Below are 450,893 nucleotides of genomic sequence, written 5' to 3' on the forward strand. Positions count from 1 at the left end.
TTAATTTTACGCGTGGGGACTGAAGGCCGACTCGTGAGCCGGTGGGGATGGGGTGGACTCGTCGATGTACGAGTCCACCCCATCCACGCCTCCACGCCCCATCCACGCCACGGACTTTCATATAGTCTTTCTTTGCCTCAGTGATGTGCGAAGGGAAAGGCTCATCTATATAGGTACATTATAAAAGAGGAGCTCGAGCACATCACTTGTCTTCGTTGCAATGCTACGTCCACTGGCAGATAACAAGCATATACCCGTGCCAGAAACAAGGCACGAGCGCTAGTTGATGTTGATCTTGATTAGTTTCTTCTTAATATTCTTCTTTCTCTTCTCTTCGGCTTCTTCATTATTCGTCTTCTTTTACCGCTCTCTTCCACTTTTTTTTTCCTACGTGGTATTTTGTGTTTTCAAGCCACACCGCATAGCCATATTAAAGGCGTTCAGATAGGGAAATTCGCGAATCGGATACGAATATTCGTTAGAAACGATTTCCGAATGTCGAACAAAGTATCGAATACTTTCACTTCTGAACAAAGTGAAACGTAAAGCTTGCGTGGAGCCCGTTTGGTAAAGGGAAAGAGGGAGGAGCCTACTTATTTTTTTTTCTTTTTGATATACATGCGAATGTAAATATGTTATTTAAAACTGTACGTCCGGTCAACTGAAGTGCCAAGGCCGCGCCAAGTCGCCAGGCGCGGCTGACGACTCGGCATGGCCTAAACCAATCGCGTGAGGCGAAACTGAACACAGACCGAACGTGCGTTTCGAACAACGATCTCCGGTTGCGCCCCAGATGCAGATGGAGTTTCGTGTTGCTTGAAGGAGACGATTAGGATATCAACGAGCCACCCATTGTATTACATGGACACAAACCTGTGAGACTGGCCGGATGATAAACTACCATCCCCAGAATCGACACAACGAATTTGTAGGCTGTTTAAAAACGAAGCATTCTCATAGAATGACCGCATATTATTGAGTAGTTATAGTTACCCGCCCCGTGCGTTCGCTCCAGTACTGGTGCAGGACTGCGGCTCTCCTGAAACAAAATCATCCGGAACAACCCTCACTTACATCGTATTTGAGTCTGCGAGTCTGCGAGGGGTGTTTTGATCCCTCATATTCGAACAAAAAAAGAAAATAAGAAAAAACAATCATTTGACAATTTCGAAAAGTGAAGTTTCTTGAATCGAATACGAATCGAATACAAATCGAAGAGTACGCACCATTCAATTTGTGTGCAACATTTTTAATATTTGCACCCCCTTGAACCGTGCATTAGAACACTTAGGCGTACGGTAGATCTTTTTGACCGGCAAAAACAGAGCAGGTGCAAGGCAGATTACTGTATTGCCATATACGGCTGACACGCGAAATGCGGCTCGGCTCAAAAAAAAAAAAAGAAGCTCTCAATTTACGAAATCTTTGTTGTGATTAAAAGGTAGCAGCAAACTGCAAGAAAACACGTTCAGACGCGTTCTAAATTGGTTTGATACACAGTGCACTGGATAGCGATCTTTTGAACTGTGCAGTTAAAGAGTGTACGACAATCGATAACACTCAGTGGGTCTATCAGAGGACTTCATCGTCTAGGCAGTTTCTGAAGAAGTCGCTGTGCACACATTTCTACCGCCTTGCGTTTACTCATTATGCCGGGGAAATTTCTCTAAATTTCCTGTCAATAAAGCAAACAAAAATAAAAAGAGAGGTAACAAAGGCATTGCATTCGATTGGTCACAGAGGTTGCCGAGTAATCCGCACTTTATCCATAAAGCGAAACTACTGATAAATCCTTCCTGTGTATTTTAAGCACCTTGTTTAGATCACGTTGCGGCTGCCAACTGCATTCGCCTAAATAATGAAAAAGAGCTCTCACCTGCGTTTTGTAACGGCTTCACCACACTATAAGTGCGTGATGCGGCGAAGCATGCACGCGATATTGCCGTGAGGGGAAGTGAGCACTCGCGCAAGCACTTAGTGTAAACAAAGTATCATTATGTAGCATAATTTAGCGGACAACGGATGTTGAATGCGGCACGCATAACAATAACGCCTACCGTAACGCATGCCCATAACGGCACGCTCCGACCTCGGAGGCACAAACCCGTGGGCCACCCTGGTTACAGCTTTGGTACCCCCTCGGACCCTTGGATGCCCTGGAGATCATGTGCCACATGATTCTTTATAATTTCAGGACCTCTGCTCAGACCATTGTTTGCTGTTATTTTTATTTTCGTGTGCTAAATAATCTCACCGCAATTCATATCTGTATTGTGTTGAAGCTTACTAAAGCACACCTACCATTACGGAACTCGCATAAGGCTCTTGACAAGAACGGTGGCGCCTCACAATAGATCGAGTCTCACGGCATTCCGAAAATAAAAGAATAGCGACCAGAAATTGAACAGCCTCGTACGAGCTACAATACCTATGTCGATTGAACGCGAAGCGAAGTTTCAGTCAACCGGCGCGAGTTAAATCGTATGCCTAAGACTGTTCCTTTTCATCCTATGCAGTAACGCAACCAAATATACTGTCTTTTGTTGATTCCACAAAAAGGGCACACCTTAAATCGCATGCAGTTCTTGTGTTTCTTCACCTCATCGTTCACAAGCTATGCCAAAATGAAAACACCAAATCAGGTGGAAGCACAGTGTGAGCCGTCTGCGCGGCAATGTCACGTGGGCGAAGGCAATGTATGAAGCTTGTCGAAAGAAGAACGGTGATGACAAGTGTATGCACAAGAAAAATGGCACAAGCCTTGCTATATTTACTGATTATGCACGTATTGTGCCACAGCTCTACTTGGGGAGGGAAGGGGGGGGGGCGAATGGCACCTGCTCACCGAATGGACAAATCAAAGGAAATAAAGCAAACCAAAGAATCCACAGAGTATAATGCGGTATTTCATTAGGAGGTCGGTGTGCTTTGGACGTCTTTGAGCCGACATTATATGTCCAGGTTTTGTGTAGGAATTATTATAACGCTGAAAATAGTTACATGTACTCGCACTACTTCGTCTGTCAGTGCACAGGGATTATATATCGGCTAGTTCGCTGGGACTATCCATTCGGCGCACATATAAACTTCTCAATATGTCCGCAAATATACCCGTCGTGATACCGACCCAACCAGCAGCAGATAATTGCGGCCACGGCAAACGCGGGTGGGAGGCAAAGAAAGCTTCGCTTTAATAGCCGCCGAAGTTGGGAAACAGCTTAAAGCGGCGCAATAATAAAGATAAATATAAGTGAAGAAAATTAACAAGCTTAACCAGACGGATGTCCCATTTGCTACCCTGGTCCGAGGAAATCGGATAGAAAGGAAGAGAGAGAGAGAGCGAGAGAGAAAGTACTAGTAGTTGAGCGCTCACGTGGTGATGCGCAGGAAGACTATAGACACTTTTCCCGGTGATCCCGTGGACACTGCCATGTTTGATCACGTGGAGGCGCGTCCATTGCTTGCCTCATCTGCCTCCATGTTTACAATGCAGGCGCATGACGCCGCGGCGCAGCAAGCCTCCGTTTCGACGGATGTCGTAGACGGTGACTGTGTGCATGACGCGAATATGTGGCCACAGATATAGAGGACATGTAAGTGCTATCAGAGCTCATTACGCCTTACCCACAAGGCGCGAGAAGCGTATCCGGTGTTTTTACTAAAAGCGGGGCGATGGTTTGCAGCGGGGCAGTGGTTTCTCATGTATGTGACTCAGTAAGGTTACTCAATGCGGTCACTATCTGATTGTTTATTTTCCGCCTAATCGCCCGCGGGTGTGCTCAGTTGCGATAGGCTTGTTCTTTCTGTACACAAGGCTTCGAACGTAAATGACCTGTACTTTGCGATAGCTTCTAGCGAAAACGTATTATCGCTAGTCAGTCGCTTAATCTGTAGACTGTCACGAAACGTTCTTCAGCTTCGAACATTCGTTTGTTGTCGGTGTAGTCGGCGTCACTCGTGCTCCGGCGCATTGACTCAAGTGTGCGCCCATTCACTCATTCTGGATACGTTGGCGATAGAGTAAGCTTGCGTGTAAGGGCAGATGTGTGTAGGTAACTTGCGACAAAGTTACAATGCCAATAAGTGGCGCAAATTTCTTCTGTAACGAGCGGTAATCACTCCTAATTGCCGACCTTCCGGGGTTGAAGTCCTTTCTTTGGAGGTTAGCGACGCAGCGCTGGCGGATGTGTGATCTTTTTTTTAAATCCTCGAGTAAAGCTGCGCATCGCGAAGGGCCAGCAACACAGGCAGTTCTTTTGCAGCAGCAACCACACAGATCGACTCCATTCCTTAATATGCGAGCCCCCTATTTTTGCAGCCAACTATACTGCACGCATCTTCCCTCTACCGTTCCACACTTTGCAGCATGAAGTGAGCGCAGTGCGTTAGCGAACACCCAGTAGCATTTCCGACAGTTTATCGCACATTAGCATGGCAGAAGCAGTAATGGCTTCGCATTCGTGCGCTTTACCTGAGGCAACGTGCGGCGCGCCGCCGAAAGCGCCATCTCGTTCCTCTCGAGCAAAGTGCTCGGCAAAAATGGTCGATCAACGGTCGCAGAGATCTGTCGCCTTGAGATCGTCTTCGTTGTGGTTTTTTAGGGCCTGCATCACCAACGCCGATGTCAACGCCCCCATCACTGTCGTCACAAGACTATTCTGGCAGCACCCCAAGCGAGCAACGCCACCGCATCAGAACGCCGCCCGAAAGGCTCCAAGCGACACACACTCTGTAGAGTATATCCTATCACATTCGAATAAGCGGAACGAGTTGCTATTGAAGTTGCATTGTCTCGGGCACGAGCGGTAGGATGGGAATGATTTTCTTTTCATAGTTACGAGATTAGGTTAAACCTTAGTGGCGAATGAGGCTTAAGCTGACATTTTTATTTCACTATATATGGGCGAACAATGGCGTTCTTAAAGCGGAAGGCGTGCTAGGTGGAGCCGCCGTCGCCTTCACGGAAGATCAGGTGCAACTAATGTTAACAAAAAGTAGCCTCAAAATTACATTACTTCGTTCAACGGATATTGTCACTTGTTGCGGCCTAAACGTGTCGAATTTTCTCTCGAAATCGGCGTGATATATATTTGAAACCACGCCGCCATTAAACGCAGCGTTGATTGAGAACCTTAAATTGTACCTTTAGTAGGACGTCATTGAGGTCACATAATTTAAAAGCGGTGCGGTGCTGAGTCTTTTTATATGCCGGTATACCGCAACTTTCACGAAATTTAGCGAACGGTAGACATAGTAGAGAAACACGCCACACTTGGATAGAGAAGTAACAAATTTAGATAGCGCTTTTTTAAGAATATGAAGATGCAATAACTCACTCCATCTTTTCCCAGGCGTTAATAGCAGAAGCCAATAGACAATTAACTAAGGAATGTGCTGGCATAATAGAGAACATAAATTACACTTTTTTGCTAATTGTTTCGCTCCACGGCGCCTGCGTCCAGCTAGAGCTATCTTCCTGTCTTTATTGCCAGCAATCTGGTCCGATCGTCACTTAAAGCCACAATTTTTATATGTAGCGACATCTACTACGCATGTGGCGTTAAGAGCTTTGAAAAAGATTGTGCAGATCCAACGCACACGAATTGGAACCTACGTGAACCGAAGCTTTAATCAAGCGGTGTGTGTTAAATGCGACCAACAGCGATCTGCACAACTGTGTTTACTTTCACCAGCGTGCGAGTTAATGCAATGTTTATGTTTATCCACCACAAAGGCGTTAAACGCATGCAATTGTCATCTTTGCGGTTTGCACCGCTCACAAACTCTGCTGAAATGTAAACGCTGTATTGGGAAATAAGTGAGTACAACTGCCAACTTCTATATATATCTTCATACGTATAAGACTCCTCTTGAAGGGTGTTTCTTCAAATAGGAGTTAAAGCAGCAAAAACAACAAAATCAGCTATATATACGGGAAGGGTAAAAATAGAGGAGACACACGCTGAAGCACCTTCGCAAAAGCGCATGATGAGTGTAGTCATCGCGTACGTGCGCACCTTGACCGGCATCATTTTGCTGCTGCCTGGTAGCTTGGCTAACAGACCGACACTTCGGCCTGCAACCATTAAATGATCTCACTCTTTCAGTAGGATCCGGATCCGGTGGCGTGCGCGCTGCATATATCGTCATCGGTGCTCAAACTTGCGCTTTGTTATATATATATATATATATATATATGCGAAAGTGCCACAAGTGCGCTCGTTGCACGCAGCTCCGGTTCAATCGCGTGCTTCTGAGTCACTCCAGCCAGGACAAGGGCACCAGGTCGAGCACGGCGAGAAGTTGCTCGCAAGCGAATGCATGGGCGAGGAGCTGGCGCGGTTACGTGCAGACGAGGCTTCCGCGTGCGTGGGACGGCGCGCGCCGGTTGTTATTCCGATGCGCTTGTCCTTGCCGGTAAGAGGCAATCTCGCGCCGACCACCATCGATAATCATAGGCTTCGAGTGTCCCGCGCAGTCCCGACAATGACGCCCGATTTGTTGTGTGCGGTCGAGCGAGGAGGGGGGGGGGGGGGGGGGGCGAGCGTGTATATATTAACAAAGTATTCAAAACATGGTGCATGCTTCCAGTTGTTTCACGCTGCATGTCGGAGCAAACGCTTTTCTGTTCGGCATATAGTTACCAACCTCCAAGTAGGAAGATGGTGCGTGCATACAAATATCGGCAACAACACTCGACATCGCAACTCGTGTATTGTTAGCACCATGCGGGCAGCAAACGTCGTCGGCAATGGCTGAGCGGAAGGGCGCGCCGATAAACAGTAGTTATCAGAAGGCAGTGCATCAGGTGAAGGCCCTTTACGTCTTCGAGTGTAGGTGTACAAGCAGCTATGCAGTGTACACTATAGCGCGGCTATCCACGTATACGGAGACCATCACTTACCGCCACAAGTGTCATATCACACAGGTGTCTTCTCCCCGGCATGGCACGTCGAAGGACAATGCCCGGATGTAGTCCAGCGTAACCGTCGGGCGCGCCACGGTGCTGTTACGGTGTATATAACGCAACGGCGGACGCTCTACTGTTCATGGCGTCACCGCGCAGTAAGCGTGACTGCGCGACGTTGTACGTTCGTTGGCATGGCCAGCGCGGGAACGGAATGTGTCCTATCTCACGCCAGAGCCACTAGACCAGAGTGCATCGGGCGCTAGCTTCACTGGTCGGCCTGCACGCCTAGAGTTCGAGTGCAAATGCAGAGGTTGCTCCGAGTTTGCGCCTTTGCCAAACGACTAAAAAAAAGTAATCGCGCCCGCGTGCGCATGTGCTGCGGCAACAGCTCATCTCCGTGCTGCTGCGGGCCACGTTCAAAGCGCTGAACTACACTGGGGTGCAATTTTCAGCGATCCTAGCGTCGCTGGCGTTACGCGTCCGACTTCGTCGGCCGATGCCTGCCACGCTGGAAACGCTACTGGATTGTACGAAGGCTTGTGACAGCTGAGATTCATCTGCGACTAGCTCTGTGAATGAGCGGCTTATTATTTTGCTTTCTATTTCTCCTTACCTATTGTTTCCCGTTTCCCCTCCCCAAGTTTAGGGTAGCCAACCGGGCCAACCGGTTGGTTAACCGGTTGCCAACCGTCCTTGGTTAACATCCCTACCTTTCCCTCTTCGTTTCTTTCTCTCTCTCTGGACTATATCCGTGCCTTTACATACTCCTGCGTAGCGTAGACTCGCGGTAACGTTACGGTATGCCGGCGAAAATTGTACGCTGTACAGTACAGCGTCCGGCGCAGTCAGTGTGACTGGCGCGCGCTTTGGCGTAGCTGGCATGGGAATAGAACATGCCCCATCTCACGCCAGCGCCATAAAGAAAGACATTCCAGAGCCGCTTTACCAAAGTGCACGCTTCTTTTTATTCACCGTGGCTGCTTAGTGGCTATGATGTTAGGCTGCTAAGCACGAGGTCGTGGGGTCGAATCTGCAGCCACGGCGGCCGCGTATCTGTCGGGGCGAAATGCGGAAACACCCGTGTACTTAAATTTAGGTGCACGTTAAAGAACCACAGAGGGTCCGAAGTCCCCCAATACGGCGTGCCTCATAATCAAGTCGTGGTTTTGGTACGTAAAACCCCATAATTAAATTATGCCAAAGTGCATCGCGTGCTCTCTTGGCTGGCCGATTATGGGCCGGCAGCTTGTTGCTTACGCCAGCCTACATGGCCTATGGGGAACCAGCGCTGGCCAGGAGGCGCTATGGCAGCTTTAGTGTGCAACTAAGATATGCTGACACCGTCCAGAAAGGAGTCTACGAAGATGGCGCAACAGATTTAACGATAACAGACGCGCGCGTGTGTCAACGTTTGCTTAGCCCGATGCGCCCGGCCATGCAATGCGCGTTGCGTTGAGCGCATGCGCTGCTACGTCTTAGCTCGTCGGTTTTCTGTCAGGGGAGGAGCCGTGAAAAGTGTGTCTCTACATGATCGGTGAATTCGCTGACACGAAATCGCAGTGTGTGCTACTGAAAACTGCGTCCACCACTCGCTAGGCTGTGCGTTCCGGCGCTGCTGTTGGCAGGCGAAGCTATACAGCGCTGGTTGCCCACACTCCGGTTTCACAGAAGCGAGCGTGCTGGGTTTGCAGCTTCGAGAAACAGAAATGTGATTGCTTGCCGCGCAATTGTACGCATGCGCTGCGGCAACATGTGATCTCCGCGCTCCTGCGGGCCACATCCAACGTGTCGAACTATATGCGGGACAAGTGTTTGCCGACAACGCCGGCCGCTGCCTAACACACACTGTTAGCTCGCTGGAAACGCCAATATATACGCGCATTATTCCTAACGTTCTCGTATAGGCATGAGGAGCAGTGCGTCTTGCAACTTTTCTCAGTGTGACGAGGCCATAGTACATCTCTTCATCTACTGTACCCCCCATCCCTCTCTATATTATTATTTTTTTTGACGAAGAACCAGACTTTGCATGCTGCTTTAAACTCACTGGACGACCAAGCCTTCAGAGAAGAAAATATACCGAGACCATGGACTCACCCTTCACCCTCAGAAAAAGTCATCATAGCAGTGCTGCGCTTTTTTATAAACGACTGGGCTGCACGACCGCCTTTAATTGCACGGCGAACGCTGTTGTATGTGCGCGCGCATCACTTCTTTTCCGTTTACTTTCATCTATTCTTCCCGCTTTCCCCTTGCCCAGAGCAGAGTAGCAAACTATGGGCGACCTGGTTAACCACCCTACTTTCACTTTCCTCTTTCTCAGCAACGAGGAGTTCCCTCTAGTTGCATAAGTACCACAAAGAGGAACAGCCATAAAACGCTGCTGCTTTGGTGACTGCTATGTTGGTGGCACATATCCAGAGCCAAAAGTGCTACTTTTCTCCCATACACATACCGCTACAGAAATTGACGGCGAGAGGATGAAAGAATAAGTTTTATTTGCTCGTATGCCCGGAACAAAAGCTGCTACTTGCTGGTGCAGTGTTACAGTCGCTATATCGTGACTGCAATGCGAGTCTCTCGCAACCGGCTTCAACCTTGAACAGCGTGAAGAGCGGACTTCTTCGGGAGGTCCCCCACGAGAGAACATTTGCCGGTGAATAGACATTCGCCGGTACGTGCACAGTTCTTCCCGTTCGTATTGTTTCTTCTTACTTCAACTTAATAAATAAATCTATTTGTAGGCACTGCGTGAACGCTTGTGTCGGTGTCTCATTACAGCGAATCCTTCCTTGCCCCTTCCCTGGGATTTGACGTTCGTGGTTTCCTTGCCGAATATATTTGTTGATATATATGTATATAAGAAGTCTATATGTGCTCCGAATGCAAGTATCAGCAAACGGGCTTATTTAAACCCTGCATGCTCGCCGCCAAAGTAGAGCGAGTAAGCGCACCTCTGTTCGGCGTATGAAAAAAAAAATTTAATTCGAAGGGGGAAACGAACACATAATGTCGATTCATAGGAATTTCTAAAGCACAGCGTCCTCTTGTCGGTATAGCGCATTGTATGCGGCGTTACGATGTGTCAAGAAAAGTGCTCGCGACCGCGCTCGGAAAACTGGACAATCGCCACTTCACAGAGGAAAAAGTTGGACACTGGTCCAGACGGGCTTCAGCACTCAATGCCTGTAGGACCCTGCTCAAGTTCTTCAGGGCTTCGAAAGTTGTAGCATATACCATCGTGTTATTGTGGGAATTCTTCTCACTTCTTTCTTTGTTGGTTTATTCTTTGACCTTTTATTCCATTCACCCCTTTCCGCTGCACCAGGTAGCCAGCCCGTACTTACACTGGCTAACCTCCCTGCAGTCTTTCCTTCCCTTTTGGTTCTCTCTCTCTCTATCTTCAGCGGCCTCTTTGATTTACTTGATTTTCTATTATTTACTCATGCGGAACGTGCCACTGCGCATGTGCACATTCTTGGCTAATTTTGCAGAATGGGCGTGTGCCACTCCAGAGTGGGATTGTGCTACTCTGACACAAAAGGTGTAGAAGCCTTATAAGTATTTATATGTATCTTCCAGTGTGACACAAGTGATATAGAAATTGCGAGATTTGTCAGTGCACAGTCATTTTGTATGAGATCACGCTCTGCATATATAGAATGAAAGTACACAGACTTGTACGCATCACTGTTCGTTGTACAGCATTTATTTAGCCATTTGACAAAAGCTTCGCTTCACGTAGACTGCAACGTGTCCGTTGGATCGGCAAATTTCTTTCCTTTCTTTCTTTTTTTCTACCACGAATAAACATTTGCGTGCTTCTGGTGCTCGGTGGCACTGTGGGGCAGTTAGTATTGCGTATTCTTGGAACTTGGCCGTACACGTGCTCTGTCCTATGCCGTTTTATATATATCACTTTGTCTTCTCGCCCATTTCCTGAAAAGGTTCTTGTGCTTTGGTGCGAACTAAAGTTGGTGGGGACTTCGGAAAGTGTATCAGTGAAAGAGCGCTTTTGCTCTTTCCGTTTGCGGCAAGTCCTCTCTCTCTCTCTCTCTCTCTCTCTCTCTCTCTCTCTCTAGCGGGACAGATAATCACATACTCGACAAACATACGTCTTCATTTTCCCTTCGTTGTCGATTACTACAGTTTCTTCATCGTACGACAGCGACGACACTTCAATCTCTCTAAGCGCACCTGCGCCCATCTAGTTTCTAATTTATCTGAAACGAGCGACTCCTCGTTTAATTCCAGTTCCATCAACCCTTAATGAACGCCGCTGGCTGGTTTTCCTTTGGAATGGTTTTCCTTCCGACTCGCTTTCCTCTCACTGTTTTCTCTCTCCCTCTCTCTCTCTACTCCTCATCAGATTGTCTCAGCTTGCGGCAGCTTTCCGAGGGACACGGTGCTTTTCCCAGTAAACGCTCGTAACCTAATGATGGTGGCGGTGGCCGCTGGTTTAGGCGTTTTTCGTTTTATATTTCACGACAGGGAGTTCAAGCAGTCTGATGGGTTTTCCTGAAAATCGTCTGCAAACTCAATTGCACCGGCTCGGTTTGGAATGAAGCGCGACGCGGTCACGTAAGCAAGTTATGAGCTTAACTCACTTCTTTTCCTTGCGTGGTACTTGATGTCCCTCTTTATCACGAGTCGTATCATCACTCGAACTCGAACGTCGCTGATAAGGAGGAACGTGGAAAACCGTGGGCTGCACTACTTCCTGTTCCGGTCGTCTGATGCCGCGGTTCTCATGTGGCGCCCAAATTACCGCCGGCAGTGAATGAACTCCTAATTCCAAAGTTTGTCAGTTAGTTATTTCCTTTGCTCTTAAATTATTCCTTCCTGCATTCTTGAAGCCTCCTATGCCACCACACTCGTGGCCGATTCTCTACGCTTCTCACTATTATAGCCAAAGTCATCTTAATTCAGTATGTTCAAAAACGACAGTGATGATTGTTACCTTAGCATAATGAAGATGATTGAGCAGAAACAGTGGTCAAGCAGGACTATTAGGCGAAAAAGACCCAGTCGGGGCTTCGTGCAGTTCCTTGATTTTATACATTCATTTAAAGCGATTTGGCAATGCTCAACTTGATACCTAAAGACGTTATTTTCTCATTAGCACCCGGATATTTGCTCAGTCTTCCATTGTGCGTATGTGCTACGTATGTACCACTAAACACAGGAACCCCTTTCGCGTATTGACCTTAATCTCCTTGTCCCTGATATTTTATCTTTCGGTGCGAGCACCCGGGATGATGGCCGTAAGGAAATCTGTCAGTTTGTGCACGACTGTAAGGTTGCTGCGAGTAGAGGAAGGCTGAAACGTTAAAGCGCCCTTTTTTCCACAATATAAACACGTGTTCTTTTGCGTTCTTTTTCAAGCGGTTCCGTCAAAAAGCGGCCTGTTCAATTTTCGATTATTTACGTTGCGTATATTTAAATATTCGCAATACTTAAAAATAGGTTAGTGACAAGAAATTCATTGCATATTGTTTCCACTGCGTATCTAGGCCAATCCCCATCTGAGAACATGTCATATTTAAGACAACAGCAAGAAAAACAGTTGTCCCTCCTGCGGTCAACACAACAGTGTGCCCTAAGATGGTCTTCGCTATGTCTTCATCCAATACGGGTAATGCTTCCTGAATGGTTCAAAGTGATGAGAAGTGACACCGTGGGCCTCCTACTCGCTATCCACTGAGGAAACACTTAGATGAACACTTCGTGAAACCCTCCATTATATAGGCTGCAGGGGGGGCTCAAGCGCGACAAATGTCAGCCAAGCTCACAAGGCTAAGGTAACACGCGCTGACCAGGGGACGCTATGGCAGTCTGAGTGTCCTACTAGAATGTGTTGACGCCGTCTGATAGGGGCGCCACGGAAATGGTACGATATCTTGAACTATGACAGATGCACTCCTGTTTCAACGTTTGACAACACTCGGCGTGTCAGGTCAAGCTCTGTCCGTGGCAACGGGCATTCCCAGGAGCGGAAGCACTCCTACGTTTTAGTACGCCGATACCTATAGTCAGGTCGCACGCTGGACATACGTGCCTCAAAATTACCCTTGAATTTGCTGGCGCGAAGTCGTAGCATGTCCCACTAAAGATTGCTTCCTCCTGTCGCAAGGCAGCGTGCTACGTGGATCTGCTGTTGGCAGGCGACGTTTCAACGCTTGTTGCCCACCACAACCACGCGACTGTCTCCGGTACCATGACGGAGAATTGCATACGCAACCAGTAAAATTTTGTGTTCGCAGCTACACAGCTCATCTTACACAGAAAAGCCGTCATTTCTTTAAGTATTGCTTCAGTTATTCACGGCAAGGTACGGACCCAGTGCTTGATAGTCACTTGCATTTTATCAAATCATGTTTTGCGCCCTTTTCGAAGAAATTGCGTTATCGACCGCATCAAGCAGTGCATACACCGGTATACAGTACGTGTATCACACGATGAGACACGATGACCGAGACAGACATTTCCATTCAATCACCTGCCCAAGCATGACTTCTAATGTAACATGCCGTTGTTCTGTCGGTTCTTTTCAAAATACGGGAATCATACTCGTGACACCTCGCCGAGCTTGATACGAACATGAAAACAGCCGCAGCCCCCTAAATGCTAACTAGCTGTTATCTGTCTTATTGTACCACACGGTTGCACCGGACATGCCACACAAAAAGTGAGAAATGTCGTGCCAGGTCAGCCATGATTTTATCTGTAATATTCGAATGTCTGATTCTCTAAAACCTCATTTTGCTTTTGGGTCAGCGAATGTGAATCATAACCTTCGATCCTTCACTCATCTCTATGTGTTTTGTCGGACCAGCTGTCTGCGGGGAACGACCGTTTTACAGAGACCATGTCGCGCTCCGAACCGGAAAAGCGTTTCCTGCTGCAGCATATCTGTGACGATAAGGGACCATAAATCTGACGCTACTTGTGCATCCGTTTCCGCTGAATTTATCATTGCAGGCGTACATTGAAAGCGCGTGACCGGCTCTAGTAGTATGTGTTGCACACGCCTGTTTTCGGTTGCGTTGCTGTACGACTTCATATACGACTTTCGTAAGTGACCTTGTGGTCAGCACAACGAAGAAAGTGACAGTTCTGATATTATTCTCCGAAGCACTTCCGAATGAAAAATAGAAGAGAAATAGAGATAATAATATGCGAATACTGGCACGTGCCGAATGCCTGTGGTGTTTTGTGAACAACACCTCGGCACGCAATTTTATTGCAGAGTCCAGAACATTAACCGCCGAACAAATACGCGACTCTTCTGATGACGCTTCAGTGATCTAGGTATAGGAGGAGCCACATACAACGGGCACAAAGAAAATCCATCTTGCGCAGTACCGGTGGTGTACCCTGGCGATACCCACCGTGTTGTCTCGGTGGTTATGGCGTTCTGCTGATAAACGGGGTGTAAGAATGAGAGCGATAGCAGCGACAGTCGGAGGGCCGATAGAATTGGCACTGATACCGACAGAGCGCTTGCCAGTCATTGTTATGAAGTAGCGCATAGCGCCGCTCTTTGATAATCACGAGGAGATAGGTTAGATTCCCGTGGGGGCCGAATGCGAAAGTGCTGCGCTTGTTGAGCGTTACAGGAAGATCAGGTTCCCAGTATCGTTCCGAAACGATGTCTATCCCAGGCCGCGTGTTTCATTGTTGCACTTTAGAATGGTACCACTCAAGGGCACAGTGTGGTCTGGCCCAGCGAGCTGCATACCACAAGTGGTATGGTATGGTATGAAGAACTTTATTTAGGTCCTGAGGGATCAGTCTGGGACTGATGCGGGCGGTGCTCTGGCTTTATAGTGGCGTAATTTATTTCCCGCCTCTGCCACTGCTGCCCTTCCTGATTCAGGTCCTAATTGAAAGAAACTACCGAGCACTCTCTGGTATCATACCAGAAGCGCACCTAGCGCGAAGCGCGTTTAGAGTTCAACCAAGACTTTTGGCCATTCTACATTCTGCACCCTCGGATTATAGGCACACATCGTTTGCTTTAGACTGCAAAACAATTACAATGAGTTTCAAACGTGAACGATTTAGTTCGTTAAAAACAATTCGGTTTAAAGTACAATCGCTTTATGACACACACACACACACACACAAGTATTCGAGTAACGTCACCACATGCATGCCTTCTATCCGATCAGACCGGTATAATCACACAGTGGACACCCACCGAAGGGTCTATTTGATGTAGATATCGCTGCCGACGTACGCTGCTGCGCTACTGAGTTCCTCATGGTGTCAACTGTATACCATGCGGATTCGACTCAACCAAGTTCAACTTCAGCGGCTTTGACCTTATAATGAGCTCAATGCTCTAATTCAAGGCCCCAATATGTCAATATATGTCAATTCAATATGTCAATATGCACTTTGTATGTGAAAGTGTAAAGTGGATCGACGTGTTCTACGTGCACGTGTGCTTCGTATTGAGTTCTTTGGCTGCTGAGACACCATCGTGCCGCTATACCGCCATGCAAGTCAGACTCGAAAGAGACCACCGCCAAGAATCTCATACCAAACGTCTAAGGTTACCGCACCAGTGCACTCAATGCAATTCAGCCAGCCTTGCACCCAAACTCCCTGGAAGGCTGCCTCAAACCTCAAAGCTTTACAGAATGTGAGAAGTGAGCTTCAGGCTCAATCACAGCGTGTTCGTAACCTGCATGCTACGCGAGACCTGTCATGTATTGACAAAAAAAAAAAGTTATCGTGCTAAAACTGTTCTGTAGCAGATTTGTAGCAGATGTATTTCTCTCTTTCTCTCTCTTCGTTTTCCACGTGGAGTTTGGGGGTAGATTTACTCGTATACCACTGCCTTCCGGGGCCCGCGCCACTGAATAAAGCGAGTTAGCAGCATTACGCGTCGTTTCTCAGTCCCGTCCTCGGCGACCACGCGTACGTCTCACGTTAATTACAATGTTGTCCGCAAATTACCGCACCGACTCGGCAATGCAATTACAATTCCCTCGTGCGTAAGGACGCCCTTCTCGACTGGGGACCGGCGCCTCTACGCCTTTCCACGCGGCGGGCCGAGCCCGAGCCGAGCGAGCACGGCGACACCTGCGCGAGGGCGACACATGCGCAGTGCGTGCAGCGGCACGCACTGCGCATGCCGAGGAGATGCGTGGCGCAAATTCGAATCTGCGAGGGCGGTCTCTCGGCCTCCTCCTCCTCCGCCAGCACCCTTCCCCTCGAGCTTCGTATTCCATGCTTGGCTTGACTTCCACTACTTCCACCGTTTCAGTTGTTTGCGGAAACGTAAATCCAACCGGAGGAAGCCTTCGATCTTCATTTTTTTTTTCACCAAGAAAGTATAGCAGGTTCCAAAGTATCAGGCTATGTAGAGGTAGCAAGCAAAGAAGCTGAGGATGTGGATTCATGGCAAATTGTGAAATAAGAAAAAAGATACGCAGAAAATCACGAAGAAACGGCCTCGTCTTTCTTATTATTTTTTTTATATGAAACAGTGAAGCTCAATGTTTTTATTTTCTGCGGAAGTGGACGGTTAGAGTACGCGGTATTAGGAAATGACGTGCATGGAGACGATTAGAAGGAGAACGCAGATGAGTTGGACGAGTGATATTCTTTTCTTTTTTTATTACCTAAAGCAAAACGTGAAATGGTTGAATGTACATACCCTAAAGCTGTCACCGTTACGGAGAGAACGCCTGCCTACTCGTCAGAAAGGAAAACTTAAACATTGGGAAGAGAAGGAAATTAAAATACGACATGCGTCACTCTGAGATACGCTCTCGAAGTACGGCGAAGAATGCCATAGGAACACAGTAACGGGAACAGAAAAAGAAATCGCCGAGCGTAAAATTAAACGAAAGGCGAATGCTCAGTGTATTTGCATGCATGAAATGGATTTCAGTATTCGAGTACCTTTCTAACGCAAGTACGGCACGGCATAAAATGTATGCGAGACGACATGAGACGGCTGTACAGCGTCTATTTCGGATGAGGATTTATAAGTGTGACATGTATTCAGATAGAATTTGAGCGATAATAAAACAGCGTTTCGACTGAGAACTTAGCAAGTCTGTTGGTATGTGCCTTAGAAGATCAGAATTTACTGACGGCGACAGAACTGGCGTTGTGCTCCTACAGCGAAACAAGATTTTGTTTCAGAAAACAAAAGCATACCAAAAACTGTCACCTCAGCCGTTCAGCTAGTTTTGCTAACCGATCCACTTGAGCAACTCTGCGAAAATTGTATGTCTTGACAGTACGCTTTGGTACCCGTGCCTGTCGAAGAGACTGAATTAATAAAGCAGCGTGCTTCCCTCACCTCCTCTTCCCACACCTATAATCTCAGATAAAAGTGCATCACGCTGGGCTCGTATACGCTCTCTGCCTGCTCTGTACTTCCGAAACTATTGCGCTGGTGAAATAAAGAATAAATTAAGTTGGCTGCGGCTACGAATATTGTGTCCGCCCCTTTTTTTTTTTTTTGGATGTCATTACACTCGGCGGAATCCTCGTTCTCCGCACGATTTCGTTACCCGCGCTACCTTCTGCGGTTAGTACAGCTTTTCAGACCTGTTCTATATAATCATCATCATCAGCCTATTTTATGTCCACAGCAAGACGAAGGCCTCTCCCTGCGATCTCCAAATACCCCTGCCCTGTGTCAACCGATTCCAACTAGCACCCGCGAATTTCCTCATTTCATCTGGGCTGTTCATCGGGCCCGCGACGCAGCGGAGGGACATGGCCTCTCTGTCCCAACGTGGGAGCGGCCTGCTGCGCGCTAATCGCGCGCACCGACGGACCTCAAGAAAGTTATTCATCCATCCATCCATCCATCCATCCATCCATCCATCCATCCATCGCCCCACCTAGTCTTCTGCCGTCCTCGAGTGCGCTTCCCTTCTCTTGGCACCCATTCTGTAACCCTAATGGTCAACCGGTTATCTAATCTGCGCATTACATGACCTGCCCACTCCATTTTTTTTTCTCTTAATGTCGATTACAATATCGGCTATACCCGTTTGCTCTCTGATCCAAACCGCTCTCTACCTGTCTTTTAACGTTATGCCTGGCATTCTTAGTTCCATCGTTCTTTTCGCGGTCCTTAACTTGTTCTCAAGCTTCTTTGTCAGTCTCAAAGTTTCTGCCTCATATGTCATCACCGGTAAGGAGCTGGCAATGTCGGCCGTATGCACTCCAACCCATTTTTATTCTTTGAATTTCCTCCTCATGATCAGGGTTCCCTGGGAGTAAGTGACCTAGGTAAACATACTCCTTCGCAGACTCTAGAGGTTGGCTGCCGATTATGAATTCTTGTTCCCTTGCCCCGCTATTCATGATTTAACTTTGTCCGCTGTATACCAATCTTCAACCCCACTCTTACACTCTCTCTGTTAAGGTCCTCAATCATTTGTTGTAACTCGTCTCCTGTGTTGCTGAACAGACCAATATCATCGGCAAATCGAAGGTTGCTGAGATATTCGCCGTCGATCCTTACTCCTAAGACTTCCCAGTTTAATAGGTTGAATACTTCTTCCAAGCACGCAGTGAATAGCATTGGGGAGATTGTGTCTCCTTGTCTGACCCCTTTCTTTATAGGTATCTTCCTACTTTTTTGTGTAGAAATAAGGTATCTGTAGAACTTGTGTAGATATTTTCCAAGATATTTACGCAAACGGCCTGTACTCCTTGATTACGTAATGCCTCTATGACAGCTGTATCTCTATTCAATCAAATGCCTTTTCCTAATCTGTGAAAGCCATATAGAAAGGCTGACTGTGGCCTGATTAATGACATGGATATGATCAATTGTAGAGTATCCCTTCTTGAAGCCAGCATGTTCCCTTGGTTCACTAAAGTCCCGTGTTGCCCTTATTCTATTGCAAATTATCTTGGTGAATATTTTATATGATATTGGGAGTAAGCTAATAGGCCTATAATTTTTCAGTTCTTTAACGTCGCCCTTTTTGTGTATTAGTGCAATGCTTGCATTTTTCCAGTTTTCTGGAACCCTTGCAGTCGATAGACACTTCGTATAGAGAACCGCCAGTTTTCCTAGCAGTATGTCTCCTCCCCCTTTGGTTAAATCGACTGTTATTCCATCCTCTCCTGCTGCTTTTCCCCGTTTCTTGCATTGCAAGGCCCTTCTGACCTAATCTCTAGTTATAGGAGTTTCTGTATACTGTTCATTATTGTTTCGAATAGAATACTCCTGAGTCGTCTGGGTACTGTACAGGTCAGTATAGAATTCTTCCGCTGCTTTTATCATACCTTCGTGATTGCTGATATTACCCTGCTTATCTCTCAGTGCATACATCTTGGTTCGTCCTATGCCAAGTTTCCTTCTCACTGATTTCATGCTGCGCCCATTATTTGCGGCTTCCTCAACCTTTCTTACGTTATAATTTCGAATAACCCTTATTTTCGCCTCGTTCATCAGGTTTGACACTTCCGCGAATTCTGTCTTGTCTCTTGAGTTGGACACTTTCATTGTTTGTCGTTTCTTTATTAGGTCCTTTGTTACTTGGGAGAGATTGCCTGCTGGTTGCCTTGGTGCTTTACTTCCCACTTCAATTGCTGCCTCTGAAGCCAGCTTGGTTACGGTTTCATTCATTACCTCTACCTCATCTTCACCTCTCAGTTCTAAGACTGCATAATCGTTTGCAAGTACCAGCCTGAATTTGTCTGCTTTTACGCTTACTGCATTTAGGTTGGCCTGTTTCTCACTGACTAATTTTACTCTTTCTCTTTTCAAACTGACGTGAACCCTAGCCCTCACTAACCTATGATCACTGCACTTCGCCCTACCTAACACTTCTACATCCTGCACTATGATGGGATCGGCAGAAGGTATGGAATCAAGTTCATTTCTTGTTTCACCATTAGGGCTTTTCCAGGTCCACTTTCTGTTGCTACGCTTCTTGAAGAAGGTGCTCATTATTCGCAGCTTATTCCTTTCTGCGAATTCTACCAAAGTATATGCTTTCCTTACTTTTCTATCGTTTTCGGAGCCGAAGAAAAGCTAAGAAGCCTAAAACTCTGTTGCTGCCTGAGAGCCTGACCTTTTGCGGTATCTTCAGAGTCTGGCGGCGGAGACCTTCAGCCCGCTGTCGTGGCTTCGCTCCACAAAATGCACAAAATGCACTGTGCAGTCGCGAACAAGGCGAATATAAGCTACACCCGCCGACGCAAGGCGGCAGCATTTATAATACATACGAATCATATAGCGGCGCCTTAATTCCTACCCACGTAAGTGGGCTGACGTCTTTGTGTGCTCGAATGATTCGTGTTGCTCGCTCGGGCTGCATAGTGCGGCAGTAATAACAGAACTCGAAGCAACGGTCGGCGGGTGTGTTCTTATCGGATTGGTCGCGACTGTTATATGCGGATAACGCCAGCCAACCTTCGCTCTGTGTTTATAATAGAGGATGCACCGAAGGGATTCCTTCAAGTTCAACGAATCCTCCGTTGCCCTCAGCCCTGGCGAAATGCTCGTGTTATTTGTACACTGTTGGAGCCTGGACTGAGCTTGCGCTACCGGCGGCTTCGATGCGATGGAACTGTCGAGCACATTCTGTGTCACTGTTCATCTCTCGACTGTCAACGATGTGCTGTGCTTGGTTTCTCTTTATACTTGCGCAAACACTACGATGGTTCTGTTCCATTTTTTGGATTTGCGTGCCATGTGTTTTTTTTTCTCTCCTTATTATTATTTCGTTTTCCTTTTCTTCAGTCATTTTGCTGTTCGTTTCTCTACCGCCCACTTCTGCCTAAAGTGTGGTACTCAGGGTGGTAGTACTTTAGCAATAAATAAATAAATTGTAGCGAATAGAGACGCTAGTGGATTCAGCGCTACTGGCTCTAAACGCTAGTGGGTCGAGCGCTCCTGCTCAGCAACGGCTCTCGTGCTTGGAAGCTGTGACTGCCCTACCCGTCGGCGTTGCGCTGCTCCGAGCTCTGCCAAATAAACACCTTAAGAATTGGTGGAGGTGTTTCTGTTGGTGAAGAATTGGTGTGTATAAATAAATAAATAAATAAATAAATACTCTCAGCTACTAAGGCGACATACCATTCTGGGAAGTAGGGATCCTGAAACTTCGAAACTGTATCTCTCCCTATCTCTGCTTCGACGAAATATCGCTGTATGGGGACAGAAAGGGAGTGAAAGGCTGAAGACTGGCCCACATCTTAGCGATGATAGCGTTAAGACGGTATATTGCTGGGCCAGTTGGTGCATATGTACTGGTAGTTCGGCCAGCGGTGTTCTGGTTCCTTTATTTTTTGTCTTCCTCGAGCAAAGTTATGGTGACCGAACCCATCGATGATAGCAGCCGCGGTACGCACGTAGCGACGGAGCGAACAGACCCTCGTTGCCGGCGCCGGCAGTGAAGTCATTACTGTTCGTGTTGATTCGCTTTTTTCTATTTTCCTGCGATCACGAGAGCACAGAGAATGCAGGTGAAATGTGACTCATTTGATGCGTTGGGTCAGTGGAACTGAACAAGCCACTGTTCGCAAAAGTGCAAAAGACAGTGAATTAGTGATATGATGGGAGTACTTGCGAAGACATAATATGGAAAAAAATATACACCTATACATGAGCTATATATGCACAACCAAGTGGAGAACCACTGGTCGTTAGTGATCATACTTAAATTCCAATGAGGTGGAAAGTTCGCTTTATTGGTGATTCAAGACTATCTACCGTTTTCTTTTTTCACGAGCGCCTACATATTGCGTACGCAGTGACGCCATCTATGGGCAGTCGGCATGCTGACGCCGACCACCTCAACTTCACGAGCTACTACGACAGATCACGGCCGACCAGGCAGCGATGCGGCCGGGACGCGCTGACTTGAACCGGCATAGATGGCAGATTGGATCGTCGTGGCTTTGGTGAAATCCGAGGCGACTGGAGCCTGGAGTACACCGAACCGAACCAACCAGACGGCCTCACAGACTGTGGCTGTGACGAAGCAGTGTTTTATGTTCTTTCTCTCCCTACTTTCTACGCCTTTCCTTCCTTTCGTGCTTTCAACATGTGCTGTGGCGTTGACAAACGCCTGCCCTGAGTCAATGCAGATCAGGACAACTTACTTACTTTACTTACTTACTTACTTACTTTACTTTACTTTACTTTACTTACTTACTTACTTACTTGACTTACTTTACTACTTACTAACTTACTTTACTTACTTACATACTTACTTTACTTACTTACATACTTTACTTACTTACTTACTTTACTTTGCTTACTTACTTTACTTACTTACTTTACTAACTTATTTACTTTACTTACTTACGTACTTCACTTTACTCACTTTACTTACTTCATTTTGCTTACTTACTTATTTTATTACTTACTTTACCTACCTAATTTACTTTACTTTTACTTACTTACTTTTACTTACTTATTTACTTACTTACTTACTAACTTACTTATTTACTTTACTTACTTACTTTACTTTACTTACTTAATTTACTAACTTACTTTTACTTACTTACTTTTACTTACTTATTTACTTAATTTACATACTTACTAACTTACTTTACTTTACTTACTTCATTTTGCCTACTTACTTACTTACTTTACTTACTTGCATTACTCTACTTTACATACTTACTTTACTTTACTTAATTTACTTACTTACTTTTACTTACTTATTTACTTGCTTTACTTACTTACTTTACTTATTTACTTTACTTACTTACCTACTCTACTTACTTACTTTACTTACTTACTTACTTACCTTACTTACTTACTTTACTTACTTAATTTACTTTCTTACTTTTACTGACTTATTTACTTACTTTCTTTACTTACTGACGTACTTTACTTATTTATTTGACTAACTTTACATACTTACTTTGCTTACTCACTTACTTTACTTACCTAATTTACTTACTTTACTTACTTACTTACTAGCATTACTTACTTTACTTACTTTACTTTACTTACTTTACTTTGTTACTTACAAACTTACTTACTTTTACTTATTTACTTTTACTTACTTATTTACTTACTTTATTTACTAACTTTACTTACTTACTTACATTACTTTACGTACTTTACTTTACTTACTTAATTTACTAACTTACTTACTTATTTTACTTTACTTAGTTTACTTTACTTACTTACTTTTACTTACTTATTTACTTACTTTACTCACTTACTAACTTACTTATTTACTTTACTTACTTACTTACTTTACTTTACTACTTACATACTTACTTTACTTACTAACTTACATACTTACTTTACTTACTTACATACTTTACTTACTTACTTTACGTACTTACGTTACTTCACTACTTACTTTACTTGCTTGCTTTACCTACTTACTTACTTACTTTAGTTACTTACTAACTTACTACTTCATTTTGCTAACTTGCTTACTTAATTTACTTACTTTTACTTTATTTTACTTTTACTTACTTACTTTACTTTACTTACTTTTACTTACTTACTTATTTACTTAATTTACTTACTTACTCACTTACTTTACTTACTTTACTTACTTATTTTACTTACTTACTTATTTACTTACTTACTTACTTACTTACTTACTTGGGCGAACCACTTTGTATGTCAGGTATACGCTCGGCAGCAGTTTATTACTTACTTTACTACTTTAGTTACTTACTTACTTTTACTTTACTTTTACTTTTACTTACTTACTTTACTCACTTACTTACTTTACTTTACTTTACTTACTTAATTTACTTACTTACTTTTACTTACTTATTTACTTAATTTACTTACTCACTCACTTACTTTACTTACTTTACTTACTTATTTTACTTACTTACTTATTTACTTACTTACTTACTTACTTACTTGGGCGAACCACTTTGTATGTCAGGTATACGCTCGGCAGCAGTTTATTACTTACTTTACTACTTTAGTTACTTACTTACTTTTACTTTACTTTTACTTACTTACTTTACTCACTTACTTACTTTACTTTACTTTACTTACTTAATTTACTTACTTACTTTTACTTACTTATTTACTTAATTTACTTACTAACTTACTTTACTTTACCTACTTACTTTACTGACTTACTTATTTTACTTACTTACTTATTTACCTACTTACTTTACTTAGTTACTTTACTTACACACTTAATTTACTTACTTACTTACTTTACTTTACTAACTCACTTACTTTCTTTACTTACTTTACTCACTCACTCACTTTACTTACTTACTTACTTACTCACTTACTTACTTACTTACTTACTTACTTACTTACTTACTTACTTACTTACTTACTTACCTACTTACTTACTTACTTGGGCGAACCACTTTGTATGTCAGGTATACGCTCGGCAGCAGTTTCTGATGTTTGTATTCGCGTTGCGACGTCTATTTAGCTTGACATATTGTCCTCTACGTGAGAAACAGTTACGTGAGACGTATACTCGGAAGCGATTTAGGTCAGCATGACCGTAGTTTCTGCGGCGTCAAGATGGATAGAGTGCCCAGCGCGGATGTGTGCGCGTGTGTTAAAGCTACACAATCAGCGTCGGATATTAGTTGTGTATTTTTGAAAATTCGTTTCACTAATGTGGTCTTAGTGCAGCGTTCTCCTTGTAGTTCTAACCTGCAGTTTAGGAGCAATGCGTAGTCAAGAAACATACGCGACAAACGTAACAGCGTGGGTACCGTTGTGCTACGGTAGAAGTGGTGATGTTTACACTGACTAGCGTCGAAATTGTTATCTGTAAATACACTGAGCGACTACTTCGTTTCCTGGGCAAGGTTGCCGGCCACGAATGAAATAGTTTTTGTTAGCAATAACAGTATAAAGTGTCAATTACACTTGTAGAGCGGTCGAGCGACCGTCGGCGGACTGCGTGAGCCTCCGAAGCAGTGGTAGATGTTGGGTTATTGTGGGCGAGGAGTCGCCATCTGTCGGAAGCGCCTCCCTTACGTAGTATGACGGATCACGCGGAGCGCTCCTCGTAGGTTTCGCTTACGGCGCTCAATAAAAACGCCACGCGGCAGCCCTCCTGGACATTTATGTAGGTACTCTCAAAACGAGGGAAGTTTTTGACTGTCGATATAATAATGTTAGGCAAACTGAAAGCACAGAATCGTTTACAGACGCCATCTCTTTACCGAATACGCACAGTGAACGCCACTGCGCGCGGTCGTCGCCATGGAGTCTCCCGAACCGGCTTCTTGCGTGAAAGGTAGGCAAGCGCTGAGAGTAAACTATGTTAAATATGTTCTTATAGTAGGCCGTCTGTATAACTAAATGGGGCATAACAGAACGAAGCCTCAATGCAGCGATCGCACGGGTACGCCTCCAGGTTTCTGTCCCGTACTCACGTACGGGGCAGAAACCTGGAGTCTTACGAAAAGGGTTCTATTTAAATTGAGGACGACGCAACGAGCTATGGAAAGAATAATGATGGGTGTAACGTTAAGGGATAAGAAAAGAGCAGATTAGGTGAGGGAACAAACGCGAGTTAATGACATCTTAGTTGAAATCGAGAAAAAGAAATGGGCATGGGCAAGACATGTAATGAGGAGGGAAGATAACCGATGGTCATTAAGGGTTACGGACTGGATTGCAAGGGAAGGGAAGCGTAGCAGGGGGCGGCAGAAAGTTAGGTGGACGGATGAGATTAAGAAGTTTGCAGAAACAACATGGCCACAATTAGTACATGACCGGGGTAGTTGGAGAAGTATGGGAGAGGCCTTTATAACACAAACACGACCATATGTCATGCCTATTTTTAATGTGCGTCTTACCGCTCCCTTTCCGTTCCAGTGAACTTGTCAGTATCTAGCGTCAACAAGTTCATAGACCAAACCGCCATGACATTAGCCGGGCAGCGGGCGCGGGCAAGCGTCTCAGTACGCGTTTTCTGCTACTGACCGAACTTGCGCAGTCCCGGCGCCGTAGCAGAAATCTTCCTCGCATCTGTGCTTGCTGCATACCCGAGTTGTAGCCGATGGCTGTCTGCCGGTTCTAAGTTTCGCCAGCCAAGCTTCAGGCAGCTGCTTGCACTGCGGCTACGTGTGAATAAGGCTGACACCGGGCTTCGTTGCGTACGTCCAGCACTGTGGCACCTAACAGTAGCCTACCGTGCTGAACGCCTCCAAAGGCAGCCGCTACCTATTGTAGTACTTTCAAATGTTGTCAAGCTGACACCCAAGGCAGTAAAGCTTCACAACCTAATCAGAACCGCGGTGCAGGTCGGACTTTAAACTTTCGCTTTCAGCTAGCCTCGGCGCTTCCGAAGCAGCCGACGCGGCCGCTGTGTCCACGTGATCCCTCATGCCACGTCACGCCGACTGTGGCGCCACCTTTTCCACTGGTGGAGCTCGCCCTCAATAGATCGATTTGTTCTAATAGCGCATGGTCCAAGCAACATGGCTATGCGCAATCTTATTGCGGCGTGAGCGCGTGTTGTTTATTGTTCTTTTTTTTTCTTTTTTAGAAAAAGGATAACAACCGATTTTATTTCTGGTTTGTTCCTCCTGTGCTTTACAACGCACTCACCCTTATTACGGAAATTTGTCATCACTAATAGACGTCGGATTCTTTTTATGCGACCTCCTTATTAATTTATATTAAGGATTTACCCCTACAGCATCTTGCAAGATACGAATTTTCGCCGATGACTGCGTGATTTACCATCCAGTTTCTAATGCTATACTGATGAAAATACCTTATAACAAAGTCTTAACAACGCGCAGTTTTGGAGTGAACATTGGCTGATGACTCTTAATCCCAACAAATGTAAACATATATTTTACCCGCCGCCGTAACCCTTTCCCGTCCTCTTATACAATAGTAAACGTTCCCATAGAATCAGTAGAATCATTTAAGTACTCGGGCGTCACATTTTCTCATGATCTCAGTTGGGGTATGCATATTTCCAACATGCTTTCATCAGCTAACAGAGCTTCTGGCTTCATGAGACGCCACTTGCGTGAGGCCCCACAGAACGTAAAACTCCTAGCTTTCAAATCCCTTATCATACTGAAAGTTGAATACGCATCAGCCATCTGGAATCCACATCAAGTCTATCTTGTTAGCGCACTCAAGCCCTTTCAAAACCGTGTCGTCAGATACATTCATTCATCCTACTCATATTACGTAAGCGTATCATCCTTAAGAGCAAAATCTGATCTACAGCCCCTTGCACGTCGCCGCGCTACAGCCAGCCTTTGCCTCTTTCATAAGTTCTTTTACAGTTCCCCAATTCCCGAGCGATATATCACACCACCAGCACGCATATCGCTACGAACTGGGCACCAATCACAAAAAAATTATGGGGTTTCAAGTGCCAAAACCATTTTCTGATTATGAGGCAAGCCGCAGTGGAGGACTTCGGATATTTCGGCCACCTGGGGTTCTTTAACTTGCACCTAAATATAATTACACGGGTGTTTTCGCATTTCGCCTTGTTGCGACGCCGGCTACTCCAACCTCGACCGGCGTTACTATTAGGTAGCGTGGCGTTGTCGGCAGGCTGCAGGCGTCCGGTAGACCATGGCGACCAGGCAGGGACGAGATGAGTTCTAGTGCGAAACTTGCACTGTTTATTCAATGGTTGGTGAAAGATATAGAAGAAGAGAATGAATGAAAAATACAATGCGGTGCCGTTTAAATAGGCCCGCTAAAATCGTAGGCGTTATTTTGCTCACGTCAACGTCACGTGACATGCACTGTGTCTGGTCGGGGATGGTCGGCTGGTCCTTTCTTCTAGGCGACGTTGCACGTGCTTGCCTCCTCTGGCGGCAACCCGCGGGTCCTGTTTGGTTCGTGGAGAGGGCCTCCCCTAGAGTCGCACAGTTTGTGAAAAGCGTTCTCCCCTATAGAGTCGCACAGTTCGTGAAAAGGGTTCTCCCCTATAGAGTCGCGCACACACAGAAAGGGGCCTGTAATGACTGCGGGGCGCTTGCCAGACCGGCAACCACTCGAGACAACCATAGCAAATTAGGCATCCATCCTCCGTTTCAATTATGCATGGTCTTTGGGCATCCTTTTTGCCCGGAGTGTTTCGCGCCAATCGTAACAGCTCCCATGGAAATGCGGCCGCCGTGGTCGGGATTCGATCCCGCGACTTTGTGCTCAGCAGCCTAACACCACAGCCACTTAGCAACCACGGCGGGTGCACCCATTACAAGTAGCATACGGCCACTCTCCCATACAACTACCTTTTCTTCGTCTTTTCTTTTTCTGCACAGCATCAGACTGGAATGCCCTTCCCGACCAAGTCGCTGAGATCACTTGTCCGACACCATTCTTGGAAAATGTGTCTTTGTTGGTTGAAAAATAACCTGCTTTTTTCACGCGTCATTCTTTCTGTTCTTATGCACTTGCGAAAATGTAGCTTTCTTGTACAGCTCTTCTGAATACCTGTGTTTCTGTAGCATTATCAACTGTACCCACCCCTTATGTAATATCCATAGCAACACATAACTGCGAGTCGGCCTAGTTGGAACAGATTCATCTTAAAAATTTTTGTGCGCAAACAAACAGGGCCGAAGAATAGGGGCAACACAAGGATGAGCGCTCGTCCTTGTGTTGCCCCTATTCTTCGTTCCTGTTTGTTTGCGCACAAAAATTTTAAAGATAAATCCATAGCAAAGTTGTCTTTAAGGAAATAAAACTGAACTGCACTGAAGACTGAACTGAACTTCGGATATTACTGTTTTACAGGGCAAAAGGCAATGCCGAAGCACAAAGTTTATATGCATCTTGCTGGTTTACCAGCCGCAGTGATCCCTGCATTGAGCAACGCCATCGGCCTCATACAGGAGGCTAGCGCACACATAGCATAGTGATTTCAAGTCTACTAGACTTGAAATGCATGCGAACGATACCGGTGCTTGACACAAATATCTTATAACGACTGGCGCTTAGATGCTTCAGGGTTACATTGGGTTGGCCGTACACGAGTATGCACTCTTCTGTTTTAGATCCCACGCCAAGCGATCAGATAGTAAGCAGATTTTTCAATTCACGCTGGCAATCCACAGACGTCGGTTCTCTTCGTCGAGTGAAAATCGGTAATGCCAAAATAGTAATGCCAAACAGCACATACACGCACCGGGGCTGATGATGCGCGTCGCATGGCATGCGCCGCCAAGACCAACTTCCGCACACTGCAGTTACCACTGCATCAAAAGGACACACAGTGATTCCCCGACGACCTTGTATGAACTGGGATGACGTAACTTTCACATAGAACGAGCCAAATTATTTACAAATCATTCCTCAGCACGCGACGGCAACACATTTGCAGAGCCGCGCCAGCTCGCACAAGCGAGAGAGGAAGAAAGGCTCACCTCGCGCGCTTTCCTCCTCAATCTATGAAAATGTCTACAGGCGCAGCGAAGAGACATGAGAGGGACGGGAAGTTGACACACACAGCCCTGACTTTGAACAAATGTGACTTTCGACCCTGATTTGCTTAAGTTAAGCACTCTGTGTGTGTCTACTGCTGCCCATCTCACGTACCTGCGCTGCACCTACAGATCAGATGTGACATGGCAGCTGCACCTAAGTTCCGGGATTGGCGGTCGTTAATCCAAAAATTTCTAAAAGTCTTCGCCACCTTAGGCAACGTAACTATTTTTGCTTTTTACTGTCCCCAAAATGACCAAATGACCAAAGTATACTGACATGGTCCACTCAGTAGGTGCAGAACCTCCTAATGCGTGAACAGCGACATGACTGTCAAGCTGAAAGTAGCTCTGCTTTGTGCTTCGCAGACTGTCGCTGTTCACCCATTTAGCTCTCTTACCGTGCAATCACTTGCAAGCGAATGCGATTTGCAGCTGGTCGCCGAATAAAAGCAGAATGTGCATGTGGCAGCATTTGCACTATAGAACAAGTGGACTGACGAACAATGCTTGATCTCGTCAGTGCATCCTCGGCTATCTGACGCGCCTTCCAATGCATCAGCCTCTCTACACGACTAGCCATGAAGACGCACAGCTTATGACACCGTCGCCGGACGTCTTCGAAACTCGCGTCACGCGCAGGATTTGTCTGGGACATCCTTTCAGGGTTAGTTACAGGATAAGACTTCATCACAACGCTAGGACGGGGCTCACGGGCGTGCTTGAGACAGTTAGGCCGCGCGATTAGCCGCGCGAAAAAAGCGAGAAAGAAGAAACAATATGTGCCTCGCACAAGCCGCTGGCGTGCGACGCTTGAATGCGAAAAAACAAAGCGCCCTTGAACGACAGGAAGAAGGTAGTGGCACCTTGGCGACGGTGGCTTTGCCACCTCGTGCACGTGTTAATTAGGCGGCTGTTAATTGCGCATTAGCGCGGCCTCTCAGCGCTTGCCGACAGGTGTCGCTGACGGCGTGCTAAGTGCCGACGCCATTCCGCTTATCCGTGCCAGACGCTTCATGCTTCTTCTTAGAACACGCTCCCCGCAGCCTGATCCGTTTTCTCTATATTTTTTTGTCTCTCCTATCCCGACTACCACCCCTTTTTTTTTTCCTAAATGCCACGCCTCGTTGCTGCAAACAAGCTTGCAAGTAACGGCTCTGCCTCGGTCTCTCGCAGGAGAGCCGTAATGATTGCGTTCATTTGCCCGCCGCCTCGCGCCCCGCTGCTTACTCCTACGCCCGCACTGTCGCCTGTCCCGCATGCGAGTGGCGGAAGAAATGGCGTTGTGTTTGCGTAGTCATTACGCGATTACTGCTTGTCGTGCCGCGCCTTCGCACGAGCTCCTATTTATAGTGCCGTCGACTTCAAGCCTCGCAATTGCCGAGACGCGCGGGTTAGAGCCGGACAAATTACATCATCCGTCGACGTCTGCTGGCACAGGTGTCCAACCTCACCGGTGTGCTTCTCGGTGTGCTTCCTCCTCCTCTCATTGCGCATAGCTGCCGATAGAGGCGCTAATGCTGCTAATCAGAGAGTCCACCTCTTGAGGCAATGAGATGAAGAGACGTCTTCACACGCACTGCCCTGCCTCCAAGAGAAAGGCGACGAAAAATGTAATGTGAATGAGGCTAGTGTAGTGGAAATGACGCCAGGCGTAGGTGAGTGCAGTGTGCTTCGCCGAATATTGACTGCTAGCGAGTGCGACTTCGATATAAAACCTGCAAGAGCTTCCTCACAGGCTCGCAGCCTGTGCTTCTTCAACATCATATCATGCAGTCGCGAAGCTCTGCGTGCAAGCGTCGTGGAGCAAGAACGTGCTAATGGGTGAGAAGCTAGGAGATCTGCAGATCGTCACGCCACGATTGAGTGAAAAAAGTTGCAGTTTCGCTCAAGCTGCGAAACAGCGAGAATGATATAGAAGAAGTTTACTGACTGGAAAAGGCAGAGATGTACCTGGCCTGCTACTCTGAGCAAGGGAAGGGGCAGAGGGAAAAGAAAGAAGGTCACAATGAGGGATGATGATGGGGGAAACGAGATCAAAGAACAGAGCGCATAAGTGCTACCATCACTAGCGCTAGTCCAAGCCCCTGTCGCCTAAGAAACGCGAAAAAGCACGCATTGCATCTATTTATTTATTCATTTATTCATATACCCTAAATGCCCATTCGGGCATGACATAGGGGGGGGAGCCAGTTACTATAACAAACGTGTAAAAAAAGAACATTACTAAGATACAGTGACATAATTATATACAGAAAGAATAACATACGCAAGTAAGCGCTCAACACAGAAATAATCGCACATTTAGAAAAACCTTCGACGTGTTAACAAAAACATCATGGTTAATGGCAGTTACAATGTTCCTCGGTAGTTTATTCCAATGATATATTGCCAAAAGTAATGGTGAATGACGGTACAGATTAGTGCGAGTAAAAAAGGGGTTGCACTTTAAGTGGATGATCATTTAAAGTCATTTTATCGTCATTTTTATCGTCATTTTTTATCGTCATTTTTATCGTCATCATTTTATCGTCTGCCAACACTCTGGCCAAGTGCCTAGCAGGAGCTCCTTCGATAGAATGATAAACACAGCGTATTAAGCCCAATAAAGGGCGCACAATTAAGGTCTTATTAAGTTCTGTGACTTTCAGGGACACCGAAAGCGCTTTTGTCGAGTGCAACGCAACAAGAAATTCACAACAAAATTAATTAAAGACCTGAATTGAGTAACGAAAAGAAATGTCTGTACGAGCTTATCAAACAAAAATATGTAGGAGCTCAACTTGCGTTTTCGTGATGCCTACGCATATCGAATTGGCTAAGAGAATATGTGACCTTGAATCAAACTTTGAGCATCGAATGACAGAGCTCATTGACAAAAACGTAGCTGATGTCAAAATGAAGCTTCGGGAATCAGTATTTGATTTGAGTGCCTTTAAATCGGAAGTTACGAGCATGGATACTAGTTTCAAAATGCTTAATTAAGTTGTTGAGGCAGCCAGTGATCAACAACAAGAGCTTTGGACTGCCAACAAAGTTTTGAAAAAATGAGAATTAGGCTCTAAGAAAGGCGGTGAATGACCTCGAGCAGTACTAGTCGACTCAACAGTGTTGGAGATCGATGGCTTCCCCTCTACGCAAGGGGAGCACTGTGGTGCCATGATGCAGTCTATTGGCAACAAAATTAATTGTCCTGTATCAAACACTGATCTTGATCTCGTTCACCAGGTGCCATCAAAGTCCGGACAGCAAAACATTGAGAACCGTTTCTGTTGTCGTCAAAAAAAGTTTAACTTTGTTAGCTTTGTTAGGAAGGCACTTAAAGCTTGTCTTAACTCCCGTTCCATTGGATTTTCTGGGCAAAATAAAGGGCTGTCTTTGTCAACGATCATCTTTCGTCTGAAAATAAGAAGCTTCTTGCTAAAGGCCTTGTACTCAAAAAAGAGAAACAGTGGCGTTTCTCTTTGCAGATATCTGTCAAATAAAAGCAATTAGCTGACAGCATGGTATTTCAGATAGAATTGGAGCTCTACCCATCTATATTCTCCTAGATATATTTACAACCCAGCAGTTGTAGCGTCTATCTAATCATACGAAGGCTTTTATTTCAACTTCTGAACTTGCTTGGCAGCTGCCTCTACCATGTAGGTCGTTCTTTCATTTTAATGCTCGAAGTCTAAGATGAAACTCTGATGATATTACAAAGTTATTCTCGTCCATTTGGTCACTATTTCTCCTTTAGATGTTTTAGCGGAACATGACTATGTGAAAGTAATGAAGACCTATTCATGTTTCCTTCTTATGCTTCTCAATATTGTCACCGAAGTGATGATGCTCATGGTGGTGCAACTGTTTGTATATCAACATGCCTGCATTATCACAGACGACCAGATTAGGCATTAAATGTTCACAAATACGAATCCGGGCGGACAGAACTTCATGAACCGCACTTTTCGCAAGCCAGTAAGAACTTAGTTGTTGCCTGCGCTTATCGCTCCCCGTTCCAATCTGTCACAGAGTTCTGCTTAGCTTTGGTGATGGGATGAATGCTCTATCACTAGAATAAAAAAAAAGGTAATTTGTTTAGGTGATACGAACATCAACCTCCTTAATAGTACAAACGGAAAGGTTTCTGCATATATTACTTGTTTCAGTGGGTATGATTATGAATGCCTCATATCTACGCCCACTCGTGTTTCACTTTATGGCAATGGAACTCTCATAGATGACATCTTGTAGAACCACATTAGTCCTCGTGAAGCTGGTCTTTTCGAAGTGTCTGTAACAGATCATTGCACTGTTTTTACTCGTCTAACCCCTCCAAGTGGGATCCAAATGAACCGGCAGTTTAAGGATCACCTAAACATCGCATCATTGATTAATATTATTGAGTAATGTGCTTGGTCCTCAATTATGAAGTGCAATAATACAGAAATTGCCCATCAACGATTTTCATCTATCACTGCGAATTCACTTACAGCCGCCTCGACGTTGGTATCGTGCAGAAAAAGTGTGTTGCCTCACTTAATCCGTGGATGACACCTCATCTATTAAAATGTCAGCGGAAAAAGGATAGCTTATACAAGAAGAAAAGAAAATCACCGTTTAATTTTAATCTACAAAGGCGCTATAAAGATCACTCAAACACATGAGAAAAATTGCCTTCAGCCGATTAAATTAAGTATTTCGAAGAGAAAATAAAACGGGCAGGGAGTGACGGCAAGTAACGATCATCATCATCATCAGCCTGGTTACGCCCACTGCAGGGCAAAGGCCTCTCCCATGCTTCTCCAACAACACCGGTCATGTACTAATTGTGGCCATGTCCTCCCTGCAAACTTCTTAATCTCATCCGCCCACCTAACTTTCTGCCGCCCCCTGCTACGCTTCCCTTCCCTTGGAATCCAGTCCGTAACTCTCAATGACCATCGGTTATCTTCCCTCCTCATTACATGTCCGGCCCATATGCCCATTTCTTTTTCTTGATTTCAACTAAGATGTCATTAACTCGCGTTTGTTCCCTCACCCAATCTGCTCTTTTCTTATCCCTTAACGTTACACCCACCATTCTTCTTTCCATAGCTCGTTGCGTCGTCCTCAATTTAAGCAAAACCCTTTTCGTAAGCCTCCAGGTTTCTGCCCCGTAGGTGAGTACTGGTAAGACACAGCTATCATACACTTTTCTCTTGAGGGATAATGGCAACCTGCTGTTCATGATCTGAGAATGCCTGCCAAACGCACCCCAGCCCATTCTTATTCTTCTGATTATTTCCGTCTCATGATCCGGATCCGCCGTTACTACCTGCCCTAAGTAGATGTATTCCCTTACCACTTCCAGTGCCTGGCTACTTATTGTAAATTGCTGTTCTCTTCCGAGACTGTTAAACATTACTTTAGTTTTATGCAGATTAATTTTTAAACCCACTCTTCTGCTTTGCCTCTCCAGGTCAGTGAGCATGCATTGCAATTGGTCCCCTGAGTTACTAAGCAAGGCAATATCACCAGCGAATCGCAAGTTACTAAGGTATTCTCCATTTACTTCTATCCCCAATTCTTCCCAATCCAGGTCTCTGAATACCTCCTGTAAACACGCTGTGAATAGCATTGGATAGATCGTATCTCCCTGCCTGACGCCTTTCTCTATTGGGATTTTGTTGCTTTGCTTATGGAGGACTATGGGGGCTGTGGAGCCGCTATAGATATCTTTCAGTATTTTTACATACGCCTCGTCTACACCCTGATTCCGTAATGCCTCTATGACTGCTGAAGTTTCGACAGAATCAAACACTTTCTTGTAATCAATGAAAGCTATATATAAGGGTTGGTTATATTCCGCACATTCCTCTATCACCTGATTGATAGTGTGAATATGGTCTATTGTAGAGTAGCCTTTACGGAATCCTGCCTGGTCCTTTGCTTGACAGAAGTCTAAGGTGTTCCTGATTCTATTTGCGATTACCTTAGTGAATAGTTTGTAGGCAACGGACAGTAAGCTGATCGGTCTATAATTTTTCAAGTCCTTGGCGTCCCCTTTCTTATGGATTAGGATTATGTTAGCGTTCTTCCAAGATTCCGGTACGCTCGAGGTCATGAGACATTGCGTATGCAGGGTGGCCAGTTTCTCTAGAACAATCTGCCCACCATCCTTCAACGAATCTGATGTTACCTGATCCTCCCCAGCTGCCTTTCCCCTTTGCATATCTCCCAAGGCTTTCTTTACTTCTTCCGGCGTTACCTGTGGGATTTCGAATTCCTCTAGACTATTTTCTCTTCTGTTATCCTCGTGGCTGCCACTGGTACTGAATAAATCTCTATAGAACTCCTCAGCCACTTGAACTAGCTCATCCATATTAGTAATGATATTGCCGGCTTTGTCTCTTAATGCATACATCTGATTCTTGCCAATTCCTAGTTTCTTCTTCACTGCTTTTAGGCTTCCTCCGTTCCTGAGAGCACGTTCAATTCTATCCATATTATACTTCCTTATGTCAGCTGTCTTACGCTTGTTGATTAACTTCGAAAGTTCTGTCAGTTCTATTCTAGCTGTAGGGTTAGAGGCTTAGAGTGGAAAATTGTAAATTACCTTCTTGGCAGAACTACCACGCATTCATAGATAACGTTGATTCACTTGGGAATCAACGTTATCTTAATCAATATCTGATTGAAAAACCATCTGATATTGCGAATGCTTTCAATGACTTATTTGGCACTGACCCAACCCAGTCGAGAGCATCCCTCGACTACACATGCTCGCGATTATCACATTCTTTTTTTTCTTTCATCTCAAGAAGTTTACACCGCTATCATCAGTATTAAGACTAGAGGCGCTGGTCTTGATAATTTTTACGCTGCCAGCATAAAAATGGTAGCGCATTCAATATGTGATGTTTTCTGCCACGTCGTCAATCTTGTTTATCAAAGTGGGTTCTTTCCAACAACGATGAAAAAAAAGCAAAAAATATTCCCGTCTTTAAGGAAGGCGACAAGCTATTAATCTCTAATTACCACCCCATAAGAATTCCTTCCTTTTTCGGTAAGTGAAAGACAAACCTTTTGCAGAATGTTTAAGAACTTATCTAGATAAGTTTTGCATTCTTTCCAATAACCTATATGGTTTCGGACTGGGATACTGAACTTAATTAGCTCTTATATCACAAACTGGCAAAATCAAATCTGCTATTGGCACCGGTAATGTCGTTGGTGGTGTATTTATTAACCTTTCAAAATCTTTTGATTCGATTATGCCTGACATTTCAGAAACCGGAGTCATTCGACATATCTGGGCCCCCATTAGAACTAATTCGCAGTTATTGGCATGATCGTGAACCGATTGTAAATGTGGCTGGTACCTATTCCAACCCACGAACCATCAACATCGGCGTGCCGCAGAGATCAATACTGGGCCCGCTTTTATTTCTGATTTACATCAATGATTTTCCGCTAAGTCTCGTACATTCTTCCTGTATACCTTATACGGACGATACCACTATAATAGCCACCGATAAAGAGGTCGACTCGATGTTGTTTAAACTAGATACCGACTTGATAAATGTTGTTGACTAGTTCAACAAGATTAAATTAAATATAAATACCAGGAAACCTAACTTCATTATATTTTCGTCAACTAACCGAATTATTCCTAACAATCCCTTTGTCTACGTGGGCGATACTAAATTTCATGCCACCTCCAGTGCAATATTTCTCGGGACCAAACTAGATGAACACTTAAAGTTTAACTCACATGTCGCACTGCTTACGCGGAAAGCATTATATGCCATTCGAATTTTACTAAAAGTTCATCCTTGCTATCGTTTTGAAACATCGCTGTCACTTCATTACGCTTTCTTTCACAGCAGTATTACCTATAGCACCTCATCAAGGAGAAGCACATAAGTTATTCATTTATCAACCATTCAGCATTCCAAGAATGAAGCAATAAGAATAATAACATTCAGCAGCTTCATGTCCAATGCGTCCTCCTTACTCTGCTCTCGAGGCATTTTGTCGGTTCAAAAGCTAAACAGGTACTTTCTCGACATTCTTGTATATAAATATGTGAATAGAAAGCTTCCAATTCCTTTACTGCACACTAATCAATGTTCTTATGTATCATCAACTCGCTTTGCAAAATGAAATAACTTTCTCTTACCTAAACCCAGTACTAACTATTGCAAGTCTACTGCAAGGTTCTGATCAGTATCATTCCGGAATTTCTTGCCTGTAGGTATAAGGAACGGATCTTTTGAAACATTTAGAAAAGCTTTGCTCTCATATCTGTTAAACTCATAAACATTTCTTAACATTCATAATAAGTGATATTATATTTATGTATATGTGTTTTATTTCTAGTTTTACTGAACATTTTCTATAACTCAATTTTCTGTGTTTTCCACTGTTTACCGAAATGTTGCTGTCTCACATCTACCTCTCAGTCTTGCGACTTTGAGACCACCTTCTGTATTTATATGTCATATGCAATGTATTGTACTTCGATGTACTTCGATAATAAATATCTTGAAAAAATCTTTAATCAAAGTCTCAGCGTTTAGTTTTCTCTTCTTTTTTCAGACAGCCATGAAGCAAGTAAGTAAATACTTTCCCTAAAATTAATTTAGAGAGTCTGACTATAGTCTACATGCTACTAGTAGGTTTCTTTCTCTTTATTCGTTTAGGCAATATCAAATCTATATAGACTATCAGAGAGAGGTTAGTCTATTCCTTTCCGGTTTACTTGTGGTCCAAAAACATCGAACCTATGAGTGCGTAGATGTTATATAGATATAAGTCAACAGAAAATGTATGTCGACAAGTTCAAAGGCTAAAGACTATCTGTAGTTGTACACCCTTTCTTTCATTGCACGAAGCAGTAAACACAGAGAGAATGGGCCATACTGGTTGTTCGTTCGTTGGCATACCTTGCTTAGTAACAAGTTCTTTTAGACAGCAGTCTATACTCTATGGCAGGGGTCTCCAAACTACGTCCCGCGGAGGCCTCCCGATTGGCCCACGGTCGCGTAACATTCGCGCAACATTTTGTAGCATCACTTCATTAAAACAAGCCTTAACTCCAACCTGTGCAAGGCGTCTTCTCTGGCAACTCTTAAAACGCAGACAGACTCGAGGATGAAATAACGCAGTACACGTAACGGAGTGCAAGAAGAAACAACACGAACGCTCTCAATCTCTTGTAATGCGCTATTTTATTCTTGAGAACGCTGCACCAACTTATACACTACACCTACACTTATAGACGTCTGCACTACCAAACCGTAAACACTACGCACGGAAGTTGACACGGATCCATGAAAATACCAAAGTCCGACACATGAGACACCGGCAAAACAAGGGGCGATATGTAAAAAGTGGTTACGCTTGCCTGACCACCTCAATATCTTGTAGATACCTGCATGGTCCAAATAAAATGACCGTGCACATGCAAAATTTTTTTTAATCTACGGGCTACTGGGAAATGGGGAAAAAACTTGTTATTCCCCCATCAGTGTTTAATATTACTGCAAATCAATATCTCCATGGTGACTTCGCGGTAAAAACAAAATTTTAATCTTAAAGTGCTTATTTTGTTCACTATCTGGACTGTATACCAGTGGACCAATGCGACAAATACAATGAGAAACTATTTGGACAGAGCACGTCGAATAATAAAAGTAAGATTTTTAGTCTATGCACAGAACTTGGTGTTTCAAATTTGCTTTCACTAAATTTTATGCAGGTCTGTATTGTCCGACTCTCGACGCTGCCACTAGTTGTCAATATATATATACGTGTGTGTGTGTGTGCGTGTGTGTGTGTGTGTGTGTGTGTGTGTGTGTGTGTGTGTGTGTGTGTGTGTGTGTGCGTGCGCGTGTGTGTGTGTGTGTGTGTGTGTGGGGGGGGGGGGTGCGTGCGTGCGTTAAAGATCCACAGATGGTCGAAATTTCCGGAGTCCTCCACTACGGCGTGCCTCGTAATCAGAAAGAAGTGGTTTTGGCACGTAAAGCCCCCATAATTTATATATATATATATATATATATATATATATATATATATACTGCTACTCCCGAGATCTTGCTAGTGCTTTCCCATTAGCAGTATATATATATATATATATATACTGCTAATGGGAAAGCACTAGCAAGATCTCGGGAGAATCTTTTCCGTGTTATACTTGCCTATTTCCTGCTGGACACGGCAAGAAGGCGAGGGAAACGAGAGAATTGCGAGAGAGGCGGCGATGAGGGGATGAGCAGCGGCGAAGAAGTGCCGAGTGGAAAAGCGAGCGGTTTGAATCCGACCCGGCGTAACGCAGCCGGACAGACGAGGTAAAGCAATGGCCAGGTCGATAAGCGTTTACTGCCGCAATTAGGAAATTCATCAGCGCGCAAAATGAGTGCAAGTCGGAGGAGGTGCCCAGTGGCGCAGTCAAAAGTGCGAGAGAGGAGACTGGCGGCGTATACGGGCAAGTACATGCAATGAAAAAAAAGAAGGAAGCAAGGAACGAAGGGTCAGCCGCGTTTCACCCTGATGAGCGCGCGATAAGCTTCGACGACAGGTTGGGAGGAGGGCAGGTGGAAGAAAGGAGAGGGGTGGGGTGGAAATCAAAACGTCCGCGTATTGAACGCTAGTGCCTAGGCATATACGACGTAGCGTTTCCGGTGTCGTTCGAACTGTTTTTGTTTGCAAAGCGTCGAGGACAGAAGGAGAACCTGGTAAGAGCTACAGTGCGAATGCCAAAAACAAGCCGAGTGAGGTAGAGTAAGAGGAGAAGCCCGCGCATGCTCTACTTTTCATGTGGATACATAAGCAAGCATGAATTATTCAATGGCAAATATATGCATGGAACTATATATGGACGAACGAAGATATAATCTTCGTTGGTCCATTACCTGTCTTTCTGCTTTTATTTTAGAATGTTCTCGCAGAGGCGAGTGTACGTGTAGTGAGTTGTCCGGGTCTCCTAGCCGATGGCTGGTTAGTATTGCACTGCCTTCACTAACTCAGGTACTTGCCCGACGGGCTGCCTTTCCAACAGTTCATTCTCAAGGCAATCGATTTACTCGCTTAACTATACGGGCACCGTCATGCACACGCCGGCAAGTCAACCGAATCGCACGTACAGTTCATCGATCAGTAAATTGAGTGGATGTTGGTATTTTCACTGTCTGCAGTAAATGTAGTCGTCAGTATCATATGAACATTAGCAATTTCTACATTATATATATATATATATATATATATATATATATATATATATATATATATATATATATATATATATATATATATATATATATATATATATATATATATATATATATATATATATACACACAGTAAGTCTATTCCGACAGAGACTGGGAGCCATCTTTTACGTTCTGGGCTCAGGTGGACGCTAATAAACGCCTGTCTGCGTTTTAAGTCATTATAGGCTGTTCCGTGCGCCACATATTCCATACATAAATTCCCACTGGCTGCAACGCCACGTCAAGAGCGCGCCTCGACTGAGCAGAGCGATTTGGACATTAATTAATTATTACTTATGAGAAGTGCTTTGGAGTACTTAATTTTTTTTTCCTCAGAGCGTTTGAGGCCGTAAGCAGAACACAAGCGGGCAATCCTGGGTATTTCAAGCGTCAGAGACCGCCCGAGCGTGGAAGTTCCGGTCAGGACCAGAAATCGAGCGAGCATGAGTGTGGATGTTCGTGCGTGTGTGTACAGGTTCAAATATTGTTACGTAGAAGATATGTTACGAGGACAGAGGCGAGCAAAACAAACGCTCTATCTAATAATAGCAGACCGCAGAGGAAGGTGCTGCCCGCGCACTTCATCGCCTTTATCCGCGTGTTCGTCGGGGAGAGCCGAGAGCCTCCTCTCTGGACTGTGACGAGGGAGTACAAAGGCACGCGCGGCAACGTCGGTAATGCTTTTGCGCAGGGTTTCACAAGAAATTAATAAGCACAGCCCAGGGAGCATTATGGTGACGCCCACGGTGCTCTCCTTGAAGAGGTCCATGGACGGGAGAGAGCATCCGCTCACCGCGGAGCGGAAGTCCATATTCTTTTGTCATTGGTCCCCTGCGGAAAGCGACTGACCTGGTCGTTGCCAATAGTTACCGTGGCAATACGGTTGACAGCAACGAATAGAGCTTCTGGTTTAGAATCACGTGACAGGCGCGACTGTTACTATCATGCGGTGGGTTTTTTGCAAAGTATACAGCATAGGTCAAACCTGTGAGTACACGTGTGCGCATAGTGCAGTTTCATGCGCACTACATGTACAACTTCAGCGAGGGGATGTCGACGGGGGGAAGGGAGTCTGCACTGTGTGGGACGAGCTCGTGAGCTACACAATTGAGGCGACGCACCACCTTGCAGGGTCAAAATAGCGGCACAGATCTCTCTGAGAGATCAGGGTGCCCTCTCAGAAACTGACCCGCACACAGTCGCCGGCATCTAAGTGGACGTCGGGTCGACCGTGATTGTATCGAATACATACCGAAGTGCCCGTACGCTGTTGACGTCGGATGCGATGCCGCTCAGGCTGGTGCGCTGCTTCAGTTCTTTACAAAACGTACTCAACATTTTCGTTGACCGAGCTATCATCAGCCATAGCTAACACGGCGTCCAGTGTTGTCCTGACACGTATGGACGGGTCAATCTCCTGCGAGAAAACGTCGTTGAAAATGAACCAAGTAGACTCATGCCGATATGGTGTAATGGAAATCAAGACAGGAGGCCCACTGGTTTAACTGATGGTGTCTTACGGCATTGACAATCGCAACAAGTCCTCCCGTACCGTCGAATGAATTAAAACAGCCGGGCCAGTAATATCACTTGCATATCCTGGCTAACATACTAGCGAAGCCTAAGTGTACGGCACGTCGCTCATCGTGGCAGGCTCGAAAAAAACTTCTCGCCATAGCGCCGATGGTACTACGCGAAGTTTCTGGGCTGTTTCCGTAGTTTTCTTTTGCAGAACCTCGCTGCGAAGACACTTCGACGCCGAGCCGGTCAAGAGCGAACGGCATCACCATAGTCTTGTGTCAATATTACGTTAGTCGATCGAAATGAAAGGAGCTACACTCACAAGTCAAAAACACGTGGAAGACGTATTCATGAGCCCTCGGAGTGGCCTTCACATTATTTGTCACTGATGTTCGCCAAACCCTGCTAAGATTTATGGCACCGCACCGGCTAGCGCATTTTGCAACAATCCTTGTGGGCAGCGGGTAAAAACGAAATGAAGCTTACGGATATATCGAAGCTGCTGGTCTCAGCATACCTGTCCAATGTACAAGAAGGCTTCATTACTGCAGGGCTGCAATTGAGAAACTGCAACATGAGGCAAAAAGTGAAAGAAAAAGAAAACGAAATACAGTTAATTCGTTCGAGGTATGCCCGCTTCTTCGGATTATAAAATCTAAAGAGGCAGTTAAGTACGCGTCTCTTTTTCTTCTTTTTAATATTGGTTAAATAGTAATAAAAAAGCATGTGTATCTATCAAGCTTGCACCATCGAGGGCATGCCGCTGAATCAGCGACGAGTATGTAAATCAGATGATCTGGTTAACGATGTTGTCCATCCCAGATGGCTTAGATGTCGGAGTTGTTGGTCATCCAAGCAAGCGAACCGAAGGTGAGCTGACCTTTCGTCTCTCTCTCTCTCTCTCTCTCTGCACATCTCCTTCTTTTCATACTTCTTTTTTCATCATTTTCCTCGCCATTCGCTTACGTACTGTCTCATATCGGGTGTTCTCTAGAAGGCGAAGGCATTCAGTGGCTGTCTGCTGCTAATATCCTGCAAAATCTGTTACGTCATAACTTACACGCAGGTTTTGATCAAGGATGTGAACAGGACCATAGCACGCAGATTCGTGTATTCACTTGTGGGAGGCGACGCGAAGAGGTAGCCACCGTAGCCACGGTTTATTTAGATAGGCCAGCCATAGTGCAGCGATATCTCGGGAGCGAACGACACTGTAGCCGCTCAGGTCGAGCGCGCTAGCATGTTTTCTCGGGCTACCTGCACGTGAGCCCATTTTCTTCTTCGCCTGGAGGCGATATCAGCAATCTGCACACTTGACCTGGACTTTACCATCGCACTTCATTTCAATCGCGCTTCACACTAGGAGGGGGGCCCTGTATAGCGACGCGACTATCGCCTCCAAAGCAGGCGAAGGTGGTCTCACGTGCAAGTAGCACGATAATAGGACACGCTGGCGCTCGACCTGAGCGGCCGCGGCGTCGACCGCTTTCGCGATCCCGCTGCGCCATGGCTGACCAATCTAAATAAACCGTAGTTGGCTACGGCGGCAACCTCTTCCCAACCCCTCCTACATACTCACACCCCACTTTTCTTTCTTATCGTCGTCCCGCCAAGCCGTGCATCTCCCACTCCACCCTGCGAAATAACAGAGGCGTCCTACTTAGCCTGCATTTCTGCCTTCCTGGAAATAATTTCTCTCTCCCGCGCTGATGCAGTTACATCGATGCGTTGAAAATGTTCGTTGGACTCACAGATTCTGCGTGCATGCAGCTGCTTTGACTTGCGCAAGCAACCAGCCGGTCCCACTCTTTTCTCTGTATTTTTTTTTCGTGGTTTTGCGATATTGCAGGAGTCAGTGCAAAGTGAACCGAAGAAACCTCCCTGCTCTACAAGAAAATTACTCGCGACTAATTCGCCGCTAATGTGAGCCCGCTTTCGCATCCCGCGCATCGCTGCCGCTACCGCCGTTGCGTATAGATGCAGGGAGCGGCTATTTGCCTTGCAAGAGGAGGGATTCCCGCCTTTAGCTTCGGTCCGTATGCGCGACACATGGCAGGCGTTTCTTCCACTCGTTCCCTATTGAAGGTGAATCAGCATTCACTGCACGGAGGGCGTTCCTCGCCCGTTTGCCCCTGCCGGCTCGTGCTCTGTTTATCAAGGGCCATACCTTGAGCGAGAAAAGCCCCGAATGAATGGCGTGCCCTTCAACGGCCTCTGCTCTGCTTGCTGCGAGTCATATAGACGTGCATCCATAGAGGCGAGGGCGCGTGCGTCCCACAAAAGGATAAAACGACGCGGTCACGCTGTTTCAGACGCTGGCTCTTTGGTGGAAGAGTATGAAAGCCGCGCTGCTTCTTTATTCTCTTTCTTACTTGCTTTATCATCCCTCGTTGCACGTGATTTGTTGTGCGTTAGCTTCTAGAAATCTCTAGTAACGGGAAGAAACCGTGGCGTTTGTGCGCGCCGCGTGTTCAAGCCCGGGGTCTCTTCTGGAAGTAGTGCGCTTACGGCCTTAGGAAGGAGCGTTTTCGCGCTTGGTACAAAATAGCGGTGCAAGCAGGAGCTAGCACGAGGCCATGAGACCAGTGTAAGAAACTGTCGAAATCGATGTATGTGAAAGGTAGACAGAAGAGACAGGTTGGGGGAAGGGAGTTGACATGGAGTTATTACGAGACAAAGTACACGCGCGCGTAAGAGTGGAAGGAACTGTAAGGATCCGAGGGTCCGATTTCAAAATTCTTTGTCCACAGGCGACAGCTTGAATATTTATTTGCAATGAAACTCGAAAGATGTCCCTGCGTATGTGCGTAACTAGATAAAACATGTTCGGAAAGCGTGCTTCTCCGCAGTAAGCCTCTTTGTGGGGCAAAGCACGCTTCACCTATTTCCTTCGTTTCACAGACAGTTACGGACGATCACCTGTATATTGGAAGCATACATGTGCCTTATTTAGATCGCTCCCGTAACAATTGTGACTGTACCTATTACCAATAAATAAATTAATTAATTAATTAATCATGATGAACGAGGCTTGCTTGGCTACCTAGATTCTTAGACCAGCACTCACTTCATCGCACTGTCGGGACATCACTAAAAGAATTCAGTGTTTCTTGACACGGCGTTCGGTGTGTGCGACGCAGAGTGAATGGTTTTGACAATTCCAGTATCTAGCATACGGATAGTGGTGCGACAAATAAAGCAAGGCGACTGGGTATCTAATGGAATCTGGGTAATGGAATAGGTATCCAACAGAAAGACGGGAGCCGCTGTCACCTACAAGACTTCAGTTACAGTTCTAATGCTTAAATTTATTGCCCTCTCTGGCCTCCTGTGCTCAGTCGTTGAAAACCCTCCGAGATTCCGACTGTCCTGGCGGTGCACGAAATGAATCATAAACCGCTGTTATTTCCCTATATTGCTTTTTACCAGCAAGAGTAATTCAGAAACTTCCCGAACGTTTGTTGCCGATTCATCAGTATAAATATGTACGTGCGGCTGTAGCCTGAACAGATGTTGATAGTGCTGCAAGTGTTACTGTGCTGTGCGGTGACAGTATGCGGTGACAGTGACCGATTGTGATTGTGTGTCTATGCTCCTTTCTTTCCTTATCTCTACTTTGTTACCACTCTACCTCCCCCTCCCCTCTCTCCCCAGCGTAGGGTAGCAAACCGGATCTTTTCTCTGGTTAACCTCCCTGCCTTTCGCCTTTCCTCCCTCCCTCTCTCTCTCCCGAACGTTTGTGAATCGGCATTACAGTGCACGCAGTCAGTTCTCCCTGCCTTTCGCCTTTCCTCCCTCCCTCTCTCTCTCCCGAACATTTGTGAACCGGCATTACAGTGCACGCAGTCAGTTCTCCGACACGGATGTTATGACCAATTCACATACGAAGTCGTGAAACATTACCATGATGTCCAAAAAAAAGGCCACGGATCAGTGGCAATGATTCCGCCGATAACGCTGCTCGCACAGCACATCAAGAAGAGCACAGCGTTCCAATTCCGCTTTCGAGGACTGACGCTGCAAGACAGCTTCGACACCTGGCACGCAATCTCACAGTGACCGAGTGGAACTCGCCGAACTTACGACTTACACGACTACATCGACTAAACCCCTCCTTGCAACTCAAACCTCCACTCGCACTTCCTCGACGTGAAGCTACGCTTCTCTGTCGCCTTTCGTTAGGAGTTGCCTTCACAAAGGCATACTCCACATTAATTGGAGTGACTGATAGTGCAGCATGCGAGGTCTGTGGCACCGAAGAAAACATCGACCACCTGCTGTGCCACTGTCCAAGATATGCCCTAGAGAGACAAGAACTTGCCAAAGCTTCCCAAAAACTGGACAATCGGCCGCTTTCTGTGCAGGTGCTGCTGGAACACCGCCCCCATCGCCCGTCGGCCCATAAAGCTGTGAAGGCGCTTTTGCGTTTCTTAAGGACGACGGGTTTGCGCAACCACCTGTGACTATTAATGCAACTTCTGTAAAACCACGCGCGTCAGCGAACTTGCCGCAATTTCCTTCTTTCCTTCCCTCCTCTCTCTCCCTGTGATCTTTGCTATCCCCTTTCCCATTCCCCCGGTGTAGGGTAGCCAACCGGACGTTATTCTGGGTAACCTCCCTGCCTTCTACTTTTCTCTTTCCTCCCTCCTCCCTAAACGCGATGAGCCGGCACTGGATCTCTTAGCTGAACATGACTTGTAAGGTACGTATAGATGGTCAAGTCTGTATAAGGAAATGATGACTTCCTTGCTTCCCATGCAGCAGACGTTCGCATAATATCGAAGTACTTAGTGACGTCAGAAAACCTGCGCCTTTCTTCGCTCGGCCGGTGCGAAATGATTCTATCGCAAGGTTGTCTGGCTGGCAGCAACAAGAACCGATCGCGCCACAAAGAAATTAACTAGTGGATGTGGTGTTCTTCCAGGCAGGCAGGAACCAGGCGGTTGCAGGGCAAGTGGAGTGGTGATTTACATGCCGACCATAAAGGGCATTGTATTCCTTTGAAGGTATATTCCACTGGATGAACAGCTAGAAGTGCATAAATTTTTTTAATGTGTGATAAATTGTGAGAATAATTGGTTTACACGCAAAGAGACACTGCTGGCTGCGTCAGAGCTGCTGCAAACGTCTCACGTGACATCACTTGGCATGGGGTCTGATTTTCAGCAGACATCTCGGCGTAACGTTCGACTGTCAACTCGCTCCAAGAAAGAGCGAGTTTTAAATCGTTCCACAGGACATTCAGTGAGTAAACCTGTCTTCGATGTATATATATATATATATATATATATATATATATATATATATATATATATATATATATATATATATATATATATATCAATAAGCTACAGAGCACGCGCAGTCTGCGCCGAATATGAGGGTGGCCTTGCTTGACCTCGCGTCTACGTCAGCGCCGCCGGCCCGAAGGCGATGCTGACGACCGAAGCCGTTCCATATTCCCTCCAACGAGCCGGTATTCCGGCCCAAGGGCATTAGATGGAAAACAACGTGGCCGCCAAGAGAAACAAGATCTGCCAAAGGGAAATGCGGAACGATAGGAAAAAGAAGTGGAGCGAGAGCGAGAATGCTTAATTGCGCAACGACCGGGCATCTTCGAAAACCCATTGTTCCAGTCGAGTGCCGTGGTTCCCGTGTCCGGCGGTCCTTGTCAAGGAATTACATAAAAGCTGGGTCCGTCCTTGTGACAGGACACATTTCGGCAGTAAACACCCCTCACCCTCGCGGCCTGTATGCATCGCTAGCTCCTCATGGCCGAGCCATGACGTGAATCCTTATCTGCCTCTCGGCGGAATCTCATCGGCCTTCAGTCGTCGTCGCGAACATGAGAGAAATGTAGCGGACACTGTCCGGGACACGCCTACGCAAAGGGTGCAATCCGATTAGCGTTTCATCTTTGTTTATAGTGACGCTACCAACGCTTGACTGGACGAGACGCTAAAGGGCCGCATCGAAAATGGAACTCACGACGATAACGGTGATAAAGACGGATCTCTTCTTCGCTGAAGGCAACTGCGCCGCTTTATCATCGTGACCTTCCGTGCGGGTTATGGGATGAACGTGAAAGACTCAAGAGCCGTTATACGTGGGCAAGTAGTCACACTTTTTCTCCTTCTCCATGTCATATTTGAAGTTGCCCTCCTGTTTCTTCGTTTCGTTCCTATTCGTATAGCGCTGTAAATTTTGCCACACACAATAAGTGCGCCGCGAACAGCAGAGAACAGCCACTTTGGTCATTCGGGTTACCTTTAGGTGCAGTTCATTGTTTTAGTAGGCAAAGAAACCTGAGCAGGAAGGAGAGTAATAAACTTCGTGCATATCGTCGATACTTTTCTGTGTCTATCATGGCGCTGTTACTGGAAATGGAAACAAAATTAACATCTTTTACCTCTTATTTGACACGACGAGTCAACAAATGGCGCTGCGTTCGACGTTCTTTCTTAATTCGTTCTGCGTGCTTCGTTGTTCATAAAAAAAGCAATTCCAGGTACAACAACACACTGGTGTAGCGTACGGCCCAAATTTGCCGAGAGGACACGAAGGAGACAACCCGACAAATGAAAGTCGCTTTGCCTCCTACAGAAATGCGTCGTGTCTTTGGCCGTGTTTCGTGTTGTCTCATTCACGCCCGGTTTATAAATTTAGGCTGTACGCTACTGTAACCATGCATGGGCCAACTAGCTCAGGTGAAAGCGTTATTGTCAACAGATTCATTCTACAATGAACATACCGTGGGGCTCATTTGAGCCCGCATTCATTTCGCTTATTTGTCCTCCCCTTACTGCAGGCTAGCAAAGAGAAAACTATTCTGGTTAACCTCTACGTCTTGCGTTCAATTCTTCTGCTTGTTTTCATTTCGTCATATGGCACACGTACTCCCCGCTTAACACTTCGGTTTCTCGTCGAAGATTGTGAAAGTAAGAAAGCAGATCGGGCGCAGTGATACAGTTGTCTACGACGTGTACATCGCAAGGGCGCATTTTCTTTCAGTTTGTTCAGTCTAAGCATCAATGTGGCTGTCACAGCGGCAAGCGTTGCAAGTGCAGTGTCGAATGAGATGTCTCATTACAAATCTCTCTCTCTCTCTCTCTCTCTCTCTCTCTCTCTCTCTCTCTCTCTCTCTCTCTCTCTCTCTCTCTCTCTCTCTCTATGTGTGCCCACTACCACGCTGCGTTGCGGACAGTGTTGCCATTATGTCCCTAAAGAGAAAACTTAAAACTCAACGGTATTATTTATTTATTTTTTATTTATTTATTTATTCTGTTAACCCTCTGCTGAGGGTTCTTACAGGGAGGGTTTAAATACAGGCAGACCATATATACAGGTGCATCAAGAGGCAGCGGAATTACAAAACACATGTTTAACAATTTTTCAAATCCACAGTTATCGCTGGCATTTGCCACAAAGCTTGGTATTGCCTTCCAAAGTTCAATCACGGCAGGAAAAAAAGAAAAGCGGAACCCATCGCTGTGAGTAAACTATGCGCGTAAAACATATTGATGATTAACAGGACTGCTTCGTTTTCCCGGAAGCCGCACATACTCATCTTTGTTGATTTTTAAATGTCCATGTAGTATTCTAAAAAACACTTTCAGGCGATTTTTTTGCCTTCGTACTTCTATAGTGCTTCCAGTTCACAAGATTGCAACATCAGCGTGACGGAATCTAAACGGCGGTACTTTGAGCATAGGAAACGCGCGGCGCGAGGTTGAAATTTTTCTAACCTTGTAGTCATTTCTTTCTGATGAGGGTTCCAGATAACTGAGGCATATTCAAGTAAAGGTCTAACAAAAGTTTTATAAGCTATCAGCTTTACATCTCGCGAAGCTTGGTCTAGTTTTTGCCTTAAGAAACCTAGTCTCTGGTTCGCCTTCGAGCACACATTTTCTATGCGCGTACGCCATTTCCAGATTATGCGTGACTGTAACACCTAAATATTTAAACTGGTTAGCATGAACTAACAAATTACCATTGATGTAATAGTTAAAAGGCAAAACGTTTATTTTCCTATAGTCGCATACAACTTAAAGAAAAGGGGGACGCCCCGCTCAGATGACCGAAGCGCGACAGCCGATTGCCTCCGCGACTAAAATAGTCCCGCTCGAAAAATCGTGCTCCTGAAACGCGCAATTCTCGGTATAAATAAAGACTTTTGTATTTTGATGACTGGTTTAGCAGAGCTCTCGTGTGCTACAGAACATGCCGGATAGCGACAGAAAAATAACCCCGCGCCTTCTACAACGCTGCCCGTCGTCTGCTCTTAAGCTTCATTGCAAGTGACAAAAGTAGAAAGAGCAGCTCTGCATGGCTTTTGCGCTTGTTCGCATGTACATGGCGTATCTACTACTCGTTTTCCAAGCTTAAAATGAACCAGTTGCTATTGAAAAAGTACTTATATAGAACAATGCATTTATCGCTGAAGCGCACAGCTGACGCGACTTGGCCCAGTTCGAAGCGCGGGCGGCCATCTTCTTCGTCGGCGGGGTCACCGGCCGTCCGGCTCATGAAGTCAGTCCAGAGTGCGCGCCCACTGGCGGATGCTCGGGTGCATCCGCGTCGGAGGAGTGAACGCCCCCTTTTTTCTAAAGTTGTATCCGACTATAGTCATATGTGTGTATGTTGATTTAATGTAGTTTATATTCATACCCCATAATTTACACCATCGGCTGAAATTTTCTAAACAACGACTAATTCTGAGTTGATCCTGAACATTGGTTACGGTAGAATAAACTAGGCAGTCATCTGCAAAAAGCTTCATTTTTACCGGTTCTTCAACAACAGAGGAGATATCGTTTATATATATAAGAAATAACAGTGGGCTCTCCTACAATAAACTGCTCTCCTACAATACAAAATAAAAAGAACTCCTATAACTGTGAGAGGAGGCTTAGCAATGCAGGAAATAAGACGCAGAAACAAAAATGGGTGGCGACGCCAAGTTGAGGTTCCCGCACCAGTTCTCCGGGACGCCCTCGATTTTGACGGTCTCTGCCCGATTGCAGTTATCGCCATCTTTTCTTTTCTTTTCTTTTGTCGGCAACGCGTTGTATTGTATTGACTACATCGCATTCTAAGTAAGCCTGAGCCTGAGCATAGCAAGCTTTGAAAAGCTTTAGTGGGCCACCAACGATCTAAATAAGGGAAAATACCCTATTTCTCTGACGTCACACCAACTTTCGCTGCGAAAACAAAAAGTTTAACCTTCATAACCCCTTCTAGTAGTGAACACCTTACCGCGAAGTTAATGAAAGTAGCGTTCTGAAGGAATACTTCATAATTCTCAACTGGTTTAGGTTTCCTCTTCTGTGTGTCCATTGAACACAAACGCGTTCGCCGTCGCGGCGCGGCTCGAACTGCGTGCGTAATGCGGACTCCTTGACAATAAGCGTAGTGGCTACGCAAACGATGCCGTCTCTGCAGCCGGCTCACGCGAGCGTCGTGTTCGGTCGGTGCACGCCCGTTGTCAGACCAGAGGAGCCTTCTTTTCCTCGCCGTGGTCTCTCTCTCTCTCTCTCTCTCTCTCTCTCTCTCTCTCTCTCTTCCGTTGTGTCCTCTTCTTCCAGAAAAGTACTTGCACGCACGTGAGCCGGCCCACTGATATGTCGTCCCGATCCGAGTCCTAATTGCTGGTACCGCTTTCTCGGATCGAAAGTGCACGCAGCGTCGCTGAGAAGCATGCGCCTGAGCACACCACCGAATGAGGAGCCGTGTTCGCTCCGTACCCTACGCTCCCTTCCCGTCTGGGATAAGTGCCCCTCGTCGAACGCCTTCCTCGCATGCCTTGAGCACTGGGTGCCACGCCATCCAGGCACCAGACCAAGCAGACGATAAAGAAAAAAAAAGAAAAAAAGAAAAGAAGAAGGAAGAACAGAATTGAAGCGAGCTATCGTAGGATGTGCGGGGACTCGCCAACCTGAGCGAAAGACGATCGCGACGCTGCTTGAAACGGCGAGCGTCCCGTTAAAGTCCGGCTAGCTCGCTAACGGCCTCGGCGGGGCGGGCTTCGAAACGAAGCTCGGGTGTCCGTTTGCAGCGCTTCCGCGGAGTGCTTGTGCAAGAACTACGGCGTGGGCGGCGGCGCCCACGCTTCGGACTTGCGGCTAGAATACGCGGTGCTAGAACTCTAGATACGCGCAGGGGTTCGCGCGCTTGCTTTCCGTTTGCGGTGAAAAGCGATAGCCTCTTTCGGATGAGAACTTTGCCGGGCGAAACTGGCGAGCTGAAACTCTCGGAAGTCGATATGCCTTTTGTTTTCGAGTTCAACGAGTGTAATATTGAATAGCTGTGTACCAACGAGTGTCAAAGCAGCTAAAAGGTTCTGCTGAAACAATAAATCTTTGACTGGGGCTAGTTGGTATGGCATCTTTCTGCTTGCTGCGCTATACTGTTACACGAAGGACAAAAAAGAGATAGACACATGCGCGCAAACTTTCAACTGCTCGTTGTTCGCTGTCGCACGTCAGGTATATACACTAAGGGTGATTGTAAAATAAACAGACAACACGAAATGAAAGACGAAAAAGAAGCCAAACTACGCACATATTATTTAACAATTTAGCGTATGGCTAGATCAAACATCCGTCTATGAATTTAAAAGCTGCTTCTCCCAGCGCTACAGAAGGTGTACAGATGTGGTTTCCCGACTCATTCTTGAGCAAGAAAAACGCTTCCAAAATTACACGCGCTTCTTTTAGATCTGCATCGAGCCAAAGCCTTGGTTTCTTTGAAGGTTGGCTCGCAGGCGCATCGTGCGCAATGCGTCGCGAAATGTTCTGGTGACTGGAGAATTTTTGTCGCATACCTACGCTCTCTTAACCTATAGGCTTAGCGTTCTTTCATAATGAGGAGAAAATTATTCTGTCTATTTCATTCATTTACCGCGTAAATCTTCGTCGGGGCGCGCCTGTCTAGCTTATGTATTTTTTTCCGCACGTGAATGGTATCTTGTACACAAGGTTGTCGAGACATTCTAAATACTTATTTTCTTTTGCATGCTTTCTTTCGCATTTGTTTTTGTCAGATTTTGTTTAGTTATTTACTTTTTTTGCATAAGCTTTTCATCTTTGAAGGAGCTGAATAAACCACTTTGACGCCGCGCCTTTCGCTAATCTTTTTGACGCCGTGTGAAATTTTATGCATATAAGGTATGACAGTTACCTTGTTATTCTCGCCGTCCTTTGTTGCTACTTTCATTTCGTTATTTAGGCTTCTCAAAGCGTTTTCGACGATGGACGATATAAGTATAATAGGATAACCACTGTCCTTAAGTTTTGTGGCCTACTGAAACATTCTGAGTGCTTTTTTTTATTTTTATTGTATGGAGATAAAGTTGTTTTGCCCAGGAAACTTTCAAAAATTATGGGGTTTTACGTGCCAAAACCACTTTCTGATTATGAGGCACGCCGTAGTGGAGGACTCCGGAAATTTCGACCACCTGGGGTTCTTTAACGGGCACCTAAATCTAAGTACACGGGTGTTTTCGAATTCCGCCCCCATCGAAATGCGGCCGCCGTGACCGGGATTCGATCCCGCAACCTCGTGCTCAGCAGCCTAACACCATAGCCACTGAGCAACCACGGCGGGTGGCGAGGAAACGTTAACGATACTGAAAAGAATTGCTCAGAAAGCTCTCACAGCTGCACTTAAACAATGCATAGACGAGTAGTGCTTCGTTACTTATTTAGTCGCAGTTTTCTCTCTATCTATTTATTTTGCCGTATTTTTTTCTTCATATTCAAGTTCCAGAATGAAATTTATCTATCTCGAGCTTACACTAATTTTAAACCATCGCCGAGAGCATCGCATCATGGCGCTGAAGCCGCTCGTGGCTTTTGGCAGGAAAATTAGGACTCTCATACCACTTACGTATCCTGCTCTTCGCAGCTTGGCTTCAGTTAGGTTAGGTTATGTTAGATTAGGGTGGACCACATTGGGCCAGAGAGCTATCTCTTGTTCCAATAAGCAACTATTAAATCAATAAACTGCCGCGTCACTTCTTGTCTGATTCTTTGTGCCCACTACCTTGCACGTTATTTGCTGATAGCCCACTGGTTACTATAATTTTTAGGAAGAAATGGAGGAGCCCCTAAAGGGAATCTTCATGGGCGATCGGGGATGAAGTACCCCTGAACCAGCCATTACAACCGCGGCTATCCCCCTTCCTCTGCACTTACTACTTAATTTCATAATAGTGACGCCTCTTACATACTGCCCTGAAAATCTATTTGCTCTTGTGACCGGCTAGGCGGGCGACGAAGCTTGAATGCAGTTCCAATATCATTGTCAGCGAGAACATGTCAAGATAATAAGCGCTTTTTTCATATTCATTACGCCCTCCTACTTGCCCTCAAAGAATATTTACATGGAATAAGAGAGAGAGACAGACAAAGAAAGAAAGAAAGAAAGAAAGAAAGAAAGAAAGAAAGAAAGAAAGAAAGAAAGAAAGAAAGAAAGAAAGAAAGAAAGAAAGAAAGAAAGAAAGAAAGAAAGAAAGAAAGATGTTTTGGGCACTAGCTATTGCTCCCATCGTTAGAGAGAGACGCGCTTAGCTGTGTCCGTGCCACCTGAGTACACGTCCAACTCGACTAGATAATTAGCGAAAACTTTTGGTTGTCGACAATGAGGTGAAAGCAAACGTTGTTTAGAACTAAGTACGTCCGAGTAGACATACTTCTTGAAGTCTGAGAGAGGCAAGCATGACAGCGAATCGACAAGCGGTAGTGGTTTGCGCTGTTGGAAAGACAATATTGCTTTTAGACAAATAAAAACTGAGGAAGGTTTCCTTCTACTGTAAAACACGCTGCATAATTAATCGGAATATCTTGCATAAATACACAGGGCGTTACTTTATGTCTCATAACACAAAAACCAACTTCCCAGCCACTCATTACCTTCTATTGTAACGGGAGAAATTAATTCTATTTTCCTTCCTGAGACATTCCTTTGCCTGAAAACAAGCTGTCAATGAATGGGATTACTACTCAATCTTGTAAATGCGAAAGAGAGACGAAATACTGCAAAAGTAATGGGGCCCTCGCCATTTGATGAGCAAGCAGTTGTATTTAATTCGACCTCTTCCTCGAAGTGTTTCACTTGGCGATTTCCTCAAACAACACAACGACAACAACAAAAAGAAGCATGCACGTGTACAGGCGTCGGTAGTACACCTAACCATCAGCACTACCTGACTAGAGACGTTCTTCGAGGAAGCGCTTCGAATTGCCAAGAGAGTACCCGGCTGCCTTCATTTTCATCTCGTCCTCCCACGCTTTTCTTGCCGATGACATCCGTAGCGCAGCGCACATAGACGCACTTCGTGCGCCAGAATCCTGCTTCTCTTCTTTTTTTTTGTCTGTATACATATTTTCTCTTGCCAGAAGCACCCGTGGAAACGGTTTAGACGCCTACGCCTGGGGGCTGCGCTGGTCATTAATGCATGCGCTCCATCGCTCCGACACTGCCCGACAGAGCAAGTCGGCAAGCCTCGCCGGTCCGCTGCAGCGACTGGCTCTGCCGTGCCTCCATTATCCCAACCATGCACTTGCCTCAGTTTTCCGGAGGCGAGTGTTCGATAACGTCCGAGTCGCGAACTCCGTTTGCGGTAATCGATGGACGAGAGGGCCTTGCCGAAGCACCGTCTTACTGGTCATTATTCTTTATTCGAGCAGATAAAGGCATCGCTCGAGGATATTACAGTGAGAGGGATAGCATAGGCACCAGTACAAATGTGCCCCATCACAAACTTAGATATACAAAAAAGAAAGACAGAAATGTAGAAGGACCACTGTAACGACAGGTACACAACCTATTTACTGCGGATGTGATCATAATACAGTCTATCTGGTCAAGTCGAAAGAAATACACTACAGGGTACGTCAGTGCGACGTCGTAAGTTTTGAAGTATTCTGTACTTTCGAGCCATTTTGGAGCAACAAGTGTCCTCGAGAGATACCAGCTTGAGTGCTTCGTTCCTTTCCTATGTAATGTAATCCCTCTTTACCGGCGTCGATTAATTAAATAAACCAGAGCATATCGCTACGACTTGCCGGTTGGCTAGCTGGTTCTGAGCAACGGTCAACGTTTAACAGCGCGAATGGACGGAGGAGACGAGAAGGCGACACACACTGGCGCTGACTTAACAATCCTGTTTGGAGAAAATTTGGAGTCTTCCTCGGAGAACGTCGTCAGCACGTCTACACCCTCAGTATTGCGACAGTCAGACTACACCTCAGTTGCGCGTCCTGCCCCACCATTTGCTGGGCCAAACATAAAATATCCGGGGCGGATTTTTGCAGCTTCCCAAGCGAACTTGTGTTCTTCTACGCTGTTGAACGTTCGGTGCGACCTTGATCAGACGTTCTTAAAATCAATGACGTCATAGCGAGCTGGTGCCGAACTGAAGAAATGCGTCGCCATGCGTCTTTTGTTTCTGCGTATTTTCGGCTTCACCGAGCCTTCTCTTAGCGTAACAGAAACCGCTTTGCTATTGCAGAAACGTATTTGACTAAAACGGGTTCAGTTCCTGTGGGTCCTTTTAAATTTTCGATTGAGATGCTCAAAATGTTTTAGCTTTGTCACTTGACAACCAACCATGAGGGAATCTACTGTCCCTTCTGTTATTCTTCTTATACCGTTGGCATCTTTATACCACGGGTGAAATTTTTCTTGCAGTGGACCCAGTTCTCTCTAGTTACAGATAACTTTGTCGACATCACACATGCGTCCTGCGTCACGCGATGACATATTTACTTTGTCAACTCTGCGGCTTTTGCTGCCGAAATAGTCAACTGCGTATGTACCTTCTCGGTGCAGCAGCGAACAGTGGACGCCATTGTGAAACACTGAGCGAAGCCCAGCGCACACCTGCCTCAGTATACGCCGTCGTGCATGTGACCGATGTTGCTGCTAAAGTTAACATTCTGTGCGCAGGGACTTTGTCCCAGCATTTGCCTGCATTTCCTGAAGGGAGCACTCCTATCTGCGCTTTCCTTCCATGAACAAATGGACTGCTGACAATCAGACTCTTAGAGGAGTAACCGCTTGGCAAGTACGAGAATTTCTAAAAAATGAAGTTATAGTGCTTGCAATTACTCGTGCAAGGGCAGTTGCAAGCAATACCCTTGTTCTTAATGGGTTAGATTTGGCTTCACGGCTTACGCTCCTGTTTATCGGTTAGACATTGCAACTTCCTTCCATCTTGAAACCTAACAAGTGCTAACCCTATCTCCACACCAGAAATCCAACCTTCTTCCCCGCTTCGTAGCTGCATAACGTTCCACGTTCCGAAAAATCTGTAAAAAGGACAGAGCGGAACATTCGTGGCTATATTTCACGGAATTTACCCAGTGTGGTGGCGTAGTGCTGCGCTGCTAAGCCCGAGGTTGCGGGATCGAATCCCGGCGGCGGCGGCCGCTTTTTGATGGGGACAACATGCACTTTAAAGAACCCCAGGTGGTCAAAATTAATCCGAAGTGCCTCATAATCATGTAGTGGTGTTGATACGTAAAACCCAAGAATTTAATTTTTTTTTTCTTTCATGGAATTGAGTGACTTGCTGTTGAATCCTACCATGTGTTTTCTCCCTTCTCCGTATTCTCTCTTCAACAGAGGAAGCAATAGTGGTTGAACAAGGGATGCGTTGGGCTGGCAAAAGAACTTGTATTCGTCACGTCTTGTCGAGAGAGAGAGAGAGAGAGAAGGGAAGAAGGAAGGGCAGGGAGATTAACCAGACTGAGTTCAGTTTGCTACCCTACAAGACCTGACGAAGCCACTGTTCTTTCAGTGTTGATTGCTTTGTATCTATCCTCCTGTGATCCCTCTATCTTGTTCGGGCGCGGGCACTCTCTCTCCAGATATTTAAGGCTATGACGGCTTTTATACCTTCCGTCCCCTATAAGGAAGGTGTCCAATACCTGAACAGCTTTCGAGTTGTACGATGTGTTCTGCCCCGACATCTACAGGGGACCACCTGCTCTGGCGCTGCCGAGTAACGAGGGCTAAACAAGCGAAAACTCTGAAAGCTGCCAGCTTGAGGAACTGATGAACCTGACAGTTGTTCTTATCTGTTATGTATGACTGACTTATGTGTAACTATCGGTTGGTTTATATAGTATAATGGCTTGTACGAACCACCGCTTCAGTAGTACAGGAAGAGTGAGTGAGTGAGTGAGTGAGTGAGTGAGTGAGTGAGTGAGTGAGTGAGTGAGTGAGTGAGTGAGTGAGTGAGTGAGTGAGTGAGTGAGTGAGTGAGTGAGTGAGTGAGTGAGTGAGTGAGTGAGTGAGTGAGTGAGTGAGTGAGTGAGTGAGTGAGTGAGTGAGTGAGTGAGTGAGTGAGTGAGTGAGTGAGTGAGTGAGTGAGTGAGTGAGTGAGTGAGTGAGTGAGTGAGAAAACTTTATTTCAGAGCTTGGATATCTTTAGCTAGGTGCCCGCATGTTGCCGCAGAACACGCTGTTTTAACTGAGGATAAAAAATTAACTGCGAACTACTTCAGGGGCTAGGAATTGGATCTATTGCTTGGTTTTATTTTTTACTTACGATACGAACGTTGCAAGTTGCTGCGCTGCCCGAACAGGAACCCTTTACATCAGCTATGCAGTACAAGACGCACCCGGCCTTTCCCGTATTCGCGCCCCACAAAACTCACTTTCCGCGGTTCACCTCTCGTACTTTGCAAGCCCCTGTATACTTCGACTTACGTTCTGACTGTGCGCAGTCGCAACGAATTCGTCCCCCTTCCCCCCTCTTCAAACCCGGTTCCCTCTCTTTGGCTCGCTGCTTCGGCACATTTTCCCTCACTATCAGGCAGCGGTGCAAGCGTGCGCTTCCTTCCGCCTCGCTGTCCCTGCGTTGGCGATTACGAATCGCAACGTCCGGTACGTGCACGCCACTGCCGGGGCACTATTTCGCGCCGCTCGAAGCAAGCGCTGTCTTGACGTCCTCGCCGCGCTAAGATAGACTCATTTGCAATTCAAAATTCTCTTCTCGAATGCCCGATGTCCGCACACACGCACAACCCGAGGCGCCCATTCATGCGCCGTCCGTCCACTCTGCGGATAGAAGAAAACGCTGCTGCCATGGAATAGCGCACATTTCGAGGGCCCCAAAGCATCAAGTGTCACAGCGCGAGATTTGCACAGCGCTTGCCATGTACTTTACCTTCTCCTTTCTGTATAGCTAATCTGTCTCGCGGCTCGATGCGACGTGTGTTTGACTTGTCTTCTAGCGTGCACACGCGCGAGTGTGCTTTGGAGCGCGATAGCTCTTAGGTTAGCGCCCGGCGCCTGTCGCCGATTGGTTTAGCGGGAGTGGGCGAAGAGAGAAAAGGAAAGCGAGAGTAATTTTAACGGGAGACAAGTGGTGTGGAGGTCGGCCTAAGGCACGTACGTCACTCTAGTGACGTCCCTCAGGCCGTGGAGTAGCAGGCTATATATAGCCTGCTGCTACTCCATGCTGGGGAATGGGTTTGGGCGAATCACAGAGATGCGGTTAAAAAATGAAGGTGGTATAAGGCGAAGATGATGGCAATAGTTATAGCACTGTACGTGTGCAGCTACCTTGTCGGAGAGGGGTCCGGTTTATAGAAAAGGAAAGCTCTTCACTTATGTCAACGAGCGCACATAGTAACAAGACTCTTTGTAGGCCTTATACGCTTATGGAAGTACGACCTTACGTGCTAGAATGTGTGACTTACGGAGCTTATTACTTAGCGAGCTTTCATGCGTGGCAAAAAACTGTCCTCATCAATGCTGGCCTGTGCAACTGCCCCATGAATGGCCGCACTTCCCGGTTTATGGTCTTGCGTATCTCGTGTGCATGACATCGGGATCTCCAGTAATCGCGGTCGTCCTTGTACCTTGCCCACTGCCGAGGTCTGCCATCGGCTCTACTCTTTCATGGCGCCCCAAAAAGCGAAGCACCTCAGACCGAAAACGGCAGAGCGTCAAAGAGCAGAAGCAATTCACAGAAAGTCACATCGCCATCTACTGCCCTGTGAATTGGGTGTGCATCTCGTAACATTTCACAAGTCTGTTGCGTCTGTGGCAGCGCTTCGCCGTTGGTCGAGTGGGTCGAGCACCGGTTCGCACGTGCGGCTGCCAGATGCACCACCTAGTCTTCGGCTTCTTCTTTCTTTTTTCTTTCTTTTTTCTTTCTTTTTCTTTCGCTTAATGAGCGGCATAGTGGCGTGACTGAGAGAGAAACTGGTAACTCAGAATTAATCGAGCTCGTCACTTCACGAGTGGGAAAGCGTTCAAGTCTCTCATGCGAATTTCAAACTCCCTGCAATGTCATCAAGTCCACATTCGCGGTAACCTGGAAGTTGTGTGCGCGTGGGTTGACATCCGTTACAGTAAAATTACGATCGTTGTTTGCTACCGCGCTCCATCCTACCCATGCACTTTCACCGCTGAGCTTCACGATGTGCTTAACACCTTTACTTTGCGGCATCCTTAGAACCCCATTATATTATTGGGGGATTTCAACTTCCCCAAAATATGCTGGACTACTCAATCTCCGCCATGTTATCCATTTTCTTCACGAAGTAACGACTTTCTTGATCTCTGCTCTGCGTTTTCCCTAACCCAATTAGTATTAGAACCAACAGGGATCTCAGAAAGCGCTGCTAACCTCCTTGGTTTAATATTCTGCTCTCATCCTGACATAGTTACCAATGTTTCATGCTTACCAGGGTTAAGCGATCACTTGGGTCTTTATTTCAATATATTATCTCCTGTGATTTATACAATTGTTGAAAAAAAATAATTTACCACTATGATGGGGCTAACTTTGACGCCATTAATATTAAACTAGCTAATTTTCTTGACACTTTCCTAAGCCAATTTGATGATCGCACGGTTGATGAGAACTGGATCGTTTTCAAGAATAAAATACATGAGCTCACCGACAAGTTTATTCCGTCAAGTGCAATACCCTGCAATGTTGAGAAACACTGGTTCAACTCCAAGTTAAAAAGGCTTAATTTCCAACCGAAAGAAACGACTGTATTGAATAGCGAATAAAATTTCACCGGCATCGAAATGGGGCGCTTATAAGGAGGCGGATAGTACTTACACAGAAGCTATAAAACTTGCCAAAAAGGCATTCCAAGTACACACTTTGCCTACAATGCTTGCGAATGGCCCTAAAACGTTTTGGCGTGTTATTAACCCTTCCAAAGATAATTCGGTGACGTTGATCGATTCCAGTGGTTCACCGGTACCCGAAGATGTATGTCCCCACATCCTTAATTCTGTGTTCTGTAACAACTTTGTCGTATGTAACGACCCTGTGCTTCCAACTCTTGAGCGTTGCAATTACCCACCTATGGACTTTATTATCATTGAACCTCTTGGGGTCGAAAATGTAATTAAAGATGTGAAGTTGTCATCAAAGCCTGGTGCTGATTTGGTCAACGCGAAATTTCTGAAAAATACAGAAAAATACCTGAAGATCGGAAGGTCGGGAAGGTGGTCCCACTTCACAAGTCCGGTCGCAAACATTCGCCATTCAACTACCGCCCCATTTCCCTCACCAGCATTTCTTGCAGGGTTCATGAACATATTTTGTACTCACATTTAGCAAAGCACTTAGACAATAATTCATTTTTCACAAAAGCACAACACGGTTTTCGAAAAAACTTCTCTTGCGAAACTCACCTTCTTTCTTTTACTCACATCCTTCACCTTATTCTCGACAAAGGTTCATTCGCAGATTGTGTTTTCTTTGATTTCGCCAAGCCTTTCATCAAAGTGTGTCGTAAATTGCTTCTATTTAAACCTAGTAAACTTAACCTTGATCCAAACCTGTTTGCATGGCTTGAGCATTTTCTGCTTAATCGGTCGCAGTATGTTGTGTCAAACAATCATATGTCCCCATCTAATGCCGTAGACTCTGCTGTGCCCCAAGGGTCAGTTATAGGCCCTCTTCTTTTCTTAATTTACATTAACGGTTTACCCAATGACGTTTTTTTCTAATATTTGCCTTTTCGCAGATGACTGTGTTATCCTCCAAGAAATCTCTGGCAAATCTGATAACAAATTCTTACAAGACGATATAAACGCTACCTCTAACTGGTTTGACGTATGGTTAATGCAATCTAACGTAACTAAATGTAAATATATGCGTGTAACTTGCAGCAATATTCCTCCGCCGAAGTATTACCTTATTGAGACTCTACTATATGTCCTAACCTCGTCACTTTCCTGGTCGTTGCACATCAATAAGGTAATTAACAATACTAACCGCATGCTAGGTTATCTTCGCCGAATTTTTTCTTCTGCTCCTACATAATTAAAATTAATCCTATACAAAACGCTTATTAGGAGTAAAATGGAGTACGCCTCATCCATCTGGGACCCGCACCTCGAAACCCTTATTCAATCACTTGAACTAATACAAAACAATGCCGCGCGTTTCATTCATAGCAATTACAGCCGCACATCAAGCGCAACTGCCATGAAAAACTCTTTGCTACTTGCTCCTTTCTCAGCCCGGCGTAAGTGCTTTCGCCTTGCTTTATTTCATAAACTATATTTCCACAATTCCTACCTGCACGATAACCTTATATCATCTCCTACCTACATTTCCTCTCGCATTGATCATAGCCATAAGGTTGGGATCATTCAATGTCGCACCAGAACCTGTAGCGAATCATTCATTCCTAGGACCTCTCAGGAATGGAACCACCTTCCCGGCGCAGTTGTCGCAATCAAGGACAACTCAAAGTTTCGTTCGGACTTAGCAGAAATCATCACTCCCCGATACAATTAACTAATCAATTTTGCTGCAATACCCAACCATCTTTTGCTGCTTTGTTATTTACTTCTGTATGTTTTTACCCACTCCCCGCTGTAATACTTCGGTCTTGAGGGTTCAAGAAAATTTTTTAAAAATTAAAAAACGTCTTTCGAGTGAGTTACACCATACAGTTCACTGTGTCTCCTCTACAGTTGAAGACCTGTCACCTCCAGCAATGCGCAATGAAGCGAATTATTGACGCTTTAATCTGAGGCTTCCCGTAGCGCGTCCAGTTGAGATAATAATATAGGGCAGCGGCGGCGCAGCTTTAATGCAATAAACTACGCCTTTTTTGTTTGTTTTTTCTTTCTGTCGCTTCCTTCTATGTGCAAGCAAAATAAACTGCACAGAAACGCCTCAATTTGATGCGGTGCATCGTGCATAATGCAATAGCTGGTGGCCCAAGAAAAATAGAAGGCGCATAGAATAGAGCAGACAGCTGCAGACAGTTGTGTATTTCACCTGTTTATGTGTATGCATGGATGCCTGTAGTGCCTGTAGTCTGTAGTGTAGTCAAAACGTCAATCGTTTTGGGGCGTGCCTATGGAAAACGAACATTGATTGTTCTGAATTGAAACGAGCGTGCTGCTTCACAGTTGCCATTGGTCAACACATGTGTTAATCACTCGTTGGCAATGAAAGAACTGATCTTCGCTCCCTGAAGTCATCGTATTTTGCTCTTGCCTCGGGAATGTCAATGTTTGTAGTTTCGTCAGAGGCAGCTGAAATGCAGGCGCATTGTGTTTCGAAATCGTGACCCATTGCGGCTACGCAAGGACAACCGAATTTATCAGCATTAATTCTGGCGAAACGGACAGTCAGCATTGCAATGATAGCGCCAGGTGATCAGTACGAAAATTAGTTTTTACTCTCCCATAATTCGGGAGGGACACCGCACATAACTCTACTGTAAATCGTTCGACTGAGTCTGGGATCCCTCAGTATGACACATGCATGGCAGCTGGGAGGTAGTGAACAGTGAAATGAATTGACAAACGTGCAGGCACAAGTAAAATAACGCATCGCATAAAATATATATTCGAATAGGTCCTAAGAATGGAGTGAATATAAGCACACAAGTACAAACGTCTGAATTCAAGAAACCAGTGATACGATGAAGAAAGACGAAAATACATACTCATGAAGAGGAAACTACGCATCATTAGGACGGTGTGAAACTACTTACAACAAGAGCCAACGCTTTCTGGATACTGGAATTGTGGAGCTTAACGTCCCGAGACTGCACATTTGGCTACAGCTTACTGAGAGACGTCGTTGTTGAGGGCTCCGGCTTAATCCTGACCCCCTGAGGACCTTTAGCGTGCGCCCAACGTACGATACTGCACCGGGCTCTGTGCCCGCTCGTGTACTGTCGGTACACGCGCGCCTTTTTGCATTCCGCCCCCCAACCGGAATGCGGCCGCAGCTACCGGGAGGCGAACCCTCGAACTTCTGCTCCGCGGCAGCATAAAGACGCCTAGTGTAGTCAATGAACCATTGCGCGGGTTGTTTTCGACAAGTGGATTGGTTAGATCACAATAGAAGAAAGCAATAACTATTACCTCTCTTTATCTCTCTCTCTCCCTCTCTCTCTCTCTCTCTCTCTCTCTCTCTCTATATATATATATATATATATATATATATATATATATATATATATATATATATATATATATATATCATCAGCCTGGTTACGCCCACTGCAGGGCAAAGGCCTCTCCTATACTTCTCCAACAACCCCGGTCATGTACTCGCGCACCTTGACACTAGACCATTGTCCCTCGACACGATTTTCACATGCCGCCGACAGAAGACATCGCAGGTGAAGGCGACGAAGGGACTACTTCAGTTTTTGAAAGAGACGGGATTGGACAAGCGGCTCTGACAGTGTTATCACGTACAATGCCAGATTGATAGACTCTACCGGACGATGTTTGTGTGCTGTACTATGTGCTCTCTCTCTCTCTCTCCCCCTTCCCCATCTTTCATCGCACCCATCCCTCTCCCATGTGTAGGGTAGCAAACCGGTTACGCTAAACTGGTTAACCTCCCTGCCTTTCCTTCTCTACTTTTTCCTTCCTTCCTTCCGGTCATGTACTAATTGTGGCCATGTCGTTCCTGCAAACTTCTTAATCTCATCCGCCCACCTAACTTTCTCCCGCCCCCTGCTACGTTTCCCTTCCTTTGGAATCCAGTCCGTAACCCTTAATGACCATCGGTTATCTTCCCTCCTCATTACATGTCCTGCCCATGCCCATTTCTTTTTCTTGATTTCAACTGATTTTCAACGCGAGTTAATGACATCTTAGCTGAAATCAAGAAAGAGAAATGGGCATGGGCAGGACACATAATGAATAGGGTCTCGCGCGGGCGGGGGCGGGCTCCAAAACAACCGGAAGTGGACGATGTGACGTCGCATCGTGACGCTGAACCAGTGAAGGCGGAGCTTAGCCCCACTAGCTCGGCGAACGAGTTGAGGAGGAAAAGCATGGCTAGGGAGGAGGGTAACTTCTAATCGCTTGTAGCTCCATTAATACGTAACGCTTCACTTAAATTGTGGTGCAAATGTTCTACTTAAGCTGTACCCTACGCGTCTACAAAATTTGTCCGAACCGTTTCAGGGGCCCTTTAACATAAGAAATGCTAACTATAGATTGACACTCGCAGGCACTTCTAGGCGTGGGGGTAAGTCTGGCCTCGACGCCTAGTGCTTCCTGTTGAGACAATGGACCGCTTACATAAAGCAATACACCTATGGGTAAATTTTTCCACGACGAAAAAGTTTGGCGCGATGGCCGATACATCGCTGTACAGTATGTTGTCGAAAGACTGAAGTAGGAGCTTCAAGCAGTAGTAGACTTTGTATAAAAGAAAACAGATTGCTTTTCTGCAATGCACGCTCCCCGAAACATGGCGGCCGACCAACTGCTAAAAGAGTGGTTGACAGCGAGTATATTGTGTCGTTATTAATTTCGTGCGTTCTGTCCCACCATATTTATTTCACTGAAGCAAGAACTATGCAGGACCTGTCCAGTAATTAGCATTTTTAGCATGCGCGTGCCGACCTATTTTGAGCAACTATTTATCGCAAGAAGGTCAGCTTGGCGTGTCTCTAAATGACTTACGCTATTCAGATTACTAAGCGACAAAGTGCTGTCTCTTGGTAGTGCGCTTTAACCCATTTCGAACTTAAGCATCCCCAAAGAAAGCGCTATTAGTGGGCTTTAAGCGCAGCACGCTAGTGCTGCGGCAAAGCGCGCTTTTAGTAGCACGATGCGGATTTTGTGGGAAGATGGCGCTGCCTGTCTGTAGACCTTGACGTGCACGCAAGTTCTTTCATTTCGTTAGCCATCGCCGCATCACGGCACGCCGTCTAACTTGACTCCAAACTTTATTTCGGTATATAAAGTATTGTGGGACTGAATGAGGGCAGTTCTATCAATATTAATAATAGTAATAACAACATTGTGGATGCCTCCGGTGTGCAGGCGTCTGGTGTGCAACAGCACTGATAAGAGTGCACTGCAGGTTTTCCCGCTCAGTTTAATAGAAGCGTCATTCAAATTAGTCCAACTGGCAATCAGTTTAATCCAAAACACACTGTATCTAATTTAAACCCCAGCGAATTTAATCCAAACAAAGCGTCCTTCAAGAACATTCGAATTTCGCGGCAACCGACATATTACCGAAATATTAGGGGCTGTTATCTTTATTTAATATACTAGGGCAAGGTGGGGTACCAATAGCGTTCCTGCCACGTCACTAATTGTAACCTTGGCGCGCTTTTCTTGCGTGTGTTTTGAGATCCGCTCGGAAGACAAATTCTCGCGCAGAAGTACGAGGAAATGTCAGCATTGGATCGTTAACAGAGTTATTGACGCAGGTGCGATGTCGTCATGGGTACCAATTGAAACACCAAAGAGTGACTCAATGATGATCACTAGGCACTAGGCAATGCTCATGGAATTAGCAATTAAATGCATGATGGCAGGGTCAAGCCACTAGTGAGCACAAATTACTTATGTTGAAATCAGCGTTATCGCTGTTTTAAACGCTATAGCACCATCGATATCAAATGAAATGTCATTTAATCATGCTTATTAAGAACTGGTGTGCTTAAGTCACTAGTGATTATGAATCCCTTATGTTCTCTGATAGTGACTGCTTTTATTCCTGCATGTATTCAATGTTATCAATCAATGTGTCATAGCATCAAAATTTTTTATTCCATTGCCACATGATAACGTCGAGTCATTAGCCGTCACTAGTGATGCGCACGGTTCGGTTGTATTCTAATTTAATGCAGCATATCATCACGGATATCAAATGAAAAGTTTTTTAAGCGACGATTCAATTATGATAATTCTAAGACGCTCGGATTGAGTTACAAGTGACTATGAATCCCTATCTTCAGCATGACAGTGGTAGCTTTCATTCATGCACGTCGTCATTAGTACCAATAAAACTGACATAAAATGAGAATTTTTGGTATCATTGTTAAATGGTAATTCCAGTTACTTAGAGACCACTAGTAATGCGATCAGTCCGGTGTTATTGTACTTTTATGCAGCATAGCACCATGGATATCAAATAAAGACTGGTTAAGCAGCAATTCATTTATAACTGGGAGATGCTAAGGGGTAGGCGCTAGGATCATAGATCACTTTATTCTCTATGGCAGTGGTAGTCATCATTCCTGCACGTCATCATTTATATCTTTCAAAATGTGAATGAATGAGAATTTTTTTCAGATACCATCGCTAACTTATAATGTGGGGTGATTCATGATCACTAGTGACTCATTCCTAGCACCTCGTAACCATTAAACTTCAACCGGCGTTTGAATAACTTTTTATTTGATTCCTATGACTCTATGCTGTATGCAAGTACAAAGGCACCGAACTCAGCTGATCGCTATGATGAATAATAATGACTTTGCATTATTAGTTGCACGTAAGTAGCAGAAATAATGCTCCTTTAGTGACATATTGATAGATCCCAATGACATGTGCCCGAATGATGGCTACCACTAAATTATAGAACAACATGAACCTTGATCACTAGCGATTACACGCTACGACCTCCTAGTTATCATAAATGAATCAATCTTAAACGTGCTTTCACTTAACATACGTGATGCTATGATGCATAAAAGTACAAGAACACCAGATTTGAGCGCATCACTAGTGATCCCTAATGATTCGGCGTTGTCATTAAATAATGATACGAAAGATGCTCATTTTATGACAATTTGAATCATACCAATGACTACATGCACGAATGGTAAACTACATATGTCATTCTGAAGATAGCGATTCATGATCACTAGTGGCTCTATCCCAGAGGTTATGAATGACCATAATCGAATCGTCGTTTAGGTGACTTTTCATTTTATATCCACGACATTGTGCTGCGTGGAAGTAGAAGAGCACCAAGCTGAGCGCATCACTAGTGATCACTAATGTCTCGGCGTTCTAATTTGTTATGATAACAAAAAAGGTCATTTTATGACAGTTTGACTGATACCTATAACTGCATGCAGAAACGAAAGCTACCACTCTCAGAGAAAATAGGTGGTGCATAATTACTGGTGACTTCAGCACACCATACCCTAATAGGTATTGTTGAATATTTCGTTTTATGACATTTCAATTTATATCTATGTCGTTATAGTGTTGAAAATAGCGATAACACTTAACTGAGCATAGTAAGTAACTTAATCGGGCTCACTAGTGACTAGCCCCAATCAGTTTGGTGTATCATGCAGTTAACTGCTAATTTTATGCGAATTTTAATGATGTCGATGATGACGTATTCGACTGAAGGATACTGAACGCGGCCCTATAAGAAGTGGCCCATATTCACTAGTGACCAAGGCTTGCCCGGGCCCGATGATCACCATTGAGTCACTTATTGGTGTTTCGGTTGATACGCGTGGCGACATGGCACCTGCGTCACCAACTCTCTCAACCATTCAATACCGATATTTCCTCACACTTCTGTGCAAAAATTTCGGTATATGGGGTTGCTCTCAAAACAAAAACAAAACGAAAGTGTTCAAAGGTTGTCATTTATCACGTGGAAGAAACGCTATTGGTCTTCCACTTTGCCCTTTTATTTACAATTAAAACATAAACCCCTAACGTTTTCGCAAAATCCCAGTTGCTTTGAAATGCAAAGGTTCTTGAAGTGCATTATGTGTGGATTAATTCGGCTGGCGTTTGGATAAAATTCAATGGCGCTTGGGTTAAATTGACTGTCGCATGGATTAAGTTGACTGGCACTCGGAATAAATTGAGCAGGAAAACCTGCAGAAACCATAACGCTGCTAAAGGCGGCGGTAATTGCTGCGCATGTTCGGCAACGTCGAGCGTGTCTACAGCATATTTCCCGATAGGCCTTACCACGTCAATTTATTATGTGTGGCAGTGCAGTCGCACTGTAATCGCGGCTGAGTGATTCGATTTATTTGTTATGGTACTGGGGAAAACGTTGCTAACAAATATGTCGCCGTTTTCTTGACACGGGTAAAGTAGTGCACAATGATGTGAAGTGAATTGAATCATCACTCAAAGGCGTTCTGTGCGTACACCTGGGGGTCTATGCTTGAAGTTAAAACACATGGAAGGCGCTGCGGCCTTTATGCGCATATTGCGTCGTGGAGTATACTACAAGAAGCCGCATCCACGGTATGCCAAAAATCCGTGGCTTTCTGCTTGATGCATTGTAAATGTTGAGTGATGTTCCTCAAACAGAGATATATTATCCTGCTAAGGTACTTTGCCCAGACTAGCAGTATGAAAGTAAAAGAAATATATGTGCGAGAAACTGCCATAGACAAGTTCCACATGCATTGTCGCGTCACAAGAGTATTGCGCTGCTGCCGTCAAATACATGGCGCGAAAAAAATGATGAGCGCTGCAATTCGAGCGAGGTGTGTGCGTGTAACCACTGGTGCCTTCGCAAAATTCATGATAATCAAATGCTCTTCAACAGAAAGTCAACCGAGGACAACAAGATAACTACGAAAACATAATATAGTTCATACAACTATATTGTTCAATACGAAGTCAATCTAAACCAACAACAAAAATTAGAAACGCCGTATATATTCAGAACCGTGGATCGAGGCCTGTCTGTTGCCTTGTACTCATTTAGCGAGGTGCATATTTAATTCATGACGCATCGCTTCGCTCCCTTTAATTACAAACGTGCAGTGCGTCGAAACTGAATTTCTTCTGCGCTATAGGTCAGGCTGCATAATTGCCAAATAGCAAACAATTCTTAAGCCAGAAAGAAGACATCGTTTGCCAGAACACGACGGAAGAATAGTTTCCAAAGCAGCCTTCTGTTCTGTAAATTACCGGCATTTAATTCTCGATAGCTCTCTGCTATCCCTCTCTTTTTTTTATTGCCCCGTTAAAAAAATTGCAATAACTCAAGTTGGCAAACTTATAGACACTGACTGTAAAATAAAGGGCCCAAATGAGCTCAAATTCCAGTCGTAATTGCGAAATCGAATCCGATTTGTAGGTAATGTAAGTCTGCCAAACAGAAATTCTAAGATTATCACCCCTTTCGAGGTATCCGTCCCAAATATATGCATGAAAAAGCGCACTGTTATCGTTTCATCTAAGATCGTCTCTAATGGGCAGTGCAAGGCTTCTGGGTAACTGTTGACTGGAACGCCAAAGAATTTTGAGGACAGATATATCCGTATGCAGCAGGAGATTCTAGCGCATCCCAAGGCTACCACCGCCACTGTTATGCTACGACAAACAACAGTATCTGAAAGGCACACGAGGAACGTGGAGGAAGATGGATGAATCACTGTTGGAGATCGGGCACGGCTTCGCTGTGCAGTGCTGAAAAAAACGTCCTTTCTGTCCTCAGTGCAGCGACAAAACGTGAGGCCGTTACGAGGAGAAAAACACTGCCGCCCAACGAAAACAAGTACGCCACGCCACTATACTGGTTGTCTTACGTACGCCCTCCCATCATCGCGTTCAAACGGAGAACAGCACCGAGTCGTGCCAGACATGCTGTGATACTACGTGACATGTTCCACAGAACGTAAATGGAAATTAGCAGACCAGGCTCCACCGTGTACCCGCTCCAACGAGCGCAACCTTATGTGGAAGGTCAAATTTACTGACCTCCTGCGGAGGACACACGTAAAGCGTCTCACATGAGCCCTACGCGTTAGGCCTCTCGATGTCCTGATTTTTTTTTTATTCATTTAAGCAATAACAATGTGTACTCACTCATCAGGCATTTCCGCTTCCTGCATAAGCAGAAACATACGTCCATAGGCGCCGAGTACGGGAAGGGGGGGGGGGGGGGCTGAGCCCCCCTTCCCCCCTCTCTACACACTCCACAAGTGCCATCACCATAGCTTTGTCACTAACATCTTTTGACGGCTTTCTTTTTTTGCTTTCCTCGACCTTCTCGCTTGAAATTTTATTGGGCCTAATAGCTCACTGCATCCTTGCTGGCGCGGACTTTCACGGTTTTCTATTCATGCTTTCGCTTTATTTCTGCAAATACTGACAATAGGAGGACAAGCGTATTAGAAGTACCAGCGGCGGCTGCCTCATCTGCATTTTCTCACTTCAACATTGTTGTAAATTCGCACTGTAAACACCATGCACATACACAATATATTTAAATATACACACAGGAGAGTTTATTATATTTTTGAAAGAGATGTAGATTGCCGATTTGAAATTACTTCTAAAGGTGTGGATAGCCTATGCCTAGAGAATGAATATGTTGCTGTATGTTCACCTCGCTTCAAATTGCTTTGCGTGCTTTTTTTTTACCATAAAGAAAAACTATAGACTTCAGTAACCCCTTCGACATAGTCTTTTATCGACGGCGTGTAAAATGCACGGGAATGTTGTGTGTCTCAGTATTTCTTCTCTTTCCAGTAAGCAATGCTAACGATTCGTGAAAAAAAACAGAACAGTTCTAATAATTTACAACATTAGGGATGGAAACATCGTCACTTGCATGCAAAGGTCATAAATATATACAGGGTGTCCCAATTAACTATTATGCACCAAAGAGGAGGAGGAATAAACTTTATTAGTTGAAATGAGCCGACGGTAAAATCATCCGAGGCGGGCGGCGTCCCTAGTCCAGGATGCCGTGGGCCTGAGCTGATAGCTTGGCCCTGCTCACCAGGCGATGCTGGTCTTCAGGGGTCGAGCTTGTCAGCTGTGCCTCCCACTGCTCGACGGTTGGTCCGGTGATGGGCGGTGTCGATGGGGCTTTTTGACATTCCCATACCATGTGGTAGGGGGTATTGGGCGTGGAGCAGAAGGCGCATTTGTGAGTATAGCTCGTAGGATACATGGCGTGTAGCAGGATGCCGTGCGGGAATGTGCCGGTCTGTAGTCTTCGGAAGATCACCGCCTCTTCTCTTGTCAGCTGGGGATGCGGGGGTGGATAGATCCTTCTACCCAGTCTGTAGTGGCTCAGGATATTGTCGTATCTTTTCGGGACGCTATCTTGTTGGTCTACCGGTGCTCGTGAACCTGGTGGGATAGCCCGGAGAATGTGATCTCGGGCAGCGGCAAGATTTAAAAAAAGAGCAATGCGTTACTCGACGAAACACTAGTGCATATTGTTTCCAGCACATTGGAGCAGCTGACACTAATTTTTTCGCTACTGAGATTTGATTAGGTAATTGTAATTAATTATCTAACTCGAGACTTGCTATCCTAATTATCAAAGTGTCAGTGAGTCATTTGGAGGCACAGCCTAGGGACATCAAACTACGGTATTTTAGCGACATACTAATCGCGTACTAATTTTTTTCCGACTCGTAAATAAACCCCGCCAAATATGCAGAATGCCCCGTGACTGCGATCTCATCCGAATCATAAAGCAGCGCCCTCGAACAGGCTCCCTCTGAGTTATCCAGAACGAAATGAAGGAAATAAAGAAAAACATCGTGATCGAACTAGTGCCTTGTCTGCTGCGCCTCGGCCGAAGTAACACGTCGTGTTTCGTGTTAGTTGGAAACAAGCTGTGATAGCTGTTGTCTTAGCGTAGATAAAGTGCACGGATATTTTTTTTTTTACCGCGAAGCCTATCACCACAAGATTTAATTGAAAACGTCAGTGCAAAGGCTGAAAGGTCGCCATGTCTTTCTCTAACGAGCAGAAGGTAAATGTGATCCTTGCCTTGGGAGCTGCACATCGCAAAAAGAAGCAGGCCACAAATATACATCAGTCATGGAAGTGTGGCGGTAGACCAAACGCATCGACTATGATCAGAAATTATGAAGACCTGAGACAATCCGGCAGCTTTCAGAAACAACTGCGGAGGACTCAATCTTTGAACCCTAGCCTACGCATGGATGTTCTAGCATTTATGGCCTCAAACCCTCATGCTAGCGCGCGGGACCAATTACCCAGGTACCACTTTCCAAGTCATCAGTTTGGAGGATTCTAAATGACGGCCTCTCACCCGTACCACCTTAACCAGCACCAATGCTTGGAAGATAGGGACCTGTCTAATCGTCTAAATTTCTCGAATTGGGTCCTCACAAAAGCCGATGAGACACTGGGCTTCTTGAGCAACGTCATGTGCACAGGTGAAGCCAATTTTCGCAGACGCGCCTATAGGTAAATTTGCATAATGCACACTATTGGAGGGACTCCAATCTACACTGGGTAAAGCGCAATCGGCGCCTTTACGAGTGGTCGCTCAATATGTGTTTCGAAATTTACGCCGGTGCTATAATCGGCCCCATCTTCTTCGATCTCACACTGACTGGACAGCGTTACGTGGACGAAATCCTTGAAAGAGTGGTGGATGAGTTTCTCAACGAAGTCCCGCTGTCACGTCTTCCACTTCTGTGGTATCAGCAAGATATGGCACCCGCACACAGCAGCAGCCGAGCACGAAACTGGCTGGATGCGACTTTTCATGCGCAATAGATTGGAAGGCACGGGCCTGTAAATTGGCCGGCTAGGTCGCCTGACCTCTCTCCACTCGATTTCTTTCTTTGGTGTTGTGTGAAAGATCGTGCTTACACGATCGAAACGGACTTCAGTTTAGTTTAAGGCAAGGATAATGGATGTCTGCAGAAAATTCCGGCGTCGGTCGTCAAGAAAGCCACTGAAGATGTGATAAAGCGGACTCAATAGTGCAGAAGGAGACCTATTCGAACACGTCCTCTAGGCAGCAGCTGGTGTTCAACGGCGCTTACGAATTCATAGATATATTAAGGGCACACTAAAATCTGTTTCTTTTTTTTTTTTTTTTTTTTGCAGACATTCTGATTGCCAGTTCGGCTAATTTGGAAGTGGTTATTTACTTCCTTGAACGCATAGGTTTTACCTTTTCTCTACATGTGCGTCGCCTCCCAGTCGGTTTATTTCGCTTTTATTTTATGCCAAGAACCTGTTTTTGCAGCACGTATACACTCTCATGAATACTACCCGCCGTGGTTGCTCAGTGGCTATGGTGTTGGGCTGCTGAGCACGAGGTCGCGGGATCGAATCCCGGCCACGGCGGCCGCATTTCGATGGGGGCGAAATGCGAAAACACCCGTGTGCTTAGATTTAGGTGCACGTTAAAGAACCCCAGGTGGTCAAAATTTCCGGAGTCCTCCACTACGGCGTGCCTCATAATCAGAAAGTGGTTTTGGCACGTAAAACCCCAAATATTATTATTATCTCATGAATACTAAAACCGTCACTTTAATTTGGCTTTGGCCCGAAGCAAGTTTCTGGCGAGAAATATAGCTTCGTGCGCATTCTTTCGATGCGGTGCGAGCAAAGCCGGGATTTTGAAACATGCTATGCGTATTACATTGCTTTTCGCATTTCGTGCATGGTCAGAGTGGCGCTTCGGCCGGGTTATCAAGGTGCTTTTGTTATCAGTTTGATCAGTCGCCCTTGAGAGACGGATAATAAGTATGACGTAGAAATGAGAGGAATGAATAGCTGCAAAGCCGCGAAACCTGCTGTTGGTGCTCCTTCCGTACCATTATCAAGGGGATGCACTGTCTCTTCGGGTTTGCGACAGGCAATGCAGTTCAATCAGCTTATTTGAGGGCGCCCCAAAGAATATTACACAATTACCCCAATTACACCAATTGCAGCAAGGAAAATTACACCACCGAGAGGACTTAGTCTGTGAAATTTAACTGTCTCCTACTATGAGGTCCTGTATATACCCATATAACGCCGTCACTTCAGCGATCAATTCTATTGCACCATTACCCCAATTACACCAATTGCAGCAAGGAAAATTACACCACCGAGAGGACTTAGTCTGTGAAATTTAACTGTCTCCTACTATGAGGTCCTGCATATACCCATACAACGCCGTCACTTCAGCGATCAATTCTTCTAGGTAACACGAAGTTTCTTCAAGTGCAAGCAATATATATGCATAGGGGGTCAGGGGTCGGAAAGCTAGTCGGGCACCCCCCCCCCCCCCATAAGAATGAAAGATCTGCACCTATGCATACCTCCCAGTATTTCTTGCAATTAGAAAAACCTAATAATGCGCTAAGTTCAAGAAGGCTGAAACAGCGGTCAACTACAAGGCGCACCCTGTCTATGCAATACACTGTGATGTTTTGTCATCAAGCGATTACTGTGGAGAGATTGAGGTAGAGTAAACGTTGGCTACGCTATTTCTGTACGGATACAGTTAAAATAAAGCAATAATAATAAATGAAAAACGACAACGAACATAATCATAATAAAGATAACGTTGGCGCAGCAGGAAGCTCACTGGTCATTGAACGTCTGCTGTCTGTGACGCCAACCGCATGTTCAGTACCCTTTGTAGCCTTTAGCAGTTGGTGCAAAAGTCTTCCTCCCCCCTCCACATATGCATGCACGCACATACGCACGCGCGCATATACATATGCACACGTACTATGCACACATGCAAACACATACTTCGCGCCCCTTCGGCTTCTTCGCAGACTCTGCGCCCTGCAAATTTTTGGTGCCGAGAGCGCACTTATTTTGTTCCCGCCCGGAAATATTCAACTTGAACGAACATTCGCGTGCGCCACTTTTACTTGAGAAGTGCCTAAAGATATCCCAAGTTCTAAATTCTGTTTCAGGCGCAAACTTTTAGTTCAGCAGATTTCAACCGAAGCGTGCATGCAGGATTCCCCGAAAAAAAGAAAGAATAGTAACAGCAACATTCAAATTATTTGCGAATGGACGCCGCTCCGCTCCGTAATGTAGAGTACATCATATCCTATGAAGCATGCGGAAAAATGGCAAAGCGTCTGAGAAAGGCACACTCGCTCAAATTACTGCTGATCTTATCGGTAGCCGTCTGGCTTTCCTTTTCGAACCCCCCCTGCCCCCCCCCCAACCCCCGCTACGGCAGACATGACGGGTACCAACATAGACGCCTTCTCCTCCGTAACCTCAGTGACCCGCACGGGACGAACTGCTGTCCCGATTAATTGGTAACCAATTACACGTAAGCGATTAAATCGCACCGACGGGGTACGCCGTATAAAGACCACAGCGTGCCCGCGCGGGCGCGTCCGTGTTTGCCCAATTGTCGTCGTTCGTAGTTAAGACAATGGGAACACGTCTGCGCGCGGTGACGGACAAGGGTCATCGCGATGGGAGAACGAGACAATGGTCGCCGGGGCAGCAGATGAACGCGCCAGTGCGTCTGTTCCTCCGCGGCACGCGCTGACCGCGGTGCACACCTGAGGCCTGCGGTGCATAGGCACGCATACACCGATGGCTTGTCTCGAGGTCGCGCACATTCGCCCGGCTCTGCCGTCCCCGTGTCTCTATCGCCTCCTGCTCCCCCCCCCCGCTCTCCCCCTCCCGCTGCACTCTCGCGGCGATATGTGGGGGACAAGACAAAAGACGACAAACGGAGCGGAAAACGGAGACGAAAAGCAAAATTAAATTGTGCGAGTTGTCAATTCTCGCATGCATGCGGCGACGTGCTGTTGTGTACGGCTTGCGCGACCTTATCAAGCGATCGCCTCGTCCTTCCTGTTCTTGTCCGAGTAGACTTTCCATCACTGTTACACATGCACTCTTTGTTTCCTGCTCCAATGCGGGAGAACGCTTTTCTTTTCCTCTGTACACACAGAGTGCATTTCGTTTTGTTTGTGTCGTGAATGTCCAGTGGGTCAAGCACTCGGGGAAGGTTGCCCTTTGTGAACTATACGTGAAGTGGTAAGTACATACACCTATTGTGTATATGAAAAAAAAGATACGTTCGGCGGACTTCCTCGATTAATTGCACTTTTGTCGCGAGCGCCGTGTATCATACTAACCGGCTGCATTCGCGCACTCGACGCGCGAGCACCTGTGTAGCTGTAGCGCTTTCCAGTTGTCGTGGAAGCAGCTTCTGCACAAACATCTGGGTATCTGGCAAGTCGGGCTTCTTTCCAACTCTTGGAATGGAAAACTTGTCCTCTGAATTAAGCCCTTCTACATCTACTGCCAAGATCAAGAAACGCCAATGTATGAAAGCCTCTAACCCTACAGCTAAAATAGAACTGGCAGAACTTTCGAAGTTAATCAAGAAGCGTAAGACAGCTGACATAAGGAAGTATAATATGGATAGAATTGAACATGCACTCAGGAACGGAGGAAGCCTAAAAGCAGTGAAGAAGAAACTAGGAATAGGCAAGAATCAGATGTATGCGTTAAGAGACAAAGGCGGCAATATCATTACTAATATGGATGAGATAGTTCAAGTGGCTGAGGAGTTCTATAGAGATTTATGCAGCACCAGTGGCACCCACGACGATAATGCAAGAGAGAATAGTCTAGAGGAATTCGAAATCCCACAGGTAACGCCGGAAGAAATAAAGAAAGCCTTGGGAGATATGCAAAGGTGGAAGGCAGCTGGGGAGGATCAGGTAACAGCAGATTTGTTGAAGGATCGTGGGCAGATTGTTCTAGAGAAAGTGGCCACCCTGTATACGCAATGTCTCATGACTTCGAGCGTACCGGAATCTTGGAAAAACGCTAACATAATCCTAATCGATAAGAAAGGGGACACCAAAGACTTGAAAAACTATAGACCGATCAGCTTACTGTTCGTTGCCTACAAAGTATTTACTAAGGTAATTGCAAATAGAATCAGGAACACCTTAGACTTCTGTCAACCAAAGAACCAGGCAGGATTCCGTAAAGGCTACTCAACAATAGATCATATTCACACTATCAATCAGGTGATAGAAAAATGTGCGGAATATCAGCAACCCTTATATATAGCTTTCAGTGATTACGAGAAAGCGTTTGATTCTGTCGAAACCTCAGCAGTCATGGAGGCATTGCGGAATCAGGGTATAGACGAGCCGTATGTAAAAATACTGAACGATATCTATAGCGGCGCCACAGCCACCGTAGTCCTCCATAAAGAAAGCAACAAAATCCCAATAAAGAAAGGCGTCAGGCAGGGAGATACGATCTCCCCAATGCTATTCACAGCGTGTTTACAGGAGGTATTCAGAGACCTGGATTGGTAAGAATTGGGGATAAGAGTTAATGGAGAATACCTTAGTAACTTGCGATTCGCTGATAATATTGCCGTCCTTAGTAACTCAGGGGACCAACTGCAATGCATGCTCACTGACCTGGAGAGGCAAAGCCGAAGGGTGGGTCTAAAAATTAATCTGCAGAAAACTAAAGTAATGTTTAACAGTCTCGGAACAGAACAGCAGTTTACGATAGGTAGCGAGGCACTGGAAGTGGTAAGGGAATACATCTACTTAGGACAGGTAGTGACTGCAGATCCGGACCATGAGACTGAAATAATCAGAAGAATAAGAATGGGCTGGGGTGCGTTTGGCAGGCATTCTCAGATCATGAACAGCAAGTTGCCATTATCCCTCAAGAGAAACGTGTATAACAGTTGTGTCTTACCAGTACTCACGTACGGGGCAGAAACCGGGCGGCTTACGAAAAGGGTTCTACTTAAGTTGAGGACGACGCAACGAGCTATGGAAAGAAGAAGGATGGGTGTAACGTTAAGGGACAAGAAAAGAGCAAATTGGGTGAGGGAGCAAACGCGAGTTACAGATATCTTAGTTGAAATCAAGAAAAAGAAATGGGGGGGGGGGGGGCATGGGCTGGACATGTAATGAGGAGGGAAGATAACCGATGGTCATTAAGGGTTACGGACTGGATTCCAAGGGAAGGGAAGCGTAGCAGAGGGTGGCAGAAAGTTAGGTGGGTGGATGAGATTAAGAAGTTTGCAGGGACAACATGGCCACAATTAGTACATTACCGGGGTAGTTGGAGAAGTATGGGAGAGGCATTTGCCCTGCAGTGGGCGTAATCATGATGATGATGATGATGATGATGATGATGATGATGACATCTACTGCGTGATTCATACTCCAATCGAGTTCACGTTTATACAAATATCTCTTCGACTCTAACCAGCTCAACCGGTGCAGTAGTCATTCCGTCGACGTAAATCTGCGCGAAATTCAAGATCAGCCACGTCACAACATTGACAGGATCCAAGCTTTCCGCCCTCCGTAGCGCATTTCTATATGTGCAGCAACAACCACCAAATCACCGGGCTATATTATGTGATTCAAAGGCAGCCCTACAATCATTCTTATCATCTCTGCGGCACAGCCCATATGAGCAGAGGTAGCAGAGATACGATTATGCTATACCGTCAAACTGTGGACGGAGGCGACGACATTGTGTTTCAGTGGATACCCGGGCACTGTAACATTGCTGGCAATGGAAGTGCCGACAAAGCTGCCCGTGAGGCACATGATGTATGTGAAAGCACCTCGATACCATTGTCGAGTACGGATGCAGCGCGGCACCTCAGCGGTCTTGCTGATATTATAATTGTAAGAAAATGGAACACACCGGAGCTCACCAACCGGCGCCTATATGCCATGGACCCGCATATGACATTGCAGCTTTGCCCTGGTTATAACCGACGGGTAGAAACGCTACTGTGTCGCTTGCGAGGTGTTCCTTTCACAAACGCCTGCTCATTCCTAATTGGTATAGCGGAGAGTCCCAACTGCAGCAGATGTGGTGCCGAAGAAGCGACTAAACATATCCTGTGTGACTACCCTACATACGAAGATGAGAGGAGTGCCCTTCGTACAGCTTTGGAGCACTTAGAAGACCGTCCTTTCACAGGGGAGATCTTGGGACCATGGCCTCGTGCGTCTGCTATGTGCAAGGCCACAAAGGGCGCTGGTGCGTTTCTTGAAATGCACCAGCCACGTATGACCCCATATGACTGACTCAGTGGTGCATGCTTGTGTGCGTAACCATCGAGACTGTGACCTTCTTTCTTCGTTCTCCTCTTTTAAACCCATTTCCTGCTTCCACAGTGCAGGGTAGCCTACCGGGCTCAGCCTGGTTAACCTTCCTACCTTTCCCTTATGATTTCTCTCTCTCTCTCTCTCTCTGGGTAGCTGCGATTGTTCGATGTATGTGCCTTGAGTGTGGCGAAAACTTCGACTGAGCAATGCCTAAAGACATGCCTACCAGATGACAGTTAGCTAAAACAAGCGTGCACATTTAGCCACAAAAGTTTACGGGACACGGATTTCTTCACAAATGTGAATTTTCCCGCCCTGGTTACATAGTGGCTATGGTGTTGGGCTGCTAAACACGAGGTCGCGGAATTGAATCTCGGCCACGGCGGCCGCATTCGATGGGGGCGAAATGCGAAAATACCCGTGTACTTAGATTTAGGTGCACGTTAAAGAACCCCAGGTGGTCCAAATTTTCCAAGTCCTCCACTACGGCCAGCCTCATAATAAGAAAGGCGTTTTGGCACGTAAAACACCATAATTTATAAATGTGAATTTAGGCTCTGTCAACGCGCGTCGCTTCTAATTTATTGGATCACTGCATAGGTCGCAAAAAACTAACACAGGTTGGAAATTTCAAGTTCGATGCTATGTGACCGGATTTCGCGGGCACATCTCTTTCGCAAATCCCGTTTCCCGTAAACTATTGTTGCGACGGACCATACGTGCGAAAGCGAATGCCAAATTGTTTGGCGCTGTGCATATTGAAAAACGCTGTGGAAGGGCAATGACGGAATAACCGCGTTTGTTTTATTTAACATATAGGAATATGTAGGGAAGAAAAAGTAAATTCAGCAAGGACACTTAAGTCTGCTTACGTGTGGCAATGCGAAAGCATTATAATCGCTTAGGTGAAATGTTCTCGATTGATGTTTTCGACATGCATTAAAGTTCTTTCTGTTGAATCGGTGTGTGTGTTTGCTTATACGCTGGCCACAGGCTGGAAACATTCGGAACATTTTGCTACAGAACAATGAATTTTATTTTGTGCCTAATGGTAGGTCTGTCATGACTATAGGCCATATTACGTAAAACTGTTCCAAAATGTTTTTATTCCAATCTCCTGATGTCAAATTTGCCTAACCGCCGACGCAAGCATCAGGCGATCACCCGCAGGGTTGTATGAACAGACCAGTCAAAAGCTCTCCTCGTTCATAGGAGGTCACTTTTGTTTGCTTCAAAAACGAACAACATTGCCTACGCTGAGCGGCTTGTCTTATCTAATTGGCTCACAAGAGGCAAGAAGTACGCTCAAGTGGAGAGGTTTTGATGGGTCCGAGCCACTGCACTGAAAATCGATAACCGGACGAAGAGGGTGGTGCCGGCGTCTACGATTGGTCCGCTTTCCCTCATTTAACTCGCGGTAGCTGGTCGAAAATCGCAGCGGCATGCAATGGAAGGTTAAGAATGCCGCTAAAATGGATCCTCAGCAAAGAAGAGTTGGCAGAACGAGGTCGTAAACGTGCCGAAAGTGCTCGAAAGCGTTACGCGGCCACGCAAAAAACTTTATTATACGCAAATAAACCCATGCTTTCCGGTAGGTGCGAGTGGCCAGTGCCTGGGCGATCGGTGGCAGCCGTCTTTTATTCCTTTCGGAACGGGGCAACCTGCGGCTATTCAGAAGAAAACTCACTTTTGTTCGGCATGTTATTGCATCTTTAACGCGTACACGTCACTTTGACGCGGTGAGTTTTTGTGGTTTTGTGACGTCGCGTGACAGGCAGGTGAAGTGGGTGCAGCCCGAAAGTCTTTGACCAATAGCCAATGGCTAATGGCGAAAAGGCGTCGAATCAGAAATAACTATTTTGCTTTTGTTCGGTCAAATCATGCATAATCAGTGTGCACACGTTATATCAGATGGGAAGCTATCGCGGTTATCGTGACGTCCCGTGACAGCCAGGCGAAATTGGCGTGATCCAAAAAAGTTTTTAACCAATCGCGTAAGGCTGATTGCAGAATTGGAATAGAAAAGTTTGGAATAGTTTTACGTTATAGCGCCCTATGTCGCCTTCTTTTGTGTACACTTGCTTTGTCTCCTGAGGCGTGCTTCCGTGGACGACCACGCACGTTTCACGGCTGCCGCTGAGCTAGGCGCTTCCGAGTGCATCCCAGCAGACACAGCACCGATGAAATCCGAAGAACAAGTGACGCGCGGGAGGCAGCGACGTGACGTGTGCAAAGACGCACGCATCCGGAACGCCTCATTTTATACACTAATGGTTTGGTGTCGAGAGTGCATCGCAGCAGAGGCAGCATCGATGAAATCTGAAGAGCAAGTGACACGTGGGAGGCAGTGACGGAGGCAGTGGCATGACGTGTGCAATGAAGCACGCAATGGGCACAAATTTAGTCAAACATAACCATGGAGACATAGTGGCGTCGTGGTGGCGTGCTAGTCTCGCACCCATACCGAAATTTACCGAATCTTCTTTTCGGGGGCGTTAATTTACTTTGTTTACAGAAGCCTGTTTACAAAGTGGACATCAAACCGAACATTTATTACGTGTTTTTACTCTTCGCGCCGTCGGCCATATTTAGTCTCATCTTTCGGTCACGCCGCCGCCGACAACGCCGGATTTTCGTGTAATGGGGCATATAATGTTTTCGCATAAAAAAAAATGATAGATACAAACGGTCGTTTTCAATGCACTCATGCAAAGGCTTCACGCATAGGTATTTCCATGTCGCCGCCAAAGCCTGTTGGGTGCAAAATTGTCATTCGAGACCACAGAAGTTACCCAGCAGGCGGTTCTTTGTTCCTCATCAGCCGATACCTGCTTTTCCTTCCTTTAGCAGGCCAGACTTGCTCCTCAGGCCACCCTCTCCGCTTTTCCTATCGTTAAGCCTTCTCTCACTCAGTCTCTTTTAATCCGTCGCCCCTACAGACCCTTCCTTCATTTCAACGGTCATGTCATGCTGAATCCCTATGTCCTCGTCAGGTCATCGAAGCAAAGAAGCGTTGCGTACGTTGACTTCCCAATATGGAGGCCACCTTGGAACGCCGGATGCGCCCCTTCTGTCGCGGAAGCCTTTCGCAAGACAGTTGCGTTCACGGTGCTTGCGGTGCCCCCTAATCCTTAACAAGCCGCCATTATACCTTATCCGCATAACCTCCGACTTCTGGGTACATACCTCCGACGGGATGCACAACTCATAAACAGAGGGGCGAATATATCCGGCGAGGAATCAGCCAACATTATCACAAGAGAGAGTATACTTCAACTCGCCGGAGCCGTCGAATTCTATCTTTGATAATAACGATGGTCGTCGTCAAACATTATTCTTGCATGTGATTCTGATTTGCTCTCCCTCTAATGAAGACACACAACCACTATGGGAGGGTGTCCGAGGAGGTAATGAAATTACGCAAGGCTAAAGATAGATGGGGGCGAAATGCGAAAACACCCGTGTGCTTAGATTTAGGTGCACGTTAAAGAACCCCAGGTGGTCAAAATTTCCGGAGTCCTCCACTACGGCGTGCCTCATAATCAGAAAGTGGTTTTGGCACGTAAAACCCCAAATATTATTATTATTATTAAGGCTAAAGATATCAAGCGCGGTCTAGAAAACGAAGGAAACACTGAGGGAGATGGAAGTGAAGTATCGCAGTCGAGTGCTGGAGGAAGTGGGTAACAACATCACAAACTAAACATTTAGCAATGAAAACCGCTCTGGAAACAAAGAATAATAATAATAATAATAATATTTGGGGTTTTACGTGCCAAAACCACTTTCTGATTATGAGGCACGCCGTAGTGGAGGACTCCGGAAATTTTGACCACCTGGGGTTCTTTAACGTGCACCTAAATCTAAGCACACGGGTGTTTTCGCATTTCGCCCCCATCGAAATGCGGCCGCCGTGGCCGGGATTCGATCCCGCGACCTCGTGCTCAGCAGCCCAACACCATAGCCACTGAGCAACCACGGCGGGTGGAAACAAAGAAGCATTCATCAACAGCAGAGCAAACAAACCGTACGGGAGCGTTCAAGAGTGGAGGCTTGCTTGATTGCTTGCTTGCTCCCTGTATCATCGCGTGCATCCGCAGATCAACCCAGAATACACAAAATGTCTATACGAAGACTTTAGGTATAATATTTAAAAATAGCCGTTTTGAAATAAAAGGACAGATTTTTTCATAGACGTGCCGTCAGTGGTTGCGAACACGGGGTGACGGGCGATGCGTAGTAATTGGCAGCTAATTAAAAACGTTACGACCTTTAATTTTAGCGGGCTCATTGCAATATGGAAATGGAAGCAAGCTCTCCGTACAAGCCACATCAGCTTTTGGATCTGGAAAAAAATGGTCTTCAATTCACGCTGTGAAGGCGGTTTGGACAGCGAAGCTGCAAACGACAACTAGAACGATTACCCATTGCGACGTAGGTTGAAATTACTCGCGTGGCGAGACTCACATGCACTTTACCTAATATTAGCCCAAGACGTTTCGACGGCCTGCGACTTCAATTGGCTTGCGCAGCTACTTCGTGCACCTACAAAACGTGGACCAGAGAGAAGAAAAATTCGCAGCTCTTCGTAAGCACGCTGCTGTGCAGGAGTCTGCGTTACACGAGACATTCCAATAACAATGTCACAAAACAAATAGCACGAAAAAAAAGTTATGGGTTTTTACGTGCCAAAACCACAATCTGATTATGAGGCACGCCGTAGTACGTGAGGGACTCTGGAAATTTGTACCAACTGGGGTTTTTTACAGGAGTTTGCATTACACAAGACATTCCCATAGCACGTTCGCGAAACAAATCAGTTGCTAGGCGGGTTCTTTTTTCACATAAGAAAAAAAAATATGGAGTTTTACGCGCCAAAACCACGATCTGATTATGAGACACGCCGTAGTGAGGGACTCTGGAAGTTTGTACCAGCTGGGGTTCTTTAACATGCACCGAAATCTAAGTACACGGGTGTTTTCCCATTTCGCTTTTACGTACGAAAGTGTAGTTACGTCACTACCTGCTTCGTATGCTACGGTCAAGCTGCCGTCCCCGCGGAACCTTGCGCAACAGTAATCGCGACAGTCTCCCAGTTTCGGTTTCGCGCCCTCTGGTAGCCGAAATTTGTCGTGCCACAGCTGTCGATCTTTTTCGCACCAGCTCGCAGCATGTGAAACAGCCTTTAGACTTTGCAGGCCTGCGCATTGCATTATTTTTTTAAATATTATCTAAAGTCTTCGTAGAAACACCCGTTATAATGTCGAGAAATGCGCGTCGTCGTCACAAGAAAACCGGTGATGCGTGGACTCCGCAACGAGTGCGGTTTTGCGAGGCACCACCGTCTCGTGAAAAGAGCTATATGTAGGTTAATCCGACTGCAATATTCGTCACATAGCATCTACAGAAACGGGAGCATTGAGCAATAAATATGTGAAATTCGCACTTTCGAGTTGACACGCTTTCCTACCTGCTCCTACGAGGACCACCGCTGCAATAGGTAAAAAACACACTCCCAGTAACATTTTCGTCACAGAAGCGCTAATGATGGCATTGTCAAGTTTATTTCGAAGGGCAATGTGAAGTTATCTATAACGGTATATTACAGCAGGAGGCCACAGAGTCTTAGAAAAAGTGAAATGCAAACGCTCTACGATTATAAAAACAAGACCTTCTTTAAAAGAGAGAAAGCAGTAGTAGAAGTGCAAACATGTGAACGAACATATACATATGATGACGATAAAGTTGATTAGATCGAACAACAAAAATAATCATGTACTTATGATAACGTTAACACTAAGGGGTAATTAAAAGCACCAACGTTGAAAACGCATATCAATTGCATTGCAGCAATTTGTGTCACAACGGGAGATAAGTACGTTCAGACGCCCATGGATACAGAATGCGACTCCATAAAAGAGAGAGAGAATACGCCATGAGACATCAGTTGAATTTCATCAGATTAAAAACAACCAAAGCACGAAAAGGTAAATGTAAGCTACGTAGCATCAATGAACCAGCAGCAGTCCATAAACAAGCACTTTCTCCTATATATCATTTTCTTTATATCTTTCCTTTATTTCGTATCATTAAAACGTTTTTCTCTCTCTCTTTACTTTTCTTTACACTGGTAGCTTGTTGACTCTTCTTCTACTGAAGATGACGCATAGTGTATAGTCCTTAATGTTGAACAAAGACAAACAAGTACAGTCAAACCAAAGGCGGGAAGGGACAAGAAATATAAAAGAAAAGGTTGCATAAGAGAAGGTTGAAGCATCGGTGCGTAGTGTGGGTTAGATCAGTGTGGAGCTAGGGGAAGTGACAGGGAGCATCAAATCAGGTGGGCGCATAGCTGTTTATCCGAAAGCTAGCAAAAGGGACACCACACCCACATAATTGCTTGAAGAGGAGAAAAAAAAGACATAGAGCAAGAATATAAAGAAAGGAGAAAAAGAAGAGGAAGCCACATCACAACACATCACACAGACACACACAGAGTACGAGCATTACAGACGAGGGTCTGCAGTCCCAAGGTCGACAAGAATTCCATCCTAGCTTTGTGAGCCCGTATCGGGTTGAAGCATGACCTTGGGGAAGCAAGAATTAATTAGGTGCAGTTCGATCAAGATCAAGTCACTGAAACTCGCTCGGTAGCACAACGCGGGATCGAAAAATTGAGCTCATTGGCGATCGAAAGTTCACATCTGAAACCGGTACAAAGGGACTGGATGGTATACCACCTCTTCTCGAATTAAGTGAGCACTGCGCTTAAACGGCACTGCACGGCGATTTCTAAGTGAAATTCATTTTGTTTTTCGGTGTTTTTTTAGCGAGTGATCTCAGTGGCTATCCGAACGCACTGGAATCAATATGTGTTTCTCAAGCAACTCCTCGTCATAGGCATCAAGGAGTAGCCTTAAGTGCTCTGTCTGCTTCAATCGAGGAGCTGCACTGAGCTTAACTTGGTGGCATCGAAGAACAGATTCACGTCGAGCCCCACGAGAGTGCGAGTGTAAAAGACGTGTACTGTTAGAACTTCGGTGAACCTATAAGCACGAGGAGTCTGCTCGCGGCTCTCGCGGTCACTTAAAGTGCAGAAACCATCGAAGATTATTGTGAATGTATAAGCGAAGAGCTCATGCGGACTGCAGAAATCTAATGGACACGCAATCAATACTTCAAAACTGATGTAGACAACGATGTTTGATGGCGGCAGCGCAAATTACCGTCGTCGACGCGTTTTGGTACGCGCCCATGACTGCGCGACAACGGCGGCTATCGCGCGCGACGACGGCGGTGTGACGACGATGGATATGGTGACGGTGCGAGGGCGAACGTCAGCGTGACCGAGACGGCCCGACGACAGCGGAACGACGACAAAGTGACGACGACAGAGCCCTTCCGTGTACGCGCTTCAGCAAAAGCGCCGTGACGCGTATAGAGGGAGGAGCTCTGGACAGCGACGGTGCGCCCGAGTTTTCTTCTCCGCTCGTTTACTCCACGAAGGAAAGGCACTCCTCCGACCGTCAGCTTTAAGATCACGCGCACCTTACGCACTGTGGAAGTCGGTCTATGCGAAGCTGTGGCGAGCCGGCAAGACGAAACGGCGCATCTCGACAAGAGACGCGCCGCAGATTTTGGCTACACGAACGTGCCACGCAATCGCCAACCGCCGCCGGCGTAGGAACAATGCGCCAACACCGCCTCTGTATCTTCGGATGCCGGTAAACGTCGCACGAAAGCAGGTGTGTCTTAAAGAGCTGGTAACTAAATTTAGTAAGCACTCCCGTGACTACCTTTTCAATAGCTTATTTTCTGGGAATGTAGGATAACGCGCAGAGGAAATGATCTCGTATGTCTGAAACTCGTTGATTAAGGTGCCGTCCGACAGGGTGGCAGGCGGCGGCGGGTCAGCCGACGAGTTTCATCAAGTTGGCAGGAAATTCGTGGACGAATGCTATACTCACTTGTAGGAGCATCCAGTCATTCAGCCTCTTCATTGCCAGCAATACCCACGTGCGACGGCACACCCATTAACAGAAAGATTTACAGTGCGAGATGCGATTGTGGAAGCGGAGTTATCAATGACATGGAAAGCAATAATTGCGTTCACCAACGTATTGAGTTGTACTATTGTATTCAGCAGTGGTAGTACCAGAGCCATTTCAGGCGGAAGATGATGTTTTGACTTGTTTTCGTCAGGGCAGCCACTTTCCACACGCGCTGGCTCCAGCATGAGACATATCTTGTACGGTTGATCACTTCAAGCTTTCATCTTCCTGTGAACGTCTCTCTCGTTTACATTATTTTTACGATTCAATATTGACTTCGTGATTCGTGACATAGTACGAGTCCATAAAAAAATTAAGAAGGCGTAAAAACGATTTAAAATTTTCAATAGAATTGAGTACTATGTTTCACTGATGGAATTCATGAGCTTTCTGGTGAAGCCCTCTTAGTCTTCATGTTCATCTTCCTTCTCTGATGTGCCTTCTGTCCATACACTCGTAGCCTCATGCCTATACATAATTCCGCTTCGCATCTTACTTTTTTTTCCCTTTCTCCTGATGTGGCAACCCACCAAAATGGGAGAGAGAGAGAAAAACCGGATGCAAGTTTTCGGTTCGGTCCCCTGCAACCAAAATGGGAGGTCATAGCTGTACCTCTTGAACAAAGCTTATTCACAACCACCACCTCTGTGGATTTCGTCGTCATGGTTCCAGTGTCGGTCACCGTTCCTCATTAAAGCTAGGTCGTGGATCGTCCGACTCTTTGCACCGACAAAGCATGACGACGATAATAATAATAATAATAATAATAATAATAATAATAATAATAATAATAATAATAATAATAATAATAATAATAATAATAATAATAACGCGCTGCTGCAACCAGTGGTGTATTAGAATCAAATTAAAACGATTTGAAGCACACTAGTTCCTCGCACCCCCACCCTGAACTTAAAAGGTGGCGCGTAAGTGGCAACGAGTTTGGCCTTCGACAGTGCATCACCCGAAGCCCAGCGCTTCGTCGCCGCCCCGCAATGCACAGGGAGAGCGCGGCCTGCCCGCCGCAGTAGCCGCCGCCACCACGGCGCTGGACAGCGAGTGAGAAGAGGGCGCGCGACAGGCCGAAACTGATGGACGCGCTTCGGCGCCCGGGCGCGCCACTCCGCGTCGATGATAACAAACGACCGCATCGTTAGTCAAGCGGACCCGAATCACGGCAGGCGACACCCGACAGCAGCCCACCCAGCTCCGGCGGCGAGGAACGGAATGAATTTGCCCAACGCCCCGGCGCTAACCGCACGCTGCGCGCGCGACCGGTGGCGGACTGTCGCGCTCGCCTGACAAATGTCACGCCGCTGACGCGGCAATATGCGACACGCGTTGCAGCTCGTCGCTTTCGCGCCTTCCTCCAGACGCTCCGCCCCGGCGATGGCGGCACGCGATGCCCGACGAAGGTACACAGCCCGGGACAGCTAGGAGGGCGTGCGCGCGCGAATTTGCGCGGCGTGTGCGTGTACATAGTCAGACCGGGTGCGTTCTGTATAAGCCCGTGCCGAAAAACAAAAACACCCCACACGCTCGTTTATTTGCTGTAGAACTCCGGCGGCCAGTGCGGTACTCCGCGAGGCGCCCACCCAAGTCCGCGGGGAAAGAAAACAAAGCGGAAGTGTCGCGTGGGGCGACAAATGGTAAACGCGGGCGCATAAATAAGCACGCTCCTCGTCAATGGAGGGCGATTCGCTCTCCCTCCCATAACGACAGCCGCCTTTCTGTCGGTGGTGTCGATTGCTCCGCCGAGCGATGCGTGTTTGTCGGTTCGATCAGCACATCCAGCGATAGGGCATTGATATTGCGAAGCGAAAGAATAGCATCGCTCGCTGTCCGTTTCGTTACCCTTTCTTTCGTTGTCACGTGTGTATATATACTTTGCTGCGCTTTCCGTACTATAACGGTCGCCTTGGTTTTCTAAGCGATGGCGTGTTAAGTTGCATCAGAAAGCAATCTGGGTCTGCCCAAGATTATCCAACAAATAAACTGACCAGTCGCTGGGCTATACGTGGATGTGCTCCGTATACGTTAGTGAATGAGCTGTGAAAATTGCCGCGCGACTGGCCGCTCGAGGCACTTTGCGTGTATTCGCGGGCTTCTCTCATGCTTGGAAAATCACTTTTATGTAGCGCGTAATGAGCAACCGACATCTGTATCGGGAGTTTTTCATGCTGCTCTATAGTTTTTTTTATTGACACTCTTCATCTAAGTATAATATTTGAGAAGCTGATTAAATAATTAAGACTAATTATGTAATTAGGCGGAATGCAAAAAATAATCTGATTATCTCGAAGTGACGGCAAACAACATTACCTTTGCTCTATTCGGTTACGTGGCATTTGCATAACATTGAAGTTTGGCTCAAGTTACGTGGGACATCCTATATACATTTATAATACGTCCGATGCGGTTTTGCTTACGAAAGGGTGGAACGCAGGCGGCGCACATGCGGTCATGTCAAGCACGAATGGAGGGGTACGTATATATACGGTGCCCCTGCTTTGCACAAGAGCTCTTGTCCCAGTGCGTAATGGAGTAATGCACACATGTTGCTCTCCTGCGAGCGGCACACGCGTCACAGTGGCACAAAGAAACAAGCGAATAATTTAACGAGACGAAGCAAGAAAGAGTATGCGCGTACGTGGATGCATTCCTGGAACAAGCTTGAGCAGGGTAAGGCAGAGGGAGCAAGGGGGGGAGAGGGACGGGGGGGGGGCGGAGCGCACGTTGTGTAAACTCCGTTGCCATATGCGAACCTCGTGTGTGCGTGTCCTCGTCCGTGAATGGCACGCGTATCATTTACAGTGCACGACGGCGAGCGCACACGCATGGCCTGCTCATTGTCAGCGCGCATGGCGTGCGTAACCCGGTGCCTACATGCGCGCAGATCCGCTGCCTATAGCCGGCTGGCCTGGCTGGTAGGGGGTCAGCGCGCGGGAGAAGAAGATAGCGGCAATAACCTCGAGCCGCCACTTATGCGGCCACGTGCGCTCCGTCTTTCTGTGAGCGACGACGACGACTCTTAGCGGGGGTCGATTCATGTAACCCCTACTCAAGCCGCCAGCCTCCCCCCATCTCGCCCCCCCCCCCGCCTTCCCAACATTAACCTCGAGCTCTCTCAAGAACGCCGGTAGCGACCAGGCACTGCCTTCCAAGCTGGTTTCGCCGACCACGCCAACCCTTCTCTCCCCTCTCTCAGCTTTCTCGACGTCGGCCGTTATGACCTCTGTCGGAGAGGAGAAAAACAAAGGCGTAATGGAAAAGCGTACGGCAACTGGGGGCTGCCCCCTGCAGCGATGGGAAAGGGTTAACGAAGTGTGGCGAAGGAAAATGGGGCACGCGCACAGACGCGAGCCTCTGAAGAGACGGAGGTGAAAGCTGAGCCAAGCTATACTGTAACCTTCCTTCGGTGAGAACAATGAGACGAGCAGATGTAAAACTTAGTGCGGCGCGTGTGGTCGCGGCGTGTTGCGTTCAGCGACTTCGGCGCTGCGAATCCGCGCGATGTGCGGTTTCGAAATCGACTGTGTCCAATGAGCGCCGCGTAGGCCGCATCTTGTGTAACCGCAGGCGATCCATTCTATTTGCGTGGCTCATTATTATTGTAGAGTAATCACGGTTGAGGATTTGTCACTTTCTGTGACTCGCTCAGCCTGAGGAAGCGGATGTCATGAAAAACATGGCACGCATCCCATCAGAATTGTTTGACCGTAGCGGAGTGCACATTCCCGGACCGGCTTCGCTCCCGTGAGATGTTGCACTGCAAGATTATGCAGTGCACTTATTATGAGATGCAAGCATTGAAATATGCTCTTCCTCCAACTCTTAATATTCATAGTCTAATTGGCTATTTTATTAGAACTGTTTCCTTTAAGAATCCTAAATATTTTTGTGATGCCTTCGTGCCTTACCAAAAGTTCATTTTTAATTCGATGTTTTATTTATATTTCATCCAGTTGTTATTGTAGTTGTATTCGCTGAAGTATGCGGTTTGCGCAGTACTTGTTGAGTCAAATATCCTTCTTTATACCACTTCCTCGTGCACTTTTAGGAGATACGAGTTCTGTCAAGCCATGATAGTCTATTCAGTCATTCTACGATATGTCTGGAATATATAAAGACCCAAATATTCAAAGATTCGCCACGCAAAAGTAAATATATCCTATAGACTGTGATGTCAGCAAGAATACCATCGCTCTCGTCGTGCCTTTTAACTCTCTGTTCGTCGAATTGTAAATTTACATCGCTCCATGGATTACCGTTAGACGCATCATAGCTGGACACATGCGGAACTCCCGGGAAATGCAATACACCCCAGATGTGCGCGTCGTTCAGACGTCAAAATTAGATGCCCTTCATGCATTTTTAAGGACCTAATTTTGTTCATGCTTCAGCTTTTACTCGGGTTGCACACATAGAGGCTGTTGTGCATAAGATAGTGAAGTTAGGCTGCATATAGCGTGAGGGAGAGATAGATAGAGAGATGCAGGGTTGTGAGCCAGATGATATCTCCGGTTGGCTACCCTGTATTTGGGGAAAAGAAAAATTAGGTAGGAAAAATGAGAGAATGCGACCAATTTTATTCGGAAAGATTTTGTCCTCTTACGTATAACGAGGATGCGATACGAATAGTGGAATTTAGGCTTCGTTTCTCCTTTTAGGATTTGCGCTCGCACCATGTGAAATATACCTTTTACCCTAAGCTGACTCTAACTGGACTTTGCTGCGTGGGAATTCAGACGTAACACATCCACGGAACGTTGACGACTATGCTGAGAGTACTGAAGGCGGAGTAGCGTCCCTGAATGTCTGTAACATTAAAAAAGAAAGAAAGAGACAAAGGGAACAGTAGCATGTGGCTTCTCTAACTCAATAAGGCTCCAGCATCACGGACTTGCATTTTACATGTTGGCGATGGAAACAACGTGCTTCCTTCATAGGACATGACTGGTTCCCCTTCACAGTTTAATCGGCTAGAAACTCCCGTTTTCATAAAAAAGCCGCTAATGCCTTAAACCTTAAATATATGTTGGCCTACATATACACAGAGAATATAACACAGTATAAAGTTTTCTGATGCATTAGGAACACAGTGCACTGACAACCATATGGCCGGCACAACCGAGGACAGAGTTGTTCACATCATTTATTGAACGCTTGCACAGTTGCTTCGCACTCTTTCGTCATAGAATATCTCAAGAGTTCTAACTTGGACTGCTTGGTACACGTTATAGCTTAGCAGACTAACAGCGTACCTTACTGGACAAACGAAATGAACGAACACTCAGCATGCTGGCAGTGATTCGTCCGTTTCATCCGTTTGTCCTGTGCCATGCACTCTTACTTTATCTGTACTATCTCACTTGAGTCATTCTCATTATTGTCATCATCGATTACAGCTTTATTGTGAAGCGGAACACTGTCTTCGTGTACGGGATATACTTCATTAAAAAATAAGCTGGATTCCAAATAGTACTGATGCTGTCGGGCATGCTAATATCGGCCGTTTCCACTTGCGGCCAAGTCCATTTCTATTAGCTTGTTTTCTTGGCGTTCGATAGAAGGCGACTCTGTAAGGTGCGCCGCGCAAGTCCAAATACTGTGGACGGGACGCAAAGGAAGCAGCACAGCAAATTGCGTGGCACAAAAAGAAGCAGACACATGGCTTCCTTTATGTCGTGTCCACGTTCCAGTGGTGGTGCCGTGTAATGGTTATGCCATCAAACAGCTCAACAGAAGCACTTGTCAGTGGTAATACGATGCCCACAGTTAACACATCGCGTACTCATCTGAAGTCGATGACGTCATCCGCGGACGTCCGTCGTCGCCCATGAACTTGACACGAGCACCGCCTGCCGTTCCTTCGAGCCCCCGAGAAAGCCGAGAAGCTTACACAAGGCTTTTCGGATTAAATCATACAAAGCGAAGAGGAATCTTTAATTGTACCGAAGGGCAGCCAGCACGTCCCGATTTAACTAGGCACTTAGGATTAGCAGGTCCGAGGGGGTCTCTCACACCGACTCGTGATTGAAATTCTTGCGTGGCGCAACACGCTGCTGCGCCAGTAGCGTCCTCGCAGGACGGCGTTCGGACTTCTGCGCCTGAAATCTTTGTGCATCGCAGTGCCGTGAACCGTCCGAGATTTGAACAAAGCGCCGAGTATTCGTCAAACTAAAGCGCTCTCTCTATAACAGCGGCTGTCGCTATGGCGGAGGACTTCGCCGCGAGTCCGCGCACCCGCACGCTTGACGCGAAATTAAAATTGCATTGCCGAGTGCGTCCTTAATGCTGAGCCCTGTCGCGCGTCTGTGATTGTCACCCACGCAATTTCATCAAAAGGCGCGGGTTCTCTTCCACGTAGGGAGGGAGAAAGAACATGCATATGCGTAATCTGGCTGGGCCGGCCTCCTTGCCCTATAATTGCGAAATATTAATATATCTCGGACTCGTAACGAAGACTGCGCGCAGTATGCGATCTCGTGCGTGAAAGGGCCAATTAACGGGGCACCATTTCACGGGCACATGCCGGGTGGACGGGTTATTCAGCTCCGTCAACTGCTATATAGGACTCGGGTTAGCTCGCAACGCTTTATCCCTAAAGCGTCGAGTTTATGCGAAGTGGTTAAGCTGACGTTCGTTTCATGGACTGTACGTAGGGATCAGTTGATGAAGTGAACGAGAAAGCAGCACTTATTCTTTTCTTGCATGCTTCTTCATTCAGTTTGTTCCTTAATACCTTCCTTCCTTCTTTCCTTTCGTCTTCCTTGTTGTCCTGGGTTCCTTTCCTTGTTTATTTATTTCTTCCTTGTTCTATGGATGAATAATTCCGAAACCCTGTTAAGCATATAGAACTATGTTTCTTTGCCGAGTCATCATGGGATCGACCGTTAGAAGACAGGCTTTCTCTAGAAGATTAATGTTTCGTAACGACCATGAAGCGAAAGTTTGGTGTTTTGAATGTTGTAACAGATTTCAGGGGGAGGGGGAGAGAGGGGGACAGTGTACACATCATGCAAAACATCGCACATATTGTTAGATATACGAGTTCGCAAGAAAAACAATTATTATGTTAGTGATGTATAGTGGCAGCGGTAATAAGACTCACGCTGTACTTGTACTGCTGTAGCTAGATTGCCTAGGTGCGAGGCATTAGTATAGCCTATTATGAGACAAAGCATCATTGAATGTATTGCTTCATTAATGATAAGTACCCGCACGGAATTTGGGTGATGACCGAAACGTTTACTCTCGTTTCCAAAGTGATGCGGGTGATCCTTACTAGCTTATATGTAAGGCTGAGAGTGAAGCAAGAGTCACTGGCAACTTGATGCTTCGCAATATACCATTGCCTGTTGCTTCCAAAGTAGTACCTTCCATCAACTATGCTCTTCAGCACCGCAAGGATGTTTACGTAAACTGCAGTCGATTGACTTAACTGATTGGCTTGTGCTTAATTGCGAAAGTGCAGAATGTGCCGTCTTGTTACTGTGTTTGTGTGTGTGTGTGTGTGTGTGTGTGTGTGTGCGTGTGTGTGCGTGTGTGTGCGTGTGCGTGCGTGCGTGCGTGCGTGTGTGTGTGTGTGTGTGTGTGTGTGTGTGTGTGTGTGTGTGTGTGTGTGTGTGTGTGTGTGTGTGTGTGTGTGTGTGTGTGTGTGTGTGTGTGTGTGTGTGTGTGTGTGTGTGTGTGTGTGTGTGTGTGTGTGTGTGTGTGTGTGTGTGTGTGTGTGTGTTTTGCGGCTTCTATATCGACTGTTTAAGCATACTTACGAAAAGTGTATTATAGCTGGAACCTTCCAGCTATAAGTGTATAAGCTAAAAGTGTATAAAAGTGTATAAGCTAAAAGTGTATTATAGCTGTGGAGAAGTATTCAGTCTGACAAAGACACCTTCGCCGCACCGATATATGACGAAAACCCAAAGAAAACAGGCGCTCGCATTAAGTCCAGAATGATACTTGAGTGTCAAACTAGTTCGAGAAAGCTTGCGATGGCAATACGAGCCCTTCACGAGCGCTTTGGAAGCAGGAGTGCTTGAAAGTAAAAGTGAACATGGTTAAAATTTAACGCAACGTTCCTCTTTTACTCCTTCCAGTCCTCCTATTCTACTTCCACACGTGCAGACAAGTTGACTAAAGGTGTATTTCTCAATCCAACCAATGCGCGATTTGTCATCAGTAGACTCTCCCTGCGTTGAAGCGAGCGCATATTCTGAAGGACATCTATCAGGTAATCATCAGGTGTGGAGACTTCAATGGCACTCGAGACAAGAACTTCCGCAGAAACGCCCGTTTATTTCTAACCGCGGGGACACGGGTCGCTTTTGCGGTTGTAAAGAAACAGCTTTTCCATCGCTATCTTTCCTTTGACGAACGAAGAGCTTCTCTACGTCCTATCGCCCATAAGCCAGCTGGACCACCGATTATCGCTGCTTGGATTCACTCCGTCACTGTCCCACAAGTCTGTTATGGCCTCTGCTGCGATTCCACATGTGAGCGACGTTATGTGATTGTGTCTGGGTGCGCTCCCATTCTTGCCAGCATTGAGGACAGTCTACGTTGACTAATAAGAAGACAGCCTCGAGCCCAAGTAATGGAGCGCATCTGGAAGACGTACTTACGTCTCTAGGGCTTGACGCCACATCGCGTCGACAAGAAAAAAAAAAAGAAAAATGGTTATTGTAGCTGTGTTCGAACAATCTGCGTGTGGGAACCTTGGAAAAGCACAACGTAGCTCACATCAATCGTTAAGAGTCACCATGTTTACTTGTGCGCAGGTGACAAGCTTCCCGTTGAGTTTCCTAGCGTTCTATTTAGCCTCCATCTTGTTAGCAAAGTTGCGGTCTACTGGACATAGGGCAATGGAGTCGTCGGCGGCGAGAACGTGGCTCTTTTTGTGATGACGCCCTTTTTGTGATCACTGTGATCATCTCTCGCTGCAGCCTGAAGTCATTGCAGGCAAGTGGAGCCACGAGGGTGCAACACAGGGAGTCCGGGATTAATGATTACGGTTGCCGCGCAGGTCATGCTTGTCCGTGCAGAGCTCGCCGATTGCTTGCTGTGGTTTTTCCCTGCCGCGTTCGCACATTATTTGTGTGCACGGCAAGCGCACAATCTGTAATGTTTCAGTGTGTGTGTGTGTGTGTGTGTGTGTGTGTGTGCGTGCGTGCGTGCGTGCGTGCGTGCGTGCGTGCGTGCGTGCGTGCGTGCGTGCGTGCGTGCGTGCGTTGTGGTTCATTCACAATGATTAGAACTCAGGGTTTCTTCAGATCAGCCACATTGGCCGTATTCTTGCGAAATGAGCAAGCGATAGCGGCAGCTTTCACCAAAGAGCATTATTTTTTAAACGCATAAGCATTTCCATACCTACCTAACGAGGAAGCCTGTCCATCCGTCCGTCCGTACGTACGTACGTACGTACGTCTGTCCGTCCCTCATGCAAGACGATCACGTTTAAAATATGGCGCGCAGCAGCGAGCTAATTCACCTTCGTTTTGCCTCTCGCTTCAAAGTGAACAAAGCGGCGAGAACACAGCGCACTCGAAGCTATCAGCACTCGGAGCACTGTGTCCTCATCGCAAATCGCTTTGAAGACAGGGCCCGTGTTTCTTGCTTCCATGCGAGCGAAGCGGCGACAATACAGGTCCGCGCGGCTGCGCCATATGCAGCGACCGCCGGAGTTCGGTTGATCGCGGTTGATAATAGCTCGACGCGGATGGATAACGCGCTAAAGTGCGATAAAGGCTTATGATGGTCGGAACGTCATCAGCGCACCTTTCACCACCAGCTGCACTATAGTTTGCTTGCGTCATCAATTCACCTTGCGTCGCCGTCCGCAACAGTTCCTGATGCCGCAGAGTTGTCGTTTAGACTGGTCGGATCAAGTTTCATAATATTGATAATGGCACCGGGCTGCGTGCAGATGAGCAAGTGGCACAACGCTTGCGCATACTGAGTATGCGCAAACTCCCAGAGGAGTTTCTGCGTGAATTTTTTGTTTCTTCAACGAAAACTGGCGACACCTTTTCTGGCTTATACAGCGTGAAAGGAATCCCGTGCAACCCACCTGGTACAGCGTAAGTGCTCCTCCCGGACTTCTCATCCTCATGTGTATTAAAAGATTTTGATAAAAAAACACATGCGTGCACGGAACGGAACGAGCAGACGAGCGTTTGTTTGTCTTCTGCAACTGAGACACTGAGCAGATGATCAGGAACACTGCATGCATGACCTGTGATTGGAAATGTACAAGTTCAGAAGGCGCTATTGGCGTTGTAAGAGTTGGAGGACAATCCAACCGCTGCCAGACCAGTTGTAAGGTTTAGACGTTGTTGAAGGGAGGAACTTCCCATCGCTGGCTACCAGTTGTACAAGTCATAGTCGGGCATGAAATAAGTGGTAGCTGGCCAATGCCGTCGTCCAACTCACCCACGCTTGGGACGTTGTTGTAGGGGAGGAACTTGCTCTCGTCGAGAACTAGGAGTACGCGATTTATTTACCATATTTATTTACAATATAGGAGATACATTTCAACAATTTAGCATGACTCCCAACTGGAGCCCGAAAGACGAAGCACGAAGCACACAGCACACGAGCCCACGAGCACAAAGAAGCCGAAAACAGCTGCTTAAAAACCCTCTGTATTCCCTAGATACCTAGGTGAGGGAAAACTGCCGTTCAACTTCCGTCCAGCTGGACCGTCCAAAGTCGTCGTTGGAGGCGTAGCCTTTGAGGGGGAGGGTTCACACACTCTCTTCCGCATTTTGGTCTCACTGAACACACTGAGGTGAGCGGGTCCTCGTACACATTGGTTGTCACACTTGACTCCAGCGGGCGCCTCTTGATTCCAGCTGACTTCTCAGATTGCCGCCGCGACTCCCAGCAGACTGTGACGAATTCTAGGGCCCAAGTCTAGGGAATTCTAGGGCCCAAGAAAACGCACTGCAAAACCCCCTTTTCCAGGAGTCCTCTTGCTCCAAGTAGACCGTGAAGGCGTCAGCGAATCAAGTAACAATACTCGGTCCTCCGAACGTGGCTAGCCTTGCTGGCGTCGCCGACTCTCCGAAGGAGTCGCATGGTTGATTATTTTTGCGGTGGTCTCCAGTTCTCCGAAGGAGGTACATGGTCGGTTAACTTTGCTGGTGTCGCCGGTTCGCCGAAGAGGCGCATTGTTGGCTTTCCAAAGCTACTCGTTGCAGCGGGCTGAGAAAGGTTCGCAGGTCAGCACCCCTGCAGGCCAATCGTAACAGTGTGTGCTAACGGTTTGTCTTACTTACATTTAGAAATAATATTAATTTCAATCGTGTTTTGAGAGCTTCTTAGCTTATAAATGCCGAAATTTTCAATGAATATATTTAAATTTCGCGCCTCTGGGAAACCGGTCGATTGCAGCGTTGTCTGGTGGCGTCATCGCAGAAGCGACCACGGTTCTGTCTTTCTATTTTCCTTTCTTTTTTTCTTATTTTGCTGTACGCACGTCACACTGTCCCATTACAGTACCCCCCAGCAAAATAGCCTTCATCGGACCTTCAGCCCTCTCTTTTGCCGGCTTTGGCAGAATTGGAAAGAGACTCGGGATGACCGCTGTTCGCTGCATGAGCTGTTTGTTGGGCCGTACACGGCGAGTATCGTAACACAAGACGAGTCACACAGCCTCCGACAGCGTGGTGGTCGGCCGATGCGCGTGTACGCGCTCATCTGGCCGACAAGCGAGTCACACACAGCGGTCGGAGAAGGTATACAGACATGCAGGAAGATCGTGGTGCGCACGCGCGCCCACTCGCGCTGCGCGTCAAGGACAAGGATCTCGCGTAGAGTAAAGAATTCCTCGCTTGCGACCAGTCAGCTTCTTGTCCGGTTAGCGCGGCGGGTATCTCTCTTTTGTTTTTTGTTTCCTGTTCGCGGTGCCCCGGCGCGTGCACTCGCTTTTCTCACCGTGCGTGGAAGTGATCGATCGCGTACGCACGCATCCGTAGCGTGCGTTCCCGGCTGCGTGCGCGTCTGCGTGGCAGCAGCTCTCGCCACGCGATCGAGGCGTCGTGCGGGACTCGGCGAAACTGCGGGGCGGCGCGCCAACCCCCACTAGTCCGTATACCTCAACCCTCCTTCGAGTGCAGCGGGGGGCAAAGGGCGCGAGCTCGTCGTTCGCGGGGCTTACATAGGCGGGCCGTCCTTCTGGTGTGCGCCGTCGAAGCTTGAGCGGAAAGCCGCGATTCGGAAAGTCAAGCGTCCTCGTACGTCAGACGAGAGAGCGCTCGCCTTACTTCGTGCTCGCGCAAACCGGCATCAGTTGACAACTGCGCTGAAAGCCTATTATAGCATAGAGCCGACGTTTCGAGGACCTGTCGTTAGGAAGGCCGACTTGGCATGCAAAATGCCCCGACTAAAGGCAGGCGTGATTGAGATAACGGAAGGGCTTATACACTAGTGAAACGAACTGGACGTAGTTGGCGATGGCGTATGATAACCGTCAGTGCTTGTTTTATTTACTTCGTTTATTTATTTATTCATTCTTAAGAATTGTTTTGTGACGCCGGTTTAACAAATGGAAAATTGTAGGGATAGCTTATAAAGCGCGCAGATTACGTGTTTTCGTCAAGCTGGTCTTCACATGACTCGTAATGAGCAAAAAGAAAGAAGAAAGAAAACAAAAACGTTTACGGAGCTAGAATAATATTACGTATAACAACACACTGGCGAACCCTGATTTCAGCGGTATCAAAGAAATGCCTACATATTGCAGTCATTTTTGCATGCATGATGCGTAGCAGTCGGATATTTTATTAACTTATTGCAGTGGGAGCTGGCATTGGCATCTTCCTATGTGCTCATCAACAGGTTGGCCACGCCCAGTCTGTGAATTTGCTAGATATAGCGACGTTATGCTGGCCGCCGCTTGAGATCGCTTCAAACGCAGCGCACGGAGGCGCTTGTACACATTTCTTTTTTTCATTTCGCGTGCTAACCTCTTTTGAACAACAACAAAAAAAAAGTTCGCGCAGAACACGTGCATTCCTCTGTGGCGTCTCTGAAAATGCCCCACAAATCTCTAATTGTAACTTAGGCTCTAAGTGCGATTCTTAAAAGTTAGCGGAGTGGATTTTAGTGAAATGCTTAAGTGCCTTGGAGCACCGAGAAAACTACGAGGAGTTTAATACACTACTGATTATAATTACAACTGTTTATATTTACATATACAAGATGGAGTAAGTCGGCACATGATAGCGGCAAATGAAGATCGCTGAGAGAGGAATTCGCCCTGCAGTGTACATAAATGCGATTGAATACATATGTATACATAATCTGATGATTTTTAATACGCCATGCATCCTTTCTCTGGCTCAATACTTCACACTGAGGCGTACGTTGGATCCTGAAGTCAGCTTGAAAATTTACACCCACAGAATGATAGAGAGCATGACATTGTGTCTGAAGCATGATGTGAAAACGAGGCGTTTGCTTTAGGAATACGTATACATATGCATAGTATATTCGCGGGCTGGGGCATAAAACTACCGTCCTCGACGTCTGCAGCCAAACACGCCGCCGGTATCGTGAACGCCCCATAATGACAGCCGTACAGATGAAAGTACAGGCCAAATTTCGCAGCACGGAAGTTTGTAAATCGTAGTTTCCCTCCCGGCATTGTCTCATGGAAGAAACCGTGATTTAATCTTGATGAAACTTTGTTGCGGTGCGTTATATAGAGAAAAGATGACCGAGCTCGTGACGAACAGCAGTGGAACTGGGATGCGCCGACGCATTATATACCGCTCACGCTGTGTGTGTGTGTGTGTGTGTGTGTGTGTGTGTGTGTGTGTGTGTGTGTGTGTGTGTGTGTGTGTGTGTGTGTGTGTGTGTGTGTGTGTGTGTGTGTGTGTGTGTGTGTGTGTGTGTGTGTGTGTGTGTGTGTGTGTGTGTGTGTGTGTGTGTGTGTGTGTGTGTGTGTGTGTTTAGTTGTAGTATACTTCAGTGATGTTCTTCAGGCGCTGCATCACACTGAGTGCATCTGCCCGTTACCAGGTGCTACAATGTGAAAGGGAACACTTCACAGAAGGCGTTGCAGCCACAGTTAAAGTGAAGAACAAATAGATACTACGGTGTACCTCGTAGTATCTTTTATTATCATTAAGAAGAAAGTCTTAACTGGCTCGTTGCGCAATGGCCATGAAAAAAGAAAACGCGGCGTCTAGTGGAGCGGTAAAAAAAAAAAAAGACACGTGACTTTCTCCGAGCGAGTGGATAGGGGAACGAGCGGTGCGCGCAAACAGAAAAACAGGTGTTGCGCACCTGACGTCACGCGGCGGCGGCGGTTGTGGCGACAGTCGACTGCGAAGCGAGAGAAAGACGGCGATGGAGGACGCTCACCCGGGGCCTAGCGAATTTCGCGGTAGGCCTCGGAAGTACGCTACGTCGAGAATGCTCGCCAAGCGAGAAACGAGGTGCGACGTGCGAAGCGTCGGGAGCAAGGCGTTCGACAGCGAGTGCTGTTTTACCCTGCTGAGAGAATGGAACGTAATTGTGTTGGGCTTGCGTTACACATTTGCAACACCTACTGGCGGCAAGCATGCTGCACCTTTAGCTAGCGCATTAAGTACTCGCATGCGTCGCTGAGGAGGTCGACCTAAAGCGGTACATGTGTATATCACACTGAAGCTCATTATGTCTTGCAAGAAGTCAATCTGACCCCTCCAATGTTATTACGTAATGCACTACCGCGTGTGCAGGAGGCTTTCGCCTTTATGTGTTACAGGGGTGTAACATGCTGCCGAACGTTCCTTTTTTAATTTCAGAGCAAAGACAACGACAAAGGACAGCCTTTAACGCAGTTGAGGTATTATCTTCATGTTGGCAGCCGGCGTACATGTAAGGACTCAGTATCTCGATTGACAAATTCAAGAAAAGCTTATCGCCAAAAATGGAGATCGTTGCCGCTTGCCGCACGAACAACTCCGCGTTCGCAAGTGTTGTGCTTAAAATGTGGCATTCAATATAGACTTCATTTGATTAGATCTTCCCAAGAGCATTGATATTTTACGAACTGCCAGAAGCATTTGCTTTGTAAGTGAACGAACGAAATGATGTCGCTCTTAATTTTCGTGATGTAATAATTAAAAAAAAAGAAGTTACGTACACGGAAAGGCGCAAAATTACGCATCAGTGTGCAAGAAAATGAAACAAATAACAACAATGTGTGCAGCTTAAACAGCATTCATAACAGCAATAATGAAGTTAGTAGTATCTTGGACGCCAGCTACGCATGACGACGGCAAGGTGATTCGAGTCAACGCAAGTTCTTCGACACAAAAACTTATCTACACATATCAGCACGACAAGATGACATAATTTCAACTATTCTTCATCGGAAACTACGACATGCATGCAGTTACTATTCCGCCGCTAAAGGATGGTCGCGCGAAGTATTTGCGGGCTCAATGACCTTAAAGCGAAAATGACGGACAGCTGTCGCGGCTGCGACCACGCACGCCTAACAGAGCGACACACCTCTTGATGTCCACGTGATCTGCTACGGCAGTAGAGGTAGGGTGGCTAGAATCAATCTAGCCACCCTAGTAGAGGCTAGCCACTGTCAACGAGCACCGCACTTAGGCCAAGTTCAGCCACAGGTCTTCGACGTAGGGCTGGCCTGATGCGAGCAATGCACCCTTGCATGCACTGTTGAGCCGCCGGACCGCCCAAGCACCCTGCGTATATAAATATGAGCATAAACTATCACGTCGACAATTCTGCCGTGCTTTATTGGCCGAACGCTTCCACGTCACCTCGTTGGATCATCCTTTATTCATTGAACAAGTTATCGTTTGTTGATAAGCCGGCGGTGCATTAGTTTCCAACAGTTCCATTTTCATTAGAAAAAAAGAAAGATTTCTGCAGATTCTTTTATAGTTATGCAGCGCAAGGGTTTGAATGCACTATACTTACGAAATATGGGGAGGTTGGTTAACGTTATCACAAACAGTGCGAAGAAGAGGACGAAGTCAATTCGTTTTGTTCTTTGCACTTGTACGTTTGCGCGCCTTTATTGAGCGGCTAGCGCATGAGTTTCCAACAGCCAGCACACTTTCTTTGTGACAAGGACCTACGCCCCACTTTCACCTCAGTGTGCGACATCTATTAATTTTTGTTGTCTATTCCCGCGCTGGAACCATACGGGCTCGCTCGGTATCCTTGTTTACCGACACGGACCCCAGTAGACCGGGCAAACCATGCTTCCTTCGACGTAGTAAGTATGCATGGCCTATGTAATCTTAAACACGCGTGAGTACGAGCTAATGCCGCGAGCACCCAGTACTGGCCATCAAGATGCACGTGTTCTTTTCAGAACATCAGTAGCCGCTGGCGTCGCCATAGCTCTATGTATGCTCAGAGATCACAGCATGTATGCGGGACTGTGCGGCGCAGACGGAGGGCAAAGAAAAACTCGGAAGCACGTCTTGCCCTATACCGCGCCTTGTCGCGACCATCGCTTACGGCGGGCTTCCCCGCCGCCCGACTCCCGATACTGGCTGGGCCCGGTTGTGCACACACAAATGGTCCCTTCGCGTGATGGCAAGCTGCGATCGAAGCCTCGTCGTCGTTGCCTTTCTTTCTTCGCCCTGCTTCTGCTGCAGCTTATATAGTGTGTACCTGCTATACGGGATAGCTCCTCTGTCTATATATCCCGTTTCTCTCGCTCTCGTTCCCTTACTGCGCAAGCTTCTCTTGGAAGCGCTTCCAAGTAGACGTGCTCTTCTCTTGTTCTGTTCCGTTTTCTGGATGTCCTCGTAATTTTTTTTTTTTTTTTTTTTTTTTTGCCGGATCACGCTGAGCCAGCGGCGACCACTTATCTGTGTTCCATTGCACCACAACAGTCGCGTGCAATGCTCGTTTTCTTTTTCGACTGTGCGTGCGTGTAATACGTCGTCCGCCGTTCACTGTATTTATTCGGTCGCGCACCCGGCTCTGTTGTGCAGCCGCTCTCCTTTTCGATTCTTTCTTCCCTTCTTTCTACGACCTTCCTTCCTATTCCTTGCATGCCGCTTCTTCTCTCGGCCCCAGCGCGCTCTGGCCGTCGGCTTGTCGCCCCTCCTTTTCACTCTAAATATCCCTTCCCCCTTCCATCTCAAAGAAAAGTTCACTAGCTTTTCTTCTGTTTCTTTTATTTTGCCTCGATATTTTGTGCCGTTCATCAGCAGGCGTGTTCTCCCCATTGTCATCGATGTCGAAGGGTCCGGCATCCTGTACACTGCCCACTGGTCTGTCGCGTGGCGCGCGCGCTCTACGTCTCGGCCATGGCGTGACCCGGTGTGACTTGCCGACGCGGCCTCCCCCCAGGGTCGGTGCGGGGATCGCTAGGCGCGTCGGGGACGGCCAACGTTCGTGCCGTGCCGCCCCCCCCCCCTCCTCTCGCTCCCTACTCCCGCCTTCTCGAAGGCCCCTCCGCGGCGCCGTGTAAACACGACGGGTCCACCGGCGCAAAGACCCGGCTAGAAACAAAAGACGGTCGCTAACTGCCGGGAAGGCATTAAATACACCGGCTCCGACGACGGCGACTGAGAGCGCACATAGCGGACGGAATCGGTGACCCAGGTAACATGGACGAGCGTGCGTATATACGACTGAAGAGGGTATGGGCAGATAGGGGGAAGGGGTGTGTGTGTGTGTTGGGCGGGGGGGGGGGGGAGGGTATCTGCGGGTCGATTAGCTTCCTTCGAGAAGAGCTAACGAGGCCGACGGTGTCTCCTCGGCACACCACGGCAACGCCGTGTTTATAACGTGGGACATCTCCAGCAGGCGATGCCGTTCGGTTGCCCTTTCCTTTTGCATTTTATGCTTCATTTCTTTCCCCTCTGTTGCGCGCGTTCCTGTAAGCTCGCGCGAGCTTCCTGATCGTTCGTTCGCGCGTTCTGAGCGTTGCGGTCGTTTAGTGGGCGCGCTAACGCGGCGGAGTTCCCGCTTATGACAGGGTGAAATGGTGGGGCGCCAACGACGCGCGACGCGTGCTAACGAAGGCAGCGAAATTGAATTCGAAGGAAAGAAGCCTCGCCGGCTAGGCGCCGGTTAATTCCTGGTGGTTTGCTGGTATAGAATGCAGGCTCGAGGTTGGTCGAAGTAGCGAAAACTGCGGCCGAGTCTGTTGCAGTATGGCCGAGCTATATACCGAAAGTGGACCTGGATCGCAGAGGAAACGGTTAGCCTCTCCCTCATGTCGCCCGTAGTTTTGTTTCTTTTTCTTGTTCTTGACCGTCAAATTCAGCGCAGAATGTATGGTTGTTCGTCTCCAGCAGTAATTATTGCAACAGCCTCCTGCCTCCAGCCTCCGCCTCCTGCCAGTCAACTAAATAAGAAAAAAAAGATCCCCGCCCAAGCACTCCGTATAGATGATTACCAAGCGAAGCTGAAACCTGCGGTCCCAGTGTTTATCACTGGGTTAATGCCAATGGTTCATTAAATGACGCCTTGGTAGGCTGCCGAATCCTTTGTACGCAGTTGCTACTTGCGCTCGGCTGCACGAGCCTGTTCTTGTCCCAAGGCTGCAGCATCGGCACGGCATAGACGAGCTCGTTCCCGGTTCTGTTGGCGGCGTTGCTGATCGAAAGCTGCCTGCTCCTCAGGAGTACATACGACCCGCGACCTACCCATTTTGGAGCCGGAGAAAAAATGCTGCGCACGCGCTTGGCTGCGACGGAGAACAACGACGTCACCTACTGGCGCAGCCAATCGTGCGCCTCTCTCTTTTTCTTTTTTTCGTTCGCGCATGCGCATGGGATTGCGCCGGAGGCGTTTTCGGCGTACAGGCGACGAACACCGGACGGACGAATAGACTAGCCATATACAGCTTCACTGTAAAACCGCTCAGTGTAGGGAATTTTATTCATTTTGAAAGCACACAGGTGGCCTCCCATAAACGAGAAGAGCGTTTGATTGGGCTGTTCAGACAACGCTGCGGGTCACCGCCCCGTGCTTGCGTCGGTGGTTACATGAGTTTGACATCAGAAGATTGGTATGAAAACAGATTGGAATAGTTTTACGTTATAGGGCCCCTGGTTAGAAGTTAAGCGAGCTCGTTCGGATTCACTTGGTATGAATCCGTGCTGTTGTATAAATTCTACAAGGAAATTAATCTTTTTTTTTTTTTTACTGACTCACAACAAACCTATAGTCGGCAGAAAACGTATACACTACTCGTCATGCCTGCCGTCTATGCGTGTCAGCGGGAGGAGTAAATGTGAAATGCAAAGCGCATCACAAAAACGTCACCATTGGAGTGCATGCACCACGACCTCTTGTCGCAGTTCCCATGATGCGCAGCTCACTACATTGCACGAACTTCTTGTAATTGCGCTTATATTAAGCGACGGTACCTTATGGCTTACGTGCATGGCAATTACGGAAAACGATCGCCTGCGCAGAGTAGTTTTCACACAGACACACACACACACACACACACACACACACACACACACACACACACACACACACACACACACACACACACACACACACACACACACACACACACACACACACACACACACACACACACACACACGCGCGCGCGCGCGCGCGCGCGCGCGCGCACTGACAGACAGACAGACAGACAGACAGACAGACAGACAGACAGACAGACAGACAGACAGACAGACAGACAGACAGACAGACAGATAGATAGATAGATAGATAGATAGATAGATAGATAGATAGATAGATAGATAGATAGATAGATAGATAGATAGATAGATAGATAGATAGATAGATAGATAGATAGATAGATAGATAGATAGATAGATAGATAGATAGATAAGCAGGCAGGCGCTTGGAAATAAGGCTGCTATTTTAGGGTAGCAAATACAAGTCCAGCAACAAAATGGGAAGCACATCCGTGTGATTTCTAATGTCCCCGTTAAGGACATTAATCTGATTCACGTACTTGATACCCACCTTTCTTGCAATTCCAAGAACGTAATCAATATTTCCCTTTTGTGTTTCTTTAGGCGTCAGTCTGGGCGCGCTATCAAAAAGTGGGACGTACTAGCCGGCCTTCAAAAATCCGCAGAAAAATTGGTAGTCGATTCATCGCGAGCAGAGGGGACAAAAGCGAAGATCGTTACTTGAGATAAAATGAAAAAGAAGGGCGAATGCAAAAGAAACTGAGGATAGACGAGGTGCAGCAGCTCACGGCGGCCTGTATAGTCGATATCTGCGGCGGCAGCGGTTGACCTTCGGCCAAACGGGTGTCACCTATTTGGCGATGATAGCCGGGGCATCTCTTCTCGAGTGAATTATTGAGAAGCCCAATAGACGGCTTCAGTGGTTCGCTGACGTACGCATGAATAATAAGTGCGTCGGCACGGTCTCATAAATATTTGGGCTGAGGGATCGCCCTATGGCCCGCTATTTCCCAGGTATACGCGAGCAGAAAGTGAGAGCTGTGTGCCGTCGGCCTGAAGTCCACACTCCCCCTTTCCACTTGCGCCATCTATAAACTTCGACAACATGTCTGCATACAGCAGGCGCACGCATGAAATGTATTTGGCGGGCAATCTCGAACCGACTTGAACGGCACCTCACTGATACCCTCGACTAGAAAGGCATACCACCATTGCATTTTGGAAGTATAGCTACCTGTCGAAACGATCGATGCGGTTATGCGCAGCATTAAGATATAGGAAGACCTATAGCACAGCCAGAGTAAGCGCAGTTAGAATGGCGATGCGGAATCGGGCTGATCACGTAATTCTTAAGACAAAATATAATTAAATTCTAGCGTTTTAATTGCCAAAACCATGGTACGATTGTGAGGCACACCGTAGTTGGAAACTCCGGATTAATTTCGACCACCCAGGGATTTTTAGCATGCACCTAAATCTAAGCGTGCGAACGTCTCTGCATTTCGCGCCCCCTCGAAATGCGGCTGGCGTACCCGGCATAGAACCCGTGACCTCGGGTGCACAGCGCAACGCCACAGCCGCTAAGCTACCGCAGCGGGTAACGCGTACAATGGATGACAGGTCAATCATTAAATGAACGTAATAGATGTCAATGGAAGGAAAGTACAGCCAGGAACAACAGCGGCTTAGATGAACAGATTGTATAAAAAAATTGCAGGAATAGATAGGTATTTCAAAAAAAATCACTGTCTTCAATACAAAATATTAGTGCAGGAGTCCCTAAGGGAGGTATTTTGGGGCCGCTTTTGTTTTTAATTTATCTAAATGGTATTGTACGTTGGGGCAAACCACAATAAACTTGTATCCTACGCTGATGATGCTTCAGTGTTCATATCCGAGAAAACAGAAAGTTATATCGAAGAGAAAGTTAGTAGAACACTAGATGCATTGAATACATGGGCGGAAGAAAATAGTCTGGATATTCATTCTAAATAGACGAGAACAGTATAGAAGGGCGCTATAACGTAAAACTATTCCAAACTTTTCTATTACAATTCTGTAATCAGGCCTGGGCGATTGGTCAAACACTTTTTTGGACCACCCCCAGTTCACCTGTCTGTCACGCGACGTCACGAAAAGCGCGATAGCTCCCCATCTGATATGACGCGTGCACACTGATTATGCATGATTTGACCGAACAAAATAAACATTGTTACTTCTGACTCGACGCCTTTTCGTCATTAGCCATCAGCTATTGGTCAAAAGTTTTCTGGCTGCACCCAGTTCACCTGCCTGTCACGCGACGTCACAAAACCACAACTCACCGCGTCAAAGTGACGTGTGCGCGTTAAAGATGCAATCATATGCCGAACAAAACTGAATTTTCTTCTGAATAGCCACAGGTTTCCCCGTTCCGAAAGGAATAAAATATGGCTGCCGCCGATTGCTCAGGCACTGGCTACCCGTACCTGCCGGAGAGCATGAGTTTATTTGCGTATAATAAAGCTTTTTGTCTGGCCGTGTAACGTTTTCAAGCACTTTAGTCACGTTTATGATCTCGTTATCCCAACTATTATTAACTGAGGATACGTTTTAGCGTCATTCTTAAGCTTCCGTTGCGTGCCGCCGCGATTTTCCACCAGCCACCGCAAGCTAAGTAAGGGAAAGCGGACCAGTCAAAGACGCCGGCACCACCCTCTTACATCCGGTTATCGATTTTCAGTGCAGTGGCTCGGCCCCATCGAATCCCTCTCCACTTGAGCGTGCTCCTCGGCTCTTGTCAGCCAATTAGATAAGACAAGCCGCTCAGTGTAGGCAATGTTATTCGTTTTTCAAGCAAGCAAAAGTGAGCTCCTAGGAACGAGGAGAGCGCTTGATTGGTCTGTTGAGATAACCAGGTGGGTGACCGCCCGATGCTTGCGTCGGCGGTTACGCAAAGTTGAGGTCAGCAAATTGGAATAAAAACATACTGGAATAGTTTTACGTTATAATGTCCTTGATTGTGTCACTAACGCTATACTTAGTGCTATGTCATATCACCTATGGAGCTGTACCATTGCCCCCAGGCGCCCGCTAGCTTTCTTGCATTCTGACTTTGCTGCACTCGTAGAAGGTACGAACGTGCTTATGTCTTATGTCTCCGCAGTACTGCTGGTTGGACTCCTGTCCCCTCGTGGCTGACCCCCCGGAGTACGTGCGGGCCCAGTTCCTCCTCGCTTTCCTTCTCTGCCACCACACCTTCTCTGTACGAGCGACAACGAGAACGGTGAGTGAAGAAACTTTCATTTTTCGAGACGCAAGCATGCACGTAAGGGTTGCTTCCGTATTGTTCAACCGATCGGTGCATGTATTTTTATTTAAGCCTGTGGAACAGCATTGTAATCATACTCCTGTTTCAAGCATGGACGAAAAAAAGAACACGGACAAGGCAAAAGGCGAATTCTTAGCTGCTTATGACTGATTCATCCTTCGTGAATTTATATAGAAGGAAGAAGAAGAAGAAGAACATGCCTTTTCTTTATGTCGCCGCGCAACCAGGAGCCACCCCTCCTCCTCCCCCCCCCCCTTGTCTCGGAACTTTTAACTCTTCCCATTTCTACAACCTAGCCGCCCCTCCCTTCCCCCTAACACACACAAATATACACAGTCCATAATGCGAACCTGGCACGGTATGTCGCGTTCCTTGCGAAAGAACAGACTTCAGTTTCAGCTTATTTATTCATATGAGGAGGAAGAGGAAAGAAAGGGAGAAGGAAGGGATTGTTAACCAGAAATACATCTAGTTGTCAACCCTACACTGGAGGACGGGAAAAAGGAAATAGAAGGATGAGATAGAGAGAGGAGGACGGAGGGAACGAAAGACGCGGTGAGTTCGCGCCCGCGCGCGGAGGGCCCTACCAAGTCACAGACACTCACAAAGGCCTATCGTCCCCAAAAAACACATAACGTGCCTTCACAGCCTTGTAGGTCGACGAGCAATGCGGACGGCCTTCGAGTAGCCTCTGCACGGACAATGACCGACTGTCCAGTCGTCGCAACGCGATGGATCGCGTTTGTCTTTGCGACTGAAATTGACGATAGTGGAACAATAAACGTTCGATGTTCTCTTCACTGCCAGCAGACGTCGCGCGCAGCGCTGTCGGTCATTTCAATCAATGTAGTGTAGGCCTTCGTGAAAGCCACTGCCAACCGCAGCCGGTATAGAAGTGATGCCTCACGACGGTGAAGCCCGGGTGGAGGTCGGAGTTGGAGCGAAGGGTTCAGTTAGTAAACCTGGTGTGCCTTATATTTGGGATGTTCCACTCGTTTAAAAAGAGCTTGCGTGCCAGGTGACGTAGCTGCGGTGCAGCATCTGTCATGGAAAGAGGAATGGGAACGCTGTGTTTTTGACGTGACTCTCGGGCAGCTTTGCCTGCGTGATCATTTCCACTGGCCCCGCAATGGCCAGGTAGCCACATGAAAAGAATTTCATAGCATTTTTGTTTGACGTCGTGGTGAAGTTTGGCGATTTCGTACGTTAGCTGTTCGCAAGCTCCACGTCGGAGAAATGAGTGTTAAGCCGGTCTCGAGTCGGTAAACATGGCCCATATACCAGGACTCTCTGTGCCAATAAATTCAAGTGCACTGCGCAGAGCCGCAAGTTCCGCAGCCGTAATATTTATGGTATATGGTATGTTATCATAGGCGGGACATAAGGTATGAATATAAGGAAAGAGCCCCAGGGTATAAGGCGGATACAGACTTCTTGGTATTACTTCCACAAAATACATAAATACAGACGCATTAAGTCAAAATAAGGACAGTAACAAACACACGTGATACAAGCGTTTGCGATTTTACAAGCTGCAGATAAAAAATAAGAAACAGAAGTCGTGTAAAAACTAATAACTGCGTCTACCTTGTGCCACCACAAGCAGGCACGTTCACTTTTTTTTGAGAAAATTCGCGTTTTTGAAGCATCCTTGGATTAATTATGCGTTTCTCAAAACCCATCGTTCCCGATGATGATGATGATGACGACGACGACGACGATGATGATGATGATAATGATGCTGATGATGCAGGCGGTGTAAGCCTCTCAGACTTGGCGGGTAATCGCTGCGTCTGATCGTTTCTTTTGGCGTCGAATGTGCCAGCGTGGAACAATCAGTACAGTTTGAAATGCTCTACATATAGCGCCCACTTTGTTGCACTTTGTCACAGCAATGAAAAGTCAGCCGCGGCAGTCACGAGCAAGAATTCGAACTAGTACATTTTTGTGGGCTCACTTGAAGCAGGTAGTTAAAAGACAGCCTTCAAGCTTTTTCAACCGACGGATCAGCGCTAGTGCTCAAGGGAAATGCTATCACAAGAAACATCTAAGACTCGGTAGCTGAACTTTTGCGTATGGCACTATGATTTATCGTGCTACACCATAACTTCTGTGGAAAGGCGTGTCGTTTCTTTATTTTCAATTTTTTTTCTTTTCTTTATTTTATTCTGTTGACTTCTTGCGCACTTTCTGCTCTCAACCTGGCATTGCTCATACTAAGCGATGTGATTTCGTTCGGGAAACTCCATGAAGTGGTACCACAGTTCACGGCCGAGGCTTCATTTCAAGGGACAAACTGACTGACAACTGTGGCAGGTTGTGCTACGATCAGCCATATATATTCATAGAGGCTTCCCATTCCATGCACTTCAGCTGTTCAATATGTAATAAAGCCCGCCGTGTTAGTCAGTATTTTCGTAGTAGACAGTGCGCCAGTAACATACTGAGCCTGTTACATCAAGCCATGGTGGTTCGGGAGATGACAATGGACTTTGGTCGATCGACATTGTGGCGGTTCGATGTCCGAGTGGCCATCGCGGTTCCGTGGCTGGTGACGTGCCGACTGCCGGGCGATCCAGAAGTCCGAGGCGACGTCGAAGAAATGAGAAAAGGAGTTTATTTACAAATTTACATGACGATGGTTTACATGTACAAGCACAAGCGCAAGCACCAGCACGAGCACGAGCACTCCCCCACAAAACTCAAGATCCGATTTTACAGCGCAGCTGTATATAGCTACCCCCCGGCGGTGGTCGATGTCCGTTCGCTATACGCTTCGCATCAACACGAAAAAAATGTTCGACTCCAGTTTCTCGCGAGTGCTCGGTAGCTCTCAACCTAACAAAGGTATCTTGGAAAAAAAATTATACTGAAATTGGCCGCTAAGACGACTCTATCATTACGCCGAGTTTGACTTACTTGTCATAATTAGTTAGTTCACTGTGAAGTTGTAAACGTTACAGAATTCCCGGCTACTGCCAGTACATGGCCATCTATGGTTATACAAAACGGCTGGTTACAGAAAAGTATGGTTAGAGAAAACGGCTGTAAACTCTTGTTTTATCAAAACTATCCCGAAACAAGTTATACGACAATTAGCCGCTAAAAAGGCTCTAACATTACGCCGAGTTTCATCTACTTTTCACAATTACGCAATTCACGGTGAAGTTGTAAATATTCTGCAATTCCCGCCTGCTTCGCATGCGCGAACCGCTGCAGTCTAAGATTACGCACTGAGCTCAAAAACGCGGGCCGCTGAACGTGCTTATAATGTGACGTGACGACTTCAAAACGCGCGTGCGTGCGTATATGTGTTCGTGCGTGAGTCTGTATGCGCGCGCGCGCGCGCGTGTGTGTGTGTGTGTGTGTGTGTGTGTGTGTGTGTGTGTGTGTGTGTGTGTGTGTGTGTGTGTGTGTGTGTGTGTGTGTGTGTGTGTGTGTGTGTGTGTGTGTGTGTGTGTGTGTGTGTGTGTGTGTGTGTGTGTGTGCGCGCGCGCGCGCGCGTTTCGAGCTGTTACAAACACCTGGTGCGTTCACTATCTGGTTACAACACCTAGTGCTATCGGTCCAACATTCTCTTTAGCTCCACCGCATAGGCGTCAATAGCCGTTAAATTCTACTGCATGCGTTCGCGATTGCACATTGACTGGCGCCCTCACCGATGTCGCGTGTGGTCCGGGCCACAGTGCAACGCATGGCGCACGCGCACACATAATGGCGGTGGCCTTCAGTCCATCTCGCATGTCGCGCCCCTCCCCGCGTATTGCTCTTTTTCCCTCTCTCTTCCCCCATTGCGAGGGAACCACACCCTCGAAGCGCTGCGCAAACAGGAGGAGACCGTCCGCCGGGAACCGTCGCTTATCGCTTGCCCTCCGATGACAACCTCCGCGTGCGACGGGCGGATACAAACGCTGATCTCGGCAGAGAACCATTAGCCAGTGCCACTGGCCGACGCCGTTCCTTTATTCCCTTTCTCCTCAATGTCTACCTCTTTTTCCTGTGTACCTTCCTCTATGTTTCCCTTCTCTTTATTTTTTTTTTTGTTCAATCGCCCTTTATGCAGTTTGTTTGGCTTGTCTCCGCGCTCGGCACAATGGGCGCCAATGTGTGTACTACCTGTACGCCTTCAGTACACGAGAGCCATTGTTTGTCGTTTAGTTTTGTAACTCTCGAAAGCCCCTTCTCTCGTCGTTCCTCTCTTTCCGTTTTCTTTCTTTTCGGCGCTCGCTTTTGTTTTGAGAAAGAAGCTGTTTGTTCGGCGCAATCGATTGAAGCCGCCCTCAATATCGTTTCGATGCATTTGCTCAGCGCTACAGCTGCAACGGGTGATGGAGCTGCGTGCAAAGGAGGAGGGGGAGAGTCTCATGCGGGAGAAGGGCGCGGCACGGAAGGGAGAAAGAGGCCGCTGTAAGGGAAAGTCTCGATCGCACTCCCGCATGCAAGTGAGCGGCCGGGGCTGTCCCGGTGTGCGTATCCGTGCGTTCTCTCTCTCTCTTTCTTTCCTGCCCTCGCGTATCGCGTGGGCTCGTGTTTACCTGTTACTCTCGTCAACGAGGATCCTTATCGGCCCGTTTTGTGCACGCGCGGATGACTCCCGAGGCATTCGACAAAGGACAAAGGGGAAAAAAAAGCTTTAAAGGGTAAACTGCGTGTCATTGCGGTCGACACGCAGTTTACCCTTTAAAGCTTTCTTTTTCCTTCGTCCGTCCCCGTTCCCCGAATAAAGGTGGCCACGCCAACGGGCAAACATTTGGAGAAGCGAAATCACTAGGTTTGAAGCCAGGGGCCTTAAGGAGCTGAGCCCTTTCTAAGAGAGAATGCACGTCCTCGAGGCAGGCAACGCTAGAAAGACTGAGCCAGTGGCGTTGCTTGCGAAGCCACCATCCGTGCGGCACTTGCACTTAGTTTAACTACGTCACAGGGGAGGCGTTTTAAGCTTGCCGCTGGTAAGAGGCTTATGTTTCAAGCTTCTGGCGAGAAGACCGGTTATTTAGGACAAGCCTAGCGAGAAGGGTGACTGCCGCGTGTTGCTGGTTTCACAATTTCGTGAGCTCTTTTAGGCGTCGCGGAACTTCTCAATGTTCTTATTTTCTTGGTTGTTTTGCTCCGGCACGGCCTATATATTACAATGTGCTCGCAGCGTGTTTAGTGTTCTTGGCCTTTGAATACAGCCAGATCCTCTCTTTCTTTGTTGCACTGTTCCCTTCTTCAGACACAGGTAGAACCAAACTAATTGCCGTATTCAAGATCGCTGCAGACGTAAACTACGCGCGGTACTTGTAATTAAGCTAGATATATTTAGCTAGGGGATCAGGTGGCAAGATTGGAAGCATGCCTGCTAATAAGAGACAGGCAACCGGGCTTGTTGGTAATGAATCCTTATGAGGACGGTATTGCGCAAGAAGTAGCGACCGTCCGGTTTCCTTCATTGCGCTAGTCTTGCCTTGTGCTATCGTCATCGATCAGCATGACCGCTACTCTATTTAACACCTAATGTGGCTAAGGTGCTATGAGTGATTATGAAAATAATTAAAAAAGAGGAGATTGCAAAAACATGCAAAAACGAAAAGCATGGTCGCCGACTTCACGCTTAGGCGCGACGTTGAAAACGAAATGTAAGCAAACTGACTCATGCGTTTCGTATTCGTTTACACGCAACAGAGACGCGTCCAAAAATGTGTAGTATATGCTACATCAGTTCCATTGCTTCATTAATTATTTAGAGGCATTGTGCTTCATCACCTTCTTGCACCACCATGCGTCTCCTGTTTGCAACAAGGTAGCTATGCAGGCACGGCTACTGGTGGATCAGTCTTGCGCGGTGGAGAACACACGTATGTACTATCGCGATCAATATGAGTTGCAGCACCGGAGCGCGTGGTCCAAGCAGGTCTGAGGCTCCATGGCGGCGCCGACACACGAGATATTTGTGAACTAAACGCAGTCTCAATTACTGGTAGCACACTCGTTTGCAAGAATTATTACGGGCGTATACACCTCGCCTTTTTCTTAGCGAAAGAATAATGGCAGGTGTACTCCCTTGTTGCAGTTAATATTGAGCGCAATAGTACATCCAAAGCATCCGATCGGCCGGACTGAGCGTCGGAAAGATGTCCGCTACTGCTATTGCAACGTGTGGGAAACTGTCGGAAAGTTGTTGCATGAAGTTGTGGGTATGAATCGTATAATTTTCTTTTGCTCATTAATGTGGCGGTCGGCGGCCATCGCAAAAGACAGCAGTCGTTTTCGATCCCCAGTCTCTCCTTGCCTCTCTTCAATCTCCTCCCTCCATGCGCCCTTCAATCTGGAACGGTTAGGATAGTGGCAAGGAAGCAAGTACAGCTCGAACCAATAGCTCGTAGTGCGAACTGCTGTTTGCAGATTTATATTAGAAACAGAAAAATAAATTATAACGCCAGCCAAAGTGACAGGTGTTGCCTTTGGTAAATCACGGTTTAATAATAGATAACATTAAGAAAGTCGCAGTTTCCGAGGAAAGGCGAAGCATCGGTTGCGACAGCGAATTAGTAGACAGCTGTACGAAGCAATGATAGTAGGTTTATCGGCCGTATAAACTTGTAAACATTCGCTTACTAACTGAATTAACAAGTCTGCTGTCACGCGCGCCCACAAGCAAACATGAACACATCTCACTCTATGACCGCGGACACTCGCTGTCAAAACGCTGGAGTGACGAAGCGCGCAAGCAGCAGCGAGCGACTTGACCTTAGCCGTGACCTTAGCTTTTGCTTGACCTTTTGCTTCAAATGCGAACTAAACGGCGACAACACGGCGCACACGAAGCTATCAGCACTCGGCGCACTCTCTCGCCATCGCATATCGCTTTCAACATAGGGCCCACGCGGCCGTCGCTGAAGTAGAACCCCTCCCCCCTCGCCCGCCCTTGGTTCCCTGCGCGCGATGGAAGACGGCGCTTTACCTCCCCGCTTTCCTCCCTTGCGCGCGCGAGATTGAGCCACCATCGTCGGCTAACCTTCGCACGCTTTCTTACACATACAGCATATGTGCGATGTTATCGCACTTGCGCTTTATACTGAACGTCACGGCGACGCCGACGCCAACGCCAATGGTGGAAATGCATCTGGAGTGTCCATATAATTGCTATCGCAATAGAAACGTACACAAGTGAGCGTATCTAAGCCGGAACCATCGCCCTTGGGAAGTCAGTGCGTGCGGCAGCCTTTGGCGCGACTGTCCGACAAGGTCTTAAAGAGGCGCCGCCGCATTGATTTTATTTTATGCTCTACATCGGTAACGCAATCTCATTACGAGGGGACTCGAGAGCGATGGCAGCACCCGAGAGCGTGTGACAAAACAGAAAAAGAAACGGGAACGATACAAAGCTAACGTTTGCTTTTCTCCCACTTCGTCGATGCTCGTTTTCTTCTTTCCTTGGTGTGTGCGTGCGTGTGCTTCTGTGTATGCTCGTTGGAGGACACGCAACGTGATATGTCCGCAGTGTTTGCCGACGGCGGCCGGCGAGGAGTCGTCACATACAGCGGCGAAAGCGAACGCTCGTCTTCGCGACGAGCAAGCGCAGCGTGAATTGAGCTCGCCGGCGGAGCCAAGCTGAGCCGAAATCTACCGCGCCCGCTTTGCGCGCTCTTCGCCCGTGCTAAAGAGAAGTTTTCCTCGTGAGCGCGCGCAGTAAAACGCATCGTGTAACGGTTCCGCGTATATCGCGCTCGCGCTTACGCTGCAACACGCGTTCTCGGCTGTTAGCTTTGGGGTCGTGCTTTTCTCTCTCTTTTCTTTTTTCTTTTGGCTGCGGCAAATGAAGGTTGGCCATCTTGCCAATCTCGACTCGCTTCTTCTTTCTTTCTTTTATATTTACCGGCCTTCCGTTCACACTGTTTTGTTGTTGTCGTAACAGCGCGCGCATCATGCGCAATAGTGGGTGCATTAGAGGGTATAAGGACCTCTTCATTCATAGCGAGTCGTTTATGCTTGCGTTTGCGGCAACGTTATTCTAGTTCATAATCCACACTTTCTGAATTTCTTCTGCGTAGGGTAATTGAGATAAATATGCTAGATGTATGACATCCCGCCTTCTAGCATAAAATGAAAATTCACCTCTTAGTAGACTCATATCACGTCGTGCGTTGACGAGGATACGATGACGTTGCGTGATTTGCATGTCAAAGAAACGTGTGAGCAGTTGATTGAGCAGTTGAGCATTCGTGACGCACTGCTGCAAAGATGGGTGAAAATAGAAACCGAGCCTCTTGAATTCATCAGGCATATTGTGAATTTATGATCGGGGCTTCCGAAAAAAAAAAAAGAAAAATTCAGGTGACATTGTGACCAGAACCTATTTAGAATATAACGACGCTTTATATACGCTCGCCGCGAATAAACGTGTTGTACGGGATTCAATGACGTTCGAGTTTTGATCCAACTTGAGTTCCCATGCGCTGCAACACAAAAGGCGGGTGCGAAGCGTTTGTGCAGGCAATTACCAAATGTGGCACATTATTTTCACTTCCTTACTTTATTATAAAATCTGGTACTAGAGAAATTGGCGGGGTATCTTATCTGGAACGCCAACCTTGAAAGCTACCAGGCGTGAACGAAAATCTTTCCCTCAACTTTTTTCATGCACACGCCTCAGGCTTTACGTAATGCGCGTATGCTATGAGGCAAAGACCACATCTTTTTTGGCAGCATTGCAGTTTTTGTTCGCTCGGACGCTTTACCACGACGTTACCGCTCCACTGCTTCCGTTAGCCTACAGGTTTAAATGTTGCAGCCTTCATTCTCTCGAACGCTTTACCATGATGTTACTAGTCAAGGTTTACGTTACCCTATAGGTTTAGGTCTTGCACTCTTCGTTCGCTTGAACGCTTTACCATGACATTACCGTTCCACTACTGCCGTTAGCCTACATGTTTAGGTGTTGCAGCCTTTATTCGCTCGAACGCTTTACCATGATGTTACCAGCCGAGGTCTCCGTTACCCTATAGGTTTCGGTGAAGCAGTCTTCGTTCGCTCGGACGGTTTAGCATGACGTCACCGCACCTGCACTCGCACGTTATCTTTGCGCATTCGGCGTTTGGAAGAAACGTCGATAGTAAGGGGTAAGCGACGCAGCACTTGTACGTGTCGGCACTTCTCTGTCCACTATGCGTCGCGCTGTCATATCTTCAGTGACAGTACCTGTAATGCTACGCTAAAATCTTGCATTCCCGCACCCTGCCAGAACGATCTGCTGCCGTGCAGACATTCTTCCGTCGCGCATTTGCAAAAGCTAGCCACTTGTTGCGTATACCGCGTGGCGCTAGATTGCGCTGATGAATCGACCGTTCATGCCTTCTCCGGGTCCTTTTCTAGGAAGTGAAAAGAAAGACTGCGAGGAATGCATGCAAGTGAGGTGCTTGCTGGGCGATAATAAACACGACAGTTACAACATCCTCGCGGTGCGTAACAAGGGGTTTTCGTTGCTCTGTGCTCCGCTCTTGCTCCGCTGCCCGTTGTTTATTTGCACGGCGTCCCGTCTTTCTCCGGTGGCCGCGCCACCGGTTGCGAGGTCCGAGAGGCGCGGTCGTCTAGGTAACACGATCTCTGCACGCGCGCGACTCCCTCCTCCTGCTGCTCCCGTCCGCCGCTGTCTTCTCGCGCGCCTCTCTCCCCCTTCCGCAGTGAGCGCTTTTCCGCCGCCTTCCAGAAGTGCGCCTCTGGCTCCCGATCGCTCGAGTACGAGGCGCCCACGCACCTCCTCCCCTGCTGCCTCCTGCAGCGGCAGCCATCCTTCGCACTTGGATTGGTCCCGCTCCGGACGCCGTGTCTTGTTTGTCTGCGGCTGACGGCGTTCGGCTGCGTTTGCGCGTGTGTGCGATTCTCTTTGCGTTTTGCTGGCCCGTTCGCGCGTCGCCCGGCGGTCGCCTTTTGGGACCGCTGCCAGCGCCAAGGCGCGGCGCTGTTGGTGCGGCGCCCTGGACCCGCCGTCGCTCGTCGGTCTTACCTTCTCCCCTTCCTCCTCCTCGAGTCCGCTAATGCTTCTCTTTCCTTCGCTGCTTACTTCGCTCTTCAGCTGTTGTGAATACTCTCTCTGTCTCTCTCTCTGCTTGCTTGCTTTCTTGTTTAGTGGCGCAGCTTCTGCGCCTTGCAGGATAAGCCTGGCTGTCACCGTGAAATGGTCTGCTGCACTGTGCTGAAGGAAACTACGCTTTCTCGCTCAACCGCTCGGCCCGCTGCACAGAAGTACGATCCGAAAAACAATACAAAATAAATAAATACAATCAAAAGCGTAAGTTGCCCTGGGGTGTTGAAATCGAGCGAACTCAAGGGCACCCCCGCTGCGAATGCGGAGACTGCGCCCCCTAACATGTTGATATACGCACCTAAGCACCGCAATTTTCGGTTCCGGCGCCATGCGTCGACATTCTGCGACGATGCGGTTCTGACACAAAAGGAATCTCATTTAGGCGAAGAGGAGCATAGGTAGAGTGATGCTTGTGAAAGTTACTCTAAATTACGGAGCAGCTACAAAAAAAAAAGAAATCGGGACATAAAGAGCGCTTTGCGAGTTTTGATTTGCATTTAAAGGCTCTTAGAAAAACTTAAGCAACAGTCACAAAAGCAAGACGTTGTAATCACGGGGTGTAAAAAGTGAACGTGCTTGAAAGACAGTTTTCGACTGTCGCGTACGTAAATTTCTCGCTTAAGCAGCTATGATAAACAAAATTTACAATCAAATATGTCTAGAAGCCCAACATTACTGGTATTTACACAGTGGGCTGTTTGTTAATCGTCAGCATAATCCAGTCGAGAACTCCCTGCCTTTTGCTTGTAGGCCGAGACCCTCATATAAAATATATGTCTTCGCCCTCAAAATATCCAACGTCGAAAGCTCTGGTTCATGTCATGGTGTTCTCTGCACTTGAACCTGCACATTGATTACGGCATCCATTACTTTTTTTGCCCAGAAATGTCCACGTGAACACTGACGAAACAAAACGATGTACACTCACTGTAGAGACCACATATATGATTATAGTCCACCTGTCGAAACGTTGGCCCGCCGACCTGAGGCACTTGATTTTATTCTTTTCAACTTCCACTGCGCAGACCTCCATCGTCGGTTCACCTCCTGCCTTTTCTTGGATATATAGCATAGGAAACGTCTTCGCCTAAACAATGTTCACATGAGTGAGAAGGTTTCCGTATAAACTGCTTGGCATTGCGTTAAGTCTACACATTCAACTTTAACGATTTGCTTCGGTTTCGTGCCGTCTCCGACTCAACCTCGATAAGTTGTTCCTAAGGGCCAACTAAGGAATAACTTGACTGCGTGGAGTGCAAGTGCTCTTGCGCCGGGAGCGTTTCGTGCTTGCGCGACAGAGTGCTGCCATCCACCGGACCGCGGTTCGAGAATGAGCGAGCTTTACATGCGCACCTGGTGGTGGAGGCGGATGCAAGGGAGGCAGGAGTGACGAGCAGCTAGCGGTGTCGGACGTCTCACACTTATGCGCCTTGCGTTTAAACTCGTCGAACCGAACGTCAGTCGTCGTTCAGCGCGGGCGGCGTATAACTGGAAGTTGAGTTGTAAGTTCACGCAGAAATCTCTTCTCATAGCAACTGCTCGGAGCGAGAACTGAGAACTAAGGTGTTAATATAGATATGCGCCGAAGCACGAGTTCGGTAAAAGCGAAATACGCTGTGTTCCTGAGCGGTCTGCGGCGTGTAATTTGTTGTAGGAGTTAACGAAATGAAGCAACATATGATACACGTGTCGGTATTCTTTTTCCGGTTCGCCTTTATAGAATATGGCGTAGGTTACCATGGTATGAAGCTCAGCGTCACTGGAGACAATAAGGGTTATTACCAGAACCATATGCGAAACAGCACTGATGGTGGCGGCACCTATTGACGTTGTGTTAGACCACAATATGTTAGGGTCCTTCTAGTTCTGCGTGATTGCTCTCGTCAGAGGAATGCTAAGGGGCAGCCATTACATGTTCATGAAGATAACGCTGCTTCCGAGACTTTTACGCCAGCAGCTAGGCAGAGCATAGCGGGCCGTAGTTCTATGCTTGTTTTGACTGGACACAGCGTCAGAATATGTCGCATTTGGCGCTGCTGCTGCTACCGTAGGCGTCACCAGGGCCCTGTAAGCGGTGACATGTATGCACCCACTGCCTAAAAATTCCTCTTAGACATTATTAGCATCACCATTTATGGACTAGCGTTTCATTAATACGTGATTATATTGCGCCTAACAATCGCATGCGCGTTTGTCATAAGCTCCCGATTCCCGGAAACTTCCGCGTATATATTAAAGTCCAATAATTGCATGCTGCCTGCAGTGTTATTCTCAATCACATTCTTACAAAACCTATACAAATTGCCCGTCGGCATGGCATCGTTTTCGGGAGAACAATTACATAAGACTTATGTCATTAATGAATTTTGCGTACACGGAACTTGCTTCAGGGCATGCAGACTAGGATACGTGCGGTTTTTCAATCAGCCGAATGATTCTTATGCGCTTGCGCTGGAGATATAGCATGATCGAGGAATCGCTTACCGCGCTCAAGTATGATCTACGTTTGAGCTGTTCTTTCAACTCACCATTAATTTCCTTCTTTCCTTCCCTCCTCTCTCTCCATGTCATCATTGTTTTCCCCTTTCCCATTCCCCCGGTGTAGGGTAGCCAACCGGACGCTATTCTGGTTAACCTCCCTGCCTTCTGCTTTTGTCTTTCCTTCCTTCCTCCGTTCCTTTCGAGGCACAAGGATACACGCAACACGATGCCCACATTAAGACAAACTGACAGAATGTAAGTCAACTGCCAACGACAATTCTTTATGCCAACGGAAATTGGTTAAAGAAAAACATCCGCCTAATAAAAAAATAATATCTCCCTAAAAGCAAATCTTACTGAAAAGGTCGCGTTCACCGCTAAAAGCAAGCATCTGCGCTGCGTGTTTCATGTTTGCGCGATTAGTTCTTTGTAAATATGAACCAGCAAGTCAAACATCACGCATTACAAGCAAGCATTTTGCCGCTAAACACACCTAACGTGCGCCGTGTACACCGGAAATTAACACTAGGATGGTTGACGCAGCATCTTACAACCTTCCGCATTTTTGGCTCGTCCATTTTTGACTCTGTTTCTGTGCCGCCTTTCTTCTCCAGCCGCATGCCCACGCCAATCACGAGGCCACGTGTCGTCGCTTCCAAGTTGGGGCGTCAGCTTCAGCGTTATATAATGCAAGCGCTGAGATTGCCGGCTCGTGCACAATCCATTCTCCCTCACTGCTTCTTTCTATCCACAGCGAAGGTCGAAAACAATAAATTGTGTGCTGCGAGCAGGCGAAGTTCTCTTATTTTTGAATCAGATTACCTTATCGACTGCGCGGAAAGGATTGCCCTTACGTAGAGCCTCCTGGAATTTGTCGTCTCTCAAGATGTACAAGTGGAACGGTTTCGGGAGTTTGTTAAGCTTTAGGTGACGTCTGCGGGGGGCTTTGTTCACATGGCTGATTCGTCAGTCCTCTCACTGAGTGTTTAGGAATGTGATAGTCTGCTGAAGCTACATGAGTGCATGCCCTCTAATTATTAGCTCTCGTGCGTGCTGAAAGCGGTTGCCTATTCACATCTGTGTATTTGGCTTCTACGCCATCTACGAATTACTGTCCATTCCGTGAAGATGCTGTTCGCATTTTTTCAGGATAAGATGTCAACGAGATGTAGTTTGTTGGCCACGTTTTCTTTTTCTTTCTACGTTTGACCGTGTTAGCGACGCAAGAAGAGTTTTCATAAAGCACAGACATGTAGCTGAGCCAGTCATGCAGCTAAACCCACAGTAAATTCCAGAAAACCTACAAACTGGCCTAAATCGTTGATGCCCCTCGTCCAGGCCGCTAGGTTAAATATGCTTTAGATCTTTGGCTCTACTAATGTCAATCTAAAAAACTTGCAGCTAACAACCGTGGCCTCGACACTTCTACTGCGCAGCGTCAATAACCTCTCCTGAACCTTTCCTTACGCCTCCGCGTACGTTTCCTCCTGCTCTTCGAGCGATAAAGTGCAGCTGCTTTTTCTTTCTTTTTTTGTTTCATTAATGTTTCTAAGGGCGTTCCTTCGCCTCCCCCCTTACGCCCTCACCCCCGCGCACAGACACACACACACCGCTTCATGTTTTCATCCCAGAAAACGCCGGTGAAGCGTGCGCGTTGCGCGGGCCCTAGGCTCGGGCCGCATGTTGCACCGTCGCAGAAAGATCCTGCGCCTCGGAGACGGACGGAGGGAATGGGGGGAGGATTGGCAAGCACATACCATAGGCAGCGGGAGGGCCGACGGCGTGCTTCTAGAGCATTCCACTCCCCCCGCACCTCCCTGAACCCTCTGCCGTTGCCATCACCTCCTCTCTTTGCTCTTCTTGATCTTTCTCTTAAGCGTTCGCTTCGAAGGTTCTACCTTCTTCTCGTTGAGCTGGAAGCGTGCCCAACGCAGCGTCGTCGTTCGCACTCCGTGCACCTCTCGTTCACCTCCTCTCCCCAACCTCCGCTCCACCCCCCACAACCCCAGCCTCCTCCGAACCCCCGTGTTGCAGGCCCTTGGTTCATCCTCGGTTTACTTTTTGTTGTCTTTGCCGAAGCCGTCTTTCTTTCGCCCCCGCTGCGGCGCACATCATCCTTCGCCGCCACCGCCGCCGCTGGCGCACGTGGTGCCTGGAGAGGAAGACGAGGAGCGCGTGCCCAGGAGGGCGAGGAGGACTCCTCCTTCCTGCCTAACGGCACGCATGCTCGGAAGAGGTTGCAAGGCGCCCGCGACGACTCGGCCGCCCGCCCGCCGCCCTGCTAAAATTAGCGCGCGTCATCCGGTCGCTGGCTGACGTCACCACACCTGGCTTCAGACGGCTGGATGCCGCTGCTGCTGCTGCTCGCCCCAGCTCTGGCTCCACTTCTATCTCGCCCGCTCGCTCGCTCTTCATCCTCTTCTAGTGCTTTCTCTTACTTTGTTTTTCTTCTTCGTCTTGCTTTTCCACCTTCGCTGCTTCTGCTGCCTTGGTCGTTCTCTCTTTGTTTGCTAATTTCTTTATCTCTTTGTATTTCCCCCTTTTCGCTCGTCCTCGGCTTGTTTTTGCGCCCCTTCGCTTTGCCTTGGTGAGTGGATAGTTTCTTTTTTTTTTTTTGCTTGTTTCTAAGATGTCGTCTAGCTCTGGCTCGACTGCTTTTCTCTCTCTCTCTCTCTCTCATCTGCCATGTCCTCCTCGTTCTCCCTCTCCTCCGAGCACGGCAGGCAGGCCTTCTCAGCCAAGTTTGGATGTGTTCTTGAAACCCCCGTCCTCCACGCGGTGCCTTCCTCGCGAATCCTGGTTCATGTTCCCCAGCTCCCACTTTGTTTCTGTTTTTCTAACTCTTTCTCGTGTTTTCCCTCCAATTCTCAGCATAAACGCCTTACGTAGCGAGCACCGAGCTTGATATCGGTTTGCATGTACTGTTGGAATGCGGTCGCAATCTCAGTCCGTCGTATTCTCTTGTTTGTCCTGAGCTCCGACTTGCCTGTTGCGTCATCTCAGAGCGGACCGTGATGCTTCCTTAATTAGGACACGTCGTGATTCCACGCGATGCCTGCGATACTAGAAAACAGGAGGGCAGGTTTAGCTTTCCCGGGAATCCTTCGCTAGGCACCGTACGATCTATTATTTTACTCTCTTGTTGCTAAGTGGGGAAAAAAAAAACTAGTGTTAACCTCCAATTCGGGTCTTGTGGCCGGTAATACAGGTTTCATTGAAATTGACTTATCTGGATCGAGCTTTGGCGCGCCAGGTCTACTGCAGATAATGTCGCTCGACGAAGCCAAAGACTACTTTATCACGCTGCGAACCTTGTTGGAGAGAAAAATTCCTTTAACGGGTGTCTCTGTGTCTCTATACTTAAGCTCTGTATTTGTTTAAACGCGACCGCCAGAACTATTCCGTTTTATAATAACTGGTAGAACTTGTGCTCATTTGTTGTTCTTTTTAAATCTATTCGGCGACGATTGTCGGCATCTGGATCCCAATGGACATTTGAGATAAATATATTACTTTTAAACAACGGAACCGGCAGAAACAACAAAGCATGACCTCGTCTCGGCGCCTGCTTTCATGCTTCGCCCCTCTTGAATATTCTGCGGATCATTATTAGCTGACTGTCGGCGGCCTTGCGCGGAAAACCCCGCAAATGAACGAATACCGCGAGGAATTCTAGATACACTAGGAGTCGTTTGCTGCGCTAAAGTGAACAAAATTGAAACAAAATTGCTATGCGCTATAAAACACAGAACTAATAGCAGAATGGGCAGCGGTTCGAAAATTTTTCTGTTGAATTTCACCCATTCCTTAAATGGCTGGGCAGCAAACACTTGAGACGGCGTTCCTTGTCGGCATAAACCTGGTAGAACACATGCTCGAAATTTTTCGGCGTATAATCCCAGCGGTTCATCTTGTTACGGCGTTATCGCCGTTTTTCAATAACATTTCCACAAATTGAAGATAGGTGGAAGCTTCTTGGTTAAACGTCTGTTAAAGTTATGTGCGAAAAACAGGGACACAGGAATTCTTCGTTCCGTATCTCCATGGCTTTCTTCTTGCAGAACTCTGTAAACGACAAATTCGTCACCCAGCCCAAAACTCCAGCATCGCTACGCTGAACCAACCGAAAATACAGCAACGAAAGACAAAAACAGAATGCCCACTTAATCGCAGTTATATAAAATAAGGTTGCCCTACACCAGCCCACGGCATAAATCCAGGGAGAAAATTCGCCGATTTCTCGTAAAGGAATAAGCTTTGCAGTAGAAGAAAAGTTTGCTCTAGTGAGTGGATGAAGCTCGGGAACATTCGACCGGGAACGTCGATATATCATTGGTGGATGACATCTTTCACTTTAGGGAATCAGTCGCCGCATGGCGGATTTTCGCAGAACACATTTCGCCTAAGTCGCGGCCACATTAGCCCCCAGCGACTGCAGGAAATGCGTCACCTCGTCATGCGCTACACAGAGAACAGGGTCACGCGAGTTTTCGAATTATGTTCTGCGATAGCAAGAGGCACAACTTCTGTAAGTTGTCCATCACGCACGTATTTCATAACTGTTGCTGTGTACATCCCGTTTTAGCTGGCACAGATGCAGAACCACGAAGTTCCACGACTTGGCTGCACCTTCTAGGCTTGTTGTTAACATTTTGGTAGCGGTGCATCAAAAGCAATAAGTCATACAGTGTGGTTGAGCACTATGATTGAGAGCTCGGTACAGCGTAGCTCACGAGTACTCACCACACTAGCTCTGTCAGTACAAGTAGAATCAGAATATGCAAAATCGTGAGGGGGGGGGGGGAGTATAGGAGGGCGAAGGGCAGATCAGCTTTTGATTAAGGCACCGCTGAAAGCCAGCAAACGGATGCTACCAAACTTAAAAGTGTAAGCTGTGTAAGCTGAACCTAAATTGTTTAACTTACAAGATATTTCCATTCAAATTCATCCTAAATAAAGGCCGGCTCACCGTGCATTTGGTGTGTAGCGCCAAAAGGAGTTGGTTTAAGGTAACAGTCATGACGAGACTGGCGAGATGAACATTTTCAGAAACCCAAAAGCAGCGTTCGAGTATGCTAAAAAATTACGGTCTGGCTGCTTTTTTTTTTCTTTTTTTACTTCGAACTCAGTACCTTAATGAATTGTTCTCGGGTGAGAAGTTTACCGGTAATGGTCGCGTCTAACCAGAAGTTATAAGTTCAGCTTTGACACGCGGCGTTCTTCTAGGTGCTCTTAAAATTCTAAGCGCAAATATGCCACGCCACCTACACATAAAATTATTCAACGCACAGTAGCGCGTGATATTCGAGGCGACTCTTACAGATCTGCGACGAACCTGGGCAAAACTCGCATTGCCAGCGCTCGTTTTCAGTTGAGACGAGCGGCAGCAATGCGTGGTTAAAATTTGTAGAACGTTGCACTAAACACAAACAAGGATTGGACGTGCACTACGCTATAGGGGAGAAATTCTCAAGCCGGGTTGTTCGCTTTCGCACAATTAATTGTGCTCGAAATTAATTTGTACGCCGCGTCGTGTGGCCTAAAAGACAAACGGAACGTTAGGTTCAAATAGGCATTCTCGGGAAAAAAAAACTGCCACTCGCATTCACCCTCCACCCCAACCTTCTTCACAGTCCAGTCACCAGTTCCAGCACAGGAAGACGACACGTTGAAACGTATATACAAGGGGCTTTGTCGTATCCGCATTTGCGCACGTTTGTGGCTCGTTGAAGCTTTCTAGTCACAGGTGCACTAAATGAACTGGACCACGTTCCCATGACGTAAATTTACCAGAAGCAAGTCCCGCTCCTCCATTTAGGGGAAATACACGCACGCAAGCTCTTCTAACTTGAGAGAATCTTTGACTTTTAAGAGAATTCAAGAGGACGCTACTAACTGTTGCTGTGAAAATAGAGTTTGGGCGACATGCGCTTCAAATTTTTTTACGGTTCGGTAGTATTTTGCGCTTTCATTTCATAAACGCAGTCCAAAATGCCTTTGTCGCCAGCGATCACTCTCTTAAACGGTACAGAATAACAACGACCGCATAAGAGAACAGGACCTTCCACAGATATGCTTCAGCCACGCAATGGTTTCACCCAAAACGTCACGTCCCTCGGCTATCTCCTTTTACGAGTTTCGCCTTCTTCATCGCCTGGATCACCGGGTGAATTTCGCAGTGATGTCTGACATCTTGTCGATGGCTTTAACTTAGTATAGCGTAAAAGTAGAAGTATATTGGAAGAGTACGCAATATTAGCGTGTTAAAGGCATTTACTACTAAGCACCACTGAGATTCGGCCTTTCCCGACCAACGCGATCCTTGAATTTAAAACATAGACCGAATATACTAAGCCACCTTGCCTTCGAGCACAGTGCCACATTGCCATCCTCCTGAAATAAATAATACAATTCCCCTTGCATGAAGATCTAATGGACATGAACTACAAAAAACGAAGCGTAACTGCAATGTCACACAGGGCGTTTTAGAGCGCGATCGAGCCACAGACTGAAATCAAATTACCCCATCGAGATTGGTTCCTTTCCGCAGCTTGCACAAAGGAGTCAATCACGATCGAGAACTTCGATCTCGATCGGGCTCGATCGCGATAGAAGGTATTCGCGTGACACCGGTATTATACTTTACACAGAGCACTTGATATTTTACCCTTTTCGTGGATGCGATGTCTTCTGTACCTAAATCAGACACGTCAGTGACGTGAAATAAATCCAGAAACCGCACTGTACGACACACTGAGCATAAACAATGCAATGCATTCAGTTGATGTTCGCCTCGATGTCAGTGAGGAAAACTTGAAGATATTATGGATGTCGCGAAGTCACCTTACAGTGGGCAAGCCAGTGACGCTGATTGGAATGGGGTTAACTGTTTATTAACATAAAATAGGCAAGCGATAGAAAGGAAAGTATTTACACGGACATCACTACGAGTAACATGTTAGAATTTTGGTCTTCTTTCTTAGCCGAATCTCCACCGAATCCTCTCCAACGGCCCCGCACGCACCTAAAAGCATCCCCAGCAACCCCCTCGCCCCATCGTTCGTCCAATCACACTGCGGTGTGCACAGCGTGCACACAACGGGGCTCCAAGGTGACACTATCGGGAGTTCCAATACGTCCAGGCCGTTGCCACAAATCCTCTGCAGTGCAACGAGTCCCCTTTTGTCTCACAACCTCGCAACAGACACACTTCCCCGAAGAAAGCACTTCCACGCTCTGTTGGGGCATCTGGACAGTTCGCGAATGTCTCGGCATAGTGCGGTTCAGCGACGAGGGGTTGACTTCAAGGCCAGGGCACTGCTTCCGCGAACCGACTGGCGGAAGCCCGACACACAGTCACCCCGCTTACGCGCTCTTCGTTGACCGCGGGTCCCCCATCCCCGATGGCTATAAATCGCCGCCGTCTTGGTGTCGAACCACGCGTCTCTTTTGACCGCCCCGCGCGACCCTTGCATGCAGCCGTCCGCACAAACAATGCCGAACTCCACTCCTCCCCACCAAGAATGTCACGGGGATACTTGTTGTCAGCGTGACATTTCACACACACACCACCCGCACACACCACATAGCACATCACGAATGGTCCTTGCAATCCACAACGGAAGGGCACAAATCTGCTGTCAGGTCCACCATGCATCCGCGGTAAAAACAACAAAAATAGCTTCGCCGTCGACCTTGAGGTCTGTCGACAGCGGCACCCGGGAACACTAGAATTGGGCACGTGCGTCCTAACCGGCATTCACTCACACACAAGCCTATACACACAAGCACTTAGCCAAGCCACCGTGGCTGCGCACTTCCCGTATTAGTCTTTTACTCCCCCTCCCCGTCATCTAATCGCGACAGCGCATCTGCACATCGGTTTGCCGTGCCTTTTATGTGAACTATCTCTAATTCATACTTCTGTAGCGCAAGTGACCAGCGCATCAGCCTTGGGCTGGTGGATGCGGAGCCGGCCAGAAACGTTAGCGGATTATGGTCGGTGGCCACCTTTATTTTTGCTCCAAATAGCCAGGTGTCCAGCCTCCCCAGCGCCCACACGACCGCAAACGCCTCTCTCTCTATGGCTGACCACTTTGCCTGTGATGCTGTCAGCTTTTTACTCAAGAATGCGACTGGCTTTTGTTCTCCCTCCACAAGCTGCGATAGGCAAGCCCCTACCGCTATCTCGGAGGCATCGGTTGTCAACAGAAACTCATTATCATGATCAGGCGCCACTAACTGCGGCATTGATGCTAATATGTTCTTTACAGCGCAAAATGCATTTTCTGCCTCCTCATTCCACGGGATCACCTTAGGTATCCTACGGCCTGTCAAGTCAGTTAGCGGGCGCACCACTTTAGAATATTCGGGAACATATTCACGGTAATAGTTAAAAAGGCCCAGCACACTCCTAAGATCCCTCTTGGTTTTAGGGGCCTGCAGTTTGAAGATGGCACTCGCCCTCTCTGGATCGGGGGAATGCGTCCCGGATCCGACGACATGACCAAGGTATTTCACCTTTGTCTGTGCGAACTTGCACTTAGCAGGATTCGCCGTCAGACCCACCTGCCTGAGAGTGGCCAACACCTTTCGCAGATGCAGCATGTGGTCTGCCCAGGCTGTAGAAAATACAGCCACGTCGTCAATATATGCCATGGCATATTCTGAATGCTCACGTAAAACATCATTCATAATTCTCTGAAACGTTGCGGCCGAGTTTCTCAGCCCGTACGGCATGACTCTCCAAGCATACAAACCTTTAGGTGTAGCAAAAGCGGTGAGTCGCTGCGACTCCTCCTCTAGAGCGATCTGCCAATACCCCCTAGTCATATCTAGCACAGATATGTAGCTGGCACGCGCTACCTCGTACAACAACTCAGTCATGTTCGACATAGGAAAGCTGTCAGGCTCTGTCACTGCATTTAATTTCCTATAGTCAACACACATCCTTAATGAGCCGTCCTTCTTGGCTACACACACTACTGGATGTACGAAGGAGCTGTCTACCGGATACACAAAGCCCCAGTCTTGCAGTTCAGCAACCTGTCGCTCAATCTCCTTGCGGAATGCCACTGGCACCCTGTACAGGTGTGCTTTCTCCCGTGTTGCATTTGGAAGCAGTGTAATTCTATGTGAACCTATCAAGCATTTACCTGGTCGTTGAGAGAATACCTCCTGAGCTTCTCCTAAAACTCTAAGTAGCTCGTCACACTGTTGCGCCGTTAATGTCTCGTTCACCACTTGGAACTGTACGTTTTCTTCCTTCACTCTAGGACAGGGGGCATGCGTCACTGCACCGAATTCTTCGTCCGATTCAAACACTACGCCTACGTTATAGGATCTCGCCATGTATGGCCGCAGGCGATTCGCATGCACCCACTTCGTTCCCTCTTCAAACTGCACAATATAACTGTTGTCCCGCTTCTTCTCCTTTATTACCGCTGGCCCTTTCCATTTTGGCTGCAGTTTGCCTATCTGACCACCATCCAGCACTAGAACCTTATCACCTATTACAAATTGCTTTTCCCTCGCCCTCAAATTGTACTTCTCCGCGTACCTTCTTTGAATCGGCTCAGAATGTTCATTAACCTTAGCCGATGCTTCCGCCATCTTAGTCCTGAGATCCCTCAAGTACTGCGCTGCTGGCTTGTTCAACCCCATAGGTAGTGTCCACTCTCCAGTCCATGTTTGCCGAAGGATGTCAAGCGGCCCACGCGGTGCTCGGCCAAACATCAATTCGAATGGCGAAATTCCTGTTACATCATGAGGCACTTCTCTATACGCCCATAACACGCACGGAACGTAGCGGTCCCAGTCCCCTTTGTGATCATGGACCACGTGCCGGAGCATTGCCTTAAAGGTGCCATTCCACCTTTCAACAATTCCGTTGCTTTGCGGGTGCTCTGGCGTGGAAAACCGCATCTTCACCCCTAACCGCTCCATGAGTTCCTGTGTTAACCTTGACACAAAGTTGGTGCCTTGATCACAACAAATCAGTTCAGGCGTCCCGTATCGCGAGAACACTTCTATCAAAGCCTGACACGTCACTTTCGCAGTGAGACTCCTTAAGGGAATCACTTCCGCCCACCTTGTGCATAAGTCCACCACACTCAAGGCATAGCGGTGCCCGCGCCTCGATGCCGGGTCAAGTGGGCCTATGCAGTCAATGTATACAACCTCAAAGGGTCGCTCCGGTCTCGTCAATGGGGTGATGGGCACGTTGTCTTTAAATGACGGTCGTGCAAATGTCTGGCAAGTATGACAAGTTCGACAGTGGCGCTTTACATCCGCAACTATAGTAGGCCAAAAGAATGCGCTCCTAAGCCTTTGCTTCGTCTTTTTCTCAGAGAAGTGGCCGCCACTGGGTCTATCATGCGCAAGCTCTAAAACTTCTTTCCTTTTTGATTCGGGCAACACTAATTGCCTGTGCTGTTGGCCGTTAATTCTCTCGTCATGAAAAAGCATACCATCCTGTACTTTCATTCCATGCGTACCATCAACTGCTTGCTTCCATGCCTCACACAGCGAGTTGTCCTCTTTCTGCTCGACCCTGAAGCTGGCAGCAGGAGATGCATCACCAGAACCCATAGCTTCGTTTCCCGCCAGGCCTACGGACGCAATCATAACATCCTCCCCCGCCTCTTCGTCGTCATCGAGCTCTGGAGCCCCTTCCGGCCAGTCTGCGACTGCATTTTCTGTGGTGATAAACGCTTGCTCAAGAGTGGCTCTATCCTGCGCTTCTTCATCCAGCTCCATTTTCGCACTTTCCAGAAGTTCGTGTGCCTCTGGCGTTAACAATGCGCCTATGCCTTTTGACAACACATCAGTGACTGCACACAGAATCAGCACCTGTTGGTGTCTGCATCCATCCTCTCCAGCTAGGGATAGTGGTAGATAAAGCAGGTCAGCGTCAACAACCTGACCAAATGCGCCCTTTAACTTAATTTTACCTGAACTCTTGCCCTTACAAGCCTCGGGTACCGTCTCTGTCCTCAACACAGTTATCTCTGCACCTGAATCGAGACAAGCCCTGACGGAATTCCCCCCAACTTCCAAATCGACCCAGTTTAACACCTCCGACGCGGCTTGCTGGTTTGCCTTATCACACTGCTCCAACTGCGGCCGAAAACTGTCAGATACAATTATCTCCGCCCTCGCTACAATTTTGCTGCTCTCTTCCTCGGGCTGCACCTTCTCGAAACCGTGTCGCGTGTCTGGACAATTGCTGGCATAGTGTCCAAATTTCTTGCATTGGAAGCATCGGATAGCTCCCGTTCGAGTTTTCTTGCCTGCATTCCCTGTTTGACCACTCGTCTTCCCCACGTGTCTGTCTCCTTCACAGAGTGGCTTATCCGAACGCTCTCGGGTCCAGCCCACGCGTCTGCTTTCCTCATATGTCTCGGCTAGCTCAGCAATTTCGCTAGCAACAAGCCAGTGCTTGACTTCATTCTGCATTACGTATGTCCTAACTTCCTCTGATAATATTTGTTTAAACCTATCGGCGATAACCAAATCTTTTAGATCCGTCAAAGTTGTGACATCCCTACTCTTTAGGTAGTATGAGAACAAAGTTTCTAACCTGGTCGCCACCTGATGCCATGAATCATCCTGTTCTTTCTTTACAGAAAGGAATAAGCGCCGATACTCATTAGGAGTCATTTTAAGTTCCTTTAGAATTTTTTCTTTCAGTTCAGGGTATGGCATTACACTGCCGTCCGACTCACTTGCTACAAATGCTCTCATCTTCTCATTCAGGAACGGCAGCAGTATCACTCCACGAATATCCTCGGGGATTTGCAATGTTTGAAAGAGAGTGTCCACGCTTTTAAACCATGCGGGCACTGTGGGATCCGCCTCTGGCATTGGAGCAAGAACTGCCTTCAATTCTTTCGCATACTCCCCCAGCTTGATACCCGACAACTGCCTCTGCCCGCGCTGTGCATCCACCAGCGGCTGTAGCTGCATTTGAGTGAGTTTAATTTTTTCCATCTCTAGCATGAGTCTCAGCTTCTCTAGCTCAAACACTTCTTTTGTGAGCAACTGCTCGCGCGGTCCAATGGGTACATTCTCCCTTTCCTCACCAGTCCCAGCGGCAGCCATGTCGCTCTCCGCCATCCTGAGACGTCCTACAAACTTATCTTTTTCTCGAACTATCACTCGAAAAATCGCCCGACAGAGTGGACCAAGAGACAACAGACAAGTGCCCTACCTTGACCACTCCTGTCTCCGCCGCCTGGACTGCCTCTCCGGGGTGTTGGCCCTCCTGGGTGCTCCTGACCGCTCTCTGTCGCAGCGACCGCTGATAGTTGTCCGGTGCGAAACTAATCCGCAAACTTCCAGTTCTTTTTTTTTTTTCCAGGCTGCTCACTGCTCTCGAATTCCACGTCGCCACCGTCGCTATGCCGCCCTCGACAACACCTGCGCTCCTGCGGTTCTCCCCGTCAGGCTTGCCGACTCGAACTCCGCGGCGCTGCGTCGCTGTGCCACCTGTGACGTCACCTGCGCTCCTGCGGTTCACCCTGTCAGTCTTCCTGACTCGAACTCCGCTGCGCTGCGTCGCTGTGCCACCTGTGACGTCACCTGCGCTCCTGCGGTTCACCCTGTCAGTCTTCCTGACTCGAACTCCGCTGCGCTGCGTCACTATCCCACCTGTGGCATCTCCGGCATTGCTGTGGTGCACGTCTCCGGGATTTCTGCAGCTCCGCTCAGCAACAATGAGCCTGCTGCTGACTGTTCAGCTTGCAGCCTTACTCGTAGCTTGCGGCGCCGTCCTTCCGACGCTGATGTCGTGTCCTTTCTTGGGGCCTCCAAATGCTCTCCCGCCTGCTTGCTCTCCGCTCACGCAACCAACACGTCACTTGCCCTCAGTAGAAAGACGTCGCGATCCTGTCGACTGCGCCAGTTGATGTTCGCCTCGATGTCAGTGAGGAAAACTTGAAGATATTATGGATGTCGCGAAGTCACCTTACAGTGGGCAAGCCAGTGACGCTGATTGGAATGGGGTTAACTGTTTATTAACATAAAATAGGCAAGCGATAGAAAGGAAAGTATTTACACGGACATCACTACGAGTAACATGTTAGAATTTTGGTCTTCTTTCTTAGCCGAATCTCCACCGAATCCTCTCCAACGGCCCCGCACGCACCTAAAAGCATCCCCAGCAACCCCCTCGCCCCATCGTTCGTCCAATCACACTGCGGTGTGCACAGCGTGCACACAACGGGGCTCCAAGGTGACACTATCGGGAGTTCCAATACGTCCAGGCCGTTGCCACAAATCCTCTGCAGTGCAACGAGTCCCCTTTTGTCTCACAACCTCGCAACAGACACACTTCCCCGAAGAAAGCACTTCCACGCTCTGTTGGGGCATCTGGACAGTTCGCGAATGTCTCGGCATAGTGCGGTTCAGCGACGAGGGGTTGACTTCAAGGCCAGGGCACTGCTTCCGCGAACCGACTGGCGGAAGCCCGACACACAGTCACCCCGCTTACGCGCTCTTCGTTGACCGCGGGTCCCCCATCCCCGATGGCTATAAATCGCCGCCGTCTTGGTGTCGAACCACGCGTCTCTTTTGACCGCCCCGCGCGACCCTTGCATGCAGCCGTCCGCACAAACAATGCCGAACTCCACTCATTCCTTGCTCATTCATAAGACGTTCTGCGCAATAATATCACCTCAATTCAACATCCTTAGTGAAGGCCAGAGTAATGTGCGAGTTTTCGTTTGCATCACAGGCAATACTGCCACCCTATTCGCGCGATTGCTCACCGTAGGCATCATCATCGCCAAAAACGACGTGATGCGCGACACACAGCCCAAATGTTCTGCGGGCTGAAACACTATGCTTCTCTCCAGCCGTGCCTCGTGCCACCGAGGAAGCGGTGCCCATTGAATGACTGGCAATTCACCGTATAGCTGCGCTTCTCGCCGAGCCGTAGTCCACGAAAAGCATACGCCGTCACATCACGCATCACGCTGTTCTCGCACGGTTGTTGGGGTGCGAGGATCGCCGATGACCTCGTTTGGCTTTCAGCGAGGAAGTTTACTGACGACGCCGTGATGAACGGCCGTGGAAGAAACGTGCACTGGACGCAGTCCAGGACTGACGCTGAGGTCAGTGCCCTGCTAAAGGTTTACAGCATAGGGGCCGAGCTGCCACTTCGTTTTCAACACTTCACCAATGCGTCCCGCGTACAATGCCAAGAAGGGCGGCGGATGTCGCACAAACACAAGCACTTCGTGGCTGCGTTCCTAATCACGTATTCCATTGCGTAATGAAGCCGAGCGCCAACATGACATGCGCAATGCACCGGAAACATCACCCTTGTGGCGTGCTATAGAACGGGTCACCTGACGTTCATCCAGGACACACTACAGGCGAGGAACAAGGTGCTCGCGGTACGACTCGTGGAGAGCCGTTGTGAGCATGGCGTGGAGGGGCGCTTCGTTGCCGATGGTTCGAAGATGTTCGAGTCCCGCGTTTCCGGACACGATCCCACCACCACCGAACGCGCAGGACGCGCACGGCGCCTCCGAAGCGGCTCGTATAGCTTTCCGTGCCGAGGGCGTCCGGCGGATCGCTTCGGTGCCGGGCGAACTTCGGGCATCGCTCGCGAGCTCCGTTCTGCCTGGCGCTCGCCGTTCGGTGCCGAAGAGGTGTGTGCGTGCGTGCGTGTGTGTGTGTGGTGCTGCGCTGCGCTTGGGCCACTCTGGGAAACTTCTAATTCCAGAGGCGGCAGCAGCGCCTGCTTCTATTTTCCAAGGCGACCCTTCGTTATTATTTTGGGGGACGCCGAAACTGGCTGGACCTTATTCCGGCGCGTTTATTTTGGTGCCGCGCGGTCCGTTTTGGTGCGAGTTTCGGTAAGCCTCACGCACCCCGCGGTCCTAACCGCGATCCTCGGCGACTGCTGGATTTACTCCGCGGACACACCGGCACGCGCACACGCGGCCGAGCGCGTGCACGCGTGTCTCGGAGCCGTTTCCGTCGCGGGAGTCCGACCTCGGCCGCGTGGGGGTCACGTGTCCCGGGCTCGGCCGTCTCGGCCGAGTGTTGCGTAACAGGCGTCGCGATGTGCAATGCCTCGCCGGGTTTCGGCATGATGGCGTGGGTTTCGCGCTTGAAGTGGGCTAAGCCACATGTATGCAGGGTCGGTGCCGTAGCTGCGCGGTCTCGACACGTGCTCGGTAGAGAACTGAGAAGTGCGACAGTCTGAAAATTGCGTTCGAAGTGTTTGTGGCAAGGCGCAAAAGAAACTATGACACCAAGAAAACGCGAGAAAAAAGAAATATTTAGTTTTAAACGCAGCAATTATGGAAAGGCATGCCTCTTTAGGGCAGCAATGTTAAGTACCGACCACGAACAGAACATTTGGTCAGGAATATTTGTTTTATTAGTTTTTTAAATGTTGTCAATATGTTAACGTATCTACGTTGTCCGCTGAACGTCGTTATTACGTCGCTGAACGTCGGCAGCTTTGTATATAAATAAATAAATAAATAAATAAATAAATAAATAAATAAATAAATACACTGTGGCAGCTCCACAACTGTGCCCCTCCATTTCATAGCACTGGCAAGGACAGAATACCCTCGACAACCCACGCATATCTATTATCTCTCCCTCGCGCCTCCACATCTCTTCATTTGGCGGCACTCGTCTCTCTGCAAGCCATAGTGCTCTGTCTCAACTACCTCGCCGGGCTAGCCTTTCCGTAGCGATGCTTCGCAGTTTGCCATTCGGGATAGAGAGAAAACTAGGTTCACGCATTAACACAGCCTCCGCAGTATATTTTAGGCATTCACTGAATGCCAAAAGAACCTTTCTCTGTTAGAGTCTTAGTCGTGATCGTATATTAGCTCAAGGAAAACAAGTTTAAATCTTTCCGTACGACTTGCTCCGAGCGACAACGTCCTAAAAAAATGGTTTACGCTCTTTGAGGCCGCGTCTACAGTCTGCAAACGACAATCGTCATCAGCCTTGCTTGTATTTCCTCCCTCGAAAAGACTGCACTCGATATTTTCTTGTCAGGAATGCGGTGTAACGCTGATGACGAACAAGGAAAGGCACGCAAAGTAAATGGTGATTATCGTTTGGAGATAAGATAAGCCCAACGTTTTTCTTAGAGTACACGTGAGCGGATTACAGTACGTCTTGGCCGGTAAAGTATAGCAAGGGTTCGACTCTCTTTTCAAGCAGTGGCTGTGCTCCCCTGTTTAGTACATCCGTGGAGAGAGCGTGCTTAAATAAAGCAGCGCGTCGTACCGAAGCCCGAGCAAGAAAGTGTCTGCAACTCAGGGACCACGTGTCACTTAGCCCGTGTACGCAGATGCGCTGCGATTCACTTGTGCGCTTCCGTGAAATGAGTACAAATGGTTGCATACAGATGCTCCCTTAAATGTGATCCCAAATGAGGAGCAGGGCCATGAAAATGCTGCGCACTGTTGTTACCGTGGTGGCCCCTTTTTCTGGGGCTTCTTACACACTATTCAAGTTTAAAGAACCTGTAGGCAATAATGAATGAGTTCTCCGCACTACATTTTTTTCCGGTGCTGCACAGGCTTTAACCCCCGAATAGACGTCAATTACAACGGTTCGTGATTATTACGCGGTAGGATGAGAGACAAGATGTACAACATACTCAAGTAATTAAGCCTGCCGCAACCTCAGCGGCAACCATATGGAAAGTTCTCCCGAGGCATTTACGGCGCGGCGCCATGACCCGTCCTCGGCACGCGTGTATCTTGCAAAGTGCCACAATCACGTTGCCATTATTCCTAAAACGTATATCATGGCATATCCGTCTTGGTTGCCACGTCGTGAAACACCATTCTGCCTATTGCTCATAGCTCGATCATTGCGAAAGGCCACATGGAACGCTGAAGAGCAGCGCTGAAAATACGCAGCAAACATGTTCCATGGCCCGTGCTCACAAAGTTCTTAATACGCTCGTAAGAAAGGGGTGCCAGCCAATCGTCATAGCGGACATATTATTATCGAAGGCCACTGGCCAATGACAACTCTTACGAACAAAAAGCCTCGTAAGTTCAGTTTCATGTTCTTTGCTCTTTGCACGAATAAGTCACGAAGTCGCGGTCTAACGAGTACAGGAGAAGCTGGTAAGGTGATGCCTACTCTTTGCGACAATACAAGGCATCCCCGGAAAAGGCAGACTGCGCATGCAACTGGATTCTTTCTTACGAAATAACTTGAGGTTAAAGATAGAACCTGTGTACCCCTGAAGATGGTATTTTTGTTGTTTTGCTGTTCCCAGTTGCTTCACGCAAAGGTCATGAACAGGCAGCAGAGGTACGTACTGCGGCTCCGGATTGGCCAAGGCACGCCACCAATGAGACAGTCATGACCGCTCTTATTGCGTAACCGTGAAGGACGGAAGCCGCGAACGACTGCCTTTCTGGCGTCACGATCAATGATGACGCACGTGATTACGTAACGAGATTTAGCTGAGGGTTAAATTCTACGCGTTCGATGCAGCAATGTCAAGACGCGTGCGGTGATGGAACGGGCTCTGCAGCCAAAGGCGTGCACCTTGAAAGACAGGCTAATCAGCTCCGGTTGAGCTTCAGAACTTCAGGCTTGAGGTTTTACACTACATGCCATTTTTCGGAAGATTCTTGAAAAAAAAAAGAAATATGAGAAAAAAGGGAAGAAGATGCGACTACTTTGTTTTACGGGTGTATGAAAGCGCCAACAAATGCGCTCGCATGATGACGAAAACAAAGCTGGTAACACGACCGATATGATGACGACGATGAATGAAATACATTTTACAGGAAGGAAGGAAGGAAAAAAATGGAGGAGGAAGGCAGGGAGGTTAACCAGTATAGCCTAACCGGTTTGCTACCCTACACATGGGAGCGGGATGGGGGGGATGAAAGATGGCGACAAGAGATAGAGAGCACATAACACTGCACACACATCGTTGGTTACAGTCTGTCACTCTTGCGCGGTACGTGACATCACTGTTACAGCCGCTTGTCCAATCCCGTCTCCTTCATAAACCGAAGTAGTCCCTTCGTCGCCTTCAGCTGCGATGTCTTCTGTCGGCGATATGTGAAAATGGTTGCAACTGACAATGGTCTATTGTCAAGGTGCGCTAGAACGGACGCCATGGACTGTCTCTGAACATTATATTTAGGACAGTCGCACAGAATGTGTTCCAGCGTCTCCTCGCAAAGACAGGCATTGCAGCGAGCGTTGTCGGCCATTCCAATGCGAAACGAGTAAGACTTCGTGAAGGCCACCCCTAGCCATAAGCGATAAAGCAGGGTGGCCTCACTTCTGCGGAGTCCAGTTGGCATACAGAGATGCATCAAGGAGGGCAGGTCGTGTTGACAATTGCTTCGGTTGGTCTGGCTGCTTGGTGTGCACCATAGAGAGAGCGTGATCTCCCGTGCAAGCACTTGAAGTCTGCTGCGTCGGACCGTGAAAGTGGCATGGCCTCTTCCTGTGTGTCTTCAAGCGCTGTCCGAGCGCCTTTATCGGCGTCTTCATTTCCTATGACGCCGCAGTGACTTGGCAGCCACTGAAACGTCACGTGATGTCCTTTCTCATGTGATGTATGGAGTAGGCATCTAATATCGAGCACGAGCTGTTCAAATGGCCCGCGACGCAGAGCTGATAGCACAGACTGTAGGGCTGCCTTTGAGTAACTGAAAATTGACCATTGTCGATGTGGTTCCCGATTGACGAAACAAAGTGCAGCGCGAAGAGCAGATATATAGTTCCGCAGATGTAAATGTCGTTGGGTGCTCAGTCCTAAAGCTGATGGTAATACCTCTTGCTGGGACGACCACAGCACCGGCCGAACACTGGATGTTTGTGGAACCATCAGTATAAATATGTGCACTGTCCGCGTACCTCTCGTGCAGAAGAAGCAGAGACAATTGTTTCAGCCCAGGCGACGACAGCTCATACTTTTTCCCGATTCCTGGTACGCTGAGATGGACTGTGGGGCTGGCAAGGCACCAAGGGGGCATCGATGGTTTAGATGCAGCGGTGAAGCCCGAGGGAAGTTTGTCGTTGTACTTGGCGATAGTTTTAGAGAATGATGCTTGGTGCCTGTCTGAAGGTAGTGTTGCAAGGTGGTGATAGAAGGCACGTGCAAAATGTCTGATATGCGTTCTCAGGGCTTCCACCGTGATGTGAGTTTGCATTGGATGGTCCCGAGCAATCGCAATAGTTGCCTCAGTTGACGTGCATCTGGGCAAACCAAGACAAACTCTGAGTGCTTGAGCTTGTGCTGCCTGCGGAACACGAATATTCTCTTGCAGGTGCTGTTCAGTACAGGTGGGCTGTATCTTAAAGAACCGAGAAAGAGAGCTCTGTAGAGTCTCAGCATTGCGTCTACTGACATCCCCCACGTCTTTCCTATCAAGTATTTAAACAACTGGGAGGTTGCTGTCAGGCGCCGTTTCATGTAGGCCACGTGCGGGGTCACACAGAGGTCTCGGTCGCTAATTACGCCAAGAAATCTGTGGGCTCTGACATAGAAAATGGTCCGCCCGTTGATTGAGATGACATAAGGCGTCATTGGTTTGCGAGTAAATGCCACTAGGGCGCATTTTTCTGGTGATATGCTGAGACCTTGTTCACACAAGTAGCTCGCTGTCAAAGTAGCCGCTCTTTGAAGCCGTGCACGTATTTGAGGACGTGTGACTGCCGAAGTCCAGACACAGATGTTGTCTACGTATATTGAAATTTTGGTGGTAGTTGGCAAGTGTTCAGCAAGCCCAATAAGAGCGAGGTTGAATAGCGTCGGGCTGAGAGCACCGCCTTGAGGAACGACCCTGCTGGTACAGCGTCGCGTAGTTGGGCTATCGTCAGTTAACACATAGAATGATCTTGCAGATAGGTAACTTGCAATCCACAAAAATACTCAACCACCTAGGCCAACCGTCACAAGAGCGTCGAGAATAGCCTCATGTAATACGTTATCGTATGCCCCATTCACATCTAAAAATAAAGCTGCAGATAAACGTTTACGGGACCTTTCGTGCTGGACATATGAAACGAGATCAACTACATTGTCGATCGAAGAGCGGTCACGTCGGAAACCAGCCATGGAATTCGGATAAATCTTGTAGTCTTCAAGGTGCCATTCCAGGCGGCCAAGGATCATCCGTTCCATTATCTTTCCTACACAGCTGGCTAACGCTATCGGGCGGTAAGAGGTGAGCTCTAGCGGGGATTTGCCCTGCTTCAAGATTGGCACCAGGCGGCTCACTTTCCATTCGTCAGGAACATTTCCCTCCTGCCATGAGGTGTTGTAGAGACTCAATAGTGCTATCCGTGCGGATTCTCCGAGATAGCACAAGGCTCGGTATGATATACCATCTGGTCCCGGACATGATGAGCGCCTGCAGAGAGCTAGTGCCGCCTCGAGCTCCTCCATTGTAAAAGGAAGGTCCATGCGGCAATCACGGGAATGGGGGACGTCATCTCGGGCTGGAGGATCTGGACGTGTCGCTTGGTCTGCCATCCGCGCAAAAAAGTCTTCTGCGACATCGATGTCTTGCCGCCCTTGGAAAAGCGCGAGCGCCTTGAATGGAAAACGCTGTTCCGGAAGGCAACGCAGACCTTGCACCGTTTTCCAAATGGGAGACAGCGGCTTGCGGGGGTCGAGTGTCTGGCAAAACGTTGCCCAACGTTCACACGCTATTCTATCCATTCGACGCTGAATCTTCTTTTCTATCCTCCTGGCTGCCCTAAGGTCATGGATTGATTTTGTACGCCGACATCGACGTTCCGCCCGGCGACGAAGTGCTCGAAGTCGCTCTAATTCTATGTCGAAGTCGTTTCGCGTGTAAGAGATCGTCGGCATGCGAGTGGCGTTTCGCATCGCATTTTTAATTGTTTGTTCTAACCTAGAGGGTAGGCCCTCGCGACAGGCATCTTCCATATCAGATTTGAAGATCTGAAGATTTGAAGATTTGAAGGAATCACCTATTAACCTATGGGAAAATACGGGGAAGCGGGATGTGGAAGCGGGATGGGGAATGGAAGGAAGGGGATGCGTAGTTTGTCTCCGACGAGACGAAACACGCCGTTCTCGATTGCAGGAGGTCGCAGGCTCAAAACCCACCTCGGACCATTGTCCACCAGTAAAAATGGACACAAGCTACCCTGACCCGACATTCGGCTTTCTTCAGGGGCGAACAGCATGGGAAAGGAACGAAATCCTAGGTACATATAATAAATAAATAAATAAATAAATAAATAAATAAATAAATAAATAAATAAATAAATAAATAAATAAATAAATAAATAATTTCGTCGTCATACAAAATCCGGTCGAAACCCTGCGGGGACTGACTAACATTGCTGATGGTGTGACAGTGCCAGAGTAGGTAGATAGAAAGTTCAAAACACACAAAGAAAGCAAAATAGGCCGGCTGTAAGAGCTCCTCTGCAGTTTTTCGCACAACCATGTACACTGCACGAAATAAAGAGAAATCTGGATACGAATGATTGCACACCGTTTCCGATTGCTTTCTAGTACATTATTCCCGGTTGCGAGATTACGAAATTAATTAACGTTGAACCAATTGCTTGGGCATTCACTTTGACCAAGGACTGAAGAGAACAGCTTTTGTAAACCCCATTGTGCAAGCTCGATAACGTTTTCGCAAGGGCAATTGACTTGTATCATAAGATGTACCGAATTAAAAAGTCCCTCTGTGCCTTTGAACCATTCAACGTGTGGTAATTTTCCATGCCCTGCAATCCCCGTACCATACGCCGGCCGATAGGGCGAGAACTTTCTACGCCCAGACACGCACAATTAGCAAACGCACCAACTGATCAGTGACCTCAAAGGCACGCCGGCTACAAGAACAACCTCGCCGTCACCGCGCAGCTCACAAAATCAAAGAAATGTCCCCGGTCGCACCATTGCAGCAGCGCGTCTCTCCACACCGCTTGCTCATAAAAAGATTTCTCACGCCATCATAACATCCTCGTCGCCTGATCAGTATTCATGCATTAAGCACTTACGGTGACTACAAGCTTTCAGAGAGGCAACATTAAGAGCGAAGTTGCGATATCGTTTTTTTTTTTCTAATATCTCTTGCGGTTTTTACGAGACAGATATCATCGCATCTACGGGCCGCCATCTCCGCAGACTGCCTGGACTGCTGACGTCAGCGGCAGACGATGACGCTCCGCTCCAGCAGACCACCGCGCAGCAGAAGCCGGATACGAGCGTCTCGCGTCGCCTCCCCAACGCCTCTGCCCCAACGTTCCCCAACGCCAGCTTCGCCTCAGTGTTACAGCCCCTGTGCCCCTTCACCTTGAGTCACGGCCTCGGACGTGCCGACTTGCAGTGACTTAAGATCGTCTCTCTTCGGCGGCAGGTCGTCTTCCCCACGCGTCTGCGTCACGACGCCTTTGTAGTCGTAACTCTTCGCCTTCCACTTTCTTCATTTTGTTTCGCTTTCTTTCACTCCTCCTCCCATACGGTCGCATCTGTCTCGTCCGCCTGTCTGGACTGCCGCCACCTCGCCACGTGCTGTCGTTAGGAAGACGCGCCGACGAGCGCGTTGCGTTAGCAGCGCTCGCCCGCCCCGTCCCGACCCACCCGCGGCGGCCAAGGGCGCATGACGAGCAGCCAATCGGCTTCACTTCATATCGGCCGGCTGGGCGCCCTTTCGTCACGGCTTCCGCCGAACGCACCGCTTCTTGGAAATCATTTCCTCGCGACCACGGCGGGCGGCTGAAGGCTCGAAGCTGCCAGCATAGGAACCCCGGGTGCGTGGCTTGCCACTCTCAGTCTTTCCGGGAGGCTTAGCCATCCGTCGGGCTCCCTAGCGCACGGCGTAGCTTCCTCTTCTTCTTTGCGACGGCCTGGCCCTCTGTTTACGTTCGCTCGGGCGCTCGCGCTTTTGGAGCAGCGCCAGTCTCGGACCTGCGTCTGCGTGCCTGCTTCTTTCCTGCTTTCCTGCAGGACTCCACTCGTTAGGCGCAAGCTCCGAGGCGCTGAGATGTCTGCTTTTATTTTTTCGCTTCGCCTTCTTCTGCTGCTCAACCACCCCTTGCAGCAACATGAGCGAACCATTCGTAGCTGCCCACGCGGACGTTGTGCCCTCGTTGCTGAAGAGTTGCCTTTAAGCGAGGAATCGCGAACGCGGTGGCGAACCCGTACACAGTGGTGTCGGAGAAAAAGGAAAGGGTGGGGGAGGAGGGGGGGGGAGTAAGCAGGGGCAGTCGCACCTCCCTCTCTATCCTTTACTTTGCTCCCACAGATTTGGCGGTCCGTGACACTGTAGATACTCGGCAAAGTAGCACTAGCACTGTGGTTGGTGAGTGACTACTCGGGCTATCCAAACAATTAGGGCAGAGGGACTCAGCAAGATGGAGACGAAGCGATCAGTAGAGTGGACGAACAAGACATGCCTCTCTCTGGAGGCAACGCTGCTGCGAGAGCACTTCCCTTCGTTAGGGCAACAAATGGGTAACCAAAGGGGCCAACTGGTCAAAGCTTTGGTTCCATGGCCATACTTAGTTCTACCCATATATATATATATATATATATATATATATATATATATATATATATATATATATATATATATATATATATATATATATATATATATATATATACACATATATATCAGGAGGGGGGCGGGGGCTAAGGGGGCCCTGCGCACCACCCCAAATTACGAGGCATAGCACCCCCCCCCCCTCCCCGCCCACGCACGCTATCACTCCTCACAAACATTCCTAAAGCGCCGCCAAATCGATGTTGAGACTTGACAGCTACTCGGCGGTCAACATTTTGCTGCCTTTTTCACTCCTTTTGGATGACGGTATTTATCGGCATCTCCTGGGGTGCGAAGGCCCCTTTTCTCATCGATTCAGCGCCCGCGCGATTAACTCGAGATGCATTTAGTTGTCACCATCTAGTCAACGGTCACGCGCATCGCTGTTGCTTCGTTAGTTGAACCTTCTTTGTTTAGACTGATCCAGGGACCAGGACCAGTTCGTGGTCAACTGGTCTGTATGCTCGAGGAACGAGTTGCGGCCGGAGAAAACGCCAATTGCGTTTAACTTTTCGTTTTGCTTCATTATCTCCTCGAGTGACGGCTCGCCGCGACGCTGGCAGGTCCTCGGAACCGTATGCTCGTGATATGGGTTAGATAAGGTGGAAAATAAAATAATGCGAGATAGCGTCCATAATCAAACCCTGCAATGACTCTTAAACTCATAAGCAATATGACTTTCACCCGTTATCTCGGCTGGTTTTTCCCTAATTCTACAGTACTTTTCGTGCAACATTGGCAACTGGAAAAAAGATTCGCAAGGAGTTCAGAAATTAAGCGATCTACTAAGGGAGAGAGTCAAGGCATCAGCCAAACAGGAAGGAAAATCGAAAATTAACAAATTTAACCGTTGTTTAGGAATATACTTATCGATTAACATCTTTTTGTTTAAACAGGAAGTAAAGAAAACGCCGCCGGAAGTGGAGAACAATTCCGCGTGTTTTGAATGACGCTTCTACAGTTATCAGTCGAGCCGCCTGACGTAGCCACTTCTCTGCTATGCTTATGTAGGTGTTTTTCTTACCTTCTCCGGTGGGCGCAGTACGTATAGAACGGCAGCGACCTGCGCTCCACGCGGTTGCACGGGACAGGCGGCCACGCATCGTTACGCAACGTCCCAAATAACAATACGAGTCAGTTGTGGCACTTAACTTGGCAGAGCACAAAACGAGGGATCCAAAAGAACTGTGATTGTTCCGCAAATATATGTTTCTGTGTAATTATTCCAGAGCTAATTCAAAAAAAGCTACTATAGCCGCGAGGCTGCATATAATTCGTACTTCAAACTTTTCCCGTTGCCCAAATAAGGCGGTAACCACAAAAATAAAATTATTAGCCCGTAATTTTATACGTTTTCCCTCGCCTATTATAGTTGAATGGCGAAAGCCTAATTCTTTATTGAACTGAAATAACATGCTTGCTTCTCTGCAACTATTTATTGTCAAGTTTCACTTCAGTTGGCAGTGAGGTTTCATGAGTAAATCGGTTTCAGCAGCGACATGAACTGCACCGCAGACTTCTGAATAGTGAAATGCTCAGACTCCATACACTTTGTCCATGTCTGTTGCACACCTAGTTGCTTACGCCGATGAAAAGACTCTTCGAGAACAGCAGACGCTCCGGAGGTACCAAGTACGACGCCACTTTGAAAAGGCCGCATGACGACGATTTTGTTTGCGTCGGTGATCGGCTGGCGGAGTAACACAACCCCGCGCGGTCCGTTTTGCCCAGTAAAGGAGAGGTGTATCCCACTGACACACCTGTGAAATACACCTTATTTAATTTCTCTTTTGTGGGTTTACGCGTCTTTATGGAGAATGGTTTCCCGAAAAGAAATCCTGGGTACGTGCCTGATATATATATATATATTTTTCCGCGGCACGAAAGGAAGCCGTCTGCGCTTCGCTGTCCCTACGTTATACGATTCACCATCGCAACGCATATCTTTACCAATGTTCACTTATCACTGAATCGCATTCCCCTTGACCGCTTGCATCGTGTTGCCTTTGTGAGGTTGGCGAGAGAAAAAATGCCTCTGTTTTCGGCCCAGGGGCGTTGCCTACGTAGACGCATCGGACTCCCTTATAGCAAGAGTGTTGCCGTCCTGTTTCTTCCTGGTGTAGCACTCGGCCTGCTCCGGCCCAAAGCGATGAGGTCGTGGACAACAGAGCCACGTAACAGGACTCCCTTCGTTTCGACTTTATACGAATTCCCTTCTTTCGTCGTCGTGCGCTTGGCCACCCACGCGCCAGTCATTAAAGCGTGGATGCGCGTCAAAGGTTGGAAGTAGGGTATGGAATCGCGTGCACAGCGCAATTTACTTCTCCCCCTGCGCCTCCGTTCGCCGACTGAGGATGCATACGTGTAGTGTGTACGAGCAACTGGCCGTATACAAATTATGCACGAAAGACGGCGTACACCCATTTAATGTCGACTGGTGATGACGCGCGACAAAACCTATTTATTTATTTATTTATTTATTTATTTATTTATTTATTTATTTATTTATTACGTGAGCAAATGAATAAACCTTGAAATTCTCTGCCCATTTAATTGTTAATTGCAGCAATGTGCATGCTGCAAGCTACAAAAGGTAGTCCGCCCTGGTCCCTTGAAGATCAAACGCCGCAGTAAAATTCTTCCCGTTCTGAGAATCGAACCCCGGACCAACGCAAGACGAGGGCAGTCGCAACACCAACCGAGCTGCAGTAGCAGCTAAGTAACATATCGCTACCCCGAATTCATGAATAAACGTAGGCGCAGATCGCTCAGAAATGAGTATTAATAACTGAATGTTTAAACAATTAAGTATAGATATAACTACAAGTAAGTTATGCTATATTGCTTAACTACTGTTTCTACATATTATAATCATGCCCTCTTATATTATTAATCCATTTGTCGGCATGTAGCTTGCATTATCATCATGCCGTCACACGCTTATTACTTGTTCATGCGTGAAATGTGATTACTCGAACCGGGGGTTGCACGCCTCCAAGCGCACCACCTTGTCGCCCATTAAACCACGCCCTTTCTCGAGACGGGAGTTTAGCTCCCAGGATTTTAGGAAAGAAGTGGGGTAACGGTGTGCGTGGCGAACAGAACATGTCGGTGATAACGAGCGTTCCCTCACGCAAACACGACGCCGCAATTCAATCCGGGAAATCTCTGCCCCGGATAAATGGTCCAAATCGGATTTGTGTTTCTCGCCGCTACCTCACGAGGGGCCTTGTTAGCGGCGAATGTTAGCGGCACACGCGTAGGAGGCAAGTGCGCGTGGCCTATGACACTTTAGCAGAGCCAGTGATTGTGTGTTTTCCGAAACTGTCGCAGTTGTTAGAAGGAACCACTCTCTCGATGACGCGTCCTAATGCAACTTGTCCCCTGACGTCTTCGTTTTACTTTATTTTTCATCTTCTTACACGCCGAAACCAGAATTTTGAGTAGATTTGGTAATAACGACGAACAATTAGTCGATTATTCGATCAAAAGTGTCCGCAAAACGATTAATCTTCATGGATGTTCATCTCTCATTTTAAACCTGTTCGAGTAATCATTTTCGAGGGTTTGAAAAGCCTGGCGCGAAAGGTTTGAAATCGTACCAGAATGGTGGAGCACGAGCAAGGGACTGGGCTGCTGCGGCGAGCGACTGCTTGACTGTTTTTCCGAGTCCCGAATGATGCCCAGCCGAGCGCTTCCTCTCCCCCCCCCCCCCGCCCCCACTATAATCGGAGACCCCCTCCCCCCTTCCTCTATTCTATCCCGCTCTCCGTCTATACCGCCTCCCCATCCAACCCTTATGTGTGGGCTGGCCGTTGGCCAAAAAACATGTGCCGTTTGCGCCCTGTCTTGCCTTGCCTTCCCATTTCCCAGGAGTATAATTGAGCGTTACCTTCGCCACGTCATATTGTCCTGTCATATCGCCACGTTATATTGCCATGCAATCTAAAGAGAAGTGAAGTGTGGACATTGTTCACTGAAGACGCGAAGACTAAGACTGCCAAGTATGGTAAATGTGGCATGCAGTATTCCAAGCCGGCCACAGAAATAGTCAGATACCATCTGCTGCACGCCCGCGTCATCCAAATACAAAAGCGGCGTCTTTACTGGGGAAGCCACAGTCGACCATGCACTGGTCCTCCGTCTCGGCCAAGCATGTGGACCGCTGTCAATCAGGCACTTCGCCGTAACTGCGTTGGTACAATCGCTAGAGTCGGGAAACCTCAATTCAAGGCACAATACACCGCATATCAACTCAGTCCTTAATCGTCGTGCCACTCCCAGTCAAATGGAGACGTGGCACAGCATATGCGCCCGTTTGGAACATATATTTGACACAACGATGGAGTTTTTGTCGATTCCGGCAAATCGTGCGAGCGTCAGTTCTCGCATCCTAGTTGTGTGGCCATTCAAAGAAGGTGTTGGTCGTCGCCCAAACATCTTAGACTATAATGACGTTCTTTCGCTCTGTAGAAAAGGGCATGTAGTTCAAAAAACATAAACCAGTAAAATTATTTTCTCCTTTGGCTAGTGCTATGATCCCATAAAGCCGAAAGACAATGAAGCCAAGGAAAGCATCGGGCAAGTTAGCTGTAGTTGAAAATGAAATGTAGAAAACAATAGATAAAAGGGAAATGAAAGTGGACGAAAATATCACTTGTCGCCGGTGGGAGCCAAACCCACAACCTCCGCATTACGCGTGCTTTGCACTACCAATTGTGCTACGGGGACGGCTATCAATCGGTCCACTAACTTGGGTATTTATTTCTACTCAGAGTCTGAATGGCTCTGAGTGGCGCTGGCTAGCACTCATATGGCTAGATTGTGTTCCTTCACAAAGGGAGAAGAATCAGAGGGACCGAGGGGCTCGATTTTATTATATAGTAACAATCCTATGATGGCAAGAGATGATGAAGCCAAGAAAAGCCTTAGAGAAGCTGACGACGTTTTTTTCTAAATTGGAATGTGGAATCCATAAAGAGAGGGGAAGTGGAAGTGAAAGAAAAGCCAAACCCATAGCCTACCAATGGATGCTATACCTTGACTTCACTGTCTAGTGGCTTCATATGGTTGCTGCTTCCTTCACGAATGATCACAGATATCGTGCGTTTATGTTTCACAAGCTTTACGTTACAAACATAAAACAAGTGTTATGTTTGTAAATAAGAAGTCTATGATGTCACCAGTGCGCATCTGCATGGTAATAAAAAAAATAAACACAACTTTCTTTTATATTTCTCGCCGAGACTCTTCAGTTCTTGGCCGCAATAATCTGCGGCTTAGTTTGTTTTCCTGCATAATGATAAGAGGTTCGGGACCAATAGCATCCCGTGCGCCTACCAGAACCAGCAGGTTCGTAGTATATATGCAATGGTAGGCGGCTTTCTGTACGATGTCGTGGCCTGGGGCAGGCCTGTAGCAGCGCACGGGGTGCTCGCCATTCCCGGCGACTGCGCAAGTTCGAGGGCCCGCCGTTGTTTCCGCCACAGTTCGAGTGACATTGAAGACCTGGCGGCTGTTCCTCCGCAGACCGCGTTTCCTATCGTCGTCCATTCGTCAACCGCTCACGACGCAACTGCGACGGTTGAGCGTTGTGTACGTTTACTACTTCTTTCCCCGAAGCAGCACACAGGCATATACGTTTACGACCCTCGGAGGAAAACGAAACGGAAAATGCGCTGGGGAAGTGAAAAATGGAGGCGCACGTCGGAGCGACAGCTCATATAAGAAGGAAAATAGGGGCAGTGAGGGGAGGCCGGGTGAATAATGAACGACTCCTGCACCGGCTTCGGCACGTGTGTAGGCTTCCTGGCTAGTTCGGTGATCTTGTGACGCCTATTTTGTCATTCTTCGGGAAACTTCTATCCAGATTGTTGCCTACTCGGGGAGAAGTCGCCAAAATTCGTACGAGCGTCCAATAAGCGCGGGAGCTGATCGCGAAGAAAACAACGAGAACGCAAGGCTCGGCATAAGCAATAGGGAGAACGCGCCACAAGTTCTAGTATACCCGGGTGCTTCAGCGAACAATTTAAAAATGATTTTTTTTAATTGTCTGCGGCAGATAGAACAATTGTAGCGCATGAGCTGGTCTATACTCGAAGAGGCAGACATTACTTGCACAAAAAGTTGAAAGATATAATCAGTTAACTATCCTTAATTACCTTTTTAGCTAATTACCTCATGCCCCGATGTGCACAAATTCTAGCGCGAGAGTTCGCAAGACGGATCCATTTGGAACGAATTCTCAGGGTGACACCAGTTTCGAGATATTAGTTCCCAAACTTTGCGGATAAATTTACAGGCGTTCCACTTACTTTTGTGTTTCAATGCACACAACAACATTTTGTTAAAAACGTAAGTGGAACGACAATGCATTTTTACTTCAAGTCTGACGGCGCACATATCGTAAATGGTGTCATCCACACAATTATTTTCAAGTGGATATGCCTTGCAGTCTAACCCGCTAGAATTAGTAAATTACAATATGTGTCGTAAGTTAATTAGTGAAAAACTGAATGAGGGAATTTTTGTTAATAAGTCGATTATGCATTTCTATTTTTTCTGCAAGTAATGTCCACCTCTTCGAGTAGAACAGCACATGGACAAGGATTGTGCTATCTGTCACAGCCAATTATTAAAAAAAAATTGAAATTGTTTGCTGAAGCACCCTGTATATAATTGCGGAAGCAGAAGCAAGCACTAGTGTCGGAAAACGTCGGCATTTTATGCAGCTGACATTTTTTCAAGGCGCTGTCAGCACTTTTCCTCTCTATCTTATTCATTGTGTCCACTACTTTTTCGCTCACGAACGACTTACTTTCTCAGTGATTTTTCGTTTTCCAGAGATTTCCATTTATTCTTTACGTTCTTAATTACGTTTCCTATTGTTCCCTCATACTTCTGGGATTAGCTGTTGGGCAAATCCTTGTTTCAAACGTTATGTAGAGATGAGAATGGAATAACTAAAGGGACGGCTACTTGCCCAGCCTTAAGGAGGGACACGCCAGCGGGTATTAATTACTGCACGAATCCTTTCACACTTTGGGAGCCTCATGTGCGAAGCTTCGCAGTGCGAGTAATGTCTTCCTTTGGTCGCCGCGCAAGTTCGCAAGAATCAAGCTTGCATACGAGCTCCTTACTACGATGTGATGGAACGCGAACAAAGTGAAGTAAGACCAGGACAGGAAACAGCATATGAACCAACTAGCCCAGCAACAAGTAGTAATACGAGCTCCTACTTTTGCGAGAGAAAGTGAACGCTTTGTAGCCCTTTAACATCGCACAGATGGACGGCCCGACTGACCAGCAAATCCTCAGCAAGCAGTCGTCATTGCGTGGCCCGTCAAAAGCCGTCACACAGCCGCGGCCAACGTGGAACACACCGTCCCGGAAAGCGAGGAGGGAGCAACCAGCGTAAACAGGGGGCCCCGGAGAAGAACTTCAGACTTCGGTGGTCTTCCTTCTTGATCTCTCGTTTTCTTTCTGTCTCGCTTTGCTTCTTCTTGTATTTCCCTCGAGGTCCAAGCCGGGTGCTCCTGTATACGTATCCTCGCGTCGACGCCTGTGCTCCGAAAGAGAAAAATGGAAGAAATAACAAAAGAGGAAGGGTATCCGAGACTTTCGTGGCAGCGGTGGTGATGCAGCTCTGGTCTGGTCACAGGGCCCACAGTGGGCATAGGAACGGGTTCCTACCAGGAGGACGAAGGGGGCGTGTGTGTGGTGTATAAGAGCGCAGATTTGTATGTGTGTTCAGTTCTGCTCTCCGCCCCCTTCTTCCTCGGTCAGGCCCCTGCTTTTCATCCTCCTCAAGCCGCCGACGCCGCCATCTTTCGTTCCGGTCCGCAAAGCGTTCGGGAATGACGATGCGGAGAAGTGAAGCGCGGGCTAAGGCGGAATCCTCCACCTCCCGCCATCGAAGCTCGCTCCTGTGCTTCGCCCCGGCCGGTTCTAAATTTAACCTCCCCCGCCCGCCGCCCCGGTGCTCGGGACTAAGGGGGGGGGGGGGGTACGGAGGTTTCGGAGGATGCTGCAGAGTGCAGCAGAGTGAGGAGCGTGCAGACGGCCGGCTGCACGCTGCTGCTCCTGCTGCGGATGCACCAGCACAGCCAGGGCTCCGTACACCGCAACCTCCCCCCCCCCACACACACACCTTCCAACATACTGTCGCCCCCTCCCCCACCCGGCCCCATTTCTCCTCAGCGCGCGAGCAGCGCGTGCCGTCGTAACAGCGAGCTGGCTCGACTGGCCCGCGGTCGGAGAACACCACATGCCGACTATCGCCGCGGCTGCTATACGGCCCCGTCCGAACAACCCGAGGAGACGCTGCGGCCGCGTATCCTGCCCTTTTCGGGAGAGCGCGTCGCGGCTTGCACGCTCGCGTTTCGGTGCTGCATCTCCCCCTCACCCTTTTTCTTCTTTGCATGCTCCTTTGCAAACACGCACATATAGCATCTTCCTCAACATCGTCCTCCTCCTCCTCCTCGTGGCGTTTCAACCCACTCTCGGCCCCATCTTCAAGCTGGGCCGCTCGTGCAGAGCTCCAGGCACACACGCGAACGTGCCTGTCTCGAGGCGGCCCCGCGGAATGCTCCTCGTTTCGCTGCGTAGCTTGATTGTTTCGCGGCGACGCGAACTCTTGCCACGCGAGCGCATTATCACTCTCCCTCCGCCGTTGTCGTGTTCGCCTCTGCTTTTGCCTGTCTTTCTTTCGCCCCTCTTACTGAATCCCCCAGTGCCTTCCGTACGCTGTTTGTTATCTTCAGGGTCGTTTTCTGCGTTTCCTTGATTTTTATACAGGAGATCATGCATTTCACGTTCACGTCAAACTACCTCCCCGATCCACCTCCTATGCTTTGTTATGTTTTTTGATGAAAATGTAACACTGGCACGTTTCCCCCTTCCTTTCTCTCTCGCTCCCTCTCTCTGCTGCCTTCGATTGCGCGATGATAGGGAAGCATCGTGCGAGGTACCTTTCCGCCTAACGTCCCGCGCCTCCTTCTTCATTTTGCTCCGAACTCGTTTACCGTCGCAGAACTCCTCAAAGAAACTAAAGGCAAAAACAATAAAGAACCAGAATGAAAAAATAATACACGTTTTAAAACGCGAGGACCAAAGGGCGCACACGCGCCATCCACAGGGGTCACAAGACACGTGGCGGTGATGACGCTCCGTCGTAAGAGGACCAGCTGCGGTGGCGCATCCTTTCTTTCGAACGACGACCCCGCTTCTTGCGCTTCACTTATGACGGCTTAAAATGGCGACAGAAAGAAGCGAAAAGAAATACCGCGGGTCGAAAGCGACAGGGTTAACAAGGCTAACTTATTTCTTTGCATCATCTTCCTTCTTTTCTTTTTTTCTCGTTCTTTCCCTCTCTTGAGGTAAGCTTATGCTGACATATCTACGTGCATTATGCTTGGGCTAGGCACTAAACATTTTACCACCTTTATCGATGTATATCCCATGGCTAACACCCTCATCCTTAAGAGGCAAGATCTAATGACTGGTGACAACAAATAAAGCTTAATTTTTTTTTGTGTGTGTGTGGCAAGTAAACATGACGGTAGCTGTGACAGAGGACACAAAAGCAGCATGAAATAAGCTTAATTTACTATCACTGTCAAACTCGCCCCAGCTATTTCGGGGCGCACGAGATGGTAAAAATTAATACACAATGTTCAACTTCGGCTGCTCTCATCGCAGGTGATAGTTTCACCTCGCCGGCGTGCACAGTAAATTTCTTTTTATAGTCTTAAAGGTAATGATGTTTGCAACGAGACATAACACCACCCTCACGGGTGAATACATTTTCAAAGCGCAATTCAGAAACATTTTACGCCCTTTCGGGCGTATCTTGCCCACCAACAATAATCGTCATTTGTCCCGCTTGCGCTTTCTTTCTTGAAAACTCTGCGCCCGCTACTTTCCTGCCAAGAATGCTACGTGACTCATCTCAGCCCACTGAAAATCCCGGTCATCCTGTGGCAGAGAAAGGATTGGCAGGCAAGATAGGTTACCATTATTGTCTGAGGACAAGGTATATAACCCCGCTAGGGTGCAAAATATCTCACTCCCTCTCTTTTTTTTTTTTAGGGTGTGTATATATCTTCTCGCGTGAGTGAGTATACGTGCGCCGTTTTCACCGGTAAACACTCAATAGGGTTAGCATTTAAATAAGGAGACCTACGCAGCGCTTAATAGACATAAGAAAAAAAATATTTTTATCACATATACGTTCTGGAAGTCTACCACTGCAGTTCTCAACCCTTTCCTTCTTTATCATTTTTTTTTTCGTAACGAGATAACCGGTCCTTTTTGTCGAGGTGACACACTTGGTACGTCGCAAGGCAGCCGGCACGTCGGAGGCATTTGGGTCGCACACGGCTGAACGGGCGTATTTGGTAAACACTTGCAGGCACCGGTGTTTCGCGCCCCTTCCGTCCTTGGATAACTGCTTCGACCGTCGGCGATTGTTTTATCCAGTCGCTGAGCAGCGTCTACTATCCTTTCTTCCGGAACAAAACGAAAATTATTTAGGCGACGTTTGCTTCTCTCTCCCTGATCATCTCATCTGTTCTTCTTCTTCTTTTCACTTCTTTTCTTTTTCTTTTATATTCGCGTCACGAAGGATCGCTAAGGGGCGTCTTCATCGGGAATCCACAATTCGCGCGTGAAGTAAGTCGTGCTTACCAGTGTGTGTTCGTGTCGGTTGAAGTGAACAGAGTGAAAGAAGAAGAGCGCCATTCCCCAGTTCGCCGGTGCATGTCAACGGCGGTTTAACTTCTGCCCAATGTCGTGCCGTGGTAGAGCAATTACGGAGGAGGAGGATTGCGCCATAGCGTACGAGAGTTAAAACAAAAGAACGCTGATGATACGTCACTGCACCATCACGATAACCAAAGAGGCTAAAAGGGCCTGTCTGAGCAGGACTTTTTGACCTAAAGGCCGGAGTTCCAATTGCATGTCTCACAAGCGTGTAAGAACTTTGCTCCCGTGCATTTTCTTGTTTCCTAATTGTTCAAGTTAAACGCGAACAAGTTAGCATCAACTGAGCTTCTTAGGCCATGGGGTAACGCGTCATTACAGCTATTTGCTCAGAAAACCTCAATAACCTTCTTTTTTTTTTTTTTACTGAAACTGCTATTCTATCTGTGTATTAACAGCTGCACGTAGAATCCCCTTCCGTGTGTGTGTGCACTCTTTTATTTTGTATTATTTGATTGACTTTTAATTGCACATACAGCAGAACTGTCCTGCTATTTTCTATTTTTCTTTTTTCAACTTTGGCCGTTTCCAGCATGTTTGCAAAAACGTGCTTTATTGCCGGAACCTTTTTTTTTTTTTAGATGACCTCATGTATTCCTCCACGTTATCATCGCTCGATCACTGAACAAATTATCGTTTATGGAGAACTGGGCGACGCTAACGTTGCAAGCATTTCTGTGTTCGTCCAGACATAAAACACGCATAGTAGATAAGCTGGAGCTCCGCTTTGCCATTTTGCACGCATTGTGTGTGGTCGTGACATGGTGCACAATCTTGATTGGCAATTATTAAGCATGCAACGCCTTCACAAACAAGTTAGGTAAGCTTTAATGGGGACATAAGGAAAGGTTGGAAGCAAGATGCTTTCGGCTATACTGCATCTTGCTTGTGTCGAAAGTAGGAATGCATAGTAAAACAGAAACGTCAACGAAGCAGACAATCTGCTACCTCTGGGTGCACCTCCTGAAATGTCGTAACGTAGTTTACTCAAGTGCATTCAAACCCTGCTAAAGTACAAGCTGATAAAGAACGTACATCGTCTCGACAACTTTTCACACCTACTTTGCTCCAACATTCTGGGTTACCGCTACGACGCTAGGTTCTCAATTTTTTTCTGGTACCCCGACAGCACCACAATAACTTCACGCTTAGGTAAGTTTAACTGGGCCGTCTATAGCTAAGGTCGATCAACAAGCTATATATAAAACATAGGAAAAGAATAAGAAAAAAGCAGGAGCGCGTGCGCAGTGATTTGCCTCGTAACTAAAGTTATCCTGCTCGTTAGCAAGCAGCTTCTCAAAACGAAGGCGACGACCTCACTCCACATTGCGGAATTCGGACAAATTCAACATTCGCGATAGCTCTGGGTTCGCGATTCACACTTCTCGGTGCACCATGCATTCACGACAGAGTAATGCCTGTGGAGCTGATCAACGGCGCCATCCGTTGATGCATTTCATTCCGTGTGGGATCGAAAATACGCACTTTGAGAAATACTGGACCGTCATACTGCCATCATCCGTCATCATCCATGTCTTCGAGCACGTCAACGGTAGGTCCAATTCGGAATTCCGCAGTCATTACTATTCTATTTGTACCAGAACTCGCTACCGAGAGAGAGAGAGAAAGAGAGAGAGAGAACATTTATTTGTCATGAGATTGGGCGACTTCCTCGCAGGGTGAAGCCCTTAGTTCAGGGCCCCATTGGCTCGCGCCACTCCGCGTGCCCGCCGGATCAGCCGACAACCTGAGGCGACTCAGCAGACTGTCTTTATCGATGCAACTTGAAGCGGTGGCGCCAGATCAAATCACAAACGTTAGAGTCAACACACGAAAAGATGTGTTGGCTATTGACGTCACAAATGATACTGCGCTGAGATATTTGAGTAATGTTACGGAACTTGGTGGCATAAAGCTCCGCTCGTACATCCCCATGGTCTATATACTATTGGTGTCATCTAGGACGTGGACATCTCCATCTCCAGCGCTGACTTGCCGATTCTAGTGAAGCCTGCCGTTGGTGGCGTCGCCATAACCCATGTGTACCGCCTCGGCACATCCCGCTGTGTGGAAATCATTTTTAAGGGCGAGACTCCCCCTTCGCATGTCAAGGTGGGCCACTTTAGACACCCTGTGCGACCATTCATCCAAATGCCACTCCAATGCCGCAATTGTATGAGGCTAGGAGACGTGAGCGCTGTGTGCCAGAACACGAGAGCTCGCTCACGCTGCAGCGAGCCCCACGCTGCAGACTCTTCGGCAGCCACGGTTCTCAAGTGCACCAATTGCCTTGGGTCCCATGGTGCTTCCTCGAAGAACTGCCCCAATACGACGAAGGAAAAGGCGATCTTGAAGCACATGGCGAGAGATCGTTCGTCTCGTCTGGAAGCTGTTGCGGCCGTTAGAAAGCGACGCTCCCGACGCCGTCGGAGTACAAAGAACGCTGATGCCTCTGGGAAGAGTCCGACCCATCCGACAACAATTCCTCCTTTGCCCCCTAGACCTGGCCGAATCGAATCTAAATCTGAAAAGATAATGGCGGAGAACGATACAACTTGGTCCGCACTGTTAAAGCCACAGCGGAAGTCCCAGCCGATGCCACAGCCGATGCCACAGGCGGAGCCGGAGCCACGTCAAGTGATGCAGCTGAGCACTGCTGTAGAGTGCACAGCGCGGGTTCCTGACAAATTGCCCGACGAAGACCGCCGAGTGGTCATGGTGCTCCGGTCTCTGATGAATACTTCTCGAATAATCCTGAATAACCTGCACACTCCGTCAGCGCGAAGTACAATACAAGCGCTGGATGCTCTCAATTTAGTACTTGCAAGTCTGGAGTAAGCATCATGACTCACCCGCAGCATTCTATTCGCACTGAAGTAAAAAAATAAGCTGAGTTTAACGATATACCGCCACGTACTGCAACGTACTGCTGACGACCAGTCGCTCCTTGGTAGAATGACAGCAGAATGACGGCAGCCTAATGCATCGGCAGGGCAGTTGCTTGGACTTGACTGATTTCCAGGCGCCTTGCCGCGTGCACACACAGTGTTCCCTCTATCCCGATTTCCTCTTTCTGTCCCCCTTTTCCTTCTCCCAGTGTAGGGTAGCAAACCGGACGCTCACTTGTTTGACCTCCCTGCCTTTCCTCTCTTTACTATTTCTCTTTCTCTCTCTCGCTGTACCTGTTTTTCTTTTCTTTTTTTTTTCTAAGTTATGCACTACGTTTCATTTGTAGTTCCCCCATCTCGGCAAAAAAAAAAAAAAGGATTTCTCGACGTCCCGTGTAAACACTGACGGTCACGAATCTGTATTCGGCGTGCCATTCGCCGAGGAATCGTAAATCACGAGTTCTAGCATATGCCACAACAATCACGAGTGTTGGCTCGGCAATCAGTCTACCGCCTGTCGACGGCGCAGGGAAAAAACATGCAGACTGCAGGAAACAAACGTTGGGCGGGCTTCGTGTGCCCGACGCGCCCACTCTGAGCACACGCAACTTTCCCACATGACAAAGTACAGTATTCGCCAAGGCACACATGCCCGCTCCTCTGGCCGGCTTCCCTTGTGCAAACAAATGCCGTACTCATTACTATATCTAACCGAAAGTCGTCCCTCCACACCAAAAAGAAAACGCTGCGATAGTTATAGAATAGAGTGCCTTCAAAAAAAGTTAGAGCAAGAGAAGTGTGAAGAAAATGACTTTCTGGAAAACTAACTCTATAACTCTGTTGGCATCGCACCCATGGAAAACCATGAAACTTTTTTAGCAGTTCCCAGTTCGAAGTGGTGTGCGCGTAGGGTATCGCTAATTCTTGCTAGACTGGTTACATGGTTCTCATTTATTGGGGTGGAAAATATCCGAAAACATGTAAAGAAACAAACAGGCCTTTCTTTTTTTTTTTACCGCAAGAAATAAGTATAGGGGGCACGGGAAACTGGGCTCCCTTGCGTTACGAAGGCCCTCGTGTATATCGGGTAACATATATGCATGTACAATGGACGTGAAAAGTTTGTGGCATGTGAATTTCGTGAGAAAGGCGAATTTCAGGCCAGTATTTTTTTCTTGCTCGAGGCCAGTAAAACAGTACAGTTGGCCGCATCCACAAGTCCGGGTGCCAAACCTAAGGCCACGTTTACTAAAATCTCTTACGCTACAACTGTTTCTAAGGAAAAAGAAACCGACAGCCAATCCCTGACGCTGAACACAGTAGCGAAGACGGCCGGCCACCTGAGAAAAAGCACTTACGAACAAAAAAAAAATCGTTGCGACTTCGGACCATGAATGCCAGGTTGCAGCGCACCCAGGCTCGCGAAATATTCAGCTTTCTCACAGACCACGCAGCTTGTAATCTTTTGACGCCGACTTTGCTCTGTTCATGGAAAACCCGCACAGCGTTGCGAAGGCTGTGTAACGGGCGTCAAAACGTTGAGCGTTGGAAATCAAGTGGTGGTGGCGGTGGTGGCTATGTTGCCGACGGTGCAGACGGTGGTAGCCTAGGTATCTGCATTGTTCGTGCCTGCAGCTTCTCCGTCCGAGTTGCGCTGACAAGCCTGAATCCCCTAATAGCGGCAGCAAACACAACAACGCTTTTGGAAGCAGTGCAAAAACCTTGTTGCGAAAAGATGCCAGTGTACATTAAAGAACCGTCGGTGGCCGAAGGTAAACCACACACCGATTACTGCATGACCTCCTCCTAGCAAGGTGTATATTGAGATGCTAAATATACAGTCATTTAATGAATCTTTCCCTTTTTGGCTCTAACGGCACCAAGCAAACATTGTCGCTATAAAGAGCCTATACATGCAAGTCTTGTTTTTGCATTTATGCCCCTTAATTGTCGCTGGGATAAGGGAACAAGCACGGTGAATAAGAAGAAAAATTAATTAAATTATGTGGTTTTACGTGCCAAAACCACCATCTGCTTATGAGGCACACCGTAGTGAGGGGCTCCGGAAATTTCTACCTCCTGTGGTTCTTTAACGTGCACCTAAAGCTAAGTACACGCGTGTTTTCGAATTTCGCCCCCATCGAAATCCGGCCGCCGTGGCCGGGATCCGATCCCGCGACCTCGTGTTCAGCAGCCCAACACCACAGCCACTGAGCAATAAGAAGAAAAGACAGGGACCAAATGGAAATAATTGTGCTATGTCAACTCTCTTTCAGCTTGATCTCATCAGTGTTCAAGTAAGCATAGGTGTTGAAACCACCAGTATTTATATCATAGAAGATGAGCCAATGAAGAAAAAATTCTCGTCGCAATAACAGCTGTAATATAGGCGCATATTTTCACATTCACGTGAGGCAACATGCACACAAGAGTTAGAGAGAGTTACATAGAGAGCTTAATTCTTTTCCTTTTCTTGTTCAGTTCGAAGGTTACGTGCACAGACCGATGCAAGCGTTCAACGTATACTTTCTATCCTGCAGGTATTCACAAAAAAAATATTGAAGATACGTCATTTTCAGAGGTTACCGTAGTAAGATATCACGCATCGTGACTCAACAAGGCGCCTCGTCTATTGCGACCGGCTCGATCACATGAAACCAACTAATCGCGGGCCGCTTGATTGTACTTGCCACTCTCGCGGTAACGTTTACATTGAAGGCGCGCTTTGTGACATTATGAGCGTCTACAAATTAAGAGTTGTGTGCATCAACTACTTCAGAGCATGTGTAACCTTAGAGCACTAAATAAATTAAGGGGTTTTACGTGCCAACGCCACGATTTGATTACGAGGCGCACCGTATAGGGGGGCTCCGCAATAATTTGGACCACCTGACTCTCCTTACTGCGCACCTAAATCTAAGCACACGTGTGTTTTCACACTTCCCCCCATCGAAATGCGGCCGCCGTGGCCGGGATTCGATACCGCGACCTAATGCTCAGCAGCCATACACCACAGCAACTACGCAACCATGGCGGGTGACAACGCCCTTTAATCACGTTCGACACAATGTGTAGAAGCTGCACAGCGCAGACGACTACAGACGTGAAGTGTCGGCCCAGTCGAGAATGTCGTATTTTTGTCGACAAGGCTTGTTTATCGAATGCAAAGACCATCTAACTTTACCAGCAAGACCATCTAATCTTATATATGAGATTAACAGCGTACCGCTAACTAAAGTAGAACATAAATACCTAGGAGTTACACTAAACTCAGACCTCAGATGGAGTAAACATATTACGAATATCACCGCGGTAGCGTTACGCAAGTTTTTCTTCCTCAAAAGAATCCTTGTGCTCTTTGCCGCATCAACGAAGCTGCTGGCCTACACAACGTTTGTTAGCCCAGTTCTCGAATGCCCAAACACGGTCTGGTTACCTCATTAAGTGAATAACATAACAAAATTAGAAGCAATACAAAGAAAGGTGATATCATTCATTCACATAAATACAAACGCGCTCACTCACCAATATACTAACGCAGCCTGGATTGCAACAGCTATCTACCAGAGCAAAACAGGCTCTATTGAAGTTCTTCTTTCAGCTACTAAAATGTAACTATAAGATAGATGCGTTCAGGTACATTTAATTTTCTGAGACACGAAAAATACGTAACAAACATGCGTACACATTAACAAAACATACACGAAACAACGACACTTTAAGTATTCCTCTTTCCCCCTAACAGTAGCTGAATGGAACCGACTTGATTCTGCTATAACCAACATCTAATCGTTATCACAATTTACCTCACAAGTAGATGAAGCAGTGCGCAAATAAAATCGTTTATCATCGCATAAATCATCGTCACATATTTTGCATTGTGTTGGTTTCAACGTCCCCTTTTTCCTTTTCTTTTTATTTTTCATTAGCTGCCGTTACGTGCACATGTTTCATGCTCTGTTACCAAAATAAATTATTATTATACAGCACTGTATTACTTCTAGTCCTAAGATAATTGTCGTAACTGCCATTTTTCCGGCTATTTTCTTGCCTAGATCTTTCTACTCAAATTCTAACTCTCTCTCCCTCTCTAAATGTTATATAACATTTATATGGTGGTGAATCTGTAACCCTATTTTAGTCACAAGCATGCGAAGATACGGAAAATTAAGCCAAAAATAGCATATATAGGGGATGTTAATTATCATGTTCGGCTGGATTGAATAGAAACAATAACAAAAATGAAAAATGGACGCAAAGATAATTAATTTGCCGCATGTGGTAGCGGCGCCGGAGCTAGCACTCCCGGCACTTATCTTTAACACACGGACAAGTATCCAAGAAAGTGCACGCCACCATGGCCGCCGCGGCAGCTCAAATTGGTGAAAGCACGACACGCGTAATCTTTTCGTCTTCAAGTTAGCTTTCCGTCAACTCTCGCGCCCTTCTGCGTTATTATTTGTATATGCATTTCAAATGAACAAATCCATTCGCTTCCGCAGTCCTTTGCCTTAATTGCCTCTTCCTTCGTACACGGCTGTGACCAACAAAAAATTCGAGCCCCACAGATATCCCTATTCTTGTCAATATTTTAACGGTATAACCGCGCGGAAACAACGTCCAATCTCTCTATTCTTCTCAATATTTTAAAGGTATAACCGCGCGGAAATAACGTCCAGAGCAGTTTCGCGAATTCAGCATTTGTTCATGCGACGCTGGCCGCGTGGCTCCAACGTGTATGGCTGCACGGATTTCAAGAGACCGGGTTGCAGCCGTGGTCGTGTGTATCCCGCTCCACACATCAGTCTCTGCTATATATATGGAGGCGCAAGGAACGGCCGGCACAGCGATGCCGGTTGTTGCGTATGCTCTCGGCGTCGACGACGACACTCGATCCATCGTTTCTCGCCGAATAATTAATGGCCGCCGAACGGCGGAGGGCATAGAAGGGGCCACGCTTGATCGTTCGCCGAGACGTCGAAGGCAGTAAATGTCGACGCCGGTCGCTCGAACAGGCGAACGCCCTGAGCCGGCGGCGCCGCATCCGCGGCTAACGAACGATCTTTGCCGAGGACGAACAAAGACGTCGTGGTTTCAAAGAAGTTTGAGGACTGTCGACGGAAGAGTCCCGGGGAAGAAAGATGCGAATTCCCTTATTGCTTTCCTCTGGAGAGCCGATTGAGAAAAGGGGGAGGGACGGGAGAGAGATCGGGGCTAGGTGATGTTTGCTGTATGTGTCGGTAATACTGATGAGCGCCTCACTGCGTACGTGGTCTACGCGTACAGGCGTGTATGTGGTTGTTGCCCGTTTGTTTTGTTTTCCTAGGCGTTAATTTTATTTATTTTTTTTAGATTGGTTCAACGGGTAACGGTAAAAGGCTAACGCTACGCTAAAAATATTCTACCGACAGCTGCTGTAGAGCCGTGACGTATAAGATACAGCGGTTGTGAACGGCACCGTACATACCTTTCTTGCAAAGGGGAGCGTTAAAGTGGTACGGTAAAAAATCCGAGAAGATTAACAAAAAAGGCGCTCCCACCCCAATTTAAGATGGAGGCGAAATGAGACAAAAAAAAAAGAAAGAAAAACACCGCTCGTGTACCGTGCATCGAATGCACCGTTAAAAAACCCCAGGCGGTCAAAATTAATCCTGAGTCCCGCACCACGGCGCGCGTCTCATAATCAGACGGTAATTTCGGCAAGTAACACTCCAGAGTTTAATAAATATTTTTTTAGTAACACACGGTAACTTACGTACCTTAGCATCGCATCCTCTCCCGCAATATTTTACGTGGCAGAATCTTGTATACAAGGTTAGTTGGAAGTTAGCGCCTGTCCTGCGGTTGTTGTCAGTCTGCCAAAGTATTTTTGTTGTTATTATCATTATTATTCACACAGCGGCTAACCGCAGCTGGTCATCGCTCTTCAAGCAGGCGAGAGCTCCACACGCGGCGTCCTAACGGGGCCAAACTGCTTCAATTTCACTGCCTGTCTCGTTCACCAGTCACTGACAATGTCACCGTTGTTATTTTCTTTCTTTCTTTTCGTTTATACTTCGCGCAGAGGGGGGGGGGGGGGGGGGACCCGTTCTACGGGCAACGCCACTCGTATTCCACGGGACCCGCTTTCTGCTCTCGTTTCTCTCATTGCGCCTCGCGCACCCGCAACGACGAAGTGGAGAGTCCGCGGAAGGTCCGGCGGCCCGCTTCTTGCGATTTATTTGTATAGTACATGAGCACCGCGCCGCCAAACTTTCCTCGCAGGAGAGAAGCAAAGCTCGACAAAACGACGGAGTCGTTCGACGAAAAAAAAAAAAAAAAAACGAGAGCGCACAAAGGCGCCCTCATCGGCCCCCTTCGCGATCTCGCCCACATACGTCCGTCGGACGCGGTAGCCTCGTCTCTGTTGATGTTTACGCTTGAAAAAAATAAAAATAAACCCTCCTGCTCGGGTCTCCGTTATTGTCCGGAGCCTGCCGTTCGAAAACAGCTTTTTTTGACCTGCCCCCCCCCCTTTTCCTCCTCCCCTTTCGTGCCTCGTTCCCTTCAATAAAGTTTACTCATTCTTTCGTTCTTTCTTTTTTTCTTTAGTTTCTTGGCGTACTTCCTCTTGTGAATACGAGTTCGGACAATATCGCCATATGCCTTCCCTGCAGTTGTGTCTGGCTTCGCTTCTCATTGACTGCGTCGTTCCTCCTTGCATGTCCTGTTTATATATTTATTATTATTGTTATTATTATTCATAAAAAAATTGATGCAAGCTTTATTGCTATCGTAAGAAATAAAAGTTACCGACGGTTTTCAGGCCGTTCCTCAATGTCGTTTGTCAGCCACATTTTTGTCGACGTTTGTTACCTTCGCGACAGCGCGACAATACAGGCGCCCGTTGCGTGTCGGCTCACAACAATGAGAAACTCTTCACTGCCACCTCTCTGGGTTTAGAGGTCACGCAACGGTCACTTTTTATTCTTCTCGGGTTTACCTTCAGTAATACATCATTTTCCCTCCTTTCTTTCTTTTTATTTACTTATTTATTTACCAGTCGTACAGTTGTGGTCGCCGGCTTGTCCCGTGCTCATTCTTATTTCGCGTTACAGCTTTGATTGACTGATTGATTTTATTTTACCACACAAAGTACAAAAGTAAACATTGTGCTACCCAGGCAACCTCTGCTTAACGAAGTACAAAAAGCATTGGCGCCATCATTTCATTTTTTGTGTCGCGCAAATTCATAACGTTTCTGTCCGACGACATTTCTTTTCTATCTTGCTTTTTTCTTTTATTTTCCTAACGTACGTATCTCACGTCTGCAAGTAGTCGCGCGTTCTTGATGACCGTCCTTTTATTGGGCCTTACACTGTAGCCATTCCAGTCTAAATTTCATATACATTCTCAAGATTTTCAGTGCTAAATTATTTCCACTTTTGCTCCTTGGCGCAGCCCACTTCCTCTATTAATCCGTTATCATTAGGAGTGTCGATGTGGAAAAATGTGCATGCGCGTGAAGTGTCACGTGGTCACCTTGCTATAGCTGTCAGTACTTCGCTTTCGGACAAAACTGTCATTCTTATTTTTCTTTTTCTTCGTCTTGTCAACATAACTCCCAAGTTCTCCAATACCGTGGACAAACATTATGCCTTCTCCCATAAACTTTGGCTGCGATTCCTGCGACCTCCTGCGAACCTATTTCCACTTTTGATTCATAAAATCAAAGTAATATAAATGCCCTAATTTCAGCGCTTCACTGGCGTTATCCCTTGAGTGTTCCCTGAAATTGCAAGAAAATCACACACTCACACACACATAGCCTTGCCAGTTCTCAATACTTTGCACTATCTTGAACATTATCCTAAGAATCAATAGTTGAGCACATATCACGATATACTACAAACGACGGCGCCATATTTACAGCGACAACGCCCGATTCTTCTCCAACAGGCATCTAGACTTCGCCTACTAAAACAACAGACTCGGCCAGACTTCAGCCGTAGTACGTTCACTACTGTCACCCCGTGCTGCATTAACGCACGCTTTGGGTCAGACAGCGGATCAATGGGTGATCGTTCCGGACTCTCGGGCTGCCCTGTTCCCACTTGTTTGGGGACATCAGCCTTGCCCTCAACTGTCTACCACAACATGTCGCTTCCGTGGTAGCCCGGCGGGAGAACGTTGAGACCGACCGTGCTGCCGGAGCGGCGCAGGGCGACTCATTGCAGTGGGCGTGTATTTCTCTATAGAAGCAACGGGCCAGCCATCGGCAATATAACGTCGCGTGGCGCTCTCAACGGGATCTCCAGTACGATGCACGGATACAGTACGCAAACATTCGAATTATCGAACAAAACTGATTTTCCACATGCCAAGTGATGACATTCGAGCGGCCACTCGGCGTATGAAAATGTTCACACCGGACGCGACCCTACGTGTCTATACCCTGCATCTATATCCACGTCTCCTACACGACCCGCTACTTGCACGAACTCCCACTGACGCTATCGCCACCGTGCAATGCGCGCTATGTGTGCGATGACTTCACGTTTTGTGTGGCTGTTGCCGCGAGAGCTATTCTCAAATCTGCATTAAATTTAAGTGGCACCCCATTCGAGCCGCACCGTGCTTCATGCGGAACGGAGGCGCTCTTTTCGGGACACAAGCATGAAGCAGACACTGTATAGGTGCGTGTACCTTATGCGCTTGTTGCTCCTGCAGTTTGTGCATGTTGTGTGCGTATTAACTATAGTTAACTGCGCATGCGCAGTTAACTATAGTTAACTATAACTCATGCGCATATATGCGCATGAGTACGGGTAATTTCATGGATCGCCCTTGTCATCTGGAGTATGGCTTGCAAAAGGGATCCCCAGGCAGGGATCCTATTTCAGTGACACGACTTCGAACCTACCGGCCTTTTCCGGGCTCCTAATATCGCGATATTAATACGCACCGCCTCCATTCTTTGTCCAAACCTTATCGCCTCTCCCCAATCCCCCCTAACCCGCCGCGGTGGCTTGGCGGCTATGGTGCTGCGCTGCTAAGCACGAGGTCGCGGGATCGAATCCCAGCCGCGGCGGCCGCATTTCGATGGCGGCGAAATGCAAAAACGCCCGCGTCCCGTACATTGGAGGCACGTTAAAGAGGGTCAGCTTTAATCCGGAGTCTCGCACATTAACGCGTGCCTCGATCATAATCAAATCGTCGTTTTGGCACGGAAAACCCCGCAATTCATTCATTCATTCATTCATTCATTCATTCATTCATTCATTCAACCCCATCTAGGTAAGAAAAATCAATGCACGCTGTTCGGCAAACGAAGGTGCGCGCGCTCGAATACGTCGCGCAATCGCTTTAACTCACGTTTTCGCAGTCGGAGATGACTGCTAGTGATGCCAGGGCGGCAGGTGCCACGCCTTCTTATCTCCGCAGGGAGCTGCTTGAAAAAAAGAAAGAATGGGGGGGGGGGGGGATTCGAACGGTATGAGCAGAAAGACGCCATTTGTTGCGCGTTGCTCGCTCGCACGTATCCTGTCCCGGCGGGCTTTCGCGTCATAGCTTCTTCTGCTCCTCTTCTCTCTTTTTTTTTTCTTATTTCTCTGGCGCTCTTACCTACCTTTCCTTACGCCCCCCATCCCGCGCCTCAATCTCGACCCTTTCCCTACACCGCCGCCGCTGCCTTCCGCCTCGTGAGTCAGCGGCCGTCATCTTGGACGTTCGCCAACCGCGAACCGTGCACAGCAGCGGGCGAACGGCGTGGAACGCGAAGGATCCAAAAGAAGTAAGCGAACGAACAAAAAAAGAGAGAAAACCGCACTTTACGACAGCCCTTCTCTTTCTCACTGTCGCCCTCTTTCGCTTTCACAGCGCCTGCTCCCTCAGCACTGCGATCCTCTGGCTTGATCTCAGACTATTTCTCTCCCTTTCGCGCACATCAAACTCGCTCTTGGCCTCTCTCGCTCTGCGAGGTTGTTTTCCCAGCAAAAAAATCCGCGCGCTGGATCCTCTCCGCATCCCTCGCAGGCGTGCCCTGCCCAGACACGCAACGCGGTCTGGCGCGGCCGAGGAGCAGTGTAAGTTCGAGCGACGGCGAAGAGGAAATATCTCGCAGCTATCGGTTCCAAAACATCTGGCCGCGAGTATACACCGTGCCAACTACACTAACAACTCCGCAAACCAACCTGCGCGGTGATGAAAGACGTACCCGCTGGCGGTTTCGGTTAACTTACCGCGCCTCAGTGGATTCCAAATTATGCGCCATCTTGGAAGCCGCCTCGAAGCCTAAGGGGAAAAGGTCTATTCCATGGCATCGCGCTCGCGAGGAAGTGCGGCGCGTTTCTTATCCACGTCTGACATAACGCTAGCTTATGCCATAAATACTTGGTGACTTTGGTTTCCTGCTTCATTAGGGCGCGCGATGCTTCTTCCGCAGAACAACGATACATCAGCGCTGAACGTCACTCGTTCGCTATAGTCTTTAGCCCTTTTCTCTTCTTTCATAGACTGACTTCTTGCGTAAAAAACACGACAATCGCCGCTTTCTTTTTGGAAAAACTACTTCCTCTTTCGACGGAAGTGGCTTGCAGAGCCATTCCGCAAGGTCAATAAGCCAGCTGACAGGACGAAGAAGCCAACCACTCAGCTGTGTATACCGAAGTCTATGTTATGCTGAAAACGCCAAACCCTCATTCCCGACGATAGATAGCAACCAACCCAGAACACCATCAACTCAGTAATGCGCAGTATATGTGGTGTCTTCGACTGTAAACGCAGGGTTTTTGAGCTGTGAAGCGTCGCCCTGAAGCCTTGACACCCGTGTTTGCACAGCGCCTCTACTTATATGTGCTTGCGGACTCGCACGTCCACGAGGTACGTGACTTGAAGAATTCTGTATTGTTTCGATGGTAATTAACTTTATAAAAAAAAACTCGCTTGCAGCACTTGCATACAGAAAAGGAGGGCGGGCGGCGGAATAATCAAGTACCCCGCAATTTTTGCGTACGTCTACCACCAAGCATTACGTTGTGAACCTTGAAAAAACATGCGACGATCGAGTTGCATGTCTTTCGCGGTGGGCAATATGCACGACCAAACCAGCTGGCTAACATATTTTTTTTTTCGATATAATTTAGATTAATAAGAAATGGAAAAAGGAACGTCCCCGGAGCGATCACATTTCCACCAGTGGCAACTCCGCGGACCCCTGCTGTCAACCGCCAGTTTCCGGTGCGGTCCAAGCGGGCACGGCGTCGCCGCCAGACTCCTTGTGACACATGTCCTCGTGCGTGCAACTTGCGGCCGCACATGTGGCACAGCCAGCGCTGCCGTGCCACGTATCTTCCCGTGCAGCGCGAGGAAAGTACTTCCCCACATCGAGGGATCGCCCAAGCACGCTGGGTTCAGGAGCCCGGCAGTTGGCGCGCATCGAATTTGAGATTTCGTGGGCACACTGCAATGATTCCCCCACTGTGGAGGCGCGGGCGACTGCGACTGCATTCTAACCAACGAGCGGTGCAGGGAACTCCTTCTGGCGGAGTTTGCCATAATTTATTCCAGTTCTGATCATTAAAAAATAAACAGATTCTGGGTCTCTCTTTAAGTGCCAAACCCACGCTATGAACGCCCGGATTAATTTTCTTCATAGGTCATAGGAGTGCATAGTTCATATCTTATCGGGTGTGGTACATTACATTGCATTCCAAAAAAACGCAAAAGAATGAGCAAGTTAATTAAGAGAACGTTAACATTGCTTTACTGAGAAATGACCACCCAAATAAGGGAAAATACTTTGAAATTCATGGCGTCCCACTCACGGACCGGTGATGGCGTTTTGGCGCGGAGTTTGAAAAATGAACCTTGAAGTTCATTTTCTTTTCGAAATCAATGAAAACAACTTATTGAAAAAATAATTCATCAGTCCGTACTGATTTATTAGTGCTTACCTTTAGTGTTCCTTTAAACACAACAGGACTGTGCGACAGCTTTCGGTGCCGTGGAAGCGTGCACTTTCTGGCAGTGCTCTTTTTTCTCCCACCCCTGTGTAAGGTAGCAAACGAAGGTCAGCATGTTTAATCTCCATACCGTTCCTCCCCCTCCTTCTCGTCCTCCTTCTCTCTCTTTATCGCAGGGTGGTGGCGTTTTCCTTCTTTCCGTATATCTTCCTGCATCCCTTCAGCGTTCGTGTCGCGTTGTCAGTACGTGTACGGAATCTTCCAATTCCTTCTTTTAAATATATTTTGCCCAACTGTGGGGCTACACCACTGATGTCGGCGCGTGACAGTAGAGGCAAGTTGGGATCAGAAATCGTCCGTTTTATTCTCCTTCCCGCCCTAATCGCTCTTTGCGACATTCACTTTCGCTTTGAGATGTACATAAGTATCAAAATCCTCGAACGCCTTCTGGCTCCCTAAACTTCCTCACCGTCCGTATGTAACTCAGTGAAGCACTGCGCGCAATTGCATTCAGGATGAGCAATGAAAAGTCTCCTTTCTCTCGCCATAAAGGAGCGAAACACAGCAAGGACAAAGCCCTGCACCGTCTGCATTGGATCTATGGTTAGTCAATTACCTACCAAAAATATACACAAGAAAAGTGCAGTTCTCACGGACGAATGCGTACGACTGGTGTATTGAGTATATAGTTTCACAAGGTCAACGTCGTTAAGGTCGTTGTTCTCTAAATTTCTAAATCCAAAGCACGCCTATGCATAGAGACTGTTGCCTGAGAGAAGCGCACCGTAACTGAAACCAGCAATTAGGTCCTGGCACTCGAGTAGCAACAGTTACAAGGGATACTTTTCGCAATTATTGCTTGTGTCGCTGTGATATGATCAAGCTCGCTCGTCGATCGTAATCTCTGCTAGCTCATTCAGGGTCATTTGGCGCAATCAATGCTCGCTGCTAAAGGTCACTTCACGGCTCACACGGCTCATGTTCGTCGATTATGAGAAAAATGTAAGGTACCACTAAAGGTAGCTCAACGGGAAAAAAATGTAACTTGAGCTTGTATAAGTAAATCAACTTGATAGAATACCCAAAAAGCCACTTTTACTTTGACACGAGGTTTGATAAGCCAGAAAAGCGCGACTACGAAAGCCGGGTGACGACAGTGCCTTGAAGTTACCTCGTCATCCAGCCATGCCATCATGAATTTTGGAACGTCTGTTTGGGACTAATTAATTTTTCTTTATCAGTAAATATGAAATGCATTGTATAGAAAGAGCGAATTCAGCAAGATTGAGAAGAAGAATATTAGGTATCAGATGATCCGAATGCGCTAAATAAGTAACATAAACGTTGTTCGTGATTCATAATTGGTTTATGTGGCGATCGCAACTTTTATGCAGTATGTATAATTCTGTTCTGTACTTGCAGTGCATTACATGTGTTGTGTGTTATGGCTGTTCTAAATATCTGACTTTATGTATGCGTACGTGGACTGAACTAATGCACAGAACTTTGCGACTCATGTACTGTTGGACTGTATATTTTTTATTCATCCAGTGTTCTACTGAGTGCCATATTTCGTGTCGCTATTCTCCCTTTCTACGCAAATTTATTTCCTTTGCCAAGTGACAAGGAGTAGCCGGTGCCACCATAAAGGCGCCAACCTCTCATAATATTCACTTCAATAAAAAAAAAGTCAATTAGGATTGTTATGATGATGATTATTTATTGTAATCCCCTTGGAACGGGGCAATGACATATTCATACAGCCCTCTTGAGCTAATCAGCTGTGCCCTAAAATGGTGTGAAACTGAGCTTGTTGGTATTCCGACTCAAGGGAAAACACTGCGCGAATAACGGGACAAGAAACACAGGACGAGCGCTGGTATGCTATACATACTTTTCAGTCTAGCATTTTGCCTAGTTTTCAGAACGTTTGCAGCGCCATAACAACCCATTGATTGAATATAATTTGCAATGCAAGAGGTAACACTAACTAACTTGTCCCCGCTGGAGTACCGCTATAAAAAAAATAATGAAAAAATAGAAGTTGCGCCTACATTTTAATGCAAACACATTCTTGGCGTGTGCAACCCAGCTTTCTGCAACGACTATCTGGCCTTTTGCTGGACCGATACCGAAAATAGTACAGTCTAAAAATGTGGGCCGATCCCTAAGGTTCTTTAGCCTAAAAATGTTGGTCGATCCCAAAGGTTCCGCACTGTAATAACGTGGACCGATCTCACATGTATATAGTATAGTCTAAAAATGTGGGCCGATCCCTAAGGTTGTTTAGCCTAAAAATGTTGGCCGATCCCAAAGGTTCCGCACTGTAATAACGTGGACCGATCTCGCAGGTATATAGTATAGTCTAAAAATGTGGGCCGTTCCCGTCGGTATGTGCAATTGGGTAAATTTCATTGTGTATGCGCTGCTCTTAACTGAACCTCTTTGCCGCCAACTTGGTTGGTACAAACAACCAACAAGAAACAAGCGGCAAATCCGCGATATATGTGGTGCATATTTCGCTTGCGACGTTTAGCACACCACACAGGCACTGAGATAATTGCCGTGGCATTTGTGAATATTTATTGACGACTCCACAACGGGTAGTAATGCAGCGGACTATAGGAGAACGTTGTAAGCAGCGCAAAGAAGTTGTTCTTTGGAAGATGGCGCTGTGAAAGCGTTCTTCCGCGGTACTAAATAAATTCAGAGATGCGGGAATAGCTGAAGTCTGTTGTTCTTTCTTTTTTCTTCGTGACAAGGTGTGTTCTCCGACTGTTGACACAAGTCGTCAACGCTTCTTCTGAACACTTTTTCCCAACATTTGAAGGTAATTCGACGTGACGTGACGAGCCTCGAGCGCACTTCTCATGCCGTTGCGGTGAGGGCTGGCCAATATGTATACATGCAGCATCCATGGATATATGCCTTATATAACTGCGCAGTAAAACTAGTCACCTTGCCGTAGGTCGTGTGTGTGTGTGTGTTGTGAGCTGTGGTTGATTTCTTTTATCTCCTATTATTAATTCACATTGCTAAACAGTAACCCGCAAGGAATTTTCGTGCGCGGCGTGCTACAATAATGAAAAGAATGCGTGGCAGCGAACACATGTGGAAATGCTGTTCGCGTCGCACAAACGTAGGTGATTCTGCACATCGCGATCTCGTGCATTGGGCGAGGGAGGGAAAGAGGGAGGCGTGGGTGTTATATATGCGCCCGTAGCCATTCTCTTCTGCGCATTTCGTAGGGCCACGTAGGACCCTGTCGTGCTCCGAACTCCAGCGCTTCTCGCGCTCGTTTCACTTGTGTGATTACTCATGTCATCCTATCTAAAAGAAGTGGCCGTCGGTCCGCTCACTTGTATAATTCTCGCTTGAATATAGCGACAAAAAAACGATATATATATATATATATATATATATATATATATATATATATATATATATATATATATATATATATATATATATATATATATATATATATATTGCGCGCTGCTATCGCAAGCATAGTTTAATTTTTGTAAGAAGACGCAGCGAATGTCGACAGGACCGCACTAATATCAACGCAGCAAAATAGAAAATTAAAAAAAATCCCATCTCGCGATGTTTTCTTATGCCGCTTTTGTCGCAATGACCCAGTCGAAAGCCCAATCGCCAGGCGAGGCGAGTGCTGCTGCTTATATGTGCGGAAGTGCGCTGCTCGTAAACATGGCGCAGCTGCTCGCGCGAAGGCCGCGGCTATATGGTTCTCGCTGTTTCGGCGATGCTCACGCACGTGGATTCGCTGTCACTGACGTAGCGGAAACTGGAGCAGTGACGCACGCAGCGCGTACTGTAATCGGTCTTCGAGCCGCAAAGCGCCATCCATGCATGAAATACGATCGCGGTGTAGATTACGACACGGCGCGTGCTTGCACCTGCACCGGCCCGCGCAGTCGAATATGCTGAGTGCATACGCAGAATGGGGGCAACAATGAGACGATACCAGAGGCAAGACGTAACGCAAAAAATAAAGCACCCGATCCTCCCACTACTTATTCAAAACGACTCTCCCGACCCGCTAAAATGATTCGACTTGGCTCAGCAAGACTCCACGTCTCAACCCAAGTCCGTGTGGTGCCGAGAAATCTAATACGGGTCGTGTCGGGTGACTAGAAAACGAAACCATGAAGGAGGGCTCCTCCCATTGTCCGCCTCTAATCGCACTTCGCGCGGTGAAGACTGAATGAAAGCGTCATAAAAATGATTAGCAAGGCACAATAGCCGATCCCTTCTCCCTGCTTGGGAACACTGAACCATAGTAGTTGTAGAGTGACGTGACGCAAGTCCTAGCCTTCGTCACGTGCCCTACACACAGTTGGTGTGACGGAGAAAGGGTGCGATTGAGAGAGAGGCAGGAAGGAAAGGCAGGGAAGTTAACCAAGGTCTCGCCCGGTTGGCTGCCCTACACGTGGGGAAGGGGAAAGAAAGGGGGAGAGATGTAGATATGCAGATCCAACGCACATGTTCGAATCTATGCGATGATGATCGTATAACCACTTTAGTGAAGCGGTTAATTGATTGATTTACATCTAACGGCGATGAGTACGATTTTGTTTACTTTCATTCCGTGGAACACGTAATCTCATTCAATATTTGTGTGTGGTGCCCCCCCTTTTGGTGTCACAGTGGTGCATATTCATTGTGAAGGATTGGACAAGTACAGGCAAACACCCAGCGGCGCATACCGCGTGGCTACATAAATCAAAAGAAATCGGTTAAATCAATGAATTCATCAAGCGCTATTCCATTAACAGGTCGGCGTGCTTTAGATAAACCTACGAGCGGACAATATACGAGTATGGTGACGTTTTAGTTATGAATTTATTTTTTGCCACGCAGAATCGGGAGGTGCGCTTACTTGCACTACTTCTTTGGTCAACCGATACTAGGAACAGCATTCAAGCCTGTTCTGTGTTACCTTCACAAGACGCACATAGAACCATCGTATATGCGTATACAGGGTGTCACAGCAATCATACATCGCGTATTAAAAAAAAAAGAAGAAACGGGCCGTTTTACGCTAACATAACCAAGCACTTATTGTTCGAAGTCGAGCAGTGTAGCCGCCGGCAATTTTTTTGTTGTTGATGCCATTCAGTTGAATAATTAATGCATTTGGCTATTTTTTAGATGACTACTCTGAATGCCGTGCTGCTAACTAATAACTTGTCGGAAATTGAAAGAAACATAAAGCTGGCGTGTTTTCAGCCAGGTATTGTTTGCCTGTTTATTTTTCCTGGCTGATAAAGAAAGCCGTCGAAAAATGAAAAACATCACATGGCTAAGCGTCCGACCGCATCAAACCGCAACGCCCTGAAACAACCTTCATGGCAGTCAGTCACGTGATATATTTTTTTTTTCATTTTTAGGGCTTTCTCTATCAGCCGCAAGATAAATAAATAAATGGGCAAAAAGTGACTGGCTGGAAATGTGCGAGCTTTACGCCTCTTTCAATTTTGCATAAATTCTTCATTTACAGCACGCCATTCGGAGCAGTAATTAAATATTAGCAAATTGCAATTAATTAATTAATTTAATGGCATCAACAAATAAAATACTTGTGGCTGCTCTGCTCGACTGTGACCCAGCAGCAGGCAGCAGCCACACAAAACTCAAGAGGGTATAGACAAAGAAATCTCCGCGCCTTAAAAATAATTTAGCGTTTACACGAAGATGAATGTTCACTGACGAATATAGCCATAAGCGCTCGTCTAGCACGGTTTTCTTGAGAGTCGTAGGCTGGGAGAGTGGCACAGCATGTGCTCTATGTGAAAGGACTATACTTTAGGGATGCATTTGAGTGCCGCCATCATGGGCTGTCGTTTCCTGTCTGTAGCAAGAAAATACGCGGTGCTATACAGAAGTTCGTGTGCATGAAGATGGTTTACCAGATACATTCGGTGTTTCATGACCATGTTAATTTGGCATCACTTCGCAAAAAAAAAAAAAGAAAGGATGGAGGGGGCTGTAACAGCCCAGGATGGTCTCACCGATGAATCGAAAATAAAGTTATCTATAGCGTCGTGTACTCTCTCGCTTATTCATTTTTTTTTTCTATCTCTTCTCGGCTTCCCTTTCTTCTGGAGACCTTCTTTCCCTTACTTCCGTGCACCTGCGGAGTAACATGTTGACAAGCGTTAGCTCGCAAACCTCGCCTCCATTTTTTTTTTTTTCCCATAGCTATACGGGGGTCTCCAGCACCGGACGGTCGCGTACAGTGAGCAACTAACGCTTGTTTACGTCTATTCTAAGCAAAATTGTGCGTTAGCAAGCGTTTTCCATAATGCCCAACGTTTGTACGGAATCGAGATGATTTTAGTCGAGGCGCTCTATTTGCACACCATACATCAACTTTCAACTTGTAAATTATGTCATAGGCCTCCAAACTGTTTCGATCGGTCTCTTTCAAACAGCCGGCGAGTTTAAGTTAAAGGAGAAGCAAACTTGTCGTAAACAACGACCCGACAGAAAAAATGATGACTAACTCGAGCAAGGGCTTATTTTTACCATCCTGTTCCATGTATACAATGCCCTTCGCAGCGCGGTCATCGAAGTCGCGACTTCGTGCTCAACAGCTGAAAACCGCAGACGCTGAGCCACGGCCGCTGGTAGAGACGTGCTACAAACAAATAGTTGCCGCGGTATTTCTATGCGACATTGGAAAGACAAAGTGACATCGCGAACGCTCGGCAGCCTATATTTCGGTATTTCCCCTCCTTCTTTCGCAGCTGTAGCGCTCCCGTCTTAGATGTTTCGCCGCCCAACGACAGAAATATATTTAAACACGCTCCTATAGCGCGCGAAATCAGCAGATTTTGATAGTTTCGTTCCGTCGTTGTCTACACGTGCCTCTGTAACGGTAGCATGAGGTCATCGTTTTACGCATTGAAGCCCAAAAGTAACTGGAACGCCAATACATTTACCCACAAAGTTCGCGAATTAATATTTGGAAACTGGCGTCGTCCTGGGAATTCTTTCCAAGCGGATCCGCCTTGCGAACTCCACGGCTAGAATTTGTAATCTGCAATAAGGACCATAAGGTAATTAGTCAAAAACATAACGGAATTTCTTTTTTGAATTAGTCGATCATGCACTTCAATTTTCTGTGCAAGTAATGTCCGCCTCTTCGAGAGGACCGGCTCGCGAACTAGCAGTGTGCTATCTGCCACAGGCACTCTTTATAAAAATTTGAAAGTGTTCGATGAAACACCCGGCATATACTCTCAACACAGACGCGCTGCGCGAACAATCGCCAAGTTCCAAGTCCGCGCCTAACCCCGCTTGCGCAAGAGGTAAACGTTCCAAGCCCCGTTGGGCCAACGCTACGCCCACGGTGCGCATCTGCCGCGGCGCCGGCTTCGGTCGGCGACGAGCGCCACCAGCTGCACGTGCCGATGCAAGCACGTGCATGCACCCCTCCTCCCCTCTGCTTTATGCGCACTGCTCTCCACTCCCCCCCCTCCCCCCCATCGGAAGGAAGGGGACCGAACGGGGCTAAGCTGCGCCAGCGAAAACAGACAACCCCAGCGCGTGGCGCTACTCTTCGCGAGGAGCACCAAATCGCAGCCACAGAGAACAGCGGCAGGGCCCGCGTGTGGCACGCGCCGGTTCCGTCTCTTTCTGCCGTCCTTTATTCTGTCCTCCTCCTCCGCCCGTGCGTTGTCATAGCTGAGGCAAGCGGTTGAACGTGTGCGTGTTGTCTGCCGTCCTCTCGCTCACTCTCTTCTCCGCACGCGGGCGGCGTTCTTAATTTCCCTTCACCTTCGCCGCCGCCGAGCCATCGCCGTGCCACTCTTCCTTCTTTCGGCGCGCGAGCGGCGGACTTCTCTCGAGCGCAGCCTCCGGGCATCCCTCCTCTCGAGCCTCCCGGCTGAAGGATGTCGATCGCTCAAGCGGCGCGCCTGTCGAGAGCGAGAGAAAGCCGCGGGTTGGGGAGTGAGAGTGCGAGAGTGTACTGCAGCGTTGAGCGAAGAGAGAGTGGGGGGACGGCAGTCCGTGCTAACTGTAAGGACAGGGAGAGGGCAAGGTTGAACCCCTCCCCCCCACAGTAAGAAGGAGAGATTGTGGAGAGGAGCGTAAAATGAAGCCAGTGTGGCTAGTGAGCGGAACGCGCTCTTCGCCACGGAAAAGCGAGAGAGAGAAAGAAAGAGAAAGCTCGGCCAGATTTTTGCCACCCCGTCCAAATATGGTCGCGGAGCAAACGAGAGAAAGAAGGGGGAGGAAGGAGAGAAAGAAGGGCGAGGGCAAAGGTATAGGGACCAGCACGGGATTTGTGGTGGTGGACGGAGCTGGGGCCACGCGCCTCACCGGCAGCCCCCAACGGTGTTCTCTCTGCCTTCGTTTCTTTTCCTTCTTTTTCTTTTCTTTCTTTTCTTTTGACTTGTTCCCCGCCCCCGCATCTGCTGAAGCATACGGTTTCCACCAGCCTTCCTGCTGAGGTCTCACTGTCGGGAACGCTGTTGCTTTCGCTAGCCCGCCACCGGCCGAAACCCCCCTCCCACCGCGTCGCCGCGACGGCCAGCCTTCCGACTCCCGTCATTCCATCACTGCGCGTTGGGGCAGCTGGGAGGAGAAAGAAGCTTAACGCTGTGTCTTGCACAACGAACACCAAACCAACTGCTTCGAATATTCTTGACTTTTTTGGTGCAACAGAACACACGCGATAAAAAGGCAGCCAATACCGCAAGTTCGAAAGAACATTCTTTACAAAAGCCGACGCTTCAAACGTGGCAAAAAAAAAAAAAGCCTATCAAGAAAAAGACCGCATCTGTAATCTGCCGCTTCACCAAGATAACTTCCTGCGTTACACTGACCCAGAAATGAGACCGAAAATTCCACGACCACTTCCTCGACACTTAGAGACGTTGTACCATCGTCTTCGACTGAACGTGGCATACACGAACACTTATCTGTACAGCATAGGGCTTACCACTAAACCATGCTGTAATAACTGTCGCAACTCAGAGACAATTGAGCACATATTACTAGAATGCCCCGCGTACCGCGACGAGAGACAACTTTTTGAGCAACCAATGGACATGATTTTCCACGAACTGTTAACGTTACCGAGCATCTTAGGTCCAATGCCAGGCCCTTTAAAACAGCGACGGGTTTTGCATTTATTGTTCAAATACCTATCAGAAATCGGTCTAATAGGAAAGCTTTAAAAATTGCACCCTTCATATACAAAAGCCTAAATTTACCCGCCATGTCACCTGTAAATATTAGTATCAGGTCCACTCGGACATTTCAGATTCATTTTTATCCTCTTTTTCTTCCACTCTCTTCTGGAATCTTTTAATCCCATTACCATCCCTATACAGAGTAGCATGCCAGCGGTTATATACGCGCCGGCGAAATTCTCTGTTTTTCTAATAAAGAGCCACCCCTCTCTCTCTCTCAAGCACACGCACGACGTGCGTGTGCTTGTGTGTGTGTGTGTGTGTGTGTGCGTGCGTGCGTGCGTGCGTGCGTGCGTGCGTGCGTGCGTGCGTGCGTGCGTGCGTGCGTGCGTGCGTGCGTGCGTGCGTGCGTGCGTGCGTGCGTGCGCGTGCGCGCATCATCTCATTTCTGTCCTGTGTGATCTGTACCACTTTTTTTTTTGGAAGCAAGGAATTCTGACGCGTTTTATTATTTTGAAGCATCTATATGTTGAGAATATAGCGCAAGTTCTCGATTTTACCCCTGCGCACTTCTCCTAGAAAGATATTTCCACATGCAGCACCCCATGGTCCAAAAACTTTCGTCCGCTACCGTGTGTTTTGGCCAACGCAAAACAAATACTCCACAGCGCAAATATTTGCCCAATGGAAGAAAGATGTAATAAGTTCTCCTCTGTCGTTGTTGTGCAGTTATCGTGATTTCTGCGTCAACGTTGTTACTGTCGCAGAACTGGAACAGTGAACGCTTCCGATGCGGCACGATCTGTGAGGGCAGAGCACGCGGACAGACCACGCTCAGTGTGCTCCCCACCAACACTCATTTTATGGACCCTATCTTCGTACTATTAACGTGATAGCGTTAAAGGCCCCGTGTCGCCGAAAACCCGGCTTCAGCATCCCGCGTCCAGAGTCCACCGTCTTTTGGCGAAAAGTCATCCCCGAACCACGCATATTCTACGCTGCAATAAAGTTGCCCATGTCTGGCGTTCTTTACAAAGTTATTCCTCGGAATTTTGAGAAAGGCAGTCCACAAACAAATGTCATGAAGTAACATACCGACAGCGCGTGCCTTTTATGTTAAGACTTCTCAGACTGAAATACCAAAAGTGCGAAACGATAACAGAAGATGGGCCCACGCAAGAGACCGCGTTTTTAATAGAAAGCTCGCCTTCGTGCATGGATATCGCCGCCAGCGTTTCCCTGTAAACATTACGGTTACATATGCTGCAGTTGCCCGGCAACGTAAGAAGCAGTCAGGGATCTATCAGGAATGCCTGATATCAGGAATGGATCAGGTCAGGAATGCTATCGCGTTCCACTCTTAAAGGCGAAGCTTATAAGCGTCCTCCAAATTTTAGTCTTGCTTAATGAATGCTGATCGCAACAGCAAAGTTCACTCCAGCAATTTTGTTTGTTTGTTTGATTGATTGATTGATTGATTGATTGATTGATTGATTGATTGATTGATTGATTGATTGATTGATTGATTGATTGATTGATTGATTGATTGATTGATTGATTGATTGATTGATTGATTGAAACCTTCTCTCATAAGCTAATTGTAGCCTCACTTGAGGTTTGAAACCTGACACAACATGTTTCTTCTTTCCAGATCTCTCGCACTTATCTCCCGCCGCCCTTAGCAAGTTTTCGGCCGCGTCCGATTCGTGAATGGCCAGTTGCGTTGTGATCAGCGCACAGAAGTGCGTTGTCTGTTGAGAATGCAATGTCATGCACTTAGAACGCGGATGCCAATTTCAGTGCTAGACGCTTAGTGATAAGATGGACATTCTTTTCGGGGCACAAAGGCGTATCTATATGCTCTTGCGTATCCTTGCAGTCTCGCAGTGTCCGGCGCTGGCTTGCCACTGTTCAGCAAGACAAGCTATCGCAGACTTACAAGTAATCATTTGTGTTATTGCCGTTCTTATGTGTCAATTTGTGCATGAATTTGCTGTTGCTGCATATTCACGCTCCACATGACCACCCAATAATGTCCACACTGAACCATACTTCAAGAATTGCACCTTGAGATACGATATGTCCTTGGATCGTGGGCTATATACAGGGTGTTTCAGCGAACATTTTCAAAAATTATGAAAGCTTGCCCAGTTCTTGCCTATTTCTAGTTCATGAGGTGGCCTACTCGACGCGACGGAGACTACTTGAACAAAACATTGAAATGCATAATCGGCTAATTTTAAAAATTCGCTAATTATATTTTAACGAATTACCTTATGACCCGTTGTTACAATTTACAAATTCTAGCCGTGGCGTTGGCAACACGGATCGGCTTGGAATGAATTATCAGAATGAAACCGGTTTCGAGATATTAATTCCCGAACTTTGCGGCGATATGCATTGGCGTTCCAGCTACTTTTGTGCTTGAATGCATAAAACGACCGTCTTGGTAAGCAAGTAACTCCTGTACTCTGGGTGTATCATTCCATTTCTCATCGTTTTCGTTAGGAGCAACCTAGGAGTGTTCGCCAGGCATACACCTCCAGGTTTCATTAAACAGCTCTCTCTCTCCCTCCCTCTCTCTCTCTCTCTCTCTCATACTGTACTGGTATTGAGAGGTGACATAAAACTCCAAATTATGCAGATTGTGGCTTCCTGTTTCGCAAACCCAAAGGATGACTTCAAACAAGAAAACACGTGCGTCTCCACTCCTTGGCGTTGCTGCGTTTCCCTTCAGCTGACTCGCTTGACGGTGGGGATTTGACGTGATGCCAAAAGGACGACAGGCGGCTCCGCGACGTTTGAGAGGCGCCCTGGACGACGCCCGTAGGTGACCGATCTCGTCCAGCGCATCATCATGGCCTTTGCTGTTCTATTCGCGGTGCCAACCAATTTGGCGCCGCAATAACTACGTTTAGCTAACGAACCAACCTTTCACCATGGTTACTTTCCTTTTTCGTGTCAAAGCATTAGTTAGCTTGCAGCGTAGTTTCGCAGCTCGGTGTGCTCCCTGGAGTACTACAACTCCAGGCTCCGCAATGTAGACATTTAGCGCAACTTAACTGCTGCGTGAAGTACTGCGCGACGTTTTTTGTGATTTCGGGGCGTGTGTGCACCTTCGCTGCAGGGTATAGGCAACAACGTCGTAGATAACACGGCTTCTGGGCAATTCCTTTACGCTCTCCTAAAGCTCCTGACTCCCATTCACATTACTGGCCGTACCACCGACACTTTTGTTCAATCACAGGTGCGCAATAGGAAAGTCTTGAGTGAACTCGTGTGCGAGACGACGACTAAATGTTACTGAATATAAGCAGGCAAAAGTGGCAGCGGAAGCGAGTGCTTAGACACGTGGCAGGGTAAAGCGCAACTGCGAATAGCATTTTTTTTTTCGAGTGTAGTTGAACAATAGATACTTAGTCCTTTATAACATAAGTAATTTACTGCAATTAATTTTGACTGCGTGCTCCTTACCCGCTCCTACACCTTGTAGAGCCAGTTCATGCGATCATCAAAGGTTTGCGTACAATGCGAGAAGCTATGCATGTATTCCCAGCTATTTTATACCATCCTGAAATGTCTTTCATAGGCGGAACCAAGGACAGCCTTATAGGATTCTCGTCATACCACAGTTAATTCATCCTGGACGATTCCTGAAAACAACGAGATTTCTTCTATGTTTGCATTAATTAAATACCCTAGACAAACTTGGACTTCTCCTATGTTAGTTTATGCTGGCTGACGTTTCAATGCGTAAAACAATGGTTCAAATCCGAAAGTATGCGAGGCCGCATACATGTGTATATGGAACGCAGAGTAACGAAGTTTTCTTTTTGGGGGACGGCGTGGGGGGGGGGGGGGGGGTCCGTAGGTGAGACGGGGAATGTTAACGTTTGTCGTCAACGTGCCTCCAATTGCCACCCGAATAAAAGAACGCTGCTCAGTACCCCCGAATTTCTTCCCCGATTTTCTGCCTAACCTTCCTAGATGTGGCTCCGGCAGTAGTGCGTTGTATCCCTCTGACTACTGGCACTGAATGCGCTACCGACCGTTCAGTTCAACGGACCCTGTGTTGCGCCACAAACGCTGCCTCGGCTCGACGACACGCGTGGTGCCGGCTGCGGCCTTGCTGCGCTGGCGGTGAGGTCCCCAAGATCCACCGTCGATGTTCACGTCGCCTTCTGCACGGCGGCGCAGACGACGCGCCGTCGCCAGGTGATGCGCCGTCACAGAAGCGCGCAACGGTGCCAACACTGGCCAACCACGCCAACCTTAAAACTTCTTGCGTGGCACTTGAACGCCGCTGCTCCGCTGCGATTCCCCCCTACCTCTCCTCATCTCTCATCTTTATCATTATTTTTTTCATCGTTTGATCCCCTCGGCAAGCAAGGGGGCGGGGCCCCCGTCGTCTCGATCTTTACCGTCTCCTTCGCTTTCTTTTCTCTCTTTGTTTTTTTTTTTTTCGCTTAGCTAGTAAGTTTCGACGGGCGCCATCGCTCGCTCGAGCATCACACGCCACGAGCGGCTAAATTTAGCGTTCCGACCCCGGGCCGCGGCGGCGGCCGGCCAGCAAGCGGCAAACTCTGCGGCGCGGTCTGAACCCTGTGCAGCCAGCCAGCAACTCCGCACGGCGTTCGGGCAAAGCGAGGGGGTACACTCGAAGTTCCTTCTCGCCCGCTAGCCCACCGCCTTTTGCAACTTTCGACGCCCTCCTCCTCGCGCGCAAGCCTTGCACCGCGGCAGCACAGTCCTCGATCTTTGTCTTCTTCTCGTTCTCTCTCGCTTTCTCTCGTGGTGCGACTGCACGCGGTTCTGCCGTGGCATCGCTGCCACCACCGCGAGGAGGCCCTCGAGCGCCGACGGCGGCAACGTCAGTCTTGCCAACTCCTGCTGGGCACGCGACGAGTCACTGTTCTCTGTTCGATCCCCCTTCCCCGCGGCCCCTTGATTTTGCCGCGCACGCAGTCTTTATACAATGGACGCTCTTTTCGTCTGCGCTTCAGTTTCTTCCGTCCGTCGAGAACCTGCAGACACGCACTTCGACAAGCGGGACTGACGCTCGCGTCGCAGTGTTCTATAGAGTTACGCGCCCACGTGAATCTATCCCTGATTATTATCAATTTTTTTTTTTCCTGGTCTGACTGGTTCGGGACAGTCCGATGAGACGGGTGACATGTCATACACGCTCTGCGTGCACACCGCAGCCATAACCACTATAACTTTCCTATCGTCACCGGATCTTTTGGCGTCGTATATCTTTCAAGTCTTGTTACGTCTACTGATTGAACATAGAGTATACAAACTTAGAAGTCTCTTGTTTTTGCAAAGCGAGTAGAGATGCAGGGAAGTACGAGCCTTCGCGTGCTGCTGGCGGGGAACACGCAGCGGTGCGCTATACCTGCAAGTTTGTAGCAACTATCTGCAACCGACTAACACAGACTGCACTTGTGGCGCTCAGCTATATAGAGATACCGGGTAGCGAACAAGGCATTTAACCTTAAAACGAAAGCTATAAGGCACGGTTTACAATATCTTGAAAAGACAGGTAACTGAGATGCGAAAGGTGGGAAGGTTAGAACGCGTTCTAGTTCGGCCTGCGAGTTGTTTAGGGAACATTTAAGAACGCGCTCTTAACTTCGCTATTATTTTAGTTATTAAATGTTCGTGCAAGCCGCCCCAGTTTGCTACCCTGCTCTGGGGAAGAGGTATGGGCAAACAGAAAGATAAAAAAAATAAGAATTTGCATAGGGCAAGAAAGTTTAATGCAAATTGGAAAAATGAGCCAGCTGCAGGCTTGGCAGGCTCCGCCAAGTGTAACGCATGATGAAAGACTAAAAAAACGAGAATGAGAGAAAAGAAAAATTGAGGAACCATTCCACTCTGTGATGGTGGCAGACCAGCGAAGCTGTAGCACATCACACAGGGTTGGACAAGGGTAAACGTATTTATTTTCAACGTTTGGTAATGGTAGTGACGACAGCTTTGTGATTACTGTGACATACACTGATTGGTTCGGTTACAACCTTAGACAGAATCTTGGTCAAAGTTAAATTTATACGCGACCATTCTTGAGTAGTTGAGTGACGTGGATTCGTGTGGCACTTCAAACCAAACTTTTCTAGCACAAACTGAGTTAACCATTTCCAGTGTGGTTTTGAAACGTCTGCATCGAAATCGCCAACGTTGATCACAGAGGTAGTTTCATCAGAGCTAACCAATGCAAAGTGCGTCGTCATGAGCTGCTCGATATATCACTCGGGGTGTGCCTGGAGATATATATACACAGTGGATATAGCAATTCCTTCTTTCATTTGTACCGCACACACATCCATCCCCACATTCGCTGGCATTGTCCTCTCGTCAGTCAAGAGGACAAGCGTACATGCATTTTGTCTTTTGCGTATATGGCGACACCTCGTGTTCGTGTGTCCATGTGCTGTTCCCAAACGACTTGAATCTTACGGGGCTATGAGCCATTGCATTTTCTGCTTGCTTACGGAGGTATGAAACATTGTTTACGGGTGTATGACCCATTGCTTCCAGGGGTATGAGCTATTGATGATGACAGTTTTCGAGATGTTCTCTATGTTGTAGGCGTAATTAGAAAGAATGTAAGTACTGTTCGCTTCACTTTGCTGAGTGCTTGTAGCCTCTGCCTTATGGGGAAGAGGCTTTGCATTTTTCGCTTGCTTACGGGGGATGAGTGCTTACGGGCGTACGAGAGCTTACGGAGGTATGAGCCATTGAGTATGGTGGTTTTTGTTGACGTACACAAAAAAGGACACGGCACCTTGGATATATACAGCTTGGCTGTAAAACGCACGCATAACGCACCACCAACGGGAAATGAAGGTAGTTTACAGAATCTGGTTGATGAATGTATCATGAAACAATGATATGATAGACATGGGTCTCACTGCTGTTCATCGCCTAGCGGCACATGGTTAACTTCGAAAGAACCTACCAGCGCAGAAGAACCACCGTTTTCCTCTGTGTCCAGGCGACGGAAGAAATCAATGTATATGTATAGACCGATCCTGTCTGCGTACTCGAATCGCTCACTATTTTGTCTGATACCAAACGCGTACTCCCAATCTCAGGGTATGTTTTACGTGATTACTTGAAACCTGGGATTTCTATTTACAAAACACTACTGTCTCAAACTTGAGCGAGTACAGAAAAGGGAAGCAATACATCAAAAAACCCAACAAAATTAAATGGTTCGGCAATTTCTTCGCAAACTCAGGAAGTGATAGCTTCCGAAGTGAAGCATCTAGGCTCTCTTATGTTTCAGTTGTGAAGATAAAATTGAGAACCTGAAACAATCCAGGTGCCACCTGAAATGACGAATGTTAAGCGTGTCGGTTCTACGGATATGACGTGTGGATGGGCTGGCAAACACAAAAGGAACGTCAGAACGAATTAAACAGTATTCAATTTTGTGCAGCATGATCACACACTCACAGGTGCATCTGTGAGCCAACGTTTCAAGCAATAAGGTAGTGGCATGCAATGAAGGGGAGAAGTTACGATCATATCGATTGAAAATGAACTGCACTGCTTTCTTTTGGACAGATTCGAGACTGGAGACGCCGCATGCACAGTGAGGTGACAAAACAACTGACGCGTATTCCAGAACAGGTCACGCAAGAGGTTTATAGGCTGTTAGTTTACATTCCCTTAGTTGCCTTTTAGAACTCTTTTTAGGTAACCAAATTCCCTAAGTGACTCTGAATACATTGACTCAACATGTTTGTGCCACTTCAGGTCGGAGGGGGGGGGGGGGGGATGTTACGCCAAAATATTTTAACTGGCTTGCGCAGTCTGAGCTGTGTTCGGAACTTCAATATGCGGTTCGCTACAACGCAACACAAGACGAGGACAAAAGAAGGTATAAAACGACGACAAGGCGCTTCCATATACGAATGCCAATGGTTGTTTTTTTATTTGTAAATGATATCGTTACTGTTTTGTTGACGTTGATTTCTATGTTCCACGTATTGCTCCACTCATAGAAAGACAGACGCTGCCGCTACATGTTGCCGGATTTTAATTTGTTCATTTCCCTAAGCAAACTTACATTTCCTTTATGAATGGGGTGGAGCAGCCGGATGCGCAATGATTCCATACTCTTTATTTGGACTTCATTTAACCCTACCTACCTTTGTGCGAGAAGCGCCTTCGTATCGTGCAGGGTAGAGGCAGCAGGCGGCCACCTTTCAAAAAAGAAGCTCCTCAGCTCAAGACACGTGTCATGACGCATGTTCAGTGTCATTTAAAACAACCCTCCAGATTGTAACGCGTCTGCAAATGCAAACGCTTTACGTGAAGCTTCATAATGAAGCTTTACAATTTCGTGCGTCTGTTCAATTAACTGATTTGTGTCCCAATCATAACACACTGGCTGTGAGAGGCGCTTTAATGGAGAGTGCGTGATTAATTTGACCGCCCGATATTCTTTGAACTGCAATCAGTGTCCCGTGCTCGACCGTTTTTGCATTCCGCCCCCATCTGAATGCGCCTGCATCGCGGCTGAGAGTCGAACGCACGACCTCAAGCTCAGAGGCGCATTTCCAATGCCACCGAGCCGCCGCTGCGGGTCATGTGGGGATAATACCTCGTTAAATGTTTGCTCAGGGTTGCTTCTTCAGCTCGTACAGCTACACTAAGGCGGTCGGTTTTGTGGAACAGACACTTGACCGTCAGTCGGGACAGCAAGCGGAAGCGGATCCGTTACCCCTGCGACGTGAGTCATCGCCTTGGGCGTCGCGCTGGCAAAGGACCACCGCTGAGCGCGAGCGGAAAGCGCTCGGAGCGCACGGTGCCGTTGGCTTCGCGTGCGCAACTATCTCGTCGGCCAGGCGTCGCTAAGCCGCTGCGGGTGCCGGGATCGGTTGTGCTGCATGCGAGCGATCCACCCGACGTCGACCGCGGACCTTCGTCTCCTCACGTCTCAGCGTTGAAAGCCCCGAGCGCAGTCGTCGCGAATCGGGGCCACCCCGTGCGCGTACGCGCCAGACGCCGTCCACGTGGGACGGCCGCTGACGCTCCGGCGTTCTCCGCACGGTCCGGCGGCAGCTGCCGGAAACCGCGCGCGGCGAGATGTATTCAAGAAACGTTGCCGGCACCGCGGAGAAGGACGCCTGGCCCGAATGCGGATGGTGCTGCAGTTTTCTTTTTCTTCTTTTTTTACGTGCACCGTGCATCATTACGACAGCTATACGGAACGTGCTGTGAGGCGGTAGCAGCAGTCCGTGGCTGAATGTAGTGCTAAGTTCGGTCAAAGTTTGCCTGCATCTTCGGCAACTGCCGGCGTAACGAGTGCTTGCTCTAGGAGGTGGGCTAGATGCGCATCTGTGATGTAGTGCGTTGATGAACACCTCTTCGAGTGCGCGCGGAGCATTGCGGCTGCTCCAGGACGAGCTGTGACGCGGTCTCAACAGTCCGCGAGAGAATGTAGTGCCAAGTTTCGTCGGTTTGCTGCATCCTTCGCAAGATTCAGAGGTGAAAGGCGCGTAGATGACGACGACACACGTAAGAGAGATACGCGCACAAAGCGCCTCTGAATATGCTAAGCCGACCCGCCCAATTTTCCATCCTAACCTATGCAAGAGTAACGAACGGCTTGCTCTTGAAAATGAGCTAGGTATGCGAATGCATTCAAGCACATTTCTTTGAGGACTCGTGACAATGTGTAAGGCATTTGCAGTGTGCTTGATTATAATAGTCCTCCAGTTCTCGCTGGGTTGAATCAGCATTTCTTTCCCATCGTGCCACTATATATACATCACCTCCGCCCCTTCTACCCACACACACTTTTTGTATTTTTTTCACCGCTCTCTCCAATTGAAGCACCTGCGTACGGCCTCGGTTCCTCCGATACAGTCTACCTAAGAGATAACTCGTGCTTCACGTTTGCGGCCCTTCGTGGCACGCAAGCACATCGATATCAGTTCAACGTACTTTCAACGACCAGACGAAGGTGCGCCCATGGCGCACCTTCGTCTGGTCACCGTCGTATGACAAAAAATATATATAGGTAGGTAGGATATTATACAAAATAAGAACAAGAGCTTGGTGGCGCAACCCACCACCCCGTTTCAAAGGGGACCTTCATAGCATCCATCCACCATACCCGACAGCAGACTATGTGACCGCGGACGTTTACGTTTTTCTGTGACTTGGGGGCTACGCAGTGAGTGCATGTTCGGCAACGTGACCGACTCATACGCAACTCCCTCGTGGCCCGACTTCTGTTGCGCGTTAGGTGTGCGTCAACCTGTAGCCAAAATTTGGCCGATCCTTCTCCCCTTTACTATCAGCGGGTTCAAGGCCTTCGATTTCCACCACGGATAGTCAGTCTGGCATCCCACAGGCGGCAGTGCCAGCGTTGGACCTGCCTTTCACAATTGAAGAGCTGGCCACAGCTATCGCCGAATCAAACAGGCACACATCTCCGGGCCATGAGGAAATAAGCTATGAAGCCATCGCAAAGCTGCCTCGCACCTCCCGCCTACGACTCTTGGAATATTATAATTCTTCGTGGATCTCTGGTGAGGTCCCAACATAATGGAAGCTGGCGAAAATCTTGCAGATTCTGAAGCCTTTTAAGCAGCCAACAAGCTACGCGTCTTTCCGGCCCATCGCCCTATTGAGCTGTGTAGGCAAGCTTATAGAGCGGATGATCTATAAACGTATTGCATGGTACCTTGAAAGCCACAATAAGTTTCCCCAAGAAATGAACGGCTTCCGCCAAAGCAGGTCTGCTGTTGACAATGTCATCGCCCTCGTCTCTTCAGTTGAAGAGGACATTCACGCTGGGCGCATCCCGACAGCCGTTTTCCTTGGCATCAAGGCAGCTTATGACTCTGCTTTTCACCGCCCCATTCTCGCAGCTTTGGCTAGTCTTGGCCTCAGAGGAAAGCTATACAAGTGGATAGAAAACTATTTCACAGAGCGGAAAATATTTATGAGCGCTCCGAGCGGTCCTGTACAGTCTTACGCAGTGGAGAAGGGCGTATACCCCAGGGTGCTCTGCTCAGCCCGCTCCTATTCAATCTCACCCTGACGCACATAACAAGGAACCTGCCGCCAGGAGTACACATCACAATCTATGCCGATGATATCTGCATCTGGGGAGCATCAAGTTCGCGCTGCATCACCCAACAGCGACTTCAAAAAGCATTACTAAATCTCTCCGTGTATTCCCCCCCCCCCCCCCCCCCGAGGTCTTCACATCTCGCCAGAAGAAAGTACAGTCATGGCTTTCACAAGAAAGAAAATGACCAAATATGCCCTCCTACACGGTGGACGACCGCTGTTTTATGTACGGTCTCAGCCATTCCTTAGAATTGTGATAGACAGCAATCTCTCTGGGTCACTTCAGGTTTTAAAGAAAACTACTTGCGAGGATTGCAACAGCATCTTAAGTTTTCAAATTCATGGCGGTAACACGATGGGGCTGCAACTGCCGCTCACTGGTACTACTTGAAGAAGCATGTATTGAAGGCACATTGTGCTATTGCCTACCGGTGCTTCAGCGATTATCACCGGCAAACAAGAGGACTCTGGAAGCCGCGCAAAACAACTGCCTGCGGATCTGCCTAGGCATCCCGAAGGGCTCTTCAGCCTCGGGAACAGTAGCGGAAGCAGGATGTCCACCGCCAGGTGTCATGGCTTCCCAAGAAACGATGTGTACCCATCTTCGGCATGTGCTCCAAGGGAAGAAGCTCTCCATGTCCAGTGTCCACCTCACCCACAATAAGTCTGGCTCTGGCCAATATGTGCAAATGCTGCACCTTCCGCCGATTATTCAGACACAGAGATTATTGCCTCCGACCTTTCCTCCCTGGACACTTTCGCCTCTAGATATAAACCAGTTTGTACCCCGTGTATATGGAACAAACAGTCGCATGCCACAGGCAGTGCTGCTGCAGACCGCTCTCCTCTACTTATCCGAGAAATATACTCAGCATACCCACATCTAGACAGATGCCTCAATCGCTCGGGAGACTTCCTCCTGTGGCCTTTATGTGTCTTCACGAATGCCTTCTCAGCACTAATTGGAATGGCTGATAGTCCTGCATGTGATGTTTGCGGATGCGAGGAGAACATTGACCACTTATTGTGCCATTGTCCTCAATTTCAAGCACAAGAACAATCTTTGTACAACACATTGAAGAAATTAGATGATCGTCCTCTGAGTGAACAGACAGTACTAGAGCACCGTCCCCACCGATCATTGGCTCTGAAGGCAGTGAAGGCCCTTTTGTGCTTTCTCAGAAAGTCTGATTTGCGCGAGCGGTTTTAACTCAAGTAATGTCCGTACATGTCTGTACACCTTCTCTCTCCCTTCCCCTTCTTCCCCTTCTCCCTTCCCCCAGTGTAGGGTAGCCAACGAGACTCTTGACTGGTTAACATCCCTGTCTTTCTATATTCCTCTCTCTCTCTCTCTCTCTCTCTCTCTATATATATATATATATATATATATATATATATATATATATATATATATATATATATATCAACAAGACAAATGCTTTCTTATCTGCTGCAGCGGAGGAAACCCTCAACGACAGCAGAGCTTCACGGCATCAAAGAAGCCGTGCTCTATATACTGCGCCGAGCGCCTGACCAATAGGGACTTTCACTGACCCTAAAGGAGCACTGCGAATATTGTGCAGCCTGTTAAAAAAACAATAATCAGCCCGTTTTCTTCGAGATTGCGCACTTACATCACTTGGCCATTGCATCAAGCCACTGTATCACATTTCAGTGGATACCGGCTCATTGTGGTATTCTTGCCAACGAAAAACCAGATCAAGCGGCCCGCAAAGGTTTTCAACACCAAAACTATAAGCGGATCTATTTCATTAGATCTGATGCTTCCCCACTAGCTAAAAGATTTGCTTCTGAATAAAAGGATCGGCTCTGGAGCTTGCCAGCCCAGCATTACGTTTTCCTATACTCAATCGACCCACATCTCAGATCCAAACTCCCATCCAGCATTCCTCGCCATCTGGAAGCTCTATATCATCGCCTTCGCCTGACCACCGCCTATGGAAATGGCTTACGTACGATACCGCTTCGGTCAAGGGACAAGTCCACACGTGCAACAACTGTGGCTCAATTCATGGAGCATATTCTGTTTGAGTGTCGATCGTATGCCGACAAGCGTGCGTTCTATGAACATTGCATGCATTCACTCACAAAGAGACCTTTATTACTTGACTGTGTCTTAGGCCCTTCAGCCTGCCTCACGCAAAGCAGGTGTGCGATGAACCTTTTATTTACATACTTAGAAAACATTGGTCAACTCGACAAACTTTAGTTCTACTCTGTCACTATCATGCACGCCGTTGCCCATGAATAAAAAAAAAAATCAGTGGCCAATTTTTTTTTACTTATTCTTTTTTTTTCGCTTTCTTTTCTTTTTTTTGGAGGGGGGGCTCTCTCCTTCTGTCTTTCCCCATTTCTCTTCCCCCACATAGAGTGGCATGTCAGCGATCTCTATACGCTGGCTAAAACCTCTGCCTTTCATTAAAGGGTTCTTGTCGAGAGGGCCTGCGAGAGGGCGGAGGACCACGATCTTCCGACCCCGACGTGGGTGCGGCCTGCGACGGCTACGGGGACTCCCTGAAAAGGGAGGTACCCTAAAGCGGTTCCTCAGGACCATTAGTAAAGTTCTTTGTCTGTCTGTCTGTCTGTCTCTCTCTCTCTCTCTCTCAGACAAATAGTAGAAAATAAAATAAAATTGTACTTTTCGATTGTCTACGTCTAGCCGCCGTGGTTGCTCAGTGGCTATGGTGTTAGGCTGCTGAGCACGAGGTCGCGGGATCGAATCCCGGCCACGGCGGCCGCATTTCGATGGGAGCGAAATGCGAAAACACCCGTGTACTTAGATTTAGGTGCGCGTTAAAGAACCCCAGGTGGTCGAAATTTCCGGAGTCCTCCACTACAGCATGCCTCATAATCAGAAAGTGGTTTTGGCACGTAAAACCCCATAATTTAATTTAATTTCTTGTCTATGTCTGTTAGCGCAACTGTTTCAAAGATGAATGCACATACCAACATGCCTAACATTCCGTTTTTGAGCATATAGACAGCAATCTGTATGCGGCTCCTCATGGTACGTAGAAAGTCAATGGTCTATGATCTATAGACCACTTATAAAGTTATATATCAAAATGTGGTATAACAACGGCCAGCTGCTGTCTTAGTTAAATTCACTCGCTAGATTGCTATCCCACTGTCTGTATATCGCATATAGGCAGTCGATGAACTTCTGCCCTTGTACTTTAATAAACTTCGACATTAAAATCAATTTGTATCATGCGTATAGACACAATTTAAAATGCGTGTAGAAGCAAAATATTTCATAAAACATGTACATACATTCTGCAGGCCTTATAATATATTCATGTAAAGCCTTCGAGAGCGGTTCATCGACTAAAACTTTAACACGAATAACTGGGAGCTGTTAATTAATTAATCATTCGATTAATCGCATTTCTAAATTTACGTTCGGGAGAAAAAAAACAGCTCATTATTATTCCTTGAAACTTCTTAGGAAAAGAAACCGTACTATTAGAGTGGAAAGTTCGTGACGTCTACGACGCCTTGCTTGAGTGCATATCATATTCACCGCAAAAAAGACGGGGACAGAGGGAGAGAACACATAAAAAGCACGGGCGAATGCAGTAATATGCAGAATGCAGTGATATGCAGTAAATACCAACTAGGCCAAAGTGAAGTTCTTCTGTTGCTTGAGTGGTCGTAAGTCAACCGTCTCAAGCTCATCGTAATGCCAAAGGTGGTGAATGTATATTCGCTTCACATTAAGAGTGGCGCTCATGGGCATCTTTTGTAGAATCTCATGAGAGACATGCACGCAAAGCATTGTAACTGAGCCTGCGCTTATACTTCTAGCCGTTGAACAAGCGAAGCGAAGACGACGGTCCTGACACTCACCTGTATTTGTGCTAATGTCATATCAACTGATTTACCAAAATAAAATGAAACATTAATCGCGAATAACTTACTCAAACCCCTTGTATACCCCCGTGGACAACTGTTCATACTCATTTCCTAATTAAACCAAAAAATAATTTGCTAAAATAATCTGGTGTAACATAAAGCTATAGATGCAGGTGACGCTATATCTCAAGCGCGTCTAATCATTTTGTTAGCACCAGTTTTCACCAGACGGACACTTTGTTTGACACGCACGGCTGTGTGGTGACCTACGTCGAAATATAAGTGTGTAGTTACATCTCAAGTGTCACCGGATGACGCGGTAAGCCAGAATAAAATGTGAACACGAGAAACCGCCATTTGGTGTAAAACCTGTACTTATATGTTCAATAAAAACAAAAGGCGCTGGCATCCGAACGAAATGGACAATTGAACCCTCTGTCCACATACACACAGACGTACTAATGGCAGCATGTGCCCGTGCCATGCGATTGAGTGGTTTTGCAGGTTCGTGAGAGAATTACTGACAATAAGGACTGAGTCTGAAAAGTGTTGTGACAATCACATGCAACCATGTTGCGTGCTCCAGAGTAGCGTACCGTACTGCTGCCGAGAAGTAGCGGCGCCTGCCTATCGAAGCTCGACCGACATTTCTTATCGGGTAGCGTGGCGTTGTCGGCGGGCTGCAGGCATCCGGTAGATCATGGCGACCAAGCAGGGGCGAGACGATTTGCTAGTGCGAAACTTGCACTGTTTATTCAAAGGTAGTTGAAAAAAAATAAGGAAAGCATGAAGTAAGAAGTCTCAAGTATGAAGTCTCAAGTCTCAAGTCTGACAAAGTACATTTCGGAGCCCCTTAAATAGGCTCTCTACAAGTTGTGGGGGGGATCTTGCTTCCGTCGAATGACACGTGACAGGCACGGAGAAAGGGCCCCCGTGGGCTCCGGCTCAGGAGGGGGGGGGGGGTGAAGGGAATGAGGTAAGCACACGCGATGCCACGAGCTTGAGAGGAGGGGAAGAGGTCGCCCGTGGGCTCCGGCTCAGGAGTAGGGTGAATGACCTCTCGCCACGTGGTGTCAGACGCCAACCCTAACAGCCAGCAGACAATAAAACCAAGGAAACTATAAGGTTACGTGTGTGTGTGTGTGTGTGTGTGTGTGTGTGTGTGTGTGTGTGTGTGTGTGTGTGTGTGTGTGTGTGTGTGTGTGTGTGTGTGTGTGTGTGTGTGTGTGTGTGTGTGTGTGTGTGTGTGTGTGTGTGTGTGTGTGTGTGTGTGTGTGTGTGTGTGTGTGTGTGTGTGTGTGTGTGTGTGTGTGTGTGTGTGTGTGTGTGTGTGTGTGTGTGTGTGTGTGTGTGTGTGTGTGTGTTTACACGAAGTTTGCAAACACATAGTACAGTGCACGAAGATGTGGGTTCCGTTTGAAATGTAACTGCACGTTTATTTTTTTTTTCTCTTCGTGTCGCTCACTAAAACATACTCTGTCACTTGGAGTTCGCCGGGCCTGAGCAGGTTGAAGCAGCAAACGGTGAATCAGAAGGTTAATCACTTTGATCGGCCCGCCCTATGATCTACAACCGCCGCGCGCTTCTCGCTCTGGTCGTTCACACCAGCGGCTCGCGGCCACGCCGCAAAGAAACTGATCGCAGGCCAACGGTGCCGTTGGCATTCGACGCGGCCCGCATTCCCCTGCGCACCGACGCCTCGTGATGCACGTCAGCGGCGCGTCGCTGCACGCGAGGGAAACGTTTCCGAGGCCGGCAGAAAAGCGGGGGAGCGAGGGGGTCCCGCTAGGAGAACGGTTTTGTGTTTACGTCCTCCCCCGTCCCGATACCGCGTGGGCTGCTTTCCTCCGCAGCAGAGAGGCGTGCTTGAATATTCCGGATTCTAGGTCGAACTCGTAAAAGCGACAACCGCCTCCCCCTCCTCCTTCGACCGCGGTCGAACAGCCGCTACACCGCAGCCCCGAGCAGGGTATCCTCCCCCGCTCCGTAGCATGCGCAGGAAACAGAAATCACAAACAAGAATACGAAGCTCGGGCTTGTGTATGACTGGCAAGCGGTAGAGCAGCTGAGAAGCACGAGTTGATGAAAGGAGAGGGGCATCCGCTTCCACTCAACGTTCTTTCTGTCTTTCGTTATTTATTCCTTCCTTTCTTTCTTACGCGTTTACGCTCCGTTTTCCAGTCCGCCTGCGAGCAACGTACTTTAATTTCGCTATCTTGGTGGTCGTTGTTTGCTCGCCTTTAATCGTTTTCTTCATTCTTGAGAGAGAGTGCTTGAAACACAGGAAAGGCAGGGACGTTAACCAGAATAAAGTACGGTTTGATACTCTGCATGGAGGGAAGGGGCACAATGTATTTAAAGAGATATGAAGGCGGAAAGACGAGTAGCGAAACGGAAATGGTGGGAGTGGGTGTGCGTAGGGGGGCACTATGGCACGTAAAAACTTGGAGGACACTTAAGCTTCGCCTTTAAGAGTGCAAGGCGATAGCATTCGAAGATCCCTGACTGCTTCTCGGGCTTACCAGCAACAGCAGCTTATGTAATCGTAATGTTTACCGGGAAACGCTGGCGGCGAACAGAATGCACGAAGGCGAGCTTTCTGGTAGAAATGCGGCCTCTTGCGTGGGCCGATCCCGGAGGTGGTGCACAGCCGCGCCAAAAAAAGAAAAAATTATGTCATTTCCAGGTTTCTGTTATTGGTTCGCACTTTTAATACTTAAGTTTGAGAATATTTAATATAAAAGGCATGCGCTGTCGGTGTTTTGTTTCATGACATTTGTTTGTGGGCTGTCATTCTCAATATTCTGAGGAATAACTTTGTCAAGAGTGTAAGATAAGATGTGTGCAACTTTAGTGATAGAATGGTGCGGCAATATAGCCCGCGTATACTGCATGTCGTACAGCAAGTCGTGGCATGTACATATACTTAAATATATATACGGGAATTTTCGCTGGCGGACAACTCCGCCGACAAGACAGCAGATTTTCTGCTACACGGGGCCCCTAACGTAACATCAGTGCGAGACCTTGCGCGGGTTGATCTCGTTCTTTGTTTTATTGTTTCATTAATATTTGCTCCATCACGACTTCAGCCTTTATTCGTAAACCTGGGAGCGATATATTGCGCCTCAGGTGCTTTGTACGTGAAAAAAAAAAGTTTTTTAATACATCGTGTTGTGTTGTCACTGGGCGCGATGTATTCGAAAATGAGCTCCTCAGTCCCGTAAAGGACACCCGGCAGCCTCGGTTACTTGCAGCGTTTTGCGCCACTGGTCTTCTCCACATTGTGGGGACACAAGTGGCACGCGCCATTTAAAGACGACAATAATAAAACTCAAGCGGCGACTCGCGCACATTGTAAGCGATCTTCTTCTCTTTTTTTTAGCAACACGGTTATTTCTTTTTTACTGTTTCCCCCACTTCTATTGTGCGTAACTTCTTAATAGGTCGTTGCACAAAATTGTCATTCACTGTATTGTCTATATTTATTTCCCCCCCCCCCCTCTCTCTCTCTCTCTCTCTCTCTCTCTCTCTCTCTCTCTCTCTCTCTCTCTCTCTCTCTCTCTCTCTCTCTCTATTTCTTTTTTTCATACTTGCGTCTGTTTCATCTTGTAACGCAGAATGAGTGTTCGCGCAGCTTCCTTTGGGCAAACGAAGCAGCTGTCATAACGCAGGTGCATCAAGCGGTATTGAAAGATTATTCTTAGAAGAGACCGTTGTTAACAGCAGCATCTGCTTGAGCCCTAAACGAGAGACAGAAAAAAAAAAGGCATTCTAAATACACGTCATGTAAACCTGACGAAACATTTAACGCGTCATTGTGGAAGTTCCCAGAAAATGGTCATGTTAATTGCTTCCTCATTTCTGTCCACTAAAGTTAAACCCGTCTGCAACCTTTGTGTTGTTCATTTGTCGGTCTGCAAAAGTTTTCCAAGCGTCGGGCGCTCTTATGTTGGCGGAAGTCGGTACAGTCCTCGACATAACTACATGAGGACAATTAACGTATTATCATATCAATTGCCAGACTGCAAAAGGTGCGGCCTCAACCACTCGACGCATACAATACGCCATTAGAAACACTAATAACATAAACATTTTACTGTTGCTATGCTCGTGTATTCATACGAAAGATTTTCAACCACGCAATGCGACACGCACGCCGCTTCATGCAATTCGCAAGGCATTTCTACAAACTGTAAGGCGGTGATACAATAATTTGCAAAGCATTAGATAGTTATAATGTAGCTAAATTAATATACGAATGTCGCACCCAAATCGCATTTTCCCTCGTACTATTTTTTGAAAACACTTCATCGTCATCTTCACCATCTGCGTCGTTGTCACTTCCCCTCCAGGACCAAGGCCTCTCCCAGCGAACTCCATTCACCTCTGGTCAGCTGACACCATCTTACTCCGGTAATTGTTTCTTATTTCGTCACATAGCCTGGTTATCTGCCGTCCCCGAAAATGTTTCCATTATCTTCTTTGTAAATGTAGATAATTAATAACGAAAGAAGCTGCTCGTATCTTTTACGTTGTCTCTCAATGCGTGCTCAATCAGGCTTCATGTTCCTTGCGCCATCGCACAACTACAGCATGCTGCTGACGCTGCATCAGCTTGCATTTTTGCACATCAAACTACGTTCGCGCTATGTAGTGGCGGTGAAGTCAGCTTGGCACGGCGGCCCATCAATTTTATCTCCGTGAATTGACAACAATGTGAACTGCACGCACGACTTCTACAAATGCGGCGCAACCACGACGACTGCGACATATATATATATATATATATATATATAACAGCAGGTTCCACTATTGAGGCAGAGCAACGTCATTCAGTTGCAGCGAAATTTCTTGCAAGACCCCGAGTCCATTCATCGACATTTATAGACTACAGTCACAGCATCGTCAAATTTTACGTGTCTTTTCTGTCGTCTTTAGTGACTCATCTAATCGCCTGTATGTATTTTCCCGTTTTTGTTTTCAGTTTTAATTCGCGCGCATGCTTTTCAATTCAGGTTTGTACAGTGTCGCAAAACTCTCCTTGCCGCCAGAATGCGGTGTGCGAGTCGCAATTTTCCCCGGAATAGCGCGAAAGGCGCGACGGCTGTGCGGTGTTAGCAAGAATGAGGAGGGGTGATATAAGTGTGACAGCTACGCTCTATACATACGCTGACGCATCTATAAGCATACGCGTTCGTACGAGAAAAGGATCGGCTCGACAAAAGCGCACACGTCTTCCAAAGCGGCGCGCCTTCACCGAAGAAACCGACGCAATGCATCGTCCACGGCCAATCGATGAAAACGTGCGTCCACGTCCATGGGCACAGCGCCTCGACAATCACTTCCTTTCCCTTTCTCTGGAAAAGGACCGATCCACCACACCTGCCTATATGTGTAGTTTACCTGCATCTCTGTCTATGTACAGCTACGGTCACCTTTCTTTACGAACCCGATTATCCTTCTTCTGAACCAACTATGCAGAAACAAAATAGAAAGACGATACGAAAAGAAGACCCCCAACGCGTCAAAGCGTTTCGCGCAATATCTGCGGATGCCGTGGCATGCAGCTTCTTTTGTCGAGCAGCGGTGAGCTTGCATCGCCTCGTCTCTTTCTCTCCACAGTGAACGTCGGTTACGGAGACAGCACGCGCTGGAGGCACGCTGACGCGGTTACATAGGCAGCGCGGCTGCGCGATGACAATGGGACACGGACAGATTCTCTCGCGCGCGCGTTCGCACAACATCCCACCGCTCGTGCGCGGGCACCTTCTCGCCTCCGGCACGAGGGCGGGCGGGTATGTATACGTGTGTGGCGCGCACAGAGTCCGTACTCCGCGTAGGCAACTGCGCAACAACCATTCTCGCCTCGGCTCGCCGGCACGAAATCGCACACATCACCGCAGACCTCGCTAGGCCATTGTCAGTAATCCAAGGCCGCGACGGACGAAAATAATAAGTATACATACTACATATAGGGACGGACGGGACGTTATCGCGAAGCGGCTGCCGTTGACAGCGGCAGTGCTCAGGTGCGCGTAGGATGCGTCGGAAGCAAGCACCGCGTGATTCGTACGGGCGGTCTGGTGTTGACTTCGGTCATTGTTTCGCGGTCTGTGTGCGCGCACATCTCTCGATTTAAGTTCCTCTCTTCTTCTTTTTTTTTTCTTTTGTAATTACATAGAGTATATTGACTCCGTCGTGCTTTGAAAAACATTGGAGAGCCAAAGGCTTCCCGAGCACGGGAACTGTCGGCAAAGGAGAGGGAATTCCTTAACGGGAGGGCCTATGGGCAAGCCGCTAGTCCCCGTCGTCGGGTGGACACGCACGTGCTATCTGCCCCTCGTGCATGTTAGTCCTCGTGGTGAGCCGCTGTAAATAGCGCAGTCTCGTGGTTTCTCTCTCGGAATCGCGATCTGGCCACGCGTGTGCGGCCACGGAGCAGCCAAGCTATCAGAATTCGAGCTCTGCATGTATTGTCGGGGAGTGACGCGCTTTGACCAGGTGCAGTCTCTGTCTACAGCAGTTGCGCAATGTTTTCCCTCTAAGCTATTCTTTTCGGAGCCATGTGCTGCCAATTCCCACGACGTGCCAAGACACGCGACAATTACACTGCGGTGACATTTATACACATGTTTGAATGGGACGCAGTGTATGCGCTTACCTCCTGCTGACAGTCGGGCCTCGTTTCTGCTTGTCGCGGAGAATGTGATGATATTCGAGGCTCGGAAAGGCCGTTTTCGTTGCCTCGCCCAAGACCCGAGTGAATTCTTTGTGTGAACGAGTCAGGCGTGCATGGCCACATGTAAGCCCAATAAAGACGTATGATAAGTATCAGCAATCGTATCAGCACGAAATAGCACCTAATTTTAGTGATAGCTTCACTCCTCATGATACCAAGTCGTGAAGAAACAAAAAGTGCGCAACGCCGCATAGGCTTCTCTTCAACACCAGTAATATAACTCGCCTTCGAACTGTCAGGTGCGTAAGGCTCTTCTTTGTATTTCCCTCGGCATACAAAGCCGTGCCTCCGTCTAACTGAGTCAGTGCTTGCTGAGTCCTGTGGACATAATGTTTTGCCACTGGAGGGCAAAACCGCTTGGTCCCTTCTCTGCCTGCTTTAGTGCAAATGACGTGTTATAAAATATAAAGCAGTATACATTTATCGCAGGCGTATTGCATATTTCTTGCACACTTTTCTATTCGATAAACAAGCCTTGTCGACAAAAATACGACATTCTCGACTGGGCCGACACTTCGCGTCTGCAGTCGTCTGGCGCTGTGCAGCTTCTATGCATAGTGTCGAACGTGACTAAAGGGCGCTGTCACCCGCCACGGTTGCGTAACGGCTATGGCGTATGACTGCTAAGCACGAGGTCGCGGTACCGAATCCCGGCCACAGCGGCCGCATTTCGATGGTGGCGAAATGCGAAAACACCCGTGTACTTAGATTCAGGTGCACGTTAAAGATCCTCAGGTGGCCCAAATTATTCCAGAGTCCTCCACTACGCCGTGCCTCATGATCAAATCGTGGTTTTGGCCCGCAAAACCCCAGAATTTAATTTCTATTTTTAAAGCGCTTTGTCTTTTGCATGAGCACTAGAACGTCGTACATAGTCTGCATCCCGTAGTTCCGTCTTTTTTTTCTTGCTGATCGCCAAAACGTGCGGAGAGCAGCCAAAGTGCACGTCAGCTTCTTAAGCATGACAAATGCATATCGAGCGAGTGCCCAGGCTCGAATAGGCGTCCGCCCTATGCTGCCAGGTGGCCTTCCATCCTCACTTCTTAGCATAGTGAACGCTCCCATTCTAGTGTATATATATTGTGAGGTCTTGGAAGTTCGTGAAAGCGCGTGTAGCATGGCTTCGAGTACTCGCACGACATTTTCAGAGCAAGAAAAGCGCGAGCAGCAAGTTGCGGACATTATTGGCGCATTTGTATTAACGAAGTGTTGAACTTTATTTCATGGTATAAGGCTGGTCGTGTTGCAACGAAGCGGAATATAGGCGGGGACGGGTAATCGTCAACAGATGCTTCATGAACTGTCGCCGTATCGACTTTAATTTTCTACCCTTTTAGTAAGCGTCCGGCTTATGAATCTACTCCGTATGCGTTGCAAAGCGGTTGCTCGCTAACTTATAGGCGCGCAAGAGTGGAAACGGCACCTGCCTCAGTAACGATAAACCCGGCTGGTCATAGAGAGTACAATCCTGAGCATCAACGTCAACAGCATCGCGCGTGGTATTCTAGAATACCGGCCGTCTGCTCCTCAAATGCTCGCGTAGTATTATTAGAAACAAAAAAAATGCTGTCTCAACCTTTTGCACTAGCCTGGCTTCCCGTATCAATCGGGCGCATGACGCACGAGAATTCTGCAGCTTATAGCTGAACTATCAACAACTGTCGCTGTCTGAGAGGCAGGCGGTATTTCGCGAGACACGCACGCGTTTCGGTCGAAGCACGGTTGATATGAACGACGAGACCACGACTCATTACAGGCGCACGACCGCTCACCGATCCGGCATCCGCGCTTGACATTCTTCAATGAAGTCCACGAGCTCACGTCGCAACGTTTATTTTACTATATTTGTTAGGGGGCCACCTCAGCCGATTTCTGTAGCTCGTGTCTTGGGTATCTTTATCACGCTTACCGTCAGTCGTCACCGCCGCCATCGTCATTTTATTTTTTCTCTTCTCCTTACCCCTGGCAGAGTCCACGAGCTCACGTCGCAACGTTTATTTTACTATATTTGTTAGGGGGCCACCTCAGCCGATTTTTGTAGCTCGTGTCTTGGGTATCGTTATCACGCTTACCGTCAGTCGTCACCGCCGCCATCGTCATTTTATTTTTTCTCTGCTTCTTACCCCTGCAGGCAGAAAGTTGGCAAAAAAAAGAAAGAAAATTGTAGTAATCCCCACCGAGGAACTGATCCCCGTGCACGGAACGTGTGAGTCGTCGTAACACCTTTGAAGTTATCGACGGCAGCCATTGCCGTCATCGCTGTCGTCGTTTCTGTTGTCATCGCGCCGTCGTCAACGCGTTCACGCCGCCCGTGCATGGACGTCGTCGTCGTTGCTATGCTGTCGTTGTTCTCACTGTCGTCAAAATTGTCGCGCCGTTATCGTCGGGTTTACGATTTACGATTTATGAATCACGTTCAATTCATTACGTGTGGATTTGTAACTAAACCAACCCTTCTTACCGTCTTTCATTTTTATGTTTTGTGCCTCCGCCTCCGTTCTGAAGATTAGGCAGGCGTCGTGCCCCTTCCGGCGGCAGTTACCAGCTTGCTCCTCGCTGTTCCTTTCCTCACAAGAGCATGTACGTTTTCAAAACAAATAATAATAATGATAAATAAACAAAAAAAATATTATATATATATAGTTAGTGGATGGATTGATAGCCGTCACTGTAGCACAATTGGCAGTGCAACGCAAGCGCGTATTTCGGAAGTTGTGTGTTCGGCTCCCAGCGGCGACACGTTATCATTTTCTTTGTTATTCTCTACATTTCAATTTAGCCACATTTAATTTCCCCGATGCATTTCTTGGCTTCATTGTCTTTTGGCTTTATATGGTCATGATTGACAAAAATCGAGCACCTCGGTTTCCGTTCTTCTCTAGTTCATATCGTTACGTGTAGCTGATGAGCGGAGCCCCGTGCCCTAAAACGATGCCGTAGAGTAGAAAGACGGCGACATCAGTGGCGCAACTTGTCGGGAGGGCTCTTGTGATGGCGTATCGCGTGGCGTGATCGGTAACGGCGGTGACCCATTTATTTCCGCAGCGTCGATTGGCTGGAGACATCCAGCTGGAAGCGCGGAGGGCTTCTTCCGGCGCTGACAAGGCTCACAAGCGGCGACGTAACGCCGCACGGAGCGGGCGAGACCCGGCCAAAAGAAGCGACAGGGTACACGGTCGTATGCGCGCGAGGCGCCCAAGTGCCCAGCCAAGGCGTCGTGAAGTTGGCGGAGGACAGTCGAACGCAGGTGTTATGGGATGATGAGCAGGAGGTCAGGGTCGTGGTAATCAAAATTACGGCGGTATAATGGCGGCAAACAGAATCAGGAACACCTCAGTCTTCTGTCAACCAAAGGACCAGGCTGGATTTCGTAAAGGCTACTCAACAATAGACCATATTCACACTATCAACCAGGTGATAGAGAAATGTGCGGAATATAATCAACCCTTACTTATAGCTTTCATTGATTACAAGAAAGCGTTTGATTTACTCGAAACCTCAGCAGTCATGCAGGCATTACGGAATCAGGGTGTAGACGAGCCGTATGTAAAAATACTGAAAGATATCTATAGCGGTTCTACATCCACCGTAGTCCTCCATAAAGAAAGCAACAAAATCCCATTAAAGAAGGGCGTCGGGCAGGGAGATATGATCTCTCCAATGCTATTCACAGCGTGCTTACAAGCGGTATTCAGAGACCTGGATTGGGAAGAATTGGGGATAAGAGTTAATGGAGAATACCTTAGTAACTTGCGATTCGCTGATGATATTGCCGTGCTTAGTAACTCAGGGTACCAACTGCAATGCATGCTCACCGACCTGGAGAGGCAAAGCAGAAGAGTGGGTCTAAAAATTAATCTGCAGAAAACTAAAGTAATGTTTAACAGCCTCGAGAACAGCAGTTTACTACAAGAAGCGAGGTACTGGAAGTGGTAAGGGAATACATTTACTTAGGGCAGATAGTGACCGCGGATCCGGATGATGAGACTGAAATAATCAGAAGAATAAGAATGGGCTGGGGTGCGTTTGGCAGGCATTCTTAGATCGTGAACAGCAGGTTGCCATTATGCTTCAAGAGAAAAGTGTATAACCAGCTGTGTCTTACCAGTACTCACTTAAGGGGCAGAAACCTGGAGGCTTACGAAACGGGTTGTGCTTAAATTGAGGACGACGCAACAAGCTATGTAAAGGAGAATGATAGGTGTAACGTTAAGGGATAAGAAAAGAGCAGATTGGGTGAGGGAACAAACGCGAGTTAATGACATCTTAGTTGAAATCAAGAAAAAGAAATGGGCATGGGCAGGACATGTAATGAGGAGGGAAGATAACCGATGGTCGTTAAGGGTTACGGACTGGTGATGATGATGATGATGATGATGATGATGATGATTGTTCCCTTTTTGTGGAAAGACATCCGGAGAGAGGTGCCACCAGGCGTGGACTCCATGCAACCGGTCGATAAGGGCTCGCAGCGAAGGATAGCGGCGTTGCTCGTCGCCGATCTCAAGCAACTGTGAGACAGAAAAAAACACCGAAGTGATGGTGTCCGCATCTGCCCGTTCTTCCACGGAGTAGCGGGACAAACAACATGCGTCCTGGTGCAAGCGTCCCGTCTTATACAGGACGGAGAAGGTATATTTTTGCAGGCGTAAAGCCAGCGAGCGAGTCGTCCTGTGAGGTCCTTGAGCGAGGATAGCCAGCAGAGAGCGTGGTGATCAGTGATGACAAAGTATGGGAGTTTGTACAAGTATGGAGCAAACTTCGCCACTGCCCAACCAAGAGCGAGTCACTCGTGCTCTGTGATTGAATAATTGCGCCCGGCGGGTGACAGAAATAAGCTGGCATAGGCTATAACGCGATCATGTGCACGCTGGAGTTGCACTGACACTACTCCTATGCCATGACTACTGGCATCTGTTCGAATTTCCATTGAGGCAGACAGGTCACAGTGGGCCAGAATTGGAGGCGTGGATGAGAGATGATAGTAGTGAGATGAGAAAAAGATGTGGCAGGTCAGGACCCCAAGAAAACGAGACGTCCTTCCTCAAGAGGTCGGTAAAGGGGAGTACAGTGGTTGCACAATCCTTTACAAAATGCCAGGAATAGAAAGGAGCACAACCTTACGAAACTATGAACGTCCTTTGTAGACTTCGGGACAGGAAAGCTCGGAAAGGCGCGAATTTGTCCGGATCAGGTAGCGCGCCTCTTGCAACCACGAGGTATCCAAGCACGGTAATTTGGCGGCAAGCTAAGTGACATTTTGAAGGGTTCGCCTGGAGACCGACCAGGCGGAACACGTCAATAATCGCTGAGAGGCGATCGAGATGCGTGTTGAATGTGGGAGAGAAAACGATGACGTCGTCCAGGTAGCACACACAGGTTCACCACTTGAACCCCTGAAGAAAAAAAGCCCATCATTCGTTCGAAAGTGGCCGGCGCGTTACAGTGACCGAAAGACATCACCTTCAACTGATAAAGACCGTCAGGGGTAACAAATGCAACCTTCTCTCGGTCCGTGTCGTCGACGGCAATCTGCCAGTAGCCGGAGCGTAGGTCGATAGAAGAAAAACAGGTGACACCGTACAGGCAGTCTAGAAAGTCACCAATACGTGGCAAAGTGGTAAACGTCCTGTTTTGTGATTTTGTTCAGGTGGCGATAATCTACACAAAAGCGTCACGTTCCATTCCTCTTTTCGAAAAGGACGACGGGAGAAGCCCGAAGACTACAGGAATGTTCGATAATGTCCTTCGCAAGCATCTGTTTTACTTGCTGATAGATAACTGCTCGTTCCGACACGAAAACACGATATGGACATCGGTGAATAGGGATCGCATCGCCAGTATTTATGCGATAGGTCACGACGGACGTTTGGCCTAAGGCTCGATTGTCAAACTAAAAAATGTCGCGATATAGCCATCAAGAACGCAGAAGAGGGCTGCAGCTTGAGCAGGTGTAAGGTCAGAGGAAGCCATCTTCTAAATGTCGACGCCACTGCTGTGGGGTGACATCGCAGTATGGGCTGAGCTGCGACAATCTGCGACTGTGATGGGCTCGACCTGACCATCCTCAGGTACGTTTGCCGTCAATTGCCGTCAGGTACAGCTGTCGTGGAAAACAAGTCGACGTGTGTGACAGATTTAGGCAGGAGGCGAATAAAATCCATGCAGCTTAAACGGTTTTCAGGCGGGTCCACGGAGTCAGCAAGAAGAGGCAAGTCAAGGAGAAGTGAGCTGGCCGAACAGTGAATGAGGGCAGAATGAGTGGAATTAAAATCCAGACCGACAACGAGTTCGTGATGGCAATGCTCGATGACGGTGAAAAGAACGACGGTGTTTCTCTGAGCAACGGTGAGTCGGGCAAAGCACATACTAACAACAGCGACAGTACGTACCCTGGCAGCCCGTACGGCTCGGTGCGGGGCAGGCGTTAGAACTTTATTAAGCCGACGACAAAAAGCAGCAGTCATAATGGACACATGTGAATCGGTGTCAATAGAGAGTTTTATATTTGGGGACGCAAACGGCTTGCGTACGCAAGAACTAGGGGCCACGATACCGCGCATGCGCAGACCCCTACGTCTACGTCTCTAGGCCTTACGTACGCAAGCCGCTTGCGTCCCCTAACCTAAACATCTCCAATGAACGCGCACACAGGAACATTGCCAACAAGAACGTCCAAAAGATTCTGGTTCGTGGGTATGGTCAAGCGAGAATTTCGTGCCAATGTCGACAATGCAGCTCCACCTCCTCAAGATGCACTGTATAGTTTTCCGGTCGGGGGTGCTGCGAATAGGTCGGAGAAAGAGGACGGCGTGACGAAGGCGAACGGTATTGATGGCGGGAGGGAGAAGGTGAGGGAGTGTAGCCAGAGGGTGTTGATGTAGCAGGGTTGGTGTAGCAGTAACAAGTTGGCTGTCGTCCCTTACGTCCATAACTTGTCGCATAGGCTAAAAGAGAAAGGATAGCTTCTCGCCACACCATGAAAGTCGTGTTCTCGGCGAAGAATCCGCTCGGCAGCATTTGTTTCGGCCGTGCGCAGGCGCCCGATCAACGCGTATATGTCAGAACGATTTAGTCAATGAAGAATGGAAGGACGAACAAAAGAATGAATAAAAATGGGCAAGCAGCTGGTGCGGCAGGACAGAGCGTACGTCACTGCATACTATATACGAAGAGACGGCGAGTTTCATGTATAGACGGCCTTTCGTCCTTCCTTCTTTAAATGCCACGGCCCTTGCGCGCAGCACTGACTGATCTTGCCTATACACGCGTGAGCTGGCGCACGTTCAGACGGAGTGACGCGTGGGATCGCGAGAAGCATGCCCTGCTTCCGGCGCCGCTCGCGAGGAAAGCATGTTCCACCAGCCGTGGTTCGAATTCACGGAGATTTTCGTTCACGCGATTTGCGGTATGGGTCGGACGCCTTCGCAAATAATAATACGTCCAGCATGGCAATCGGCCACGCATCTGCTCTTACGAACAGTTCTAATAGCGTACGAGCCTCGTTGCGAACATATGGGACCAGGTTCTAAAGGCACATCTCCAGTTTCTGGCGCGAATGGCGAAGCTGGCGAGACTCGCGACGGCGACTTTCTGAAGAACTGGCGACAGGTGCGATTATAACGCCGCACTGCGCCAGAACGCGTTCGAGAAGCCGCACACCCGAAGAGAGAGAGAGAGAGAGAGAGAGAGAGAGAGAGAGAGAGAGAGAGAGAGAGAGAGAGATAATGCATAGGAAAGCAGCCACATTAACCAGAGGTTGTCTTGGTCGGATAATCTAGCTGCGCGGGAATGAGAGCAGAGAAGCACGAGAGCTGCAAAGCCCGGTGTACATAACATAGCGGTAGCAGGCAGGGTTCTCGTAGTCCGTTATGCGTGCAGACGCCCGTAGATCTCAGAAGCAAGACGAGCAGCAAGTGCAGCCTCCTCTGAAGAGTTACTTCGGGGGCACTGGCCTCTAACTTTGTGTTCTGATAGCAGACGATTGTCCAGTCTATATCAAGCACTGCACACGTTACTTGCCTCTGCACACTATATACAGCGCGGGAAGACACAGAGAAGGTGTGTGTTAATGTCTCGCGACAGCTGCATGTGTCGCACGTGGGACTGTCAGGCATTTCAGTGAGAAAGGCATATAAGGGTTCTTAAATGCGATACCGAGCCACAAACGGCACGACGCGGTCTGTTCGTGTGGTGGTCTACAGCGTGCTCGATGTCCCTCTGGGACGACTGAAGAGGAAGCGTTATACGATCAAGGATGCCGTGTTACCGCCTGACCACTCATCTTTCGATTCCTCCGTCAGCGATGCCCCTGTCATTTCTCTCGAATCTTGTCTCCACAGTGCCCGCCATTCCGCACTGTGCCCGTATGCGGTCGTGCCCCTTAGAGTTGGATGAGTATAACTAGGGCGTTCAGATGCCGAGCAATTGGTGCAAGGTCGCCGCGGTTCGTTTTCCGGCGGTAACGGAGACGCACAGATGCAGGTGGAATACAGAAACACTGTATCTTGTTTTGTTTCTTCGATATTTACTACACGTTTATAAAAACGCAGAAGGTTAAAGTTAAAACGAATGCAAGAAAGACGGACGTAGCTCGTGTTCGCCTTTGTATTAAGTATTACTCGCGCTGTTCGCCTCAATAATGGAATACCTATACTCACCCAGCAAACCAACTTCCTGAGGTTGAAGTTAATCCACAACACCCGACTGCATGGTGTCTCTCATAACCCCCCGTTGCTTTCGGATGCTAATCTTGCCAGCCCGCCACGGCGGCTCAAACGCTGCGGCGTTCTGCGGCTGCATGAGCACGAGGTCGCGGGTTCTACCTCCGGCCGCGGCGTCCGCATTTTCATAAGGACAGAATGCAGAAGCGCTCGCGCAACGTGCATTTGGTCTACGTTAAGGAAACCCCGAGTGATCAAGATTAATCGGGAGTCCCATTATACGGCGTCCCTCGTGACCCAATGTGTAGTTTCGGGACTTTAGAAACCCCGCAATTTATCATCGGCACGGTCGATTATTCGGCAGGAATAACAGCATTCAACTGCCCAAATAAATACACTTAAACTGTTCTTCCTTGGAAGTTGTTTCTACATTTAAGAGCTTAAGTGCTTTTTTTTTCTTTACGAAATATCATCCTAGAATGATCATGTCAATCACGTCATCAACGAACTTTCTCAAATCGTTATTATCCTATTCCACAACCAACATCGTCTTCCACCTAGCACACTGATGTTATTGTTTCCCTCGCTCTTGCAGTCTTTACTTTATTATTGCCATCTAATTTGGGGAAACACGTCAGAGTAAAATTAGCGAAATTACATATTTCTAGAAAAAAAATCTTTTAGTATTGGTGCAAAGGTTGCAACCTCTTATAGTCTGATGTTATTCCTTCCTTTTTTTTTTGCCTGAAGAAAATACTCGAATTACAGTTAAAATACTTGTATGCAAGTTAAAAATCTCCAACGTCACCTACTCACACCATTGGCTACCCCGGGTGACAAAGAAAGCAATGAGAGGGTGCATTTAAAGAAAGCCAACGGTCATATAGCACAGAACAATGTCTATATAGTCGCATGCTATCGCACTAAACAAACTCAAATTTGGCATATGACCCGTCTCGCATCTTATAGCAGTCTGTAAAGCAGTCGGTACTGCAGTGTTACTGCAGCACAACGCCCGGCGTATAGTGGCCTGGCGTCTTGCAGGTAAGCCCGAGGACACGGGATCGAGTCCCGACCGCGGCGGCCGCATTTCGATGGGGGCGAAATGCAAAAGAAACATCCGTGACCGTGATTGGGTGGGCGCTAAAGAACCCCAGGGGATCTAAATGAATCCGTAGCCAACCACTAAGGCGCGCCTCATAATCATATCCTGCTTTTGGCACGTAAAACCCCAGAATTTTTTACCGAAGTATTTTTAGAAATGGCGACTTCAGTTTATGCACATGAACGCATGCAGTCGCGCGAGTTTTGAGGAATCTTCTCCCTCGTTGCAAGCTGTTGCGTTCTCCAGGGTAGCGCATCCCACCGCTGCCACCAGTTGTTGCGTTCTCCAGGGTAGCGTACCCCAACGGTGTCGAGTTGCAACGCCTGTTTATCGAAGCTCGACCGACGTTACTATTGGGTAGCGTGGCGTTTTCGGCGGGCTGCAGGCATCCGGTAGACCATGGTGACCAGGCAAGAACGAGAAGACTTCTAGGGCGAAACTTGCACACTTTATTCAATGGTTGGTGAAAGATAAGAAGAAGAGAATGAAGTAAAGAGGTACATTGCGGCGCCCTTTAAATAGGCCCACTAAAATCGTAGGCGGTATCTTGCTCACGTCAACATCACGTGATATGTACTGAGTTCCACGGTGCTTGGCGGCGGCACTCACTCACCCGGCGACCTTTCACGAGCCCGCCTCCGCTGGTGGCAAGTCCGGGATCGTAGGCGCTTATCCTTTCTTCTATGACGTTGGTTTGCGGAAGTTCTTCTGTAGAGCTTGACAGTTAGTGGAAAGGGCCTCTGGATGTGGATAGGCGGCTGATGCATTGTCCCAATTGACTTCTTCACGAGCGTGCCTCCGCTGGCGGCAGCCCGGGGTTCTGGTTCGCGGAAAGGGTTTTCACGTACACAAACAAAGGGGCCTGCGAACACTGTGGGCGTCCGCCAGACCGGCATCCACTCGAGACAACCACCGCAAATTAGGCATCCATTCTTCGTTCTGCTTAGGCATGCACACACACGAAGAGGCCTGAAAGCACTGCGGAGCCCTGCCCGATCATCCACTCGAGACAACCATGGCAAATCAGGGATCGATACTTTATTTCGATGAGGCATGGTGGTGGAGCATCCTTTTTGCCCGAGGTGTTACTCGCCATCGTCGCAAAGCACAATGAGCGAAGCGTGGCTTTCTGAGTCAGAGATGGCGACGCACTGACGGGCTCTTGCTGGACGACCACACATGACGTTAAACTCTGGATTTCACTGGCGTAGGAGTCCCACTTGGATTTATGACCTCAGATTTCCAATCTGTCAAAACGTGAACTGGCCTGTGAAATCTGACAAACCTATAAGCTGTATATTCGATAATGTAAGAAACAACATGGTCGGCAGCTGCTAGAAAATAAATTGCCACGGCTTTTGAACAGTCTATGTCCGAATAACATACCATACTTGAAACTAGTGTATAAAAAATACCTTCGAATTCTTCAATTTCCCAAGAACGGAAGTAAGAGCCACTCTACCAACTACCAAATGAACGGAACTAACGGCTCGAACACAGGCAGAAAATAAGAAACGGCGTATTCCATCCTGCCCAGCCCCGCTACCGACAGGTCTCATACGGCCAGACTCTGCAGCACTTACAAGAGTAAGAACTGCGACAGCGATAACCATGCACCTACCGATCGCGGCAGGTGCTCATAGCGGTTCTGCAACTGATCCGTCACGAGCGAGAAAACGACCGAAGTGCGCCACATGTGGCCCTTCAGACCGCACCACATTTAAAACATATTTGGTGGGAGCGCCGAGCGTTGGCAGTCCAGAGGTAGCCAGGCCCTTCTGGAACAGTCTTTCCGGGGCGCAGAGGACGAGGTCTATAGAGACTGTGTCACGTCGAGCAGCGAGCTCGTCTACAAGAGCCTCCTTGGTTCTATAACGAACAACGAGCTACGTGAATTTGTTTATTGCCAAGGTCATGTGATTATTATTATTATTATTATTATTATTATTATTATTATTATTATTATTATTATTATTATTATTATTATTATTATTATTAATCTCGCTTTTTTAACAAATACGCATCACACTCGTTCATTTCCCGAGATGCTTAGCATTATTAGCTAAATGTTTGTTTTCCTGCCAAAGTGTTCAACCGACACATCTGCGTACTGTCCTTTTTTTTTTCTTATTTTTTTTTTGCAGTGCGTTGTGTTGCGCGTGTGCATTTTCATATCGTTTTGAACGTCTTCTTTGTCCACGAAACGTTTCATGGACATACCTCTTTATTTCTTTTTTCTTCTTACTAATGATGTATTTGGTTATGTTATGTCGAACTCTATATTATATTTTTTTACTATTGCTAAATTCCATTCGTGAATGTTACTTTATACTTTGTCCAATCAATGCGGCTGCAGTGCCGCACGCCAGGGTGGCGTCTACGGCTTTGTCAAGCTATCGATAGATAGCTTCTTATCCGGCCACTCCTCGGTTGTTCGCGTTACCTTAATCGAAGGCAGCGGTCGTCGTATACATGAGCACTCGACGTGTGTTGCGAAACCACGCGATAGCGCTGCACTTAAAAGGACAGAATCGTATACGCATAGCGTCGCGGTCGCGAGAAAGCGGAGGCCATTATTGTAAATATATATATGCAAAAATGGCTGCCGCTTTCTCGGAATGGCCGCCGCTTTCTCAGAATTTGCGACGCGTATACGCCTCGCAAATTTCGTCTCACGATACCTTTTGTGCTGTCCTCGAAGCATCGACAGAGATAATTTTTGCCAGTGGCCTCTTAACAATGGGCCCGTATTCTAAAACGACCACTTTCGGTGACACTATCGCCTCGGCCAAGCCTTTGCCATCGGCGTGTGTTGATTGGCTGTTTTAGCAGAATCGGATGAGCTGGAATAACACAGAAACAGCGCGACATGAAGGATGAGCGAGTAAAGAGCACAGAACAGAGCGCTGACTAGCAACCAGATGCTTTATTTGCAGAAGCAGCATATACAGAGATCATTAAAGGTGACAGAAGAAAAAAAAAGAAACAAAAGGTTAAGCGTCAGCCACGGAGATAATCCAGTTCTCTTTGTTTATAGCGTGAGGGACGCGGAACTGACGCATGCGTCACCACTTGTGAATGTGCAAAATGCCGCAAAGATTTCCCGCGCGCGCTGCTCACTATATCTTCCAATTATTTCGCACTTATTAAAGATCGGGGTGCAACAACACGTGTTACAGTGGGCAGCCAGATGACTGTGCGTTTTTTGTGTGTGTGTGTGTGTGTGTGTGTGTGTTTTGCGAGGCGGCATGCTCGCTCTGGCGATCATTAATGCACTTCCCCGTTTGCCCGATATGGCAACGTTTACAATCGAGCGAGATTTTATAGACGATCGCGACGTTTCTGTGCTCTTTACTCGCTGGTCCTGTGCCGTGCTGTTTCTGTTTTATACCAATGATGAACCAACCGGTCCTTTTGAACACGCTGCGAACGGACGAGCTGATTGGCTGGTTGAGCACTAAAAGGCATGCGATTTTGCTCAACCAGCCAATGAGCGCGCGCCTGCCGGCGATAGTATTCTCGAGGTGGATCGTTTCAGGATACGTCCGAATGTCACGCGATTGTGATTTTAACGGTAGAGAAGCTGGTCATTCTGTTTCGTATCGACGTGGTGTGGCAATATATCTATATATATATATATACAAGTGAGGACGAAAGGGACTGGGGAATGAGGAATGAGGGTTGAGGAAAGTGGATGGGGAAACGGCGCCGCGGTAGCTCAATTGGTAGAGCATCGCACGCGAAATACGAAGGCTGTGGGATCGTTCCCCACATGCGGCAAGTTGTTTTGTCATCCACTTTCATTTTCATTAATTTATCGTTTGTTTATTTCATTTATTAAGCACGAGTAATGTTGCCCTTGTTGTCAGTGTTTGAAGGCTTCTTCTTCTGTTGACCCCCCCCCCCTCTCTCTCTCTCTCTCTCTCTCTCTCTCTCTCTCTCTCTCTATATATATATATATATATATATATATATATATATATATATATATATATATATATATATATATATATATATATATATATATATATATATATATATATATATATATATGTATATATATATATATTAAACAGTTCAAGTAACTATAGGTTTCGCGATCGACTTTGAGCCTCTGCATGCTTTTAATGTTCTACACATTTGGCAGCTAAAAAAAAATGAATAAGGCTGATCTCATCCAGCGTTCGACGTCAACCGCGGTCTATGCGGATGCAGTTTCCAGGAATTCCATTGTTACCGAGCGCACTTGACTGTCTCGTGGACGGCTCGAGCCAAAATTGATTGAAGACAACGAGGAAAGCCGCGGACTGAGAACTTTAAACAAACTTTGCAGATCACAGCCGGCGTTTCACCTTTTCTCTGCGCTGTTTAGCGAAGCTCTAAATGAGAAAGAAGACGTTAAGTGGTTACGTCAACGCCATTTTCTTTAATATATACTATATGCTCACATACTGTGACAGCCACGAAGAGAAGTCGGCACTGTTGGCCAATACCACACGAAAGAGCGCACACTTAGTTATTCGTCACCCGAGCAAGTAATTTCAGGCTTATTTGGGCGCAGTCTTCATTTCCGTCCTATGTGCGCTATCCGCGCATGTAGCCGTCGGCACTATATAGTTGTATAGGATCTCTGCGGTGCCGAGGAAACTATAGAACATCTACTGTGCTACTGCCCATCTTTTTAAAACGAAAGACATGATCTCTGCACAGCTCTCAATCAGCTAGATAGAACACCGTTCACCTTGAAGAAGATCTTGGGACCATGGCCTCGCATATCGCAGCCACAAAAGGCCACAAAAGCTCTGCTGCGATACTTGAAGGCTACTGGATTGAGTCAGCGTCTGTGATCCGGACTGAGTGACCGAACGATATACCCAGTAGACTTTCTCTTCTTCTTTTAATCTTTCCGTCCCCTTTTCCCTTTCCCCAGTGTATGGTAGCCAACCGAGCTCAGTCCTGGTTAACCTCCCTACCTGTCCTTTATCATTTGCTCTCTCTCTCTCTTTTGTTTGTCCACGGGGAGTCAAGGTGCAGGTTGCGATATTTGAGCACGCTGTTGTGTTCTTTCGAATAAGTGCCTGTATAAAATAAGGCTTAGTATACGCAACTGGAGAGAGGCGACCGATTCGCAGCGTTGACGGCCACCTCGATCGTGCCCCACACTCGTGGAGGATGCTCGTGCCTCTCGAGTCCCTATAGCTTCACCGATCGCCGCTGTGCTCACTTAGCCCGGTGGCAGACTTTCTCGCGCAGCGCTTGGTGCTTTCTTCTCTCGAGGGAAGCCTGCGTTAATTAACGTCGGAAAGCATCGGTGGCGTGACTCGGAGAGCCGGCCGCGCGTCGTACGTATACGCAGTGCTCGGGCGGGCGCGATTTTTCTCACGCGCCACCCACCAGATGGCGCGCACCGTGGTCGCGCTAGGTCACGCCATCACGCGAACTGGCAACGCCACTAGACCGAAAACGCGAGGCAGGCGCTCGGTGGCTCCCTCGGTGGCAGGCAGACGCCTGTGTTTGGACCGGACTGCTGGTACGATCTGTTGGGAACTCGGCGCTGACGCCCGTGGTTGTACCTGGGTCGCAAGCCCCAAGGGTAGCGTTGGCCTGGCGGCCTGGGGTACAACTGGAAGCATCCGAAGGTTCCGGCAAAGCATGAGTCGACTGGTAACAACGAAACAACTTGTTTATTTTAACATCGCAAAGAGTAGGTGGTCAGGTTTGACCGAAGTAGAGAGACGGGAGAGCACTTCACTCAACAGAAGAAATCGGAGCCCTCCTTTTGGCGTCCGGGGGCAGCTGTTTTTATACTCTCGCAGTTGAGGGCAAGAAGGAACCCCTCAAAAGACGAGCACGTGAATGTACAATGGGCTAATGGTGACGCACACTGTCGTAGCGATGCCGTAGCACCATGACGAGCACGATCTCGTAGCACCCTGTCGAGCACGATCTCGTAGCACCCTGTTGTAGCGCTGCCGGTCGGGCACAATGACTGTAATGAGAGGATGGTCCCTGCTTTGGCATCGCCTGTTTCGGGCACAAGGACTGGAATGAGATCCCTGCTTTGGCATCGCCTGTTTCGGGCACAATGACTGGAATGAGATCCCTGCTTTGGCATCGCCTGTTTCGGGCACAATGACTGGAATGCGAGGATGATCCCTAGGCGGTCGCATCGCCGCAGTCGCGCCTGGAAACACCTGGCGATGAGTGTTGCGGCGACGACGATCGGGCCAAAATGTCTGCCGCCCCGCCGCAGTCGCGCCGGCAAAACCACGTGTCGCAGGCGAAACGCAACAGACCGCCCCGCCGGCGGAAGGAGATCCCGATGGACAGGGGACTGCATCCGCTGTCCGGAGGGATGTCGCTCGATGATGCTCATAACCGAAGTCGGGCGTCCCTCGACGTTTCTTGAGCGCAGCGCACAGAGAAGGCCTCGTTCTCTCGTTCAGGTTCGCACGGGACACTGCAAAGTGACTTCGGGAGAGTTCACATTTTTGTTCTCGTTCCCGGCAAGCGTTAGAACTACGCTGAAACTCAACCGCTCAGTCAGCAAGCACGGCACAACCCTCACTAAGCCCTGCCAGGCTCTTTCCCCTTTTTATACCACTGCCTAGTTCCTTACAGTAGTCTAGCATCACTCAGAACGCGTCCACAAATTGAAAAATTGCACTAGAAAGCATATCATCACTTTGAAACACTAAACAAAAGCAATATGTTAAAAAAAATCCTGCCTCAGGAAGAAAAACATCAGTAACAAACAATTTTGAGGCTGATTCCTACGTTAGGGGCTTCGACTTAAGCCATCGGCGTTACCGTTGAGACTCCCCTTTTTGTAACGCACCTCAAAGGAATATTGTTGTAAAGCGAGGCTCCAGCGCAGGAGGCGGCCATTTTTGGGAGAGATGGTCTGCAGCCATTGGAGAGGGCAGTGATCCGTCTCAATGATGAACCTCGAGCCGGCTAGATAGCATGACAATTTCTGAACGGCCCACACGAGACACGCACACTCTTTCTCGGTGGCGCTATACGCCTGCTCACGACTGGTCAGCTTACGACTAGCATACAGGACGGGGTGTTCTACTTCTCCATTTTCCCGTTGGCACAGTACAACGCCCATGCCTCGCTCACTAGCATCGCACTGAACAATGAACCCTTTTGTATAGTCTGGCGATCGTAGCACAGGCTGGCTTGTTAGGGCACTCTTTAGGGCGCTAAAAGCTCTTTCCTTTGTCTCGTCCCAGACGACTGTTTGAGGCTCTGTCTTTCTTAGAGCATCCGTCAGGGGAGCCGCGATATCAGAGTACCTAGGGATGTACCTCTGATAGTAGCCGGCGACACCTAAGAACGACCGAATATCGGTCTTTGTGCGCGGTTGCGGAAAGTCTCGCACAGCGGCCACTTTTATTTCAGAGGGGCGGCGACGACCCTGACCAATCACGTGACCGAGGTAGACAACCTCGGCCTGTGCTAACTGGCACTTAGGAGCCTTGACTGTCAAGCCCGCTTCGCGCAGGCGGGTTAGCACTGCCCGCAAGTGTGTCATATGCTCAGACCAGGATGCGGAGAATATCGCTACGTCGTCTAGATACGGTAAAGCGAATTCTTGCTGTCCCCGCAACACTTTATCCATGAGGCTTGAAAAACAGTATGGCGCGTTCTTCAAACCAAAACTCAACACTTTAGGACGGAATGTTCCCATTGGTGAAATGAACGCCGCATACCTACTAGCCTCTTCTGTAAGTGGAACCTGCCAATAACCCCTGACAAGATCTAGGGTGGAAATAAACTGAGCGCTACTAACTTTCTCAAGGCGCTCCTCGATGTTAGGGATCGGATAAATTTGATCCTTAGTGATGGAATTAAGCCTGCGGTAGTCGACGCAAGGACGAGGTTCCTTGCCCGGTACCTCAACTAAAATCAAAGGGGAGGTATAATCACTCTCACCTGCCTCAATAACACCGAGCTGTAGCATTTTCTTTACCTCAGCCTCCATAATATCGCTCTGGCGGGGTGACACCCGATACGCCTTGGATCGTACTGGCTCTGGGGAGGTAAGTTCTATGTCATGAGTAAGGACAGAAGTCCTACCAGGCCTCTCAGAGAACAGACCTTGAAACTCTTGTAATAGCTGGTGTAGTTCGGTTTTCTGCTCGGGCGACAGCGGTGCTTTACTGATAAGGTCACTAATGACTTGACCGGTGTCTTCCCTGTTCGTCACTGAGCCTAGTCCCGGAAGCTCGACTGGAAGCTCTTCAGGAACGTTTACCATCATGCACACCACTGCTTCCCGTTGTCTATAAGGTTTGAGCAGATTACAGTGGTAAACTTGCTGTGCTTTCCGCTTTCCTGGCAGACTTACCACGTAGTTAACGTCCGACAGTTTCTGAACAATTCGTGCTGGGCCCTCCCACTGCACGTCTAGTTTGTTGTTTAGCGATGTGCGCAATATCATGACCTCATCGCCCACCTCAAAACGACGGGCCCTGGCTGTCCGATCATAATAAACCTTGGCCCTCTGCTGGGCCTTTGTCATTGCTTCACCTGACAACTCCTGTGCCCTTCTTAAGCGTTCGAGGAGTTTAAGCACGTACTCCACCACGACTGGGTCGTCGCCCCTATCTTCCCATGATTCTCGAAGCATGCGAAGCGGAGATCGAAGCGAGCGACCGTACACCAGTTCAGCTGGCGAAAACCCCGTAGCCGCATGCGGCGCGGTCCTTAAAGCAAACATCACCCCAGGCAGACACAGCTCCCAGTCAGTTTGATGTTCAAAACACAACGCTCTCAACACGCGCTTCATGACGGAGTGGAGCTTCTCAACGGAATTCGACTGTGGGTGGTACACTGAGCTGTGTAACAGCTTTACCCCACACCTTTCGAGAAAAGTTGTCGTCAAAGCGCTAGTAAACACTGTGCCCTGATCTGATTGGATTTCCGCAGGAAAACCAACTCGCGCAAATATGGACAGTAGTGCATTGACTATCTCAACTGAGCTGAGTTCTTTAAGCGGCACTGCTTCAGGGAACTTTGTCGCTGGGCAGATCACAGTCAAAATGTGTCTGTACCCCGTGGCTGTTACCGGCAGAGGTCCCACTGTATCAATAACGAGCCGTCTAAAAGGCTCCGTAATGATAGGTACCAATTTCAACGGCGCCCTCGATTTGTCCCCTGGTTTGCCCACCCGCTGACAAGTGTCACATGTCCTCACGAAATGGTCTGCGTCCCGAAAACACCCTGGCCAATAGTACTCTTGCAAGAGACGGTCCTTAGTTTTCTTAACTCCTAGGTGTCCGGACCACGAACCCCCATGCGACAAGCGCAACAGATCCTGACGATAGCATTGAGGCACGATCAGCTGATCGAACTCCACTCCTCGGCGGTCTAGATACTTCCGGTACAGGACTCCACCTCTTTCCACAAAACGCGCAGTTTTCCTGGCGATACCTTCTTTGACATTGCAGCGCACGTTTTCCAGGCTGCCATCCTTTTTTTGCTCGGCTATCAAAGCCGACCGGCTGACTTTTAGCAACCTATCAAGTCCGTCTGACGTAGGCGCGATGAGCAAATCAGTAGATAGCTCTTCTAACTTTCCCGAATCGGGATTTTCCTCTCCAGTATCTGGCGCCTTCAACGCTACAGACTCAATTTTATTCAGTTCGGGCGTGCTCTGAATATCAGCTTGCTGCGCCTCTGACCCTTTTTCGTTGTTTGATAACGTCGGCCCCGCAACTACCGCCATTGCAGCGAGCTCCCGAACCTTCGATCTGGTTAAGGCCTGAACACTAGCTTCACCAAACAAAAGCCCCTTCTCGCGCAGGAGGTGATCGGACCTGTTTGAAAATAGGTACGGGTACTGGGGGGGCAGCATAGATGACACTGCCGCCTCCGTCTCAAGCGCTCCGAAAGGTCCTTCAATAAGCACTTTTGCTACCGGCAGACACACGCTATGAGCTTCCACGGCTTGCTTGATCCATGCGCACTCGCCCGTGAACATATGGGGTTCTACGTAAGACGGGTGAACTACATCCATCGTAGCTGCGGAATCGCGAAGCACTCGGCACTCTTTCCCGTTCACGAGGAGGTCTCGCATGTAAGGCTCGAGAAGCTTCATGTTCTCGTCAGTGCTGCCTATTGAAAAAAACACAACTTTTGGTGTTGTTTCCGGACACTGCGCCGAAAAGTGACCCGGCTTCTGGCACGTATAACACAAGCGCGCTCGCCTCATCTCGAACCGCTTTCTGCGTTTGGCTGCCGCCGTCTCTTTACGTTTGGTCGGACTGCTTTCGCTCGCATCCGCACTACGCGTGTCCCCCTTTGCTCTTATGGGTGTGAACTTCGGCCTCTCAAACTTCGAGCCAAATTCACCCTTTTGACCGTCCTTAGCTCCGCGAGCCCGACGCGTCACAAACTCCTCGGCTAGCTCAGCGGCTTTAGCCACCGTACAAACGTCTGGCCTATCCAAGACCCAGTATCGCACGTTCTCCGGTAACCGACTATAAAACTGTTCTAGCCCGAAACACTGCAGAACTTTATCGTGGTCACCAAACGCTTTCTCTTCTTTGAGCCACTCCTGCATGTTCGACATAAGCCTATACGCAAACTCTGTATATGACTCACTTTTGCCTTTCTCATTTTCCCGAAACTTCCGACGGAACGCCTCCGCAGACAGCCGGTACTTTTTTAGCAGACTCGATTTTACTTTGTCGAAATCCTCTGCTTCCTCTCTATCCAAGCGAGCGACTACGTCGGCCGCCTCGCCGGGTAACAAAGTGAGCAAGCGCTGTGGCCACGTTTCCCGAGAGAACCCCTGCTTCTCGCACGTTCGCTCAAAGTTAACCAGGAACAAACCAATGTCCTCTCCAAGCTTAAACGGCCGCATCAGGTCAGTCATTTTGAACAATACGCGTTCTCCTGCACCGTGTGCCTGACTTCCATTACGAGCGCGTTCCATCTCTACCTCGAGACGCTTCATTTCCAAAGCGTGTTCGCGCTCTTCTTTTTCTTTCTGCTCTTTAAGTTCGCGCTCCTGTTTCTCTTTTTGCTCTTTAAGTTCGCGCTCATATTTCTCTTTTTGCTCTTTAAGTTCGCGCTCCTGTCTTTTTGACCTCTCCTCAATAGTCTCAAGGCATTCCGACAGCTCGTCATCCTCAGCCTCTAACTCAAGAATAGCCGTTAGCAGTTCTGGTTTTCTGAGTTTGTCTGAGACATCCAGACCCAACTCTCTTGCAAGCTCCAACAATTTCGGTTTGCGCAACGACTTCAAATCCATGGCTGCTCTGAATGCTGCTTTCTCTACTGCTTACTATTGTCTTGCCGCAAACTAACCCGGCAGCAACGACAACCACAATTACCAGCTCTGTTTCTGACACTAACAAAAGCCTGGCAAAGCTCAGAAGAAGAAAGTCCCGCACTCACCAAACCTCGCAGGCAGGAATTCCGCGCAGTCGTTCCGCTGCAGGCAACCAGTCGTCACACAGGGCTCGTTGCACTGCTCCCGGATCGTCGTTGAGCTGCTCAGCATACCGTCAACTGCATCTCTTCGCTGCTGGCCTCCGTTGTCGCGATCTCACCGCTGGCAGACAGTTGTTTGAATTCGTAGGCGATCTCACCGCTGCCAACCAGATGTTTGGATCTGACTGCTGGTACGATCTGTTGGGAACTCGGCGCTGACGCCCGTGGTTGTACCTGGGTCGCAAGCCCCAAGGGTAGCGTTGGCCTGGCGGCCTGGGGTACAACTGGAAGCATCCGAAGGTTCCGGCAAAGCATGAGTCGACTGGTAACAACGAAACAACTTGTTTATTTTAACATCGCAAAGAGTAGGTGGTCAGGTTTGACCGAAGTAGAGAGACGGGAGAGCACTTCACTCAACAGAAGAAATCGGAGCCCTCCTTTTGGCGTCCGGGGGCAGCTGTTTTTATACTCTCGCAGTTGAGGGCAAGAAGGAACCCCTCAAAAGACGAGCACGTGAATGTACAATGGGCTAATGGTGACGCACACTGTCGTAGCGATGCCGTAGCACCATGACGAGCACGATCTCGTAGCACCCTGTCGAGCACGATCTCGTAGCACCCTGTTGTAGCGCTGCCGGTCGGGCACAATGACTGTAATGAGAGGATGGTCCCTGCTTTGGCATCGCCTGTTTCGGGCACAAGGACTGGAATGAGATCCCTGCTTTGGCATCGCCTGTTTCGGGCACAATGACTGGAATGAGATCCCTGCTTTGGCATCGCCTGTTTCGGGCACAATGACTGGAATGCGAGGATGATCCCTAGGCGGTCGCATCGCCGCAGTCGCGCCTGGAAACACCTGGCGATGAGTGTTGCGGCGACGACGATCGGGCCAAAATGTCTGCCGCCCCGCCGCAGTCGCGCCGGCAAAACCACGTGTCGCAGGCGAAACGCAACACCTGCCACCGAGGGAGGCTGTGCCTCGACAACCTATACACCTCGGTACTTCCGAGGAATGTAGTAGCACCGCCAGACTTGTACGCACTTACTTGTAATCAAATAACATTTATTGATTTGTAATTTAAAGATTGATTTGTTTACTCGGTAACACTCCCTGTGATTCGATTACATTTTTTCGGTAACCGATTACGTGTAACCAGCTACATTTGCGACGAAACAAGATCTGACAGGTGGCGCAGCTTCGATGACTTAAATTTGGCGGGAACAACAGAGTCCAAAGGGATAAAAGTATCTGCATTGGTTGCCTCCTTCCCACAACCGGCGTCCTGCTGCTGCTCCTCCGGCATCACCTGAACATGACAGGCTTACAGGTTTGCACACTTCACTTGGAGGTCCGACCTCTGAGCGTTTCTCATACAACAAATTTATCTGCCTCTTTCCTGGAAGCGCTTATAGGCGGCCTTCATATGTGATAAGAGCTGCTGCTGAATTCTTCTTCTCTTAGTGCAGCAATCTATTATTGCTCTGATAAAGACGCAAGCTTCTTTCATCTAAACTCCTATGTTTCTGTTTGATATTACGTGACTTATCTACACCGATTTTTGTGGTTGAGGAGACGGAAACAGAAGGCCTCGATTTGTTTGTTCATCTCGACCATATAAAGCCAGCAGGCAATAAAGCCATGGAAAGCATGGGGTAATTATCTGTGGCTGAAATATAAAGATATAGAAAAAGATGAGGAAATGGGGAAATGAAAGCGGACGAGGAGTAAGTCGCCGGTGTAGACTGAACCCACAATTTTCGCGTAATCTGTTATTTATTTATTTATTTATTTATTTATTTATTTATTTATTTATTTATTTATTTATTTATTTATTTATTTATTTATTTGCAATACTGCCAATCTGAGCTGAAACCACAGCAGGTGGTCAACACAAAGGATTACAAGGGATAATCGTGCGTCATGTAAAGCTTGCGGGTCATGTCGCCAACGGGGACTAGTTATCTTTTCGTCCACTGTCATTTCCCATCTTCATTTTACAGCAAAGCTGTTAGCCTCTCGGTGGTCGGCACTTTTTGTGTCCGTCCGTAAACAAAAATTGTCATCATCAGCAATGCAATGGTTCACTCCCCTCGTGATGCAGAGGCTACAAGCGCACAGCAAACTGGAGCGAACAGTGCAGACATTAATTGAAATCCTCCATGCAACACACAGAACCGCATACGTTTCAATAAAGAACAATCTCAAAACAAGCATACGAACCATCAATAAAGCATTGCATAGCCCCCCCCCCCCCCCTCAGCTGTTGTAGCGGTGGTTTTGCGCAACAGCTTCGCTGGACATCTACTTTCCCAGGGCCAGGATGGCTAATAATTTTCTTTTCTGCATCTTCAAATTTCAACCGCAGCTAATTACCCCTATGCGTTCCTTGGCTTGATTGATTGCCTGGTGGCTTCACATGGTTGTAATTTTGTGATTGTAACGCACGAACAGTATTTCTAGAGATGAATAATATGCATCATTATATTGAATTGCATTACTTATTCGGACACCTTTTCAAGGAACGTGAATGTTTGCCGGTTCTAAACGGCTAATTAGTGAAGGGCGCCGAGAGGAGGTCCACCGACAAATTAAAACGCCGTTTCTGGGGCTCGATAGCGATGGTAACTTCGGACGTTGATTACCGAATAAAATTTTGAAAAGGAATATTTAGTGAGAATAAACAAAGTGTGGAGGGCTGTAGAGAACGCGTTGAAAGAACCAGGCGAGCGCGTTCTATTTACCGTATTTGTTCAATGTTCATAAATATATGGAGGAAAGTAACGCTAAAATAATGTACTAATGTTTGGTAATTGTTCAACTACTTTCGTGGGACAGTAATTAGTAACCCTCATCAATAAGATTTTGGAAGAAGTAATCGTAATTGTGATCGGTTACTTTTTTTTTCTGTAACGTGGACAAGTCTGAGCACCACTAAGAAAAAAAATAGAAAGAAAAGGAAACAGGGCCCTGAATTTCAGTCCTCCCGGAGGATAGGCCGACTTTCCGCGAGGAATGGAGCTCAGCATTACATGTAGTACGCCAGAGCAGTTCCGAACACGCCTTAATTTCAGCCAGATGGTATGTCCGACCTCGCTGCCTGTCAGCAGTCAATACGCATTAGCAAAACGAGATCTTATAGCCCCGTTACTGCAGCCAGAAATAAGTACGGTCAGTTCTGCTCATTTACGTAACAAACCTAGGCCCCTCCGCTGCGCGCCCAGCTCATCGAACCTGGGCGCTGAAAGTTGGCGGCAACTATTAGTCCCAGACCACACGTACGCTTTCGGAAGCGCACAAGTTCGCGTCTACTCGCCTAGCGCCTGCATGCGGCTCCTCGCGAGCAATGGCGGTTTGATTAAAGACGCGCGACAGCACGCGCCCACTGTGCTCGTGCCTTGGAAGACGACACTTTGTTGCTGACAGCGTTACAAAATGCTTCGGGCGTATTACGTCGTTTTGATCATCATCGCCATCATGATCATTTATGGTTATTGTTAGTATTATGATTTCCTACTTTAATGTGTTGCCTTGCCAAATCTCCATCGTCATGTCCCACAAGCCGTGACTGGCTTAGACAGGCCTGATAGTAACTGTAACCTATGTTAGTGCAATAAAGAAATCATTGTTATTAAGACGAAGGGCCTTAAGTGGCTCATACCCCCGATGGTCTGGAAAACGTGGCGGGCGGTACCGTAAAGGCCATGTGAGGTCGCCTCGCGCAGACATGCGCTAGTGCAACTGCTCTCCATCTGCTCGTCGTCAAGGCAAAGTTAATTAAGATAGCGTTAATCTAGGCACTCGAACCCACGACCTTTGGTGGGAGTCGCAACATCGACATTTGGTGAGTGTCGAACCCACGGCCCTTGGTGCTAATTAGGGCGAAGTTAATTAAGACACAGTTAATTAAGGTACCGTATATTAAGGCCCTCCAACGTACGACTTTTGGTGGGAGGATGTAATACCCCTGCCGCACGGGAAGATTTACCCCCATATTCTTAAACACGCTTTCACTCAACGATTCTCCTCGACTCAGCCAAGTCTCAAGGCGCCGTTGCGTTTCATGAACACCATTCCACCTTCACCACTCGAGTGAAATGTACCGACCGAGAAAAGCGTCTGTTATCGAGACTATTCTTAAATGTACTTATCAAAAGTCCCATTATTTAAGGCAAATATGTGTTTCCGTTAATTCGTCTTCCTAATCAAACCACTACACGGCGCAGTGCAAAACTTTAGCTCGGCAACCCTGCCACTGTGAGCGTTTGGCCGATAGAGCAAGCGGGAGCTGTGTTTGAGGTCTGGCAACAATCGCACCCTAACAGCTGAGAGCATATGGCTAAGAACCAATATAATTTGCACCGGTATTTGTCCGCTGCTCTTTGTTTCCTAGTGTTTCATTGGTGACTGACTGATCGTGGTTATGATGGGTGATTTTGTACTTGTACGTATGGTGATGAGCCTGAGACCAGATAGAACGGCCTATGGGCACCGTTGTTTACCTTCAAGACCTAGTGGTGCTGAGAGTTTGCCGAGAGCAACGACAGGACAGCAAATATGGGTGAGTGAGCCATTTTCTCATGGAAGCACAGTATGTCAATGCGGGTTTCGTGAGGTTGCCACGGCGCTGTCGATTAGTCGTTTTTCAGCATTGTTATTGTGACAGTCTGAATCACCATTTGGCCTATTTTGGGATACCACAAGACACGCTGCTACCCTGGATTTTGTACCTCGGTCAATTGCTGAAGTTCTGCAAGCCCCATTGAAGCCAACTGTCATCCGCATACAATGGAAGAAACTCATTGTTCCGGCCCTCATAATTCATCTTAAGCTGAAGCTAGGACCAGGGTAGAAACAGCATATATTTTACAAGGATTTACCATTGCACGCCGTCGAGTGGCTACACTCGACAGGCGCACACTATCTCTGTCTTGAACAGAGATGGTGTTTTATTTTGAATATATTTGTCAGCAGTACTACTGCTTCTGTTTATATCCTGAGAGGCAAACAAGCAAAGACACTAAAGATAACATAGGAGAAATTACTTGTACTTACTAATTGAATTAAAGAAATGACAAATTAATGGCAATGAAAGTGGATGAAAAAACAACTTGCCGCAGGTGGGGAACGATCCCACGTCTTTGCATTACACGTGCGATGCTCTAACCAATTGAGCTACCGCGGCGCCGTTTTCCCATCCGCTTTATTGTGTATTTATATTTCACTACTAGAACTAACTACTACTACTACTACTAGGACTAGGCCGTTCCCCACCTGCGGCAAGTTGTTTTTTCATCCACTTTCATTGCCATTAATTTATCATTTCTTTAATTCAATTAGTACGTACAAGTAATTTCCCCTATGTTGTCTTTGGTGACTTTGCTTGTTGGCTTCTCATGATATGATTATCAAAAATCGCGCCCCTCGGTTAACCACCTTTCTTCTCCTTCATTACTGCTTCTGTTTGTAGGATAAGAGTTCACGCTGTATTTGCAAACTACCAAAATACAAAAAGACGAGAATAATGTTAATTTATTGTTTTAGAAAAAAAATTGGCACTTGGATTGACCAGACGTTATTAACGGGTACATACTGTCTTAATAAATACTAGTGAAGGAAAGACATATGGATGAAAAATACAATGACTTCAGCTACAACATGTCTATGAAGGCAAATCCATGCGGTTAAGCTGCTTTTAGTGGTGGTGTTTGAGCTGGTAGGATGTCAGAAAGGTGATGTCTTAAGCAGAATATTTCGACGGCTATTATAGTGCAGCAGGACATTAACTGGAGCTCTCCTCCAGTTGTTTATTGGCAACCTGGTTCCTGCATAAGAGAAGGGATTGGTAATAAACATACAATTATGTTAAAGAAGGTCCATGAAAACTAGCTTAGGTACTATATTCGTTTTCTTTAGTTTACATTTCGTACTAATACATTCGTTTAAGACTTTTTTGTTCTGGAGCGCGATTTTTTTTTTTACATTAATGAGCTCATACTGTTTTTATTCTTTTATTTGCAAATAAACATTTTTCAGCTGGTCTGCCGCTTGAGCAGCAAGACTGACATACAGAGATCTAACACTTTCAAAATGAACCCTATAGAGAGCTGGAATGTTCGTAATAAAGATGTGTGAGATATATCTGCTACCACTTGCTTGCAATGTCTGTATTAGGAGCTGTCACTACACTGCTACACCTTTCTTTATAGGAATAAAAAAATAATGAGTTGTACAAAAACTCTGCTCTGTTGTATTGTTATTCTGTCTCTTGTATTAAAACAAAACATTACATTCACCTGTGTATACATGCAGGTATAATTCTTAATGTCATAGCTGGTGACATCCTCGTTGAGCTCGGATATCCATAGGGATGATAAGCTAATTAAACTGAATGGTTTGAAGCAAGGATTGGGTAATTATTGCTTATGACTTTAAATTGCACCAACTGCACATGGTCCGCGCAAAATTACAGTAAGTTTCTTATTTTCCTTAGCGCAACTAGCTCCATCAAATGAAAGAAAAAAATTAAAGTGAACGCACCTGCTCATTTATAGAGATGCTCGCTTTGCTGCAGTATGATTCGCCGCCCTTGGATTAGCGTAGTCAGTGACGATCTACCCGAGTGCAAACAGCGCCGACGGGGCGACTACCGGCGCTCGCGCAAACACACACGCACACAGGCGATACACGCACTAATGACAGGAATCTTCGTCGTTGTTTTCTTTTTATTAAGTTCGAAGTCTGCCGCAGTTATGTATCGTGCCGTGCTTGAACTGATCCGGCTTTGTACGATCAGCCGCGAGAAAAACGTGAATGCACTGACGCCGATAGAAGTTTTCGAGCACTGGCACAAAGAATACACGTACGCAGGTCATCAACTGGCTCATGCACGGAGTAAGACGACAGCCACTGCACTAGCTCGCAGTCTTCTTGACAGGACGGCCGATCTGTCTCGGCGCCGCAGTGCAATAATTCCGGTGCCGAAGCGCTCCAGAGGACATGCACCGGTCCCTAAAACGAAGCCCTTGAAAATGCGCAGCACGGTTAACCTAAGAAAAGCTACGGAGGCAACTGGCGTCCATCGTAAAAAGCTGACGAGGCGAGCGACAGATCGCAAGGCAGCCATGTTTACGCACTAACTTCACCCGAGGAGCGATTCGCAACTACCTTGAGATTCTCGAGTAAAGCGCTCGAGCTTTCGTTCCCTCAAGGCGCGTTTTGAGTGGAGGGCGATTTGTGAAATGAAAAAAAAACGCCCTCAAGGGGCATTTCGAGTGGAGGGTCAAGTCGAGGTGCGTTTGTGAACACGGGATTAATGTCATTTGAATCGAATGGCATTCGCATATAATCCCACTAATCGAAATCTACGCGGGAAAATTTAATGTCATTCGAATGGAATGACATTTGCCATCGAAACCCCCGTCACACGGGAAGATTTAATGTCGTTCGAATCGAATGGTATTCGATGCATCGAATGTCATTCGGTCTCTGGCAGTGCTACACAGTGAAATATAATGGCATTCGCAAATGATAGCAATGACGATCTGGAATAAAATTTGTGAAATTCAAAGAAATTTCGTGCCTATTAAACGCGTTTAAGAACTTTTGCGAGTACTTTTAAAACGAACGAAAACATTTTGACGCCAATTATTCACAACTAAAAGCACTTCGATCAACACATCCAACATGGCCGACCTCCGCGATAGACTCCTGATGCAAAGAGTAATAACGCTTGAGCACAACCCGTGGTGAAAATATCATGGCGGCAAAAATAATTATTCCTTTTTAGAACTATCTATCTATCTGGGGTCAAGAGTACACATTCGGTTCGATATCGAACTCATTCGATGGCAAATGTCGTTCCATTGGAATGACATTAAAATTCCCCGTGTAAATCCCGATTAGTTGAATTACATTCGAATGCCATATTCGATTCGAATGACATTAAAACTTCCCGTGTGACAGGGTATTAGGGGAACTCATTCACATTCGATTTCGAACCGAATGTACACTCTTGACCCCAGATAGACAACAGCGACACGCAACGCGAAAATATAATGCGTGCATCGACAAGGTCAGAAGATACTTTTTTTAGACTTATAAAAAGGAATAATTATTTTTTGCCGCGATGCTATTTTCACCGCGGGCTATGCTCAAGCGCTATTACTCTTTGCATCAGGAGTCTGTCGCGGGGGTCAGCCATATTGGATGTGTTTGTTTAGCAACGGCAGCAGTGGTGTTGTGTACTCTCGTGGTGGTTCGTCGGTGTTTGACGTGCGGTGCCACGGCTACAGCTGCAGCGGCTGCGGAACCTAAAGAAAATTTTGTTGCAGATCGTCACTGCTATCATTTGCGAATGACATTATCTTTTACTGTGTAGCCCCGCAAGAGACCGAATGGCATTCGATGCATCGAATGCCATTCGATTCGAATGACATTAAATCTTCCCGTGTGACAGCGGCAACGACGCATTCGAATGAGAATGTCAAGTAATCTAGTGAATGTCTCTTGAGCGCGCAGGCTCTCGCCTTCACCCTCTTCGGCGTGTGCTAAAGTGACTGTCGATTATTATTATTATTATTATTATTATTATTATTATTATTATTATTATTATTATTATTATTATTATTATTATTATTATTATTATTATTATTATTATTATTATTATTATTATTATGTCCGCTGCTGGATGAACGCTGGTACCAACAATCGGAGACCCTTTCTCTTTTTTTCCTAATTCGTAAGTGCGCTTTTCCACCAACATTGAGAATTTGCCCAAATGTCTGAACTGGTCATCGCCCAAATTAAGACCAAGTACAAACTGCGCGCGCTAGCACTAGGTTGTTGGAGGTTGTTCAACTGTGAGAACCACGTTTACATTTCTTTTTTTCGTTTCATAATACACAGACTGTACGTGTGTACACTAATTAACATACCGACTGCGCCGCCATTAGCTTTACAAGCTGTCCTGCGGGATAGCTAGCTTTAATCAATAGGAAATAAGCCGTTGCTTCAGCGGACTCCCACGCCTACAAACTTCACAATCTCACCTCAACGGCTAATCTTCTGCCATCCTCGACTGCGTTTCCCTTATTATGGCACCCCATTCTGTTGATCTTAATAAATCACAGTTAGACCTGCTTTGCGCATTACATGAACTGCTCAAATTTCAAATCTTTCTCTTAATATCAGCTAGAATATCATGCCAACACCCGTCCACTGTCCAATCCATCCTGCCCTCTATACCGGCCTCTTAACGTCACACCAACAACCTTCCGCGCTACGAGCGATGGAACCAGCATCAGTATCCAACAAGTTTCCGATAGATTTTAACAGCTATCATCAGTCGGAGCAGCCTTATTTCTTACGTGTCTTCTGAAAGAAAGAACAGTATACATATTGACGCGCACCCCGCGTGCTTAACACGTAAATCGCGAAACAGAGGCGCGTAAGAATTGCACTATCATCCACTGCACGAGTAACCGTGCCGCCGACACAAGTTTCCAAACAGCATTAAACAGGATTTCCGAGCAGCCATATTTCCGACGCGTCGACCGACCGAGCAGGGCTTTTTTTTTTCTTTTTTTTTTTTTTTTGAAGCCTCAAGCATCTCTCTCCCTGCATATACAGCAACGCGGCAGCACTAAATGCCTACAGTGTAGGCTGAATGATTTTCCTTTTTTTTTATTTTCCCTTTTGACGATTGCTAACGTTGCGAAACTTTGCTTCGATCGCATCGGACGCGAATAGTTAGCAACGTCATGCTATAGCTCTCGCTGGGCGCGAGGGTGGAAAACCTTTATAATAAACAAATTTAGGGTACTTGTGTACAAAAACAACGTGCATCTGGGGACCTATAACGTAAAGCTGTTGCACTCTCCTGACGTCAAACTTAAGTAACCACCGACGCAAGCCTTGGGCGGTAATCCGCAGCGTTAACTTGTTCCGAGAGCACAATCAGACGTTATTCTCGTTTATAGGAGGTCACTTGTGTTCTCTTCTAAATCGAATGACATTGCCTACATCTAGCTGTTTTTCTGATCGAAATGGCTGACAAGAGGCGAGAAGCAAGCTGAAGTGGAGAGGGTTTTGGTGGGACCGAGTCAGCGCAGTGAAAGTAGATAACCGGATGCGGAGGGTGGTGCCGGCATCTGCGATTGGTCAGCTTCCCCTTGCTTAGCTTGCGGTTTCTGGCAAAAAAATCACGGCAGCATGCAACGGAAGGTTAAGAATTCTGCTAAAATGGATCCCCAGCGATGAAGAGCTGACAGATTGATGTCGTATACGTGCCAAAATGGCTCGATAACGTTGCAATATTTTTGCAAGATTTTTGTATTGCACGCAAATAAATCCATGATCCTGCCAGTTCCGAGTGGCCAGTGTCAGAGCGATCGGTGGGCAGCCATCTTCTATTCCTTTTGGAACGGGCCAGTCTCCAGGTATTCAGTAAAAAAAAAACAGTTTTGTTCTCCATATTAGTACATGTTTAACGTGTACACGTCACTGTGACGCGGTGATTTCTCGCAGTTTTGTGATGTCGTGTGACATACAGGTGAAGTAGGTGCAGCCCGAAAATGTTTAACCAATGGCAGAGGGCTAATGGCGATAAAGACGTCGAATGAGAAATAATTATTTCGTCCGGTATAATCCTGCATAAACAGTGCGTACACGTCAATATCAGATGGGAAATTTTCGCGCTTTTCGTGACGTCCCATGGCAGACAGGCGAAGTGGGGGGTGGCCCGAAAATTTTTTGACCAATCGTGGAAGGTTCATTCCAGAATTGAAATAGAAATAGTTTGGAACAGCATTAGGTTACCGAGCACCTGGTGTCAAACAAGACGGCTGTCTTTTTTTTTTTATCACTTAATGTTGAGGGCTGAACAGTATGGTTACAGTAGCGGTCGTGATTAGAGGAAGCGGTCGTGGCTCAATCAAGCGGTCAATCATTGTGGTATTTGTCTGCTTCGTCTTGCTTTACGTAAAACAAGTTTCATGACAAAGTTAGCAAAAGCACTGAGCCGACTTCCCGCGGTTCTGGAAACTTGCTGTCGTCGGTCATCATAATTATTAACCGTCGTGTCACGTCAGCCTAGCGTCCAACACCTTTGACATGCCTACCTACCAGCTTCTGTCCCGCCTGGTTCACACGCATTCATTACTAGCACCCTTTTTTTGTGGCTCATCGAATAAAGCCGCTAACCGTCGCATCACAAGCACACGACATCGACCTCGCTGGACCATTGGACTTGAGCGAGGGGTCAGGATAGGAGGATTGTGAGGTGACTTAGGAGATTTTTTTTTTCTTTTTAGCACACAAGACTCGAAAACGATGCGATGCAAGCAACATCGCTCAAATAATGGGTGGCGAATAAAGCTCACGTTGCTTCTATAAGCCCTTTATCCACATCTGCATTCCCACTCAAAACCAATACCCAAGCGATCGCACATACCACTCGCTTCCTCTCTCGCTCTGACGCCTGTTATCCGCCCAGTAGACACTTCTTTTCATATAGAATATAGGAAAATAAAAGGCCAATCTCGCTGCTCGAGAACAGCAGGTACATCCCGTTCCTTGTCGAACCGACTTTCGGCGTTGAAGCCGCTCCAGTGTCTTCTCCGACTCCTGTCCTTTTGGTTTCTGAAATTCCGTTGTTCCTCTCTTCGTCGGAATCGCAACCGCGCCAGTCAAAAAAAAAAAAGGAACGACGAAGAAGGAAAGGGAAAAAACCGGGCACACAAAAGTGAGGCGTCTCCGCTTGGGCGGTCAAATGAGATGAGAGCGCATGGCAGCAGGAGTGTGCAGTGACCGAAGTTTAATGAGCCGAGCGCGCATCCTTCGTCGCGCGCCCTCATTTGATTCTTCCTTTCCTTTCTGTTTTCTTTCTTTCTTTCTTTCTTTCTTTCTTTCTTTCTTTCTTGTTTGATTGTCTCCTTGCTGGCTTGCTTACTTGCTTGCTTGCTTTCCTTTCTTTTTTCTGACATGAAATTTATGTTCCCTTTTCCGCAATGGTTTCTTCTCTGTGCTTTTATCTTTCACCTTTTCTTCGTTAGTTTCGTTCGACGCTTTCACCTTCCCCTTTGCTCTCCGCAGTCGTCCTTTGTTGTTGTTCCTCCTCGCTACATCGCCATCCCAACTCGTTCGGTTTCATTTCGCGCGGTCGCTCGTCTGCCCGCCGGGCACTGCGACCCACTTTGCAGCCGCCACGCTGCCGCCGCCGCCGCCGGCGGTGGCTTCCGTATTTTGGATTCGCGCGCGCACAAAAGAGACCCAGCCATGCAGCGCACAAAAGAAAATGGCCGCATGGTTGGGAGAGGGAGACAGCTAGGAAGGGATACCTGGGAAGATCTCCAGCGCCGGCGGGCCGCTGTTTTCAAACACGGCGCACTTGAAGCGCGCGCACCTCCACGCACGCACACCTGCTCACTCACTGCCTGTATACTCTACCGCATACATACTTACGTACAGCAACAGCGGCAGCAGTAGCAGCGCCAACCTGCAGCACCGCCTACATAAAAGACATTGCTCGCGTCAATGGCACAGCAAACCGCCCGCGCCCCCCTCTCCCCACTGTCGCACTGTCGAGCGCGGGCGCTGTTCTGGGCTGTGTACCATAACGCTGGCGGTGCGGCTCGTTGTAACCGTAACCTAGTCTCTGCCCGCCTCTTCAGCTAGGCGCACTCCCCATCCTCCGCTGGTGGTTGTTGCTCTCCACGCTGTTCGCTCCTGCCGCCGGCCATAATCGCTTCCAAAATCCTTTCTCCTCTCTCGTATAGCTAGCTCATCGCGGCATGCGCGTACACACGCACTCACGCACGTAGGCAGAGCGGCCGCGAGAGGACCCTTAATTGGCTCGCTTTATCCTCGCGGCCATTGTCGCCCGCTCCTGGCTGTTGTTCTGCGCGACGCTGCTACTCTTCGCGGTCTTTTCGCTTCTGCGCGCACGGCGCGCGGTGACGCTCCCGGCTAGGTGCGTGCGTGCCCCTGTCGGCACGGCGTTGCCGCCTCGGTGCTCGCGCATGACGTCCTCGCGTTGATGAGCTGGTTCCTTCGCACGACCTATATTCGGACTCGTCCCTCTTGGGGCCGGCGGACACGCCGCGTCCCCACGTCGTCGTCGGACGCCGCCGCGCATTGTCGGGGGGGGGGGGGGGGGGGGGGCACCGCGATGTATCGTTCTTCCGCGCTCTCATCGTTGACCTCTACTGTAGTCCGCTTGGTCGGATGCTTTCACTCGCACCTCCCTGGGGAGGGAGAATAGACGGACTACACATCTCTCATTGTCGCACGTCGAAGTGTCTCCGTTGCATGGCAGTCCAGTCTCCTTCGGTATCCGCACGGTTCTTGCTGAGGTCGACTTGGGGCCGATTTACGCTCGAGCCGCCCATCGCCGCAAGCCGCACCGCACGGGTGCGGTGCGGCTTGCGGCGATGGGCGGCTCGAGCGTAAATCGGCCCTTAGCCTCTTGCTTTCTCGCCGTTTTCTCTTTCGCTTTCACGTTTCAGCTGTACATCTTCGTAATGCAAGCGCATATGCAGGGCGGACGTCTGGGATCTTTTTAAGGCGAATAGATTTCCTTGGCCTTTTCGCCTGTCTTCGTAGCGGACGGCGGCCTGACTTTCTCCGCAGGTGCAAAGGAATCGAGTTGCTGGGCGCATAGATCTTCGAGGCGCAGCTGCTGTCGCGCGAATGCTTTGCGGCGTCTGAAAAAAAATAATTTTGGATATTGTGGTCGGCGGACGCATATCGTCGCCGAAGTCCGCTGCACCTCTCTTATCGGCGCCGAGGTGAGCTTACCGAGACGAGCCGTTTTCGTTTTGCCGGATCACCACAGCTTCGCCTATAGACGGTCTCTCACAGTGCGTGGGATGTCCGTGAAGTAAACTGGCGGAGAATGAAGCATGGGTGTGCAGCCGTTGTCATGTCATAGTCGTTGCACCGTCTTCGTACCGATGTCGTCATTCAGTTGCCGTCATGTCGTCTTTGTCATGCTGCCGTCGTCTTCGCCCCGTCATCAACTCTGTCGTCGACACACCGGCGGCGTGGCGCCGCCACCGCCATCGTCACGATGTCATGCCGTCTACTAAAGCACCTCGACGATCATTTGCACTGCCATCATCAAACAGCGTTATGAACGCCGGCAGTACGCTTCGGAAGTATTGCTGGTCCGTTTGACTTCTGCGTTTCGCATAAGCTATATGCCCTTACTTTCACAATCATCTCCGATGGTTTCTGCAACAATTTCTTCATTACCAATACTGAAATTAAAATATGAAATGAGATTTATTTGCCGGCCGCATATATTGGTGACAGCTGTTTCTTTTCGCTCAAGAATATTAAGGCAGCGAAATTCTCCAAATTAAAATCCTATCATGGCGGTTCCGGATTGCTTCCTCTTGCTGCCATAAGCCGCAGTACTGCCTTGGCTGACCTGTGTGTACAGCGCGAGGGGCACAGCGAAAAAACAAAAAAGGAAAGAAAAAAATTACATCCTCATGGGTGCTGGTTTTTCTCAAGATTCTAACAGCCTTACCCTTAAGGCTATGAAAAAAAGTATTGTGCGCAACAGCGCGCTCAAGCTACAGCTGCGATGAGAGAAGCCGTAGTTGAATTCTGATCACCTGCATGGTGCTCTAAAAATCGAAAAAATCGGCAGCATGTTACCCTCCTGTAATACGTGAAGGCGAAAGCCTGCTGCACACGCGCTAGTGCATTAACTTTTACGATCGGAGGAGTCAGACCTCTTGCAAGACATAACGAGCCGCAGTGTGAAGTAAACGTATCGCGCTGTAGGTCGGTTTCCTCAACCACATATGGGAGCACCTAATGCGCTTATCTAAAAGGTTTTGCCTTTCTTTCTTTCTTTCTTTCTTTCTTTCTTTCTTTCTTTCTTTCTTTTTTTGTTGTTCTCTCTGTCTTTCTTTCGTTCGTTCTTTCTTTGTTATCTTTGTCTTTGTTCTTTTTTTATTTTTTCGTTCCTTCTTTCATATTCAGCCATTGCACCTTTGCTTGCTTACGGGAGTATGAGCCATTCCTGATTTTGGCGTTTCCTTTTTCTTTCATTCTTCTATTTTTTTTCCGTGTCTTCATTCATATTCAACCATTGCATCTTTGTTTGCTTACACGGAGGGGGGGGGGGGGTATGAACCATTCCAGATTATGTTATCTTTTTTTTCCTGGTATTAGTCTTTGCTAATGAATGATGTTTTTTTCTACCACTCGTAAACGTTTCTTAAACCATTCGACTTGATGATGCTATTTTTTTTTGTACCACTCGACTAGACGCCGTCTTTTTCGAGTACGAGCCATTACAACGAGCCACTTAAGGCTTTCGCCTTAATATCTGACACGGGAGCTTCATAGCGATGGCTAACGAGGGTTACATCGTGCACTTTTTGTTTCGTCTGTCGCAGCTATCATCATGCTTACTTGCCACAAGATGTCGTCCAAAAAAATCAAGACTTAATCTGTTCCCATCTACAATTTTGGTCTTACTTCTTGCTGGAGGTCAGCACCCGTAAGCGTGAAGAAAACTTTTTACTGAGGCTTTGCGATGGTCTCCGGTGTGAAAAACTTAAGTACAGGCAAGTCTGTATCCATCCGCTGCCGTTAGTACAGGCTTGCGCGGCAGTATTCGTAACCTTTTCTTGGACAGAGGCGACCACTCCCAACACAATCCAATTTCAGCGAAAAGCCGCCAAGTGATCTTACTTTAATGTTTTAACTGCCCTGTAGGCGTCTTTCTTGCTATTATTTTTAAACTGTAGCTTTAGTTAGCTCATATGTTAGCGAGTCAACGGTCGGAACTTGAAAAGGAAACATAACACCCTATATTTAAAGGGAGAAAAATGGTATTCGACTTATATCAAGATATCGCTCTCCCTATAAAAAAGCAACTTTCACATAGATTGTTCACTAATAAGCTCTTTGATATTTATTTAGCAGCATCGACAAGTGGAGCCGCGTATGGGGGCGAGGCAATGAACTTCGCAGAAGTCGTTGAATAATTTTAGCAGGCCAATTCACTGGCGCTAATCACGTCGCAAAAGAAATCGCTGAAATGTCGATGAGACCTCAAAAAGGCGAATATGTCGATAAATGATACCAAAAACATACCAAGTATGGCGACTTTCTCGCTAAGTTGTCAAAACTGGCATACGGTATAACAGGAGACTGTGTTCTTTGTCGCCGGCGCGCGCTTTCGTTTTCAGAGGCATCGGGTTGTACGCGCACCCGATGCTTCCCCTTTCTCTATAGCTCGTATCTCGGCCTAACGAATACGCTTATGAGCAGGAAACCCTTCGATGTAACGGGTCATTCGACGCACCCAAACTCGCCTATAACGAACTTAAAGGAACTTTCGCGGCGCGTTCGTTACATGCGGATTTGTTATTTCGAGTTGAGAAAGAAAATCCACAATTCATTTATTGAAATCAAAGCTACGCGTAGCAGGCCGGTTTCCTGTAGGAAACGTTTTAATTATCGAACTACACAATCCCCTATGCCCTTCCCCCTTCTCCGTATCGGTTGTCTGAGTGTCTAGCCTATTCGCGAGCCGATCCCGAAGACACCACAGTCTAAAAAACGAGGACCGATCCCGAAGATAAGTGCAGTCTAAAAAATTTGACCAGGCCGACGTTATACTCCCACTCCCCTCAAGTGAGGGGTGACGCGATAGAGTGCCGGGCCGCCGTGTGCACTAGCTCCGCCCGAGTGTCACCCCCAACATGCTCAGGAAGACATTGTACTTAATCAAATTCAACCAGAGGCCGAATTGCCATCCAAATTTCTTTTTTCTTGCGCCTAAAAGTGTTCATCATCGGCGTCGCTATAAGAATGGCGTTCTCTAGATGCGTGCGATTGCGTATACCCGTTCCATGTCCGCTTCCCTCAATGTCCGCGCAGTACCACCTCCGCCCATCCACTGCGAAAGTGCGCCCTGAAACGAAGGGTGCGGCGGCCCTTGCACCCGAATTCGATATGTCCAATTGGTTATAAGGGAGTTATTTTACATTCATGAGTATCGGTCAGCAAGTTTCACGTTTTTCGTTTTATCCTGTTTCTGCTGTAACTTCACGCCTGACTTTAAAAAGCAAGACTGCTCAGCTATAGGAAAACTTCAATGACTGGATGGCGATAGATTGCACAGGCGTGTACAGCCGGCGTCAAAAGTTTACGGGGAGCGGTATATATATGCAAGAAAGCTGAGTTTTTTTTAGGCCCGCAGCCTAAATTTCAGAATCGTTACGTGTACTATAGCGTCGGCGACGGACACTCTGTTGTACTGTATCACTGGTTGCAAGCTTTACTGAGCTGAAATGCGGTTTTTCCTGAAGCCCGCATGCCGCGAACGTTTGACAGCGACAGCACGCACGTATTGCATTTCGTCCACCATCGAATGGCTCCATACTCGGGCGCCCGAAGCTGTGGTTCATTCAGCGCCACTAATCTCCCCACAGGACTGATCACGCAGTAGAAACGCACAACCACCTCCGACATCCACAGGTACATATCTTTCAAGCCGACATTTCTTCATCGCTTGAAAGAAGCCGCAGGCCCTTCAGCCTTGCAAAAAATCGTAAGTTCATGGCCAACGTATTCATTACGAAGAGGAACGCTAATGGCCCACATGGGGATATCTGCAAACGAACGATATGCTCGGCAAATATTAAGTAGAGTTTCTATTACCTACGTATCGTAAGCGCAATCTATGTATATTATTTGATCTGACTTTGTTCCATTCTGCGCCTGACTTCATGTCTCTTCCTGCGCCCAGATATACCGTGTTTTCTCCTGTGCCCTGACTTTAGCGTATTTATTAGGCTCGACTCCACATTTTAGTGTTTCTGAATGCGACACTTCTTGGCGGACTGTCTGTCGTGCAGTTATGTACCTGAATTTTAGTTCTGACTGAATTTCATTTACTTATGCGATCTGAATTTCCGGTTATGTACATTTGACTTATTTATGAGCTTGACTTGTAAATTTATAATCGTAAGGTAGCGTACACACACACACACACACACACACATATATACGTGTGTGTGTGTAAGTGCGTATCAAGTATATATACAATCGAGTACTACCAATTTCTCCATTTCATTCCTGCGTCTTTGGCGTAAAAGAAACAGCCGCTGTGCATGCGCGCTCCGCACCCGTGCTACGCAAAGTGACAGTGACACATGCGACGATCTTGTCGAAGAAGTATACGTGCGACTGTGGCCAATGGCGAGGCTCTGTCTTTTGTCGCATCAAGGTATCTAACAGCGATAGGAGTAATTTCTAAGTGTTCCTTCAATGTTCACTGTGGAACATCCCCCCCCCCAAAAAAAAAGATTATTGCGTGACAAACAATCACTGAAGCAAAACGATCAATGGAATCTGGCTTTTTACACAATCGGCAATTTGTGGACAGGAAAACAATGGATCCCTTAGTCCTCTGCCACGTCTTCACACGGAGAGTCGATGTATGAAGTTTAATAAATAAAATATTTGCTCCCGGAGCAAATATTTCACGATATCATTTCTCTTGTTGGACTGCATAGCGTCTGTAGAACTACAATGATAACCATGCCGAACCACCCCGAGCAACGAAAAACCTCTTTCGGGAAGACAATAAAAAGTACGTGAGTTATACTAGCGTTCTAGTAATTCTCGAGTAGTGTTGCGTTCTCCAGGGTAGCGTACCCCACCGCTGCCGAGTTGTTGCGACGCTTGTTTATCGAAGCTCGACCGACGTTACTATTGGGTAGCGTGGCGCTGTCGGCGAGCTGCAGGCATCCGGCAGACTAGGGCGACCAGGCAAGGACGAGACGATTTCTAGTGCGAAACTTGCACGGTTGATTCAATGGTTGGTGAAAGATGAGAAGAAGAGAATGAAGTGTAAAAGCACATTGCGGAGCCCCTTTAAATGGCTCTCCAAAATCGTGGGCGGGATCTTGCTCACGTAAACGTCACGTGACAGTCACTGAGTCTGGTTTGTGGATGGGCGTCTCCCACTTTCAGTGAACCGGTACCGGCCCGCCTCCGCAGGTACCAAGACCCCAGGTCCAGGATTGGAGGCGCTTATCCTTTCTTCTAGGCGACGTTGGTTCGCGGAAAGGGCGCCTGGTCCATTCTCCCAGTCGACGTGGTAAGCCCTCGTCGTGGCTTTGCAGCTGCTCTCACTTTCAGTGAGCCTGTAGAGCCGGGGAGGGCCGGCTTGATCCTTTCCTCTAGGCGACATTGGTTAGCGGAAGTTCTCCTGCAGAGCTTGACAGTTCGCGGAAAGGGCGTGTGGTTGTAGATAGGCGACTGATCCATTGTTCCAGTTGACGTCTTCATGAGCATCTCTCCGCTGGCGGCAGCCCGGGGGTGCTGTTTAGTTCGCGGAAAGGGTGCACACACACAAAGGGGCCTGTGAACACCGCGGGGCGTCCGCCAGACCTGCATCCACTCGAGACAACCGTAGCGAATTAGGAATTCACCCTTCGTTTCGATGGGGCATGGTGATTGAGCATCCCTTTTTGCACGGGGTGCTACACGCCAGCCGTAACAGTAGCCAACCGGACACTTAACCTGGTTAGCGACTCTGCCTTTCACCTCTTGTTTTTCCTCTCTCTTGACTAGTTTAACGTCTTCGATTTGCGTTTACATCCGCTTGACTATTGGCGCGCTTAGTGCGAGCGCTACGGCTTCGCTTCCCTGTAATTAAGGAACAGGAAATAGTGGGACTGTGGCCTCATTGGTAAAGCGTCGGGCTCCTGTGCGAGGGGACCGAGACTGGATCCGACAAAAATCCGAAATTCGGCCCAGCAGCCACGGTCAGGAAAGTCCGGAAGTGTTGGCAAGAAAAGCTTCAATTTGGAAAAAAAAAAACGCCTCGTGAAGAAGCGGTTATCACCACATAACGTGCAGCACCTAGGCTTTCCGAGTTGCCTCCCACGTAAAGGTTGCTTCCACGCGATCGAGCTAAAACGTTCAAAGTGGCTCACTCCTAAAGTTATCTTTTTCCAGCTGCTCGTACTGGTGCCGCACTTGTTCGGGAAAATGTTTTCTGTCTCGTGCGGCGTGCGCAAAGCTTGACATAGCCACGGCTACACGTGTTCCGTCCCGTTGCTTCATTTTTCTTTTCCTGTATCCTTTTCTTTTTTTTTTTCGTTTTCGAGTCAACAAGTATAAATGAAGCGCCGTAAGAGAAACAGATGCTGCTCGAAAAGTGATTCCCCCGACACCACATGAGTAAGCCACAATGCCGCAGACAATGAACAGAAAATGTCATCGATGACGATCGGTCCCGTGTACGCAGTCGTCTGTCGTATTCGCAGCTGTTGAGCTCGCCAACATCGTGACCAGTGTTCCGGCGTCTTTCATCACTCTCTACGTAAAGGGCTGCTCGGGGCACCGCTCGAATGGAGCAGTCGTGCTACGAAGAGAAAGCGCACGACTTGAACTCGTAGTTCTAAAAGGGAGGAATAAAATGTATAAATTATTTGCGCATATATTGTTTTGTCTATGTTTTGCGCGAACATCGTATCACGGTATCGACGGTAAGAGTTTGTGTGGGAAGAAATGGCAAATAAACGGAAAGGCAGTGTGTGTGTGTGTGGGGGGGGGGGGGGGGGGGGAGAGAGGACGCGGTGGGAGAGACATGGCGTATAGCAGGAGAGTTGACGGAGGGCCGATCAATGGTGCAAATAAGGAGAGAATCTGCGCCGTCGCATTCCCGCCGTTGTGTATATAGCTGTTGCTTGTTGGCAGTAGCCGTTATACAGCATGCGCTCGCCTAAAGATCGAGGCCGATTTATGCAGAACGCCATAACATACATCGTGAAGTTTCTCAGGCACGTATTTTCCTGCGAGCAAAATGGCCTCATGCATGTTTGTTATTTATTCTTAAATAGCGTACACGTTTCCGTAGTCAGATGTCTTTTTCTTTTTTCGTTCTTTGATACAGTGCCCGTGTTTGCCTAGTAGTGTAAACACTAGTCGACCTGTTGCGGATTGCGTAGGAGGCCTTGGGAAGATGCTGTCGGTAGCTTTTTCTCCCATATCGCTCAGATTCACATTGTTAATAAAGCCTGTGCTCGTTTGATTATTTTTAATCAATTGATTGATTGATTGATTGATTGATTGATTGATTGATTGATTGATTGATTGATTGATTGATTGATTGATTGATTGATTGATTGATTGATTGATTGATTGATTGATTGATTGATTGATTCGTAAATGGCCATATGAGTTGCAATTTATGTCATGAATCCTGGTAGTTTTGTTCCACAGTGCGCAAGGAAGACGTGAGGGCGAAACTGTTACCCTATTTTCCGGGCTATATCCCGCGAAATATACATGTGCAGAACCTGAAATTTTGCAGGCGCGGAATACCAGTGGGCGCGGACTATACGCACACGAGTATATTTTTCAAGATCGGAGGCGCGTAGAGAAAACGTGGTCAAAGAGAGAGAGAGAGAACCACGCCTGCATGCGATGACGAGGCCAGAAGTGGGAAGCTTAGGCGTGACAATACATGCGCGAAATGTGAGCAGGCACGTAGTGCATCTTGTGTGAAGGTGTGCAAGTAGGTGGTTGATTTGTGGCACGCCATTTGATGTCTAGTTGTCATCAAGTGCTTCAGGAAAACTGAGCTCGAGGTTCGAGGTCTGCTACTGTTTCGCACTGGGAAGATTTAGGATGAAAGGCGTGCGCTGTGGCTGTTTTGTTTCATGAAATTTGTTTGTGGGCTGCCCTAATGAAAATTGTGAGGAATAATGTTGTCAAGAATGCAATAGCTGGTACGAGCAACATTAGTGATAGAATGCCGTGGCAATATAACCCGCACATACCGCATGTAATCTATAGCATGTCGTTGTATATATCATACCTAACCTAACCTAACCTAGATATAAACGAACATCACGTTGACGGCGACGGAAAGAAATCAAGGGCATTTAGGTATCCTACGTGGATGAATGCGAAAGTATTGCGACGTCTTTCCGATGACGACTCGTTTTACGAAACGTAATGGCATTGTTTTCACGTTGCCTTGTATCATATATCCCCATCACGTGATCTGCCTCGTTCGCGTACTTGCGTGGACGTTCAAAGGAGCCGGGCGTAGTTACTGACTGAGAAGTCGAAGTCCAAGGTTCGTTCATCGAAGCGCACGACAGAGCTCGTCGAAATCACCGCACCCACTGGCAGCGGGCCCGTGCACGTTAGCATGATGAGCGGCATCGGAGCCAGCTGTGGAGGAAAACGACGACGAATGCACGAGCAGTGGCACGAGCGTGCCTTTGTGGCCACGTGACTTTTTGTAGATCTCCGGCCCTGCCGCCGAATTTTCCGCTTGATGAGCCATATAATGCTTTCGCATTAAAATTATCTTGGGGTGTCCATATAGCTGCTACCGCAATAAAAGGCGGAACAAAACACATTTACGAATTTCCCTCTAGCAAGCCAGCGCCTTCAGACGCTTGGTGCGTTAGGGGCATCGCATATCAATACTCGTAAAAATTGGCAGTGGCTTAGCTCGGCTATGCCACGATATACGTAGCGAATCCTAAGCCTTGGTTAATCCTGATTGCAAGTCCAGGTTAGTCTGGTTGTCTGGCTATGTTGCGGCGTTTAGCCAGTCGTTCGGCGCGCGGTTCGTCTGTTTCCTGGGCGATTCGTTTCCTCTTCATCTCGTCCGGATGTCGATACGAGGCCTCCTTCCTGCTTATCAGAATTGTCGCCGTCCATACTGCCGCCTCAACTGCGGTTGCGGCGGACGCGAGCTCTCCTTTTCAATCCTCCGACATGTTATCAGGCATGCGACGCAGCTGGCGAAGCGAGCGGAGGCGAACGCAACGTCGAGAAACGCGGTGTGATGTCATGTGCCTCCTCGAAGCACGGCCATGGCGAAATCGCAAGTTCGCTGCCAGTAAAGCTTTCGCTTTAAGAGTGAGCGCGCGCATTTTTCTAGCTGGTGATGAAGACGGAAATTACAGGACGCGTTCGTCACCGAAATTCGTTGCGCTATCTCATCGTTTACTGTGCTGCTGTGGCAGTTTTGCACAATGTCAAGCACGTCGTGTCTTGTGATTCAACACGTTTTAATACTGGATAAATATTCCCCTCGCTCTGCAGTGCCCACCATGATGGCTGAGGGACGCGTTCGTCACTGAAATATCCATCGCGTCTCCTGTCGTAATGCGCCGTTTTGCCTTGCTTGATCATGAAAGTTATAACTTTCATGACGCGTACAGCGACTGCCGCAGCACGTGAGATCTGCATAAATATCTTTAGTCAAAGTTTGTCTCAGTGGAATGTACAGCGGAAACGGAACTATCTAATTTCTTTTAAGCACAAATTGGCCCCTTCTAACTAAAGACCGGGTGCGGACTATAGTCTGGAAAATACGGCAATTGGAACGGAACTGTATTTCTAATAATATTCTAAGCTGTTGTTCGCCTCAGAATTTCTACTAATAGGACATGTCTTGGTCACTGAATGGTCTTCGTTCTGTAATTTCTTGGGTCCTAAATAATTGAAGATGTATTTAGAGAACATTAAATAAACAATTGTTTTATTAATCAGGAAGCATTCGGCGATGTACGCCAGCTTTTTTATAGCGCTGTCGATTACTATTCCCAATGCAGTGTCAAGGATCTTTTGAAGCTATAGTGGGTACATACATACATACATACATACATACACACACACACACACACACACACACACACACACACACACACACACACACACACACACACACACACACACACACACACACATACACACATACACACATACATACATACATACATACATACATACATACATACATACATACATAGACTTTACTGATCACTGCAGAGTTCACCTTGTATGCAACGATTGCGAATCAGTGGTGATGACCTAGACGATGCGAAACGAACGAAGAGATTAAAAATACGTACGAACATAAGAAACGAGTTACATTATTTGTCAGCCAGTAATTTCCAATGTTACGGGTAGTAGCAATCTGCCCGATGGAGTTGACAGCGAGCGTGTGAACGACGCCTTGCGAGCTTCTACATCCTTCATTAGGCAGCAGACGAGTCCGCGGCACCAACCGGGCGGCTTGACCGATGGCAGAGATAGGACCACGACAAGCAGGCGCGGCGGCGATGCACGATGGCTCCCGCACTGACATCGCCGGACTTATCTGCATACCTACCGCTGCACCGGCCTGGGGTCAGCGCACGGAGAAGCGCCACTGCAATCACCGGATGGATGGCTTCGAATCGTCAAGGGCTGGCGTTGGGTGCGGTGCGCATACTTCTGTGCGAGCTGGTGACCAGCGCATTTGCGCGAATGAAACGCTAGCGGTGTTGTTCATGTCGTTCTTGTTCTTGCTGTTTTTCTGTCAAAGGAAAGTAGGCTTTTTTTCTTTTTTAGATGTAGAAGCAAGGGAACGTAGGGTATGTTAGAGCCGGCTTGTGGTCATCGTCGCTGTTGTTGTTGTTGTTGTTGTTGTTGTTGTTGTTGTTGTTGTTGTCGTTGTCGTTGTCGTTGTCGTTGTCGTCGTCGTCGTCGTCGTCGTCGTCGTCGTCGTCGTCGTCGTCGTTGTCGTCGTCGTCGTCGTCGTGATGGTGGCGGTGGTGGCGGGGTGGTGGTAGTAGTGCATTTGCATACAATGTTGAGACTTGGTTTCTTCAATCCATCCACTGTCGCTTTCAGGGCCTTCCAATCTCATCACAGCCGTCAATGTTGAGATCTGAGTCTTTCGATCGCAGCGGTGAGACCAACATCGGGATTTTGGAGGAGAAGAGAAAGTCTCGGAGATGGCTAGGGAGAAAAACTTCATTCACGCATTGGCAGATTGTTTACAAGAAGCAGGTAGTTGGCAAATAGCTGACAAATACTTGACATATAGCTTGCAAATAGCCCATCAGACCGACAAGGTCTACTGGTGGCATCTGTCTTCTCACAATGGGCCAGTCCGGGCTTAAATGCCTCGTCGACGCAGGCTGGCCGTTACATCTTCTATTCTTGCAGCTTGGAGGGGGGGTTACGTCACCCGTGTCGTATTATTTTCCTTCAGAAGGCGAGTCGTTTGAAGACACTTCTGAAGTCATTGGCGCCGGGCGCTGGCTCGGCTGCCTCGTCCCGTTTTGCGTGGATGAAGGGAATTTCTTTAGGCGCCAATTAGCCTCCCTGAGGAACGCGTGGCAGCTCTCATCGCCGCGATGACACGTCGAAGTGGTGCGGCACAAGAGCCGCAACCGCTCCTATCTGCGATACACCACCACTACTACTATCGAGGGCTGCTGCTGTTGCTACTAGCACTTGGCAAGGTACACGTAAGCGCATTTCAGTGCGTTTCAGCCAACAACAAAGAATCGAACATTTTTCGCATTTAGTAGAATTAACTGTTTTGCCGCCATCAAAAGCAAGCTGCGCCCGCAGTTCTACCGAAATCATTCACAGCCTTATACAAACAGAGGTGATATCTGGTTTGTGTAAGGAATTGCTGTAGTCGAGGTTGCAGTTTCTGCATGCTTCATTCTTTGTAATTATTCACGCCAGTCCCGGATATCGCAAATGAAAAAAAAAAGAGAAGAAGCGTTAGATCTTCCTGACCTTTTTGCACGACGCCGCTTAGCTCGACTGTGCGTATTTCACAAAACGTATTACTCTAATGAAAACTTGAAACAATCTGTTTCTCCGTCCTTTATTGTGTACCATCGCGCGTTGACCATCATCTCAACATCGTTATGCCGAATTGCCCTACTAAACGTTATCACGAATTCCTTTCCCAAAAGATCAGCGTCGACTGGAACCACACCTGCCTATACCTCTGTCGTCTCCTTCGCAGCACTTGCATCCTTCAAGTCGGCAAGTGAAGAATTTTATTGGAGAAGTCTACCTGGGTCTCATACTTTTTATTTATTGTTGTTGACGCTCCTACAAATTTCTGTAATGCTTCGTAGCCTTGGTAGTACCTGAACAATGATAAATAAGATATCTGCCACCCTTACCCTAACGATGTCCAAAACATACCTTCAAATGCATGCGGAAACTACAGAAGTGAGCACTTGGAATAATAAACAATGCTACACATAATCAACACAGTGCGCTGTTGTTTCAAGAAGTGGAAATATTACCGCCTGATAGTTTACAAAAACAAAAAAAAAATTGGCAGTGGCTTAGCTCGGCTATGCCAGGACATACGTAGCGAAAGCTAAGGCATAGCATGGTTGGCCTTGGTCAATCTTGATTGCAAGTCCAGGTTAGTCTGGTTGTCTAACTATGTTGCGGCGTTTAGCCAGTCGTTCGGCGCGCTGTTCGTGTGTTTCCTGGGCGATTCGTTTTCTCTTCATCTCGTTCCGACGTCGATTCGAGGCCTCCTCCTGCTTATCAGAATTGTCGCCGTCCATACTGCCGCCTCAACTGTGGTTGCGGCGCACGCGAGCTCTCCCTTTCAATCCTCCGACGTGTTATCAGGCATGCGACGCAGCTGGAGAAGCGAGCGGAGGCGAACGCAACGACGAGGAACGCGGTGTGACGTCATGCGCCTCCTCGAAGCACGGCCACGGCGAAATCGCAAGTTCGCGGCCAGTAAAGTATTCGCTTTAAAAAAGAAAGAAGAATGTTACAGTTCATAGCGTCATTGAATACAACCACCCCATTCTACAAGGTGGGATGGCTTTTAAGTTTTCCGGAATTTTTAAACATCGCCTGTTGCAGATAACCTAATTGCAGTCACTGAGCTGGATTACTCAGTGAGGCGGACATTGCTTTCCCGAGAAATCAAAACATATATTCAAATAATCTTCTCAATCACTCATTAACTTCTTAATTATGTTACAGCCCGTACCACATTTTAGAAATTGTAGCCAATAAGTTTGCATGAAAGCGTATACACTTGGAATTAGTTTGCATAACTACACCAGTTTGGAGATATGCGCCATCAAACTCGCCGTAAAGATTCACTGTTGTTCCACTTCCTTTTTAAGAAAACCTTGTTTTCCACATTGGAGCACAAAAGTTGCTGGAACGCCCATGGATGTATTTCGTCCCACATTTTGGAAAATAATGACTCGAAATTGGTGTCATCCTGACGATTCACTTCAAGTGGATACCTCTTGCAAACTCACAGACTACAATTCTTAAATTGCAAAGCGTGTCCTAAGCAATTTGTTAGGAAGATAATAAGTGAACTTCTGTTAATTAGCTGAATATGTGTTTTGATTTGTCATGCTAGTAATGTCCGCCTCTTCGTATACTGCATCTCAAGGAAAAGAATTATGCAATCTGCACCAGTCGATTTTTTAAAAATTCCAGAAAGCTTCAACATGATTACGTATATCAATATTTTATTATTCATCCCACTAACTAGACCCAATCACAACGCCTAGTTGTAATCTTCCGACAACTAACAATGTTTATGGACAGCGTCTACTGCAATTTATTGAAGTGAATGTCTGGAACGAGATACCACGTCACGTGAAAGAAGCAAATGTTCAAGTGCACTTAAATATACCAGCTCCAGAAAAATCGTTAAACTTAAACACTAGTACACACTTTTTCCTTGTCCTTGGTCACATTTCATTTCACTTTACAGATATCTTTTATCCCCTATAAGTGTCATTAGCATGCAAGACATTACTTTATTATCATATATATTTATTTTATTATATTGCAGTCGCAGTGTCTGAAGCATTATGCTGTAGGTTACGTTAATTGTATCATCATGCGCATTTGCTGCTTTCCTATTATGTATTACCTTATAGTGTTCACACTTCATGTTTATTCGTATTTATTTTCTTTCTCAGCATAAATTGATTTCTTATGTACTGTTTGCTTTGTAAACATAATTTGTTGTCTGTACTTACTACTAGCCTATGCTTATGGGAATAATCAGTGTTGCCTAGTTTCATGTATTGTAATCAAAAGAACGTGTAAGAAAGAAAGAAAGAAAGAAAGAAATCGCGAGAACATTAGCAACGACCGGTACGCGCTGCAAACCCTCTTCTCCAGTAACGTGATCAGTGAGGGAAGAAAAATTAAGTCCTGGTGAAAATTGCATCGTTTGCAGCATCTGGTCATACGTGTTTAAAAGGTACTGGATTATATGAACAAAGATCATTATTAAATTGAACTACATCGGTAGATCACACTCCCGTAATTGAAAAAAGAAAAAGAAAATGACGCTTACCCAAGAGATGGCCGGCACCACCACCTTGATATTTTCTCACCACACAATTATCCGTGACGTCACTGATTACGACATCATCAGCTGTGGTCTAGCTGTTTGTTTATCGATGAATTCTAATAGAAAATAAGAGCAACAACAAAAAGAAAACAGAAGAAAAAAGTGTTCAAGTTTTGATGAAGAAAGAGAGATAAATGAAATGTGAAACCTGGGGACGTTAACCGGAAGATAATTATCCAGTTTGCTAACCTGCACTGGGGAAGGCGATACAGAAAGATAAAGATGGCACACACAAAGAGAGAGAGAGAGAAAGAGATTTTTAAACAAAGGCACATGCACACGCACGCGCATAAAATAACAAGGGCACGTCAAGAGTCGTTCAACTTAGGTCGCTTTGGCTGGAGTAACTCTAGTAACGCCTTCGTCGCTTTCTGGTGTCTGAAGTTAAATTCCGGGGTATTACGTTCCAAAACCACAATATGATTGTGATGCACGCCGTAGTGGAGAATTACGGATTAATGTCGATCACCTGCGGTCCTTTGTCGTCCACCTAAATCTAAGTACACGGGCGCTTTCGCATTTCGCCCCCATCGAAATGCGGCCGCCGTGGCCGAGATGTGATCCCGTCACGTCGTGCTTAGCAGCGTGACTAAGCCACCACAACGGGTGCCTTCTGGCGTGATCACGCAGACCGTATGAGCCGGTATATTTAGCACTACCTACAGTTAAGTGAAGTTAAAGTACGCAAAACATGTGTTGTAAATATTCATGATGCTGAACCCTGACGTAATCGAAACCTTGACTTGGGCACGATATCTAAAGAAGGAGAAGAAACGAAAACTGACCCGTTTATCTTGAATGCTAAAATTAAAATCGACTTTTTTCCCCCTCCTAAGTAAATGCAAATAGAACTTTGCAGTAATGACATATACATAACTGATATAGTGTTTTCACATGGCGGCCTTTTAAGTTCACGCGTCGAAGTTCGAGCGAGTTGATAGCCTCCTGAAAGCGAGAAAAGTGCAATTCAATAACGAAATGTAGAACAAAAAATGTCTCTTGCAAAAACTTTACGTTACATTCAGTTCCATTTCAACAGGAAGTGTGTTGAAGGTAGCAAAAAGTTAGCAGAAAGAGAACATATTCCGAACGACTATCGTAAGGGCAGAACATTAGGTTCATGGTTATCTGTCTCGGTCGGTCAATTTCGACGGCATTTATAACCAACAGTCTCGTTTTCTTTTCTTTTCCTTTTTGAAAAAGTTTGTGGTAGGAGCCACGAAATTGTTAAACAGCGTCGTATTGTTGAACTAGCTCCATAGGAAGACGTTTGTGCAATAAATTGTCTCTCTAAATATTTTCTCATCAGCGTTACAAAACCTTCGCACTCCATCACACTCAGTGGGTCCTTGTTTTCCCATTCCATCTGTTTGGTGTTCTATAGAACACCAAACAAATGGAATGAGAAAACAAGGAGAACACCAAACAGCTGGAATGAGAAAACAAGGACCCACTGAGTGTGATGGAGTGCGAAGGTTTCGTAGTATAGTGCATCTGAACAAAAATATTTTTGTTCTTTTTTTTTTTTTCTGGGGGGGGGGGGGTCTGTTAGGCGTCATTTGCCGCGGAGAGGTTGAGCTAGAGAGAGTACCTCGGCTACAACATTTCTCTCAATCTCACGGCAAAAAAAAAAAAAAATTAAAGGTAAAGTAATTATAGTGATAGTAACAATACTAATAATCAAATAATAAAGAAAGAGGGGTGATAACGATGGTAATCATAATAAATATTCGGATATCTTCATTATTTATTAGAGTAAAGCATGGGAAGCGTGGCCAAAGAAAGGGCCACTATCGCAACATTTCAGTTAGGAAAAACAGTAACTAAAGAAAAGAAAGAGTAACACAACGAAACGCTGTCAAATGTATATAACCAAGTAACAAAGCACTAAAAAAGCACGTACTACATGGACAATAGAGAAAAATTATTATTATTATTATTATTATTATTATTATTATTATTATTATTATTATTATTATTATTATTATTATTATTATTATCATTATTATTATTATTATGGTCATCGTTTCATGCATTGTTAAACTGTCATTCCCTTCATTTTCCTTTTATATTTATATTGCGCTTTGTTGTATCTATTCTCTTCTCACAATTTTTTCATTGTTTTATTTGATTATGTTTCCCTGCAGTGTTCTTATTGTTTTTGCTTTGGATTTTAATGTATGCGTGCGCCAACACTCAGATCTTAGGGCTGTTGCTGGGCACGTTAAATAACATGACTTATTTATTTATTTATTTATTTATTTATTTATTTATTTATTTATTTATTTATTTATTCGAAAACGTATATAGCACGCTGAAAACTGCCACCGGAAGGAGCACGACGCTTGCCTACTCTTTAGAACCGAAGGGACAGAAACATAGAAATGGAAGAAAGGAAGAAGGAGCGAAAAGAGGAAAGAAAGAGCAAGATGACGCAAGGAAACGCAAGCAAGGCAGGTGACGATTATTGTTGTGGGACAAGTATACACGCCAAAGCGTACATATTTGTTTAAAAATGTGCGTCATTTTCTTATGGAGTACGTCACCATCCTAGACTCTTAAACAAACGCGCACCCTTTGGCGTGTATATTTGTCCCACAACAATAATCGTCACCTGTCTTGCTTGCGTTTCCTTTCTTGGAAACGCTGCGCCCACTACTTTTCTGTCGAGAATGCTCTGGCGTTCTGATGACGCGCAATGCCGTTCGTGACTTAGAAGTACCGGGCTCGCAGCATTAAAGAAAGGATATGCGGTCAAGACAGATGACAATTATTGTGGTGCGGCAAGACACGACCCAAAAGGTGTAATTTTGTTTAAGAGTGTATTGTCACGTCGTAATGACGGTTAAGAACACAGTGACAAAAACTGCGTAACGCGAGGCTAACTCTTTATCGAGCGAACTTTCTCCCCCAAAAGCAAGCGACACTCAAAGCACAACGATAGCGGCGAGCACAGCCGGCGATGGCCGAAAATCTGACCTGCGCGGGTCAAGCGCATTGGATTTCATGCACGACTCGTCGAGCGCTCCAGCGTAATCGCTGGCGCCCGCGTGCCTTCCATAAAGTACAACAGAATTCGCGTCGCGCATGCAATCTGATTACACAGGCTTCGGCGAAAACATGCACAACAGATAGAGCCAATGATAACATTCGGGTAAGTTCTATATCATGCAGGCGCGCCTCGCGCTGAGCGATATAACTTGTTAGCGGGCGATAATAGTAATAATTATTATGGGGTTTTACGTGCCAAAACCACTCTGTTATTATGAGGCACGCCGCAGTGGAGGGCTCCGGAAATTTCTGCCACCTGGCGTTCTTTAACGTGCACCTAAATCTAAGTACACGGGTGTTTTTCGCAATTCGCCCCCATCGAAATGCGGCCGCCGTGGCCGGGATTGTCCCTTGATAGGAAAAAAAAATCAACAAGAGGGGACACTCGGCGAAAACTGGCAAGAGGAGACAAGTCACAGCTAGTGTTAATCCCATCCATTAGTTGACGCGAGCATCGGAAAAAAAAAGAATGTGAAATGAATTAACTTACAGACCATGTTTTATCTATATCTATTTTTTAATACTTTTCCGTCAAAAACTAAAAAGCTTTGCATGTAAATGAACTTATACTTTGTGACTTACTTTTCTTGCGTTGCCTAGCACTAAGCTATCGGCACGCCAGGCGCGACAGAATCACGCGTCATGCGCCAGACACGCCACCGCAAGCCAGCGAGGCCGGTTTCGCCTGCGAAGTTCGCCTGTTCGGCGACCCGTCTCTTTTGAACGTATAGAGTGTTTGTTGGACTCCCGGCGTATTCTTGCGTTCCTTCTGCATTTCGACATGGCACCACTGCACTATTGGAATACAACAAGGTGAGAAGTTTTGTTTGGCAGCCTGCGACGCGATTCAAGCAGTTTTCGCTTTTACGGCACGTAACGGAGCCATGTGACGCAGTTAGCGAAAAATAGCTCGGCCGTCCTGGCATAGTTAAGTTGAGTTAATGACTCGTACTGGGAGATGTCTGCAACGCTTTCTATGAGCCCTAACATTATTGTAACTGATTTCGGTAGTTTTATGGCACGCTCGCCGCACCCGGCTTTGTGACGCAGTTAGCGAAAAGCAACTCGGCCGTGTGACGCAGTTTCGCGTGTATACTGAATGTTACCGGGACAAGTTTTGGCGCTTTCTCTGGCCCACAACATTATTGTAAATAATTTCGTTACTTTTTGGGGTACTTTTCAAGTACAGTGGCCTCGCGCGGTGTTGTGACGCAGTTAGCAAAAAAAAGCAAGCCGGCCGTGGTGACAGTTTGGCGTGTACTGAATCTTAGCGAGACAAGTTTGTGACGTTTTCTATGCCCCCGCAATATATACCTTCTTTCGGTACTCAAGCTTGTCGAAGACGCAACGAGCGATTGCCAAGAGTGATAGCACTGGAGTGTGTTGCTTGCGCCGGCAGAACGCGCAAATGATAACGCCGAGGAGTTCAATAACCAAGAACTCGAAAATTCTGTCTTCTGGACGACTGAAAACAGGCTTTGCACCCACGCATTTCTCTTGAGTGCTAGTATAAGGCATACTGCAAGCGTCTATAGCATAGTCTGGCTGAGAGCCTGTGTTGTGGCCACCTCTGCGTACGTAGCGTACTATCGCGTCGGCTGAGGCCAAGTTCTTTTGGGAACGCGCAGTCGTCCGTGCACTTGTGCTCTTAAAGTACAGGAAATAGTACCCTGGAATGGGGGAATGCTTATAAATCAGATGTTTCCTTCATAATTTATAGTACGGCTTGTAATGAGTCGGGTATTTTCGACGCCATGTATGTAAAAGCGAACTGCTTTTGTTTGTAATGTAGCCGATTCACCACTTACCAAAATACCAAATACCAAAATGGCACATGCTGGTAATTTACATTTTTTTACAGCTGGATGGCGTCCGGTGGAGCTTCGTACGGGGACTACTGCTGCTTACCTGGTGCCACAACGTTGGATGAACGCACAAAAAAACCCTAAACGAGCATTTACATAAGGCTAAATAAACGATTCCTCATTTACAAGGCGTTTTGCGTCTACTTTATGAAATTGCACATGGCACAGATTCGATGGAGGCTTGTAAAGATCGCTCGCAATCGTTGCAATTAGATAAATGATACCGCACTAAGACCGCACGCGAATGGGCAGCAGAAAAAAAAGGCGCCGGGTACGGCTAGCGTTCAAAACGCGCGCGCCCAAAACCGAAACCGGGAAGAGTTAATCCCATCCGCTTGGTGCGCTACACTCGGCCACTGGGCTCTATGCACGTGGCTCTATGGGAGTGTCCGCTCTGGTTGAATGTCATTCTCCATAGTCCCCTAACCGTCATTGAAAACGTTGAACATTCCGGGGGAAAAAAAAGTTTTTTTTTTTTCCAACCAGGATGAAATTGAAAAAGAAAAAACAGAGCTTCCCCGCATAATCCGTCTGTTGCGATGCGACTCCTTCCGACGTTTTGGTCAAAAAAAGGAGCTTGGGAGCCTACGAAGCATCCACGTGGGGGCAAGGACTTTGCCTCAACCTACCCTCGAGTTCCCTCGCCTGGCGCGTACTGCTGTTTCCCACTTATGCGGCATGTGAAAGAAACTGGCCCGAGTTTGGAAGTGTGCACACCAAGCTACGCAACAGGCTCGCAGAGGATCGCGTGCAAAAAACTTGTGTACGTGCACTCGAACCTCAATATCCGGAAGGCTTCGTCCGCTGTTCAGCGAAGCATTGACACGTCAGGCGGGAATGAATCGGACGCAGATTGGTGCAAATGTCGGTCTTGACGCTTCGATGCGAAATCAATGCCTTGACGTGAAATTGTGCCTTGACTTTGTATACGGAAGCTCTGATGGGTTGTGTGTAATGCAATAATCTAACAAGTATATTCTTTTCACGTTGGAGAAATAAATGTGTCGAGTTTTTCATACCTCTGTACGCAATCGTGGTGGTTTTTGTTTTAATTTCATTTTTGTTCTTTCAATTTTTCGTATTTCTAAAAAAAAAAAGCATGAAAGAAACCAGTTCTTTTCACGCCCCTCAAAGCTTCATGAAATTTTACATCTATACCTACAACACAAACAATGATATATGAATAACCCATTCAGGTCTCTGAAAATGCCGAACTTTTGATCCATTGATTTTATCTCTTCTTGTGCCGTGCTATTTCTGGATGGACAATTTTCGCGTACCCTTTATGAATCACGTGAATCTACGCAATGCCTCCAGATATGTTGTTCCTCGAACAAGAATTATTTGTGGCAACGGGCAAAGACAATATAATATTCCGAATTTGTTTACTAAACTTCGTTGCTTCAGTACTGAAGTTTATCCGGCTTCAGTACTGAAGTACTGAAGCAACGAAGTTTATCCGGCTAAAGAACGCTTTAAAAGAGGGTATATAAAGAACAATACCACTCCTATGAAGTTGAATTTTATTTTGCGTTTGTGAGCGTAGCGCTTGGTTCGAACTCAAACATTGTACCTATATATGTCCAGTTCGCGGTTTTCCTTTGGTACGTACATTTTCTAAATCAGTGCATACCCGTGTACTAGTGTCACGCGTTTTGTTTGGCGATGACACGCAGCACCTTTGTCACTCTATTTTGCGTGTTTCTCGGTTTTTCACATTTTCGTACGTGTTATTGAATATGTTGAAGAGGCTTAGTTTATATTTTGGAGCATTATAGTTCCGCACGAGAACCTGCCAATATTTTGCCGCGACTTTCTGATCTCTGCCATACAATCTTTCGGAAGGCTTCGGCACACCTGGCAAGAAATACATGTACCTAAGAACTCGCAACAGAGTATATTATTATTATTATTATTATTATTATTATTATTATTATTATTATTATTATTATTAATTTACCGTCACTTTCTTTCGTCACATGAAAGAAAACTGGATCAAAGCTCGTTGAAAACTTCCGACAGCTCCCCGAGTCGTAATTGCTCCCGAAGCTCTACTTCAATGACAGTTTAACCGAGGCAAATTGGCATCTGTTTTGGCTTGCCAGCCCCGCAGGCGAGCAACACAAGTACAAGTTCGTTTGTGTGAGAGAAGGCAAAATCTTCGCAAAGAAGGACGAATACTCTTCACTCATCTGTATTAGCAATGAAATGGATGATGAAAAAATCCATTGACTGACTCCGTCCATTTTACTTGATTTTCCCAACTTTCGAACATTTAAGGACAGCTTCGGTCCGAATTCTGAATTAGACTTTACTTTGGTCAATATAAACGTTCGCAGTCTACGTAAATACTGGAATGAGTTTAGAAATATTGCAGATGATGTGACAAATTTTGTAGATCTATTTGTGCTAACCGAAATATATATTCCCGTATCGAGCGCACAGTTCTTTGAAGTAAAAGGTTACAGTGTAGAATTCGTGACTCGGGGGGGGGGGAGGGGGGTCGCCCCGTCGGAGGGGGTGAAATTGCAGTAGTTGTGAACGAAAAATACACAATATCATGCATTGATGTAGATTTCACTCATGCGGAAGGCCTGTGTTTAAATGTAAGCTTCTTTCAGACTACTTTTACTTTGTCAACGATCTACCGGCCTCCTGCAAACAATGTCAGCCGCTTCATACTAGAATTAGAAACTAACATGAAGCGTTTCAGTTGTGAGGAGGTGTTTTCCCTCACCGGTGAATTAAATGCTGAAATATTATGCCCATGCAAAACTCAAGTGTCGGATTACTTATCTGCCCTTTCTGCTTTTGGCCTAGAAAGCACGATCACCACCTTCACACATGAAGGAGTTGAGAATGGCCGAACAACGCATTCTTGCTTAGACTGTATACCGCTGCAGTAGGGGTCATGACCTGCTGTACGGGTCATGATCTGCATTGATGCGTGATCACGCAGCGCTTAGCAGACTACCACTTCACCGCCTGTCGTGCTAGCTTTTCAGCACACTTCGCAATTGAAAAGTAAATAACTCAGATAAGCGGACACGCGTCACCTTTGTTGATCAAAGCAAATTGGACGAGGTGAGTGGCAAGTTCGACTGGTCTTCCCTGACTGTTTCCAGGGCGCCAGTGTTGATTTACGCACAATTTCGTTCGCAAATGCGCAGTTTTCAAAAAGCCTGTACTCGAACAGAGAATAAATCGCAACTGGCTGACCGGTGGAAATCATGAATGCAATCGCCTACCGAGATTTGCGGTGCAAACACTCTAAGCGAACTCCACGCGATGCCGAGCTTCTCACTGTCCACAGAATCGCAATGAATAATGTCGTCACCCTTATACGATGCGCAAAACGACGCTACTTTCAACGTCAGTTTCCATTGTCCGTTCGAAACCTGGCGAATACGTGGCCAATGATAAGCCAGAGTTAAGTACACTGCCAATAGAAAGCTAGGCAACGCTTTTCCAGGTGATCTTGGGCAAACGGTCACAGCCTTCAATCAACATTTCGCACGCGTTTCGGGAGCAACCTGAACGGTGCCAGCTGGCTCTGGAAAAGAAAAAATCTTATCAGCTTCCGCGTTTTCACCCACGATAACGTTTGACGTACTCGTAAGAATAGTTACTAGGTTTAGGCGACATATAAGCCGGCTGGTATAGACGGTATATCGGTTTCTTTGCTCCAATAAAACTTCGACGCGCTATCCGCTATTCTTCTTCTCATACTTAATGGGTTCCTAGAGACCGCTGCACTTTCGACGGAATTAAAAACGGCCACCTTTAATTTTTACACCCTTAAGTGTTTTTCCTTGTTGCACTGGTCACACCCTTACCGTTAGGGCCTTACAAAAATCCTCATCGTCGTGGCCACAGGAGCAAGCCGGGGAAGGAGCCTGTTTGATTCGATGCAGGAAATGTTTGGTGTATGCTGTCTCAAGGCGCAGTCGATGATTAGTGTTTCGGTACTTTTAGAAAGTTGTACATCCAGCTGGTATTTGAGTTGAGGGTCCACTTCGCAAAGAATTTATTCCTTATTGTTTTCATTAAGCCATGCTGACATACACAAGTCTTTGTTTAGTACTCTCAATATCCGTTTTCTGTCCATTGATGATAAAGGGATTAGTTCAATTTCTGCATCTTTATGGGCCGCTAGCCCACAATGAGTCCGCTAGCTCGTTGCCTGCTATACCAGCATGGCCCGGGACCCACTGTAATATCACTTCATGTTTCCTTTCATTAGCCTGAGTTAAACTGTTCAGTACTGCGTATGTTATTCGTGCGTGGGGTTGGCTGTCATCAATATTTTCAAGACAAGCTAAAGCCGATAAGGAATCCGTGCAAATTACCCACTTTGTTGCTGTCTCATATATTTTGATAAAATTAGTTCTAATTTCTAATTAGAACACCATCTGTTCTAATGCTTCACGCACCCTTGGATATTTAAAACGCAACCTGAAAGCCGCATCACCAGAAATAAAAAAGCTAGCATATCTAACATTCGTACGTCCTCAGTTAGAATATGCGTCATCTATCTGGCACCCTTCCCAATCATATATAACCTATGACATAGAAGCAATACAAAATCGCGCTGCTCGGTTTATAAATTCCAATTACTCTCGTGATACCAGCATAACCGCACTAAAACGTACACTTGAACTACCATCACTTGCTTCCCGCCGGATCATCTCTCGTCTCTGCTTGCTTCACACCTTTTATTATCATCCACACTCCAGGCATTCCCTGTTAAATCCACCCTTACGTACATCCTCTCGCTTAAGCCACAGTCGTCCCATAGCAAACATTAACACCCGATCGTCTGCCATGAACACTTCATTCTTTCCCGACGCTATAACCCATTGGAACCATCTCCCAGAAGATATCGTGTCATGCACTGACCGTAAAACGTTCCGCGAAATGTTAAATAACCACACTGCTTAATTGCCGATCCCACCGACCCTTACTCTAACATGATGTTCCTTTTTTTTTCACAATTGTTCCTGGCTTGTATTTGTTTATTGTTGTTTCTTTACTGTTCTGTACATTTCTTCTAACATTGTTACAAGGATTAAAGCCCTCCCTTATGTAATGCCTCCTGGCCTTTAATGTGAAAATAAATGAAATGAAATGAATTAGTGGCTTGGAGATTTGCCACTAATCCCGCTATTGTTGATGACGACGTACGTCCTATAGTCGGCAAGCGTACTCTACCTCTAAGGATGGTATAACATAAGCTGCAGTCGCACTTTCTTTGATTACAGAACCGTCCGTGTAGACGTGAATAGATTCCTGGTACTTGTCAAATAGTTGATGTGACGCTGATTGTTTTGCTGCTAATGTGAAAACGCCGCTTTTATTTTTAAGCAGGTTAGCCGGCGTCACACAATGTATCGACTGGCCAATGTTCAAGTCAATTGTCGAAGACGGCTGTCGTGATGACTTGTCCTCTAGCCTAGAGGACATCATAAAAGGTGCCCTAGAGGTTGCGAAACATTCGCTTCTGAGAACGTATACACGCACCGAATACGACATCGAGCTAGAGAAGCTTCGTGCAATTCGTCGTCGTGCAGAGCGAAGATACAGGCGCACGACCTCTGTACATGACTTGAGGTTGGCCAGAAGAACTCAAAAGAAGATTCAGCGTCGCATGGACAAACTCGCATCGCAAAGATGGAAATCATTCTGCGAATCTTTGGATCCACGAAAACCTTTGTCTCACATATGGAGAAATGTTCGTGGTCTCCGTGGAACCCCTCAGCAGCGCCACCCTCTTAAGTCTTTGGCCCTTCACCAACAATGCAGCGAGATTGACGTAGCGGAAGCTTTCTGCAGGAGGATCGCTGGCGAAACTAGTTCCGCTGGAACATCGACGCTCCACCACTCACCGGTTTCACGCGACCCCCGCATGGATAGTCCTTTCTCCATGGACGAGCTCGAAGCTGCACTGGCCTTGTGCAAGTATTCATCTTCACCAGGACCCGACGGTATAACCTACCGTGCCCTATGTAATCTTGGCGAAGAGGCTCGAAAAGTGCTCCTGCTCTTGTTCAACAGCTCCTGGCAGACAGGTACGGTTCCCCAGGAATGGAAGACCAGTCGCCTAATTCCACTACTCAAGCCTGGCAAGTCGCCTGTAGACATTGCATCATACCGACCAATTGCGCTTGCCAGTTGCATCGGAAAACTAATGGAGAGGATGGTTCTAGCACGGCTAGAATGGTACCTCGAACATTACCAGGTATATCCAGATGCAGTGGCCGGCTTCAGGCGTGGCCGTTCTTCCATAGACAACGTTATCGACTTAGTGACGTACGTCGAGCACCAGAAGTCCTGCAAAAGATTATCTGCTGCCCTGTTTCTGGATGCTAAAGGAGCGTACGATAACGTAACGCACGAAGCGATTTTCAACGCGTTAGAGGCAGTAGGACTTCGCGGCAAAGTCTATCTCTGGATAAGTAGCTATCTACATAAGAGATCCTTTTTCGTACTTACCGAGGATGGCCCGACCTCGCAGCATTACAGTAACCGTGGGGTGCCTCAGGGCGGAGTACTCAGCCCAACGCTCTTCAGTCTAACACTCATTGGACTCACCGACATCCTGCCAAGCACCGTTAGGCTCTCCATCTACGCCGACGACATTTGCATTTGGACGTCGGCTGTGACGCGACTGCAGCTTCGCGCGCGGCTTCAAAAGTCAGCCACTTTACCATCATCCTACCTTAGAGAACAAGGACTTCGTATATCATACGAAAAGTGCGCAGCGGTGGCATTTACCAGGAAATCAATGTCTGCATACGTGATATCCGTCGATAGACACATGATCTCGTACAACACGAGTCACAGATTTTTGGGAGTGGTCCTTGATAAAAATCTCTCCTGGACCCCTCATGTGAATTATGTGAAAAAGCGCCTGACAGGAATTTGTCATATGTTTAAGTTCCTTGCAGGAAAGACCTGGGGAGTACCAATACACTCTATGCTGCAACTGTACAGGGTCCTCTTCATTGGATTCCTACGGTACAGCCTACCGGTCATGTCCAACACCTGCAGAACTAACCTGAATATTATTCGAAGCATCCAAGCCCAAGCCCTCAAGATATGTCTCGGTCTACCGCGGAGTGCGTCAACGACTGAGGTTATTGCAGTCGCTCAAGATTTCCCTATTAAAACGCACATTATCATTGAAACAATGCGTGTGCACATACGACACTTTGCCCGGACCCCTACCCACCATCTAGCAAGTCTCCCAGTAGATAGGCCCCACACGACATTCAGTGCGACTGTCTTCGCGCACCGTGCCTCTTTCAGGTCAGGTTACACACCTGCGGCAAGGCCTTCCAGTCCTCCATGGTGTATGCGCCGTACTCAAGTGAACCTTACAATCCCAGGCCTTCAGAAAAAGTCGGACTTGCCATCATCAGCGCTCAAGCAACTAACTTTACTTCTCTTGTACGAGAAATACAGCGACTGCACACACGTCTACACTGATGGATCAACTACATCGACCAGTTCCGGTGGCGCTTTAGTTATACCAGCAATGAGAATAACCAAGCGGTTCAAGACTTCCCATGTCACTACGTCTACAGCTGCAGAGCTCGCGGCTCTCCGGGACGCGCTTCAAGTGATAAATGCTGAAAGTCCTAGAAAATGGGCAGTCTTCTGCGATTCAAGGCCGGCCTTGCAATGTGTGCAGTCGTTTCTCCGACATGGAACTCACGATCAGCTCACGTGCGAAATCGCGGAACTTGTTCATCACTTAATAGGAAAAGGCCATGCTATCTCTTTTCAGTGGAAACCAGGTCATTGCGGTATCATTGGAAATGATGACGCCGATAAGGCAGCTCGGACGTCAAACCAAGAAGACCGCTGCGTCCCCATTCCTCTCTCAAGGACCGACGCCGCGAGGCAACTTGGCATTCTAGCACGCACGATCTCCTTGGCAGAGTGGAACGCCGCACATACAAGGCGCACAAGACTGCAAAGACTAAACCCGTCACTTCAACTCAAACCTCCAGCGGGTCTACACCGACGTGAAGCGTCTCTTCTGTGCCGGTTATGGCTTGGAGTTGCCTTCACGAATGCCTACTCAGCACTCATTGGAATGACTAATACTCCTGCATGTGATGTTTGCGGATGCGAAGAGAACATTGACCACTTATTGTGCCATTGTCCTCAATTTCAAGCACAAAGACAGTCTTTGTCCAACACATTGAGGAAACTAGATGTTCGTCCTCTGAGTGAACAGACCATATTAGAGCACCGTCCCGACCGATCATCGGCTCAGAAGGCAGTGAAGGCACTTTTGTGTTTTTCAGAACTTCTGGTTTGCTCGAGCGACTCTAACTGAAGTGCTGTCCGTACACGTATCTACACCTTCTCTCTCCCTTCTTTCTCTTCCCCTTCTCCCATCCCCCAGTGTAGGGTAGCCAACCAGACTATTGACTGGTTAACATCCCTGCCTTTCCTGAACTCTCCTCTCTCTCTCTCTCTCTTCAATCGACGTTTCTATTTTTCGCGCTTGCAGAAGCCATGGTGGGTAGCAGAGGCCTGAGTGCCAAAAAAGTGCTCTTGAAAAAGTGCTCTGCCATTTATGCTCTTGAAACATGGCGTATATCTGTGCACCCTGACGGTTCTCTATCAGAGAGAGAAGGGGGTGTGCAGAATGCTGAGTAGAAATTCTGAAGAGATGTCGGCATGTTTCCAGGCTGCGATTCACCGTGAAATGCGGTTCCCGCGCTTCTGCAATAGTGAGGTGACTGGACGTAGCTTGCGGGACTCCTAGGCACACTCGTAAATTCCGAGCCTGCAACAGCTGGAGCCGATGGAGGGTCGTCGCAGATATTTGTGCAATATAGGGACGGAGTAAGCAATTCGCTGACGCACAAGTGCGAAGTGGACGTGAAGCAGGGATGCAGTTATTCCACCCCACTTCGTACCTGCGATTCTGCGGAGAACATTTACAACACAAGTAATTTGGTACTCCAGGGCGGTCAAATGATGAGTCCATCAAAGCTGATGGTCTAAAATCACGCCGAGAAAACGGTGTTTCAGAGCCAGCTCGATCTCATGGCCGTCTGTTGAAAGACCAAAATTTCTAACCTTTTTTCTTGTGAAAGGCAGAACCGCTGATTTGGCATAAGATATCTTCATGCCCCCTTCTCTTAAATAATCACCACTGCGTTCAAAGCCTCCAGCAGCCGATGCATGACAACTTCTAGAGACTTGTTCGATGTCCGTATGCAAATGTCATCAGCATACATATACATGTTTATGTCTGCTGGAAGTAATTCTGGTAACCCTGCTATTGCTGCATTGAAGAGAAGTGGACTTAATACACTTCCTTGCGGAACTCCTTTGTTTGCGGAACTTTGTTTGTGGTACCCGCCGTGGTTGCTAAGTGGCTATGGTGTTGGGCTGCTGAGCACAAGGTCGCGGGATCGAATCCCGGCCACGGCGGCCGCATTTCGATGGGGGCGAAATGCGAAAACACCCGTGTGCTTAGATTTAGGTGCACGTTAAAGAACCACAGGTGGTCAAAATTTCCGGAGTCCTCCACTACGGCGTGCCTCATAATCAGAAAGTGGTTTTGGCACGTAAAACCCCAAATATTATTATTTTTTTGTGGTGTATGCGTCGCTTTGTCCGTCATTTGTATTCATATATATCTTGCTGTCTTTCAAGAAGTTAGTGATCCATTTGAGAACTCGGCCATGCAATCCGAGAGTTGAGAGTCCAAGCAGAACATGAAGGTGACTGACCGAGTCAAAGGCCTTTTTAATATCAATAAACACAGCAACAGCAATGTTCCCACAGCTAATCTCGTGGTCAACGAACGTTACCAAGTCAAAGATGCAGTCCATTGTACATCTACGTATTCTGTAGCCAGCCATTTGATCTGGTAGACAACTGCTGGATTCTATCCACCATTGCAGTCTATATCGATCATTTTTTCCATCACCTTTGAAACACAGCTCGTTAAACTGGCAGGACGGAAGGAGTCAAGAGACAGTGACGTTTTGCCAGGTGTTAGCAATGGGACTACGTTAGCGATCCTCCAACTCAAAGGAACATGTGCTTCCTCCCACAGCTTCGTTGAAGACGTAGAGTGGACGTGCCTTTTGGGCCAAGGTTTTTCAAGGTACAATAAGAGGTGTTGTCAGGACCAGTCGCTGTTCTTTGGCGTGTGTTCGAGAGAGAGCGTGCTGCAGTTCTTTTAGAGAGAACAGAATATCCAACTGGGTATGAGGTAAATTGCAAGTATTTTCAATCTGTTGCTGTACCGAAAAGATAGATTGATCTTGAATTGATAGAGGATTTGCGAAACTTACTAGTGTTGCGCAGAACGTGTTTGCAGTTTCGCGTTCAGATAAGCCAAGAGCCTAGCAAGGCTTTTGAAGGGATTATACATTAGGATACCGGATGGCCAAAGGCGTTTATTAATCTCCAGATTTTCGGCACGGGAGTGAAGGGGGTAAGTGACGCACAAAACTCACGCCACCGTTCCTATCCCAGTTTTTGCATGTCCCGGTTAGATTTCCTGCGTGTAGCTTGACTTTCTTGATAATCGTCAAGCTGTCCGGAACGACGAAACCGACGCTCTGCTCTCCGTCTAATGGCTCGGCATAGTCTGCGTCGACACTGTGCTGTCCCTCCGGTACAGTTGTGTATCGCGTAGCCCTGGAATAATTACTCAGTACCGATGCGATGAACGTTTTCAGGTCATTTACTTGGTTCAGTACCGCACAGTTATATTCTCTAAATAGTAGCCAATTAGTAAGTTTAGTTACTATGGAAGATCTTGCCGGATGCATAAGGGGATGCGCTATGAGAGTTCGGTAGTGGTCACTAGCCAGTGTCTCATAATCTGTGCACCATCTAATACCGCGCGTAAGGTCAAGGTATGCTATAGTAAGATCAAGACAACTAGCGTAATTGTAGCCTCTTAAAAAGGTAATCAATCCATCGTTAAGCACAACAAGGCCGCATGAGTTTATAACCTTTTTCTAAAGACATGCCTCTAGAATCAGTGTGGCTACCGCCCCAGGTAACGTTATGAGCATTGAAGTCATCGCAGAATAGAACTGGTCCTTGAATCCTTTGAAAGAAATGCATGAAAGTTGACTCAGTAATGCGCGATACTGGTTGCACGTAAACGCAAACAATGGTCACTAGCAGCTTTTAAAACTGAACTTTACAGGCAACGAACTCAGGCACATCAGAGTCCGAGGAGAAGAGAAGACAGGAAGGTAGATCGCGTCTGACGCATAACATAGTTCGGCTAGGGTTCGGAGTTCGTGAAGATGGAGTATATTACATAGTTCGAGAGACGGAAGTTACTGTCTACACCGTCTTTGTTAAACAAGGGGGAACTTGTATTGCGAAACAAGCTTCCTGAAGTCTGCACTTTAGATCGAATGCCATTTGCATTCAATTGAAATACAGTTGTGTTTCGAAAGCAGATATCCATCTGGCGAGCCATTATGCTATGTCGTAAGCTACTTTTGTAGTACCAGCAGTTCTAATGAATGAACAGCGCTCACCTCTGAAAGGCTGTTTGCCATAGGAAACGCCCGCAGAATTGCTTTTTAACGCAACAAAGAGCATAGACATCACCATATGCTGCTTAGATGGTTCCGCTTCACGTGAGACATGCGCAGGTGCTTGTGTTCTCAAACGGATGAATGCCTGCTGAGACTCATGTTGGCGGTCGACAGCACTTGGCGACGTCTTCCCTTGGCTGTCTTTCCTACTTGGTTTGCCTTTCATTTCCTGTAAACCATTAGCCACCATCGCATACGTTTTATTGCGCTCTGCTGGTTGTAACGGAGGAGCTGCTTTCACTGGGTTAACAGTAACTAAGTTCGGAGAAGGCGAGCCTTGCTTCGGGGTCCGACCATGTAATATTTCTTGTCGCCTGAGTAATGAAGCCGCTTGATGCTTGGGACATCTAGCGCATGAAGCTGTGTGGTCTCCGTTGCAGTTAGCGCACTTGGGTTGATTTCTAGAGGTGCAGGCTTTATAATCATGCGCTCCCGCGCAGATCTTGCATCGCAATTGGCAATGGCTGGACTTAGCAACGTGGCCAAATCGCTGGCAATTGTAGCACCGAGTTGCAGGTTCTAAATATTCTTCGGCTGGATGACTCGTGAATCCAAGAAGGACGCGTGCTGGCAATGGTTTGTCAGGCAAGAATTGTAGGATGACGCTCCCAAGTGCATGTGTTTCCACTGTCCCATCTTCTCGCCGGAGCCACCTGGTCTGCCTCTTAACGGAAATGACGCCGCTATCTTGTAGGTGCTCAAGTAGTTGGTCTTCAGCCTATTAAATTGGAATTTGTCTTATTTTTCCTAGATTTTTCGTGTATGATGGTGGCACGTATGGTTCCACTACAAGTCCTGCAAGATGAGTTAACTCAAGTAGTCTCGTAGAGGCAGCGAGAGAATGCACGTTGGCGGAAAAGTTACCTTCCCTCGTTACACGAAATGACTGTACCTTCTCTCTTGCCGTGGTAGTAATCTCACTGGCCAACTTGTTTGGATTCATTTTCCAAAACGACGCTTCCGGGTCGCTGAGCTTGAAAATCATTGGTATTGCCGCTTGGCGTGATTTTTTGTATACGTCACCGCGGTGAAATATCTGTCTTCCGCTTCCATGTCGGCGGTTTCAATTATTGTGGCATCGCTGTACGCCTCATGATCGCCACTACGGGCCCCCTTGGGAGAGTTCGCCTGGAGGTCAGCATCCGTTGTCGCACTTGACTTGAAGCGGTCACTGCCAGTCGGTTGCACAGCGGGCGCTTGTTGTTCTGCAGTAGCATTCATTTCTCCACTTGCGTCAGGCAAGCGCCGGGAGGAACGGGGTCCCTTCTTTGCCAACTCCTTCGGTTGCCGTGGGAGCCGCTGGTACGGGTTGGATGCCAAAAAGACTCTTGTCGTATATTTCTGTGCGCCCAAGGCTGTCATAATGATTACATAGTTTTCAACTAGGTAGTTTGTCATCGCACGTCTAGTTAGAGCTCCGTTGTCGGCCTCTATAAATGTTTGTAAGACCCTAATGGTAAGGGCGTTACCAGTGCGACAAGAAAACACCCTAAAGGGTCTAAACATTTTTAGATTGTAATTGTAACGTCATTATCTAAAGGAGGAAAGGAAGGTAGTGTGGACAGTTAACGACTTATTTCTATCTTGCCTATCATGTCACAAATAATAGAAAAATTCTCTTAGATGCCTTGACTTTATTTCTAGATAAGTTTTGAGTCATATAAAGCCGTCAGTTTGTTTTTGTCGCGGGAACGGGGCCCTATTGCTTTGCTCGAGGAATTTTCAGATGAATTAAACGCAGCTTTAGAACAAAACATGTTTGCATGTACATTGTTTCTCGACAATTCTAAAGCATTCGATACTGCGAACCATGAACTCCTGTTTGAAAAACTATACCTGCTCGGTTTCAGGAGGCCATTTTACCAGTTCCTTCACCAGCTTTAGATAAGCAGTTATTCATCAATAAAGAGTTACCTCTGAAAAATGGAGTGCCTCATGGCTATATATCTTGTGTGCTCGTCTTTTTCACATATTTATAAATGACTTTTCGTGAACTGTACCGAAACGTGTGATAGTTCAGTATGCAGACGATACCATCCTTTTAACAAAACATGTTTGTTGCTCCAAAACAGTTGTGTTACTTTAAGAGAGTGTGCACGACGCAACAGTCTGGTTTGATAACAACTGCTTGTCAATAAACAAGAACAAAAAATATTGTGCTTTAGAAATCCATTTCAAACAACTGTTACAATTTACCATACCACTGTTTATGCACGGCCCTAATTGCCAATCGTGTCAGTGTGCCGCCGTAGAAGATGGAAACTATTAAATATACCTTGCAAGTATTCAGTGCATCCGCTATTTGCAATGCGCTTTGAGCCGTCGGTGTCTGCAGCTTGCTCAGAAGCATTCGAATCGCATTCATTAGTGATCGCACCATCATAACCACTTGCCGATACTGTTCACTCAGTTCACCGCCATGAGATGCCCGGGTTGGTCTACTTCCATCGGCGTGCAGTGATTCTTGCTGGCGGTTGCTGCTTTGGCAACGCAGGCCAGGCTTCGGTGTCCGTATTCTTCTCAGCGCCCTTGTCCTTGTTCCTCTTGCGGAACCGCAGAAACGATCGACCACATCCTATGTATCTGTCCCCAATACGACGTCGAGCGCGAGGTTCTCCGGACAGCACTGAACCAGCTGGACTCTAAACCATTTCCCGTAATGAAGATCTTTGGACCCTGGCCGTTCGCGTCGATGGCACAGAAAGCCACGAAAGCGTTGTTGCAGTACCTCTAGTCGACAGGCCAAGGGAACTCGGTGCGAACCTTCCACTATGCGCGAAACTGTGCTCTCTCTCTCTCTCTTCATCCCCATATCCCCTTCCCCCGGTGCAAGGTAGCGTACTGGACGCGCGTCTGGTTAACCTCCCTGCCTTTCCTGCATTCTATTTCTCTCTTCCTATCTCGCTTGTCCTTTGTAGACCTTTCTGATGTGCGTGGCCTTGACGGGAGTGGAGGAGATGACAGCGGACGTGGCATCAGCGTCATCGAGGCAGAAGCTTTCCTTGAAGAACGTCGGTGACCGGGGCGTCGCTTCCTGATTTTAACGGCGATAAAAGTCTTTTAGCGTCGGTATCACATGAAATGCTAATCGTGAGCAGATGTTTTCATAGCGTTGATGTGGACAGATTCTTTTCGTGCCTTCTCTTCTTTTTTTTTTTTCTGGTAACTTTAGCTAGAGGATCAGGTGATGAGGTTGGAATTAGCCACATGCTTCCTGCTATTCTATTTCACTTATGGGTTAAGGTGCTATGAGTAATAAAAGTTCCGCGAAAAATAATGCTGATTAGCGTGAAAAAAATTACAAAGAAACAAATGATTAATGACATATTGTCAAACTTGAGCGCGAGATTGAAAAAAAATATATTAAAATAATATTCAAACGCATGCAGAGTCACTCAGTACAAAGTTCGCACGGCGTATCCACTTCGAACAAATTCTTTGGGCAGCACCAGTTCCAAGATATTAATTTTCAAAGTGTCCGTCCAAATGCATTGGCGTTCCAGTTACATTTTTTTTAATGAAACCGCTGTTTCATGCATTGAGGAACAAAAGCAACTGGAACATCAATGTTTTTCGATGGACACTTTCAAAATTAATATCTCGGAACTGGTGCTGTCCAAAGAATTTGTTCGGAGTGGATACGCCGTGCGAACTCAGCGGCTATAATTCGTAGACTGAAATACGTGGCGTAAAGCATTAATTAAAATTTTATTAGCCTAAATATGTAAATTATTCAATTGAGCTTTTGGTTTTCTCGTAGAAGTAATGGCCTCCTCACCGAGTTATTTAGATCAAGGGTTAGAATTGTGTTATCTGCCTATGCAATCTTTAAAAAGCTGGTGCAGATAATATATATATATATATATATGTCAGAATAGACTTATAGGGGAAAGCATCGCGGACATATTTCTTCTATAGCCCGCAATACTTAGCACTGATTCACCACTAACTATTCAGAAAGGTCGTCGTTTGGGCGGATCAATTCATTTCCATGTTTCCAGTCCGTCTGCCTCTTTGTGGCAACATTTTGTGCGATTCTATACACAGCCTCGCACATTAGCCGCATACATATGCCGCGCCCGCGTTATGGAACAAAAGAAAGAAAAAAAGATGAACGACGCGTTGCGAAAGTGCTTCGCGCGTAATGTGCACGAAATGTCTCCGCTGCCAGCTGCTATATTGCTTCCGTCGAAATCCAGAGACGTATACGAACACATTTACTCCACGAACTGCAGCGTGTGGTCGTATGACATTTTCCCGGTCTTCGTTGTAGAGACTGCAAAAAAAAAAAATAAGGAAGGCGTCCGTGCTCGCTGCGAGTATACGATACGTGGCAATGTGACGTTCGTGTATACATGCTGACACACAAACGCACCGTGTCCCAGCGTCGGTATAGACCGGTAGCTTCTCTTTGTTCGACGCGCAGACGTCGTCGGCGCTGCGGCACGACTAACTTGCCTTGACCTAACCAAATATATGAGAAATATTAAACTTTGCGAAGAAAAGGCGGGGGTGATGGCGGGAAGGTGTCGCGATCTCCAGGGTAGCGTACCCCACCGCTGCCGAGTTGTTGCTACGCCTATTTATCGAAGCTCGACCGACGTTACTACTGGGTAGCGTAGCGTTGTCGGAGGGCTGCATGCAGGCATCCGGTAGACCATGGCGACCAAGCAAGGGCGAGACGATTCCTAGTGCGAAACTTGCATGGTTTATTCAATGGTTGGTGAGAGACGAGAAGAAGAGAATGAATTTAAAAAAAGTACACTGCGGGGCCCTTTAAATAGGCCGACTAAAGTCGGAGGCGCGATCTTGCTCACGTCGACATCACGTGACAGGCACTGAGTCCCCATCGGTGCTTTGCGGCTGCTCCCGCATTCTCAGGTGAGCCTGGACGAGCCCGCCTCCGCAGGTGTCAACCCGCAGGTCCGGGATCGTAGGCGCTTATCCTTTCTTGTAAGCGACGTTGGTTCGCGGAAAGGGCGTCTGGTTGTGGATGGGGAGCTGACTGTGTATAGGCGACTGATCCATTGTTCTAGGCGACGTTGGTTCGCCGAAGTTCTCCTGTAGAGCTTGACAGTTCATGGAAAGGGTCCCTCTAAAGTCGCACACACACAAAGGGGCCTGTAAGCACTGCGGGGCGCCAGCCAGACCGGCAGCCCCTCGAGACAACCATAGCAAATTAGGAATCCATTCTTCGTTTCGCTTAGGCATGCATACACCAGAAGGGGCCTGTAAGTACTGCGGGGCACCTGCCAGACCGGCAACTCCTCGAGACAACCACAACAAATTGGAAATTCACCCTTCGTTTCGATGAGGCATGGTGGTCGAGCATCCTTTTTGCCCGGGGTGCTACACGCCAACCGTAACAAGGGGTCAACTTTTGATTTGAACTGTTCGATCAGGGCGTCGCGAATACTTGAACGAAAGTCACCTGAAGTTGCATACCAGGCTGTCAGCCAGACAAACAGCTCCAGCTTTTGATAGGGTGTGTCCCAAATATGGCGGCCATTTCAGGCTTCGCAATTACATTCGGCGAATGCAGCCCGCATCGGCTTGCGCCTTCGAGATCTGTTTCTGTTACTCAGAGGGCAACCATCGCTGGCGTGTGCATTTGGACGCCGCCCATTGAAGAAGGCCTTTCCTTATTTATTTATTTACGGGGTGTCCCTGCTAAAGTTGGCCAAGCTGTTCACAGAAAAAAATATGTTGATTTAAAAAGGACCGCAAGATATGGTCTTTGAAGTCTTACATCATGTTAAGTCGTCACACCTATGACAGTCGAGCACAGTAGGTTTTGTACTTGTATCTTGCACTGTCGTTTTTTATCTTATATATATATATATATATATATATATATATATATATATATATATATATATATTCATTTCCTCTCGTTTCTCATTCGTTCTTGTTTTGTTTTTTTCATTGAACAGATTGGCTAACGTTAGCTGGGACACACGGTATGCAGTATGTACATATGTACAAGACACGCTGAATCGACTGAAGCTGCGAGCGATCGCGAGAAACAGCACCGATCATCTTGCTACGTACAGATTTTATCAAAATTAAGTGCACGGCCCTGATATCGACCGGCAGTGCGACTTAAATATACATAGACTGTATGTCTCACTCCTCGCATGGTGCGCTTGCATGCAGTCATGCGAGTCTCGAAAACCACGTGCTTTAAACAAAAATTGCAGATCCAATGTGCTTTTTGCGATCTGTGTGAAGGTGTTGTTCTTGTTGTTTAATAATTGCAGGCAAATGGGAATGTAGGTTACATTAAGCCAGCTATTCCAAGACTCAGTTAAGAAATTGAAACTATGCATTTCCCAATAAGTACGCACCCAGGTACAACAAACACGTAAATATAAATAAACCTACAAAAAAGTTCGTATAAGTCAGGCACAAACAAAAGAAACCAGAAGAAGCGACCCCCGTACACCCGCCTTAAGTCGGAAAAGTTCATGTCCATTGCGCAACAGAAACAGTATTATGCACAAACAAACGAACGTCACAGTCCAAGTTTACCGAGCTGAGTCGCTGCATATACCTAAAGTCGATAGATAGATAGAATAAACTTTATTCTCCAACGGATAAGGTGATCTATATACCCACCCCCCGACACGCAGGTCAGGGGGCGAGTGCCGCCGCCTCAGATGCAGGCTGGGAGGTCTTGGGTCCCAGCAGTCTCTTCAGCCAGTTGGAAGTCGATAAAAATCTACAAAGCAAGTCAAATTAGTTAGCGTGCTCTCTACAAGGAAAGAAATTGCGGCTCTCGAAGCACATTTCTGTTTAGCGGGGCACGACCCAAGGAACAAGTGTTTTTGTTATAAAATATTCATATATGTCCAAGTGGTTAATTGCGAAAACTGACTCTCTGTTTAACGTATTGTGGACAGCCTACATCAGAAAGCGTTCCACAGAAGCGTCTCGGGTGTGACAGTAGGTGTAGTTGGAGGTTGTCTTCTTTCTAACGCAATGCAGAGAGAAAGAGAAACGTTTATTATACGAAACATGTTCCGAGCGACGCCCGCTATCACGCTAAGGTGGGAAGGCTCCTTAGTCCAGGAACCCTTTGGCTTTGACTGCCCTCTTGGCCCTGGCGACGAGTTGTCGTTGGTCTTCCAGGTACCCGAGGGTTAGCTTCGCCTCCCACGTTTCGTATAGGAGGTTTGCTTCTTGTGCTCGTTTTGCGAGATGCAAACAAACAAAAAAGAATCGATGCGTGTAGGCCACGCGTCCAGTCTGCGGGTAATGAAATTCTAAAGAACTGATCCTCTTCCGCAACGCGTTTTGCAGCGCAGCGATTACGTGCCTGGTCGGAAAATCAGTGGGTCTCTTCGATTATGCAGTCCCGCGGACTGTCCGCAAACCGTCTGCGGCTTCCGGTCTGACTAGTCCTGGCAGAAGAGCGCGCCACAGTCCCGTGATGCAGCTGTCTGGGGGGTGCCCAAGGTTTCGTTCGAAAGCACCGCGACCAGAAGTCACGCTGCTGGCTGCCGTCGTCTGCTTAGTTGCTCGTAGATAGCCTCCTACCCAGCGAATTCATTAGCGTGGCCTCCGAAGTGGTGCAGTCCCAGAGACCTCGTCGTCGACACAAATATTAAGCTTGCATAGTGGAATCGCATAGAACGTGTTCGCAAAGCGCAGTTTACGTTGCGCTCTCGCTCTTCGTGCCCTTCAACCGCTGTATTTCAGCCAAGCTCATTAGAGAGTTTTAGTTCAAAAAACGCAAGCGGCTTGCGTTTTTTAACTAAGGATCTCTATTGCCAGCGAAATGTAAGCGGAATTCACACACGGACATAAGCGAAGTCGCGGTCGTGCCACGTCGCTGCTCGTGCAGAAAGCACCCACTGATATCCTCAAAGCTCGTGAGACATCCTACTAATTAAAGGGCCGACGGGTGTATAGGACAGAGCGCGTGTACACCGTCTACAAATCTCGCACCTCAAAAAGGAAACGCTGGAGCTTGGCAACAGAGGGCATCAACACCTATGTCAACAGCAATCGGCGAAGCTCCGATGTACACCCCACCAGCTACCGGCATGAAATATCCACATGCGATATGACATGCTTCCTCGCACACCAGTTTCGCTCACCTGAAAAGCGAAATCTGCCTGTTTACTACGCATATAGCAATGAGCAGGACATATATCGCGCAACACATCAATAAAAGCGAGCATGTGCGCTTGACCACTGTGCTTCTCTCCTAAAAAACACTAAGGCTAAAGCTGCAGCATTTAGACCGCTCGTGAAAAACTCGCCTGATGGCGCACAAAGTACCGACGCAACACAAGCGATAGCTGAGTGCACAATATTTGCACTCAGCTATCGTACGCAGAAGCACACGGCCTCTTTCACAACATGGTGTCAAACACCGCACGCATCTTTTTAAGGCAGCCGTTGTCTGCTATAGTTGCTTGGCCTTGTGCGGGCAAGAAAGAAGCTGCTGACAGCTCGGACAGTCCGCGGACAGTCCGCGACTTCCGGTGTGTGAAAAACGAACGCGATTCTGGCAGCTCTCGGACTGGTGGGCGGAGCTTCCGAAGCTGTTCGAGAAAATCGAATGGGGGACGGCAGTCTTAAGCAGCCTGTGACTGTCAGGGACTTATAATCGAATAGGCCCAGCAATACGCGCAAACCCGCAGTATACGTGACCGCGGATCACACTTGTATCCGGGATCGGCGCAGATTCTGTCACGCCTATATCCGGCATCGGCTCAGTTTGCTATAGCACAACCTCCAGGACCGGCTTGCCTTACTCAGCAAAAGTCCTATCGAGCAAACGCGCCGAAGCTCGGGGAAGAAAGCCGAGAAAGGTTCGATTTAAAAAAAAGAACACAAGACACTTTGTCGAGACTAAAGTGTGAAACGGTGAAAGCCTGACACCATTGCCAATGGCGATTTGTTGCGTCGAAAACACCACGGAGGCACACAACTCGTACACTGCTATGTGAATGTTTGTTTGTTTATTGAATGCCTGCAACGTCGTTTACGCCTATGTCTATCGTTTCGATGTCTTCTGAGTCCAACATTTCAAAGCTGTCATCTGGGAGGATGTCGGCTTGCAACTCATGGCCGGTGAACTCCTTGTGCTTTAGTGGGTGCACATCCAGGATGGTTGCTTTGCAGCGCCGAACTGTTGCAGCGCCGTTTGTGGATCAGGAGGAGACGCGTCTTCCATGGGGTGTCGGGGTGTAGCTGGCCATCCTCATCATCCACTTCGCTCGAGTGACTTGTACTTGCTCGGCTTGTCGCGGCAAGATGGCGGTCACGGCGCTTCCGAGCTTCATTTGCCTTGGTACCCGGAGATGCAGCGAGTCGCTTCAAACGCATTGCCTCTCTTGCGTTGGCCCGTCGCGTCCCTGGACTCTGGTGTCGGATGCGCCTCGCCGCCCTAATGCATGCGACGTATACGCTCAGCCTCTCTTGAGCGCCGCTTACGTTCAGCGGCTGCCGTACGTCGCGTGTTGGGAGGCACTGGTTTGGCGAGACGAGGCATCCTTCCCACACGATACCGCAAAGTAAAGTGCCGCCACCGCCGCAAGCCACAACACACCCAAGCAGACGGTCGCCACGCGCGTCTCGCGACAGTGACGTCAGGCCACACAGCGCCCAATCGGGAGGCCACCTCAAGCGCCTGACGACAGTGACGTCGGGGCGCACCGTCGAATACACGGCCGCCACGCGTACCGATGTGATAAGTCATCCCGCACGGCGCCGAACCACGCCGACATCCGCACTTGGCGACAGTTACGTCATGCACGCGAGCCAATCAGGAGGCGCACACCTGCACCTAGCGACAGTGACGTCACGAGACAGAGGAAACCAATCAGGAGGACGGAAAGCTGTGACGGTTTCTGCTAACGACAGATGACCTTGACAATGAGCCATTAAAGGCTTCCGCCTTAATAAAGGAATTGCGCGCTTGAAAGAGTCCATTTGTAGCGCTGAGGATATTAAAGCGCAGCTTTCTTTGCCTCTTCGACTTTCCGCTGCTGCTGCTGTTGCTGCTGTGGACCTGCCGCTAACGTCGGCCACGTCAGGACGTAGTTGAGAGGAACGTCATTAACGACGGCCGCGTCGGGACGTGGTTGATACGTGTGGCCATGTCACAAAAACATAAAAGGCATGCGCTGTCGATGTTTTGTTTCTTGATATTTGTTTATGAGCTTTCGTTCTCAATATTCCGAGGAATAAATTGGTAAAGTATGTAAGACAAGGTTTGCGCCACGTGGAGGGCCTGCGCGGTTGCGGTTCAGAATGATTATTCGCCAAGCGACGCCTGCGGCGTCGACATCAGCTTTTCTGCGAAGCGGAACTCTTAACCCTATCGCGTCAGTACATGACAGGCGTGTGGCACAAAGGAAATGCGACCCGAGAAGCTTGGTGTCAACATTTACGCCGCGTCGCATGTGCACAATGCCTTCTGGACGCCGTAACTAGACGTGACCCCCCCACAAATTCTGTGGAGGAGCTTCCGCGCTTGTTAACGAGGGAATAGAAAGAGAGAGAGAGAGAGAGAGAGGAGGCAGTTTTGTGAGCTACAACGCAAATTCCAGAATGGCGCCGAAGCGTGCACTTAGGGCCGAGGAGATGAAGGCTCGCGTAAAGCGTCGAACGGAGCACGAACAACAAGCACAAGCAGAGCAGGCAAGGTAACATTTCACATCACGTCACGACTGTCGTATGCCGTCAATATATCACCGCCAAATAACGTCAATAAACGTAAACAGCAGACAAAGCTTCGCTTACATCGATTCCCACAGTGCGTGGGATCTGCATTTTTTTTTCTTTTTTCTTTTTTTGTACCGGCGAGACAGCGCAGCATCCAGGGTCAGCTAAGTGTGGGATGGCTGGCAAAAGAAAGCTCCGCTTTATATATATATATATATATATATATATATATATATATATATATATATATGTGCGCTTCGCTTTAAAACTAAACGTTGTCTCATTATCTCGCGCCATATTTAGGAATTCCGCTTGCTTTATATCTATACAGGGTGTTTCACGTAACTCGATCCAAGGGTATAAAAAAGAGTGGTTAAACGCAGCTGGTTGAAACGAGCGGCATGTGGTTTGCCGTTATGTGGGGCTCCTCAATATATATTTTTTTTTATTCCGCTTAATTAGTTAACTGAGATAAATTATTCAATTTTCTGAATATTCACTTTCAAAAGCGTTTCGTTAGGTTGTGGAGTGAGTTCGGAAACGACCGTTCCAGGAAGGGAACGAGAAAAGCAGAAGGCAGGGAGGTTAACCAGAATACAGAACGTGTCCATGTCACAAAAACATAAAAGGCCTGCGCTGTCGGTGGGGAAGAAGAAGCGCCGAGCAGTGCAGACGTGGAAGCATCGGCTCCGTTTTTCTTTTTTCCATGCTCCGTACGCCAATTTTGAGAGTACAACGAAAAGAAGCATACCACTGGATCCGCGAAGCGACGGCGAATCGACTGACACCAAGATTCGAGGTGGGGCTCGCATTTTCACAATTTTACGGAACTTTTCCTGCTCCTACACACCGAGTCCAGCTTAGCGGAGCTAAGCTTAGTGAGGAGTAGGGCCTTTGTTGGGCCTAGTAAGCCCAACTGCCCGCAGGCATGGCGGATACAAACATGGAAGATGAAGATTTTGCTGAAGGAAACAGCTCAATGAAGGAAAATGAAGGAAACAATGCTCAGGACGACTTCGGCTGGCAAGTAGTGGCTGGCCGAAGATCACGAGCTAGCACAAAGGTTGTGGATGAGGAGAGCACATTGCTACGTATCAGCGAGAGCATGGTGTCAAGGGAACCGCCGTTGGTGGAATGGTTAAGAATCGGATTATCAAAGCTTTGAGGATGCCTCAACTGCCTGAGGAGCACAGAAAGATCATTATACGACCTCGAGGAGGGCTCAATTTGAACAGGGTGAGCACCACCACGATTGGTTCCGCAGTCATCGAGGCGTCCGACCTAACGGAAGAGGAGGCCCGTGAAGAGGTTGTCTGCCCAAACTTCCCTCAAAATATAATCGTAGTCAGCACACCTAAGCACGCACATGCAGCAAAGTACATTAGAATCAAGTCTTTCAAGATTATTTAAGCGGAATACAAGGTAAATGCATACGAAGCGGCACCACATGTCACATGCAAAGCGTCATCCGAAGAGTGGATATCAGGGACTCGCAAGCTATGATAACAAGAAATATCGTGCATGACTTGAACCCGCTTGCGCTGGCTGCCGAGCGCATCAAGACGTCGGGATCGGTCATTGTACTTTTCGATGGACTCAAAGTGCCCAATTTTGTCAGGTATGGATCCACACTAGTGAGATGCTACCTTGACAGGAAGCAATTCGACGTCTTCTTCACCTGGGGAAGGATCGGGCACCGCTCTGATGTGTGTCCAACACCTGACGTTGTTCAGTGCAGGGGATGTGGAACTCGCAACCCAAAAGATGAACCGGTGACAAGTTTTGTAAGCAAATATTTCAAATCCCTTACGTCGTACGACTTCGTCGAAGAGAGCGCAACAGGACTCGGTCGTCAACAAGAGTGCAGTCGGAAGCGCAACAGCTGGCGCCCAACCATCACCCCGAGGACAGGGAGCACTGACGCTCCAGGAGTCGCACCAGATCCAGGCAACGTTCACTATCCAGGGAGACAAGGCGCTCCAAGTCAAGGGAAGCGCAGGTGCGCTTCGTGCAAAGGGACTCAATACCTGGCGAGAAGAAGACGCCAGGAACCACTTGGGCTGACAGAGTAAAAGGTATGGCGAGAGTTGCTGGGGGCGCCTCGGCTGCTGTGGGTGATGACAATGATGCCAGAATAGAGCAATTAATGAAAGGAGTAACTTCTTTAAGAAAAGCAAATGAAGAATTGACCAGACAGGTAGCAGAGCTTCGTAAAAAAGAGCAGTCGAGCCCTGCTAGAGTAGAGATAGATAGACCTGTAAGCAAAACCAGCGATCCAGGAGAATCCAGCTCTCCTGCCCCTAAAAAGAGGGCGGTGAGTTCCCAGGATGGGTCAGTCTTCTCAGCCCTCAGTGAAATAAAAGATGCAATTAAAGCGATAAGAGAGACAGTGGAAACTACCAACTTTAAAGTGGACAAATTGTGGAAATGGAGGCTAACGGCGGAGAAAAGACTTAGGAAAATTGAGACGCGAGGGGATGACGACGTTGAGTATCTGCCATCGGAGGCCGATAGTATAAAGTCCATTCCTGGATTGTCGGGGGCCATCACAAAGAGGAAAGTAGCGGGTAATAGAAAGGCAGCCTCACCTAATAACAATGGACAGTAATCATGGATTTAACGTGTGGCGATGGAATTGCCGTGGGTTCCAACACAAAAAAGCAGCACTGCGACAGATTATCAGGTCATCTGAGGCCAGGCCAAAGGTAATTATGCTGCAGGAAACCTTGGCGGACAACATTATGCTTACTGGGTACGAAGTTATATGTAGAGACAAAAAAATGGGGAGCGTGTTGGCGGCCCTCATTGACAAAAAGTTGCCATACATTGAGCATGATATTCTTCTTAGACATTCCAGGTTTGAATTTATTCTAGTTAAGATAATACTTAAAAGGAACAGAGGTAAGACGCAAAGCATTTTCTGATTGAATATTTACAGCAGTCCTAACGACATGAGGCAGAGGTTTCGAGCACTGTTCAACAAGGTGCTTTCGATTGACAAAAACTCCCCGCTCATTATTGGAAGGGACTTTAATGCTCCCTATCACACATGGGGATACACTTGGAACACAGATGGGAGAGGAGCTATGGAGTCTTGCCATGGATCTGTGGTTATGCTTGATTACTGATCCGGCGTATCCCACCTGTTGTGGCACGTCCACAAGCAGGGACTCCACACCAGATCTTACTTTTGTAAACAACTCAAGAGGAGGCAATTGGGAAAATTCAAACATGGATCTCGGCAGCGATCGTTACATCATACACATAACCATACGCATACCGAGACAGAAAACTATAATCTTCAAATTCACTGATTGGGATCAGTTCAGAAAAATCAGGGCGAACAGAGGGAAAGTGGGGCCTCTAGATGCCGAGCAGGAGCCCCTTCGGACATGGGTCATCCAGCTCAGAGAGGACGTCAAAGAGGCCACCAGAGAAATCAGGACATAGGAAAGTATTGAGGCTATGGATAGCAGGCTGGCGCATCAGATTGAGGCCAAACAGGCTTTATTACAGAGATGGAAAACGCATAGACTTAACAGAAGGCTAAGGAAAAGAGTAGCGCAATTAAACAAATAAATTGATGACCATTCGAAGACTCTCGTGAAGCAACAGTGGGATGAGATCTGTAATTCGGCTGTTGGTAGACTCAAACATGGAGGTTGCTGAAACCTCCATATTTGAAACAAGGATGAAACAAGGGCAAGAAAGAGAACAGCTATAGCTAAGTTGGTTCATCAGGAAAGCCAAGATAAAACACAGATATCATGGATAGCCTCGCAGCCAAATATCTCCCACTTAAACAACCAAACGAAGGAGACGAGAGCCCCGAATATGAGGGAGGCATATGTGAAGAACTTGACCGGGACTTCACTGAGAGTGAACTGAGGGCGCCTCTTCACAGTCTTAATGGTAGATCGGCGGCTGGACCTGACGGAATAACTAACAAGATATTAAGAAATCTAGATGAATCAATTTCTTAGCCAAGTGAACATTTCAATTAATATTGGTGAAAAGGGGTATACTCAGAGGAATGGAGGGTGGCCAATACTATCCTCATACCAAAACCAGGCAAACAACTCACTCTGGACAACCTTCGTCGTATTTCCTTAACGTCATGTCTAGGCAGAGCTATGGAACATGTCATCTATAAATCGACTCACGAAATACGTTGAACGGAACGACATTCTCCCATACAACTTGATCGGCTTTCATCCCGGGCTGTCAACTCAGGATGCTATGCTGCTTATCAAACACCAACTTATACAGGCCAGCCCAGCGCATACGAAAGCTCTTTTGGGATTGGATGCGGAAAAAGCTTTTGATCGTATAAAGCATAAGGCAATACTTGACAGCCTCTCGGAGATGGGATTAGGTAAGAGACTTTTTGACATAATTAAGGACTTTCTTAGAAATAGAACTGCACAACTCATGCTGGGTGAGCTTAAATCAGAAGCTGAGAATTTGGGAAATAGGGGCACTCCACAAGGGGCTGTGCTTTCACCCGTGCTATTCAATTTAGCAATGTCCAAGGTCGCAAGAAATCCGGAGAAAATTGAGGGTATACATTATGTGGTATATGCCGACGACACAGCCATATGGAGTGCGAAGGGTATACTGTAGGACAGACAGAGACCAGATTACACTGAAAGACATGGGGTTGAAATGCTCGGCAGCCAAATCAGAACTCTTGGTCATTAAACATCGCAGAAAAGGTCGTAAACCAAGAAAGAGGTTACATTCCGGAAGATGAGACAAGACTGTGCTTATACACTCATGAAGGATCCGCAATCAGGCTAGTTGAAAAAATCAAGGTTCTTGGGTATCACATAGACGAAGGCAATGCTAACTATAGAACAATACAACATACCTCGAATAAAACAGATGAAGTCATTAGGCTACTAAGGAGAATTAACAATGGACACATAGGCTTAGGAGAAGACAGCGCTTTGAGGCTAATACACGCCTTTGCTCTCTGTCACTTCACTTATGTGGCTGGATTATTCAAATGGAAGCAGGCAGAACTTAAACTTCATGTGATGCTCGGGAAGCTCGTTAAAGTAGCCCTAGGGATACCCAGTAACGCTGCAACCGACAGACTCATGACTGTAGGGGAGCACAACACAATGGAACAAATCGCGGAGGCCCAACAGCTATGCGCAACACGAAAGATTGACAAAATCACGAGCTGGCAGGAATATATTACAGGCAGTAGGTGCAGAACTGACTACAACAAGGAGCCCGATATAGAACTAAGGACTGAAGTTAGGAACAAGGTCAGAACCAACCCTCTCCCCAGAAGCATGCATCCAGAATATAATATCAAAAGGAGAAAGGCAAGAGCTAAAGCACTCTTGCAGGAAATAGAGCAGAAGAACCAACTGGCAGCTATAGTTGATGCTGCCTGAGTGAAAGGTAAAGGAGCATATACGGCCATTGTAACAAATTATCAAGGGAAGGTGTAAGACGCTATCACTACTTTACCAAGGGCCCCATGGTGGCGGAACAAGGGGCAATTGCTCTAGCCATCAGGAGTAACAAGTGGGCCTGCATTTACAGTGATTCGAAATTCGCTATAAAGTGTTTTGATAAAGGCTACGTAGCTAGAGTTGCAGCTAAACTTTTTGAAAACATTGGGATTTGCGAGAACTGAAATTCGATGGGTTCCTGCGCATATAGGGAAAGTGGACGAGGCTCGGGTAATCCTCCATGAGGTTGCTCATTACTTGGCACGAGGACTTGCTAACCGTGACAATCACAACCGAGCCGTTCACCATCAAGCCAGGGAATCTAGAGATCATTTAATAACATACAATTACATTCCCAAACATTACTATTTATGACGCAGGCAATTCCCATCGCCACATTCAAAACTGAACAAGGCTCAGGCAGTCTCACTGCGCTTATGGCAAACAGGTACATATCCCACACCGTACCACATTAATAAAATATATCTAGAGAGGGAGATTACAATCGACTGCAACGATTGTAATGGCATCATTGGAATCAGACATATGCTGCGGGGTGTCCCGCGACTCTCCCCAACCTCGTTGAAGAATGGACACAGTGGGGGAAAAGGATTCAAAGCCCATTGTTTCAGGACCAACTAAGGGCCGTCCAGAGGGCCCGTGATGTCGCTGAAAGGCTTGGCCTGACAGTGCCAACGTGCATGGGAGCGGCCCGCCTTGGTCGAGCCTCCGGACCTCGTTACAATAAAAGTTTTCATACACACACATGCGCTGTCGGTGTTTTCTTTCATGACGTCGTTTGTTTATGAGCTGTCGATCTCAAAATTCCGAGGAATAATTTTGTAAAGAATGTAATCCAAGGTATGCGCCACGTGGAGGGCCTGCGCGGTTGCGGTTCAGAATTATTGTTCGCCAACTGGTGTCTTGCCAGTAGCTATTACAGAATTGAATAGATTACCTGACCGCGTAGTAATCGAACGTAACTCTACCAAGTTTCGAAACATACTAACGAACTTTCTGAGTACTGATGCTTGACGTATTTGACTTATTTTTACTGCATCGCACTGTTTTGAGTGCATTGGTTATTACTTTTTGTGTTTGGCTGTCATTTCATTACACCTTCTTTACCCTTCTGAATGTTGCTATTGTTTTTTTCTTCAGTCATGACTGTTTCAACGTTTCTTTTTCTTATGTATGCTCCCCGCGTATAACCTTAAACATTTAATTTATTGACCCTTAAAGGCCCCTGCTTGACCCTTAAAGGCCCCAGCAGGGACCTTTAAGGGTCACTAAATAATGATGATGATGATGAAGATGATGATGATGAAGACGCGACGCCCGTCCAATTTATTGCGGCAACGTACATGCTACGTGGTTATTTATTTATTTATTTATTTATTTATTTATTTATTTATTTATTTATTTATTTTTGGCGTTTAACGAAAGCCCGCGATATATGAAATAAAATTACGTGACTGCGCGCATGCGCAATCATATAGCAGCGTTCTCAAGCATGCTTCTAGCGTACCGCTTATCAGGGACGACGGCGCCACCGTCAAAGACACTAGCGCATGCGCTCTGCATGTGAAGCCGATGCCTAGAGGCGCGCGACGGCTCACTTCGCTACGCTGAATTTAAGCTCTGCCATTGCGAGCTCCACGTTCGGGATGATTGACTATAGCTGTGGAAATTCGTAAGTCGCAGCTTGTTCAAGCTGTGTGCAATGTGTGCCCGAACTCTGAAGGGATCGTACACATTTCCGAGTTGCGCCGGACATCGTGACAAGCCACTGTCATTACACACAAAGGAGTCGGGAATTCCCCTAACGAAATACTGCGGCATAGTTGCGTAAAAGCCGATACGGGCTTTGGCATCATAGGTGCCACCACGCCTCTTGGAGACATCACAACAAACAAGTGTATTCGAGCTTCCATTCATAATAAAATTTAAATCTTATACGCTGAAAGGCGACGTTGTGCGCTGTTATGTGTGCGCATGTCTTCCGTCTTCTTTCCTCCTTTATTTCTTTAAGGCAGCTATTATTTACGCAGTGGAGTCGGAAAAATTGGCGGGTATGTGCATCACGAACGACGTCTCTCGCATCCCTCCGCTTCTATCTTCGCGGCAACTTTTAATATGATATAATCGATCGCTATTGTGGCAATGAGGTAGATATGAGCGGCTTCAAAATCTGTTTCCAAGTCTTTAGGAGAGCTGCTAGTTTATTGCGAACGTTGTATAAGGGATGCGGCGACGGAACGTTTGTGGCAAGCAGGATGGCTTGAACTTCAAGTAGCGTCCCGAATGCGTATAGGTTTTCGGAACACATTGAAGCGAAGTCCCCTCCTCCTTTCACGTTGCACCATAACATCAAGAAAAGACAAGCGGTTATCCTCCTCCAATTCAACCGTAAAATTCATCGCACGTCCTATTGAGTTTAAATGCAGCGGAAGAAAAAAAAAGAATCAAACGGGCTTACAAATAGTAAGTACAAAGTACTAAGTACAAGTAAGAAAGTAAACGTTAGCTTACAAGTGCTCTGGCTTCTCTCAGTGCGCCGTCTCGTTTGGAGACAAGCAACATCCGTTTTCGAGTGACAGAAACCTGAACTCGAAGGCAAAACTAAAATGAAAAATATTTTTTAAGAAGCAGGGTCATTTCTAGCGCGGATGGCAGTTGTAATTGCTCCGGAATTTCTTTTCTTTTCTTTATTCATTATCAAGGCAAGCGTCGCTTGACGATTTGAGTGGAAAGAAAAGAAAAACTGGTGGCCGAGGAGAAATCGTTCCATTTAAGCTTGTTTTTTCATAGTTGTAGTCCATAAATACAGTTCAAGTTGAGACATTCCTCGTCCTTTTTTTTTTTTCACTCTTTATTATCGTGTTTTGTTGTTGGTTTAGGAGCGTTGCAGGCACATCTATAAACAGATACATTTTTCTCATAGAGAACATCCCGACTTAACCCCGCACCACCTACGAGAGCCGCTTCTCCTCTTTTTACTCGCTTGACGTGGCGTGTCTCTGAAGAAATCTGTCGCGCCACTTTTCTTTCTCAGTAGTTCCCTAGACACTGCACAGAGAAGTTACAGTACTCCGCATATTCCGGGACCGTCGCTGTTTATCTCACTGCTAAGGCGTCGTTAAGAAGGCCGCGATTGATGCAAATGAGCACTCGCGCTACAAGCACTCGCGCGACGGGCAAAGCGCAAGAAATTTCCTGGCTTCTCCGTCTCTAACCCTTTATTTTTCTTCTGTTTACTGTTATTTCTAGCTTTCGATTTCATTCTGGGCGAGATAAAATACCTGGCCGAGAGCCAGGAGCGGCAGCAGCCGACAACAACAGGAGAAGAAAAAAATTCGCTCTACGAAAGCCTCGGTCAGCGGCGGCCTCCCTTTCTCCGCCCTGTTTCGTATTATCCGCTCGCTCCCGCGCCGCGGACTATGTTCGAGCGCGGAACATCTGTATCCCTCCGCTTAGCGGAACAGCGGTACTTTTCTTTCTCTCCTCTCGCTCATCCTCTTTCGCTGCCGCGATCCTTTTGCTTCTTCTCCTGCTTCTTTTCTCTCTCATCTATTGCTATTCATTGAGGCGCCGTTTTCTTCGTTTATTTTCTAACGGGCGCGTGCGCTCCGCTCTTTCTCTCTTTTTCCTTCTTTTTTTCTCCTTTCTCGCTCACCTGCGCTACGTCACGCCTGACCCGTACCGCGCCGCGTGAGCTGATTCGCCCGCCGTGCGCCGACGTCAGTGCGTGCGCATGCGCAACGCCTCTCCTCTCCCAGCTTTGGCTGCGCGCCTTGGCAGACGACGCGCGGCTGTGCGGTGCGTGAACGAGCTGCACCGGCGGCGGCCTTCGAAAGAGTTTTTTTGCCACGAAGGGCGTCGAGAGAAAAGAAGAGCCGTCGTAGTGATTGTGGCGTGTTTTTATCGAGCTGTGACACTGTTTTATTCCTCTCCTTTAATGAAGTCGAGCGGCAGCAATCACTTTCCTGGGCAGCCCGACGTGTGAGTCAGTGTTGTTACCCTGTGAAGTGCCTTGGCCGCGTCGTCTTCGTGCGTGGATTTGACCGAGTGTGCTGTGGATTCGCGGTGTTTTCGCCACCAGCAAAACCCGCCGCGCCTCCACGCCTTCTGACTTGCCGTCGTCGTCGCCAGGATAGCCGAGATCGCGGCGTTGATAAGCGCGCCGGCGCGTCGACGACGTTCGCTTCGCGACGAGCACGCACCGCAAAACCCAACACCACCGTCCTCTTCGACGACGACGCCCGTCGTGTACAACAGCAACAACAAACACGCTTTTTTTTTTCCTCGTCTTGACAGTGTCGCGAGAAGTTGATATCTGCGAATTGTGAGTCGGGGCCTTCGATTTCCAATCCAAATTTGCCTCCGTCTTCGTGATCCTCCCGCAGAGAAGTGCGGGAGCAAGAAAAGAGTTACGCTTCTTCTGGGCCTCTCGCCACGTACCTTGGGTGTCTTCTTCATCTCCGACCGGCTTTTTGTCATCCGCTCCTCGACGTCACCATCGCCCATGGGATTCGGGCGGGAGGATTGTCACCAGCGCATGCCCGGCCCTCGTTGACTCCGGAGACAGCGCTCGTCCGTCAATCACATCGCACTCTCTCCCTGCGAGCGCAGCTTTCCTGCAACGCACGGACTCTCGACAACCGGTGAGTGTTGTTCTTACTCTGCGCGCTCGGTCATTCCTTTCAACGTTTCACGCAACGTCGTTTAGCTCCATCATCTCCGTATTCTTTCTGTATAGAAAGAAATGTGTAATCGGCCTTCCGATGACTTAGGCATCTCCGCACAAAGCGCTTATACGAATCTTTCAAACTCTCTGGTCTAGTGTGACAACCCTCCTAATGGCCCGAACATAAATGCCTCCTTAGTTTCCGTTTGCAACTTCTTTCCTCTTTTGCTCGCGGCGTGTTAAAAAGCGGCGAGAAACTGCGCTGGCCAGCTTCCCGTGCACGCCACAAGCATGCCTTGCCATGCACGACGTGTAACGTCAACGGGCACGTGCACACACGGTCTAACGACGGTCCGACTTTCGCACATCCCCCGGTCGAGACTTCCCGAACGCACCTCCAAAGCCACCGGCGCACCACGTGTCAAATGCGGCGCTAACTATACAGCAGGCCTTGGCAACTGCGGGGGGGGGGGGGGGGGGGGGGGCGTTCGCTTCCGTCTCGTCCTATAGCTCTCATTTCAGCGATCGCGGCGGCGCTTATCCGGAAAACAAACGTTGCCCACGCGCGATGAATAAGAGAGGAGAAGAAAGGACAGCCCACGATAAGGTTGACCTTTCGTCCTCGCGCTACCAATCTCTTTCTTTTTTCTTTTTCTTTCTTCTCTACGAATCGCCATTTTCGAGTATAAAAAAAGAAGCTGAAAAGATGAATGAGGAAGGTCGTGAATGTATAAGTAATTTCATGTCAGGGGCCACGCGAAAGCTGCCGCCGCATAGCGTTCTGATCCCCCCCCCCCCCCCCCCCCACTACCATCACAAGTTCGGACTAGTGATTAGCGTACATTCGATAACGGCGCCGTGAGAACGACTGTATCTAAACGAACAACGGCGTCAGCCGAACAGGTTGCTTAACCGCAACCGTGCGGTTTAGCACGAGCCGGGCTAAACCTTTCGCGAAGAGCGCGCGCACAAATAGATATGTGTCAGTGTTTTTTTTTCTTCTTTTATGTAATATGTAACACACAAAAATATAGATTCTTTTTAAAAAGAAAAATGCGAGAGAAACGGATAGAGAAATTGATGAAAACACGCAAGCAAGGATGCTTGCGTGCGCTCGGACGGCCATTGTGGAGAGAAAGGAGAAAAAAATAATAATAAACCTCTATTTCACTTTTTCCACAGGGCGACGACGCTTCGCTTTGTTCGTTTTTTTTTTTTTTCGCCTCTTTCTATTCCTTCTGTTTAGAAGAGCGACGAACGAGTTTTAGAATAATGAAAAAAGAAAATAACAGTTATGCTGCGATTTTCTACTGCCATTGCGAATCATTGTTCTCCATCCAGCTCGCCGCGTTGCCTCTGTGTGGAACACTTGTCTTCTATATCCATGCGTTTGTGAGCGTGACAGAAGTGTCGCAAGAAAAAAACGAACCAAACAAATCGTAGCCTCCTTGCGTTTTCAAATGTATTTTTCTTTCTTCCTTCGACTGCTGCTAAAATCAATGCGCTAAGATTCGATATCGCCGTTAAATTTACCGCAGCAAGCGTTCGTACACGGTAAGTATTGAAAGTTTCAAAAAAATAAAATCACTAAGTGAGGAAAGGAGGCTGCGGGGTGGGGGTTAGTACGAGCATGGAAGATTGCAAGAAGTAACTGAGACTGCTTAATGCTATCGAAATCAGCACAAAAGCTTTCTAGGATAAATATAACCCTCATAAAATCGTTATATAATTGGCGCAGCGTCTCTATTGACCTTCCGTTGATATCAGTAGACTTTGTTGGAAGTGCAATTGAATGTCACGCATGAATTTCGCTAAGGGAATTCGGTGAATTCCCTCGTTATTTTTCATATTGCATTACGAATAATAATAATGACATGACAAATAACAAGGGCATTCGCGAAATTGATCATCGATCTTTGAAGGCAAGTTAACCCATGCATACCTGTCGCAACGTATAGGTCAGCAATCAAAGCCAGAAATTCGCAATAAGTCGCCAAAACCAGGACACTTTTAACCTCCCGCTTACGAATTACGCCTTTTCTTTCTCGTTTTCCGGCAGATTATGCCATTATGCCACTTGTCTACCCTCGAATTTTGAACGTTCGCGGTTTCTTTGAAAGCGGTCGCTCTATTTCTTTTTTTTTCGTCTTTCTCTTTTTATTTTAAAAGCGGGAAGTATGACATATTTAATTCATTCCTCGGAAGCTGAGACATTCTTTCCAACCGCCGTCTATCTGTGTGTGCTGCGCACTCTTCCCGATGAAACCGGCCGGACTTGCACAATTCTCCCGTCTGTTGTTTTTTTGGATCTCGGTCTGCGCGCAGCAGAGAACGCGATTCAAGTACGCGATTTGCCAATTCTCTCCGGCGGTGGCAAATGAATGAATTAATTAATTAAAAAAGAACACACGGACGTCGACCTGCGGGTCATTCGAACCCTCCGCTTGCCCAATATGACTCTCGTTCATTACAGACTGCAGTGTATTGCTGCACACGCGACTGTACCGTGTTTGACGGAATGTTAGGCATGCTGCGTCCCGTCAACGATGGCCAAGGAATACCTTTTTTTCTCTCTCTCTCTCATTGCATGCAGCTATTAACTTGCGCGTGTTGCTTTAATCCGATGATTCGAACCGTCTTGCGAAAGGAAGGCGACGTTTACTGATCGTATATTAAAGCGAAATATGTTTGCTTTGCATAGTTATGAAAGCTCACTATAGAAAACGCACAAAGAATCATCCTGTACCTTCCAGACTTTATTTCACTGGAGCCGGCAGCACCCTGAAATAAATTTACGTAACATTGAGAGACGCTTATTGACAGTGCGTCATAGTTCGTGACCGAAGGGGGGCTATGAATATGAAGCGACTTTCGCGGGTTGATCGGATACGCGTAGTGGCGCTACTGTTTGATTCGCGGTGCGACTCGATATGTCAGTCCTGTGACCGTTTGCGGGTTGCGTGATAAAGACGCGCATGATCGGTACGTTGTCGTTTTAATGCGCCTTCAGATAACGACGCTACTAATTGTAATCCATCGCCGTATACTAACAAGCACGTACTGCTTAACCATTCGCAGTTGCACTTTGTCGAGGGAAGTGCTATGTGCGTTATTGGTTGCAATCTAACCGTTTTAATATATCTATCCAATTTGTCGTTGGCGCATCATAGCCTCAGTTGCTTTTGCGCCATAAAACCCTACATTACTAACTAACTAACGTTCTATGTTGGTTGACGCGTGCAGCCGCAGTTTGCCGATGAAGTCCAAGTTTTCCTATCTATTGTCTTCACGCTGCCTTTAACAGCCGGAACGTTTCTTTTACTGACTTCCTGCCAAAACACATGGGTATACTGTGAGTGACGTCAGCATTGACGCACGTCTGGATCCTTATTCGGAAAAGAAAAAAAGAAAGCTCTTACACTAGAATTGTTCGTAAGAACAAATTCCAGCCAATATCATTAGCGAACGGGGGGAGCCAATGGCAAGAAAGCTTGTGATTGTGAAAATATTTGTGAATGTGGCCCGTGAATCGTTTTCTTCATTTAGGTTTTGGCATTCAAATCGCCGTGACGTGTCTTAGAAAAGCTCACACTCTACGTCTGCCTGTAATAATAATAATAATAATAATAATAATAATAATAATATGAAATAACGTGTTACACAGCATTATATTACTGCATCATTAATGACACAAAACTGCGAAACAATCTTATTTTCTGTGCCTCCCTTTATATTGAAACCGTCCCTTGATAGATGTGCAATAGACCACCATATATCATCGAAAAGAAAAGGGAGATCGCAGCGAAGACAAGGAGGAATCCGCTTCGCTCGTGTCATTTCACCGAACACAGTTTGCTGAATGAAGTCTGAAGCGAACGCATCGGTACCGCTTCCCTTCTCTCTTTCTTTCGCTCTTTCAGATGGCTTGTTAGGCTCACAGCAAGCAGAAAAAAAAACACATACATATATGCAAACTTTCCGTCTGTTCTGTCACTTACGCTAACTATACAATCGTCTGACGAAACGCTAAAAAAATGCGTCAAATTGGTTCGAGCACCGCACACACGACAGTCACGCGTTCATGTCTAGGACATGCCTGAGAGGCCGACATTGAATTCGGGCTCTCTGCGCGGCCCAGATGGAACCCTGACGACGTTTATGTTGTTTGTGGAGAAGAGCCATGGCCTAAAATCGTATTTTCAAATCCTTACGCAAAGATAAGGGGCCTCGATAATGGCGTTCGCGCTAGATCGTCAACGGCGCCGCAAGGGATAAGGCAGCATCTGAGAGCTCCTCGGGCAGCCTATACGTTGACCCGCACGTGTGATCTGGATAGCGATCGAAGCGACAGCCTTGGTGTCGTCGCTCAAGGTCAGCCTCACCTGCTTGGATGAGTCGGAAACGATTACAGCACGGGTGTGTGCGATTATTGGAAATTTCTTATATATGAGTCGAATGCCCGCGTCTCGAATAGAGGTATATGCGATGCGATGACATTTCGTGTTCCATCAGTTCGAACGTTGAAACCGTCACCGAATGCACGGGGCTACTGCGGATTATTGTAGCGCGTACACAGTAATCACCAAAAGCCGAGGTCATTACGTATATATATATATATATATATATATATATATATATATATATATATATATATATATATATATATATATATATATATATATATGATTCAGCGGCCGCTCCTCTACCCACCTGTAAGCGAGCCAGAAACCGTGAACTTCAAATTTTGTGTTTATTTACAAGCTGGCCCAGATTTACGGGCTTAAGGGCGCGGAAACAAACAAAGTTTTCTTTCTCTTCTTCCTTGCCTATCTTTTTTGTCACATTTCAGGCCCGTGTATTTCTTGCTTCTAAAGAGCAATAATGAAAGAAAAGAATACATACTCCACTTTCGACAGTTCGATCTGATATTCGAAGCTCGTATTTTGTGAATGTTCGCATTTGATTCGAACATTACGCTATTCGAACGCATCCAATGAAAAAAAAAAAGGCCGTCTTGGTCGTTGACAGAAATCTTGCAACAGTAAAAGCGCATGTACATTATCGCACGAAGAACGTCGTTTTGAAACTAACGCACACACAAAAAAGAAAAGAAAGAAATGGCTATAGAATCCGAAGGCGCTACGCGCTAACGAGTTTCAAAAGTCGCGAACTCAATTTAGACGGAAGCCTGTCAGCCCCGCGTACAAAAGAATCCTTAGGTATAGCCCACTTTCGTACTCTGTTTCTGAATGTCAGTGTCATTAAGAAGGAGACAACACTGGTTTAGGGCATCCTCAAGTGCTGGCGTTTTCTGTACGAACAGCACATGGATCTTCAAAACAAGGAGGGGAACCGACCGATTTGCAAAGATAAGTACACCTCGCATTATCCTGAAACACCACGCGCGTGCTTTCGTAGGCGAGACATTTCTTAGCATCTGGAAGTGATACCGCCTTCACGCAACCAATTAATGCGGCGCACGTTAATGAGCGAAGAACAGAACGCGCACGGAACTCGTTTCTCTGTGCCCCCGTACCAATGTATACGCATAAAGGAACACATGTATCCCGCGCCGGGAATGTCGCAACAAGGAGCCAACACTGAGCGAGTGCGCGGCGCTCGTCTTATGCTACATGTATAATCAGCTCGTCGCGCGACCACGTCAAAGCGTGGGTGCGGCGCGATTCCTACAGGATCCGCTTTCTTGGCTGCTTTTCTCTCTCGTTTCGGCCGGCTCGTCGCGCGAGTGATGCCGGAAGGAGAGGAGCGGCTTGCCAGTTGCCAATGCCGGAGGTAACGGCCAGCCAGCCCCCGTTTGCACAGAAGCTCCACGGATAATGCTGCCACCTAGCCGTCGAGAGGCGGACTTCTCGAAACAACCAGACGCCGAAAACAAAATGATGTGTGTGTGTGTGTGTGTGTGTGTGTGTGTGTGTGTGTGTGTGTGTGTGTGTGTGTGTGTGTGTGTGTGTGTGGCGTGCTTTTGGAGCGTTGCGACGCACGGCGCCTGTTGCGTAGTTCCATCACGGCGATATCATAACGTTCGAAACGTCTCCTATCAGGTCATCGTGAAAACGGATACCCACTGTATACACGCATTCAGTCACGATTAATAACGTCGAGCGGTGTAAAACAGACACGCCCACGCCTGACTGCAGTCCACGACGAAGGAAAATATGCTTCCATGCAGTTGGCGACGATACTACACCGTTCCTTTAGCATTTCGGGTGGAACGCGTGGACTTGCCTCGGCCCCCCATGGCATATGCGCGTGCATACGTAGCGGAAGCTCCGGTTGCACAACGACCGGTGTCGCGCGGGCATGCATCGCATGCCTCCTGACCGTCCGCAAGGTCACACAACATCCGCCTTTATCTCGGGGCCCGCGTGTCCTCTTCGCGGCGACGCCGGCGAGCGTTTTGTTTACACACTCGCGATGACCGCCGACGGCGAGCTTTTTCACTCGTGCTGCCGTTTGTGGCGCGCGGGGCGGATAACCGTAAGCCCGCCCTGCCGTTCTCGAAACGGGAAGAATCTCAGCGCGCAAGAGGGGCACCTCTGAGCGTTCATCGCAGACAAGCGCATAGGTTTTTCAGCAAAGTAGTTGGAACCGGCAGTCGCTTCAAGAAAGTCGCAGTTTCGCCCGAAAGGCGAAGCGTCGACTGCGATAGCAAATTAGTAGACAGCCATACGAAGTAAGGGTAGTAGTTTCATCGCGGCCGTATAAACTTGTAAGCGTTCGCGTACTAACTTGATTAACAAGCACGGTGTCAGCGCGCACAGGCAAACATCAACACATCACACTCGATGACCACTCGATGGTCGCTGTCAAAAGGCTGGCCTGTGGAAGCGCGGCAGCAGCGGCGAGCTACCGGCAGTCGCCCCACCTAGTCTGTGCCCCCAAACCAGATCGCTGTCAGAATAAATCCCGCGCGACCGCGGCATACGCAGTTGCTGCCGAAGTACAACGTCCGCTCCCTCGCGTGCCGAGCGCGCTACGCAAGACGGCGCGCTTCCTCTCCGCTTTCCTCCCTTGCGCGCGCGAGATTGAGCCATCATCGTCGGCTCGCCCTCGCAAGCTTTCATTCGCACATACGGCCCCTCGGCGACGGTGTTATCGCCCTTGGACTTTATACGGAACATCACGCTGACGGCGACGGCGACGGCAAAAAATGTGTCTGGAGTCTCCAGTGTCTATCGCAATAATCTTCAAATATATTTCGAAAGAACTGATAAATCAACAGAACAGGAATTGCCTATGACTCAACACTGAAACGTTATAGGAAGTAAAAAAAAGAGAGAGAGAGTGGCGTTAATCTCACCCTGCTCGTTGCTCGGCAGTTCGAGGGTCAGCAAAAAGAAAAAGCCAGTGCATACGTTGCTCGGTGCCAAGTAAGGAGGCGCGGATAGAGTCGTGTGTATGCCCAAAATGAAATCGCGTGCTTATTACTCATTCAGTCTTCCTGGAGCTTGCAGAGTGCACGCGTGCGCGTTTTGTTACGAACGTCGGCGACGCGCCAGTGTATACACGCTCGCGGTTCAGGACACCCAGTGATCAGTGCACAAAGGCGATCGAGACCTGTAGATAGTGTGCACCGCTCCGGGCGTCCCTTTCGAATCGCGCGAGGTCGTTTTCCGAGTCACTGTTGTTCGCTTATCGTCACGTGCTCAGCGGAAGCCTATATATCGCTCCACGTGCATGAAAGGAGGATTAAAGCCTCTTTAAGGAGCATGTGCAGCCAGCGCCGCTTGTCGATAGCGCAGGATCTTGCTCGGTCGTTCACTGTGCGTTTAACGCGAGACTCTGGGATAGCAATCGTGTAGGCTCGACACGATTTACGTAACAGCGCGCGTAGAATGAGGCACGAGGACAAAGCATGCGAAGGAAATAGTTCTGCGTTCTTGCACACTCGTATCGTCCAATTCTCAGTCGTGTTGTGTAATAACAGAAAATGACAAGTATGTTAATGTACTTGTGTATATTTGCGTATGCGTACGATTTCAAACCAGTGCCCCGGTTTGTGTGTGCCCGAGACACTCTCTCTTGTAAAGCCGTTTGTGTAGATTTTCGGGCACTTTTTCGTGACAATAGGCGCTGTGTTGCACTGCAATATAAACTTTGGCACGTTTTCTCTGCTGCCGTACAACTAGCGAGAACGGCAGCTGATAGGGTGACGGTTAGTGCTCAAGTTCTCGAGCATGACGCGAAGGTCAGCGTAGGGCGGTTGAGTTACTTTTAGAGTTGTGCGATTATTCGAAATTTCGGATGCGAGCACAAGCATTTGAATCGAGGATGTCATGTTTAATTTTTAATAATATTGGAGTGTGGCCGAATATGTGGGTTTATTGGAGCCTGCTCTATTCATGGAATAGAGCACAGGCATGTGTTCAAATGTCCGTTACGTTCTGACGAAGCACTGCGACACATCTTTCACCATATTTTTCTTTTTTTTTTTCTTGTTTACAAAAGATTGCTGAGTTGAACAGATTTCCTATAGTGTTTCCGTGTATAGGAATAGATAAAACATCTCTATCTCTCCGTTGTCACAATTCATATTCTATTTCTGTTTACTGTTATTTTCTTTAATGCAAGAAAACATTCGATAGTGATTCGATAGTCAAAGCTTCCGTTCATTAGAATATTCGCAATCGATTTGAAAATTTCACTAACCGCGTAGTTATTTTTCGGTTTGATTTGCAATCGAGAACAGAATAGCAATTAAAGCAGGCGTGCACTATGACCTTACGCATGTGTGATTACATTGGAATTCCTCCGAGGTTCACCACTCGTTACCACCTGTTCAGTTGCTCAAAGAGCATCGCTTCCGAAAGCTCTCCCGCCTATCGTCTCTCTCTCTCTCTCTCTCTCTCTCTCTCTCTCTCTCTCTCTCTCTCTCTCTCTCTCTCTGTTTTGTCTGATTTGATTATTTGGTCTACCAGTTGATAACCGAACTTGTAGCTCCGATTATGTTATATTTTCATTTCTGTGCAGCAATGGAACGATAGATGCGTGTTTGCAGAAGCCTTGCCCTCTGGGTATCATCAAGGACCGATTACCGCGCGCGAGCGACACCATGTGCACACAATGGTGAACCATGAAGCGGCGCCCTATCGTTACAGCGATAAGCATGTGTACCAGATACCTGCATGACGTGTTTCCTTTTCCGTCTTCCATCGCTGTGCGCGCCTGCAGCCCCTGGCTCTTCCGATCGCCACATCTAGGAATTCTCGTTTTGAGAGATGTAGCTAAACAATATCTTCCAGCGGAAGTTGTTCGGAGATCCAGCTCTTCTTGATCGTGCCTGCAGCCGTCTCCATCACTCATCGATCGACCTCCACAGTCGAGCACGTCTGCCCTGTACCACCGCGCACGGGGAGGGAGGTCGCAATTTGTGCACAGTGCACACATCTGCACGCTCCACCACGTAAATATACGACCTCGGCAATGCCCGCTGTTGCAGGCGTATGACACCGCACACGTGCGTGGCGCTGTTAAAGGTCAGCCGGCATATCGGCTGCGCGCGCCCAGCCAGAGGCTGCCGCTAGGCTGCGCCACCAAAGTATACGTGCCCACTTCCGCCTTACAACGCCTGTGAGACATGATACGTGAAGCACCAGCTGGTGTGTGGGATAAAATCGGAAAACAGGACGATTGGCAGCGATCATCATGTGCCGACCGGTGCGCCTATCGAGGCTCGTACATGCAGTGCTACATCAAGCGACTTGATACAGCGAGAATTTCGCACAGCCGTGTGCGCTTCGCGCTCCGGAAATGTGACGGTTGGTTAACGGGGCAGCGAGTCCGTGTCGCAGAAAATCCGGCTTCGGACGTCGGTTCGGTGAAAAGATTTTCGAACCACACATACCCAGGCACTCCATGTGACGCGAAGGATTGACTGAACTAATTGAATTTCTCTAGCTAAAATACGTGGAAAAATCGTAAACTACGACTTACACACAGCCAACAGATATGATAGCTTTCGTATTGTAATTTTAATATACGACAAAACATAATTCTGTCACGCGAAAACTCAAACAAACCTCTTTTCCAGCATTTCTACAATTCCTACACCGGAGACGCCGTGCGCTATTTGCGCACGTCGGCGCGTAAATATGCCGAAGTCCAAGTAGCGGCGCGCCCGCTTCCTTGAAACACTTCCAGATGGCGCTCGCCTCCGCCGCATCGCGGCCCATGCAAGAAGCCGTATTTGTACCATAAAGCCCGCCTTCGTTTATGGCGTTCGCCGACAGCGTTTCCCGGTAAGCATTACGGTTACATACGCTGCAGTTGCCGGGAAGCGTGAGAAGCAGTGATCTTTGAACGCTTCATTCGTAGTTTAGGGTTCAATGTTAAACTGTTTCCTCACGAGTGCAACGACCTTTTCGAAGCAAGTACGTTCGATGGGAGCATTTGCACGTTTAAAAAATTAAATTCTGGGGTTTTACGTGCCGGAACCACGTAATGATCATGAGGCACGCCGTAGTGGGGAACTCCGGGTTAATATTGACCACCTGGGGTTCTTTAACGTGCACCCAATGCACGGTACAGGTGTCCTTGCATTTCGTCCTCTCCGAAATGCGGCCGCCGCTGCCGGGATTCGATCCCGCAACCTCGCGCTTAGCAATGCAACATGAAAGCCACTACGTCACAACGGCGGTTCAATTGCCCGTTTGTGTGGCATCTAAAGAAAAATGTCGGCTTCGATATCAGTAGGCGGACCGCGCTGCTTCTTAATCCATTTCCAACGTAATTTCGTCGCGGCGTCGACCAGTCTTTAGCACGCGCGATGGCCGCCCCACAGCCTCGGCCGAAACGTGTTCCATGTGCTCATCGAGCGAACAGGTAGGTTATCGCGTGGCGCAGTACCTGCAGACGCATCGACGTGCGCGGCTTACGCTTCATGTGGTTGACGGTTCTCCCCCCCCCCCCCGCCCCCCTTTCACTGCTGATGGCGTTGATTGAAAACAGCTAGCGCTCACGCCAAAGAAGCAAGAAATGCGTTTAGATGAACAACGACCCGACTTCGTCCCAAAGGTCCAGGGCGAACGAGGCGACGGCGGTGCGCGCGGAGCGGCGACGTTTCGCGAGTGAAAGGTGCCCCGACTGGAATCGGCGCCCGTGACCTTCCCCTGCAGTGCGTGGCTCCCGCGCTCGCTCACTCGCCCGCGCACTCACAAATCGCAGACACACAAACGCGCAAAGGCGCCACAAGGCCGCAGCAGCAACACGCGTGGCTGCCTCGACGTGCGCGTGGGCAACACAATAAGACACCACCCACCCCGCAGGCGCGGCGCGGGTTTCCCATCCGGTCCCTTCATCATTTATAGTTCTTACATTTTTTTTTGTCTTGAACACGGCGTCGCCTATGGTCTTCAGGTAAAAACGTGACTTTGTCGCCGACCATCCCGTCCAGTCCCTCTTTGTAAGAACGGGGAAACGTGCGCGGTACGGACGCGCATAGAAGCGCTGACCGCAAGTTACTCTCCCGTTCACAACCCCTTTCCCCGCACAACGTAGGGACGGGATGTCACTTTCGGGGGAGCAAGAGGCACGTTTTGTGATTTTGCCAAGCCCGACCGCTCCGTTTCTTTCGCGCCTCTCCTGTTCGCCCCCATCCCGTCTGCCGCCACGCGACCAGTTACGGTAGCTTTCCCTAAAAGGGAGAGAGAAGCTGCGGAGACCCCCTTGAGACGGGCTCTTCTCTTAACCGCTGCCGCCGCCATCACAATCGCAATCAATCAGGTTAGATGCAAACGAAGCGTGGTGGTAGGACGTCCGACGCGTTCCTCGAGAAGCGGACACCCCGCCGCGGACGAAAATGCGAGGGTAGTTGTGCCCGAGGAGAGACGGAAGTCGCGTAGGCTGCCTTTCCTGAGAGGCACGCACGGCAGTTGTGCTGGAGAGAAAGTCGGGGGCGGGGGCGACAGGGAAGGAACGGGGTGGTGTCGCGGTGAACGACGGGGCAAACAGATGGGCTGTGCTCGCGAAAGGGCAGCAAGACGACGGGCTGTTTGTGTCGACGTCGCATCTCGCCGCAAGCTTTCTCCCCCATTGCATCCGCTGTGAAACTCATTGCCTGACACCAGGTGTGCGCCTGCATGTGAGCGTGCGTGTGTTTCCATTTCGCATCCCCTCTCCTCTCATTTCCTTTCCCATTTTTTTCGTTTCCTGTACTGACCTCTACGACTCATCCGTGGTTCAGCCACTCCGCATCCGATAAGCGACTCGCTCTCCATGTAAATGGCAGGCTTTGTACTACAAACACTCGCATTCTACCGTACTCACGAGCGCAAGGATGATAAAGCGGCCGCAGAACTTTTACTTCACAGCCGTGGCTGCACAACAAGGGGCCGTCGCCTTACGAAACGAACATTTATTTCACTGCTTATTTTTCCTTGCCGCGCACGGCCGATCTCATGTTTTCTAATAGCACCGCCGCGTGGTCAGTCGAACACAGCAACGACCAGGAAGAGCCCGCTGGCAAAAACGATTTGCCGAGGGGTCTTTCCGAGAAATCGTTCACAGCCAAGCTCTTTCACCACGCCGTGCCTGTCTCCTTGCGCAACCTGCGAACGGTTGCCGGAAAGATAGCGCCAAAGAGGGGTGGAGTGAAAGTAAAAAGGAACGCCCCCGGTTGCCTCCTCGTTACCGTCTGTGTGTTACTAGGGACTTTTAGCGGTGCTACGGAAAGTACGGTATACGGTGCGGTAAGTGCGTAAAACCGTACTGGTCGAGGACTGCGCATGCGCCAACTTTACCGTACGGAATGACTTTCCGTACGGCATACTAGACGGTAAGGAATCGGTAAAGCTCGGCTGGCACCGTGTGTCGCGAGCCGAGCTGCACCAAGCCAAAACAGTGAGAAGCTCATGTCGGCCACAGAGTCCACGTCTCGCGTGCTTTTTTTTACCGTGATAATACCAAGGCAAGAGGTTACTTTAAATCACCTTCTGCGGAGCGACGAAGTGACAAGAAGTAAACAGTGGCATAAGAAAAACCAGGTAGGTGGCGCCATCTAGTGATGCAGAGTATAGTTAGAGGGGACGTAGAGTTTTTTATTGCAGTGACCAACTACATTCTACTTATCTGCTGGTGTAAAGCGTCAGGAGCAGTGCAATTTACAAGAAAAAAAACATTTCTATGTATTGATTAGATAAGAACACCTATGAAACAAAAGGTTTCGCGTGTTGCAGGACAAGTGTCACAGGATGTCGCTACCGACCTTGTGACTGGCGTCTCAGTTTGCCGTAGCCGGGCACTTCTGTAAAAAATAATGCGCGTATGGACAAGCTAAAGCTTTCTAAAGTATTCTTCAAAATGAATATTTTGCGCTCAGCGCATAGTTATTGCATTCTGCAAAGCCACAATGTTAGCCGCTATCATCATTATCACATTACCGTACGCATCGAGTGGCACACACAGCTAAAACGTCTTCGGTCATCGCGGTAAATTAGTACGGAACGGTAATACCGTTCCATATACCGCACTTACCGTAGCGTAATACGGCACTGCTAAAGCTCTCTACTGTCGCCGGTTCTCTTTCCTTTGTTCACTTTTTTCGCTTTCCAAGTTCGACCCTGTTAGGGAAAGCACGCACAAAAACATATAGTGCGTAGAAAGTGCAATGTCTTTTTCTTTCTTTTTTCTTTTGGTTTGCATGAACTTTTCAAGATGTGTTTTAATACGCTTTGCGAAATCATGGGCTTGCACGTTTCTGTCGACTATAATGCTCAAAGAGCTTCCGCCAGCAGCCCTTTCGAAACCTGTGGACCCCAAATAAACCCGAATGACATTTCGCACGCATCCTTTGTGCACTGTCCACACGAAAAGCCAAGTACGTAAGAGAACAAAGCAGTTTCTCAAAAGTCCATCGAAAGTCAATTTAGACGCTCTTTATCTACTTTTCTGACGGAGCAGCGAAGCAGTGAAAGAAATTAAACTTTATTTCGACAAATTCTAGTCGGAGTCGGGCCACTGATCTTCGTCTCCAGCTGACTGTTGAAGCTCGACTTCGAAGACTCTCGATGAGCCTTTAGCAGTGGTGGCTCCAATGTGATCTGTTTCTTTCTCTTTCTTCCTTATATTTTATTATTATTATTTTTAATCTGAGCGGCTATGGAGAATATGAGTCGTTTTTTCTGGAGGCTTGAGCCGCATAGTTCCCGGGCGGTGTGGACGGAAAGAGTCGCGTTTCAGAAATGTGGAGGCGTGTGCTTGCTTTCTCGTGCTCGTTTTCAGGGAAACAATGCGAGGGCACCTTTCGAACGCCAAGCAGACTTACGCACTTTCTTATTGTGCAAGCCGCGCCCGGCGTGTGACGTGCACACAAATACGGACACGCGAGCCGACTCGCGCACCTGCTTCGAGCGGCGTCCTGACATCGCGATGTGCGGCGGACTTGCCGCAACGTTATGTATTGTTCGCTGACCCTTAGCTCTCGCATTCGAACAAGACAGTGGGGCTCTGGCGAAGCAGTTGTTGGCCGCCCTTGAACATCGCAAGCGCGCGGCAGCGGCCATGTTATCCTCTGCGTCCTTCCTAGCTGAAAGAGGGCGATGATTCTTCGCCGTACAATCCCACTTTACTAAACCCTCCCCTGTCACTCCGACTCCCGCGGGCAGGATTGCAAACGGGATACCCACCTCTCGATCGTTATACGTATCCTGCTTTTCGCTCTCGTGGTTTTAAGAGACCAACGGAGAGAACGTAGCTGCCAGCTGAGTTACCTGTCTTGCGAAGTCTTATACAGAAGCCGGGACCCCTATATTCACAAAACACTTCTGGTACATTCGACTGTTTCCTACCGCGCTCCTACTCGGCTTGCAGGTATACGCGGAAGCCTATAACGACGATGCAACCAGAGAAAGCATGCTCTCGAGCCGAACGTTCTGCTCCCAGAGCAATCAGTGCAACCACGTTATCGGATATCGGTCGCGCTCCCAGCTAGAAGTGGCAAGGCTATGAACGAAGAAAGCTAATGTATTCCGAGCACACGATTTAGGTCAGCCGAATGAAAACGGCACCGCGAAAGCCCTCTATAGGACACGCGAAAGCGATCAGTCGAATGTATACGCCATTAGCGTGCATCACAGGTTCGTAAGAACAGGTGGCATTCGATGACAACGAACATATTAGCGAATGCCACTGGCCCATGGCAAACAGGTCATATGGACCAAACGAAGTTGGCAATTATGCACTAAAGCGTACCGATGCAGCGATCAGAAATTCAGAGTTTCGATATACAAACAAGACAGACGACTGCAGGAAGACGTAGGCTTCAAGCGATGAGCAGTGTATTCAAACGAGGAATGTCGCCGAAGCCAACGTTTCAACAAGGGGACTTGTCTTACCCCTGGCGACAAGTCAGGGTCACAAGACTTGTCGTCAAGTCTTGACGACAAGTCCCCTTGCCAAAACATTGGCTTCGGCGAATTTATTGTTCGAATACGTAAAGTTTTGGTGTTTTTGACTGACTTGAGATTTGTCTGTCTTACTTTTTTTTTTCCCCAGTTCTATCATGTGTGCAGCCCGAGTTGCAGACGGGAACTTGAAATGCGAGTTCATCAAGCTGAGATCTGTGTTATACTGAGGACTGTCTTGCCCCGTCTGCCTTTAGTTTCACGGGACACTGCTCTGTAAGAAGTTGGCGCTCTCAGCAACGCGCTCCCCTTTTCAACAAAGCCCGCTTTATTTATAACAAGCAGCTTTACTCGGTTTTTTCCTTAAACCGACGTGAATATTTAATGAAGGGAGAAGAGTAGCCCGATTCGCACGCTTTGAGCAACATCGCTCCATTAATTCAGCGCGCGCACGATCGGCCAGAAACTACCTTTGGTCTGCATTCTAGTCAATGGCAAAGCTCAACGAAATATTCATAAGACGGCCGGTTATATAGGCTTTTGCAGAACCATAAGCTTGACAAGCAAGGTGTTCTTATTTGTTCAGTTGGTTCGCTTGTTCCAATCCCTCCGGCCTTTTGGGATCGTCTCACGAAACAGCCATTGAAGATTAGGTCGTTGTAATAGAACGTCTGTTGCCTGAATTTCTTTTCTTTTTCGCGAACCTCTGGCGAGGGATGAAAAGCGAAAGTACTGAATGAATCATTGATCCTTCGGACTATATAGTATAGAGAGTCACTCCCTTTGACAGAGAGATCCCCAAATCGATACGTCGCAGCTTAATGTAGTACGTGTTCGGGAACAACACTTTCTTTTTTTCCGACAGACAGAATAAAACTGCGCCATACGCCCTCCTCTTGTGGCTGCCTGTCGTTTACACTTATAATAGGCAGCGTTGGCCGCCCCTGTATCAGGAAGCATTGGGAAGCTCAGAGAAGCTGTCGTTGTCAGAGTCGCTTTTTTTCTTGCTTGCTCTTAAGCTGCCGTCGACACCGAAACTCGAGCGGATATCGCACGCTCTCTACATATGTGCTTGTGGCGGAAGCAGCCGACCTTCGCTATAAGACAGAAACTTCGAAGAGAGTAAAAAAGTTGGCGAGCGGGCTTCGGCCGTTCGTCGGCATTGGCTACACCTTGGCAACAAGTATGGCTGGCAGATTCTCCTTATCCCTCCTCGCTGTAGACGTTCGAGAAGGAAAGAAGAAAAACGCTGGCAGCAGCTGCCTTTCTTTTCACAATCTGCGGCATTCCGGGCTCCCATGGAAACGGGGGCCTCACTGACGCCACCGCTGCACCCTAGGTCCGATCAATGGGCCACGTCGACCGACCCACCGTCTACGTCATCATCGAGAGTGGCGCAAGGCAGCTGTTCTCGACGCAAGGAGGCACCACCGTCGGCGCACAGCTCTTACTTCTCTCCTCTGTTTCACTCTGCTGAGAGCCGACAGCAACGCGCGTGGGCGGATGCGCGGCGCGCAGAGTTCGGACCTTGTGCGCGGCTTCTGCTTGAAGCCTAGGTCGGGGAAGAGGGTGGCTATGGGGGGGGGGGGGGGAGGTATAGATGACGGAGGGGCGCCCGACAACGAGTTGCGCGCTAAGCTCCTCTTCCGAATCCGCCGAGAGCGCGCTCTCCGGCTCCGTAAGCCGCACGCGTTAATCCCCGGCGTGTGCGCGCGGCTGCGCGTAGGTTGTTCGGGCTGATGTCGACGAAGGAGCGGACGGCGACTGCAGCCCAGCTCGAGCCTGCGCCAGCAGGAGGCACGCACGTTAATGAACTTGCTCTCCGTCCGCTCGAGTCGGCCTCTCTCCCCAACCCTTCTTCAACGTCCGCGCGTCCGCTCCCGTCTATCAGGAATGGGCTAGCCGCGATTTGATCGCTGTGTGTGTGCCCGACGAGAAAATGTCGAGGGAGAGATACTTCAGCGGCCGTTACCAGTCAAGGTCGTCGATTTCAATCTCATCTTGTGTACCTGCCTGCGGCGGGCGTTGTCCCCATGGAGGGGGTAGAAAAGCGGCTGGTCCGTGCGCGTTTGCACGGCACGGCGACACGACATGGGCACTTACTGACACTTTTCCACGCGCAGGTAATTCACCAAGCACATTTACACTGCGCTGCAATGATTACTTATAAAATAAATATAAATGAACGGGTCAAGGTAGTGCCACATGCATTACTCGACCCTGTTTCCCTGAGACTTTCTTTCGTGCAGTTTCCTGTTTTTGCTTGTCGGTCGAAGTTGCGCGATTCTCGCGTGTGGCGGAATACAGTGCTGAGTATCCGGCGCGAGTTCGCGATATCAGTTGGGCTCTTTAATGGTGGACATAACCTCGGTTCAACTGCTAGGTCTTAGCTGTTATGCGCAAACGAATCAAGAGCATTCCAGTGTGATGAGAAAGCCCCAATTAAACTATGCATTCTAGCACGTTTAGTGTGTTTGTAATGGCGCTTGTATGTCATTTAATCTTACATGCTATTTTGTCCCTCACTTAATATTACACCTGAAGTAACATACCGAGCCTGTATCTAGGCTAATCTCTCCAGTTAACATTAGGCTTTCTCTCTCTGCCTCTATAAGCTGTGGTGACGAAGTGTAATCCTATATTGATCGAGGGGTGAACTGCTTATGGCCGTTCACTTTCTGCTGAAATTAGAGTTTATAGAGAGCTTGCGTCCGGTGACAAGTTCGTCCATCCCTACGTTTGCTTCTAAGTTATCCAGGTTCAACACGATACGACAAGTTTATAACTCCTGTCGAAGGTTAATTGCAAGTATCTAACACATGCTCCCTGTCCCTCTTTCTATTCTGTCTCCGTCTCTCGACTCCAGCAGGACAGGGCAGGGTACATTACAGTGCAAGGAGTTGCTTTGTGAGGTAAAACGACAAAAATCCACGCACTTATACACCTAAAAGAGGCTCTGTTATAGGCCTGAGAGCCGCGGTAATGTACCGGCCACTCGTTTATTTCGGCCCCTTTCCCGCGGTTCCTACTTGAATTGGTAAACTCGCGCCGCTCTGACTTGGTAATTCCTTGGACTTCCAACGGGTCGGTCCCGCCTCGTTCTTTCCCGCATAACGCCGCCGCGCGCTCCAGGCCCTAGCGCCGATAATCACAATAATTGCGCGCGCGGGAAAATCGCGGCGGCCGGCAGGCAACCTTGTGGTCCGAAGTGCGGCGCGGCGCGGGTGGCTCTCTCCGTGTTCTGTCTATGTGCCTGCGCGCGCGCGCTCGCAGCTAGAGGTGCGGGAGGGAACGGCAAAACACAAAACCTGCGAGGAGAAGGGAGCGAGACATTGCCGAGGAAGGACGCAAACAAAAAACAAAGGAAAGAACGTAGCGAGAAAAAAAAAAAGAGCAAGAGAGCGAAATATAAAACGTCGTTGGGGCTGGAAAAACCGCGCGCAATCTGGCGACCCTGATCTTGCTCTCCGCAGCGGCGTCGGCACACAACGCTCACTTTCGGCCTTAGCTGCCTTTATAGCGCGTGCGTAAGGGGGCGCTTGGCTCGGCTGAAGGAGTTCTTGCCGCCGCGGACTTGTTTGTGTGCGTCTGCAGCACGGCCGGTCGCCGCCGCGGGCGACGTTCGCGTTAACCGAGGCACAGCCGCCTGAAAAGACGGGGGGCAGCTATAACCACCGCTACCGGTTCCGCGTTCGCACGCGCCGCGTGTGTGACCGAGCGGTTGCCGAAGTCCTGCAGCGCGGCTCGTAGTAGTTTTTCTTCTCCGTGTTGAGGTTGCGGCGGCGCGAATCCACGAGGTTTCCGCGTTGGACACACAGCTGTATACTCTCCGCGAAATCCACATATTTCGTGCTGCCTCCTCACTTACTAGTCGTTACTATATATGCGCAGACCGACGCGAACGTGATTGCCCTGAAGGCAGGGTCCTTTAGTAAACCGTAATCTCGCGAGAGCGGCCCTTGGTGGTCTCGTTGCGAGGCCCAGCGCTATCCGCGTCCTCGTACGAACATTGTTGCTCTTTTGAGAGTAGGGTTAATTGGGGGGTCGTGATCTTTCAGAAATTAGGTGCAGCTCCGACCGCCGCCAGATGGGTCAGGAAGAGAGAATGATGGCTGAGCGCAACGCTGGATCGACCTGGCGTGCGAGAACACGCACAAGCGGAGAGCTGGGAGAAGTATATATATGAATATGAGCATGCATTCATTACCTATATATTCGTTCACTAATTGAAGCAGTCAATCAGTCCGTGGCTTGAGACGTGAACATCGTGGGCAGGACTTCACCACTTTTCCCAAGCACGGTATGTTCCAACACGGCAAAACCGATCTTATCTGGCTCCGGCCCCACAGTATTTAATGAGCTCAAACCGTGCACTGTGAGTCGCCGCGGTTAGATTGGTTTTGCGGATTAGAATGGAATTCGATGTGCAATCTTTGTCACAAGTTTTAAGCCACTCTGCCAATAACGTCTGCCCTCGGGGCTTGTTTCAGATCACCGATGTCGCATTCACGGTGCTCTCAAACTTGGGGAAGTATATAGAATAACACCTGCTTTCCTCAAAACTCTGAGTATTTGGAGTGGCGATAAGTCTTCGTGGACCCCAATACGCGGCCCCGAATGCAGTGCACTTCGAGACGCTTGGCGCAGACAGTTGTGCGCCGTTGCATTGAGCGCGACAGCTGCGCGTTCCGTAAAGTGAACAATTATTCTGCACTCGATTATGTCGCCTATTTCCGAGTCCGTAACGACATCAACGCAAGCGCTACGTTGCGCTCCATTTCTCAGCCACCAAAAACTCAGCCAAGAAGTAAATTAGAGGTCCAAGCAGAAGTGTTGGGCGAACCTGCAGCAGCGTGACGACGGCTCTGGCCCTTTTCCCAGGGTCGCAGCGTCCTGATCGCGCCCCTGAAATTCGTCACCGCGTTCAGCTTCAATGCACATCATATACACTGCGCCAGACGCTTGCTCTCCCTGCAGTTTCTCGAAACTGTGATGTGCTGGCCAAATTTCAGTCGTCGTACATATACCTACACTATATATGAAGCGCCCTACATTTGCGTACTGTTTCAATTCGTGTTAGCGCAGGCTTGTACACCGTACTTTGTCTCGTAATACGTGCGCCCTTGAAACGACTCCTACAGTCGTACTTCCTCGGCCTCGAACATACTCGGGCAAAGCAGGTAGCGAAAGAGAAAAAAAAAACATATATATATATATATTTATCGCGCCTTCGTTAATGCACCGAGATGTAGTAACTTCGTTCGATTTACGTCGCCGCCCAATATGACCTTGAAGCTGGTATAGCTCGCCGCTCTTATAATTAATAGTTCTCATCGCCACTCAATACCGCGCCTCGGCTAAAGATTGATGGAACCAAACTGAACGAAAATATATTCGAAATGACGAATTACACAAGTTACGTAAATAAGGCGGAAGGGTAATTAACTGCTGCCTAACTGCGAGCCATGCATGTTTCATGCAAGCATATGCGCGATAGGTGTATAGTCATCGTGCCTTACATATTTTCAAACATTACAGGTTACAGATCGCTGCGTTTTTTTTTTTTTTTTCACAGAATAGACAATTTGGCGGTGGTATACGGTTAGTGTGTAATGGTTAGGTGTGTTGCTTATCCAGACAAGGAACCTACGGTGCCGGCTATTGGGAAACGACCTTAATAAGTTTCAGCATGTTTGTGTAATAACGTAAGTAATCGGTGCAAAACGAAGCAGGAAAGTGTGATGAGTCTTATGCGAGCAAAAAATAAATAACAAATGAAGTCACACACAGAGAGAGAGAGAGAGAGAGAGAGAGAGAGAGAGAGAGAGAGAGAGAGGGCAATGGCTGCTACGTATACGGAGTACGAAGCGTCTTGCCGTATTCGTACTTATTGTTTGTGCCGAAATGTATACCTGGTTGCTGCCGTCTGTTTCGGGCCGCGTAAAGGGGCGCCAATAATGTGCGCGTCTGTCCGTAATTCCGTATGCGTCGATTACGCATCGCCTGCGCCGGCATGGTTCCGCACAGCGCATGCACATACACTGCCTACATAAGCACGCATTCACGCGTGCATGCATACACATGCATGCACGCGGACAGCGGGGGCGACTGATTGCGGCTGCGGCGGCGCTGAATGCGCGCTATATATACGCCCTGTAGATGCGAAAGCTGATCACGATCGTGCTCGGTCAGTTCCCAGAGCCCGTACGAGTTGCTCCAACTACGGCAAGGTCGCGGGGTGCTGCTACATTATAGAGCGCTACATTTCATATACTCGTACTACTTCGAGGGTGGTAATCGTATCACACCGACTAACTGTCTCAGTAACCGCAAAAAAGTGCGCCCCACGTCGGCATGCCGGCGCGTTTGAAGTTATCGGTGATAAAAAAGAAAGAGTCGAGTGAGGAAGGGGCACGCGAGACAAGGAAAGAGGGGGAGGGGGGTAAGAAGGAAGAGTCACGAGAGCTCCCCTATTATATAGGCTATGAGGCGTGTACAAGAACACATTATTTGTGTTTGTTTAATGACTGATGTCCGCTACTTCTTTTCTAATCCTCACTCGCCGATTGTGTTACTCCCCTTGTGTGTGAGGATAACTGTGTGGGGGATCAAGTGACGCGAGCACAATATCGAATACGACTGGCAGGAGATATGAAAAATGAAAGTTTATGATGAAAGTTTGTGAGTTACAGTTCTCTGAAAGTGCGTAGCTGAACGCGGCAGCTGCGTTTGAAGAAAGTTCTAAGAAATCCGTGAAATTATGTTGTTGCAATGTGTAAATGTATCTGTTGTAAACGTACTATGCACCGTGTACTGTAGATACGGCATAAAGACCTTGAAAACTTTGTAGAGAACGACGATTCAGACCTGTGTGAGTAGTGATGTCGTTTCCGCTACTATTGTTTCGCAGTGAGTGGCTGGCTGTGGTTAAGTATATATCGTCACGTTCGCATTGTTTCGCATCACATGCACGCTTAAAAGCGGTGCCCTTTCGCTCTTTGTTGCCGCCACTAAAATACAGACAATGAACGCGGCAATCGAGAGAAATTAAAATAACGAGAACAGCGTCGTTTCATTGTGCCGTCAATGTTCTACAGGTAGTACTGCTTTTATATATGCTAAGTAAATTTCGCGTCGGTGTATAATGTTCCTGACTTTATCGTTGGGCTCCTTAAGGGCATTGACCCTTAACTGCATTTCGAAATCGAGGTACGGCGTGCCTCAGTAAGTATAAACGGTGGCGATCACTGCTTGCACGACTGAGTCCCTTAATTTCTCATTGGCCCGCATTTGTACTCGTTCGTACCGCAAGTGCGGTGCGCTTTTCACAAGTGCCTACCTCTGCTTGCCGAGACCGATTGCAATGCGGACTCCACGCTTCAGTCAACTTGTCATAGAGAGCCACTGGCTATTAACTGGCTATTAATACGACAGCAGGTATTTCATGGTGTGCCTCTGCACTGACCACAGCAGCCGGTGGTACCGAAGAGCGCACTTAAATCATACACACACTCTCTCACTCATTTGAAGTTGCGCACGACCATGCAAACACACTCGAAGTTACGCATTTTTGTGACTTTAGTGATGTATTCGTCAGTGGAAGAGGCAAGCCTGCGTTCGTCGCGTACGCTCCACGTTTTACTAGAAGGTCATAACTTTTACATATGTCTCCGCTTAAGATTTCCTTTCTGAGTCATGCAACACGCGCTTCTTAACAGGCAAGTCTTGCAGACTTCAGCGAGCGGCATTCAAGACAATACGTTATGAGTACTCGTTAGTTGAATACTCAACAGACCCTCCTCATCAAGTGCGAAATTTCGTAAGCGGGCTTTCCTAAACATATATAGAGCGACCTAAGCAAGGTAGCCGAACTGGTTGGTATCACTGCTGAATGTGGGGGGCGTGTACTAAAAGCTTGGATGGCCCGACAAACGGAGGAGGGTCGCTCCCTCCCCTTCAGCCCCTCCCCTCCACGCCTGACGTAATGCACAGCATATATCTGAGGCCTGCCACCTTTGGACAGGACAGACGAGATGCGTGGAGAAGCACACCGACTGATTTTGCATATCGTCATGCCTCCACACCTCAACTCTCCGTTTTGCCGCAACACGGCTTAGACGGCACCGGGCAATTGGAAACGCGAACGCGCGTGTCTCTCCCGAAGCATCGAAGCGCCGTTACCTCAGTCTCGAGCGCAGACAGCGTCGATCGCCAGAGCAGGCGCGCCTCGCAGCTTCCACTGCCGAGCCCTACATTATTGCGACAGTGTATACCGGGGCCTGTCGACAACAACTGCCGACGACCGTAGAAACGTGCAGCCGAACAGATCAATCAAAAATGCGGAAGGGCGCAGGAGGGGTGCCGTGGATAAGCGCCGTTCGGCGCGACCTTACGGGTCGCGCACGCGTGTTCTGCCGGACCGCCGCTGTCCGGCTGAGGCGCAAGTGGAAGGCGATCGGCCCGCGACCCTTCTCGTCACGGGCAGCATGCACAGATAGCGCGGGCCGCTTGGAAACACAGTTTCGCCTTGTCCGCGCCGTGGGCAGCGAGAGCCTCCCCCGAGGCGGTCAGGCGAGTTCTCGAGCCGGCCGAACGTGAGAAGGTGTCAGGAACGGCCTTTGTGCGTCTGAGGTCTCAATTTCGGCGTCCCGCGCACGCGCGCGCCCGAGAAGAGGGAGATTACGATCCGCACCATGCATGCCGGCTCTCTTGTCCGACGCTGTGGTGAGCGCTGCGGCTATTATGGGTGGTTCGGCCGGACGCGACGAGTATAGGGCGTCAAGGTGGAAGTCGCGAGACGTGATGGTGTATGCGTATGCATGTGCGCCGGCGCTGACATGTTGCTGACATGCACCTTTGCTACGGGAGGAACGCATCCGGGTTTTCCGTTGCTCACGAGCATGCTGTGTATAGCCGCCGTGGTGTAGTCCACATTAGTAATAGTAAGCCGAGCAGCGAGGTTAAGCATTAAAAAAAAAGAGAGGAGGGGAGAGGAGGGGAGGAGAGCTCGCAAACTTTTGATGGATTGAGCGCTGCGGACATAATGACGCGGCCGGTGTTCGTTCCGTCGTTGTCATGACAACCAGTAGACGTCGCTCACACGAAGGCGAATTACGAAGTGTAGCAAACCAGGCGCGATAAGTTTGCAGCTTTAACGTGCGAACTTCACGAGCACGTCCGCACAATAAATGAGGATAATGTTGGCAATGTTTAGAAAATTCTGACGCTGGTGAAGCCGTTTCGCTCTATTTCTATGGAGTTAAGAATGCGTGGAGTGGAGCATAAAGGTTATCACAAGAGCGTATTTTTTTTTCTTCTTCATTTAGCGCAAAAGTAGCAAACTCCGAGGCAGAACAATTTCGAAGGCAATTGTCCGTCCATGACAAGCTTCATAGAGCCGCGCAATTAGAAACGCGTTCGCTTCGCTGATTGGTTTCGTTCTCAACTCGGCCTTTTCTTGCGCTGGCCTTGAAAGCGCGTCGAGCAATCTGTGTCGCCTGTCTATTTCGGCATCTTGTCTATGCAATCGCGCGGCGCATATCGCAACTCCGCACCTTTGGCACAGATAGCAACAGGTTTTAGCAGCATGCCTCACAAAGCTGCCATACGGAGAAAAAATATATATATATTTGTCTTCTTCCTGCTTTCTTGTTGCTGTCAGCGCGCCATAACAGCATTATTTCAGCGACAGTGCCTAACCTTCGTCGGCGCATTTACATAGGCACGAAGCTCGTGTTCGCCTTTACGCCGAGTTGGTAATTCCGCGGGGCTTGGCTCATAGCACAGCATCCACTCGGCGGCGCCGAAAGCTAGGAGCGCAGCAGGCAGCAGCATCAGTGACACACGTGTGTGACGCCGAGTTCGCAAATGAGCTATGCTCCAGTGCTCCCCGCTCCAGGCGCAGGGCGGAGAGAAGAAAGGCAGCCATGTGCGATGATGCAGCCACGGGCTGACGCTTCTTCCGGGATACGGAGGAGAGGTCTCCCTACGCGGCGCTGAAGGGGGGGTGAGTCCTCTGGGGCACACGTGTTGTTGGTGTGCCCGTGACACGCGGCGCTCAGCGGAAACCGAATCCTCGGCAGCCTCCTTCGGCCTCGGAGCTTTACGACTGTACACTATGCACACATTGAGCCGAAGGCTAGAGCTCTCTTTCTCTCTGCGTGAGATTCCTCAAGAAACCGCGGTTCTTCGCGCGAGAGAGCGACAGGAGCGGCCGCGGCTGCTGAGTCAGCGAGCGCGTCGGTCGGCTGGCGCTTACACGGAACGCCAAGCAGAGAAAAGTTGTGGCCGCCGCCGCTGTTCCAGCAGCGGCAGAGCGCGCGGTGCGCCGGGGGTCGCTGACCCCTGACCCGCTTTTTCGCGGAGCGGCTCTCCTCCGACTGAGTGACCCACATAGGATGGGAAGAGGAAGATCGGCTCTCCGTCTTCTTCCTCGGACGCCCGCCGCCGTTCGACTGGCCGAGGGGGAAAGAGGTGGACGCCGCCAAGATGGCCGCCCCCTTTCGGTTTCGATCGCGGCAGGTTTTTTTCGCGCTCCCTCTTCTTCTTCCTGAATGCTCATCAAGATTCTCCCTCTCTCGTTCTCGCGTCTCCGCACGGCAGGCAGTGCAGGGGTAGAGAAGCGGCGAGGGAGGCCGGATGGCCCCGCGGCAAGTCGCGCGGCTCGAGCGTCCGCGCGCTTTGCTCTCCGTGGGTCGCACGCCGCGGGCGTGAAGCGCGCGGCTCTAATTTGGCCCTTCGACGGCGCTGACGGACCTCTCGGGAGGTCTGTCCCGGCCGCGGGGCGGGCTGTAGGAGTCGCACGGGCCGAGTTTCGGCGCGACTAACCGGGCCGCTGTTTAGGCTGCGAGACTGGCTTGGCAGTCCTTTATTGGTTTTATTTTTTTTCTTCTTACTCTTTCTATACGTGTCACTTGCCGGCGAGGAGCGGAATCATCCTGAAATGTGTGTACGTAGACAAACGTGTCCGGTAATCGCGGTCTGTATACTGTTATTCGTGTGGGTATAGTTGCTTAAGAGGGGATGTACTGAGGAAGCGCGCGCGAGGTCAGCCGATGAGATTGCTTGAAAGCTACCTCCGACAGACCATATCGGACAGCTTTTGATCGAAGATGCTGTCACAATTGAAACCTCAGCTACACATGAAAATAATGCGACTCCAAGCTTAGCTTGCTTCCTTTTATAATATGACGTGTTCTTTTTCTTTTTTTCCTTTGCAGCTATAAATAACTATATCAATGTGCCTCATCTATAGGTTTCGTGGTGTCAGTCGAAGATATGATTATTCGGCATATCATCGTCAAGTTAAATTGATGATCACGCTTGTTTGATGATGACTATGAAGATGTTATTAAACTATGAAACTTGTCTAATCACATGAACTCATTTGGAAGGAGACAGTCGTGTGATCGAGTGTCCTGCGGATCGCCTCTTCTTACCAGGCGTTAGACACGCGCACACGCACGTACACGGAAGCGCAGAATTAAGAAAGAGACACAGGGAGAGTGTGTGTGTGTTAGAAAATCAAGAAACAAGAGAAACCTCAGAAGGAACATGACAGTTTCAAGAATGTGATGTGCTAACACCTATGCTAACTAGGGTATAACTGCGTACGGCGTTTACCTGAGCCCGGAGCTGCACTACCCGTGAGCCCGTGCTTGCAATGCGGCCTCGGTTTCTCAGAAAAGCGAAGTGCGCGCCGGCTGAGCCCCAATCGATTCGCGGCACCGGAGGCAGAATGCGCTTCAAACATACAGTCTCTCTCTCTCTCTCTCTCTCTCTCTCTCTCTCTCTCTCTCTCTCTCTCTCTCTCTCTCTCTCTCGTCACTTCATCGCACGCATCGCAGTCGTGCATTGCAGACAGATGAGGGAGCGAAAAGTGACGTCAGGGATCCATTGACGCGCGTGCGAAGTGCTTGAAATGCGATTAGCATTCGTTTCAGACACTTCTACTTCTGGTCGACTTTGGAATATTTTGTTCGATGTTGATTTGCATTGTGTCGCCTTTTGGGTGGGAAGTGCGTACTATGGTGTTCTTCGAGTACCTATGCATCATCTGCTGCGCTTACAATCGCCTTCGATAATGCGCGCCAATTCTCGTATTTTCGGTGATCGTGATTTTGGCAGCTCCCTTGAGCTACACGATGATGTTCGCCCGAGCTGATGCACGCATCATCATCATAATCATCATCATTATCATCATCATCAGCCTGGTTACGCCCACTGCAGGGCAAAGGCCTCTCCCATACTTCTCCAACAACCCCGTGTCCATGTCGTCCCTGCAAATTTCTTAATCTCATCCGCCCACCTAACTTTTTGCCGCCCCCTGCATGCATTCACGTGCAGGGGGCGGTACGAATGCGTGCATGCACGCATTCGTATTTAAATTAAGGCGATACACACACACACACACACACACTTCTTTTGTGCCCTAGTCCAACGCATCGGCGTGATGAAGCGCTACTGAGCGCTTTACTGTGTTGACTTGCGGCTAACGTGTGGTTGCTGGTGGTGCGAAAATTCAGCTGGCTGTGAGCGCCTGTATTTCGTTCTGACCGTCTGTATGTTTGGGAACGAGGGTCATAATTAAAGACAAACTGTATACTCTAACGCCCTCTATGATCCCCGTCAAGCTGTCGCTTTGCAGCTTTTAGCCCGTGGCGACCATCCAGGACGCGTTCCGTAAATAAATATGAAGTCCAACATGAGAGTATTAACACGTGGAATTCGTTACGCAAAATATGAATAAGTTTGATGCCCTCAATGCCGGCTTGTTTTTACAAAGAAGCTGTATATGGCTAGCCGATTCGTTCGTCCGTCCGTCTATCGGTCGCCTGTACGCCGAAAACTCCTCCAGCGCAACCCAATGCGCATGTGCAGAGAGAGAGTGAGAGAGAGAGGCGCGCGCGCGATTAGCCAGCACCACCTAGATAGCGCAAGGCCTGCTTACTCCGATCCATGACGTCACGCTGCCTGGCCCGACATTTCAATCGACAAGGCTGGCGTGATGAAAGCGGTGACGTCAAAATCACTGTTGTTTACTCGGGAGCATCCCCATTAGATTCTACGGAAGTTGGGCCAGGTAACGTGGCGTCATGGATCGGAGTGAAAAGGCCTTGTGCTGTCTATATAGGTGGTGTTGGATTAGCTGCGCCAGTAGTGACGTCGTTGCCCTATACGTCGCAGCCGAGCGCCCGCGGGCGCGCAGAGCAGTTTTTCTCTGGCTCCGAAATGGGTAGGCCACGCTTCATACGTACTCCTTAGGAGCAGGCAGCTTTCGATCAGCAACGCCGCGAGCAGAACCGGCAACGAGCTCTTCTACGCCGCGCCGATGCTGCAGCCCGGGCACAAGAACAAGCTCGCGCAGCCGAGTGCAAGCAGCAACTGCGTACCGAAGATCCGGCAGCCTACCAAGCCGTCGTTTCAGCTTCGCTGGTTAACAGTCTTTACGGAGTGCTTGGGCGGTGATTCTTTTTCCTTTCTTTTTCTTCGTCTGTAACAAAAGTATTGATTACTACTGCTGTTTACTAAGGCAGGCTTGCGACCATAGTCGAACATCTCCAATTCTGCACATATATTATCTCTCGCCTCGACCCTTGCTATCGTTTGCTATTGCACGCACATATTTTTTTACTGCACCTTCTATTGCAGTATAGCGCCAAGGTTGCGCGCGAGGCTACCAATTATCCAGTGCGCCACCGCATTCGGTAGCGGGCACTCCAGAATAATGGCGGGAGCGCAAGACAGCACGCCCACGCCGGCATTATTGAAAACCGCGCAAAGGGAGGAGGAAGAGGTATTCGACCAGCCCCCCGCATTTTTATTATATACTATCGCCCCGTGCGTGTCTCGTATTCGGTGGTCAAACCCCACCGGCGGTTCGAAGAACTGCTTCCATGTCACACGGCGCCTCAACAGAAGCGAGCCGTGTATACATTTAGCCCTTAGACGGCAACGCATGACCGACGTTTCGGCGACGCCCTTTCACTGCTATACGCTTTCACTCTCAGCGGCGTCTGTCGTGCCGTGTGTGTGCACTTATTATAAGTGCGCCCAGAGCGGCTGCTATATTTATTACGCGCGCGCGCGCGCGCTCGCTCCTCTGCACGGAAAGTAAACTGCATCGTCGTGGTCGTCGGTCGGGACGCGGTATTACGGGTTTAGCGCGCGATTATTCGTGGCCCGTCGCCTGGCGATGTGACGACAGCGTGGTTTCCCTCGTGACGCGGGCGCTCGCGAGATTTCGCTTTTCCTGTTATTGTCGCGGCGTTCGGTCAAGGACGACGCCCCGCCGTATGCTCCCGCCGCAGCCGCACGCGAGCTCGCTTTGAATGCGGGTGCGACGCGTGCGCGTCGCCGGCTCCCTTTTGCGACAAAGCTGCTACCGCGTTTGAGCCGATGTGCTCGATGGGCCAGCGTTACACTGCTGCCTCCCAGGAAGTTTGTCTATCTATCTATATATCTATCTATCTATCTATCTATCTATCTATCTATCTATCTATCTATCTATCTATCTATCTATCTATCTATCTATCTATCTATCTATCTATCTATCTATCTATCTATCTATCTATCTATCTATCTATCTATCTATCTATCTATCTATCTATCTAATCATTGTTTTTGGGGGTAGGCTAGGCTAAGTTAAGCACACCTGCGCGACCTGTCGAACAGAGCGGGCACAATAGCCGGACAGGAGCCGCATTCTACTACATACATAACTGAGAGGACAGTCCCCTGAAAGAGCGCGGCCCTATATGAGCGCGATAGCGTCAAGGGCCGAGTGTCGCAGAAAGTCTGGTGTCGGCGGCGGAGTTATCCGGGAGAGAACATTACCGCATATATTTACGCATATGTATATGCCGCGCATTCCTATATACGACCCGCGGTATACGTGGGTTGTATATTGCCACATTCCATTCTATCACGCAAGTTGCTCATACCTCGTCTTATATTCTTGACAAAGTTAGACCTCGGAATTTTGAGAACACGAACAAATGTCATGAAACAAAACACCGACAGCGCATGCCTTGTATGTTAAATCCTCTCAGACTTAAGTATTAAAGATGCGAAACTATAACAGAAACCTGAAATTTCTTTTATTTATTTTCATTTTTCTTGCGCGCGCGACTGTGCATTACATTCGGGATCAGCCTACGCAAGAGGCCGCGTTTCTACCAGAGAGCTCGCCTTCGTGCATGGCGTTCGCCGCCAGCGTTTCCCGGTAAACGTTACGGTTGTTACGGTTACATAAGCTGCAGTTGCCGGGAGACGCGAGAAGCAGTCAGGGATATTTCAATGCTGTCGCGTTCCACTCTGAAAGGCGAAGCTTAAGCGTCCTCAAATTTTGCTTGAAGCAGTGTAAATAGCAGGCCTCGCTTACTGCTGTAAGCTCGAGACGCACCGGCACCGCAGGCTCTCGGTTACTGTGTTTACCCACGGCGTACGTTTTCACTACACCTTTCCGCTGCTGATGGTCTGCGTAAGTGGCTGCCTTGCAGTAACGGCGCTTAACGCTTCTTAAATGAATGGCAGACGTGCATATGTTCCCTTCTACTTTCCTTCAGCTAGCTGCCTGTGCACAGATCATCGTATTGCTTTCGAGCTGCCTGTCTGGTCAAAAAAAAAAGAAAAGAAACATAGAAAGAAAGAAGAAAGAGAGAAAAGTGTGTGAAGTGTCCCTTTGGGCCGATCTTAAAGCACATCTGATATGCCGGTGCATCGCGCAATGACGTCGTGAGTGCACTGACGAAAGACCGAGAGCAGAAGAGAAAGAAGAAGTCTAAGAGGAAAGAAAACCCCTTCACAGAGACTGAGGTAACTCACCGCGCGAGGCAACAACAACAACTCACTGCGCATGAGGAATGCCACGTTGAACCACTGCAGCACAGCTTTGCGATGTGCCCGATGACACTCGCCTTGGTCGCAGTAAACAGTGTGCCTGCCGGTGACAGCCGTCCCTTGTCCTCGCCTCGGTTGCATCACCCGAAGCGAGACTTGTCCTCAGTCTGGGGCCACTTGCGCACTGCAGTCAAGTCCACGCTATACACGCGCGCGAATGGACGAGTTTTCCTGGCGTTTCCTTTTTCTGCCTTACATAATGGCAAGCTATAGACGTGTAAAATGTTGCCATCGAAGAGTGATTTGCGTGCACTACGCTTTCCGCCACTGCACTTGCTCCCGAAGCACGTCCATGCGAAGTACTACAACGCGCGCATCTGCTCAAAACGACCAGCCCGTGGCCGACGGAGTATACACTGTCCGCGTTGTCTGCCGCTAACCACCGGCGCTATCGATAATGATTGCGAACGGGTGCCGAGAAAAGCAGGCGCCAGTTTTCGGGCTCGGCGCAGCTTCCGAAGCATGAGCCGCCGCGGTGTTCGCTTGCGGTGGCTCGGAACCGAGGCACGGCGCCGCCCGATGACACAGCAGTCGCGCGCTGTTGGCGCCGTTAGCTGCGTCGGAAAGCGCCCGGGGATCGAGTCATCGTTCGCGAAAATCGCGACTCGTCCCTTTTCAAGATCGACGTGGTCCGAAAGCCGGCCTTCTGCTTTCCGCTGCACACGTCCCCTACCCTCACCGGTAGCGTCACTGGTTAGCAGCAGACGGCGCGGACATTGAACCGCCGGCAAAGACCCACATGGAGCGTGCGCTTGCAATATACGTATCTGGGGTGGTATACTGATCTTTTTCTCAGCAGCGTACTGTACCGTTGGGCAAGTTGGTATAGTGGGAACGGCGCGGTCCCTCAGTCCACGCCAGCAGGCCCCAGTCCTGGCCTGCCGCGCCTAAGAGCGCCCAGCCGAGCCTCAAACCGCCGCTCGCGCTCCCGAGTCACTTTGTCCCATAGTATGTACTCGCATAGGGTGAGGAAAGTGAGGTCAAGAGCTAATTGTAGCTAGGCCAAAGAAGACAAAGTGCCCGTTCTGTCAAGTTATAGCTTTGTCTTCGTCTTATAATTTGCGCTCAGTCTTATTTATTCTCTTCCATTCCTCGCGAAGACATTCACCGCGCCCGGGCAGCTCTCTCTCTGAGGCAACAGAAGCAGCGAGGTCCGTTCTCTCTCTCTCTCTCTCTTGCTTTGCTTATCAGCGCCGTCTGCTAGGGCCCTGCTTTTCTTCTGCTGACATTTTCGCAAGTGACTGTCTCGCACTATAATGCAACGAAATCGAGCAAGGAATCTGAATTATCTGGCGTATGTAGAACAAACAAAACATTAGTGAGGCGTTATAAGAGTCATGTCCATAGCTACTGGGACACTGCTGTGAACCCACTGTCTGACGCTCACTTTCGCCGCAGAAGTTCATGCAGAAGTCGCAGAGTGGCGTTCGATACTGCAGCGCCTTGACCGATCTCTGAAGCCATATAACGTGTCGCTGCTGCAATGACGTTTGATACCGATTGCCAGGTGCCGCGGCGGCAAGAGATCTATTTCAGTTCCTTACATTCGTTGCTATAGAGAGAACGTCGTTGTTAACGTTGAACGAGCTTTAACCGCTGAGGCTGTCGAGCATCGTCGAGTATAGATATACCTCGACACAGAATTTTTGTCCCCACGATCGTTCGCAGCTTAATGCTCCATGGCAAAAATAGCGCTGCAGAGCCTAAACGCGGCTCGCGTACAGTCATCACGCAATACACAAGCGGGCTCGTTAACGAGCGCGCATTTTTCAGCGCTCTTTCTGTACATCCGCACGCGCCTTATTACGTATACGCCGTTCGGTCGTGTTTGTCTCTCACGGGTGTTCCATGCGTCATCCCTATTGGCATCTCTCCGAAGCGCCGTCGGTGGAGGGATTTCCCCGGCATCGAGAGACGGTTGCAATAGTACAGCGCGCCGCTATGTTTTGTTTTTGCCCTTGGTCTGGGGGCCAAATGTCAACGCCGCGATGAGCTGATAACCACGAGCCAATGGCAACTGAAAAGGGGCCGATGGCTCGTGCACGTATCGAGTGTGCTGCCGGACGTAGTTGAGTCTATAAATTGCACTGTTTACTTTAGGGACGCACTAGTCCTGCCCGAACACGCATGCAAGTCTATAGGATATTGGGAAAGTCTCGCTGCATATCGGCAGAGCATCGGGAACCCAAGTGTGTCGATCAGCTTATTAGTATACGGTGCGATAGCTGCGGTAGCACGACGATGCGATTGCAGTTGCCCGGTCTTCTTTTGTTTTCTTTTAATTTCTTATCTCTTTTCCCTCCTAGCCCGACGGCGTGTGGCAGGTGGTTCTTTGGACTATAAGCATACGGCGGGATTTGTCCCCACCAAGCTTGCCAAATCGACTACGGGAAGGGGTGGAGGGGGAGCATAGGAGGCGGCAGGGTTGATACCGCGTGGATGTGCATGAGACACGGCCTTCGTTCTTTTTTGTGTGCTCAGGTGTGGTTCGGCAAAACCCTCAACGTTCGCATAGGGCGTCTCCGGCCTTCCTTGTCAAAAAACGGAACGAGGAAATAAACTGATTTCGTTATAGGGTTTCACACGTATCGAATAGTGAACTGAATGCTGCTGTCATGCGTCCTCTGAGTGAGTTATTGCTTCAAGCGCTTGTTAAGAGTTCTGGAATAAATAAGGAACAAAATGGAGACGAAACTTCGTAAACATATTTCGGTCGCTGTCTTTTGAGATGCGCGCATGGGCGCATTCGAACTCCATGTCGACTTACCGGTTCTGCTGCGAAGAACTCTGCGGCGTCGGAACGCACTTACTGAGGGACCAACAAGCACCTTCGATTAAGAAACAAAGCGCGTGATGCTATCCGGTGCGGAACTAGTCGTTTCGCCAGATTCGCGTTCACCCTCTGTGTTAGGTTACGCGACAGTTTGCCGTTTATTACAAAATCGACATCTTTAGCAGTGGACAAAGAAGCTCCAGCGCAGCGTTGCCATTTTGCCGTTGCTGTTACCGCCGCTTTTTTCAGGTGCCACCTGCGCATGCGCGATAAGGACAAACAAGCGTGTGGGCAAACTAGTGAAGGTGTTGACGGTATTAGGCAAATCTGTGCCAAAATGGCGCTGCGCACATTGGAAGTGTGAGTGAGTGAGTGAGTGAGTGAGTGAGTGAGTGAGTGAGTGAGTGAGTGAGTGAGTGAGTGAGTGAGTGAGTGAGTGAGTGAGTGAGTGAGTGAGTGAGTGAGTGAGTGAGTGAGTGAGTGAGTGAGTGAGTGGAGATGCCTTAACGGTGGGATTTGAAGTCCCTTCACACGTGCTGAAATACTTGTAGAGAATCCTTTTCGTATTGCTTCACCGTGTGAAAACGGCCTACACGGTTGAATTTCGAACGTCTGACCTTTTTTGGACGACAACGGAACGCCTTGGCCTCCGAGCCACTGCGCAAGGTAATCAAATCGCCTTGTGTGCAGTTCGGAGAGAAAAGTGACCACAACGAAACGTCTCCGCGAGCGCTTTGAAAAGTGCTTTCGAGAAGAAGACTGCGCACCTCGAACGCATCGGGGCGCCTAGCCATTTGTTCCGTATCCCGCAGGATTCACACGCGAGAACGTCCGGAAAGCTCCTCGAGAGCCAATATATATCCGACGCGGAGGCATTCGGCAACGGCGCGACTTGACCAGCGCCGGCTCGCGACAGCCGGCCTTCGGTATTGCGTGCCTAGGCCCTCGCGGTCGCGGACTGGGCGACGGGGGCCTGCGGGGGAGCGCACGTCGTGGGGAATAAAACCGAGAACCAGAAAATAAAGCGAGAGAAAAAAAAGTGGAAGGTGGGGCATCTCACTCCCGAGCGTCCCTGGACCGACGTCGTTACTTTTGTTCCCGCCGGCTCATCTTGAGCCTTCCTGATTTGCCGTTTCTTCCTTTTGCCGATTCCGCTTCCATTTTTTTTTATCTTTTATCTTTTGCCTCTTCGACGGCGTGCGTTGTTGCCACCGGCGGCAGGGGAACAAGTCACTGTCGTGAAGCCGCAGTCACGTGGCACACGCAGAGCGGTCGCCTATAGCAACGGCGCCGCCGCTTCCCTGACGTCATTCGGAGCAGCGAGCCGGAGGAAGAGAACAGACCTTGGGGAGAAGAGGAAGAGAGATAGAGGTGGAGGAATGTCGGGGGGGGGGGGGGGGGGGGGAGACCACTTGGAGGATGCCGGAGAAACTGAGGCAAGGGCAGGGCAGCCGAGTGCGGAAAGGAACGCGGCAGTCTGGGTGGAAATTTACTTCTCTTCTTCCTCCCTATGCGCCTCTTCCATCCCTTTGGAGAAACGTAAAAAAAAGGAAGGCCGGATTTCGACAGCGACGTCGCGCGTCCGCTGCGCAGCCGTCGTATTTCTGGTTCGGCTTCGCCCGCCTTCCTCCCCATCGACGTCTCACCCTTTCCTTCTTCTTCACACTGCGCAGCGCGCCACAGCGTCACGGGAGCTATAGCAACAGGTGTATTGTGCTCTCCTCGACGTGTGGCATCGAATTCGGCCTGCCGGAGGAGCCGTTATTAAAGTTGCCTTTGAACCCAGTACGTCTCGCATTTCGGATATGCCCAGGTTTGAGACCCTCGTTGGATATTTTCTCTCTCTCTCTCTCTCTCTTATTCTTTCTCGGACTCTCAAGCGCCTCGTATCTCATGGATTCTCATTATTCCGCGTCGACGAAGGAGGCCGGTGGCTCGCTCGCTCGCTCCACGCGGCGCACTCTCGCGCGGCCGCGCGCTCTGATAAGGTCAAAGGCGACGAAACGTAAAAGTGCGCGCTGATGCAGCTGCTGCGGATGCCAGTGAAATAACCATTCCTCAGACGCGCTCAGACGCTATCTACACAGCGAGTACTTACGAGAGCAAGGCGTATCATCTTTCCTTTTTCTTCTTCTTCTTCTTTATTTTTTAAGCATTTTAAACATTTGTTTAGGGGCATACGGGATTCACGCTACCATCGTCCACCATGTCGTGCGCGCGCCTGGAAACGGTATAGTACAATAGCGCGAATAAGCGTGTATTCTTCGAGTCAGGGTCACGTGTGGAAGGCTGAGAGAGAGAGAGAGAGAGAGAGAGATTACTTTAATGAGAAGATGGAAACTGTGGTATCTCTGATGAGCAGCTCCAGGTGTCGGGTGAGAAACTGAAGTATACGCAGTGATAACGCAAGCACACAAACGGCACATGTATACAACAACGGGCATGTCGAATGGATGAATGAAGCCCTTCTTTTGTCGCGGTGGCGGTCATTATACAAAGTGGGGAAAGTGGTGATCAGGCCTTTCACAAACTCTTGCTGTAAGACCTGTAGACCTTAGTTAAAATAAAAAAAGACCTCTTTCGCAGCGCTCTAATGCGCAGGCGAGGCTTCCCCATGCACTGAGAATGTCACACAGCTGGAAGCTCCAGTCGCGCTTCACATCTGCCTCATTGAGTAGTTGTCGCACCAATTCCACAACGACGACGAAATCAGCCGCACGAAATTTGTGCGCAACTGCGTGCTGCAAACTTGAATGTCCATTAAAGTGTAGTAAAAATATGTAATTATGCAGTGTTCTGCAGAGCCCGAACTTGGAAGGCATGGTAAATATGCGTTTCAGACTTTCCACAATTCGTGTAGTTATTTTCTATAGTCCCTGCCAGTTGCACGAATAAGAACAATACGCATGGCGTGCGGTAAATCATAATTCTGGGTTTTCGTTCATTGACGAAATGACATCAGTTCCTTCATTTCGCCAGGCAAGACATCATGTTGTTCGTTGTCGTTAATTGCTCTTATGTCATGCAACTGTATCCCTTATCGTCATTTCTGGAGGCCAAAGATTAGGTGATACGTTGTATATCTAAATTAACTGGATTAATTCAATTACAGATGGCATTAAAGTGAAGTGTCTTAGCGTATTAGGCCAGTAGGGCAATTAAACTTTTGACACCGAGTAACTGTTATCATTTCATCGATTCATCGGTTAATCAGCTGCATTGAATTACACAAGAAATACCTGAAGGGAAAAACAAAACTAAACATTTGACATCGAACAGCTTTTCTGTGAGGTGGCCTAGGGGACGACGACGTTTACAAAGTCAATTCTAATGAAAAAAAAATGTTAACCTGTCTTTGTATCCTCGGTGGCAATTCATGCATGCAGTTTTCATCTGAGAGCTCTTCCGGCAAATTGAGATAGCTGAACGCGGAGCGGTATTGTCCTACACGAGATGGCGGGTCGCAACAGCGCCCCCTAAATAACTTACAGGCCTGCGTTTGACATGCCATGACGTCACCACCTGTATGAAGGTGGACTACTTCTCCATAAAGTGTGCTTTAACGAAAAGGGAGTGCATAAGGTGACGAACACGTCAAGCACCGGTGACGTCTCGCTTCGAATGCATATACACGGACCGCCGGTCTCCCTAGGTGCCATCACGTCATGTGACACAGATCCGAGAAGTCTCGATACGAAACAACGCGTTTTGGCGTCATGGATTCCAACGGTGCGCACTCACGGCAACCCAATGACGATTGGCTATGCGTCTTCTTACGAGGTTTTGCGACAGCGCCTCTGCAAACGCTCGAAATAGTCCCGAGCTCAAAAGTGACGGGTGCTTTTTTTTTTTTTTTTTTTTTTTTTTTTTTTTTACTATAGAGGCGGCGCGACCTTGTATTATAGTAGCCCAACGCTGGAACTTTCCAACTGACGACTCGGGGCACTCATAGTCCCCCTGTACAGAGAGCACGGCCGATCGCGAGGTTAAAGAAGTCGGGGGAATGCAATGATAGGTTTAGAGTCCACACCATGAGCCAGTCCCTACAAACAATCTGAAAAATGTAACGGGTCTTTCATTCCGAAGAGAGCACACTTTATAAGCATTGAGAATGGTATAACTTCTACGTCTCTTCCAGTGCGTTGGGAAGATGGAAGGTATACGACTCCTGAATAGTTTATTCCTTAACGAGATATTGTTCCGCGAACATAGTAAGGAGTGTGAGTGTGGCTACCTAGCAGCAAACGGCCCTTGTAAATTTATTTACTAAAATAAACGCCCCCACTCGACTTAGGCCGCGGTCAAAAAATATGTCCGAAATAGTGAGGGGGACAAAAAGAAAAATTGGCTTGCTGGAGCGCAGCGCGGACGCGTCGGCAGCGACACGGCATCGCCCTGCCCTCCTCAGCACATGCGTGCCGAGCTGTGCTCGCTTCTCACAAAGGGGAGAGTCGGCCGTGGCCCTGCATTGCAGCGCAGCATTGATGGCAGCGGCGGCAGAAGAAGAAGAGCTGGCGCGGCGGCCCTCGAACTGGTCTCCGATGCGGCAGAAATCGGGCCTGTCGGCTATTCACCTTGGCTCCGCCGGCTGCCGCTGACCCACATCGGTTCCTCGCGGAGCGGCCTTTCAGCCGAGCTTCTTCCTCGGCGTGCATCATCGCTCCCGGCCCGCCCGGCGGCGCGCTTCACGCCAACACACGGCGGGTCCCGGCGACGAGGAGTGCGCTTGTGCGCGTCTCTTGCGTGTAGCATGTATACCGCGCCACGAAGGCTCGAGCGCAGTCCGGATGTTTGTAAGCACGCTGGCACCTATACCGCGCATGCGATGAGCCTGGGACGGGGCTGCTCTGTTAAATAATTTACGCCGTTAAAAGTGAAGACAGGTGTACATCGGGTTTATATAACTCCTCATCGCGCCGGCGTTAGCTCCGACATCGCGCCGGTATACCTTACGTCCAGTTGGCGCTAAATTGTTGTCGCTTTTCAAAAGATATACGACCGCAAGCTCAAATCTCGCTTACGTGTAACGTTCTATACTAAAACCGCGCAGAGTACAGTGTAAAGCTGGCGCGCTGACAAGCAGCACATTATATGAGCCGGTGTCATCTTCTTTCTTTTTTTTTTTTTTTTGTCGGCGTCCGTGTGATGCACAATTATAACGGGTGAATATATATGAATATATCCTGTCGCGCGGCAATTGACGCTGGTAAGCTGACACGGATGCAGTCACGTGCACCCACACATACACTGAATTTCCAAAGCGTTTCCATCTTTTTGGAAACTCATCGTGTACTGATTCGTTTTACAAGTCTAAGGTGGCGACATACTGACATTCGTCGGTCAGACAATTAGCTACACACGATGTCGAAATTGAGCTTTCTATCGCTTCGGTGTTCTATCCCGATGCGGAAGTTGAGAACTCATATACGCTTGCATGCACGAAACGAAATCGAGGCAACCGGCTTGAACAGGTGAACAATGCGAACGCACTCGCTCTTACTTTCCAGATTCACCTTTGGCAATTCTGTTGCAGTGTCAGCAAACGGCATTGACCGAGCTCGAAAGTCGCATTCAATCGCAGCTGTTAAGAAGACATTCTTCTAACGGTGGTTGGATTAAGCGCGTGAGCATGCATGCCTCCCTGCTGCGCCTATCGCCGGCATACATGCCGGCTGGCGAAGAACAAAGGAAAGACCGGTCGATCTCCTTCAGGCTGGCTCGCTCGTTGGAGTATTCGATTCCTACAAATCACCTGCAGAATATGCCAGCCGCCTGACGCTGTAGTCCGTCGCGTATAATGTAGCGCTCTCCCGCTGCGCTCCCGGCCTTCTAAGGCCGACGTGCTGTCTTCCTCCTTCGCGGCCGCCTCGCGACAACGTATATACGGGGACGCGAGACTGCTGGGCGTTTCTAGAACGGTCGTCCAATAATATAAGGCGGCGTTTTGTCGTCGCCGTTTGTCATCTGTGAGCATGTGACAGAGCGTGCCGTGTGCAGCCCGGCGTGTGCCGACGCCGCGAGAGACCCTCGCGTCGGGGCTTGCTTGCGCGCGCAGGACTTGCAACCGAGAGTGGGCTCCTCTGTACAGACGCCGTTTGTGAGCGAGACGTGATTTTCGAACGATACAGTGACTGGGCGCGGCCATACACATCGATACAAGACGTTCTGCACGTGGACGTAGTACTAGAGATACAGTTGGCTCTGAGAACAAAGGGAGCGTCGGCGATCCCTTGTTCGGTGTCGTTCAACACAACCGCATTTCCGACAGTTCTTGTACTCCTGGAATGGAGCAAACGAACTCCGCTTGGGCACAAGCGGAGTGAACACACTTCATCGAGAAAAGCGAGCTCACTCGATCAGAGGGTTACGCACAACTCTCGAAGTCAGGCTTGGCGCAAGCATTTACTGCCACATAAAGGAGTTGCAAGCATACCTTTCGTTATCAAAGAGTTGGGCACAGACTGCCGTGTGTCAAGAAGTTATAAGCAAAACTTTCTATCTACGCATGCTCTATAGTTAGAGATGATTTTCTTGTCAACAATCATTATCATTAGTTGGCGTGAACTCGTAAAACCGAGCTCAATTGGGGAAGAAAAAGGTTGAAACGTTGACAGTCATTTTAGCATACGCTGAAGAGGATGAAGGCGAAAGCTTGCGCGCTCAGGAGGCATTCATCTAATTACCTGACATCATTCGAATGCGTTGCTACTTCCTGTTACTTGTTTTCTCCCACCAAAGGGCGTGTGTTGAGCGTCTTAATTAACTCTACCTTAACTCACTGTGCCTTAATTACATTCGCCATAATTAACGCCAAAGGTCGTAGGCTCGGCTTCCACCAATCGTCGAGGGTTCTAGTGCCTTAATTAACTTTGTCTTAATTAGCTGCGCCTTCATTAACTTCGGCTTAATTAGCACCAAAGGTCACGGGTTCGACTGCCACCAATAGTCGTGGCTTCGACCATCAATGGTGACACCATCAATTTTAGTGCCATAACGCCGGACGGTCAATTATTCAATAACGCCGGACAGTGGATTTTTCGACTCGTGATCCATCTAAGGCTTTCGCCAGAAACATGCTGAAAAGCGCAGCGACCGGAAGATCAACGACGCATGTCTGCTCCTCAAGGAGAGACGCACAGCAAACTCAAGTTTACAATACAACCATGACCTCCATAATCCATGACATCCATAGGATGAAGACAAAAAGAAAGAGAAAAATCGCTTATCGCCTCTGCAGTCAATAATACTGAACGAAGCCTCGTAAACAGAGAGAGAGAGAGAGAGAGAGAGAGAGAGAGAGAGAGAGAGAGAGAGAGGGGGGGGGAATTCTTTAATATGTGCTGGAGATGTTTGCCTTGCGATACCTCTGGCACGCCGTCCTAAATGAGATTGGTGATGCATGAAATGCCCTCTGCCCTGCCCCCCTCCCCCCACACACACACACAGCACGCACAAGTAACAACACAAGTAATAAGCACCAGCACAAGCGGTAACGAGCATCTAGAGGGGTCTGGTCCCGTCCCGAATAGGAATACGAGCGGGCAATTCGCGAGCCACTCACAATTTGCTTCTCTTAATGCGATCGCCCTTTTCACCGCTTCCTCAGCTCTATGAAAAATAGACCATGTTTAAGCATTCGGTAAACATCCTACCGAGCCTGTTGCACTCAATTAGGCTAACGCATTGATTCAGCAGGGAATTCATTAACGCGCCATAGCGACAAATGAGGTCATTCGTTTTTTGTTCGCAAGATCGTTTATTACATGCTATATTCACGGGCCTGTTTAGAAGGTGTGTGCTTATAGCGCTGGCACGCGCGAGGCGTTCCTCTGGCTTGGCGTCTTCGACAACGTGCGGTACGATGGTACGCGCCTGGGTTGGTATGCGTGGGCTTTCCAACAGGTCGCAGCTGAAATGGCTGGTGCTTCTTTAGTACCTCTCCACACTGTCGAGTCACCATAGCGAATTATTTTCGGTCTGTTGCAAGTAAATGTAAATGGAACGCGCTCCCATCACCCGTTACTTTAGCTTGGACGCCTTAACAACTACTCTGTTAATTTTTTATCTCAATAAAAAACAAAGCCTAAGTGTGTAAATTGATAGCCTTAATGGCTATAGTAAAGCGTCTAACGGATTACTGGGAACATAGTAAAATCACTTGCTAGTCATATAACACAGGTAATTACAATTGCAACAAACAATTGCTAATGGCAAAGCACTTGATCCTGCAATATAAACAACCACATAACAATCAGCAAAAAAGAAAAAGAAACAAATGTCAGAAATGAAGGCAATAGCGACGCCCAGAGAGCCACCGTGTAAGGAAGGTATTCCTTCCTGTCATGTTGTCTTTTCTTCTGCTAGTGGTATTTCCTGTATCCCCAGGAGCTCAGAAAATGCATCATTTGTCTATAGTTATCGCTTCACTCACACCCGTTACCGCTCATCTGCGCGTGACAGCTGCTATTGTTTGCCTTTTGTCAGCGACCAAAGTGAACGTAAGCGACTGTGTTCGCGAAACCCACTGCTTGCTTACGGCTTTGTCGTTTTTATTTTTTCACGTCTTTTTTTTTTCTATTTGATTCGTTCCGTTTCACAGCTCCGCGGGGTGCCTGACACGAGTCCTAACGAACCTGAAACGCGTGCCAATGCAAGAGGGCGCCCACCCTCCGGTGGCTATAGGTTACCGTGACGTTCTACGCTGTGTACTGATAAGCCCGAGGTCGCGCGTTCGATTTATTTACTGCGGTGATCGCATTCCCATCCGCGGGGAGTACGAAAACGCCGGTGTGCTTGAAATTTCAGTGCACGTTAAAGAACCCAATGCGTGCCTTATCAATCAATCAATCAATCAATCAATCAATCAATCAATCAATCAATCAATCAATCAATCACTTTTATATAACAAGAAATGGGGCACACCAGTGTACGATCAAAGCTCTTAGTGCCATGGGGGCGTTTCTCTGACGTTCCGGCACTGACGATGACGAGAAGTGATGGCATATTACCACGTGCGACATTGTGCGCGAGCCAATAAGCGGCGCGTTCCCTGCATTGCGATAAATACTTTATATCTGTCGCTTTGTGCCCCACCTGTTGATAAGTCGTTCTTACTCTCTTTTTGCTTGCATGACTGTTTGCTAATATCGACCAATTTGATTTATCGGCGTCCTAGTGGTTTTTGTTTACAACGCGGACCGATCGCCTGACATCGATATACTTCATTCCCCCGGCGTATCGAATCTTTTATCTTCGACTAGGGCGACACAGCCTTTGTTCATCGAGGACGCTTCGTAATATTTTTATTCCGCGGCTCCGCTGCGAAATGTTGGAGAAACGTCACCGATCACCTGCCGTGAACACAGCACGGTATGCTGCGTGCTCTAGAGCTCTGTGCATCTTGCATGGAACTAATTGTGAAGATCCAGTAGCTTTCCACGCGTAGGCACTGTCAAAATTACCGTGCGCACGAAGTCTACCGAGGTTGTCATATGTGAACTACTCATATGATTGCCATAGGAGCTCTGTACAGTGGAGATATCGTTCTTTTTGATTGAACTGCAGATAAAACCTATAGCAGCAAGTTTCGTTACTGCAAGGCTTTTGAAGCTGTAGATAAATTGGTATTAGTAAGTTTTACTTTGAAGCAAAAGAAAGGATAATTTTGGTAAAGAGTTCGCTGATGGAAAAGTTGATTTTTCTCAGCCGGTATCTTCGGAAACTCCCGCGCGGTGCGACCTTCCTCTGGTTAAGCTACCGAGACCATCCTGGCTTCGCGCCAGATGACGCGTTGGATCGACACTATACACCGGGCACGGTGAGTCAAGTGCGCCGCAACCTACTAGGAGAAAAAGAAATCAATATCACTGTTTTAATGCTCGATATATAAATGGCAATCTTGAGTGAGTCGCTCACTTCCTCAGCTTACAACGGCCACATCAGCCTACAGCTGGTGAAGGCAACTGCTTTTCATACGGAGCTGCTATACAAAAATGCGCACAGCGCAATGTATCCCGACTGCCCGAGGACGAGAAACAGCCAAGAATCTTGTTTTTGGTCAAGGCACTGCTGCCCAGCCGCTGTACCCAGATCGCCTTCATTTGCATAACGCTTTTAAAACGTGCCGGCCGTCCATTCCGCATTCTCAATTACACTGCACCCGGCGAATTGTGCACGCAGTCTGCGTCGTGTGGCGATAATGAAAGGCAGGCCGCGCTGAGCACCGCAAGAAGAAGACGGACCATCCGCCCTCCTCCCTTCGCAAAGGAGAAGGGGGTACAGGCGAGAAGAAACAAAAGTTCGTTCCAGCGAAGAAAAGGCCTCTGTGGTTCATCTCCGCGCTGCCGTGGGAGGCGGGAGCGGTGCCTTGTGAGGAGCACCTCCGCGTGTCTGGCTACCTCTCCCCCCCCCCCCCCCCGCGCCATCACCAAGTGGCGGTGGCGGCAGCGTCCAGCAAAACACAGCCCTTCTTGCTCCAGTGATCCACTTGGCCACTCGCGCCTCCCTCTCCCCGCCATCCACCGCGACCGGGAGTGCTGGATGCAGAAGCACGCTGCAGTACTAAGCGTGGAGCACACAGGAGAAGCGATGCCGGACGACGCCGACGGTTGCAACGGGGTCTTGGGAGACTCTCTCGAGTCCGAGAACATTGAACCCATTCGCCCGACCGGCCCTTTCCATCTCTGCCGATGGTTCGCTCGCCTCCCGACCACGTGTCCTCCTCCTCCGCTCTTGGTCATCCTCTCTCGCCAGCACCTCCGACTCCTGACGCTCGCTTTCTTCTTATTCCCTCTGTGTTCTTTCTCTGTCGTGTTTCTTTCTCTTTCGGTCGGTTTCTGAGGCAGCCTCCCCCCAACGGCGGCTTCGTCTTCCCCACACCGCCACACCGACCGTGTGCGTGCACGTATGCAGAGTCGTCTTTGCGTCCCCCCCCCCCCCCCCTCTTTTTGCCGGCGGCCCGCTGGGATGCCGGAGGACGAGGAGAAGAGGTGCGCGCGGCGGAGGCGATTTGCGCGCGCTGCGCCCGAAGTGGGTCACTCAGCTCGGCCCGTCCGAACGTCCGCGGAAAAGAAGGCCGGCGCTTGATGCGTCTCTCCTGGCACTTTCGCTTCGTTCGTCTGGCGGCCGCCACCGGTGTGCCTGCGTTGGCTTGCCTTGTCTGGTGGCTTGTCTCTTTTGCTGCTTTCTGCGACAGCAGCTGCGCGTAATTCGTTGCTGCGCGAGGAGACCGTTCTCGCCCCCACCCCCCCCCCACCAACCGCCGCGACCCATTCCTGAGCGGCCCCGAAGCGTGCGTGCGTGCGCGAACACGCGCGCGATACGAATCGCAATGGCCGTTTCTTTGCGAACAAACAGCCCTTGCTGCTGTTGCTTCTGCGTGTTGCCCGAGCGTGGCGGAGGTTGAAGCAGGCTTCTCGCATTCGACACGCCGGCGCCGTCTTATGCTAAGACGCTCTCTTAAAGTGTTCCTGCACCGGCACGCTTTGCAGGCCGTCCATTTGACCATCGTCGCCTTTTGTCTTGCCGTGGAAGTTCTCACGCTGCGTTCTAGTTTTTTTTTTTTAATTTTATTCGTACAACTTCCTCCTTCCGCTGCGTCTGTAGTTCACGTTTGTCAAGGTAGGGTGTGTTAAAACTTCGATGACCTCAACAAGTACATTTAGCTCGCTCAGCTGCTGTTTCTGATGCTGTACATACAGTAAAGGGTAAGCCTCTCCCAGGGGTCTTCTGACGCAGATACACCCCGTGACGACTTGCTTTGTCTTCTACACCCACGCGGATCTACTTTGTAGCAAGTTGCTACATTGAGGTGCGAGTCAACACTCGTTCGGATGAAAACTTGTGTTAATATTATATAATCGAATGTTCAGATAGCGTAGCTTTGAGGTGAGGTGGCAGATGTCAAGCTCACGAATAGTGATTGCGGGTTGTGTACCTGAAAAGGCAACTGTATGTTGTTGTTGCTATGCGCATCTGAAAATTAGTATAGCATATATAGTCGCCGCAATAGTCCAGCGTACATACACCCTGTTAAACGAGCGCTCAATTCAGACGACCAGTACCGGTATCGGCTTTTCGTATGCTATTCCATCGATACGAGTTGTTTCATCGGCTTTGATTGTTATAGGAATGCAAGAAGCGGTGCACATGTAAAGACACTAATCGCAAATACCGAAAACGACCACGCGTTCCAGAACCCCTGGAAGCATGTTTGTTTCCGCCAAGAACATCGTGGGTTTTATACGATAGTTTGTCTGCTACGTCAGGTATGTGAACTTCTGCACAAGCCTACTTGCCCGTATACAGTATAGCTACTCACCGAAGATAGTACATATGAACGGACGCTTAAGCTGGGCTTGTTTCCTTACGAACGTTACTGCGGTACGCGCGGCCTCGTGTGAAGCGTGTTTCGCCCGAGTCTTCGGTGCTTTGCTGTGGAGTTGAGCGCGCACAGCGTGGAGACAACGTGAGTCGCTGTTTTGGCGGGGCCGAAACGCGCTCAACTCGTGCTTACTTTGGCGGCACACTGACGGCCGCGCAAGGTGCATTCACTGAGACAAGAAAGAAAAGCGGCCAGTAACATAAAAACAAAAGGCGCGCTGTGCGAAGCACGAAAAGAGAGAGCGCGCGGCGTGGCACGAGGCGATCTCCACGGGAGCCAACGTATACCGGACGACACGTATAACGGAACGGGACAGTTGTGAGCGCAAGCAGCGCGTCTTGTGACGTCACCTTCTCCATTCTCCCGCGCACTCGCGGGGTGTTTGTGTCCGTCAAGAAACCACACGGGGCCGAACTTTGGGGGAGGTTGATCACGAGAGACGAAGGAGGCACGGGAGTGATAGTCCGACGGAAGGTGCCTACCAGGCCTCCACAGCGAACACGGCTGCCAGAAGGCAGGCCTGCCGTTAGCTTGAGGAGGCGGCGGCGCGCAGAGTGGGCGGCGGGCGTCAAGCGGAGAAGACGAAGAGGACCCCTGCAAGAATGGGAAGGGCGCGCTCTCATAAACAAAGAGAAACCTCCCCGTGTCGCGCGCGTGACAGTGTGTCCTCCCCGGCATCGCGCGGACCTCGGACGGGCGGATGGAAAGCCGACCTCCCCCGGCGGTCAGTCACGCGAGAAATACTGGGGAGGGAGCCGCCAACCGCCGCAGCACGCGGGCGCCCCGTTTCCTCGCTCGCTGGACGAAGTAGGTTGAATTTATCAACGCCGCGGAGAAAACGCGCCCGCCAACATCGCCGAATGTTCGTTTATTGCTTTCCTCGGCAACTTTCGCTTCCCCCATATTCTTCTTTCTCTCCTCGCCCCCCTCCCCCGTCGAGTCTGACACCATCTCGAGGAAGTCTCTCCTTCTGACGTCTTCCCGCCGCAGTATGTTCGCAAGGTTGATATCGCTGCCAGCTAGGCCCCGAAACGTACGGCATCTCCGCACTGCCCACTACTGCAGCAGCAGCGGGTGGCGGCCGGCGTTCGCCCGCACGCGGTTGTTGTGCCGCGCATCCGCGCGCGTTTCCCTCCGTCTGCCAAATTAACGGGCCGTCGGCTCTCTTTCGGCGACGCGCTCATCAGCAGGGGGGAGCCCTCCTCGTAGACTATGCGAGGCGCACTGGCGGGCGTTCCGCTTTTGCGAGCATTTTGGACTCGCTGACTTGCGCGCGGCTTTCGCGCGCCGGCGGTTGCGTCAGGACCGTCGTCGGCCTGGTTGCCGCGCGGCGCGCCGTCCGACTGACTGAAAATGTGGCCGGAACGTCGCTGCGATCGCGCTCGCTTCACCTCTTTCTTCTTCTTCTTTTTTTTTTTTCTTTTCCCACCGCGCGATGTTTTTTCCGCTCGCAAGACGCACGTGCTTCGCTTTCTCCGACTCGGTGCCATTTCGCCGCTTTCGAGTCGCGCGTCCTCGGATCCGCTCGCGACGCCGTCTTCCGCTGCTCGCTCTTTCCCCGTGCTCGCGCGCGCGTCTGTGCAACACCCGGGCTTCCTCGACGCCGGTGGGACGCTCTTTGTCGAGATTTTGGTGCTGTCGTGTTGCCCGTGTCAGTCCCGTATACGGGTGACACGGTAATCCGCAGCTCTGCATCTGTCGCATTTTGTCCGAACGGAAAGATTTACCGCACGCCCAGATGTGTTGGTGTGTGCACGCAAGATTAGCTGGACAGGCTCACACTCGCGTGGCTGTTTCGAGTGTACACCTGTCCGGCTAGCCCATCGTTCTGCGGTGTGTCGAGGTAAAGCCAAAGGCTACCGTTTCCGCACCGTGATTAGCCAATGCTGCCGGCCTACCTCTGCTGCCTTCCCATTGGCGATGCGGAATTACGAACCCGCAGAAAGGGACTCGTCGCAGCATGGGGACAGCGGCGAGCTCGACCCGGCCACAGGCGTCACGAGGGGCGGCGACATCTGAGCCTGAGTATCAGAGGACACTTTTGGAAAACCTGCAATTAAAGCAGTATTTGGGCGAACTCAAATTTGAAGTGGCAGCGCTTAGGACGCAATTGCAAAACTCCAAGGGGCGCGATAGTCAAAACCAATGAAACCGATAAACCATCCAATTGCATTTTTCACGTTGGAAAGTATTGAGAAAACGATGAGCCAGCTAGTGCAACATATGCACGGCCTGCAACAATTATATGCGGTACTTCAGAGCCACAGAATTTGTGTAAACGAGCAAATTCACAAACCTCGCGTAAAAGGGCTGGCAGCAATCCAGATGCGCCCATTGCACGTAAAATTAAATACGGAGGAGAGAGAGAATGAGATACGAAAGGCAAGGAGGTTAACCGGAAGATGTATATCCAGTTTGCTACCCTGCACTGGCGAAGGGGTACGGGGATACAGAAAGATAAAGGAAAATGCACGTACGTAGAAATTGAGGGAGAATTCAGAAAAAAAAGAGGAAACAAGACACACACACACGCACGTACACACGAAGGAACGGAGTGTGTATGACTCTGGCTCGACAGGTACTGAGAGTGTGACCAGCCATGGCGAGTAATACAACTCGCACCACTGACTCCATTGAGATATGGAAATACGGAACTGCCGCTTGTTCTACAAGCCAGCGGCAACGCGTCAGTCATGCATAGACTGGAATTAAGCAACCAGACGTCGTCTGTTTGCAGGAGATTGGTAATGGAGTGTAATAAAATTAACAGATTGCTATACATCGAATGTCCCAGTTATGAACTTACGCGTCCACTGTTCATTTAACAAACGTCCAAAGAGTAGCCGCAGTGTGGCAAACACTTATAACTGTGTATATATATGTTAAAGAAATAACTGCTTACTCATTACCGCACCCTTAGTGGCGTGAATACGCTGTGTTAGCTGCGTGCATTAACTAATCCTCCAAGCATTTCAGACTCGTTGGCGCCCTCGTGTTGCGGCAGTTGGGCGATATGGGAATAGTTATCGTCTTTATTGTTTCTGCTATCTTCCCTCCTGTTCTTTTACTCTCCTGAGGAGTCCGCGACCTCGTGTTCAGCTCAGCAGCGCGCAATAGCCATTAAGCTACGCCGTGGCTGATACGCGAATACTTTAGATCAGCACTTAACGAGGCGGATTTCCCACGTCTCCTACGGAAATCCGTTGCCCGGCGAAGTGCGGAGACGAAAATGCGAGCCAGCGTGCACGGCCTCGCCACATTGGAGCTCCTCGTTTACAAACACGCGGCCCGTCTGTACGAATGCCACGCGGACGTCGAAGACAGCGCGATTTCGGCCTTTCGGCGTCTTCGCCGCTACCGCAGGTCTCTGCGATTCCGCGCTTCCTTGCACCGCGAAATGAATGACCCCCGAGGCGCTTCATCAACTCGCGACGCTTTCGCTTCCACGAGCGCGCGCTCTCTCCCTCCGCTCGCTCGCTCCCGATGAAGAAACGTATACTGCGTACACGATGTACACAAGGCGGCTGGCTCAGCGGGCTCGTGCGCGTTATGTGTGGGCGCAGCGTTCTCCGCGCGTGAGTGCGGCGTCGGCGAGGTTGCTTCTTCTGTCCGCCGCGCGCGACGAGGAAACGTTATAAGGGGCCGATTCATTTTTGCTCCGGCGTGTTGTTGTCACTCCTCTTGTAGGCGCGCGCACAGGGAGTGTTCCTGCCTCTAAGTAACAGTTATTTGTTGTTATTATTATGACCATTATAATAGACACGTTGGCTCTATCCGCGGCGCGTGATGGCTCTGCGCGGCTTCGGCGTAGTCTGACGCGATCCCGTTATCTGTTGCCGGAGCCGTGGGCACACGCTTCCGCGTGTCAATACCGTGCCTGCTGCGTGCGTTTGAACCTCTTTTGGCACGCAGGGACAGTGTACGTGCCGGTCAAACTTCAAAGGAACACTGCATTGAATATTTGAACGATATATGCTTCCATCTTTCATCCGCTATTGTAAGGGTCGCTGGTGTGTATTACTCATCGGATAGTCATCTATCAAATAAAGTCCAACTTTGGAGGCCTTCAAATTTTATCTGAGCGCGCTTGAATACCAATCGGTTTCTCCCTCTACCTTTGCATACGATATACCTGCTGGGTATATTATGCATCCAGGGCAGGTCGAAAGCTGTTTGGGTGGAACGTACTCTAATTAAAGGAGGTGCAAAAGAACGAGGGAGTGATACGCAATATAGTCCGATGACAACGTTTCGACAAGAGGGCTTGATTAAGGAATGCGCAGATGGCCTCTATAGAGCCTCCTAGCGACGGATCTCTGCCACAGTTTTGCAGGGAAAAAACACGAGTAACTATATATATATATATATATATATATATATATATATATATATATATATATATATATATATATATATATATACTGTAGCACAGCAGCGGCAGCCTAGCCGTCATGCAAGAAGGGAGACGTTGACGACCCAGCACGTGGTTAGCCGAGAATAACGCACAACTTTAATGCACGCATGTATAAAGGGGACATTGGAATCTGGAGAGTGAACACAGAAAAGAAACTTGGCGCATGCGCATTGACAGCGCGCACATGACGCGGCGGTTTGATACCGCATCTTACTACATATACCTAATCGGTATCGAAGCGCTGAGTATATATATATATATATATATATATATATATATATATATATATATATATATATATATATATATATATATATAAACTCGGACGAAATTGAACGCCTTAAATGGTAACCTCAATTTAAGCTATCTACACGTGTTATCCTTCATAGATGCGTTTCACGGAATCACCTGCAATGTGACAGCTACTGGAATACTAATCAAACCTTGCCTGTAGATTTCATTACCACAGTATACACGTGCGCTTTAGCGTCCTGCCCTATCACGAATGGCGCATGCGAGCGTCACGTGAACAGATCGGAATGTTACGTAGGAATTCCCTTGGCGCGTGCATGCGCCAAGCTCTCGCTTCCCCTCGTACACTTCCATCGTGATAATCAGGGTGCAACGGGCATAATAATCGCGTGGCACAATGATGCATCATAATCGCGTTATGCTTGCAGGATTGCACGTGGCCTTGGCACTGGCCGAGCGTTATCTCATGTCCATTGCGCCTCGAGGTCGTATGCGCCCGTGCATATATATAGTTCATATCGCCGCTCTCACGATAACGAAATTCGGTTTGATCGAATTGCGCGCAGTCCACGTGACGCACTTAGATCGACGCGCGTTCCTTTCAGTTCAGCCGAGTGCCCGCGCAGCGTGTATAAAATGGAGCCCCGTTCGCTGCTGTTGTAAAAATCCGCGTGTGGCGGTGCGTTAATAATAGCCGCGTCCTCATCATCATCACCACCGGAAACGAGAAATGTAGCGCGTTTCACGTACAATTGTCGCGAACTCGCGATGTGCCGAGGTCGTCGTTTTTCGACGCCGCAGGAAACGGCCACCGAATCGGCGGCGATAATGAGGCGTGCGCAGTATACGCGCATATTCACTGTTGGCCGCGCAGTTCGCTGTTGACTGTAACCTGCCGTGTGCGCTTCGGCCACTCGTCGCCGCGCCGGTCTCGCCATCGGAAACATAAAAAACCTCCGCGGCCGCTGAACTGAGGAAAGTTGAGCGTTGCAACGAGCCTTCCCTTTCGGATACGTGGTGGACACCTTTTCGACTGTTGGACTCGCAGTGAGTATGTATAACAAATATTGGGGTGGGGGGGGGGGGGGGGATAACTTGTCTGCGAGCTGCGAGCGCCCATGACATTTCGGGGGTTTGAACGTCCGTTTGTTTCTCGACGCGCACTTGTACGTATCGTGTTTGTTTATTTAGCCTGTGCTTGCCGACGCATATTCACTCGCATACCTATAGGTATTTTGTATGCAAAGTTTCCTGCGCGCCCATATGCAATGTGACGACAGAAACGAGATACTGTTCACATTGCATGACGGGGCTTTTATTATTCTTTTTTTTTTCGTCGCGAAGTTAGCCCACTTGAAGAAGCTGAACTGTTATGTCGTTTTATGATGGTTATTTATGCCTTCACAATGCAGTTTTGTGCATCCCAGGTTACCTCTTCGTACTCAAAAATTAATTAATGACATTTATTAACGCTCCAAACTGTTCCAGCCTAATTACAGCAGTGTCAAAATATTGCACATATCTACGCTGAGCAACATGACGTTGAAGCGCCTTGCCTTGAGAGAGAGAGAAAAAGAAAAAACACTTACTCGACTGAATCAAAATAAAGTAACGGGCTTCAGTGCGCGGGGCTCCGCTAGGTGCACTGTGCCGTGTTATCGAGTTCACTCGTTTAGTAAAGCAATGAACGGGGCTAGTTCGTGAACGTTCATGATTGTATAGCGCTCAGTGTTACACTGCATGACGGAACTAATGGACGAACATACGGAACAAAACGCGGACGTACGTGGCGCAAACTACCAACTGTTTAATATTAAGAACGGGTGCAAGTGAACGATGTTTTTCCGGCCCACCGCACCATCACATGTCGTCACCTTGGCATATCTTTTTATATGCCCCCGCCATATCACCTTGTATATAAGTGTGTACAGTCATGAGCTCACTCGTGAAACGCGATGATGATAATGATGATGAAAAACTTTATTTATCCCTCATTAAAGGGAAGGGGGCAACGGAATAGAGCGTGGGGGAGGAACTACTTGAAGTTGGCCTCCTCTATCCTCTCAATCCACTCCAGGATGGCCTCCTGAAGGTCGGGCCTCGATCTGCGCAAGGCAGCCTCCTACTGCTCCTCACTAGATATTAATTGCTTGAGAAAAGGGGGAAGGGGGTGCTTAGGGCACCCCCACATGATGTGAAACGCGAAATTGCGTGCTGTGCTGATGGCTTTAACTGGAAAGTAAGCGACGTGTAATTCGTCTCTGTTGGCAAGCATGCAGTAATTTCTACGGTGTACACACAACGAGAAAAAAAAAAAGAATGTAGAGCCGTTTCATTTCTGAACCAAGGTATAGATGAGAGCGTCGCGCTTTTTGGGGGATATTACCGTCTCGCGTAATCATAATCATTTTACTCGTGTTGTCATTTCTCTGGTTGCATACATACATTCGCTTTGGAGACTGCGCTTGACCCTCATTAATATCTGGGATACGTCGGGTAACTGACAGACTGACGTTCGTGAAAAAGCGAGGGAACGAGAGCCAAATAAAAGAAGGAATGGCGCAGGGGAGGGGGACCGAGCACTGTTTCGAAGATTACATATGTGCAGAGAATCGCAGTTGTGTAACGTCGCCGACATAACTTGAGTGGGACGCACGAAGGCACGTGGGTCGAAGAGGTATGGCACGCACACACGCACCCTCACACACAACCTGTCACCTCCTTCGAGTAGAGGTCGCGGCTGCGCAGTTGACAATCCCTGCCCCAAGTATATACGTGTAGCCCACGCGCGCATGCATGCACGCGGTGTTCGATCCACGCCCGTATACCGCAGCGATCGGCTTTGCGCGCGCCGTGTGACAGCTTCTCCCGCGCCCGTCCCGAGCCGCTCGCCGGTGGTCGCGCCGTTTCGTCCCGTCAAACAGCGGGTGCGTCCTTGTTTATGCCGCGGTGACGCAACGGCTGCGTAGCGTACCGAGTGCCGCGGTCGGTGGACAATTTCTGCTGCGCGGCCCGCCGGGGATCGTGCGCCGCCAAAGACACGTCGCCGTGCCGCGAACGGCGGCGAGTGCGCGAAGGAGTACAAGGGCGTATGCGAAATGCCGCTGCTGCAGCCGGCCGGCTCTCTCTACGGGCGGGCGCGTCCTTCCCGGGTTTCAAGCCGCGAGGACGTTGACGGACCCCACGCTGCGCTCGGTTCTTTGGGTTGCACGCAACGACCGCGGGAAAGGAGGAGGAGGAGGGGGACCGGAGAAATCTCGCGTTTTTTCGCGGCTGCGCGAGCACGTCCGTACCGTGGCTCCTGGTATATCTTAGGTTTCGGCAAACGCTCAAGGGGTTTCGCTGACGGACGTAACGCGTCGCCCAGCGGTATACACCCGTTCCGCGGTACATAGTATGTAGTAGAAGCGGCGTCCTGGGAGCTGCCATTCGGCAAGTTGCAGCTCCGCGCTGCAATCGATGTCGTGTCAAGGACGGCACTGTGAGTGAGGTTGGGCAGTGACTGCGCACCTTGGAAGGCACGACTCGAGACTCGAAGTATTGCGTACAGTTTAATGACGCAGCAAACTGTGCAATGCGCGAGAATAGGTTCTTCTTTCTTTTCCTTCGGAAGACACACACTCTTCTTACCGGAGCTGGCATCGAGGATGCCCATCGGTACATGCTTCTTCAGTTTACGTCGCAGGGAGTTAGGTCCTCCCATGCGTTATTCGGGTCTTCTTGGTATGAAGACGACATCCGTTCTCTTCAGATTTCTGGCTCCTCGGACTCCGGGAAATGACGCCTGCCGACCTGGCGCACGCAGAAAAAAAGAGCGAAACTTGGCGACTGAGAAGAAAGGGCCGCGGGGCGGGGCGGGGCAGCAGCCGGCGCAGGAAGTCGGCAAGCCGTGTACGGCTGGATACGTCTCGGCCGTCGCTTTAGTGGCAGTGTGGACGCGCAGCAGCAGCAGCTATAGTCGAGCACACCGCGAACAAACAGCGGCAGCGGCTCGTCACGCGTCGGTAGGACACAGTCGCGACCGGCACCTCTATGCTGGGAGACACCTCTGTGCTCTCAGTCGCCCGCCTTCCCGCGCGCCGCAAAAAGCAGCGAGCGCACTGACCACGGGTCAGCAGCTCCGCTGAACGCGCGCCGCCTCCTCCTCCCGTTCCCATGCTTGGCGCTTCTGGCGCGGACAGACGTCACTGTGGCGCGTCCACTTGATCGCGTGTTCCCAACGCACGCTGCCAAAGCGGACCAGCCGGCCGTGGAAGAGAGAAGCGACAATGGCGACGGCTGCTGCTGCTTCGCCGACCGCTTTTAACCGCGGTCGCGTCAGCTCGGGGATGCAGAGACGTTCGCTTCGGGCTCGGCTAAGCGCCGTGGTCCTTTATGAGCAACGGCCTCGCCGCTTTGTCTCTTCTAGCGGCGACCTATAATGTGGGCTGCCACGGGGCCACGAAGGAGCTGGCCCGTCCGGTGGCAGAGAGTTTTGCACGCGGTGAAAATGTGGTACGATGCGGCGTCCGATGCGGCGTGCGCGGCGAGTCGGAAATATTGAACTGAATTTTATTCCGGCGACTTATTCAGACGATTTTATACAGGAGGGGGAGGGTGGGGGAGGGGTAGTGAATTGCCTGGCTAGTACACTCGCCCATCAATCGATGCACACCATTGGCGCAGCGCGTGATATAAGCCGAAAGATTCGACTTTTGGAACCAGATAAATAGAGAACCCGTTGGAAACTTGCGGGGTGGCACGCGGCTTTTAGCACGGCGAGTCGTGCACGTACGATATCACGCGTAGTCACACCGTGCGGGCCTCTCCTTCTTTGCACTATACTGCTTTACGCTATTCGCAGCACGTGGGCATGTTACATTGCAATGCGATGCCCTTTTAGAAAATGCAGCCCCATCGTTGTTTTTTCTTAACGAAGGTGCACTACATTTTCGTTTTTCCGTAAGTTTTAACGAAACGGGGGAAATTCAGTCCCAGTGTTCTGCAAAGCAGGAGCGGACCGGCACGAAAATGCGAGTGTCTTTTGAGAGCACGCAACGGGAAATTACGGATGTACGAAACTGCTGAACGAATGCTCGGTCTGCAGAATTTCGCGTGAAGGTGTCTCCTTATAGCGCTTGCGACGGTCAATTAATCAACTGCAAAGAAAGGGTAGAGAATACCGACGAATATATGCGAGCGGCTATAGAACGTCCGCCTATAAAAGGGGAAAATATGTAGATGAGAGAATTCGAAAGCTTTGTTCTCGGATGCCTAGTACTGCTGATGTTATATACTACAGCTCATTCGGATGCGGCAGTTCGTGCTAGCTCTCTGGTAAACGAAACCCTAGTATATTCCCAGGCTATAAATGTTTATTTGTACGAACAAGCTCTCACCTTTCTCGAGGACCTCACTATCTAGTTAGGAAACCAAATAAATAAAATAAATAAAAGAAAATGAGGCACCCCGGAGCCGAATCCGTCAGTGCCGTAAATCCCTTCAGCGCAAAATGACCTCGAATGGAGATCGAGGCGTCCCAACTATTGACTTAAGTGAGCATCGCGCGAAGATCACGTTGTCATTCGTTAACCTATAACGAGTTCGTTCAAACGACATTTCACCGCATTCGTATACTCAGAAGTTAGCGTAACAGCCGAGGCTACAAATGGGGGCACAGTGCTACCGGACGCCGCGTGGTCCATTCCGCGTGCCCGCACTGTTCGCTGCTCTGCACGCGGGCCTTTGTCGATCGCGGTGGAGGCAGGATGCGGCGCACATTTCGCGCGAGCCATTGGCCGCGCCGTCATGCCATCATTCGAGCCGGGTAATCGAACGACGCCAAACAACACGCTTTCCTCCCCTGCTGTTCCACTTCCAATTGCTCCGTGCACGTGCGTGCCTCTCAAAGGACCGGGCTCACGGTATAGTAGTATGCACTGTACGCATACTATGCGTGCGCAACGGCACACGAGCGGCCAGCACGCGTTCCATCTCCCCGCTCTTCTTCTTCTTCCTGCGCTCGTATACACGCAGTCTCGGTGATGACAGCCGCGCGGAAGAACGAGAGGAAGAGAAAGGAGCTACGGACGGACGGCCAGGTTTCCGCGCTTGATTTGTGGCGGCCGCGTAATGCAGGTCCGACGTCGACCACCACCGACGACGCGCTCAGCTCAGTTCAGGCGTCGTCGTCCTCGTCCCTTTCTCTCCGCCGAAAGCCGCCCGCAGCCCGCCGCACGACTCTAGCGCGAGAGCCGCGGCGTGCCTTGCGCACGAGTCGATATAAGCCCCTCCCCCCTCTCGCGCTAGTTCTGCCTGCTTCGAGTCCGGCCATGTGCGCGTCCACATCGCATTCGTTGCCACTCTCGCCCTCCCCCCCCCCCCCCCCATTTCTGAGCCACCACTGTTTTCAGCTGAGCCCCCTTTTGCCCGCGCAAGTGAATTGCGAACACGCACGACGCTGGGAAAGAGAACGAGATGCTAGCGCGAGCGGGAGAGAGAGCTAGAACTGACGAAAGCGAAACGAAGTAAGCAGCAGCAGCAGAAGAAAGAAATGAGGGGAGACGACCACCACCACCGCGCTGTGGCCGAGATGTCGGCTTCGGGGGCAACCCGAATTCGGAGGAGAACGGCCGACATTGAGCGAGAAGAAGAGGGAGGTGGATGGGGGGGGGGGTGAAAGTTATCCAAAAGAGGGCGAGCGAGCGGGACTACGCGCTCCTTGCGAGTCGCGTAGAAGTTAAGGTAGGCCGGGCTCGGCGTTTGTGAGAGAGAAACCCGGAAATGCGTTCCGTTTCCTTACGTTTCTCTGCGACTCACCATTTGCGCGGCCTCGACTCGAGACGGAGGCCGACGGCGCCGGCTTGTATATGCGGCCACCGCTGCGGAGTGAGGCTCTCCACGGCGTCTTTGTTTCGCCGACGCCGCTCCGCGCTAGATGAAGAAGGAGGAGGCCGTCCTTAAAACCACGCTCGTTGCCCCCTTCGACACCGTGGCGGTTGGTGGTAGCCTCTCGCACATCTGTGAGAGTGTGTCCGCCACCGGGGAGGTCTCAAGCGCCGCATTATCTTGCATGGCTCAAAAGAGTGTCGAGTGGAAACCAGCGACTCTATGCCACCACATTTCCGCCTCACACGTGCGACACGTCTTGCCTTGCCACAGCCGAATGCGACGTAATTGCGGCGCGAACTGGGTCACTGTCTGGAGTGTTAGTTTGCTGCCCGTTCCGCGCGTTAACAGTCGGGCAGGCAGGAACCATTTCCCCGTGCTCTCGGGAAGGCGTATAGTTAACGCTGTTCAAGGCGACTATGCGATTGTAACAATTTTCATCGGAGCCGTTTACTCTGACGAAGGCAGTGCCACAGTCGAAACGTAAGCAAGCAAGTAAAAATTCCTTTTTCGTGGGTGTACCTTCTGAACTACGTGTGCATATATATACAGGGTGTCCCAGCCAACTTTAGCCAGTGCTTTAAAATATGCGAATGCCACGTAGCTGGACAGAACCAAGGTAATGTTGTTTGCCGCCGCTGAGAGATGCCCAGCTTTTTCTTTCTTTCTTTTTGCATTCCGCCTAATGACATAATTAGTCCTAATTAATTAATCAGCTTCTCAAATATTATAGTTAGATGAAAAGTGTGAATGAGAAAATTGTAGAGCGACATGAAAAACTCCCGATTCAGCTTTCTGTTGCTCAAGACGCGCTACATAAAAGTGTTTTTCGAGCGTGAAAGAAGCCCACGAATACACGCAAAGTGCCTCGAACGGCCAGTCGCGCGGCAATATTGCGTGCATTTGCGGCCTTCTTTCACGCTCGAAAAAACACTTTTATGTAGCGCGTATTGAGCAACAGAAAGCTGTATCGGGAGTTTTTCATGTCACTCTGTAATTTTCTCATTCACATTTTTCATCTAATTGTAATATTTGAGAAGTTCATTAATTCATTAGGACTAATTATCTAATTAGGAGGAATGAAGGAAAACTATTAATTTGAGTATCTCCAAGCGACGGAAAACAACATTACCTTGGTTTTGTCCAGCTACGTGGCATTCGCACATTTTTAAACTCTGGCTAAAATTAACTGCTCTCGTATATATGTCATGGCTGACCCAGCATGGCTGCACGATATGGGTACGGCTTCGTAACTTCTGCGACAAGAAACCCAGCCGACCCGTCTGTAACATTCCAAGGGTTGTGTAGAATGTTTCGATGCACTATGTATTGTTCTGTAGCAAGAAGAACCCTTGGCCTGTGCATGTCGTGTGGGCGCAACACTTTGTTACCCCCCCCCTCTTCCCTCCCCTCGTCTCTTTTTTTTTTTTTTTCTATTCGTACAGAGGTGGCTGTAATTAGGGGCGGCTTGCACGAACATTTAATACCGAAAATAATAACGAATTTAAGAACGCGTTCTTGTGCGAACTAGGCGTTGTCTATGGAACAGTTAAGAACGCGTTCTTAAATTAGTTATTATTTTCGTTATTACACGTTCGTGCAAGCCGCCCCCAGTGCTTGGAGACATTCGTTCATATAGAAGGAAGCGCACGGGGGCGACACCTTTGCTCGCCACGAACGAGACACTGCCGTAAACGAAGAATTTTCGAATCGCGGAATGTTTCGAACAAAGAGATTATTCGAAGGGAGCGATTTCGTTGTCAACACGTCGTATCAATGTCTGTGATAACGAACCGGAGCTTTTCGCCACTGAAGCACGTATACCCATGTACGTTTCTCTAAAGTGTCCCTCCGTCGCATTACATCGACTCGTTTTCCATATACATCGTCTAGCCTCGATGCGAGTCTCCACAGCTGGGACTCTGCGAGTACCCGACGTTGTTTCTTTTCATTTCTCTTCCAACCCTCAACCTGCTCTCCTCTTGTTTCACTCGCGACACTGTTTGAAGCGAATGCGTCGCACATTCCAGGCTCGATCTCTAGCGATGAGGCGCGTAGGCGAAAACGTGTTGTGGGCGACTGTCCCGCGAGCATCCGATGAAAGCCGAAGATTAAGAGACGACGAACATTGCGAGACGAGGATATCGAACTTTCGGGGCTGCGCAAGTACATCCTCGCCGATGCTCAGGTTCTTTCCACCGCTTTCGCTCGTCGCGTATCTCGGATCGCTGGTGTCGACAAACAAGCCCATCGCCGCCGACGCGTTCCCGCGCGCGCCCTTCCAGGAGTCCAGTCTTTCCTGCTAGACGACCCGTGACCCCTCGCTGGGCCGTCGCCGCCTGCTCTTGCTTATTGTACTGTTTTATTTCGCGTCGTACGCTTGAATTTTGTTATCACCTGGTTACACGTTTGGCGCAGAGGAAACTCTACAAGCACATGTCGTGTGTGACTGCCCATATTAGGAAGATCAGATGCGTGTCCTTTGGGCTGCTCTAGGCGAACTGTACAGATGGCAGACCCATCGCACGACGGAGGATCCTGGGACCGTGGCCTCGTGCGTCCGCGGTGTGCAAGGCCACTGTGCGCGCTGCTGCCTTTCTTGAGCTCCGCCAGCTTGCACGACCGCCTGCGACAGAGTGAACGATGTACTTGTTCGTGGCTTTGCATTTCTGTATCACGCGTTAATTTTATCTATTAGCTTATTCTCTCTTGATTGATTGATTGATTGATTAATTAATTTGTTATGGAATGGAAATGCTGGCAGCAAGGACAATATGTTGCCGGCTTCTCCGCAACCATAAATTGTTAAATGAATTAAATGGTTGGTTATTCAACTGCTTATTCTCCAACTTATTGTTACGTTGTGTATAAATATATGTACTTAGCTGCTCAATATACTTGGTTGCTTACCTCCGGCTCATTTTCTTTATATACATTGTTTAACGAGAGGTCGCTTTGGTATTATGGGACCTCCTTCTGAACTTACAGCATACGGGCATGTATTATAAACCGCACGCCGATATGTACGTATTAATAGACCAAACATTCGCGCCTTCGGGTGCTTCGCATGCGTTCGACCTGCACGCGTGCGTTCGAAGCTGCGGCCAGCGTTCACCTCACGCGTAGCGAGCGCACTTCTCGGCGTTGGCCCTTGCTACGCTGTACCCGTGCCGCACAGTTAGCGAAGCCAAGTGTCCATGTCGAGGCCCTGCTTTCAATACTTAAAAAAATAATAATAATAATAAGGAAGAAACTTGGGCAGTTCTTCGCCGGCCGAAGTTGCTCCCTTCCTGGTTGCTCTCGTTTCAGCGCACCTTTTCTTTCAAGGACGAAACAATGCGAGTCGTGCCTGTCGGGGCTCCAAACGGCTGGTATAGCGCACCCCCGTGCCTTCTCCGGGGTTCCGGGGTGTGCTATACAGGCGAGCAGCGACGATTGATGTCTTGAGTTTTTGCTCGGACGCGATGAAACAGGTTGGCCGGCTAAGGCTTTATTTCTGTACATTGCGGGACCTGCGAGGCCTTTATGTTTGAAACAGCGCGAAATGTTGGCGGGGAAAGAAGTTCGCACGGTTTCAAGCGTAAATATCGGAGATGAACCAATTAGCACATGCAGATCGAACTGCTGTTTCTTAACTGTGAGGCGTTTTACGTGAGTATGCATGCTGGGTTTGTCAAAAGAACGCCGGCTATCTCAGTGGCATGCAGTAGCGTTACAAGTGAGACTGTTATCTTCGATATTCGTACTAGCAGGGGCACCATGAAGAACTCCGCTGCAAGGCCGATTCCGCCGCTTATTTGCACGCCGTGGCTTGAGTAAGTATGGCTTACGGAACGACTATGAACGAGCGTTTGAATGGTTTTTGTTTGTTTGTTTGTTTGTTTGTTTTCATTTCATTTATTATACCCCTCAGGGACAGGGGCATTACAGAGGGGGGGGGGGTAAATACAAAAGAATGAAGAAGACAAATACATTCGGTTGCATGAGTGCTTAAATGGCATCTGTATATACAATATTAGCTAAGGCTTCACGGAACTGTTCATAATTAGTAAGGCCTACAACTTCAGCGGGAAGATGGTTCCAGTCACGTGAGGTTCGCGGCAGGATCGATTGTGAGAAACGTTTAGTGTTGCATCACAAAATGCCAACTTTGTACTGATTATCAGTGCGACGGAATACATAAATTGGATGGGGGATGAGGTGATCTCGTAGAGTATGATGATGGTACACAACTTGTGGAAGAGGGCAATACGAGACACCTTTCTGCGAGATGCCAGCGATTGTTTTCGGTAACACGAACACCATCGCTGTCCTGTGATTCTACTCTCGTGTTTTCGTCTCTTTCTTTCCGAGATAAACTCACACCACTCGGTCCAGCATTACAACTCTTCAGGCGTCCGGAATTCAACTTCTGGTACACCGTCTGTCCTATGGCTTTGGTTCAACTAGTTTCCATGGTTTCTTTTTGATGTCGCTGTGAACTCTACGCAGATTTCTAAGATTTCACATCCCCACGCTGCCTAACAGCCTGTGCGGCTTCCTTTCACGACGCCTATAAACGCCCCACTGCATTTCCTTTCCTCTTTCGCGCCGCATCGCGAGTGATTCTTTCTCCGCTAAGTTACAGAACTGTCGCCCCTTCCATCCGTCCTGCGATCGCCGGTTTCACATCATTTTCTTTCTCTTTTATTTCTTCTCGTTAACCGCGTACACTATACCTACGCCTCGGCAGGACGGCGTCGACTCTTCTTCCTCGCACGCATTTCTCCTTCCTTTCTCTCGCGGAGGCCAGAGGAAGGAAGAACTGGGGCTCGTCCACAATTCCGCCGGAGGCGAGACAGTGGAGGGGGTGAAATGAGGAGGGAAAATAAAAAGAGCACGACTACGGGGGAGGGAAGTGAGACCCACAGAGGCACGACGAAGAGGAGAAAGAGCAGGAGCCGGGAGCAACCCCTTATTTTTCTCTCGCGGTGCGGCTTATATTTTTGTTTCAAGTTCACGGATGGTATAACGGAGCCCCAGATCGCTCTACCTCCGCCGGCGCCGGCGCAGCCTAGAGAGAGAGAGAGAGAGAGAGCGTGCGAATCTAGGTTGGAGAACGTTGCCCCCTTCCCCTTTCCCCGTCCAGTGAGTTAGTTCGCCGCAGTAGCATTCGCACATAAACACACGCACGGGCAGCGTCGACGTTCGCCGGCCGACTTGAGAGGAAGCTGAGAGGAGGAGGAGAAGCAGAGAAGGGAATAGCGGTATGAAAGAAAACGAAACGCGGTTATAACGGTGAACGGACCCGCGCCGCCGGTCAGCGGTAAGGGAAGCGGGGAAAGGGAGGAGGCCGGGCCGAAAGGAAAGCGAGAACGGGAGGATGTATCGGTCGGATGCATTTCGCGCCGATTTGGTGCTTGTGCTTGGCCTTGTTTCTTTGCTCGTCGGACCTGCGCTCTCTATTTCCTCCTCCTCCTTTCCTTCTCCACCTCTCTGTTCCTTCAAATCGCTTTCATTTTCACTCCGGTCTTATAGAAGAACAATCGTACGCCGTGCGCGAAGCAGCGGAGAAGGTTAGGGGTGGATGGGCGGGGGGGGGGGGGGGGGGGCTGGAAGAGAGGCAACAAAAATAAGCAAAAGAGAGCGCAAAATTTCAGAACGCGAACGCGACGGCTGCCTTAAACGCTGTTCTTGTTCTTCATCCACCAGTCTCGCCTCCGCAGACGCCATCCCTTTTATCTTGTTTTGCTTTTGCTCTGCGTTTCGTGATCGGTTATCGGAACTCGTGAATCGGAACGCCGTCACCCACCCTCAGCCATCCCCCTTCTTCAGGTTCCCGCTCGCGGCAGACTTTGCCGACTAGAGATGCGGACTCATTTCTGTCGTGTCGTGGTATCGGTTCGTTGCTTTCTACGAACCGCTCGTAATTTGAGCTGGTCACTGGGTCGTGGCGCGGCCAGGATACGGAAAGGGTGCCGAGGATGACGGCCTGTGAGGGCTCACCGCTGCTGCTGTTGCTGCTAGTCTGCTATATTACTCTGGCTCCGCGTCGGCCGTCGTCCCCGTGCGTCCTGTTTCTTTGGTGACAGAAAGCACTGCACTTCGCGCGATGTTGTGGGCTGCTTCTGGCATACTATTACTACTACTCGTTCCTGGTCTGGTTCGAAAGAAAAGAAGAAGAAGGGGGAGTTGTGTAGTGAGGAGGGGGTTTGAGGGCTGGAAAATTGGCCTCGGCGACAGCCGCCGGACTTAATTATCGCCTCGCGGAGTCGTGCGTCGCTGCCGCTGCCGCCGCCGCCGCGGATGCGGAAACGGCAGCCCTCGCGAGCGACCTAGCGGCGCGGCCGGGCCGTTGTTTACTGCTGACCGAAGAGGAAAAGTAAACAAACAAAGAAGCCAACACCGCAGAGCGTGCAACGACCCGGCAGCCGTCGCTGAAACGCGACACGCCGTCAACTTTACAGCTAGCTATATATTCCGCAAAGTTCTGTTTGCCATCAGTATACTATACTGACCTTACTTGAGCGCCTGGGACGTGTATAGTGGTACGCGTTTGAGTATAGTTCTTTACATTGTTCTTTTGGGTGTGTAGTTTTTGTGCTCGTCGTTGATCTTACCTGTGTCTCTAACGTGGTGTCCCGTACTCTGCGGAAGTAGAACACAGCCACCGATACCTTTATCGGCGAAGGCAGGGGTGTCCTCTTTTTTTTTTTTTTTAGTCAGTTAGTTTCGACTATATACAAAACACCCAGTCATGCTGTATGTACAGTGCGGTTCACTCTTAAATCAAACAATCTGACCAGTGAAACTAAGGCAGTACGACTTCAGCGTTACTTCAACTTTATCAGCGATATATGATGCGTTAGGTAGCAAGCATGAAAAAAAATTATCGGCAGGCATTCGTGCCACATATCAGCTGGAACCAGTGCCTAAAGTCAGAGGGTGGGGGTGGGGGGCGCCTTCCCTCCTTCATTTGTTAAGGAGGGGCTCAGCTCCTCTTAGGCAGGTCAACTGTATCACTGCGGCACCGATTCCACTAGCGCTGAAGGCGATTTTATTACCAGTAATGCCTTGTGCGGGGCAATTCTCACTCTACAATTTTTCGATTAATGACTTGATCGCCATTAATCGGTTGATGTGGCATGAGCAAAAAGAGGAAAGCATGTATTGTCATACTGCTGCATGCATTTCCCCAAGGCACTGTACATGACGGACACTACCCTTGTTCGACTAAGATCCCTCGCACAACATACTGTTTCATGTACTCAGAATAATATATTTGTTTGCAAAACATACACAAATGTTTATTTTATTCTAGAGCAGGTTGGCGTCACTACACTGCTGAAGTTGGTTTTTTTCAGCAACATTAAAATAAACAAAAAGTGAACGTCCCACACACGACTTTTGTGGCCTGTGACAGTTGTGACGAAACCGACTGCCACGTAGTAGAATCACATTTAGCCAACTGTGTATATATATATATATATATATATATATATATATATATATATATATATATATATATATATATAAATGTTGAGTGTGCTTCCTGCTATATATATTGCTCACGGGAGTATAGCGATGTCGTACAAACAGGAAGTGCAGTGCATTTATCCCGACGCCTGCGTGGCACGGAAAGGTAACGTGATGTACTCCACGAGGACAGCGGGGCAAGTGACGTGGCAAAAAATGTGAATAGCCGATAGCTCGCCAAGCTGCGATCGCGATGGCAGAACCTGTCGCTCCGTGTCCCCACGATCGCTCACCGTGACCGAGAACTTGTTTGACACTGTTAACGCGCCGCATTTAATCGGTTACTCGGGGGTGTATCCTTTTGGGCATTTCATCGGGCTGCCCACTACAATGTCATATTCTACCTGTGTGTGTGTGTGTGTGCGTGTGTGTGTGTGCGTGTGCGTGTGTGCGTGTGTGCGTGTGCGTGTGTGCGTGTGTGCGTGTGCGTGTGTGCGTGTGCGTGTGCGTGTGCGTGTGCGTGTGCGTGTGTGTGCGTGTGCGTGTGCGTGTGCGTGTGCGTGTGCGTGTGCGTGTGCGTGTGCGTGTGCGTGTGTGTGTGTGTGTGTGTGTGTGTGTCAACAAACGGTGTTAGTCGACGAGTGTAAGGAAGCCACGGATGTGCTGTACTTCAGAATATTTGACACTACGGTATCGTGGAATCCCACGAAATTTAATTTAATGGCCAGCCTAAATGACCATATATATATATATATATATATATATATATATATATATATATATATATTCCTCCCTTGAACAATAGCCATTAACCGGTGCCTTTGTCATCGTGAAAGCCTATACAGCAGTCGCAGCGCTTGACACTACATAGGCAGTTCGCTCTCTGTCACAGGGAGCGCTAGCTGTGATTTTTTTTTTTTTTCTGCGACATTATAGAAATGGCTGTTATGGGGCTATACCTCCCTTTCGTAACGATTTTAGTGCTAGCAGATTTCGCTAAATGCTTGAAAAATAAGTGCATTCCCTGTGTAAAAACCTGGCAAGCTCGCGCACAGAAGCACCGTGCAAGTTGATGCACAGCCACGGTGGTATTGCAAGTATCGCACGTGCAGATTAAACCGCCAAATCATGAAAGGCTCGTCACAGGGCCCTCACTGGTTTGCCGCAGAACATTTACTATAAGGATAGCTTGCGATAGGTTGCCCCAGTTATATCTTCCGGTCTGGGACGTTATAGTGCCAACTAATAAACGCGAGGTGATAGTAGAACGCATACCTTTAAACATTTGACTACGGATGTACCCAAGCCAGAGAAATATTGCATGCATTGCAAGTTCGCTTCTCCACACACCTCGTCTAACCCAATCGAGTAGTAATCGAGTACCCCCATATGCTAGAATCGTAAACAATGCGTCAACGTACGGACTGCTAAGGCTGCCTGCTGTCCATTCTTCCTCACACCTTCCTATGCTTTCAAAACGCACCTCTTAACTATATACTCTTAACTACTCGTGAAGTGCAGGTACATACTTGGACTTAAGTTTGTACGCAACATAGTTCACTTGTTTCAGCCAACTTATTTTTCACTGCCCAGGTTTTACAGGCTTGCAATTAAGGAAATCTCTTGTAGAATACTCATTCAATAATTTTCCTACTATTTCCTATAAAAGAGCGGAAGCGACTGTCTAAAGAAGTTTTATCTATTATGTCCAGCGAACTATTTGCGTCATCACCGTGATGTCGTTCTTGTGTTTTGAGAGTGTTTGTTGTTTGCGTTGATTGCTTTTGATATGCTTGCATTTATCAATCATCTCTTCCACCCCCACTATAATTTCACTAGGCGCTTCGGGCAAACAAACAAACAAACAAACAAACAAACAAACAAACAAACAAACAAACAAACAAATAAATAAATAAATAAATAGTGCTCATTAGCGGGAGCTCGACCATCATAGTTGAGGCAAGTCAGGTGCGTGGAAAAACCTGCGTATACGGAAATTACACATATCTATTTGAACAGCGCGCACTCCTTTTTAGAATCATTGCCGTTTTCGATCTCGCTTCCTGCTGCGCTGACCGTTTGCGTGCGCATTTGTGCACACAAGTCTCAGACACAGGCGACCTTGCGACCCAACAGGAATTTTTCTTTCTTCTTCTCAAGTCCGGGCCGCTCCATTGTACATGAACTACGAACCGTCAAATCCCGCTGTATCTTCAGATTCCCCATTTTGTCAGCTCTGATTGGCTTGCGGGTGTGCTACGCCCTCTGTGATTGGCCCAAATGGCAATGGCGGAAACCGACATTTGGCGCAGTTCTGACAGCGTCCAGAGTGGCACTTCCAGACGTCTTCTTTTAGCGCATGGTGTGGCGTCGTCAGCTTGCAAACTGCGAAACAGTTCGCATTTGCTGCGTGTCACCTCATTTCACGCCAATTTTTCGCCGTCTAGCTGATGCCGCGACGAGAGAAAGAACACGCGCTCAGCAATACCGAGTCAATGTTTGCACTAAGCAGCTCCACTGCAGCGTACCCTTTCCTACGACCTGTAGCAGCTCCAGTCGTACAAACGAATGAATGCTTACAGAAGCAACGTTCAGGATTGGTCTTCACTTGGAGAACACCACTGTGCACTGTTCGGTAGCCGTCGCCACTTTGTGCACCTGCAAATGGGCACAAATTCATGCGAAGGAAATGCGGCGTCCAAAAGGGCGACGCCCACAGATGGTGAAGGAAAATCGCCTGCTCGTGTGCTGCCAGTATGCAAGGAAGGCGCGCGTGTGCCTGTGACGTCACGGAAGAACCTAAGCGGCGGCCTCGACGCAGTGAGAACGCTGCCTGCGCAGTTAAGAAACAAAGAAAGAAAGAAAGTAAGAAAGAAAGGAAGGAAAGCGGGAAGCAACGCAGTGCCATCGTCGCCGCCATCATTGGGCTCCGGGCCAGAACCTCGAGCCGTCTAGCCCCGGGGTCGCCTTTGACGTCAGCGCACGCTCTCGGGCCGTTCTTTGGGGCCGGAGGCAGGCATTCCACTCGGCTGCCTGCCTCTGGTGGCGGAGGCGCGCGTCCTCTTTGCCGGTGCTGCCTTCTGCTTTTGCTTTCGGATTGCTGACGCACCCCTCCTCCCTGCCCTCCCCCCCCCCCTTCCAACCATCACATCTCTCGTGCGTTCTCTCCCTGCTTGTGTGCTCTTCATCTGCGCTTGCTCCCCGCGGGCACCGCGCCCCCATTTTCTTACGAGATGTCTTCTTTGGTTCGTTGTCGTTTGCTAGGCTCCATCAGAAGCACTGCGTCCATGTTCCTCCTCACGGCGCGTTCGAAGTCTCGTTCCGTATAGATCGTTCCTTTCTTTCTCTTTCTTCCTTTCTTTTTTTCGCTTTTTCTTTTCTCAGGGCGTACACCCCTCTGCGAACTCGGCGCGCCAATAGCTTCCTTCGACGTTGCCCAGGGTCCGAAATCGAAATGCAGTTGTAACTTCGTTTTCCTCTTTTTACGCCAACTTGGTTCTTCGAAGCAAACGCACTCGCCCGCGCACCGGATAGCGTCGCGCTTTGTGCAGCGTCCGCGCGCGCAGTGTTCGCGGAGGGTTCTAATGGGACGCGACTCCCTTCCGAAGTCGGCACTGTGTTTCTGCGTTACCGTGGAGCAGTTTGCACTGTCGCTGTTCCGCTGTGACCCGTTCTGCATGTGTCTGCTTCGATACGTCCCTTGGCGGTCTGTCGAGACGACACTGCGTGGGGGAACCAAGCCTGGTCATGTTGCATTGGGTTTACGCGCCGCACATTGCCTATGCGACGTCGCGATGTAGTATATATATATATGTATTAGCCTAATCTTGCTGGTCTTCTGGACGAACCTTAACACGTTTTCATGAAATTCATGGTAGCCTTGCGCGAAGCACCGTGTATATAGCTGTATTATAACGTGCTGCTTAGAAATACGATTTTAAGTTTGTCTGTATACACTTAAAAAAAAAGAAAAGGAAGAAGAAGATGGAGAGAGAGAGAGTGAAAGAGAGAGAGAGAGAGAGAGAGAGAGAGAGAGAGAGAGAGAGAGAGAGAGAGAGAGAGAGAGAGAGAGAGAGAGACGGAAATAAAAGAAAAGCTATTGTTCATATGCCGGGTCGTCGGTATAAAGACACACTAGTAGAGATTTTAATCCTGGTACTTTACCTTTACTGTCACTGATCAAGCAGGTAACAGGACGAAAAAGAAATAGGTAATGAATACATAAAAGATATTAGAATGAAGGCGCTGACCAAAAGAACAAAAAGTGGTTCTGAATTTATTTCTCTCCAGCCGCCCCTTTGTCAAATATGCCTTACTGATCGTATTTCCTTGGCATTGTCTTTTTATTCTTTTTTATAAAAAACAAACATAAATGTGGTAAGGGGACAGCAGCATACACCTATGAAGCCTCGTAGATAATGTGGTGAGCGTGCCAGGCAGTCTTGTCATCGATTTGGATGGACACCTATATGTATCGCAGGACGTATGATGACGTCCTGCGATATTTTGAGTAGGAAATCGAACATGCTGCCATAACATTCGGTACCCTGATCGACTGTATGCAGCTTATCTTTGAGAATACTAATACCTTTTCTAACAGTTTTCAGATAATTCATGGTAATTACCAGTGACAAGCGGACGCGAGACAATCAGGCGTTCTCTGACTGTCGAATCATCGTAAGGAACATCCACCTTCCAGAAAAGATGAGATTCCAAGTTGTTGTGAGCGTTAACTGGTCAGCGATCGACATAAGCAAGAGACGTTTAATGTATCGGCGAAAGAAAAGCAGCGGATTGATTGGACGGGATACGCTACAGGCAATCGTCAGCGTTGCAGGCGATATATATATATATATATATATATATATATATATATATATATATATATATATATATATATATATATATATAGAGAGAGAGAGAGAGAGAGGTTTTAATGAAGACAGATAATACAAAGTGGAGATAAGCAAAATGCTAGATTGCAATAAATTTAGTTTAAAAAAAAACGATAGCTCAAGCAGGCTATAGGTGACTATTTATCGCCACCTCGTTTCAAGGGAGGTGGCATTAGAAATCATCACAAGCTAATCAGCGGACCGAAAAGATAAAGCCCGCGTTAGCGCAATTACAGAACTAACTGGAATGTTTCAATCGTAATCGAAAACTATTAGAGTTGTGTCTAATATACCGAAAAACTGTAGTACCCATGCCCCCCGCCCGGTTTCCCCTATTCGGTATCACCACTATTCAATTCTGTGCCGCCATTACTCGATTCGCATTCGATTCGATTTGTCTCTCAAAAAAAAAAAAAAAAAACCACGGAAAGAGAGAAAGAAAAAGAAAGAAGGAAGGAGAAAGGAAGAAAGAACTCCGCACATTTCTTTCGGCGGATGGTTGCACAGCTACAGCGAGAGACGGCTGATGAGCATCTCCGTCCTTGCAGCGGCGGGGCGAAACTTTGTTGCTCATCCGGCGAAGAAACTGTGCGCCGCCCTTTCCCCCTCCCCCGCCGCTCTCGCCTGTCCTGAGCCCCGGGCGCTCTGATGCGTCCTCGCGTCTCTCGGAAATACGCGGGGCCCGTGCAGCGGCCCGCTTCCCGCGATGGCCGATCGATGTCCAGGGCGTGACCCGCGCGCCAGGGACCTTTGACGACGACGTGGAATGTGTTACCCTTTCTACATTTGTTTCTCTATTCGTTCCTCTCGTACGCCACGATGAACACTGGTGGGATCGATTGAGATTCAGCGAACGACGACGTGGAGCGGGAGGGGAAAAAAAGAAAAGAAGGGAGGAAATGGGACGGGCCCGGAATCGCTGCCAATGTCACTCCGGACATGTGCAGTGCCGTGTCAAGGTCAAGCTCCTAAGCATGGCCATTTCTTCTCCTGCGCCGGCATACGTGCGCGGACGTAAAATGGACACGTTGTGCTCAGTATAGTACGGGTTATTTTGTCTGCACCGCGAGCACAGATACGATAAATAATAGAGAACGAACATGTGCGTGTGTGTGTGTGTGTGTGCGCGCGCGTGTGTGTTTGCTATGCCTTGCTATATACCTTCAATATAATGATATACTTGACTGCAACTGCGTTTAGATACTACTACCCGACGGTATAGCGAGATTCCACGAAGCTCCCGTTCAATGAACTCTTTATAAGTACGCCCACGTTCTATAGTGCGTACGCGCAGTGTCCTATGAGATTCACCGTGTACTGTTTAGCCTCTGCGGTTCGAATCACATTATCGCCGGGTAGGCTGCCTGAGTTGATAATACCGATACGTTTATGGTGGTCCTAATGTGGACGTGGGACGCGCACACCACCGGGTTTTCTCGCCGCCATGCACCCATTAAGGCAAACGCGGTCGGCGAATATACCTATACATGCGCCCGGTTGACCGCTGAACACTTGTCGAGCGCGCACAATTTATTGCGGCCCCACGCAAACCCGTAAACCGCCAGCAGTCGCAAGCGGCGTTCATTCCGCATGGAAAAAAAAAAAGAAGAAAGAAAGAAGGAAAGACAGACTCAAAATTACAAGCCGACGTCGTTTCTCAACGCATTTAACGCACGGTGTTCACGAAGTATCGAGAGCAATAACAGGCGCGCTCTCGGAGTCGCGTTGCTTCGAGAACGTCTATTGGAAGAATGCATGAATAAAATAGGCGATCGCGGTTGGTCAGTGCGTGCTACACTGTCTGATACACTTTTCTTTTCACTATCTCTCTCTTCCTCGCGCCCTCTCGCCAGGGCGCCCGCCAGTTAAGAGAGTTTCAGTCAGTGGCGCGCGTGAAATGTGGCGCGCATAAAACTCGCTGAGCGTCTCATTGTTCGCTGGCGCGCCACGAACTGCGCCGGTTCGTCTGCGCGTGCAGCGCTCCAGCGTCGAAGCAGCGCGTGCGCGCCTCAGATAAAAGTGGTGCCAAGGCGGTGCGGCCAGCGAAGTCACCCCCTCCCCGTTTCACCTCACTCGCGCTACCTCGCCGTTATACCAGAACCGTTTCCCCCGTGAACTCGCCGTGGAGAGCCTTTTGACGCGCCGGGCGCAGACGCGTGAGCGCTTTCACCTTCCGGGTTTTTGTCGCTCGCTTTTTTTTTAATTTGTTGTGTGGTTGTGCCCTCCTCCGGCTTAGCATACTATACCTCCAGCTTAGGCATTCGCAAAACGGTTCGCGTGGTTCCGATAACTGCACGCGCTCCCCCGAATTTTTATCCTAATCGCCGCGTCGTGCGGGCGTTGCCGCGTGGCGGGGAGGGAACCCGATGGTCCATCAAAAGACGATGAACTTTCGCGACGCAAACGTGGCCTAGTTTTTGTCGTTCGTGTTTCTTTTTCGCCGTCCGGGCTCGCCCGGCGCGTCAGAAAGCGCCTCTTGCGCTATAGCGCGTTCGCACACCGCGGTCACCCCTGCAGAGCGAGCCAACTGCCGTGCACAGTCGTACGACATCCGGGGCACCATGGGAGCACAGGACGCGTCCCCCCTCACTGTGTCTTACGGTATTCACCTGCGCAAGGAGTACCGCATCTAGACCGATGTGCACCGTATCTTGCTGTAGAGCCTCCCGCTGCCATCCCTGGTGCGTAGCCGGCACGGCGATTGGAGCGGCGCGTTCTATAGTTTCTGGTGGATATCAGTGTTGCGAAACATTTGAAGGAACCATTTGACGGAACACAACACAGCCGCATTCGTCATACAGGGAAGGTGTATCGGTCTACGACACGTACATATTAATTACGGCCTTGTTCTCACGAGGCCACGATTTGTACGACTCGGAGGACGTTATACACTGCGATTGTGCCCCGAATTGAGCGATCTCCCCCGTTGACTACACGCGGCTGAGCTTCGATTCGGCGAAAGTAACCTTCAGCACTGCGGTTTCGGCATACGAGCGCTAATTAGAACTGCCAGCAGCGTTTCACCGGCTGGGTACGCGCTCTGCCGCGAAGGCCACCGCTTGTGATCCAATATCCATTCAGGCCTGCAACGTCTCGTAACCTCACCGCCGGAATCACGTTACGCCGATGCGACACGGCTGTCAGCGCGTGCCTTTCGTTTGTGTTCCGAAGTTTTCCACATGTGCAAGTTGAATGACTGATGCCTTCGCCCTTTCATTTTCACGTAATTCGTTAAAGAACGTCCGAAAAAGGCTTTGCCGATCAGTGCATCACGATTGTACCGTTGTAATGGGAGCGTAAATGTTCGCACTTTTATCGGTCGTTACGCGTCACATACGCGTGGTTGTCCTTTATTGCTGATGTACGGGGTGCTCCACATAACTTGAGCCAAACATTAAAAATATGCAAATGCCACGTAGTTGGACAGAGCCAAGCTAATGTTGTTTGCTGTCGCTTGGAGATACTCAGATTGTTCTCTTTTTTTATTACGCCTAATTGGATAATTAGTCTTAATTAATTAAACAACTTCTCAAATATTATAGTTAGATGAAAAGTGTGAATGAGAAAATTGTAGAGCGACATGAAAAATTCCCTAAAACAGACGTTTGGGAGAGTTGGTAAGACATATTTGAAACAGAACAGCGCGGTGTTCACGGGCACAAGCAGGGAGAAACGACACGGACAGTTGCAAGTCAGCGCTCGTCCGTGTCGTTTCTCCCTGCTTGTCCCCGTGAACACCGCGCTGTTCTGTTTCAAAGAAAAGCTCCCAGTACATCTTTCTGTTTCTCAATACGCGCTACATAAAAATGTTTTTCCGAGCGTGAAGGTGTGACTGACCGCTCGACGCACTTTGCGTGTATTCGCAGGCTTCTTTCACGATCGGTAAAAACACTTTTGTGTAGCACGTATTGGGCAACAGAAAGCTATAGCGGGAGTTTTTCATGTCGCTCTACAATTTTCTCATTGACACTTTCCATCTAATTATAATATCTGAGAACTCGAGTAATTGATTAAGACTAATTATCCAATTAGACAGAATGCAAAAAAATATATATGTATAACCTGAGTATCTCCAAGCGACAGCAAACAACATTACCTCGGTTCTATCCAGCTATACGTGACATCCGCATATGTTTTAATGTTTGGTTCGAGTTGGCGGCGGCTTCCTGTATATACGTGACATATAACAAAAAGAGCGCGTCAACTAGCGTTTGTTTCCGAAGCAGTACGTCAGACTGAGAGAGTCGATCGCGTGCATTGCTGCGTGAGTGTACCGTGGCGCCCACTCGTGTCAGCGACTTGCCGTTTGAGTTGGAGCTCGCTTACGAATTTTCTGACGGAGACGCTTCCTCACGCGTCAATTCGTGACGGACCGTTAAGCACTCGTCTAGGTGACAACGTCAGATGTGACAACGTGAGCGTGCAGGTGACCGACCATTCATCGCACAATGCACGCAGAATTCCCGGGCGCGTAGAACTCGGGCAGCTTATTAGCGCCACGTTACTTTGCTGGCTGCCCTTAATTCGCTTTTTATTTCTACGCTGACTGCACAGCTTTAGCGCACGTAAACTCGACGCCCAGATCAAGAACCGCACTCAGTGCGCAGGCATTATTTATTTTTTTCAACTACCTCTTTCTCCGCGTTAGAGCGGTGGGCTGTCCCTGTGGTCACATTGCACACAACATGCGGGATGTTTTTTTTTTTTTTTTTCTTTTCAGCGGACGCCGATGCACGCTCAATCATGTTCCCTCTACCGGATTTATCCTTTCTCCCTGCGTCATTACTGGCAAGCACATTCCGTTAAAGCACATTTCTGTGTGCGGGTTTCCCGTCCGATGGCGCATCTCCGTCTCCCGACATGCTTCTACCATTATTTCGTCTGTCCACACTTATACGACCTGCATTCGCATTCAAATCTCAACAGCATTCTCACGTCATTCGTCGAAGAGCAGGCAATGTTTCGTAGGAAAGAAAGCTGCAAAGTTTTGTTCGTTAATGTTTCAACCTGGCGACCCGCCAGTGGCTAAGCGTGCGGCGGGCCACGCATGCAACGTACTTACTTCCCCGACCGCCGCCGCTGGGAGCGTGACGGCAAGTGAGTGTGCGACCACTCTCTCGGAAGCGAGCTGGCGCTACTCTTCCTTCCCCATCGGCGAGCATCCGAGGATGCGCGCACCGCTCTTCGTGCGCCATCGCTCGCGTCCCTGATGCTCGGCTCGCGTCGGCGGCCCCGGCTCGCATCACCGCCGGTAGACGACGATCGACGAGGCACGCATCTGCTGCCGGCGAGGGGGGGCGAGCGCTCGCATCTCCCTGTTTACGCCAGGCGCCTCGGGGCATTCTTGTGTTTGGATGTACCGATTTCTTGCTCGTTTCGTTCGCGCTCGCCAGCCGGGGCATACGCGACAGAGGGCATCCGTCGTCGCGGGCAAACTGTTTGGACGAAGAGGAAAGGAGGAAGCGGCGGGTTCCCGACGCTGCCTGCCTGCCTGCCTGCCTGGTCTCGGAACAAGCTGCCGGCTGGTTTCGCGCCACATCTAAACAAACTCGACGTCGGATCGGGGCCCCCGCGGACGCCCGTGGCCCCTCCTCCGCTAACGTCGCGGTCTCGCTCTCGACGAAGTTGCGTGCATCGCTTCGCGCGAAACGGGAGCGAGGACATCTTTAATTCGCTTGACTGCTTGTAAAAACGGTGCGAGGCAGGAAAGGCAGACTGAGATGATGAGACTCTGACCAGGGGTGCGATTCTAGAATATGTTGAAGGCATGCAGCCATGCTAGAATTCGACATCCTGTTCCTCCCGATTGGCCCATAAGGCTGCTACGTACAGTCTCTCTTAACGGCTGAAAACGCCCTCATTTCAGAATCTGACAACATGGCAGATGATGACACTGTACAGAGTACAGGGAAAGGATGGTAGGGATAGGGAGAGTTAGATATGATAGCATAAGGGGATGACGGTGATAACGAAACAAACCGATGATGAAACAAACAAACGCGTTGCTATGTTGCGTGCGTGACCATACGTACAGCAGTGTGCTCGGCGTGCATGCAGGCAATGGCCGCCAGACATCAACCAGCATTCCCCTTCCGCAGTGCTCACCATTTGCACTTCTGTTTTATGCCAGTTCAGTCAATTACCCAACGCAGAGCTCTATAGTTGCACTGTCATCGGCCAGTTGAGGTTTTTCACGTGTGCAAGTTGACTACTCATTTTTCAATAAGGAAATTTCAGTAAGGAAAATTAGGCCTGAAATTTCCACGTAATTCATTAACGGACAGTCTTTCTGCTGGCTTTGCTGAGCAGTGTACCCCGTTGTAATGGGAGCGTAAACGTTCAATATTTTTCGGTGGTTACGCATCGCATATCGGCGCGGAGTCGTCCTTTATTGTGCATACATGACATTTGTATACGAAAGAGTGCGCCAACCGGCGGATACAGCTGGTTATGTAGCGATTTAGCGCGACGGCTTCGCCTTTATTAACATCGCTATCGGGTGAAACGACCTCGACATGCAAACGCCTGCACGTTTTATTAAGAATTGCCGAAGCGTCCTCGAAAAAAAGAAAAAAAAAAGGCGGGGAGGGGTGGTGTATTGCCGGTCAGGGCTAGAACGTTGCGGCTGCGTAGCCCTCATCTACAGCCTCGGATGCAAGGACATACAAATGATGCGTGCATAGCATTTTCAGAGCTTTCACAACTTTCACAGAGCGCTCAATATATGCATTGATTTATGTGTGCGTGTGTTCGAGTGCTGTGAATCGTTCGCTGAAAAGCCCAAACAGAAAGTCGTGAAAATCAACAGCAATTTCCTTTTTCTTTCTTTTTTTTTAAACCGCAGCGTCCGTCTGGCGATGACATGGTTACATTGGATCCACTCACTCGAGTAAAGGAATGCCTCCGTGAGGCCCTTCGTGAAGCACGTTAATTTCGGTTTCGACGTGGCGTGAGGCTTCAGATGATGTTACTTCTGCACGTGGACGCGGCTCGAATCGCTTGCTGCCGATTTCGCTGCGCGCAACTTGCCGATCGAGACGAACGCGTCGAAGCGGCTGCGACGTAAGCAGTCCAGAGCCGAGCCCGACACGTGGGGCGCTTGTGGTGGATGGATATCGGGCTAATGGCGCCGCCGCGTAAACGATCTGTCGAAGTTCGGCGGGACCCGAAAAAGGGCGCCGCCTGTCGTGAAAAGGAGGAGAAGGGCCGCGGAGGAGACGGTCCTGTCGCGCCCTGGGGCCTTCTCGCTCTCTTCCTATAGCGCGCGTGCTGCGAGCGTTCGAAAACGTACGATCCGCGAATTGATGATGGCTGCGGCGACGATGTCGCGATCCCGTCTCCCCGTTTACGGCTCGTCCCTCTTAACGACCGCCGCGTTTGTTTGTATTCTTTTGCCTTCGCTTGACATTTTTGTCTTTCGTAATTTTTTTTTTTTTTTTGCATGCCTAGTCTGAACCGCGACCCTGTTACGCGTTCGATAGCACTACGAAGCTGTAATTTATATTGGTGGATTTTCCAACGCAAAACAAAATAAGAAGAAAATGAGGGAAAGAGAGAAACAGACTAAGAGAAATGAGTGGTCTCGAGCGGAGATAGAAAAGAACCGTGCATCGCTGCTGTGTAACTGCACAAAAAGCTCTCAAAAAGCGCGAGAGATGTCGGTTTATGTCTTTGTGCTACAAGTTCTGTAAACTGACTGGACGGTTGCAGTTAGTTTGAACCCCACCTACCTTATTGTAGCTGTATATTGTACGACTTTGCTTTTTTTCCCTTCCCCACTCCCCCGTTTTCCTCCCGACCACGGCCGCCACCAGCCAGCTCGCGGCGCCGACGTTGATGAACGCATATTCAATATTCTCGGTTCAAGAATGAGTGCAAACGCGTAATCTTGATATTAGGTACCGTAACGAGGTGCTTCTGGGTGCAAAAAAAGAAAAAAAAGAAGCGAAAAACAAAACGGGGCTGTTCGACGTGCACGTAGATAGGGTCGTGCGGCAAAATAAATTACCCGCTAGAAGACATTGGAACGGGAAAACAGCGAATGGTACGGCGCCTCGCATGAATAAAAGAAGAGTATAAGCGCACATGGACGTATGCAAGACGCCAGGATTTCTTGTGAGCGATGCATATCTAGTAGGATGGCTCACTACTGATACTCTATACATTTTTACAGAATACTTTGTGAAACTAGCCAACCCTTACTACCAAACTATTTGTATTTTAGCACCCCGTTATATTACCGTTGTTATTACGTGAATATCTGAACCTATAAAAAAGTTGATCGACGTTCATTATGCAAGATGTAACTGTCATCACCGCTCAACTGAGCGAAACGGTCACCGACCCGCCGCGGTAGCTCATGTGGACGTTCTGCCGCTGAGCACGAGGTCGCGGGTTCGTTTCGCAGCAGCGACGCGCGCCCGCTCTCCGAACGCTCGTGCTATACTTCGATTAATAATAATAATAATATTTGGGGTTTTACGTGCCAAAACCACTTTCTGATTATGAGGCACGCCGTAGTGGAGGACTCCGGAAATTTTGACCACCTGGGGTTCTTTAACGTGCACCTAAATCTAAGCACACGGGTGTTTTCGGATTTCGCCCCCATCGAAATGCGCCCGCCGTGGCCGGGATTCGATCCCGCGACCTCGTGCTCAGCTACTTCGATTCAGATGCACATCAAAGAACCCCGGGTTGACTAATCCACCTAGGGTTCTAATGTAACCGACCTTATCTCAGTATTTCCCCTCTAGTGTCCCTGTCTCTTCGCCAGCAGGAGCGTCGATTCTCGCCAACGAGCGCACGCCAGATCGTTCGATCCGCGAAGGAACCTCATTATCCTTCACTTCCAACTTCACTTCCAACTCGCCCAACTATCAGTTCTACTTCACTTCCAGCTTGCGGCGAAGCAACGAAGGTAGAAATTGCTGCCCCCCCCCCCTTTTTTTTTTTTTCTTTTCCTTTCCCGTTCTCCATTCCACGCACACGCGCACGGCTCAAGCCTGTCAGGAAAACATATGGACGACTATTCGCAATTCGCAAACAGGGCCAGCCACCGAATCTTTCTCGCGCGCTCTACTACTTGCTCGTTGATCGTCAGCTTGCTTATTCAAAGCGCCAGCAGGCATGCACTGTTCGGTGGTCTCCGCCGATTTTTCAACCTAAAGAGCGAAGCCGCGGCTCTCCAGAGTAGCGCACTCGGGCTGCTTCGTATACGACGTGCACGACACACTGCGGTGACCGAGTGGCACGAGTGTATGTGTGTGGCACAGAGTGCACCATTCGATGACTCCGCGCGCGTCGTCCAGCCCTGGAACCGGCGTGCTGCCCAGCGGCCGCCCTAACGAAGCGGGCCGAGTAGTCGAATCGGGGTCACGTAGTCGCCCCCCAAATGCGTCGCCTTGGTTCCTTTTGTATGTGCGTGTGTGTGCGTGTGCGTGCATGTGTGTGTGTGTTGTTTTGTTTATCTCCTTTTGTGCGTCTTTGCTTCTGCTATGCTCTCTCGCTAGCTCGGTGTATATGCGATGGACCGTTGTCAGAGTGCCCTTTGTTTCGGCTGTCCCCACGATACACAGCCAGCCTCCCTCCCTCCCGTCGTCCCTCCGTAGTATATATGCGGGTCTACCTCAGCCGGGAAGGTTTGTCCTTCGCGCCGTACGTTTCGGTATCTTCCAGCCCTCCTCCTTTCACCCTTCCACCCGCCCTTGCTCTCCGCCGGTTGCCGTCAGGGTCTATCTGGACCTATAGAGTACGCACCGGCGCGCGCACTCTGTCTGTTGTGCTCGCTACGGCGCTGTCGACTCGAACGACGAGTCAACTTTGTGCAGTCGGCATTTGCGCCGCTGCTCGCTCGTTATGCGAAGACAATGGCGAGTGTGTGTGTGCGTGCGCGAGTGCGTGCCCCCCCCTCCCCCACTCGCCGCCCCACTGCCTCCTTCGACGAAGAATGCCCAAGCTTGACCGGCAGCGCAGCCGCTGCGTTGCTTACGGGGGAATGCAGACAGCAGGAGGAGAGGCTGAGCGACAGACGCGCGAAGAAAGAAATGGTAAGAAAAGAAAAAGAAAAAAAAAACTTGAACGTTCCGGACGAAGGGCGCGCAGCAGAAGAGTACGAAGTGGCGCACGTTCGCGCCGCGATTGTGTTGTGCGTGTGCCACTCACCGTCTTCGCTGAGCGCGGGCTGTGTGTGCCACCGTACGGGCGTCCGTCCGTCCGTCCCCAATTCGGGTTGCGCGCAATTTTCGGGTGCCCCTGTCGACGTCGCGGGACACCCGCGTGTCGGATCAGGAAGGCGAAGCGGTTTCGCGCGGCGTGTAGTAAGCGAGTCTTCAGGAGGACGTCAAAGAGCCCCCCCTCCCCCCCCCCCCACACACACACTCGAAGCCACCGCCTTCTTCCATCGCCGGGCCGTTGACAGGACAAGCTGGATAGGCTAGATGCACGTGGGTGCGGAACGACCCGCCCGGATGACGACGGCAGGCAGAAACGGGACCTCTATAGGTGTACGTAGTCGTGCGCCCCCTCCTCTCTATGGACCGGTATTTCGCCGCTAAGGCGGACTACTGCACCGGTTCGTTGTTGTACACGGTGGTGCATGCCAACGCAAGTGCATATACCGCGAAAGGCAACCTGCAGGGAACTGACGTCGCGCGTCGGTGACCTGCGACTTGACGCCGCGAGGAAGGATCGATGATGGGATGCGGTCGGGGCACGTCCTGTAGTCTGTTTTGTCCTTTGTACGAATATTCTTCGCCGAAGTGTGTCCGTCCGAGATGACGTTTACACTGAATCTCTCTCTTGATGACTGAAAGAAAGTTCAACAAAATTCTTTTTGTCTACTGCTCTTGACGTAGGAAGAAAAAAAAATAAAGGTTCCCCGATTGCTACGTTCTTTCGCCGCGCGACATATTGCGACATTTCCCTTTATTGACGCTTGTATACGCCCGTTTGGAGAGCGTTAATGTCAGACACGACGAGACGCCGTATTTTCGGCGGCTACACACACCGCGAGCGACGATTGCGACACTTGTCACGAGTGAATGAGACGCTATTTAGACGAACGGCCCCCCACTTAATACATATGCCGCCAAGCGATTGACTCACCATCGGGTTGCAACCTTTTGTCGCTTTTGCCTCGCCGTTGTTCGTTTGCTTGCTTGCTTTGTAGTATAGTTGCTGTCTCCGAGCTTTTCTTTTTATATCGCGAACCTCGCCACGACATGGAACGAGTAATTGATGGCGTGTATATATACACTTAGGTTCAGCATTGAAATAAACACAACTTGATTTCTCGAATGAAATGTATAGCTGTTCCGTTTCGCATCGCGTTGAACACTATAGAAGAAAGAAAACGAGACCGGTATATAATGTGGGGATTCCTCTCGTTCAATTCTATTCCTTTTCTGATCCTCCATCGTCGTTCATGGCCGGCCGGTTTCGTTGGTAACGTGTGCGGTGCATCGCTTGGACCACTGATGAAGGGCGAAAATAAGTATCATTGGAGTCAAATGCATACAGCGGTCTTCAAAGCTCGCTTTTGGTGGTCTAGACGCGCGTACACTGCGGTGCTCGCGCGCACGGAAAGCTATGCGAGCGTAGACGGCCGGCCCGTCTTCTTCTCGGGATCGAGGCCACCGCAGTTGCCGGGCCAGTGTTGACTTCGCGCACCACCGACTCGAGGACCCATGTCGCCGGCCTCGTGCCGTACGGGCCGTCGCGCTTCTTCCTGCGTCCATCGATTCCGGACAAACCGATCGATGTTCGTCGTATCGAAGGCCCCGTCGCCGTTCGAATGCGCGGTGGTGGCCGACCGTCCGTCCACCCGTGCCTACAGCCGACTGGCCGTCCGGCCGGTCGTTAGAGGCACCAGGCAGATAACACGCACCGGACCACGCCGTTGTCCACCCGCTCCCCCCCCCCCCCCCCCACGGCGACCGCGCGCGGCTTCTATCTTTAATTCATCGCTCCCTCCCCCCCTCTTCCCCTTCTTCTACTCCGTCTATCGCTCGTCGTGAACCCGCCTCCTGTTTTTTTCAATCCACACAACGGAGTCTAGGAAACGAAGGAGAAAAATATAAAGAAGGCCGGCGGTCGACCCGTCGTTTGTGCACTGTTGCGGCCTGCCTGCCTGCCCGCTGCGCATACTGTGCGAGATACGCGCCACGACGACGCGCAGGCGGGTGGGCGGGCGAGTAGCAGTAGTACCCGCTTTAATGGAGCGAACGTGTTTCGATTGGTACATACGTCTCGCGTTTGCTGCCGACCACTCGTGTCGAGTTTTCTTTCCTTATTTACTTTTTTCCTCCCTCAAAATGTCACGGGGACGCGTGCGACCCATCCCTCGTCTATACACACACACGCCGAAACGGCTTGGCGATTTTTCCAGACCTGTATAGTAAGTACAAGCGTCTCGAACGGCGCGCAGACGAAAACGAGGCGTGACAGTTGGACAAATTGCGAGAGCGCTCGCGCGCGCGTTTCGGTGCGTTTCGACGTGCGTTGTTAACGGTGACGGAGGCTTTCTTGGCCACACTTATAACGCACTAGAGAGCGAATCAATTGTACCGCTATACGCCCACGCCGTTGGGCTATACCCCCGCCTCCCGTCCACGTCCTGGTGTCGTTTTTCTTTAAGTTCGCTTCCCCTCTATTCAGCGTTCGACCAACTTGCGGGTGCAAGAGAAACGCTTTTCATGTGCGCTCCCACGTCATCGCGTCTACGGGACCGCGCGGACATCTTTCGCGTCTCGCAGTGCGCGGAATTGCGTGTACACGCGTCCGCCGAGTTTATAAGCATTGGCTGCGTCGCCAGCCATGTTGGCACACCCTAATCACAGAAATCTCGTCTACCCATTTACAAATCTGATTCGTCATCGTGGCAGGTCAGCCGTTTAGGGCTGCACCTGCAGGTTTCATCTGACGGGAAGCGGAAGTCGTCAAATTGATTGTGGTGGTTATTGTGATTGTCACCGCTTCCCATCTTTTAAAGGAAGGAGGATCTCCAAAGACTTTGGAGATCCCCTTTCTTGCGGCACGTGCGTAATTTAGTGAGGGTCGCGAATCTTAGCAACTTCCCTTTGAGAGATGGAAGTGCCAAGTTGCACGTGCGTGCACCCTATTTACACCGAAGCTGAACATCTGCTGTGACCACAGTGAAAAGATTCATACTGCGGTTTGGGCCTATACCGCAAGTTCTGCTTGGAGGCCAAACGGTAAAAATGAAGGTTAACCAACTTTACGTACTCGTGCAGGTATTGTGCTTATCACAATACGCATTTTGGGTAAGGATAGCGCTGTAGAGATTGTGGAATGAAGGACGCCTGTTCATTTCAAGCGGACGTGTCTTCGTCAGTCCTGAAAATTTCGCAATGTATTCTTTCAACTTTTACGCTAACATCGTGCATGTCTGCTTCCATACGATGCTCACGCGCTCATGCGTTGTCGTCAATGTATCGTCTTGAACCAGCATGCAATAATGTGCTCGAACCATTTTCTACTTACTGGAACGCTGCCTGCACAGTCAATCATGTGCCTGTAATCTTTTGGAACGTTTCTTGTGGTGCAGAAATTAAATCAGTATTGAAAGGAGAGGAATTTTTTCAGCGACTTATCAATCTGAGCTTGTGGTGAGCTTGTGCTGAGACTCACTGTCAGCTGCCTCGCGCCAGTTATACTGAAGGGCACTGAAGGTAAGCGCCAATAGTTTTGAGATCAATCAATGTTTGTTCTCTTTGTCTGGCTAGAACACAAAATCGTGTCGACACAGGAAGGCACAATTTATACGTCCGAGTCGTGACCCAGTAGGGAACTGTCACCTGTACAACTTATATGCCATGTGTTATTGATAAAGACAACAGATAATGTCTAGATAACCTAGCTGTTATCTAGGTGCTTTAGTACCTGCGCTGCGACTGGCTGGTGTTCAAGTTATGAGCACAAGTTAACAGACGAAGAGCATGCCCATATGACCGTCGAAAATATCGATAGCCATTTTGCGAGTGAGATCTGTCGCCTGGAGCTGTTTCAGTAATGATCTGTAATGCCTCGCTGGCGCTACGAAGCTCGCGAGGGCGAAGAGAGCCCTTTCGATTCCTGGCACATTATGGAAACAAAAGTAGTATAGGGGCTCCAGCACGTGGCCTGAACACGTGTTCGGTCACGCATTTAGTGAATTCGAAACTTGTGACAAAGACTTAATCCGAAAGCGACACGCATGCACACATAAGCGGACATCGGGCGAGACGATGTCGTCAGTGATCGCTGAAGCGCCGTCATTAACCTTGAAACCACCTTCCTGTCTCTGCATTTCGTCGGACTCCCACTCTGTGCGCTCTATTAGTGTAAGACAAATGGCGCAAGCTGTAGTGGCTCACAAGGGTGATGGTTTGGGCTACATGTAAAATAATTTACACCCTAAAAAGTGAAAAAGAAAGTGTAAATGTGTCTATAACTCCCACCCTTAGGGTGTTATCTATATAATGGACACCCTAAGGGTGTGAGTTATAGACACATTTATACCCGTTTTCGCTTTTAGGGTGTAAATTATTTTAGAGTGTAGTTGGTTTTCCATTTTATACTGTGGGGTACAGCGCGAAGCGAGACAGGGGATTGGATTGCGTGCAGCGGGTTGCGTACGGAGTCCCCTTGAAATGCGGCGCATGCAACGTAGGTCAGACAGGCAGGTGTCTGAATGATCGTCAGCGTGAACATGCGAATAATGTTAAGAATGGAAAGGAAGGTTTCCTATCCCTGCATTGCAACGCATGCGTGTGTACCCCTCTGTTTCGAAAAACAAAAGTAATCTTCACACGCATCATCGTTGAATCGGCAATATGGCACGTGAAGTATGCCTGCACATAAGTAAGCCATCCCTGGCCTTGCCACGGAGGGAGATGGCATTCTTAGACAATGGCAGCGCGAAGAGTGAGCGGTGATGGCATCTTTAAAATGTTTTTCAACTTTTTTTCATATATATATATATATATATATATATATATATATATATATATATATATATATATATATATATATCGTTTTCCCTCTGTTTCAGGGGCAATAAAATTTCAGTTGGCAGGAAGCGCTTGTACTCGCTTTTTCCTGTGTCCCCTTCTCGCTTCGCGCTGTACCACGCAGTGTAGTGGCTCATGATGTGTACCGTACGGCGGGTCGTAGCTCATTTGCTTCTGCGCGCATCCGCACTTGTTTACTGCCCGGGCATCGTTTGTAGACTGTGGATGTACGTCACATTGTTCCCGTTGTGCGCCGTATTGATTTTCTTTTATTTTTATTTTTTTTTCGTTCGGGCGGGCTCGAATGGCATTTGGCGTTGCCTAGAATAGGCGTCCTTGGGAGCTTTCATATCGTCTCTTACGTGTGGCGCTTCGCAAAACAGCAAGTTTATGTCGCAACTCAGCTGACAAGCACAAAATCTGGCTGAGCTTACATTCGGACTCACCTGAGCGTCATCGTGCTATTTGCGCTGTACAACTACTGCGATATCAGAATTGAATCTATTGCGTGTGATTTCAATGATTATACACGATCCAGTATGACATTCAATCATCACTCGATGTCGATGAAGTCACTCCACAAGCGCACTATGGGTACTGCTATTAAAAAAAAAAAGAAAGAAAGAAGCTCGGAATTCACATGCCGAAACGACGATGATTATGAGGCACGTCGTAGTGGGGGACTCCGGTTTACTTTTGACCACCTATAGTGTTCCTTAAGGTGCACCCAATGCACGAAACGCGCACGCTTTTGCATTTCGCCCCATCGAAATGCGGCTGCCGCGGCTGGGACTTGCTATGGGTATTTTTAGTTACAGTCGCTCTGCTGTAAATATCCAAGTAGTTCTCCTTTGCTCTATCCTTTCTGCTATCCCCTCTCCCGGTTCTCCTAATATTCCCTCCCCCCCCCCTTCTCCCCTGCTGACCGTTGTTCAGGTCTCAGCATATATTCCTCCGCCAGTTACTGCGATCAGTAGTAATTTCTTGTCCATTCTTTTCCTTCATTTATCTATCTATATTTACAAATCAACAACCGATTACTACTACTGTAGTCAGCTGGCCTCGGTTACTTGCCGTCGCAATTTCATTTATTCCTTGATTTTGCTTTATTTCAACCTTTATTCATTCGCCGTATCCAACGAACCTACCCTTTCAGTCAAACATTGTTAGTCACTTAAGTATCCTTACGCGACTCGAAAGCGAAAGTATTTTGACTCCTCTAATTAATTGGTTACCTCCATGATACGTGACTTCATACAGTGTCACGTCTCCTTCACAACTCCAGCTTAATCCACCTTGCCCTAATTTGTACCGACCTTAATCCACTTTAACCGACCTTATCTACTTTAATCAAGCTTGATCAACTCTAATTCACCTTCATTCGTTTTACTTCCCCCTAATTCGCTCTACGGCACCTTAAGTCACCTTACTGTAACCGTAACCATATTTTAACGTTGCAGCCAGGTGGGTGCAACGTGGCGTGTGCAATGAGCACGCACAAGGCACAGCTTTTAGTCAGCCAGAACCGTGGAGCCGCCGTGGCGTGAGGGAAGCGTGCTTGTCTCGCACCACGGAGGTCCGGGTTCGATTCCCACCCATAACCAAATGGGTGGGAATCGTCTCTATAATCGCGGGATCGAATCCCGGCCGCATTTCGATGGGGCAAAAAGCGCATTGGGTGCACGTTGAAGAAGCCCAGGTAATCGAATTTAATCCGCAGTCCCCCACTACGGCGTGCCTCATAATCAGATCGTGGTTTGGCACGCAGAATGTACGTTGATTAATTTTAAATCTATCAAGTTTTCTTTTCGAAGCCTTTGATTTACTTTGCCTGCAGGAGCCTCCCTAAGAAATTTCAGGTCAATCTCCGAAGATTTTATGAACTCTTTGCACCGTCCGCCATATTTTTACAACCATCGCTTTATCACTACGGATTTCCTGCCTCATGGGACATATAATGGTTTCGCATTAATAATGGAAAATAATTAAACGTATGTAGCCCACGGTGTGTCGGTTTATTCGTGCACATGTGCTATTTCATATGCCATCTGTGGTGACCAGCACCGCGTTCGACTTGCATTCAAACGATAAACAAAGCGACATTTTCCCTCGGGGATGACTGCGTTGCTCGTAGGAAGCCGTGTACTTAATGTTATCTTAAGTGAGCGTTATGGCGCGCGCAGTGACGCATCCGTGAACGCTTCGCAATGAAACTGCCTACAGTCAAAACGGAAGATAAACAGTAGAAAAGCTTGACACAGGCCAGGTTCTGTGCATATATGATAATGTGCATGGCCACGTCTCTACCTTACACACGCACCCGCACACTCACATACACTCACGTACGTACGCGCGCGCGAGCACGCACACACAGTCATTCATTTGTGACACGTAATGTTCGAGTGTACCTTGTATACGCAATGCGTGCGTGCGTAAGTGCGCGCGCGTGCGTTTGTGTGTCGCTGCAATCGGCGTTGCGTGTGTGTTACGCATGCAGTGTCCGTATGCACGCCAGTCGCCAGAGGATGCGCGCGTGGCGTGCCCCAGTGTGCACCATATACAGAGGAGCGCAACGGTATAGTATCCAGCGCAACGGTATAGTATCCAGCGCAACGGCTGTGTATAGGTCGTTGTGGTGCGTTTACAAGGGCGCCGTTGAATGTTCCAGGCTCGGAGCACCGCGTCTGCGCATGGCGCCTCGCCGTCCAGTTCAATAACACGATTCGGTTTGCGCAAGACTGCAGACGTGCTGGTGGTCGCCATGGCGATGCGCGCGAACCGCTTTAGTGCCTCTGTCCGTTTTCTATAGTCCGGGAAATTCGTTCGCAAATATCTATAGATATGCATGTATAGAACCATCATAACAGTAGATCAGCTGTTGTATAGCCAGATCAGTGCCAGCGGTGGTCTCCTTGTCGTTGCGAAATTTATTTGTCAGAGCTTTTCGCGTGAGCGCACGACGTATAGCTTCACGGTCTTGCCACTGCGAAGCATATGCATACAATCTACGTATAGTAGTTACGCCGTTACGACGCTTGGTCTTGGTCTGGATCTTGATCTTGGTCTGGAGTGCTCCTCTACAACGTATCTCACAGCCTTTCTGTTGCTTTAGGACGCTATCTATCTATCTATCTATCTATCTATCTATCTATCTATCTATCTATCTATCTATCTATCTATCTATCTATCTATCTATCTATCTATCTATCTATCTATCTATCTATCTATCTATCTATCTATCTATCTATCTATCTATCTATCTATCTATCTATCTATCTATCTATCTATCTATCTATCTATCTATCTATCTATCTATCTATCTATCTAATCGAATCGATGTTGTAGAAAATAATATCACATTCCTAAACTTGCGGCTTCATGAGGACCTAAAGGCCATGGACGACTTGTGTGAACTATACTTTCTTTATATTCTGCAGAACAATATCTATAAACTTTCAAGCACGTGCGCATGCGCTGATGAATTCTCGTTCCACTGATCTTTTATTTTTCCTTTTTGCCTGTGTAGTACAGCTGACGGTACACAATATTGGGCAATCTCCTTCATTACCCGCCGTGGTGGCGTCGTTGCGTTGCTAAGCCTGAGGGAAAAGGATCAAATCCCGACCGCGGCGGGATTTGCCCACATTTCGACGGGGGCCAAATGCAAGAACGCCCGTGTACCGTGCATTGAGTGCGTATTAAAGAACCCCAAGTGGTCGAATTAATCCGTAGCCCCCCACTTGGACATGCGTCAAAGTTATATCGTGGTTTTCGCACGTCAAACGCCAGAATAATACATATTAAATATATCCTTCATTTGCCTCGTCCCTTCGCTCTCACTCAAAACTTCTCGATCGCCGAAACAAATATTTGCCAGGGCGAATCGAGAGTGTTATCGTCCGGCTGAGGCTGTGCAGAGTTCCGCAGAACGCCTTTATTTGTTGCTCTCTCTCTCTCTCTCTCTCTCTCTCTCTCTCTCTCTCTCTCTCTCTCTCTCTCTCTCTCTCTCTCTCTCTCTCTCTCTCTCTTTTTTTTTTTTCGCTCCTTTTAACACACCTTGCAATTCGACGCTTTCCTATCACCGAGAGTGCGAGAAGGTGTTGCGTTGAAAAAATAAGTGCAAAGAAAGACGACGCGCACCGTAGCCGAGCCTAACGGTGTTTCCAACCGCTCCTTGACTTTCCCACTTCTTCATTCTGCCCGCTGCCGCTAACCCGAGCAAGGAGGAACGGTGCATTGCGCTTGACCAGTGTACGGAGCGAATTCGAGTGCACAGCGCAGCGGAGACTGGCCTCCCTGCACGCGTGCTGCCCGAGAAGAGGCGCGGCGTCGCTGTCCGTTGCCACGCCAAGCGTCTGGTGCAGCCAGATTAACCTGGATTCCGGATTTCGAGCGTGCGGTGCAGCCTCTTCGTCTTCGTCCGGCCGCCACTGCCGCCGCTCGCCGGAATGCTGCTGGCCGAGAAGAGGCCGGCGCGATGCCCCTGGCCGCAGAAACTGCAACTGCGTCGGCGGCGGCGGTGTTCAGCGCACGCTAAATGTGCCGGCGCCTCTAATCCGGTTTCACTGACGTCCCACAGACCCGCCACTGCGTATCACTGGCTCTGGCACTCTGCTGCTCTAAGCATGAGGATGTCGTGGGTTCGGTTCTCGCTACAGCGGTTGCGTGGTATCGGGAGCAGAATGCAAAAACGCTCGCGCATAATGAATCTGGAGCCCACCGCCATGTACGGTGTCTCTCGTTAGCTTGGATGTTCCTTTGGACGTTAAAGCCCTCCAAACAATCAAACGCCGTTTTGCCGGTGCCATTCTGGTTCTATAGGAACGCCGTATTAGAACTGCTTGGAAGGACAAAGCCAGTTGGGAATGTTAGCACTGATGCTTAATCGTTGATGCCTGATGTCAGTAATTTTGGGAGGTACTTTCATGCAGAACGCCGCCTTGGGAGATGCTAGTAGAGAACTGGCTGGGGAATCTGTTGCAGCTACCGGAAACAATGTTCTGCCATGGATGTCGGGTTTCCGTATAGTGCTCAGAAATGCATTTGTAGGGGATGTCATGTTGTCGTTGACGGCGCGACGGTCGCTGTTGTTGGGATGTGCACAGCTCGGGTTACGTATCGTTGCTGGTCGCCAGGTGATTGTTATTTTTACGGTCCTTGCGTTGTGCCCTCATGACCACATACTTGGACTTGATTTTCTTTCTGCCAATTCCGCTCTGATTGAGTGCTCTGCCGGTATCCTCCGCCTTGAACTGCATCGCCTCTGTGAACCCAGTGACCAAACTCCTCCGTCTCGTTTAGAGTGCAACGACTTTGTTCGTCTACAATCTAAAACCGTGACGTATGTCGCATTGTCATGTTTGCCAGCTGTTCTAGATGGTGACTACTACGTGACGCCTTTTACTGACGTCCTGCTCACTCGCGGTATCGCTGCACCCTACTCGGCCCTGAGCATTGCGGCTAACAGAACCTGCCTTCCATGCACTTGTAAATTTTGGCTTCATCAAGCAACTTCCACAGGGGCTTTCCGTAGCTCGCCTTTGCCCCCTTCAATACTTTCAGCTAGAAGCTTTTGCACTGGATGCTGCATGTCTTCAGAGGGCCACTCCGACGCCGACAACTTGTGGCAGCCGCGAAATTCGCAGGATGATCGCCAATGAGCTTCCGCCTGAACACGCTGAAGCTTAGACGTATTCCCGAGTCTACCAAGATATTTTCGACTTCGCTAATCGTCCTTTGGGCCAGACGTCCGTTGTCGCTCATCGCATACACATGGGCGATGCCAGCCCTGTTCACCGACGCCGCTATCGAGTGTCTGCGTCTGAGCCAAGTGTCATCCAGCAGGAAGTCAACAAGATACTTGCGAAGGACTTTATCGAGCCATCATGCAGTACCTCGGCTTCCCCTGTTGTTTTGGTTCAAAAGAAGGATGGATCGTGGCACTTTTTTGTGTGGACTATTGCCACCTCAACAACATTACGAAGAAAAACGCTTACCCGTTACTGCGAATTGATGAGCGGACTCGATTGTCTGTATGGTGCCGCTTACTTCTGTCGACCTTAAATCAGAACATTGGCTGATTTCTGTGGACCCAGTGGACCGAGAGAAAACAGCTTTTGTAACTCCGGACGGGCTTTGCCAGTTCAGTCGTGCCTTTTGGTATCTCTAATTCCCCAGCCACATTCAAGCAAATGATGGACTTGCTGCTTCATAAGACTGTCAGAAGCGACACCACGACAGACATTTTCCTCCAGGTGCACTCGTGCTACTTTGGACCCCCCCTTCCGATGTGTGGGCCTGTCTGAAAAGCTGCTTCCTCGGTACACGGGCCCACACCGAGATTGTGTTCGACAGTCCCACTACATCTTCTGTTCCGTTGTCCAGCGACGTCGCCTACGTTTAGAGACTCAAGCTTTACCACCCGTGCTCAGCTGTGGGTCCTTAGTGGTGCCGGGCCGGCGCTTCTGCCGCCGGAGGTCATGGTACGTGCTACTTGGAGAAGATGATGTCGGCCTTTTGGATTTAGGGGGACGTACCCGTAAGCGGCCTCTGGCTGATGTGGGGACCACGATGTGTCTTGCTGGATGTCGACTGGCTTCTGTGTTGGCCAGCGCTTGGAACCCCTTGTAAATACACCTTGTAAATAGTTTCCGTACTGTGCTTCCACTTAACAGTATTTCGAGGTTCCTGTCATGTGTGTACCATTGAAAGTATATCTTGGCCCTGACGTTCGTGAGGTCGAAGTACAAGCGAGGATATGCTTTCTCTTGAGCCATTCGACCACACGCACATACATCGCATTAAACAAAACGAGATTTCGTGCCTTAGATCGAGACCTAGAATGACTTAGATAATCTGGTCACAACGCCTACGGACAGTTGGAAACGGGAAAAATAGAATGTATGTAGACGTGCGTCGTTTCATTTCATTATTTAATTAATTAATCCACTCATTCAAGGCAGTTTCCTTCAGTTGCACTTTATACGTTAACCCTCGTGAAAGAGCACTGAATTTGAACCTGCAGTAGTCCATAGCCTCGATTTCCATATCTTTTTCAGACTGCTACTTTGGTACGCCAACTGTTATATTTACCTATACGTGAGTAAAACGTCCGCAGCACCCACCACTTATCCGGTACTTCATACACGTGCGTAGTTGCCTTATGGTTTCAATTCCCTCACTGCCCTTTAAGCAGGCGCGCACCCACGTCGCATGCTTTCAAAGCTGCACCCCGCCGTTATTCATTCGGGCATCTCCGCTTCCCTGGGCCCTCGCTCTTACCCGTGCTCTAACCCGTGGTGTCACGTTCATGCACTTATATGCGCAGTGCGCTCCTGTTTTTAGATCCTGCTTAGCTGTACTGCAGCTTTCGCTTACATTTTTAGAGAAAAAAAAGTCCTCATGTTACAAGCCACGTGGACCTGTTTTGAAACCACGTTATCCTGCGTCGTAGCCTTGAGTGCCGGAAACCTTTTCACAGCATATCGCGAGGAAAAAAAAAGAAAGACTCGGCAGGCAATCAGGCATCGGTTTGCCAAAACAGCAATTTAATACCAACGAGCAGAAAATGGAACAGAAATAGTAATAACTTTGTTAGCCGCTGTTTCTTGTATAGTTTTATAGTCAAGTATCATGTTGCGGCTCCAACTGACGGTCATTCGCTGTGTAGTGACACTGCGCTAACCTCTCTTGCGTGACGTCTCTTTTACTTCGAGCTTTCGGTCGTCAAAGGTAACACGTTGAAGCAGCGCTGAGGCTAATCGAATAAGCTCCCTTTGATATAGCGTAGCGGTAGTTCGCTTGGTACATATTTGTAACATATGCCCAAAATTGCCTTTTGAATCGCTCCCATTTAGCCCATTTGCATCACATTATTTTTTGTGTGCGTGTGTGTCTGTGTGTGCGCGCGCGTGTGTGCGTCTAAGCTTAATTTTTCTCCTCTCCGAGAAAAGCTCATTCTCATTCTTTCGCCGAGTGAAGATTACGGTGAATCGTATCTTATTAATTACAGATGGATCTCATAACTACAGCTATCGTCATCTCTCATCTTTCTTCTCTTTGGGAGTGTGCATAAAAAGCAGCCAACGATTATATGTCTGACTCATCCGATACTTTTGAGAATCACCCACTCCCCTATAGTGTTATCAAACCGTAGTCTTCAAACTGCTTTCATGACTGCTCACGGGTTTTAATTTAGTAACGTCTTCTTTGAGAATGCATTCCAAGGAAACGACATTGGTCCCATTGAGCTAGCGCGCGCGTTCCTTGTCTGTGTTTCAACCACGCGCTGAATGGTCACTCCCCCGCGCTTTGGCGCACGTGCTCCAGTACCAGATGTCTCTGGTGTCATGCGGAAGTGACGTCACTGGAGGTCTGCTGTCCAGCATCAAGCGCCGCCTGGCGTCGTCGGCGAAAGGCTTTGTGGCCGGTTTGTGGCCGGCACACCTTCAGCGGCGGCGTTTCGCATCCGAGCTCGTGGCGTCGGCGGCAAGGGGCGAGGAGAGAGGAACGGCGGCGGTGTCGACGACCTCTCGTCGTCCCCGGCGAAGTTCCCCGCGTCTGACCCACTGGTCCAGATTTCTCCTTCGTGGGCGAGCATTGCCACAGGGAGAAAGAAGCCGTGGATCGGGCGGCCCCTTCTGATGCTTTCTTGTACCTGGCCGTTCGAGGAGCCAGACGCGCGCGCTGGTGCGGGAGGAGGGCTTATCTTTCTTAGTTTGCGCGCCTCTCGTTAGGCGCACCCCGAGCCAGTATCAGAACGCTCATCTGTACGGAGAGTGCAGAGGCCTGTAATCGAGAGCGTCTTGCACGGCCGTTATTGCCACCTCCAGTGGCGGCGGTGCACGGGCTTGCCCCCAAACTGTGTTCGACAACATGGCGGCGCCCTTGCTCGCTTCGCTGGCCGCTCGCTGCTGACGACGACTCGCGTCGCTCTTTGCAACCCGTCGACGACGACGACGATCGGTGCGGCGCATCTCGTGTGGCTGTCAGCTTATGACGGCCTCTGTGCCAGCCCGGTTTATCTGTCGGGTCGGGGGAAGAACCCCACAGCAAGCAAGGCTTTCGGTCGTCTTGCAGAAGAAAGAGAATGCCGTCGTCTTGCAGTAAGAGAAGGCCAGACAGGTGCGCGCGATACGGCTCGGGTCAGAGACCCCCTGCGTGCGAAGCGAGGGAACCAGAACTCTATACGTGCCTGCGACTGGCTAGAGAGAGACCTGTCCGAGTCGACTGCCGCGAACCACCCGAGACTTGGCTCTTGCTCCAGACGAACGTATAATTGCACACTCACGGGCGTTCCAAGACGCGCTCTCGCGGGCTTCACGTGCTCTCACGCCGCTCTGAGTGCACTCGCGTATCAGCGGACGAAGGCATACACGGCGGGTCTAATGTCTCGCGCGCAAGGAGTCCATTGCATGATGACAGCGAAGGGCGACTAGTAAGGTCACATGCCAGGTCCTTGCCGGCCGCCGCGTGAAACCCGTGCTTCCCTCCAGTGCTGGAGAGCCTGCTGTTATGCGAAACAAAATGAGAGCTCACGAACCGTCGGAGTTCAGGTCGCCACCAGGACCTTTTGATCTAGTTGAACAACAACCGTAACAGTGCAATATCTTTCGCTACTTCCAAAGTTCACGTCGTCCGGTTGCTGAAGCTGAACGGATAAGGACGTGATACACTCTCAGAATCGCGAATTCGCCTAATACGATAATCGGTTTATTCGAATGTCTTGCGCAGTCCCATGGCACCGTCTGTCGTATCCATGAAGTGTATCTCTGCTCACTGAAATGCCGTTCATATGTGAAATTTTCGCCATCACTTTTCCTTATTCCCCATGAGACTCTACGCTTATGCGGATCGGAATAGGTAGTCTACAGACATTCCACGCCAGTGAAAACGAAGTGGTGCTTGACATTTTCGATCAGTGCCGGCGCGTGTAGGCGTCTCGAACCTCACCTCTCTACAGTTCTACTTGCGAGTGCTCCTAACGACCCTCGGCAGACACAGAGAGCTTATTTTTGTGAAAAGGTCTCCTCTGCCGCACTATAGGTGTGCTTTTTTTTTTTTACCTGCACACAACACATATAGACGTCCCATACACAGTACTTGGAATAAGTCCATAGCCTTTTAATATGCCAATAGCGCATAAGACATCATGGGAGTCTGTTGACAGCACGCAGACTTTATAGACAAGTGAATTTATGCGGGGGTAAAGCTGGAGCACGGTCGAGGGTCGAACGGTTATGCTAAATGCAGTTGCTCGTGGGAACGCATTACACTTGTCCGCCGGAGCACATGCGTACGGCTTCTCTCGATATGCCGATGGGTAGATAGCGCTGTCTCTTCCGCGTAAGCATACTGGCAACAGCCGGGCTGAATGTTTTTCGCTACGCACGCTCTTATTCGCGGCACTGCAACGTGACGTTCCGACGCATCGCAGCGGGACGGTGATCCTGCGGAGAAGTAGAGAGAGAGAGAAAGAGAGAGGCTGGCAGCGGCGTGTACGCATTGAGAATCCTGTTCCGAAGCGGGTCAGCGCAGAAGAAACGTGATGTGCCTCTCTGTGCATTGTTTAGAGCGCCCTCTGTCCAGCTTTGGTAGGCCGCCGGCGACAAAGAGAGCGCCGGCAGAGAGAAAAAGAAACGCTCCCGGCATTCGCATGCCTGGAATGGGGGCCAGTGAGTAGGCGTATACACGTATTTATGCGGTTCCGCGCGCAGGGGTCTCGAGTAGAGCCTCGCGTCTGGTACTGCGCGTTGTGCCATATAGCGTGAATTTACGTCTACGTATAGTCTCTTCTTTGAGATACCTGGGAGAAATATGATACAAGCGGTGGAAATGACGCCAACCCTCTCGCGATGTGGCAGTTTTCCGTAGTCCTACGAAAGCCACCAGCCTTTCCATATACAACTGGAAGCCACTGCGCTTTCTTTGACTCTAGGGTCGTTCCTCCGCGTCACAGGCTTTCTCGCACACTAAGTTGATCGTGGAGTATCAGGGCCCCGTGCTCCGGCGCAGCCGCATCCGAACGGTTCGCTTTTCTCCCTCGACATCGCGTCACATTATACGGAAAGGTTCTGCCACTCTTGTGACACTTATACGGACCGGCTGCTGAAATTTCCTGCGAAAGTGAAAAAGAACGAGGAGGAGCAGCAGGACCTGCAGAAAACCTTGTTCTTATTTATTTCTTTTTCTAGCAAGGCCGTGTGCGGACGTGAAGAGTAAGCGCACCACTTTCGCCTTCTCTCGACGCCATAAGAGCGAGGAGAAACCTCGCGAGGTCGTGCACGCAGCGTGGTTGTGACCATGGCGCCGTCGCCTTTAATATACGGTCCCCGGGGGTCCGCGCGCGCGCGCGCTTTCTTGAGTCTCACGAACGGCCGCGATGAATGAAGCGACTCCCGGCAGGAAAGAATTCGGCCGGCGCTGCAGAAAACTAATCCAGCAACGACCAAGCAGCGCGCGCGCCGCGATTAAACGCCGCCAACACGGCGAGCCGCGGCGGCACTCCGACAGCCGGTGCGGCCGACTTCCCGCGCTCTCGCAAGGCCCGCAGAGGGGCCCTTGCTGCCGCTACGCGCACGCGGAAATTCCGCTACAAAAAACAACGTTGCACCAGTGGGAAACGAGTCGAGGTTGCGGAAATGTCGTCGTCGTCTGCGTCGCAGATGTGTGCGTCTCTCTCTCAGGGACTGCCGCCTCTCTCTCTCTAGGACTCTCCCTCTCGTCCACTTTTCCCCGTTCACTCTCCTAGCGTTGCTCTCCTAGCCGAACGCAGTACCACACGCGTCCGCCGCGCGCACGCACACAAGGAGAGCAGCGACGGCCAGCCGAAACGTCACGAGGTGAAGGTTGGCTCGCGAGGCGTTGCGCCACCCATGCAACGCGGCTGTGAAAGTGGTCTCCGCATTAACGCAGCGCGCCGGTCGCGAGAAGGCGCGCGGGATGTCTTTCGTGGCGCGCGCGTTTTGATATCCTCGATGGCGTTTCCTGTGCGCTCACTTTCCGCGCGTATGCATAGCCACGCGCGCGTGGCCGAGCGGTTTGGCTCGCTGTTTCGCTCGCAGGTCTCCGCACTGTCGTTGCGCGAGTGAGTGGCTGCGGGCGCGTGGTTGCCGCCTGCGCACACAGTTAAACGACGGTGGGAGGGAGTCCTGCGAATCACGCGACGCATCTCCGCTACAACTTCACCGAGCTATTAACAATAGGGGATTTTAGATAAAACAGTCTTTGCTGGCTCGAAGTTCACAGCGGCGCTGGGGACACCAGAAATTGTGCGAAAATCCCTCAGACCGAGTTTACACGTATATGACGTCATCAGCATTAGCGGTCCAACCACAGATTTGGATCCTCTTCTGCGCACGACAGTTGCTGGTTCGAATTTTCTTTTATTTTTCGAAAGTAGTGTAATTCTTTCTTTGATAATTGACAATTAACTATAGCTCCACTCTGTTGTTGCCACAAAGTGTGACGTTATAGGAAGGTTATGTGCAAGTTTGTCGGTGGCGTCGCCACTCAGACTTCGCTCTTATGTCGTTCCTGCACATGCAGAACTTTTGGTTTTGGTAACGCCACCGTATATCTGCTGTTTCGGAGCCGTACCGTGGCAGTTCGTGTTTTTCTAATACTTTACTTCGGTGTTACACTAAAGTGCACTAAGCAGAATGAATAAACCTGTCTAGCTTCATACATTTTCACGGCGATAAAATCATCGCTTATCAACGGAGATAATGACACCGAAGCTTCTCTTTTCGAATTTTGTGCCCAGACCGCGACGCCGAATTAATTATGCGGACGTCACAATTTGTCTTTCCGCGTATTCGGGTCCCAATTTTGTTCTTGTTGTTTTCCATAAAGCCTGTGGCTCCTATCCATTGTGGGGCATGTTGAGCTGGGAAATATACAACTTGCCATGTGTACTTGTTCTTTGTAATCGAGTGCAACGTAACGTCTTCCTTCCATCAGGAAACCAGGAACCATCAAGAAACCCGGGCCATATGTTATCAAAATATGTACCCCATGGGCAGCTGGTGCGTGAATTTCGCGGTGGCGTCGCCACCGGCCTTTCTTTTTTTACGTCTTGTATCGCATACCGAGCTTTCGCTCGTGCAGAGACTGTAGCGTAGTTTCACTGTAATCACGAGAGTAATCCACCTGTATGTGACCTATAACCTCATATTTCTATTTGGCGTTCGTTACACGGCTTTCAGTTTTGTTCTCACCATTCTTCATTTTTTTTTTCGAAATCGTCCCTGAGACACGTAACAAGGGGGCGGGCACGTGGCCGACTCCTCGCGCGACAGGCGCGCGCAAGCTCATGCATCCGCGTAGAATCGCTGGCTCGCACGGGGGGCAGCACCGGTCGTACGTTACGTTGTCACTTCGCCGGCTGGCACGGCGGCGCGGCTTGGCGAACAGCCGGCCAATCTCTCGTCGTCAGCGTGTGCAGTAGTACATAACGCGGGGATATACTGGCTGCGTGCCGTTTCTTTTTTTTTTTATTATTTATTTATTCTTTCACTTCTCTTCCTCTGCGCTGCAAGCGACGCGCGCGGAAGTTCAGGGTCCCTGGCCTCGACGCGCCTTGTTTGATTGTCAGGGCCACGGCAGCAACGTTGCCGGGCGGAGTTGGCGCGGTGTGCTATACCATCCGAAGGCATATATCGGCGCTTGTTGCAATCGTATTCGGCACTTCGCATCCCGCGTTCGCGCATGCGCGGACGGCGTGCGCGATTTCCTTTTACATTTCGCACTTCGGACGTGCTCGCGGGGAAACGCAGCGAGCATTCTCGCTGTGCGCCAGTGGATCGCGAACGTCATAAATGCGAGATGTCAGTCAACGTGTTTCATATAAAGGCGCAATTCGTTTTGCCTAATGCAGAGACCGGTGCGTGTGTAGCCAGTCGAAGTTGTGATCAAGCGCACCCTGATCTCTTCTACACCTCGAATGCCATCCTGCGACTTCACTGATACGGTGCGAATTTAGCCGTTCGGGCTTTTATTTGTCGGCAATACACGTGGGCCTTTTTTCTTATATACTTGCCGTCTTATCCCTTCCCAAGGTGCGGACTCGCCGACCACGTCACGAGCAATAGCGGCATGGTCGCTCTGAGATCCGACTAAATTGTTCGATTGAGCTTTAAAAAAAGAAAACTCACCCGCTGCTGTTTCTCAATGGATATATATGGCATCCATAACGTGAAGCACGAGAAGGCGGATTCGATCGCCGGCCCCGAGGCCGCATGATGGTGGAGACGGAGTGCAACATGCATCCGGGCAATCGAACTTAACTCGAGAACCCCTTTACGCGTCCCTCACAGTCCTGGGTCGTGCTTTCGGATGGTAAAATTTATTAATTCGATCCAACTCGACAAATGGTTTCCTCTTTTTGTTTGCCTGGGCCCACCTGCACGCCTCCAAGCGTTGTCCGGGGATGCTAGATATTCCGGACGCCATGCTGGACGCTGTAGAAGTTCGCCATATTGTCAACTCTGACTGGCTCAAAGCGCTGCTATATGTATACGGCCCCTCGCTCAAAATTCCAACACGGCAGAATTCGACAACATGACGGAATTTGACAGTGTTCACAATGACACGACGCGATGCTTACGTGAGTTGTTCCAAGAGCCAAGTCTGCCTCTTATAACTGCGGCTCACTTAAAGAACGTGAGATCGAAAACGGTTTAACGGTGACGTCACGTTCAAGCGCTGTGGGAGGCCAGTTGGCAGATGCGCGGGCTACTCCAGTATTAATTAACTAAAAGCACACGTAGCGAGTCCCATAGAGGAGAAGCAACGCGCTTAGCCTCGTGATTAATGGACGCGAAAACACTGTAGCTATGTACAGGACTGTATCCAATCGGATATGAAGGTCCTCAACTCTTTCTTTAATGAGCGTTCGCTTGACGCCCCGCGCCTGCCACCTCTTTCTTGCTCGAGAAAACACTTGAGGAGCGGTCGACCCTCTATAGGCTATGCTTGCATATACGCTAATCAGCTGTTTCCCCCACTGAGTATAGGATACGCGCGGGCACTCGAACACAGCGGCGTCGGAAGCGGGGGAACAAGTCTCGACACACGGACAACGATAGCAAACACGAAAGATTAAGCAACTCCGACTGGAGAAGGTTGGCGTCGGTCCACCGCCAAGCCCACGGTGACTTCACGTGCGGCGTTCCTCCTTGGCTGGCGGACTCTCTCCGTGCTGTTGTATGCCCTGGCAAGTTCATGTACTTGCAGCGCGACGTGTGTGTCTTATATGGCGCTATATATGCCCTGCTATGTGCGACGGACGAAAATGCTAATTTCGTGGCCCCGCCGCGTGTTTTTGGGGGGCACGCGCGCTGCGCGTGCGACTTTGACGCGCGCGTCGTATGTACGAGGCGTGATGCCAGAATGGCGCCAGCCTCGCTTGCTTAAAGATTGGCTCGCTTCGCCCACTGGCAATAAACATGGTGTTCAGTACTTTAATTGGAGTGGGGGTCAAAAAGCGTTGACTTCGGTTTTGCCTCTCGACTCCTTCTCTGAACGATCGAGAAGAAGAGAGAGCGAGAGTGAAACAGAGAGAGAGGGGGGATAAGAAATTTGTGCTCGAATAAGCTCTTCCTTCTTATCAGGGTTACCCCTCCCTTCCACCCTTTTTCCTGTGCCAAGTGCCTGATTAAGAGGAAATTCCTCTTTGCATGGCACCTAATTTACGTGTTTGCGTGTGCGCGCCGTGTGTGTATATATATACTTGTTTGACAGGGTACAATTAAACGTGCCAGTGTGCCAGCACTTGGATAGGCTATATTGCCAGTAAATGTTTCCTTTTCTGGTGTCTTTCTCGAGCAAAAGCGACGAACGCTTACGCGAATGCTCGTCTTCACAAGCGCCTTCGTACACCTGTGAGAGAAGACGACGACGAGTTTGTGGGCAGGGACGCGAAGCGCAAAGTTCTGCTACAGCTTCTTTCTTACCTTCTCAACTTTCTCACCTGTATATCTGCGGCATTATATGATATACTAACTCAGAAGGCCTACACCCAAGAAGCGCGACGTCTCAACGAACGAACACCTAAAGAGTCATTGAAGGTTTTAATGCGAGCTGAAAGTGTTTGACTCTTGTGCGTCAACAGGTTAACAGCTATCATTTTGCCTTTCGCTTGGCGCCGGAAAAAGAATGGCAGCCACAGAGAGAATTCTGCCATTTCCTCGGCGTCGTGAGTTTCGAAACACAACTGATCACATCACCCAGCTTCTCTCTCATTCCGTGATTATAACATTCCTTTTCCGCAAGCATTCCACACACGTGACACGAACTGTTGTTGTGGCTGGCTTTGTGGAAGTTCATTCTGGCCGGGGGCTGTCGTGAGCGTTCTGTGCTCGCTTTCGCCACTGGATGTCGCCACCGTTTTGCCTATGATAGTGTGTGCGTGTGCGCGCGCGCGCGCGTGTGTGTGTGTGTGTGTGTGTGAGTGTGTGTGTGTGTGTGCGTGCGTGCGTGCGTGTGTGTGTGCGTGCGTGCGCGTTTACGATTTATAAGGCCAGATTCAGGTTCTGGTTCGGTCTGTTGTATAATTCGATCGCTCATGCGTGGTATAGGGCGCGTAATTTAAATCGATTCGACTCGCTGACTGTCGTGTAAAAGATACATATTGTTCCTTTGTTCATTATATCATGAAGCAGTGTCTGAAATTTTAGTGGTGTTCGCTGTCATTCGAGATCTAAAACTGCGGACGCTGCCTTTGTTTTGCTCGAAGTAGCGAAGCGCTTTCACGGGCTCGTGCAAATCTGTAAAATCGTGTCACCCACAGCATTTTCTTTTTCTTCTTTTTTATGCTCTCTTATTCAGGCTTTCCTCTCGTTCTCGACGGTTGCTTAGATTATTGGTGATGGTAGGGGTAGTCGGGCTTTCGGTAAGTCGCTTTCCCAGACTTCAATTCACTTACCAAACAGCGCTTCGATTGAAAAATAATAATAAATTTCGGGTTTCAATGTTCAAAAGAAACTCACTGAGGGACGAAGTAAGAAGGCATGTGAGAGAGGGTGTGTTTTGTGTTTGTTGGCTCCCGATTAATTTCGACCGCCTCGGTTTCTTCACCGTGCCCCCAAAGTAGAGTGCACTATAGCTGAAGCGCGTTTCACGAGCTTCTCTTTTTGCATTATGCCCTTTGCCGGAATGCGGACGCGGCAGTCGAACCTGCGTCCTTGGCTGAGCTGCCGCGAATTCCGCAACCAGACGGAAGCGGAGAAGAGGGGGGAGAGTTGGGTAAATGGTGAATGCTTCCTGGACATTTGCCCGAAGCAATTTCTCCGATACGCGTTGTATGCGTATAGTCACATGGTCAGTGGCCGTGAATTCCCCTTTATTTAATGCTTTATTCACATCTGAGGCAAGCCGAGCTGCATGCCGGACTTTTCTGGCGACATTGGGCATTTGCTTCCCGTTCACTTTGTGTTGAGGTGTGAAAGTGAGACAGATGTTAAACATTCTGACGTAAGCAACGCAGCAAGCCTCTTCTTTTTTCTCAAATACTTCGCGCATGAACCAGCTGCTTTTTAAACATATCACTTGGCGCGGCACTGCTCTACCATTTAGAACTGAAACCGAGATGGTAAAATGCGCTTCGTCTTTTTATTTATTTTTTCCCTCCCTCTCGTCTCCCGGCGCATGTCGGCGCGTTCCTTTACGAAGTCATCTTCGTCGTGGTTAAAAGATCAGCCTGGCTGGAGCCATTCAATAGCGCCGCTGACGTCTTTCTCTGCTGCACAAAACGCAAAATGAAGCTGAACGAGTGAAAACCAGTTATTGTGATGTAAAAAAGAAAATAATAATAATAACAACAGAAGAAAATGAAAGAGAAATGGAACTACATCTGACAGCGGCACAATGCGACAGCTGCTAAGTTGTTTCCCCGGTTGCTGCGTGCAGCGTTGTCTTGCACTTCCCCGCAGGCTGCGCGTGTCCCCGAAAAATGCGTCAGCGGATCATCGCGGAGACGACACAGAGGGGGATGAGAGTGCAGAAAGAGAAAGGGGGTGACGTTAGGTCGCGCAACGCTGCATGAGTTACAGGCGATGAGCGTGTCATGCGTGGCAAGGATGGAGGAACGATTAAATTTGAAACCTGAACAGGCGACTCCTCGGCGTGAACGTGCGCGCCCGTTGTATGTATGTATGTATGTATGTATGTATGTATGTATGTATGTATGTATGTATGTATGTATGTATGTATGTATGTGTGTGTGTGTGTGTGTGTGTGTGTGTGTGTGTGTGTGTGTGTGTCCTGTGCAGGCGAGGCGTTTGTATGCTGAGTCAGAATCATCTGAGAATCAAAATGCGTCAAAGGGACTGTCATGTCCGCGAATTAAGAGAAACAAAACTGCAATATAAGACAGATGTTCGGAGAAGGAGATGCAGGAAGGGAGATGCGGTGAACGTGGTGTGATTGCGGGGCACGGCGTGTTCCGAAGCACGCGGGGACAAAAGCATATATCACGTATTGCGAAATAACATATTCCGGAATAATCGCTGTAGGTGAAATAGAATTGTATTCCTGTACAATTACATGCGCACACACGCGTGCGCGCACGCAGTGAATTCCGTGCATTCATTCCGGCCTAGTTTCTAACCTTATCTTGTTTTCGCAGTATGTTACCGTTCGTTGCACGTTCGCTATATAATATATACCGTGGTCTCACCGCTGCGGTTCTCAGAGCAACGCCTGCGGCTTTGCGTTCCACCTTACTTCTCTTTTCATTGTGTCGCAAACTTCACAGTGCAATGCCCGAATGGCCGGAGCATCCTTTAATTTTTTTTTTTTTTTTACTGCGCGGTTTACATGCGTTACGGTTGCTGCATTTCTCTCCCCTCGTTTTCTTACATTGTGCTTACTTCCGCTGCGCGCAACTGTCCGCCGCACTGCGCCGTCGGAATGTTTTCCGTTCGCCTAGAATGCATTCGTATGCCCGAATATCGGTTAGTGCCCGCGCTAGGGACCGTATACCGGCGCTGACACGTGTATACAAACCTCAAATCATAATCAAGGCGCAGAGGCGGTGTTCGTATAACACCTGAGTAGTACTAACGCTGCTCTGAATTAACGCAACGCCTCCGCCTAGGGCGTGGCTGCGTTAATTCAAGAGTCAGGGACCCAAAAATAAGAAATCGATGTACAGGACCGTTATTACCAACGCGCAGGTGCATTATTGTTCGAAACACTGAGTCCTGGACACGTCACGCACTTGACGGCGTGCGGTGACACGCTATGAACGCACACTGCAGGGCTAGCCGTTAGTACACGCGGCTCAATTACAGCGCGGTATGCGCGGTATGCGCGGTATGCGAGGAGGGAAGATAACCGATGGTCATTAAGGGTTACGGACTGGATCCCAAGGGAAGGGAAGCGTAGCAGGGGACGGCAGAAAGTTAGGTGGGCGGATGAGATTAAGAAGTTTGCAGGGACGGCATGGCCACAATTAGTACATGACCGGGGTTGTTGGAGAAGTATGGGAGAGGCCTTTGCCCTGCAGTGGGCGTAACCAGGCTGATGATGATGATGATGATGATGCGCTTTAAAAAGCAGTGGACCGCACACAGTACGCCAAGTACGGTGCATCTCACCTCATATAAGCTTTTCTTCCCCATGCCCCTTGCGTATATCAGGCTAGGGAACACTGACTGGCCCAGGCCGACCTCCCTGCCTTCTTTCGAAAAAAAAAAAAAAGATCTCGCTCTCTCAATTCAAAGGAGCATGCCGTTATGCAAACGTTAAGATGACCCATATGTCAAACCTGTGGTTCCATTTCCTTTCCGAGCGCGCATGCAGTCGCTAAACGGAAATCACAACGCAGGAACGGACATAGGCCAATGAGACATATGGCTCAGGAATCCGCCAGGGTTCAATAGATCGTTTAATAATAGAGGGATTGTTTTCTTTGCAATCATCGCGGCTCCGGGGCTTCGGTTTCTGAAATTGCCAATCCAGTGGCATGCCGCGCCTCAAGCTGAAAACACTGAAGAGGCACGCTACGAATAGCGCGCGAAATTGGTTCATTGCGACGGAGAATGGGGAAAAGGGCAGGGGATAGGGAAATCCGCCGGGGATAAGTAAAAGAAGGATATCGAGGGTGCAAAGGGAATACGGCGAGGCGATTGAAAGGAATGACGGAAGGAGTGAACGATGGCAGAAGGGAGCGCATACAAGGTGGCACATACGCGTGAAATCGGCGTTCCCTTCCGCCATGTGCTTGGCAGGGAGGAGCGCACGTTGACATGCGCCGAATGAGCAAGGCACAGCAGCAGCTGCCCGTAGAGGGAACAAAACAACGATCTGTGGCGGCACAAAAAGAACGAAAAAAAAAAAAGGGACGACGCGCAGGTACAATGGATAAGTGCACTTTAGAAATAAAGAGAAGCAAAGCAAAACGAAAGATTGATGCCGCAAAGGGAAGGTCGATGTGCACGCAGGCAGGTGAACACAGACAACAGGTGAGCGCGGCTATGCCTGGCTATGTAGCTTAACGGAATTCCCTCATGCACGTTGAAGCGTCGTATCAACAGAGAGGCCGCATGTACGTAACGGCGGTCAACTGTGTACGACGCTCTGTTGCAGGAATACAATTCCTGTTCACCAAAAAGCCGAGCGTACATGGTTGATGCTTTACGAAAACGCCCCGGTGCGTCAGTCGACAGAACTCATCACGTATATACAGTCTTTCTTAAAAGTACTTGTGCCACTTTGCGCGATTCCATGTGGTAGCGCTGTAGTGGCGCAACGCCACTACAGTTTATGATAACTGAAAGGGAAGCTCATTACTTTTCGAAGCGAGGTTGGTGGAAGAAAGGTAGGGAAACGAGAAAGAACGGAGATGTACGAAAACAAAGTTCGCAATAGGGGGTCAGAAAATTTGGTTATGGGAATTTATCGTGCGTTTCTTTTTTTTTCATATTTTTCCTTTTTTAACTTAGGTAAGACATTAGGCATGCAGTATAGTATGCAAGAGCTTGGTGGCGCAACCCACCGCTCGTTCCAAAGAGGTCGCTCATAACATCCATCCATCCATCCATCCATCCATCCATCCATCCATCCATCCAGCCAACCCAGCTTCGTTCCACGACTACTGCCATTTATTGGCGTGGCGTCTTATTGTAGCTCATGATAAAAAAGAATAACGTACAGCGCTAAGGACAAGGAGTGCGAGAGACGACATACACAGCGCTGTGAATGTCGTCTCTCGTAGTCCTTGTCCTTCGTGCTGTACGTTATTTTTTATCATGAATTACCAACTAGCCCAAGCAACCACGCTAGTCTTATTGTAGCACTCATGGAGGAAGGAAGAAGATAGGAGGGAGCATACCGCAACGCAATTGAAGCCAAACTTGGTGGCCCATCGCGTGATCGCACGTCTAGTGGGCGGTAGGTGTTAGTGTTCCCGCTCGGCAGGCAAAGCCACGGCAGGGCACAGGGCAGTTGAACAAGCGCGCACCGAATGAAAACTACTGGCATAGCTACTTGGAACCGAACGTCTATCAAATCTCGATTCTTGCTCCGTGATGTCGACGCAAGAGGTCACGTGTTGGGCCACCATTGTGTCTTCACGGAGCGTTCGCTTGCCAAGGCTGGCTGCGTGACGCAATGCTCCCTTCCATAGTATATAGGACTGTTCGTGGGCCGATTAGCATCCAGAGGAAGTATAAGAACACGCACCTCGCGACCAGTGGCTATAGTGCTTGCGGGAAAGAAAACGGTAGGATGCAACCGGAACCGTGTAGAGATTCCAGGCTGCAAGAGTTGCCGGTTGGCGTCCGTCGGCTGTGGCCTAAGGTTTCATACGTGCATGTATAGGTGTGCAATCGTCGGTGCTGCGAGCGAACAGGAGGCCTCTCTCTGGGACCGGCCCCTTCGGGTGGGTCATCGCACCGTGGCCGTTATCTAACGCGGTCCAGATGTGCTTCCGGCGGGAAAGACGAGCATTTCCGGTGGTGTCGCGGAGCGCCCGGGTCTACTCTCCTCTCTCGGAGTCTCGCCCGCAGGTCGGGACCCGGCCGCGCCACCTCTTTTTTTTTTTTTTTTCGTCCCGCGGCAACGCGCTCCTGCCTGTATTGCGTTTGCTGCTGCTGCTGCTGTGCTGTCTGTCGACGACCGACCAGGCTCAACTTGGGAACTGAGCGAATAACTGCTTCCTCTCTGCGGCCCCGGTCCCCAACAAGTCGCGGCTCCTTCCGTGGCTGTTTCCTTCGCTGCACCCCTCCCCCCGCCCTTCTTTAAAACTCATTTACTTGTCCTTTTGCTCGGTGTTTCCGTGAGGAAATACTCCATGGCACGGCTTCACACAACGCGCAACACATCCTTGCAATTTGTTGTATGAAATTTTGATCTCTCTCTCTCTCTCTCTTTCTATATTATATATATATATATATATATATATATATATATATATATATATATATATCATGAAAGAAAAGCTGTGAGGTCGGCCTAATTCAATGTTCTGAACTGCTGCTCGGCGTTGGGGGAAGGGAAAAGGTTGCAGAAAGGTAGGACAGAGAAGACGTTTATTATAAGGATGAAGATGGCGGTGAAAAACTTGGGCGGTTCAAGGCTCTTCGAAGTCTCTTGCCCAGTACGCTCTCAGCTCTCATCCAAAAATTTGTTCACTCATTCATCTGTTTATTGTAGCCTCAAGACCGCAAAGGTATTACAGAGAGGTGTGGGGTAAAAAAGAAAAGGTTACAAAACAGTAAAGAATAAAGGAAGGCAGCAAGTGAGGTAGTGATATGATCATGTGAAGCCCGAAGTGATGGTGTCGATTATGGCCGTGCGAAATTGTGCGTGGACTTCAATGGAAATCATCGCGCCGGGAACGTGGTTCCATTGTTGACAGGTCCTGGGAACAAAAGACTCACGACAAGCTCTAGTGCGATACTGCGAAACTCCAACTTTGTCGGGTAGCCTTCAGACTATGAGGCTGATGAGGAGGATCGGGCAAAGGTCGCAATAGAACCTTTTCAGTCACTGGTGCAACGACAAACTTCGATGAGATGTCTGCCAGCGATTTTCCCTGTACATCAGATAGCGGGCAGATGCACAAGAGGTGCTCTGTATAGGGTATATACGTATGTTAAATTCAATACCTGCAGGGCTGTCTGCTCTCATCGTACAGTAGAAACTGTCACCGAAATAGACAGTACGCTTTATAGAAAGCAGCGTCTAGAGTTCTCAACTATAACACTCACGCAGTGATACAAAAACAAGCCACGAGAATGCTAAGAAGACACGATGGCGGTATCTTTGAAGACACGGCATCCTTATTCTGCCGGTGTCACCCCTGCGCATATATAGCGACGCCTGCAGCAACACAGTCGTGAAGCCAGGAACAATAGCAACAGAGCACATCGAGCAACTCGTCAGTTCTTTTCCCATCTCGAGTAGAGCAAACGATGTATCCCCTCGCCATGAAGGGCACAGCGTATGCGGAAGAGTGTATTCAATCAGACTGCAGAGCGGCATATATCGTTCTCTCGGAATTCGCGCTGCGTGCATCTGTTTCCGTGGAATGAATAACTTATAAGAGGCAGAAAATGACGGCTAGGCGTTCCTTTGTTCAGTTTGGCGTTCGCGGCGTCTGTATGACGCCAGCGTGACGACAAGAAGTTCGCGGTGTTCTCGGGTACCCGATCACCTTTCGTTCATTGTCGAACGCACTTCATTCCATTTTATCCACTTTCGTGTTTTGTCGAGAAAGCGGTTCGGCGAGACAGTCTACGCGAGGTGACGGGAGCTGCAGTGCGGCAACTAATTCGCCGCACGCGGGGTCGCCACGTGGAAGGCTTCGCTTTCGCGTCGTTCTCCGGCGTGCACACGCGCCTCTGCGGTGGCCTAGAGCGGCCGCTTTTGAAAGCGCGACGCAGAAAATGAGGTTCACATACTTTATTTATATAGTGCCCATGACGACCTTGTCTTACAACCATGTAAAGCCCTGCCTACTTCATGTGTTGCGCTGCTTGCTAATCTTGCAACAGGCCTGATATCTGACATCGGTGAAAAATGATGTGTTAATTAAGGCTTTCTGGTTTACATTTCTTCGATGCCGTCCGGCGCAATCGCTTTGAACAAAGGGTCTTTAGGTGCTTTTTAAACGTTCGCGACGGGCTGTAATCTCATCACCAAGAAGGGGACGTTTATGCGTAGATTTCCCTGATCTCTTTCGACCCTCATGGTATCCCTGTCCTGTCAATGAGCTGTGCACTTTAAGCTTGCACGTTACCTCATTAAGGAGTTCTAGGTGCTGCGCTCCCAAAGTTAGAGGACGCAAACGGCCGGACGTGCAAAACAACGCAAGCATGGGCGTGGAGTTTTGTCTACGCGAGGATGCTTGAATGCGCTATTGGTAAAACTCACTGCTTTAGGTAATTTAAGCAGCGCGGAACGGCAGATCAAAGATAGAAAAGGCGCACGCAAGTACCGCATGCACGCGCACACACGCATGCGCACACAGGCACACAAACGCGTGAGCTCGGAGGGTCAAGGGGGTCAGTTTCGTTGTCTTCTTTATCAGTAAAGTTGTATCCACTAGCGCACACAGTACCTCTAAATCATCTCCCATACCTAGTTTGCACGAAAATCAGTACACCTACTGGCCCAGAGTACCGGCCTCGTCGCGCGATTGCCCGAACCACTACGCTCTGTAGGAAGCCACAACTGGTCGAGACACTGGGGATCGTGACTGTGAGCGTCCGCTTACGGTCTCTTATTTGCGAATCGGTGGGCCAAAGTTTTTGCCAAAGTTATGTATTATTTCCTTTTTTTCTTTTTTACTGGCAAACAAAAAATCAATGTGCTCTTATCGACGCACCGATGCGGCCGCTTTGAGCATCGCTATATGCTTGTGCCTATGGAAACTCGCGCGCGGCGTCGATAAAGGTCGACCGGCGATAACAAATGCAAGAAGCAAGGCGGAGTTGAGGAGAGAATGCAAGCCGCACTATTATACGGTGGCATACGGTCGCAGAGACAATTCATTTGAGACGCGTGTACACGTCAAACTGGAGCACCGTACACGTATGCGGCCGAGCCATTATCAGCCCACGTGTATACTATATATGCCCGAGCGAGTTTGATTGATCGCGTCGCATTCGGCAGAAGAGGGCTCTTCGTATACACACACGCAGCGCATTGTACTGTACAGAAAGGCTCGATGCCTGGCTTATTGTGAAGCGCGCACGCGCAGACGACTGGTCGAGAAATTAAAGATCGGCGCGCGGGTTGCGATGCCACGCGCAGGGAGGCATACACTGAATCGCTAAACAGTGATCGGCAAAATCTTGTTCCGTCCCTCGGCAAATGCGACTGCGTGGGCACCCAGTCTGCGCGTGTTTCTTTTTTTTTTCTTTTTTTTTTTTTTTCGGGTGTGCATGCGCGCGCGGAGCGTGTTTGTAATGCGCACATGTGTGCGCGCTTGACGATCGTGCCTTGCGGCAGTAAACGGCGCGAGCTTTTTTTTTTTTTTTTTTTTGCATTTGCAGCGCGTATATGCAGGCGGTCGTGCAGAGCTACGTCACTCCCCGTATACGAGTATGTTGCAACGTGGCTGCGTTTTCCTCGGCGGGTGAGGAGGAGCGCTTGAGCAATCCAAAACTATATCGAGGCGTGCGCCGACGGTACGGAAAAAGGAACGCCTCGTGCTATTTAATTTGGCGCGCCCTTCCTGAATAAAATTATTTCCTCGGCTCCTCGTTCTGCTCTCGTGACGCACGTACACGAGCTTCTGCTTTGTAGGCGTCGTTTTTTTTTTTTTTTTTTAAATCACCGCTTTGAAAATGTCTCTCGTGGCGACGAGCGCTGCCGGCTGATTTGCTTCGTCGTGCCCTCGCATAGTACATTCATAAGCGTTTGCGTTGCCGCTGAATCGCGTCCGAAAGTGGCATTATAAATTCGACGAGCACCGTTACGCGTCGAGCAGACTGGGGAAAAGGGCGTGAGCGCCAGTGCGCGGCGTGTTCCAAGTGATTGACGCGTCGATCGCTTGTGATGAGGCCCGCTTGTGATCTTTCCGGGACGTGTCCTCGAAGTGGAGAGGAGGCGGGTCGCGTGAAAGAAAGCACCTGTTTCTCGCGGGATGCGCACGCCGTTCAGTTACCGCGTGTGGAATCTTTCACGCGCACACGCGCTATGCAGGGCGCATAGTGTACGAGTGCTCCCTAATTTGTCGGCCCAATGGAAGCGTAATCTGGAGAGATTAAACGATGGCGTGCGATAATTCACAGTGCATACGATATATTTCGCGCAGTCGCCTTCCCCCTGCGCGCGCGCACACATACAGACACAGGGAGCTCGTTCGCGGAACAATGCACCACAGCTGCAAAAATCTATATCTATCTATCTATCTATCTATCTATCTATCTATCTATCTATCTATCTATCTATCTATCTATATCTATCTATATCTATCTATATCTATCTATATCTATCTATATCTATATCTATATCTATATCTCTATCTATCTATCTATCTATCTATCTATCTATCTATCTATCTATCTATCTATCTATCTATCTATCTATCTATCTATCTGAGGACCGATACCGTATACCGTGGTTAGAGGACGGACAGCTAGCAGTTTACAGAACAGCTGGTAACTACAGATGTAACATGCAACGTGCTTTTGTTGTAGAGCTGTAAAAATTTGGTCGAATACGTGTAAACTCGTTCATAATATTGAACAAAATATGTAATTAAAAAAAACGGCTTATGCAGTACAAGTGGAAGAACTTGCCTGATGCTTTGCTTCTGGTTTTGAGCTCACTTTGTTTCCATCACGTTACCATAGCTGAGGAGGAAATTACATTTTAAGACTTGATCTTTCTTCTTACTTTGCTCTCTAACGTGTTGTGAGGCTCCGCCTGCAATCCGATAAAGAACGATGTGCCCATAAAACAAGGGGACGCAATTTTCACGTCTGCTCCGTTCTCCCGTGTCGTGCAGCTGATGAGAGATCGCGTGTGGCATAGCGTACGTCGTACGTACGCGAGCGGGGGGACGGTGGTGGCGAAAGCGCGCGGCGCCCGTCAGTCTGCCGCGAACGCCAAGGTCAGGGCTGGCATCCTCGCCGATCGGAGACCGCGCGCTGCTCCATTCCGCTGGCTTGACTCTATGATGCGCCGCTTCCTCGCGGCAGCAGCAGCAGCGGAGGAAACTCGCGTCTCCCAGACGATAGCCAGACGATGCGGTATCTAATGGTGCCGATAGTGAGCCTCTCCTCACCCTCTTTCTCCACCTCGTCATTGTCGGTCGTTAGTCGGTCATTGATACGCACCTCTATACCGCTTCTGCGCGGATATTGTCAAGTCAGCGGCGAAATGTTATAACTGTTCGGAAAGCAAACGGTTCACTTCGCCGCTTGCGTCACTAACCAAGCCGGAGATGGAAGAAGGGGAGCACGCGGCCAGTCGACAAGCGGGTGCCACCTCTGAAGTGCCGCTTCATCATATTGCGCGCTAGTCGAAGGACTGCACGATGTTCCTGCTTGCTCACTAAATATAAAATATAAATTAAACGTTATCTGGAACGCTGTAAAGTATAAACGCGCGGTGCCGGGCGTTTGCGCAGTGATTGAAGTAATTTATTAGTGTATACTTCTCAGTCGGCGGGTTGTATCGCAAACGTAAACGAATTGGCAGAACACAGCGCTGTGTTACAGTCTGCTACCAGGAGCTTGCACGATGCACGCACCTGCCAGGACTTGCTATAAGTACCGAGTGCAACAGAACCGTGAACCGGTTCTGTTGGTCTATATCACTTTACCTTCTTTTTTCGACCTTCGTCATCGGCTCGGACATGGCTCGCACACCGCCGTGCTGCCGCTGTCGCTGCGATCTGCCTCACGGCGCGTCACATGGTGGACGCAGTGGAACATGAAATCGAACATTATGATATGCGGGCCCTGCATTGGCCTGTGCGAAGTAAAATCGAAGAGCGTGGTGCTGACGGCGCGTGCTATACTGTGGAAGTGAGGACGAAAGTTCGGCACTCCCGAACTAGAGCAAAAGAAGCAGCCAAGTAAGAGATCTCCACAATCCTCCTGTCCTGACTCCGCAGTTTTATCAGCCGAACAAAAGAAACGCTGGAGCTGCCTGGGTTGAACCGTTCTGGCTGCTGAATGGCGATCTGCGAGCAATGGACGCTGGCGATAGCACGGGGAACTCGATCTGGCCATGCAAATGTCTCCTTGGCATGGGCTTTGGCAGCGGGGTCACAAGAAAGCTGACCCAGCCCTTCTACCGGCCGACACAGTAATGGCAAGAGCAACTTAGTGGACAGTGTCGGCAACGGAGATCGAGGCCATTCCGATTAATGCTTCGCTTCCAGCAGACCTGATGAACCGTAGCGCGCAATTCCTTCGTCTCCGTGGAATGGCCACTGGTACGCTTGTATCCGAGCGTCCTCTAGTTCGTAGCGTAGCCTGGAAAACGTCTACTTAGAAAGCCGACAAGAGTGGCGCAAATAATTTTCCGTCTTCGAGCGCGTAACACATTTCCAGCCGTCGTCAACAGCGAAAGAACAACGCCAAGCAGACGACAAGAGCACGTGATAGCCTCCGCCCGCGACGCCCGCGTCCGGGGTCGCGCTGCCGGCGCGCGCGGCCAGGGTTGCAAGCCAACAGCCAAGCCACAGCAGCGGAACCAAAAGCGAGCTACCTCTTCGCCGGTTCTGCTCTTAGCGGACGACGGGTTTGCTTTGAAAAGGATTATCAGATTCGTGACGTGTTCATAATTTGCGGTGCCGCTCCGCGGTCTCTGACAACCGGTGACGCAAGCACAATCCCGACCAATCACATGGGGCCAAGTGAACGGTTCGCTTTCCGAACCGCTATATAAGATTCTGCCCCAGCTTGCCAAGTCTCCAGCGGGTCCCCCTTGTCGACGTCGTCCCTAACTTCCAGATCCTCGCCGTCTCCGAAGCCGAGAGACAGTCGCTTTGCATTCCGCTGAGCGCATGGATTGTTGATATGTGCTGGGAGATCGCGAGAACACACATTTACTCGCTTACACAAGTCACTTCAGCGGCAGCGTCCAATACATCTTGCACTGGAGGCGAGCTTTAATTACCACTGGAAAAGCTTGCGCCGCCGTCGGCATGACTTGGTACGAGGGATCACGCGGGAATGCACAGCGACCGCATCGGCCCTTTCGTAAGCACCGAATCAAGCTGGAAGGGGCCCTGAACCACTTTTTATCGAAGTGGAGAAAGGCATTTGATGTGAAAATAGGCTATTTCTAAGCCGAACGCGGTTGTCTTCAGCGAGCCGCAGTGTGCTTAGCCAGTGGACTCGTGGCGGCAACCCGCGGCGGCCGCGGTATCTACGCCATGTAGCCGACCGCAGTTTCATAAGGCCTGACAGGCTGCCCAGGCGGCTCTGTGGAAACGCCAGTCAACAGAGCCCTCTATGCCGCGCCTTTAAGTTTCGGGTAGTACGATATGGGGGGAGGGCGATGCCCTGCTGGCGAATGCATGCATGGCTCCGCGGTATATCTGCTCGTCTCAGCTGCGCCGTGATGGGAATTTTGGAGAATTTTCATGCGTGAGAGGATTTGTAGCATGCCTTCCGTCGCCAAGGAAGCAAAGCCCTGTGCCGAATGCGTATACTGCGCACGAGAGGTAGCAGACGCCGTTTCGGTGCGCTGCCGCTTTCATGCGTCTGCTGCTCAAGTCGCGCGATGGCGAGCTGCAACGACAGACTGCTGCAATATGTGTCTATTCGCGTAAGCACGTGCACCAACTCAGAACCGTTGCCCAATATAACAATGAATTAGTTAACTAATGAAACTAATATAACCTAGCTGCTGGCGTTAGCACTGTAGCTCAGCTTGAGCGGCTCTGGTGTACGTTGACGCTGAGACTGCCGGCCACATGCATGCTTATGCCGCAAGAGCGCATTTCCAGACATCGCAATCAGTAAATACTGTGACTGAGTGTCTGTAACCTTTGCGCTCATGTGGAGTAACTTTTCTTTTTTTTCGGAGGAAGAACGATGCCGCAGCAACGTTTGTTATCATTCATTTCTTTACAGTAACATACAATGTGACAACGGCTGTTTAAACACCACTTTTTATATACAGTTCCCTATCCTATTGCCGCAATTGACTGTGCCACGTCAGTCGATTAATTTTCTTTCACTTGTTCCTTCAGCAACGCGTTATGTAACAACTTCAACCGCTCTATATGAACTTTCGCTTAATTAGGTGGGCCGCTTCACCACAAGAAATTGCTTTAGGTGCTGTAAATTCCTGTAGGTGGCAGTTTTCTAATAAAAAGAAATCATCCGCATGCACCTTTACAGACGACTGCATTTTTCATGGTTAAGCTAAAATGAGGTGCACTCTCGACGAGATTATCCACAGGCTACCCTCAGCGAACGCAAGTGCCTTTTCCGATATCTGAACACCAAAATAAAACAGGAAATAAACCCTGAACAAACACACGAAGCAAGCGAGACCGGTTGCATACTGCCCGGTGACAGCGTAGCATAATGCGGAGAGCTGCGACTTGTATACTACAGTCAATTTTATCGCTCGCCACCAAGTCGTCGCACAGTGTGTTGAAAATTCCAGCGTGTCAAGCCCATGACCCTCATGACAACTCACCATGCATCAATAACGGCGGTGACAGTGCTTGGGGACAGCACGCTGCTCCCGACGTAGTCTGGCGTATTACTCTAGAGTTTGCTACCAACTCACCGGGTCCGGCCGCCTTCAGCACTGTTTGTCGGACAAAAAGCGCCCGCACTCCATGACCTGTGCTGCATTCGGTAGCGCACAACGCCCTACGTACGCGTCGAACACTTTTCGAGCGCGAAAACTACGCACAAGACTCACAACGAAGCGCAAAACGAGCGAGACCCGTGCCACTCTACGGGAACGCGTATTTTCTATACTATCCCAGCCAACTTCGTTGACCACCGCCAGGTCGCGCCACGGTGCTTTCAAAACTCGAGTGCGTCAGCCCCATTGGCCAATAGCAGCCGTCTAAGGGAATGACGAAATAGTGCGTCCGATGACGAATTAATGCGTCTAGAAGAGATTGAGGACAGGTCTTTCTGTTCAAAAAAGAGTGTTCGAGAAAAAGGTGACTTCGCGATCCACTTGCGAGCTCCACGCACCGCGTACGACAGGAAAACTAGGCTGAGATGTTCACAGCAGCGTACGCTACCTGTGAGCTATGTTATTTCACCAAACCCTACAGGTGGTTCAGGGCCCATTGAAGATGAATGTCCCATCTGCGCTGCGGTTTTGATTAGGTGGGGACGTCTTCCCGCTTCGGGTGTCTGCTTGACAACACTTGAAGGCACCATAATAGGTAGTGCCTGCCTTTGAAGGCGTCCAATATGGTAGGCTACTGCTCGGTGTCGCAGTGCCGGACTAACGCAACGGAGCCCGGTGTCAGATTTCACACCTACCCGCGGGACAATAACCTGCGTGAAGCTTGGATCGCAAAACTTAGAACCGGCAAGCAGCCATCGGCACAACTAGGGTGTGCAGCAAGCACTTGTGAAGGGACGATTTCTGCTACGGCGTCGGGGCTGCCATGTTCAAAAAGCGCGCACTGACAAGCTCGCCCACGCGCTGTGTCCGGCTGATGTCACGAAGCTTTGATCCATGAACTTGTTGATGCTAGATACTGGCAAGTTCACTGGAATGGAAAGGGAACGCTAAGAAGCACATTAAAAAAGGCGTGGCATATGCTCATGTTTGTGTTAGCAGTAAACAATGAATGCACTGGACTAAGAAAAAGAAGCAGCCGAAAATTGCTCGCCGAGTACGCCGATAAACATACCGTGCGATGCAACTTTAGCATTCACGATATTGAAACGTCCAAAAATTTAGAAAAAAAAAACGATTGAATTGTCGCGAAGGCACATCACAAGTCGCCGTAGGCGTTGCTGTCCTTACAGTTATAACGACATTATTTTTTTAACAACTCTGATAACGTTCACGCGACAATGGTTGCTCGTGTATTGTCAAATGTTTATATGCTACGGCCTAAAGCTCACGACACGGTGCGAAAACGCGCTCGCTGCGTAAGTATAACATTACGCGCGGACCTGCATGCAGACGTGCAGTCGGTCGCTGCGAACCCGTGCGATCGCTGTATTGAAGCTTCATTTTGTTGTGTTCCATTCGGTTACTCAGACAGCCCACTATAAGAACACATTTCACATAATTTGCACTCAGTGATTGCCCATCTTTCGCTCAAGAAACCGGTTCGGAGGACTCCATGCAGTGACCGCGCGCAGTGGGCGTTCACTGCACGTGTTCGGTAAAGAGATAACGTCTGTAAACCATTCTGTGGTTTCTGTTTCGACAGGGTCATTATTTTGACAGTAAAAAAAATCCTGTCGTCTCGAGTGTACTTAGAGAAATGTCCAGGAGAGCTTCCGCGTGGTGTCTTTATTGAGCGCCGACAGCCAAACCTATGAGGAGCGCGCCCCGTTATCCCCATACTACGCTAGCGAGGCGCTTCCGACAGATGGAGGCTCCGTAAGTCTTCGCCAACAATATCTGTCTCTTGCACGAAAACACTCAAATTCGAAGGCTCATACATCGCGATACAACGCTAACTGCAGAATGCGCTGGTGATCGTATCAGATGCTCTATAGTTAGGGTAGTCGCTGTGTCATTTTTCGTCGACGAATTATTCCAGTTGCATACAAACGTTACAGGGCAGATAAAGAAGAATGCCCGGGCTTTAGAGGGAAACGAAAACGAATGGCTATTCCGCATTTTTCATCTATTCGTTTCTCACCGCCCACGCGCGGGCAATGCTTCTTGGTTTCGGTTTCAACAGTGCCTACGCGCGGTGATTCCGCCGCGTTTAGCCGGCGCGCGCCTTTCCAGTTGGCGCTGCTGGCAACACGACTCTCGGAGAACATGGCGCCCGTCAGCAGGTCGCGTTGCGCTCGTGAGGCAGCACAGCTGTTTTCTCGTCTTTTACTGCGGACTTGAATGGATACCTGTCGACAGCGCCCTACCTTTTCAAGACTTCTTGTCTTCGCTTCTTACCAGTGACCCGTGAGTGTCCTTCGAAAGTATTTCTTTTAGCTGTATACTTGCGATTCGCCGAATGCTACTGATAAATCTCGGGAACTTTACGCCCGCGATAGCAGAACCAAGATAGAATTCTTCCGCTACGTCACTTTTTTTCGACATCGCTGTTTTTGGTCACCAGGTCGCTGCCTAGGGGAGCGCGAGGACATTCCGTAGAAACGTTATGGTCTTGGGTTCGGGTCCTGTAGAGATCCTAAAGGACATGGCGGGTGTCTCCTGATAGGCGCGCGCGGTGTCGAAAGGCGCGACGAGATGTTGTGACAACACCCCACTGTTGCCGCAATAAAGATACGCGGGAGCCTTATCTCCCCTTTCGTTTTCTTTGTTCTTTGTGCGACTGCCGAGTGTGTCCCCTTCCCTTACGCGCCCCCTCGCAACGCCCCCCCCCCCCCTCCCCGCGTCGACGTGTTTGCGCCGTCGTGCAACAACAAGCGATCAGGGTACGGGTAGTAGCTTGGCGGATCGCATCGTACGTATGCCTCGTATGCTCGTCGGCAGATTCCCCCCGCGGCAGCCAAGACGGAACGAACGTGTATGGCCCGGTCTAGCGAGCGTGCGCGCTCCGTTTCACCGCGACGTTGGAAGCTTCCCCAAGGAAAGGGTTGGTGGCGGTGTGTCTCTGAATTCGGGCCAGAATGGGGTTGCGCTGCGCCTCAGACGCGCACGACTTCCACTGAGCCGGCCGTCGCGCTCGGCGATGAATCGATGACGACCCAGAAGTTTGCCTCAGTGCGCCCGTCTCGCGATCAAGCTTTTGTGGCCGCCCCTCCCCTTTTTGACGGCCACCCGGAGCTTCTGCGCCGTTCGTCCGCTAAAGTAGCTAGTGTCCCGTTACACTAGTGGGCGACGCACCTGTGGCGAAGGGGTTGTGGGGAAATGTGTTTCTTCGGTAGTGCCGCAACTACTCGTGAATCCACGCATTGGCTGGCGCGCAACGCCGTTGAATGAGCGGTCATATATCATCAGTCCGTGCGACCTTGGCTCGTAGTGCTTGTGCGCAACCAATTAAGTATGTAATTTGCATTGAGCATGCCGCAGAATCTGCCGATCGGTTGCGGGAATGAGCAGGGAATGGCGACTGGCAACATGGAAACGCGCGGCTTGGTTCAAGTTATTCACCGCGGTGCGAGCACTTTTGCAGAAAGGCATACTGCGCACGTGCTATTTGCGAAAATCGTCGTCCAGACATACGAGCGTACGGTCTGCCGTCGACTGCGATGCGTCTGCCTGAATGATAGCAGCACGTGCCGCTGTCGCCCTCTGGTGATGGTCGTGTTCAACAATTTCATCGTCTGCTTGCGTGGTTTCCTCTTCCTCGTTCTCGCTACTGCTGTGATTATTAAAATACCAATAGTTCAACATGCTCAGCGTGATATAATTTGCGTGTCCATATTGAGCCCGTTTAGTGATCCTTAGCACAGTGTAAAAGCTTGTCCCACGGAGCATCATATTTTGTTGGGCTTCATGTCACACCACAACCAGCATGACATGTCAGGAAGTAAATACACTGATCACTGAGGAACTATTTCACTGTTCATATACATTTACCAAGTGAACCACTTGCTCAACGAATATGCTTCGTATTGGTGCCTGTCCCCTGGTCATCATGTTAGGTACAGTAGAATTGTCGTAACAGATAACATGACACAGCACATGGTGTACAGGCTGATTCTGTAGTTGTTTGAAGAGGTATATATAAAAAAAATTACTTCGGTCTGTGTTGCGAGCATTACCTGTTTATGGCCTATGGCACGCAAATATCAGTGACCAAGGTTTCTAGTGGTGCTGGAAGTTGCCTTACGTTAGTATGGCATGCATGCCATACTAAATGCCTGTACTGTGTGTGCTCACGTCTGAAAGTTTAGTTAATGTTTGCAGAGACAAATGGCTTAATTTGTGCAGCACAACTTGACTAGAATGCTTTTTCACTTGCTGTCGCTAACGTCAAAAACCACTCACTTTCCTATGTGCAGTGGCCGACTGAGAGGGGGCTGTGCATGACTTCTCCCTGAGGAGACCAACTACTATTCACAACGTGCCCCGAAACCAAAGCCATGGGGAGGAAAAAAATACAGATATCCAGGATCACGGACGAGAGGAACCGGCAGGTGAGTGCATATGTGCATGACAGTTGCTTTGCTCCGAGCAAAGAGAACCACAATTCCCACCAAGTCCGTAACAATTCCCAAGTTCAATGACATTGGTAGTTTTCTGTTGGGCTACCTTGTTATGTGGTGTTAAGAACAAAAACATAACAGAAAATGGGACAAGAAAGAGACAGATACAACACTGTTTTCAGTATTTTATAGGGCAGGCAGCCAGAGATAGCATATCTGGAATGTCAAGCATATAATATATAAGCATACCTGGAAAATTGAATACTTTTATATATTAAAGAGGCCCTGAAACACTTCTTGAACATAATAAGAAAATGTTGCTAATCTATTGTAGAAATCGCTGTAAACATGTGGGCCAAATATTACTGCACTGCATGCAGAAGCGAATTTAAAATCTCAAATTAAGATTTCTTCCGCAATGCTGTTGTGCGTCATCAAAAGCAGCTGGCTTATCAATGCTATTTCCTTATTTCATGATTGTGAGAGCATTCTCATTAATGCATAATCGATAATATTGAGTTAAATAAATAAAAATATATATGTCTGCCATCTCAAATAGACAGGAAAATAATTTCATCTTTTAAATGCCCCTACCTGCATCTGGCCTCCAAGATGGCAGTGCCATGCTGTGTAGCATAGTCTACTGCGGCTACCACAAGGTGCCAAGATGAGCCTTTTCGCTGCCGTGACACTCAACTTTTTTGGCCAGGGCTTTGCCCTCTTGGCTTCTCTACTGTGTAGCTTCCAGTGCACTAGCAGAGAAGAGAGAGAAAGCTAGGTATCGGTGTGATAACCCCGATTATATTCGAAGGATCTGAAAAATGTTTACAGCATGAGATTCATGAGATGATGACGTCCTTTAATAGTGAGGCCATTCTGTAATTAGCTAGAGAAGTGTTCTAGGGCCCCTTTAACTTGCTGTATTGTAGCACCTGGCTTATGGAGAACCCATAATGCTGGTGTCCAGGCCAGGGGTTAAAGCCTCTCTTAATCTCACTCTTGCACAATCTTCGTTGATCCCTGCCACTGATGGCAGCATTGCTACAATTCGAATGCTACACTAACCACATGGCCAATGCCATTGCGTAATGCTATTGCAAAAGTAATTAAGCTCTGGGGTACAGGTTTTGACCTGAGGGTTTTCCAAATTTACAGCAGTGCTGCATCTGCTTTGCTACGCTTGAGAAACAGTTAGTCAATGGATACCTGCCAACCTGTCCAAATTTTTCATAAAGGCAGCAAATTTGGGTATCATTCTATGATAGTATAAATATTGCATCAAGCTTTATAAAAAATAAATTCTCTTCCAGGAAAAATTTTAAACACATTGAAAGATTAAGCACAGCAGGATTGGAAACGATGCATACAAATAAGATATTGTGATGGTGCCTGTGCCGCCTTCTTGTGGCAAAACACTGTATGCCAGAGGGGTACATGCTTCAAAAAGGTTTATTAAGACAAGTTCCTGAAGCAGGCCAAATCAGCAGCACCAAAGCAGCATGAACTGATGGCATAGTGGCTATTGTATCCTGTTGCTTAGCACGATGTCACAGATCAGCCATGTGGTCGAGAGTTTTATGGAATATTGGCTGGTCAGGTAAAATCACCGTCAAGAAAGAACCAAGCCATTCACCATAGTGAAAACCTATGGCTGACTATGATCAGTGACCTGCTTCTCAACAGTATCAGCCATGGCAGCTGCATTTCAGTGATAGTGGAATGCACGAGTGCCTGTGTAGTACTTATCTGTAAGTGAATGTTAAATAAACACAGATATACAGAACTGTAGTCAGTCCTTCACTGCAGTTTCCATCATTACTCTCTTTGCAGCTTTGAGAAGCTAAGTCAGGCAGTGAAGTGAAATAATTACTAATATATGCAAGATTGGTAGACTTCTAGAACATCAGACATGTCAGTGTTGCTGCAATATTTTGGGTTTTAATGGCATCTGCTACAAACTAGTTAAGTGTTTATTAGTAGGCAAAGGTTACTTGCATTTAAGACAGAGTCAGCCTGGGAATTTTCTCTGCATGAGAACAGTGCACATATGGGAAAATAAATTTAAATTTGTAACATTATGCTGACGTCATTAGCAATGCAGTCTAGGCACAAGTTTCAAGAGAAGGAAATTACCCTATTCTTCTCAAGAAATGAAAGTAAGATTTTGAAAGAATACTGTGCCAACCTAGGCTGATTTAGTATATTTATTCAGTGACCCTTTACATACCATCAATAAGGATGTGCAGTTGTAAAATAATGCTACCTATGCAGCTGTTTTGAAAGGCATAAAGAACTCATTCTACTGAGGTAACAAAAGAAATTTCAGATAATGGAGCAGCACCTTTAGAGTTTTCGATCACACTTGGCAGGCGAGTTCCATGCGTATACATCTATGCTGTTAGGTCATACCGTGTTCCGCAAGGCAGCCTGTATCTCTCATGGACTATCCTGGCACTTAAGCTGGAATATCTGTGTAGGTAATGCCTGCTTTTTGAGACTGGAGATGCTGCCATGAAACGCTGACATGTCCAGTGGTGCAATCATGGGCTTTTGTGATTTCTCTTCGGCCCAACCTTCTGCCAATGGCTGGTAAAACTGAAAGGAACAACCCATTTGGTTCCTTTTGATCACTGTGCAGCGAAGCTGTTAGCGCAACTGGATAAAATAACAAGACGCCCACTCGAAAAATCCCTTCCAAATGCTCATGAAGGTTCATTGAGAAAACCAGTGGAGCTAACAGAATCAAATTAGGAGAGTTTGTTGGGTCTGTCAAGTGATATGTGCATGAAATCAGAAGTTTGCAATGTTTTTAACCATGTTGTGGGAAATTACAAAATTTCCGTTAATTATGTTTTGTAGCACTGTGGGGCGTTTAGGAACTTCAAGCATATCAAAATTAAACTTAGCAGGAATAAAGCGTGTCTTTTGGGGGGAGATTCTGAAGAAGTTTCCAAGTCGTGGGGCACTGTAAAAAAGGATAAAATGTTTATTTTTACTTTTCAAATAACTTTAGAGGCAACAAAACATCTTGTTTTTAAACTACCGGCCATATTGAGATGAAACTTCCTAGGAATTAAGTGTTGTTGGGTGGAGCATGCTGGTGTAATTTCAAAGTTGTAGGTATATTTGGGGCACCAGTACGAAATTTTGAAAGTACTGCCAGAACCTTTAATGTGCTCCTTTGTGCAGTGAATTAAATCTTAGAACTGTTGCTATTAGCTAATGGCTTGAAACTACTGCTTAAAACTTTAAATGCATGTATGCAAGACCTTATATGTTTACAATCAGCTGTTGTAATTACCTTTCTAATTCACAAGTTCTAACTTGAGAGTGTTAATTGCAAGTGGTCACGCATTCAAGACCACCTGTACACGTACAACAGCTGTGGCAAGATGTTGTGCATGGAGGCAGTGATAAAGGGGCATAAGGGCTCCAGAAAAGTTCCACAAGGACAGACATCTTTGCTTTAAAAATGCTTGTAGGGTATCGCGAGAAGCTTGTTGGGCATTATGGCCTTTTTATCTACAATACTGCTTTGCTGGCTTTCTGTTGCAATCATGATCAAGTTTAGGCAAGTCAGAGTCTTATGCACGTTCTTTTTACCCCAATGTCCCTTTCTCTTAGTACCTTGCTGCATTCTGGCAAAGCTCTCATTTCTATCACCTATATGGTCATTACAAACAAAATAATGCAACATGGTTTTTAATATTCTTTTTCAAGTGCATGTGAACAGCTGTTTACAAGATTTTGAGAAAAAATTACGTTGGAGTTTTTTTATTATTATTTTGATTTTTAAATAGCGTTTATTTTCGTCAAAACTTCACATTTGAGGCTAATTGTAAAAATGGTAATTTGTGATACAGCAACAATATTCAGCACAATTGTTGAATAGGTTAAGGTCTCACAGTCCACGAAATTTCAAGAGGCTACATGGATTCGTTTAGTTGATAAAAAATTGTAAATATAGCAACTTCTGAAAATTGTAGAATATTAAGCAGCTATTTTAAAACACTTTCGTTTTGCACGGAAGCCTCAAACAGTGCTAGTTGACCCTTCTTTACGTCTGTTTTACAGACAAAAATGTCTTCTTTGAAGCTGTAAGATATTGTATTTCACATTGTTGTGAATTTGCGAGAATGCCTTGTGCATGAAATAGCTGTCTCCATACTCAAGAATTTTGCTATTTTTTTACTCCTAAAATATTCATTTGGCAAAGAAGCTACATTCACTTTTGTGCTACTGAGTGATATGCTTATAAAATATAAGATATTCAATTGAATCTAAAATATGAATTTTTAGACCTGTGTTGATCTCTCATGGAATCGCCGAGCTTGCATGTGAAAGTCCAAACTCAGTTGCAGTTTCCTTTGCCAATAAGTCATCATATTGTGCCAAGCAAGCAGTTCATTATTGTCACTAGAACTGCCACAGTACAAAGCTACAGCTTTTCATCTTTGTGCATTGTGCACAAAAATTTCCTCCTCAGTTATTTTACTGCAGTGGCATGCTGCTGCCTCATTTCATGAATGCATGAGCTGTACTTGTCTGAAACAGCATAGTCCAAGCGGAAAGGTTAACTCAGTGCCCTTGTCTCACCACGTCTAAAGTTTGCTGCATCTCCGCTCACAGGTGACGTTTACGAAGCGCAAGTTTGGCCTGATGAAGAAGGCCTATGAGCTGAGTGTGCTCTGTGACTGCGAGATCGCCCTGATCATCTTCAACAGCACCAACAAGCTGTTCCAGTATGCCAGTACTGACATGGACAAGGTTCTGCTCAAGTACACCGAGTACAACGAGCCACACGAGAGTCGCACCAACAGCGACATTGTTGAGGTGAGTCTGCAATGCACTGCTCTTACTACTTTTGCCTCGCCTCTGTATGTCTCACTTATTTTTTTCTCTGCTATGTTCAGTAGCGAGGCATTCCATTGATGACATATTTGAGCCTTTTGACATTATAAGCAGTGCTAGTATAGTATTTGAAGCTTTTCACGTGATGAGAGAACCAAAGGTGAGATGCTACTCTTGCTGCCTGGTGTAGTATGAAATTTCACATAGTTTGACACCTTTAAAACATTTTGTGCAGGCTCAGCTGCTTTATTCATATAATTCCTTTTTATTTTATTTGAGGTATTTGCCGAGCTATTTGCTATGCAAAATATAAATTCTGAGCCATGTACACATAAGAATCAGATGTTAACTTTTGACCCTCACCCCTACTTAGGCCACTAAGCCATTCATTTCATTAAAGCTCCTTCTATAATTTTGCTGTTACAATGTAGCTCTATACAATGTATGTTTAGAGTAGTATGGAAAGATTTTTTCAGTGCTTATGTTGTTTAACACATTGAAGAGCTGTAACTCTTAGTTATGTTAACAGGTGAAGCTAGTTGCTAAAAAAATAATTCATTCTACCAAGTTCTGTACATGCATAAAAAGGAATAGTTACTTTTGAACATGTAGGAAGCCTAGCACAGAAAATAAAAGTACTCTTGTTATTAGAGTACAGACCAGAATATACAGGGGCTTTTCGAGTTCACAGTAAATGCAAAACACTTCCTCCACAGCCAAATGTAGTTTGTCATACAGGTAGGTCTATGCAGATAGATATGCTGGGGTAATTGACCAAATTCTGTGCTTTCTCCGTCAATAGATATGAAGCCAATTGCCAATAGAAGCATAAGTGCTGATGAGTGCTGATTGTGTTCTGCTCTGCCCATGAAACTCCTGGTGCTAGAAAGCTCTTGAGGGCGAAGTGCTTGCTTTTGAGCTCGCAAGTGCTCCGAAGCTTTTGATCTGTGTATGTGCAACTGGAGGACTGCTAGACACCCCAGAGTCAGCTGCAGTCCACACAGGCAGTGACTTTGTTTCTTTTGACTGAGGCTGTGCTATGACTTTCCTTGTTGCAAATAGGTTAGCTAATATCTTTTCATCATTTCTACTACTCTTGAAGATGATATCTCTGTAATCTGTCTGAGCTAGCCATTTTGCAATCTGTCTGAGTTGCCCTTCTGTTGCATTTTATAGCCTGTCACAGTTTTGCTCATGACTCGATATACATGTCATGACATGTGTCAGTTGATATTATGTGTGTTTGTGGGAGCCACAGTCCATTCCAGGTTATCCTAGAGTGCCATGAAGATTTGTCTGTGGCACTTTGCCATTGTTGACCTAAGTTGTGCTTCCCTCATCTCCTTTTATTTTCATGGGGGTTTTCCTTGCACAGTTAACCCAAACCCAGTCACTAACAATCTAACATGGGGCCCTGCAACGTAAGACTATTCCAATCTGTTTTTATTCCAAATCGGCCATTAGCCCTCCCTGATAGGTCACAATGGTTCAGGTCCAGCCCATATGGATGGCTGCCACAACCATATGGGCCGAGCTCGAGCCATTTTGACCTCTCACTGAGGGCTAATGGCTGATTTAGAATAAAAACAGGTTGGAATAGTTTTATGTTAGACCGGCCATGATGTGCTGTACTTTCTCAGTCTTTTTCTTTTGCTGTTGTTTGCACATACACACTCTTGTGCATGTCTGGGCTGCACTTCAGGCTGCTAGTGGTGCACTCTTTAACACTGCATGTGTTCTCCGTTGGCAAATTAACTGTCTTGTGGAATATTACAAAATAACGGCTTTGCTTGCAAAGTTTAGTGAACTATCACATAAATGGGCTTAGAATGGGAGGTACAAATAGTTGTATTGAATGTGAGAACCGTTCGGTAGCCATCATGGTGGTTATACGCAACATAAAATGAATCATTTACTTACTGGACGTTGGACCTACATTTCACGTTTGTGGCTCACGTTAGGTTTCCTTCAGACTAGGTGCATCCACGGTAACACACTGCAGATTAAAATATTTAATTGCGACATTTAATAAATTATTTTCTACTTCATGCCTTACTCCTCACTTTCTATCCATCTCTTCCTTTAGTGATAATTCCTCTGGTCACAGTATCTGGTGACATTTCTGGCACAGCTGCTTGCTGACTGTTTTTAAGGCACTACACTTAAATGGCATTAAGTACTATACTGAAAGATTTACATTGCAGTACTATTTTTTTTTGGAACAACATGCAAACCACTACAGTGTCCATTAAAGAATTTCTCTTTGTGTTTGGGGAAAAGAAGATACGTTTTTTGAGTGTACTCTTCAGTGTATTCAGACATTCTTCACTGTATTGCTTTCTCTGTGGAGAGAGAGAGACAGAGACAAAGTTGATTTTCAAGTGATAAGAATAGATGTGCTTTTTTTTTTTTACAAGTTAAGCTAAAAAAAAAAAATAGATATTGCTTCATTAGAGTTCCTAGTGTGGAATGACTAACTGTGGCTACTGATCTGAGCAGCTAGTGTTAAAGACACATATTAGTAGCGCACCTCAACTGGCCTATCTGACGTGTTAAAAGTAGGCTGTTCTCACAAAAGCGTGAAGACATGGAATGTTCACCACTAGACCTCCTGGTGACAAGGCACACACACAAATTAGGGCAGTCAGACCCAACCGAGTGCTTTTTTATAAGCAGCCACTTAGCCACTGTACTTAATCGCTGTCCCCGTTTCTTGTCTCATTCAGAAATTGCGCCACCAACGCCTGGATGGCGGCAGTCAGGTGAGTTGGCTGTGAAAGTGCAGCTTACATACGACATACATTGCAGAGAATTTTGGGTTTCTCGCGAGCCAGGCTTTCTGCAAAGATGGGCCGTGTGCACCGGGCACCCCGAAGCCAACAGTTTGGCATATGTAGGCATTGTGGATGATGGGACTCTTTTGGGTACTTCATCACTTGGAACAGTTAACAAGCTGCATTGGCTTGCCTTTGCATTTTGTTGCCTGCAGAATGATTTACTGACATCTGTGTCCTTAATCCTTAACTGCATCCTAGGGGACATTTGCTGCATTTTAACTGCATCCTTCAAGGCTAATATCACAGTTACTTACTGGCAAGTGCATGACTTCTGTTCGGAAAGTTCAGGTGCACATGCCTGATGATAACACTCTTCCTTCAAATGGTACCACTTAAGAGTTTGTGCATTGCAGTGTAGAGGTGAAACCGTCTCGATTTGTCAGCGTTCGCAGCTGCAAAACTGGATGCAGCACCCTTACTCTGCATGTTGTGCATGATTATTGTCAAATAAACTGGCACTCGCCTAAGGTTCGAAAGGAAGCAAAACATATAATGGCGTTTCGAGTTTATTTGGCCGTGTATCACCCTTGCCTGACGATTTTTTGTCGAATTTTGGACTTTGTGTATGATTAGTACTGCAGTTCTTGCATAATTAAGTCCCTTTGAGTTCTCATTAACGTACAGAAAAGATATGTCATGTAAGTGTTCTGAGCAGCGGGCACTATGTCTGCTATTTAGTGTGCTCTTACAGCTCTGGTTCTGCTCAGTGTATGCTTACTTATGTGACCTTATGTATGGGGTGATCATTTTTAAGTTTTACAGAATTCTTAAAGATCAACTGTGGCAGATAGTATAATACTTGTCCTTGAGCTGTATTATTTGAAGAGGCAGATGTTGCTAGCACAAGAAATAGAAACACATATTTAACTAATTACCAAATGTTCACTAATTAACATCTTAATTAACTTACAGCACATTGCAATTCACTAATTGTAGCCGGTGAGTTCCCAAGCCATGTCTACTTGAAGTTAAGTTCCAGAATTACACCAGTTTCAAGATATTAGTTCCCAAACTGTGGAACAAAATCCATGGACATTTCAGTTACTGTTGTGCTTCAATGCAGAAAAGAGCATTTTGTTAAAAATGTAAGCGGAACAGCGCATTTTTACAGAGCGCTTGATGGCGCATATCTCCAGACTGGTATCATTCTGGAAATTGATTCTAAGTGGAATGCAAGCTCTCCAATTGCAATTTGTAAATTGCCATATGTGCCATAAGGCATTAACTAAGAAGTTAATTAGTGAATTTTTGGTAATTATTTGAATATGTTTTTCAATTTCTTGTGCAAGTAATGTCTGCCTCCCTGAATAATCCAGCTCTAGGACTAGAATTATGTTATCTGCAACAGGCAAACTTTTAATTCTCTAAAGCTTAAAAATGTCCACCCCATACATGTATGTGCATTGGTTGCACATGCATAACGAATAGTAATGGGAGCTTAGAGGAAAAGATTTAGTGGTGGTTGTAGTGATGAAGCAGATGACAGAGTACTCACAACAGTTTTGTTCTGGTGTTTCAGTTTGCTTTCTGATGACAGTTCATGGCAGGGAACAAATCTCTGTACGGAACTTGTTTGTGCTTATTTGAGGCAGTGTTCAGGTAGCGCTCATGGTGTTTACTCTGAAACAGGCGAGTAGGGCTGTGCACGCCACATAGTAGGTGATTCGTATTTAGTGTGTTATGTAGTCAAAGCCACATCCTAGATACACCTTAACTGCATGTTTTATTTTGCAGGCATTACATTTTCAAGCCCATCATGAAGAGCTTATCAATATATCATGAGAGCATAGCCATCACATTCATATTTGGAAGATCATTTTCCTAGTTCTCTTGAATTTTCAGTAGAACTTTAACGAAGATAAGAGGATCAATCAATCAATCAATCAATCAATCAATCTTGTAGTTCATTGTTTCCAATGTTGACCTTGCTGCTGTGATGGAAAAGCAAGGATAATCTAGTTCGTAATGAACAGCTCGATCTGAATTCTGATGATAATATGATAATATTGTTATTAAAGATGGTTTACTTGAGCTTCATCTTGCCAAATGCAACTTTTTGTGAGTGAAATACTGAGGAAAACATTACTTGAGATCCATGAACAGTCTTCACGTTCTGGTGTTTATGAATAAATCGCCCAAGTTTCATTTCATTGTGTTTGCTTTAGTGCACAACTTTGATGAGAAAGTGGTGGGTGTTGTATTTTGTCATATGGCACTCAAACAGTCCAGTTTTATCCTACTGTTAGCATAGTTAAACTAAGCTGTGAAGGAATGTTTGTTCTTTGTCAAGTAGTTCTAAAGTAAAAAAAAAAAGGAATAGTTTTAAAGGAATAGAATTAATTAACATCCAAGCTCACTATGTAATGCTCCTTGATTTGCTCACAAGTGCTCGCTGCACATGCTTACTCCATACTCCTAGTAAATAATTTGGTAATGGTGAATATAATGAAGCGCAAAGCCTTAGCTGAGTTTCGCTGTCGTTCCTGAGTTAGAAGTTGCATATCTACAAATAAACCTGTGGTATGTGCGGCACTATTCATTTGGGATCGTCGCTCAAAACTGAAGCCAGTGTTTGTAGTGAAGTAGTTAGAACCACACAGTGCTGGAAGTTGGTGCACTCTTTGTAGCTACAGAAGCAGTTGATTGTAGTAGCCGGCAGTGGCACTCATCCGCACAAATATTGCATGCTCACATGCTGTACGGTGTTCAAACACACACATGCCAGCATTCCCTGATTTTGTTTTCTTTTGACAATCATCTTTTTTCCTTAGGCTACAGAATCAAGCACCACAGTGTGCAGTATCATACTTTAGTGCTTTTGGTGATGTTTAGTAGAATGCAAATATTTCATTTGACCTTAAGCATCGTGTAACTGGTGATCTTCAAAGGCTTTCGTAAAGTTCAAAGGCAGTCAAAGCCAAATTCGTGGTGAATGATGTCATTATTTGTTACAATTCTGTGCCGAACACATTCAGGGCCATGGCTAGAGGGTTAATGACATCTGTTAAAGCAAGAGAATGGCACCCCAATAGTTAGTCAATGCCTTTAAGAGAGGGGAAAAAATAAAAAGAATAACAGATCGCTGATTCAATATGTGGAGTACGCGGTGAACATAGTGCTTCCTAAATTTAAGTTGCTAGCTAAATTTGGATATTAAGCAAGACATAGAGTAAAGGGAGCAAGACGAGTTAGCTTGCATATTTTTGCTGTCAAGCCATTAAACTAGATAGTACTTTTATGAGTCCACTTCTTTGCTTTGAGTTACTTTTTGAAGGAGAGGAACACCTCGTCGGTTTTTCTCCCTGCAGGCACTGAGCAAGAAGGAACACAAGAATTCCACAAATGGTTGCGACAGCCCAGAGCCAGATGCCGACCAGTACTCGCTGACCACCCGGCCAGAAGCCAAGTACAGCAAAATCAATGAGGAGTTTGAATTGATGATGCAGCGCAGTGCTCAACTGAATGGGTCTCGAGTAAGTGTTTTCCCTGCATTTTATGTTTGGGTATGTCACTTCCTTGTGCAGATAGGCTGGCAAAAACTGTCACTGCTGGTTAGTTAAAAAATCATAGTGAAATACATTAAGCGATGCTAACTCACTAGAATACAGTTCTAAAATAGAAAATAAGATAGACACAAGGAACCTGTAGACACCTGTTTGTCTTACGAGAAGATTAGCCAGAACTGAAGGAACTGCAAGCAAAGGTCCCCCATCTGTTTAGACAACCATGTCATTTGTCTTGACAAAGCTCCACTTAGCAGAGGATTATGCTGTAGGTTGCCTTTAACTGGTTCTGCAAGAGGACAATGCAGGAGTGAAAATGTACTTGGAAGCCACTGCAACTTGCTATAAGATAATGCACTCAGGGCATGGCAGTCCCAGTGGCAGTTCATTTGCACCGAAACCTAGCTCAGGAAACTCTGAATGCAGTTGAATGCAGAATGCACTCTGAGTGTAAAGTAGGGCTAGAGACAAGCAGCTGTCTTTTGGTCTGCTCTCAGGGCCAGCCTTCCATGAGCCAAGGCATGAGCTCCCTCGCTGGCTATGCGTCCCAGGAAGGTCTTATGCAGCCTTCTCCCCAGATGACTCACTCTAGTGTCAGCCCCCGCCCGAGCTCTTCAGGTAAGTTATTTGTTCTTTCACCAAGCTTAGCAGGTGGGAAAAGGGTTGCATGTTGTTGTGTACTCCAGGGTAGCGTACCATACTGCTGCCGAGAAGTAGCGGCGCCTGCCTATCGAAGCTCGACCGACATTACTTATTGGGTAGCGTGGCGTTGTTGGCGGGCTGCAGGCATCCGGTAGATCATGGCGACCAAGCAGGGGCGGGACGATTTTCTAGTGCGAAACTTGCACTGTTTATTCAAAGGTAGTTGAAAGAAAATAAGAAAAGTATGAAGTATGAAGTCTATTTCGGAGCCCCTAAATAGGCTCTCTACAAGTGTGGGCGGGATCTTGCCTCCGTCGATGACACATGACAGGCCCGGAGAGAGGGCCCCTCCTCCTGCAATACCGAGCACGGGAAGGAGAAGTCGATCCTCTTTTCGACGAATCCAGGGAGAAGGTCGGGTGAATGACCTCTCCGGCGCTGTGGGGTCCGGCCAAGAGAAGGTGGAGGGGATGAGGTAGCACACACGATGCCACGACCATGAGAGGAGGGGAAGGGGATGAGGTCGCCCGTGGGCTCCGGCTCAGGGGGTAGGGTGAATGACCTCTCCGGCGCCGTGGGGTCCGGCCAAGAGAAGGTAGAGGGGATGAGGTCGCCCGTGGGCCCCGACTCAGGGGGTAGGGTGAATGACCTGTCGCCACGTGGTGTCAGACGCCAACCCTAACAATGTATAGTCTGATATTACTCATTGGACAAGTGTGCATCTCTGTAATGTCTTTTTTTCTTAGCAGGTACATCTGTTTGGCCTAGACTTTTCATTCGTAATGTAACTAAAGTGCATTTCTTAATCTTCCCATCATGCTTTTGTTAAAAGCCTTGATTACTTTTGCAAATTAATCTAATAAATTGCATGTTTAGAGGAGGGAATACAGCAATATATCAACTTCACAAAGGTTTGAACTCATGAGAATGTGGCTCTAGTGGCAGCTCCACACACTGAATGTGCTTGAGGATGAGAGAAAGCTTGCTATAGCTTGTAAAGTGAGGCTCTGTTGCTTGCTTGTTGTTTTACTCAATTGCCCACTCACTCACTTGTTCAATGTCTCACTCACTAATGCATTGCCCAAGGAGGGACTAAAAGACAAATACAACCAATGGAGAGAAGAAACTATATACTATATGTTGAACATACCATTGGAAATAAAAATAGTATGAGAAAGACAGTAAAACTTAAACATACCTCTTTATGGGTAATGGCTGCCTAGCCGTAATAATCATTAGTAGTATAATAGTCGGTAATGACAATAAATATTTTGGCCATAGGTTGAGGACCAGCATCTTTTTCATCCGCTTGTTTGAGAGCACTTAGGTAGGCTTTGAAGGGTGTATTGAATAGCAATTAAGCTTTGAAGCCTGATTATCGCTGATAGACCTTGTTATTCTTTTAGTACAACCTTAAAGCTGTCTTTCATCATCGTAGCACCACGAGCTATGCACTGACCACTTGAATATACCATTACCATTGTACCATTGAGCCTTGCAGGTGAAGGAATTGCAGAGCACAATAGCTCATCTCCATTTCACACGTGTGTTGTATAGGGGGTGCCTTGCTGGACATGAATGGTGTGAGCTCCAATGGCTACCACCGGTCAACGTCCCCGTCAGCCAACTTGGCCAGCTGCAGTTCCCCTGCAGGCAAAGGTTCCAAGGGGGCCTCACCCAGCCGCTCATCTTCTTCTGCCGCTGGACTGCGTGTCGTCCTCCCAGGATCTCCTTCCCCCACAGGACAGCTGGTGAGAACAAAAATTAAAAATCAACAGAGCCCCTGTGCCACTGCACAGAGGGGGAGAGAGCGACAGATGCCTGCTGTGGCGGCAGCTTGTGGCTCTGCTGTTGGGCTGCTGAGCACGAGGCAGTGGTCTCGATTCTTGCTTTGGTGACTGCATTCCGATCGATGGCAGAATGCAATGCGCTCATTACTTAGCTTATTAAGTGCATATTTAGAAACCCCGAGGGGTTGAAATTAATCTGGAGTTTCTCACTGTACCGTTCCTCATAACCTTCTTTGCAGCTTCAAGTCATTCAAGGGACACTAAAGAAAAATATTAGGTCGAGCCAGATTGAAAGATTGGATTCTCTAATAACAATGACGAAGTGGTCACTCATAGTGATAGCAGAGCTTTTGTAATTGAGAAAATGACGAGTGTGGAAAATTGCAGTGATGCTACCTGTTGCTGACCTCGCACGTGACCTAAGCACTGGCTGATTCACAGAGAGGGAATTAAAGGGACGTCATGTGGAGATTACACCAATTTGGCTGTGTTGGCGTGGGCAGTTCAAATTGGGGGGCAGCAGCGGGACCTTCAATGGCAATAATCTATGCAACAGTGGTATATTGGCCCACAAAAAACAATTAATAGACCCCTAGACAAATAATATCTCAATCTAACTCAGCTTAATATTTTCTTTTTACTGTCCCCTGAAATTGTATGGTTGGAATTTGGAGAGAGAGACTGATAGTGCTTGCCTGTGAGCACTCTATGGATGGTTCGTCAAGATGACCTGTGATTGCTGTCGTACTGATGACTGCTACTTGTTCTCAGCTTCCTTTCCCTCATTTATTATTATTTTTCTCCTTTGCTCGCTTGGATTTCTTTTTTGCTTTTCTTTATTTTACTGTCCTCATACCTTATATGTGCTTCTTTCACATGTATGCATGGGATATAGAAATGATAATGCTGTTATAGTCATTCATGCATTTTGTGATGTCAAACTAAGAACATCTCTATCTTCTGTACTCAAAATTTTCGCTTAATTGACCCAACAGTAAGATTGTCAAGGAAAACTTTCTTGTTTTGCTGCTACACAACCTTGCCGGCTGCTGGTTTAAGCTTCATGCGCAAACCCACCTGCACATCGACACCTGCTGAGGAACTTGCACGCATCATTGTTATATCTGTTAATAATGGCACTACAATTTTCAGAGCACCAACAATTGCATCAGCTGAGCTGGTAAGACCGTGAATCAGAAAGTTCTTGTGCCTATTTTATTTTAACCAAATTACGGCTGTAAACATGAAGTCAACATGTCCATTCATAGTGGTGGATCTTTCTTGGGTCAACCCAGCTTAATGTGCTGGTAGCTCTGCGGCAAGGCACTGCTGTCAGTTGTTCAAGATGGTGGTTGTGCTTCACATGTCCACAGCATACGAGCAACGAAGTGCGATTCATTTTCTATGGAACAAGGGACGAACGCCCATCAAAATGGGGAAATGCAGCCCACGTATGGGGAAAGGTGCCACGCTTTGAGAAGTTTGAGATGGTGGTGTTGTGAGTTCACAAAAGGCCGTGGAGACTTGCATGAGAATAAGCGTTTAACAAGGCTGCATGCATCGCTTACTGACAACAGGGACATCCCAAATTTAGTGCTGCGATGGGACAGATGTCTGAACCAGTATGGGGAGTATATAGAAATATAGTGTAAAGCACATAGAATAGTGCATATATTTGTAATTACCTCTATGTACCTTATTTTGACTCATAAAAAATTAGGGCGAAGACTTTCTGGTTCGCCCACATAAAAATAATTTTAAAAGAAATATGTCTTATTTGAAAAATGGAGAAGGCTAGGGAAGAAAGCTATAAAGCACCTTGGCTGGTCCTGGGTTTCATATGCACAAGTTTTAAATTTCTGCTCTTGTGTTGCATTCTGCCTTCTAATTAATTCAGATCTTAGTACTTTTATAGTAGTTGTGTTTCATAGGCCGTCACTTGGTGTCAATGATTATGTAAAGGACGAACTAATTTTGCATTCAAGAGATGAATTTCTGTGGAAGACGCTTGCAAAACTGTGGGATGCATTTTTTTCCACTGCAGCATGACCCCTCACACTTGTTCCTCCAGCAGTCAATGGTTCGGACATCCAATGCTTCGCTCACAACCCCAGTTGTCTCAGTGACGGGGCCAGGGATGCCTGGCATGTCAGCGTATCCGTCCTCTCTAGCAGCTGGCTTTCCTCCATGTGAGCATTTAAACGCTTCACTTTTGCTTTCTTTTCTTCTTCCTTTGTTTTCCATCGTATACGAACTCCACATGCAGTCTTTATCAAAAGAAACAAGTCCACTGGATGCATTACCTTATCTAACTCTGAGTTATCGCTAATCTTCTGTCACATCTGGATTGCCTAGAAGCTAGAGAAAGGCAAAACTCCAGTCGTCACCTTGCAGGGCTTGCTAGTCAAAGCAGTCTTGTGGGCAAAACACAACATAACCAGGATTGACCAGTACTCATGCTTCTGATGCCTTTGTTTCTTTTGACAAAGACTGTATGGCTCCAATCACACTTGTCTGCTGCGAGCAAGCAGTCTGTTCTTAAGTCTGGTGGCAGTATTTACTGGCACATGCTACTCTTGAGATAGGTTTCAGCGTTTTTATGGAGGAATTGTTCTCAATAAGGCATATTAAGCGAGTTGATCCCTTAAGTCACTTGTGAACATAGACATTACAATTCAGTGTATGACCTTTGCAAGCTCCAAAAGATTATTAGTTTTAGCGAGTTTATCCCTTAAGTCACCTGTGAACATAGACATTGCAATTGAGTGTATGTCATTTGCAAGCTCCAAAAGATGATTAGTTTTGCTGAGGCAGTACACGAATTTGTTTGTACGGGCATGAATAAAATAACTCCCCATAAACGGCTTCTGCAAAGTCTACTGTTTCAGCATTAACCACAACATAAGAGACTTGAATAGACTATGTTGCAACTGACTCAATTATTATTTGCAATTTATGATTTATGATTTATCAATAGTCAATTTATGATTTGCAGAAAGCACATTTTGGAGCATTGGCTGTTGTGCACCTCCTCCACAAAATGTCAGTGCCACAACTTGCTGTCTGTGAAAAGATCACCACCGCTTTTCATTGAACATGTTACGTGCCTTCTGATTGCACTTGTCCCCTACATGTGCGATCCCCAACACTTTCTTTGTGTGTAATCATCATTGTTTCTGTGACAGCAGTGTGTGGTGCCTGCCACGACAGCCCAGTCGTTCTGGTGTTGCGCTTCTGAGCTCAAGGTTGTGGGTTCAACCCTAGACGTGGCAGCCCCATTTCAATGGGGGCGGAATGCAAAACCCCTCGTTTACTGAGATTTAAGTGCCTGTTGAAAAACCCCAGGTGGCCAAATCAATCTGGAGTTCTCTGCTACGGTGTACCTCATAATCGGAACATTGCTTTGTCATGCCAAACCCCAGAATTTTTTAGCAGTGTGTGGTTATGCCTTCATTCAAGGCTTTCTGTTCTCTCCCACACTTGCAGCGGACTTCCAGCTAAACCCTGAACTTGGCCTCGCGGGTTTCAACTCTCCAGGGCTGATGCATAACTGGTCTACTCAAGGTCCCCTGGCCAATGCTGCTGTGCCTTCTGGGGCCATGCAGGCTCACTCCAGGCAAGTCTTGTGTGAAGATGCTTATTGGCTTTCAGCTTTTGTTGGCCTGTGCTTTTGTTTTATGTGGAATGAATAATGAATAAATTGAGCCATAGTTAGTTGAATGGATCAACCCTAATTGTGAAGTACAAAGAAGCACTTGCGCCAGATATTGTAGCAAGCGTTATGTATGTTCGGCTGTACCAAACTGTAAGTACTTCAGCGCCAGCATGGGCTTGGAATGTTTAATGTTGATAGCTAAGTGCACTGAAGATTTAAAAAAGAAAAACTCCAAGGACACACAAGCACTTCTTATGAGTTATGCATGCAAAAGCATTAATGCCGACTTGAACACCACTGGGCTATCCTTTAAGTTAGGAACTCCTTGCGGGCAAGCGAGTGCATTGAGATGCTTGGTGCATTTTGATTTGTCCTTACCGAGGCACAGTTAGAATGCAGGCGAGAGCTTGCGCGGACAAGGAATGCGCAGATAGCACAGGCTTCTGAGAGCGAGGGTGATTTGGCCTCTCCCCTCACACAACACTTGGTGCGCTACCGCGGCAGTAGTTGTTCTCTTTCGCCTGTTGTGCTTCATGTGCTTCATTGAGGCGAGCTCATGCCGTGGTGTTGTAGTCAACAAGAACTCCATCAAGGCGCGCTCGTGATATGGCGTCGCAGCCAATGCGAATTTGTGCTGTTTCGTTGCTATAGACGCCGAATGCTGTCTTTTTACTTAACGAGCCGTTTGACAGTGTTGCACCAAAAGACCTTTGGACTTGAGGGCAATGTTACACCTACTCCCTGGTTTCGTAGCTCTGCCTGCATTACTACAAAAATTTGTCTTATTGTTCTGTTGTGAGTGGTCAGTGAGTGTTACTGAAGCTTAGTGACCTCTTTTGATGAGCAGTGGTCTGACTTTCCGGAGTTCAGGTGGAGTGTCGAAGAGACGAAATATGTTGTAACCCTCTGCTTTTGTTGCCAGGCATGACCTAAGCCAGTGCCACTGACTTTTGTGTGTGCAGTGGGAGCCCCAGTGTTCTTGGCAGCCACTTGTCTCTAGGAAATGCAACACCGCCACCTGCATCATCTCCCTTGCCCATCCGGATCAAAAGCGAACCCATTTCACCACCGCGTGGTGGCGGAGGCGGAGATGGTCTGCACGGGGGAGGCAGCAATGCTCGACCCCCATCGGGCCACTTGTCACCTCCTGGGCAGCCCCCACTGACCCCTTCCACATCTTCCTCGCCGGACCCGACAGGCGACTACGATGGTGCTAAGCGCCCACGCCTCTCGGCCGACGGCTGGCCGACGTAAGCCAACTGGAGCCAAGCCCCCTTCTGGCCCCCCTGGGGGGTTTGTCCTCCTGCTCCTCCCTGAGTCTACTTGCGAGTGTGCTGTGTGTTACTTCCTCCCCTCTTTTGCTGACTGTGCGGCGTGCAAGCAGGGTCATCCTCCCACCACACACGGGAGAAAGGCTGTGTGCGCTGTTTCCCTGCAATGTTATTTTTTTTTCTTCGTGCCCAACCCCCTCCAAGGTTTACAGGGAGCAGCAAAGTCGCAGCTCCGTTTGGCGACCAGGAAAAATGCCATTTGGGCTTTCCTTCTTTGTCGTCCGCGTCAGTGATGAAGACCGGAAGCATGTACATAAGAATGGCGCGGCTGTGCCCGCCGCTCTGGCCTTTTTTCGACTTTTCGTCGAGGCTAGATACTTGGCGGCTCCACCTGCCAGAGTAAAAGACGCACCTCTGGATGTCTTCTCTCTCTCTTTTCATTATTATTTTTATTCCTGCTGCACCTGTGGCACTCATTAGGTAGAGTGAAAAAAATATATATATGTGGGTAGGTGACTTACTACTACACAGAAAGGCGTCAGCAACAATCTTAAACACGTGCGAGGCACAGCTACTTGAGCTCCACTCTTGTTCCACTCGTTGACAGATGCGGCCTTTGCGTTGTGCCGCTGAACAATGGAGCCAGGGGCGTTTTTTTTAGGAGGAAGTACAAGCTTGCCCTCAAGGCCTGCACTGCTGAGAGAGAGAGAGCATTGCCATGGGATTGAACCAGGGCCGAACAAATGCCCGTTGTGGCCAACTCAGTCAGGTCCAGAGCCAAGGGAAGCGCCATGTAGGGCACACACACAGTGAGATAGAGCTAGTGACTAGCACAAACCCCTCCCCAAGGCAGTGAGTGCAGCCAAACATGGACCGTTTGTAGACACACGTGTTTTTTTGCATACCAAAGTCAAGTTCGTTGAGAGGGCAAGGTCGCACCCAGTTTGTTGTCAAGCAATGTTGTTGCTGGTAGGAAGTAGTGCCAGGTTGTTCTCTGGAAAAAAAAAAAAAAAAGCGGTGCACCGTATACGGAAGAAACCGCATGCACATCCTGCCTCTTGTTTTAGATAGAAAGAGCACGCGTTGTCAACATGACCATATTTTTGGTATCTGCCAGTCAAGTGCATGGCACGGCTTCCCCCAGCCTCCCCTGTTCTTCACAACAGTTTTGTCCTTGTGGTGAAAAAGTTTGGTGATACACCCAACAGGCTTGAAGTAAACATGAAACCACACACCCGCCCACCCACTTCTTTTCCCTCCACTACTCGTGTGTGTGTGTTCCAAAAAAAGTGCATGTGTTCTAGTGACTGTAGTGCTGTGTGCCTTTGGACAGGGGAAACAGAAAAAAAAGAAAAAACCTTTTGACGGTGAAGCCGCAAAGAGGGGTGAACACTACCTATCTATCAACCTTGTTTCTGTTGAGGTCTCAGTGTTTACACGCTGAATATAAATATTATATATATAAATATATATTATACACATTACGCGTGCACGCGCGTATAAAGTATATTTCATACGTGATGCACCAGCTCATGTCAGTTTTGTTTTTATTTCTTTCTGCTTCTCCAGCAGCTGTCATGAGGGTCTTCTGCTCCTGCTTTTTGCCCTCATTAATGTTGCACTAGAAAGCATACTGCCGCATCCCTCTTGAAAAAAAAAAAAGAAAAACATTAAAGGAATGAGCAAATTGAATCTGTGTGAGATGAAATGTTTACAGCTGTTCTCACCCTACGTCCTTTTATCGACGTGCTCATTTCACTTTTTGCATTGTCAGCTGTCGTTATTAGAATTACATACAATATTTCGACATTTCTGTTGTCGCGGCTACTTAGAGTCATAAGTTTCCATGTGTCAAAGAAAGCATGAGAGAGAAATAAATTTTTATCGCCCTTGCTGCAAATTTAGAAGCTAGCACACACATACACTCTCGCAACACTGTACCGTTCCCAGCACTGGTCCTTCACATGGCCCCATTACACGCACACCTCGTTAGGAGAGTTAGCGTCAGTTTTTTGGAACACAAAGGGAAAAGGAGTCAGAAGAAAATACAAAAACCAAAAAAGATTGTAATGGTCTGCCATCAATGACAGGCTAAGCATTTTACCCCCGCTCCTAAGTGTGTGGACCCATTGGCATGACTTTCACGCACATATGCGATTATGTTTATACACGCAGAAAACCTTCATTTGTTTGCTTTTTTTTTCTGCACTGTACACGGACGATGCCTTACCAGAAACTGTACAAGGATGGGCGAGAATAGGGAGCCACAACTGCTTGTTGTAGACGTTGTTGCGACAAAACCGAGTTTAAAAAAGAAACACTTGGTAATTGTGACATGTTAGTTGTAGGTTAGTTTCTCTTGCCTTTCCCTTGACTGTTGCTGCCACCTGCTGCTAGTTATGTCGAAGGCCTTGCGAAAAAAGAAAAGATGTTATGGAAGAAAAATCATCCCAAATGTGAATGGAAAGAGGAAGGAGCTGCTTGTGTTCTTTGACTTGTTGTTGCTTTGAGACTTGACGGGATGAGGGGCATGTTTCAGCAGCTCATGCCATTCACCTTGTACGATGAAGGCCTGCTTAACTTATTTGTCCTTGGAAGCTGTACTTTTAGAAGTGCACAGGGTGTGTTGGGAAAAGGCTGGCATGATGACCCCATAACCTTACATCTTGCCATGGGGCTGTCCTGTAAAAATTGTTTTTTGGTTTTCTTTTTTACCACCCACACCCCCTTTTCCATGTGCCTATGTGTGCGTGTAATATATGTGCACCTGGTAAATTGTCCCATGGCCTACTCTCTTCTTGTCTTGCCACCATAAAAACAAGTACAGATTCATGGACACTGAAACTACTAGGTGTGCATTCTTTTCTCTCTCTCCATTTTTTTTTTGCATTTGTATTTAGCAAATGAGTTAATATATTATTGCAGTGTTCTATACATTTTCCAGTGCATCTTTTGCCCTTGCACCCCCCCCCCTTTTTGTTGTGATGAAGACAATGATAATTACTCGTTTTTGTCATAATGCAAAGCAGTGTTCATTTCTTGTCATTTTTCTGTGTACTGCTGTGTTGTTTTTCTTTTCCCCTTGCTTATGTAAAGGATGCATCTTATCCTCAGCGTTTTAACAGATAATATATTACATATGTGTGTACAGTAAATGACAGGAAAAAAAAATTATATGAATGTTGCGCATAGTATATATTCATACATTTAAGCTGCTGGGTGTGTGTGCCCGCAGATTGCTCTGTCGTTGATGGGGAAAGAAGCAGCGAGAGAGTACACATGTGCCATGGGAGACGGAGGCGTTGACAGTACACCCCCCACCCCCTCCTTCTCTCCCTCTCTTTTTATTATTTTATTTCTTCAGTATTTCAGGCACCCTTCTCTCATTTGTCTTTCCCTTGTGTTGTCATGCTGCTGTGCGCCAAGCTTTCTCTTTGTTTTGTTTTTATTAAGCTCAGTCCCAAGCTCCACCTCCAATCACATTTTTTTTAATATGTTCTCACTGTTTCATCTGCTTGCATCTTTTGTTTTTATTTTTTTAACATCTCTTACTTTGTTTCTCTGCACTTTTCTTTCTTTTTTTTTTCTTTTTATTTTAGCTTATCAAAGAGACCCTCTCTGTGAAGACCGCGAAGAATGATGCTGGTCGTTGTGTTCCTTGCGTCATCTGTGTATACTGACCAGCCTCGCCGATGATAGTCAGATTATAGATCAAAAGATAAGTAGGAGTGAAGTTCAAAGAAGCATGCCCCCTGATTGACCGTGGAGTGAAACTAATCAAAATTCTGCGAAAGTGCAATAAAGTTCTTACCTTTTCTTTCTCAAGCTTTCTTTGTTTCTCTTGGGCTTTCTGGCCTTTTTCTTTAAATTCCCCCCCTCCACTGTGCCTCTTTTTTTTTTTTTTCATGATGTCGCTGTCTGTGCAATGAATTATTTGTTTGCTGCTTGCCAACATAATGCCACTACTTACGGGTCTCACTGGCTCGCAGAGTCACACAATGCAGAATCGCTCGTGAACCTGATTGTGAAGGTCCTGCTCAAGTTTCTTTGTAATTTCCCATACAGGGGGGATGTCATTATGAAAACAGGCAAAGCTCCTTTTTATTTTTTGCTGTTGTGATGCTTGCTCTCGTATCTTTATGAGAAATTCTTTAAGTATTCGGAGTCAGTAAGGGACAGACGCCTTTATTTGCACTACATTAAGTAGTCTGGAGCGTCCAGTCAACTTTGTGCCTGTTGTGCACTTTGTGCTTGCTTGCCTGTATTGCTGAAAGTGACAGGCTGGTCTAGCATATCGCATGCACGTATCAGGTTCGGTTTGCTTTGGAACTGAAGGTTGAACTGAAGTGAGCATTATGACATCTAGGCCTTCCCTTTGGCATAGCAATGCAGTAGTCCCAACTGAAAATGTGAAGTATTTAATGCAGCTTTTGATAGTCAGTCCTAAAAGCACATTTATTATATAGATATATCAGTTCAGCAACCATAAAGCTAGATAATTTAAAAGAATGTTAAGTAGGTAATATATTTTCTTTGTTGGCACTAGCCTATGCTGAACAGAATATGCAACCAGTGTTGCATAGAGTCACTATTGTTACTTTATTTCTTTTTTTTATCAAAATTGTGGGCCCTAATACAACTTTCTTTTGGCAGGGTTTTTTGGATCCATTAATAAAAGGGCTAAACTGACTTAGAGGCTGGAAACTCTTTGGAATATATTCATATTGATAATTTATTTATTAAAAAAACTGTGCATAACATATCTTCTTTAGAGTTGCTCTTAAGGTGATCGTCTGGTGATGTAAATGCAGAAAAATAGTGAACCACATGTGAAAGGTTACTTTAGGTTTGATCAAAATGGCTCGGCATGTATCCATTATTGATGCGCTCTTAAATGCGCGCTTACATATATGTGCATTTAAATGTGCAGATGCATGCTCAAATATAATATTATCTATTATAAAAATTCCCACGGTGATGAGTGGTGTACAACATCGTAGTGACCCTCAAATTACTGTTTCACACTTCGCTTCAGGTTTTTCCTGGCGCATCTTTGCATGTGTTCAATAAATAGTCCTTTTAGACTTATTGTGCGGAATTTGGCTTTCTCTGGCAGTTGTCAACAACCACAGGAGGTGTAATGAAACTTGTCTGGTGTCATAGTGTGTCAGGCCAATGTTATGGTGTCAGGGTCTGTATGCAAGAGCAAAAACAAGGTTTTTGATGAAAGTTACAGTTATTACATGCCTGAAAAATTGTCTGCTTGTCATTTTAGACATAGGGGAACATGGTCCGGCTTAAATTTCAGAATGTTGATGGTTCTGCCAGTGGAACCCCTTAAGGTGTCTTTTTAATTTGCAGCTAACCTGCCCAGCCTTTAAGTCAAAATCTGGTCAAAATAGGGGTACAACCAAAGTTTCAGAGTGACATGTAGTGATAGTGTAATACATCGAAGTTTAAAATATTGGAGCTTAAAGAGAAGCCCTAATCAGTTGTTGAAACATAGAATGGTACTTTCCTTGTCACTTTGTCCTGACATCTTGAAGCATATCTTGGCGTCTCGAGTCTGCAAGCTATTTCCGACATTATTAAAGGCATTGTTACTGCTTATCAAAGCCTCTATTAAAGTGTAGCTACAGCCTCTGAGTCAAAGATTTTCTTTTTATTATTATTTTTTTAAGTTACAGAAGTTGCAGACTGGTCAGCCAGAAATGTGAACACAGTTGCTACGACGATTTTTCAGTCACTTGTTGATGTTGGAGTGTATTATATGCATCATTATTTTGAATTATGTGGCCGCTTCAGAGATTGTTAGCAAGTACTAAGCGAGCGGGTGTACAATACTTGAGTGGAATGAAGCTTACTTATTTCGCAGACGGTATACCAGCTGCGTATAAAATGGCGCAAGTGTTTTTGCTAATAGATTTTATATGAAGGGGGAGAGTGAAACTCATGCCAGCCTCTTCCCTTGAAAATGTTTTTCTTTGTCTCTCTCAAATACCAGTATTTCTTTTTTTGTATGCATGTGTCTCGCCCCTTTTTTTTCTCCCCATCTTTGTATGTTGTTTTATTTTTTTTTATATATTTTTTTCGAAGGCCTGAACGCACACTGTGTCGGTTGTTAATGGAGAGAACTTAAAAGACACTAACAGTGTGTGTTTTGGCTGGTGGTCAGTCGACATCATCAAAAGGAAGACACACTTCACGCGATGCAGGTTGTTGTGTACTATTTTTATCTGCCTCTGAAAAAAAAAGAAGATTGAAAGGAATAAATGCGGTTCATTAATGGCCTGACTTGTGTGTTGTGACTTTTATGTGAACAAAATGGAACTGAATCACAAGATAGGACTGCATAGTTTCATTGTTGTACATCATGTGTGGTAGCGTAATGGACATACAAGACGAAGGTAACACAGAGATGAAGGACTACAAACTAAAGGTTATTGAAAGAACTCAAACATTTATGTACATGAAGAATTGCAGGTAAGTAGATACATACTAAGAAAAAATAAGAAACAGGAAAACTCAACGCCATTGTGTGGTGCCCATAAAGGTAATTCCATCTTGGTACAGTGATACCCAGGCCTGACCTGCATACTTTTTGCTGCTAGAATGATTGAAGTAGGCTTCTGCAATTTCCCTTGTGCTCACCACATGATGGTGATCGAGAACATGCATATTTTCAGACCGTGAGTGACATCTACACATGATGCAGCACTGTGCCAAGTGCGAAAATGCAGGGGAGCAGCGCATTGAACTGCTGGGTTCATGTAGGCACACTTTGAGGCAGTGCCTTGATTGGCCACTGTAGCTTTGATGACACATCAGTGGTATGTAACTATCCTCCCCCTAGAGACAACAGTAAGTGCAATAGCTTACTGGTATCCTGTCTAACGGAGTTACCACCTACTTCTATTGCACATTCCTTAATGATGCCCATAAGATTGTCGTTCACTCGTTCAACACTAAGGTCCTCTCACTGAGTTAAAGCCGAATGGCTGTTCTGTAGCTTTATCCGGAATTCCTCTATTTTCCCTCTTACCGCTAAGTCATTGATCGGCTTCTTATGTACCAGTTTCTTCCGTTCCCTCCTCAAGTCTTGGCTAATTCGAGTTCTTACCATCCTATGGTCACTGCAGCGCACCTTGCCGAGCACATGCACATCTTGTATGATGCCAGGGTTAGCGCAGAGTATGAAGTCTATTTCATTTCTAGTCTCGCCATTCGGGCTCCTCCACGTCCATTTTCTGCTATCCCGCTTGCGGAAGAAGGTATTCATTATCCGCATATTATTCTGTTCTGCAAACTCTACTAATAACTCCCCTGCTATTCCTAGAACCTATGCCATATTCCCCCACTGACTTCTCTCCAGCCCGCTTCTTGCCTACCCTGGCATTGAAGTCGCCCATTAGTATAGCGTATTTTGTTTTGACTTTACCCATCGGCGATTCCACGTATTCATAGAGGCTTTCAACTTCCTGGTCATCATGACTGGATATAGGGGCGTAGACCTGTACGACCTTCAATTTGTACCTCCTATTAAGTTTAACAACAAGACCTGCCACCCTCTCGTGAATGCTATAGAATTCCTGTATGTTACCAGCTATATCCTTATTAATCAGGAATCCAACTCCTAGTTCTCGTCTCTCCGCTAAGCCCCGGTAGCACAGGACGTGCCCGTAGCCACACCATAGCTATACTCAAATATTATTGCGTAAAATCTAATTTTATTTCTGCTTGCAGAAATAAAATTTCTGCATGCATTATGTAAGACACTGCAGTGTCTTATATAATGCAAGACACGTTACATCAACTTTGTATGACTTTGAGATAGAAGCACGGTTTACTATGGTTTACACCAGGACAGACCATTCTTGTGCAATTATGTTTCCGATTTAACTCCAGAGAATAATTCTTTCTTTCTTTTACAACAGCAATAACAACCGTGCATGTACTTATATAAATATACTCATCAAGTATTTATGGAAATAAAAATTTCGTATTGTGAGAATGTGTTGCGCCCTTGAGAGGAATGCTACAAGTGTCGTCTAGCTGCTATGATGCCTGCTCGCTGCGAACGCGAGACTTTCTTGCAGATGACCGGAACTTGCGAACTCTCTCACTCTTTCGAAAGGCTGCGTCGGCTCTCGCGATTGCTGAACGTCTTCAAGTACTTTGAAGCACATCTGCTGCGCTACTAGCAGGGATGCTTGAGGCCTCCTACGAGTATGCTTCATTTTATTTCATGGTGACGTACCGCTTCCAAAGCGTTACGGCGTGGCTTTGCACTTACCCATTTTGCGACACTAGACTACTCGAGCTCCACTGGAAAATCTGGCGCCACCGTCGGCGTGATATTAGGGATCACGTGGACACAGCGGCCGCGTCGGCTGCTTCGGGAGCGCCGAAGCGAGCGGAAAACGGGAGTTTAAGTTCCCTCGTACGCTGCGGTCCTCATTTAGTGGCGAGATTTTCGTGCTTCGAGTGTCTCCTTTACAACGATTGAAAGCACTACAATAGGTAGTGGCTGCCTTTGAAGGCGCGCAACATGGTAAGCTACTGCTCGGTGCCGCAGTGCCAGACGTACGCAACGGACCCCGGTGTCAGCCTTATTCACACGAAGTCGCAGGACAAGAAGCTGCGTGAAGCTTGGCTCGCGAAACATAACACCGGCAAACAGTCATCGGCTACAACTCGGGTGTGCAGCAAGCACAGACGCGAGGAAGATTTCTGCTACGGCGCCGGCTCTGCGATGTTCAGTGAGTAACAGAAAACGCGCACTGAGACGCTCGCCCGAGTCCGCTGCCCGATTAATGTCATGACGGTTTGGTCTATGAACTTGTCGATGCTATAGATACTTGCAAGTTCACTGGAGGGGAAAGGGAGCGGTAAGAAGCACATTAAAAAAGAAGCATGGCATATGGTCATGTTTGTGTTATGAATTAATGCACTGGATTACAAAAAAAGAAGCAGCGGAAAATCGCACGCTGAGAACACTGATAAACATATAGTGCGACGCAACTCGAGAAATAATATTGAAACGCGTCCAAGAATTTAGAAAACAAAAAAGATTGAATCGTCGCGACGGCACATCACAGTCCCTGTAGGCGTCGAAGTCTCTACAATGAAATTATTTTTGAACAGCTCTGATAGCGCCCACGCAACAATGGTTGCCTGTATACTGTCAAATGCTCATATGCTGCGGTAATGCCTCCTTTACTAGATGGCTGCCGCGTTGTCCGGTAGCTCGGTTCCGGGCCCTCGCCCTTTTCTCTCCTCCGCGAAATAAAGCCCCTTGATACTGAAAGTAGCGCCATTCTGTGAACTTTGCCGCCGCGCCGCCAACTCTCGCACATCCTCCTCGCCCGCCTCTCCACTCGGCGCTTTTCTGACCGATGATTGGCCGCTCCGGCCGGCCCCAGCCGTCGCCTTGGAAACGCGCGCGAAAGCGTCGCTTTGCTTGTGTTGTTGTTTTTCTTCGGCGCCATGGGCAGGCCGTGTTCCTTTATTCAGCTAATTCGAACTCTGCATTTCGCACCGCGTTATGCCGGGTTGCTGCGCATTTCAGTGCACAAGCCAGCGTGAAAAAATAGCTTCATGCTTTTCACGATTCCTCGAGGGAAGAACGACATCAGCCGCAGAATAAAGTGGATTCACAACATCGGACGCATATCGTCTGGAGAATAACACCATGCAATGTTTCATGTTACTGGGTTCGAGCTTATGCTACTTCTAACCGGCGGTTTATATAAATATTTTTATTTTCCGAAGTGTGTGCCATCCTGGATGTTTTGTGTGTTTTCCGTGTAACGTTTCAGGAGTCAGCTGCAATAAAAATTGCATCTGGCCAGATATATGTGCTGGTGTGTCACAGTGGCTGTGTATTCTATGCTCCAGACCTGTACTCTGCGTCTGAAATTTGTGTTGGGGTGGCACGATGTTTTCAGTAAGTAGCTGAAAAAACTGGCAAAACCCTGCATGCCGCCCTCTCAGATCTATGGTAATGGCTGCGGCTGGTAGCTTTTCCAGCTCTTACGAAACAGCTTTATTGGCAAATTGCAAAAGGAATGACATCTGGGAGAGTCATTAATGCCACAGATGGGAAGAATAATGTGCAAAGGAGGACCAAAACTTCGCGCAAATAAGCTTTGAGCATCTTCTTGCCTGCTATGGATCTTTAGAGCGATGAAGGCCTTTGTGTGACCGCCGCGACTGTGAAAGTCTACCGCGATTCCGAGGTCTAGCGGCACGTGAGGAGCGAGTCAGCAGAGATGCCTTTTAAGGCTGACTTTCATTCGCCATAGGTGAAATCTTTACAATTTATATTTAGTTATGCTATCAAAATAACGTCAGATTCTTAAGTTCTGTGTTTCTAAAATAGTACGAATTGTTTCCTTGAAACCGACCCAGTCACAGAAGGGCTAAATCCTTTCTTATCGTCCTTTACAGCGCTGAATATTGCATCACCACGGGCGTCTGAGGCACTAATTGAATGCATTCGATGGGCTACACTGAATAAGTCACAGAGACAGCATCCCCTTCCCATCTCTTAATCTAGTCGTCCGTTGCCGTCAGCAATCATTCATAAATTTCAAGCCAACCCTTGGCTACGCTCACTTCTACAGTAGTCAATAAAAATATATCTCTCTTGAGAGCACGAAAAACTAGAAATTGTTCTCTTTCAAGCAGGAATGAAATTTCTATAGCCCAGGTATTAAATGCGCGGCATATGCATTACACCGAGGCCCCAAGCCTTTTAGGACTGAACTTCTCCCACCCTGTCCCCCCCCCCCCCAAAAAAAAAATCCATAATCACGTTATAGCAAATTTCGCATCATTTTTGCGGCCACTGTCCTGCTTCTGAAGCTTCACGCACGCAATGACGTCCAACTAAATTACCGCAATCTCTGCCTGGCTCGACTGCAAAAATATAGTGTCATAAAAAGTACTTCCGCGAAAATGCAGCACTAGTTGAAATTGCATTTAACGGAGCGTCACTGTGTCGAAAAATATTAAAGAATGTACAAATTTAAATTAAATACTGCGCTAATTAAAGCTCTGCCCTGTTGAAGTGACCAGTATAAAGATATCAAAGCCAATGTGGGCTATATACAATACGCTGCGATTGTTAATTCATGCCGCAAACGCGCACGTTTAGCGCTTTCATTGCTCAAACGAGAAGGTGATAAATGTGGGTCATGGTAGAGTCAAGCACATTGCATCCCTGTCTAGTGCTTTCGTTTAATAATAGAGCGAGAAAAAAATCCCGAAGTTAGGTGCGATCACGGGTGCCAGCTGATGCATCGGGCCGCCGAGCGCGCGATGGCCTGCGAAGCGTGCCGTGCGCAGCGCGCACAGCCGGCGGGCGAGGAGAATCGAGGAGGAAAGCGCGGGAGTGGAGGAAAGTGTCGCTACTTTCAAATTATTAAGGGGTTTTACCGCGAAAAGGCAACGAGCGCCTCTCATGGCGAACGCCTGTAACTTGCAATCGCGTGCTGCGGCCTCTGAGATTAACATGGCATGTGTCACCGTCTCGGAGGTCCGCGATAATGCTCGCTAACAAACGGCGCATGCCTTCAGCCGCGGCTGCCATAGAGTTACTATACTGACTCTAGAGGACAAGCTACCCATAGGGCCCATGCATTGAAATCGGGAACCGCAAGAGCGCCGCCATGTTGCTACGCGCCGAGGTTGCCAGCTCCTGAGACGCTTGCTAGACTTGGTGACAATAGTCAGTTTTAATCCGGCAACAGTAGCAGCGTAGCAGCATGGCGTCTCGCTTGTACTGTCGTGATCTGCGCGTGCAGCCGTGTGTTTGGGCTTTATAAGTTGGTTCTTTATTCTATGTTGCGGGACGGTGCGGGTGTGGTCCATGTTGGCCGTACAGGTGGCAGTTATGCAACCGAGGGATGATCCTGCTGAAGTTTCCGGTGGTATGCGGTTTTCAGCGGTCACGCCTGTTGCAGGAGTGTCACTCGACGAGGTTACGAGCTCGAAGCTGTGGTCAGATTCATCGTTGGCGTTCCGTAATTCTCTTCGCACGGGCGCGGTATGTTGCAAAAGCCGCTTTCGCGATCTATCGTCGCGGCGATAGGTCGGGATTTTTTATTATTATAAGCACTGATCCATTTGGGGTAGGGCACATGTAACCTACAAACGGAAGTATCAGGAGAGCACCTGAGATTATAATAAAGCAGGCGGCGCAGGAACTCCAGGGCACCCAAAGGACAGTGGGGGGATCAAAGCTCGAAGCAGAATGGTACGTAGGTATGGGGCCGCCGAGGCATGTGTGTGCCAGGGAGTGTTCGCACGGACAGCTCCCCTGGCACGCGCAGCAGAGCCTCGCAAGGACGAGATACCTTAAAGGCACCTGCGCCCATGATCTTTCTTTTGCCTCGGTGCAGTGTGCACGATTAAAGAGAATAATATGGAGGGCATCCGGTGCAGTCGCGAATGCGTCATGACAAATGTAGCTCGCGTCGCCTGGCGTGTGCAGTAATACCAGAGTTGGTTGTGTGAACTTTATGCATAATACGCTTTGTTACGGTACCTTAACGCAATGGGTCTAGAGGACGGTGTTGGTACATTTTTTCGTACCGCCCTAATCCTATACCCCCTACTACAAACACACACATACCCCCCTCTTTTTATGTATACATACAATTCCTTGCCATGACGGATCCATAGCCTCCTTTATTTTTGAAAAATAGAGGAGGCTATGGACCAATTGACCAGTTCAAGTTGTCAACTTGTCAGTAACTGTCATAGGAATCACTGTATTAAACACAATTCCACGATCGGATTGTTTACTTTCATTTTCTGTTGTAACACTGAGGACTACATAGAACTTTATTTTGTATATGTGAGAGAAGTATGTGGATATCACGAGCTTAAGCCAATGTGCGATACACAGACAAAGCAGCTGCTACAACATGAACTGCATTGAGGGCCACACAACACATACGTAATTAAAGGTGCAAAATATAGGGGGAAGCTTCAAAATACGCTCTGTAGCACTGCAAAGTGTAACATATATTGTATGTGTACAATAAATGTTCAAAAATACAATGCATCAATGTCCCATTTGCCTTCAAGTTTATTATCAAGTTCAAGTTTACTGAAGTTTATAATGAGCATATGTACAACAGGAATCTACTGACACACCCGCAGTCAAGGTGGCTGTTCCGAGGTGTGCTGGCTGCCTCAGTGTAAGAAAAAGAAATTGGGTGAATGTCGACACCAGTGCCACTGCTTCTTGCCTCTGACCTGCACGTGCCTCCACGGCATCTTTGTGCACAAGTGTGCTGGCGTGGCGAGGCGTAGGAGTCATCCGAGAGAAAGAGTATCGTTTACATGGAGAAGTGGCTGTTCACATTGCCTGCCGCTTTCCCTCAAATGTTTCCTTGGAGACTAGGGTGACACACCCGCAGTCAAGGTGGCTGTTCGAGGTGTGCTGGCTGCGTAAACGAAAGGAAAAGAAAGAAATTAGATGAATGTCGATACCAGTGCTATTGCTTCTTGCCTCTTACCTGCGTTTGCCTCCATGGCCTCTTGGCTTGCAGAGTCTGTATGAGGGAGCTGCTGTGACTAGGTGTAGGCATTGTCTAAGCAAAAAGAAAAGGCCATTCAAATGGGAAATTATTGAAATCAATGCAGTTATGTCTGCTTCTTGCACTCTTCTTGCCCAAAAATTTTCAAACATAGTGTCCAGTACACACCAGGACTTTGACTGCTTTTGCTTTTTACCTGCAGGTGTTGCTGCGAGATCTTCAGTATGGCTGCGTGCAGCATTGTAACACTTGGTGGAGGCATTTGAAGTGGTAGCCAAAAATATAAAGAATCATCCTTGTCTGCACGAATGCTTTCAATTTCTAAATGCAGTGGTAACTATCACTATTAGTGCAAGGCCCCCCACATCTATGCGGCAAGTTCCATAGCTCGAAACTGAATTTTTCCTTTAGTGTTTCACAAGGCATCTGATATGTCTAGTAAAGCAATGAAGGGGGCTAGTTGGTGAACGTTCATGGTTATATTGCGCTCAGTTTTACAAACACGATACTAAGGAAGGACAGGACGTGGACGGACGAAGCGCAATCCACGTCCTGTTGCGCTTCGTCCGTCCACGTCCTGTCCTTCTTTAGTATCGTGTTTGTAAAACTGAGCGCAATATAACCATGATCTGATATGTCCACATTAGATGTGATGTGTTTGTTTTTATTTATCCCAGTGTGGAGACAGCATCATTAAATTGTTTTTTTTATTTTTGCTTGTCTTGTTCTTTGGTTTATTTCTGAATTTATCAAGCACCAGTCTCATAATGCTAAAATGACTTATGTAATGGCAATCAGCTTTTGTTTTGCAGAAAAACAACGCATTTCCTGACCCATTGTTTGACATCCCCTCACTCGCATAATTTTGCAGAGTATTCTACCTATATTGACTTGCTTGACCTCCACTAAGGAGTCTTGCATTTTCAAATACGACTCTTTCCTTAAAATCATTCGACACTTCTCATAATTTCTGTACCTTGGGCTTCGATACTCTACATTCACCATTTATGCTTGTTTCTGACTAAAAATGTCTTTTTTTAATTTAGAGCTTAAATTTTACCTTTGGAACACACGGAAGGGCTTGCCATTGCATATCTGCATAAAAGGGAAACATGTTTCATTAAACATTTGCAAAACCAATTGAAGATTGATGAATGCAGCTTGCAGTGTGATATGACTGAATGAGCCATAAAAGTAACTCATTTCACTTGGTAAATTAAAGCACACATTAGTGTGATGTGCAAGATACGTTACACTAACGTGGTGGGTTCTCTTGCTTATACAGCAAAATAATCGGTGCGCGAGAAAAAAATTATTTTTCCATACCCCTTGTACACACTGATTTAAGGAAAATGAGCTGGAGCTGTCCACATAATCTATTTATTTTACCTGCGAGTATGGTCAACAAAAATGTGTCCCAGCTGCTTAGTGGTATTTGAGATTATGTCAGTATTGCATATGTGCCTGTTGTCTAAAATAATTGAATTTTGAAAATGCTCGCAGGGATCTGAAGTGCATATCTTCAGTTTATGGATACATGTAAAAGACTCAGCATCAAGTGCAAGTGAACGTTCCCGCAGGCCCGGAGTCAATCATGCAAATAGATTCGCTGCACAAATTTGTGACCAGAAAAGATATTCCACATGAAATGGCATGCAAGGAAGTGTTGAAAATATTACACAGTTAATAAAACGCCTACGCTATTAATATGTGGGTTGATGCACTCGTTATGCAAAACGGAGGTGAGGCGTGCAGACAGGACACAAGAGTAGAGTATTTACAAGCAAACAACACGAGCGCCGCCCACATCTCTACTCTTGTGTCCTGTCCTCTGTTTTGCATAATGAATCCTTACCAAGTAGCTGAGCTTTCTGCCGTTCTAAGTCTCGATGCACTCGATTTCGTCCGCATTAGGCATTCGCCTCTTGATTACTTCGTGGCACAGAAATACTCGGCATCAGGCTGTTTGTCTGCTGTGACCTTTGTAGAAGCATGATTGTTCAAAGTGCAACAATTAAACAGATTCTTTGAGTTGCTTGCGGCTTCGCCAGTACAATTCCGGTGCGCTGGTCCGCCTGTGCAGCAATTTCCTACTGAAGGGAAACCTGCAAATAAAAACACCGCTCCGCATGCAGAAAAATGCTCTACTGTGACGCTTCTCAAACGATGGTGATGCACCACAAGAGCTGCCTATTCGCGTGATATTCTCAACAAGGAGATACATTTGTTTACTTACATGTGAAGGTATATGCCAGAGCACTTCGGGGCTTCGGTGGCACACAAGGCACGAGTGTGTGTGCCATAGCGTCCGATGTCGACGCGCGATCGCATGTCAAACCTAAACTGTACGAAACTACTACGCATCCAGAAAAACAGATTCGAAACCGAAATTCGCGTCATCCTTTATTGCAAGAATGCGTACATCGTGATTTACATAAGTCTCGGACTTAGCGATCGCTTTCTATAAGCTTAATATTAACGTACCACCTTCATAAAGCCATCAGGTATGCGTTTTTAGATGAGAAAGCATAAGCTTGCTTTCAGCTCTTTCAATAGTAATTGCGCTGGCCACATTGACCAGTAGCAACAGGGCGGCGCCCTAGAGGTTCCCACTTTTCCGGCCCAGCTTTTCCTCTAGAGTTGTTCTACTAACTCTATGGCGGCTGCCCAATCCGCCGGAAGCTGAAAAGGCAACGAGCGCCGCCTCACGGAATTCATGCTGAACTAACTTCAACTAAGGGTACAATGGGCATAGAGTTTCCTACAAAAATTATCTTGTAGGAAACTCTATGACAATGGGAAAGCGAGCAACACGTCGGGCATCTAGTAAAGGAGGCATTGGCTGCGGAATAAAGCTCATGGCAAGGTGCGAAAACGCGCACGCGGCGAAAGCGAAACAGTACGCGGACGAGCATGCAGACGTGCAGTCAGTAGCTGCGAAGCTGTGCGATCGCTGCATTGAGGCTTCATTCTATTACGCTTCATTTAGTTATACAAACACTATAAGAACATATTTCACATAGTTTGCTCTCAGCGTTTGCCTATCTTTCACGCAAGAAGCCGGTTCGGGAGACTCCATCGCGGCGACCGTGCACAGTGGCGTTCACTGTACATATTCGGTAAATAGATAGCGTCTCTAAACGATTCTGTGCTTTCAGTTTGCCCAAGATTATTATTTAGACAGTAAAAAACTTCTCTCGTTTCGAAAGTACTTGCAGAAATGTCCGGGAGAGCTCCCGCGTGATGTTTTCAGTGAGCGCTGACAGCAAACCCTATGAGCAGCGCGCCGCGTGATCCCTCATACTACGCCAGCGAGGCGCTTCCCATAGATGGCGACTCCGTAACTCCTCGCCGCCAATAGCCAGGAAGCAGCAAGCTTTCCTACCCCAAGTAAGTTTGTGTTCTCAAAGTCCTAAAACACGCATTTCAATGAGCACTTAAACGAGCAATGCATAATGAAGACCTCAATAAAATTTGATTGTCAAGCCACTAGAAGTAAAGCTGCTTATGTCTTGCATTAGTAGTGCCTTCTTTTTCCTATTCTGAAGTTTCATAAAGCACGTAACGCTACAGCGCCAACCTAACACGTACACTTAACAAACCAAGGTCCAAACGGTCAAAACATGTTCTTTCAACGTTTACGATGCCGTCGCTTCCTCGTCAGGGCTTCGACACTACACCGGGACACAAACATCGTCCCAGCCGCTGGCCCAGCGCGCTATCGCCACTTCGAGCAACAGTGCAAAGGCAAAGGGCTTTGCGTGGCACTGTCCCACTGCGGTTACAGCAATTGAGCTTGGAGCGAAACCAAAACTTCAAAAAAAAAAAATACTTGTAGACTAGTTTGTCAGTCAACGAAATGCCAATCCGTAGCCTATGGTTGAACGATCGCAGCGCCAGATTTTCCTCTGGTTATCCCACGGCCAGACTCGACTCACTCGTTCATCCGAGGGCGGAGGAGAAAGTCGAGTCCGGCCGTGGTTGTAGTAATATGAAACATCTACATCGCATGTACATATTACACTGCGCGCCCCGTTTAAGGGCTGCAAGTCGCAGCATTCTATCAATGTTGCGCCAGATTTGAACCGGCGAATGTGCGCCCTACAAAACGTGCGTAGGAAATCTATGAAGAATCGGTTCCCGCGCGCTCCATTTGTGGTACTGATTACGCTACAAGGGGTTTCATATGCACTATCAACGTAACTATCCCATCACTTTTTCCGAAGCTTGTCCGCAACTTCTGCGCTTATGAAATGTGCTGTGTCACCCGGACTGCCTGGCTTGATCTGGATTGATTGAAGTTATGGACATGCACAATAAATTGAAATGCACGATTGACTAAACAAGAAAATTTAATTTATTCATATTAGCTAATTACATTACGGGACTTATATATATATATATATATATATATATATATATATATATATATATATATATATATATATATGGCTATGGTGTTGAGCTGCTAAGCGGTCGCGGGATCGAATCCCGTCGACGGCGGCCGCATTTCGATGGTGGCTAAATGCGAAAACACCCATGTACTGAGATTTAGGTGCAGGTTAAAGAACCCCAAGTGGTCCAAATTTCCGGAGTCCCCTACTACGGCGTGCCTCATAAAAGTGGTTTTGGCACGTAAAACCATATTATATATATATATATATATATATATATATATATATATATATATATATATATATATATATATATATATATATATATATATATATATATATATATAAATTTGCGGTGGAAATTCACTGTTAAAAGTTCCCTTACTATTTCAACAAAGCGCCGTTTTATGCGTAGAAGCACAAAAATAAGCGTAGCGCCAATTGCATTTCCTTGCACTCTCTGTGTATCTGCACTCTATATATAGAAACTGGCATCATTCCGAGAAAATTAATTTCAAGTATATCCTTCGAGCTCACCGGCTACGTTTCGTAAGTAGCAGTATGCGCTAGTTAGCTAAAAACCTAATTGGTGAAATTGCGTAAGCTAGTCGATTATCGACGAGGATTTCTTGTGCAAGGGATGTCCGCCACTACGAGTAATTCCCCTAGCTTGAGTGCCGCTCCGCCCACGGTGGGTCTAATAGCTCATATATCCACGAACGCTATGGGGCTATAGGTTGGTCAGCCGGCATCCCCTTCATTGCCACCCATTTTCATAGTTTTCAAAAAGAGACGTCGCTTCACCCACTCTATTTTTGTATGAAGCCGCTTGAGTTATCGCGTGCTTGAAGCATAATTTTTGGATTAAGTGAAGGGAAGTCACGTCGTGAACATATTTAAAAAGACAAAATAAAGCGCGAACGAAATTACATTTTCAAATCAACCGCCATGCTTCACACTTTCTCTAGTTCACGACAGGCGGCGAAACCATTTCACACTTTCGCCGTCTCGGTCATCGTTAACCATCGTGTACCATCGTGGTATGGGCAGCGCCACCGGGTAAATTATCCTGGTAAACAACCTGGTAAATTATCCTCGATTAGAATGCTATAACAAAGGTCAGCATCAAATTGGAGCGCACGTCTTAACATAAGAGTCAGAATTGAACAGGAGCCCTTTTATGGGTACGCCTAATACAGTTGTTATTCTAATTGGTCTGCAATGCGACATCGACTATAATTAATAATAATGACTGATAGTAAGTAATGCTTAGTTTGTAAATGTACATCCTATTACGCTAGCGCACAATGTAAAAATATTATAAATATTCTTAGACCATGCGCTAGCGCAAGGAAACAACTCGGATAAAGATCATGGACACAGAACGAGAGGAACGAGAGTGATAGACATTTGCGTCAAAACGGATAACACCAATTAGTTAAATACTCGCGTGAGGGAACGCAGCAATGCAACAGTGTGTCTCCCTGATTCATATGAACTGTTCATTCATATGTGTGGTGCTTCACGCAGTTTGAAAACGACTCGCATGGTATGAGGAAGCAGCGCCGCCACGCATCGTCTGCTCAAACAAGGCAACGCCAGAGCCACCGTTTATAGAGCCACGCCAGCGGCCGTGATAGAGCTTTATAAACGGTGGCCAGAGCTGCGCAGCGCCTCTTTGCCAGACGAAACCGGGCAACGACGGTGGCTGTAAGCAGGGACAGGTGGCTGAAGCCTGGAGCACCGCGTGACTGCGTCATATGTGGCGTCCAAAACGCGACTTCTTTGACGCGTTTTGGGCTCCTGCGAGCGCTTCCGTCGCATGCGACTAGCAAAAGCATAGCATTCAGGACTTGCATTTTAATTTCAAAGGGCGACACTCGGTGTGCCGTGGACTTGGTCATCGCCTATTTTTTTTTATAATTTAGCGTCCGCCATGTGGTCACATTTGCATTAAAATTGACCACTGGACAGCTAAAACAGCTTTAAAAACAATACAAATTCTAAACAAGTTTTCAGTGTCCGCAGCATCGACAGGTTATATTAACTCTATGATCGACATGGTGGCTGCCATGGAGCCGTCAGTGTAAAACACCGTGGTTTAAAACGCCAGTTAAGATTGAAGAAATGAACTGCATGCTTCCGAATATATATATGCTTTCTATAATACTTTCGGGGTCCAAATTACGCCAATGGCCTTTATGATAACAAGGTTCCGCGCAGCTGACACGACTTCAACCATGAAGTTTTCTACAAAACAGCGGAACATTGAGATCTCGGAGGCTATGCAAAATTAATGTATATTTCTAACTAGAAACTTTGTTGCAGCATTATGACAGTGCTTGAATAACTGGAATACCGCACTTATTAGAGCACCAAAACAGTTAAAGATAAAATTTCACAGGAAAAAATATATTACCAGCAAAAGCAATTTTATTGCGCTAAACCACGGGTCATGTCCAAAACTCGGCGTTTTCCAGCTATGGCGTACTAGAATAGGGCAGTGTATAGTGAGGGGGCGAAAACGTGGCTCTTTTTGCGATGACGGCCGGGAGTGCACGCTAGTCTACTACAGCGCCATCTGTCGCTGCAGCCTATAGCCATTGCTGGCAAGAGGAAAAAAAATGGTGCAACACAGGGCCTCCGGGATGGGTAGTTATAGTTTTCACGGAGGTCATGCATGCACGTCTGCAGCTCGCCGATTGCTTGCTTTGGGTTTTCCTGCCGCTTTCGCAGACCCTTTATGCGCACGGCAAGCGCTGGATTTGCAAATGAATTTTGTGTGTGTGTGAGTGTGCGTGTATGTGTGCGCGCGCGTGCATTGAGGTTCCTGCATAACAATCACAACAACTCCGAGCTGCTTTAGATCGGGCGAGTTGACAGCATTGGCTGTATTCTTGCCCTTCGGCGCCCTTTTACGGAGATAAATACCTAAACGTTAGCGGCTGCATTCGACACAGAGCAGTACTTTTTTTTTTTCTTCAGTGAAACCTGGCGACCGCTTTTCTGGCTGATACAAAATAAAAGGAATCCCGTGCAACCTACCAGGCACAGTGCAGGTGCTCTTTCCGGGCTTTTCATCCTAGTGTCTTTCGAAATACTAAAACATTACCGAACGGAACGATCTGACGAGAGTGTTTGTTTGTCTTGTGCAACCGAAACGCTGAGCCATCGGCTGAGCAGATGATCAGGAACACTGCATGATCCGTGGTCGAAAACGTGCAAGCATAGACGGCGTTATTGATTTATCTTAACAGTTTGTATTATTCTTTTTTTTTTTGCAAATTAAGTATAAGAATGTCAGTTGTGTTCTTCAGGAACACTGCATGATCCGTGGTCGAAAACGTGCAAGCATAGACGGCGTTATTGATTTATCTTAACAGTTTGTATTAATCTTTTTTTTTGCAAATTATAAGAATGTCAGTTGTGTTCTGAGACCTTTTTAGTTTATAAATGCAGAAAGTTTTGTACAACATGTTTAAATTTCGCGCGCTACGCACGCCGGTTGATCGCAGCGTCCTCCTGGTGGCGTCATCGCAGAAGCGCCCCCAGTTCTCCCATTTTTTTTCCGTACGGACGACCCACTCCGTGCTCCATATTCCAGCTTCCGAAATCGCGTCCACCGCCTTTAACCCAT

The 450,893-nt window shown here is 48.0% G+C and overlaps 2 protein-coding genes and 1 non-coding gene across 9 annotated transcripts; 1 reads left to right on the forward strand and 2 right to left on the reverse strand.

Moving 5' to 3' along the window:
- Positions 1–71,944: 71,944 nt before the first annotated feature.
- On the reverse strand, positions 71,945–146,248 carry LOC142570331 (uncharacterized). Its single transcript, XM_075678721.1, has 3 exons — positions 146,130–146,248; positions 145,747–145,874; positions 71,945–72,402 (listed from the first exon to the last, which is right to left on the reverse strand). Exons 1-3 carry the CDS (start codon positions 146,246–146,248, stop codon positions 71,999–72,001), a joined length of 651 nt encoding a protein of 216 aa, XP_075534836.1. The 3' UTR covers positions 71,945–71,998.
- Mef2 (myocyte enhancer factor 2) lies at positions 76,929–435,603 on the forward strand. 7 transcript variants are annotated; one of them, XM_075680718.1, is made up of 12 exons: positions 76,929–77,055; positions 110,726–110,845; positions 410,620–410,754; positions 415,393–415,596; positions 418,341–418,376; positions 421,760–421,924; positions 422,452–422,572; positions 424,154–424,347; positions 426,431–426,575; positions 427,846–428,002; positions 429,004–429,291; positions 432,912–435,603. In XM_075680718.1, the coding sequence occupies exons 3-12, from the start codon at positions 410,701–410,703 to the stop codon at positions 432,934–432,936; spliced, it is 1,389 nt and encodes a 462-aa protein (XP_075536833.1). In that variant the 5' UTR covers positions 76,929–77,055; positions 110,726–110,845; positions 410,620–410,700; the 3' UTR covers positions 432,937–435,603. The 7 variants fall into 7 exon arrangements, with proteins under 7 accessions (XP_075536833.1, XP_075536831.1, XP_075536835.1 ...); XM_075680716.1 differs by lacking the exons at positions 76,929–77,055; positions 110,726–110,845 and adding an exon at positions 289,365–290,237; XM_075680720.1 differs by lacking the exons at positions 76,929–77,055; positions 110,726–110,845 and adding an exon at positions 289,365–290,237 and having other exon boundaries at positions 427,873–428,002.
- Positions 229,800–229,872, reverse strand: TRNAT-UGU (transfer RNA threonine (anticodon UGU)). The gene has a single exon. It is a non-coding gene; the product is annotated as a tRNA-Thr (tRNA).
- Positions 435,604–450,893: the final 15,290 nt, after the last annotated feature.

Source organism: Dermacentor variabilis, chromosome 2 (genome assembly GCF_050947875.1).
Source record: "Dermacentor variabilis isolate Ectoservices chromosome 2, ASM5094787v1, whole genome shotgun sequence".
NCBI lineage: Eukaryota > Metazoa > Arthropoda > Arachnida > Ixodida > Ixodidae > Dermacentor > Dermacentor variabilis.

Excerpts from the sequence above, each read along its gene's own strand:
- LOC142570331 (XM_075678721.1), bottom strand. The coding sequence starts at position 146,248 with ATGGCTAAGCCTCCCGGAAAGACTGAGAGTGGCAAGCCACGCACCCGG. Across the intron at positions 145,875-146,129 it reads GAAATGATTTCCAAGAAGCG|AAAGTGGAAGGCGAAGAGTT; the intron begins GTGCGTTCGGCG and ends AACAAAATGAAG. Across the intron at positions 72,403-145,746 it reads GTCCGAGGCCGTGACTCAAG|GTTCACGAGCACCGGTAGAC; the intron begins GTGAAGGGGCAC and ends CTATCCCACCAG.
- Mef2 (XM_075680718.1), top strand. The coding sequence starts at position 410,701 with ATGGGGAGGAAAAAAATACAGATATCCAGGATCACGGACGAGAGGAAC. Across the intron at positions 424,348-426,430 it reads CTTCCCCCACAGGACAGCTG|CATGACCCCTCACACTTGTT; the intron begins GTGAGAACAAAA and ends TTTCCACTGCAG. Across the intron at positions 426,576-427,845 it reads AGCAGCTGGCTTTCCTCCAT|GCTTTCTGTTCTCTCCCACA; the intron begins GTGAGCATTTAA and ends CCTTCATTCAAG.